The sequence below is a fragment of the Notamacropus eugenii genome, chromosome 6, assembly GCF_028372415.1.
Source record: "Notamacropus eugenii isolate mMacEug1 chromosome 6, mMacEug1.pri_v2, whole genome shotgun sequence".
Lineage (NCBI taxonomy): Eukaryota > Metazoa > Chordata > Mammalia > Diprotodontia > Macropodidae > Notamacropus > Notamacropus eugenii.
In genome coordinates this window covers 371,381,122-371,885,686 of record NC_092877.1, presented here as the reverse complement: position 1 = coordinate 371,885,686, position 504,565 = coordinate 371,381,122, and the positions used below count along the sequence as shown (strand labels likewise).

Sequence of the window (504,565 nt, the reverse complement as noted above, 5' to 3'; positions counted from 1 at the left end):
GTAAGGTATTGTCATGCTGTAGCAAAACTGTCAGAGTTTTACAATTACATAGTATTTTAAAATAATACATATCCATAACTATACTACAAAGACAAATCCATTTAAAAATGGTTATATATATATATATATATATATATATATATATATATATATATATATATATATATATATATATATATATATATATATATATATATATATATATATATATATATGCTGGCACTGAAGTATCACTGGGTAACTTCAAGTGAAATATTAGAAAATCTAAGGGAAGGTGGTCTACCTCTACCAGATCTCAAATTGTATTATAAAGCAACAATTACCAAAACGACCACGGCCTAAGAAACAGAAGGGTAGACCAGCAGAATAAGTTAGGTACTGAAGACAGAGTAGTCAATGAATACAGCAATCTACTGTTTGATAAACCCAAGGGCCCCAGCTTCTGCAATAATAACTCACTGTTAGACAAAAATTGCTGGGAAAACTGGATACAAGCGTAGCAGAAACTAGGCATAGACCAATGCGTGACACTATACACAAGAAAACAATCCAAATGGGTACATGATCTAAGGATGAAGATTGATACTATAAACAAATTAGTGGAGCAACAAATAGTATATTTATCAGGTTCATGGAGAAGGGGATAATTTTTGACTACACAAGAGATAGAACACATTATGAAATACAAAATGGATAATTTTGATTACATTAAAGTGAAAAGCTTTTGCACAAAAAAACCAAATGCAACCAAGATTAGGAGGGAAGCAGAAAACTGGGGAAAAATTTTTTTGAATCTCGTTTCTGTGATAAAGGTCTCATTTCTAAAATATATAGAGAACTGAGTCAAATGTACAAGAATGCAAATCATTTCCCAATTGATAAATGCTGAAAGAATATGAACCGGCAGTTTTCAAAGGGAGAAATTAAAGCTGTTTACAGTCATAGGAAAAACTGTTCTGAATCACTATTGATTAGAGGGATACAAATCAAAACAACTCTGAGACACTACATCACACCTATCAGATTTGCTAACATGACAAAACAAGATGATGATAAATGTTGGAGAAGATGTGGGAAAGCTGGTACACTAATTCATTGTTGGTGGAGCTGTGAGGTGATCCAACAATTCTGGATAGTACTTTTCAAGTATGCCCAAAGGACTACAAAAATGTGCATAGCCTTTGATCTAGAAATCCCACTTCTAGGACTGTATCCCCAAGAGATCCTAAAAGTGGGAAAGGGTCTCACGTATACAAAAATATTTCTAGCAGTTCTCTTTGTGGTTGCCTAAAACTGGAAATCAAGGGGATGCTCATCAATTGGGGAATGGTTGAATAAATTGTGGTATATGAGTGTAATGGGATACTATTGTGTTATAAGAAATGATGAACAGGAAGACTGCGGAGAAGTCTGGAAAGACTTATATGAACTGATGCTGAGGGAAAGGAGCAGAACCAGGAGAACTTTGTACACAGCAACAACCACAGCATGCAAGGGTTTTTTTCTGGTAGACTTAGAACTTCATTGCAATATAAGGACTTAAAAAAATTCCCAATGGACTCTTATGGCAAAATGCCTTCCAAATCCAATGAAAGAACTAAGGAATTTGAACGTAGAACATGCAGATCATTTGCTTTTGTATTACATTTTGCTTTATTTTATGATTTCTCCCGTTCATTTTAATCTTTCTATGCAATATGACTAAGGTGAAAATGTATTTAATAGGAATGTATATGTAGAACATGTAAAAAATTGTATGTTGTCACAGGGAGGGAGAGGGTAAATAGGGGGTAAGGAGGGAGGGGGAAAAATCTAAGTTATGTGCAAATGATTGTAGGACACTGAAAACAAATAAAATAATAAAAAAAAAAGAAATAGTATTTCCTATGCCATACTATTCATTCTCTCCCTCAATCCTGTCTGGGAGATCAATGGTTTTTATCTTATCAAGTCTTCAAGTTCAATGTCTTTGTCTAAAGTTCATACTTTTCCAAGTTATTGCCTTTCAGTTATCTTCTGTCAAAGTGTCTTCTACTTTTTTATTATTTGAATTCCTAATAATATGTTATTTTCTATAGACCTTACTGATTTGTATTACTTCTCTATTATTATAGTTAATAATAACTAACATTTATATAGAGCTTACTATGTGCTAGGCACTGTGCTAAGCACTTTACAAATATTCTCTCATTTTATCCTCACAACAACCCTGGGAAGTAGGTGGTATTATTATTTCCATTTCACAGATGAGGAAACTGAGGCTTACAGAGGTGAAGTGATGTACATAGGGTCACATAGCTACTAAGAGTCTAAGACTGAATTTGAACTCGTTATTCTGACTCTATACATATCCACCATACACTCTAGATGCCCTAAATGTCTGCACTAGTTTTGTTAATTCTGATCTAAAGATCTGATTTCTGGCTTAAGTTCAATGTAAATACTTTATTTTAAAGATTGTATTTTGAACCATTATGAGATTTCTTGTTATAGCTCTATAGCATAATTCTCTGTATTTTATTCATTTTCTTGGAACTTTTCTGTGACCATGGGTAAGCCACTTAACCTCTTTGCCTCAGTTTCCTTGCTTGTAAAATGAATATCATAGCGTATACCTCAGAGTTGTGAACATCAATGAAATCATAATTATGAAGTGTTTAGCACCGTTCTTGGCATAATGAAAGCACTATAGAAATGCTAGCTGCTATTATTATAATTATTGTTGTCATTTTACAATATTTATTCAATGTATTAAGAGACAGGTGATTTTTGCTCATTTTTCTCTGAATAATGCTGTTGGTTTACTTACTGGAGAGCTTATGTTATATTCAATCACTTTTGGACTTTTTCCTTTCAGAACTTTTGTTATATTCTCTGTAGGTTTTACCTGACTTTTCTCTTTTTTCTCCTATCTTTACTCTTGTTTCTGCCATCATTCCTCAATTACTATGGTAGTGTGATTCTAGCTCACTGAAATCTGCTTCATGCATGAGTCAAGTTGTCACCTGATGATGTCGTAGGTCCTCTTTGTAAATGAAGACCAAATAGCAACACATTTCTCCTACATCCACCTTTGGTTGCCATCTCAGCAGAATTGATGTCTTCTGTTTCTTTTGGGGTATGCATTATGCAGGTATTCAGACTGAGTGATTGAGTTGGAAAGGAACTGTATAAAGGGGTCTTGAAACAAAAGTTTGCGAATTTGCTTGTTATTTGTATCCAGCTTAGTAGGTGGTCTATAGGTGAGGATGAGGAGTGTGAGGTTAAGTATACAACTTATCTCATATTATTTCATAAGGGTTTTTATCTTGTTTGGTGTTTCTTTTTTTGATCTTCTAATTCTACTTTATTTATTCTATTTATGCTGTGCATTTCCTTCTTTTGAGGTTTTCTGATGGGGAGAGGTACAATGGAAAGAAAAATGACTCTCAAAAAAGAGGAATGGAGTTCAAATACGACCTGATTCTTTCAGTCTGTGTTCCCTTGGATAAGTCATTTAAACAACGTAGACTTCCAGGTCCTTAACCGTATGGTGACAAAGTTGGATTTGATGGTCTCTAAAGTCCCTTCCAGTTACCAATCAATCATCTGATCACCAAACATTTAATAAATGAATATCATGTGCTAGCAATTGTACAACATAATAGTTTTACAAAGGCAAAGATGAGTTTGTTTTTCTATATCCTAGGATATTCCTACTCAGATCCCCTTAATATATTTAAATACTGTAATATTTTATATATGCACAATATTCACACACACACACACATACACTCAATTTCTTTTGGGGGATGGCATTCCAGTTTTGTAATTATATCAATGTAGGGAGCTCCCAGTATAGAAATATATCTGTTCTAATTTTAAACTTGCCTTCAATGGAAAGAGTTTCCTGATATCACTGAGAAATTTAAGTGACTTGTCTGGAGTCATTATTATCTCAAGTCTTTAGTTAGTATTATCTCAAGTCTTTCACCCCAGTCTTACATCAGAGGGTGGCACAATGGATATAGTGCTGGGTGTGAAGTCAGGAAGACATCTTCATAAGTTCAAATATGGCCTCAGAGATTTACTAGTTGTGTGACCCTGGGCAAGTCACTTATTCTTGCTTGCTTCATCTTCCTTCATCTGTAAAATGAGCTGGAAAAATAAATGGTGAACCATCCCAGGATTTTTTCCAGGAAAGCCCCAAAAAGGGTCAGAAAAAGTTGGACATTACCAAAAAGACTGAACGACAGCCTACATCAAAGCCTATTCTCTTACAGGGGTTTGCTGGTAAATGTTTAACTACTGACTTTCCAGAAGGGGAAACAATGTAGGCAGGATATACTTTTAAGTTTAATTAGTATTATGAATATTTTCTTTGTCACTTTAAGTTTAGAACATCAATAAAACAACAAATCAAACCTTGATTTGTAACATTTGGTAATTTCAGAGGTTTAAGTGATCATTCTAAAAATTTAAGAGTCATCCCTCAGGGTTCATTTTGAGTTGGGCTAGCACACATTTGTGTCTCCAGTTATTATGTTAGATTGTCTTGCATTTAATTTAATTTAATACAAGGATATCTATTATATGACCATACAATTTAAATATTATTTTTCAACCAAAGATTGAGGGCAAATAAAAGGACATCAAATAATATTCCAAGTCAAAACACATTGTTAATTTAGGATCTTCAATCTCACTTAATATTTGCATAAAATTGTAATAATACAAAGTGACATATTATACAATTAAAGTAGCACATCAAACTGGAAAATGACACCTAGATCAAATTTAGGTGATTTTGATTTTTTTCATCCTGTATGAAAAATTGAATTTGGTTCACAAGAGAGCAGCATTGTTTGAAACTGAAGATTATATTGTAAGAGTTGTTGTTTGACAAGAACCTTTAGAAAGTGAAAAAGACGAGTTGAGCCAATAAGTCTGCATCTTTGCTGATCCCAATCTTGTTTTTCAGCTTTTTGCTGTTGTTGTATCATCAAACTCTCTTATTTTGTTATCACAATGAGGTGTCTAAAATTTCTGGTCTTTGCTTCCACAGTCAGGTCTGATAACATGATTAGATAGAGGATCAAAAATACATAGTATAAATGTTTCCAAATTGCACTGAAGAACTGAGCTACTGAATCTTAATCACGTTCTTCAAGAGATCAGACCAATGGTTATGCTACTGAAAAACCCTGTGTATCCCATTCACCTGTACGAACAATGTATTGGTCCAAGATTTATCACAGTGGTCTAGCTTGAGTTTCAAAATAGTACTATGAAAGGGTATTTTCTGGGAAGATGGAAGAATTTCAATTGGTCCCAATGTTTCAGTATAGTTATTTTCAAAGCCAAAATGATGCTACATACTTAAATAATGTTACATATTACTCAAAGCTATCATGATGGCAAAATTGTGTTAACATTCTCTACTTCTCAGCAGGATTAAAATTCCAGACACTGACTGAAAGTATGAAATAATCATGCCACTACCTTAAAGTGATTTACCCTCAAATAATGCCCAACAGGGCTTATTATTAATTCAAATCACTACAGAATGCATACAACGGAACAAAAATTACATTCAATTTTGGGTGTAAATTGTTTCCGGTTTCCCCCATTGTGCTATATTTTAGATACATTAAATGAAACACTGTCTTGTTCAAATGAATGCTTCTAAAATAATTTTTAAAATTTGAAGCTTTTGGAAAATTTCAACATTTAATAGAACCAAGTAGATTAAAGGCAAAAAATGTTTTAATCTACAATCACAAAATGTTCCAGTATGACTTTTTTCCCCATTCAAGAGAGGAGAAATAGCCTAAGTAAGAGATGAGAAAAGGACTAAGATTTGAGCCAGGAATAAAATACATTCAATTATACGTGTTATTTTGTTATTGTGTCTTAACAAGTCTGTTTTATATAATAGTTAATTGAGAGTTCCAGAATGGTATATTTGGTTGGTTAAACCTTGGGAAAGGAAAGCAATAATGCAAGATTCCACCTTTATTCTTCACAATAAACTAGAAATTAGAGTGCTCCTCAAATATGTAGAATCAAAAATAAATGATTCCTCTCTGGATTCGTGAATGGTATGCAGTTAGAGAAACTGCAAATATAAGCATTTAGGAAGATATTTTAGGGATTAAAATGCCATATTCTAGTACATTTAAATTAATGCTTCTGAAAATTTATAAGAATACAGTTAAGTTTTCTGAGTACACTTTCCTCAACTAATTTGTTACATCACAATTTTACATAAAACAAATGTAAAATCTTTGGATTATGACAATGTACTAAAAGTTCATTATTGATTATGCTTGCCATCTAGAATCTGCTAGGTAAAAGGGATTGTAATATGAGAGAAGTTGCAGACAATTTTGCTTCTGTCATTACCAAAGTCCTTCAGTGAAAACAATGGTTTTATATATATATGACAAAAACCCTGTCATGCTGGGGAAAAAATGTCAGGGACTGCTTTAGTGCATACCTGCTCTGAATCTATAAAGCAAAATGCTTATTCTATTGTTGCTAGGTAATTGTATGGCTTTTGTAAGTTAATGAATATATCTTGATATTATTTTCATTCATAAGATAATAAGAGTTAATAATAACAGTTAACACTTTATATAGTATCTATTAAGAGTATTGAATGCTTTACAATTATTATCTCATTTGATCCTGACATCAGTCACAGGAGGGCAGTGCTGCTTAATTCTCATTTTACAAATGAGGAAACTGAGGCAAACAGAGGTTTATGTGACTTTGTCCAGAGTTAACAGTTACTAAGTCTCTGAGTCTGAATTTAAACTAAGATCTCATTGACTCCAGGTCCTGTGGTCTGGCCATCTTAATTGCTTATTATAATTAACACAGGGTGGTTAAGAGAATGTAATGTGCAATTTTAGAAGAGGAAGGCACATTAGTGATTACCATTACTTTATAGGTGAAAAAGCTGAAATCCAATGAACTTACCAGTAGATAGCTAGGTGGACCTATAGCCATGAAGACAAGTTCAAACCTGACCTCAAATTCTTATGAATTTATGAGCTGCGTGACCTTAGGCAAGTCATTCAACATGGTTTCCCTCATTATCCTCATCTGTAAAATGATCTGGAAAAAGAAATGGCAAACCACTCAAGCATTTTTTCTAAGAAAACTCCAAGAGTCAAATATAACTGAAAAATGGCTGAAGAATAAAGAATTGACCCAGGTTTTCTTTACCTGTGTCTTTGCCATGGTATTAAGAGATGATTTCTATGTTCCCTTCTAGACCTAAAACTTTATGATTCTATTTTTTTCTTTTAGAGCTCTCTTCTTTTGGATTCAGAATCAGGATTCATTGACTGTTTCTTTGATACTCCTTTAATCAGTCATCTTCTGTCAGTGCTATATCTATCTGTGGCTCTATTTTGCATTCCTTCCGTCTTTAATTTTTGCATTTCTCCAAGGTTGTGTCCTTGATATCATTATCTATTGCAATCTCTCCCTTAGTGTTTTCATTCAGTCCCATGCCTTCAAATGTTATCTCTATGTAGATAAATCCCAAAATTTTATCTTAAGCTCTTTGATCTTGCTCCTGAGTTTCAGATCAAAATCTTAAACTCTCTACAGGTCTTATCTACATGGATTTATTTTTGGTACCTCGAGGTCAGCATTCCCAAGACCAAAATCATTATATTTACAACTCAGCCTCTTTCTTCCCAAGTAAATTTGCTTTCCCTTCTGATCTCCCTATTTCTATTAACAGAACCATAGTGTACTCTTTCAGGTATGCTGAAAAAGTTAGCATTATATTCCCCAGGTCAAAAGACTTTTTACATTCTTTTTATTTTCTTTTGCAAATTGCCTCTTTTAATTAGATTTAATTTTGCTTTGTCTGAGAAGAGAATCAATACCTCTACTTATTTTTTCCTGCATATGAAGCACAATATATTCTACTCTGCCTTTTACCTTTACCCTGTGTGTATCCCTCGTGTAAAATATGTTTCTTGAGGGACAGAGCCAAGATGGTGGAATGAGAGCATGGACTCACATAAGCTGTACCACAAATTCTTTCAGATACCTTTAAAAAGAGAAGCTTAACAAATTTTATACTGAGAGAATCCACTAGGAGAGAGAGTGTAGCAGATTTCCATCCCGGGAAAGACTAGAAGATTGATGGGAAGGATCTGTTACATGGGGCTGGGAGAGCACAGAGCACACAAGTTGTACTAGTGCAGACCCCGCCATAACAAAGCAGAGCAGGAACTGCCAGGCAGACTGAAGCAGAAGCAGCAGATCACATTCTCAAACATCGCAGTATAGCATGAGAGTCCAGTGGAACTGAGTTAGAGAGAAGCTCAGGACTCCTGGTAACAGCAGCCACTGTTCCTAAGACTATCACCAAGCAGATTAAATGTTTGTAAGTCACCTACTTGAACTTCTAGGAGCCACGATGGTGGAGTGATCTGTAAGAGCTATCCTTCTTCCCTTGTTGACCTGGCAAAAAACAGAGAATATTTCCCCAGGAAAAATCTGAAATAGTGGGATCTGCTGAAGGGGTAAACAGTTTCTCAGCTTGAGAGGCTAGGAAAGTCAAGGAGAATCCCTCTTGCTGTGACTGAATGGAACCAGTGCGGAGGCAGAGCTGTCACAGACAACTCAGTGAAGCAGGAGGAGATCCTGAGCACTGGGTGGGAATTGGATCCTGTAAATGCCAACACCAGGACCCCATTCATGCCTTAGCACATCCAGGGGAATGGGGAAGACACCTGCACAGACAGGGGTTAACCGACCCACTGAGCCTGCCTGTTCTCTAGCTCAAGGAAGAAGACCACCTGTAAGAAGACCACCCCTCCCCCACATCTCACGCAGTACTGTGCAAGGTAACTCAGGGAAACTCAGATGGACTTCACCTGACCTCTGCCTTGGCACACCAGCCATCTCAGCACCAAGTAAACTGCAGAATTCTAGCTTCTGAAAAAACCAGAGGTCACATCACATAAAAAATCAAGTTCTCAGCAGAAGAAACATGGTACAGTGCCCCCTGTGCCCCAGAAATAGAGATCCACTTTAAAAGCCAGGAAAAAGGCAATCATGAACAAGAAGCAAACCAAGAATAGAAAGACCATAGAATCTTACTATGGGGACAAGGACCAAAGCACGAATACAGAAGAGATCAGCACTGAGACTGTACTCACATCTGGATCCTCAGAAGGAAATATGAACTTGTCTTAAACCCAAAGAGCATTACAGGCAGAGTTCAAGAAGGATTTTAAAAACCAAATTGAAGTGATGGAAGAAAAATTGGCCAAATATTTTAAAAATATGGAAAAAAGAACTCAGGAAAGAATTTAAAAGGAAAATTGGGCAAATGGACAAAGAGATACAAAACCTAATTGGGACAATTGGACAAAGGGAAAAAGAGATGCAAACTTTAACTGAAGAAAACAATCTATTAAAAAGTAGAATTGGGGAAATAGCATATAGTGACTCTATGAGACATAAAAAATAAACAGAATCTAAAGAATAAAAAACAATAAAAGAAAATGTAAATGGCTCATTGAAAAAACAACTAACCTAGAAAATAGACTCAGGAGAGAAAATTTAAGAATTATTGATCTACCAGAAAGCCATGATGAAAAAAAAAAGCCTGGAGCATATCTTTCAAGATATCATCAAATAAAACTGCTCAGACGTCCCAGATACAGAGGGCAAAATAGTCATCAAAAGAATCCACTGATCACATCTGGAAAGAGATCTCAAACTGGAAACGCCAAGGAATATTGTTGCCAAATCCCAGAAATATCAAGTTAAGGAGAACATACTGCAAGCAGGCAGAAAGAAACAATTCAAATATGGAAGAACTACAGTCAGGATCACACAGTACCTTGCAGCTTCTACATTAAAATGTAGAGGGGATTGAAATATGACATTCTGTAAGGCAAAGGAGCTTGGACAACACCCAAAGATCAACTACCCAGAAGAACTGAGCATAATATTTCAGGCAAGGAGATGACAATTCAATGAAATAAGGGATTTACAGACTTTTCTGATGAAACAGTCAGAACTCAATGGAAAATTTGATCTTCAGATAAAATACTCAAGAGAGGCATAAAAAGGTAAATGGGGGGGAACTTACTATTCAACATGAACAAGCTTTTTACATCCTTATAAAGGAAGAAGATATTTGTTAATCATGGGAATTCTGTATTTATTATGATATTTATAGGCAATATACAGACAGAGATAGAGGGAGTGATAAATTAAATGATGTGATGAAAAAAAGTTATTTAACCGTGCAAAGAGACTGTAATGGGAGATGTGAAAAGTAGGAGGCAGAAACATGTAAATTATACCACTAGAAGAGGCACAAAAATGTGTTATAGTAGAGGGAAAGAGAGAAGAGAGATGAGCACTGTTTGAGATTTACTTCCATCTGATTTCAAGGAGGGAACAACAAACTCAGTAAAATACAGAAATTTAACTTGCCCTATAGTCAGTAGGAAGAGGAAGGGGAAGGAAAAGGGAGAGGAGGTCAAAAGGGAGGGAAGAAGCAGTAAGGGAAAAAAGGAATAAAAGGGAAGGAGGCTGATAGAAGAGAAGGAAGAATGAGGGAGGCGGTAGTCCAAAAATTAAAACTCTGTTATGGAAGAGAAGGGTGAAGGGAGAACTAAAAGCATAAATGTGGGGGGGGGGGGGAATAGTATGGAGAGAAAGACACAGATATTAATCATATCTGTGAGTGTGAATGGGATGAACTCTCCCATAAAATGGAGATGGAAAGCAGAATGGATTAAAAACCATAATCCAACAATGTGTTGTTTATAAGAAACACATTTGAAACAGGGGGATACACACAGCATAAAGGTAAAAGGTGGAATCAGAATATATTATGTTTCAGCCGATGTAAAAAAAAGCCAGAGTAACAATGTTAATCTCAGACAAAGAAAGGCAGAAATAGATCTAATTAAAGAGATAGAGAAGGAACCTATATCCTGCTGAAAGGCACCATAGACAATAAAATAATATCATTAATAAACATATATGCACCAAGTGATAGAGCATTCCGAATCTTAGAGGAGATGCTACAGGAGTTAGAGAAAGAATTATATAGCAAAATTATGCTACTGGCGAACGTCAGCTTCCTCCTCTCTGAACTTGATAAATCAAATCTCAAAATAAACAAGAAATAAGTTAAGTAAGTGAATAGAATTCTGGATAAGGTAAATATTATCGATTTTTGGGGAAAAGTAAATGGCGATAGAAAGGAATATACCTTTGCCTCAGCAATATATGGCACACATACAAAAATTGACCATGTAGTAGATAGGGCATAAAAACTTCACAATCCAGTGCAGAAATACAGAGAAAGTCAATGCATCTTTCTCAAATCATAATGCAATAAAAAAGTGTATGTAATAAAAGGCCATGTGAAGATAGACCAAAATTTAATTGGTAATTAAATAACCTAATCCTACGGAATTAGTGGATTAAGCAACAAATAACAGAAACAATCAGTAACTTCATTCAAGAGAATGACAATGATGAGATAGCCTGAGAAAACACATGGGATAAAGTGAAAGCAGTTCTTTGGGGAAATTTCATATCTTTGAATGGTTGCATGAATAAAATAGAGAAAGGGAAGATCTATGAATTGGCTATGTAGCTGTAAAAAACCTAGAAAAAGAACAAATTTCAGATAAATACTAAATTAGAAATACTGAAAACCAAAGGAGCTATTAATAAAACTGAAATAAAAAAAAACAACTATAGAACTAATAAAAAAACCTAAGATTTGGTTTTATGAAAATAACAACAAAATTGATAAACCTTTTGGCAATTTCATTTTAAAAAAGAAAGAAGAAAACCAAATTATCAATATCAAAACTGAAGTTCACCTCCAATGAGGAAGAAATTAAAACGATAATTAGAAATTACTTTGCCAACTCTTTGTCCATAAATTTGACAATCTAAGGGAGATGGATGAGTATTTTAAAAAATGTAACATACTTGGATTAACAGAAAAGGAATTTAAATACTTAGATAACTCCATTTCAGAAAAAGAAATTGAACAAGTCATCAATGAACTCCCTAGGAAAAAATATCCAGGGCCAGATGGATTTACATGTTAATTCTATCAAACATTTAAAGAACAGTTAATTCCAATACTACATAGACTATTTCCCAGTTTTTTTGGGGAAAACTAGTGAAGAACGATTCCTCCAAAATTCTTTGAAAGATAAAAATATGGTTCTGATACATAAACCAGGAAGAACCAAAACAGAGAAAGAAAATTATAGAGAAATTTCTCTAATGAATATAGATAAAAAAAAATTTATATAAGTTTGGCAAAACAATAAAGCAACTTATCATGAGAATAGTACCTTATGGTCAAGTAGGATTTATACCAGGAAAGCAGAACTGGTTCAATATTACGAAAATTACCAACGTTGTTGATCATATCAAGAAGAAATCTAACAGAAACTGTATAATTGTCTCAATAAATGTAGAAAAACCTTTTGACAAAACACAACAACTATTCCTATTGAAAATACTGGAAAGCATAGGAATAAATGGAATCTTCCTTGAAATAATAAGCATTATCTACCTAAAACCATCAGCAACATTATGTGCAAAGGGATTAAGCTAGATGCATTTCAATAAGATGAGGGGTGAAACAAGGATGTCCATTATCACCACTGTTATTCAATATGATACTAGAAATGTTAACTTCAGAAATAAGAGAAGAAAAAGAAATTGAACGAATCAGAATAGGCAAAGAGAAAACTAAGTTATCACTATTGGCATTTGATAGGATATACTTAGAGAATCAAGTAAAATACTATTTGAAATAATAAAAACTTTAGGAAAGTTGCACATTAAAAAGTAAATTCACATAAATCGTCTGCATTTCTATATATTACTAACAGTGCCCAACAGAAAGATACAGAAAGAAATTCCATTTAAAACTATAGTAGGCAAGATATAGTGTCTGGGAGTCCATCTGTCAAACCAAGCAAGTATATGAACAAAATTACAAAAAAAAAATCACACAAATAAACTCATTTCTAAGTTATTAGGAAAGCATCACTTGCTTGTGGGTAGGCCTAGATAATATAATAATCATAATTCTACCTAAATTAATTTACTTATTCAGTGCCATGCCAATGAATCTACCAGGTAATTGTTTTCTCGAGTTAGAAAAAATAATATCAGACTTCATCTGGAAGAACAAATGGTCCAGCATATCAAGAGAAATAATGAAAAGAAATGCTAGGGAAGGTGGCTTAGCATTACCAGATCTCAAATTGTACTACAAAGCAACAATCATCAAAACCACTTTGTACTGACTAAGAAATAGAGGGGTATACCTGTGGAATAGGTTAGATACTCAAGACACATATATCAGTCTACAGTTTGTTGAATCCAACTATCATAGCTTCTAGAAAAAGAACTCACTCTTTGATAAAATCTGCTGGGAAAACTGGATAACAGTGTGGCGGATACTGGGTATGGACCAATGTCTGACACTGTACAGAAGAATAAAGTTCAAGGGCATATATGATCTAGGTATAAGAGCTCATAATATAAACAAATTCTGGGAGCAAGGAATAGTGTTTTTGCCAGATTTATCGAGAATGGAGAAATTTATGACTAAACAAGAGGTGGAAAACATCACAAATTGCAAAATGGATAATTTTGCTTTCACTAAATTGAAAAGTATTTGTACAAACAAATCCAATGCAACCAAGAATAGAAGGGAAGCAGAAATCTGGGGAAAAATTTTTGCAACTAGGGTCTGTGATAAAGACTTCATTTCTAAAATACACAGAGAATTGAGTCAAATTTACAAGAATACATGTCTTTCTCCAATTGATAAATAGTCAAAGGATATGAACAGGCAGATTTTAGAGGAAGAAATTAAAGATATATGCAGCCATATAAACAAATTCTCTAAATCACTATTGATTAGAGAAATGCAAATCAAAACAAATCTGAGGTACCACATCAGACCTATTAGATTGACGAAGATGACAAAACAAGATGATAAATGTTGAAGAAGATGTAGGATACTTCGAACACTAATTCATTTTTGGTGGAGCTGTGAACTGATCAAGCCATTCTGGAGAGCAATTTTGAACTATGCTGAAAGGGCTTCAGAAATACACATAACTTTTGATCCAGCAATATTGCTTGTAGACCTGTATGTATCCACAAATGATCACCAAAATGGGAAAATGTCCCACATGTACAAATATATTTGTAGCATCTCTCTTTGGACTGGCCAAGAACTAGAAATTGAGGGGAGGCCCATCAACTGGGGAAAGGTTGAACAAGTTATGGTATATGAATGTAATGGAATACTACTGTGCTATAAGAAATGATGTCCTGGAGGACTTCAGAGAGGCCTGGAAGGACTTAAATGAACTAACACTCAGTGAAATAAGCAGAACGAGGAGAATATTGTAAACAGTAACAGCCATAAGGTGCCAGAACTGATAGACTTAGCCCTTCACAGCAGTGCAAGAAGCTAAAACATTCCCAAAAGACTCTTGAGGCAAGGTACCACCCACATCCAGAGAAGGAACTATGGAACCAGAAAACAGAATGAAGACTATTTTCTCTTGTGCTATGTGATGTTTCGTTTGGCTTTTCTCAAGGTTTGTCCAGTTCATTTTAATTCTTCTATGCAACATGACTAATGTGAAAATATGTTCAATAAGAATGGGTTTGTAGAGCCCTTATAAGATTGCATGCCATCTCATAGAGGGAGAAGGAAGGGAAGGGAGAAAATTCAAGACTTATGGAAATGATTGTATAAAACTCACAACAAATTGATTTTCAAAAATATACTTCTTGTAAACAATGTAGTGTAGGATTATGATTTTTTAATCCATTCTGCTATCCACTTCTGTTTTATGGGAGAGTTTATCCCATTTATATTTACAGTTATGACTACTGTCTGTGTGTTTCTCTTGAACCTATTCCCAATTCCCCATTCATCTTCTAATTTCTCCTTTCTCCCTTTCCCTCTTCAAAAGAGTTTTGCTGTTGACCACTGTCTCCCTCAATATTCCCCCCTTTGTAACCATCCCCTCCCCTTTGTTTCTGCTTTTGCTTCCTACTGTGAGTAGATTTACTATTATTTAGTTAGATTTTTGCACATGAAAAAGTTATTCCTTTCTTCAGCGAAATTCAATGAGAGTAAAGTTAAAATAATACTCATCTCCCTCACTTCTTTCCCTCTACTATAGTATGTTTTGTGACTCTTCTGCTGATGTAATTTTCCCTTTTATGCCTCCCAACTTCCTCTTCTCCCATTGCAATCCCTTTTTACCCTCAATTAGTTTTTTTAATCATCACGTCAGTTAATTTATACCCACACCTGCTGTCTATGTATAGCTGTAGAAAATGTCATAATGAAAATGCAATTCTCAAGAGTTACAAATATCATCTCCTTATGTAGGGATGTAAACAATTTACCCTTGTTGAATGACATATTTTTTTTTCCTTTTCTGTTTATCTTTTTATCCCTCTCCTGAGTCTTGCATTTGGAGATCAAATTTTCTGTTGAGCTCTGGTCTTTTCATTAGGAAGGTATGAAAGTTTCCTATTTCATTAAATGTCCATCTTCTCGCCCAAAAATTTATGCTCAGTTTTGCTGGGTAATTGATCCTTGGTTGTAATCCAAGGTCTTTGGCATTATGGAATATTGTATTCCATGCCCTCAGATCTTTTAATGTAGAATCTGCAAGGTCCTGTGTGATCCTGATTGTAGTTCGAGGATGTTTGCATCATTTCTTTCTGGCTGCTTGCAGTTTTTTTTTTCCTTTAACCTAATAATTTTGGAATTTGGCTATAATATTCTTTGGTGATTGCATCTTGGGATCTCTTTCAGTAGGTGATTGGTAGATTGTTTTGGTGACTCTTTTACCTTCTGGTTCTAGAACCTCAGGGCAGTTTTCCTTTATGATTTCATGAAAAACATTTTCCAGCCTCTTTTTCTCATCTTGGCTTTCAGGTAGACTAATCATTCTTAAATCATCTCTCCTGGATCCCTTTTCAAGGACAGTTATTTTTCCAATGAATTATTTTGGGTTTTCTTCTTGTTCATTCTTTTGATTTTCATTGGCTGGTTCTTGATATCTCATAGAGTCATTAATCTCTGCTTGCACAATTCTAATTTTTAAAGAATTGTTTTCTTCAGCTTGCTTTTGTACCTCCTTTTCCATTTGTCTCATTCTACTTTTTAGGGACTTCTTTTCTTACTTTACCTTTTTCTTCCATTTTGTTAATTGTGTTTTTAAAGGAATTGTTCAATTTTTCTTCTACCTCTTTTGTTTGACTTTTAAAATACTTCTTGAGTTTTTCCCAGAAAGGAAAAGGGCTTGAGATCAGGTCATATTCCCCTTTCAGGTTTCAGATGTGGGTATAGTGATAATGATGTACTCTTTTGAATTTGCGTCCCTGTCACCATAGTAAGAATCTATGATCTTGATTGTCCATGTTGCTTTTTGTTCATGCCCTTTTCCTGGTTTTTAAAGTTTATCTCTCCTTCTGGGGCCCAGGGTGTGCTGTCTCATACTTCTTGTGCTGGGGGCTAGGAGCCTGATTACTGGTTTTGTGTGTTGAAGACTCAGGTTCGGGAAGGTGGAGGCTACAGAGACTGGTGCTGAGCTGAAGCTGGTGGTGGTGGCTGGTATGTGCTGTTGGCAAGTGGAGTTTTACTGTATTTCCATGTGTTACACTGAAGATCACAAGGTGAGGTGTGGGGATGGGCCACTGGAGGTTGCTTTGTCACCAGGAGCTGAGCCAGAATACGGGGAGGCTCAACCAGTGTTGGGCACCCATCCACCAAAGAAGTGATTGTTCTTCACCCTGGTGCCTGCTGGTTCTCCTGGCTGTGCCAAACAATGTGGGGGACAGAGAGTTCTGGTCTTGGTGATTGCCTGCTCCACCACGCTCTGACTCAGGATTCCATGCTGGTTTGCTGAGGTGGGGCTTGCTGAGACACCTTCTGTCCTGTACTGGTCCCCTTCAACCACAGCAAGCAGGGCCTTGCATTAATCCCCGTCATCTCAAGAGCTAAAACCTCTGCTGCCTCTCTATCTGCTAGCTTCTTCCTGTGACAGAATTTTTATGAGTTTTTCAAGGTCAGTAAGAGAAAGTAACAGAGACATACTACTTATTCTCCCATCTTTGTTCCCAGAAGTCTAAATGTGCCTTTTAAATTTATTTATTTAACTTTTAACATTCATTTTCACAAAATTTTGGGTTCCAAATTTTCTCCCCATTTCTCTCCTCCCCCCTCCCCAAAACGCCAAGCATTCTAATTGCCCCTATCACTGATCTGCCCTCTCTTCTAAAATCCCTCCCTTCCCTTGTCCCCATCTTCTCTTTTGTCCTGTAGGGCCAGATAACTTTCTATACCCCATTACCTGTATTTGTTATTTCCTAGTAGTAAGAACAATACTCGACAGTTGTTCCTAAAACTTTGGCTTCCAACTTCTCTTCATCCCTCCCTCCCCACCCATTCCTTTTGGGAAGAAAGCAATTCAATATAGGCCATATCTATGTAGTTTTTCAAATGACTTCCATAATAGTCATGTTGTGTAAGACTAACTATATTTCCCTCCATCCTATCCTGCCCCCCATTGCTTCTGTTCTCTCTTTGGATGCTGTCCTTCCCCAAGAGTGTTGACCTCAAATTGCTCCCTCCTCCCACTACCCTCCCCTCCATCATCCCCCACTCCTCCTATCCCCTTCTCCCTCACTTTCCTGTGTTGTAAGGTAGGTTTTCATACCAAAATGATTGTGCATTTTAATCCTTCCTTTAGTGGAATGTGATGAGAGTAAGCTTCATGTTTTTCTCTCACCTCCCCTCTTTTTCCCTCCACTGAAAAGTCTTTTGCTTGCCTCTTTTATGAGAGATAATTTGCCCCATTCCAATTCTCCCTTTCTCCTCCCAATATATTTCTCTCTCACTGCTTAATTTCATTTTTTTATGATATAATCCCATCCTATTCAGCTCACTCTGTGCTGTGTGTGTGTGTGTGTGTGCGTGTGTGTGTAATCCCACCAACTACCCAGATACTGAAAAGTTTCAAGAGTTACAAATATTGTCTTTCCATGTAGGAATGCAAACAGTTCAACTTTAGTAAGTCCCTTGTGACTTCTTTTTACTGTTTACCTTTTCATGCTTCTCTTCGTTCTTGTGTTTGAAGGTCAAATTTTCTTTTCAGCTCTGGTCTTTTCATCAAGAATGCTTGAAACTCTTCTATTTCATTGAAAGACAATGTTTTCCCCTGAAGCATTATACTCAGTTTTGCTGGGTAGGTGTTTCTTGGTTTTAGTCCTAGTTCCTTTGACTTCTGGAATATCCTATTCCATGCCCTTCAGTCCCTTAATGTAGAAGCTGCTAGATCTTGTGTTATCCTGATTGTATTTCCACAGTACTTGAATTGTTTCTTTCTAGCTGCTGGCAATATTTTCTCCTTGACCAGGGAACTCTGGAATTTGGCCACAAGGTTCCTAGGAGTTTCTCTTTTTGGATCTCTTTCTGGTGGTGATCGGGGGATTCTTTCAATATTTATTTTGCCCTCTGGTTCTAGAATCTCACGGCAGTTTTCCTTGATAATTTCATGAAAGATGATGGCTAGGCTTTTTTTTGATCATGACTTTCAGGTAGTCCCATAATTTTTAAATTGTCTCTCCTGGATCTATTTTCCAGGTCAGTTGATTTTCCAATGAGATATTTCACATTATTGTCCATTTTTTCTTTCTTTTGGTTTTGTTTTGTGATTTCTTGGTTTCTCATGAAGTCATTAGCCTCCATCTGTTCCATTCTAATTTTGAAAGAACTATTTTCTTCAGTGAGCTTTTGAAGCTCCTTTTCCATTTGGCTCATTCTGCTTTTTAGAGTATTCTATTCTTCATTGGCTTTTTGTACCTCTTTTGCCAATTGAGTTAGCCTATTTTTCAAGGTGTTATTTTCTTCAGCATTGTTTTGGGTGTCCTTTAACAAGGTGTTGACCTGCTTTTCATGCTTTTCTTGCATCACTCTCATTTCTCTTCCCAGTTTTCTTCCACCTCTCTAACTTGATTTTCAAAATCCTTTTTGAGCTCTTCCATGGCCTGAGCCCACTGAATATTTATTTTGGGTGTTTGGGATACAGAAACCTTGACTTTTATATGTTTGCCTGATGCTAAGCATTGTTCTTCCTCATCTGAGAGGATGGGAGGAGATATCTGTTCACTAAGAAAGTATCCTTCTATGATCTTACTTTTTTTCCCTTTTTTGGGCATTTTCCCAACCAGTTACTTGACTTTTGGGTCCTTTGTCCAGAGTAGGGCAGACTCTGGAAATCTGTGAGGTCTCAGTTCCTTCAAGGTGGCTTAATCAAGCATGTACTGGTCTGGATGCAGAGAGGGATTTTTGTGCCCAGAATCTTAGCAGATACCTCTCCACAGCCACTTGGCCTCCAGTTCTGATAAAGTCCGCATTGGGGGCTGATTTTCAGATAAGCTGGATAGGCAGGGCCGCCATTCAGTGTGAGAGAAAGACCAGCTCTCCCAGGGCCTCCACCCAGGGCTGAGGTAAGACTCAGCTTTTCAATGCCCCCAGGGGTTTTTATGCTCCAACAAGGAGCAGCCTGGATGGACTGCTGTGCACCCTCTGTGGCTGCTGCCTGCTGCCAGAGGTATAGGAAAGCCCTTCTCCCTTCCTAGCCTGCTGATTAAACCCTGTCTCTGACCTTTGGTGCCTGTGGTACAAGGGGTCTGAGGACCTGCTACTGCCACTGGAGATTCCACTCCCAAGGTGTCCTCCTACCAGAGTCTCATCGTGCCATGCTGCCGCTTGGCCAAGGCTGGGCTGGGCTCCGCACTTGGCTCTGCGTCCAGTGCAACCGACATTTCCATGGGCCTTTCAGGTCACTGTGGGCTGGAAATATCCTCCACTCTGTTGTTCTCCACTTCTGCTGCTCCAAAATTTTTTGAGAGTCCCTCTCTACAGGTATTTTATGGGCTGTGGGGAGGACCCTGCATAAGTGTGTCTTTCTAGTTCACCATCTTGGCTCTGCCCCCTAAATGTGCCTTTTAAAAGTAATTGTATCACTAATTTCAGAGTAGGTTTTGATACCAAGGTCTAATACTGTCATGTGAAGGCAGCTAGATGGTGAAGTATGTAGAGTTCTGGGCCTGGAGTAAGGAAGACTCATCTCCCGCAGTTCAAATCTAGCCTCCAACACTAACTACTTTTGTGACCATGGGGAAATCACTTAATCCTGTTTGTATCATCTTTCCTCATCTTCAAGTGAGCTGGAGACAGAAATGGCAAACCACTCTAGTATCTTTGTCAAGAAAACCCCAAATCAGGTCATGAAGAGTTGGATACAACTGAAAATGACTGAACAACAACGAAAAATACTGATAGGCATTTTAAAACGTTGCTTGAAATGAACAAACTTGTTGAAAATAAATTAACACAAAAACTGAAAAAAGGATGGACTTACTGTCTCAATGAAACAATCAATGAATTTTTATTACATTGGCCTGATGGCCAAGCACTGTTATGTATCAAGAAAATAAAGTAACACAAAGAAAGAAACACATTTATTAAACACCTACTGTGTGCCAGACTCTATGTTAAACATTTTGCAAATATCATCTCATTTGCTCTTCATGTTAACCTTGGGAGTTAGTCCCTATAATTATCTCCATTTTATCATTGAAGAATCTGAGGAAGACTGAGCCATTATATGAGTTCGTGCCATACCTGAGTATGAACTCATGTCTTTCTGACTCCAGAATCACTCTATTCACTGCAACACCAAGTTCCCCCTGGAATATTGATTAAAAATTGAGACAATATGTGCCATCAAGCTGCTTACATTCAAGGAGAGGAATAGTCAATGGGAATTATTAGTAGTACATCATGCAAAACTCTTCTTGAATCTGCTGTGAATTAGCTTTATTGCTAATAATCAACTGAATGTTCCAGAAAGAAGGCAGCCTACATGCAAATAATTAGAGTGCTCTTGTAGCAACATAGCTCAAACACTTTCTTTAGTGCTGTAACAATGACAATGATATTTGTCAAACAGTTTTGTTTGAAATTTTAGAAAAGAATTTATGTTAAAACAAAGAAAATGGGAAAAGCTTGAGTTCTTTGTATACTGTGAATTTCAGAATAGGCATATTATATAAGAACACCATATATTACATAATTACATTGCAATTAAAAGATTCTCTCACTCTTCTATTCACTGTAAAAAAAGTAATTAAACAGAGTAAGAGATTCAGTCCAATTTAACACAAAATGAAAATATTTTTATATTAACAACTGCACTATTTTATTGCTAATCCTCAAAACACACCCAAAGATATAAATAACAAAATTGAAAGGATCTACAAAAAGTTACTGCATATTGTACTGAAACTTCATTAAAATTACTTAGATATAATTAGCTGCCAAAATGAAAATCAAAATGTTCCTACTTTAAAATCATATGTACAATCATCTTAAAGGTGAATATATTTTTAAAAAAGTAAAGCTCCATAAATAATATCTGACAATCTGAACATTTTTTCTGATAATGAGTTGGCATGCACATCACTGCTATCAAAATCAGAAGGATGAAATTTTATATTTTTTTCCTCAGAATTTCATCAATTGTAGAATTCAGTAGCAACTAAAAAAACAGAGACCAGAAAGGACTATTTTCAACCATCATTTTTGCAAGACTCAAATAAATGCCAAATTAAGTCAAAAAGAGAACTTAATTCTATATTTAATTTTACATACTTAATTTCAACATACATAATTTAATTGAATGGACTGAAATTTATTTCCTCATAACTGAAGTACTATTTGGTGTTACTTGCAACCATTCCTACCGCCTGAGAATTTGTTTCATAAGTTTCTATTTCCAATCTTCTTATATTTTTGTTTTTAAAAAACAAAATGACCAGATACTAATGAAATGTTCATATTGTCAATCTTATAATTTTATTCAAATTAACCCAGAGAAGCGTTTTATATTGCATAAAATGCACACTTACCTTCCATACTTTTTAGGGAGGTTGGGGAGTTAGAGAAGGACAACTATTTCACATCAACTAATGTTTGTCAGTTCTTTATAAAATTCACTCTATTAAGAAGTCCATTCAAACACTGATTCTTTCCCAAATAAGTGCATCTATTAAAGGCAATATAAATTGATATTCCTTCCTTACCATGGCAGGAACCATCTATTTCCTCATATCCTATACTGCAGATACACCGTCCCAGAGGAACTAGCCAATCTCCATCAGCTCCACAATATAATTTTGGAGTATCCCGCTCTTCAGCACTCTTAACACAGGAACCCCGAACTTCTACTAAAGAGGAAGAATCCACCCTTGGAATAGTATCAGGAAACATAGCCAAGTTACGGACAGTGAAAGGACATTTTTTGTAGAAAACACGAACAGAAACCAGAGCAATGCATGCTCCAATGTCCTGAAAAGCTAGAAAAAATCCTTTCCTGTTTATTGGTCCCACCTCACGAACTTCAGTGTTGAGCTTCAGGATGCGGTCACCCAAATCCATTTGGGTAAAACTCTCATCAGCAGCAATAGTATCAATTTTAGTATATTGACTTGGCCTGAATTTAACTCCGTGGGACTCATCAGATTCCATGTAGAAGAGATTAAAAGTTTCTTTACAAGTTCCCAAGACCCAGGGAATACTGTTGCAATCTCTCAGAGTAAACTTCATTTCCACATAGATTTTCTGGGCTGCATCTCGGGAAATCCAGTTTGTACGAAGCCAGTTGTTTTGGTTTGGTTCCATTACATTGCATACCTGGTAAGTGTGAATGGGTCTATTACGTTCATCCATTTCAGTGATGGCATCCCACTGTATAAAAGTAATTTTTAAAAATGATTAGCAAGTTAAACTAACACAAATGACTTTTAAAAGGTTCAATTGTATGAACTAAAACCCATTCAAACATCAAAATGAAGTAATATGTGAATTTCTCAAAGAAACAAAGTATCAAATTTATTGCAATATGGTCCATTGAGAGATTGTACCTATTTGATCAAATTAAATGAAATACAGAAAATTCAATCTGGGTACTTCCACATCATTAATGTCCAATTTTGACTAAAATAAACCTAGGACCAGATGTATTATAAAACCTAGTACATTATAAAATGTATTATAAAAATTATAATATGTGTCTGTGATGACAAATATACCCCGGAGTTTATACAAAAAAGTGTTTATCATTCTTTGCGTCCTATGCAACAACTATAAAAATATTGTGCATAGAGTAAACTGTCGTTAAAATTGGTTGTAAACAGGAATGAGAGACAAAGAAGCATTTTTAAGCATCTGCTATATGCCAGGTATGGTGGCAAGATTTTTACAAATATCTCATTTGATCCTTGCAATGATTTTGGGAGGTAGATGCCATTATGATGCAGCATTTTACATTGGAATAAAATGAGACAGATGGATGTTAAGTGATTTGCCCAGATTCACTCATCTATTAAATATCTGAGGTCTTATTTGAACTTGGGTCATTACTGACTTAGAGACCAAGTATACCTTTCATCTAGTCACCTAGTTGAATTATAATTTTTATTTGTTGGTGTATTAATCTTAACAAATAGAACTCCACAAAAATTTAGGACAGAGTGATATCACACCTATTTAACATGAACAAAGGCCAGGTGGCTATTTGGATACATTTTAGAGAGTGTGAGAATTAATTGCTAATATTTAAGACCCTCAAATGCAGGGGCATTTTTTAGATCTATCTATCTATCTATCTCTCTATCTCTCTATCTCTCTATCTCTCTATCTCTCTATCTATCTATCTATCTATCTATCTATCTATCTATCTATCTATCTATCTATCTATCTATCCATCTATGTATCTGTCTGTCTGTCTGTCTGTCTGTCTCTCTGTCTGTCTGTCTGTCTGTCTGTCTGTCTATCCCAGGTACCTAGAATAGTGCCTTGAAGATATTAGACCCAAAATAGATTATTGTTGGATGACATTTAACCATAATGAAAGGATACTGATATCTTTTATGAAAATAGATTGTGGATTGCACAAACACAGTGAAAAGAATGCTGCTTTTGGCATCAGAAAAGAATTTTTCATTTTTGCCTCAGATCTGGGAAGGCTGAGATTGAGTTCAAGAGTTCTGAATTGCAGCAAGTCATCCAGTTGTGTGCCTACACTAAGTCTGATATTAATATGGTGAACCATATACACTAGCTGTCTGACCCTGAGTGAGTCATTTAACATCTATCTGCCTCAGTTTTTTCAACTAAAATGAAGGTAATAATAGCACTTACCTTTCAGGGTTCTAATGAGGCACAAATGAGATATTTGTAACATGCTTACACAGTACCTAGCACATAGTACATGCTTAATACATGCTTCTTTTCTTCTTTTCTATGTTTCCTTTTCCTCAAATTCCCTCATAATATCACTTTTCAGTTAGATTATGGATTAAATGTAGCCAGGTAGATAGCACAGTGGATAGAGTGCTGGACCTGGCTTCAGGAAGATTCAAGTTCAAATAGAGTTATGGACATTTACTATCTGTGTGACCCTGGGCAAGTTTCCTCACTTGCAAGATGAGATGAAGAAGGAAAGGGCAAACCACTTCATTATTTTTTCCAAAGAAAATAGCAAAAAAGGGGTGACAAAGAGTCAGACATGAATGAAATGACAGATCAACAAACATGGAATTTTTTGTGGGATAAAGTAGCACCTTAGACATCATTTATAGCAATACTTCCATGGGGAAATGCATTTAAACGCCAATGGATATAATGACAAAAATGAAATACCTCCATTTTTAAGGAGTTACATTCTTTTAGAGAATGTATGCCTTGTAAGAGGATCTCTGAGGGAGATCCAGGATAGAAGAGTTTTGAAAAAATTGGGATATATAGAAAGCTGGATAGTGGATAGAGTTTCAGGCCTGGATTCAGGAATCTTGAGTTCAAATCTGGCCTCAGATATGTACTAGCTGGGTGACAATAAATAACCTACTTGACCTGTTTGTCTCAGTTGCCTTATTTGTAAAATGGAAATGATAAATAACATCTACCTCCCAGGGTTGTTGTGAGGATCAAATCTGATATTTATGATTCACTTAGCAGATTCCTGACACATTATAAGACTTAATAAATGTTAGCTATTATTGCAATTAAATAAGGAGGGAGTGAATTCCAGGCATGTAGATAGCTTGTTCAAAGAGGATGCTGATGGAATATCACACCTAAGAAACAGTAAAAAAAATTATTCTTTCTTTAAATATATGGGGAAGTCAATAACCATTGTTGGAAACATATTCTAAGCTAAATTTACAATGTCATTTGAGCTACTACAAGTTGTTTTCTTTTGCAAACTATACTAAAATTAAAAAAAAATTAGCACCAAAAATAGAACACTTAAAATAATTACACACTAAAAGTTCTCAATATATACTACAGAAAACAAGGTAAAGTAGGACTAACACCCTCCCCCCTCCATATACACACACAATATCCATATGGTTAAATAAGAATATAAAACGTTGTTAGGATTTGAATAGCCATGAGAACCAAAATATCACAATTTAACACAACTTAAATTTTATTATAGGCACTCTGCCTTTTCATCTCTCTCTCTCTCTCTCTCTCTCTCTCTCTCTCTCTCTCTCTCTCTCTCTCTCTCTCTCTCTCTCTCTCTCTCTTTCTCTCTGTTGGTTACCATCATAATTTCAATACAATGAAAACCTTAATTGTTGTCATCAACCTAAATTGAAAAACAACATTCTGAAATCCCTTTATCATATGGCATATCAATGAAAGGACATTTCAATGTCATGCCTCATAAAATTCAAAGGTAAAAATGAGCAGTACATTCTTCTTAGTCATCAGTTCTGTCATAGAAACTTTGTCCAATGAATAAACAAAAAAAAAACCATATCAACGTAGCTATCAATCAACAAATATTAATTGAAGATTTACTATTTGCACAACACCATGCAGAGGAATACATCAAGATTTCTAGTTATCAGTCATGGTATTTGGCCCCAATGCACAGTTATGATATAGCTGAGAGAGGCATCCAGATATTCAAAATATACATGTAGATATAAAGATAATTTTTTTAAAAGTAGGTACTACATTTTACATGCTCTCAAATGGGATAACTAATAAGTGCAATAGCCTTCACAGGAGGGATGCATCATATACTCTGGGCTGGGTATGTCAAAGAAAGTTAAAAGAAAGTGGCTGAGCTTAATTCAGACTAGGAAGGATGACTTTGATCCAGAGAGAAGTCAGTAGAAAGATCAAATCAATGACACATTATATTATTTGCCAGGAATAATTTGTATATTTTACAGTATGCATATTGCTATCTCTGGAATGTTATATTATCCTGCTGATGGAAGACTATTTTAGAAATTTCAAAGTCTACCATAAGAATAATAATCAATTTGCTCAATGACTTCTCTTGTGAAGTGTTATAATAATCTTCTGGATGGATTCCCATCTTTGCTTTGGAATTTATGTCAATCTCAATCCCAAATTCACTAGGAATGAATTCTATGTTGTACTTGAGTGAACTAGCATTTAAATAAGCTTATTAAAACATTAAAATAATTAAAAAATCATCTTAGTGGGAATAATTACATTCTGCTGACTCAATTCTAAAACATCCTCTGGTATTTAGGGCCAATCTGTGGTTTTTTACTATTAGAAAAAGAGGGCAAAAATAATCAATGAAATAATGCATTTACCAGCTACTGAAAGAGATCCCAAAGTGAAAACTCCAAGGAAAATGACAGGCAAATTTCAGAAGATCAGATCAAGAAGAAAATACTGCAAGTGTCCCGAAAGAAACAATATAAATATCATGGACCCACTGTAAAGATGACCCAGGACCTTGCAGCTTCTCCATTAAAGGATTAGAAGAGAAGGTATATTATATTCCAGAAGTCAAAGGAGAGTGGTTTACAACCCAAAGTCAACTATCCTGCAAAAGTAGTTAGCATAATCTTTGGGGAAGGAGATACCCATTCAGTGAAATAGGGGACTTTCAATCTTTCCTGATGAAAATACCAGAGAAAAACAGAAAATTTAGTCCTCAAATACAAAACTATAGAGAGACAAAAAAGATAAACAAGAAACAAAAAAAGTTATTCAAAAATGTTAAACTGCTTACATCCCTCCATGAGAAGTTGATACTCGTAGCTCTTGAGAACTGTATCTTTATTACAACATATAGAAGGAGTATTAATAGATAGAGGTTGTGGGTATAAGTTGACTTGGATGTGATGATACAAAAAATGATAAAAGGGTGAAGAAAAGGATTGTACCATGAGAAGAGTTAAGGGGAAGACAGGATAGAGTAAATTACATCACATAAAGAGACACAAAGGACTTATTATAGTAGAGGGAAAGACGAGAGGGGTTGAGCATTGTTTAAACCTTACTCTAATCAGATTTAACTCAAAGAGGGAATAATATAATCAGTTGCTTAGAGAAATTGAGAAGTAAGAAGAGAAAGAGGAAATAAAAGGTGGGGGTGGATAAAATGCAGGGAGGAAGGGAAGAAAGAAGTAGTAGAGGAAAGGGGAAAGAAAAGGGAGGATGGAGCTGATAGACCAGAAGGAGATTGTGAGAGGCAGTGCTCAGAAGCAAAACAAAACAAAACATAAAACTAGTGAGGAGAAAAAGGATGAAAGGATAGAGAAAAGCCCAGATGGGGGGGAGGGGCAGGGTAGGATAGAAAGACACAGTCATTATACCTATTAATGTGAATAGAATGAACTCCCCCATGAAATGAAAGCAGGTAGCAGAGTGGAGTAAAAACCATCATACTACAATATGTTGTTAACAAGAAACACATTTGAAGCAAAGAAGTACACACTGAGTAAGGGCAAAAGGCTGGAGCAGAATATATTATACATCAGCAAAAGCAGACCCAGAAATTCTGATGTCAGAAAAAAAACGAAAACAAAGATCAATCTAGCTAAAAGAGATAAGGAAGGAAAGCAAATGTTGCCAAAAGGTACAATAGACAATGAATTAATATCAGTACTGAACATATATGTACCAAGTGGCATAGTATCCAAATTCTAAGAAGAAAAGTCAAGTGAATTACAGAAAGAAATAGATAGTAAAATTCTATTAGCCGGGTACTTCAACCTCCCTCTCTTAGAACTAGATTAATCTAACCACAAAATAAGCAATAACGAAGTTAAGGAGGTGAACAGAATTTTTAAAATTTAGAAATGGCAGAACACTGGAGAAAACTGAATGGAGATAGAAAGAAATACATTGTTGTCTTAGCAGTAAATGGCACCTACACAAAAATAGACCATGTGCTACAGCATACAAACTTCATAATCCAATGCACAAAACCAGAAATGTTAAATGCATCCCTTTGTGATCCTGATGTAATAAAAATTGCATACAATAAAGAGCTATAGAAAGATTGCCTAAAATGGATCCGTCAAACAACAAATCAATGAAATAAACAATAACTGCATCCAAGACAATGGCAATAATGAGACAAGATACTGAAACTCACGGGATGCAGCAAAAGGAGTTCATAGGGGAATTTTTATATTTGTAAATACTTTCATGAATGAAATAGAGGCAGAAGAGGTCAATGAATTGGGTATGCAACTAAAAAAACCTGGAAAAGAATAAATTAAAAGTTTCAAATTTAATACCAAATTAGAAATTCTGAAAATCAAAGGGAAAATTAAGAAAACTATTGAACTAATAATAAAACTAAGAGCCGGTTTTATGAAAAAAAAACAAATAAAATAGATAAAACTTTGGCTAATTTGATTAACAAAAGAAAGAGGAAAACCAAATTATCAGTATCAAATAGAAAAAAGGTGAATTCACTACCAGTGATGAGGAAATTAAAAAAAAATAATAATTCTGAATTATTTTGCCCAGCTGTATGTCATTAAATCTCAAAATCTTAGTGAAATGGATGAATATTTATATAAATTTAATTTTCCCAGATTAACAAAAAAGAGGAAATAACATACTGAAATAACCTCATTCCAGAAAAATGAAATTGAACAAACCTTAAGGAATTCCCAAAGAAAAAGTTTCCAGGGCTAGATGGATTTGCAAGTGAATTCTATCAAACATTTAAAGAACAATTAATTCCAATTCTTATGGGAAAATTGGCAAAGAAGGAGTCCTACCAAATTCTTTTTATTATACAGATGTAGTGCTATTACCTAAACCAAGAAGAGTCAAAACAGAGGAAAAAATTATAGACCAATTTCACTAATGAATATTATGACAAATATTTGAAATAAAATATCAGCAAAGAGATTGCAGTCACTTATCATAAGGATAAGATATTATGCCTAGGTGGGATTTATATCAGGAACGCAGAGTTGGTTCAATATGAATTCTATTAATTAAAAACTAGCTAAAATTAATTAGCACAATTGACCATCCACAACAAAACTGACAGAAATCTTATGATTAACTCAATAGATGCAGAAACATCTTTTGACAAAATGCAAAACCATTTAAAATTGTTGTAGTCAATATAAATTATTTGAGAGTCTACTTTCCAAGAAAAACTCAAGAAATCTAAGAACACAATTACAAAATACTTTTCACACAAATAAAGTCATATACAAATAATTGGAAAAAAATATCAATTGCTCATCAGTAGACTGAACTAATAAAAAAGACTACAATTCTACCTAAATTAAATAACTTATTCAGTATCATATCAAACAAACTACCAAAATTATTTTATAGAGCTAGAAAAACTAATAACAAAATTCATCTGGATGAATAGAAGTTCCAGCATACAAAAGGAATTAATGAAAAGAAATGCAAGGGAAGGTGACCTAGCTGTACCACATCTAAAACTGTATGGAAAGTAGCAATCATCTAACATCATTGGTACTGGCTAAGAAATACAGTAGTAGAGCAGTGGAACATGCTAGGAACACAAGACATAAGGCTCAATAACTATAATAGTATGCTATTTGATAAGCTCAAAGACTCTGGTGTCTGGGGTAAGAACTCACTATCTGATATTATTCAGATATAAAAGCTGATACTATAAACCAATTAGGGGATCAAAGAATAGTTTATCTGTCAGATTTATGGAGAATGGAGGAATTTGTGATAAAAAAGGTAGAGAAAATTATGAAATGCAAAATGGATAATTTGAATTACTTTAAAGTGAAAAGATTTTGCACAAACAAAACCAATGCAATGAAGTTTTGAAGGGAGGCAAAAAGCTGGGAAACATTTTTACAGTCAGTGTCTCAAAAAGGCAGGGTGCCATTTCTAAAATACATAGAGAACTGTCAAAATTATAAAAATACTGTCATTCTCCAACTGATAATCAAAGGAAATGAGCAGGCATTTTTCAGATGAAAAGGGATAGCTATCTATAGCATATAAAATTGCTCTAAATTACTATTGATTAGAGAAATATAAATTAAAACAACCTTGATGTGCCACTTCATACCTATCAGATTGGCTAATATGACCAAACAGGAAAGTGATAAATGTTGCAGATGGGGGATTACATGCCATCTTGGGGCTGGGTAGGGAAGGAAGGGAGGACAAAAAATGAAACTCAAAATTTTATAAAAGTGAATGTTGGAAACTATTTTGTATATAATTGGAAAAAATAAAATGCTATTAAATGGGGGAAGGAAATTTGAAAATATGCCAAAAAAGTATAATGAAAGGGAGAAAAGAGAAAAGATGAAAAAAAAAGCCAAGATTTGGAGAACATCTAAACTTTCTTTAAGTATTTGAAAGCTATAACGGGAAAATTGACAGACATGCCTTCCTTGCTCTCAAAACTGGGAACAACTAGTAGAAAGTGCAAAGAAGCAGTTTTGGGGAAATAAATTTAGGTTCTGTGCAAGAAATAATGGATAATTGGAACTATCTAAAAGAGGAATAGGCTGTCATAGGAAATGAGAGAATTCCTCATTTCTAGAGATTTTTGAACAAAAAGATGGCCAGATGTTCAGGATCATATTAGAAAGAATTCTTGTTCAGATAGGAGTTGGACTACTTATCTTCTAAAGTCCTTTCAAGTCTGAGATTCAAGTCTGGGATAATTATGTTCAGTTAAAACTTTTCTTCCTACTTTCACAAAGTTTATGATTTAAAAATCTTGTACAAGAGACAAGTAGTTTTCCATTCATCAATTTTTGTTGTACTAGTATTTTCCCTAATCCAAAGATAATTGCTCAGAAAATGATCCTTAGTAACCACAAAACTATCTATCAGGAGCAAATTCAGTTGACAATATTATTAACTTTACAAAAACTTTTTATTGAATGATTTGCTATATTCATATTAATGTTGTATTCTCTACTAAGCCACATACATACCTAAGTTCTAAGATATGAAGTATTTAATGTTCAGTCTCTTTTTTGCATAGATAGCTGACAGATTTGTCAATTCCATGGCAGAGTTAATAATATGTTTGATATTCCTATCATATAATTTACACAATTACTAATGTTTATGTGCCTCCAAAAATTGCACAGTTGCTGAAAAAGCTCCATATTTTCCAAGTTTCCTTTAAAGCACAGGTGGAGAACCTGTGACTGCTAGCTGTATCTGATTCAGAGTTGTTTTTTTGCATACCATGTGCCCATTTGCATACCTGAAGCCCAGGGTATATTCAGTTCTATATCTCTGAGAATAATTTCTGTCCTTTTAGGCAACTGGGACCACAGTGCCTGGCACATAGTAGGCACTTAAAACATGTATATTAATTGAATGAGTGAGTGAAGCTTTCTCTGAAGGTCTGATAAAAGCAACTGAAAAGCAAAGTAGACTGGCTAACCATTTATTTCCTCTTTCTTTGTATATTTGAACTGTTTTAATTGAATTCCCAGATTAATTGTCATCATTTTCATTTACATAGTACTTAATATGTGCTAGTTCCTATGAAAAGCACTTTAAATTTATATTTAAATACATAACTTTTATCCTCATAGTAACCCCTGGGAGGTAAGTTCTATTATTATCCTGATTTTAGAGATGACAAAATCAAGGCAAACAGGTAAATGATTTGTTCAGGTTCATATGTTTGAGTTCAAATTTGAAACGAATTCTTCCTGATTCTTGGCCCAGCATTTTTTTCTACTTTCAGGCTAAGAACAACAAAATGAACTAAAAGTAAGGACCTGAAATAAACTGTCTGTACTACTATATTAGTCATTTTGTAGGCTCTTTCATTCCACTGATTGACCCACTTTTGTACCGAGAACTTCGTGTCTAATAAGTAATGGTAGATTAGTCAGTTATAATCAAGAAATTAATGCAAGGCTATGCTGAGCATATTCAGTTTAGCAAATTGCCCATAATCCATATACGCAAAGTTAGGTAACCTTCCGAACAATCCTCTAAGTGGTCAATAAATAGGGGGAGGTAATTGAAAACCAGAAACCCTGTTTACTCATTACCTCTAAATTCTTCCTTACATTCAATCCCTGTGAATCTTCCCCACATCATTCAGATATAAGAGCAGACATCCAGAGGTTTGTTCTCTCAAGTGGAGTACTTCACTCACAGTATGACTCATACCACCTCCGTAATGCTTGTGAGACTATACGGCTGGGGAACCACATGAATGTGATCTGCCTAGTTTGTGATCCTTTAGTGTTTTTGTTCCTAATCCACATTAAAAAAGATCTTCTTTAGACATATTCAATGAGATGAAACTTTGTTGTTGATCATTGCCAGTAACCCCATCAATGCGGTTCCCAAATACTTTCAAGTCCTAGAAAATTATCTTCATGAGTTTCTGTGACTGAAAAATATCATTTCTTCATAATCAATCTTTTCAGGATTTTTAAAAATAGAGCATGCAAATTTTCTAGCTTTTATCCATTGAAATTACTTGTTAGAATAGAATTTTAGCTCCAAAGAATAATAAAGCATCAGAGTATAACTTTAACGTTGGTGAGATTTAATAGAGAAGTGTTCTGAATCTGTATTTAAAAAAAAAAAAGCAATTACATTGATACATGATGTGAAAACCTGGCCAAAAAAAGCCACAACTTAGTTCAATTTAGTCAATATATATTAAGCACCTATACATCTATTACCTATATCCTTAGAAATCAGGGGTAGAGAGCTTGTCACTTTGAGGTTACATATGGCCTTTTAGGTCTTTAAGTGCAGCTTTTTGACTAAATCCAAATTTTACAGAACAAATAATTTTATTTTTTATTAATACATTATTTTTCATCTTTCATATTTACATTTCATTTAACAAATGAACATATTTAATATACCAAAGAATAAAATGAGATTCAAATAAATAATCATCCCAGATTTACCAACATGGTAAGAATAATGGTAAGCAATAAGGGTTAAACTGATGACTTCTACGTTCATGATTTAGTTCTAACTTTCCCTGCATGACTGGCACCATGAATGCATGATTCTGGTTGGCAAGAGTTTATGAAGGTTGACTATATCAGTCTGTTATCAGCTTTTGAAAATGGTACACTTCGTTTATCTTTGAAGTGGAATTTGTGAATAGCTGCACAGTTTGATAGTATTTTTTTTTAAATTATCTAAACTTAACAACTCATCATATCAAAGAAGACCAAGATAACATTGAAGGACAAAAACAAGTTATTGTTGTTGTTGTTGTTTTTAATGAGGATTGAGAATTGCAATATTTTCTTGTTTCTGCTAAAGATAAGATGATTTCCTTGTTTTGCGACCTTATAATATCAATATTAAAGAAATTCACTCTTTATCAGCATTATAACACTCATAAGGACGACAAATATTTTAAATTAGAGGGATTGCCGAAATTAAAAGATGAAAAGTAAAAGCAAAGACAATTTTTTCATTTTATATAATTAATTTTTTATTTCTAGTTTTTAACATTCACTTCCATGAGATTTTGAGTTTTAAATTTACTCCTCTTTCCTCACCTCTCCCCTCTTCCCAAGACAGCATGCAATATGTCATAGGTTCTACTTATGCATTCATATTAAACACATTTTCATGCTAGTCACGACGTGAAGAAGAATTAGACTAATGGGAGGAACCACAAGAAAGTGGAAACAAAACAAAATAATAACACCAACAGCAAAAGGAAAAGCAAATAGTGTGCTTCCATCTGCATTAAGACTCCAAAGTTATTTCTCTGTATCTGGACAGCGTTTTCCATTATGAGTCTTTTAGTGTTGTCTTAGATTGATGAACTGCTGAGTAGAGCTAGGTCTGTCAAAGTAAGTAATTACACAATGTAATTCTTACTTTGTACAATGTTCTCTTGGCTCTGTTCCCTTCACTCAGTATCATTTCATGTAAATATTTCCAGTTTTTCTGAAGTCTGCCTGCTCATCATTTAATTCCATTATTCCAGTATTCCATTATATTCCTGTACCACAACTTATTCAGCCACTCCCCAATTGATGGGCATCTCCTCAATTTCCAATTCTTGGCCACCACAGAAAGAGCTGTTACACATATTTTTGTACATTTGGGGCTTTCCCCCATTTTTATGATCTCTTTAGGATATACAGCCAGAAGTGGTATTGCTGGGTCAAAGGATATGCACAGTTTTATACCCGTTTGGGCATAGTTTCATATTGCTCTCAAGAATGATTGGATCAATTCACAACTCCATCAATAATGCATTAGTGTTTCCAGTTTTCACACATCTCTCACAGTTACAATTTTGCTATTTTGCCATGTTAACCCATCTGATAGGTGTGATGTGGTACCTCACAGTTGTTTTGATTTGCAATAGTGATTTAGAGCATTTTTAATATGACAATAGATAGCATTAATTTCTTCATCTGAACACTGACTGTTGATTCCCCTTGACCATTTGTTAAATGAGGAATGATTTGTATTCTTATAATTTTGACTCAGTTGGCTATGTATTTTAGAAATGAGGCCTTTATCAGAGATGCTGACTGTAATAATTGTTTCCCAACGTTTTTCTTCCCTTCTAATTTTGGTTGTATTGACTTTGTGCAAAAAGTTTTCAATTTAATGTAATTGATAATGATCTCTATATCTTGTTTAGTTATAATTGTTTGTCTTCTCCATAGATCTGACAGAAAAAAAACTATTACTTTCTCTCCTAATTTGCTTAGAGAATCAGCTTTTACTTCTAAAATAATATATCATTTTTCCTTTATCTTGGTACATAGTATAATATTTTGATCTATGCCTTGTTTCTATAAAATTGTTTTTCCAGTTTTCCCAGGAGTTTTTGTTAAATAATGATTTCTTATTCCTGAAGTGTGGGTCTTTGGATTTATCAAATGGCAGATTATAATAGTCTTTGACTACTGTCTTCTATACTTAACCTATTACACTGATCCATCACTGTTTTCTGGCCAGTAACAAGTATTTTTGATGATTGCTGGTTTATAAAACAATTTAGGATCTGGTACAACTAGGCCACCTTCCCTTTCATTTCATTCCATTAATTCCCTTGATATTCTGCAAATTTTGTTCTTCCGTATAAATTTTGATTTTTTTTTTGTCTGGCTCTGTGAAATAATTTTTGGTAGTTTAATTGGTATGGCACTGAATAAAAAATTAATTTAGGTAGAACTGTCTTTTTTATTATATTAGTTAATCCTATGTATGAGCAACTGATATTTTTCCAATTGCTTAGATTGCACTTTATTTCTGTGCAAAAACGTTTTGTAACTGCATTCATATTGTTCTTGGGTTTGTCTTGGCAGGTAGAATCCCAAATATTTTATGTTGTCTATAGAAACTTCAAAGGAATTTCTCTTTCTATCTCTTGCCATTGTGCTTTATTAGTAATATATGGAAATGTCATTGATTTATGTGGGTTAATTTTATATCTTGAAAATTTGCTAAATTTGTTTATTTCAAGTAATTTTTTCTTGATTCTGTAGGATTCTTCAAATAAACCATTATAGGATGGCATCAAAGCTATCAAAGATTCTTTCTTCTGTGTCTATTCTAATTCCTTCAGTTTCTTTTTCTTCTCTTATAGCTAAAGCTAAAATTTCTAGTACAATATCGAATTAATGGTGATAACTGACATCCTTTTTTCACCCTCTATCTTATTGGAAATGATTCTAGCTTATCCCTTTTTTATATAATACTTCTCTATGCTTTTATATAGATACCACTTCTCATTTTGAGGAGGACTCCATTTTTTTCCTATGCTTTCTCGTGTTGTTAATAGGAATAGGTACTGTACTTTGTCAAATGCTTTTTCTGTATCTATTGAGATATGATTTCTGTTAGTTTTGTTGTTGATGTGATCTCTTATGCTGATAGTTTTCCTAATGTTTAACCAGTCCTGCCATTCCTGGTATAAATCTTACCTGGTCATAGTGTATTATCCTAATATTTTATTTAAAAATTTTGCATCTATATTCATTAGGGAAATTAGTCTATAATTTTCTTTCTCTGGACTCTTCCCAGTTCAGGCATCAACAAATTATTTGTATCATAAAAAAAATTTGGCAGGACTCCAACAATTTTCCTGAACAGCTTATGTCAATTGTTCTTTAAATGTTTGATACAATTCACTTGTAAATCCATCTGGCCCTGGAGATATTTTCTTGGAAGCTCATTAATGACTTGTTCAATTTCTTTTTCTGAAATGTTGTTAAGTATTTTATTTTCTCTTCTATTAATGATGGAAATTTATATTTTTAGTAAATATTCATTCATTTAATTAAGATTGTCAAATTTATTGGCTTATAGTCAAGCAAAATAGATCTTAAGTATTATTTTAATTTCTTCATTAGTGGCAAATTCATCCTTTCCATTTTTGATGCTGATAACTTGACTTTCCTCTTTCTTTTCTTTAATCAAATTAAACAAATAGCATCTATTTTTTTCGTAAAATCAACTCTTACTTTTATTCATTAGCTCAAAAGTTTTCAATAACTTCAATTTTACTATTCTCTTCTTTGGTTATCAGAATTTCTAATTTTGAAGCTAATTGGGGATTTTTAATTTGTTCTTTTTCTAGTTCTTTTATTTAATACCCAGATTCATTGATCTCTTCTTTCTCTATTTTATTCATGTATGCATTTAGATACAAAATTTTCCCTAAAAACTGCTTTAACTGCATCCCATAAATTTTGTTACGTTGACTTATTTTTGCCATTGCGTTGGATAAAGTTATTGATTGTTTTGATGATTTTTTTGTTTGATCACTCGTTTTTAAGGTTAAATGATTTAGTTTTCAATTAATTTTAACTCTATCTTTCCATGTCCCTTTATTACAGGTAATTTTTATTGCATCTTAATCTGAAAAGGACGCATTTAATTATTTCTACCTTTCTGCACTGAACAGCAATGTTTTAGGCCCTAATACATAGTAAATTTTTATAGGTGCTATATACCACTAAGAAAAACGTACATTTCTTTCTATTCCCAATGAATCTTCTCCAGAGATCAGTCATATCTAACTTTTCTGAAATTCTATTCATCTCTTTCACTTTTCTCTTGTTTATTTTGTGGTCATATTTATCTAGTTCTGATATAGAGAGGTTGAGATATCACACTAATACAGCTGTGCTGCTATTTTTTCCTATATCTCCCTTACTTCTCTAAGAATTTGAATGCTATGACATTTGGTGCTCACAAGTTATGTAATGATGTATCTTCATTGTTTATGGTACCTCTTTATCATGATGTAATTTCTTTCCTTACTTCTTTTAATTAGATCGATTTTTGCTTTTGCTTTGTCTGAGATTAGGATTGCTACCTATAGGCTTGTTTTTTTTTTTTTTACTTCCACTGAAACAAAATGTATTCTGCTTCTCTCTTTTACCTTTTCTTTGTGTGTATTCCTCTGTTTAAAATTTGTTTCTTGTAGACAACATATTGTAGAATTATGGCTCTTAATCCTCTCTGCCATCTGCTTCTCTTTTATGGGAGAATACATCCCATTCACAGTTAGGATAATTATCTTTATCTTTCTCTGTACTATTCTGTATGCTATTCTCTTCCTCTATTTTATGCTTTTTCTCCTCCTTTCTCCCTTTTCCTTCTCACTAGAGTTTTTCTTTAGACTACCACCTCCCTTAGTCTGTCCTCTCTTCTACCAGCCCCCTCCCTTTTCTTTCTGCTTTCCCTTCTTAATTCCTATAGGGTAAGTTAGATTTCTGTACCTAACTGATTATATTATTTCCCTCTTTGAGCCAAATCTGATGGGATTAAGGTTCAAACAGTCCTCATCTACCTCTTTTCTTTCCATCTACTGCAACAGGCTTTGTGCCCTTTCATGTGATGTAATTTATCTTTGTCTGTCTCCTTCTTTTCTCTTTTCCTATTACTATCCTTTTAAATCAATTAATCAGAATTTTTAGCATCACATCAAAGTCCACTTATAGGACACGCTCTGTCTATGTATACCCTTTTTAAATGTCACAATGATGATACAGTTCTCAAGAGTTACAAGTATCATCTTCCTATGTAGGGATGTAAATAGTTTGCCCTTTTTAAATAACATACTTCTGTTTATTCTTTCCTGTTTACTTTTTATGCTTCTCTTCAGACTTGTACTTGAAGATGAAATTTTCTGTTGAGCTCCAATCTTTTCATCCAGAAAATCTGGAAGTCCCCCTTTCACTGAATGTCCATCTGCTCCCCTGAATGATTATGCTCCATTTCACTATGTAGTTGATCTGTAGGTGTAATTCTACTCCTTTGCCTCATAGAATATTGCATTGCAAAGTGATTGCCTTCCAATAATTTAATGTAGAAGCTATAAGGTCTTACATAATTTTAGCTATGGTTCCATGATATTTAAATTGTTTCTTTCTGGATGCTTGAAGAATTTTCTCTTTGACCTGCTAATTTTGAAGTTTCACTACAATATTCCTTGGCATTTTCAATTCAGTATTTCTTTCAGGAGGTGATCTGTGGATTCTTTTGATGACTATTTTACCATCTCGTTAGGGGACCTCAGGGAAGCTTTCCTTCATGATTTACTGAAAGATGCTGTCCAGGTTCTATTTGAAATCATGGTTTTCAGGTAGACCAATAATTTTTAAATTGTCTCTCCTAGATGTGTTTTCCAGATCAATTGTTTTACCAGTGAGGTATTTTACACTTTTTTTTCTGCTTTTAATTCTCTCATTTCTATTTGACTGATTCTGGAGCTCTCATTAGGTAATTAGCTTCCACTTACCCAGTATTAACTTTTAACAAAAAGTTTTGTTCTGTTGGATTTTTTACCTTCTTTTCCATTTCACTATTTAAGGTGTTCTCTTCAGTGAGTTTTTGTGCTATCTTCTTCTTTTAGACAATACAACGTTTTAAGGAGCTGTATTCTTCAGTGCACTCTGCCCATCACCCTCTTTTTGTCAATTCTATTTTTAAGGACTTATTTTCTCAATGAAATTATATCCTTCTTTTTCCAGGCTATTGGTTATTTCTTGGATAAGTCTCATTTCTTTTCCCAATTATTCATCATCATTAAGAGAGGAACTTTTAAACAAAACCAACAAAAATAAGTGATATGATGTTACAATGCTTTCAAATTAGGAGTGATATAATAATTGCAAAATGTTTTAACATTGGTGAAGTATTTTTTACATTTTTTTATGTGAACACATAGTAACTATACAAGTCTTTAGGTATGAATATCATTGTCTTTTGAAGTTGAGGAAACTGAGGCTCAAAAATAGTAAGTGATTTGCTTTGGAGTAAATAGCATCCTTTAGATGTCAGAGACAGTCTTTGAAATCAAAAGTAGTTATGCACGTGTTTGTTCCCAATATTTTATAGGAAAAATTACTGTGATTAAAATCAGTTTTTCAACTTTAATTTACATTGATCAACAAAATATAACATGATTACGTTTTGCTTTTTTTTCTCTTAAGATTTTCTCTTAAGATTCTCTTAACGTTAAGAAAAGTAAAGAAAAAAATCTCCCACGAGATCATCCTCAGAACCCAAATTGTTATGAAGAAGAAATCAGTGTGTGGAAGGAGGAAAAATGGGATATCATTGACACATCTTCTAAATATGATATTTTTTCTCAATGCAAAAACAAAACTGAAAAATGTGAATATGGTAGATGTCACTTTAAACAATATAGTAAAATATTTTTATAAAAGCATCAAGTCATTTTTGGCTGCAGATAATCTTAACATATCATTATTATTCTAATATAATACTACTCTTGCAACAACTCAAAAATTTCATTTTGAGTCAATGTCCTAGAATCATCTTAGAAAATTATTACTTTGGTTCTACTTTGAGGCCCGTAGCATAGTGATATAAATTTGTTTTTGGCATGAGTCAGTGAAGATTCTATATTTAAATGATAATTTAAAGAAAACAATAATGCCATATGTGGAGATGAATTTTATTTATTCACTTCTGGCAAGCACAACACTTTTAATTTAAGATATAAAGATAATCAATGGAGTGGTAATGACTCCTTGGTGTATGTTAAAAATAAATTAACTTTTTTGTATCCAGAATTAAGTGTGTGCTTTCTTTTTCCTAAAAATTGACACAATATAGACATAAATAAGATAATCAGGAATATATTGTATCAAGAATAAAACTGTATATTGTTTGAAAGATCAAATAAAATGTCTTCTTAAGGAGTGAAGGTTCCTAATCAACCTTCTGAAGGTGCAAAAAATAAGTTGCTTAAATAAACAAAGTGAGATCTTAAGAATGATTCTTTCACTTTCTTACTTAAAAATTTGGAAATACCAAATTGCCTTTGTGTATGCTGAATTTTATATACATAAACACAGTTTCATTGAAATTTCCTACATGCTCTTCTCTCTAAAATAATTTTCGTATATGTACCCATTGCTATACTTACCTTTATATTTTATCCTGTTGTGATTTAATATCTCTTAATTAAGCTATCCATTAATTTTAATGGATTTCTTAAAGTATTCATAAATTTAAGAAGTGTTTACTGAACATGCACTTTGTATGCCACATCATGCTAGGTAATGTATAGAGTCATTAAAAAAATACACACACACATATATACATATGCATATGTGTGTTTACACACAAATTAAATGAGCCCACAACGAGCTCCCTAAGAAAATATCCCCAGGACAGATGGATTTATAAGTGAATTTTGCCAAACATTTAAGGAACAATTAATCTCAAAACATTATGAATTATTTGAAGACGTTGGTAAATGAGTCCTAAGAAATTTAATGTCTGGCTATAAATAAGGTTTGGATATTTCTACCAGAAGGAACAAAACCATACAGGATGACTATAGACCAATATTAATGAATACTGCAAAATTTAAATGAACTACAGAAATATGATTATAGTGGTATATTCCTAAGATCATACACTATAATAGGGTGAGAATTTTATCCAGAATGCAAGGTTCGTCCCATATTAGGATAAATATCATCATAGTTAATGATATCAATAACAAAAACACCAAAAATCACATGATTTTATCAATACATGAAGAAAAAAAGTCTTTGTCATAATACACCTATTTCTATTTAAAACATGTGAAAGCATAGGAATTAATGGCACTTTAAAAAAATGATAAATAGCATCAACCCAAAATCAAGGCAATCATCTTGTAATGGGGATAAACTTGAAGTCTTTTCCTCATAAGGTAATGGGTGAGTTAAGGAGGGACATCATCACCCTTATGTTTTTTACATCATATTCGAAATTCTAGCCATAATAGCAAGACAAGAAAATGAAACTGAATAAACCAAACATGTGCTGATCATACCAATATGGGCTTAGAATACTCTACTACAGGCCAGGAACAAATAGTTCTTATGACCATTTCACAGATAGAGTTCTCTAAGTGTGTGCATCTCGTGATTCCTTTGAAGTATTGCAATATTGCTTTACTCTAAGAATGTAGAAGCTACCTTGATGTGGGCAGGCCCTGCTAGATAATCTGGTGTCATTGACTCCCTTATCTCATGATGTATACTAAAGTTCTTCGGAGACAGGATGTCCTTCCAACTCTTCTGACCACAATATGAGAGCCTGCCTTATGTGAGTTCTCCATGAAATAGTCTTTTAGAAAAAAAGAAAGTCAAACTACCAGCATCAAAAATAAAATGGGTAAATTCAGCACCAATGAAGAGAAAAAAAAATAAGTAGAATTTATTTTGACCAAATGTATGACAATAAATTTGACAGTCTTCATGAAATGGATAAACATTTACAAAAATGTAAATTACCCAGAATAATGGAAGAGGAAACAAAATTTTGAAATAATACAGTATCAGAACAAAAGAAAATGAACAAGCCATCAATGAAATCCATAAGTAAAATCTCCAGGGCCAGATGGATTTATAGTGAATTATATCAAACATTAAAAGAACAGTTAATTACAATCCTCTATAACCTATTTGAGAAAAAAGTCAAGGAAGGACTCCTATGAAATTCTTTTTATGATACAAATACAGTGCTGATACCGAAATTGGGAAGAGTCAAAACAGAAAGATAACAATGGACCAATTTCCCTAAAGAATATAGATTCAAAAATTTTCAATAAAATATTAACAAAGAGATTACAGCAATTTATTATGAGGTTAATACACTAAGATTAGGTAGGATTTATACCATCAATTCAGGGCTGTTTCAATATTAGGATAATTATCAGCAAAATTGACAATATCGTCAAGAAAATTAATAGAAGTCATATGAATATCTCAATAGCTGCAGAAAAACGTTTTTGACAAAATACATCTGTTCCTATTAAAAACTTTAGAGAGCAGAGGGATAAATGGAGTTATTCTTAAAACGAAAAGTAGCATCCATCTAAAAGCATCAGAAAGTGTTGTGTGTAATGAGGATGAACTGGAAGCATTTCCAATAAGAATGGAAGTGAAACAAGTATGTTCATTTAAAACCACCTCGATTCAATACTGTACTAGAAATGTTAACTTTAGCAATAAGACCAGAAAAAGAAATTGAAGAAATTAGAATGAGCAAAGAAAAAAGAAAACTCTCTTTGCAGATGATATGATGGTATACATAGAGAAAAACTAGAGAATCAACTAAATAATTGGAATAATGTAAATTGCTCTTGGGTAAACTGAAATAATACAATCAAATTACAGTTTTACACGAAACAATTCATTCGTTTAGTGTCATAGCAATGATACTATCAACAAATTGTTTTACAGAGCTAGAAAACATTGTATCACAATTTATGCAGAGAAAGGAAAAATCCAGAATATCAAGGCATTAAGGCAAAGAAATGCAAGGGAAGGTGGCCTAACTGTACCAGTTCTTAAAGTGTATTATAAAGCACCAATCACCAAAACTACTTGGTACTGCCTAAGAAATTGAGTGGTGGATCAGTGGAATAGAGGAGGTACACAAGACACAATGTTTAATGATTATTGTAATCTAAAGACTCCAACTTCTGGGATAATAACTCATTATTCTACAAAAACTGCTGGAAAAACTGGAAGAAACAAGGCAGGACCAATGTCTTACACTATGTACAAAGATAATATCAAAATAGGGACACAATTCAGTATAAAGGCAGGTACTATAAGCAAACTAAGAGAGAAAGAAATAGCCTACCTGTCAGATTTTTGGAGAATGGAAGAATTTATGAACAAATAAAAGATAGAGAACATTACGAATGCATAATGGATTTTGACTATATTAATTCGAAAAGTTTTTGTACAAACAAAACCAAAGTAACCCACATGAGTTGGGAAGCAGAAAGCTGGTATACAATTTTTACAACCAATGTTTCTGACAAAGGCTTCATAAATATAGAGAGAACTGAGTCAAGTTTATAAGAAAAGAAGACATTGCCCAATTGATAAATGGTCCAAGAACATGAATAGGGAGTTTTCAGAAGAAGAAAATAAAGCTATCTATAGTCTTATAATAAAATACTTTAAATCACTATTGCTTACAGAAATGCATCTGGAGAGATGCCCTTCAATTCAGGAATGCAAAACAAATCGTGGTATATGAATGTAATGTAATATTTTTGTTTCATAAGAAATGATGAGTAAGTAGACTTCAGAAAAATCTAGAAAGACAACTTTTCTCAGCAGTTCAAGGTTCTAAGACAACTCAAAAAGGTTCATGACGGAAAATGCTATCCACATCCAGTAAAATAAATATGGAGGTGGAATGCAGATGAAAGTATGCTATTTGTGAGCTCTTTCTCTCCCCCTCCTCTCTCTTTCTTCATTTACGTGGTTTCTCTCATTGGTTCTGATCCTTCTTTATAGCATGACTATTGTAAAAATATGTTTAATATGAGTATTTATATAGAACCTATATCAGATTGCATGCCATCTTGGGAAGGTGGGTGGGGAATCTTATGGAAGTGAAAGCTTAAAACTAAAAATAAATAAATAAATAAATATACTAAAGCCACAGTCTTTTAGAGATAATAATGTGAAATAAGAAGTGAACAAAGATGAATGGCCTTTACATTGGACAACAGATTAAATAGTGAAGGTCAGAAGGATAGGATGTGCCAAGAAAATCATCTTGGAGAATATGGCAGTAACTTAGGTAAAAAGTGGTTAAGAGTTTGTGGTAGAATAGTTGAAACATCAACTCAGTGCAAAACATGTACTTCCTTGTAGAAGATAAAATGCTAGATCTTTATGTTTAAATATATTTGTTTTGGTGTGGTCTTGTCATTTAGTCAGCAAGGACCAGGTCTCCACTTATGTGAGATAATCAGTTTGTTTATAACTGCTAGACATTTTTTTGCCAGGTCAAACAATTTTCTTAGGCTTATATAGACCAAAGTTTGGATTTGAAACTTAGGTTTTCCTCACTTTCAGACCCCCCAGTATACCATGTTGCCTCTCACTGAACATAATAGATTCAAATAGGAAAATAAGAAAGAGATCACAGAGGAAGAACAATAAGATCATGAATTGAGAGTTAGGATGGACATTAGAAGTCATTGAGCTTTCAATAGATCAGGAAATTGAAGCTCAAAAAGATTCGGTGACTTGTACTTAGGGAAGAATTTGAACTCATGTCTCACTGACTCCAAGTTTTCTGTTCTATATCACACATCTGCTCTATCAGCTCAACTTGATACTGATAAGATTTATAGTTAAAGGAAAGGTCCAATTAAAAACAAATTTGTTCATGTAACTTAGTCAAAATATATTTAGTTAAGCAACCAAGAAACAGGGGACTATATCATTGACTGAAAAGGAGGAATTGAGAAGGAAATAAAGATGATATTGGAGGGTCATAGTGGGGGCAAAAAAAAAATGAATTGCATTTTAGACACAGAGTCTCGCGTGATGAGCTATAAACAACAATAGATGTTAAATTAGATAAATCAGAGAGAATAAAACTAGATATGCATATCTGGGATTCACTGGCAAAGATATAATAAATAACTGAGAATGAACAAATTCAGAGAGAGGATATGGGTAGAAATTATATAGGTCAAAAACACCCAGAGAGCATGCTACAAAAGCATTTCATGTTTATGTAGTTCATTGCTGCATGTAGCACAGGAATAGATTTATAAGGTCAAAGAAAGATCTTATAGATTCTCTTGTCCAATTCTTTCATTTTACAGAAGAAGAAACTAAGTCAAGAGCGATTAAATGACTTGTTGGTCACAAAGTTTTAAGTAGCAGAATTAAAACTTTATGAATCTGAATTGAGTATTTTTCCACTATATTATATCAAGAGTTGTGAAATATCCTTATATCATAGGAAGTGATTACGTTACTAAATGGCAGTAGGATCTCTCCTTTTAAAGGCAGGAAGATCAGGATGATCAGGGTTCTGATTTTTCTTGGTTAAAGTTTTCAGGAAGTTGTTGTAAATCAGTAAGTAATTTATCTTAAGTTATAATAATCCTAATATGAAATAGTTGAGTAAATCTACCTTTGTTAATTCCATCTTGTAAATACCTTTGAAGAGATTATTATTGGTATCATTAATGGTGGTCAAAATAATTGCTTGAAGAGATATCTCATGTACATATATATCTATATCTATCTATCTATCTATATATATATATAGATAGATAGATAGATATAGATATAATACACTGCAATTTACTAGCAACTATTTACAGATTTACATGATTGTTTACAGTCTAAAAATAGCTTCTGCTCCCCAAAGCCTAAGTCAAGCTCACTGCAAAAAGTTCAATGATCACCAAGTCCTGTTGCATCTGTCCTTTTTGGTTGCTTTATTAAATAGTTTAAGATGCCACTTTTTTCTTGACAGCAGGACTCTAGCTAACTTTTTTCAGTCATGTAATTAATCAATAAACATTTTTTAAGTACTAAGCTCTAGAGATACACAAAAAGGCAAAAAAAAAAAAAATCCACTACTTAAGGAGCTTACAATCTTAGGTTCTGGCAATAAACTTCTTTTTCAAGTGGAAATTTTTAAATTTTCTCCCATGGCCATGGGTAGGACAACTTCGCATTTGAAATCACAATAAGCAGCATAAATATAAAAAAAATGAAGACCAAAAAATTATCAGATAAGTCCTTAAGGGAAGTTTGAAGCCAGAACTAAGAGATGAGATTAAATAATTGAAAATTTTCATTGATTTCCTTTTCCTTTTTCCTATAGATAACCTTTGAGGGTGTGATTTATTGAATCCTGACTATTTACAACTTGAGAAGCTGTCCTATTTGGCCAATTACAGAGATGCCATAAAAGAGAAAGGACTTAAGTATTTTCTACAAATTACTGCTACACATGAGGAAACAAAGACCACACATACCGGATAAAGAAATTTTGGCATAACAATCTTTTTATTTACAATGATAGGGATAAAAATTTCATTTGTAACAGAATTTCCTGAAGGATATCAATGTCTATAATCATGAAATTCACTCACATTTCTTATCTTATGTTTTCCCAGTGACTTCATTTGTTTTTGTTCAACAATCTTCTAACTCCTACCCAGCGATACCTAAAAGTAATTCATATTAGACCTTGAATCACCTAAAAATATCACTTCGGTCTCTCTTAACATTACACAACCTATTATTAGCATATATTTAATGATTTTTTTCTTTGTTTTCTCATGCCATTGCAACAAGTGTCTGCCTAGGAAATCTGTGTCAAATCAGGAGAGAATAAATGGATTGGTGGCTGTTCCTGAGGAGATTCACATAGGCAAGTTGTCAGAGTACTGTGTATACATAAAAGTGCAGTGTCCCATGCTATTATGTCATATGAGAGGCAGGGTAATAAAATGTTAAAGAGGTCCAACTACAGAAGACTTTGGTTCATAATTTCTACATATAACAGTGATGCTACCATTAGCAAATCCCTTAATCTAATAATACTAAGGTACATCTTTAAGATTGTAAGATGTTTTTGTTCAGTTATCTCTCTGCAGCTGTGACACAATTTAGTAAAGCTAAGGCAGGAGAATGTCCAGATGTCAACCATAATGGTGAGAAATCTAAAGGTCATGTGATATAAGTAATGACTAAAGTAATGGTTAATATTCAGCCTGAAGATGTAAAGACTAGGGGAAAGGAGACAAGGGCATGATAAATATTTTTATAGGTATTTTAAGGGTCATTACATAAAAGGGATTAGATATTTATTTTCATATTTAGCCCACATGGTGATGAACCCTCAACTTTGGGGTGAGGGGGTTTCAATGGAGAACTTTTTTTTTTTTACATACCTAAGATAGAGTTAAGAGGGAGACAGACATGAAAGATAAGTTACTAACATGAAGTATTTATCACTTAATTAAGAAATATGAGCTATCCATAATAGATGCACATTTTCATACAAAAATTTTTTTATGATCTCTGTATGTATAAATGCTCATGTGTAGAGGATTTGTCCAGCTAAGAATAGAAAAATAATAATAATGAAATATCATACTAGACAGATCATGAACTGAAAATACATTTTCATTCTAATAGAGCAAAAATCAATTTGGAATGCCTTCAGGCAAAAGATCCCCAAGTAGAGCATCAGAATTGCTTAGATTTTAATGACAACTCATTTTGAACTAAACAAAACAATTGTTATCTTTCTCACCTATTTTCCTCATGTAGGATATTTCCCTTCTGCTGAATAAAAAATATTCTTACAAGGATCTTACCTGTCCTAGTTATCACCAGGCTTTTGGGGGAGAAGAAAAATTTGGTTTTTGCTGCAAAAACCACTGTCATCTTCTGCTTAGGCAGCCTCCCTTTTTATAGGAAGATTTACAAGGATAAAGATCACTTTTGCCCTTTTTCATCTATGCCAGGCAGCAGTGCTAGAAGAGTTTTGATTTCTCTGTTTCCAGAGAGGGATGCCTGCCTATCTAAGCACATGTCTAACAATTAATCTAGTCATGCACAGTATATTTATTTTTCCCTCCTCATAACAGTGTTCTCCTGGTTCTGCTCACTTCACTCAGTATCACTTCATATAAGTCTTTCCAGGTTTTGCTGAAGTCTGCCTGCTCATCTTTTTTTATGGAAAGTAGTATTCCATGACATTCATATACCACAACTTGTTTAGTCATTCCCCAATTGATGGACATCCCCTCAGGTTTCAATTATTGACCAACACACAAAAAAAGCTGCTATAAATATTTTTGCACATGTGAGTTCTGCTATAAATATATTTGATTATGTGGGTTCTTTTCACATTTTTGTGATCTCTTTGGGATGCAGACCTAGGAAGGGTATTTGTGGGTCAAAGTGTTTGCACAGTTTTGTAACCTTTTAGGCATACATTCAAATTGCTCTCCAGAAGAGTTGGATAAATTCACAACTCCACGAACAATACATTAATATTCCAATTTTCCTACATCTTCTCCAGCATTTACCATATTACCAATCTGATAAGTGTGATGTGGCTCCTTAGAGTTGTTTTGATGTGCATGTCACTAAAGAATAGTGATTTAGAGAATTTTTGTTCATATAACTAGAGATACTTTAATGTCTTCATCTGCATATACATATTGTTGGACCATTTCTCAATGGGGGAGTAACTTGTATTCTTACAAATTTGACTCAGTTCTCTGTATACTTTATACATGAGGCCTTTATCAGAGGCCTTAATCAGTATCAGAGACACTGTTCGTAAAAATTGTATCCTAACTTTCAGTATCCCTTCTAATCTTCACTGCATTGACTTTATTTGTACAAAACCTTTTCATTTTAATGTAATAAAAATATCCATTTCACCATTCATAATGCTCACTAGATCTACTTTGGTCACACATTCTTAAATTCCCCATAAATCTGAGGGTAAATTATTTCTTACTCTGGTAGTTTGCTTACAGTATCAGCATTTATGTCTACATTGTGTACTCATTTTGACTTTATGTTGGTATATGGTGAAAGGTGTTTATGCTTCGCTTCTGCCCTTCTGTTTTCCAGTTTTCCCAGCAGTTTGTTTTTAATTAATTAATTTTTAATTTTCAACACTTGCTTCCATAAGATTTTGAGTTTCAAATTTTCCTCCTACTCCCTCTTTCCTCCCTCCCTGGAGATGCTGTGCAGTCTGACATGGTTCGCTGAGGAGGGGTGTGCTGCAATGCCTGCCATACTGTCTTACCCCCCTTCCAACAGAGGAAAATTGACCTCTCTTATTAATCCCCCAAGCTTTGTGGGCTAAAATACTGCTACACTTCATTTTCCTGCCATCTCCATTGTTCCAGAATTTTGCCAAGGGTGAGATTTTCTGAGTTTATAAAGGTCAGTAAGGGAAAGCAACTTACTGCTTACTTTACCATCTTGGCTCCCAGATGTGGAATTCAAATACCTATTTTCAAACCACTACTTGTGCTTACTGAACAGGTTTTCAAAAATATTCCATATTTCATTTAAAAAGCAGATGAACAGATCATTCTATATTTTTTATCGAAAAAGTAAAAAAAAAAAAAAACCAGAAAATATAAAGAACTAACTTTCTGCTTTTTCTTTCATGTGGTCATTGATCCCTACCACCAACCCCAAAGTTCAGGGAAGCTTAGAAAATAAACTGTACCAACTGGATTTAAATGAATTGTGATTTTTAGTTCTACACATATGCTACCCAATGTGGATCATTTATTTCATAAAACAAAGCAATAGTAGAAAAAATATGTTTCAGGGGGAATCTTCCCCACAGGAGCAAGGTTTAGATACATTGAATGAGCAATGATGATATTAAACATAATGACACTGACTTTAACTTCTGGGGGCTAAGATGACTGAGTAAACTATAAGTGCTATCACCTTCCCCTTGTTGACTGTAAAATACCCTGAGAATCTTTCCCCTGGAAAAATTCTGGAATAGTGAGATCAGCAAAAGGGATAGAGCAGTCTCTCAGCTCAGGAAGACTGGGGAGATCGAGGAGAAGAGTGCCTCTTGCCATGACTGAAGGGGACCAGTGTAGGACCAGCGATGCTCCAGAAAGCCCCACCTCAGTGAACCAAGAGGAGAGCCTGAGTCCCAGGGGTGGATTCCGTAAGGACCAACACCACAATCTCAGGAGTACATTAGCACAGCGAGGAGAATTGGGCAGACACCAGCGGAGAAGGGGGTTCACCAGCTGCTGAGTCTGTCTGTGCTCTAGCACATCCCTAGGGAAGGAGAAAAAGTCGTGTGACCAGACCAGCCCTCCTCCACACCTTATGTTTAGGAGCTTCAGTGAAACCCCAGGGAAACTCAGGAAGACTTCACCTGACCTTGGCCTTGACACACACCAGTCAACTCAGCACCAGTGAAGTTGCAGCATTCTAGCTTCTAGTTGAAAGAACCAGAGGCCACGACACTGAAAGTCTCCAGTTCTCAACACAAGAAATATAGGAATAGAGCCACATTGTTGCAGAAACAGAGATCTATATTAAAAGGCATGAAAAAGGCAATCACCATAGGCAAAAAGCAAATCAGAAAAGCAAAGAACATAGAATCTTATTTTTGGGACAGATAAGATCAAAATACCAATACAGAACAGGACAGCATTGACACTGTATTCACATCTGAAACCTCAAAAGGAAATATGAACTGTCCTCAAGCCCAAAGAGTGTTCATTCTTGGAAGAGCTCAAGAAGAATTTTAAAAGTCAAATTAGAGAAGTACAAAAAAAAATTAGCCAATGATTTAAAAAAATATGAAAAAAGTTTTCACTTCAAAGAACAGCTTCTTAAAATGCAAAATTAGGCAAATGGATAAGGAGATATAAAACCTACCTGCAGAAAATAACTCCTTAAAAGGAACAATTGGAAAATTAGGTGCAAAAGTTAACTGAAGAAAACAATTTATTACAAATTGTAATTGGGCAATTAGAAGGTAATGATTTTATGAGATATAAAGAATCGTTGAAACAAAGTCTAAAGAACAAAAACATAGAGGAAAATGTAAAATATCACGCTGGGAAAACAATTGACCTGGAAAATAGATCCAGCAGAGACAATCTAAGAATTATTAGTCTACCAGAAAGTCATGATTAAAAAAGAGCCTAGACATCAACTTCCAAAAAATCATTACGAAAAACTGTCCTGAGGTCTTAGATTCAGAAGGCAAAATAGTCATTGAAAGAATCCACCGATCACCTCCAGAAAGAGATCTCAAATTGAAAACCTCAAGGAATATTGTTGCCAAATTCCAGAACTATCAAGTTAATGAGAAAAGCAAACAGTCAGAAATGAACAATTCAAATATGAAGGAACTATAGTCTGGATCACACAGGATCTTGCAACTTCTACACTAAAAGAACAGAGGGATTGGAATGATATTCGGTAAGGCAAAGGAGCTGGGACTACAACCAAGAATAAATTACCCAGCAAAATTGAGCATAATATTTCAGGCAAGGAGATGAACATTCAGTGATATTAGGGATTACATGACCTTTCTGATGAAAAGGTCAGAGCTCAATAGAAAATCTGATCATTAAATGCGAGACTCAAGAAAGGCATAAAAAGGTAAACAGGTAAAAAAATAAACTTGTTGTTCAATATGGGCAAAGAGTTCACATCCCCATATGGGAGGATGATTTCTTATTAATCTTGAAAATAGTATATTTATTGTAACATTTTAAAGGGAGATAGATAGATAGGCTATAAATTTACTAATATGATGAAAGCATACTTAAAGCATGTAAAGGGATTGTAGTGGGAGAACAGAAAAGGAGGAGAGAAAAAAAGGTAAATTACTTAACTGGAAGAGGCACAAAATCATGTTATAATGGAGGAAAAGAGGTGAGGGAGATGAGCATTGTTTGAGCTGTACTTTTATCTGATCTGGTTCAAGGAAGTAACAGCTGAGTACAGAAATCTAACTTGCCATAAGGGCAGTAGGAAGAGAAAGGGTAAAGAAAAGTGGGGATGTTAAAAAAGGAGGCAAGAAGTAGTAAGGGGAAAAGGAAATAAAAGGAAAGAGGTTGACAGAAAGGAGAGAAGATCTTGGGAGGCGGTGGACAAATGAAAATTTCTATTTAGGAGGTGAGGGAGAAATAAGAGCAAAAACGTGGATGGACAAGAATTGGATGGACAGAAACAGATAGTAATCATAACTATGAATGTGAATGGGATACACTCTTCCATAAAAGAGAGGCAGGTAGCAGAATGGATTAAAAAATATAATGTTACAATAGGTTGTTTACAAGAAAAACATTTGAAACGCGGAGAAACACATAGGGCAAAAGTAAAAGGTTAGAGCAGAATATATTATGCTTCAACTGATGGAAAAAAAATAGCTGGAGTGGCAACCCTAATCTCAGACAAAGCAAAAGTAGAAATAGATCTAATTAAAAGTGATAATGAAGGAAGCTATATTCTGCTAAAAGGCACCATACACAATGAAGTAATATCATTACTGAACACATTAAACAAGCTAGAGATAGAGAAATCCCATTTAAAATTATGGTAGATATAAAATATTTGGGAGTCTACCGACTCAGTGACTATAAGAACAAAATTACAAATAGTTTTCTTTGTTTGCACAAATAAAGTTGGATTTAATTAATTGGAAAAAACATCAGTTGCTTATGGGTAGGTCAAGCTACTATAATAAAAATGGCAACTCTACCTAAATTAATTCACTTATTCAGTAACATATCAATCAGCAGATTATTTTCCAGAACTAGAAAAAAGCAATATAGAAATTCATCTGGAAGAACAAAATGTCGAGAATATCAAGGAATTAATTAAAGGAAATGGTAGGGAACATGGCTTAACAATACCAGATACCAAATTGGATTATAAAGCAGCAATCATCAAAACCACTTGGTACTGGCTAAGAATTAGAGGGATAGATCAGTAGAATAAGTTATATACACAAAACATAGTGATTATAGCAATCTATTGTTTGATAAACTCAAGGGTCCCAGCTTCTGGGATAAGAACTCACTGCCTGACAAAAAGTGCTTGGAAAACTGGATAATAGTGTGGTGGAAACTGGGCATAGATTAATGCCTGATAATTTACACAAGAATAAAGTCTAAATGGCTACATGATCTAAGTATAAAAGCTAGTAGTATAATAAATTTGGGGAGTAAGGGATAGTTTCTTTGTCAGATATACGGATAATGGAGAAATTTATAACCAAAAAGAGATAGAGAACATTATAAAATGCAAAATGGATAATTTTAATCACATTAAATCGAAAAGTTTTTCCCCCCACAAAGTCAATGAAACCAAGATTAGAAGGGAAACAGAAAAATGGGAAAGAACTAGACTTAGCCCTCCATAATAATGCAAATATCTAAAACATTCCCAAGGGATTCTTGATGCAAAATGCCATCCACAGTCAAAGAAAGAACCATGAAATCAGCACACATAATGAAGCAGACTGTTTTCTCTTGTGTTTTTCTCCTGGTTTCCCCCATTCCTTTTAATTCTGTGCAAAATGACTAATACGAAAATGTGTTTAATAAGAAGGTATATGTAGGACCCATATGAGATTGCATACCACTTCACGGAGCAAGGGGGAGAAAATTTAAGTTATTAGAGTGAATGTAGAAAGCTAAATATAAAAATTAATTACACAAAAGAATTATTTTGTTATTAGTTGTGACATTTTGATATTAGTTGTGATTGTCATTGCATTTTTAAAATATTCAAGAAATTTTATTCATATATTTTGTTTTCTAAAATACACATTCGTCTTTATCTCTTCATTGTCCCCTTCCAAAAAATCATAACTTATGAGACTTTTTAAGAATAAAGACGAAGAGAGATTATTTAGCAAAATCAATCGATATGTGGAAAAATATGACCTCATATACAACATTTCAAAACCATAGAGCAACTTTCCTCAATTCTACAGTTGCTAACTTGTCTAAGGATTCAAACAAACATTTTTTGAGAGAACACAGATTATTTATAAACAGATGAAGAATCATTCTAAACAATAACTAGTGAAACGAAAAGAAAATTGTTTTTGAGATTGTACCTCAGACTCTTCAATGTAGACAAGATGACAAAAAGGAAAAATGATGGTGGAGTTATGCAAAAATAGGCCCATTGTTGCACTATTGGTAAACATGTAAATGGACTCAACAATTCTCAAATAAATAATTTGGAATTATTCACAAAACCTTACTTAAATACATTATACCAATCAACCTGGGCATGCCACTATTAAGCTCACACCTAAGAGAAATCAAAGCCAAAGGAAAAGGTCTTTTACGTATAAAAATATTTATAGTATTTCTTTTTCCAAGGCAAAACTAAAACTAAAGAGGATGCATAGCAACAAGTGGTTAAATATATTGTAGTATAAAAATCTTAGGAAGGACTACTTTTGAAATGCTGACTGCACTTATATCAATATTGTAGTGTGTACAATGGTTTCACAACATTAATCTTATTCACTTGCCTTCAAGACAATGTGAAAGTTTACACAAGGCTATAATCTCCCCTAGGAAAAGCCCTTTTCATGTCATTAGTAACATGAAATTTATGTGAAAAGAAAAGAATAAGCATGTGATATATCCACACATATGTTCCTCAGATATTTTAAACAGTTTAAATAAGTCCCCATTTAAAGGATATCAATGTAAGATGGGTTTCAATTCTACAAGTACAAATTAGCCTTGAAATGCATTTTTGTGTTGTAAGGGCAAGCAACATAGGATCTTTTGCTGTTTTTGTCTTAATATAATCCAGTGCCTCTGATTGAATCTTGCTTTTTTCAGCCAAGAGTCTTTACTAGGAGTAAAGTAGGGACATGAGTTTGTTTAACTAGAAACAGTATATGCATTTGTGTTGTTAATATGATTAAAGATCTCCCTCAGCTATAAATGGGCCTGGGAAGATTTGTAGGAAGTCCAGTGCCTTTTGTTAATGAGACACTGGTTCTCAAGGGTTGAGATGCCCTCTGTCTCTAATAAAGGTACACTCTGACAGTGAGGTTTACTTTGGGGCTTACTGACCAGAGTGTTTTTTTCACCAGATGAGGACTCTGGGAAACCACTAAATGGGACAACTGGGCATCTTTTGGCCATTCAAATTTATCTTTCTTTGCAGAAGAGAAGGAAGGGGAGGGGGAGGCAGACAGGAGAGGAGGAGCTGAGTTATTCAGCTAGCTGGGTCCCCATTCAACCTCACAGGATTGTGTTCATTCTTCATTGCTGAAGTACATCATGCCATCAGAGAAATGATGACATGACTTGCCTTGACTTTGCATTGAGTGAGGGAGGAATGGGCAGGTCACCAGCTTCACTTCTCCAGAGCCATCTGAACAGAGTGACCAGATATTCACCAGGATGACTGGAGATGGCCCAGGATGCACTAGGAGACTTCGGTTTCTCTTTCCTGTGATTACTATTGTTCTATTGAAAATGATATTTTCTTTCTTTTTAAACTTTTATTTATTTATTTTTACTTTTCAATATTCATTTCCACCAGATTTTGATTTCCAAATTCTCTCCCTTTCTCTCCATTCTTCCCACCCCAAGACACCATGCATTCTGATTACCCCATCCTCCAATCTGTCCTCCCTTCTATCACACCCCTCCCTTCCCTTATCTCAGTCTGCTCTCTTTCCTGTAAGGGAAGATAGATTTCAATACTCCATTATCTGTATTTCTTATTTCCCAGTTGCATGCAAAAACAATTATTTCCTAAAGATTTGAGTTCTAACTTTTCTCTCTTCCTCCCCCCTAAACCCACTGAGAAGGAAAGTAATTCAACGTAGATGAAGCCCTTATCTTGTGTTATCCTGATTGTACTTTAAAAATAGTCGAATTGTTTCTCTCTGGCTGCTTGCAATATTTTCTCCTTGACTTGGGAACTATGGAATTTGGCTACAATATTCCTAGGAGTTTTCCTTTTGGGATTTCTATCAGGAGGCGATTGGTGGATTCTTTCAATATTTTTGTATCCTCTGGTTCTAGAATATCAGGGCAGTTTTCCTTGATAATTTCATGAAAGATTGTGTGTAGGCTCTTTTTTTATCTCTCCTGCAACAATTTTTCAGATAAGTTGTTTTTCCAATGAGATATTTCATATTATCTTCAATTTTTTTATTCCTTTGGCTTTGTTTCATAATTTCTTGGTTTCTCATAAAGTCATTAGCTTCTATCTGCTCCATTCAAATTTTTAAGGAACTGCTTTCTTCAGTGATTTCTTTCTTCTTTAATATTTGGCTAGTTATGCTTTTGAAAGCATTCTTCTTCTCATTGACTTTTTGGACCTTTTTTGCCATTTGGGTTAATCTACCTACACTTTTTTTTCTTTTAAAAATTCTTTATTAGTTTTTATTCTGTTTTTTTCATAACATAGAATTATGGAAATGTATTTTGCAGGACTGTATAACGCACATCAAAGTTCTTGTCTTCTCAATGAGAAGGAAGGGTAAGGATGGAAGGAAGGAACTTAGAACTCATTTTTAAAAAGGAATATTATTTTTTTTTACTTTCAATTGGAAAATATTTTTTTAAAAATCCAATATACTGTTTATATAATTAAATATTTTTCAATCACATTCTTTCTTTGTTTTGTAAGTTCTTGGTTTCTCATGAAGTCATTAGCTTCCATCAGCTACATTCTAATTTTTAAAGGACTATTTTCTTCAGTGAGCTTTTGAACCTCCTTTTCCATTTGGCTAATTCTCCTTTTTAAAGCATTCTTCTCCTAACTGGCTTTTTGGATCCCTTTTGTCATTTGACTTAGTCTATTTTTAAAGGTATTATTTCCTAAAGCATTTTTTGAGTCTTGTTTAATAAGCTGTTGACTCGCTTTTCATGATTTTCTTGCATTGTGCTAATATATCTTTCCACTTTCCCCTCCACCTCTCTTACTTGATTTTCAAAATCTTTTTTGAGAACTTTCATGGCTTGGGATCATTGCATATTTATTTTGGAGGTTTTGGATGCAGAAATCCTTGACTTTTATGTCTTCCTCCATTGGTATGCATTGTTCTTCCTCATTCAAAAGGATAGAAGAAAATTCCTGTTCACCAAGAAAGTAACTTTCTATAGTCTTATCTTTTCCCTTCTTTTGGGCATTTTACCAGTCAGTTGCTTGACTTTTGAGTCCTTTGTCAAGAGGAGAGTATGCTCTAGGGACCTGTAATTTCTCAGTTCCTCCAAGGTGGCACAATTAAGGGAGAGGAGTTTACTCCTCTTTTCACCTGTGCTCTGATATGGGCATAACCACATATTTTTCTACCCAGGATCTGTGAGTAGAATTCACTCTCCAGAGCTTACACCAGCTCCACCAGGTCAGACTACTCCTCAACGCAGGACTGCCACTCAGGGCCGAGATCCAGATTGGCTGCTCAAATCTCCCAGGGTCTTTAGCCTGAGGGCTCCAAAAGTGGATGCTATAGGGCAGTGGCTGTTGCTGCCCTAGGGCTGGGGTCAGGTTGCATTCCCCTCTCACCCAGGTGAAAGAGCTTTCTCACTGACCACTGAAGCTGTCTTTGTCGTTTGTGGTTTGGGGAATCTGGGAACCACAGCTGCTGTCCACTATTTTACACCTAGAAACCTGGGCAAGTCCTGTCCATGCTACTGCTCAGCCAAGCCTGGATTGTGCTCTGCTCTGAGCCGGCTGTGATACACCTGTCCTGTTGTCCTTCTAGGCTGCCTTGTGCTGGAAATCTCTTTCAATCTGTCGTTTTGTGGTTTCTGCTGCTCTAGAATTAATTTAGAGTCATATTTTAGAAGTATTTTATGGGCCGAGGGGAGAGATCTTCTACAGATCCATCCTTCTTTTCTGCCATCTTAGCTCTGCACCCCACTTATTAAGTATCTTACAAACTGGAGAAAAAACTTTCAGAAAACAAGAACTGAAAGTTATCTTTTTTTGCCACGTGTGCCTTCTAAATTTGATCCCACCTTTTCCCAAAATCTTTTGCATTTGTGGAGCACTATATGAGAGTGGGTGGGGGTAGATTTTGTACCAGTCATTCTTATTGTGCCATCTTATATACCAAGTACTAAAATCTATTTCACACTGAATGATGAAATTTATTTTTAGTTGTTACTTTTTGGGAAAGGGCAAATACCACCAATGAGAGTTCATGTCAATGGCATTAAAGAAATTACCCTTCCCAAGAGTTACCCCCAGAATTCTGAGAGGATTTGTGGGTATGTTCTGAAGATTATATTTGCCTGTGAGAGCGGAAGTTGGGACAAATAAGTGAGCAAATAAGCATTTATTAAGTACTTACTGTGTGCCAAGTGTTTGAGAGATAAAGAAATTTACGTTCTAATAGGATAATAATCCCTGCAACATCGGATACAGTAGAAGTGCAACAAAATTGTTTTACAACTTCTTGTCATTTTTCTCCTGGTGTGTGTAACTCTTATGAGTACATTCTATAATATGTATTGGCTCTGTTGGGTACATAGAAACTTATCTATGTCTTTGCTATTAAAAAACAAACTGTGTATGTTTTTTAGTTCAAAATTGTCTCCCTCCCTTCTCCCCAGAAGGCAAGAAAAGTCCAATCATTAAAATATCTTTAGTCATGAAAAACAAATTTCTGTTCTAGTTATGTTTCCAAAGACAGAGAAGAAAATATGTATCAAGTTGCACTTTGAAGCCATTTGGTCGGAATAGCATGTTTTATCATGACTTCTTTGAAATTGTAGTTGCTCATTTTGATAATCAGTTGACAAGTTTTTCAAAACTGATTGTCTTTACAATGTAGTTATTACTGTACAGATTGTTTTCCTAGTTCTGCTAACTTAGAGGTTCCCAGATTTATTTGGTCTACTGACTCCATAAAAGTTACTCAGTGCCCTCCTGGAAAACTATTTTCGTTAACTCTTTAATGGTATCTCTAAAAATGTGTCACCTCAAAAAAGTGTAAATATTTTTAAGTAGCATATCTCAAATTTAATAACTTATTGTAAATTTCCAGGTTTTTCCTGTACTGAAATTCTGATGATGCAATATGGCATCACATAATTGTATGGTGACATATTTTAAACAAGTCATGACACAAACACATTCCTTCTGATATATGCTAGACAATGCACCACATTCTTTCCTGACAACACTTACTTGTTAAGATCTGTTGATCAACTTGATCAGTGACAGGTTATATCTTGCATTTTCTGTATTTATTTGGAAAATAATTTAATCATCATGGATTTAATTCTGTTACACACCAGACGAAATATGTACAAATAGTTTTTCAATATTTTATTATTTTCTATTATTTCTAATGCTTTCACCAGACACTTATTTATATTCAATGCCTCCCAATAGCAACCGAGGCCAGTACTGCCCACTTGGAAACTTCCAGTGCCACCCAGAGGTGGTATTGCCCACTTTAGCAGCCTCTGTAAGATAATTTCACCCTGCATCAGTTCATATAAGTATTGCAAAGTTTTCGTGAATATCACAATAATTGATCACAAAAGCTTTCTCAAACTTTATTAGCTCCATGCCTAATTACTTGATGTCTTCTTTCTCTGTTTTATTCATGTAGGCATTCAGAGATATAAAACTTCCCCTAAGAACTTCTTTTGCAGTATCTCATAAAATTTCGTAGGCTGTCTCATTATTATCATTCTCTTGAATGAAGTTGTTGATTGTTTCTATAATAAGTTGTTTTATCCACTCATTCTTTAGAATTATATTGTTTAGTTTCCAATAACTTTTTGGTTTATATTTCCATGGCATTTGATTATATATGTTTTCTTACATTATGAGCTGAGAAGGATGCATGGACTATCTCTGTCTTTCTGCACTGGATTGTGAGGATTTTATGGCTTAGTACATGGTCAAATTTTCCATATATGCCATGTTCCACTGAGAAAAAGTATATTCTTTTTTATCCCCATTGAATTTTACTCAGAGATCTATCACATGTACATTATCCAGATTTCTATTCACCTCCTTAACTTCTTTCACGTTTATTTTGAGGTTAGATTTATCAAGTTCAGAGAGGGGGAGTTTGAGGTCCCCTTCTACTACAGTTTTGCTGTCTATTTCTTCCTATAACTCCCTTAACTTCCCTTCTAAGAATCTGAATGCTATACAACTTGGAACATATATGTTTAATAATGAAATTGCTTTGTTGTTGCAGAATCAGAACAGTCCCAGACTGTCCCACCTCAGCAAAACGGGAGATCCTGAACCTCAGGTGGGTGAAGACAGCAACTTCCAGCACCAGGACCCCAGGCGTGCCTCAGCACTCCAGTGAAATGGGGAAGTCACTAGCACAGACAGTTGAGCTTGCTATGCTCTATCTCAGCAGAGGAGCCTCCAGTGTCCAGACCACCCCTCATGAACAGTTAACGAGCTTACTCCAGGGTAAGTGTGTAGAAGCTCCAAAAAGACTTCACCTGACCTTTGCTTTCACACACTAGCCAGCTCAGCACCAGGGAAGCTGCAACATTTTAGTTTCTAGCTTAAAGAACCAGAGTCCACACCAACACACTAATCCTTAACCTTTAGGCATAAGAACAGAGCTCCCTGTGCCATAGATGCAGAGATCTTCTTTAAAAGTCAGGGAAAGGGTTACTATCATGAGTAAGAAGCAAAGCAGAAAAAAGAAGACCATATAATATTTCTATGGGGACAAGGACCAAAACACAAATATCAAAGAGGTCATCATTGAGACTGTACTCCCATCTGAAACTTCAGAAGGGAATATGAACTGGCCTGAAGCACAAAGAGCCTTCCTGGAAGAGATCAGGAAAGATTTTTAAACCCTAATTATATAAATAGAAGAAAAACTGACCAATGATTTTAAAAATATAAAAACATAAATCGCAGAAGAACTTAAAAGGAAAATTGGGCAAATGGAAAAGGAAGTACAATACCTACCTGGAGAAAATAATTCCTTAAAAGGTACAATTAGACATATGGGAAATGAGATGCAAAAGTTAACTGAAGAAAACGATTTGATAGAAAGCAGAATCAAACTAGTAGAAGCTAATGAATCTATGAGACATCAAGAATCAGTCAAACAGAATATAAAGAATGAAAAGATAGAAGAAACTATATTTAACTGTAAAAACAATTGACCTGGAAAATAGATCTAGGAGAGAAAATCTAAGGATTATTGTTCTACCAGATAAACATGATGAAAATAAGAGCCTAGACAATATCATCCAAGAAATCATCAAGGAAAATTGCCTAGAAGTCCTAAACACAGAGGGCAAAAGAGTCATGGAGAGCATCCACAGTTCACCTCCTGAAAAGAACTCCAAACTTAATATATCAAGGAATATCACTGACAAATTCTATAACTATCAAGTGAAGGAGAAAATACTGTAGGCAGCCAGAAAGAAACAATTCAAATATCAAGGAGCTACAGTTAGGATCACACAGGACCGTGCAGTTTCTACATTAAAAGATCAAAGGAATTGGAATGATATTCCATAAGTCAAAAGAATAAGGACTACAATCAAGGATTAATTATCCATCAAAGTTAAACATAATATTGCAGGCAAGGACAAGAACATTCAATGACATAAGAGATTTTCGGAACTTCGTGATGAAAATACCTGAACTCAAGAGAAAATTCGATCTTCAAACATAGGTCTCAAGAGAGGCATAAAAAGGTAAACGGGAAAAAAACAGCTTGTTACCCAGTATGGAAAGCTGTTTGAATCTCTAAAAGGGAAAATGATACTTGCTAATATTGAAAATTGTATATGTGTTACGAAATGTAACTGGGATATGCATAGACAGAGGGAGTGGGTATAAAATAAATGATATTGTGATAACAAATGTGATTTAAAGGTGTGAAGGGATTGTAATTGGAGATGTGAAAAGGAGGAGGCAGAAAAAAATTCCATCACAGGAAGAGGCACAAAAATATATTACAGTAGAGGCAAAGAGATGGGGAGATGAGCATTGTTTGAGAGGTTCTCTCATCTGATTGAATTGAAAGAGGATACAACAAACTCAGTTAAGTATAGTTACACAATTAATTCTATAGGCAGTAGGAGGAGAAAGGGGAAAGAAAAAGGAGGGGAGGCTAAAAAGGAGGGAAGAAGTAGTAAGGGAAAGGGGGATTAAAAGAAAGGTGGGCTGAAAGAAGGGAGGGAAAACTGAGGGAAGCAGTGGTCAAAAATTAAAACCTTATTGTGGAGGGAAAGGGAGAATTAAAAGCATAAACAAGGGGAAAGGAGATGGAGGGAAAGACATAGATAATAATCATAACTGTGAATGTGAATGGGATGAACCCTCCCATAAAACGAAGATGGATAGCAGAATGGAATATGTTGTTTATAAGAAACACATTTGAAATGGGCGCATACACAACGAATAAAGGTAAAAAGTTGGAGCAGAATATTTTGTGCTTCAGCTGATGTAATAAAATCAGGGGTAGATATCTGAATCTCAGACAAAATAAAAGCAGAAATAGATCTAAGCAAAAGAGATAAGGAAGGAAACCATATCCTGCTAAAGGTCACCATAGATAACAAAGCAATTTCATTACTAAACATATATGATCCAAGAGGTATAGCAGCCACATTCTTAGAGGAGAAGTTAAGGGAGACACAGGAAGAAAGAGACAGCAAAACTATACTAATGGGGTACCACAACCCCCCTCTCTCTGAACATGATAAATATAACCTCAAAATAAGCAAAAAAGAAATTAAGGAGGTGAATAGAACTCTGGATAAGGTAGATATGATAGCTATCTGGAGAAAACTGAATGGAGATAGAAAGGAATAAACCTTTTTCTCACAGGTAAATGGCACATATATAAAAATTGACCATAGATTAGGCCATAAAAATCTCGCAGTCCAGTGCAGAAGGGAAGAGATAGTCAATGCATCCTTCTCAGAACATAATGCAATAAAACTTATGTGTAATCAAAGTCCATGGAAGTATAAACCAAAAAGCAGTTGGATGCTAAACAATCTAATCCTAAAATGAGTGGCTTAAACAATAAATTATAGAAACAATCAATCTTCGTTCAAGAGAATGACAATGATGAGAAAATCTACCAAATTTTTTGGACACTGTAAAGTCTACATGAATAAAATAGAGAAAGAGAAGATCAATGAATTTAAAATACAGCTGAAAAAGATTGAAAAAGAAATAATTGAAAATCCCCAAGTAAATAACAAATTAGAAATACTGAGAACCAAAGGAGAGATTAACAAAACTGAAATTAAGAAAATTATTGGACTAATAAATAAAACTAAGTATTGATTTTGTGAAAAAAACCACTTAGTTGATAAAACCTTGGTCAATTTTAATTAAAATAAAATAGAAGAAAACCAAAATTCCAACATCAAAATTGAAAAGGATTAACTAAGCGCCAATGAGGAGGAAATTAAAACAATAATTAGAAATTACTTTATCCAACCATATGCCCATAAATTCTACAATCTAAATGAGATGGATGATTATTTTAAAAAATATACATAAATTGCCAGATAAACAGAAGAGGAAGTTGTGAACTTAAATAACCTCATCTCAGAAAAGGAAATTGAACAAGACATAAATGAACTCCCTAGGAAAAAATCTCCAAGGCCAAATGGATTTGCAAGTGAATTCTATTAATCATTTAAAGAAGAGTTAATTCCAATACTATATGTATTATTTGGGAAAATTGGGGAAGAAGGAGTCCTCCCAAATTCTTTTTATGATACAAATATGATTTTGAAACTTAAACCAGGAAGAGCCAAAACAGAAAAAAAAATTATAAACAAATTTCTCTAATGAATATAGATGCAAAAACTTTTAATAAGATATTAGCAAAAAGAATTCAGCAATTTATCATGAAAACAATGCATTGTGATCAGGTAGGATTTGTACAAGGAATGCAGGATTAGTTCAATATGATGAAAACTATTGACGCTATGATCATATCAACAAGAAAACTAACAGACACTCCATGATTATTTCAATAGATGCAGAAAAAGCTTTTGACAAAATACAACACCCATTCCTATTGAAAACACTGCAGAACATAGGAATAAATGAAATCCTTCATAACATAATAAGCAATATCTACCTAAAACCTTCAGCAAGCATTTTATGCAATGGGAATAAGCTAGATACATTTCCAGTGAGATCAGGGGTGAAACAAGGATGCCCATTTTCACCACTATTACTCAATATGGTACCACAAATGTTAGCTGTACCAATAAGAGAATAAAAGGAAATTGGAGGAATTAGATTAGGCAGAGAAGAAACAAAATTTATCACTCTTTGCAGATGATACGATGATATATTTAGAGAACCCCAGGTAATAAAGTAAAAACAAAAATATATTTGAAATTAAAAAAAAAAAACTTTGGCAAAGTTGCAGGTTACAAAATAAACCTACAGAAATCTTCTGCATTTCTATATATTACAAAGAAAGCCAAACAACAAGATACAGAAAGAGAAATCCCATTAAAAGATATAGTAGACACTATATTTGAGAGCCTACCTGACAAAGCAAACCCAGGGAGCATATGAACACAATATGAAAACATTTCTCCCATAAAAGAAGTCATATCTAAGTAAGTGGAAAAACATCAGTTGCTCGTGGGTAGGCTGAGCCAAAATGATAAAAATTACAATTCCACCTCAGTTAATTCCCTTATTAAGTGTCCTACAAAAAAAAAAAAAACTACCAGATAATTATTTTATAGAGCTAGAAAATAATATCAAAATTCATCTGGAAGAACAAAGAGTTCAGAATATCAAGAGAACTAATGAAAAGCAATGCTGGAGAAGGTGGTCTAGCTCTACCAGATCTCACATTGTATTATAAAACAGCAATTATCAAAACTACTTTTTACTGGCTAAGAAACAGAAGGGCAGACCAGTGGAATATGTTAGGTTCTCAAGAAACAGTAGTCAATGAATACAGCTATTGACAGTTTGATAAATCCAAGTACCCCAGCATCTTTGATAAGAACTCTCTGTTCAACAAAAATTGCTGGGAAAATTGGATAACAGTGTGGTGGAAACTAGGCATAGATCAATGCCTGACACCATACATAAGAAGAAAGTCCAAATGGGTATACGATCTAGGTATGAAGATTGATACTACAAACAAATTAGTGGAAGGAATAGTGTATTTATCCAATTAATGGGAAGGGAAGAATTTGTGACTACACAACAGAGAGAAAACATTATGAGTACAGTAAATTGAATAGTTTTTGCACAAACAAATCCAATGCATCCAAGACCAGGAGGATAGTAGAAAACTGACAAAGAATTTTTGCAACTAATATCTGTGATAAAAGCCTCATTTCTAAACTATATAGAGAACTGAATCAAATGTACAAGAACACAAGTCATTCCCCAACTGATAAATGGTCAAATGATATGAATAGGCAGTTTTCAGAGGAAGAAATCAAAACTTTCTATAGTCATAAGAAAACATGCTCTAAATTACTATTGATTAGAGAGATGCAAATCAAAACAGCTCTGCGATATCACATCATACCTATTAGATTGGCCAACGTGACAAAACAGGAGGATGATAAATGATAGAGAACATATAGCAGATTTGAAACACTAATTCATTTTTGGTGGAACTGTGAGCTGATGCAACTATTCTGAAGAAAATATGGAACAGTGCCCAAAGGGTAACAAAAATGTGAATACCCTTTGACCCAGCAATACTTCTAGGACTGTGTTCCCAAAAGAACATAAAAATAAAAAGGGTCCCACATATACAAAAATATTTATAGCAACTCTCTTTGTGGTGGCAAAAAACTGGAAATCAAGGGGATACCCATCAATTGGGGAATGGCTGAATAAATTGTGGTATATGAATGTAATGGAATACTATTGTACTATAAGAAACGATGAACAGGAACACTTCAGAGAAGCCTGGAAAGATTTATATGAACTGATGCTGAGTGAAAGGAGCACAACCAGAAGTACTTGGTACACAGCAGCAACCACAGCATGCAAGGAATTTTTCTGGTAGTTCTTCATTGCAATGCATGGATTTTAAAAATTCCCAATGGACTCTTGAGGCAAAATACCTTCCACATCCAGAGGAAGAACTATGGAATTGGATCTCAAACAGAAACAGACCATTTTCTTTCGTATTATATTATTTTCGTATTATGTGTTGTTTTATTTTCTGGTTTCCCCCATTCATTTTAATTCTTCTATGCAACATATATTTAATAGGAATTTACATGTTTAACCTCTATAAGATTGTCCACCACCTCAGGGAGAGAGGGAAGAGGGAGGGAACACTAAGGGGGAAGGAGTGGAAAAAATCTAAGATATAAAGAAGTGATTGTTGAATACTGAAAACAAATAAAATTATTTTAACAAAAAAAAGAAAACTAAGCAAGATAAGTAGAGAAAAATTGTGAAGAGAAATGAGTGTGATGAAAAAAAATCATGAAAAACAAGTCAATTGCTTACTAAAGGACACCCTAAAAAAGTGTGGAGGAAAATGACACTTGAAAATAATGAACTTACCCCAATGGCAAAAGTAATCCAAAAAGCCAATGAGGGGGAAAATGTATTAAAAATCAGAATTGGTCAGATAGAAAATTAGGTCCAAAAGTTCACTGAAGAAAGTAATTCCTTAAAGATTAGAATGGAGTAGATGGAAGCTAATAATTTTGCAAAAAATAATTAATTACAAAACAAAGCCAAAGGACTTTTTTTAAAATGACAGTGTGAAATATCTTATTGGAAAAACAAGTGACCTGGAAAAGAGATCCAGGAGAGACAATTAAAAATTTTTGGACTACCTGGAAGCCATGATCAAAAAAGAGCCTAGACACCATTTTTCAAGAAATTATCCAGGAGAACTGCCTTGACATTCTAGAACCAGAGTATAAAATAGATATTGAACGAATCCACCAATTGCCTCCTGAAAGAGATAACAAAAGGAAACACTCGTAGGAATATTGTAGCCAAATTTCATTCTTCCCTTATCAAGGAGAATATATTGCAAGAAGCCAGAAAGAAGCAGTTCTGCTATTGTGGAAAGACAATCAGGATAACAGAAGATCTAGAAGCTTCTGCATTAAGGGATCACAAGGCTTCGAATATGATATTCCAGAGGTCAAAGGTGCTAGGATTAAAATCAAGAATCTCCTACCCAACAAAACTGACTAATGCTTCAGGGGAAAAATGGCCATTAAATGAAATGGAGGGCTTGTTGAAAAGACCAGAACTGAATAGAAAATTTACTTGAAAGGATATTGGAGACCTCTGAAGAAAATTAAATAGTAACAAAATTTTGTATATCTTTTTCTCAACTGACCATGCCACTTTCACAAAAACTGATCATGTATTAGCCACAAAAATCTCATACACATGTACAGAAAAGCAGATATATTAAACATACATTTTCAAGTTATAGTGCAATAAAAAATTTACATTCAGTAAGGGGGTTTGGAAGCATAGATTGAAAATTCATTGGAAATTAAGTTATTCAATCACCTTAAAGAATGAGTGAGTCAAAGAAACAATCATAAAAAAATAAGTAAAGTAAAAGGAATAAAAGAAAATTAATGTAAAAAGATTCATGAGATGTAGCCAAAGAAGTGCTTAGGGTAAAATTTGTATCCCTAATATTAAGAGAAAAAGAACAGATCAATAAATTGGGCCTGCAACTAAAAAGACAGAAATAAACAACAAATAAAAAATAACCAATGAAACCAAACTAGAAATCCTGAAAATCAAAGGAGAGAATAGCATAACTGATAGTAAGAAAATCATTGCATGGATAAATAAAACTAGGAGATGCTTTTATGAAAACACCAATAAAATAGAGAACCCATTGTTTAATTTAATTTAAAAAATACAGAAAACCAAATTAGCAGTATCAAAAATGAAAATGCTGAAATCACCACCAATGAAGAGGAAATTAAAACAAGTGTTAGGAGATATTTTGACAAAATATATCAATATATCTAACAATCTAAGTCAAAAGGATTAATATTTTTAAATAAGTTGCCCAGAAGAGTAAATAAAATGCTTTAATAATCTATCTTAGACAAAAGAATTGAATAAGCCACTGATGAGCTCCCCAGGAAAAATATATCCAAGGTCAGAGACATTCACAAATGAATTATACAAAACATTTAAAGAACAATTAATGTCAACAGTATATGAACTCTTTTGATAAATGTGCAAAGGAATCTTACCAAATTCTTTTATGACAGAAATATGGTACTGAATCTAAACTAAAAGGAGCTAAAACAGAGAAAGAAAACTGAGAGCAAATTCCCTAAATATTGATGCAAAATCTTCAAATAAAATACTAGTGAAATGGACAGACCAAGACAAAGCACAGGCAAGAGTCAATTGAAAATTTGGGAGCGTCTTCATTAGCCAGAGGCTGTCTCATGGAAATCCAGAGGAGGCAGCAGCAAACAAGGGGTGTGTGTGCCTTTTAAGCATTTCGGCACTTCCCGGTACAGCCTTGACAGCAAACATATCTCCAAGTTGCTTCTAGGCAAGGGGGCACAACAGAAAGTGGGCTCCTAGGCAAAGGGGCACAACAGAGAGTGGCTAATAGGCCCAACCTTGCCTAGAAACTCAACAGACATTTCTCAACCCAGGGGCTCCAGGGGGATGGAGGGGGGAAATAAAGTCCACTTCACTAGAAAGGTGATTACAGCAATATATCAAAAAGATCATACACAATGACTAGATGGGATTTATACCAGAAATCAAGGACTGATTCAACATTAAGAAGATTAGCAATATGATTGATTGCATTCATTTAAAGAAAACAACAGAAATCATGTTATCTTCTCAATAGATGTATAAAAATATTTGGACAAAATACAACAATCATTCCTATTAAAAACGTTGCAAAGCAGGGACATGAGCACGCTTTCCTTGAAGTGATCAGTAGTATCTCACTAAAATCATCTGCAAATAAAGGGAATAAACTTGAAGTCTTCTCATTAAGAGCAGAGGTAAGGTAAGATGCCCATTATGACCACTATTCTTTAATATTATACTAGAAATGTTAGCTACAGCAATGACGTAAGAAACTGAAAGAATTAGAAAAGGCCAGGAAAAAAGTATCACTCTTTGCAGATGATATCCTTATGGAATAGTAGATAATCAACAAAAAAAACCTAACTGAAAGTATTAACAATTTCAATAAGGTTGCAAGATGTAAAATAATCTTATATAAATTATCAACATTTCTATATGCTACGAACAAAATTCAGCAGGAAAAGAGAGAAAGTAAAGTTTCATTTAAAACAACAATAAACAAAGCATAGACTTCTAGGAGCCAAGATGTTGGAGCAAATAGTAAGTCACTCTCACGCTCTCTTATTAAACTCAAAATCCCAGATACTATCACCCCAGAATCCTGGAAAAGAAGAGCTAGGTGAAAATCGGGGTAACGCATTCTATTGGCCCAGGAGGCTTGCTGTATCAACAGGAGAGGTCCCTCTCACTATGGTAGAAGGGGAGCACAGTACAGGACCAGAGGCATCCTGTCAAGCCTACCTCAGCAAACCAGTGGGAGATCCTGAGCCCCAGGGGGGTTGGAGCAAGCAAGTTCCAACTAAGACTCCGTGTGACTTGAAATAGCCAGGGGAACCAGAAAACTGCAGATTGGACAGTAACTACATGCACCAGCAGTCAAGTGTCCTCCAGCAGCTGAACTTTGCCATGCTTCTGCATAGCACCTGCAGAAAGGCATCCTCCAGTAGCCAAACCCATCCTTGCTTCTGCGCAGCTCTGGGTGAGCAAGCATCCTCCAACAGCCAGACCCTCACCTCTGTGCAAGCTTCAGTGTAACCCTGGGGAAATGTAGAAAAAAACATCCAAATGGCCTCAGCACACACCAGACATCACCTCCTGGGCCCTGGCTCAGCACCAGGTAAGCTGCAAGAATTCTAATTCCTACAACTGCCAGCACCTGAGGCCTTAGAACACAAAGCCAGGGGCTAGTACCCTGACTACTCAGCACAATAAGCTTAAGACCATGCTCCCAGCGCTCCAGCAGAAGAACTCAACTTTAAAAGCCAAAAAAGAGGCTAACATCATGAGCAAATAGCAGAAATGAACAATGACCATAAATTCTTTCTATGGAGACAGAGAATATCAAAACAAAAATTCAGATAGAGACAACACTGTCATTATACCTACATTAGGAACTTCACAGGGAAACATGAACTTGTCTCAACCCCAAAATCCTTCTTGGAACAGTTCAAAAAGGATTTTAAAAGTCAAATAAGAAAAATAGAAGAAAAATTGGGGAAAGAAGTAAGAGGTATACAACAGAGAGCAAACAGCTTAGAAAAGGAAGGACAAAAACTGACTGTAGAAAACAATTCTTAAAAAATACAGCTGGCTAAATGGAAAAGGAGGCACAAAAGCTAAGTGAAGGAAACGATTCATTAAAAAGTGAGAATTTGGCAAGTAGAAGTTGAAGACTCTGGCACATTAAGTATCAGTCAAACAAAATTAAAAATGAGTGAAATAGAAGAACATGAATAATATCTCATGGGAAAAACAAATGACATTGAAAATAGATGCAGGAGACATATTTTAAGAATTATTGATCTACTTGAAAGCTATAATAGAGAAAGAAAAGGAGCCTAGATAGCATCTTTCAAGAAATTATCAAGGAAAACTACACTGATATCCAAGAGTCTGAGGCTAAAATACTCATTGAAAGAATTGCAATGTAAAGATTTAAATAATTCCCAGTGGTCTCTTAAGACAAAATACCGTCCACATCCAAGGAAAGGACTATAGAATTCAATCACAGAATGAAGCAGATCGTTTTCTTTTGTATTACGTTTTGGTTTGTTTTATGATTTCTCCCATTTATTTCAATTCTTCTCTGTAACATGACCAAGGTGAAAATGTATTTAATAGGAATGTATGTGTCCTATCTGTATAAAACTCTATGCCGTCTCAGGAAGAGAGTGTAAATGTAAGGGGGAAGGGAGGGAGGGAGGGGAAACAAATATTGAAAGAATCCATTGATAACCCCCTGAAAGAGATCCGAAATAAAAACTCCTGGGAATATCATAGCGAAATTCCAGATTTGCCAGGTCAAGGAGAAAATATTGCAGCAGCAGGCAGAAAGAAACTATTTGAGCATTGTGGAAATACACTCAGGATAACACAAGATCTAGCAGTTTTTACATTAAGTGATAGAAGGACTTGGAATATGATATTCCAGAAATCAAAAGAATTAGGTTTAAAACCAAGAATCACCTACCCAGCAAAACTGAGTATAATACTTCAGGGGAAAAATGGTCATTCACTGAAATAGGAGACTTTCAAGCATTCCTGAAAGAGCTGAATAGAAAATTTGACTTTCAAAAGCAAGAGTCAATAGAGGTATGAAAAGGTCAACAGGAAAGAGAAATCCTAAGGGACTTACTAAAGTTAAACTACAATGCAATGAAGTCCTAAGTCTACTAGAAAAATTCCTTGCACACTGTGATTGTTGCTGTGTACAAAGTTCTCATGATTCTACTCCTTTCACTGAGCATCAGTTCATATAAGTCTTTCCAGGCCTCTCTGAAGTCTTCCAGTTCATCATTTCTTATAGCACAATAGTACTATATATCACAATTTATTCAGCCACTCTCAATTGATGGGCATCCCCTCGATTTCCAGTTTTTGGCCATCACAAAGAGTGCTCTTATAAATATTTTTGTACATATGGGACCCTTTCCCTTTTTTAGGATCTCTTGGGGATACAGTCCTAGAAGCGATATTCCAGGGTCAAAGGGTATACCCATTTTTATAGACCTTTGGGCATAGTTCCAAATTGCTCTCCAAAATGGCTGGATCAGCTCCACCAACAATGAATTAATGTTCCAGTTCTCCCACATCTTTTCTAACATTTATCATCTTCCTGTTTTTCATGTTAGCCAGCCTGATAGGTGTAATGTGGTATCTCAGGTTGTTTTGATTTGCATCTCTCTAGTCAATAGTGATTTAGAGTATTTTTTCCTTTGACTATTGGTAGATGAAATTTCTTCATCTGAAAACTGCCCGTTGATATCCTTTGACTATTTATCAATTGAGGAATAATGAATGTTAATTTTGAGGTATGTGTAATATAAATAATGATAATATACAAATAAATAACCTGTGATATATGTAGTATGAAATTTTTAAGGCACATATGTACTACAAAGGAACATTTTCTTATTATTGCATAAATCTATTTTATGTATTTTACTAACTTATCCTAATATCTATGATTCTGGAGGTTTTTTATATTAGAAGATATTTTACATTCTACATTAGGAGGATAACACCAAGAATAAACGATATCATCTTGTTCAAATGTTATTTCTAAGTTGTCTACACAAAAGAAAGAAATTACCATATATTTATAGCTAGAAGGGACTTTACAAGCCATCTCGTTCATCTCATTTGATTTAGAAATGACGATATGATACTGAGATCTGGAGAGTTATGTCACTTGCTCAAGGTCACAAAATGTCAGAACAGAACCAGCATTTGAACACAGATGTTCCAATTCCTAGTTTGTTCTTTTGTATCTGGGAAATATAAACTATATCATGCTGTAGAAGCAACAGATTAAGAACAATCAGTCTGAGAAACACCATGGTGTTATATTATATCACCTATACCACAATACCATCCTCAGATGAGAGAAGATTGCCAACCAATATGGCTATAGTTACAATGTTTATAACTATATGTACAAGCTTTGGAAGTGTACAAGATAAAGGTATGACTCTGCTGGCTATTTGGCACACCTTAATTGAATTACATCTCTTAGGTAAGAACATTTTTTGATTAAATGAAAGAAAAAGAAATGAGACCTGAATATCTCCTAGAATCCAAGTCAATCTGAGGAAGATTTGGTAATACTCTAAGGAGTTTGTATAAAAGAAAAAAGCCATCTCAGAACCAGAGGGAGAGAATCATTTCCAGTAGTGATCTTATTGCAAGTTCAGTTCCATCAGGTATAATACTTTTGTGCTTAGAAAATTAAATAATCTTCTGTACATTATTATTGACAGTCTTTGAAATATAATAGAAAATAGAAGGGCCACAAATTAGGTCAGAGTGGACCAATTCAGTTCTTCGGATACTCACTGAGAAAGATAATGGTGGCAATAAGCTGAGGATAATATATTAATCACAATTCAAAGTCACAGAATTGGGAGGACTTGGATAACATTTATAGCTAATAGTTGGAGTGGTGCTTGACCAGCTGTTTTGGGGATCTCCACACTTTACGGAAGTTTAGTGGGAAGTATGGATTTAAATCTTTTACACACCACCTAAGAATTGTCTCATTATCATATTGGTGGCAACTTAGGGTAGTATATATTTTTTATGGTTTTATTGTGCATGTCTGGTGTATATCTGCAATTGAAGATCAGGGTCATTTATTGGGTTCGAAATGACTTCCCTTAATTTAGCACATAGTCTCATCTCAATTAATATAGGAGGCAGTTTCAGTAGGTACTTTCTATATTCCTCTTTATACTCTCATTTTATATTTTGTATTACTTTTTACAAAATATAAAATGAGAGTATAACATTAGCTACTTACATATTCAGCATACTTGTTTGGACATATTAAGATATAAGTTCAATACAAATATGTTACAAAAATATAGTTTGGGATTACTTAGAAAGTGAAACATTGTTGTCTTTGAGGCAAAATAGGTTGACTAAGAACAAAATGTTTAGTTGAAAGAATTAGTGTTTTTTACCTTGGAAAAGAGAGGGCTTAATCTACACATTATACATATCGTCAGATATATGAGTACCTGTCTTGTAGAAGATAGACTGGAATTAGTCTGTTCTACATTAGCACACAGACCCAGGAGGGCTGGGCAGAAGTTAGAGAAAAGACTTATGCTTGATGCAAAGAATTAATTATCCATTATGTATCTACTGTCTGCAAGGTAGTGTGGTAGGAACTGAGAGCATGGAAACAAAAGCCTTATTTTCGACAACAAACAACCTAACAAGAGGAGATGATTACATGTATTTTGATCTACAAAAAGATGCAAAGAAACTTTGAGGAACAAGGCATTGGAGGCTTCAGAGACTAGGGAAAACTCAACATAAGAACAAATACTTGAGCTGATATGAGAAAGCAGCTAGGGAATCTAAGAGGTGAACCTGAAGAGAAAGCACGTTTCAAGCACAGGAATATCCTATACAAAGGCATACAGGTGAGAGATGAAGAATGATGTCAGAAGAAGAATAAAAGAAGCAAAGCGTCAGAAGGAGAGGGCTGTCGAAGAACAAAGTAAAAAGCAGGAAGGATGTAGGTTGTGAAGAACTTTAAATTTCAAAACAGAAAAGTTTATCTGTGATCATATGGATAGTAGGGAGATGTTGAAATTAACTGTTCAGTTACAATTTGAAATAAGCAGCCAGAAAGACCCTTTGATTTTTAGATTCTATGATGCTTTTATCATCTTTAAATTTCAAATATTTGGGGATACCTCTAAAAGTCATTGTGACATAGATATTAATTTTGACACATGATTTATTTTTGGCAGTCTAAAAAGAAGAGATTTTTAAAACACTAGAGTGGTTAGCACGTCATTTCTTAGAAGTTAAATAATGGGGGTTGAACCAAGATGGAAGAGAAAAGCAGGAACTTTCTAGAGCTCTCCCCCCACACCTAGCAAGTACCTGTAAAAATGACTCTAAACAAATTCTGAAGATAAAGAACACACAGAATACTGGAGTGAAGCAAATCTCCAACCCAAGACAGCCTGGAAGGTCAAATGGAAGCATCTATCACACCATGCTGAGAGGAGAGCACGGTCCAGCATAGGTTTGGCCAGCAGAGATGACATCTGATCAGGTCTCCAGAGGACTGAACTTCTGGCACCTGTGGTGGTTTTCAGATTTCACAACCCCAAAATACTAAGGACAAATCAGAAGGTTAGTGTAAAAAACCAGGTGATCCTGTGTGAGAGAGTAGAGTGGTCCAGCCCCAGACTCAGGGTGATGGGATGAGGATACTGGATGGCGGACCAGCCCCAGGAAAAGCAAGGGTTGTTCCAGGAGCTTTAGGCCTACAAATGAGAGGGGATCGAACAAATGACAGGACAACCTCCCCACCCCACTGTAGACAGAGTACTACCTTGACAAAGAGTTAAAAGGTGAAGTAAATAGCTGGGGAAATCATCAAAAACCAGACAAAATTTCAGACTACAGAATTTTACTTTGATGACAAGAAAGAACAAAATATACAAAAAGAAGAAAACAAAGTCAAAGATCCTACATCCAAAGCTGCCAAGAAAAATGTGAGTTGGTTTCAGATGATGGAAGAGTTCAAAAAGGATTTTGAAAATCACATAAGAGAGGTACAGGAAAAATTGGGAAGAGAAATGAGAATGATGAAGAAAATCATGAAAAATGAGTCAACAGCTTGCTAAAAGGGTCTCAAAAAACATGCTGAAGACAGTAATGCCTTAAAAAATAGACTAACTGAAGTGACCAAAGAGATCCAAAAAGCCAATGAGGAGAACAATGCCTTAAAAAACAGAATTGGTCAGATGGGAAATGAGGTGCAAAAGCTCACTGAAGAAAATAATTCCTTAATAATTAGAATGGAGAAGATGGAAGCAAATGCTTTTAAGAGAAATCAAGAAATTTTAAAACAAAACCAAAGGAATGAAAAAATACTAGAGAATATGAAATATCTAAATGGAAAAACAAATGACCTGGAAAATAGATGCAGGAAAGACAGTTTAAAAATTATTGGACTACTTGAAAGTCAAGATTAAAAAAAGAGCTTTTCAAGAAATTATCAAGGAAAATTGCCCTGTTCTTCTGGAACTAGAGAATAAAACAGATATTGAAAAAATTCATTGATCACCTCCAGAAAGAGATCCCAAAAGGAAAACTCCAAGGAATATTGTAGCCAAATTCCACAATTCTCATGTTAAGGAGAAAATATTCTAAGCAGACAGAAAGAACCAATTCAACAATTGTGGAAATGCAATCTGGATAACATAAGGTCTAGCAGCTTCTATGTTAAGGCCTCACAGGACTTGAAATATGGTGTTCCAGAAGTCAAAGGAGCTAGGATTAAAAGCAAGAATCACTTACTCAGCAAAACTTCGGCTGATTCTTCAGGGTAAAAAATGGACATTCTGTGAAACAGAGGATTTTCGAACATTTTTTTTAAAAAAAATATTATTTTATTTATTTTTAATGCTCTACAGTCACTAAGAATAAAGCCTAGATTTTTCCCCCCTATGTACCTCCCACCACCTCCCTCCCTCACCAAGGCAATATATTATTCTATGTAGGATCTATGCATACGTTCCTATTGAAAACATTTTCATTATACTCATGCTGTGTGGAAGAACCAAAATAAATGCGAGAAATTATATAACAAAACAAAACGTAACACACATAGAAACACACAAATGATCTGCTACATTCTGCAATTGAATTTCATAGTTCTTTCCATGAATGTGGAAGGCATTTTCCCTTAGAAGACAGTTGGGATGTTTTTTGTTAATCTCCTTGCATTGCTATGAAGATCCAAGTCTACCAGAAAAAACTCTCACACACTGTGATCGTTGCTGTGCACAAAGATCTCCTGGTTCTGCTCCTTTCGCTCAGCATTAGATCATAAACGTCTTTCCAGGCCTCTCTGAAGTCTTCTTGTTCATCATTTCTTATGGCACAATAGTATTTCATTACATTCATATACCATAATTTATTCAACCATTCCCCAATTGATGGACATCCCATTGATTTCCAGTTTTGGGTCACTACAAAGAGTGCTGCTATAAATATTTTTGTACATGTGGGACCCTTTCCCATTTTTATGATCTCTTGGGGATACAATCCTAGTAGCAATGTTGCTATGTCAAAGGATATACACATTTTTCTAGCCCTTTGGTCATAGTTCCAAACCGCTCTCCAGAATGGCTAGATGAGCTCACAGCTCCACCAACAATGAATTAGTGTTTCAACTCTCCCACATCCTCTCCAACATTTATCATTTTCCTGTTCTGTCATGTTTGCCATTCTAATCAGTGTGATGTGGTGCCTCACAGTTGTTTTGATTTGCATGTCTCTAATCAAAAGTGATTTAGAGCATTTTTTCATATGATTATAGATCTCTTTAATTTCTTCCTCTGAAACTTGCCTATTCATATCCTTTGACCATTTTTCAACTGGGGAATGACTTGTATTGTTGTACATTTGACTCAGTTCTCTGTATATTCTAGAAATGAGGCCTTTATCCCCAAGATTAGCTATAAAAGGTTTTTCCCAATATACTACATCCCTCCGAATTTTGGTTACCTTGGGTTTGGTTGTGCAAAAACTTTTCACTTTCAGTAATCAAAATTATCCATCTTGCACTTCATAATGCTTTCTATCTATTCTTTAGACAAAAATTCTTCTCTTCTCCATAAATCTTATAAATACACTATCCCTTTCTCCTCCAGTTTGTCCATATCAGTCTATATACCCAGATCATGTACCCATTTGGACTTTATTCTTGTGTAGAGAGTCAGGCATGGGTCTATGCCTAGTTTCCACCACACTGTTATCCAGTTTTCCCAGCAATTTTTGTCAAGCAGTGAGTTCTTATCTCAGAAGCTGGAGTCCTTGGGTTTTATTAAACAGGAGATTGCTATATTCATTGCCTACTGTGTCTTGAGTACCTAGCCTATTCCACTTGTCTACCTTTCTGTTTCTTAGCCAGTAACAAGTGGCTTTGATAATTGCTGCTTTATAATAGAATTTGAGATCTAGTACCTCTAGGCCACCTTCCCTAGCATTTCTTTTCATTAGTCCCTTTGATATTCTGGACCTTTTGTTCTTCCAGATGAATTTTGATATTATTTTAACCAGCTCTACAAAATAATTATCTGATAGTTTAATTGGTATGACACTAAATAAGTAAATTAATTTAGATAGAATTATCATTTTTATTATATTTGCTTAGCCTACCATAAGCAACTCATGCTTTTCCAGTTACTTAGATCTGACTTTATTTGTGTAAAAAGTGTCTTGTTATTGTATTCATATAGTCCCTGGGTTTGTTTTGGCAGGTAAACTCTCAAATATTTTATAGTGTCTACCCTAGCTTTAAATGGGATTTCTCTTTCTATTTCTTGCTGTTGGACTTTGTTATCAATGTATAGGAATGCACAAGATTGTTGCAGGTTTATTTTGTAACCTGCAACTTTTCCAAAGTTGTTTATTATTTTAAGTAGCTTTTTGCTAGAATCATTGGGATTCTCTAAGTATATCATCATATCTGCAAAGAGTGATAACTTTGTTTCTTCTTTCCCTATTATTATTCATTCAATTTCTTTATCTTGTCTAATTGCTATAGCTCACATTTCTAGTACCATGGTGAATAATAGTGGTGATAATGAATATGAATATCCTTGTTTTACCCCTGGAAATGCATCTAGCTTATCGCCATTGCATATAATATTTGCTGATGGTTTTAGGTAGATACTGCTTATTATTTTATGAAAAGTTACCTTTATTCCTATGTTCACCAGTGTTTTTAATAGGAATGAGTGTTGTATTTTGTCAAAAGCTTTTTCTGCATCTTTTGAGATAATCATGTAGGTCCTGTTAGTTTTGTTGTTGATATGATTGATAATGCTAATAGTCTGCCTAATATTGAGCCAGCCCTGCAATCCTGGTATGAATCTTACCTGATCATAATGTATTATTCTCGTGATAAGATGCTATAGTCGTTTTTCTAAAATCTTATTTAAAATTTTTGCATCTATATTCATTAGAGAAATTGGTGTATACTTTTCTTTCTCTGTTTTGTCTCTTCCTGGTTTAGGTATCAAAACCATATTTGTATCATAAAAAGAATTTGGGAGGACTCCTTTTCCCCCAATTTTCCCACAAAATACGTATAGTATTGGAATTAACGGTAAATATTTGATGGAATTCACTTGTAAATCCGTCTGGCCCTGGAGATCTTTTCCTATGGAGTTAATTGATGGCTTGTTCAATTTCTTTTTCTGAGATGGGGTTGTTTAAGTATTCATCTTCTTCTTCTGCTAATCTGGGCAGTTTGTGTTTTTTAAAATACTCATTCACCTCATTTTGACTGTTGAATCTGTGGGCATAAAGTTGGGCAAAATAATTTCTAATTACTGTTTTAATTTCCTCCCCATATGAGGTGAATTCACCCTTTTTTTTAATATTACTAATTTGATTTTCTTCTTTCTCTTTTTAAATCAAATTAAAGAAAACTATATCAATTTTTCTTATTTTTTCATAAAACCAAATACTGGTTTTATTTATTAATTCAATAGTTTTCTTAATTCCAATGTTATTAATCTCTCCTTCAATTTTCAGTATTTCTAATTTGGTACTTACTTGGGGATTTTCAATTTGTTCTTTTTCTAGCTTTTTCAGCTGCTTGCCCAGGTCATTGACCTCCTTTTTCTCTATTTTATTTATGTAGGTATTCAAAGATACAAAACTTCCCCTAAGAACAGCTTTTTCAGTATCCCATACGATTTGGTAGGTTGTCTCATTATTGTCATTCTCCTGAATGAAGTTCTGGATTGTTTCTATGATTTTTTGCTTAACTCACTCCTTCTTTGGGATTAGATTAATTCGTTTCCAATTGATTTTTTGTTTATCTTTTCATGGCCTTTTATTACGTAGAATTTTTATTGCATTATGATCTGAGAAGGATGCACTGATTATCTCTGCTTTTCTGCACTGGATTGTCAGGTTTTTATGTCCTAGTACATGGTCAATTTTTCTGTATGTGCCATGTGCCACTGAGAAAAAGGTATATTCCTTTCTATTCTCATTCCGTTTTCCCCAGACATCTATCATCTACCTTATCCAGAGTTTTATTTTCCTCCTTAACCTCTTTCTTGTTAATTTTGAGGTAAGATTTATCAAGTTCAGAGAGGGGGAGGTTGAGGTCCTTCACTACTATAGTTTTGCTGTCAATTTCTTCCTTCAACTCCCCCAACTTCTCCTCTAAGGATCTGGATGCTAATCCACTTGGAGAATACATGTTTAGTAATGACATTGCTTCATTGTCTATGGTGCCTTTTAGCAGGATATAGTTTCCTTCCTTATCTCTTTTGATTAGATCTATTTCTGCTTTTGCTTTGTCTGAGATTAGGATTGCTACTCCTACTTTTCTTATATCAACTGAAGCCCAATACATTCTGCTCCAACCTTTGACCCTTACCTTGTGTGAATCCCCCCATTTCAAATGTGTTACTTGTAAACTACTGCCTATAGTGCTAGTTAGAATTATATACATAAGTTTACTGTTCTCTCCTTGAGCCAAATCAGATGAGAGTATCTCTCAACCAATGCTCATCTCCCTCCCTTCTTTCACTCTACTATAAGTTTGTACTTCTTCCTGTGATATAATTTACGATTTTTCTGCTTCCTCCTTTTCACCCCTCCTCTTACAATCCCTTCACATGCTTAAATCATATTTTTAACATGACATCATTTACTTTATACCCATTCCCTGTATGTATATCCCTTTCATATTTCATAATAGATGTGCAATTCTCAATATTAATAGGTATCATCTTCCCTGGTAGGGAGGTAAACAATTTGCCCAAATTGAGTAACAGTTTTCCCCCTCTGTTTACCTTTATATACCTCTCTTGAGACCTGCATTTGAAGATCGAATTTTCTATTAAGTTGTGGATTTTTTGTCAAGAACGTCTGGAAATCCCTAACTTCATTGAATGACCATCTCCTTGCCTGAAATGTTATGCTGAACTTTGCTGGGTAGTTGATCCTTGGTTGTAGTGCCAGCTCCTTTGCCTTATGAAATACTGGATTCCAATTCCTTCAGTCTTTTAATGTAGGAGCTGCAAGGTCCTGGGTGATCCGGACTGCAGCTCCTCGATATTTGAACTGTTTCTTTCTGGCTGCCTGTAGTGTTTTCTCCTTCACTTGATAGTTCTGGAATTTGGCAAAGATATTCCTTGGGGTTTTGAGTTTGGCATCCCTTTTAGGAAGTGAACAGTGGATTCTTTTCATGACTATTTTGTCCTCTGTATCTAGCACTTCTGGGCAGTTTTCCTTGATGATTTCCTGGACGATACTGTCCAGACATTTTTTTTCATCATGGCTTTCTGGTAGGGCAATAATTCTTAAATTTTCTCTCCTGGATCTATTTTCCAGATCAGTTGTTTGTCTAATTAGAAATTTTACATTTTTTTCTATCTTTTCATTCTTTAGATTTTGTTAGACTGATTCTTGCTGTCTCATAGAGTCATTATTTTCTATTTGCCCAGTTCTAATTTGTATCAAATTGTTTTCTTCAGTTCACTTTTGCATCTCCTTTTCCATCCGTCCAATTTTCCCGGTTAGGTTTTCTACTTCCTTTTCCATCTTTCCAATTGTTCCTTTTAAGGAGTTATTTTCTCCAGTTAATTTTTGTACGTCCTTTTCCATGTGTTCAATTTTCCTTTATAAAAAGATGTTCTCATCAGTGAATTCTTTTTTCATACTTCTAAAATCATTGGCCATTTTTTCTTCTGTTTCCTTCTTCAGCTGTTTCAGGAAAGCTGTTTGTGCATGTGAGTAGTTCATAGTTCCTTCTGAAGTTTCAGATGGAAGTACAGTCTCACTACTGACCTCTTTGGTATTTATGTTTTAGTCCTTGTCCCTATAGATTCTATGTTTTTTTTTTTTCTTGTTCATGATGTTGATTGTGTGTTGTGGCTTCTGGTTCTTTCAGTAAGAAGCTGCAGAACTGTATGTTGAGCTGACTTGTGTGAAAAGCTAAAATCAAGTGTCTTTTTATCTTTTTTTTTTTTATGTTTCCCTGATCTGCCCTGGTATTAGCTTGTTAAGTGTGAGGCAGGGGTTGTGCAGTCACAGGATATCTTCTCACCTGAACTGAGGCAAAGGTAAGCCCAGGGGATGGTGATCCCAGCAGCTCTATTGTCTTCCCATTTCCCCTGGAGTGCTGAGGCACACGTAGATCCTAGTGTGACTTTCCAAACCCTCCTGGGGCTCCTCTCCTGGCGCTGAGACTTGTCTGGGTGGAAACTTGCATTAGGATCTGTCTCCTTCCGGTTCATCTCTGCCACAGTAAGAGGAATCCCCCTTAGCTATTTTCTTAGCCTCAGGTGTTATGAGAGGATTTGCCCCCTCTCCTGCTACCACTGATCCAGGATTTTTCTAGGGAAATATTTTATGGTTCTTTCAAAGTCATCATGGGGGGAGGAGAGAGCATTTCCTGCTCATTCCACCATCCTGGTTCTCGAAATTTCAAGTAGGTGACTTACAGATATTTAATCTGCAGTCTGAAAGTCTCAGGAGCTGCTGTGGTTGATATCTGGTACTCAGCAACTGTTTCTCACTGGGTTCTGCTGGTCTCTCACCCTGGGGTGCCATTCTGCTTGGTCTGCCTGCTGCTGTCTCAGGTTTTCCAGGGGCCCTCCTGCTCCACTGTGCTGGATGCACTGTGCTGCGTGCTGTGGGCTCACCCCCATGGAACAGATACTTCCAGTGAACCTTCCAGTCTCTCCAAGGCTTTGAATCTACCACAGCCTGTCTCCTACTGTATTCTGAACCTCCAAAATTTGGTCAGATTCTCTTTTTAGAGGTATCTGAAGGAGTTTGTCTAAGAGCCTCAGTGAGTCCTTGCTCTCACTCTTCCATCATGGCTCTGCCCCCTATTTTCAAACATTCTTTTTGCTTGTTTGTTTATTTTTTTTTTGTATTTACATTTATTTATCTAAGTTTTCAGCATTCATTTCCACAAAATTTTGGGTTCCAAATTTTCTCCCCGTTTCTCCCCTCTCCCCACTCCAAAATGCCCAGCATTCTAATTACCCCTATCACCAATCTGCCCTCCCCTCTAACATCCTTCCTTTCCCTTATCTCCGTCTTCTCTTTTGTCCTATATGGCAAGATACTTTCTATATCCCATTACCTGTATTTCTTATTTTCTAGTTGTATGCAAGAACAATACTCAACAGTTCTTCCTAAAACTTTGAGTTCCAAGTTCTCTTCCTCCCTCCCTCTCCACCCATCCCCTTTGGGAAGGCAAGCAATTCAGTATAGGCCATATTTTGCAAATTACTTCCATAATAGTTGTGTTGTGTAAGACTAACTATATTCCCTTCATCCGATCCTATCCCTCATTTCTTCTATTCTCTCTTTTGATCCTGGACCTCCCCAAGAGTGCTGACTTCTAATTGCTCCCTCCTCCCACTTCTCTCCCTTCCATCATCCCCTACACCCTGCTTATCCCCTTCTCCCCCACTTTCCAGTATTGTAAGATAGGTTTTCATACCAAAATGAGTGTTCATTTTATTCCTTCCTTTAGTCGAATGTGATGAGAGTAAGCTTCATGTTTTTCCTCTCACGTCCCCCCTTTTACCCTCCACTGAAAAGTCTTTTATTTGTTTCTTTTATGTTCCCCATTTTATTTTTCCCTTTCTCCTCCCAACATATTTTTCTCTCACCCCTTAAATTCTTTTTTTAAAGATATGATCCCATCCTGTTCCACTCACCCTGTGTTCTCTGTTTCTCTCTCTCTATGTATGTGTGCGTGTGTGTGTGTGCGTGCATGTGTGCGTGTGTGTGTGTAATCCAACCAACTACCCAGATACTGAAAAAAGTTTCAAGAGTAACAAATATTGTCTTTCCATTTAGGAATGTAAACAGTTCAACTTTAGTAAGTCCCTTATGATTTCTCTTTGCTGCTTACCTTTTCATACCTCTCTTGATTCTTGTGTCTGAAAGTCAAATTTTCTTTTCAGCTCTGGTCTTTTCATCAGGAATGTTTGAAAGTCCTCTATTTCATTGAAAGACCATTTCCCCCCTGAAGTATTATACTCAGTTTTGTTGTGTAGGTGATTCTTGGTTTTAGTCCTTTTTCCTTTGACTTCTGGAATATTATATTCCATGCCCTTCGATCCCTTACTATAGAAGCTACTAGATCTTGTGTTATCCTGATTATATTTCCACAATACGTGAATTATTTCTTTCTAGATGCTTGCAATATTTTCTCCTTGTCCTGGGAACTCCGGAATTTGGCCACAATGTTCCTAGGAGTTTCTTTTTTTGGATCTTTTTCACGAGGTGATAAGTGAATTCTTTCAATGTTTATTTTGCCCCCTGGTTCTAGAATATCAAGACAGTTTTCCTTCATAATTACAAGAAAATTGATGTCTAGGTTTTTGTTTTTTTTTTTTTGATCGTGACTTTCAGGTAGTCCCATAATTTTTAAATTGTCTCTCCTGGACCTATTTTCCAGGTCAGTTGTTTTTCCAATGAGATATTTCCCATTATCTTCCATTTTTTCATTCTTTCGGTTTTGCTTTGTGATTTCTTGGTTTCTCATAAATTCATTAGCCTCCATCTGATCCATTCTAAATGTTAAAGAACTATTTTCTTCAGTGAGCTTTTGGACTTCCTTTTCCATTTGGCTAATTCTGCTTTTTAAAGCATTCTTCTCCTCATTGGCTTTTTGAATCTCCTTTGCCAATTGAGTCACCCTATTTTTAAAGGTGTTATTTTCTTCAGCATTGGGTCTCCTTTAGCAAAGTGTTGACCTGCTTTTCATGTTTTTCTTGTATCTTTCTCATTTCTCTTCCCAATTTTTCCTCCACCTCTCTTACTTGATTTTCAAAAAGCTTTTTGAGCTCTTCCATGGCCTGAGCGCAGTGAATATATATTTGCATATTTGGGATACAGAAGCCTTGATTTTTATGTCTTTCCCTGATGGTAAGCATTGTTCTTCCACATCCGAAAGGATGGGAGGAGACACCTGTTCACCAAGAAAGTAGCCTTCTATAGTCTTATTTTTTTTTTCCTTTTTTGGGGCATTTTCCCAACCAGTTACTTGACTTTTGGGTCCTATGTCAAGAGCAGGTTATACTCTGGGGATTTGTAAGATCTCAGTTCCTCCAAGGTGGCACAATCAAGCATGTACACTGGTCTGGGAGTAGAAAGAGATTTTTGTGTCCAGAATCTTAGCAGTTTCCTCTCCACAGTCACCTGGCCTCCAGTTCCACCACCATTCAGTGTGAGATAAAGATCAGCTCTTTCAGGGCCTCTACACTGGGCTGAGGTAATAATCAGCTCCTCAGTGCCCCCAGTGTTTTTACCATCTAACAATGGATGAAGGCTGCTGTAGGGGCTATTGTGGGAACTGCTGCCACCTGCCTGATGTGACCTCTATGGCTGCTGCCTGAGGCCAGAGCTATAGAAAGGCCGTTCTCCCTTCCCAACCAGCTGAAAAATCCCTGTCACTGACCTTTGGTACCTGTGGGCAGGTGGCCAAGGCTGGGCTGGGTTCAGCTCCACGCCTGGTGCAACAGATGTTTCCTTTGGGCCTTTCAAGTCATCCTGGGCTGGAAATCTCCTCCACTCTGTTTGTATCCACTTCTGCTGCTCCCAAATTTGTTGAGAGTCCCTCTCTACAGGTATTTTATGGGATGTGTGGGGAGAACCTGCATTTGTGTGTCTTTCTACTCCACCATCTTGGCTCCATCCCTTCAAGTCCCTTAACAAAAAGACCAGAGCTGACCAGAAAATTTGACTTTCAAAAATGCAGTTACTACATTTGAACTGTTTATATTCCTACATGGAATGATAATATTTGTAACTCTTGAGATTTTTCTCAGTATTAGGTTAGTTGGAGGGATTATATGCATATAGACAGAGGGCACAGGGTTAGTTGAATGTGAAGGGATGATATTGAAAAAAAATAAACTTAAGGGGTGAGAGAGGAATATATTGGGAGAAGGAAAACGGGAGAAGTAGAATGGTTTAAATTCTCTTTAACATAAAAGAGACAAGAAAAAGCTTTTACAGCGGAGGGGAAGAGGGAGAAGGTGAGAAAGAAAGAGTGAACCTTGCTCTCATCACTTTTGGATTAAGGAAGAAATGACATGCACACTCATTTGGGTATGAAAATCTACCTTATATTACAGGAAAGTAGGGGGGAAGTGGATAAGTAGGGTGTAGGTTATGATAGAAAGGAAATGGGAAATAGGGTAATTAGAAATAAACCCTTCTGAGGAGGGACAGGGTCAAAAGACAGAATAGAATAAATGAGGGGCAAGATAGGATGAAGGGAAATACAGTCCTTCACAATGTGACTGTCATGAAAGTGTTTTACATGACTATACATGTATAACTTATATTGAGTTGTTTTTCTTCTAAGTAGGAATGGGTGGGAAGGAAGGTAGGGAGAGAAATAAGAACTTAACGTTTTAAAAATGAATGATAAAAAGTGTTTTTTACATACAAGTGGGAAATAAAAGATACAGGTAATGGGGTGTAGAAATCTCTCTTACCCTAAAAGAAAATAGAGAGGATGGGGATGAGAGAAGGAAGGGGTGCAATAATAGGGAGAACAAAATGGGGAAAGGGGTGGTCAGAATACACACTGTCTAGGGGTGTTTCGAAGGGATAGATGAGGATAAAATTTGGAACTCAAAATCTTGTGGTAGTGCATAGTGAAAACTATAAATAAATTAATAGAATAAATTAAAAATTCAGGGAACAGTTTAAGTTACAGATGCTTTGACTACAGCTTCTGTGCCAGAGACTTGGTGTATGTAAAAGATAAAAAAAATAGTTGCTTCTCTAAAGCACAAGATCCCCAGATGAACTGTATTTTATACTGCAGAAATTCATCAGCTTGCTAATGTTTACAGAGAAAGTATACTCAGCTGAAAAGCACATATTACAGTAGCATGCAACATCATAAGGGAAAAAGACAGACATCATGTTTCAGGTACACTAACATAATAAAAATGAGAAAAAGAAACCCCAGAAATTAAATAATTTAATCTTGTCAACTTGATCGTTATTCAGAAATCCTTTTAAACAATGTTTCTCCGAAAAAGAATGCATTTTCCCCTTTCCTACACAGTTATAGGTTTTCATTTCTGAATCAATGTCATTTTTGAAACTGTAAACAGTTTTCATGTATGTTCCAATCAGGATAATATATGTAGAAAGTCAATATAACAAATCCATCACAAAATAAACAGCCTGGCTTTACAATGAGTTGACAAAAAGCACAGCAGTAATGAGTAGATTTGGATTCAGGGCTCAGCTTAGCTTACCATTTAATATTCTTAAGCTTTCATTTGCCTACAAAGATTTTGAAAAGCAACATGAAATAAAGTGGTTGTTATATTGTATTCATTATTCTATTGACAACTAAATTTTTTTCAAAAATTTTGCAGAATTGTGACTGTAAGGATACACACTTTTTTTCAAATTAAAGAGGTATTAACTTGGTGAAAATTTTAATTAAATTTCTTACAAAGGATTAAACAAGCATTCCCCTTTCTAATTTTTAATCATAAAATGTAACTTTTGAAGAAATATTTTCTGCAATTACTGACATTTTGTGTTAAAACTTTGTGAAGGATATTTAACAGAATATTTTAAGACTTTTGCCTGATAAACTACTTGTAATGTTAATTAATTGTTCCCTGCCCATTAGTTTGAGGCAAGTGCCTTTTGTTAATTTCTCTTGAGGCATTGGGTCAGCAGGTCCTGCTCTCCACCTCTGAAAAGTGTAAAAATACTCCGGAGTGAGATTTTATTTTGGGACTTACTCATTGGAAGTGTTTGCTTTGCCAGATGAGAGTCTGAACAGATGCTAAGGAGATCCCTGGCTTTGAAAACCCATATGTTGTTGCTTCTCTCTCTGGTAGCTATGTAGGTATTGCTTATGGCCAGACAGTTGGAAGCCCTGTCTGTTGATCTTTATTTCTCTGTATGTTCTCTGAAGTTCAGGGTGTTTGTCTTTTTCCCCTAAACTAACTGGATAATATATGTGCTTGATTAAAGTGATTGTTAACCCTTCAAAACTTTCTTTCCTTTTAGAAAAGCAGATCTAATAACCTGTACAACAGACCCTACTGTGTATGCTGGGATTCTTTCTGATAAAACATTTTAAATTTTTAAATGCAAAAATATATTTTTATAATATAATAACTTTTTATAATTAATAATATTATAATAACTTATAATGATATGATATAATAATTATGTTATAATATGATGATATATAATAATATAACTTTTATAATGTAGTAATTATAATATAATAACATATAGCTATATTATAATATAATATATAATATACATATTTTACACCATCAGAAAAGGATATATAAGAAGGAAATATATAATACGAACTATGTGGAAATATGTGACATGCATTATACTGAAAAAGTTTGATTTATGTAACATGGAAGAATATTTTTTAAGAAAACTCTCAAGAGTTATCCTATAAAATCATTATTTGCTAGAGAGTAAGAACTACTTGGGCACACATAACAAAAAAGCTTACTTTGTTTCTCAATCAGCATTTTCCATGTAATTATAAGATAGTATTAATATAAAAAATTTAAGGGAATAAATATGTGCATATTACATGTGCATATACATATAGATAATATTAATACACATCTACATATATTTTATCTATAAACTATATATCTGCATATTTACACGTATATACATGTATGCACATATATGTGTATATGAAACAAATTAGGTAATTATTGTAACGTTTCTTTCCAGTTTAACCAAGTAGTACTCAAATGTTGGTTTCATTGTACTACAACATGTGAGTAATTATTCCTTGAGCTTTAGCCCCAAAAATTTCAATATTGAGTCTGTCTTATATGCCTTTCTGTCCTATTGCAGACAATTACAAGTGTGGATAATCACAAGTAAAAAGATATGGAGAAGGGAAATGGAGTGTCATAGTTGAGGAACAGCAAATGATTCTTGATGTACATAATTGGTTTGGGGACACTTGTATTTCTATCAACATTTTACTCTATCTAAAGTCTAAGTGAATCTAACCAAGTGAGAGACCAAGACAAGAAAGAATACAAGATGCCCTATACTGGCATTTTCTCTGTGAGTCAAGATTATATATAGACATAATATACATTCTGTTAATTTACAATAATCTGTTCACCCATAACTCTACTGCATTAATTCTCCTTTGAGGACTGCAAGTTATGTGGTAGACCAAGTCAAGGATGCATATGTCATGCATTGTTTTCATAGCATAAGAGAAAAAATATTTCAGTCATACCTTATTTCCAAGTAATAGGTTTTAAAATATAAATAAAAGGCTTTCCATCAATATAAAGCTAATTTAAAATTTATTAGCATTCTTTAAATTCACATAGCTCATCTAAAATGACTTCTAAACTATTTTTTAAAATTAAAGTTAAATTCAGTTAAAATCCTCTTGATTTGCTGAAAAAAAGAGTTCAATTATTCATAAATGTTGTGTAAGTATAGTGACTAGCAAGGGGGATGAAGTCACACAAATCTAATTTACAGGAAAACTTGACTTCCTGGTGAATGATTTTTTCATTTTATCCTGTGCTCACAGAAGGTACACTATGAAGAACGAACAAAACTTTCTGAGAGAATGCAAAAGCTAACTTTGTATAATAGTTTTTGGGGAAGGAATAAGATAGAAGTAGGCACTAATCAAGTTTCTTCTTTTTAATATTCAGGCATATTACACTTCTTGATCTTCACATAAATGATAAACTCAAAAGATATGATTCTGTTTTTCCTCTTCTCAGTCATTAAAGAAAATGAATGTGGACAAGCTTATGAAATTGCAAGTGACCACTGATAAAAAAAAATATCAGAAGCATATTAAGTGAAACTAATATTATCAAGTAAGATAATTGTTTTATGCATTTGTACTTTAGAATGAATGTGTAGTCTTTGTGTTAATAAGTTGAAATCATGAACTTATCTTTTTCATGAAAACAGTTAAAATATTTTCGTTATGCTTATTTATTTAATTTGTGTTTTTGGAAATGTGACCCAGATACATTCAATTAATTTTCTCTTAGCATTTGTTGGGATATTCTTATTATGGAAAGAAATACATTTTATTTTGAAATGGTAGAGGGATTGCTGGTGAAATAAGCATTATAGGGAAGGATCCAGGCAATGAATAGTTGAGGAAGATATTACCATTTTATTAACAACCTCACTTCACCACTTCAGCCAAAGAGAAACATTCTAGAGGTAAAAGGAACTTCTGTAAAATTTTCTTCTCGTTTTTTAAGTGTTATTCATATAATTTTCATGAGGAAAAGAAAGCTAGATAGAAATAGGAAATTTATCTGATGTTAAATAAATACATAACAATTCATGAATACTGCATTTATAATCATACTAAGTGCTACCATTCTGTTACAATAACCTGGAGTCCATTTTTAAGTGTGTTATATCTATATATTTTAATAGTATGTTTAAGAAACTACATGTATTAACAAGTGGAAAATCATGAAATTTGAGCAGATAATGTTGCTTTAATTGGAGAACTTATCTCAGTCTAGGAGTAATAGGCAGACTTTCCCAGAATTCATATGTAATTTATTTGAAAAATTCAGTTGCTAACTGAGGAAAATATTTAAAATCAATTAGGTGAGTTTTGAAATCTACAGAATTTCACCACAGATATCCTATTCCCATTTTCTTAGAATGCTGTTACAAATTCTGAAGAAATGCTACCAAATAGAATCATACAGTTGGGAGTGAATTTATAAATCTGGTAAACCATTCATTTTAATGGAGATCAAATTCAAGGTCAGAGATGATTTGATTTATTCAAAGTCAAACATTTAATTAGCAGTAGAATAGTAGAGTTTCAATTAGTCTCTTGATTGCTACTTCAATGTTACTTTTTCAAGAACAGCATGCCACATATATGTATGTAATCATGGGTTATCAATTCCCATTAAATGGTAAGACAAAAAATATGCTAGATGTTTTTTAATGCACTCAATGGAGTGTAAATTGAACATTCGGGGATAACTATTCTCCAAATTAAGAATAAAATATCTCACTAATAAATGGGATAGGAAAGACCCTCAGGAACCTTTAATCCTATTTTCTGGTATTGACTCTGAATTTCATATGAATAAAGAGCATATTCCAATATCTTGATATTTTTAGTGAGGTTTCTTGTTAAAATCAGTAAGAGTTTTTGAGTTATGTGGCATTTTTTATTATGTTCATCTCTAAAAGGAAGAAAGACTCATGTATTGAACATTTTTACGGGTTAAACTGTTTAGTATTTCTTAAAAATGATTTATTCATGTGCTACAGACAGGTTAGAACGTTAGTTACAAACTGTAGTAAAAATGCTCATGCAATTCAGCAAAAGTACTATGCTTACAAAGAGCTTTGCAAATTAACGATCATATTTTAAATCCCGCAGGACCTTGCAATCTCTTCTTACTTAAGATATTACTAAGACTTGAATAACTTCAAATGCTCTTTTATTTAATGATCAAAACATGCAATGCTAAAATGGCATTTACAAATTTAGAAGAATCTCATTCATTAATTCAGTGGACACAATAGCCTTTTTTCTTTCTTTTCTTTTCTATAGAAAAAAGAGAATGTGACTCATTAAATCTTACTTTTACATTTCTAATTACTTTCTAACGAAGGTCTAAATTCACCTACTGACAAAATTTGTACACGAATGGATGGCAGATACACACTGACAATACTTAACAATACTAAGTTATATCTTCAAAATAATTTCGTGTCTGGAAGTCTTTTAAATTTTATTCACTTAATATATGTACAAATTGTTAGTAATAGTGATATTTTATTTGGTATTAACAATATTGAAAATCATAAAAATGGTGTCTATAAATAGTGAGTAACTTCATAGATCCACAATAAGAAGGGAAAAGGTTTTATTTCTGTGTTATGAAAGGCTACATGTCATTTTTATTTTTCTCTGTCAAATCACTTCTAGACTGGAAAAAAATATAAGAAATCTTGATTCAAGGTACAATTTTTGAACGATATTACTAAGTTCTTGAAGATAAAAACTTGCTGTAGAAGTGTCAGTCTCTCCCCAACTAACTTCAAAATTTATTTTAGTCAAGTCATTTCAGCTATCTGTTTTTTCATATACTAAAAAAGAGGAATTTACCAGACCTATGAGATTATTTGTTTCTTACTTCTAAGAGCTTGGATCTATAAGCATTATTATATATTACAATTCCAGCCTTAAGCTTTAGTTGAAAAAGAATTATATAATATTATTACTGAAAGGAACCATAATCATTACTAAGCCTAATTTCCCATCAAAATAATTGCTAGTACAGTGTCACCAACAAATCTCCATCCAGTCCCTATTTAAACATAGAGATGGTCAAACTTATGACCATCAGAATCCATTACCTGTTTGTGATTCAGATTATCTCCACCTTCTTTTCCTGTTCCTAAAATGAATAATTCTGTGCAAAACCTCCACCATGATGACTGGGTTCCCTATAAATTTATGTTGTCAAAATTCAACTGGACAATTTCTATATTTAGAAAGTACAAAAGTTCTTTTATTCAGTAAACGTTAATAGTAATTCAAAGCAAATTAATGATATCACGTTATAAATCCAACAGGATCTTATAATATCTTGATATTTGAAACTCACTTCCTCTTTGTTTATATTCTATGGGTACTACTGAAGCACCTGGATTGTACCTCTGTTTTCCCTTACTCTTACTACAAGGTAAGGCATTTTTCCCCAATTAAACATTTCCTAGAGAAATCTTCTGTGCTGCTTTTTTGAATCCATGACAATTGGTTATGTGCTACTCTCCAATAATATCTACAACTTACATGCTTATTGTGCTTTGGGTCACCTACAATTTCAATTCATCAGAAATTATAGTTTTTAGTGATTTTCAGACAAATAGCATCACTGGAACAATAAAGTTCAAAAGATGGATTTTAGTATCAAAGACCAGCTTAGGTTCACTGGAAGCCCATATGATTTTCCAAATGCTATCACATTTTTTTTTTCTCCTTTCAATTACGGGTCTAAGCCATCCATCTATTAATGCCTCCCAAATTATATGTGATGATGGATTAATAGAATGACCTTCCTACCCTTCATGTTAAAATCTGGAAAATAGACATATAGGAAAAAATAAAATCTTTAAATGTTTTGCTAGCACTAATGTAGTGGTCGATTCTATTCATTTATGACGGTAGAATTCAAATACTTGACCTCTAATAATTCTGTCTCCACTGTTTTGCACAATGGTATGTGGCACAGGAGAAGATCAAAGAGAAATGGACATGGCCAAGGATTAAAATTGGATTGCTATCTCAGGTCTCCATCTTTGGTAAAGCTTGCTTCAGGTTCTTCCTTAATGTGGTCACTGAGGGTCCACTCAGGAAAAAACAGATCATCTCTTATTCCTATCAGATGAGTAGTCCATCTTTTTTCACTTTTATATTGCTTTAATGATATCATTTATAATACTTCAGTTTGAAAATTCCTTATTTGTAATTTGTAACAGCATAATTTATGCCTATAAATTTCCTCTCCATAGGCATTTAATTCTCACTTAATTTTAATCTTTTGGAGAATAAATTATTTCATGATTCACAGACATATATGAGTTACTCTTCCAAAAAGTGCTACCTCAATCTCTCATGAACATCTAAAAGTCATTTGGGGTTTTAGAAACTGATATAGATTGAATACAACTGGACAATGCTATTTTTCTTTCTTTCTTTCATCTTTTTGTACAAAATGACTAATATGGAAATGTTTTACATAATTGCACATTTATAACATTTCTGATTGCCTATCACCTCAAGGAGGAAGAAGGTTGGGAAGGGAAGGTGGAATGGAATTTGAACTCAAAACTTTAAGTAAAAATGTTTTTAAAAATAGAGGGAAAAGATTATGCCAAGAAGACACAAACTTTGGGACGTTATACGCTGCTCGAAATGTTTCAAGCATGGTGTAGACAGTAGAACATATCTGTTTCTGAAGATTTGCCTACTTGGGTTAGATACAATGATAGTCACGAAAAGTATACTGATGACTTGTTGAAGAAATTTTTGATCATAGGCACCTAGAGTAAGTACATACCGCCCAAAAAGTCTATTCAACCTATTATATAATTTTAAAATTATTCAGTAATCAATTTTTCAAATATTTTTAAAAAGAAAGGATACCAATTATGAAAAATCACAAATGCTATTTTAAAGGCCATGCAGAAAAAAATCAGTAACTACAGATCTATATGCTTACTTTTTCTAATCAACAATATCTTTATGAAAGTGATCTGTACACTATTACACTACTGTAATTGATAAGATTGGTAAGAGGTTTGATATTGATATTGATAAGAGATTAAATGATGTTCTATTTTTATTGATGATAATAAAAATAAAAATGAGAAATGTAAGAGAAAGTATACCATAATTGCTATTTCTGTAACACATACCCCTCCCATTTCAACATAACACAGTATCCTTTGATAGATACAGATATTAGTTTGTTCAATACTTATGTATGTACGACAGTGGGAGGCATACACACAGAGATAATCACTACTGTCATAGAATATTTAGAATTCTCATTATTTAATTTAGATTTCACATGTAAAAGAGCCAAAATGGCAGAATAGGGGCAGGAACTTTACTGAGCTCACAATATCCTCCTCCAAACAACTTTTAAATAAAACTTTAAATGGAATTCTAGAGTGGTGGAGTCAACCAAAGGGTGGGATAAGACTCCCCCCCAATCCTAGGCAATTTTGAAGGCTGGCAGGAGAGGTCTGTAATACCTGGGGGGGAGTTGGTCTGGACCAGAATAGGGCTCATGTGGCTGCAAGACCAGCAGCATGCCTTGGAAGTGGCTGCAACAGTGGTATCAGCAACTTCAGAAGCTCTCAGTCAAGAGACAGTAAGAGACAACTGGTAAGAAATAGATTACAGGGGATCTTTGAATGGCTCTGGATGCAAGACCCTATTTCATTGCCCCTATGAAGTTCTAGGTCACAATTCTAGGATGAAGAGGAGCACGATCACTAGCAACTGCAAGATAGAAGGAGACCTTAGTTGCAGTTCCAGGATGCAGAAGAGCGCTTGTAATCACACATGGGAACAGGCTCTCTGATCTCAGTACCAAGGAAGAAAGAAACATTGGTCCTTGTGGCAACAGGAAAGTAGGGGAACTGGTCACACATCCAAGACCAAGAGGAGTGCTCGCATTTGTGGCTGCAGAGGAACAACGGATTTTTGTGAATAGAAACAGAGCATAAAGTAGTAGAGAACTGATTAAACCTCTCTTTGAATCATCCCACCTTGAAAGCACCAAAAATTATAGAATCTGAAAAATAGCTTAGAAAATAGCAGCACAGAGAAGCTGAAGTTTCGGACAGTGCCCCCACTTCAGTCTGGGAGAAGAGCTCAACTTTGACATGAAGGTCAAAGTCAATAAATAGGTTGGAAAATAAGTAAAAACAACAACAAAAGAACTTGGCCGTACAAAGTTATTATGGTGATGGAGAAAACGAGGAAACAACCTCAAAAGATTACAATAATGCCAAAACAGCTGCAAGTAAAACTTCAATGAACAAATGTAAATTGGATACAAGCCAGAGAAAAATTTCTGTATTAAAATAGGATTTTAAATATCAAATAATAGAGACAGAGGAAAAATTGGGGAAAGAAGTGAGAGTAATGCAATAACGTAATGAAAAAAGTGTGAACAGTTTAGTAAGAGAGGCACTGAAACTAACAGAAGAAAACACCATGTTAAGAGAGAATTAGCTGAAAAGCAAAAGAGGCACAAAAATTCACTGAAGAGAAGAACTCCTTAAAAAGCAGAACTAACCAAATGGAAAAGAGCATACAAAAGATCACTAAACAAAATAATTCCATAAAAAAAATAGAATTAAGCAATTGGAAGCTAATGGCTCCATGAAACATCAAGAAACAATAAAACAAACTTAAAGAATAAATAGAACATAATGTGAAATATCTCATTCAAAAAAAACTGATCTGGAAAATAGATTGAGAGAAGATATTTTAAGAATGATTAGACTACCTAAAATCCTCAATAAGAAAAAAAAAATCCTAGACATTGTATTTCAAGAAAGTATAAAGAAAAACTGTGCTGTTATCCTAAATCCAGGGGAAAAATAGAAATTGAAAGCATCCACTGATTACTCCTTGAAAGGCAATCCAAAATGAAAAATCTCCAAATAGTATATTCAAATTTTAGAACTCTTAGGATAAAGACAACAGAATATAAACAATTCAAATAACAGGATGACACAAGATCAAGCAGCTTCCATGTAAAAGGAGCAGAGAGCTTGGACTATGATATTCTTTAAGGCAAATGGTTGACATTACAACCAAAAATAATCTACTCAGAAAAAATTGAATGCAATTCTTCATAGGAAAAAAAATAGAAAACTTTCAAGAATTCCTGATGAAAAGACCAGAGCTGAGTAAACATTTTAACATTTGCACCCAATAGTTTCAAAAAGTTTAATGAATAAACTGACCCAAATTTACAAAAATATAAATCATTCCCCAACTGATAAAATGGCAAAGGGCGCGAAAAGGCAATTTTGAGAAGGAATCAAAGGTATCTATAATCAAATGAAAATGCTACAAATCACTATTGATTAGAGAAATGCAAATTAATATAGCAATGAGGTACAACATCACCCGTATTAGATTGGTTAATATGACAGAAAAAGAAAATGACAAATGTCAGGGAGCATGAAGAAAAATTAAGACACTACTGATGGGCTTATGAACTGATCCAAGCATTCTGGCGGCCAATTTTGAACTATACCCAAAAGGCTTTAACACTGTGCATGCCCTTTGACCCAATAATACAACTACTAAGTCTGTATCACAAAGAAATCAAAGAAGAGGGGAAAAACACCTACATCTCAAAAATATTTATATCAGCTCTTTTTGTGGTGGCATAGAATTGGAAATTAAGAGGATGCCAACAGTTGTGGAAGTAGTAATATATGATTGTGATGAAGTATTATTGTACTATAAGAAATGATGAGCAGAATGGTTTCATAAAGAACTGATAAGACTAATACAAACTGATGCAGAATGACGTGAGCAGAACCAGGAGAATATTGTACACAGTAAAAGCAATTTTATAGAATGATTGACTGTGGGTGTATCCAAATCTTTGCAATGATCCAAGAAAGTTTCAAAAATCTTATGGTAAAATATATTGTCTACCTTCTAGAGAGAGAATTGATGGGGTCTCAGTGCAGACTGAGGCATAACTTTTTCACTTTCTTAATTTTTCTTGCTTCTTTCTGCAACATGTGTCAGTATGTAAATATGTTTTGCATGATTTCACATGTATAACTGATACCATAAGTCCCTTTTCAATGAATAAGGAGGGGCAAGAGGCAGAGAGAAAACACAGAATTCAAAAAAAATTAAATGCTAAATATGAATAAATTTTTTTTATAAAAAGATTTTGTGTGATATTTAGAATGTCATATTTGAAATTCATTTGAGTGAGAGATTTCTAATTATGGTGAGGTGTTCCAGAAGCTTCTATTTGTGCATAATAATGTGTCAGGTTTTTTACTGATGGTGTCAAATCCTGCTAAAAGGGCTCATCGATGAGATCCATAATGGCTTAAAAGGTAGTAGTTGAACAATATGAGAAAAAATAAGATGACAGATACTCTGTCAAAGTAAACAAGTAAGAGGAAAATAAATTATGTCTTAAATACTGAATTATTTTTTACTGAATCTTTCCTTTTTTAAGGCAGTTTACTTTGCTTTAAAAAACACTGAGTGAGTACTATATTTACTGAATAATTTTGAGAACTAGAGATGATTTTTTTTGTTTTAAAACAGGCAGAGGTTGGTTATGGATTAAGCATTTTATAATCCCTTGATAGAATAGTAGTGTTGTAATGGAAGTTAAAAATATTCCCTGCCCATTGATAGACCTCAGATGGGGCTATTGAAGGAGGCTTGATTAGGGGAAACTTGTTTCCTATAGAGGACCACACCTTTTGCTGATTGCTAATGAGGCACTGGGTCTAAAGGGATCATGCCCTATGGCTCTGAAAAGAGTATATATACTGTGAGGGGAGGTTTTGCTTTGGGTCTTAGTTTTGGAAGAATGTTTGTGTGCTAGATGAGATTCTGGGAAGCAGCTAAGCAATCCCTTGGATTTGAAAACCCAGATATTGTTCCATTCCACTCTGGTAGCTGTGTATGTATGTATGTATGTAATGGTTAGACAATTTGAAGGATATCTGTTGTTTCCTGTATGTTGAAAGTAATTAAACCAATTGCTGGGCCCTCAAAAGTTGCCTTTCCTTTTATAAATGCGGATCTAAGAACTTGTGATAGCAACTCCCCCCGCCCTGTGTATGTCAGGGTGCTTACTGTTTGTTACAAGAGTATATCAGCAACTTAAGGACCTGATTATACATCATCTTCCTCACTACCTTGTGTTTTTCTACTATACTACTGGAAAAACCAAGATAATCTTCACATCACCATGAGTTATCAGAGGTACCATTGCTTAACTGCATTAAATAGGAAGCTAAGAGCCACTGTGTTTGTTTCCTAGTCTGTTTTAAACATATTTTGACATAAAATCTGAAATGTCACATTAAAATCACAAGGTAATAGAATTTGAAGAGACACTGAATAATTTATTTGTTTTTGACAATTAGTAATAAATATTCATAACCAATTAATAAATTATTCAACAGTCTTACCATTAACTGGATAATTTCAGTAAAAATAATATTATATATTTGCTTTCTTGGAAAGTAAAATTTCACATTAAGTGAGAACTTGCTATTATAAGGGACGCTCAGCATGGCAAAATAAAAAGGTAAAGAAAAGCATGCCCAAAATAGCAGTTCTAGGATAAGAACTATGATGAAAGAAAAATAAAACAAATTTAAAATGATGCCTCAAATTAAATTCTGGAGTGGCAGGGGCAACAAAAGGTCAAATGGTATATTTTTTGGAGCCTACAACAACATACAAAATTGGAAAAGAAATATTTGTGACACAAGGGGAGAAGCTGGCTCAGAGTTCGTGTAAATGAAACACGAGCGGTAGAAATAAGTGGTGGAGACAGAAACAAGGACAGCTTTGTGAGCTCCCATGTCAAGACTAGGCAACTTGTCAGAAAGAGATTATAAGGTATCCCTGTGCCAGCATTTGACATAGTAACAAATACTATTTATCAACTCCATTGGAATTAACACTTATGAATTATAATTCAAAGGTGAAAAGGAGCACTTTTGATCAAGAAACAGGAGCCTTAAGGGCTAATTATTCCACTGCTGTTAGCCTTTTCTGTGTCATAGGACAAAGGCAGAGAGAAGCACTTTCAGGCAACAAGAAGTAGAAGCCCTGAGGGGTTATTGTTTGGCACCTCCATTTCCTAAAACCATTAACAGTTCAAGGCAGAGAGGAGCACTTTTGGATCAAGAGGTACTGGAATCCCTGAAGGGCAATATCATTTCTGACCCCAAGTTACCATGAACTCTGAGCAACAGTACTGACTGCAATCTCAAGGGATCAGGGGCACTTTTTAGGTGAGAAAAAGAGCACAAATGGAGAGAGGTGACCACACATCTCCCAAGATCATATCACATCATTTTGGAGGCAACAAAAACCCTCAAAACAATCTCTGAAAATGGTTTTTCAAACAAAGCCTGAAACTTGAGACAGACCCCTCACTAGGAGGAACATAGGCAGACATTAACATAAAGTTCAAAAGCAATAAAGAGGGTGGGAAAATGACCAGCCAATGAAAAAATAATCTGACCATAAAATATTTACTGTGATGACGGTGAAGATCAAGACAAAAACCCAGAAGACAATGAAGTCAAGCAGCGAAAGTAAGGCCTCAAATAAAAATTAAATGAATTCCTGAAATAACTGAAAAGGATTTCCAAAATTAAATAACACTGAGAAAGAAAAAAATATTTAAAGAAATGGAAACAAAGAAAGAAAATTATATAAAAAATTAACAGCTTGGTAAAAGAGGAATTACAAAACTGACAAAATAACACTTCAAATTCCAGAATTGGAAAATGGAACAAAAAGCACAGACACTCACTGATAAAAATAATTTTTAAAGCAGCATAGAAATAGATGTATAGAACCACACTGTAGAATATAATTCATTACAATTTGGAATAGCTCAAGTGGAAGTTAATGATTTAATAAGATCAAGAAACAATCAAAGTCAAAAAGAATGACAAAAGAAAAGGTGAAATAATTCATTGGGAAAAACTAATTCACTGAAAATAGATTGATGAGAGATGCTGTAAGAATAAATGAACTCTTTTTTAATTTTTATTGTTTTTATTTTTTATTGTATTTATTTTCAGTGTTCTACAAGCACTTCCACATAACTTAGATTTTTTTTCCCCTTCCTCCAATTTCCTTTCTCCTTCCCCAAATTGCATACAATTTTATATAGGTTCTGCACTTACATTCCTATTAAATACATTTTCACCTTAGTCAAGTTGCATAGAAGAATTAAAATGAGTGGAAGAAATCATAAAACAAACCAAAACGTATACAAAAGAAAATGATCTCCTACATTCTGTGATCGAATTCCAGAGTTCTTTCTCTGGATGTGGAAGGCATTTTGCCTTAAGAGACCACTGGGAATATTTTAAGCCCTTGCATTGCAATGGAGTTAAAAGTCTACCAGAAAAAAATCCTGGCACACTGTGGTTGTTACTGTGTATAAAGTTCTCCTGGTTATGCTCTTTCTCTCAGCATCAGTTCTTACAAGTCTTTCCAGGCCTCTCTGAAGTCTTTCTGTTCATCATTTCTTACCTCAAAATAGTATTCCATTACATTCATATACCACAATTTTTCAGCCATTCCTCAATTGATGGGCATCTTCTTCATTTCCGATTGCTGGTCACCACAAAAAGTGCTGCTGTAAATATTTTTGTACATATGGGCCCCTTCCCAATTTTATAATTTTTTGAGGATATAGTCCTAGGAAAGGTATTGCTGGATCAAACGGTATGCACATTTTTGTAGCCCTTTGGGCATAGTTCCAAATTGCTCTCCAGAATGGCTGGATCAGCTCACAGCTCCACCCACAATGAATTAGTGTTCCAACTCTCCCACATCTTCTCTAACATTTATCATCATCCTGTTTTGTCATGTTAGTCAATCTGATTGGTGTGATGTGCTGTCTCAGAATTGTTTCAATTTGCATCTCTCTAATCAATAGTGATTTATAGCATTTTTTCATATTACTATAGATAGTTTTGATTTCTTCCTTTGAAACCTGGCTGTTCATATCCTTTGATCATTTATCAGTTGGGGAATGACTTGTATTCTTGTACATCTGACTCACATTTCTTTATATTTTAGAAATGAAGTCTTTATCGCAGACACTAGTTGCAAAAATTCTTTCCCAGTTTTGTGCTTCCCTCCTGATCTTGATTGCTTTGGGTTTGTTTCCAAAAATGTTTCAGTTTAATGTTATCAAAATTATCCATTTTGCATTTTATAATGTTTTTTCTCTTGTTTAGTCAAAAATTCGTCCCTTCTCCATAAATCTGATAAATAGCACTATTCCTTGTTCCACTAATTTGTTTATAGTATCAGTCTTTATACCTAGTTGATGTACCATTTGGACTTTATTCTTCTGTAAGGTGCCAGGCAATGGTCTATGCCTTGTTTCTTCCATACTGTTATCCAGTTCTCCCAACAATTATTGTTGAACAGTCAGTTCTTATTCCAGAAGCTGGGGTCCATGGGTTTATCAAACAATAGATTGATATATTCATTGAATACTGTGTCTTGGGTACCTAACCTGTTTCACTGGTCTGCCCTTCTGTTTCTTAGCCAGTAACAAGTGGTTTTGATAATTGCTGCTTTATAATACAGTTTGAGTTCTGGTAGAGCTAGGTCACCTTCCCTAGCATTTCTTTTCATTAGTTCCCTTGATATTCTGGAACTTTTGTTCTTCCAGATGAATTTCGATATTATTTTATCTAGCTCTACAACATAATTATCTGATAGCTTGATTGGTATTGCATTGAATAAGTAAATTAATTTAAGTAGAATTGTCATTTTTATTATATTGGCTTGGCCCATTCACGAGCAACTGATGTTTTTCAACTTACTTAGATCTGACTTTATTTGTGTGAAAAGTGTTTTGTAATGATGTTCATATTGTCCCTGACTTTGTTTTGGCAGGTCGACTCCCAAATATTTTATAGTGTCTACTGTAGTTTTAAATGGGATTTTTATTTCTATCACTTGCTGTTCGACTTTGCTAATAATATGTAGAAATGAAGAAGATTTGTGTGGGTTAATTTGTTACCAGCAACCTTTCCAAAGCTGTTTATTATTTCAAGTAATTTTTTACTTGATTCTCTGCGATTCTCTAAGTATGTCATCATATCATCTGCAAAGAGTGATAACTTAGTTTTTCTTTGTCTATTCTAATTCCTTCAGTTTCTTTTTCTTCTCTTATTGCTAGAGCTAACATGTCTAGTAGCATATTGAGTAACAGTGGTAAGAATAAACATCCTTGTTTCACCCCTGACCTTACTGGAAATGGATCTAGCTTATCCCCATTGCATATAATGCTTGCTGCAAGTTTTAGGTAGATACAGCTTATTATTTTATGGAAAGTTCCATTTATTCTTATGTTCTCCAGTGTTTTCAATTGGAATGGGTGCTGTATTTTATCAAAAGCTTTTTTTGCATCTATTGAGATAATCACATGGTGTCTGTTAGTTTTGTTGTTGACATGATCAATAATGTTAATAGTTATCCTAATATTGAACCATCCCTGCAATCCTGGTATAAATCCTACCTGATCATAATGGATTATTCTCATGATTAGTTGCAGGATTCTTTTTGCTAAAATCTTATTTAAAATTTTTGCAATTATACTCATTAGAGAAATGAGTGTATAATTTTCTTTCTCTGATTTGGTATCTTGTTTAGGTATCGCACACATATTTGTATCATAAAAAAGAATTTGGAAGGATTCCTTCTTCCCCAATTTTCCCAAATAGTCTAAATAGTATTGGAACTAACTACTCTTAAAATGTTCGATAGAATTCACCTATGAATCCATCTGCCCCTGGAGATTTTTTCGTAGGGAGTTCATTGATGGCTTGTTCAATTTCTTTTTGTGAGATAGGGTTATTTAAGTATTCAACATCCTCTTCTTCTTTTAGTCTGGGCAATTTGTATCTTTTAAAATAATCATCTGTCTCATTTAGATTGTCGAATTTATGGGCATACGGTTCAGGAAAGCAATTTCTTATCATTGTTTAATTTCTTCCTCATTGGAGGTGAGTTCACCCTTTTCATTTTTGATGTTGGTAATTTGATTTTCTTCTTTCTTTTTTTAATCGTATTGACCAAAGTTTTATCAATTTTATTGCTTTTTTCATAAAGTCAACTCCTATTTCAATTTATTAACTCAATAGTTTTCTTGATTTCAACTTTATTAATTTCTCCTTTGATTTTGAATATTTTTATTTTGGTGTTAAGGTGGGAATTTTCAATTTGTTCTTTTTCGAGTTTTTTCCAGGTGCATGCCCAATTTATTGATCTCCTCTTTCTCTTTTTTATTCATGTAAACATGCAAAGATATAAAAATTCCCCTAAGGACTGCTTTTGCAGTATCCCATAAAATTTAGTAGATTGTCTCATTATTGTCATTCTCTTGAATGAAGTTGTTGATTGTTTCTATAATTTCTTGTTTAAGCCACTCATGCTTTAAGATTAGACTATTTAGTTTCCAAATAGTTTTTGGTTTATGTTTCCATGGCCTTTGATTACATATAAACTTTATTGTTTTATGATCTGAAAAGGATGCATTGACTATGTCTGCCTTTCTGCCCTGGATTGTGAGGTTTTTAATGGCCTAATACTTGGTCAGTTTTTGTGTATGTGCCATGTCCTGCTGAGAAAAAGATGTATTCCTTTCTGTCCCCATTCAATTTTCTCCAGAAATCTATCATATCCCCCTTATCTAGAGTTCTATTCAGCTCCTTAAATTTTTCTTGTTTATTTTGAGGTTAGGTTTATCAGTTTCAGAGTGGGGGAGGAGTGGTCTGGAAGCCATACGTTCCTCGGCTGAGCTAGAGCATAAGCAAGCTCAGTTATCTGTGCTAGTGTTTTCTCAATTCCACTGGGTTGCTGAGGCACACTTGCAGTCCTGGTGTTAACAATTACTGGCTTCACTTCCCTGAAATTCAGGAGCTTCACGTGCTTTGTTGATGTGGGACTGTTTGGGACAACTCAGATCCTGCACTGGTGGCCTTTGGCCATAGCAAGAGGAACCCTCCTTAGCGATCTTTCTAGCCTCCCAGGCTGAGAGTCTGTTACCCCTTCTGCTGCTCCCACTGTTCTAGGATTTTTTCCAGAGAAATAAATTCTTGGCTGGTCACGGTCAGCAAGGGGAGGGAGATAGCAGTTAACGATCACTCCATCAGCCTGGCTCCATTATTGAACTTTCTTGAAGCCATGATTTAAAAAAAAAGTTTAGACATCATATCTCAATATATTATCAAGTAAAACTGCCCTCATGTCCCTGAGGGCAAAATAGAAATGGGAAGAAACCATCAATCACCTCCTAAAAGAAATTTTAAAGTGAAACTTCCAGGAATATTATGACCAAATTCCAGAGCTATCAAAGCAGAAAATATTTCAAGGAGCCAGAAGGAAACTGTGTAAATACCATGATATCATAGTCAGCATCACGAAAAGATTTAGGAACTAAAACAAGCAAAGGGTTTGGAAAGTGATATTCTAGAAGGCAAAAGAGTTGGAATTACAACCAAGAACACCCCATATTGAAAAACTGAGTATAATCCTTAAGGGCAAAAAATAGATATTTAATGAAATGCAAGACCTTCAAACATTCCTGAGGAAAATTTGAAAATGGAATGGATAATTTGATTTTCTAATACAAGATTCAATAAAAGCATGATAAAGGGAAACATAAGGGAGAAATCATGAGGGAATCAGTATGGTTAAACTGTATATCTTTATTTGAAGATGACAAATGTATTTTCTAAGAATTGGTCATTACTAGGGTGGTTAGAAGTCTTCTACATGGAAAGAGGGTGTGTGAATTAGTGATGTCTGAATGATGTAAACAATGGAAAGTTGAGAAAGAGGGATGACCTTGGAGAAGTTGGAAAGGAGAAGAAAAATGTGGGATATTATCTCATCAAAAAGAGGCATGCAAGGAAAAGCTTTTATAATCACGTAGAAAATGGTAGGGTGTTTACAATGCTTGAACCCCAGTCATAAATAAATTATACTGAAAAGGGACAAAATGTATATATGTATGTATATATGTATATGTATGTATATATATATATATATACTATATATATACATGTATATACACACATATATGTATATATAAATATACATATATGTACATATACTCAAATTTTCAAAAGAAAGCTACATTACTCAAGAAGGAAGTAAGGAGAGAAAGGGATAAGAGAATGCAAGAGAGGGTAACAAAAGCAGGGCAATTAAAGAAGGCAGTGGTCAGAAGTAAAACAGACTTTAAATGAGGGATAAGACAAAAAGGGAGAGAACAAACAGAAGAAAATATGATGGAGGCAAATGCATAGCCTTCATGACTATGAATGTGACTGGGATGAACTTACTCATAAAATAGAAACAAATAGCAGAATACATTAGAAATTAGAAGTCAACATTAGTGGGGGAGAGTGGAAGATGTAAATGGTGGAGTGAGAACAACTCGTCACCTAAGATCTAAGACAACCTCCTTCAGATACTTCTAAAAAGAGAATCAGAACAAATAGGAGACAGTGTGGAAGATTTCTAACGCAAGAGAGATTGGAAGGTTGACAGGAAGGATCTGCTGCCTGGGGCAGGAGGAACACAAGGGGCACAAGGTACAGGTTGTACCAGAACAGACCTCGACACAGTAAAGCTAAGCAGAAAGCCTCAGGCAATCTGAAGAACAGCAGCACCACAGAATCTCAAACATATCAGCCTAGGATGGAAGTCCAGTGAAACTGAGCAGAGAAAGAACCACACACCTGCAGCAGCCACTCCTGAGACTGTCAGCCCACAGATTAAACGTCTGTTAGTCACCTACTTGAACTTACAGGAACCAAGATGGTGAAGTGATCAGGAAGTGCTCTACCCCTGCCCTTGCTGACCTTGAAAAACCCATAGAGTATTTACCCATGAAATATCCTGGAACAATGGGATCAGACAAATGGTAAACCCTCTCTTAGCACATGAGGCTAGGAAAATCACAAAGGGTAGTTTTACTTTCTGTGGCTGAAGGAGACCACTGCAGGATCAGAGTTGTCCCAGACAGTCCCAGCTTAGCTAACTGGGAGGAGATCCTGAGCCCCAGGCGGGTACAGCCCACAATCATCAACATCAGGACATCGGGTGTGCCTCAGCACAACCAGAAGAATGGCGAAGACACTAGTGAAAATGGGGTTTATACACAACTGAGTCTGTCTGTGCTCAGGAAAGGAGACCTCCTCTGGCCACACCACCCTTCTCCCACTCTTAACCAAGTTAGCTCTGGGGAAACTCAGAGGAAACTCAGAAAGACTTCACTTAGCCTCTGCTTTGGCACACAAGCCAGCTTAGCACCAGGTAAGCTGAAGCACTTTAGCTTCTAGCTGAAAGAATAGGAGGTCACAGTGCACAAAGCCTCAAGTTCTAAGCACAAAAATGGTGAGACTGAGCCCCCTGGGCCCCAGAAGCAGAGATCCACTTTAAAAGCCAGGAAAAGTGTAATCATCATGAGCAAGAAGCAAACCAGGAAAGGCCATAGAATCTTTCTATGGGTAAAATGATCAAAACACAAATAGAAAAAGAAATCAACATCGAGATTGCCCTCCCATTTAAAACTTCAGAAGGGAAAATGAACAGGTGTCAAGTTGAAAGAGCATTCTTGGACGAGTTCAAGAAGAATTTTAAAAGTCAAATTAGGGATGCAGAAGAAAAACTTGCTAACGATTTTAAAAATATGAAGAAAGAAATCATGGCAGAATTTAAAAAGAAAATTAGATTAATGGAAAAGGAAGGACAAAACTTAATAGGGAAAATTGGACAAATGGAAAAGGAAGTACAAAAAAGTAACTAGAGAAAATAACTCCCTAAAAGAAATCGTTGTGAAGATGGAAAAAGACATGCAAAAGTTAACTGAAGAAATCAAATTTATAAAAATTGGTATGGGAAAAATAGAAGGCAATGACTGTATGAGACATCAAGAATGAGTCCAATAGAATCTAAAGAATGAAAAGATAGAAAAAAATGTAACAAATATAATTGGAAAAACAACTAATCTGGAAAAGATATCCAGGAGAGAAAATCTAAGAATTATTGGTCTACCAGAAAGCTTTGATGGAAAAAAAAGAAAGAGTGGGGTGAAGCCAAGATGGCGGAGTAGAGAGAGGCACATACATTAGCTCTTCCCCCACAGCCCATAAAATACCTGTAAAGAAAGACTCTCAACAAATTCTAGAACATCAGAAGCCACAGAACAACAGAATGGAGGAGATTTCCAGCCCAGGGTGTCGTGAAAGCCTGACGGGAAAGGTGTATCACACTGATCACACCACAGCAACAGGAAGAGGACTTGATCAGGCCTGGGGGACTGAATCCCCGGCTGCAGTAGTAGCAGTTTGTGGATCCCTCAACCCATAGGCGCCGAAAGTCAGTGAGAGGGTTTTTCAGCTGGCCGAGAAGGGAGTAGGGTTTTCCCATAGCTCTGGCCTCAGGCAACAGAGGCAGAGGCTGCATCTGGCAACAGAAGCTCCCACAGCAGCCCCCACAGTAGCCTGGCATCCATTGTTGGATTGTAAAACCCCTGGGGCCAATGAGCAGCTGATACTTACCTCAGCCCTGTGTGGAGGCCCTGCCCTCCCCCCCAACCCCCAGTGCTCCTGGAGGAATTGAGCAGCTGATCTGTATCTCACAACAAATGGCAGCCCTGCCAATGTGGAAAGTCCCTGGGGAATTGAGCAGTTTATATGAATCTCATATCCCAGGGCTGACTTGGTGAAACTGGAGGACAGGTGGCTGTGGAGAGGAAAGTATCACTCACAGATTATAGGCATAAAAGTTGCTCCCAAACCAGTGTACACTCTTGATTGTGCCACAGTGGAGGAAGGGAGATATTATGGATCCCCAGAGTATATCCTACTCTTCACAAAGGACACAAAAGTCAAGTAACTGGTTGGGAAAATGCTGGAAAAAGGGAAAAAATAAGAATATAAAAAGAATATAAAAAGTTAAAGATTTTGTATTCCAAGCATCCAAAATAAATATTCAATGGTCTCAGGCCATGGAAGAGCTCAAAAGAGATTTTGAAAATCAAGTAAGAGAGGTGGAGGAAAAATTGGGAAGAGATATGAGACAGATGCAAAAACATCATGAAAAATGGATCAACAGCTTGCTAAAGGAGACACAAAAAAACGCTGAAGAAAGTAATACCTTTAAAAATAGGCTAACTCAATTGGCAAAAGAGGTTCAAAATGCCAATGAGGAGAAGAATGTTTTGAAAAGCATAATTAGCCAAATGGAAAAAGAGGTTCAAAAGCTCACTGAAGAAAATAGTTCTTTAAAAATTAGAATGGAACAGATGGAGTCTAATGACTTTATGAGAAACCAAAAAATCACAAAGCAAAACCAAAAGAATGAAAAAATGGAAGATAATGTGAAATATCTCATTGGAGAAACAACTGACCTGGAAAATAGATCCAGGAGAGACTATTTAAAAATTATGGGACTACCTGAAAGTCATGACTAAAAAAAATATCCTAGACATAATCTTTCCTGAAATTATCGAAGAAAACTGTCTTGATATTCTAGAACCAGGGGGCAAAATAAATATTGAAGGAATCCACTGATTGCCTCCTGAAAGAGATCCAAAAAGAGAAACTCCTAAGGACATTGTAGCCAAATTCCAGAATTATCAGGTCAAGGACAAAATATTTCAAACACCTAGAAAGAAATAATTTGAGTATTGTGGAAATACAATCAAGATAACACAAGATCTAGCAGCTTCTACATTAAGGGATCAAAGGGCATAGAATATGATATTTCAGAAGTCAAAGGAACTAGGACTAAAAACAAGAATCACCTACCCAGCAAAACTGAGTATAATACTTCAGGGGAAATAATGGTCATTTAATGAAATAGAGGACTTTCAAGCATTCTTGATGAAAAAAGAAGGGTAGAAAAAAACATTTGACTTTCAAACACAAGAATCAAGAGAAGAATGAAAAGGTAAACAGCAAAGAGAAATCATAAGGAACTTACTAAAGTTGAACTGTTTACATTCCTACATAGAAAGACAATATTTTTAACTCTTGAAACTTTTATCAGTATCTGAGTAGTTGATGGGATTATACACACACATAAACATACACACACACACAGACACATAGAGAGAAAGAGAGACAGAGACAGAGAGCACATGGTGAGTTGAATAGGAAGGGATCATATCTTAAAAATGAAATTAAGGGGTGAGAGAGGAATATATTGTGAGGCGAAATGGAGAAATGGAATGGGGCAAATTATCTCTCATAAAAGAGGCAAGAAAAAGACTTTTCAATGGAGGAAAAAAGGGAAGAGGTGAGAAGGAAAATGTGAAGCTTACTCTCATCACATTTGACTCAAAGAAGGAATAAAATGCACATTCATTTTTGTATGAAAACTTATCTTACAGTACAGGAAAGTAGGAGAGAAGGGGATAAGCAGGGTGTGGGGTGAGGGAAAGGAGGGAAATGGGAGGAGGGAGCAATTAGAAGTAAACACCCTTGGGCAAGGACAAGGTCAAAAGAGAGAAAAGAAGAAGTGGGGTAAGCAAAACAGGATAGAGGGAAATGTAGTTAGACTTACATAACATGACTATTATGGAAGTCATTTGCAAAACTACATATATACAGCTTATATTGAATTGCTTGCCTTCCCAATGGGGATGGGTGGGTAGGGAGGAAGGAGGAGAAGCTGGAACTCAAAGTTTTAGGAACAACTGTTGAGTGTTGTTCTTGCATCCAACTGGCAAACAAGAAATACAGGTAATGGAGTACAGAAATTTATCTTGCCCTAGGACAAAAGAGAAGATGGGGATAAAGGAAGGCAGGGATGTTAGAAGGGAGAGCAGATTGGTGATAAGGGTAATTAGAATGCTGGATACTTTGGGGTGTAGGGAGGGGAGAGATAGGGAGAAAATTTGGAACTCAAAATTTTGTGAAAATGAATGTTGAAAACTTAAATAAATTTAGAATGTAAAAAATAAAAAATAATAAATAATACAAAATCCATTTTAAAGAGAAATAAAACAGCCTGTACAATATCTTCCAAGAAATCATCAAGGAAAACTTCCCAGAAGTCCTAGATACAGAGGGAAAAATAGTCATTGAAAGAATCCACTGTTCACCTTGTGAAAGGGTTGGCTAATTGAAAACCCAAGGAATATTGTTGCCAAATTCCAGAACTATCAAGTGAAGGAAAAAAGAATGCAGGTAACCAGAAAGAAACAATTGAAATATTAGGACCTACAGTCAGAATCAAACAGGAACTTGCAACTTCTACACTACAAGATCAGAGGGATTGGTGTATGATATTCCATCAGGTAAAGGGACTGAGACTACAAACAAGAATCCACTACCCAGCAAAATTGAGCATAACATTTCAGGAAAGGAAATGGACATTCAACAAAATTATGGGTTTCCAGAACCTCCTGATGAAAAGGCCAGAGCTCAGTGGAAAATTCTATCTGCAAACAGAAGTCTCAAGAGAGGCATAAAAAAAGTAAATGAAAAACAAAAAGTTGTTATTCAACATGGGTAAGCTGTTTACAACACTATAAGGGAAGATAGCACTTGTCAGTCTTGAGAAAAGCATATTTCTTATGATATATAAAAGGAATACACATAGATAGTTGGAGTGGGCCTGAAGTAAATGATGTGAAAATTAAAATGTGATTTAAGGGTTCAAAGGGATTTTAATAGAAAAAGTGAAAAGGAGGAGGCAGAAAAATATAAATTACACCACAGGAAAATGCACAAGAACATATTGCAACCGAGGGAAAGAGGGGAGGGTGATAAGCATTTCTTCTCACCTGATTGGGTTCAAGGAGGGAACAACAACCTCAGTTAAGTAGAAAAATTCAACTATCTCTATAGGCAGTAGGAGAGGAAAAGGGAAAGAAAAGGGAGGGGTGGTTAAAAGGGAGAGAAGAAAAAGCAAGGGAAAAGGGAGAGGGGCTGAAAAAAGGGAGGGACGACTGAGTGAGTCGGTGGTCAAAAATTAAAACTTTATTGTGGAGGGGAAGGAAGAAGGGAGAACGAAAACCATGAATGGGGGCAAGAGGACGCAGGAAAAGATCCAGATAGTAATCATAACTGTGAATGTAAATGGGATGAACTCTGCCATAAAACGGAATAGCAGGATGGATTAAAAACATAATCCAACAATCTGTAGCTTACAAGAAACACATTTGAAATGAAGGGATACTCATAGGGTAAAGGGAAAAGGTTGGAGCAGAATACACTGTGCTTTTGTGACATAAAAACAAAGAAAGGGGAGCAATCCTAATCTCAGACACAGTAAAATCAGAAATACATCTAATCAAAAGAGATAAGGAAGGAAAAAATATCCTGCTAAAAAGCATCACAGACAATGAAGCAACATCATTTCTAAACTAACGGGGTCCAAGTGGTATAGCATCCAAATTCTTAGAGGAGAACTTCAGGGAGTTGCAGGAAGAAACTGACAGCCAAACTATAATAGTGGGGGACCTCAACCTCCCCCATCTGACCTTGACATATATAACTTCAAAATAAACAAGAAAGAAGTTCAGAAGTTGAATAAAACTCTGAATAAAGTAGATATGATAGATTTCTGGAAAAAATTGAATGAGAATAGAAAGAAATATACCATTCTTTCAGAGACACATAACACATAAACACAAACTGATCATGTCCTAGGGCATACACACCTCACAATCCAGTGCAGAAAGACAGAGATAGTCAATGCATGCTTCTCAGACCGTAATGCAATAAAAATTATATGTAATAAAAGACCATGGAAAGAAAAATTAAAAATTAATTTGAAACTAAACAATCTAATCCTGAAGAACGAGTGGATTAAACAAAAAAAAATCATAGAAACAATAAACAACTTCATTTAAAAAGAATGACAATAACCAATACCAAATGGCAAACACCAATACCAAAACTTATGGGATAGTGCAAAAGCTGTTTTTAGGGGAAGTTTTATATCATTGAATGCCTACATGAATAAAATACAGAAAGAGGAGGTCACTGAAATGGGAATGTAGCTGGAAAAGCTAGAAAAAGAAGAAACTGAAAATTCCCAATTAGATATCAAATTAAAAATACTAAAAACCAAAGGAGACATTTAAAAAATTGAAATTAAAAAACTGTTGAAATAGTAAATAAAACTAAAAACTGTATAAAAAACCCAATAAAATTGATAAAGAAGATTAGAGAACATTTTTTCTAATGGAAATAGATTAAAAAGTTTTAAAGAAGATATTGGCAAAAGAATATAGCAATTTATCACAAAAATAATACATCATGGTCAAGTAGGATATATACCAGGAATTGAGGGTTGTACGAATATTAGGAAAACTATCAGCATTATTGATCATATCGACAAAACAACTAAAATAAACCACATGGTTAACTCAATAGGTGCAGAAATAGGTTTTGACAAAATATTTCTTATTGAAAACACTGGAGAGCATAGGAATAAATAGAACTTGCCATAAAATAATAAGCAATATCTACACTAAACCATCATCAAGCACTGTATACTTGGGGATAAGCTAGATGCATTTCCAATAAGATCAGGTGTGAAATAAGGTTTTCCATTATCAACACTGTTTTTCAATATGATGCTAGAAATGTTAGCTTCAGCAGTAAGAGAAGAAAAAGAAATTGAAAGAATTTTAATAGGTAAAGGGGAAACTAAGCAATCACTCTCTGAAGATAATATGATGATAAACTTAGAGAATCCCAGAGAATCAAGCAAAAAAATTACTTGAAATAAGAAACAACTTCAGCAAAGTTGCAGGTTACAAAATAAACCCAGAGAAATCATCAAAGTCCAACAGCAAGTGATAGAAAGAGAAATCCCATTTAAAGTTAAGGAAGGCACTAGCAAACATCTCAGTGTCTACCTTTCAAAACAAACCCAGTGGCTATAAAAATAAAATTACAAATTACAAAACACATTTCACTCAAATAAAGTCAGACCTAAGTAAGTGGAAAACATTAGTTGCTCATGGGTAGGCAGAGCTAATATGATAAAAATGACAATTCTACCTAAATGTATTTAATTATTCAGTGCCATATCAGTGAATCTATCAGATGATTAATTTCTAGAGTGAGAAAATATAATATCAAAATTCTTCTGGAAGAACACAAGGCCAGAATATCAGGGGAACTAAAGAAAAGAAATGCTAGGTATGGTGGTCTAGCCCTACCAGATCTCAAATTGTATTATAAAACAGCAATCATCAAAACCACTTGGTACTGGCTAAGAAATAGAGGGGTAGACCAGTGGAAAACCTTAGGTACTCAAAACACAATAGTGACTGAGTAAAGCAAACTATTGTTTGATAAACCCAAGGATCCCAGCTTCTGGTATAAGAACTCACTGTCTGACAAAAATTTCTGTGAAAACTGGATAACCGTGTGGTGGAAACTGGGCATAGATCAATGCTTCACACCGTAGACAAGAATAAAAACCAAATGAATGTCTAGATATGAAGACTGACACTATAAACAAATTAGTGGATCAAGGAGCGTATTTGTCATATTTACAGAGAATTAAGAAATTTTTGACCAGTAAGAGATAGAAAACATTGTGAAGTGCAAAATGGATAATTTTTATTACATTAAACTGAAAAATTTTTGCACAAACAAACTCAATGTAACCAAGATTAGGAGGGAAGCCAAAAACTGGAAATTTTGCACTTAGTGTTTGTGATAAAGGTCTCATTTCTAAAATATAGAGAGAACTGAGTCAAATTTACAAGAATACAAGCTATTTCCCAATTGATAAGTGGTCAAATGACATGAACAGGTAGTTTTCAGAGGAAGAAATTAAAATTATCTATAGTCATATGAAAAAAATCCTCTAAATCACTATTGATTAGAGATATGCAAATCAAAGCAACTCTGAGGTACCTCGATTCTAACCCTCTATTCTATCACTTATCAGATTGGCTAACATGACAAAACAGGAAGATGACAAATGTTGGAGAAGATGTTGGAGAGTTGGAGCACTAAATCAGGTGGAACTCTGAGCTTATCCAACCATTCTGGAGATAAATTTGGAACTATGTCCAAAGTGTTAGAAAAATATGCACACCCTTTGACCCAGCAATATCTCTTCTAGGACTGTATTCCAAAGAGATAATAAAAATGGAGAAGAGTCCCATATGTACATAAATATTTATAGCAACTTTCTCTGTGGCACACTGGAAATCGAGGGGATGCCCCTCAATTCAGGAATGGCTGAGCAAGTTATGGTATATGAATGTAATGGAATATTATTGTGCTATAAGAATCATGAACTGGAAGACTGCAGAGAGGCCTAGAAGGACTTATATGTACTGATGCTGAGTGAAAGGAGCAGAACCAGGAGAAATTTGTATACAGCAACAACCACAGTGTGCAAAAAATTTTTCTGGTAGACTTAGTCCTTCACAGAAATGCAAGGTCCTCAAAAATTCCCAAGGGATCTTGAAGCACAACATCTTCTACGTCCATAGAAAGAACTGTGGAATTGAATTGCAGAATGAAGTAGACGATTTTCTCTTGTGTTATGTTGTATTTTGTTTTGTTTTTTGTTGTTTTTTTTTTATGGTTTGTCCCATTCATTTTAATTCTTCCATACAACATGACTAAGGTGAAAATGCATTTGGTAAGAATGTATGTGTAGAACCTATATAAAATTTCACCCATTTGGGGGAGGGAGTGGGGAAGGAGAGGGGAAAAAGGAGAAGGAGGGGAAAATCTAACATATATGGAAGTCATTGTAGAAAACTGAAAACAAAATAATGTAAAAAGATATTAGAAGTCAACAGTACATTGTTTACAACAAACACATGATACAGAGAGACACACAGAATTAATAAAGAAGATTGTGCAGAACTTACTGTATTTTAGTTAAAGAAAAAGATCAGGAATAACTATAGTGATCTCAGAAAAAGAGACAAACAAAAATAGACAATTCAAATGGACAGGCAGGGAAAGGATATTTTCTAAAAAGAAACATGGACATTGAAGTAATATTGATAGTAAACACACACACACACACACACACACACACACACACACACCAAGTGGCATATTACCCAAATTCTTAAATGAAAAGTTAATTAATCCTAGGAGGAAATAATAAAACTTTGCTAGTGGGGAATCTCAACTTTCTCCACTCAGAGCAAAATAAATTTTACCATGAAATAAATAAGAAAAAAAGGTCAAGGAGATAAATATAAGTCTTCAAACGTTAGATATCATAGATTTCTGAAGAAAAAAATGGATGGGAGCAGAAAGGAGTATACCTTTTCCTCAGCTATAAGTGGCACCTTCAAAAAAATTGGCCAGGTGTGAGGGCATAAAAAAATCTCACAAGCAAATGGTGAAAACCAGAATTAAGTGCATCACTTTCAGACCACAAAGCATTATAAATTATATAGAATAAATATCTGCGGAAGCATAGAGTAAATTAAATGGAAATTAAATAGTCCAATCTCAAAGAATGAATGGGTCAAATTTCAAATTACAGAAAAATCAATAATTTCATTAAAGAGAATGGCAACAAGACAATATTCCAAAATTTGGTGGATGTAGTCAAAACATTCCTTAAGGAAAATTTTATATTTCCAAATGTATACATCATTAAAAGAGAAATATAACAACAATAATATCATCATGCAACTAAACACGTAGAAAAAAAAGAAAGGTCTTCAATTAAATCCTAAAATGGGAATTCTGAAAATCAAAGGAGATACTAACAAAAATTAAAAGTGTTTCAACAAAAAAAAAAACTAGCAGCTGATTTTCTTTTTGAAAATTATACCTACACAGCACTTGTTAATTTGATTTTAATTTAAGTACTTTAGTACAAAGTAAGAGGAGAACCAAATTTCTAGTATAAAAATGAAATTTCAATGCACCACTATTGTTAATGAAATTAAAACAATTATTTTGATTTTTTTGCCCACGTATATTCCAGTAATACTGACAATCTAGGGGAAACGGATGGCTATTTATAAAAAAAAGTTAAACTACTTACATTGAGACAAAAGGAAACAGAACACTTAAACAACCCTATCTTAGAAATTAATTGAACTAGTCATAAATGAGCCCCCTCAAAGAAAATATCCTAGGTTAGATTGATTTAAAAAGTAATTCTACAAATATTTAAGGAGTGTTTAATCCCAGTACTATATTACCTCTTTGAAAAAATTATTTAAGGAAGGAATCTTACCAATTATAATTTTATTACCTAAACAAGGGAGAGTAAAAAGAGTGAAAGGAAACTACATAACAATTTCTCTAATGAACAGCAAGATCAAAACAATATGTAACAAATATCATACACTATGACATGGTAGAATTTATACCAGAGAATCAGGGCTGTTTCATTATTAGGAAAACTATCACTATAAATGAACACATCCAAAAAAATCACATAATTATATCAAAAGATGCAAAAAATTTTTTGAAAAAATGCACAGCTATTCATATTGTAAAAGAAACACTAGAAAACATATTAATCAATGTAAAGTTTCTTAAAATGATAATTAGTATCTATCCAAAACCAAGAAGAAGCATTATCTGTAATGGACCTGAACTTGAAGCCTTTAAAATAAGATCAGCAGTGAAGCAAAAATATTACCTCTATTATTCAATACTGTACCAGAAATTATAGCTATAAAGACCCTAAAGGGAATTTGAAGGAATACGAATCGGCAAAGAGTAAACAAAACTATCGCTTTTTGTAGTTAACATGTTAGTATATTGGAGAATCCTAGAGAATCAACCAAAACCTAGTTGAAACAGCTAACAATTTCAGCAAAATTTCAGGATTTCAAAAAATCCAAATAATTCATCAGAATTTCTATATTCTAATTAAAAAACCTAGCAGAAAGAGATGAAAGGATAAATTGCGCTTAAAATAAGTGCAGAAAATGTAAAATGTTTTGGAGCTTGCTTGCTAATACAAGCCCAGATATTATATGAAAATAATTATATAACACTTCACACAAATAAAAATAGATCTAAACAATAGGAGATATATTAATTGCTCATGAGTAGGCCAAGCCAAAATAATAAAAATGACAATTCTACCAAATTAACTTACTTATTCAGTGTCACATCACTCAAACTGCAAAAGAATTATTTTACAGTGTTACAAAAAGTAGTAAGAAAATGTATGTGGTAACCAAAAAAACAAAAATCTCTAAAATTTCAAAGGGTTTGGGAAAGAAAAAGATCTAAGAACTTGTGATATATGGACATTTGCTAGCAAAGCAGATAATTACAAAAAGAAGTGTCTTTCTACAAACATTTAAGAAAGATAAATCTTAATCTAATTTCAGAAAAAGTCAATTCAATGTTGTAAAGGCACAACAACAACAAAAATTACAATTGATAGATATGAATTTATAAGCAAAATCTACCAAACTTTTATTTTCATTCTTTCTTTATTTTGAGTTTTTAACATTCACTTCCACAGAAGTTTGAATTTCAAATTTTCTTCCTATCTTCCTGACTCCCACCCCAGACATCATGTATTCTGATTAATCATTCCTCCAATCATCACCCCATCCTTTTCCCTTCTATTTTCCTGTAAGGTGAGAAAAATTTCTATACCCCATTACCAATATATCTCATTTCCTATTAGCATATAAAAGCAATTTTAACATTAATTTTTAAAGCTTTGAGTTCCACATTCTCTCCTTTCCCTCCTCCTCATCCTCCCTCATTGAGAAGGCAAGCAATTCATGTAGGTTATACATGTGTAGTCATGCAAAGTATTTCCATAAAAGTCATGTTATGAAGAACTATATTTTGCTCGATCTTGTCTTGCCCTCCATTTATTCTATTCTGTCCTTTGACCTGTTTCTCAACAAAAGTATTTGCTTCTGATTACCCTTTACCTCAATATGCCATCCTTTTTAGTTTTATTTTAATTAATTTAACTTAGTTTAATTTTTAAAATGAGGATAGTAATACTAGTTCCCTAAAAAACAACCTGTGGAAGTCACTGTTGAAAAATGAAAAAAATAAATTAATTTTAATAAATGCAATTGCTCTCAGAATTACTTAAACTATAAGACCATATTTAATGTGAGTCTAAAATGGTTTGCCTACATATTCCTACACATGTACTAGTTTCTGATTAAATAACTAATATGAGGAAAATCAAATTTCCCTTTAAAATAGCTCAAGATAATTCATAAGTCACTACTCTTAGAGTACTCTAAGAGATTGGCATCTCTGTTTCTCAAGCTTATTTACCGTTCTCTAACAATACTCAATCTGAAGGAATGAAATATTTCAGGAATTGAATTATATATGTAATATACATATATATGTGCGTGTATACATAACAACTTCATATGTACATAATAACTTCATATATATTATAACTTCAAACATTAATTTTAACTCTTCTTTATGCCATTTCTTTATAAAAGCATGTTCCTTTCTTAAAACAGCTTGCAATTTCTAGTGATGCTGCTATAACAAAATACATTCTCCAAGTAACTTAGTTAACAGTTTTACTTTTCATAAGAGAAAGTCAAATCATTTTTGCTGAAACTTCCTTTTTAAAATATAGACAAAAATTGGAAGTTTATGATTTCTTAAATTACAGTACTTCAAAATATAACAACATAAGTTCATGGAGAATGATTAACAGCTTCCAGACTCATTCATCATTTTTTCCTAACAGTACAAACCTTAATCTAACATCTCAATTATAAGATAAAATTGCTTTTCTAACAATATAGGTAATATAATCGTTTACCAAATTACATAATATAAAAAATAGCAATATGATAATATCATAAACAAACTTGATAAAAAACAATTAATTACCAATCAGGTGATCTTAATTTGGTTGGATATGCTTGCAAATTGCCTTACACAGAAAATCAATTATCTCATCACCACTCACAGTGCTAATGACACCTAAGAAAACTCATAAAGTTACCAAGTATAACATAATTACATTTAATGTAAACAGGTACCATTCATATAGCATTTGTTCAGTGCCAAGCACTTTACAATTATGTGATCCTCACAACATTCCTGGGAAATGGGTTCCATTATTGTCCTCTTCCAGAACAGTAAACTGAGGCAAATAGAATATATTTCTTAATATCAAATAACAATCTTTTCCCTGTTAGTTTATCTGGGTTGAAACCCCAAGACTATGATTTGTACTGCTGCTTTTGGCCCAGGCAAAAAGAGAACTGAGGAATTTGATTTAATGCTGACAGAGTATGACTAGTTTCCTAGGCAGAAACCTCCAGAGCTACCAGAGTTAATAATAATTAACTGAACAGTATAAGGAAATATTTTAAGATTTTTATATAATAATCTCAAATCATAACAACCAATATCTTTACCATAGTCAATAGTTATGTAATGTTTGATTTAATCAAGCCTTCCTACATATTTATCCTGAAAGGCAGGTAGACATAATTCCTTCTAAACCTCTATAAATGTATCTATTGGTTTTCAAATCAAGTTACAAAGTTTTCATTTTGAATCTTTCTACTTATTAGAAAATCAAATTTCTTCACACCCTCTCAAAATGCTTAAACCAGATGAAGCTGGCACAAGTACATTCAGCCCAGGATGTTGAAGGGGGATTTACTTGGAGAATATGGGCTTATTGTTGCCCAAACCACTCCCGTTACTCCCCAAACCATTTTTCCTCTATTTTCATATTTTCAACTCAAGCCTTTACTTCTTTCCTGATTACCTCCACTTTCCTTTGCATTCTAAATTAAAATCACTTTCCCCAATTTTGTTCTGCTTCTGTGCACCTGTTAGAATCTGGAAGGAGTCAATGCTTAATACTATAAAAATCAAGATAGCTGCATTTCTCACCCTTCACAAACACCTTTTGTAACGTTAATGTACATTTTAAACAAAATCATTGAAATCCTAAAGTGATCATATTTTAGGCTATGACACAAAAGCTTTGATCAAAGTGTGTTAGAATATAGAAAAGAAATATTTTTTGCAGTTTTGAACAGATTTTTCTGATATCAGACACATTGACGCAAAGACAGTTCTGCAGATTTAATTTCAAACTAATCTACTAAACTTTAGCTTTAGAATATAATTAAACCTGAATTCAAACTCTCAGCTTTGCTATCTCAGCCCTTGCTCTGTAGGTTGCCAGGTATAGATCTTATCAGTGTAAAGCTTCTTGCTAGCTGATTTCACCTTTTGACTAACTTCTGGGAGAGTCTCACCCTGCATTTAAATTCCATTACTTATTATTTAACTTCATTCTTGTATCCCAACTTGGCCACTGTTGACCCCCCTCTCAAAGAGTTTTGACCTCCTATTAAAATCCTAAGGTGGGAGTCCTTTCCCAATATTATCTCTAATTACAGACTCCAGAACTTCCTTAGGAGTTCTCTAGCTGCGTTTCCCATCATCGTGCACAAACATTAAACATTTTAAAAACACAAGAACACAGACAGAATAGCAAGACAAGTGCACATGATCTTTTTAGAATTAGAATTAAACTGGTCAAAATACAGAGCTATCTTTATACCAGGAAAAGGAATGGGGACAACTGAATACAAGATTATCTTTAGTCAATACCAGTGCTGAAAATATTTATGGTGATAAGACTGATAGTGAAGAGGTAGCAGTTTTGTTACCAGGACCCTAAATTTTGGACTGAACCATGGAAAAATTATAAAGGATATCCTTACCTTCTGGGAGACTTGTCTTGAGGTCTCTGCTCCCAGAGCCTCTTGGAGTAAAAATCGGACTGCAAGAGGGAGTCTGAGAAATAAAGAGCAGGAATTTTGGGGATAAGACTTACCCACCCTTCAGGGCCGGGATTTTAGGAGAAAAAAATGGTCCTGTGGGCACCTGGCCTCAGCAGCTTAGATGGGGAAGAATCCAGTCTCCAAATATCAAATGTCAACCTTTCACAGTTTGCTCCAAGAAGAGCAAAAAAAATAGGATTTGTGTGCACATATTTCTCTCAAACTGGTGACATGCATTGCAAGGGAATTACACTCCAGAAGTGGCTTAATTTGGGTCTTGAGGAGGCCAGTTTATATGCCTCTTCAACAGGGGCTGATATCATCCCATTATTGTTTACCTCAGGCAGAGGAAATGCCCGTTATGTAAGAACATCCTCCAATCATACCAGAACACCCCGAGCCTTGGGGTATCTTGGCAGAAGAATCTGTCTCTGCCCAAGTCTGAACAGATGCCAAGGCAATCTCATTATTAGTAATGTCCTTCTAAAGAATTTTTAGAGAAGTGTGTTAGAGGTGGGAATTCTTAGTCTCCAAGGTATTGATTACAAAGGAAAATCATTTTTCACATTAATAATATATAACTTCATAAAATAGACCTCTTTCTCTCTCTCTCTCTCTCTCTCTCTCTCTCTCTCTCTCTCTCTCTCTGTCTCCCTCTATACACACAAACACACACACACGATACCTATTATATTTGAAGGTTTTTTGGCCTTCATTACTGCTTCTTTGGGTTGTTATTTCCCCCTTATTATTCACTGAATGTAATGGTTTGTAACAGTGCTTTACATAAAGGAGTCATTCAATAAATCTGTGTGAATTGAATGTATTCAATTAAAAGAAAGAGTTAACTCAGTTTCAATTAGCAAAACATTCGTTAAAAAAATGAAAGCAATACATGATAGAAAATGTTGGTATTAGTGCATAATTAACACAGCAGCAGTGTACAAAGAAGAGAAATATGATATGTGCAAGGGAAGACTATACCTGTACATTCCCTGAGTACTGAGATCATTTGTCTTCACGGTGGCTAAATAAATTCATGAGATTATGTTATGGATAAAAAATAACTTGGGGGTGGAGCCAAAATGACAGATTAGAAGCACTTACCTGCTCCAGTGCTCCCCCCAAGACTCTTAAAATATCTGTAAACGTGACCATAAACAGATTCTAGAGCAACAGAAGCCACAAAAAGACAGAGCAAAACAGATTTCCAGCCCAAGAGAGCCTTGGATGGTTGACAGGAAGGGTCTATAACACCAGGCTAGGAGCAGAGCGTAGACCAGTGGGGATCGCATGCAGCACAGACAGAATTGGAGGTTACTTTCTTGGTGAAAAGATGTTTTCTTCCATCCTTTCAGATGAGGAAGAGCAAAGGATACAATCAGGATAAGACTAATGTGTACAACTGGAGGAAGATAACAAAGTGAAGGCTCCTACATCCAAAGTCTCCAAAATGTGTTTGCAATAGTCTCAGGCCATGGAAGAGCTCAAAATGATTTTGACAATAAAGTAAGTGAAGTGGAGGGAAAGTTGGGAAGAGAAAATGAGAGCAATGCAAGAAAATTATGAAAAACGTGTCAACAGCTTACTAAAGGAGACCCAAAAAGTACTGAAGAAAATAACGTCTTCAAAAATAGACTAACCCAAATGGCAAAAGAGGTCCAAAAACTCAATGAGGAGAAGAATTCCTTAAGAAGCAGAATTGGTCAAATGGAAAAAGAGGTCCAAAAGCTCACTGAAGAAAATAGTTCATTAAAAATGAGGAGCAGATGAAAGGTAATGACTTTACAAGAAGTCAAGAAATTATAAAGCAAAACCAGAAAAAGGAAAAATCGAAGTCAACGTGGGAAGGGACTTATTAGAATTGAATTCTTAACATTCCTACATGAAAAAAATATATTTGCAATATCTTATATAGTTTTATAGATATATATATATCTATATAGCTCTATCTATCTGTCTATGTGTCTACCTACCTACGTATGTATGTATGTATATATCTATATGTGTGTGTGTGTCTGTATACATAGATGGCACAGGGTGAACTGAATATGAATGGAGAATGCCTAAAAAATCAAATGTACTGTTTAGCTGAATGTACTAGGAGTAAGAGAATGCGAGAAGTAGAATGTAGCAAATCATTTCACGCAAAAGAGTCAAGAAAAAGTTTTTACAATGGAGGGAAAGACAGAGGAGATGGAAGGGAATAAGTGAGTCTTACTCTCATGGGACTTGACTTAAGGAGGGAATAACACACTCAGTAGGAAATAGAAATCCATTTTTCCCAGAAGGAAGACAGAAGGGAAGAGAATAGGAGAGGGAAGATAATATAAGGGACAGCAAATTGGGGAAAGGGATAATCATAAGCAAACATTACTGTGAGAGGACAGGTCAAGGGAGAGAACGGGTTACATGGGGGCCAGGATAGGACAGAGGGAAATGTGATTAGTCTTCCATAACATATTATGGAAGTGCTTCACATGGCTGTACATGTATCACCTATATTGCTTGCTTACTCAATGTGGGTGGATGGAGAAGGAAGGGGAGAAGATGTACTTTATGTACTCAGTACTTTGATAATGAATATTAAAATTATTTTTACGTACAACTGGAAAATAAGATGTACAGGCAATGGGGTACAGAAATCTAATTTGTCCTAGAGGAAAATAAAGAGAAATATGAAGGAAGAGGGGGTAAGGTTAATAGAAGGGAGGACAGACTGGAGGAAGTGGTTGAGGGGGTATATACTGTCTTGGGGTGGAAGTGGAGAGAGATGGGAGACAATTTTGAATTCAAATTCTTGTGGAAGTGGATGTTGAAAACTGAAAACTAAATAAATTGCATGTTAAAAATAACTTGGTAAACATAAAAGTTGTGCTGAGTGACTTTCGTAATTCTTTGGATTATGTCTATCTAAAGAAGTAAGACTGGTGGTCTAGAGTCAGAATCTTGAAATTGCTAAACACTGACAAATTCTGATTCACCACCTCTTTTTTCTAGATTCCATGGACCACTTTTTATTTTTTTCTTCTATCTTTTCTGTTTGTTTATTTGCACATGCCATCATCATTGAGTCTGACTGCTTTATTAGTCAAATAGCTCTTTATCTTATCAGATTAAAACTATATTATTTATTAAATTATAATCCCTATAAAATTTGTTACTTCTGGAAAAATTCTTAGGGACAGCTAATCATTCCCATTTTATGATAATCCTCTGAACTTTTCTATTACAAAGGCTGGTACTTAGAACCACAAAGCAGTCATATTTTGTACCTGGGACAAGACGTTGATAATCCAAATTTTTCATTTTACACTTAAGAAAGATTATTGAAGTTAAGGAAAGTTATTTGCCTAAAATTAGAAAGCTAGATGTAGTCCTTGGAAGACAAATATCTTCAAACTCAGTACAATGATATTTTTTTTTGTCTGACTTTGTTGCTAAATGATTGGGGAACTTAATGTTTGTTTGTTTTCTTTTTACTTTTACAACCTAGAAGCAGTTTTTCATCTCTTTTAATGATTAGCCTTAATTTATCCACAACATAATGAAATGAAGCCAGTTTCCTTGCAAATGATGTAGTTTGTGGTTCGAATTAATAAAAAAAATTAATACTTTGTGTATTTATCAGAAATAATTAAAAGTCAAAAAGAAAAAATTATGCAATATAAAAAGTCTGAAATTCTTACTCATTTTAATATATATTTCCTTCAATTAAATATTTTCTGAATTAGATGTCTTAGAGATGATGCAAATTCTAGTGTATCAAAGAGGATTGCACTTAATTGAGTTAAGTATATTATTTCCTCCAACATATTACTTTATATATGATAGTCAATGGATAAAAGAGAGGAGCACTATTATAAATTTAGGGTGGAATGAGAACTACAATAGACATGTTTATTACCACCACATAATGTCATTTAAGTACAAAATAATTATTAAGAAAACAGTATAGGGACCTTGTTGCTTGATGGGATTCACTAAAATTGAAAATGCTAATGACACTTAGAACATATTTTAATAAGTGACGGGGTGCTTGGGTGCATGTGCTTGGAACACAATTCTAAATTCTAAATTCACATTTCTCTCTAAAAATCACATTTTTACCTAGCCTCAAAACACTATCCCAGGCAGTTTCTCCCCAGTCCAAAGACACTGCCTGATCAAGCAATAACAATTATCTCCTTTCCTGCTACAGTAGCCAGCTGCAACTATAGAATTTATTAGCTTGAAGGAGCTATGTATTGGCTGCACTGTTTGTGTACTGGATCATAATGACATTTACTACTCACTGACCAATCATGTGCCATAGACTTAGACATGCTTATAATTCCTTACACTTCTCTTGTCTAACAAGACATTGATGAGAGAAGCCTCATATTCCTTAGTCATTCCTGACCATTAGTTGACTTAGTGACATTTCAGGCCTAAAACTACACCTACATGTAGACCCCCATCCTATCCTCTTGGACTATTTCCCGATGAATTCTGGGTAAAATACCTTCACAGTAGATATCAAAAGTGCATGTCCCTTTAAGAATTAACCACTGCTTAGCCACTCCTTAATCCTACCCTGAACACCTAGTTAGCATATTGGGAATGTGATTTATTATAGAATATCTTACATAAATTCTACCTATTCCCCTCTAAGGTTGCAGGTTCGCCAAGATCTCTTCTATCCTTTCAGATGAGGAAGAGCAAAGGATACAATCAGGGTAAGACCAAAGTGTACAACTGGAGGAAGATAACAAGGTGAAGACTCCTATATCCAATGTCTCCAAAATAGGTATGAAATGGTATTAGGCCATGGAAGAGCTCAAAATGATTTTGAAAATAAAGTAAGTGAAGCGGAGGGAAAGTTAGGAAGAGAAATGAGAGCAATGCAAGAAAATTACAAAAAAACAGTCAACAACTTGCTAAAGGAGACCCAAAAAATACTGAAGAAAATAACATCTTCAGAGACATACTAACTCAAATGGCAAAAGAAGCCCAAAAAGTAAATGAGGAGAAAAAATCCTTAAGAAGCAGAATTGGTCAAATGGAAAAGGTAGTTAAAAGCATTAAGTGAAGCATGTTACTCCTAATTTGATATTTAAGACAGATCAGAATTTATTATACTATTTGGCACTAAGACAAAATGGGAAAATACACAGATTTTTTTTTTTAAATTAGAGACACCTCATAAATAGTTTGAATTCTCTAGTAAAGAGGAAGGGACTAGGTGCCATTGGATCTTTTTCCACAGTCATCCTCACTTTGACTGGAAGATTCCCAACCCTCTCCTTCAAAGAAATTTTTTAAGGAGTGAAGTTTACTTGAGTAAAAGTTAGAACCATTAAGATCTTTCTCCCTGTTGTCCTGACTCTAACCACAGACCTAGGGTTGCAGTGAGTAGAATAACTAAAAGCATTTTAACAAATTTTATTAACTCTTCTCATCCCAGATCAGATTAAGGGAAGAGTGTGCTAAAGAATAGTAGTGAATTTGAGTTACCCTCCTCTATCTGCCAAAAAAAAAGGAGGATGAAGGCATAGCAGCTATATGGGGATCCCACTGAAGACAGCCGTAGCTCCCTGGACACCCTGAAGTCCACCTCTTCAGGCAAGCACAGGAACTTCTCCTCCCAAATCCCCCAGTCCTTGTTCCCATGTAACTGGAGACTACAGCTTTTCTCCCAAGTTCCCTGAAAGTGAGAAACCTCTATCAGAAAGGTCATACATTCCTCAAGAATCCTCTTCCTTGTCCCCCAAATCCCCCTTATCAATGGTCACCCAGACCTTTAATTTAAGTGCTCTACTCCACATCCTCCCAGGACTTCCCAATTCTTAGTTCCTCATTCTCCCCTTTCCTAAATCCTTGACTCCCCCACAACCAGGCTCTATAACTGTAGGTAGAGTAGGTGATGGGCCAGGGAAGCACCAGATCAGAAACCAGCCAACCTCTGTATTTGGTAAGCCCAATCTTCTAATAATAATTTTTATATGTGATAGTTTGGAAATGCAATTAATGTGATTTGAAATTTACAGTTTGTGTTACTATTGTGCATCTAAGTAGTAAAACTCTCTTGTATTTTAAAATCTGAGCAACCACTGTGAGCCAGAAATGGAGTTAGGTAAAGAAATTTTTAATCTGAATTTTGTTGAAACTAAAAGATGTTGGAAAATTGTGTAAAATCAGTTATATTACTTTATCAACTTTGCTAACCTTGTATCATAATGTTTTATAACTGCCATTTAGAAAACGCTGTATTTTCACCTTTGCCTGTTAAAGAGACCACAGCTAAAACAATTTGACGGTGACCTATGAAAGTTGTAGGACTGTTAATTACATTACTTGGGGTTACTGTTTTAATGCCAAAACCTAAAATTGCTAATTAGTCACTGTATGTGGAAAGGAGGAAATTGGGTGAAAACTTTATTTAGATTGGTTCTGCCCGTTCAGAATAGTCTGCTTGTCTATTTAGGGGTTGACAGGCAGTAGCTTCAGCCACCTTTCTGAGGTCCATGCCGATTTCCCTTATTTTGCAAAACTGCCAAGCCCTCTGGAAACCATCTGTATGGGCAAGGTCATCATTCCCAGGAAAAGAACTTCCTTTGGCTATGTAGTTCATAAACAATGGAAGAAATTTTACAGTGTTACTTTTTACACCAGGACAAGTTTTAAATTTGAAAAGGAAAGATATTAAATGGAATCGCTTTTGTATGTGAGTCCTGGTAAATTTTCATTGCATATTGCAAATCCATGAGAATAAAAATAATAGTATGTGGCTCTACATTGTGCTTAGTGAGACTTGCTGTTTAAGGTAAAAGGAACTTGGGATAACAAATAATTTTGTTTTGAACTTGAATTTGAGCATATTTGTCTGCATTAATGAGTATCTGAGAGAAATGCCACAAGTTACTCAGAGGGAATGTGATCCTGTATTATTAACAGGTGAAGTCTGCATCTGGATGAAGGCCAGGAGGACAATTCCAGCCTCAATCTAGGATGGGATCCTCCTGGCTCAGTTTATGCATTGTGTTCCTTTAAAAAGAATGTTTCCCACCTGACTATTCCTGAGTTTGGCTATGAAACAGATATGCATGATTGGAGAATTTCACTCATATGAATTTAAGCAGAATGAAAGATGTTTTGTCCTGTCATATTTGGTATGTCACATGTCAATGCTTTTTTTTTCTACTGTAGCAAATTTCTATGATCAAGAGCAAGTAGGCAGTAAATATGTGAGCCCTTGTTGTGTAATTTTACTGCTAAATCTATTGTTATTTTTTATGTAAAATTAGAATATGTGTAGAAATTTATGTAAATTGATTAAGACTTATCTTGAAATGTTCCCACTGTTTAAAATTATTTTAAAATCAGTAGTATTTTCCTGTGATCAGTCTCTTACTGTTATCAGTGTGAGATTCCATTGCAACACCTTTTGAACTAAGGCAATCGGTGATATCTAGGAATTGTGTAATAACAAAGAATTCAGTTTGTTATGATACTTTGGAAATTCATGCTACTCCAAGGACATTTTATACCAACTAAGCTTTAATGAATTACAATTTTAAATGTTATTTTGGCTTTAAGATGAAAAGGAGGTATCATTTCAAAAGTTTTCAACTAATTTTCTTTACAAAAGTTTAATGAATCTCTTAACATGAGGATGAATTTTAAACCGCTTTAAAAGAAAAGGAAATGCTTTTAGGTGAAATGCATTTTTTAAATCTCTCTTGTGACGTCTACTGAATTTCCATTTTCAATATAACGTATTGCTAAACTAATGTAATGATCTATAAAGTGGAAGGGATTTTGCTTTTTTGAAATGAATTTGTTATCATTTCATGCCTAAACAAGAGTTAAAATTAGTTTTTGAACTTCTCACATGTAAAAGATTTAATTTCTAAGGTTTCTCTTTCACAGTGAACATAATCAGGGAAGAATAAACAAACAAGGATGTATATCTTTTCAGTTGCGAAGTTAAAGTTAAAAACCTCTTTTGTTTAAGGCAGTACATTTATGCTAATTATATTTTAATATAATTGTATTTCTTTGTAATTCTAAATATTTTGCTAAAATTTAAAAACATTCTTCTGAGAAAGGTCCTTAGGCTTATCCAAAATTCCAAAGAAGCCTATAATGAAAAAGTCTAAGAATCTCAGATAGATAATCTTATAACTCTAAAATCCTATAATTCTGTGATGAAATCCATTCAACAAACTGTTTTAAAGTATTATTTGTAATGTTATGCATTAGGTAATGATGGGAAAACAGATAACTAAATTAATTTTCTCAAAAAATTTACAATTTAACAGGGCTATGGCACATATGCAAATAATTACAATTAGTATTAAGTATACTCAAAGCATTTATCCAAGGAAAGTTTATTTTTTTCTTATTAATGAAGTCAAGAAACAATTAATACTTTATACAAGGAATTCTTCATGGAATTTGGTGATACATAAACTAGATCTTCAAGGATGAGTAGGATATCATCTGGCAAAGACTGAGGGGTGGTGGGGTTGGGAATTACAGGCATAAACAAAAATGAAGTGACAAAAAAGTGCTAGCTAATACAGGCTGTTGATGGCAATGTAAGAAAGCAAGGCTGATGAGCACTTATACAAAGTGTAGGGAATACAGTTTTGCCTTTGCTAACACTTCTGAAGTTTATTGTAAGGTGCAAATAAAGTTTCAGAATATGTGAATATTAATGCTGATTCTGATAGCCACTAGCTGTATGATCATGGTCAAATTATTTTATTTCTTTGGGTCTTTCTCATTTGAAAAATGAACTTGTGGAGGTAGGAGGGAAGTATAATATCAACCATATCCCTTCTAGCTCTAAATCCTATCATACAATCATACTATGAATTATTCCAACAACTTAACTAACATTTACTTTTATTAGTTTTTTTCTGCTGAGCTAGGATCTTAATTTAGTAAAACTGTGACTGTGTTCTATACTGCTTTTGTATATCCCACAACTGCTACCAAAATGTTGAGCATACAGAATCAAATCATGCTGTTTGTTGCTTGAATTGACAGAATTTTGATGACTCATTATAATCATAGGGATTATACTCTGCTTCCAGTCCTGGCTCTGTTGCCATATTTGAGGGAAAGTCATTATGGAGAATGAGCCAGCCATGTCCATTAAGTGGCAACCAGTTGTTCCCAAAAGGATAGGAAAATCAACCTATCTGAAGCAGCAAAGCACCCTGAGGAAGAAATAAGAACAGGTACGTAGTACGAAGCTAATCACAATGGTAACCACGACTTCCCCTCACATCCTTAGCATTGGAGCCCAGTAATTTCAGTGGTAGTTTGCTTCCTTCGTTGCCCCCAAAGCAGTGGCCCTTCTACGAGCCTGGTAACAGCAGCCATCATTCAGGTAGTTAACTCTTATGGAGATGTAAAATCTTTGGTACTGTTAGAAACCAGAAATGAATATGGTTTTATGAGTGAACAGAACATTAAGAAGATTCGTGAAAATTTGCTTTGCCATCCTGCTCTAAAGAGAATGAGATATTTCCACTTAATTTGCAATAGAACCCTCCAATATATGTTTTCCACATTAGATTACGAGCTCCCTGAGACCGAGAGATATCTTGATTTTCTACTTGGAGCTATGGGGATTAAGACTGATTTGCATGTGGCAAATTCTTAGTAAACGTTTATTTATTTATTTATTTATTCATTCATTCATTCATCATTCATTCATTTATTTATTTATTTTAGGCTCATTTATTTCTGAACCCTATTAATAGAACGAAGTCTTTTTTTTTATTTTATTTTTAATTTACAGAATAGAACAAGCGTTTCCACAACACAGTATAATAAAAAGATGACTGCACACAAAACTACAAATGCAAAACTTACCATTCCTTTCAAATATACAACATAATTATCATGTATTTTGTTTTCTTTCTTTCCCAATACAAAATGCTACATGGCTGCCATTATACATACATACATACATACATACATATATGTGTGTGTGTGTTGTGTGTGTGTAATATTGTTCTATATATGCTATAATTTATCATTTTTTTCTGTTAATATAGATGATGTCATTCTTCTTATGTCCTTTATTTGGATATTTAGAATAATCAAAATAACTTATTTGGTCAAAGATTCTCTTTAAAAAAATAAGCTACTACTATACCCAATGTTCTCTTGGTTCTGTTCATTTGTCTTTTCATTATTTTGTGCAGGTATTTCCATGTTTTTCTGAAATCTACCAGCTCATTATTTCTTATAACATAGTGGTATTACATCACAATCATATACCACAACTTCTTTAGTAATTCCCCAATTGATGGGTATCCCTGAAATATCCAGGTGCTTGCTACCCCTAATAAAGCTGCAATAAACATTTTAAAACATAAAAACTCTTTTCTTTTCCCCCCAATCATCTTTGGAAACAGATCAAGTAGTAATAATGCTGGATCAAAAGGTATGCATAGTTTAATACCTTTCTGCACTTAATTCTAGATTGCTCTACAAAATGGCAGGATCAAATCACAATTCCACGAACAACGAATTAGTTTTGCAATTTTTACACATCCTGTCCAACATTTGTAACTTTCCCCTTCTATCATTTTAGCAAATCCGGTAGGTGTACAATGATATCTCAAGGTTTTTTTGATTTGCATTTCTCTAATCAAAGATGATTTGTAGCATTTTTTCACATGAATGAATATTGTGCAGATTTCTTTATTGGAAAACTGCCTGCTCATATTCTTTGACCATTGATCAAGTGTGGAATGAATCACATCCTTATATATTTGACAAAGTTCTTTATATATTTTAGATATGAGACCTTCATCAGATAAACTGTCAAAACATTTTCTCCCAAATTGTCTACTTTTCTTCTGATCTTGACTGCATTTATTTGTACAAAACTTTTTTTTCTTTTCATAAGCTATTTCATTTATTTCACTAAATGTTTTCCAATTGTATGTAAAAAATTAGCACTCACCTTTTTGAATTTGGAGTTCAAAGTCTTTTCATCTTTCCCATTCCCCAGACTCCTTGACAAGGCAAGCAATATCATATTGATTAAACATATGAAGTTATGCAAAACTTATTACCACAATAGCCATATTGCAAAAGAAAACACCAACAGACACAAAACCCCAAGAAAAATAAAGTGAAAAAAGTGTGTTTCAATTTGTAATAAACTGTTCATCAGTTTTCTTTCTGGAAGAAGATAGTATTGTCATCAGGAGTTCTTTGGAATTATCTTAGATCATTGGCTTTTTCAGAGTAGCTAAGTCTTGCAGAGCTGATCATTGTTCAGTGATGATGTTACCAGATAAAATGTCCTCCTGTTTCTGGGCAACTCAGTTCACATCAATTCATGTAAGAATTTTTTATCTATTCTGTTTGTTATTTATGTAAAAGTTTCCTCATTCACTTCCATGACATTTTGAGTTGCAAATTATCTCCCCATCTCTACCTCCTCACCCCAAGATGGCATGTAATTTGAAATAGACTCTACTTATAGGTGAATATTGAAGCTATTTTCACATAATTTGTTTTGTAAAGAAGAAATGGAAGCAGTGGGAGAAATTATTCACAATTGTTCTGAAGGGCTAAGTCTATCAGAAACATTTCTCACACACTGTGGCTTGTACTGTATTTAATATTCTCCTATTCTGCTCATTTAACTCGGCATTAGTCATTGAAATCTTTCCAGGTTTTTCTGAAGTCGGTCTGTTTATCATTCCTTATACCACAATAGTACTTCATTATCTTAATATACCGTAACTTTTTCAACCATTCCCAAATTGATGGGCATTCCCGTGATTTCCTGTTCGTGGTAACCACAAAAAGAACTGCTACAAATATTTTTGTTCATTTGGGTCTTTTCCTCATTTTGATGATCTCTTTGCGATACAGACTTAGAAGCAATATTTTTGGATCAAAGAGTGTGTACATTTTTATAGCCATTTGGGTATAGTTCCAAATTGCTCTTCAGAATTGTTGGATCCGGTGAGAGTTCCTCCAACGATAAATTAGTTTTCCAAGTTGCCCACATCTTCTCCAACATTTATCATCTTCCTGTTTTGTCATGTTAGCCACTCTGATAGGGGTGATGTGGTACCTCAGAGTTGTTTTGATTTTCATCCTTCTAATTAATAGTGAATTAGAGCATTTTTTCATATGACTATATATAGCTTTTATTTCTTCCTCTGAAAACTGCCTGTTCATATCCTTTGACCACTTTATCAATTGGGGAATGACTTGTGTTCTTGTACATTTGACTTTGTTCTCTATATAATTCAGAAGCAAGGTCTTTATCACAGACACTAGTTATAAAAATTCTGTCCCAGATTTCTGCATCACTCCTAATCTTGGTTGCATTGGTTTTGTTTTCCCAAAACCTTTTCAATGTAATATAATGAAAATTATTTATTTTGCATTTCATAATGGTCTATCTCCTGCTTGTTCACAAATTTCTCTTTTCTCCATAAATCTGAGAAATAAACTATTCCTTGCTTCTGTAACTTGTTTATAGTATCAGTTTTTACACCTAGATCATGTACCAATTTGGACTGTATTCTGGTGTACTGCATCAGGCATTGAGCTATGGCCTAATAGGGTCACGCAATTGTCCAGTTTTCCCAGCAGTTTTTGTTAATCAGTGAGTTCTTATCCCAGAAGCTTAAATGCTTGGGTTTATCACACAGTAGACTGTTATAATCATTGACTATCTTGAATTATGTACCTAACCTATTCCACTGATGTACCCCTCTATTTCTTAGCCAGAATAAAATGATTTCGAAGGTTGCTGCTTTATAAAGCAATTTGAGATCTGGAAAGACTGGGCCACCTTCCCCAGCATTTCTTTCCATTAATTTACTTGATATTCTGGACCTTTTCTTCTTCTAGATGAATTTTTATATTATTTTTCTTGTTCTAGAAAATAATTTTATGATAGTTTAATTGGTATGGCACTGAAAAAGCAAATTAATTTAGGTAGAATTTTCATTTTTATTTTATTAGCTTGGCCTTCCCACAAGCAACTGATGTTTTTCCAACTACTTAGATCTGACTTTATTTGTGCAAAAAGTGTTTTGTAATTGTGTTCATATAGTCCCTGGGATTTTTTTGGCAGGTAGATTCCCAAAAATTTCGTACTGTCTACCGTAACTTTAAATGGATTTTTCTTTCTATCCCTTGCTGTTGAGCATTATTTGTAATATATAGAAATGTGATTCATGTGGATTGACTTTGTATCCTGCAACTTTGCCAAAGTTGTTTATTATTTCAAATATTTTTTATTTGATTCTCGAGGATTCTGTTAGTATATCATCATATTGTCTGCAACAAGTGATAACTTTCTTCTTTGCCTGTTCTAATTCCTTCAATTTCTTTTTCTTCTTTATTGCAAAACTTAGCATTTCTAGTACCATATTGACTAACAGTGGTGATAATGAACATCTTTATTTCGCCCCCAATCTCATAGGAAATGCATCTAGCTTATCCCCATTACATATAATATTTGGTAATGGCTTTAGGTAGATAGCACTTATTATTTCGAGGAAGACTCTATTTATTCCTATTCTTTCCAGTGTTTTCAATAAGAATGGGTGTTGAATTTTCTCAAAAGTTTTTTCTGCATCTCTTGAGATAATAGTATGGTTTTCTTTAGTTTTTTTTTTTTTTTGGCTGAAATGATCAATGATGAGGATAGTTTTCCTAATATTGAACCAGCCCTGCATTCCTTGGATAAATTCTACCTAATTTCAATCAATTATTGTCATAATAAGTTACTGTAATCATTTTGCTAATATCTTATTTAAAACTTTTGTGTCTATATTCTTAGGGAAATTGGCCTATAAACTTCTTCCTTTGTTTTGGCTCTTCTCAGTTTAGGTATTGGAATCATATTTGTATCATAAAAAGAATTTGGTAGCGATCCTTCACCAGTTTTTCCAAATAGTCTATATGGTATTGAAATTAGCTGTTCTTGAAATGCTTGATAGAATTCACATGTAAATAAATCTGGCCCTAGAGATTTTTTTCCTAGAGAGTTCATTGATTCCTTGTTAAATTTCTTTTTTGAGATGATATAATTTAAGTATTTTACTTCCTCTTCTGTTAATCTGGGAAATTTTTACTTTTAAAATATTCAACCATTTTACTTAGATTGTCAAATTTATGGGCATACAGTTGGGAAAAGTAATTTCTAATTATTGTTTTAATTTTCTCTTCATTGGAGATGAGTTCAGCCTTTGCATTTTTGATATTAATAATCTGGTTTGCTTCTTTCTTTTTTGAATCACAATTGACCAAAAGTTTATCAATTTATTGGTTTTTTCATAAAACTAATTCTTAGTTTTATTTATTAGTTCAATAGTTTTCTAAATTTCAGTTTTATTAGTCTCTCCTTTGGTTCTCAATACTTCTAATTTGGTGTTTAATTAGGGATTTTCATTTTGTTCATTGAGGTATTTTACATTTTCTTCTATATTTTTCATTCTTTACATTTTGTTTGATTGATTCTTGATGTCCCTTAGAGTCATTAGCTTCTACTTGCCCAATGCTAATTTTAGATATATTTTTCAGTTAGCTTTTGTGCTTCCTCATCCACTTGCCCAATTTTTCTTTTTAAAGAGCTCTTCTCTTCAGTGAAATCTTTTTTTTTTCATTTTGTCAATTGTATTTTTAAAATCACTGGCCATTTCTTTTTTATCTCTCTAATTTGGTTTATAATATTCTTCTTGACCTCTTCCAGTAATACTATTTGGGCCTGAGATCAATTCATATTCCTTTGTGAAGTTTCAGATTGTCAGTGCTGTCCTCTTCTGATTTCGTGTTTTGGTCTTCTCTGTCCCCAAGGTAAGATTCTAATGTCTTTGCTTTGCTAATTTCTTTCTTGCTCATGTTGATTGCATTTCTCCTGGTGAATCTTTTAGAGTGAATCTTTGCTTCTGGTGCTCAGGGGACTCTGTTCCCCATTTCTTCAGTAGAAAACTTGAGTTTTGATTCCTAGTTTTGTGTGTTGTGGCCTCTGTTTTTTTTTTCAACTAGAAGCTAGAATGCTGCAATTTGCCTGGTGCTGAGTTGGCTGATATACACCAATGCTGAGGTTAGGTAAAGTCTTTTTGACTTTCCTTGCGTTCACATTGAAATTTCTGCCTTGAGGTGTGAAGGAGGGTGGTCTGGCTGGAGGAGTCTTCTTCCTCCCCTAGGGATGTACTAGATCACAGGCTGCCTCAGTGACTGGTAAAACTCCAGCTTGTACTGGTGTCTGCCCAATTTCCCTGGCTGTATTAAAGTATGCCTGGAGTCCAAATCTTGGTGTTTGTGGGTACCAACACCCTGGGGTTCATGATCTCCTCCTGGTCCGCTGATGTGGAGCTGCCTGCAACATCTTCAGTCTTGCATTGGTATCTTTCAATCATAGCAAAAAGGTCTCTTCTCAATAATCTCCCTTGCCTCCCAAGCTGAAAGACTGCTCTGCCCTTCTGTTGATTCCACTCTTCCAGGATTTCTCCTGAGGAAATATTCTCTGGGTTTTTCAAGGTCGAAAAGGAGAAGGTGAGAGCACTTACAGTTTACTCCACCATCTTAGCTCCCAGCATGAGTGAGCACTAGAAATTTGGAACATCTGCTATATGATTATTTAATGGTTTGAAATCCTACTTTAGGGAACCAATTTGGTCATATATTTTTGCCACTTATATACTGAGGAATGGGTCTTATACACATTAACATTTTTTTTGGTTAAATAGATTTTCAGTTTACACTATCTCTCTTTTCATGTTTAATTGACTCTATGCTTTTTTGACTAAGTATATAAACATTTCCTATCAACTGCTGTATATAATCATGTTCGCTTTTGTTTAATGGCATGATCTTTAATATTTATTTCTGACTACTGTGAGTTGTCCAAGCTGCCTCACTGGGGAATTAGCTGGCCAGTACCAGTTGGTCAACTTAGCTTATCCTCTCTTCTCCCTTCCTTTACTCTCTTCTTCCTGCACAGGTTATCATGCCCTTGGCTCAGGATATTCTGCCCAAAGGAATGTAAATTTTGATAGCTGAAACCTACCTTGGATTGACTAGCTAGCTTTCTTCCTTAAAGAAACTTAAACCTGATTCACTCAAACTCTCATTGATTGGAAAACAGGTTTCTGCTCAAACAAAACTTAAAGCTTACATTTTGGGCTCTTGTTGCTCAAAGTCAATGTCAATAGAAATTGTTTCTCTCTTGGCCCACAACCCTGAGGGTTTTCCTTTCCCAGTTTGATTTTTTTTTATTAAAGGATTTGACTCACTTCTTAAACAGACTCTTCACTGAAATGTTTGTCATTTCCTTTTCCAAATGAATGCCTCATTCAAAGTGCGACCTTGGAAAGAGCCTAGTTTAAAAAGGCCAAAGTCTCCCCACTACATCCTAAGCCACCTCCAGTCATCCTGACCTATATCTGGTCACCAGATCCAGTTGGTCATGGATGAGAAAGTGAGGCTGATGACTTTGCACAGTCCCACTTGACTCAAATACCGTTGATTTGTAAGTCATGTCATCATCATCCTGGTGCCATAGTCCTCTTTGAGAATGAAGAACAAATTACAATCACAATCACCATTTCTGACTACATTATTTATGACTATTAATCTAAGGCAAAATTTTTTCTGATTGTTTTCCAGTGTTTCCAGAAGATCTTATTTAATGCTTAATATTTTCCTTAATTTGCATTTTCTGTTTATCAGACACAGTGGTAATCAGTTCCATTTTCTAAACAAGAGGTTGTGGAATTGATGTGCTTCTCTTTTGTTAATCTATATCAAAATACAAAATGCCTCTGAAGACTCTGACTTTACGATATTGTTTGAGATCTGGAAGAGCTATTCCATTTTCAGTCTCAAAGTTTTTCAATATTCCCTTTTATATGCTATGTCTTTTGTTACTCCAAATAAATTTCATTATGTTATCAAGGGATACTTTATAAAACACCCTTTTGATAATTTGAATGACATAGTATTAAAATTACAAGCTATCTCTGGCAGTACTCACTTTTATTACTGCAGGTACAACCCATAAATGAGCACTTAATATTACTTTAACTCATTATGTTTTTCTTTATTTCTTTAAGGAACACTTTGTAATTCTTTCAATACAAGTATTTTGTGTAATTTGTTAAATTGAATCATATTGAAATATTTTATTTTTTTATTTTGAAAATTATTTCCCTTCCATTGATTGCCTCCTGAGTCTTGTTTTTAAACAAGATTGCTGTTGATTGCCGGGGAGGGTGGTATTTTGTACTCTGTAAATTCACTAAAACAACTCTTTTTATCAGTTTCTTTTCTGATTACATAGGATTTTCTGAATAAGTCGTTGCATCATCAGTAAATATTTATAGTTCTTAATTGGAATTAAATAGACACCCTTTTTATTAGTTTTATTTATTTATTTTTAGATTTCGACCTTTATTTCCACAAAATTTTGAGTTCCAATTTTTCTCCCCATTTCTCTCTGTAACACTTTGCATTCTGATTATCTGTTCCCTCAGTGAGCCCTCCCTTCTATCACACCCCACCCTTCCCTTATTCCCATCTTCTCTCTTTTCTTGTAGGGCAAGATAGATTTCTATGCCCCATCACCTGTACTTCTTATTTCCCACTTATATGCAATAACAAATCTCCACATTCGTTTCTACTACTTTGAATTCCAATTTCTCTCCTTTCCTCCCTCCCCGCATCCCCACTGAGAAGGCAAGCAATTCAATACAGGCTATATGTGTCATTTTGCAAAAGACCATAACAATCATGTTGGGTAAGACTAACTATATTTCCCTTCATCCTAACCTGTCCTCCATTTATTCTATTCTCTCATTTGGCCTTGTCCTTTCCTAAAAGTGTTTACTTCTAATTACTCCTTTCTCCCATTTGCTCCCCCTTCTATCATCCTCCTCACCCCACTTGTCCCCTTCTCCCCTACTTTCCTGTAGTGTAAGCTAGATTTTCATACCAAATTGAGTGAGCATGTTATTCCCTCCTTAAGCCATATGTGAAGAGAATAAGCTTCACTTTCCTCTCTCACTTCCTCCCTTTTCTCTTCCATTGAAAAAGAATTTTCTTATCTCTTTTATGGGTGATAATTTGCCCCATTCCATTTCTCCCTTTCTCCTCCAAATATATTCCTCTCTCTCCTCTTTATTTTATTTTTATAGGTATTGTCTCTTCTGATTCAACTCAACCTATGCTGTGTGTGTGTGTGTGTGTGTGTGTGTGTGTGTGTACAATCCTTCCACCTACCTAAATACTAAGAAAAGTTTCAAGAGTTACAAATCTTGTCTTTCCTTGTAGGAATCTAAACAGTTCAGCTTTAAAAGTCCTTTATGATTTCTCTTTCCTGTTTACCTTTTCATGCTTCTCTTCATTCTTGTGTTTGAAAGACAAATTTTCTATTCAGCTCTGGTCTTTTCATCAAGAATGCTTGAAAGTCCTCTGTATCACTGAATGACCATTTTTTCCTCTGAAGTATTGTACTTAGTTATTCTAGGTAGGTGATCCTTGGTTTTAATCCCAGTTCCTCTGACTTCTGGAATATCCTATTCCAAGCCCTTTGATCCATTAATGTAGAAGGTGCCAGGTACTGTGTTATCCTGATTGAATTTCCACAATACTTGAATTGTTTCTTTCTAGCAGCTTTCAATATTTTCTCCTTGACCTGGGAACTCTGAAATTGTCCACAATGTTCTTAGGAGTTTCTCTTTTTGGATCTCTTTCAGGAGATGATCAGTGGATTCTTTCAATATTTATTTTGTCCCCTGGTTCTAGAATATCAGGGCAGTTTTCTTTGATAATTTCATGAAAGATATCGTCTAGGCTATTTTTTTTCAATCATGGCTTTCAGGTAGTCCCACAATTTTTAAATTGTCTCTCCTGGATCTATTTTCCAGGTCAGTTGCTTTTCCAATGACATATTTCACTTTGTCTTCTATTTTTTTTAATTCTTTTGGTTTTGTTTTTTAACTTCTTGGTTTATCTTATAGTCATTAGCTTCCCTGAACTCCATTCTCCTTTTTAAAGAACAATTATTTTTCAGTGAGCTCTTGAACCTCCTTTTCCGTTTGGCTAATTCTGCTTTTTAAAGACTTCTTCTATTCATTAGATTTTTGGACCTCGTTTTCCAACTGAGTTAGTCTATTTTTAAATGAGTTATTTTCCTCAGCAAGCTGTTGATTCACTTTTCAAGCTCGTCTATGTCCTAAGTCTACTGCATATTCATTTTGGAGGTACTGGATGCAGAAGCCTTGGCTTCCTCTGACGGTATGCATTGTTCTTCCTCATCTGAAAGGATGGAAGTAAATACCTGTTCATTGGGAACATTACCTTCTATGGTTTTATTTTTTCCCCTTTTTTGGGCATTTTCCCAGCCAGTTGATAGACTTCTGAATCCTTTGTCAAGAGGAGGGTCCTAGTACTCCTCTTTCCCCCAGGACTGTGCTCAAGGCTGAGATTTAGCTCAGGTGTTCAATTCCCACAGGTGCTTAAGGCCAGGTGTTTCACAAATGGACACACCCTGCTGCTCTCACCCCTGCTGCTGCTGTCCCTACTGCCACTGCTGCCTGGGGTCAGTCTTGGGGGGGGGGGAACCCTAGTCCCCTCTCGCCTAGTTGGAAAAACCCTCTTATGGACCTTTGAAGCTTTCTTCAGCACTTGTGGGTTGAGGTGTCTGAGACCCTCCCTGCTGGTAATTCTGCCCCAGAGGCCTGTTCTGATCCTATTCCTCCTGGTGCCCCAGGGCCAGGGCTGGGCTCCACTCTTCTCAGCGTGCAGTGGGATAGACGTTTCCTGTCAGCCTTCCAGCTTCCCTTTGGCTAGTGATCTCTTTCACTCTGTCATTCTATGGCTTCTGCAGCTCTAGAATTGTTAAAAGTCATTTTTGCAGGTATTTTATAGGCTGTGGGGAAAGAGCTACCATATATGTGTCTTTCTATTCTGCCATCTTGACCTTGCCCTTAAATATACATTCTTAGTGGAGATAAGCAAATCTGTATGTTTCTACACATTGTTGGAGGGATGAAAGGGAGAAGTGCTGGATATATCTCCTCAGTGTGTTATTTTACTGGGATGGAAGTTAGTAATAGCAAAACATTTCCTACTTTGAACTATGATATTTGGACAAAGACCCATATTTATTTTAGATAGAGTATTTTATGGTTTGGTGGGATGACAAGAAAACTCAGAAAAATTGTTTCTGTTGAATTTTTAAAATCTAAAGAAACAATTGTTTAATCAAAAATTAGCTTGAAGATAACTGTGAGTGAAAAGTATATTACAAAATGATGTGTTTTACATTAATCTGTCTCCATTCCAGTATCATCTCCTTCTTGAAGTCTTCACTAATGCTCTATATTTGTAAATCATATTGCATTTATTTGTGTTTACGTTCGTGTTGTATGTCCTCCAAAGATATGAACTCTTTGAGGACAATAGGCACTTAATAAATATTAGTTCAATGAAATTCAGATAAAAATGTTTCAAAATATCTGAATGTATATTATAAAAAGAGTTTAAAGTTATAGATGTCCATTCAAGTATCATTGATTTAGGATTAATTTTTTATCAAGAACTTGTTCATACGTAGGAACTTATGTATGATATTCTACTTTAGCAATGGGAGGATCAAAAAATTTATTCTTTCCAGAATTAGTTTCCTCTAGCTCCAAAACATGTCACAAACTTATTCACTAATATGAAGAATATACAGTACTTTCATAAATAGAAATGGATAGCAGAATGGATCAAAATCAGAATTTAACAATACGTTGTTTACAAGAAACAAATTTAAAGATGATAAATACAAACTTAAAATGAAATGTTGGAGTAGGATCTATTATATTTCAGCTGATGTACAAAAGGCAGGGGTAGCATTTATAATCTCAGACAAAGTGATGGTTAAAATAGATTAATTAAAAGAGATAAACAAGGTAACTATATTTTTATGAAAGGTACCACAAAGTATGAAGTATATGTGTATGCTTATTTGTGTGTATACATCCACACAGGAACACACACACATACACACATACATTTTATATGTGTGTACGTATATTTGTTATTTAAACATATAAGAACACATGTCATTCTCCAAATGACAAATGGTAAAAGAATTTGAACAGATTATTTTCCAATGCAGAGATCAAAACAATTTATTGTTATATAAAAATGCTCTAAATAATTATTGATTAGAGAAATGCAGATTAAAATAACTTTGAAGTATCGTTTTCTACTTAACAGATTGGCTAAAATGATAGGATGAGAAAATGACAAATGTTGGATAGAATTTAGAAAAATTGGGAAACTATTTAATTGTTGGTAGAATTCTTGTAATAGTAATTTAAATGGAAAGATCTTTGTCATTAATTAATAGTTCCATGTGATCTGCTTAAATCACCTGGAAGCCTGGGTCACATATGTGAGGAGCCTGCTGAAGAACAGGAAGGGTAGATCAGAACCGGGAGGAAGTGAGTGAGTGGGGTCAGGTTAGAGGGTATAAAAAACAAGCCAACTGACACAGGCCAGCTGACACAGCGTGATAGTTAGTAGTAAGAAGGCCCTGACTAAGGGAGGGGAGGTTTGAGAATGGCTTTGCCCCCTGCAGTGATCATGTTTATTAACTTCTTGATCACCATGATAGATTTTATTTTGTGGTTCTGGAATTTGGCTTTCTGGTGTTTAAATAAATGTTTTTGTTCTGCCTTCTATATGGACAGTCTTTTATACTCAGCAATTGAGAACTATGATGGCATATTCATAGTCACCACCACAGCTGTGAATATTGCCTTGGTGATACAATTGTAAACTGATCCAACCATTTTGAAGAGCAATATGGAATTATGCCCGAAGAATTACTAAACTACCCATATAATTTAACCCAGCAATACTACTATTTGGTCTGTTTCTTGAGATTATTAAGGATAATGGAAAAGAACTTATATATCCCAGAATTTTTATAGCAGCTCTTTCTGTGTTGGCAAATAATTTGAAATTTAGGGAATGCCCATTAATTGGGGAATGGCTGAATAAGTTGTGGTATATGATTGTGATGGAATACCCCTTTGCTGTAAGAAATTATGAGCAAAATATGGTTTTAGGAAAAAAATAGATTTGCGTGAAATAATGAAAAGTGAAATGAACAGAACCAAGGGAACATGGTTTATAGTAACAACAATATTGTTTTGAGACCAAATTTGAAAAAGTGCATTATTTTCCCAGTATTAAATACATAAATTAATTATAAAAGACATATAAAGAAAGATGTTATCTGCATTCTTTGATAGAAGTGATAAATAGAAATATGTACAGAATAATTTTACATGTGTGCATGTATGTGTGTGGGTGTGCATGTGTCTAATGGTAGTTATCTCTAGAGTGGTGGGGAGAGTAGAAAAAATAAATTTATGTGATAATTTGAAAGGAATATCAAGTTGGCATAATAGATTTGCGGTTTCATGTAAAGTCATTCTTTCTATTGTACTACTATGGAAATGCATGTTTTATTTCATAAATTAAAAATTAAATTAAATTTTAAAAGATTGTGCCAGAACTCAAAAAAATCAACCCCTCTTAAATAACTGAGTCAAATTCCTCCTAATAACCCTTAGAATTCACATATAGCTTTGTGCCTGCAATAGCATTTTTACCCAGTACAAGGAATCTTATTTATGTCATTTACTATTCCACTATTTACTTCAATTTGAGTGTCCTCTTCAGTTCTCAATTTGTGGACAGAATATTCTGCTTCAGGGAAAGTGAGATAAAAATATATTGGGATTTTAAGGAGTAAATGAAAGACCAGCTTCAAGTATAAAGTCTGATAAATCTCATGCATGATGACTCTGAAGCTCTTTATCTTTCAGTAAATAAAATATATTCTTATCTTTGATAGTAACATTAATTGGTACTATTATGCTTACACACATGCCATGAGAAAATACTAGGATAAGACCTGAAAATATTTTGTAAATTATTTTTCTGTTTTCTTATAAAAATGATTTTCACTTAATCTGTCTGGCAAAACTAGACAATTTATACTCTAGCTTTTCAAAATCTTTTCAAATTACAGTTACACCAAACTGGAAGATCATGAAATTAAAATGAACTCCAATGGGATTTTGTCTGTGATCCCAAAACCATGATGAATATGAGAGATACTGTATAACTTTATAAATCAAAATGGTGGGGAAGAAGATGATTACATCACCCGCTCCCCTGCCCCCCCCACGCCTCAGGAAGTATTAAGTAAAAATTTCTAGTAAAGTTCTAGAACACATAAAAGAGACATGTGTAAAGGAAGAAGGCAATCACTATAGAATATTATAGAGTCGTTGCTAGGCTCATCATAGTCACTTTTCTGATAGTGTTAATTTATCAAGGAATATGAGAGAATATTTTCTGACTCCATTTGGGGTTTTCTTTGCAAAGACACTGGAGTTTTCCAATTTCATGGGGAAATTGAGGCAAACAGGGTTAAAGTGACTTGCCTGGGATGAAATAGCTAACAAGTGCCTTAGGCTTAATTTGAATTTAGGTCATCCTGACTTCAGGTCCAGAACTCTAACTCCTGCATTTCACTCAATTCAATACTATGTTGCATTAATAGAAGAACCATGTCTAGAGTACTGACAGGCAGCTTGGTGTAATTGATAGAATACCGGACTTGGAAGCACAATGACTGCTTTTCATATCATGCATCTGATGCCCAGAATTATACAAATGGTTAGAAAATCACTTAACCGAATTTTTCCTGTTCTGGGAGCCAAGATGGCAGAGTGACGGGTAATTGCCATCTCCCTCCCCTTGTCGACCTTGACCGGCCCAAAGATTATTTCTCCCGAAAAAACATTGAACCAGTGAGAGCAGCAGAAGGGGTAAACAGACTCTCAGCACAGGAGGCTACAAAGATCTCTAAGGAGGGTTCCTCTTGCTCGGGTCAAAGGCGACCAGTGCACGAAGAGAGCTGTCCCAGACAGTTCCACCTCAACAAACTGGGTGAAAATCCTGAACCCCCGGGGTGTGAAGCCAGCAACTGCCAATACCTGAACTGCAGGCATGCCTCGGTACCCCAGTGAAATCTGGAAGACACCAGAAAAGAAAGCTGAGCTTACCTATGTTCTAGTTAAGCAGAGGAGACTCCAAAGTCCAGACCACCCCTCTCCCACACTTACTTCGCTGCCTACAGGGTAATTTCAGGGAAAACCAAAAAGACATAAATTGTCTTTACTTGCAAACACCAACCAGTTCAGCACCAGGTAAGCTGCAGCATTTAATTTCTAGCAGAAAGAACCAGAGGCCACAACACACAAAGCCTCAAGGTTTAGACACAAGAACTGTGGGACAGAGCTCCCCCTGTCATAGACATAGAGGTCTACATAAAAAGCCAGGAAAAGGGTTATTATCCTGAATAAAAACTAAGCAGAAAAGAAAGGATCATAGAATCTTTCTATGGGGACAAAGCCCAAAACACAAATACCAAAGAAGTCAGCATTGAGACTGTACTCCCATCTGAGACTTCAGAAGGGAATATGAACTGGTCAGAAGAACAAAGAGTCTTCTTGGCAGAACTCTGAAAGAATTTTAAAATCCAAATTAGAGAAATAGAAGAAAAAACTGGACAATGATTTTAAAAATATGAAAAAAGAGTTCACTGAAGAGAACAGCTCCTTAAAAAGAGAAATTGGACAAATGGAAAAAGAAGTAAAAAACCTAACTACTTAAAATAACTACTTAAAGGAAAAATTGGACAGATGAAAATGGAGATGTAAATGTTAACTGAAGAAAACAATTTCATAGAAAATGGAATCAAGCAAATAGAAACTAATGAATCTATGAGACATCAAGAATCAGTCAAACAGAATCTGAAGTATGAAAATGTAGAAGAAAATGTGAAATATCTAATTGGAAAAAAAAATTGACCTGGAAAATAGGTCCAGGAGAGAAAATCTAAGGATTATTAGTATACTAGACAGCAATAATGAAAAAAAAAGCCTGAACAATATCATCCAAGAAATCATCAAGGAAAGTTGCCCGGAAGTCCTAGATCTCGAGGGCAAAATAGTAATCACAAGGATCCACCTTTCACCTCCTGAAAGAAACTGGAAATTAAAAGCAGGAAAGAATATCGTTGCAAAATTCCAGAACTATCAAGTGAAGGAGAAAATACTGCAGACAACCAGAAAGAAACAATTCAACTATCAAGCAGCTATAGTAACGATCACATAAGACCTTGCAGTTTCTACATTAATAGACTGAAAGAACTGGAAAACGATATTCTGTAAGGCAAAGGAGCTGGGACTACAATCAAGGATTAATTACCCAGCAAAGTTGAGCATAATATTTGTGGCAAGGAGATGGACATTCAATGAAATAATGAATTTCCAAACCTTCCTTATGAAAAGGCCAGAACTCAGCAGAAAATTTGATCTTCAAATGCAGGTTTCAAGACAGGCATAAAAAGGTAAACAGGAGGAAAAAAACTTGTTATGCAATATGGGTGAACTGTTTACATCCCTATAAGGGAAGATGATACCTGTTAACCTTGAGAATTTTATATTTATTATGAAATGTAAAAGGGATAGATATAGATAGAGTAGGTATAGAGTAAATGATGTAATGATAACAAATGTGATATAAGGGTACTAAGGGATTGTAATGGGATATATGAAAAAGAGGAGAGAGAAAAAAAATAAATTCCATTGCAGTAAGAAGCACAAAAATATATTACAGTAAAGAGAAAGAGGGGAGGGAGATGAGTATTGTTGGAGAGGTATTCTCATCTGATTGGATTCAAGAAGGGTACAAGAAATTCAAATATAGAAATACAACTAGCTCTATAGGCAATAGGAGGGGAAGGGGGAAAAAAGGGAGGGGAGGGGAGGCTAAAAGGGAAGGAAGAAGTGGTAAAGGAAAAGGGGATAAAAAGGTAGGGGGCCTGAAAGAAAGGAGGGAAGCATGAGGGAGGCTGTGGTCAAAAATTAGAACTCTTTTGGGGAGGGGAAGGAGAAGGGAGAACTAAAAGCAAAAACAAGAGGAAAGAGGATGGAGGGAAAGACATAGAGAGTAATCATAACTGTGAATGTGAATGGAATGAACTCTCCCATAAAACTGAGTCAGATAACAGAATGGAATACAAACCATAATCCAACAATACGTTGTTTACCAGAAACACATTTTAAAAGGAGGGATACACATAGGGTAAAGGTAAAAGGTTGGAGGAGAAATTATTGTGCTTCAGCTGTTGTAAAAAAAAAAAAAACAGGGGTAGCATTTCTAATCTAAGACAAAGCAAAAGCAGAAGTAGATCTAATCAAAACAGATAAGAAAGGAAACTATACCCTGCTAAAAGGCACCACAATGAACAAATTTCATTACTAAACATATATGCTCCAAGTGGTAAAGAATCCAGATTCTTAGAGGAGAAGTTAAGGGAGTTACAGGAAGAGAGAACAAAACTATGCTAGTGAGGAACCTCAAACTCCCCCTCACTGAACTTGTTAATCAAACCTCAAAATAAACAAGAAAGAAGTTAAGGAGGTGAATGGAACTCTGGATAAGGTAGATATGATAGATATCTGGAGAAAATTGAATGGGGATACAAAAGGACTACACTGTTTCCTCATCAGAACACAGCATATATGCAAACATTGACCATGTACTAGGACATAAAAACCTCACAATCCCTTGCAGAAAGGTAGAGACAGTCAATGCACTCTTCTCAAATCATAATGCAATAAGACTTATACGTAGAAATTCCAGGGGGGTGGAGCCAAGATGGTGGAGTGAAAGCAACGACTCACCTAAGCTCCTGGACAAATTCCTCTGGATACCTCTGAAAGGAGAATCTGACCAAACTTTGGAGGTGCGGAATCCAGTGGGTGACAGACTTTGACGGATTCGGAGCCCAGGTTAGACTGGAAGGTCCATGGGAAGGATCTGTTCCGCGGGGGTGAGCCCCCAGCGCATAGCGCAGTGTGGTCAGCGCAGCAGAGTGGAAGGGACCTGAGAAGTCTGAGAGTGGCGGGCGGAACCAGCGGAGCAGGAGACCAGCCAAACCGAGCCGGCGAGAGCCGCTGAGCACCAGATATCAGCGCAGCAGCCCTTGAAACATTCAGTCTGAAGACTAAACTTCGGTACGTCACCTACTTGAACTTCCGGGAGCCAGGATGGCGAAGTGATCAGTAAATGCTCTCTCCTCTCCCCTGATGACCGTGAAAGAACCATAAAATATTTCCCCAGAAAAATCCTGGATCACCGGGAACAGCAGAAGGGGGCAAATAGTCTCATAACACCAGAGGCTAGGAAAATAGCAAAGGGGAATTCTTCCTACTGTGGCGGAAGCGATCCAGAAGGACAGAGGACCCAGGGCAGAAAAAATTCGCACTGAGACCCAGGCAAGCCTCAGCGCCGGGAGAGGAGCCCCAGGAGGGGTGGGAACACGCATTAGAAACTAGGCGTGCCTCAGCCCTCCAGGGGAAAAGGGAAGACAATAGGGAAGCTGGGATCACCATCCCCTGACCTTGCCTTTGCCTCAGGTCAGCTGAGGAGATCTCCTGTGACCAGACCACTCCTCCCACACACCTAACAAGCTAACCCCAAGGTTGATCTGGGAAACAAAAACAAAAACCTGCTTTTAGTTTCTTCACACATCAGCTCAACACAAAGTTCTGTACCTTCTGACTGAAAGAACCAGAAGCTACAACACTCAGCCAACATCATGAATAGGAAAAAGCAGACGAAAAGTGAAAAAATCATAGAATCTTTCTGTGGGGATAAGGACCAAAACATAAACACCAAAGAGGTCAGACCTGAGACTGTACTTCCATCTGAAACTTCAGAAGGGACTATGAATTTCTCGCAAGCACAACTAACTTTCCTGGAAGAGCTGAAGAAGGAAATAAAAGAAAAACTGGCCAATGATTTTAAAATTATAAAAAAAGAAACTATATCCTGCTAAAAGGCACCATAGACAATGAAGCAATATCATTACTAAACATGTATGCTCCAAGTGGTATTGCATCCAGATTCTTAGAGGAGAGGTTGGGGGAGTTGAAGGAAGAAATTGACAGCAAAACTATACTAGTGGGGGACCTCAACCTCCCCCTCTCTGAACTCGATAAATCTAACCTCAAAATAAATAAGAAAGAGGTTAAGGAGGTAAATAAAACTCTGGATAAGGTAGATATGATAGATCTTTGGAGAAAATTAAATGGGAATAGAAAGGAATATACCTTTTTCTCAGCAGTACATGGAACATTTACAAAAATTGATCATGTACTAGGACACAAAAATCTCACAATCCAGTGCAGAAAGGTAGAGATAATCAATGCATCCTTCTCAGATCATAATGCATTAAAAGTTACATGTAATAAAAGGCCATGGAAAGAGAAACCAAAAATCAATTGGAAACTAAATAATCTAATTCTAAAGAAGGGTTGGGTTAAAGAAGAAATCATAGAAACAATCAACAATTTCATTCAAGAGAATGACAATAGTGAGACAACATAGCAAATCTTATGGGATACTGCAAAAGCAGTTATTAGGGGAAGTTTTATATCTTTGAATGTTTACATAAATAAAGTAGAGAAAGAGGAGATCAATGACTTGGGCTTGCAGTTGAAAAAGCTAGAAAAAGAACAAATTGAAAATCCCCAAGTAAATACCAAATTAGAAATACTGAAAACCAAAGGAGAGATTAATAAAATTGAAATTAAGAAAACTATTGAATTAATAAATAAAACCAATAGTTGGTTTTATGAAAAAACTAATAAAATTGATAAACCTTTGGTCAATCTGATTTAAAAAAAGAAAGAAGAAAATCAAGTTACTAATATTAAAAATGAAAGGGGTGGACTCACCTCCAATGAGGAGGAAATTAAAACAATAATTAGAAACTACTTTGTACAACTTTATGCCCACAAATTCGATAATCTAAACGAGATGGATGAATATTTCAAAAAATACAAATTGCCCAGATTAACACAAGAGGAAGCTGAATGCTTAAACAACCCCATTTCAGAAAAAGAAATTGAACAAGCCATCAATGAACTCCCTAGAAAAAAATCTCCAGGGCCAGATGGATTCACAAGTGAATTCTATCAAACATTTAAAGAACAGTTAATTCCAATACTATATAGACTATTTCTGAAAATTGGGGAAGAAGGAGTCCTCCCAAATTATTTCTATGATACAAATATGGTTTTGATACCCAAACCAGGAAGAGACAAAACAGAGAAAGAAAATTATAGACCAATTTCCCTAATGAATATAGATGCAAAAATTTTAAATAAGATTTTAGAAAAACGAATACAGCATCTTATCACGAGATTAATACATTATGATCAGGTAGGATTCATACCAGGACTACAAGGCTGGTTCAATATTAGGAAAACTATTAGCATTATCGATCACATCAACAACAAAGCTAACAAAAACCACATGATTATCTCCATAGATGCAGAAAAAGCTTTTGACAAAATACAACATCCATTCCTACTAAAAACACTGGAGAACGTAGGAATAAAGGGAACTTTCCATAAAATAATAAGCAGTATCTATCTAAAACCTTCAGCAAGCATTATATGCAATGGGGATAAGCTAGATGCATTTCCAGTAAGATCAGGGGTGAAACAAGGATGTCCATTATCACCACTATTATTCAATATGGTACTAGAAATGTTAGCTGTAGCAATTAGACAAGATAAAGATATTGAAGGAATAAGAATAGCCAAAGAAGAAACTAAGTAATCACTCTTTGCAGATGATATGATGATCTACTTAGAGAATCCCAGAGATTCAAGTAAAAAATTACTTGAAATAATAAACAACTTTGGCAAAGTTGCAGGCTACAAAATAAACCCACACAAATCTTCTGCATTCCTATATATTAGCAACAAAGTCCAATAGCAAGAGATAGAAAGAGAAATCCCATTTAAAGCTACGGTAGACAGTATAAAATACTTAAGAGTTTACCTGCCAAAACAAACCGAGGGATTATATGAACACAATTACAAGACACTTTTTGCACAAATAAAGTCAGATTTAAGTAAGTGGAAAAACATTAGTTGCTCATGGGTAGGCCGTGCTAATATAATAAAAATGACAATTCTACCTAAATTGATTTACTTATTTAGTGCCATACCAATTAAACTATCAGACTATTATTTTCTAGAGCTGGATAAAATAATATCAAAATTCATTTCGAAAAACAAAAGGTCCAGAATATCAAAGGGACTAATGAAAAGAAATGCTTGGGAAGGTGGCCTAGCGCTACCAGACCTCAAACTGTACTATAAGGCAGCAATTATCAAAACCACTTGGTATTGGCTAAGAAACAGAGAGGTAGACAAGTGGAATAGACTTGGCACTCAAGACGCAGTAGGCAAGGAATATAGCAACCTTCTGTTTGATAAACCCAAGGACCCCAGCTTCTGGGATAAGAACTCACTGTTTGACAAAAATTGCTGGGAAAACTGGATAACAGTGTGGCAGAAATTAGGCATAGACCCATACCTGACACCGTAAACAAGAATAAAGTCCAAATGGGTACATGATTTAGGTATAAAGATTGATACCATGAATAAACTGGAGAAGCAAGGAATAGTGTATTTATCAGATTTATGGAGAAGGGAAGAATATTTTACTAAAGAAGAGATAGAAAGCATTATGAAATGCAAAATGGATAACTTTGATTACATTAAACTGAGAAGTTTTTGCACAACCAAACCCAATGCAACCAAAATCCAGAGGGATGTAGTAAATTGGGAAAGAATTTTTACAGCTAAGCTCAGGGCTAAAGGCCTCATTTCCAGAATATATAGAGAACTGACTCAAATGTATAATCATACAAGTCATTCCCCAATTGATAAATGGTCAAAGGATATGAACAGGCAATTTTCAGAGGAAGAAATTTAAGATATCTATAATCATATTAAAAGATGCTCTAAATCACTATTGATTAGAGAGATGCAAATCAAAACAACTCTGAGGTACCACATCACACCTATAAGATTGGCAAACATGACAGAACAAGAAAATGATAAATGCTGGAGAGGATGTGGGAGAGTTGGGACACTAATTCATTGTTGGTGGAGCTGCGAGCACATCCAACCATTCTGGAGAGCAATTTAGAACTATGCCCAAAGGGCTACAAAAATGTGCATACCCTTTGACCCAGCAATATCGCTACTAGGACTGTATCCCCAAGAGATCATAAAAATGGGAAAGGGTCCCACATGTACAAAAATATTTATAGCAGCACTCTATGTAGTTGCCAAAAACTGGAAATCAAGGGGATGTCCATCAATTGGGGAATGGCTGAATAAATTATGGTATATGAATGTAATGGAGTACTATTGTGCCATAAGAAATGATGGACGAGAAGACTTCAGAGAGGCCTGGAAGGACTTATATGACCTGATGCTGAGTGAAAGGAGCAGAACCAGGAGAACTTTGTGCACAGCAACGACCACAGTGTGCGAGAGTTTTTTCTGGTAGACTTGGAATTTCGTAATAACGCAAGAACTTCTTAAAAAAAAATCCCAATGGTGGTTCTCAAGGCAAAATGCCTTCCACACTCAGAGAAATAAATATGGAAGTCATTCACAAAATGTAGCAGATCATGTTTGTGTATGTGTATGTTTGTGTGCATCATGTTTTGATTTGTTATATGATTTCTTTCATTTATTTTAGTCTGACTACATAGCATGACTATAGTGAAAATATGCTCAATAGGAAAATATATGTAGAACCTATACAGAATTATATGCAATCGTGGGGAGGTAGGGGTGTAATGGGGGGTAGGTGTGGGGGGGATAAAATCTCAATTGTATGGCAGTGATTGTTAAATATTAAAAAAAAAATAAAAAATAAAAGGAAAGAAAAAAAAAGACTTATACGTAATCAAAGACCATGGAAATATAAACCAAAAACTAATTGGAAACTAAACAATCTAAGCCTAAAGAATGAATGGGTTAAACAACAAATCGTAGAACCAATCAACAACTTCACTCAAGAGAATAACAATAATGAGAAAACCTACCAAATTTTATGGGATACTGCAAAAACAGTTCATAGGGGAAGTGTTATATCTTTGACTGTCTACATGAATAAAATAGAGAAAGATGGGATGAATAAATTGGGCATGCTGCTGAAAAAAACTCTAAAAAGAAGGAATTGAATATCCCCACGTAAAAATCAAATTCAAAATACTGAAAGTCAAATCAGAGATTAACAAAATTGAAATTAAGAAAACTATTGAACTAATAAATAAAATTCGGAGTTGATTTTATGTAAAAACCAGTGAAATTTGTAAACCTTTGGTCAACTTGATTAAAAAAAAGAAAGAAGACAACAAAATTGTCAATTTCAAAAAATAAAAAGGGTGAACTCACCTTCAATGAGGAGGAAATTAAAACAATAATAAGAAGTTACTTTGCCCAGCTGTATTCCCATAAATTCAACAACCTAACTGGGATGGATGATAATTTTAAAAGATACAAATTGCCCAGACAAACAGAAGAGGAAGCTGAATACGTAAATAACTCCATCTGAGAAAAAGAAATTGAACGAGCCATCAATGAACTTCCTAGGAAAAATCCCCAGAGCCAGATGGATTCACAAGTCAATTCTATCAAACGTTTTAAGGACAATGAATTCCAATACTACATAGATTATTTGGGAAAATTGGGGAAGAAGGAGTCCTCCCAAATTCTTTTTATGATGCAAATATGGTTTTGATACCTAAACCAGGAAGATCTAAAACAGGGAAAGATAACTATAGACCAATTCTTCTAATGAATATAGATGCAAAACCTTTAAATAAGATTTTAGCAAAAAAAATTCCAGCAACTAATTACAAGAATAACACATTATGACCAGGTAGGATTGATAAAAGGATGGTTTAATATTAGGAAAACTGTCAAGATTATTGATCATATCAAAAACAAAACTAACAGAAACCACGTAATTATCTCAATAGATGCGGAAAAAGGTTTTGACAAAATATAGCACCCATTCCTATTGAAAACACTGGATAACATAGGAAAAAATATGGAACTTTACATAAAATAATATGCAGTATCGACATAATATCCTCAGCAAGCATTATACGGAATGAGGATAAGCTAGAAGAATTTCCAATAAGATCAGGGGTGAAACAAGAATGTCCATTGTCACCACTATTATTCAATATGGTACTAGAAATGTTAGTTATAGCAATAACAGAAGAAAAAGAAATTGAATGAATTAGAATAGGGAAAGAAGAAACTAAGTTATCACTCTTTGCAGATGATATGATGATATACTTAGAAAATCCCAGAGAACCAAGCAAAAAACTATTTGAAATAATGAATCAGTTTGACAAAGTTGGAGGTTACAAAATAAACTCACACAAATCTTCTGCATTTCTATATATTACTAACAAAGCCCAACAGCAAGAGATAGAAAGAGAGATTCCATTTAAATCTAAGCAGACAGTATAAAATATTTGGGAGTCTAGTTGTCAAAACAAAGCCAGGGGCAATATGAACACAATTACAAAACAATTTTTACACAAATAAAGTCTTATCGAAGTAAGTGGGAAAACATCAGTTGCCCATGAGTGGGCTGAGCCAATATAATAAAAGTGAAAATTCTACCTAAACGTATTTACTTATTCAGTGTCATACCAATCAAACTATCACGTAATTATGTTGTATAGCTAGAACAAAAAATATCAAAATTCATCTGGAAGAACAAAAGATCCAGAATATCAAGGGAACTAATGAAACGAAATGCTAGGGAAAGTGGCCTAGCTCTATCAGATCTCACATTGTATTATAAAGCAGCAATTATCAAAACCACTTGGCACTGGCTAAGAAAGAGAAGGGTAGACCAGTGGAATATCCTAGATACTCAAGACACAGTAGTCAATGAATATAGCAATCTACTGTTTGATAAACTCAAGGACTCCAGCTTCTGGGATAAGAACTAACTGTTCGACAAAAATTGCTGGGAAAACTGGATAACAGTATGGCAGAAACTAAGCATGGACCAATGTCTGACACCATACACAAAAATAAAGTTCAAGTGAGTACATGATCTAGATGTAAAGACTGATACTACAAACTAATTAGTGGAGTAAGGAATAGTGCATTCATCAGATTTATGGAGAAGGGAAGAATTTTTGACTAAACAAGAGATAGAAAACATTATGAAGTGCAAAATGGGTAATTTTGATTACATTAAGTTGAAATTTTTTTGCAAAAACGAAGCCAAAACAACCACGATCAGGAGGAAAGCACAAAACTGGAAAAGAATTTTTGCAACTACTGTCTGTGATAAAGGCCTCATTTCTAAAATATATAGAGAACTGAGTCAAATGTACAAGAATGCAAGTCATTCCTCAATTGATAAATGGTCAAAGGATATGAACAGGCAGTTCTATCTATAGTCAAATGAAAAAATGCTCTAAATCACTATTCATTAGACAGATGCAAATCAAAACAATTCTGAGGTATCACATCACACCTATCACACTGGCTAACATGATAAAACAAAATGATGATAAATATTGGATAAGATGTGGGAGAGTCTGAACGCTAATTCATTGTTGGTGGAGCTGTGAGCTGACTCAGCCATTCTACAGAGCAATTTGGAACTAAGCCCGAAGGGCTAAAATATATGCATACCCTTTGAACCAGCAATATCACTTCTAGGACTGTGTCCCCAAGAGATCATAAAAATGGGAAAGTGTCCCACATATACAAAAATATTTATAGCAGCACTCTTTGTGGTGGCCAAAAGCTGGAAATCGAGGGGATGCCTATTAATTGGGGAATGTCTGAATAAATTGTGGTATAGGAATATAATGTAATATTATTGTGCTGTAAGAAATGATGAACAAAAAGACTTCAGAGAAGCCTGGAAAGTGTTATATGAACTGATGCTGAGTGAAAGAAGTAGAACCAGGAAAACTTTATATGCAGTAACAACCACAGTGTGTGAGGATTTTTTCTGGTAGACTTAGAATTACATTGCCAAGCAAGGACTTAAAAAATTCTCAATGCTCTCTTAAGACAAATGCCTTCCACATCCAGAGAAAGAAATATAGAATTCAATCCCAGAATGCAGCAGATCATTTTCTTTAGTATTATGCTTTGGTTCATTTTATGATTTCTCCCATTCATTTTAACTCTTCTATTCAACATGACTAAGGTGAAAATGTATTTAACAAGAATGTATGTGTAGAATCTATATAAAATTGTATGCCATATTCGGGAGGAAGTGAGGTGGTAGGGGGGAAATGAGGGAAGGAGGGGGGAAAAGTCTAAGATACATGGAAGTGATTGTAGATTACTGAAAACAAGTAAAAGAAAAAAACTAGGAAGAAATTTTAACAAGAGAAATTACCTTCAAAATAACTACTAAATTCATAGCATGTTTTAGGGGTTAACCTATAAAAAATGTACATGAATAGAGATAAAGGTCCATACATAAATAGAGAAATTATTGGAGAGCCAATAGAAAAATAAGAGAGTACTCCGTTACAGATTTAGTACCATAACAATCAGGTTACTAAGTTAATTTTTATACCTAGACAAAATAATAATAATAAATCACTTTGGGGCAGCTAGATGATGCAGTGGATAGAGCACTAGTGCATAAGTCAGGAGGACCTGAGTTCAAATCTCACCTCAGACACTTGACATTCACTAGCTCTGTGACCTTGAGCGAGTCACTCAACTCCAACTCCCTCATGCTGTGTCATCTCCAGTCATCCTGATGAATATCTGATCACTGGATTCAGATGGCTGTGGAGCAGAACTGAGGCTGGTGATCTGCACAGCCCTACCTCACTCAAAACAAAGTCAAGTGCAAGTCATGTCATTATTTCTCTGATGGCATGGTCTTCTTCATCAATAAAGGATGACCACATACAATGAATCATTTGAATGAAGCAAACATATGGACTCTCAAGGAAAATAATAAAGAAAAGTTACAATGGAGAGGATAGCGAATTTTCAAATGTGGAATTATTTTATTTTATTTTCTGTCTTTATTGTATTTTAAATTGATAGAATAAAACAATCATTTCCATAACAGTATAATTTTTTAAAAGATAATTACATATGAAGCTGCAAATATGTTATGTACAACTTGCTATTCTTTTTAAATATATAATAAAGTTATCATGTAAATACAAAATAAAGAAAATCACTTAACCACTCTGTACCTCAGTTTCCTCTTCTGTATAAGTTTGAACTAGATGACTTAAGACACTTTGAGATCTAAATCCACGATGCTAGAATACATATTCTCCAGTGCTTAAATCACACTTGGCACATAGTAGGTACTTAGTAAGTGTTTGTTGATTGATATGACATTAACCCAACCTTGAATAGGATTTCCTACCTACCTGCCATTAAAATACATAACTTCTCTGACCAGGGAAGAAATAGAGTTATCATAGAATCATAGGTAGGAAAGGGAAGAAAAGGAAGGAGAGAAGTAAGAAATATTTATTGCCTACTATTTGCCAGGCAGTATGTTAAGAACTTTACAAACATTAATTTATTTGATCCTCACAATCACTTTGTGAGGTAGGTACTATTATCTCAATTTAGCAGTTGAGGAAACTAAGAAAATCTTTGAGTCTGCACCTTGTAAGATTTAAAATGCAGCCAACCAAAAAAAAGAAAAAAATTCTAGAGTCTGTAGATGAACTGGAAACATTGGTAGCCTTCTATGAAAAAGAATTGTCTCTCTCTGTGTCTCTGTGTCTGTGTCCGTGTCACTCTGTCTCTGTGTCTCTGTCTCTGTGTCTCTGTCTCTGTCTCTGTCTCTCTCTCTCTCTCTCTCTCTCTCTCTGTCTCTGTCTCTCTCTCTGTCTCTTTCTCTCTTTCTCTCTGTCTCTCTGTCTCTCTGTCTCTGTCTGTCTGTCTGTCTGTCTGTCTCTCTCTTTCTCTCTCTCTCTCTCTCTCTCTCTCTCTCTCTCTCTCTCTCTCTCTCTCTCTCTCTCTCTCTCTCTCTCTCTCTTTCTGTCACTCCCTCTGCTGTGCCCTTTGTCTATATGTAATGCTTCTAAATACCTTAATAATGAGAAAGTTCTTATGAGCTGGAAACATCAGTTTGCCATGTAAGAATGTAAGCAGTTTAATGGTGTAAAGTCTCTTATGGCTTCTCTTTCTTCTTTAACTTTTTTTTTTATTTCTCTTGCGTGTTGTATTTGAAAGTCAAATTTTCTACTTAGCTCTGGCCTTTTCATAAAAATGCTTTAACGTCTTCTATGTCTTTGAATATCAATTTTTTTTCCATGAAGAATTACACTCCATTTTACTGGGGAGGTTGCTCTTGGTTGCAATACCGGTTCCTTTGCCATCTAGAACATCACATTCCAAGCATCCTTTAATGTATAAGGTATTAAATTGTCTCCTTGACTGGGGAACTCTGGAGTTTGGTTATAATATTCCTGCCATTATTCTTCTGGGGATGTCTTTCAAGAGGTGATCAGTGGATTCTTTCAATTTCTATTTTACCCTTCAGTTCTAGAATATCAGGCAGATTTCCTTGATAATTTCTTGAAAGATAATTGTGATCATTGTTTTAAAATTTTAATTACTTTTTTTCATTAAAAAATCGTTTTTCCTCCCACTCCTTCCCTGCTCCAACTGAGATAGAAAAACCAAATCCCAGCTGTAGACATGTTAAGTCAAAAAAATAATAAATTCATACATTGGCAATATCCAAAGAGTGCAGATTTATAAACAAATGTGTAACTATGCACATGGACATATATATATATATATATATATATATATATATATATATATATATATATATATATATATATATATATATATATATAATATGATATGATATATAGGCGACTATGTGTTCATGTATGTGCAGGTACATACGCATGTGTATGTATACATATAACATTTTCCCCATGTATATTTGCATGTATCTACGTGAATATCTATCTATATTTTCTGAATCTAAGTCTGTCACTTCTGTAAGGAGGTGGGAAGCACGTTTAATGATGAATCCTCTTCAATATGATTTGGTCATTGTATTGATACCAGTTTGATTGTATTGATTTGTATTTTATTGATAAGTCAAAGTTGTTCTCTTTACAGTATTTTCTTATTGTATAAATTGTTCTGATTCTGCTTCATTCAATTTATATGTCTAACTGATTTTCTCTGAAACCATCCATTTCATGATTTCTTACAACAAAATGACATTCTGTCAAATGTATATAACTTGTACAGTCATTCCCACTTGATGGGTCCTTCTTCAATATCCATTTCTTTGCTACTACCAGATAAGCTAATATAAACATGTTTATATATCCTTAATGCTTATTTTTCTTGGGACTAATACTTCTCTTTATCTATCCTCTTTCTTGTCCCCCTTGCTTCCTTCCTTTTCTCTCATTTTCCTGTTGATTGAATAAATTACTATACCTGTCTGTCTATTCTTGTCTCCTTTGATCACTTCAAATGAGAGGGAGATTCAGGTGTCATCTGCTCCCCATCCCTTCATCCTTTTTTTTAATATGAACTTCTTGGGCACTGCAGTTATGTGTAATAATTTCCCTACTTTTCCTTCCCCTTCTAGCCCAGTTGATGCATTATACTTCTCCCTGATTTTTAGATCTTCAGAACATATTACAATCAGTTCTCTGCCTTCTAATTAAAATGTCTCTGACCCTTGATGATTACAAGCTTCAAGGTGACATATTGTCATCTCCCCATATTAGGATGTAAACAGATTTTCTTTGTTAATTATCTTAAGACTTTTACTTATGTTTACTTATTAACATTTCTTTTGAATTTTTTTGCTTGCTTGTATTTTTGCAAGTTTCTTGAAGTTCTGTCATATTCATCATGAGTATTTGGAAGTCTTTTTTCATTAAAAGTCAACTTCTTGCCCTGCAGGATTATAGTTAGTTTTGCTGCAACAGCTGTTTTTGTTTATAAGCCTATATCCTTTCTCTTTTGTAACGTGATACTCTGAGCTCTGCACTCTTTATTACCGTAGCTTCTAAGGCATATATAAGCCTGACCTTGGCTCCTTAAAATTTAAAGTCTTTCTGGCTTCTTGTGGTATTTTTCTGTAACCGGGAAGATCTGGATTTTCATTTTAATTTTCCTGAGAGTTTTCCTTTTGGAATGTATTTCAGAGAGTAAAGAGTGACATTTTTTCTATTTTCACTTTTCCATGGTCTGAACCACATACTGGGAAAAGTCACTGAACATTTTAATGCTTGAGGCAACTGTCTAAAATTATAAATTGCAGAGATTGTATACACCTGCGCCTGTATATGCTTCCTCGATATGGAGTTTCCAATGCTACTAAAATCATCTGTTTATACCCTTTCTCTATCTCTAACATTCACATATATGTATGGACCCATTTTTTAATAGATATTTTATTTCATTTTCCGTTCTTAACATGCATTTCCAAGAGAATTTGAATTTAGAAATTGCTCCCCATCTCTCCCCACCCTACCCAAGGACAGCATGCACCCCATCCACCCCTTCCTCCAGTTGACCCTCCCTTCTATTACCCACCCTTCTTCCATCCCCCTTCACCTCTATTTTCCTGCAGAGAAAAATAGATTTCTATACTCCATGGCCTGTATAGCTTAATTTCAAGTTGCAAGCTAAAACAATTTTTAACATTCATTCTAAAAGCTTTGACTTCCATATTCTCTCCCTCTTTCCCCACCCACCCTCATTGAGAAAGCAGGCAACTAAATATAGGTCATGCAGATGTAACAATGCAAAGCACTTCCATAATATTTATGCTGTAAAAGGCTAAGCACATTTCCATCTGTCCTATCCTGCCCTTCATTTATCCCATTCTCTCCCTTGATCTGTCCTCCAACAATAGTGTTTACTTCTGATTATTGCTTCCCCAATTTGCTGTCCCTTCTATTATCTTCCCTCTCCTGTTCCCTTCCCCCTTGTCTTCCTGCAGCATAAAAATAGATTTCCACGTCGAATTGAGTGTGTGTTATTCCCTCCTTAAACCAAATCCCATGAGAGTAAGGCTCAATTATTTCCATTTATTTTCTCATCGTCCCCTCCATTTTGAAGCTCTTTCTTCTCTATTGCATGTGAGATGATTTTCTACATTCTGCCTCTCCTTTTCTCTTACTCCTAGTACATTCCAATAAACAGTAAATTTATTTTTTTAGAAATATAAATTTTTTTACAAAATTTTATTTTCTCCCTTCGTATTTAGCTCATCCTGTGCCCTCTCTCTATGCGTGTACATATACACACACACGCATATATACGTATATGTATAGATATGTATATCTATATATAAACATATATGTACATACATACTTACACACATATACATATACATACCTACACATAAATAATACACACACAGAAGCACACACACACATATATACCCATACACACCTACATTTCCTCTAAATACCCTAATACTGATAAAGGTCTCATGAGCTACAAATAACATCTTTCCATGGAGGAATGTAAACAGTTCAACTTTAGTGAGTTTCTTAAGGCTTCTTTTTCCTATTTACCTTTTCATGTTTTTGGAAGTCAGATTTTCTATTCAGCTCTGGTCTTTTCAACAAGAATGCTTGGAAGTTCTCTATTTCATTGAATGTCAGTTATTTTTCCCCTGGAGTATTATACTCAGTTTTGTTAGGTAGGGGATTCTTGGTTTTAATCCTATTTCCTTTGAAGTCTGGAATATCATATTCCAAGCCCTTCAATCCCTTAGTGTAGAAGCTGCTAAATCCTGTGTTATCCTGATTTTATTTCCACAATACTTGAATTATTTCTTTTTGACTGCTTGTAATTTTTTCTCCTTCACCTAAGAACTCTGGAATTTGGCTACAATATTCCTAGGAGTTTTACTTTTGGGACCTCTTTCAGGAGGTGATCAGTGAATTCTTTCCATTTCTATTTTACCCTCAAGGAGGTTTTCTTTGATAATTTCTTGGAAGATGATGTCTTGACTCTTTTATAGATCATGGTTTTCAGGACAAACAATAGTTTTTAAATTATCTCTCCTGGAACTGTTTTCCAGGTCAGTGTTTTTTTCAATGAGACATTTCACCTTGTGTTCTATTTTTTCATTCTTTTGTGTTTGTTTTTTAATTTCTTGGTTTCTCAGAAAGTCATTAGCTTCCATCTTCTCCATTGTAATTTTTAAAGAATTAATTTCTTCAATGAGCTTTTGGACCTCCTTTTCATTTGGCTGATTCTGCTTTTTAAAGCATTCTTCTACTCATTAGTTTTTGGATATCTTTGTCATTTGGGTTAGTCTGTTTTTAAAGGTGTTATTTTCTTCAGCATTTTTTGAGTCTCCTTTAACAAGCTGTTGACTCACTTTTCATGATTTTCTTGCATTATTCTGATTTCTCTTCCCTATTTTTTCCTCCATTTGTCTTACGTGACTTTCAAAATCTTTTTGACCTCTTCCATGGCCTGAAACCACTGCATATTTTTTGGAAGTTTTGGATGTAGAAACTTTGAATTTTATGTCTTCATTTGATGGCAGGCTTTGTTCTTCTTTATCTGAAAGGATGGAAGAAGATACCTTTCATAATCTTATTTTTTCTGATTTGGGGGCTTTTCCCCAGTTAATTACTTGACTTTCAAGGCCTTAATCCAGCGGAGGGTATACTCTAGGAGCTTGTAAGTTCTCAGTTTCTCCAAATTCACACAATTAAGAAAGAGTTTAGTCCTCTCCTGGCCTGTGCTCTGTTCTGGGAGCAAGAAGTATTCTTTTCTGCCTTGGAACTGGGAGAAGAATTCCCTCTCCAGAATCTCCACTAGCTCTACCATGCCAGTGCTCCTCCTCACTTCAGCACTGCCACTCAGGACTGAAACTCAGATCAGCTGCTCAATTCCCCAAGGGTCTTTAGGTGGAGGGTGCCAAAAGTGGATGTGACTGCTGCCCTGGGACCAGGGCTCACCCAGGTGAAAGAGCTTTTTCAGTGACCTTTTGAAGTTGTCTTTTGAGTTTGTGGATTGAGAAATCTGGGAGCTGCAGATGCTACCCATGATTCTGGGTCCTAAAACCTGCTCTAGTCCTGTTGGTGCTAAGGCCTCAAGACTGGAATGTGCTCTACTCTGAGGACAGTGCAATTGACCTTTCCTGTGGGCCTTCCAGGTGCTCTTGGGCTTGAAATCTCTTTCACTCTGTCGTTTTATGGCTTCTGCTGCTCTATAATTTGTTTAGAATCATTTTTTCCAGGTATTTTATGGGCTATGTGGGATAGCTACAGCAGTTCCATCTTTCTACTCATCCATCTTGGCTCTGTCCCCCTGGCCACAATTTTATTTTTTACAAAAATTTGGTAGTGTTGATAAAGAACTAGATTTGCAAGTTTCCTCCTCCTCCTCCTTCTCTCCCCTTTAGGAGTCATACCTTTACATGAGGATGCTCTGTCCAAAGGATTATAAACATTGATAACTTATACTTCACAAGGTACCTTGGGAATTGGGAGCTAGATATTTTTTCTTCCCTATTCATTTGTTCAATCATTTTTCTTAAATGGGACATTTAAGCCTTTTGTCTTATGTGGTTTTCCTTTACTATTTCTTCAAATGTAATCATGGAAAACCAGGCTTTGATGAAGCCCATTTTGATTTAAATGGAAACCTAGACCTTTAAATCCAAATCACTCAGACTTTCACTGATTGGCCAATAGTAGGCCGCAGTCCAACCCTCACTTGTTCATTGTTTGGGTTTGAATGGCTTCAAGAGAGTGTGTATAAATAGCAATTGCATGTACACTGACCAGAAACAAAGAGGGTCTTTTCCCTCCCAGATTGGCTCTTTTATGAAGTCAAACTAGGCTATTGTTTTTTCTTGAATCTTAACTAGCCTTTAATTAGTGAATGTTTATTACCTCTGACAAACTGAGATTTGGGAAAGCCCTTATCTTAAAAAGGCCAAGGTCTTCTACTGTATCAGGGACTTTATCCAGTCACCTTGACCTAGGTCTTGCAACTGGATTCCCATAACTCTGGAGGAGACAATGAGGCTGATGATTTTGCACACTGGGCTTCATTTAAATCCAATTCATTTGCAAGTCAAGAATCACTTTTCTGATGTCATTGACCCTGTTTGAGAATGAAAGACAAGTAACAATAGATTCCAAAAGACATAGGAAGACTTAGGGGGTACTTTTGCCCCACCTCTAATACATTGTGACTATGATATCCTGGGCAAGCAACTTAACTTCTCTGTTCTCTAGGCAAGTCTTTAAAATTATAAATTACGAAGAAGATGTCAAACTGTTTTGGTAGAGGAAATTTCCTTATGTTGTATTTCCTTACACCAATTAAATCAGCCTTTATAAATGTGTATATACACTGCATTTAATGTTGTGTGAACATTTTTCTTGTACATTTGCTCATGAAACATCTAAAAAAAAGTTAACCTTGTCCTATCAGCAACAGAAACATTTTTCAGCTTAAAATTACTCCACAATTTATGGAATTGCTTCTTATTTTATTCTGAAATATATTTCAAATTATTATTAACCTTTATTAATCATTGCTAATTCATAAAAACCACTATTTGAGTACCAAAGTCAAATAACATACATTCATGGTTACTATAATATAATAAAAGCAATATAAAAGTAAATCACTACTTTTTAACATCTGTTTAAAAGACATTTAAAATAAAAAGTGAAAAACAAATGTTCATGCATGATTTTCACTACATTTGATATTTTACAAAGTCATTCAGTTTTCTTTTTCAATATGAATATTTTTCCATCATCTTTTCTGCAATTTTTTTTTAAATTTTTACCTACTAACGTTGTCACAAACAAGTTAAAATATATGTAAGATAGAGAAAGCAGGCAAAAGAAGAGTAAACATGCAAAAATCCTATGTACAGAAGTATGCACATTTTAATTTTTGGAAAATAATCGTAATACTAAAATACAATTCAAATTTAATTTCCTTTCAAAATCCAGCTTACAATATAGACAGTGGATATGTTTGTTCTTTTGTTCATTAGCTCTAAGAATGGAAAAGCCATTTTTTTTTCAAAAGAGTTTGAAACTGAGATTAACCTTAGATATAGTTTGTTTATTATTAAAACCCATAGTGTTAGGTACGCAAGTTAAGAAGAACCTTCTTACAAGTTGTGTGACCTTAGGCAAGTCACTTAACATCTCTGAACTTCACTTTTCAGAAGATAAAATGAGAACCATAAATAATTTTGCAAACTTAAGCTCCAAATATATATATCATTTTAACATTATAATTTCTAGATTGTAACATATTAGGACTTAAATAGATATTATGGATTCAGGAGTTCTTTCTAATTTTGCAGATCACAATCCATCAATGCCTACTCACTGTGTATGACTTTTGTTCATTTTTTCCCCCAAATTACCCATTGAGTGGCCAACACATTCTAATGGAGTCCTTCCACAATTTCTCTTGAAATTTTGAAGTAACTAATGAAACACTTTGACTATCATCTTTTTAATAGTCATTCTTGGCATATAACCCTGCCATTATTTTACTATCAGGTAATTGTTTCAACATGATCTTTTCTTCTGTACTTTTTTGATACTCTGCAGTGGTTATATGCTGAAGATTGTTTATAACCATTATGTGCTTCTCCTAATATGGACAGCCAAAAGTAGTCATTCTTACATTTATGTCATCAAACATATTGTTATAGGGGACTACCATACAAAAAAGAGTTTTCGTCTTTGTAAACCTAATAAGAAACACCATGGCAGAGCAGAAAGAACACCTGATAAGGAATCTTGATTTAGAAGTGACTTCAATCCCATCTCAGCTGGCTTTGTCATTTACTCACTGTGAGAGATTGAACCGGTTACTTAACTTCTTTGGGTCTCAGTTTCATGATCTATAGTATGAGGGTTTGAACTATATTATATCAGGTTTCCTTGAAGTGCGAAACCTATGATCCTAGGGGTCGCATGACAGTAACTAAGATATAATTATACTTTCCTACTTACCTGCCACTAAAATAACTAACTTCATATATCATGGCACCATCTGTTTTCCTCTCTTCCTCATGAATTTTCCTTTACTCAGGCCTCATATTCCTTGTATGTTCTTATTCTGCTCTTATCCTAGTAAATACTGTTACAGTAATGTTCTCAAATGCTCATTATTCCCTCTCACTCAATAATGGAAATCAATCAATATCCACCAGTGTTCAAATAACCATCTTAAAAAACAGATATACTTCAGAATTGCTTTATGTAGTTCCAAGAAATTTAACTAGTTCCTCTTAAGTCAAGGAATTATGCTGCATATGTAAAACAATAACTATTCAGAACCACATTTTCAGAAGTTTGGTCTAAATTTAAGAACAGTAGCATTTCAAATTATATAAATATTATTATACATTCAGTATCTAGATTCATGAATATTAAATACAAACTTTTTGAACAGATCATCCAAAGCAGATCATCCAGACTCCATGAAATATTCTGTTGCATATATATATATATATATATGTGTGTGTGTGTGTGTGTGTGTATGTGTATACATGCATGTATAAATGTATGTATGTATGTGTGTGTATTTAGAAAGAGATACCTGTCCCTTACTTAAAACACTTCATATATTTTTTTCCACAGGGTGAATGTTTCCATGCCAAAATAAAACTGATAATATAGCAAATATACTGTCATCTTCAAGGAAAATTTACATTCCTTTTTTTGAAAAGGAAAGAAACAATCACTTATTATGCAAAATTATTAAAATCTAGAAATTCTCCAAAAAGGAGATAGCAATTATACAAATGCACATAGAAAAACAAAGAAAAATGATTTTTCACAGGATTGTATGAATACCCAAAAGAAATTAATGAAAAGATAAAGCATGAAATAAAGCCCTATAGAAAAGAAATGGAGGGAAATAGCTTAGAAAAGAAAATTTTAAGCCGTAATAAAAACTGACATCCTGGAAACTAGACTAAGACAAAGAGAAATTAGTGACTTAATCACATAGCAAACAATATTTGGAAAAATGAAAAAGATTTAAAACAGAAAGAAATTATATTTTTAACAATTGCCTAGAAAACAGAGGAGGTAACTCAAGAATCATTAAATTTCCTGAAAACTATGATTAAAAAAAAAGTAGCTATATCATATTTCAAGCTGATATAAAGGAAAATTTCACATATCTATTAGAAACAGAGTGCAAAATAAAAATATAAATAATCTATCCCTCACCTCCTAAAAGGAACCTTAAAAAATAAGTCTTAAAAAATCATAGCTAAAAGCTGGATATCCCATATCAAAGCGAAGAAAATGCGGCAAGAATTCAAAAAGAAATGGCCACAGTGACAAGTAATTACAGAATTGGCAGGTTCTACTTTCAACAAGGGTGTTCTTGGAATAAAATATTCCAAAATGTAAAATATATAGACTTATACCCAAAATTAACTTTCTCTAAAAATTAAATGTAATCTTGCAGGAGACCAAAGTATACCTATAATGTTATAGAATACTTTCAAGTATTTCTGATGAAGAAAACAGCCTGAGTAGGAATTTTGAAAAACAAACACCGGATTCTTCAGAATCCTAGAAAGGCAAATTTATTGCAGCAATCAGAAGAAGCCATATGACGATGTAGTGCTAATATTCTACTAAGTATAGAAGAAACCTGTCTCCTTTGGACCTCTAATGTTTTCCTAAGGCAATAAGGGAGCTGAATTTAAACAAACATAAAAGTTGTTGAGGTAGATTAGTTCTTTTCTGATGGTGTGAAGAACAAAAGGAAAGAATATAAAAGAAGGAAAATGGTAGTATATAAAAGAAAAAAGAGAGAGTGGAATTTGATATTTCTCGTAATTGAGGTGCCCGAGAAGAACATTAAAAGTATGGCAAAATGAGTGGAAGGAAGGGGCTTGAGAGAGAATTTTAGAAGGAATCAAGTACACAAAACCAGAACAATTTTGGAGATAACTAGTAGAACTCACTACATTTCTTTTCTTAGGTTCAGTAATGAGCAAGGCTCTTTACTAAGGAAGATTGAAAGCAGTGGGCTTGATAGGAGCCAGCATCTTATTCTTTGGAGTTGAAACCAGGGAAAGCGAGAAAAGTGGCAATTACCAGAACTTAACTATATTCTTTTTTTATGATGTTTTTGCTTTAAGTGAAACTCACTAGACTTACTTCTCCATGAGTTTCTGGATTCTAATAAGTCTTTTCATAATTAACATTTTATTTTTCCCAATTATATGTAAAAATAAATTTGCTTTCCTTTTTACAAGTTTGATTTCAAAATTCTCTCCCTGCCCCTCTGCTCCTTGCCCCCATTCAGAAGACAAGCAATTTGAAAAGGGTTATAGATGTGCACTCATACAAAACGTATTTTCATGTAAGTCAGGCTGTGAAAGAAAACATAGACAAAAACAAGCAATAAAAATGAAGTAAAGAAAAAGTTTGCTTTACTCTGTGTTCATATTCCATCATACTTTCTCTAAAGATGAGTAGCATTTTCAATCATAAGTCCTTCAAAATTGTCCTGGATCATTGCATTGTTGAAATAGCTAAGTTATTCACAGTTGATCGTCGTATAATATTGTGGTCATTGTGTACAATATTCTCCTAATTCTGTCCTTTTCACTTTGCATCAGTTCATGTAAGGTTTTTCATATCATGTGTGTCTTTTCACATAGCACAATAGCATTCCATAACAATCAAAAACAATAATTTGTTCAGTCATTCCCCCAATTGATAGATATACCCTCAATTTTCAATTTTTTTTGCCACTAGTAAAAGAACTGTAATAAAGATTACTGTGCATATAGTTCCTTTTCCTTTTTTTTTTTTTTTGACATTTTTGGGATATAGATCCAGTAGTGGTATTGCTTGGTCAGATGAATGGTTTTGTAGCCTTTTTTCATAGCCCTTTGAGTATTGTTCTGAATTGCTCTCTAGAATGGTTGAATTAGTATACAACTTCACCAACCAAGCAATCATGTCTTAATTTTCTCACTTCCCACTCAACATTTGTCATTTATTTTCTGTCATAAGAGACAATTTTCATTCACATTTCTCTAATAGTGATTTAGAGCATTTTTATGACTATAGATAGATGTGCTTGTTCATATCCTTTGACAATTTATCAGTTGAGGAATGGCTCTTATGTTTATAAATTTGACTCAGTTCTCTATATGTTTGAGAAATGATGTTTCATGAGAGAAATTTGCTATAACTTTTTTTTTACAGGAATGATTGCTATACATTCCCCTCCATCTTATTTTCCTTATTTATCCTTCTCTCCCTCTCTCCTTTCACCCTGACCAATCCCAAAAGTGCTTTGTTTCTGATTTTTACCTACTCCATTCTACTCTTCCTTCAATCAACGTCTCTCATCTCCTTCTCCTTCTACTTTCTTGTGTGGCAAGGTAGCTTTCAATACCCAACTGCATGTATATGTTATTCCCTCTTTGAGTGAATTATGAAGAGAATAATGCTAACATACCCCCCTTCCAATAATTTATTCCATTCTGCTGTTGTTCTAGAATTTGTTTGGAGGGATTTTGGAGAGTACATGTGAGTACCTGTCTTTTCTCCTCCATATTGGCTCTGCCTCCCTTCCTATATTCTTTAAAAAAAGTAAGCATCATGAAATGAAGATTCACAGTATCACATAGAATCTTCTTTTTAATAATCTAGGGTGTGTATGGGAATGCTCTTTTGTAGCTTTTTTTGGTTGTTTAAGTTGAAAATAAATTTTAAATAGCTTTAAATGAACTAGAAACAGATAAAGTACTCAGCGGTCGTGAATCACTAAACAAATTGTAGTATATGAAGATAATTTAATGTAATAGTGCTCTAAAACTGACAAATATGAGGAATTCTACAAGCCAATCAATTGAAGATTTATGAAGTATTCAATATTTTCAGCTGTCTGCTAAATAATGAAGATACAAAGAAAGACAAAACGTCCTTTGCCTTCAAAGATTTTACATTCTAATAGGGAAGATAATGTTCAAATACATAAATAAAATCCCAATCCAGGATGTAATGAGGGGAAATTGAGTAAAGAAATAAAAGATTTCTACAATACTTCCACCACCACCACCACCCCAAAACAGCACCAGTGGTATTAAGACATAAATTCCCAAGAAAATAACTTCAAAAAACAAGCCAAGACTCAAATAAAACTCATGTTAACTGCTACACGGTCACTTAAAATTCCCAGAGCTATAGTAAGGTTTCTCTCTGTCTACATGTATATATGTGAAGAAAACACACACCTATGTGTATATATGTACATATACATATATACGTATATACACACAATCATATAATTTTTGTAGTTTCATCATGTCTGATTCTTTTTAACCCCATTTGGAGTTTTCCTGTCAAAGTTATTGGAGTGGTTTGCTATTCCCTTTCCTGTTCATTTTACAAATGAGGAGGTTGAGGCAAAAAGGAGCAAATGACTTGCCCAGGTTCACACAGCTAGTATGTGTCTGAGAATAGATTTGATTAGGAAGATGGGTCTCCTGGATATCAGGTCCTCTGTTCTATTCACTATGCCACCTAACTGCCCCATATATATTATTCAGAATATAAGAGAATTGGAAGAATAAGAGGAAATTGCATAGAAAAAAATAGCATGACTGTAGAATAAATAAATACATGTGTGTGCATGTGCATATATATGCATGCATATATATTTACACATAATCATGTATATTTATGTGTGTATGTATATACATGTATATATGTATAGGTATACACACATATATATGCATATATATATGTATGAAAAACAAAGAAATAGAAAAGAGTTGATAGTTATTGAAGTTATAGAAGGAAGCCTTGGAAGGAGAATTAACAGTTTATCACAAAATGTATAAAATTTTAGCCACCAGTAACAGAAAAAATTACAGACCCTCTTGAAAATTAGAATACACTATAAACATAAGTTACTCTGTGAAATAATAAGAACTGTTAACAGGAAAAAAAGTGCAAAAAATAGAAGAAAATCTAAGACAGTTGTACTTAAATGTTTTGTTGTTGTTGTTATTTCCTAGACCCTTCTTCAGTCTGGTGAAATCTATGAACTCTTTCTGAAAATGCTTTCAAATTCATAACAAATTACATCCAATTACAAAAGTAAACAGTTATATTGGAATATAATTATCTATTGCTTAAAGTTCAAAATTTCCAGGGCAAAGAACCCTGATCTAACTTTATCTTTTGTATCAAAAAAAAGCAGGCTTAGAAAAAGAGATTAAAGGGAGAAAATTTAAGAAATATTGGAGTTACACATTGCCAGGAACAACAATAATATCAACAAAAGTCTGAATGTCATATTTTTAAAAACCATTAAAGAAAGTTTCACAGACAATAGAACAAAAGGGTAAAAGTAAACATATAAAGAATATATCAGTAACCTTGTTAAAACCCTCAAATGAAAATTCCTAGGAACATCGTATCTAAAACCATAGTTTCTAGCTATGCTACATGCAGCAAAAGTCAGAAAAAGAGCAAGTAGAAATGGTTCACAGCTAGGAGCACACAAATTGTTGAAGTTACTATCATGAAGGACTAGAGAGGATAAGACACAATATTCCAAAAGTGTGCAACCATAAATAATTTTTTCAGCAAAAATCAGTACAATCATATGGGAGAAAAAAATGGATCTTAAATGATAGTACATCCAAGGAGTGTTCAGAAATAGATTATACCTCAGCAGAAACTTTGAAATTAAAAAAATAGGTAAAAGAAATATAACAAGACGAATACAAGTGAACAATAAGAAGTGGTAATATATGGATTTATATATTACATTCCAATAGGAAGAGGAAGTGGGAAATTATACTTCCCTGCAATACCTTAATATCATCAGGGTTCATAGAATCAATCACATAGGATGTAGTCCCAGGAAGTAGCTCTGTTATTGTTTAGTGATAATAAAATAAGAAGTAATGAGAGGGGGAAAGGGATGCTTTCAGGAAGAACAGGGGAGCAAGGGAAGGAAAATAAAACTTAAATCACATACGTAGGGTCCATGAGTAGAATTCTATATAAAGGAAGAAAGTGTGGGGAAAGTGAGCATTACTTGAACACTTTCAGATGCCAAAAGAAATATGGAATGCACACAAAAATTTTGGTGTACAAAAGTCATTAAATTTTTCATGGAAGTAGGAAGGAATCAAGAGTACAGAAAATAATGTAGAAAGTAAATTTAGTTAGTAATAGCAAAATACACTCTCAGTTCAGAGGAGTATCATGAAGACAGCTTCAAAAGTAACAAAGGGTAAATACCCATGCTTTCTGTACCTGGTGAAGGAAAAAAAGAGGGTCAAAGATTGCATGCACAATATACTGTGTGTGTGTGTGTGTGTGTGTGTGTGTGTACACACATATACCATAAAAAATATGTATTATATATAACTCATTTAAAGACAATACATGAATATAATAATATATTACACATATTATATAACATACACATTATGTGTACATACACATGCACATATATGTATATGTATTCGTGTGTTCATCCTTCACTTCCAAAGAAGACCATGCCATCAGAGAAATGATGACATGACTTGCACTTGACTTTGTTTTGAGTGAGGGAGGGCTGTGCAGGTCACCAGCCTCACTTCTCCTCTAGAGCCATCTTAATCCAGTGACCAGATATTCATTAGGATGACTGGAGATGACCCAGGATGAGGCAATTTGGGTTAAGTGATTTGCCCAAGGTCACACACCTAGTGAGTGTCAAGTGCCTGAAGTGAGCCTTGAACTCAGGTCCTCCTGACTCTTGCACTGGTGCTCTATCCACTACACCACTTAGCTGCCCTCTTACAGTATTTCTATACTCAACATCTTTAAACATTTATGTTTTAGGACTTTATGGTTATAAAAACCTTTATATAGCTAAATTTATTTGAACCTTCAATAGCACTATGAGCTAGGTAATGCAATCACTCTCATTTCTCTTGCAATGAGGAACCTGTGGCTCAAAGGAGTTCTGGCTTATTCTAGTTCATAAAGTCAGTAAGTTTCTAAGTCAGGGCTCAAACCCAGGTTTTTGGACTTGAGCTCCAGAATTATGACAAAATAAGAGATACAATAGTGTGCTCCATTATTTAGGAGGTAGGCAACATGTGATAGTGGACAGATTCCATAATGGAACGTAGAAGCCATGGTTTGAATCTTTTTCTCATACTTTGCAATCTCAGGGAAGTTAATTAATTTCTGTAGGTATTATTTCCCTTTTCTGAAAAATTATTAATGATCCGTCGGGTACTTCTACCTCTGACATGTCTCTTGAGTTGAAACCCTAGAGTCATTAAATACTATTTCTTTCAGGAACATCCATTACTGGAATATTTCTCATAATGATTTCAGTGCCAAAACTGCCTGAATTGATTTATCTCAATTAATCTAAAAATATCTCAACAGGTATAACCCCTATGTGGTTTTTACCACAAAATAAGAAGAAATACTTCTAGAAACATTTTAAAGGCAAAATAAAACGTAAAATTTTAATATTTGTGCTAGAAACTTGGGGGCAAATAAAGTGACTGATATTTAAAATTAAATGAGTTATTCTAAAATAACAATCAAATGAGGTAAAAAAGAAAATATGTCAAAGCAGTCGTGCATACATGTTAAAAAAAAGAAGAAAAGAAAACTTCAGGTTACCAATTTTTAATTGGCCTATGACATTGCTATTATAGATCTATCAATAAGACAATAATGTCAGAGTAGTAGTACTTAGTTACCTGTTTAACCTCTGAGAAGTCATTAATTTTTATACTAATTAAGCACACAATTTAAAGCATTTTTTAATTCAAATTTTTCTTTCTGCTTTTCTCTATTTCTATCTGCTTATACACACTGAATTTTATTTTAGGTAATTTAAAATAAAGCTAATGACAATTAAAATTTTCAGCCTAATAAATTTGCTATAAACTTTTATTCTAGTTTTGGTTTTGTTTTTGTAAAAGGACTGGAACTTAAGAATATATCAAAGTACCAAGCTGAGTCAATTTATTTATTTACACAGAAAAGAAAATTTAAAAAATGGAAAGAAAATTTTGATTTCAAAGTTTATACTTGGCAATTGTTATTTCTATTTAAAGTGCATTTCTGCAGACAGGACAAATTATAGCAAAATATTTTAAAAATAATTTTCATCATTTTATGACTCTGATCTTCTAGTATTAAAATTGAAAAAATACTCATTCTAAGTATAAAATTTATAAATAAAGTCATATTTGGCTATAAATAAAGCTTAAAAATTGATTATTAGATAACTGTTGTGACAATTGCAAATTCTCGTGGGTCTGATGTTACATTAGTCTTGTCTGACTAATTGGTGTTTTTTAAAGAGGGGGAAAAGTTATCAATATAAAAATTGGAAAAAAGGAAAAAATTAGACGAAAAAGAAGGAATTCACTTCCTTAATAAAGGCTGTGGAATGATGATAAAGAGAGGAAAAAACAGTTTTAGAATTTCTAAAATCATTTAGGTAATTGTTTTTGTGAAATGACAGATTAGTAGTACTTTTCCACATCTCATCCACTATTTATAATTTTAAAATTCTAAATTTCTTCAAATTAGATGACAACTAGTATATGAAATTTGATCAGTAATCTCATTGTACCAGGATTCTTTAGTTTGTTCCATAAATGGGTACTTTGTAAACTTTAAAATATTATGTGAATGCATTACTGTTATTATTATATCATTCCTTATTTAACCAAAGCTAAAGGGAAAGAGAATTTCTAAAATATTGCTTTAAGTTTGATTTTTCCAGTATTATTTTTATGTCAGAAATGATTTACATGTTCAGGAACATTCTTTACATTTTAGCTGAATCCATATTATCATAATGTGAATGATATTACTACATTAGATTAATATGCTGTTACAGCATTATAATTACTGAAAGGAATCATCTATGTGAAAGTGGAATTTTCCTTAGCTTTTTTACAAGTATTATCCCCCTCAAATATTTCTTAGATAAGCATAATATAGTAAATAACATATAAGCATATGACCTGGTGATAAAACTTTCATAGAAAAAAGAAACTAAAGTTGTCTATAAAGAACTTAAATGAATTTACTAATTCTTAGCTTTCAATTATATTTTGGTGGAATTTTCAACAATATTTTTAGTAAATCATCTCAGAATAGTAAGAGAATAAAATGAAAAAAGCATATTAAATACAGTACTATATTTAGAACTTCTAAATTTATATATGTATTTGTTACATTTCACATCATATGTACATTTATGTTTAGATGCATACATAAATTTAGATATCTTAATACAATGTAATATTCGTCATCCTTTTTTTAATATTTCTGCTCTCTCCATAAACGCACACAGACACACTCACAAACATGTTTATGTGCAGATATATATCCAATCATTAATGTAAAGATTCAAAACCCAGCATCATTCAGTTTTGTTCTATTATATATTTAATTTTAGATGCATGGATGTATCATCCAATAGTGACTGTTTTGATGTAAATAATATAAAATCATAATTAAAATCAGGACTGTTGACTAGATATCATAGTATAAAAATCTTGGGGAAAAATATGTACAAGAAAAAAATATGTCCTGAACATTAACTATGTTGTTTTGCTTTATTATTTTTAAGGTCAGTAAAAATTTTTATACAAATTTTTGTTTATTAGAAAGGGAAAAAATTACGTCATTCAAAATTACAATAATACCAAGTTTTAATAAGAATTGAATTATAACAAGTACTGTAATATGATTTTTAAAGCTTTGGCTAATTTACATTGCAGTTCTAATATATTTCCGTGATAAATAAATGAAGGAAACTATTTCTAAGTTTCTAAGATTTAACTGTCTACAATCTTGTAAATACAACCTTTATTTAGAAGATAAAATGATCTCAATTGGGCAACCAACCTAAAAGTTAAGGAAACCCAGAGTTATAGGAGTATTCCAACCAGAAATTACATAACAAATATGTGAATGAATAAATAACTAAATGTGAATGAATAAATGAATATTTTAAGTTCCTTTGTTTGAACTATGCAAGAGGTCCCGGTAAAAGTAACAGATTAGACAAAGACGGGCCTTTGAGATAACAAGATATCTTGTGGTACATCAATGTTTATTCATCTCTTTGGAAATTTCTGCACTCCTCTACTCCACACTTTTAACATTTAACAATAATATTTCTTAAAATCTTTTAAATAAAGTACATCAGAGAATCACAAAATCATAGATTTGGCGCTTGAAAGCATCCTGGAGCTTCTTTAGCCCAACTGCTTCATTTTACAGATGAAGATATTTATGACCCAGAAAAACTAAACAATTTGTCCAAGAGCTGGGATTTAAACGCAGATATTCTGTATTTCAGCCTACCTAAACTAATTGCGCTTCATAACAACAATAAACACAATATATCATATTGGAAACTCCACAAAGACTATTTTTGTATTGTAAGAGCCCCCAAAAAAGAGTTAGTATGCTAGCCTAGGGACATTTTTAGATAATATTATTTGTTTGTATACATACACATACACACATACATATATATATAAGACAACAAAGCAAGACAACAAAGAAAAGCCTTTTTGACTTACCCCATTTAATGGATATGTTTTCCATCCTAGTTCTCCAAGCACGGTTGTTGTATCAAGCAAGATAACTGAAATAAAAAAATTTCCAGTAAACAATAACATTTTAAAATTTCTTGAGCATTTTCTTCCAAATTTCTGTTTGACTATTCATTGAATTTTATTCTGTAAATTAGTCATCTAATATTTAGAAAAAGTTTTAATATTAATGAGTGTGACAAAATTAAAAAAAAATCTTATTTGATAACAAATCAATTTGAAAATGTGGTTATAGCCAATGAAGTGTGATCATTTAATGTTTATATATTTTTTCCTCCTGGAGTAATTTTATGGGACATAGTTGGGGATTCATGACTGATAGTATACGTTTTTCACTGTATATGGATAATGGATAAAAACAAAACAATCATCAAGTATTTGTTGTATTGTGCTTAGGTTTCTCAGTGATATTATATGAACATCCCAGTCTAGTTCAGGCCATGCCAGCTTTTATCAGAACTAAGTAAACCAGAAGGAGGCCTGTGTAGTAAATGAATAACAAGTAGCAACTTGTTAAGCCATTCCCAAATTGATGGACATCCCCTCAATGTGTAGTTCTTGCCCACCAGAAAAATAACTGCTATTAATATTTTTGTACACATGGGTCCTCCTCCCATTTTTATGATCTCTTTAAGATAACACCCTTGAAGCAGTATTACTGGGTCAAAGGGTATGCACATTTTGTAACCCTTTGGACATAGATCCAAATTACTCTGCAGAATGGTTGGATCAGTTCACAGCTTCACCAACAATGAATCAGTGTTTCAATTTTCCCACATCTCCAACATTTATCATATTTCTTTTTTTGTCATATTAGTCAATCACATTAGGTGTGATGTGGTACCTCAGAGTTGCTTTGGTTTGAATCTATCTAATCAATAGTAATTTAGTGCATGTTTTCATATGAATATAGAGAGCTTAAATTTCTTCCTCTGAAAACTGTCGTTTCATATCCTTTGAGCATTTGTCATTTGGGGAATGCCTTGTATTCCTTTAAATTTGACTCAGTACATGATTTAGGCATAAAGGCTGATACTATAAACAAATTAGGGGGGCAAGGGAAAATTTATCTGTCAGATTTATGAAAAATGGGGTAATTTATGACCAAATAAGAGACAGAGAACATTATGAAATGCAAAATGGACAATTTTGATTATATCAAATTGAAAAGATTTTGCACAGACTAAGCCAATGCAACCAAGATTAGGAGAAAAGCAGAGAACTGGGAAATAACTTTTACATCTGCTGTTTATGATAAAGTCCTCATTTCTAAAATACACAGAGAACTGAGTCAAATTTTAAAAAAGACAATCATTCCCCAATTGATGGATGGTAAAGGGATATGAACAGGTAGTTTTCAGAGGTAGAAATTAATGCTATCTAGAGTTACATAAAATGCTTTAAATCACTATTGATTAGAGCGAAGCAAATCAAAACAATTTTGAGTTACTACATCACACCTATCAGATTGGCTAACATGAAAAAAACAGGAAAATGATAAATGTTGGAGATGTGGGAAAGTTGGAACACTAATGCATTGATGGTGGAGCTGTAAGTTGATCCAATCATTCTAGAGAGAAATTGGTAACTATGTCCAAAGGGCTATAAAAATATTGTATATCCATTGATCCAGGAATACAGTATCAAAGGCTGTATCTCAAAGAGATCATATAAATGGAGAAAGGACCCACATTTTAAAAAATATTCATAGTAACTCTTTTTGCAACAACCCAAAACTGGAAATGGAGGGAATACTTATAAATTGGGGAATGGTCTACAAGTTGTGGTATATGCATGTAATGGAATACTGTTTTGTTATAAGAAATGATGAACAGGTGGATGTCAGAAAAATCTGGAAAGACTTGTATGAACTCACACTGAGTGAAGTGAGCAGAACCAGGATAACACTGCATATAGTAACAGCCACAATGTGTGATGACTGATTTTGATATACTTAGGCCTTCCCAGCAATGCAAGGGCCTGAAATAAGTCCAAAGGACTCATGATGGAAAATGCCATCCACATCCAGAGAAATAACTCTAGAGTCACAACGCAGAGTGAGGCAGACTATCTTCTTTGCTTTGTTTTTTTTTCTTTCTCATTGTTTCTCCCATTTGTTGTAATTTTTCTATGTAACATGACTAATATGAAAATGTGTTTAATAGAAATTATGTGTAGAGGCTATGTTAGATTGATTGCCATCTTGGGGAGGGAGAAGATAAAATTTAAAACTTATGGAAGTGAATGTTGAAAATTAAAAACAAATTAATTAACAAAGTGGAAAAATCAAACAAAAAAGGATATTACAATTGAGAATTATATTATTATTTGCTTAGAAATTAAATTATAATAGTTGAACACATCACTTTCAATAGAAGATAATTGTCCTTGGAAATTTTTTAGCTTTATATTTCCATTAGTATAATTATAAATAGGTGAAAATTTATACTTTTCAGAAAGCACCCACACAAAACAAAAGCAATTTTGTTTTTTATAGTGTATATGTATGCATGTATATATATATATTATAAAAACTTTGCAATACTTTCTCCTGCAGTTTGCTATAAACACTATGAAATATTTTCATATATATTTATTCTTAGAACTAACTTATTTTCACCCTTCTGAAAAGTCACTGACAAAAATAAAAACAAAATCCACCATAGACGAAAGTGATTCTGTTAAGAAAACTTTGATTTATGATTCAGTCAATGTTGATAAGGGTAAAAAGAGAATTTTGAAATCTACTATTTGTGCTAATCAGAGATTCAGCTATTCAATCAACAAGAATTTATTACTTTCTCTTATGTGCTAGATACTGAAGATACAAAGAAACACCAAAATAATACATGCATTCAAGGAACTCACATTCTAATGAGGGAGAAAATTTTCAATTCATGTAGAAGGTATGGTATAAATGAAACATAATTTCAAACGGAAGACACTAACAGAAACAAGGTGGGGTATGGAGATCTTGTTCAGGAGATGCAATTTTACCTAAATCTTTCCAAAAGCTAAGGAATTCATAAAGCATAGGTGAGGAGGGAGATTACTGCAGTAGACAGTGAAAGACACAAAGTAAGGAGTTTGTGTCCTATATGGAGTTAATGGAAGTAGTACACTGTACCTGGATCATAGGGTTTGTGGAAAAGATTGAATTGTAGGAAGATGGAAGAAATGGGAAGAGCTAGTTTGTGAAGATATTTTAAAATCTTTTATAAAATTGGGAAAAGAAATAAGTTATGCAAGTGAGAATCAATATCTTCAGAAAGAAGAACAAAAATTGACTATAGAAAATTAGTCCTTAAATATCAGAATTGACCAAACGGAAAAGGAGGCACAAACAGTTTCACTGAAGAGAAGAACTCATTTTAAAGTGGGCCCAATGTAAAAAGGTGGTACAAACCTAATGCAAAAACACAATTAATTGAAAATTAGAATTGGGAAGTGGAAAGTAACGACTCTATGAAATATCAAAAATCCATCAAACAGAAAGAAAAGAAGGAAAAAAATGAAGAAACATAAAATATCTCATTGGTAAAAAACAATTGGAAAATAGTTCCAGAAGAGATACTTTAAAAACTAATGGTTTATCAGAAAACCATGATTTAAAAAAAGAGCCTTCTCAGCATCTTTTAGGAAATCATCAAGGGAAACCGTCCTGAGGTGATACAACCAGAAGGTAAATAGTCATTGAGAGAATCCACTGATCACTTCCTGAAAGAGAACTCAAAATGAAAATGCCAATGAATATTGTAGCCAAATCCCAAAATTGCATTGTCTAAGAGAAAATACTGCAAGCAGTCAGAAAGAAGAATTTATTTAATGCTTCTTATATTTACTTATTTGTTCGTTTATTCATTTTTAACTGATTAATTTGTTTCCAGTTTTCTACAAGCACTTCAATATATCTTACATTTTTCTCCCTTGAGAACTGTATTGCTATTAGGCCATTTAAAAGAGGGTTATAAATGGACAAAGGGCATGGTTATAAGCTGACTTTTATGTCACGATAAAATATCTAACTAGTGAAAAGGGATTGTTCTGAGAGAAGAGGGAAGAAGGAGGTAAACAAGAGTAAATTAGGTGAAAATGCACAAAAAAATCTATTATATTAGAGGGAAATAAGGGAAGGATCTGAACATTGTTTGAAACTTGATCTCATCAGATTTGTCTCAGAGAGAGGATTAATATAATGAGTTAGGTTGGTTGGTTGTTATCTATCATCTTTGAAGGGACCAAAATGAAATCACCATCGTAAAGTGAAATTTAAATGTGTCCAACTGTGGCAGATCAGACCAATATGAGCTCGGAATGTTCTACCTCAAGTTGGCAATAGATAGTCCGTATGAACATTTGGGATGGATATCTCAAATATGCATATCCTCAAAGAGAACAACATCTTTTCTTATGTGGGCACACCGTGCAGAAAGGTCCTGTGCCAGTATCTCCCATGTTGCACAATCAAATCCAAAGTTCTTTAGAGAGACTTTGAGAGTGTTCTTGTATCATTTCTTCTGGCCACCATGTGATTGCCTGCTCCATGCAACTTCTCCATAAAATAGTCTTTTTGGCAAGCGTACATTTTGCATTTGAACAACGTGGCTGGCCTATCGGTGTTGTACTCTCTGAGGCATAGTCTGAATACTTGACAGTTCAGCTTGAGCAAGGACTTCAGTATCCAGTGTCTTGTCCTGCCGTGATCCTCAGAATCTTCCTAAGGCAGTTCAAATGGAAGCAATTCAATTTCCTGGCATGGAGCTGGTAGACTGTCCATGTTTCACAAGCACATAACAATGAGGTCAGCACAACACCTCTGTAGACCTTCAATTTGGTAGTCAGTCTAACACTTTTTCTCTCCCAAACCTTTCTTCAGAGCCTCCCAAACACTGAACTAGCTCTGGCAATGCGCACATCAACCTCATTGTCAATGTGTACATCCCTGGAAAGTACACTACCAAGGTAAGTGAACTTATTCACAGCATTCAAAACTTCTCCACTTGTTGTAAATGATGGTTCCACATATGGATGGTGTCATGGTGGCTGATAGAGTACTTCAGTTTTTTGGTGTTAATTATTAGGCCAAAATTAGCACAGGCAGCAGAGAATTGATCCATGTTTTGTTGCATCTCAGCTTCTTAGTCATTGCTGGCAAAATTCTTGCTAGAGTCCTCCTTAATAGGCTGATCCTTTACCTGGAAGATGGGCATATATCTGAGAGCCAGCGTGGCTTCAGAAAGGGCCGAGGGACAGTCAATATGGTATTTGCTGCCCAACAACTCCAGGAGAAATGCCAGGCGCAGAACAGGGTTGTCTGCATAAGATTTGTAGATCTGACCAAGGTCTTTGACATTGTTAGTCATGAGGGCTTATGAAAAGTTATGTCAAAATTTGGTTGCCTGGAGAAGTTCATCAATATTGCACGTTAATTTCTTGATGGCATGCTTGTCCCGGTTCTGGATAATGGACATAGCTCTTGCATCTTCCCAGTCATCAATGGAGTGAAACAGGGGTGTGTGCTTGCTCCCATGCTTTTTGCCATGATGGTTTCAGCGATATTGACAAATGCTTTCAATGAGGATGAACCAGCATCAAGGTCAGCTACCATACTGATGGTAAGTTCTTCAATTTGAAAAGGTTACAAGCCAAGACCAAAGTGGAGAGAGTATCTGTGCATTATTTTCTGTTTGCAGAAGATTGTAAACTCAATGCAACTAGTTAGGTATAGGAATCCAACTTGCCCTATAGGAAATAGGGGAGGGATGGGGAAAGAAAACCAAGAGGACTGGTAGAAGGGAAGGCAGAGTGAGTGAGGTAGTTATGTAGAACAAAACTCTAGTGAGGATTGTAAAGGATAAAGGATACAGAAAAGCATAAATGGTGTGGAGGAAGTAGGCTGAAGAGAAAGACACACATAGTAATCATAACTACGAATGTGAATGGGATCAACTCTCCCATAAAATGGAAGTGGATAGCAGAATAGATTAAGAATCATATTCCTATAATATGTTGTATACAAGAAACACATTTGAAGCAGAGGGATACACACAGAGTAAAGGTTAAAGGCAGGAGCAGGATATATTATTCTTCAGCTGTAATAAATAAAAGCAGGGGTTGTAAACCTGATTCCAAAGAAAAAGCAAAAATCAGATATAATTAAGAGAGATAAGGAAGGAAATTACATCCTGCTAAAAGGTACCATACATAAAATTGTGCATACCCTTTGACCTAACAATAGTACTTCTAGGTCTGTATCCCAAAGAGATCATAAAAACCCCTAGAAATGGTGACGTTGTGGTGGAGAACTAGGTTGTCTAAGGTGGGCAAACTACCCTAAATCAGAAATGAAGTAAGTCAAAGTTCATATGCTGATTACATTGGGCTTGAATATCCTTAGTATTTTTAGGGTGAGCTAGAGAAACTCAGATTAGAAAAAAAGCAAAGTAGAAAAACTGAATGAATGAGAACTTCAAATTTTGTTTTACTGGAATAGAATCAAAATTGTTTCTACTGTTAGTTCTGGTACAAAATTGAAGTCCACAATACTCTATTGGCCCTGTCATAAGTGTATTAGATATATAACTGACATTTTATCTCATTGTAAAATAAGCAAGAAAAGGTAAAATGGAGCAAAATGTTCATTTTAAGGGATAAAATCATTAAATTCTATCATAGATTATTTCTAAAGTATTTATTTTACCATTCTATGTGTTTAATAAATACTCATTAATATGTTGGTGTTCCACTATGTTTCTTGTTAAGAAATAAAGGATTTTAAAAAGTATATAAACATATTTATGTGTCATCCCTAGTCAACATACCTTTACCAAGAATCTACTAAGTTCCAGGCCTTGTGATCACTTCTGCAGATCCAAAAAAGGGCAAAAAATAGCCCCCACTGTCAAAGAGCTCACAGTCTAACGGAAAAGACAATATGTGAACGACTATTTTTTAAAAAAGCTATATGCATAAGATAAATTGAAAATAATCAAGACAGGAAATATACCTTAAAATCAAGGAAATGAGGAAAAGTTTCTTTTAAGAGGTAGGAACGAAGCTGGAAATTCAAGAAAACAAAAGAAGCCAGAAATTGGAGATAGAGAAGTAGAGTATTCAGAGGCATAAAGGACATCCATTGAAAATGTTCAGAGTTGGACATGGGGTTTCTTATTCAAGTAATGAGTTCACCAAGGTCACTGGATAGAAGACTATATGTGTGTGGGGAGGAGGGGGTTATGATATAAGAAGACTAGAAAACTAGTAAAGAGGGCAGGTTATGAAGGACTTTGAATGGCAAACAGAGGTTTTTATATTTGATTGTGGAAATGATAGGGAGCCACTGAAGTTTACTGAATAAAAGGTATTTGGATATGTAGAAAGAAAACCATGGGAAAGTATAGCTACATAAATTAAGAGAAAAAAGGAGGATCAGAGAAAAAAAAGTGATTGACAGTATTAAAGTCATATGATCAGACCTGGACTTTATCACTTTGATGACTGAGTATAGGACCTAATGAAGCGTGGAGAGATGTGTCAGGATGACTAACTAGCAACCTATTGCAATAGCCCAGGCATGAGGTGATTAGTGCATGTACCAGCATACTTGTAGTATCAGAGGAGAGAAAGAAGTATATTTGAAAGAAGTTACAAAGGTGAAAATCAACAGGGCTGAACATATTGGATAAGGAAGGTAGGAAAGAATACAGGATGAAATTGAGATTGTAAGCTTGGGAGAATGAAAGGGTGGTCATATCCTCTATAAGAATAAGGAAGTTAAGAAAAGTTAAGAGTTTGGACATGTGGCAGAAATAACATGTTCAGACATAGACATGTTTAGTTTAAGAGGTCTACAAGACATTCAGTTTGAAATGTCTAAAAGAAAACAGACATCAGTAGAGAGTTTCAGACTGACTAGATTAGAGAATAATCAGCAGAGAAGACAATTGAATGTATGGGAGCTGACAAAGTCACCAAGTGAAACAGTACAAAGGAAAAAGAGAGGAGGGGCCAGGATATAACCCTGCTGGATGCCCATGGTTAGCAGACATAACTTGGATGAAGATCCAGTAAAGGAGAATAAAGCATAATGAGATAAGGAGGAGGAGGAACAAGGGAGAGTAGCTTCATATAAACTTATGAGAAAAGAGTATCGAGGAGAAAAGGTCCTGATGAATTGAAGAAGGTGAGTACTGAGAAGAGTGCATTAGATTTGATCACTTATGAGATAATTATTAACTTTGGAGAGAAGAGTTATAGGTGAATGATAAAGTTGAAAGTCAGGTTATAGACTGGGAAAGACTACTTGAAGAAGGTGAGACTTTATTTGAGATCTCTTAATTTTAATCAAAGATGTCTATGCAACTAGTGCAAAAACATGTATATAATCATAAATATAAAATCTTTCAGGAAGATTTCCACTATGGAAATGAAATAGAATCACTAAATGGAATTGTCTATTTTGAGAGGTTGTGGGTTTCCTTTTCCTTACTAGAGGTCTTCAAGGAAAAGTCAAATGGTCTCTTAGTCAAGCTACTGTAGAAGTGATTGTCCTTCAGGTATATAATTGATAGATTCTGATAGCTTCTGAATAGATAATTTCTGATATTTCTCATGTATATGACCTATGATTTTATTCGGTACCTTAATAAACAATGAAAACAAAAAATAACAAAATTAAGTATCTAATTCACTTAAACTGGCAAAGTATTTTAAGAGTTGGAAAAACAAAGTAGAGAAACGTTTACGTCACTTATGTGGCTTTACTTAATTTAAACATTACGTTAAAAAGATGTATTGGTTCTATATTTACATGTATACTCTAATCAACCTTATATAATTTCAGTATTAACTTGTAAATGTATGTTGCTATATATGTTTCTGTTCTGTTAACATCTAATTACTTATTTTAATTCTATCTTTTTACATGCCTTTTATTTTTGCTTACACACAAACACACACACACGCACGCACGCACACGCACGCACTCACACACACTCACACACACCACAATCCAAATCAAACAATTTCAACAACAAATTCAGATTTCTTAAAAACAACTGCAACAAAATACTAATGTGCAATGGGGCTGATAAAGTGAGAGCTCCTCCTGCTGGCTGTGAAAAACAAGATAGTAAAGTCGCTCCTGCAATTGCTTGAAGCACTTGAAAGACAGCTCTTTCTTTTGCTATAAACCCATTACCTTTAAAATAAAGTGAAAAAATATTTAAGGACTTTTAAAAAAAATTTTAGGGCAGGAACCTTGACATTCGTGGCATTAAATATGATAGAAGAATATATTAAGGCAGTACTGCAAATAAGTATAATTATTTTATATTTCAAGGTGGATGGCAAAAAAATAGACTAAATAAATTTCAAAATATCTGAATTGGGTTGTAAAATAAGATAGGTCAATAAGATTTTCTTAACTTTTGTACACATAGCTTTCATATATGTTTTCCTCCTATAATATTTTCTTGTTTATAGAACTTTCCTTTTTATTTCTTATGAAAAATGTGGTAAGGAGCATTCATTGTACTCTAAAAGCAGATAGTACAACTGATAAAAAAAAAAAAGCCTAGTAGACTTAATGTCAAGGTAAGATTTTTTCATTGCTTCTAATATTAATTCTATGTCTTTGAAATATTTACCAATCCCCCTTTCTCCATTTCCCTTCCAGTGAAGTAGAGATAATGTTTTATCTGTTTAGCTTATGCTATGTGATGTTAAAGTGCTTTAGGTAAACTGAGCATTAAAAATGTTATAACATGTCTTTTCTATATCCTTTTCATCACCATTAGTGAGGGAAAATAAAACAACTCATCAAGAATTTCTCTATTCCCTCAGGAAAGACTGGAGAGAAATAACAATAATAATAAGCATAACTGAATGTTGATCAGGCCCAAAGACAGTACTGTCTGTGGTTCTAATAGTAGAAATGTCATTTGTTTGAGAATCGTCTCTCTTAGGTTTATTTTACATTTTCTTTTCTTTTCCATGAAATAATTTAGCCCCCTAAAAAATCATATTTTTTTCTGAAATAACGACCACTTAGTGACTACTTCAATATAAGAAAAAAATATTTATCTTATAAAACATTTGCAAAGTATCTTCATTTCTACTGCAAATATTTACTAAGCACTGATTGTTTGGAAGTTATGTTGTTTTGTTTTGGAACAAGGAGTACAAAGACAAAAAAAATGAAATGTATTTGTCACTGAGGAATTTACATGCTAAATTTATATATGACAACCTGGCTGAGAGAGAGAGAAGCTCTATGCTAACTACTATTTAAGATGTGCTTTTTGTTAATGCTACCACATTGTTAAATAGGTCAATTTGTAGCCACAAATTTACATAGCTTTGGGGTTTTGTTTTGTTGTTTGTTTGTTTTTTTTTTTTACAGGGATTGGTCTATTTTGCTTCACAAAACCAAGTACTCCTAAATCTATCATCATCAAAATATGAATCCTGAAAGCATGTGCTCATTTACAGTGAACCTATGGAGGAAAAATTAATTTCTCCCCCTCCTCTGTTTTTGTTCTCCTATAGCTTTATAATCATATTACAGTATTTTTCAAAAGAGGATATCTTGCCCTCAATTATAACAAAACTGCTTTTATCTGGAGAATGAACTTCATTTTTGTTGTTATTCAATTTTTTTTTCCAAAAATTGCTTACTATTTCATCGAAAAGGTCTTTCTAGGGGTTGAAGCCAAGATGGCGGAATAGAAGGACAGATTTGTAGAAGCTCTTCTCCCAAAGTCTATAAAAACCTATAAAAATGACTCTAAACAAATTCTAGAGTAGTAGAAGCCACAAAATGGCAAAGTGAAAGAGATTTCCAGCCCCTGGTAGCTTGTAAGACCAACAGGAAAAGTCTATCACACCAGGTTCAGAGTGGAGTGTAGGTCAGCCTTGGTCACCTCACATGGCATGGACAGGACTGGAGCAGGTTTCAGGACACAGAATCACAGGCAGCAGTTGTGGGTCCCAGATTTCTCAACCTACAAATGCTGAAGACAGCTTCAAAGGTCAGTGAGAAAATCTCTTTCACCTGGGTGAGAAGGGAGTAATGTCTAGTACTAGGCATGGGCCCAAGGCTGCGGAAGTCATTGCAGCAGCATTCCCATTTGGAACTCTCATCCTAACGGCCCTGGGGGAACTGAGCACCTGATCTGGGTCTCCGTTCTGACTGGAAGTCCTGGGGTGAGGAGGAGCACTGGCATGCTGGAGCTGGAGGCTATTATGTAGAGGGAATCCCACTCACAGATCCTGAGCAGAAAAGCTTGGAGTTGTTTCCAGACCAGAGCCCAGGTCAGGAGAGGAGTAAATTCCTCTCCATTGATTGTGTATCACGGAGGAACTGAGAACTTAGAGATCCCCAGAGAATACCCCCCACTTGACAAAGGACTCAAAAGTCAAATAACTGGCTAGGAAAATGCCCCCAAAATGGAAAAAGAATACCACAATAGAAGGTGACTTTCTTGGTGAACAGGTATTTTCCTCCATCCTTTGAGATGAGGAAGAGCAAAGCATACCATCAGAGTGAGCCATAAAAGACAAGTGGTCTAGATCTCAAACCTCCAAAGTATATATGCAATGGTCTAAGGCCACGGCAGAGCTCAAGAAAGATTTTGAAAATCAAGTAAGAGTGGTGGAGGAAAAATTGGGAATAGAACTTAGAGTAGTGCAAGAAAATCATGAAAAGTGAATCAACAGCGTGCTAAATGAGACCCCAAAAATGCTGAAGAGAATTACACCTTTAAAAATAGACTAACTAAGATGGCAAAATAGGTACAAAGATCCAATGAGGAGAAGAATGTTTTAAAAAGCAGAATTAGTGAAATGGAAAAAGAGGCTCAAAATCTCACTGAAGAAAATAGTTCTTTAAAATTTAGGATGGAGCAGATGAAAGCTAATGACTTTATGAGAAACCAAGAAATTACACAACAAAACCAAAAGAATGAAAGAATAGAGGACAATGTGAAATACATCACTGGAAAAACAACTGACCTGGAAACTAGATCCAGGAGAGACAGCTTAAAATTATGGGACTACCTGAAAGCCATGATCAAAAAAAAAAAAAAAAAAAGAGCCTAGACATCATCTTTCATGAAATTATCAAGGAACACTGTCCTGATATTCTAGAACTTTCAAGTATTCTTTTTTTTTAATTTTGTAATGTTTAACAATCACTGCCATACAATTGTGATTTTATCCCCCCCACCTACCCCCCACTCCCCCTCTCCCTCCCCACGACTGCATACAATTCTATATAGATTCTACATATACTTTCCTATTGAGTATATTTTCACTATAGTCATGCTATGTAGTCAGACTAAGATAAATGAAAGAAATCGTATAACAAATGAGAACATGATACACAAACACATACACATACACAGACATGATCTGCTATAATATGTGAGTGACTTCCATATTTCTCTCTCTGAGTGTGGCAGGCATTTTGCCTTGAGGTCCTCCATTGGGATTTTTTTTTTTTTTTGGTAAGAAGTTCTTGTGTTATTACAAAAATCTAAGTCTACCAGAAAAAACTCTCACACACTGTGGTTGTTGCTGTGCATAAAGTTCTCCTGGTTCTGCTCCTTTCACTCAGCATCAGGTCATATAAGTCCTTCCAGGCCTCTCTGAAGTCTTCTTGTTCATCATTTCTTATGGCACAATAGTACTCCATTACATTCATATACCATAATTTATTCAGCCATTCCCCAATTGATGGACATCCCCTTGACTTCCAGTTTTTGGCAACTACATAGAGTGCTGCTATAAATATTTTTGTACATGTGGGACCCTTTCCCATTTTTATGATCTCTTGGGGATATAGTCCTAGTAGCGATATTGCTGGGTCAAAGGGTATGCACATTTTTGTAGCCCTTTGGGCATAGTAGAACTTTCAAGTATTCTTGATGAAAAGACCAGAACTGAATAGAAAATTTCATATACATTAATCAAGAGAATCATGAAAGGGTAAACAGGAAAGAGAAATCATAAGGGGCTTACTAAAGTTGAACTGTTTACATTCCTACATGGAAAGATAATATTTTAACTCCTGATACTTTTCTCAGTATTTGAATAGTTGAAGCGATTATATACATATAGTCAGAGAACAGTGTGAGTTTAATAGGAAGGGATGATATCTAAAAAACAAAATTTAGGGGTTAGAGAGGAATATATTGGGAGGAGAAAGGGATAAATGGAACAGGGCAAATTATCTCTCATGAAAGAGGTAAGAAAAAGCTTTTTCAATGGAGAGGAAAGGGAGGAGGTGAGAGGGAAAAATTAAAGCTTACTCTCATCACATTTGGCTTAAGGAGGGAATAACATGCACACTCAATTTGGTATAAAAATCTATCTTGCATTACAGGAAATTAAGAGAGAAGAGAATAACGGGTGGATTGGGATATGATAGAAGAGAGGGCAAATGGGAGGAAGGAGTAATTAGAATTAAACACTTTTGGAGAGGGATAGGGTCAGAAGAGAGAATAGAATAAATGGAAGGAGCATGATAGGATGGAGGGAAATTTAATTAGCCTTTCAAAACCTAACTATTATGGAAGTGTTTTGCTTAACTGCACATGTATAGCCTATATTGAATTGCTTGACTTCTCAATAAGGATGGGTGGAAAGGCAGGAAGGAAGAGAATTTGGAACTCAAAGTTTTAGGAACAAATGCTGATTATTGTTTTTGCATGCAATTGGGAGATAAGAAAGACAATAATGAGGTATAGAAATCTATCTTGCCCTACAAGAAAAGAGAGAAGATGGGAATAGATGTAGGAAGGAGTATGATAGAAGGGAGGGCAGATTGAGGAAAGGGGTAATCAGAATGCATAGTGTCTTTGGGTGGGGGAAGAGGGAGGTGGGGAGAAAATTTGAAACTCAAAATTTTGTGGAAGTGAATGCTGAAAATGAAAAAAAAATAACTTTTTTTTTGGTGACCTCTCCAAATATCTCATAGAAGTAGACAACTCATTTTGATAGATAGCATGAAAGGAACACAGGTTGAATGGCTTTCTCAAAATTACAGAGTAGAAAAAGAAGTAAAATTTTTAACCTAGAGCTCAGTGATGCTCTGTCTCAAAGAACAATTCACGTCTCTGCCCTCAGCAATACTTTGTCAAATGGCAAAGAGAAGAAAGAACAATTTTCATTGTTCTAATGAAGAATGCGCCATGAAACTCTTTTTGTCCATGTGTACCCCAAACTGAAAACAAAAAACTACTGAGTTTAATATTCTTTACCTGCTCCAATTAAATAATTTCTACTAAGTGTCATTCAAGCATGACTGACCATGCAGGACATAAGCTACATGACCTTATTACCTGAAAAATTATTGAATTAATGTTTAATTTGTTTCATTGCAGCTTGTCAACTGATATCTCATCTTTTCTCCCTAACTTTTACAAAATAATTTTCCACTTTCTCATAACTTCTAGACTGGTATCTTGTGTATCACTCATCATACACACACACACACACACACACACACACACACACACACACACAGAGGCTTATTTTTTGTTTTTTGAATCAGTAAATTCAAGGAAAGCAAAAATCAATTGCACTGATATGCAAAAATTACCACTCCTAATTTCAAGTAAATTATCTCCTTATAAAACAATAAAAATAACTCTCAGTATTAGATTTATAATATCATTCAAGTAGATGCCCAAGGATACTCACTGGACTACAATGAGTCTAGAAATTCTAATCCTCAACTAGACTGCTGTCTCCTTTCTGAGTAATTAGACTTTAACCTTACATATTCCTTTGTTCCTTTCTTTTTCACTCTTCTCACCCACCTACATCTAATTCAGTGGCAAGGCTTATCAATTGTACCTTACCTACATCACTCATATGCACCATTTTGCTCCTCTGGCATCTGGTTCAGGCTCTCATAACTTCATATCTGGATTATTGCAATAGTCTCTTGCTTTGTATGCTTGCATTTTCTCCCTAAAATGCAGTTCATTCTCCATTCAATTATGAAAGTGATCTTTCTCAAGTGTAGGCCATTCCACATCCCCTTAAAGAAGCCCCATTTGTCCCACATTACCTCTTGAATCAAATACACAATTTGTCATATGACTTTTACAGTACTTCCTAGCCTCCTTACCTTTCCAGTCTTCTTACACCTTACTCATCTTTATGTTTCACTCTTGGCCTTATCACCTCCAAGGTATACTCTGCCTCTGCTCTACTTTCCTCAGATTAGATTGTTCCTTTCAGAGACTTCCATTTTAGAGAAAGTTTTCATGCTTCCATGGTCTCCCCAGGCTCTACCCCTCTTCAGGTTCCATTTCTGACTCTTTGGAGTTATTTCTTTATTCTACAATCCAGTAACACTGGCTTCCTTGACATTGAAACATATCATCTCCTGACTCCAGGCATTTTCACTAGCTACCAACAGTATAAAATCCAAATAAGACTGATTTATCTTAAGTGGTCAAATCGCTACAACTCTTTCATATTAACAGCAAATTCAAAATGGTAGCTCTAAATCGGTGTTCTAACGTAATATTCCTAATTAGTTACTCTTCTTCATAATTTTGTTAATCTACTTATCACTGACCACTTAATAAACATTAATAAAAGCTGAAAATGAGTCTTGAGTTATCAAAAATGAATCTTCTTTTCTGATATAGGATGAACCTATTATTCAGCTTAGTCACATAATACAATTTTCCCTTTCTCACAGACTGAAACTTCTGCCACTTTCATTCTGGCCCTTTTTATGTCACTAGTCTCAGGCTGTAAGGAATGATTGAATTTTCGTTTCCACAGAAATCACGTAATACATGAAATCTAAGGCTTCATACATGTCAGAAAAGTCTCTCGCTTACTATTCACTTACAACTAGTGGAGGGAATAAACTGATTGTAGAGAAAGTACTTGGGGATACTGATCAGGCATTTCACTCATCAAGAGGAGGACACGCACATATCAGTACACTTGAGAGCAGAAATTCCCTTCTTTGCTCTCTGAGAAAACTTAAAAAATGTCCCTTCCTCTGTCAACAACTACAAAAGACACATGAAATTCGATTAAGGATGAGCCACCTCAAGCCAAGACACTATCATGAATAATGAAACTTTTCTTATGTTAAAGGTAAAGGAAACATAGATATTCTGGATCGAATCTTCAATTTCCACTTTGAAAACTCTCTTATCATTTGAGAAAATTTCTATCTTATGCTATGATTAAGCACATACGGAAATTATAAAATTGAGTGATGCAGACATCTTGAGTAAGGATTGCTCTAAAAAGTGGCTAGGGCCTATCATTCTTTTCCACCTAAAGTATAAAGAAAAGGAGGATGGGAGACATTCAAACATGGGGAATGTAAACAGGGACAGACACTCATGTCGGGGTCAGGTTTAGGCATTTTCGATAGTCTGTAAACTCTGCAGTACCCAGCCAATAGAGAACTAGAGGAGGCATTTGTATTTGCCACAGTAAAATAAAAGATTATGTTTTGATACTGGAAGATTGTGCCTACCTGCTAGCCACCCTTTACTACTAGATCTTAAAATCCTTTCCTGGTTTTAAAAGAGAGTTCCTGGAGTTCTTGGTAGGATATTCTTATTTCTTACAAGGTCATACACTAGTAATCCATATTCTAACGAAAGATTCTGTGATGTATTAATAAGCACTGTGATTTGTACTAATCTCTAAACAAAACATGAATTCAGATTTGAAGATATGCTACAACATAATGACAACAACTCTAATCTCCCTTTCAAACAAAAGTGAGGTCTACAAAAGTCTCTCCAAATGAGGAGTACATTTTCAGGCACAGTGAAGTGCTGATTAGTTTTGGTCAATTACACTTACTTCCTACAAAGGAGGACCCTCTTAGTGGGAAAGAATGCTGGGATATATTAGTAGAAAGCAAGAAAGATGCTTTTAAAAAGAGTGAAAACATCAGTAAAATATATATTTTAAAGCATGAAATAATCTCCACTTAACTCTACCTTCAACAGTTTTATTTCCACTTTCCAAAAGAAAATAATAGGTGATGAAAAAATATATAATGCTTGAAGAAAAAAGAATCCCAGATAGCTAGTAATAGGTGACTTGGGCTTGTATCTCAGTTCTGGTGCTGTGTGATTATGGGAAGTCATATAACCTCTCTGATTCTCAAATTTTTTCCATCTGTAAAATGTGTGTAATAATATTCACAATAATTATCACATAATATTGCTGTAGAAAAATGTTCATTAAACCTCTCTCTCCCTCTCTCCATCCCCTTCTCCTTTATTCTGTCCTTCTGTTCTCCTCTGCTGCTCAAGAATCAAGAACCAAGGGGGTAGGAGCCAAGATGGCGGAGTCAGAAGATACACATATGCTAGCTCCTAACCCACAGCCCATAAAATACCTGTAAAGAAGACCTCCCAAGAAATTCTGGAGCAGCAGAAGCCACATAAAAATGGAGTAGAGGAGATTTCTCTTTCAGAGAGACCTGAAAAACTAACACAAAAGGTCCCTAGCACACCGGACCCGAGGCAGAGCCCAGCCCTGCCTTGGCCATGCGGCACTGAGAGGAGCAGATCCGAGCAGGCTTTGGGGACAGAATCTACAGCTGCCACGCAGGTCCCTCCACCCACAGGCACCAAAGGTCAGTGAGAGGGTCTTTTCAGCTCACCAAGAGGGGATCAGGGTGTCCCCATAACTGATGCCCCCTCAGGAGGCAGCACTGGAAGTAGCAGCACACAGGGGCTCCCAAAGCAGGCAGGAGCCCAGATCCATTGTTGAAGGTCACAGCGTAAATTCCCTGAGGGAACAGAGCCCCGTGTGGTAGCCCTGCCCCCACCCGAGCACCTGAACTTGATCTCACACTGAATAGAAGCCCCATTCTTGCTGAAAGCCTTAAGGCTGGGAAGCAGCATTTGAATCTCAGACCCCAAGAGCTGGCTGGGCAGATCTGGACGCCAGGTGGGTATGGAGAGGAAACTCAGGGTCAAGTAACTGGCTGGGAAAATGCCCAGAAAAGGGGGGAAAAATAAGACCATAGAAGGTTACTTTCTTGGGGAAAAGATATCTCTTCCCATCCTTTTGGATGAGGAAGAACAATGCTTACTATCAGGGAAAGACATAGATGCCAAGGCTTCTGTGTCCCAAATATCGAAAATAAATATTCAATGGGCTCAGACCATGCAAGAGCTCAAAAAGGATTTTGAAAATCAAGTTAGAGAGGCGGAGAAAAAACTGGGAAGAGAAATGAGAGAGGTGAAAGAAAAGCATGAAAAGCAGGTCAACACATTGCTAAAGGAGATCCCAAAAACTGCTGAAGAAAATAACACCTTGAAAAATAGGCTAACTCAATTGGCAAAAGAGGTGCAAAAGCCAATGAGGAGAAGAAGAATGCTTTAAAAAGCAGAATGAGCCAAATGGAAAAGGAGGTTCAAAAGATCACTGAAGAAAATAGTTCTTTCAAAATTAGAATGGAACAGATGGAGGCTAATGACTTTATGAGAAACCAAGAAATCACAAAACAAAACCAAAAGAATGAAAAAATGGAAGATACTGTGAAATATCTCATTGGAAAAACAACTGACCTGGAAAATAGATCCAGGAGAGACCACTTAAAAATTATGGGACTACCTGAAAGCCATGATCAAAAAAGAGCCTAGACATCATCTTTCATGAAATTATCAAGGAAAACTGCCCTGAGATTCTAGAACCAGAGGGCAAAATAAGTGTTCAAGGAATCCACTGATCACCGCCTGAAAGAGATCCAAAAAATGAAACTCCTAGGAACACTGTGGCCAAATTCCAGAGTTCCCTGGTCAAGGAGAAAATATTGCAAGCAGCCAGAAAGAAACAATTCAAATACTGTGGAAATTCAATCAGGATAACACAAGATATAGCAGTTGCTACATTAAGGGATGGAAGGGCATGGAATATGATATTCCAGAAGTCAAAGGAACTAGGATTAAAACCAAGAATCACCTACCCAGCAAAACTGATATAATACTTCAGGGGAAAAAATGGTCTTTCAATGAAATAGAGGACTTTCAAGCATTCCTGACTAAAAGACCAGAGCTGAAAAGAAAATTTGACTTTTAAACACAAGAATGAAGAGAAGCATGAAAAGGCAAAAGCAAAAAGAAGTCATAAGCGACTTACTAAAGTTGAACTGTTTACATTCCTACATGGAAAGACAATATGTGTAACTCCTGAAACTTTTCATTATCTGGGTAGTTGGTGAGATTACACACACACACACACACACACACACACACACACACACACAGCACAGAGTGAATTGAATAGGATGGGATCATATCTTTAAAAAATGAAATTAAGGGGTGAGAGAGAAATATATTGGGAGGAGAAAGAGAGAAATGGAATGGGGCAAATTATCTCTCATAAAAGAGGCAAGCAAAAGATTTTTTAGTGGAGGGGAAAAGAGAGGAGGTGAGAGAAAAACATGAAGTTTACTCTCATCACATTCGACTAAAGAAAGGAATAAAATGCACACTCATTTTGGTATGAAAAACTATCTTACAATACAGGAAAATGGGGGAGAAGGGGATAATCAGGGTGGGAGGGATGACGGAAGGGAGGGCAATGGGAGGAGGGAACAATTTGAAGTCAACACACTTGGGGAGGGACAGGATCAAAAGAGAGAATAGAAGCAATTGGGGGCAGAATAGGATGGAGGGAAATATAGTTAGTCTTACCCAACACAACTATCATGGAAGTCATTTGAAAAACTACACAGATAAGGCCTATATTGAATTGCTTGCTTTCCCAAAGGGAATGGGTGGGGAAGGAGGGATGAAGATAAGTTGGAACTCAAAGTTTTAGGAACAACTGTCGAGTACTGTTCTTGCTACTAGGAAATAAGAAATATAGGTAATGGGGTATAGAAAGTTTTCTGGCCCTACAGGATAAAAGAGAAGATGAGGACAAGAGAAGGGAGGGATGATAGAAGAGAGGGCAGATTGGTGATAGGGGCAATCAGAATGGTCGGTGTTGTGGGGTGGGGGAAGGGGACAAATGGGGAGGAAATCTGGAACCCAAAATTTTGTGAAAATGAATGTTAAAAGTTAAATAAATAAATTTAAAAAAAAGAATCAAGAACCCCAAGAACCTCACATGATCCTACATGCCTGCTGGCTATTGTCATCTATACCTCCTCCCATTCTCAGCTAAAGTTCTTGAAAAGCATTCTACTCTTGGTCCATCTACTTCTTTTTCTCTTTGCTCACCTTCTTCTTCTACACCCTCTAAAATCTGGATTACATCCTCATCATTCTATTGTCACTGCCTTCTCTGAAATTATCTTAATTGTCCAAATCCGATGAAATTTTCAAATAAAGGCAAAAAAATTGTCTGAAGATGGAATGCCTTATGCAGTGAAGAACAAGGTCATAGAATTAGAGCTAGAGAGACCTTAAAGTCCATAGGTTTAGAGTTGTATGTGACTTTTAAGTTGTTTAACACTTTACTCATATTTTACAGATGACAGATTTGAATTACATAGAATTTCAGAAACTCACCCAGCGTTTGTGTAAGGGACATAACATCTAATTCGCTGAACAATTTAAAACCCACATAAATGATTAATAGTAATCACTTAACATACTAGGGTTATGAGGCCATAGGATTAAGAAATGGAAGGGACAGAATAAAAAAAAAATCACAGAAACTACATACCAGAATTGACCTCAGTGGCATCTGTAATCCCCTGCTTCTCCAGACAGAGGAAGAAGATAGTTTTATAATCTGTTCCCTGGGACCAAGTTTGATTTTTAGAATTTTTCAAAGTTTATTCTTTTAAGTGATTTGCATTTCTGTCATATAGTCATCATTTTTTGCTTCTGCTTTTTTCCTACTTTGCAAAAATGCTTCCCAAGTCTCTCTTACTTCTGTATATTTTTCATGTTTTTAAAAAGTGATATTACCATATATTTGGAAATTGTAGTTTACAGTTTCTCAATTTTTGATGTACACACTTTTGTTTCTAGCTTTTCATTACTACAGATGTTTTGGAAATATAAATTTGGAATAAGTGGGATCTTAATTTTTCCACCTTTGGGTCTAAGCACATTAATATGATTCCTGGGTTAAAGAGAACAAACAGCATACTGATTTTATTCAAGGTATTTTCTAATTGATTTCCCAAACTTTAAACCAATACAAATTTTATCAAGTGTTGGGACTGGAAGCTCAAATCCGTGTGGACAGTCTCGGGCGGGTAAAAGTGGGACTTCTAAATCTTAGAGTCTTACGAGGCCCTCCATGAACAGCGGGGGTTCGAGAAGGTCAGACCGAGCTAGCTCGGCTAGCTCGGGTATTTCCGCCTCTCCCCCGGAGATACCTGATGGGTGGAGTCTCCCTGCCCTCGAGGTCGTCCCGGATTGGAGCACACCTAGTTACCTAACAGCATGGTATTGAGATGCAAACTGTGTGGCTGAAGATTAAGTAGGATTGAGGAAGCCAGAAAGCTCTCTTAGCACGTGTGGAGCCAAAGAGAAAAGTAGGGCTCCGCTTCTTTTCTTTCCTCTCTCCCCTCCCCCTCTCTCCCCACTTGTACTTCTACTTCCAATCCCTTAAGCTTAGCTTTCTTAGGAAATCTCCCCCTCTTCGTCCTAAGAAAGAAGATCCCCCTGCACTTGTAACCGAAACCCTGTAATAAAGCTCAACCCCTGTTTGACTCTGGAACGTCCTTTCTCTCATACGTGCATCCGGCATGGCCAGCCGAAGACCTCGGGAGGTGAGGTAAGGAAGACTCGGGTAGCCCAATACAGGCCTCTAGGCTTGGCAGTTGGCGCCCCAACAGGGATTGGGAGCGTAGATAATCCTGGGTGCTTTTGGGGTACACCCGGAAGGGGCTGTGAAAGAAGTGAGTCCCGAATCCTAGATTCGGAAGGAGAGAAAGGGGAGAGAAGCTTCCCAAACCCCTGGGAAAAGGGCAGGGATGAGGAATCAATTGCCAGTAATAAAGCCAGAGGAACAGGAGGTCTGGGCTGAGAAACTTCACAGGGAATGCAGGGAGGCGGGGGTCACAATAGAGTTAAACGACCTCCGAGAATTTTGCAAGGAAGGGCCGGAGAGGCCAGGGCGGGATTGGAATGAGAGTGGAAGCGGAGAGAGGGGAGGGGAGAACACGGGAGGGACAGAGAGTCCAGGCAAGCAGAAAGTTAAGCGGAAAGTTAAGGAGCGTAAAGAAAAAATAGACCCGGAGCTCCATCTAGCGGATGGAAAAGGCGAGGCAGGGGAGAATACGCCGTGCCTTCCCTCCGCGGCTCCTTATAACCTGCTCCATTGGTCAGACAGTTCAGGGCCACAGTCCAGTTTGGAAAAAGGAATAAGAAAGGCTATAGAGAATGGAGAAGATGTAGGGACATTTCCTGTGTTAGAAATAGCGGACCCCAGTGTCCCCGGTGGGGTTCGGAGGAGCCACATACCTATAGAGTGGAAGAGAGTGGCGACTCTTAAAGAGGCTTGTACCAAGCATGGCCCTAATTCACCCTTTGTTATAGCCATGCTTGAAACTCTCAGCGGTCAGTTCGTTCTGACTCCTAATGACTGGAAGAGCTTAGCTAGAGCCTGCCTTACCCCTGGGCAGAAAGAAATAAGTACAGGGAGGGGCCAGGATCAGCTTCCCATAGCTATTGCCCTTCCCTTAAGGCACTGGAAGCTTAAAGAAAGCCAGAGACCAGTGTGGGGAATAGGAGGGTGCCAAAATACCTTAGAGACAATGCACCCAGTAAAGTGGGAGGCAGAGGATCGCCAAAGGACCGTATGGCCGTTGGTGATTCCAGGACTTAGTTTTAACATCTGGGGCAGGGACATTATGAGCCGCCTCGGGATGAAGCTATCAAATTTTTAGTAAGGGCCATTGCTGTTGTACTGGAGTTCCCACCCTTGAATTGGAAGTCAGACACCCCGATTTGGGCCTTGACTCCAGAAAAACTCCAGGCACTACAACTACTGGTTAAGGAGCAATTAGCACCCTGGAATGCTCCTGTGTTTGTTATAAAGAAAAAATCTGGGAAAGTCAGGTTCCTTACAGATGTTAATGAAGCATTTGTAAGCACCTGGCAGCAGCTATACCTAAGTAAAGAGCCAGTATGCATTCTTATCAATCTTACCTTGAAGGCGATCCTCGCTAAACAAAGAAGGGGAAAAGGTCGCCTAATACAATCAGAGCTAAGATCAAGAGGCCTAATACAATCAGAGCTAAGATCAAGAGGCCTAATACAATCAGAGCTAAGATCAAGAGGCCTAATACAATCAGAGCCTGATACAGCTGTCTCAAGGAGCGCACATACTACTCCAGCTATGAGACATTTTAAGATACTAATAGGGGGTCGAGGGTATGTTTGTGTCTCCACAGGAAAAGGTGATGCGTGGATTCCCATTAGAAGGATCCGTAGGTGGGAACCGAGGTCGGAGACGACGGAGACGCAGGAGGCGGAGACCCTGGAGAGCCCAGAGACCCCGGAGAAGGATCATACACCACCTGAGCCTGCTGCTGACAGCTTTAACCTTGCTGCCCAGAGAGGAAGCAGCCCTCATCACAACCGCAGACACTGCTGCTGACAGTTTCCCATCTAGGCATCCTTTTTTCGCCAGCTGAATGAGGACTTTGATATCACAAACCCAGGACACTTGGGTGGGGAGGAGGTGACCAATTTTCCACCTGTATAGATCCATTTGCAAGATTAAGGGAGTGGTGATGTAAGGCGCCTACACCACCTGCTTCTCTTAAAATATGCTTTGGGATTTTAGTTGATTGCACTTCCCCTGTTGTAACTCAGCCATTTAGTTTCATCTTTGTTTTATTTGATGCCTCCCTTTGTCAGTTGTGCTAGCTGCAGATTTCTGTGTGAATGAAGTCTTGTTGTAAGGTACTCATATGCTAAAGGCCTTCCTAATCCACTCAGCCTCCAGCCACTGTTTGCTCTAGAGCCAGGTGCGCTCCGCGCATAACAAAGAAGGGGATATGTTGGGACTGGAAGCTCAAATCCGTGTGGACAGTCTCGGGCGGGTAAAAGTGGGACTTCTAAATCTTAGAGTCTTACGAGGCCCTCCATGAACAGCGGGGGTTCGAGAAGGTCAGACCGAGCTAGCTCGGCTAGCTCGGGTATTTCCGCCTCTCCCCCGGAGATACCTGATGGGTGGAGTCTCCCTGCCCTCGAGGTCGTCCCGGATTGGAGCACACCTAGTTACCTAACAGCATGGTATTGAGATGCAAACTGTGTGGCTGAAGATTAAGTAGGATTGAGGAAGCCAGAAAGCTCTCTTAGCACGAGTGGAGACAAAGAGAAAAGTAGGGCTCCGCTTCTTTATCAAGGATACACTGCCTGTCTTTTTACAGCTCTTCCAAAATTTTCTGTTTCATTTTTCCTCAACATTTGTGCCAGCTTACACATCAGTCTCTAGACAACTAATTCTCCTTTTCTTCCCATGTTGCAATTGTTTCTTTTTCTGTCTTCAGAATTTTATTCTTGAGAGCTTCCTATCCTTCACAAACGGAATTTTCCTATAGAAATTTAATGATAGAACTCCAGTTTTTTTCTCTGCCCTTTATAGCAAAACTCCTTGAAAAGGCTATCTACAATAGGTGTTCCATGTTCTCTCCTCTTACTTACTTCTTAACTCCTTACGATCTGGCTTCCAAACTAATAATTCCACCTACACTGTTCTCTCCAATGGTAATAATAATTTCTTACTTGCAATATCCAATGGCCTTTTGCTTAATACACATTCTCTTTGACCTCTCTGTAGCCTTTGAAGGTACAGCAGTACAGATCACTCCTCACTGATACTTTCCTTTTTCTAGGTGTTCAAGATATCAATCACTCCTGGTTTTCCTCCTGCATATCTGATCACTGCTCTGTCCTCTTGTTTGTTGGATCTTCCTCCAGAATAAGCCCTCTAATAGTAGGTGTTCCTTAAGTTTCTCTCCTGGGTCCTCTTATTTTCTCCATCTCTATTTCACTTGTTGAACTACTCAGGTCCCATGGATCTGACTATGCTCTTTATGTTGATGATTCTCAAATATACCTTTCCTGTACCAAGCTCTCTAATGTCCTTCAATTTTGCATCTCCAACTGTCTTAACACATATCAAATTTGATATCAAGTAAACATGTAAAACTTAGTATGTCCAAAACAGAAGTCATTATCCTTCTCTCTAATTTCTCTTCCCCTCTACTTTCCTTGTTGCTGTAGAGGGAAACACCATCCCCCTAGTCCCTCAAACTTGAATTCCAAGAGTCATTATCTCTCATCCCCCATATTGAAGCTGTTGCCAAAGTCTTTGCAATATCTTTTGAATACATTCCCTTTTCTCAGTCACTGATTCTGTATGCAGACCCTCATCACTTCATGCCTCAATTACTGCAATAGCCTCCTGAAGGTTCTGCCTCTTTCACATCTCTTGCTCATCCAATTCATTCTCCATTTACCCTTTAGAGTGATTTTCCTCAAGGACAAATTTGATCGTGTCATCCTCCCTGCTCAATAAACTCCATTGACTGCCTATTATTTCCAGAATCAAATACGATATGCTTTGTTTGACATTCAAAGCCATTCATAATCTATCCTCATGCTAGCTCTCTAGTCTTTTTACCCCTTACTCTCAGATGTACACTTTTCATGACAGGTATGCTGACACTCTGTTCCATGAAAATAAACTTCAAGCCTTAACTGTGGGCATTTCCTCTAGGAGTCCTCCATGCCTAGAACACTGATCCTGCTCCACGCAGACTACTGACCTGAATGATTTCTTCTAAAACTCCATATTCTAAAGGATGCTTTTCCTAATCTCTCTGCACTTTCCCTCTTTTTTCTATTAATCTTGTATATAGCTTGCTTTTCATTAATGTGTTAGTATATTGTTTCCCCACGTTAAATTACAAGGTCCTTGAAGGAATGGATTACTTTTTTTCCCTCTTTTAATAAACCTGCCACTTAAGCCAGTGCCTGGCATACAGTAGCCAGTTAATAAATGTTTATTGAATTTAATTTATGTGAAATCTCCTTATCCAAGATCTTCAATAGTTTGTATTATATTATATATTTTTTGACTTTACCATCACTATCTATCAAGTTCCTATGGGCTACCTAAGAAACTTAGTTAAAAATTAGATGTAAAATAGAGGTTCAATTTCTTAACTTTTTGAGTGTTAGAATTATCACTAATATGTCACAAATTATTAGCAGATATCAAATAGACAAAGAAGAGGGAGGAAGTGAGAAAATGAAGAAGAGACAGACTGGGAAGAGGAGGGAGAGGGAATGACTCTGTGTTCTCTATGATATTTTGCCTTTCATATTCCTGAATTTCCTAACATGAATGTATAACTAAAATACAGAGTGTTATAACACTTTAGAGACCAGAACACACAGCCTTTCACTTGAAAAAGTCATAAATCTCTGGGATTGAAGAATAATTAGATCCTAGCTGACCACCTGTAATTTCCAATTCATTCAAATGAGTAATTTTTCCATGTTGCTTGAAGACATAGTATGTTAGGTGTAGTATTTCTTGGAAGTAGTCAGATGGTCAAGGTCACTAAAGTTTTCCAGATAGATGTTTTTACATTAAAAATGGAGAATATTCAAACTTATCAGAATTATTTAGGATTATTTGTATACATTTGTATTATTTGTGTACATTTAGAACTGGACAGACTCTACTGGAAATAAGCATTTATCAGGCAAAACTTTAAAATCTGTCTATCTTAAAATCTATTATATCTTATGCAACTGAAGTTACAAAATTTTCATTTACTTCATTACAAAAAGAACTATATGTCTTCTGGGGGGGGCAGGAGGGGAAGGGAGAAAGGAGACAAAAGAAAGATTCAGTCAAGGCCATTTTTCTCTTTCATTCTCTTGTGAGAAATGATAAGTCTTTTATTTTGTTTATGGATGAGATTATGGAAGATAGGATGATATATTGCAAAGAAGAAAGAACTGGTAGCCAGAATACTTTGAGTCTGTCTTTATCTCTGTCAGACACCAGATTCTCAGTTTGCTTACATTAAAATGAAAAAGGGGAACCCAATGTGTTCTGATATACCTCACACCTCTAGATATATGGTATTATGATCCTATTAATTTGACTATATATCAATTCATTTCTATTTCTTAAAATAATATAACCTGTTAAGATTTATCCAGCAATACTCCCCTACACTAAAAAAGATGTAATAGATAACTTCATGAAAATCCATTTTCTCAAAACAATGTAATACACTTTGACTTGCTAATATTCATTTCAATACTCTTTCAAAAGATATATTAGTATATATTATATGTAAGGCATTTAAGATAATTTCAGAGAAGGCAGTGACAGTTGAATGATTAGAGTGTAATCCAGATTGTAGAAGGTGTAGAAGAAGAAAGATAGCAAAGAGAAAAGGAAGTAGAGGGACCAAGAGTGTGATTTTTCAAGAAATTTGACTGAGAATGGGAAGAGGTATACATGATAATAGCCAGCAGGTATGGGTCATATGAGCTTCTTAGGGATCATGCGGTTCTTGATTCTTGAGCAGCAGAGGAGTATAGAAGGAGAGAATAGAGGAAAAAGGGGGGGAGAGAGGGAGAGAGAGGTTTAACGAACATTTTTCTACAACGACATTATGTGATAATTAGTGTGACTATCACTACGCACATTTTACAAATGCGAAAAGAATGAGAACACGAGAGGTTTACAATTCAAACAGAAATAAGATCTCTTAGAAAGATGAGATTCTGCCCAAGAACAAGTGATATATAGCCTGAGAGGAAGTGAAAGATGAAAAACAAGATCCTAGTTTAAAAATTGATTAATAATATAATAGAAAATAAATGTAAGCAGCCAGAAAGAAACAGTTTGAGTATTGTGCAAATACAATAAGTATAACACAAGATCTAGCAGATTCTACATGAAGAGATAGAAGGGCTTGGAATATGATATTCCAGAAGTGAAAGGAGCTAGGATTGAAACCAAGAATCACCTACCCAGCAAAACTGAGTATATTATTTCAGGGGAAAAAGCATTCATTCAATGAAATAGAGGACTTTCAAGCATTCTTAATGAAATTTCCAGGGTGGTGGGGCCAAGATGGTGGGGTAGAAAGACAGAACTATAGAAGCTCCCCCACATAGTCCAGAAAATACCTTCAAAAAATGACTCTAAACAAATTCTAGAGCAGCAGAAGCAACAAAACTATGTTGCTTGAGAGCAATTTCCAGCCCAAGACAGCCTGGAAGGCTGACCAGAAAGGTCTATCACACTGGGCCAGAGTGGAGCACAGCACTGCCCTGCATGGGCTGCATGGCATGGCAGGGACAGGACCTGGAACAGGTTTGGGGGAGCCACCAGCAGCAGCAGTTCCCACATTGCTTAACCCACAAATGCCAAAGAAAGTTTCAAAGGTCTGTGAGAAAGCCTTTTCATCTGGGTGAGAAGGGAATGTGGCCTGCCCCACCAGCAGCAGCCACTGAAGTGTCAACTTCCATTTTAGGAGCCCTCCACCTAAACCCCCTGGGGTAATGGAGCAGCTGATCTAAATTTCAGCCTTGAGTTTGGCCTTGGAGTCCACCTAAAGCCCCTGGGGGAATTGAGCAGCTAATTTGAATGTCAGTCCCAAGTCTGGCCCTAAGGTGAGGGTGAGTACTGGCAGCAGATTTGGAGACAGTTGTACAGAGAGAATTTTACTCTCAGATTCTGGGCAGAAAAGTTTTTGATTGCTCCCAGTGTACAGGCCAGGAGAGGAGTTGATTGTGCCACCTTGGAGGAACTGAGAACTCACAGGATTCTGGATTATACCCTCTTATCGATAAAGGACAAAAAATCAAATAACTGGCTGGGAAAATGCCCACTAAGGGGCAAAAAGTAAGACTATAGAAGGCTATTTTCTTGTTGAACAGGTATTTGCTTCCATCATTTTGGATGAGGAAGAAGAAAGTATGACATCAGAGGACATCAAGGCTTCTCCATCCAAAATCTCTGAAATAAATATACAATGGTCTCAGGCCATCGTAGAGCTTGAAAAGAATTTTGAAAACTAATTAAGAGAGGTGGAGGAAAAATTGGAAAAAGAAATGAGACCAATGCAAGAAAATCATGAAAAGTGACTCAACAGCTTCCTAAAGGAGACCTAAAAAATGCTGAAGAAGATAGCACCTTTAAAAAAACTATAACTGAATTATCAAAAGAGGTAAAAAAAATTCAATGAGGAGAAGAATGCTTTAAAAAACAGAATTAGCAAAATGGAATAGGAGGTGCAAAAGCTCAATGAAGAAAATAATTCTTGAAATATTAGAATGGAGCAGATGGAAGCTCATGACTTTATGAGAAACCAAGAAATTACAAAACAAAACCAAAAGAATGAAAAACATAAAACAATGTGAAATATCTCATTGGAAAAACAACTGGCCTGGAAAATAGATCCAAGAGAGACAATTTAAAAATTATGGAACTGCCTGAAAGCCATGATCAATAAAAGAGCCTAGACATCATCTTTCATGAAATTATCAAGGAAAATTGCCTTGATATTCTAGAACCAGAGGGAAAATTAAATACTTAAAGAATCCACCAATCATCTTCAGAAAGAGATATGAAAATAGAAACTTCTAGGAATATTGTAGCCAAATTCCAGAGTTCCCAGGTCGAGGAGAAAATATTGCAAGCAGCTAGAAAGAAACAATTTGAGTATTGTGTAAATACAATCAGGATAACACAAGATCAAGCAGCTTCTACATTAAAGGACTTAGGGGCTTGGAATACGATATTCCAGAAGTCAAAGGACCTAGGACTAGAACAAAGAATCACCTTCCCAGCAAAACTGAGTATAATAATTCAGGGGGAAAAAATGGTCATTCAATGAAATAGAGGACTTTCCAGCATTCTTGATGAAAATCCCAGAACTGAATAGAAAATTTGACTTTCAAACACACGAATCAAGAGAAGCATGAAAAGGTAAACAGAAAAGAAAAATCATAAATGACTTTCTAAAGTTTTTTTCATGTACATTTTTCTTGCTGGTGATTTCGAGCATTATTTTTTGTGTCACTGTCTCCTATTGCTTATGTTATATGGGCAAATATTATTGGTAGTATGAAATATTTTTGTAAAGGTATAGGACATATGGAAATATGAGGAATTTGAGGGGGATTAAAAGAATAAAGGAAGGAAATAAGTACTTTGATAAGCATTTACTATTTATCAAGCTTTTTGAACACATTTTTTTTCTTAATAGAGAAATCCTTAATTAGAAAACTGGCAAACAACAACAATATAACACTCACTGTTTTCCAAACACTGTATCCAGTATTTTATAAATGTTGCCTCATTTAATCCTCAAACCAACCATGGTACATAGTATTATTATCCTCATTTGATAGATGACAGAGCTGAGACATACAGATATTACGTAACTCTCCTATGGTCACATAGATATTAAGTGTTTGAGACCAGATTTGAACTTATGTCTTTCCAACTTCAGATCTGGCACTCTACCCACTATGCCAACTTGCTGAATAATAAAAAAAAATTCCCTAAACTAATTTAACTCTAGTTCCAAATATATATGTAAAATTAAATAAGTGCTTTTTGAATTTTATAATAATATTTTGTTGAGTTACCCTGCATATTATAGAAAATGGACAGGACAGACTATGAAAATTTAAAAAGTTTTTATTAAGTAATATTCCTTATATCATTCAGCAAATGATACAATAATTTGATAACTAATGTCAACAGAAATATTGAGAACAGCTTCCTAAAATAAAATATTGAGAGAATATTTAAGTGCAGGTAATGTCAGATTTTAAATAAGCACGAAGTGAAAGAAACACAGGTCTTTTGTGGCAAATTTCTATGTGATGCGAGAAATAAGAGAAAGATTCGTAAATCATATACTTACAAAGGGGACCCATGTCACGATTTGTAAGACTGTAGCATATAAAAGTGATAGATGGAAACTTTATTGTTGTCAGAAAAGAGAAGATAAAGAATAAAACAGCATTACCTTTACTCAGTGAAGATGGCAAATCAGTAAGTGGAATAGTCAAATTGTGCATACCTAGTATCTTGCAGAATAAAGTAAATGCAGTTTTTTAGGACAAAGAAATATGGAAACATTATGAAAATTCCAAGCATCTATAACACTAGTTTATTTAAGTAGTAAAAGGAAAAAAAATGTGCATTCTTTTTTTTTTCCTGCAAGAAATTGATTAGTTTACCTCATTCATTTTCTGCCCAAGAAACACTGCAATAAGCAACTGACTAACAATGGCAAGATTCATCAAGCATAGTCTCATGGAGGCTACTGCATTATATTCCAATACTTCACCCAGAGTTCTCAGTCTCTAAGGAATTAGTTTATCATAAGCAGTAAACATAATTCTTGCATGTTTGAAATGCAAAATTCTCTTTTTATAATTCAAAACCATTTATAATCTACCTGTTTAAAATTGTCCTGATCTTCCCACATCTTCAACCCCCATGTACTCATCAATTCAATGACATTAGCTTCTTTGTTGCTTGTCAGTAAGACTCTCCATTACCTGATTCTGCTCATAGTCAATGAATATCCCCTAATTTCTGAAATTCTCCTACTCCTGAACACCATATCTTGGATTTCCTGCCCTTCTTCAAGTCTCAGTTAAAATCTAACTCTCTAAAAGAAAGAATGTGTGTGTATGTGTGTGTATACATACAAGCATGTGCATATATGTACACACACATATATACATATATGTGTGTGTGTATACACACACACACACACACACACACATATATATATATGTATATATATATATATATATATATATATATATATATATACATATATATATATATATAGTTTATACATTAACCTCCTTGAGGACAGGAATTGAATTTTGCCTTTCTAATTCCCAGCTCTTAGTATTGCCCCAAGAACATAGTAGGCAATTGAGAAATTTGAATTTCTGATACCTAACTGAGATATACAGGTAACCATGGGGGCCTCAAATTTCATGCTTAATGAGAACAAACTCTAGCAGATCCAATTCAGTAGGAAAGGTTTTAAGTATGAGACACGCAACAGGTCATCCCACTACCAGACTTTTGGAAAGGCTGTTCAATATCCCCACCATCAGGAAAGCCATGTGGTAGAGTAGAGAAAAGACTGAGTGGATTTTGAAACAAGAAAACAATGAAATTCTTGGTTCTTTTACTTCCTTTCTGTGTGATATTTGGCAAGACATTTTATATTTTTAATCCCCAGTTTCTTTATTTCTTAAATGAAGTGGAAATCTATTTAACCTCAAGCCTGAGATTACTTGGCTACCTAAGAGGAAGCCCACTTAGGAAACAGAATTTCAGATCTAAAGATTCTTTGGTGAGTGAGTACAAGAATAACTTAAGGCATTTTAACTACTATTTAGGAACATTTATCTTAATATTTAGCCTTGTAACTTGCTTGCTCTTTATTGTAAGGATATATTTCAACTTAACACTGAATACAATTTATCTAAAAGCAGACCACTCTTCTCTTTTTTAGTAGTATAATCCCTTTTTAAAATAAAGTTTTATTTATTTTGAATAATCAAACATTTTTAATCCTCCTGGAGGAAGGAAAACATTGGTAGCAAATAAGAAAAACTGAGGGGAAACCGTGCTGGTCTGCAGTGCGAGAGGAGTGCTGCTGCCACTGCATCTGCCAACATGTTCCAGGGGCGGGAGAACAAGGGGGGCAAGCCAAGCTCCAGGGTAATAAAACCCCCTGGAGGAGACTCAGGCAATCTCTTTGGAACTAGAGAAGAAGTTATTCCTTCAAGCAGATCAAATGAAGGGCATCTAATATCTCTGGAGCCTCCGAGGAATCTCAGAATACTCTCAAAAGGTCACATCCTCCAGGAGGCAAAGAAATTGGTATCTTTGAAGAGTTTACTCCTGTGCAGGCTTGATATCGTTTGAATCCCCCAGTGGGAAGACCAGTGACATCTTTGGGTCTCCAGTCACCATTACTGCACCCTTAGCACACCCAAACAAGCGCAAGGATCATATTGTCTTATATGAAGGTGAGGACACAAAATTGCAACTCAAAGCTACAGAGAATACACAATCTTCAAGAGAAGGACATGATGAGAAATGTGACAAAGGAAAGGAGGAACAAGCCAAGGAAATTGAGTCTAAACTCAAGATTGACAACCATGAGCCCAGATTCGGCCCCAGGCCTCACTCCCACAATAAAGTCCTTAATCCACCAGGTGGCAAATCCAGCATCTCTTTCTACTAAAGGAAACTAATACCAGTATCTTCAGACTAGAATCTCTTCTTTTAAGGTGTCAAGGTTTATAGTTTCTAATTAGTACAAGTTGAAACGGGGCAGGGAGGGATTGATGATTTATGTGAAGATTTTCATGTAGCTTGCTGCTCAAACTTGGCTTCTAGAAACAGCTAGGGCTACACAAGACCAGGGGATACATAGCCTTTCAGGGAACAGAGAAAACAAATCTTGTGGGATCAGTAAGGCATTCCCTAGGTTTACATCTAAGATTTAGTTTGAAATATGAGAAACTTTGATGGAGTGAAAGAAAATGGGGAAAAGAGTAAGATCTTAATGGGTACTAGGAACATCTTTGTTTTGGTGGGCAAATGTACATCTAGGGATGGTCCTGTGGGCAGTAGCCATTGATGGGATCACTAGGGGACTAAAAACCCATGTGAATGATTGTTGGACAGCTGTCCAAGGAATGCTCCCCCTCCCTTATCTGGTAAAGGGATACAACTTGTGTTTTAGAAGGGTAATACATCATTTTGCTCTCAGAGCCTTTAAATTATGCAATGATGATACAGGACATTTACCATTTAGCACTGCTAATATTTAAGAAAACGGGTGTTAAATCTGTTTGCGTCCTCTTAAGTTTACCTCCACGATGCATTGTTCTGCAGACATCCTGTGAGGTTTTTCGTCCTCTTTCTCACAAATGCCAGAGAAAGATCCACTAAGCTGCAACTTGAAAGGGGGTATTGGACTTGATTTGACCTCCTGCAAGTGTTAGCCAATTTTCCTTTTCCCTTATTTGTAGACCTGTTCTTAATGTTCTTAATTTTTGCACCCAGATCTTCCAGGGACATCTGTACCTTCTGTCATCTAGAAGCCCTTTGTGTGATCTTAGTTCAAAAGGCCTACCTTATATAATACAGTAAGCTGGTTCTCTTACTAATCTATTTTTAAAATGAATAATTTCTCCCTGCCACTCGCATAAGCCTTAAATACTTTTGACTGCCTCTGCAATTCATCAGTGACATGAACATACTACTTTCACAAACCATACTTCTTTTCTAAAGGAAGGCATGGGGCCTTCCAGTCTTTTGTAAAGGCCTTATTAACCTATTTGATTTCCTTCTGATATTTTGGTTATTCACATTTTTCTAAGACTTTTTTTTACTCTAATCAGTTGATGCGGGAGGAGAGCAAATCTTTAGTTCTTCAAAATAAACATTTTGGACAATATTTAAAAAGGCATTTTTAATTCTGTTCAAATACCAGCTTCACAAACTGCTGATAACTTTGAACCATGTATGACACCTTAATTACGTAGGTACACTAAAGAGTAAACAGAAAATTCCCTTGTATGAATGATACTCATTTTGGTGAATCTGTACAATCTTCTGCCCAGTGAAACTAGAATTAACTAGATTTATTAAAATGGATAAAATATGAGTTTTTTCAAGTGGAGATAATAGACTACAATTTTCTTGAGGCTATTCTAATCACATTAACTATAGAATCATGTCCCTTCAATCCATTTAGGGAAATGTTCCTCAGTCAGTCTAAATAACACTACATTTTACAATTCCATACCTCTTGCATTTTGGAACATCTGTTATTACCGTGCAAGTAGACCAGATGGGGTTTCATGATGGATATCTACAAGATGAGCAGCAAATTCTGGAAATATTGTTCTACTTAGAATTTTTAGCAAACTCATACCTTGTGTTAATATGCACCCATTGTCCACAATATTTAAGTGCCTGTTCGAAATTGCTGTTAAACACTTCTTATTTGGCTAATTAAGAGGAACTGGCATATGGGATTTGTTAGCTAAAGATTTTACGTCTTGAGGATTCCCTGATGATTTTGGAAATTGCTTTATAGCCAAGATAAGCCTGTTGCATCCTATGAGTTTGTAAAGTACACACAATGCCCAATTTAACTAACAGTGATGGTACACGGAAGAAATAAAACAAATGGAAAAAAAGTGACAAAAACAAAAATAAAATAATACATAACAAAAGAGAAAATAGTCTGCTTGATTCTGCATTCTGATTCTCTAGTTCTTTCTCTGGATGTGAATGCATTTTCCATCAAGGATCCTTTGGAAATGTTTTATGTCCTTGAATAGCTGTGAAGGGTTAAGTCTATCAGAAATAGCCCTAGAACATGATGGCTGTTACTGGTTCTGCTCATTTCACTCAGCATCAGTTCATATAAGTCTTTCTAAGTGTTTCTAATAACCACATGTTTATTATTTCATATAGCACAATAATATTCCATTACATTCATATACCATGACTTGTTAAGCCATTCCCTAATTGATGGGCATCCCCTTGATTTCCACCACAAAGAAAACTGGTATAAATAATTTTCTACATGTGGGTCCTTTTACCATTTTTATGATCTTTTTGGGATTCAGTCCTAGAAATGATATTACTTGGTAAAAGGGTATGCACATTTTTATAATTCTTTAGGCAGAGTTCCAAATTGCTTTCCAGCATAGGTGGATCAACTTACAGCCCCACCAATAATGAATTACTTCTCCAACTCTCCCACATCTTCTCCAACATTTGTCATTTTCGTGTATGTCATGTAGCCCAATCTGACAGGTGTGATGTGATACCTCAGAGTTGTTTTGATTTTCATCTCTCTAATCAATGGTGATTTAAACAATTTTTCTATGACTATAGATAGCTTTACTTTGTTCCTCTGATAACTGCCTATTCATTTCCTTTGACCATTTATCAATTGATGAATAATTTGTATTCTTGTAAATTCGACTCAGTTATATTTTAGAAATGAGGCCTTCATCCCAGATACTAGTTACAAAAATTCCCGGTTTTCTGCTTCCCTCCTAATCTTGGTTGCAGTGGCTTTGTTTGTGCAAAACCTTTTCAATGTAATGTAATCAAAATTATCCATTTTTCATTTTATAGTATTTTCTGTCTCTTATTTGATCATAAATTTCTCCATTCTTCATAAATCTGACAAGTAAACTAGTCCATGCTTCACTAATTGGTCTATGGTATCATACTTTATATCTCGATCATGTCCCCATTTGGACTTTATTCTGATGTACGATTTCAGGAATTGGTTTATGCGTAGTTTCCATCAAAATATTATCCAGTTTCCCTAATAGGTATTGTCAAACAATGAGTTCTTATCCCAAAGGCTTGTGCCCTTAAGTTTATCAAAGAGTAGACTGCTATATTCTTTGACTACTATGGCTTGTGTACATAACCTATTCCACTGATCTAATCCCTCAATTTATTAGCCAATACCAACTGGTTTTGATGATTGCTGCTTAACAATACAGCTTGAGATCTGGTATGGCAAGGATGCCATCCTTAGCATTTTTTTTTCATTAATTCCCTTGATGTTTTGAAACTTTTGTTACTCCAGATGAATTTTGATATTATTTTTCTAGGTCTATAAAATAATTATTTGATAGTTTGATTGGTATGTAACTGAATAAGTAAATTAATTTACATAGAATTATCATTTTTATTACATTAACTTGTCCTACTTGAGCAATTGATTTTTTCCAAGTACTTAAATCTGACTTCATTTGTGCAAAAAGTGTTTTGTAATTGTGTTCATATAATCCTGGGTTTGTTTTGGCTGGCAGAAACTCCAATATTTTAAAGTGTCTACTGTAACTTTAAAAGGGGTTTCTCTAATCAATAGTGAGTTAGAGCATTTTAATATAACTTTATATGGCTTTATTTTCTTCTTCTGAAAACTGATTGTTCATATCTTGTGACAATTCATAAATTGGAGAATGACTTGCATTCTTGTGAATTTGCCTCAGTTCTCTATATATATATTAGAAATGAGGCCTTTATAACACACATTAGTGAAAAAAATTATTTCCCAGTATTCTGCTTCCCTCCTAATCTTGGTTGCATTGTCTTTGTTTGTGAAAAATCTTTTCAATTTAATGTAATCAAAATTACCATTTTGAATTTCATAATGTTATCTATCTCAAGTTTGATAATAAATTTCTGCATTCTCCATAAATCTCACAAATAGACTATTCCTTGATCCCCTAATTTGTTTATAGTATCAGTCTTTATACACAAGTCATGTAACCATTTGGACTTTATTCTGGTATACGGCGTCAGTCAATGGTATATGCCCAGTTTTCACCACACAAATTTGCAGTTTTCTCACCAGTTTTTATCAAACAGTGAGTACTTATGGCAGAAACTGGGGTTCTTGGGATTATCAAAGAGTAGGCTGCTATAATAATTGACTACTGTCTTGTAAACCTAAATTATGCCACTGATGTAACCATGTATTTCTTAGCCAGTAGTCAATGGTTTTGATAGTTGCTGCTTTACAATACAATTTGAGAAGTGGTAGGGCTAGGCCACTTCTTTACCATTTCTTTTCATTAGTTCCCTTTATATTCTGAACCTTTTATTATTCCAGATGACTTTTCTCAATTATCTGGTAGTTTGATTAATATGGCATTGAAAGTAAATAAATTTAGGTAAAATTGTGATTTTTATTATATTGGCTCAGTCCACCCATGAACAACTGATGTTTTTCCAATTACTTAGATCTAACTTTATTTGTGCGAAAAGTGTTTTGTAATTGTGATCATATAATTCCTGGGTTTATTTTATGAGGTACACTCTCAAACATTTTATAAAGTCTATAGTAACTAAATGTGACTGCTCTTTATTTCTCTTTCTGTAGGGAATTGTTCGCAACACACAGAAATGTTGATAATTTTTGTGGGTTTATTTTGTATCCTGCAACTTTGCTAATGTTATTTATTATTTCAAGTAATTTTTAAATTGATTCTCTAGGATTCTAGAAGTATATCATAATGTTGTCTGTACAGAGTGATAATTTAGTTTCTTTTTGACTATTTCACTTCTTTTTCTTCTCTTATTGTTAAGCTAACATTTCTGTGTGTTCATCTTTTGTTGCCAAAGAAGATCATGCCATCAGAGAAATAATGACATGACTTGCACTTGACTTTGTTTTGAGTGAGGGAGGGCTGTGCAGGTCACCAGCCTCACTTCTCCTCCAGAGCCATCTGAATTCCAGTGACCAGATATTCATCAGGATGACTGGAAATGACCCAGGATGGAGCAGTTGGGATTAAGTGACTTGCCCAAGGTCACACAGCTAGTGAGTGTCAAGTGTTTGAGGTGAGATTTGAACTCAGGTCCTCTTGACTCCTGCACTGGTGCTCTACCTACTGCACCACCTAGCTGCCCTTAAGCTAATATTTCTAGTATCATATTGAACAATTGTATGAAAATGGACACCACTGTTTCACCACCAATCTTACTGGAAATGCATCCAGCTTAACATCATTACATGTAGTGCCTGCTAATGGTTTTAGGTAGTTATTGCTTATTGTTTTAAGGAAGGTTCCATTTATTCCTATGCTCCCCAGTTTTTTCAATAGGAATGGGTGTTGTATTTTGTCAAATGATTTTTTTTTTTTTTGCATCTATTGAGATAATCATACGATTTGTGTTCTTTTTCTTGTTGGTATGATGAATAATGTTGACAGCTTTCCGAATACTGAGCCAGCCCTGCAATCCTGGTATAAATCATACATGATCATAGTGTATCATTCTTGTGATAAGTTGCTGTAATCTTTTAGCTAATATCTTTTTTTTTTTTTGCATTTTTGCATCTATGGTCATTAGGGTAATTGGTCCATAATTTGCTTCCTCTGTTTTGGCTCTTCCTGGTTTAGATATCAGAACCATATCTGCATCATGGAAAGAATTTGGTAAGACTCCTTCTTTGCTAATTTTTCCCAAATAATCTATATAATATTGAAATTAATAGTTCTATAAATGTATCATAGAATTCATTTGTGAATCAATCTGACCCTGGAGATTTTTTCCTAGGAAGTTCATTGGTTACTTGTTCAAATTCTTTTTTCTGAGATGAGGTTACTGAAGTATTTTGTTTCCTTTTGTATTCATTTGGGCAATTTGTATTTTTTAAAAATATTCATCCATTTCACTTAGATTGTCAAATTTATGGGCCTACATTTGGAAAAAGTAATCTCTAATTATTGTTTGAATTTTTTATTAATTGGAAGTGAGTTTCCCCCTTTTCATTTTTGATATTTGTGATTTTGTTTTCTTCTTTCTTTTTTTGACCAAATTGATCAAAGGTTTACCAATTTTATTGTCTTCCAAAAACCAACTCTTAGGTTTTTTTTTATTAGTTCAATAGTTCTTTTAATTTCAATTTCTTTAATCTCTCCTTTGGTTATAAAGGTTTTTAATTTTGTATTTAATTGGGGGTTTTTAATTTGTTTTTTTTCTAGCTTTTTCAGTTGCATGCCCAATTCATTGATTTCCTCTTTCTCTGTTTTATTCATGTAAGCATTCAGAGATATAAAACTTTCTCTAAGAAATGATTTTGCTGCATCCCACAGGTTTTGGTAGATTGCTTCATTATTGTCATTCTTTTGAATTAAGTTATTGATTGCTTCTATGATTTTTTATTTGACCTATTTATTCTTTAGGATAAGATTATTTAGTTTCCAGTTAATTCGTGTTCTATTTTTCCATGGTCCTTTTTTTCCACATAATTTTTATTGCCTTGTGATTTGAAAAGGAAGCATTGATTATCTCTGTCTTCCTGCACTGCATTGAGAGGTTTTTATGCTCTAGTACATGTTAAAATTTTGTGTATGTGCCATATACCACTGAGAGAAAAGGTATATTTCTTTCTATCTCCATTCAACCAAGAACCAATTTACTTAATTCTCTTGGATTCTTTAAGTATATCATCACATTGTCTGCAAAGAATGATAACTTAGTTTCTTCTTTGCCTATTTTAATTCCTTCAATTTCTTTTCCTTGTCTTATTATTAGACTCTTCCAAGAATGCTTTTTGACCTTGATACAAGTTCACACTCCACTTTGACTTTCAGATGTGGGTACATTGTCAAGGCAGTCCTCTTCTGAATTTGTATTTTGGTCTTCTAGGTCCACATCATAAGATTCTATAGTCGTTGGTTTCCTGATTTCCTTCTTGCTTAGGTGATTGCCTTTTTCCTGGATTTTCAAGTAGATCTCTGCTTCTGTGGCACAGACGATTCCATCCCATATTTCTTGTGCTGAGAACATGAGTTCTAATTAGTGACTTTGTGTCTTGTGACCTCTAGTTCTTCACGTAGAAAATATATAATGCTGCAGCTTACCTGGTGCTGAGCTGGCGGGTATATGCCAAGGTTGAGGCTAGGTGAAGCATTTCAGTGTTTCTTTGGGGCTGCACTGAAGTTTCTGGCATAAGGTGGAGGAGGGGTCTGGTTGCAGGTGTTATCCTCCTCCCCTAGGGCTGAGCTAGAGCACAGGCTCAGCAGCTGGTGAGCCCCGCTCTGTGCTGTATTTACACCATTCTCTTGGCTGTGTTAAAGCATGCCTGGGTTCTTATTTTTGGCATTTACATTTTCCACCCTCCTTGAACTCAAAATCTCCTTCCAATGCAATGATTTGGGGCTGACTGTGATACCTCCAGTCCTGCACTGCTCCCCTTCAGCCACAGCAAGAAGTACTCTTCTCGACGATCTCCCTAGCCTCCCAAGCTGAGAGATTGTTGTGCCTCTTCTGCTGATTCCACTATTCCAGGATATTTCCTGGGGAAATATTCTCTGGGTTTTTCCAAGGCAAAAAGGGGAGGAGGAGAGCTCTTACACTTTACTCTGCCATCTTGGCTCCTGAAAGTTTAAATAGATGACTTTCAAACATTTAATCTTTGGTTTGATAATCTCAGGAGTGACTGATGCTGTTACCCAATATCCTGCTCTTCTCCCTCACTTAATTCCACTGGACTTCTGTCCTGTGCTGATATTTTTGAGAATTCACACTGTTGCTTCTGCTTCAGTCTGTTTCAGGGCTGTTTCCACTCAACTTGACTATGGTGGAGTCTGAACTAGTGCAATCTGTGCTCTCTGTGCTCCCCCAACCCTGTATAACAGATCCTTCCCAAAGTCTTTCATGAGCTGTCCTGAGATGGAAATATGCAACACTGTCTCCTAGTGGATTCTACAACTCTAAAATTTGTTCAGATTCACCTTTTAGAGGTATCTGAAAGAATTTGTGGTAGGGCTTATGTTCGTCCCTGCTTTCACTGTGCCATCTAGGTCATATATCTTTTAAAATCACTTCTGCTTCCCTTAATTCTGCTTTTATACACATTTTTCTCCTTATTAGATTTTCAGACCTTTTTAGTCATTTGAGTTAATCTTTTTTAAGGTGCTATTTTCAGCATTTTGGGGGTTCTCCTTTAGGAAGCTGTTGATTTATTTTTCATGATTCTTTACATTATTGTCATTTCTCTACTAGTTTTTCCTCTATTTCTCTTGTTTGATTTTCAAAATCCTTTTAAAACATTTTCATGCTCTGACACCAATTCATATTTTTCTTGGAAGCTTTGGAGGTAGGTGCTTTGACTTTGTTGTCTTCTGGTTGTATTTATTGATCTCCCTTGTCACCAAAGTAAGAGTCTATAGTCCGATTTTTTCCTGCTGTTTTCTCATTTTCCCAGCCAACTTTTTGACTTTTTAGCTCTTTGTTAAATTAGGACTCTTCTTCCAGAGTAAAGATGCACTGTCCCAAGATTAAGTGGTTTTGTGCAGCTGTTTTCAGAGATATACCAAGAGACCTGTAAACTTTCAGTTCTTCCATATGGTATGAGCCAAAAAGAGATGTTTACTTCTCTCCTAGTCTATGCTCTGGTCTGTAAATGACCACAAGCACTCATCCTGGCCCCAGGATAGCCATCTAGGACTGTCACCCAGAAGTAAGGGCAAAGTAAGAGAATCCTGTCTCAGTGTCAGCAAGGAGATCCCTGCAATCCCTCTCTGATAAGCTATTCCATCTCTGCACTGTCTGTAGGCTGAGTGCTCTGGAAGCAGTGGCTCCCCTGCCTCTGTGGCCACTGGGTCACAACCATGCTCCTTTCTCACCCAGCTCCCACACATTTTACCTACTGACCGTCTAAGTTGTTTTTGGCATTTTGGGGTTGAGAAGTCTGGAACCTGTCATAGCGATCAATGATTCAGTCCCCTGAGGCCTGCTCTGGATTTGCTGGAGCCAGGTCTGTGCTGGCATGTACACTGTAATGTGCTCTCTTAGAGTCATGCAACAGACTTTTCCTGTCAATCTTCCAGATTGTCTTGGGCTAGACATTTGTTTCACTCTGTCATTTCGTGGGTTCTGCTGCTCTAGAATTTGTTTAGAGCAGTTTTTACAGATATTTTTACAGGGGTTGGGGGAGAGCTCAAAGAAATCCCTGCTTTCACTCTGCCATCTTGGCCCTGCCCCCCCACTCTCTTCTTTAGACAAAGTAAGAGAAAAAAAAGTGGCCAATTATCTCCCCCTTTCCCATTTTTATTACTGATCAACATAATCATTTATAATCAGTGCCATGTACTTTACATGTTCTCATGTCAAATATTATATTTTATTATGCTTTATTTCCAAAGGGATGCTTCCCAATGACTCTTAGAGGAGAACTCTAATTTCCGAAGTTATCTCCAAATCACCTTTATTAAGGATTGTTCCAAAAAGGTTTCTTTTATACAATGATTGCCATCTATTTGGTTTCTGTTCTGGTCAGCTTTGACTCCAGAGAATTCTCATTTACACTATCCTTATGTTTTGGGGACCATCTTATTTTGGAAGCAAATAGTCTTTAATTCACTTAACATATTAATTTTCATCATTGTGTATTGTCTTCTGCAGAGATTTGTAAAGATATATTTCTAATTCTTACAGATATCAAGAGAAACTGTGTAATAGTAAACTATTGTTTTTCCAAACTAAGCAGCTCCAATGCAAATAATCTTTCCCTTGAGGGATTTGTTTGCAAGAGTTATTTTTTTCCTACTCTTTGTTATATGATATCCACTTTTGAAAAAAAATATCTCCGTGGTCTGTCCATACTATGTGGCTGATGCTGTGTACTGCGGGAAAATTTTTCCATGGTTTAACTTTAATTCTTTTCATTATCATCCTATTCTTACATGTTATTAATCATAACAATTCATCATTAAGTGTGAATGAACTTCCATGAAAGATTTACCAAACTGTTCAAGATAATGATCCATGATAATTCCAAAAACAATCATGATGAATAATGCTATCCACCCCTAGGGGGAGGACAAACTCTGAATACAAATTAAAACATACTTTTAAAACCTTATTTTATTTTGCTTGTGTTTTCTTTTGCACATGACTAATATGGAAATATATCACTAAGAACACACAAAAGTTGTCACATGTTACATCATATTCCATCTAATCATTAGTTAAGAAATGAATATAGGTCTTAGAGCTTGCTATACTTTTCTTCAGGAAATTTGGAAATTTCATTGCCACTTTCTAGTTATGGGTCAGATTTTCAGGGTAGATAGGAGTACTTGTAGGGACAAGGGAAAAGGGCCCTATGTGGGTGCCAGCTCAAGAGAGGAAAGGAGTTGTAATCACCAGAGAGTGGGGGTTCTACTTTGATACAGACAAAAACTCAGGCCAAGAAAGCAGTGACCACAACTCTTGCTGAATCACATCAGTGCAATAGCACTGAAATCATGCAGAACCCAAGAATTAGCAGTGAAAACAATAGAACAACAACAACAACAACAAAAAGCCTGAATCTTCAGAAAGTGATTTAACTAAACTCAGTTGAGCAGAATCCAGTGCTAACAAATAATCTGAGGTCAAGTAACAGGTTGGAAAATGAATGAAATAAAACAACAATAAAGGAAACTGATCATTTACTCTGGTGAGAGGGAAGCTCAAGGTACAAACTCTGAAGGACATAAGGACATGAATATATCTACAAAAAAAATCTCAGAGAAAAATGAACTAGGGACAACAAATTACTAGAAAAGTTAAAGAAATAAATACAGGTGCATTCTTAAAAATCAAATAAGCGTGACAGATGAAAAAATGGGAAAAGAAAGGGAAACAGTGCGAAAAATGTAAAAAGAGAATCAAAGATGCACAAAACCTCATGGAAGAAAATAATTCCTTAAAATTAGAATTGGTAAGGTGGAAACTAATGATTCCATCAAATAACAATAAATGCAAAAAAAAGGCAAAAAATGAATTAAATTTGAAATATCTTATTGGAAAAATGACTAGAAAAATAGAGAAAGGAGAGATATTTTACATTTGGTCAAACAGTTGGAGGCCATGTTTGTTGATTTTTTTATTTCTCTGTATTTTCTCTGAAGTTCAGAGTGCTGATTTTTTCCCCTTAACTAGGTGAATGATATGTATATGCTTGATTAAAGGAGATTGTTAACCCCTCAAGACTTGCTTTTCCTTTTGGAAAAATAGTTCAAAGATCTTGTGATAGCAGGCCCCTCTATGTTTGTGGTGGTGCTTACTGTTACAGGTGTGAATAAGGAACTGGCTTAATATCAGGAAAACTATAATTATAATTATTCATACTCAAAACAAAAATGACAAAAATCACGATCATTTTGATATATGCAGAAAAGACCTTTTGAGAAAATAAAACAATATTCCTATATACAACACTAGAAAGGATAGGAATAAATGAAACCTTTTTAAAATTATAAGTACTATCTAGCTAAAACCCAGATCAAGCATTAGTTACAATTGGGATAAACTTGAAGCCTTCCCAATAAGACCATGAGTGAAATAAGGATTTCCATTATAATCATTATTATCTAATATTGTATTAGAAATGCTAGCTATAGCAATAAGACAAGAAAAAGAAATGGAAAGAATAAAAATAGACAATGAAGAAAAAATTTTCACTCTGCAGATAATTTCATGGTAAATCTTAAACTGGTAAAACCATCAATAATGGGAGGAAATTACAATAGGAGAAGATTCAAAATAATTACAAAATGCATAAAATATGAATCAAACTCATAACTAACACACTATGGGAATAAATAAATGAATACAACTTCGAAATATTCTTTATCAAAAAAAGAAAGACATTCAAAGTTACCTTATAGTTGTTTACTGTGAAAACAACTTTAAATCAAAGATACAATACTACCATCTGAAATCTAGAATGAGTTAACACAAATATGCAACTGTCTGCCAGCCGTCTCCTCATTGATAAAAACCCGAAGAACAGGATTCTAATTTAAAGTAGATGTGAGGAGGCATCAACAGAAGAAAAACAAGAAGAAGAAGAAGAAGAAGAAGAAGAAGAAGAAGAAGAAGAAGAAGAAGAAGAAGAAGGATATCAGATAAAATGATACTATCATGATTGAGAAAGGCTGTTTGGTTTTGTTGCTTTGTAGACTGCAAATACTTGTTTTATTGAACAGGAAACAAGTGCTTACAGCAGTGTGGGCAATTTCCAAACAATATCTCTGTATGTATTCAAACCAATAGCTAGGGAAATTTTAAAAGAAATAGCAAATTAGAGGGAAGGATGAAAATGCCAAGATAAATTTTTTACAATAATAAACTTTAACAATTAGGTTCATATAAATATATATAGCTTACAGAAATAAGTTGAAGAAAAAAAGTTCAAGCTTTGAAAGCTTGAAAATGAGAAAGGGATCCAAGCAAAGACACTAAATTTTTTTCTTAATTTCTTATAGAATTATTAATAAAAGAATATAAAAGTTATCCTTATAAGGTCTAAAAAATTTATAAAGCACTACATCACCTGAGCCAGGAAACAATACCGTTGCTTAATTAAATAGCATGACATCCAAGTGCAAAATAATTTTAGATGAAGAGATTATTTGCAAAATATTAAAAGGGGCATGGCAAGAGATAATGAATGCCATCACCTCACAAGACAGTAAAAATCAATAGATGAAAAGATGATTTTTTTCAGAAAGTTAACCCGTGTCACCGAAGAAATTTGTATGAATGCAACTGCAGTAGCAACAGATGAATTTAGTTTAATCGATATTACCCAAATGATCCAATTTTATCATTGACAATAGTAGAAGGATTTTGTTCAAATTCTAAGTTTTGGTACGTGAAGTTTAATATATGACAGAGAAAATGAGCTTAAAAGGATGATTTTTAAAAGATCTAACTACATATAGAATAAATCTGGGAAGGAGGCAAGTCAAAGACTGATGCTATTTGATAGTCTATTTCTAGTTATTTTGGCAAAGCATTTTCAGTTTAAATATTTCAGCCTTGAATCATACTAAACTTGTACAAAATAACAACATTTTCAATGACACAGAAGAGAAAAAAACACATTTAGGGACATGAGAGGTATAATGTTTTTGAAGTAAATCTGTATCAGCCCTATTTAAATTATAAATAGATGGCTTTATTTTCAAATATATTCAATATAAACAATAAATGATTACAACAGTAGATCCTAAATTAAATCCTAATTTGCAAACTGGAAATATCATTTAGAATTTTAGCAAAGCTTTTGATCCCAGATTTTCAAATATGGTAGTTTTTATATTAGTCATTTTACAGTTACAATAGGTGACAGAAAAACATCAACAATAACAACATTCCTTTAGGGATTACTCATCATTATCCTCATTTCTAAATGCTGTATAGGACCCTTAGCTGAAACACCTGAGCCTTCTGCCCTCTCAAGTTTGGTTCCTGACTGAAAAGGTTAATTTTCCCTTAAATCAACAGTCAGGAATTCATTCAACAAAGATTTAGTAAATACTTAATATGTGTTAGGCACTATGTTAAGCATTGAGAATGCAAAATTTAAAAGACAAAAATAAAAACAGATCTTGTTCTTAAGGGACTCACATCTTCCTGGTAGGGATAACATGCAGACAAGTGTGTACCTATGTTATATATGCAGAGTAATTTGCTTGTTTTCCTTGGCCATTTTGCAATAATATTTTGTCAGTTTCTGGTGTTTTTCACTTTTGACTAAACCCTCATTATGTTTCTTTGAAAGCTTGAATGGTCCTTGAAACTCTTGTTACCCTACACCAAAGCACCTGGTGCTGATTCTGTTCCAGTTGAGATTTGCAAGGTAGGGAGACCATTGTTCACACAAAAGCTAATTGAAATTTTCCAGGTTATATGGCAAGAGGAAGTTGCCCCCAGGAGTTCAAGGATGCCTGCATTGTCCATCTCTATAAAGGTAAAGAGAATAGATTGTCCTGTGACAATCACAGGGGAGTCTCTCTCTTAGACACTGCTGGCAAAATTCTTTTTAGAGTCCTCCTTAATAGGCTGATCCTTCATCTTGGAAGATGGTTATGTACCTGAAAGCCAGTGTGGTTTCAGAAAGGGCTGAGGAATATGGTGTTTGTTGCCTGGCAACTCCAGGAGAAATATCAAGAGCAGAGCAAAGGTCGGTACACAACGTTTGTACATCTGACCATGGCTTTTGACACTGTTTGTCGTGAGGGCTTATGGAAAATTATGTCAAAATTTGACTGCCCAGAGAAGTTCATCAATATTGTTCCTCAATTCATGATGGCATATCTGCCCGGGTTTTGGATAGTTGACAATGCTCTTGTCCCTTCCCAGTCATCAATGGATGGAAACAGGTCTGTGTGCTTGCTCCCATGCTTTTTAGCATGATGTTTTCAGCCATGTTCTCAAATGCTTTTAATGAGGATGAACACATCATCAAGGTTAACTACCTTACTGATGGCAAGTTCTTCAATTAGAAGAGGCTACAAGCCAAGAACAAAGTGGAGGGAGTGTTGGTGCATGATGTTGTGTTTGGCCTAATAATTAACACACCAAGAACACACAGGTGCTCCATCAGCCACCACAACACCATCCATAGGTGAAACCATGGATTATAGCAACTGGAGAAGTTTTGAATGCTGTGGATAAGTTCACTTACCTTGGTAGTGTACTTTCCAGGGATGTACACGTTGACAATGAGGTTGATGCACGCATTGCCAAAGCTACCTCAGTGTTTGGGAGACTCTGAAGAAAAGTTTGGGAGAGAAGAGGTATTAAACTGACTATCATACTGAAGATCTACAGAGCCGTTGTGCTGACCTCATTGTTGCATGCCTGTGAAAACATAAGCAGTCCACCAGTGCCATCCCAGGAAACTGAATCGCTTCCATTTGAACTGTCATAGGAAGATTCTGTAGATCACCTGGCAGGATAAGGTACCAGACACTGACGTCCCTGCTCAAACTGAACTGCCAAGCATTCAAATCATGCTTCAGAGAGTGCAACTCTGATGAGCTGGCAACGTTGCTCGAATGCAAAATATACACTTGCCAAAAAGACTGTTTTACGGAGAACTCACATGGGGCAGGCGATTATATGGTGGCCACAAGAAGTGATACAAGGACATTCTCAAAGTCTCTCTCAAGAACTTTGGATTTGACTGTGCAACAGGGGTGACACTGGCACAGGACCTCTCAGTATGGCGTGCCCACATGAGAAAGGGTGTTGTGTTCTATGACCAAAGCAAAATTGAGACAGCACAAAGTAAATATAAGATGTGCAAATTTGGAGTATCCACTCCAAATATTAATATGGACAATCTGTGCCCACCTGTGGTACAGCATTCCGAGCTCGCATTGGTCTGATTAGCCACAGTTGGACACACTGAAACTTCACTTTATCATGGTGATGTCATTTTGGTCCTTTCAGAGAACAAAGGACAACCACCAACCAACCTTACACCAAGAGCTGTTAAAATACTTTTTAATGTAACAGATGTCTATATAGATGTCTATATCTACATGTTTTGTATGTTTCTTTGCAATAATATCTGTTCTAAAAAACAAATAAAAATATGGAAGAACAATGAAACACGTGAACATGTTATATGAATAATGAAACATGTTATATAGCACTTAGCTTACAAAATAACCCTAATAAATTGCTGAGATATCAGTTTCATTTGCCTGAAGTCAGACTTGACTTGTGTCAAGGAGAAGCCTTGTGTCAGGAGAGGCACCTCTGCATAACATTGATGTTCAGATATGAAACCATGCAAAATTATTGCTTGTTCCAAGAAATTCACAAATCACTGTAATCACTGCCAATATCATTTGTTTGAGACAGATTTGGGGGGAGTGTCTCTTGACACAGGATTTCATTGGTAGAGGGAACTTTCAATGAAAAAATTCCCTCTATTAAACCAAATTTGTAACTGCTATGGAAAGTATGGTCTCAGAATATCAATAAGGAGGCAGAGAAGTTAAGTTGTGTGATCAGGTTCACAAAGACAGCATACTTTAGAAGTGTTACTTGAGCTTAGAAATTCCATTCTCCAAGAAGACCTAACAATTTCATGCTGCTTTTCACCATAGCATATACTACCCTTGAATTTTTTATTTTATTATTAACATGTTCTTTCTTCCCATCTATATTTATTGTATGCTGCTATAAGATAGAGTCACATCTTATTTTTTCTTAACCTGCTCATAGTATTTGCTGGGAGTATGTAAACTATGTTAGTCTTTGAATAATGAAAAATGATTAAATTTAGAACTAGAAAAGACGTTCAGAACCTATGTAAATCTCAGATAAAGTAAATAATCTGCCCAAGTCATACACCTAGCATAATTTATAGCAAAACTGGTATTTTAACCAAGATTGTGGTATTCATTGGTTTCCCACCATACCCAACTTCTTTTAAAGTTGATGATGATATCGGAAGTACATAAATGAATATGAGATGAAACATTGCCCTAAGCGGACAGGAAATATTGAAATCTCACAGGGAGAACAGAAAAAGTCATTGCAAGGTTAGAGATAGATAATGATTGGAGCTGGCCAATAGGGCCCCGTCCTTGAAACACATACAATATCCTCTCTCTATTGCATAGACAAAGAAACGTATAATGAAGCATAATTGAGGTGTCCTCATAATTCAGAGAATGTGAAGCTATTTTTCCGTGATTACTATCAGCTTACTGTGTGATGACAAAAAGCCTTTTAATTAGTCATTGAGTTAGAACTGAATTTGCATACAAAATACATAAAGCACTTGAGGTTTTTCCTTGGTTCCTTCCCCCTCCATCCTTTTCTTCATTTTTCTCTCATCACTTCCTCTTTCTTTTAATGTTTTGAGAAAGAACAAATGCTGTAAACTTTCAGGTGAAACAGTTCCTTGCCCACCTGTCTGCCATATGGCCTTCATCACATGGTACTTTTGTTTCATATTATCTGGGTTGTATTAATTCTTCCCTAATTCTAGGTGACTACCAGAGACAAAATGTCCCTATGAACTTTAAACACTTAGAGGAGCCATCAGAATTAGCCAGGGGTCCAGCAATAAGAATCTATAATAATACCTGTTATACCTTCTGCAACTAAGCCTTGTGACCAACTGTAGCCCTGAGCTATAAATTGCTTGACATAGACCAGTAGCTGAAAAGAGATATCATAAGCAAACAAGGGAGATATTTGTTCATTGATCACACCATACCTCTGTGTCAACTTCATTACCGTAATATTTTGTAGCTATCATTTCAAGTTTGAGCCTCTCTTTCTAGCAACTGAAGTGACAGAAGAAAGTTTGCCCCATTGATGGGTCGCAGCAACTTCTTTGAGTCAACTCTCTCTAGCGAACTCTTCTTGAGTCAACTCTACCAAGTGGTAGAGGGGACAGTGTGATTTGATCTGGGAGAAAGATCTGTACTTCAGTTCTTATTATATCTTCTCAATAACCTATAATTGTTCTTTCACTCATTTTGAATTCATACATATGCATTAAATTGCTAACTATTTTTTTAAAAGAATAATTTGAAGTACCCTATTTACTTTCTAATATCTCTCAGTATGAAATATACAAAACTATTGCCATCCACATTTCTGTCAAACAATAAAATATTTCACTCGACATTTCTTTAAGAGACTGACTGAATTATATAATAATTCACATGTAATCTGCTCAAGTGGACCAAGGTAATGTACAAATCTTATGATTCCAGAGCTGTAGATATTTGTATTTCATCAGCATTTTCTGAGCTAAAGCCTGCCAAGAAACTAAATTTCATGTGTTATTTACTTCAGCTTTGAAGGCTGCTCAGGAGTACAACTTAAGTTTTCATAAACATTTACTCCCCTAAAGAAATTTCATTTCTTTCCATTCTCCTGGGAAAATGTAGGAAGTAGTTACTGAGTATAAGAGAAAAAATTAAATTTTAAATTAAAAAAATAGATAAATTATGTTCAGGCCATATAACTACAGATAATTTCAAATGTGCTTAAAAAGGGTTGCTACCTTTTGAAATATAATAAAATCAATACAAAAATGGAAAGAAAGTCAATACTTAACAGTGGGGCTAGCATAAAATATATCTAATTTATATTGTGACTATGACTTTAATATGTCTAGATCAAACCTTTAAAGAATATAACTAAATGGCAAAAAATTCTAAAATTAAAACTTTTAAAAAAGGTTTTCTTTTCTATTTATGTTTATTTGTATGAAAACACTGAAGATTAGGGATGTTGTATTTTTTCCCATGGTCAGATAACAAGCTAATGGCAGTTAAAAGATGCAGTTCTCTTAACTTACCATCTAATATAGCTTTATAATTACTATTTCCAAATATATTTTTAATGAAGAGAAATATCCCTTTTTATCTCAACTTCAACCCCCTCAATGGAAAAATAAGTTAATATCTTGTAACAAATATGCAAATTGCAGCAAAACAAATCCCCTTATTGATCATGTCTTAAAAAGCATGTTTAATCCTGCATTCTAAGTCAATAATCTTTCTTTGAGGAGGTGAATAGCATGCTATATCAACTATCTTTTGATATTCTGGTTTTTCATTGCATTTATTAGAGTTCTTAATTGTTTCAAACATGCTTGTCTTTGCAATATTGTTATTTATAAATGATTCTCCTGTTCTTGTTCATCCTATTTTGCATTAATTCTTGTTTTCACAGTTTTCTCTTAAACAGTGTCCTCTGTCATTTCTCATAATATAATTAGTTTTCCTTTCATTCACATATGATAATTTAGTCATTCCTCAATTGTTGGGTACTTCTTCCTCTTTACTTTCAATCTTTTGTCACCACAAAAATGCTGCTATAAAAATATTTTTGCATTTGACTCTTTCCGCTTTTTTCTTTGATGCCTTTGGAGTGGAATTCTACAGTTAATATTGCTAATTTAAAGAACATATACCAGTTAGTAACTCTTCGGGTGTAATTTCATATTTCTTTCCAGGTTGGACCAATTCACAGCTCCATGAATGATTTCTTAATATCACTTTATCTAATGTTGTTTCCACTACAATTATTTTAAAGAAATCATTCTTTTAATTGTGCAGTTTAAATTTTTAAATTTTCTTCTATGATATTTTTATTTTTTAAAGACTTGATCCATTTTGCCTTTTCTTCAGCAACCATGTTTATGTCACCAAAAACCACTCTCCCATTCATCCTCTTCTCTCCACTCACATCATCTCTACAGTAGCTCAGACACTGATAGAATTTCATCTGATGTATTGCAATAGTTTCTCTACTTCCAGGTTCACCTCTTCACTATCCACTGTCCACAAAATCAAAAATTTTGATATATTTTTAATTAAATTGTTTTATGTGTTTTCAGTGTTCGCCAATCACTTCCATAAATCTGAGATTTCGCCCCCTGCTCCTGACCCCCCCTTCCTTTTTACTCCCTCCCTTCAATTACATCTAATCTTATATAAGTTCTACACCTAGTTTCATATTAAATACGTTTTGCATAGAAGAATTAAAATGAGTGGGAGAATAAATAAAATAAAAGAAAACAAAACATAGTACAAAAGAAAATGTCCTGTGCCTATCTGTGATCCAATTACATAGTTTTTTCTCTGAATGCAGAAAACGTTTCACCTCAAGAGTTCATTGGAAATAATTTGAGTCCGTGTATTTCAATGAAGCACTAAGTCTACCAGAAAAATTCCTTGCATACTGTGGTTGTTGCTGTGTACAAAGTTGTCCTAGTTCTGCTCCTTTCATTCAATATTAGTCCTTATAAGTCTTTCCAGGTCTATCTGAAATATTCCTGCTCATCATGTCTTATAGCACAGTAGTATTCCATTACATTCATATACCACAACTTATACAGCCATTCCACAATTGATGGGCATCCTCTTGTTTTATAGTTTTTTGTCACTACAAAGAGAGCTGCTATAAATATTTTTGAACATGTGGGACCCTTTGCCATTTCCGTGTTCTCTTTGGGATAGAGGCACAGAAGGGATATTGCTGGGTCAAAGGGTATGCACATTTTTGTAGCCTTTTGGACACAGTTCCATATTGTTCTCAAGAATGGTTGGATCAGCTCACAGCTCCATCAACATCGAATTAGTATTCCAACTGTCCCACATCTTCTGCAGCATTTATCATCTTAGTGTTTTGTCATGTTAGCCAATCTGATAGATGTGATGTGATACCTCAGAGCTGTTTTGATTTGCATATCTCTAATCAATAGTAATTTAGAGCATTTATTCAAATGATGAGAGATAGCTTTAAGTTCTTCCTCTGAAAATTCTCTGTTCATATCTTTTGACCATTTATCAATTGGGGAATGACTTGTATTCTTGTACATTTGACTCAGTTCTCTATATATTTTAGAAAGGATGCCTTTATCATAGTTGCAAAAATTCTTTCCCAGTTTTCTGCTACCCTCCTAATTGTCTTTGCATTGGGTTTGTTTGTGCAAAAACTTTTCAATTTAATGTAATCAAAATTATCCAATTTGCACTTCATCTAGTTCTCCATCTCTTGTTTGGTCATAAATTTCTCCATTCTCTATAAATCTGACAAATATACTATTCCTTGTTTCCCTAATTTGTTTATAGTATCAATCTTTATACCTACATAATGTATCCATTCGGATTTTATTGTTGTGTACAGTGTCAAACTTTGATCTATGCCCCATTTCTGCCACACTATTATGTAGTTTTCCCAACAATTTTTGTCAAACAGTGAGTTCTTATCCCAGAAGCTGGGGTCCATGGATTTATCAACCAGCAGATTGCTGTATTCATTGGCTTCTGTGTCTAGAGTTCCTAACCTATTCCACTGGTCTACCAGACTATTTCTCAGCTAGTAGCAAGTGGTTTTGATGATTGCTACTTCATAAAACAATTTGAGATGTGGTAGGGTAAGGCCACCTTCCCTAACATTTCTTTTCATTAGTTCCCTTGATATTCTGAACCTTTTGTTCTTCCAGATGAATTTTTATGTTATTTCTTCTAGCTCTATAAAATAATTTTCTGGTAGTTTGATTGGTATAGCACTGAATAAGTATATTAATTTAGGTGAAATTTTCATTTTATTATATTAGCTTGGCCTATCCACGAGCATCCAATACTTTTTAACTTACATACATATGACTTTATTTGTGGAAAAGTGTTTTGTAATTGTGTCTGGGTATGTTTTGGCAGGTAAACTCCCAGATATTTTATGGTGCCTACTGTAGCTTTAAAAGGGATTTCTCTTTCTATCTCCTGCTGTTGGGCTTAGGTAGTAATACATAGAAATGCAGGTGATTTATCTGAGTGTATTTTTTAATCTGCGACATTGCCAAAGTTGTTTATTATTTCAAGTATCTTTTTACTTGATTCTCTGGGATTCTCTAAGTATATCATCATACCACCAGAAAGAGTCATAACTTTGCTTCTTCTATGCGTATTCCAATTTCTTCATTTTTTTCTTCTCCTATTGCTATAGCTAGGATTTCTGATACCATATTGAATAACAGTGGTGATAATGGACGTCCTTGTTTCACCTCTGATCTTATTGGAAATGCATCTAGCTTTTCCCCACTGCATATAATGATAGTTTTAGATAGATACAGCTTATTATTATATGAAAATTTCCGTATATTCTCATGCTTTCCATGGTTTTCTATAGGAATGGGTGTTGTATTGTGTCAAAGTCTTTTTCTGTGTCTCTTGAGATAAGCATGTGATTTCTGTTAGCTTTGTTCCTGATACGATCAATAATGCTAACAGTTTTCCTAATATTCAACCAGCCCTGCATTCCTGGTATGAATCCTACCTGGTCATAATCTGTAACTCTAGTGATAAGTTGCTGTATTCCTTTTGCTAATATCTTATTTTAAAATATTTTCGTCTATATTTATTAGGGAAATTGGTATCTACTTCTCTTTCTCTCTTTTGGCTCTTCCTGGTTTAGGTGTCAGAACCATATTTGTATCATAAAAAGAATTTGGTAGGACTCCTTCTTCAGCAATTTTCCCAAATAGTCTACATAATATTTGAATTATCTGTTCTTTAAATGTTCAATAGAATTCACTTGTAAATCCATATGGCCCCGGAAATATTTTTCTAGGGAGGTCATTGATGGTTTGTTCAATTTCTTTTTCTGATTTGGGGTAATTTAATCCCTGAACTTTCTCTTCTGTTAATCTGGGCAATTTATATTTTTTTTTATAATAATCATCCATCTCATTTAGATTGTCGAATTTATGGGCATACAGTTGGACAAAGTAATTTTTAAATATTGTTTTAATTTCCTCCTCACTGGAGGTTACTTCACATTTTTCATTTTTGAATATTGGTAATTTTGGCTTTCTCCTTTCTTTTTTTAAATCAAATTGACCAAAGATTTATTAATTTTATTGTTTTTTTTCATATAACCAACTCTTAGTATTGTTTATCAGTTCAATAGTTTTCTTAATTTCAATGTTATTAATCTCTCCTTTGGTGTTCAGTAATGTCAATTTGGTATTTACTTGGGGATTTTCAATTTGTTGTTTTCCTAGCTTTTTCAGCTACATGCCCAATTCACTGATGTTTTCTTTGTCTACCTTATTCATGTACGTTTTAGAGGATACAAAACTTCCCCTAAGAACTGCTTTTGCAATGTCCCATAAGATTTGGTAGGTTGTTTCATTATTGTCTTTCTCTTGAATGAAGTTGTTGATTGTTTCTATAATTTCTTTTTTTAAGACTCTACTTTTTATTTCTCAGATTCTTAAATAATATATATGTATATATATGTGTGTGTGTGTATACACATGTATATACTAATATATACATATGAAATACAACAGCCCTAGTAAAAATGTTGAGAACACATATTTCTACCCTCTGGTGATCTCCCTATACCCCATTACTGATGCTTACCCTCCAAAAATTATCTGGCTTTCATTTTATGTATATGTTTATACATCCATATTTGTGCGTACACACACACACACACACACACACACACACACATATTGTCTCAAAAACAGAATATAAACTCCCTGAGGGAAAAGACCATTTCAGATTTGTTTTTGGATCCCCAGCACCCAGGACAGTGCCTGCCAGAAATAGGTGCTTAATATATGCTTGGGGTTTTTTGGGTTTTTTTATATTAATTTTATTTATTTTTAGTGCTCTACAACAACTACCATAAAACGTGGATTTTTTTCCCCTTACCTACCCCACACTACCCCCCTCCCTTCCCGAAACAGCATACAATTCTATATAGGATCTGCACATACATTCTTATTAAATCCATTTCCATTATAGTCATGCTGTGAGGAAGAAGTAAAATGAATAGGAGAAATCATACAACTAACCAAAACATAATACGCACACACACACACACACACACACACACACACACACACACAAAATGATCTTTTACAATTGGTGATTGACTTCCATAGTTCTTTCTCTGGATGTGGAGGGCATTTTGCCTTAGAAGACCATTGGGAATTTTTTTTAAGTCCTTGCATTGGTATGAAGTTCCACGTCTACCAGAAAAAACTCTCACACACTGTGGTCGTTGCTGTGCACAAAGTTCTCCTGGTTCTGCTCTTTTTGCTCAGCATCAGATCATATAAGTCTTTCCAGGCCTCTCTGAAGTCTTCTTGTTCATCATTTCTTATAGAGAAATAGTATTCCATTACATTCATATACCATAATTTATTCAGCCATTCCCCAGTTTATGGGAATCCCCTTGATTTCCAGTTTTTGGCCACCGCAAAGAGTGTTGCTATAAATATTTTTGTACATGTGGGACCCTTTCCCATTTTTATGATCCTTTGGGGACACAGTCCTAGAAGCAATATTGCTAGGTCAAAGGGTATGCCTTTTTGTGGCCCTTTGAGCATAGTTCCAAACCTCTCTCCAGAATGGCTGGATGAGCTCACAGCTCCACCAACAATGAATTAGTGTTCCAGATCTCCTACATCCTCTCCAACATTCATCATCTTCCTGTTCTGTCACATTTTCCAATCTGATAGGTGTGATGTTAGAGCATTTTTCATATGATTACAGATATCTTTAATTTCTTCCTGTGAAAATTGTCTATTCATATCTTTTGACAATTTATCAACTGAGGAATTGTTTCTATAATTTCTTGTTTAACTCACTCAATCTTTTTTTAATTTTTAATTTTTAAAGTTTTTTTTTAATTTTTTTAAATTTTTTTATTTTCAGTTTTCCACAATCATTACCACATACCTTAATTTTTTTTTCCTACCTCCTCCTCCTTCCCCTCTATCTCTCCACTCCCTCCCTGAGAAGGCATACAATTGTATATAGGATCTACACATACATTCCTATTGTGTATATTTTCACCACAATCACATTTCACAGAAGAATGAGAAGGAATGGGAGAAATCATATAACAAACCAAAATGTAAAACAAAAGAAAATGATCTGCTACATTCTGCTATTGAATTCCATAGTTCTTTCTCTGGATATGAAAGGCATTTTGCCTTAAAAGGCCATTGGGAATATTTTAAGTCCTTGCATTGTAATGGAGTTCTAAGTCTACCAGAAAAAATCCTCACAAACTGTTGTTGCTGTGTACAAAGTTCTAGGATTTTGCTCCTTTCACTCAGCTTCATATCATATAAGTCTTTGCAAGCCTCTCTGAAGCTTCTTGTTCATAATTTCTAATAGTGCAATAGTATTCCACTACATTCATATACCATAATTCCCCAATTCATAGGCATCCCCTCGATTTCCAGTTTTTGGCCACTGCAAAGAGTGTGCTATAAATATTTTTGTACATGTGGGACCCTCTCCCATTTTTATGATCTCTTGGGGATACATTCCTAGAAGTGGTACTGCTTGGTCAAAAGGTATGCACATTTTTTTAGCCCTTTGAATATAGTTCCAAACTACTCTCCAGAATGACATGATCACCTCACAGCTCCCCCAACAATGAAGTAGTGTTCCAGATCTTCCACATTTTTTCCAACATTTATCGTCTTCCTATTTGATAGTGTTAGCCAATTTGATAAGTGTGATGTCGTGTCTCAGAGTTGTTCTGATTTGCAACTCTCTAATCAATAATGATTTAGCGCATTTTTTTCCTAAGACTATAGATATCTTTAATTTCCTCCTCTGAAAACTGCCTGCTCATATCCTTTGATCATTTATCAGTTGGGAAATGACTTGTAATCTTGTATATTTGACTCACTTCTCTATATATTTTAGAAATGAGGACTCTATCACAGACACTACTTGCAAAAACTCTTTCCCTTTTTTCTGCCTCCCTCCTAATCTTGGCTACAATGGGTTTGGTTGTGCAAAAACTTTTCAGCTTAATGTAATAAAAATTATCAATTGTACACTTCATAACGCTTTCTATCTCTTATTTAGTCAAAAATTCTTTGGTTCTCCACAAATCTGATAAATACACTATTCTTTGGTCCACTAATTTGTCCAAAGTATCAATCTTTAGACCTAGATCATGTACTCATTTGGACTTTATTCTTGTGTATGGTGTCAGACATTGGTCTATGCCTCGTTTCACCCAGACTGTTATCCAATTTTCCCAGCAGTTTTTGTTGAATAGTGATTTCTTTTCCCAGAAGCTGGGGTCCTTAGACTTATCAAATAGTAGATTGCTATATTCGTTGACTACTGGGTCTTGAGTATCTAGCATATTCCACTTGTCTACCCTTCTGTTTCTTAGCCAGTACCAAGTGGTTTTGATAATTGCTGCCTTATAATGTAATTTGAGATCTGGTAGAACTAGGCCATCATTCCTAACCTTTCTTTTCATTAGTTTCCTTGATATTCTAAACCTTTTGTTCTTCCAGATGAATTTCAGCATTATATTTTCCAGCTCTCAAAAATAATTGACTGGTAGGTTAATTGGTACGGCATGAAATAGGTAAATTAATTTAGGTGGGATTATTTTAATTATATTGGCTTGGCCTACCCATGAACAACCAATGTATTTCCACTTACTTAGATCTGTCTTTATTTGTGTGAAAAGTGTTTTGTAATTATCTTCATATAGTCCCTGGATTTGTTTTGGCAGGTCGACTCCCAAATATTTTAAAGTGTGTAAGCTAGCTGTAATTGGGATTTCTCTTTCTATCTCTTGCTGTTGGGATATGTTAGTAATATCTGATTATGAAGAAGACTTCAGTGGGTTTATTTTGTAACCTGCAACTTTACTAAAGTTGCTTCTTATTTCAAGTAGTTTTTTACTTGAATCTCTGGGATTCTCTAAGTATATCATCATATCATCTGCAAAGAGTCATAACTTGGTTTCTTCTTTGCGTTTTCCAATTCTTTCAATTTCTTTGTCTTCCCTAATTGTTACAGCTAACATTTCTAGTACAATTTTGAATAATAGTGTTGATAATTGACATCCGTGTTTCATCCCTGATCTTCTTGGAAATGCATCTAGTTTATCTCCATTGCATATAATGCTTGCTGAAGGTCGTAGGTAGATCCTGCTTATTATTTTATGAAAAGTTCCACCTTTCAGTGTTTTTAATAGGAATATGTGTTGTATTTTGTCAAAAGCTTTTTCCGCATCTCTTGAGATAATCATGTGATTTCTGTTAGATTTGTTGTTGTTATGATAAATAATGATAACAGTTTTCCTAATATTGAACCAACCCTGCATTCCTGGTATGAATCCTACCTGGTCATAATGTCTGATTCTCGTGATAATTTGTTGTAAATCTTTTGCTAAAATTTTATTTAAAATTTTTTTTCATCTATGTTCATTAGAGAAATTGGTCTATAAATTTCTTTCTCTGTTTTGGCTCTTCCTGGTTTAGGTATCAAAATCATATTTGTATCATAAAAAGAGTTTGGGAGGATGTTTTCTTCCTCAAGTTCCCCAAATAGTCTATATAGTATTGGAATTAACTGTTCTTTAAATGTTTGATAGAATTCATTTGTAAATCCATCTGGCTCTGGAGATGTTTTCCTAGGGATTTCATTGATGGTTTGTTCAATTTCCTTTTCTGAGATGGTGCTAATTAAGTATTCAACTTCCTCTTTGGTCAATTTGGGCAATTATTTTTTTTAAATAACTATGCATCTCATTTAGATTGTTGAATATATGGGCATAAAATTAGGCAAAGTAATTTCTAAATATTGTTTTAATTTCCTCCTCATTGGAGGGGAGTTCACCCCTTTCATTTTTGGTATTGGTAATTTGGTTTTCTTCTTTCTTTTTTTTAATCAAATTGACCAAAGGTTATCAAATATATTGGTTTTTCCATGAAACCAACTCTTAATATTGTTTATTAACTCAATAGTTTTCTTAATTTCAATGTTACTAATTTCTCCTTTGTTTTTCAGTATCCCTAATTTGGTATTTACTTGGGGATTTTCAATTTGCTCTTTTTCGAGCTTTTTCAGCTGCATGCCCAATTTATTGATCTCCTCTTTCTCTATTTTATTCATGTCGGCATTCAAAAATATAAAGCTTCCCCTAAGAACTGCTTTTGCAGTACTCCATAAGATTGAGTAGGCTGCCTCATTATTGTCATTCTCTCGAATGAAGTTCTTGATTGTTTCTATGATTTTTTGTTTAACCCACTCCTTCTTTAGGATTAGATCATTTAGTTTTCAATTAATTTTTGTTTTATATTTCCATAACCTTTGATTACATATAATTTTTATTGCATTATGACCTGAAAAGGATGCATTGACTATCTCTGCCTTTCTGCACTGGATTGTGAGGCATTTATGGCCTAGTACATGATCAGTTTTAGTATATGTGCCATGTACTGCTGAGAAAAAGGTATATTCCTTTATATTCCCATGCAGTTTTGTCCAGAGATTTATCATATCTACCCTATGCAGAGTTTAATTCACTTCTTTAACTTCTGTCTTGTTTATTTTGAGGTTAGATTTATCAGGTTCAGAGAGGGGCGGTTGAGGTCCCCCACTAGTATAGTTTTGTTCTCAATTTCTTCCTGTAACTTCCATTACTTCTTCTCTAAGAATTTGGATGCTATACCACTTGGAAGACATATGTTTAGTAATGATATTGCTTGGTTGTCTATGGTACCTTTTAGCAGGAAATAGTTTCCTTATCTCTTTTGATTAGATCTATTTTGCTTTTGCTTTGTCTGAGATTAGGATTGGTACCCCCTGCTTTTTTCACATCAGCTGAACCACAATATATTCTGCTCCAACCTTTGACCTTGACTCTGTGTATATACCCCAGTTTCAAATATGTTTCTTGTAAGCAACATATTGTTGGATTATGGTTTTTAATGCAGTCTACTATCCATTTCTGCTTTATGGGAGACTTCATCCCATTCACATTCCCAGTTAAGATTACTCTCTATGTCTTTCCCTCCATTCCCTTTCCCCTTGTTTATGCTGTTAGTTCTCCCTTCCCCCATCCTCTCCACAATAAAACTTTAACTTTTCATCATCACCTCCCTCAGTCTTCCCTCCCTTCTTTCAGTCCCCCTCCCTTTTAATTCCCTTTTCCCCTACTGCTTCTTCCCTTTTAGCCTCCTGTCCCATTTCTTTTCCCCCTTCCCTCCTACTGCCTATGGAGCTAGTTGCATTTCTCTACTTAATTGACTGTTGTTCCCTCCTTGTATCCAATCAGATGAGAGTACCTCTCAAACAATGCTCATCTCCTTTCCCTCTTCTTTTGTACCTCTCCCTGTGATGTCATTAATTTTTTTCTGCCTCCTCCTTTTCATATTTCCCATTCTAGTCCCTGTGCACACTTAAATCACATTTTTATCATCATATCCTTTAATTTATACCCACTCACTTCATCTATGTATATCCCTTTTGTGTATCATAATAAATATACAATTCTCAAGATTAAGAACTATCATCTTTCCTCCTAGGAATGCAAACAGTTTTCCTGTATTGAGTAACAAGTTCTTTTTTCCCCTGATAACCTTTTTATGACTCTCTTGAGACCTGCATTTGAAGATTCAATTTTCTATTGAGTTCTGGCCTTTTTATCAGGAAGGTTGGGAAGTTGTGTATTGTATTGAATGTCCATCTCCTTGCCTGAAATTCTGTGGTCAATTTTGCTGGGTAATTAATTCTTGGTTGTAGTCCCAGCTTCTCTGCTTTACAATATATCCTATTCCAATTCCTTTGATCTTTTAATATAGAAGCTGCAAGGTCCTGTGTGATCCTGACTGTGGCTCCCTGATATTTGAATTACATCTTTCTGGCTGCCTGCAGTATTTTCTTCTTCCCTTCTTAGTTCTGGTATTTGACAACAATATTCCTTGTTGTTTTGAGTTTGGCATCCCTTTCATGAGTTGAAGGGTGGATGCATTGGATGTCTATTCTATTTTCGCCCTCTGAATCTCGACTTCTTGGCAATTTTCCTTGATGATTTCTTGGATGATATTTTCCACTCTTTTATTTATTGTGGCTTTCTGGTAAACCAATAATCCTTAGATTGTCTCTCCTGGATCTAGTTTCCAGATCAATTGTTTTTACAATTAGATATTTTACATTTTCATCTATCTTTTCATTCTTCAGTTTTTGTTTGACTGATTCTTTGTGTCTCAGAAATTCGTTAGCTTCTACTTGTCCGATTCTAATTTTTATCAAATTGTTTTCTTCAGTTAACTGTTGAATCTCATTTTCCATCTGTACAATTTGTCCTTGCAGGGAAATATTTTCTCCAGTTAGGTGTTGCACTTCCTTTTTCATTTGTCCAATTGTCTTTTTATATTCTTCTGTGATTTTTTTTCGTGTTTTTAAAGTCATTGGTCAGTGTTTCTTTTATTTCTCTAATTTGGCTTTTTAAATCGTTCCTGAGCTCTTCCAAGAAGACTCTTTGTGGATTAGAGCAGTTCATATACCCTTCTGAAGTTTCAGATGGGAGTACAGTCTCAATGCTGATCTCTTAAGTATTTGTGTTTTGGTCTTTGTCCTCATAGAAAGATTCTACGGTCTTTTCTGCTTTGCTTCTTACTCATGATAATCACCCTTTTCCTGACTGTTAAAGTGGATCTCGGCATCTGTGCCACAAGGGGCTGTGTCCCACAGTTCCTGTGCCTAAAACTTCAGGTTTTATGTGTTGTGGCCTCTAGTTCTTTCAGCTAGAAGAGAAAATGCTGCAGCTTATCTGGTGCTGAGTTGGCTGGTGTTGTAAAGCAGAGACCAGTTGAGGTCTTTTTTGAGTTTCCCAGCAGTTACCCTGGTACTACTTCGTTAAGTGTGGGAGAGGGGTGTTCTGGCCACAGGAGGTCTCCTCTGTTGAGCTAGAATATATCCAAGATCAATGCTTAGTGATTCTGTCTGCACTAGTGTCTTCCCAATTCCCCTGGGGTGCTGAGACAAGCCTAGGGTCCTGGTGTTGGCAGATGCGGGCTTCACGCCCCTGGGACTCAAGATCTTCTCCTGGTTTGCTGAGGTGGGGCTGTGTGGGACAGCTCTGGCCATGTATTGATCCCCTTCAGCCACAGCAAGAGGTGTGGCTTAGAGATTTTCCCAGTCTCACTGGCTAAAAGACTGTTTACCCCTTCTGCTGCTCCCACTCTTCCTAGGTTTTTCCTGGGAGGGAAATTTCCTGAGCTCGTCAAGGTCAACAACAGGAGTGAGATAGCAATTACTAATCACTCTGCCAGCTTGGCTCCCGGAACCAGAAATCAATAAACTGATGTTTTTAAAATACCATCAAAGCATTCCAAATCCATATAAAAATCTTCAGTAGCCCTCTATTAACTGAAATAAACTCCCTCTCTTAATCTGGTTCTTACACAATTTTCTAACATTACTGCTTTCATTCAAATATTCTTTGTACTAGTCTTACTTAAGAGTAAGCAATCCTTCTTACTCATTCTTGCAGATGACATTCCATCATTTGGATCCTTCCAAACGTGGTCCTCCATACCTGTCTCTATTCTTCCAGTTCAGCGTCTCTTCCACCATTCTACCGCTATGGGACTTTCTTCTTAAGTGATTTTTTTTGGTATTACTCCAATTTTGCCTGCAGAAAACCTTTCCAAATAGGCTTAGTCCATCTATGAGTAAAAGTTAGCATTTTAATTCTAATTCTCTGATGATTGAAGATTGTTTTTCAGTCTCAAGGTCATCATTCTAATGTACCATTGATATTTCTATAAAATATTTGAAAAACATTACCAAAATATTTTGGACACATATAAACACTATGGGTTCTGAAATTGAATAAACAAATCCTCACATTTTTCTCTCTGATATGTCTAGTGTCAAAATTGGATTTAGAGATCAAGTAGCTCAACAGAGTGATTTTCAGATGGAGAAACCAACTTGCAGAGAAATATATTGATTCTCCCCAAATAACTTAAGTAGTCAAGTGCAAAAACTGGATTCAAAAATACTCTTATTTCAAATTGAATCTTTCTACTCTGCCATATTATCTCCTCTGATAAGGGTGAATTAACTCTCATAGACCACCAGATTTTTTTAAAAAGTGGTTTTCCAGTAGCAAGGATTAAAAGAACAACAGCAAAAAATAAAACATTATCAATGTGATGACATTCGTTATATAAATGATGAATCAATCCCAACTACTCTAATCTATATATGGGGGCATCAGATAATAGGTAATGTTGCTCCCAGAACTGTAATGTTATTGATCTGGATGTAGATCATCTCCCAAAATAGAATATCTCTTTGAAAAGAAAAGATATATAGATAGACAGATAGATATAGATAGATATAGATATATATGCATACTCATGTGCATATACACAAACACACGTGTGTATGCATATATATGTGTGTGATGCATATATATATGTATATATATATATATATATATATATATTCATCTATGTATATAGGTGTGTATAATAGGCATGCACGTTTGAACAAGCTGAAAAATGGACACCAGTAAGAAGTTATACTTTGGTTTTATACTAGTGGAAATGAGAAAAATGTGTAGCCTCCATTCAAGAAATGATTCATTATATATATACAGTACTAAACTAATTCTACAATCAGTTATTGGTATGCAGATGTATCACATACTAGTTAGATGCGATGTTGAAATAAAGACATTAGAAGATAAAACGAGATAAATATACTGCATATGTTTAGAAAAGTTTGAAAAAAAAGAGGTCAGTAACCTAAAAATAGCAATGAAGAAAAGTCATTGTCCCTGTCTCAATTCTTTAGAAAAATTTAGCTCTTATTGAAAGAAAATATTATTGTAAGGAGGTAGCCAAAGGAACACTGAAGTTGCTCGGCTATAAAATAATATCCTTTCTAGGTGAAACATCAACTAAGGAAAACATTGATAAAAAATACAAGTTCATTTTCAAACTGATATATTGAACTATGATAGAAGAATAAGACGATAGAGATAACTACTTCACAAATCAAGAAAAAAGACAGTTTAGAAACAAATAGATTGCAGAGAACTTGATACATGATCCCACCAAGTAAATTGTTCAGACATTCATAAATTCAGATGTTTGGTAATTTATTTGTAGATGCATAAGGGATCATAGAAAATCTTTCACTCCTCTCATTTTACGGATGAAGAAACTGAACTACTGAGAAGCCAAGTAACTTGTTCAAGGACACACTCTAGGCTGGCATCTGAAGTGAGACTAGAATTCAGAACTTCATATTCCTCCTATAACACTCTCTACAGATTTATAGTTAAATAAAGGAAAAACCATAATAGACACAATATGAAACAGACTGATGGTAGGTTTTATAGTCTCATTTCATTTTAAAATAATAGTTTAGCCACCATTCTATCACATCAGTATAATAATAGATAACATTAACATACTACTTTAAGATTGTAATGTGAGTTACGAATATTATCTTATCTTCTTGATACTTGATACAGCTACTTGAGAGAAGAGGTACTATTATCCTCTCTTTATAGATGAAGAACCTAAGGCTAACAGAGTTTAAGTGACTTGTCAGGGGTCAAACCTAGTAATTTTCTGTGGCAGGATTTGAACTTAGGTCTTCAGGATTCCAGGTCCAGCTCTCTATCCAATGCATCAGGTGAACTGTTGTTTAAAACAAGCTAAAACTAAGCCAAATGGTGGATAGTGGCTAAAGACATTTAATAAAACAATGATGTATTTATTTTTAGTATTTTTAATATTAATATATTTTAATATATTTGGAATTTGATTTTCAAGATATCTCAAAGCATCTTGAATCAGCTATCAACAACTACTGATTCATATATTTACCCTCTTATCTTTTATAAAATCTGTACAAGAATAAACAAAATGCCTTCCAATAACATCCTTGATGTAAATAGGAGAAAATTCCAGTCTGGAAAATTCTATCCTTTTTTCTAAAACTGACCACATATCTAGGATCATATAAATAAGTGAGAAGTAGAGAAAACATAAACTAGTACAATATATATTTTTCTTGGCTTTTCAAAATTTCAATTAAATTCTTATTAGAAAGTATTCCTCAATGAAGGTGTTTACCAAGCACCAATTCTCCATTCCTCTGTTTCTTAAAGTGTAATATGAGAGAGTTGGAGATGATGACCTCCAAGGTGACTTCCACTTCTACACCTATACTCATCCTGTTACATTTATCCAATGAAAGTGCAACAGAGATAACTCCCCTTAAAAACACACGGAGCATTGGAATTAAATTAGTATGGAGTGGAAGACATTTTCTTCAAGTGTTTTCTTATGTCATAGGATCTGTACTGTGCCAATTCTAAGAGAATAATATTAACTTGCCTTTATATAACACTTCAAAGTTCATGAAGCACTGAAGGGAATGTAGTAATAAGTACTACTATCTTTATTTTCAGATAAGGAAGATAAGGCTTAGTGAGGTTAAATGCTCTATCTGTATGAGACCAGAAAACAAAAGAACTACTGCCAGGAATTGAAGATAGGTCTTTTAATTTTCAAAGCAATGCTCTTTCCAACGTAATATGCTGCCTCTTAAGAATTTCCAGTTGATGGGAAGGTTTAGCAAATACTGTCATTTGAAGGTATCACTACACAAATTGCAATGAACTTTCAAAACAGTAGAAACCTTTGTGGTGAAATCTACAACAATGTAAAAATGATAGACCTAATCATCCACCCAAGTAAAGGAAAGTAGAACAAACATACATATTAACTAAATAAAATACAGCTGAATATGTAGCCCATGAACATTGTACATTAGCAAGTATATTTCTGAGGAGCTGCTAGAGATGCATATTGAACTAGCCTTGGAGAAGGAGAGGAGGATAGATTGAATTTGAAGAAATAGGTAGACTTTCAAAAACCCCACTTTTCTCACTGTTCTATAATTTTATCTCTTTTCCATCAAAATACTTTCAGTCATATTCCTCAACCTCTACTAATCCACTATGTCAATGTCTTATTGGAGTGAAAGTGTGATCTAAGATTCTTAAAAGCTATAGGAATTATGAAAAAAAAAATTCTAGTAAGCACTTCCAAGCTGAAAAGGCTTCAAATATGGGCCCAGCAGTAGACTGTAAGTCTGAAATCTGTGAAATAGCTCAAATACAAAGAGTTTCATCCCTAAGTTAACTGCAGAGTGTTGCAGTTTTGATCTTATTAACTCTTGAAGACTATTGGATTTTTAAAGGAGCTATGGTTTTGTAACAGTAAGGGAATTTAAAGATCTTCCCTGCTCCTTAATTGGCCCATGTGAACTGCTCTGAGCTCTGACCCTGCCCACAGATTGAGTCACACAGAGTCACTGGTGAGCTGAGCTTACTGAATGAGTGGAGTGTAAGAGAAAATGAGGTGGAGCTGGGACAGAGAGAGGAGGCAGAGTAGATGAGAGCACCTAGCATGAGTGAGAGAGGGAGTGGTTTTGCCTAAGGAAGCTTGTTTGTGGGGAGGATTGATGGAGAGAAGGCTTGGGGATGGCCATGCTCCCTTTATTGGTAATGTGTACAAAATTTGTTGTTACCATGGTAGAACTGGCTTTCTGGTATCTGAATAAATATCTTGGTTTCGTCTTTGAGAAAGAGTTTATATTTAGCAATTTTACCCTGAAAATACATATGTGTATCCATAGCAACTGCTGTAGCACATTGGTGCTACAGGTCTACATCAGAGGAATACTCCTCCTGAAATCATAGTTCTCAGAGATATTGGAGATTTTATGACTACCAAGCATGTAATCACGCATTCTTGGAAGAATCACTAAACTGGAAAATTTTGTTGGTAATTTTTAAAACTTTTTTGTAATACAGATGCACAATGGTTAATTATAAGAACACCATACTTCCAATGATAACTTGTACTTTAGAAGTGTGATACAAGACATATTACAGATTTGCATAACTTCATAAGACAAAGGATAGGTCATTTTAAAAAATGAGGTACATAGTCCCAAAAGGTTCACTGGTAACATTAGCACTAAAAAATGAGAAGAAGGTCTTCAGCACAATTAAATTAATCGAGTAGATTCCTTAGAGGACCTATAGGAAATTTACTCTGGAAGAAGACTTTTGATATGCACTTTTGTACTGAATATTTTCAATGTAGGGTGTCCCATAAGTCTTAGGGCATTTTTAAGTTATCAAAGCATGTCTATTCAAAGGATAAAGATTTAGGAAAACTCACAGGTAGTAGGTATGAACTGAATGAAGATCTAACAAAGGAGAGAAAGAGAAAGAGAGAGAGAGAGAGAGAGAGAGAGAGAGAGAGAGAGAGAGAGAGAAGTGCCTTGATAGGTAGGTAATTTCATGGTGTGGTCTTCAACATCCTTAGGTTTATATAACAAATGATTTACTCACATACTTTCCTTGTTTCCTATTTGATAAAAGTAATTATTTTCAGATATTCTATATAATTTGTAACCCTAAATCCTTGAAGAATTCCTATTTTAAATATTTCAAAATCTTTAAAGCCTATACATTTTTTTCTAGGGAATTTATTTCTTTGGAACTTTCTTTTCTGATACTGTGCATAGTGAATTTCCACCTTTGGGTGGATTACTAAATTTATTTTAGAACAAAAATTTCAGAATATATATTTACATTTCACATAAAGTAAATGCTCAAACTTTTGCTCCTGCTTGGCAGGGCTATGTATGCCCGCTGCTTATCCATGCTGCTTGGGTGCTGTTGGTGAATCTCTTGTAAGCACAGTAGGCTAAACCTGGTTGGCTGCCCCCATTAAATCCATTACCAATATGGCAATTTCTCAGTAGGTGGAGAGGGTGGAAATAGGAAAGGACAGTGATGTACCTAAAGAAGGCCAAACCCACTCAGGTTGGAAAAGCAGAGGAGGTTAAATATTGGTGGATCGGGATCAGTATCTTCCTGCCACTGTACTTCCAACCTGGATGATAGATGGAGATACAGTCTCAAAACAAAATCAAACAGAAGTATTTCAGTCAATTACACTTATATTTCATTTTCGCTTACTATGCTTATGCTGGGAGAGAACCAAGGATCCTTCAACTTCTTCCCAAGAAGAGGAAGCATTTACTATTTTATTCCTCTCTGTCTCACCTTTTAGTCTCAAGAACTGTTATTGTACTTGTTTCTCTTAAATTTAAGTGAAATTTCAAAGATTAAGGGAGCTAGTATCACTATGATTTTCACCTAAAATTGATCCATATAATCCATAGTTGCTTTGCACTATCAAATGGCAAATAATTCCAAAAACCAGATCTCTGGATGCCTAGACTTCAAAGTACTAAACTACTATACTTCTTCAAAGTACTATACTATACTTGGGTACGTGATTAGGACAAACCTAAAGAGGGAAATCAAAGCCCTAGGAACTAACCTAAGTGTAATAAGATCAGTATCTACCAAGATTATTCATTTCCCCCTATAGCATGAGTTGGGCTATATTTTCTCTAAAAAGAGAAAAATTTAGTTCTTAACTAACCTGAGAGCAGACAAGCTTCAAGTTCTGCCTTGTTGCTGCTTCCTTGTGTTCTCTGATTGTGTTGTCATGCTTCGTGGTCCCTAGGGACATGAACAATTTTACCTATGTGAGTCAGAGCCTATGAGGGATGTTCTGAAACCACATCACTCTGTCACCAGACCTTGGTGAATAAACAATTTCCATGTGGAACCACTGTATCCTTATTGGATATCATTGCTATATTAGAAGTAAGTAATCCCCACCACCACCACTCTTTTTTATCAGCTATGCTTCATTTTGTATTAACATTGAATCTGAACTAACAGGATGCTGGCATTAATACAATACATTAATATAATCTTTATTCCAACAGACTCAAACCTACTAAAAAGAAAGTAGTGAAACATGAAAGTAAATCATATATTATTAGAGCTAGAGAACATTGATAGCAATTGTCTAATTTACCCTTTTCATGTTACAGATGAGGAAATTGTAGTTCAGATAGAGGGAAGTGACTTGTGCAAGGCCACAGAGCTTGGACTGTTACAAAGTCATACTGTTTTGGATGTTTTTTTTTTTTTCCACTTTGTCATTGGGGGAATTAAAAAAAAAAACCAACAACTAGCATACAGTAAGAGACTTTAGCCAGTCTCAATTACTCATTTGCAATTTCTTACTCTCCAAAACTGCAGCTTTGCTTGGTTTCAGCATCTGGGATCAAAATGTCTGTAGATCAGGTACCACCTGTTCTTCAACTTGTCCCCCTCCATTTTAGGTTTCCAACTTCCTTTTTTGGGATGTCTTCCCTTAATTGGTCATAAGCTCCTCGAGGACAGGAACTGTATTTTTCTCCTTTGCCTCCCTAATCCTTAACACAGTACCTGGAACGTGGTGAGCTATTAATAAATTTTATTGAGTTGAATTTCTAGCCTGAAAGTAAGCCCTGTTGTTCTAGTCCATAGTTTCCAAAGTGGGCAATAATGCCCCTTGGGGGAGAGACACTAGAACAATTCAGGGCAGGTGGTAGTAGCCTAGAGTGCAATTTTTTTTGGGGGGGGGTGGCCTGAATAAAAGTAAAGGAGAAGGGAAAGAAGGGAAGAAAATTTTGAAAAACTATTCATGTTTCTTTCATTAGTTGTGTAATAGAGCTAAAGTTGGAGTGATTACATTATATTCTAAATAAACACACAAAATGCAAGTTGTAAATAATCAGTGGTCAAGTGTGCTCTAAAGTCTTAACAAGTAAGTGTTGGCAGGTGAGTGTGTCACACATTGTCCGGCATATATCAGCAGGCATACGTACATGTAATGATTTGCTTACAATACAATACTATGCTATTACATAATACAATATTGCATCACCAAAATTTCAGTACAAGAAAAAGCCCCACAAATTTACTGTAAATTGTTCATTTTAAGATGCATCATTTTAAATATGTGTATATATAATTTGTATTTTTTAAAATGCATATATGTGTGTATGTGTGTGTGTGTTTTGAAATGACTCAAATGAAAAAAAAACTGTTAGGTTAAAGAAAGTGGATTTCTGGAGGTGGGGCCAAGAGGGAGGAGTGAAAGCAGGACTTACATGAACTATTCTACAAATTCCTTCAGATACCTCTAAAAAGTGAGTCTGAACAAATTTCACAGTAGCAGAATCAACTAGGAGAGAGTGTGGCAGATTTCCAGCCCAGGATGTCAACAGAAAGGATCTATTACATGGGCCTGGGGAGCTCAGAGCACGTGGGCTGCACTAGCACAGATGTGGCCTTAGTGGGAACAGGAAAGTCACCAGGCAGACTGAATCAGAAACAGCAGTGTGGGTTTTCAAAATTCTAAACACAGGATGGGACTCCAGCAGAACTGAGTGAGAGCAAAACATAGGGCCCCCAATAGCACTTTGGAGATTATCAGCACACAAATTAGGTATTTGAAAGTTACCTATGTGAACTTCAGGGAGCCAAGATGGCAGAGAAAACTGCAAGTGCTCTTATCCTCCCCTTGCTGACGTTGAAGGATTCAAAAACTATTTCCCCAAGAAAACCCCTGAAGTGGTGGAGCTAGCACAAGAGATACTGCAGTCTTTCAGCTGGAGAGGCTAGGGAGATCATTGAGAAGAGTCCTTCTTGCTGTATCTAAAAGGGAACAGTACAGGACAAGAAGGTTCTTAGTCAGCCCCTCTTCAACGGAGCAGCAGGAGATCCTGAACCTCACGGTTTTGAGCACCAGTAGGTGCCAACACAAGGACCCAGATATGCCTTATTATAGCCAGGGGAATTGGGCAGACACCAACGCAAATGAAGATCCACTAGACACTGAGCCTGCCTGTCCTATAGCTCAGCCCAAGGGGAGCAGGAGACCTCCTGCTGACAGACACCCCACACACACACCTCACATCAAGAGCTTCAACGTGACCCTAAGGAAACTCAGAAAGTTCACCTGGCCTCTGCCATGTCACACGTGAACCAGCTCTGCATCATTATATAATCTTCTAGTTAAAAGAACCACAGGCCATAACACACAAAACCAGCAATGAGACCTCAAGTTCTCAATGCAAGAAATGTGGGACAGATCCCTCTGTGCCCCAGAAGGAGAGATCCACATGAAAAGTCAGGAAAAAGGCAATCACCATCACCAAGAAGAAACTCAGAAAAGCAAATACCATATAATCTTACTATGGGGATAGGAAAGATTAAAATATGAATTGAGAAAAGGACAGCACTGAAAAAATGTCCACATGTGAAACCTCAAAAGGGAATATGAACTGATTTCAAGCCTAGAAAAGATTCTTGGAAGAGCTCAAGAAGGATTTTTATTTTTTTTTAATTAATTGTATTTATTTTCAGTGTTCTACAATCACTATCACATAACTTAGATTATTATTTTTCCCTCCCTCCTCTTCCCTCTCCCCTCCCTCCCTAAGATGGCATAAATTTTATGTAGTTTCTATACATACATTTCTATTAAATACATTTTCACTATAATGATGCAATGTAGAAGAATTGAAATGAATGGGATAAATCATCTAACAAACCAAAACGCAATACACACACACACAAAAATGATCTGCTACATTCTGTGATTGAATTCAATAGATCTTTCTATGGATGAGGAAGGCATTTTGTCTTAGAAGACCATTGGGAATTTTTTTAAGTCCTTGCATTACTACGAAGTACCAAGTCTACCAGAAAAAACTTTCTCACACTCTGATCGTTGCTGTGCACACAGTTCTCCTGGTTCTGCTCCTTTTGCTCAGTATCAGATCATATAAGTCTTTCTAGGCCTGTCTGAAGTCTTCCTGTTCATAATTTCTTACAGCTCAATAGTATTACATTACATTCATATACTATAATTCATTCAGCAGTTCCCGAACTGATGGGCATCCCCTTGATTTCCAGTTTTTGGCCACTCCAAAGAGTAGTGCTATTTTTTTTTTTTTTTTGCACATGTAGGACCCTTTCACATTTTTATGATCTCTTGAGGATATAGTCCTAGAAACAATATTGGTAGGTCAAAGAGAATGCATATTTTTGTAGCCCTTTGGACATAGTTCCAAATTACTCTTCAGAATGGCTGGATCAGCTCACAGCTCCATCAACAATGTATCAGGGTTCCAATTCTCCCACATCCTCTCCAGCATTTATCATCTTCCTGTTCTGCCATGTTTGCCAATCTGGTCGGTATGATGTGGTACCTCAGAGTTGTTTTGATTTGCATCTCTCTAATCAAAAGTGATTTGGAGCATTTTTACATATGACTATAGAGAACTTTAATTTTTTCTACTGAAAATTGCCTATTCGTATCCTTCAACCTTTTATCAATTGGGGAATGACTTGTATTTTTATACATTTGACTCAGTTCTCTATATATTCTAGAAATGAGGCCTTTATCACTAACAGCTGTAAAAATTCTTTCCCAGTTTTCTACATCTCTCCGAATTTTGGTTGCAAAAGCTTTACAGTTTAATATAATCAAAATTATCCATCTTGCACTTCATAATGCTTTCTATCTCTTCTTTAGTCAAAAATTCTTCTCTTCTTCATAAATTTGATAAATACATTATTCCTTGCTCCACCAATTTGTCCATAGTATCAATCTTTATACCTAGATCATGTACCCATTTGATTTTATTCTTGTGTACGCTGTCAAGCATTGATCTATGCTTAGTTTCCACCATATTTTTATCTAGTTTTCCCAGCAGTTTTTGTCGAATAGTAAGTTATCATCCCAGAAACCAGGGTCCTTGGATTGATGAAACAGTAGATTGCTATAATCATTGTCTACTGTGTCTTGAGTATCTAGTATATTCCACTTGTCTACCCTTCTGTTTCTTAGCTAGTATCAAGTGGTTTTACTAATTGCTTCTTTATAATACAGTTTGAGATCTGGTAGCCCTAGGTCACTTTCATCAGCATTTCTTTTCATTAGTCCCCTTGATATTCTGGACCTTTTGTTCTTCCAGATGAATTTTGATACTATTTTTTTCCAGTTCTAGAAAATAATTATCTGATAGTTTAATTGGTATGGCACTAAATAAGTAAATTAATTTAGGCAGAATTGCAATTTTATTAAATTGGCTCAGCCTACCCATAAATAGGTGATGTTTTTCCACTTACTTAGATCTGATATTATTTTGTGCAAAAAGTGTCCTGTAATTGTGTTCATAAAATCCCTGGGTTTGTTTTGGCAGGTAAACTCCCAAATATTTTATAGTGTCTACCCTAGCTTTAAATGGGATTTCTCTTTCTATCTCTTCTTGTTGGGCTTTGTTACTAATATATAGAAATGGAAAAGATTTGTGTGGGTTTATTTTCTAACCTGCAACTTTGTCAAAGTTGTTTATTATTTCAAGTAATTTTTTACTTGAATCTCTGGAATTTTCTAAGTATATCATCATATGCAAAGAGTGGTAACTTAGTTTCTTCTTTCCCTATTCTAATTCCTTCAATTTCTTTATCTTGTCTAGTTGCTATAGCTAACATTTCTAGTACCATATTGAATAACAGTGGTGATAATGGACATCCTTGTTTCACCCCTGATCTTATTGTAAATGCATCTAGCTTATCTCCATTGCATATGATGCTTGCTGAAGGATTTAGGTAGATACTGCTTATTATTTTGTGGAAAGTTCCCTTTATTCCTAGGTTCTCCAATGTTTTTTAATAGGAATCGGTGTTGTATTTTGTGGAAAGCTTTTTCTGCATCTATTCAGATAACCATGTAGGTTCTGATAGTTTTGTTGATGATATGATTGATAATGCTAATAGTTTTCTTAATATTGAACCAGCTCTGCATTACTGGTATTAATCCTACCTGATCACAAAGTATTATACTTGTGATAAGTTGCTGTATTCTTTTTGCTAAAAATCTTATTTAAAATTTTTGCATTACAGAAATTGGTCTATAATTTTATATATTTGTATATTTATATATTATGTATATAAATTATATATATACATTTGTATAATATTATATATATACTTTTATATATAATATTCATTAGAGAAATTGGTCTATAATTTTCTTTCTCTGTTTTGTCTCTTACTGTTTTAGGTATCAAAATCATATTTCTATTACGGAAAGAATCTGGGAATACTCCTTCTTCCTCAATTTTCCCAAAGAGTCCATATAATACTGGAATTAACTGTTCTTTAAATGATTGGTAGAATTCACTTTTAAATCCATCTGAACCTGGAGATTTTTCTCGTTGGGTGTTCATTTTCTGTTCAATTACTTTTTCTGAGATGGGGTTATTTAAACATTCAACTTCCTCATCTGTTAATCTGGGCAATTTATATATTTTTTAAAATACTCATCCATCTTATTTTGATTATAAAATTTATGGGCATAAATTTTGGCAAAGTAATGTCTGATTATTGTATTACTTTCTTCCTTGTTAAAGGTGAATTCACCTCTTTCATTTTTGATATTGGTAATTTGGTTTTATTCTTTCTTTCTTTAAATCAATTTGACCAAAAGTTTATCAACTTTATTAGTTTTTTCATACAACCAAGTGTTAGTTTTATTTATTAGTTCAATAGTTTTTTTAATTTCAAATTTATTGATCTCTCCTTTGGTTTCTAGTATTTCTAATTTGGTATTTACTTGGAGATTTTCAATTTCTTCTTTTTCTAGCTTTTTCAGCTGCATATCAAAGTCATTGATCTCCTCTTTCTCTATTTTATTCATGTAGGCATTCAAAGATATATGACTTCCTTAAGAACTACTTTTGCAGTATCCCATAAGATTTGGTAAGTTGTCTCATTACTGTCATTCTCTTGAATGAACTTGTTGATTATTTCTATGATTTGTTGTTTTGTCCACACCTTCTTTAGGATTAGATTATTTAGTTTCCAATTAATTTTTCATTTGTCTTTCCATGGCCTTTTATTACATATAAATTTTATTGCATTATGATCTGAGAAGAATGCATGGACTATCTCTGCCTTTCTGCACTGGATTCTGAGGTCTTTATGCCCTAGAAAATGGTCAGTTTTTGTATATGTTACATGTACCGCTGAGAAAAAGGTATGTTCCTTTTTTTTCCCAGTTTTTTTTCCAGAGATCTATTATACCTATCTTATCCAGAATTTTATTCACCTCCTTAACTTCTTTCTTCTTTATTTTGTGGTTAGATTTATCAAGTTCAGAGAGGGAGAGGTTGATGTCCCCCAATAATATAATTTTGCTTTTTATTTCTTCCTGCAACTCCCCCAACCTCTCCTCTAAGAATTTGAATGCTATACCACTTGGAGCATATATGCTTAGTAATGATATTGATTCATCGTTTTTGGTGCCTTTTAACAGGATATAGTTTTCTTCCTTATCTCTTTTGATTAGATCTATTTCTGCTTTTACTTTGTCTGAGATTAAGATTGCTACTCCTGCCTTTCTTACATCAGCTGAAGCACAGTATATTCTGCTCCAATCTTTTGCCTTTACCTTGTGTGTATCCTCCCTATTCAAATGTGTTTCTTATAAACAACATATTGTTGGATTATTACTTTTAATCCATTCTTCTGTCTTTCTCCGTTTCATGGGAGAGTTCATGTGCTTTTAGTTCTCCCATCACCCTTCCCCTCCCCAATAGAGTTTTAATTTTGATCACCACCTCCCTTCCTTCTTTCAGCTCCACTCCCTTTTACTCCCCTTTATCGTTACTACTTCTTCCCCCCTTTTATCTTCCCCTGCCCTTTCTTCTCCCTTCCCGTCCTACTGCCTATAGAGTTAATTAGATTTATATACTTAATTAAGTTTATTTTTCCCTCTTTGAACCAAATCAGATGAGAGTGTCTCTCAAACAATGCTCCTCTTCCTCCCCTCTTTTTCTCTATATTATTCCCTTATAATATTATAATATAATAACAATATTATATTTTAATGTAATTTTGTACTTCTTCCTGTGATGTGGTTTATCATTTTCTTCTTTCTTCTCTTAACACCTCCTGTTACAAGGCCTCCCATGCTTCAATCACATTTTTATCATTATATCATTTACTGTATACCTGTTCCGTCTGTCTATGTATATCCCTTTTATACTTCATGGTAGATATACAATTCTCAAGATTAACATGTATCATCTTCCCTTAACGGGATGTAAACAGTTTGCCCAAACTGAGTTAAAGTTTTTCTTTTCCCCTGTTTATCTTTTTATTCCTCTCTTGAGACCTGAATTTGAAGATCAAATTTTCTATTGAGTTCTGACCTTTTCATTGGTAAGGTCTGGAAATCCCTTATTTCGATGAATGTCCATCTGTTTGCCTGAAATGTTATACTGAACTTTGCTAGGTAATTGATTTTTCTTTGCCTATGGAATATCATATTCCAGTTCCTTCAGTTTTTTAAGGTAGAAGTTGCAAGGTCCTGTGTGATCCCGACTGTAACTCCTCGATATTTGAATGGTCTCTTTCTGGTTGCCTGTAGTATTTTCTCCTTCACTTGATAGTTCTGGAATTTGTCAACAATATTTCTTGGTGTTTTGAGTTTGAGACCCCTTTTTGGAGGTGAACAGTGGATTCTTTCAATGACCACTTTGCCCTCTGGATCTAGCACTTCTGGGCAGTTTTCGTTGATAATTTCTGGAAGATATTGTCCAGACTCTTTATTCATCATGGCTTTCTGGTAGGTCAATGATTCTTAAATTTTCTCTCCTGGATCTATTTTCCAGGTCAGTTGTTTTTCCAATTAGATATTTTACATTGTCTTCTATCTCTTCATTTTTTAGATTTTGTTTAACTGATTTTTGATGTCTCATAGAGCCATTAGCTTCTACTTGCCCAATTCTAATTTTCATCAAATTGTTTTCTTCAGTTAACTTTTGCATCTCTTTTTCCATCTGTCCAATTACTCCTTTCAAGGAATTATTTTCTTTAGTAAGTTTTTGTACTTTCTTTTCCATTTGTTCAATTTTCCTTTTTAAAGAGGTATTCTCTTCGGTGAATTCTTTTTTCATACTTTGAAAATCATTGGCCATTTTTTCTTCTATTGACTTCTTCAACTGATCCAGTAGTGCTCCCTGTGCATGCCTGAAGTTCATAGCCCCTTCTGAAGTTTCATATGGGAGTACAGTCTCAATACTGACCTCTTTGGTAATGGTGTTTTGGTCCTTGTCTTAATAGAAAGATTCTATGGTCTTTTCCCTCCTCCTTTGCTTCTTGCTCATGATGGTGAGACTTTGTGTGTTGTGGCCTCTGGTTCTTTCAGTTAGAAGCTGGAGAATCTGCTGTTGAGCTGCTGATGTGGGAAAGCTAAGGGCAGCTGCTTTTGTTTTTCCTTTTGTTTTGTATTACCTGGTTTAGCCCTGGGGCTAGCTTGTTAAGTGTGGGGGAAGGGTCATCTGGTCACCAGAGAGCTCCTCAACTGAGCTACAGCAAGGGCAGGCTCAGCTCACACCTGGGTCCTAGTGTGAGTTTCCACCCCCTCTGAGGCTCTTCTCCTATCTCTGAGTCACTCCTGAGTCCTAGTTCAAGTTTCCACCACCCCTGGAGCTCCTCTCCTAGCGCTGAAGCACACCTGGGTCCTAGTGTGAGTTTCCACCCCCTCTGGGACTCCTCTCCTTCTGGTTAGCCTCTGTCACAGTAAGGAATCCCTTTTAGCTATTTTCCTAGCCTCAGGTGCTATGAGACTATTTTCTCCTTCAGCTGTTCCCACTGATCGAGGTTTTTTTCTCGGGAAATATTTTATGGTTCTTTTGAGGTCATTGAGAGGAGGGGGAGGGGGCATTTACTGATCACTCTGCCATTTTGGCTTCCAGAAGATCAAGACTTACAGACGTTTAAGCTGTGGACTGAAAGTCTCTGGAGCAGCTGCAGCTTATACCCGAGGCTCAGTGATTGTCACTCACTCTATTCTGCTGGTCTCCTGCCCTGGGCTGCCACTCTACCTTTCCACTGTACTGCTCCCTGCATCTGCCCTGGGATTTTCCTGCTTAGCTACGCTGCTGTGGGACGTGCCACGCTGTGTGCTGTGGGCTGTCCCCAGAAGAACAGATTCTTCCTGTCTATCTTCCAGTCTGCCCTGGGCTGTGAGTCTGCCACTTTCTGCCTCCTATTGGATTCTGCAACTCCAAAATTTGGTCAGATTCTCTTTTTAGAGGTATCTGAAGGAGTTTGTCTAAAACCTTAGGTGAGTAGATGCTCTCACACAGTCATCTTGGTTGTGTCCCTCAAGAAGAGTTTTTAAATCCAAATTAGGGAGTAAGAAGAAACAATGGCCAATGATTTTAAAAATATAGTTGACAAATTGAAAAAAAAATAATTCACTAAAGGGAACATCTCCTTAAAAAGTAGAATTGGCCAAATGAATAAGGAAGCACAAAACCAAAGTAGGAAAATCGGACACATTGAAAAGGGGGTACACAAATGAACTGAAGAAAACAATTTGTTAAAAATTAGAATTGGGCAAGTGGAAGCTAATGAGACATAAGACATCAAATTTTGGTCACTCAAAATAAAAAAATGAAAAAATAGGAGAAAATGTAAAAGGTCTCATTGAAAAAACAAAAACAAAAACAAAACAACTGACTTAGAAAATAGACCCAGGAGAGAAAATCTAAGAATTACTGGTCTACCAGAAAGTCATGATAGAAAAAATAGAGTCTGGACAACATTTTCCAAAAAATAAACGAGGAAAACTGCTCTCAGGTTTTAGATCCAGAGGACAAAATGTCATCAAAAGAATACACTGATCACCTCCTGAAAGAGATCGCAAATTGAAAACGCCAAGGAATATTGTTGAGAAATTCAAGAACTATCTGGTCAAGGAGAAAATACTATAAGGAGCAAGAAGCAGATAATTCAAATGTTGACAACTCCGGTCAGGATCATACAGGACCTTGCTGCTTCTGCATTAAAATATTGGAGCAATTGGAATATAATATTTCATAAGGCCAAGGAACTTGGACTACAACCAAGGATCAATTACCTAGCAAAACTGAGCATAGCCTTTCAGACAAGGAAGTGGACGTTCAATGAAATAAGTCATTTCCTGAACTTCCTGATGAAAAGACCAGAGTTCAAAAGAAAATTTGGTCTTGAAATTCAAGACTCAAGAGAGGCATAAAGAGATTAAGAGGGGCAAAAAATCCTTGTTATTCAATATAGGCAAACTGCTTACCTCCCTGTATGGGAAGAAGATATGTGAAAATCTTGAGAATGGTGTATTTATTATTACATTTAAAAGTGATATGCATGGATAGAGGGAGTAGGTATAAATTAACTGGTGTGATGATATGGAAGGTAATTAAAGGGTATGAAATGATTATAAAGGAAAAGAGGAAAGGAGGAGGCAGAAAAGGGCAAAAAACAACACATGAAGAGACACAAAAACATTATAGAAGAAGGAAAAAACGGGGAGATGAGCATTGTCTGAGCTTTACTCTCAAAAGACTTGGTTCAAGGAGACAGCATACTTAGTTAAGTTCAAAAATTTAACTTGTCCTACAGACAGCAGGAGGGGAAATGTGGAAGAAAGGGGATTGGGTGGTTAGAGGGAAGGAAAAAGTAGTAACAGCAAAGGGAAAGAAAAGGGAGGGGGGCTGATAAAAGGGAGGGAATACTGAGGGAGGTTCTGGTCAAAAGTAAAACCCTTTTGAGGAGGGTAAGAGATAAGGGAGTTTATGCCTGAGGGGCATAAACTGAGGGGAGTAGGATGGAGAGAAAGTCACAGATAATAATCACAAATGTGAATGTGAATGGAATGAACTCTGCCACAAAACTGAGGAAGATAGCAGACTGGATAACAAACCGTAATCCAGCAATATGTTGTTTACAAGAACATATTTGAAAGAGGATAGAAACAGGTAAAAGGTTGGAGTATGATACATTATGAGTCAGTTGAAGTAAAAAAAAAAAAACTGAGGTAGTAATACTAACCTCAGACAAAGTAAAAGCAAAAGTAGGTCTAATCAAAAGAGAAAAGGAAGGAAACTATATCTTGCTAAAGGACGTCATCGACAATGAAATATTATCATTACTAAACACATATGCACCGAGTGTTAGAACATCCAGATTTTTAGAGGAGAAGTTAAAAGAGATATAGGAAGAATTAGACAGCAAAACTATAGGAGTAAGGGACGTCAACCTCCCCCTCTCTGAACGTGATAAATCTAACTTCAAAATAAACAAGAAAGAAGTTAAGGAAATGAATTCTGGATAACATAGATAAGATAGTCCTTTGGAGAAAACTGAATGGGATTGGAACGGAATATACTTTTCTATCACTGATACATGACACATACAGAAAAGTTGACTGTGTGCTAGAGCATTAAAACCCTACAATGCCATGCAGAAAAGCAGAAATAGACAATGCATCCTTTTCAGATAAAGAAGCAATACAAATTATATGTAATAAGGTGCAGTGGAAAGACACACCAAAGATTAATTGGAAAGTAAATAATCTAATCCTAAGGAATGAGTTAGTAAAAGAACAAACCATAGAAACAATCAATAACTTCATTCATGAGAATGACAATAATGGGACAACTTAAGAAAATTTATGAGATGTAGTGAAAGCAGTTCTTAGGGGAAGTTTTTATCTCTGAATGCTTACAAGAATAAAATAGAGAAAGAGATCAATTAATTGGGCATGTAACAGAAAAGGCTAGAAAAAGAACAAATTGAAAATCCCCAATTAAATACCTAATTAGAATACTGAAAACCAGAGGAGAGAGTAATAAAATTATTCAGTGCCATACCAATTTAAAAAAACAAACAATTACATTATAGCAGTAGAAAAAATAATATCACAATTAATTTGGAAGAAAAAAAAGGTCCAGAATATCAAAGGAACTAATGAAAAGAAATGCTAGGGAGGGTGACTTAACCATACCAGATCTCAGATTGTACTATAAAGTAGCAATCATCAAATCACTTGATATTGGCTAAGAAACAGAGTAGATCAGTGAAAGAGGTTAGGTACACAAGACAAAGTAGTCAATGATTATAGCAGTCCATTGTTTGATAAAACCAAGGATCTCAGGTTTTGGGATAAGAACTCACTTTTTGACAAAAACTGCTGGAAAAACTAGAAAATCTTGTGGAGGAAACTGGACATAGATCAATGTATGATGCCATACGCCACAATAAAGTACAAATGGGTACATGATCTAGGTATAGAAACTGATGCTATAAACGAATCTGGAGAGCAAGTGATGGTCTATTTGTTTGATGGAGAATGGAGAAATTTATGACTAAACAAGAGATAGCGACCATTATTAAATGAAAAATGGGTAATTTCGATTACACTAAATTGAAAAGCTTTTGCCCAAACAAAGTCAATGCAATGAAGAGTAAGAGGGAAGCGGAAAACAAGGAAGAATTTCTAAATGGGTTAAAAGGAAGGAAAGAAGTAATAAGGGAAAAGGACAGTAAAAGGGATGGGGACTGGGAGAAAAGAGGGAAGACTGAGAGAGGCAGTGGTCAAAAATTAAAACTCTATTATGGAGGGGAAGGAAAAAGAGAGAAATAAACCATAAATGGGGGGAAAAGGGATGGGTGGAAAGGCACCAATAGTAATCATAAATGAGAACGGAAATGGGATGAACTCTCTCAAAATGGAGATGGATAACTGAATGGAATAAAAACTGTAATCCAACAATATGTTGTTTACAAGAAACACATTTGAAATGGAGACATACCCACAGAGTAAAGGCCAAAGGATGGAGCGGAATATATTGTGCTTTATCTGATGCAAAAAAAAAAAAAAAGCAGGGTTAGCAATCCTAACCTCACACAAAGCAAAAGCAAAAATAGATCTAACCAAAAGAGAAAAGGAAGGAAACGATATCCTGCTAAAAGGCACCATACACAATGAAGCAATTTCATTACTAAACATATATGCTCCAAGTGATATAGAATCCAGATTCTTGGAGGAGAAGTTAAGGGAACTATAGGAAGAAATAGAGAGCAAAACTAAACTATACTAGTGGGGGACCTCCCCCTCCCTCTCTCTGAGCTTGATAAATCTAATCACAAAATAAACAAGAAACAAGTTAAGGAGATGAGTAAAATTCTAGATAAGTTAGATATAATAGATCTCTGGAGAAAATCGAGTGAGTATGGAAAGGAATGTACCTTTTTCTCAGTGGTACATGGCACATATACAAAAATTGACCATATACTAGCCCAGAAAAACCTCACAATCAAGTGAAGAAAGGTAAAGATATTCAATGCATCCTTCTCAGATCATAATGCAATAAAAAATATATTAATCAAAGGCCATTGAAAGATAAACCAAAAACTAATTGGAAAATAAATAATCTAATCCTAAAGAATGAGAAGGTTAAACAAGGTTAAACAAAAACAAATCATAGAAACAATCAACAACTTCATTCAAGAGAATGACAATAATGAGACAACTTATCAAATCTTATGGGATACTGCAAAAGCAATTCTTAGGGGAAGCTTTATATCTTTGAATGCCTACATCAATAAAGTAGTAAAAGAGGAGGTCAATGAATTGGGCATGCAGCTGAAAAATCTCGAAAAATAACAAATTGAAAATCCCCAAGTAAATAGCAAATTAGAAATACTGAAAACCAAAGGAGAGATTAATAAAATTGAAATTAAGAAAACTATTGAACTAATAAAAAAAATGAAGAGTTAGTTTTATGAAAAAAACAATCAAAATGATAAAATTTTGGTCAATTTGATTTGAAAAAAAAAGAAGAAAACTAAATTACCAATATAAAAAATGAAAAGAGTGAATTAGGCTCCAATGAGGAGGAAATTAAAACAATAACCAGAAATTACTTTGCTGAACTGTATGCCCATAAATTAGACGATCTAAATGAGATGGTAGATTATTTTTAAAAAATATGAATTACCCAAATTAACAGAAGATGAAGTTGAATACGTAAACAATCCTATCTCAGAAAAAGAAATTGAACAAGCTATCAATTCACTCCCAAGGAAAAATTTTCCAAGGCCAGATGTATTTATAAGTGAATTCCATCAAGCATTTAAAAAACTGTTAATTTCAATACTATATAGACTATTTGGGAAAATTGCTGAAGGAGTCCAAACAAATTCTTTTTATGATACACATATTGTTTTGACACCTAAACCAGGAAGAGCCAAAACAAATAAAGAAAATTATAGACCAATTTCTCTAATGAATATGCATACAAAATTTTTAAATAAAATATTAGCGAAAAGAATACAGCAACTAATCAGGAGAATAATACACCATATAAGATGTGTACCAGCCATGCAGTGCTGGTTCAATACTAGAAAAGCTATTAGCATTATTGAATATATCACCAACAAAACTAAGAGAAACCACATGATTAACTCAACAGTTGCAGAAAAAGCAATAGTATTTCCTATTGAAAATACTGCAGAGCATAAGAATGAATGGAACTTCCCACAAAATAATAAGCAGTATCTACATAAAACTATCAGCAAGCTTTATATGCAATGAGGATAAGCTAGATGCATTTTCAGTAAGATCAGGGGTGAAACAAGCATGTCCATTGTCACTACTATTATTCAATATGGTATTAGAAATGCTAACTGTAGCAATAAAAGAAGAAAAAGTAATTGAAGAATTTAGAATAGCCAAAGAAGAAACTAAGTTATCACTCTTTGTGGATGATAGGATATACTTAGAGAATCCCAGAGAATCAAGCCAAAAACTGCTTGAAATAATGAACAACTTTGGCAAAGTTGCAGGTTACAGTATAAACCCAGATAAATCATCTGCATTTCTATATATTACTAACAAAGTCCAACAGATAAAAAGAGAAATTTCATTTAAAGCTACGGTATACACTACTAAATATCTTAGAGTCTACCTGTGAAAAGAAACATAGGGACTATATGAACACAATTACAAACCACTTTTCATACTAATAAAGACAGATCTGAGTTAGAGGATAGACATTAGTTGCTCTTGGGTAGGCTGAGCTAATATAATAACAATGACAATTCTACCTAAATTCATTTACTTATTCAGTGCCATACCAATGAACCTACTAGATAATTATTTTCTAGAGATAGAAAAAATAATATCATAATTCATCTGGAAGAACAAAAGGTCCAGAATATCAAAGGAACTAATGAAAAGTAATGCTAGAGAAGGTGGCCTAGCCCTACCAGATCTCAAATTGTATGATAAAGCAGCAATCATCACAAGCACTTGGTACTGGCTAAGAAACAGAGGAGTAGACCTGTGGTTTATGTTAGGTACTCTAGACACAGTAGTCAATGAATATAGCAATCTACTGTTTCATAAACACAAAGACCACAACTTCTGGGATAAGAACTCACTGTTAGACAAAAATTGCTGGGAAAACTGAATAATAATGTAGTGGAAACTGAGCATAGACCAACAGCTGACACCATTCTAAAGAATAAAGTCCAAATGGATACATGATCAAGGTATAAAGGCTGATATTATAAACAATTTAGGGAAGCAATAAATAGTGTATTTGTCAGATTTAAGGAGAATGGAGAGGTTTATGATCCAATAAAAGATACAGAACATTATGAAGCACAAAATGGATATTTTCCATTAGATTAAATTGAAAAGTTTTTGCACAAATAACCAATGCAAACAAGATTAGGAGGGAAGCAGAAAACTGGGAAAGAATTTTTGCAACTAATATCTGTGATAAAGGTCTCATTTCTAAAATATTTAGGGAACTGAGTGAAATGTACGAAAACACAAGTCATTCCAGAATTGATAAATGGTCAAAGGATATGAACAGGCAGTTTTCACAGGAAGACATTAAAACTATATATAGTCAAATGAAAAAAAATGCTCTAAATCACTATTGATTAGAGAAATGTAAATCAGAACAGCTCTGAGGTACCACATCACACCTATCAAATAGGATAACATGACAAAATAGGAAGGTGATCAATGTTGGAGAAGATGTGGAAGAGCTGGAGGACTAATTCATTGTTGGTGGAGCTGTGAGCTGATCCAACCATTCTGGAGAGCAATTTGGAACTACGCCCAAAGGGCTACAAAAAATGTGCATGCCCTTTGACCCAGAAATATCACTTCTGCGTTTGTATCCCAAAGAAGTCATAGACATGGGAAAGGGTCTCACGTGCATAAAAATATTTGTAGCAGCTCTCTCTGTGGTGGGCAAAAACTGGAAGTCAAGGGGATTCCCTTCAATTGTGAAATGGCTGAACAGGTTTTGGTATGTGAATGTAATGGAATACTATTGTGCTTTAAGAAATGATGAACAGGATTACTTCAGAGAGTCCTGGAACAACTTTTATGAACTGATGTTGAGTTCAAGGACTAGAAACAGGAGCTTTGGACACAGCAGCTCTGTGTGTTCATCCTTCATTGCTGAAGAAGACCAGGCCATCAGAGAAATGACTTGCAGTTGACTTTTGTTTTGAGTGAAGGAGAGCTGTGCAGGTCACCAGCCTCACTTCTCTTCCAGAGCCATCTGAATCCAGTGACTAGATATTCATCAGGATGACTGGAGATGACCCAGGATGAGGCAAGTGGGGTTAAGTGACACACAGCTAGTGAGTGTCCAGTGTCTGAGGTGAGATTTGAACTCAGGTCCTCCTGACTCCTGCACTGATGCTCTATCCACTGCACTACCTAGCTGCCCCACACACAGCAACAACCACCGTGTGAGAGGAATTTTTCTGCTAGACTTAGTATTGCATTGCAATGCAAGGATTTAAAAAATTCCCAATGGACTCCTGTGGCACAACGTCTTCCACATCCAGAGAAAGAACTATGGAACTGGATCGCAGAATGTAGCAGATCATTTTCTTTTGTATTATGCTTTGTTTTGTTTTATGGTTTCTCCCATTCATTTTAATTCTTCTATGCAACATGACTAAGGTGAAAATGAATTTAACAGAAATGTATGTGTAGAAGCTACATATGATTGTATACCATCTCAGGAAGTGAGTGGGGAGGGAGGGGAAATATCTGAGATATATGTAAGTGATTGTAGAACACTGAAAACGGATAGAATAATTTAATAAAAGAAATAATAGGCAGACATCAGAAAAAAACATGGAAAGAGTTATATGAACTGATGCTGAGTGAAATGAGCAGAAGAACTAGAGGAACACTACACACAGTAGAAGCCACAGTATATGAGGACTACTACTAACAGACTTAGCCCTTCACAGTGACGCAAGGACTTAAAACATTTCCAAAGGGCTCTTGATGCAAATTCCATCTACATCTAGGTAAAGAACTATAGAGTCCAAATGCAGACTATTTTCTCTTTTGTTATATTTTGGTTTTTCTCCTGATTTCTCCCATTCCTTTTAGTTCTTTTATGCAGCATGACTAATGTGAAAATGTTTTTAATAAGAATGTATGTATAGAGCCTGATAGAATGGTATAAAATTGATTGTCATCTTGGAGAGTGAGTGAAAGGGATGAGGAGAAAATGTAAAAACTTATGGAAGTGATTATTGAAAGCTGAAACCAAATAAATTAATTATAAAAGAAACAGAAAAAAGTAAATTTCCATGGGAGTTCTAAGCATTTTTTAAAAAGGAGGCAGTAGGCCAAATAAGTTTGGGAATCTCTGTTCTAGTTAATGATGAGTCACTCAGCCTAATTTGCCTTAACCCATAGTGTCCAAAAAAAACTATCTGATGATACTTTTGCATAACAGTGAAATAATTGTCATGTTTTTTTTTTTTTCCTCTAGGGATTTCCCTGGCTTCATATGAATAGTTTGACTAAGTTTGGCTCCTAAAGAAGAATGTGTTTCTGGATACTGTCAGCTTAAATATCCAGTCTCATAAAAAAAAAAAAAAAAAGATAACAAGCGTTTGTTTTTCACTTTAAGTCTGGGAGACAGTGATATTTGGAGTTTTACTGCTAAATCACTGAAGGCGTTTCTTTTGGGGGTATGAATTCATCCTTCACTTTCTTGAATTCACTTTTTATCTTTCCTTATGTCTTTACTGTTTTAAAGACAAACTCTTTACTGTTCTATAAAACATCATTATCTCTGCTAACTTAGGTCCCTGCTATAGGCTTCATACACTAGACCTGGATTTGCATTTCCCTGGAAATTCATCCAGTCCATTTAAAAAAGTGACCTTAAGTGTAATGTGGTCTCTGAAATATCCACAAACAAATTTAGTACTTCTATTAGCCTCATTAAAAATGAGGTCATGAATTCTTTAGGAAATAAGGTTTTAAAATCTTATTGTGTTTTTAGTGTTCAGAAATTGTATTTTATTGAATGTTTAGTGTTAAATTGGAAATATTGTACAAAGATTCCTTAAAGAATACCACAAAGAATATTACCCTCCTCGATTATTTTTAATACTTCTGTCAGTTTGAGCTTAATGATATTGTGCACATATTTAATATAATCGTACTTTCTGATATCTTCTTCCAGGCCTCTGGTTCAAACATCAAACAATATTAGGGGGTTGTTTTCTAACGCAGTTACTGCAGAATCATTCATAATATTGGACGATAATTTCCTGTTATCCCTCTACCTCTCATGCAACCATTGAATATTTGCTCTTGGTCTTCTATATTTTCATTTTTCACTCCTCTTTATTAGGGTAAATTGTATTAGAGAGATTATCAATCACTTTCTTCTTTGTTAACAATACTTGTACAAATGCTGAAATAGTTGTCGTTAACTCTTTGACAATTTTCTCTGCCTAGACATTGCTCTACCATTTAATTTTATGTCAAAGATCTAAACCAGTTATTCTTTACCTACGTGTTTTCCCAAGGATTCTCTCTCTGTCTCTATGTCTCTCTCTCTCTCTCTCTCTCTCTCTCTCTCTCTCTCTCTCTCTCTCTCTCTCTCTCTCTCTCTCTCTCTCTCTCACACACACACACACACACACACACACACACACACACACATTCAGTAGGGCACTTCAGGAAATTTCACAATAAGAAGAAAATTCCAAACTCTTCTTAACCAGAAAATACCATTTAGTAAAATTTCTATATTTTAGGACACATTTAGTGATTGTAACTATAATTTCAATTTTCACAACTTTGCCTGTTTCCTTGTGTCAGCCACATTCAATCACTGAACAAGGGAAATCAGGGCACTCCAATCTTAGATCTAGAGGATAAAAGAAATCAAATTATATGACACCCAAAATTTAGAGTCTCTGAATCAAAGTCCTTGCCCCTGACAGTACTTTGCTGTGTGACCTTTGAAAACATTTCTTCTTTGTAAATTAAATGAATGAGACAAGATGAACTCTCATGTGCCTCTCAGCTCTAGTGCTTTTTTCTTCCTGTAGGAAGATTTCTGACACTCACTTTACTTTTCTATGATACTGAAATATCCTTCCTATCAAAAGCTTTTAGGAAATTTGAAAGGCTAAATACATGTGAGCTACCATTATTTCCACCACAGTACACTGAATGTATCTAGCAATGTTGAAAAATGCTACTGCATTGTACAAAACACACAGCAATGAAGTAATAACAACTTTCTTTTATGTAACATAATGAATTTTGCAATGTGATTTCACATATTACTTCATTTTATCCCAAAGTTTTAAGGTAGTCAGGACAAGCAGCTGTAAATCATATATTTTAAGGAATTTATCCCAGGCCAGCATTCAAACAGAAGAGTTCAGTTACTTCTCCCCTGTAACACACAGATTTACCCAAAAAGGGGAAAGGAGGAGGAAGAAGAGAAGGAAGAGGAGGAAAAAACATCTACAAAGAAATTGCTAGTATCAATACTGTGCCAGTGAAATATTTTTTTAAAAAAAATTAAAATAATTTCTTCTTCAAAAGCAATTTAGCAGAAATCACACAACCTAAAAACTGTAAATACCTCTGCAGTCTAGGAAGCAGGACTAGAAAAGAAAAGAAATTTCATCCTTCATTCATAACCATTAACTGTTTCTCCTTGTATGGTGATGTTGAAAGTCAATTAGTGGTTTTCAGTCTCATAAGTCTTATTTTTTGATTGATTTTTTGTTCCCACTTTCCTAGGAGCTCTTGATTTATAATTTAATAATCATAATACGACTAGATCAACTCAACATGAATATTTTGTAGATATGGGGTTGAGTCATGCTGTCAAACTGAAATTCTTGTTAATAAGCATGAGCTTTGTAAAGCTTCATTTATAATATGTATCAACTTGATATACTGACATACTGCTATTTATATAGGAATACTACTTTAATGCCAGATCTGTTGATTCAATAAAGAGCAAGACTGAGAATGTAAAAATCTTAGATTATTTAATCTGAGTTCTTAAAGTAGGGGTGGGACACTTGGGGAACAATTTGTTCTGTGAAGTTTGGATTCAGTCAAAGGGCTACTCTTGAGGACCTAGAGGACCACATGTGGCATTGTGGCTACAGGTCTCCCATTTCTGGAATCAGAAGGTTTTCATAAAAAGAGAGAGAGAGAATTTATCAGTCTCATTTTTGTCTTCAAACTTATCTCATTTTTTTTTTAAGATTATAGAGAGCAAATGGAAAGGAAAAGCAATTCGAGATCTCTTAATGTTTAACAATCACATTAAAGTAATGCAAAATTTGGATTTTGTAAAAAAAATATGATAAAAGAAAACAAACATAATTTGACATTGTTATGTTCATGTCTTTCTTGAAAACTCATAAAACAATATAGAAAAATATCAAAATGCACAACATCAGCGTTGTTCTAAGAAGCTAAAAGCTGCTAAAATAATTTACTTCAAAAGTGAGAATGAATTTAAAAATAAAATTTTAGGTTATTTTACATGAGTTAATTTTTTTAAATTGTTTATAACTCAAATGGAAGAACACCAGACAATATTTTAAATTAAATAGATGAACAATGAATTTCTTATAAAGGTTGTAAAAATCCACATGCTTATAAAAGTGCTTAGTAGTTAAAAAAAAAAAAAAACTTTATCATCTGTAAGGGGCACTGACCACCACGCCATCTGGGATGCCACACTGATGGACATCAGGTAAACTGAGTCCTGTGCAGGGAAGGGTGAACAAGATGGCGCTGGAAGGGATGGCACCACCCCTGGTTTGTGTTTGTTACTATAGTTCCAGCTTGTGTTCATTACTATAGTTTCAGGTTTGTTTGTGTGTGTTACCCTGGTTCATTGGGCTGGCCTGCAGAGACTATATAATCAGAATGCTTGCTTGAATAAATTGGAGTTGCTTCATGACCCGCTCTCCCACCTCATTCTTTTACTCGCGAGCTCCACAGGAGGATGAGCAGCCTGCTGGTCAGGCATAAGACTTGTTCCTTTCGGTAAGCTATGCTGTCACCATAGCCCCACGTTGGGCGCCAAGTTGCTGTGGTATCAGGATAGCTTACCGAGAGGAACAAGTCTTATGCCTGACCAGCAGGTTGCTCGTCCTCCTTTGGAGCTTGCGAGTAAAAGAATGAGGTGGGAGAGCGGGTCATGAAGCAACTCCAATTTATTCAAGCAAGCATTCTGATTATATAGTCTCTGCAGGCCAGCCCAATGAACCAGGGTAACACACACAAACAAACCTGAAACTATAGTAATGAACACAAACTGGAACTATAGTAACAAACACAAACCAGGGGTGGTGCCATCCCTTCCAGCGCCATCTTGTTCACCCTTCTCTGCACGGGACTCAGTTTACCTGATGTCCGTCAGTGTGGCGTCCCAGAAGGCGTGGTGGTCAGTGCCCCTTACAATCATCCAGAACTCTATTAACTGTATTTTGAAAGTAGAAGCCTAATGACAACGAGGGCACAGGGACAAGATTATTACCGTAGTGAATTTGGACTTCTAGGGGCTGATGAAAGATGATGACTAGAGAAAGTACTCAAATGAGCTGTCCTAAAATTTCCTTCCAAACAATGTTAAAATGACTCCACAAAACTTGTCAGATCTATGTATAAAGGAAGAATATGATCAAAAAAGACAGAGAGAGAGAGAACATTACAGGATAGAAAAATCAAGGGGACGGAGACAAGATGGTGGAGTAGAAAGATCCACATACTCTAACTCTTCCCCCACAGCCCATAAAATACCTGTAAAGAAAGACTCTCAACAAATTCTAGAGTAGCAGAAGCCACAGAACAGTGGAGTGGAGGAGATTTCCAGCCCAGAGTGACCTGAAAGGCCAATGGGAAAAGTCTGTCACACCAGATGAGGAGCAGAGCCCAGACCAGCCTTGGTCAAGCAGTATGGCTCTGGGAGGACATTGCATAGAGTGACAGTAATATTGATTGTATGATGATTGGCAGCTGGGTGGCAAGGTGAATAGCGTGCTGGGCCTGGTGTCAGGATGATTCTTCTTCCTGCATTCAGATCCAGTCTCAGACACTACTAGCTATGTGAACCTGAGCCAATCACTGAACTCTATTTGCTTCAGGTACCTCCTCTGTACAATGAGCTGGAGGAAGAAAATGTCAAACAACACCAATATCTTTGTCAAGAAAACCTCAAGATGACTTACAAGGAGTCATATGCAACTGAGCAAACAACAATAACAATTCTAAGCAATAGTTATTCTTGACAGTTCTAAGGGATTTATGATGAAAAACGCTATCCCCTCTGGAAAAAGAACAGATGGAACCTGAATAATATCAAAGTATACTTTAAAAAACAACAACACTGCATTTTTCTGGGGTTATTTTTGGGGGTGAGTTGGGAAGCAATGATTTCTTTCACATCATGACTAATATTAACTGTTTTGAATGAGTTTACATCTAAAACTTATATCAAAATAGCTTCCCATGCTAGTGAGAGGGAGAGTAGGAAGTGAGAGTGAGAATTTAGAACTAATTTTTAAAATTGCATGTTAAAAATTGTTTTTTACTTGTAATGGGAAAAAATAAAATATTGAAAAACCCTCCTCAAACTGAATTCTGGAGTAGAAGAACCAACTTTAAAGATCAGAAAGGGAGATTTGTGGCAAGGGGGTGAAGTCTGACTGAAAACCCACAAGTATGGAACACAAGTAGTGGGAACAGCAACAGTAGTCAAAATGACTAATTGAATTAGATACAGAGGGTGATGTCATAAGTAAATTAGGGGAGGATGGAAAAAAATATCTGTCAGATCTATGGACAAGGAAAGAATTAATGATCAAATAAAATGCAAAGGATTGTTAGAAATGAAATGGATAATGTTGATTACATGAAATCAAAAACCTTCTCCTCACTGGCATTTTATTTAAAATTCATTCAAGAAAGTCATTAAAAATTATTAAGGAAATTGTTCCATAATTTTATTATTTGTTTTTTCACTCCCTGGTTTAGATATCTAAACGATATTTGCATCATAAAAGAAATCTTGTAGAACCCTGATTTGCCTATTTTTAAAGATAATTTATGCAATAATGGTATTAATTGTTCCAGAGTCATCTGGTAGAATTCATTTCAGTTTATCTACCCCTGGTATTTTTTTTAGAGATTTTATTGGTGGCTTATTCAAACTATTTTTTTCTAAGACAGGGTTATTTAAATGTTCCATTTCCTTTTCTGTTCATCAGGGCAATTTATATTTTTTAAATAAATATTCATTCATTTCACTTAGATTGTCAGATTTATTATCATATAATTGGGTAAAACATGTTTTAGTTAATATTTTAATTTCATCTACTTTGGTGATGCATTTCCCTTTTTCTTTTTTTTTTTTAATTTTTCTACTTCATTTTCCCATTTCATGTTGTCCCTCAGGGCTCTTGCTTCTTTTTCACCAAAAATATTCCTGTCTGTCCCTGAACTAAGATGCAAAAGTGGATGTGCTACAATTGGGGTTGCCAAACGGGACCTGGTTATACATCCATGCCAGTATAGCATCTTCTAAAATCTCCTTCTGAACAATTGCCATGTTTCCTAACATTCTCTGATTTGTGAACTTCCTCTGTTTCTTAGCCAATATAAGATAGTTTTGATGGCTATCACTTTCTAAATAGTTTAAAATCTGGAACTGCTAGTCATCCCTTTTTTCACATTTTTTCATTGATTCACTTCACATGCTTGACCTTTGGCTGTTCCAGTTGAATTTTATTATTATTTAGTCTAGCTCTATGAAATAATTCTTTGTCAGTTTATTTTGTATGGCATAGAATTAGTAAATTAACTTAGGTAGAATTGTCATTTTGATTATATTGCCATGTACTTTACTTGAGCAATTGATATTTCTACAACTGTTTAGATCTGCAGTAATTTATGTGGAAAATCTTTTGTAATTCTGTTTTGTAATTCTGTTTGTCTAACTGTGTTTGGTTGGGTATTTATTTTATTTTATATATTTTTATTTTAAATAGTATTTATATTTTCCACAATTATATTAAATAGAATTTCTCTTTCTAACTCTTGCTACTCAGTTTTGTTCATATTATATAGAAATTATGGCAATTTAAATGGGAGAATAAAAGGATGGTGAGAAAGACACAGTAATCATAATTGTGAATGTGAATGGGAGGAACTTTCTCATAAAATGGAAGAGGATAGCAGAGTAGATATAAAGCCATAATCCTACAATATGTTGTTTACAAAAAAAACAAAAACAAACCCCTGTAACCAGAGGGATACACACAGAATAAAGGTAAAAGGGTGGGGTACAGTATATTATGCATCACAAAAAAACAAAGTTGGGGTAGCAATTCTGATCTCAAAGAAAAGCAAAAGTAGATCTAATTAAAAGTGATGAGAAAGGAAATTGCATCTTGCTAAATTTACCATAGGCAATGAAGTAATATCAATATTAAACATATATGCACCACGTGGTATAACATAGTAATTTTTAGAGGAGACATTAAGTGAGTTATAGGAAGAAAGCGATAGCAAAACTATACTAGTGGGAGAACTCAGTCTCTCCCTTTTAGAAGTGGATAAATCTAGCCACAAAATAAGAAAGAAACTGAGGATGTGAATAGAATTTTAGAAAAGTTATATATGGAAGATTTCTGAAGAAAATTGAATGGGAATAGAAAGGCATATACCATTTTCTCAGTGATACCTGGCACCCACATAAAAGCTGACCATGTATTAGGACATAAAACCTCACAAGCCAATCTAAAAAGGCAGAAATATTCAATGAATCATTTTCAGATCATGATACAATAAAAGGCCAGGAAAAAGAAGATTAAAAATAATTGGAAACAAAATAATGTAATCCTAAACAACAAATCGTGGACACAATCAAATAACTTCTTCAAAGAGAATGACAATAAATGAGAAAACATATCCAAACTTATGGGATGCAGTGGAACCATTTTGAAGGGGAAATTTCATATAGTCCAATGCTTATATAGATAAAATGAAGAGATCAAAGATGATGCAACTGAAAAAGCTAGAAAATGAACAAACTAAATTACCCCAAATAAATGCTAAATTAGAAATTCTGAAAATGAGAGATTAATAAAATTGAAATGAAGAAATCCATTAAACTAATAAATAAAACTATGAGCTGGTTTTATAAAAATATAAAATAGATAAATCTTTGTTTCACTCAATTTAAAGAAAGAAAACCAAATTACCAGTTTAAAAAAGGAAAAGAGTGAATTTACCACCAATGAAGAAGAAATTAAAGCAATAATTAGGAGCTATTTTGCCCAACTGTATCACAATAGCTTTGACAATCTAAGTGAAGTGGATGAATATTTACAAAAATTACCCACATTACCAGAAAAGGAAATAAAATGCTAAAATGACCTCATTACTTTGCTGAACTCTATGCCCAAATTTGACAATCTAAGTGAAATAGGGGAATATTTAAAGAACATAAATTGGACAGCTTAACCAACAGAGAAAGAAGTAAAGTATTTCAATAACCCTGTCTCAGAATAAGAAATTGAACTCCCTAAGTCAACAATGAACTACCTAAGAAGAGCCAGGACCAGGTGATTTACAAGTGAATTCTATCAAACATTTAAAGAACAATTAATACCAGTGCTATATAAATAACTTGGAAAAATAGATAAAGAAGGAATGCTACCAAATTGTTTTTATGGTACAAATATGGTGCTGGTATCTAAACTGAGAAGGAAAAAAATGAGAAAAAAATTATAGACAAATTTCCCTAATGAATATAGATGCAAACATTTACTTTTATTTTATTTGTTTTCAGTGTTCTACAATCACTTACATATATCTTTGATTTTTCTCTCCCTCTCCTCTCCCCCTAACTACCCACTCCCTCCCTGAGATGGCATACAGTTTTATATAGGTTCTACACATACATTCTTATTAAATATGTTTTCACCTTAGTCATGTTGCAAAGAAGAATAAAAATGAATGGGAGAACTCATAAAACAAACCAAATCATAATACAAAAAAAAATGATCTGTTTCATTCTGTGATTGAATTCCATAGTTCTTTCTCTGGATGTGGAAGGAATTTTGCCTTAAGTGACCATTGGTAATTATTTAAGACATTGCATTGCAAAGAAGTACCAAGTCTATAAGAAAAATTCCTCACACACTGTGGTTCTTGCTGTATACAAAGTTCTCCTGGTTCTGCTCCTTTCACTCAGCATCAGCTCACATAAGTCTTTCCAGTCTTCTCTGAAGTCTTCCTGCTCATCATTTCTTAAAGCACAATAGTATTCCTGGGGACGCAGTTGGGGTATGGCTGGAGGAAGGGACAGAGCCAAGATGGTGGAGTGAGAGAAACTACTCACCTAAGCTCTTGGACAAACTCCTTCAGATACCTCTAAAAAGAGAATCTGACCAAATTTTGAAGGTGCAGAATCCAATAGGAGACAGAATGTGGCAGATTCACAGACCAGGACAGACTGGAAGATCAACAGAAAAGATTTGTTCAGCAGGGGTGGAGGAGCACAGAGAACAGAGCACAATGCATCCTGCTGAGGGAGAGCCCAGAACAAGAATACAATGGAGCTTAGCGAGTGAGAGCCTAAGACAAAGGCTCAGGTATCTGCAGCAGCTGCCCCTGATACTATCAGCCTACAGATTAAATGTCTGCAAATCACCTACTGGAACTTCCAGGAGACAAAATGTCAGAGTGATCAGTAAATGCTCTCTCTCCTCTCCTTATTGACCTTGAAAGAACCATAAAATATTTTCCCAGAAAAATCCTGGATCAGTGGGATCAGCAGAAGGGGCAAACAGTCCTCTAGGACATGAGGCTAGGAAGATCACTCAGGATTCCTTTTACTCTGGTGGATGACCTGAGCTGTCCCAGACAGGAGGAGATCCAGAGCCCCAGGGGAGTGTAGCCTCTCAACCAAAAACACCAAGACCTCAGGCATGCCTCAGCACTCCAGGGAAAACGGGAAGACACTAGGACAGCCAGAATCACCACTGGATGCACTTGCCCTTGCTCTAGCTCAGTTGACAAGACCTCCTTGACCAGATCACCCCTCCTCCACATTTAACAAGCGAACTCCAGGGCTAATCCAGGGAAAAACAAAAATAACTTCACCTGGCCCTTGCTCTATCACACCAGTCAGCTCAGCATTAGGTTCTTTAGCTTCCACCTAAAAGAACCAGACTACAATACATAAAGCATCATCATCATCATGAGTAAGAGGCAAAGAAGGAAGCAAAAAACCATAGAATCTTTCTATGGGTACAAGGACAAAAGTACAAATACCAAAAGGTCAGTACTGAGACTATACTCCAATCTGAAACTTCAGAAGGGACTATAAACATATTGCAGGCAAAAAGAGCACTCTTGGAAGAGCTGAAGAGGCAAATTGAAGAAAAACTCGTCAATGATTTTAAAAGTATGAAAAAAGAATTCACTGAAGAGAACTGGTCTTTACAAAGGAAAATTGAACAAATGGAAAAGGAAATACAAAAACTAACAGGATAAAGTAATTGCTTAAAAGGAATAATTGGACAGGTAGCAAAGGAGATGCAAAGTTAACTGCAGAAAACAATTTGATAAAAATTAGAACTGGGCAAGTAGAAGCTAATGACCCTATGAGACATCAAGAATCAATCAGATAAACTATAAAGAATGAAAAGATAGAAGAGATTGTAAAATATCTAATTGGAAAAATGACTGACGTAGAAAATAGATCCAGGAGTAAAAAATTAAGAATTATTGGCCTACCAGAAAGCCATGATGAAAAAGGAGGCTGGACAATATCTTCCAAGAAATCATCAAGGAAAACTGCCCAGAAGTGCTAGATCCAGAGGGCAAAATAGTCATAAAAGAATCCACTTTTCACCTCCCAAAAGGGATCCCAAACTAAAAACACCTAGAAATATTGTTGCCAAATTCCAGAACTTCAAGTGAAAGAGAAAATACTACAGGCAGCCAGAAAGAAACCATAGAAATATTGAGAAGCCACAGTCAGGATCGCATAGGACCTTGCAGCTTCTCCATTAAAAGACTGAAGCAATTAGAATATAATATACCATAAGGTAAAGGAGCTGGGGCTACAACCAAGGATCAATTATCCAGCAGAGTTCAGCATAACATTTCAGGCAAGGAGATGGACATTCAATCAAAGTTGATTTAAGGGTGAGAGGGGGAATGTAACAGGAGATGTGAAAACGAGGAAGCTGAAAATGGTAAATTGCATCACAGGAAGAAGTACAAAATTACATTATAATAGAGGGAAAGAGGGGAGGGAGATGAGCATTGTTTGAGAGGTACTCTCATCTGAGTGGTTCAAGGAGGGAAAAAAAGGTAAATACATAAATCTAACTAGGTCTTTAGGCAGAAGGAGGGGAAGGGGTAAAGGGGAAAGGAGGCAAAAATGGAGGAAAGAAGCAGTAAAAGGGAGGGAGATGAAACAAAACAGGGAAGATTGCCAGAAGTGGTGGTCAAAAATTAAAACTCTGTTGTGGAGGGAGAAGGAGATGGGAGAACAAAAAGCATAAACTTGGGGAAAGAGTTTGGAGAAAGATACAGATAGTAATCATATCTGTGAATGTGAATAGGATGAACTCTCCCATAAAAAGGAGACAGATAGCAGAATGAATTAAAGGCCATAATCCAACGATATGTTGTTTGCAGGAAACATATTTGAAATGGGGGGATAAACATAGGATAAAGAGAAAAGATTGGAGCAGAATATGTTGTGCCTCAGCTGATGTAAGAAAAGCAGGGGTAGCAATTCTAATTTCAGCCAAAAAACATTAGAAATAGATCTAATCAAAAGAGATAAGGAAGGAAACTATATCCTGGTAAAAGGTACTATAAACAATGAAACAATATCATTAATAAACATAGATGTTAAAAATATTATAGCATCCAGATTCTTAGAGGACATGTTAAGGATATTACAGAAATAAATAGACAGTAAAACTACTAGTGGGGGACCTCAACTTCCCTCTCTCTGAACTTGATAAATCTAACCTTGAAATAAACAAGAAAGAAGTTAAGGATATGAATAAAACTCTGGATACGGTGCAGAAAATTGAATGGGGATAGAAAGGAATATACCTTTTTCTCAGCAGTACATGGCACATTCACAAAAATTGACCATACACTAGGGCATACACAGTTCAGTGCAGAAAGGCATAGAGAGTCAATGCATCCTTCTCAGATCATAATGCAATAAAAATTACATATAATAAAAGGCCATGGAAAGATAGACTAAAAATTAATAAGAAACTAAATAATGTAATCCTAAAGAATGAGTGGGTTAAACAAATCATGGAAACAACCAAAAACTTTATTCAAGAGAAAGACAATAATGAGAAAATCTACCAAATCTTATGGGATACTCCAAACACAGTTCTCAGGGGAAGCTTTATATCTTTCAATGTCTACATGAGCAATTATTTTATTTGTTTTCAGTGTTCTACAATCACTTACATATATCTCATATATTTTCCTTCCCTTACCCCCTCCCCCTAACTCCCCACTCCGTCACTGAGACACCATACAATTTTATATAAGTTCTACACATAAATTCCTATTAAATACATTTTCATCTTAGTCATGTTGCATAAAAAAGTGAATGGGAATGGAAGCAATCATAAAGCAAACCAAAAGCTGATACAAAAGAAAATGATCTTCATTCTGCGATCAAATTCCACAGGGCTCTCCCTGGATGTGGAAGGCATTTTACCTTAAGAGACGATTGGGAATTATTTAAGTACTTGCATTGTAATGAAGTTCTAAGGCTACCAGAAAAATTCCTCAGGCACTTTGCTTGTTGCTGTATACAAAGTTCTCCTGATTCTGCTCCTTTATCTCAGCATCAGTTCATATAAGTCTTTCCAGGCCTATCTGAAGTCTTCATGTTCATCATTTCTTATAGCACAACAGTATTCCATTACATTCATATACCGTGATTTATTCAGTCATTCCCCAATTGATGGGCATCCCCTTGATCTCCAGTATTTGGTCACCACAAAGAGAGCTGCTATAAATATTTTTGTACATGTGGGACCTTTCCCTTTTTTATGATGTCTTGGGGATACAGTCCTAGAAGCGGTATTGCTGGGTCAAAAAATATTCACATGTTTGAAGCCCTTTGGGAATAGTTTCAAATTGCTCTCCAGAATAGTTGTATCACCTCACAGCTCCACCAACAATGAATTAGTGTTCCAACTCTCCTATATCTTCTCCAAAATTTATCATCTATCTGTTTTGTCATGTTAGCCATTCTGATGGGTGTGATGTAGTATCTCAGAGTTGTTTTGTTTTGCATCTCTCTAATCAATAGTGACTTAGAACATTTTTTCATATGAATATAGATATCTTTAATTTCTTCCTCTGAAAACTGCTTGTTCATATCATTTGACCATTTATCAATTAGGGAATGACTTGTATTCTTGTACATTTGACTTACTTCTCCATATAATTTAGAAATGAGACCTTTATCACAGACAGCAGTTGCAAAAATTCTTTCCCAGTTTTCTGCTTCCTTCCTAACCTTGGTTGCATTTAATGTAAACAAAATTATCCATTTGGCACTTCATAATGCTTTCTATCTCTTGTTTAGTCAAAAATCCTTCCCTTTTCCATAAATCTGTTAAATACATTATCCTTTGCTCCACTAATTTTATATAGTATCAATCTTTATACCTAGATCATGTACCCAATTATGCCTCTCTTGAGATCTACGTTTGAAGATCAAATTTTCTATTGAGTTCTGGTCTTTTTATCAGGAAGTCTGGAAATTCCTTATTTCGTTGAATATCCATCTCCTTGCTTGACATATTATGCTCAGCTTTGCTGGGTAATTAATCTTTGGCTAATCCCAGCTACTTTGCCTTATGGTGTGTAATATTCCAATTTCTTTGGTCTTTTAACTAGAAACTGCTAGGTCCTGTGTGATCTGACTTTATTTGTACGAAGTGTTTTCTAATTGTGTGCATATAGTCCCTGCATTTGTTTTGGCCAGTAGATTCCCAAATACTTTGTAGTGTCTACTCTAGTTTTAAATGGGATTTCGTTTTCTGTCTCTTGCTTTTGGACTTTGTTAGTAATATACAGAAATGCAGAAGATTTGTGTGGGTTTATTTTATAACCTGAAACTTTGCTAAAGTTGTTTAATATTTCAAGAAATTTTTTACTTGACTCTCTAGGATTCTCTAGGCATATCAACATATCATCTGTAAAGAGTGCTTGCTTTTTTCTTTGCCTATTCTAAATTCTTCAATTTATTTTTCTTCTCTTCTAGTGATGGCTAACATTTCTAGTAGTATACTGAAGAACAGTGATGATAATGGATATACTTATTTCACCCCTAATCTTCTTGGAAATGCATCTAGTTTCTCTCCATTACATATAATACTTGCTGTAAGTTTTAGGTAGATGCTGCTTATTATTTACTGCAAAGTTCCATTCGTTCCTATGCTCTCTAGTATTTTCAACAGGAATAGGTGTTGGATTTAATCAAAAGCTTTTTCTGCATCTTTTGAGATAATCATGTGGTTTCTGTTAGTTTTGTTGTTGATATGATCAATAATGTTAGTAGATTTCCTAATACTGAACCAGCCCTCCATTCCGTGTATAAATTCTACCTGATTATAATATATTATTCTCCTGATAAGGTACTGTATCCTTTTTGCTGAAACCTTATTTAAAATGTTTGCACCTCTATTCATTAGAGAAATTAGTTTATAATATTCTTTCTCTGTTTTTGCTCTTCCTTGTTTAGGGATCAAATCCATATTTGTGCCATAAAAAGAATTTGGGAGGACTCCATCTGCTCAATTTCCCCAAATAGTCAATATAGTATTGGCATTAACTGTTCCTTAAATGTTTGATACATTTCATTTGTAAATACATCCAGCCCTGGATATTTTTTCCTAGGGAGTTCATTAATGGCTTGTTAAAACTCTTTTTATGAGACGGGGTTATTTAAGTATTCAACTTCCTCTTCTGTAAATCTGGGCAATTTATATTTTTTAAAATATTCATCCATCTCATTAAGATTGTCAAATTTAAGGACGTACAGTTGGACAAAGCAAATTCTAATTAATGTTTTAATTTCCTACTCACTGGAGGTGTATTCACCCTTTTCATTTTGATATTTCTAATTTTGTTTTCTTCTGTCTTTTATGAATCAAATTGACCACTGGTTAATCAATTTTATTGGGTTTTTTTCATAAAAACCAATTCTTAGTTTTATTTATTAGTTCAATAGCTTTCTTAATTTCAATTCTATTTATGTCTCCTTTGGCTATCAGTATTTTTAGTTTGGTATTGGCTTGGAGATTTTCAATTTATTATTATTCTAGCTTTTTAAGCTCCTTGCCCAATATATTGATCTCCTCTTTCTCTATTTTATTCATGTAGGCATTCAAAGACATAAAACTTCCCTTAAGAATGGCTTTTGCAGGGAGATGGAGCCAAGATGGAGGACTTGAAAGACACACGTACGCAGGGTCCTCCCCACAGCCCATAAAATACCTATAGAGAGGGACTCTCAACAAATTTTGGAGCAGCAGAAGTGGAGGACAACAGAGTGGAGGAGATTTCCAGCCCGAGGTGACCTGAAAGGCCCACGGAAACGTCGCTTGTGCCAGACGCGGAGCTGAGCGTGGAGCCCAGCCCAGCCTTGGCCAAGGGGAGTGGCACTATGAGACTCTGGGAGGAGGACACCTCAGGGGAGGAATCTCCAGTCGCAGGAGCAGGTCCTCAGATCCCTCAGCCCACAAGCACCAAAGGTCAGTGACAGGGTTTTATCAGCTAGCCAAGAAGGGGGAAAGGCCTTCCCATAGCTCCAGCCTCAAGCAGCAGCCACAGAGTCAGCATAGCAGCCTGTCCAGAAGCTCCGTTGTTGGAGTGTAAAAACCCCTGGAGGCATTGAAGAGCTGAGTCTTACTTCAGCCCTGGGTGGAGGCCCTGGCCGAGCCTGTCCTAGTCTCAAACTGAATGGTGGACCTGCCCATCCAGTTTATCTGAAAATCAGCCCCCAATGCTGACTTGGGAACTGGAGGCCTGGTGGCTGTGGAGAGGTAACAGCTAAAATTCTGGGCACAAAAAAACCTCTCTGTGTCCAGACCAGTACACGCTTGATTGTGCAATCTTGGAGGAACTGAGATCTCACAGATTCCCAGAGTATACCCTACCGTTGACAAAGGACCCAAAACTCAAGCAACTGGTTGAGAAAATTCCCAAAAAAGGGAAAAAAATGACTATAGAAGGTGGCTTTCTTGGGGAACAGATATCTTCTCCCATCTTTTCCAATGAGGAAAAACAATGCTTACCATCAGGGAAAGACACAAAAGTCAAGGCTTCTGTATCTCAAACATCCAAATAAATATTCAGTGCTCTCAGGCCATGGAAGAGCTCAAAAAGGTTTTTGAAAATCAAGTAAGAGTGGTGGAGGAAAAATTGGGAAGACAAATGAGAAAGATGCAAGAAAAGCATGAAAAGCAGGTCAATACCTTGCTAAAGGAGACCCCCCAAAAAAAATGCTGAAGAAAATAACACCTTTAAAAATAGGCTAACTCAATTGGGAAAAGAGGTTCAAAAAGGCAATGAGGAGAAAAATGCTTTAAAAAGCAGAATTAGCCAAATGGAAAAGGAGGTTCAAAAGCACACTGAAGAAAATAGTTCTTTAAAAATGAGAATGGAACAGATGGAGGCTAATGACTTTATGAGAAACCAAGAAATCACAAAACAAAGCCAAAAGAATGAATAAAATGGAAGATAATGTGAAATATCTCATCGGAAAAACAACTGACCTGGAAAATAGATCCAAGAGAGACAATTTTAAAATTATGGGACTACCTGAAAGCCATGATCAAAAAAAGAGCCTAGACATCATCTTTCATGAAATTATCAAGGAAAACTGCCCTGATATTCTAGAATCAGGGGGCAAAATAAATATTGAAAGAATCCACTGATCACCACCTGAAAGAGATCCAAAAAGAGAAACTCCTAGGAACCTTGCGGCCAAATTCCAGAGTTCCCAGAGCAAGGAGAAAATATTGCAAGCAGCAAGAAAGAAACAATTCAAGTACTGTGGAAACACAATCAGGATAACACAAGATCTAGCAGCTTCTACGTTAAGGGATCAAAGAGCATAGAATATGATATTCCAGAAGTCAAAGGAACTAGGACTAAAACCAAGAATCACCTACCCAGCAAAACTGAGTACAATACTTCAGGGGAAAAAAATGGTCTTTCAATGAAATAGAGGACTTTCAAGCATTCTTGATGAAAAGACCAGAGATGAAAAGAAAATTTGACCTTCAAACACAAGAATGAAGAGAAGCATGAAAAGGTGAACAGCAAAGAGAAGTCATAAGGGACTTACTAAAGTTGAACTGTTTACATTCCTACATGAAAAGACAATAATTGTAACTCTTGAAACTTTTCAGTATCTGGGTAGTTGGTGGGATTACACACACACACACACACACACACACACACACACAGCACAGCACAGAATGAGTTGAATAGAATGGGATCATATCTTAAAAAAATGAAATTAAGCGATGAGAGAGAAATATATTGGGAGGAGAAAGGGAGAAATGGACTGGGGCAAATTATCTCTCATAAAAGAGGGAAGCAAAAGACTTTTCAGTGGAGGGAAAAAGAGGGGAGGTGAGAGAAAAAGATGAAGCTTACTCATCATATTCGAGTAAAGGAAGAAATAAAATGTACAACCATTTTGGTATGAAAACCTATCTTACAATACAGGAAAGTGGAGGAGGAGATAAGCAGGGTGGGGGAGATGATGGAAGGGAGGGCAGTGGGAGGAGGGAGCAATTTGAGGTCAACACTATTGGGGAGGGACAGGATCCAAAGAGAGAACAGAAGCAATGGAGGGCAGGATAAGATGGAGGGAAATATAGTTAGTCTTACACAACATGACTATTATGGATGTCATTTGCAAAACTACACAGATATGGCCTATGTTGAATTGCTTGCTTCCCAAAGAGAACGGGTTGGGAGGGAGGGATGAAGAGAAGTGGGAACTCAAAGTTTTAGGAACAACTGTGGAGTACTGTTCTTACTACTAGGAAATAAGAAATACAGGTACTGGGGTATAGAAAGTTATCTGGCCCTACAGGACAAAAGAGAAGATGGGGACAAGGGAAGGGAGGAATGTTAGAAGAGAGAGCAGATTGGTGATAGGGGCAATTAGAATGCTCAGCTTTTTGGGGTGGGGGGAGGGGACAAATGGGGAGAAAATTTGGAACCTACAATTTTGTGAAAATGAATGTTAAAAGCTAAATAAATAAATTTTTAAGAAAGAGAAGAATTGCTTTTGTAATATCCCATAAGATTTGGTAGATTTTCTCAATATTGTCATTCTCTTGAATGAATTTCTGGATTGTTTCTATGATTTGTTGTTTAACCCATTCATATTTATGATTAGAGTATTAAGTTTCCAATTATTTTTTCCAGAAGTCAAAGGAACTGGGATTAAAACCATGAATCACCTACCCAGAAAAATTGAATATAATATTTCAGGGGAAAAAGTGGTCATTCAATGATATAGAGGACTATCAAGCCTTCATGATGAAAACATCAGAACTTAATAGAGAATTTCGCTTTCAAACACAAGAATCAAGAGAAGCATGACAAAGTAAACAGGAAATAAAAAACATGGAGGACTTTCTAAAGTTGGACTGTTTACATTTCTACATGGAAAGATAATATTTGTAACTCTTGAGACTTTTTTCAGTACTTGGGTAGTTGGAGGGATTATATGAACACACATGACACATACACGCACACGTACATACATACATACATATATATAAAAAGAGAACACAGGGTGAGTTGAATAAGAAGTGATGATACTAAAAAATAAAATAAAATCGAGGGCTGAGAGAGGAATATATTGGGAGGAGAAAGGGAGAAATGGAATAGGGTACATTATCATGCATCAATAAGGTAAGAAACTCTATTTCACTGGATAAGCAAAGGGAGAATTTGAGAGAGAAAAAGGGAAGCTTACTCTCTTCACATTTGACTTGAGGGAATGACATGCTCACTCACTCTGGAATGAAAGTATATTTTGCACTTCAGAAGAGTAGGGGAGAAAGGGACAAGTAGGGTGAGGGGGATGATAGAAAGAAGGAAAATGGGAGAAAGGAATAATCCGAAGTAAACACTTTTGGGGAAGGACAGGGTCAAAGAGAGAATAGAATAAATGGGGGCAGGATAGGATGGAGGGAAATATAGTCTTACACAACATGACTATTATGGAAGTCTTTTGCAAAAATACACTTATACAGCCTATATTGAATTGCCTACCGTCTCAGTGAGGATGGGTGGGGAGGGAGGAGGGGAAAGAAATAGGAATTCAAAATACTAGGAATGAATGTTGAGAACTGTTTTTGCATACAACTGGGAAATAAGAAATACAGGTAATGGAGCATAAAAACCTATCTTGTCCTACAAGAAAAGAGAGAAGAAGGGAATAAGGGAAGGGAGGGGTGTGATAGAAGGGAGGGCATGCTAAGGGAAGGAGTAATCAGAGTGCAAGGCGTTATGGGGTGGGGAGAGAGGAGAGATGTAGAGAAAATTTGGAACTCAAAATTTTATGGAAATGAATATTGAAAGCTGGAAATAAATAAACATAAAAATGAAAAGAAAATAAAGAAAATTGGAGGAAGAGTAAGTGTCGTTAATGGGGCAAAGAAGGTGCCTGTACACTCACTAAGACAGAGGTTCACAAATTAGAAGACTCATGATGGAAAGAATTACGAAGTCCAAAGCATACTATTTTCTCTCTCTTTTTTTTATTAGTGGTTTTGTCCATCAATAGCCTATACCAATTCCATGCCATCATAGAGAGCATGGAGGGGGTATTTAGAACCCAAACTCTTTGAAAAATAAATGTTGAAAACTAAAAATTGATAAATTAGTTTTGAAAAGAAATCCTGTTGTTATGTGGGCTTATTTTATATTTTGCAAATTTGCTAAATTATTTACTTGTTTGAACTAGATTTTTCAGCTGATTGTCTAGAGTTCCTCATGTACTATCATATAATTCAAAAGTAGTAACAGCTTTGTTTCCTCTTCCGTTTTTATTCCTTCAAATTACTTTTCTTGTCTTATTATAATAGTACATTTCTAGTACACTATTGAGTAATAGTGGTGATAGCAGATACCCCTACTTCGCATCTGGTCTTATATGGGAAAGTCTTCAAATTTATCCCCATTACAGATAATGTAAAATGAATAATTTTGGTTACATGTGATCAAAACCTGTTTATACAAATAAAACTAATATAGCCTATATTAGAAGGAAAAAATGAAACGGGGAAAATTTTAACAGCAAATGTGTCTTATAAAGTCCTCTTTTCTAAATTAAATAAAAACTGAACCAAATTTAGAAAAATGAGAGGTATTCTACAGTTGACAAAATGTCAAAGGACATAAACAGGCAATTTTCAGTAGAAACTATCTGTAATCTCAGTCTACTGATTATAGAAATGGAAATTAAAACTATTCAGAGATTCTACTTCACAGCTCGTTGAAGTGTCTAACATGAGATGTTACCATATGTATTTGTCCAGACTCATGAAGGGTAGAATGATATTTTTTAAATTGAGAAAAATCTGATAGAATACGTTTTTATGTTTAATTCTATGCGAAGTTGTGTTGTTCCAAATACACTGAATAGCAAATCAATAGATTTCTTTTGGTTCAAAAATGGATATCATATTCACCTTTTCAAAATTCCTTATTTCATTATATTAGACATTTAAAATTTCTCCTATAGGCTTTTGGGAAAAAAACAGTTAAAATTTGCTAGGGTAAATTTAGTAAAAGGTTTTGTGGAACCAAACATTGAGACTTTAAGATTTAACATTTTTTCCCCTCTTCAAGAAGATCGATTACGCATCTACACTCCTTGAGTTGTGTGTGATGTTAGTTGCTAAATTATTTATTTCTTTATTCTTTGATTGGTGCTACCATTAACCCATATTCGTCTCATTTTCTCTGCAACGTTTTTAATTACTATAGTATTTCTATACAGAATTTTTATTTCCCGTAGCTTTTTATTTGGTTCAATTGAATTTGCCCATTGTTGTTTTCTTGAATACACTAGATATCTGTAGCCAGTACCTTTATTCTTGTATGACTTTAATCGTCCTCCATTTTGACTGTATATGTTGACTCATTATGTTGTTATTTCATTTCATCTTTACATTAGCTTTGTGTACTTGAAAATGTATACCTTTTTGTTTGCTTGTTCGTTTTTAAAATATGCTTCCCGTTAATCTTACAGTTTCAATCTATGTGACTATTCAAAAGTGTTCATTGCTGCGCACAAAGTTCTCCTGATTCTGCTCCTTTTACTCAGCGTTAGACCATGCCTGTCTGAAGTCTTCCTGTTGATCATTTCTTACAGCCAGCTTCCATAGCATTTCTTTTCATTAGTCCCCTTGATATTCTGGACATTTTGTTCTTCCAGATGAATTCTGATACTATTTTTTCCAGCTATAGAAAATAATTATTTGATAGCTTAATTGGTATGGCAGTAAATAAGTAAATTAATTTAAGTAAAATTGTCATTTTTATTACATTGGCTCAACCTACCCACAAATAACTAATGCTTTTCCACTTACTTAGATCTGATGTTATTTGTGTGACAAGTGTCTTGTACTTGTGTTCATATCGTCCCCTGGGTTTGTTTTCACAAGTAAATTCCCAAATATTTTATACTGTCTACTCTAGCTGTAAATGGGACTCTTCTTTCTATTTCTCGCCGTTGGGTTTTGTTACTAATATATAGAAATGCTGAAGATTTGTGTGGGTTTATTTTGTAACCTGCAACTTTGCCAAAGTTGTTTATTATTTCAAGTAGTTTTTTACTTGAATCTTTGGGATTTTCTAAGTATATCATCATATCATCTGCAAAGACTGATAGCTTAGGTTCCTTTTTGCCTATACTAATTCCTTCAATTTCTTTATCTTGTTTAATTGCTACAGCTAACACTTCTAGTACCATATTGATTAATAGTGGTGATAATGGACATCCTTGTTTCACTCCTGATGTTATTGTAAATGCATCTAACTTATCTCCATTGCATATAATGCTTGCTGAAGGTTTTAGGTAAATATTGCTTATTATTCTGTGGAAAGTTCCAATAATTTCTAGACTCTCCAAAGTTTTTAATAGGAATGTGTATTTTATTTTGTCAAAAATTTTTCTGGGTGTATTGAGATAATCATGAGATTTATGTTACTTTTTGGTTGATGTGATCGATGATGCTAATAGTTTACCTAATACTGAACCAGCCCTTCACTCCTGGTATTAATCCTACCTGATCATAATACATTATTCTTTTTCACAAAATTTTGGGTTACAAATTTTCTCCCCTTTTATCCCCTCCCCGCCCAAACACCAAGCATTCTAATTGCCCCTATGACCAATCTGCTCTCTCTTCTATCATCCCTCTCTGCCCTTGTCTCTGTCTTCTCTTTTGTCCTGTAGGGCCAGATAGCTTTCTATACCCCTTTACCTGTATTTCTTATTTCCTAGTGGCAAGAACATTACTCAACAGTTGATCCTAACAATTAGAGTTCCAACTTCTTTACCTCCCTCCCTCTCCACCCCTTCCCTTTGGAAGGCAAGCAATTCAATATAGGCCAAATCTGTGTAGTTTTGCAAATGACTTCCATAACAGTTGTGTTGTATAGGACTAACTATTTTTCCCTCCATCCTATCCTGTCCCCCATTACTTCTATTCTCTTTTGATCCTATCCCTCCCCATGAGTGTCGACCTCGAATTGCACTCTCCTCCCCATGCCCTCCCTTCTATCATCCCCCCCACCCTGCTTGTCCCCTTATCCCCCACTTTCCTTTATTGTGAGATAGGTTTTCCTACAAAAATGAGTGTGCATTTTATTCTTTCCTTTAGTGGAATGTGATGAGAGTAGGCTTCATGATTTTCTCTCACTTCCCCGCTTTATCCCTCCACTAATGAGTCTTTTGATTGCCTCCTTTATGAGAGATAATTTGCCCCATTCAATTTCTCCCTTTCTCCTCCCAATATATTTCTCTCTCACTGCTTGATTTCATTGTTTTTTAAGATATGATCCCATCCTCTTCAATTCACTCTGTGCACTCTGTCTCTATGTATGTGTGCGTGTGGGCATGTGTGTGTGTGTAATCCCACCCAGTACCCAAATACTGAAATGTTTCAAGAGTTACCAATATTGTCTTCACATGTAGGAATGTAAACAGTTCAGCTTTAGTAAGTCCCTTATGACTTCTCTTTGCTGTTCACCTTTTCATGGTTCTCTTCATTCTTGTGTTTGAAAGTCAAATTTTCTTTTCAGCTCTGATCTTTTCATCAAGATTGCTTGAAAGTCCTCTCTTTCATTGAAAGACCAATTTTTCCCCTGAAGCATTATACTCAGTTTTGCTGGGTAGGTGATTCTTGGTTTTAGTCCTAGTTCCTTTGACTTCTGGAATATCCTATTCCATGCCCTTCAGTCCCTTAATGTAGAGGGTGCTAGATCTTGTGTTATCCTGATTGTATTTCCACAATACTTGAATTGTTTTTTTCTAGCTGCTTGCAATATTTTCTCCTTGACCTGGGAACTCTGGAATTTGGCCACAATGTTCCTAGGAGTTTCTCTTTTTGGATCTCTTTCAGGCAGTGTTCTGTGCATTCCTTGAATATTTATTTTGCCCTCTGGTTCTAGAATCTCAGGGCAGTTTTCCTTGATAATTTCATGAAATATGATGTCTAGGCTCCTCTTTTGATCATGGCTTTCAGGTAGTCCCATAATTTTTAAATTGTCTCTCCTGTATCTATTTTCCAGGTCAGTTGTTTTTCCAATGAGATATTTCACATTATCTTCCATTTTTCTATTCTTCTCTCTTTGTTCTGTGATTTCTTGGCTTCTCATAAAGTCATTAGCCTCCATCTGTGCCATTCTAATTTTGAAAGAACTATTTTCTTCAGTGAGCTTTTGAATCTCCTTTTCCACTTGGCTAATTCTGCTTTTGAAAGCATTCTTCTCCTCATTGGCTTTTTGAACCTCTTTTGCCAATTGAGTTAGGCTAGTTTTCAAGGTGTTATTTTCTTCAACATTTTTTTGGGTCTCCTTTAGCAGGGAGCTGATCTGCTGTTCATGATTTGACTTCATGTCTCATTTCTCTTCCCAGCTTTACCTCCACCTCTCTAACTTGATTTTCAAAATTCTTTTTGAGCTCTTCCATGGCCTGAGCCCATTGAGTGGGCTGGGACACAGAAGCCTTGATTTCTGTGTCTTTGCCTGATGGTAAGCATTGTTCTGCCTCATCAGAAAGGAAGGGAGGAAATGCCTGTTCTCCAAGAAAGTAACCTTCTATAGTCTTATTTCTTTTCCCTTTTCTGGGCATTTTCCAAGCCAGTGACTTGACCTCTGAATATTCTCCTCACATCCACCTTGCCTCCTGATCCTCCCAGCCAGTGTTTGGGGTCTGAGATTCAAATGCTGCTTCCAGCCTTAGGGCTTTTGCCTGGGGCAGGGCTGCTATTCACTGTGAGATTAAGTTCAGGTGCTCAGGTTGGGGCAGGGCCGCCTCTCAGGCTCAGTTCCCTCAGGGGGTTTATCCACAGACCTTCTGCAATGGATCCAGGCTCCTGCCCCCTTGGGGAGCCCCGGTCTGCAGCCGCCTCTCAGTTTCTACCTCCCGGGGGGGGGCCTGAGTTATGGGGGCACCCCACTCCCCTCTCAACCTGCCAAAGAGACTCTCTCACCGACCCCCGTCACCTGTGGGTGGAGGGACTTGTGCGGCCGCTGGAGATCCCGTCCCTGAAGCCAGCTCGGATCTGTATCTCTCGGTGCCGCGGCTGCGGCAAGTCTGGGCTGGGCTCCGCGTCTGCAGCGCGACGGACCTTTTGCGAGAGGTTTGCAGGTCCCTCTGTGGGTGGAGGAACCCGCGTGGCCACTGGAGATCCCGTCCCTGAAGCCCGCTCGGATCTTTTCCTCTCGGTGCCGCGGCCGCGGCAGGGCTGCACTCAGCTCCCAGTCCTGGCGCCCAGTCTGCAGCGCGAAGGACCCCCTGCGAGAGGTCTGCAGGTCTCTCAGGAACAGAAATCTCCCTCGCTCCAATGTTCCGTGGCCTCTGGGTGCAGAATTTGCCGTGAGTTACTTCTCTGTAGCCGTTCTATGGGTTGTGGGTGATAATACATTATTCTTGTGACAAGTTCCTGTATTCTTTTTGCTAAAATCTTTGTATCTATATTCATTAGAGAAATTGGTCTATAATTTTCTTTCTCTATTTTGTCTTTTCCTGGTTTAGGTATCAAAACCATATTTGTATCATAAAAAGAATTTGAGAGTACTACTTCTTCCCCAATTTTCCCAAATAGTCTACATAATATTGGAATTAACTGTTCTTTAAATGTTTAATAGAATTCACATGTAAATCCATCTGGGCCTGGACATTTTTTTCTAGGGGGTTCATTGATAGCTTGTTCAATTTCTTTTTCTGAGATGGGGTTGTTTAAGTATTCAATTTCCTCTTCTGTTAATCTGGGCAACTTATATTTTTTAAAGTACTCATCCGTCTCATTTAGATTTTCGACTTTATGGGCATAAAGTCGGGTAAAGCATTTTCCAATTATTATTTTAGTTTCCTCCTCATTGGAGGTGAGTTCACCCCTTTCATTTTTTATGTTGGCAATTTGGTTTTATTCTTTCTTTTTTTTAAATCAAATTCACCCAACGTTAATAAATTTTATTAGTTTTTTCATAAGAGCAACTATTAGTTTCATTTATTAATTCAATAGTTTTCTTAATTTCAATTTTATTGATATCTCCTTTGGTTTTCAGTATTTCTAATTTGGTATTTACTTGGGAATTTTCAATTTGTTCTTTTTCTAGCTTTTTCAACTGTATGCCCCAGTGATTTATACCCTCTTTCTCTATTTTATTTATGTAGACATTCAAAGATATAAAACTTCCCCTAAGAACCGCTTTTGCAGTATCCCATAAGGTTTGGTAAGAGGTCTCCTTATTGTCATTCTCTTGAATGAAGTTATTGATTAGTCCTATGATTTGTTGTTTAACTCAATCATTCTTTAAGATTTTTATTTAGTTTCCAATTAATTTTTGCTTTACCTTTTCATGGTCTTTTATTACATGAAATTTTTATTTCATTATGATCTGAGAAGGGTGTATTGAATATTTCTGCCTTTCTGCACTAGATATGGGGAGTTTTATGCCCAAGAATATAGTCAGTTTTTGTATATGTGCCACACACCGCTGAGAAAATGGTATATTCCTTTCTATCCCCATTTAGTTTTCTCCAGAGATCAATCATACCTATCATATCCAGAGTGTTATTCACCTCCTTAGCTTCTTTCTTGTTTATTTTAGGTTAGATTTATTAAGTTCAGAGAGGGAGAGGTAGTGGTCTCCCTCTAGTATAGTTTTGCTGCATTTCTTCCTGCAACTCCTCCAACCTCTCCTCTAAGAATTTGGATGCTCTACCACTTGGAGCATAATTATTTACTAATGATATTGCTTCATTGTCTATGGTACCTTTTAGCAGGATATAGCATCCTTCCTTATCTCCTTTGATTAGATCTATTTCTGCTTTTGCTTTGTCTGAGATTATGATTGCTATCCCTGCTATTCTTACGTCAGCTGAGGCACAATATATTCTGCTCCAACCTTTTACCTTACCCCCCACATTTGTATCCCCACATTTCAAATGTATTTCTTTTAAACAACATATTGTTGGATTATGGCTTTTAATCCATTCTGCTATCTGTCTCAGTTTTATGAGAGAGTTCATTCCATTCACATTCACAGTTATGATTACAATCTGGGTATTTCCCTTCATCCTCTTTCCCACCATTTGTGCTTTAATTCTCCCTTCTCCCTTCCCCTCCTGAATAGTTCTCACTTTTCACTATCTCCTCCTGCAGTCTTCCCTTCCTTCTTTCAGCTTCCCTCCCTTTTACTCCCCTTTACCCTTACTGCTTCTTCCCTCCCTTTTAACTTCTCCTCCCTTTTCTTCCCCCTTCCCCTCCTACTGCCTAAAGAGCTAGTTAGATTTATATACTTAATTATGTTTATTTTTCCCTCCTTTAACCAAATTAGATAAGAGTATCTCTAAACAGTGCTCATCTCCCTCCTCTTTCCCTCTACTCTAACATAGTTTTCTACTTCTTCCTGTGATGTAATTTATCATTTTCTGTTTCCTCTTTTTTACATCTCCTGTTACAAATCCTTCACATTGTTGAATCACATTTTTATCATCACATCATTTACTTTATACTCGTTCCCTCTATCCATGTATATCCCTTTCATACTTCATAATAGATGTGCAATTCTCAAGATTAATATGTATCATTTTCCCTTTTAGGGATGCAAACAATTTTCCCAAACTGTGTAATGTGTTTTTTCTTTTCCCCTGTTTGCCTTTTTATGCCTCTCTTGAGACCTGCGTTTGAAAACAGAATTTTCTATTGAGTTCTGACCTTTTTGTCAGGAAGGTCTGGAAATCTCTTATGTCGTTGAATATCCATCTCCTTGCCTGAAATGTTATGGTGAACTTTGCTGGGTAATTGATCCTTGGTTGTAGTCACAGCTCCTCTACCTTGAGGAAAATCATATTCCAGTTCCTTCAGTCTTTTAATGTGATAGCTGCAAGGTCCTGTGTGATCCTGACTGAAACTCCTCAGTATTTCTGTGGTTTCTTTCTGGCTGCCTGTAGTATTTTCTCCTTCACTTGATAGTTCTGGAATTTTGAAGCAATATTTCTTGGTGTTTTTAGTTTGGGAGCCCTTTTGGGAGGTGAACGATGGACTCTTTCAATGACTATTTTGTCTTATGGGTCTAGCACTTCTGGGTAATTTTCCTTGATGATTTTTTGGAAGATATTGTCCAGACTCTTTTTTCATCATGGCTTTCTGGCAGGCCAATAATACTTAAATTTTCTCTCTTATATCTGTTTTTTCATATCAGTTGTTTTTCCAATTAGATATTTTACATTTTCTGCTATATTTACATTCTTCCGGTTGTGTTTGCCTGATTGTTGATGTCTCATAGAGTCATTAGCTTCTGCTTATCCAATTCTAATACTCATCAAATTGTTTTCTTCAGATAACTTTTACATCTCTTTTTCCCTCTGTCCAATTATTTCTTTTAAGGAATTATTTTTTTCCCATAAGTTTTGTAGTTCCTTTTCCATTTGTTCAATTTTCCTTTTTAACGTGCTGTTCTCTTCAGTGAATTCTTTTTTCATACTTTGAAAATCATTGGCCATTTTTTCTTCTATTTCTTTCTTTAGCTGTTCAAAGGGTGCTCTCTGTGCATGCCAGCAGTTCATAGTCCCTTCTGAAATTTCAGATGGGAGTACAGTCTCAATACTAACGTATTGGTAATGGTGTTTTGGTCCTTGTCCCCACAGAAAGATTCTATGGCTTTTCCTGCTTGCTCTGCTTCTTCTTTTTCATGGTGGTAAGGTTTTGGGTGTTGTGGCCTCTGGTTATTTCAGTTAGAATATGGATAATCTGTTGTTGAGCTGCTGGTGTGGGAAAGCTAAGGGCAGTTACCTTTGTTTTTCCTTTTGTTTTATATTTCTTGGCTTCACCCTGGGGCTATCTTGTTAAGTGTGGGGGAGGGATGGTCTGGTCACCAAAGAGCTCCTCAGCTGAGCTACAGCAAAGGCAGGCTCAGCTCACACCTGAATCCTAGTGCGAGTTTCCACCCTCTCTGTGGCTCTTCTCCCAGCACTGAGGCACACCTGGGTCCTAGTGTGGGTTTCCACCCCGCCTGGGACTCCTCTCCTATTTCTGAGGCATGTCTAGCTCTTAGAGTTAGTTTCCACCCCCTCTGGGGCTCCTCTCCTTCCAGTTAGCCTCTGCCACAGTAGGATGAATCCCCCTTACCTATTTTCTAAGCCGCAGATTCTATGGGGCTGTTTTCCCCTTCAGCTGTTGCCACTGATCCAGGACTTTTCTGGGAAAATATTTTGTGGTTCTTTTGAGGTTAATAAGGGGTGGTGGAGAGAGCATTTACTAATCACTCCACCACTTTGGCTCCCATAAGATCAAATAGGTGATTTACAGACATTAAATCTGTGGGCTGAAAGTCTCTGGAGTGGCCGCAGCTGATACCTGGGACTCAGTTGCTGTCTCTCACTTGGCTCTGCAGGTCTCCTTCCCTGGGCTGCCACTCCACCTTTCCACTGTGCTTCTGCTGCCTGAGGCCACCCTGAGGGTTTCCTATTTAGCCCCACAGATGCAGGATGTGCTGCTCTATGTGATGTGTGCTCACCCCCAAGGAACAGAATCATCCTGTCAATCTTCCAGTCTGTCCTGGTCTATGAATCTGCCACAGTCTGTATCCTATTGGATTCTTCACCTCCAAAATTTGGTCAGATTCTCTTTTTAGAGGTATCTGAAGAAGTTTGTGTAAGAGTTTAGGTGAGTAGTTGCTCTCACTCTTCCATCTTGGCTGTGCCCCCCCCCCCCAGTGTTTTTTAATTATTACTCCCCTTTCTGATAACCCGAAAAAAGTGGCTAAGATTATCATATTTTGAACACTCATTTCCCCTACTCTATGAACAAACTGTACAACATTGATGTAGTTTTATGAAATTATTCCTACTTTTGAAATATTGACTTTTTCTAGTACAATTTCATGATCAGAAACCATTTTGGTTATGTGTGTGTGTGTGTGTGTGTGTATGTATCTATATATGTATGTATGTATGTATATGAAAATCCTATATTACATATTACCTGATAATATCATTATTCCATTTCCTTTTTAGATATAAATATATCTAAAGACTTGCCTTTCAAGTCTACATTCATACAAACTACTTCTACAAATTTCTTCTGAGACAGTTGTGCCTATTTTTTTTTCCTGAATAGGTATCAACTTCTTACTTTTTTCAGTGTTTTTTTGTCGTTTTGTTTTGGATACTTCTTAGTAATGATTTCCCATTTTTTTCTTTACTTTCTTTGTTCTGCTTCACTCCTCCTGACTTTCACGTTTAGAGTATATTCTGCTTTCTTTATCTTCTAGACTCCCATTTCAATTTTTTCATAGGTTATCAGAAGTAGAAGTGGATCTAGTCTAACCTACAACTGAGTTGGAAACCTTTTTACACCATTCCTAACAAATGGGCATCTAGTCTCTAATTGAAGACATGTAGGAGTGGGAAACTCACAAATTTAAAGTACAACTCTTTTTACTATTGGATAATTCCAATAGGAAGTCACTCCCAGTTCACATCACTCCCAGTTCTATTCTAAAGCACCAAAATAGAACAATTTATTGCATTTTTAATATTACAGACCTTCAAGTATGTAGACACATATCCCACACTTCTAATGTTTTTCCTAGGTTTTTGATGCATCGGGTCAGTTGCAGACAGACACAGAAGTGCAAATCATAGTTGTCCTTCTCTGAGTGTATACTTGTTTGTCAATTCCCTTTGTAAAATTTAACTCTCAGAACTAAATATCTGTCCAAGTGTAAGCCAATGTGGGCAGCATGCAGAATGACTATAACTTTCCTGCATCAGCCTTATATGATTTTCTAGTAATGCAAGTAATTGTCAGAAATAGATATTTGCTACCATACACTTTTGAATCACATGTGCATACATTCCTATGGAAACTCATTCTAACTTTTCCCTTAGGAACTCTTTTATCTATATCTTCTTCCACCCATACTTCTTCATTTTTTAACCTACATAAGAAACTTTACCATGGCACGTACATTTCATCTTTTTTTTATTGTTTCTACTACTCTAGGACGTAAAGATTATTCTGGATGTGCTTTTTTCTTCTATTAGTACAGATGAAAGAGACTTGATCTTTTCAAGTATCCTGTAAGGTAACAAGAGGGAGATGGAATTTTTGTTGCACTAAGAGAAAAAAAGAGAAAGATAACAATTGTTCAAAGGTCACACCTGAACAATGACTGAGTCAGAATCAGAATCCGTACTTAACTCAGCAATCAGTGGGAAAGGGAACATACTGTACATATGCTTAAAAAAAAAGACAATTGAAAAAATTGAGCTGCTGAAATTTCTACAATCTAAAAGATCACAAGGAAAACACAACAAAAGAATGATTTGTTAAAATAGTTGCTAAAAGTTATTTTCACTTAACTTTTCATGTCTCTTTTTTGTAGTTTGTTTTATGCTCCAGAATGATGACATAAGCACTGTTACAACTTGATTCTTCATCCAGTTATAACCATTTAAACAATAAAGTTGTCTCTGTGATTTATTTTTAAAATTCTATTGTTCAATTCTTTCCCATAAGCTATATATTGCCCACTTTACAGAGGACAGTAAATAACCCCTCCCATTATCAACTGCCCTTTAAACTAGATATATTCTTGGCTATGACAGAGAATCAGTCAGTAATTAGCCTCTATTGTAGTTGCCAGGTAACTTGATTTCCCAATTAATTCTAGAAACAACTTAGGCAACTGACAGAATGAATTGTAAAGAAATAATATGTCTAAAACAGGAACATAAGATCTACTTTTTCCCCAGCCACTCCCTGAAATGGTTTATATTGGAATATCCTAACATGCCATCGTCAGTGTTGCAACTTCCCCACTAGTCATTAGGGCAGCTATAAGTCCTTTTTCCCCCCATCAAGACTGGTCTCTAAGCTGTTTGAATACTTGATTGAGACACAAATTGAGACACAGGTGTTAGGGATAGTTTCATTTCCAGTCCTCCTGATTTTTTTATGAATTATTCTTTCAGTAAAACAAAGCACATGTATAGGTTTGTGTGTGTGTGTGTGTGTGTGTGTGTGTGTGTGTGTTAGAAAGTTAGGATTATCTGTAACAGCACGAACTTTCTAGAGCACTGCCCCCAATCCCAGACAAATACCTGTTAAAACATGGCTGTAAACAAATTTTGGAGCTGCAGAACCCACAGAATGACGGAGTGAAGCAAATCTCCCCCCCAAACAGCCTGGAAGGTCATTGGGAATTGTCTATCATGCCACACTGGGGGCAGGGCACAGTCCAGTGTGGGCTGCGTGAGCCCAGACAGAACATGAGCAGGCCTTGGGGAGACTGAATCTCTCACACCTATGGCAGTTTACAGATTTCAGGAACCCAAAACTCTGAGGACAAATTGGAAGGTCAGTGGAAAATGCCTGTGCAACCAGTGTAGGAGAGTGGAGTGGTCAGCCCCAGTCCCAGGGCAGCTGATGAGGGAGGTAAGGAAGGAATCCCTGGCAGCCACAGCAGCAGGCCCAGAGACTGCGACTGTTTCTGGAGTTTTAGGGCCCACAGATTGTAGGAGAATCGAGTGACTGACAGTGCACTCCCCACCCCCATTGGAAGCAGAGACCTACCTTGACAAAGAGCTCGAAATTCAAGTAAATGTCTGGGGAAATGAACAAAAACCATAAAAAAAAAATCAGAGTATAGAATCTTACTTTGATAACAAGGTGGACCAAAGCATACAAACAGAAGGAAACAAAGTTAAAGCACCTCCATCAAAAGCCTCCAAGAAAAATATGAATAAGTCTCAGGCCATGGAAGAGCTGAAGAAGGATTGTGAAAATCAAATACGGGAAGTAGAGTAAAAATTGGGAAGAGAAACGAGAGGGATGCAAGAAAATTATGATAAACACAGTCAACTGCTTGCTAAACTACACTCAAAAAATGTTGAAGGAAATAGCACTTTAAAAGATACACCAACCCAAATAGCAAAAGAGATCAAAAAAGCCAATAAGGAAAAGAATGCCCTAAAAAGCAGAATTGCCCATATGGTAAAGGAGATTCAAAAGCTTGCTGAAGACAATAATTACTTAAAGATTAGAATGGAGCAGATGGAAGCTAATGACTTTATGAAAAATCAAGAAATTATAAAACAAAACCAAAGGAACGAAAAAAAAATAGCAGACAATGCGAAATATATCATTGGATAAACAAACCTGGAAAATAGATCCAGGAGAGACAATTTTAAAAAATTATTGGACTACCTGAAAGACATGATAGAAAAAAGAATTTAGACATCATCTTTCATCAAATTGTCAAGAAAAATTGCCCTGATTTTCTAGAACCAGAGGACAAAATAGATATTGAAAGAATCCACAGATCACCTCCTGAAAGAGATCTGAAAAGAAAAACTCCTAGGAACATCGTAGCCAAAGTCCAGAGTTCCCAGGTGAACAGAAAATGTTACAAGCAGCTAGTAATAAACAATTCAAGTATTGTGGAAATACAATCAGGATAACACAGGATCTAGCAGCTTCTACATTAAGGGATTGGAGGGCTTGGGATATGATATTCCAGAAATCAAAGGAAGTAGGATGAAAATCAAGAATAACCTACCCAGCAAAGTTGAGCATAATACTTGAAGGGAAGCAATGGTCATTCAGTGAAATAGGGTACTTTCAAACATTCTTGATGAAAAGACCGGAGCTGAATAGAAAATCTGACTTTCAAGCACAAGAATCAAGAGAAGCATGAAAAGGTAAACAGGAAAGAGAAATAATAAGTGACTTACTAAACTTGAACTGTGTATATTGCTACATGGAAAGGTAGTATTTATAACTCTTGAGACTTTTCTCAATATTTGGATAATTGGAGCTATTATATACATATAGACAGAGAGAACAGAGTGAGTTGAATAGAAAGGGACAATATCTAAACAATAAAATTCAGGGGTGAGAGAGGAATATAATGGGAGGAAAGAAGGAGAAATGTAATTGGGCAAATTATTTCTCATAAAAGAAGCAAGAAAATGCTTTTTCAATGGAGGGGGAGAAAGAGGAGGTAAGAGGAAAAAAGGGAAGCTTACTCTCATCACATTTGACTTAAGGAGGGAATAACATATGCACTCAATTTGTTATAAAAATCTATCTTACACTACAGGAATGTTGGGGAGAAGGCGATAAGTGGGGTGTGAGAGGGATAACAGAAGGGAGAGCAAATGGGAGTGGGTAATTAGAAATAAACACTTTTGGGGAAGGAAAAGATAAAAAATGAGAATGGAATAAATGAGGTGCAGGATAGGATGGAGGGAAATCTAGTTAGTCTTTCACAACATGATGTTTATGGAAGTCTTTTGCAGAACTATACATGTATAACCTATATTGAATTGCTTGACTTCTCAGTGGGGTTGGATGAGGAGGGAGGAAGGGAGAGAATTTGGAATTCAAAGTTTTAAAAACAAATGTTAAAAATTGTGTTTACATGCAACTGGGAAATAAGAAATACAGATACTGGGGAATAGAAATCTATCTTTCCCTACAAGAAAATAGAAGAGATAGGGATAAAGGAAGGGAAGGGTGTGATAGAAGGGAAGGCAAATTGGGGGAAGGGGTAATCAGAATTCAAGATATCTTGGGGTGGTGGGAAGGGAGAGATGAGGAGAAAATTTGGAATTCAAAATCTTGTTTAAATTAAAAGTAAATAAATAAATTTAAAATTAAAAAAAAAAGAAATCACATGGTCCCATGAACACACACACACCTACACACACACACACACACACACACTCAAAAGAAAGTTAGGATTATCTGAGATTACTGACATAGGGTAAATGTGAAGTTTGTTTATTTTCTGTGACACAACAAGTAATTGAAGAACTGGTAGGTAGATCAAGGTAGGAAGCAGATAGTAATTCATAACTTTATTATTCTGGAAATAGCCATATACCTTGTAATTTTATAATTTTCTTCTTGTCATTAACTCAATGGACACTTGTTGTGAGCCTGTCATGTGCAAGGTAATGAAGCAGTTATAAAAATATATGACATGATATTTTGTCTCAAGAAGCTTTGAGAATAGTAGAGGATATCAGATCTGCAAGAGAATAAATATATTGCAAAGGAAACTATTAAAATTGATAGGAAAGAAACAGTACAATAAGAGTTCACAAGACGGGATGCTACTGATGGATGGGAAGAAAATCTCTAAAGGTTTTATGGAAAAAGTGGTAATTAGCATAAATTTTGAAGGGGGTTAAGATTTCAATGGATGAGGACAGGAAAGAATATTCTAGACCCTAAGAACAGTGTTTAGTAAAGATATGGAGATTTAAAAAAATGTTACAAGGAATGATGATGAGTCCTCCACTTGGAATTCAATAGAAAGACTATACCTGTAATGAAATTTTGAGTTATTTAGATATGGATAATTTATTAATTAGAGCTAATTTATTCTAATACATTTATTTTTAAAACTAAGATCTAAGGGACATTACCAGATGTATTCAAGACTAACAGGAATGCCCCCCCAACAAGATTTCAAAATAGGTTTGCTAGTTTGATTTAGTTTTTCGCTGAGACTTCTCTCTTCCCTCCCTTATGCTCATCTCACACCATTCAGAGAGCTTCCACCACCAGTTTTTCTTCACCTGAGTCACATGAAGAAGTAGCACTTTTCATTGTCCAGGCAAAGCCCTCAGCATGCAAAAGTGATCCCATTCTCTCTCGTGTTCTTGAGCATATTGATCATAATACCATTGCCACTTTCTCGCTAATTTTCAATCAGTTCCTATTTATTGACTGCTTTCCTTTTACACATTCATATGTCATCCTCAAAAATACCTTGTCTGACTTGTCCATTCCTGATAATTATTATCATATATCTCTATATCTCTCTACTCTTCTGTCACTAAATACTTTGACATGACTGTATACAATTGGTGCTTTTATTTCCTTTCATCTCAATCTTTTCTTTCCAAATTCTCTTCATAAATGTGTAGTTTGGCTCCTGATCACATCATTCACCTGAAACTACTATCTCCAAAGTTACCAAATATCACTTCATTGCCAAATCTAATGGCTTTTTTCCCATCTTCATCGATTTTGATCTTTCTTCAGCCTCTAAGACTATAATTCTCTTCTTCTTGATCCTCCCTAGGTTTTCATTACTGATCTCATCTGGTTCTCTTCCTGTCTGACCATTTCTTTCCTGTCTTCTTGGCTGAATCTTCGATCATGCTTTATCCACTGATTATAGGTGCTTTCCCAAGGCTCTTTCATAGGTCATTTTCTCTTCTCCCTCTCTATCAAATTACTTGATGTTCCCATCAGCTCAGATTTATTCATTTATCATCTCCATGAGGATGACTATTAGATCTACTTATCTACTCTAACATTTCTCCTGACCACCAGACTTGAATCTCAAGTTCTCTTTTGAACAACTCAAGATGTATGTCAAAATAAACATATCTAAAACTGAACATTTTTTTCTTTCCTCTCAAATATTACTCCTCTTCCTGCCACTCACTTTATGGATGAGGGCATCATTAAGTGCTTCTGGTCACCTGGGTTCACAGACTGGGTGTCAGCATCAACTCCTTCCTTTTGATCACTTCCCACCTTCAATATGCTACCAAGTTCTGTCAATTTTACATCACGTGTATATATCCCCCAGCTCATCTCACTTCACTCCAATGACACTGCAGTCCTGGTGAAGGGCTCATATACTTATGCCAGGATTATTGTAATAGCCTTCATGTTAGTCTCTCTGCTTCAAGCCTTCCAGTCCATCACCAGCAGGGTTTCACCATTTCACCTTCTTAATCAATAAAATCCAGAGGCTCCCTATAACTTCCATGATAAAAAAAATCATTTGCTTGTCTTGTAGAGTCCTTTATAACCTTTCTGTCTGGTATCTTTCCTGTCTTCTTGCACTTTATCCACCTCTTACAACTACTTGGTGACACCATGACACTGGCCTCATTGCTGTTCCTAACAAAAGACAGTTTTTCTTGACTCTACTTTCTGACTTCTTTAAAGTCTCAGCTAAAATCTCCATATTATATGGGAAGCTGTTCCTCATGCTTCTCAATGTTAGTGCTTTCTACTCAGATTATCTCCAATTTATTCTTTATTATCTTGTTTGCATATTGCCTACCCCATTAGAATGTGAAATTCTTGAGATCAAAGAGGATTATTTTTGCCTTCCTGTGTATTCTCAGTACTAAGCACAGTGCCAGGCATATAGTAAGTTTTTAATAAATACTTGCTAAAAAGATAATTAGAGCTATTTGGGGCTTCTACTGGATGCATTTTTAAAGGAGAATTGAAAGGTTGTGCTATTCATATCACTTCTTATGGGGTGTAGGGTGTGCTAAGGGAGGACCAGTACCTTTAGTGTGATGGATACCAAGCCCGTTTCGGGGTTCTTTCCACCTTTGGTGTCCACCTGTTCCACCCAACTCTCACCTGTGGCTCCAAGAAGCTGCAACATGCACAGCGGCCACAACCTGAAAAACAGTTTTGGCAGACAGATCAAATCAGGTTGAGGGTAACCAAGGAGTCTCAAGACCATTGGTGAGGCAGGGGTGTGTCTACCCCAAGCTTGTGAAAACTTTCTCTGGTGGAATGGGTGGATGAGAACAATTTGTCCCAATGGTCATGAAGGCAGATGAAACAGGCAATGTGGAGCACTTAGAGCTTGGTTCCATATGGAAGATGCCAAGGTCATCCACCGCATCCATTGCCAGCCATCTTGACTCTGTTCTGCCACTGGACTATGATGACTCCGGAGGAGAGATTTTGTGCAACTCTGCCTCACTTAAATCCAAGTTATGCACAAATCAAGATCACTTCCTGTATTAGAGGTTACTATCTTTTAATGAGAGTTTGTGATATACTCACCAGCACAGTTCGGAAAAAACAAGTCAGACACACAGAACATATGTATCCCAATAAATTTTAAGGGAAAAAACACTCTTTTGACCAGTATAGGTATCAAAAGGGCTGGAGATTAAACATTAGTTCTTTGTCTCATGTTGTTTCACAACCAGAAATCTGAAATGCAATAATGGCAGAAGGAAGGAGTAGCTGTTACTCAAGTGGCTAGTGGAGAGTCTGCAGCAGCAAAGAGGGCATTCCGCCACTCCACATTGGGTACTAATACAAAAGAGACTTCTTCAGGATTCCTTTTTTATGCAGGGAAAGCTCCATCCCTGATGTACAACACAAAGTATTTCAGTTTTTCATTTGTCAAGGATTAATTATCAAGCAACGAATGATTGGCTAGTCTCTGAGATTGCAAAAATAGTAGAATGGGAAAGCAGTCTATTTTTCTTACTTGCAATAAATATTCTGAAACCTCATTTATATGAACTAGTGTGCTAAAAATACAAAAGGAAGCCAGGAACTTGAAGATATGGAATTCTTTATGACTACTACTGGAGTTCAAGATCTTCCAAGCTGGCTCATGGAACAAAGTTCACCACTTTTTTTCCCCCCATTTTGCTTATTTCCCACTACCTCATGATACCACAAAGAATCACTTGAGCATTTGTTGTTACAATATGCATCAGTTTGAGGACATTCCTGGATCCTAAGAAAGAGTTTTCCAGTCAAGGATTCTGAGTGACACTGAGCTTAATCAAAAGGGAATCTCCTGAAACAGTGAATTTGCCCTTTAGAGCCAAGAAAAGAGAGGTCTTTTTGTAGTAGACAATAAATCTGTTCTTTTATGAGTATTTGAAAGACTTAAATTGAACTCTTACCACTATTCTGAAAAAAAACTCATAACTCTGAATCCAGGCAAAGATTTTTTTTATCTTTTGTGAGGATGAATTTCATTTTTGTTTTGTCTCTTTGAATATCGAGACTTCAGGTTAATGGGAGAAAAAATTCCCAACTCTCTGAGACACATTTTAAAATATGGTAAGGAATTTTACACAATTTTTTTTGATGACTGAGGTTTTTGTTATGCCTTATGTCCCTATTCAAAACATCATGGATAAATAAAATTTGTGGTGGATTCAGAAAATATGAGTGCCTGGCATATATGAGTAATAACCTTGGGATATTCCTGAAGGTTTTGTTTATTTAAAAACAAATTCTTAAAATAAGCGTGCTTCGTATATATTCGTTTTTTCTCACTGAAATTTAAATTTAGAAAAGTTTTGGTTATTTGAGGTTTTGGTAGAATTCTTCTTAAGTCTTATTTTGTGTATGTTATTAAAGGCAAATGCATTGTTCAAGTGGGATATAAATCTCATAATTGCGGTTTATTTTTAATAGAAAGACTAAATATATACCAAATTTATTCAAGCAATATATAAATTTTATCAACTTATCAACACAGGCATTTAAAACGTTTAGAATGAAAACAGCTTCTTACTATCCCTTACAGTGAAAAAAAAATATTATATTAAAAGCATGACTGGAAAATTATTACTGATTTAGTATTATTAGATTTTAACAAATTTAGACATTTAAAATTACACATATAGAGGGCCAACATTTAATCAAGTTTATTGATTTTTCCTTTTCTTTTAAATATATTTATAAGTGGAATAAAATGTTACCATGCCATATCTGAAGTTTCTCTATATGAGATACAATATGTCAAATATTAGCTCTTCATCATTAGAAACAGCAAAGCTCTATGGATGTTTTAAATAAAAAATCAAAATAGAAACACAAAATTTATAGTACTCCTCCCCCGTTTTGATTTAATTAGCATAAGGAGCTCCCAAAGAAAGACTTCCTCTACCAATGCAAATAAGATCTTTCTCAAAAACTAATCACCTTAGGACATCCACGTCTCCCTGATCCTGAGCCAATTTCTATTCACTAAGTTATGTTGCCTCTCCTACAAATATTGAATGATAGGAATTTAAAGTGATAAGATATGGAACATAAATTTTAAATAGATTAATTTTAAATTGTCTGGGCACACTCAAAATAACAATATCACCAATGATATATTTTTCCATTCAAAATTTAATGAATTTAATTAAAGAAAATGAAAGGATTATATGTAAAACTATGATTGCCTATCATATATGGTTTGATTTTTTTTTAAGTATATAAATAAATTCAATAGTACTTTCGCAACTATATTTTTTGACTGTTATTTCCATCTGAAATTTCTTCTGAAAATCACAACATCACTTCCCAGACATTTGCAATTCAGGTTGCAGACACTGTGGCATGTCCTCCTCCTGGAACTGAGATTTTCTTTTGCCACAGTGGGCTCTCTGTTAGCTTTCACCTTTTTCTTTGATCCAAGTCAGGTCCCCACTGCATTACCCAGCTATTTGCAGATGATGTTGCATATATAACCTTACCTTATTTTTCCTCCTTATGTGTTGTATAGTCCGCTTAGAATGAAAACCTGTTGAGGGAAGGAACTAATTTGCTTCTGTATACCTAGTGCCTGGCACATAGTAAGCTGTTAATAAATTCTTTATCATGCATGCATTCATTGTACTCTAGCATAGCACATGGCAAATAGTATGAGTTTAATAAATATCTGTTGAACTTAAATTATGTTTTTAAAAAAGATCTATACTTACTTTTCAGTCCATTTCCTTCATTAGTATTTTTCCTAACTTTATTATCATAAAAACTTTTTAAAAACCAGTCAGGTTATTTGATTTATGTGCCTCTAAAATAGATTATTTTTGCTCTCTAAGCTCATTTAATTAAACGTAATTTTAACAGAAATATTCAGGGCTTCATTGTAATTTTTAAAAATATTGTGGTCTCTTAATGAGTGCTATACTTTGCAGTAACCTGAAAATCAATGGGAAGACACATTGTAATTTCAATACAGAATGATAGGTACAGAATTAGAAAGAACTTCAGAGGACATCTCTTCTAACTCCCTTACTTTATATTGTATGTAACTGACACTTATAGAGGTAAGTATGACTTGCCAAAAGTCACAAGGTAGCAAGTATCAAGGGTTAGATTTCAAATCACATGCTGACTCCTGACAGGCTGCAAAGGTGGTACAGTGGATAGAGCACTACCATTGGAATCAGAAACAGTTCTGTTTGGTGAATGGTGTTACCTCATGTGATATGTGGCATGTGAGTACCTGCACAGACCTTGACTTCAAGGGGACAAGGTTTCTCAGTGCATACTGGGTCATCTCCAGCCATCCTGAAGAACATCAGGTCACTGGATTCAGATGGCTCTGGAGGAGAAGTGAGTTTGGTGACCTTGCACAGCCCTCCCTCACTCAAAACAAAGTCAAGTGCAAGTCATGTCATCATTTCTCTGATGGGATGGTCTTCTTCTGCAACAAAAGACCAACACAAGACACTTCCTGGCTCTGTGAGTAAAATGGCTGTCTGATGAGACTTTAAAACTAAGGAAAGAGAGAAAGGTAAAGAACAACTGAAAAAATGCTCCCAACTGAAGGCAGAATTCCAGAATATAGCAAGAAGAGATAAAAGGGTTTTCTTAAATGAGCAATGTAAAGAAATAGAGGAAAACAATAGAATGGGAAAGAGAAGGGATTTCTTCAAGAAAAATAGAAAAGGAATATTTCATGCAAACATAGGCATGATAAAATCAAACGTGGTAGAGCTTTAACAGAAGCAGAAGAGATTAAAGAGAGGTAGTAAAAATACATAAAAGAACTATACAAGGAATATCTTAACATCACCGATAACCATGATGGTGTAATTACTGATCCAGAACCACACATCTTGGAGAATGAGGTCAATTGGGCAAAAGGAAGAATTGCTAATAATAAGGCTAGTGGAGATGACTGAATTCCAGATGAGCTACTCAAAACACTAAAAGGAGATGCTGTTAAAGTGCTGCAGTCAAACGATCAGCAAGATTGGGAAACAAAACAGTGACCACTGGATTGGAATATATTGATCTACATCCCAATTCTAAAGAAAAGGGATGCCAAGGAATGCTGAAATTACCAAACAATCACACTCATTTCACATGCCAGAACGGTTAAACTTAAGATTCTTCAAACGAGGGGGGTGAAGCCAAGATCGCAGAGTAGAAAGACAAACATATGCAGGCTTTCCCCACAAAGCTCATAAAATGCCTGTAGAGAGGGACTCTCAAAGAATTTTGGAGCAAGAGAAGGGGAGAACAACAGAGTGGAGGAGATTTCCAGCCCAGAGTGACCTGAAAAGCCCACGGGAAACATCTGTTGCACCACATGCGGAGTGGAGCCCAGCCCAGCCTTGGCCATGTGGCTCATGGCTCGTGAACAGCCCTCAGGGGTGGAATCTCCAGTCGTAGAATCCCCAGAGTCAATAGCAGCAGGTTTCCAGATGCCTCAACCCACAGGAGCCAAAGGTCAGTGACGGGATTTCTTCAGCTCGCCAGGAAGGGAGAAGGGCCTTCTGATAGTTCTGGCCTCAGGCAGCAGCCACAAAAGTTACATCAGGCAGGCACCAGCAGTTCCCACAGCAGCACCTACAGCAGCCCGTATCCATTGTTGGATTGTAAAAACCCCTGAGGGAACTGAGGAGCTGATTATTACCTCAGCCTTGTATAGAGACCCTGAGGGACCTGATCTTTATCTCACATTGAATGGTGGCCCTACCCTCGCAGATTATCTGAAAATCAGCTCCCAGTGCTGGCTTGGCAGAACTGGAGGCCAGGTGGCTGTGGAGAGAAAACTCTACTAAGATTCTGGGCACAAAAATCTCTTCCTGCCCCCAGACCTGTGTACACACTTGATTGTGCCACATTGGAGGAACTGAGATCTTACAGATTCCCAGAATATACTCTACTCTTGACAAAGGACCCAAAACTCAAGCAACTGGTTGAGAAAATTCCCAAAAAAGGGAAAAAAATGACTATAGAAGGTGGCTTTCTTGGTGAACAGATATCTTCTCCCATCTTTTCCAATGAGGAAAAACAATGCTTACCATCAGGGAAAGACACAAAAGTCAAGGCTTCTGTATCTCAAACATCCAAATAAATATTCAGTGCTCTCAGGCCATGGAAGAGCTCAAAAAGGTTTTTGAAAATCAAGTAAGAGTGGTGGAGGAAAAATTGGGAAGACAAATGAGAAAGATGCAAGAAAAGCATGAAAAACAGCTCAATACCTTGCTAAAGGAGACCCCCCAAAAAAAATGCTGAAGAAAATAACACCTTTAAAAATAGGCTAACTCGGGGGCGGAGCCAAGATGGCGTAGTAGAAAGACGCACATACACATAGCTCCAAACCCACAACCCATAGAACAACTACAAAGAAGTAACTCAAGGCGAATTCTGCACCCAGAGGCCACAGAACATTGGAGCGAGGGAGATTTCTGTTCCGGAGAGACCTGCAAACCTCTCGTAAAAGGTCCTTCGTGCTGCGGACTGGGCGCCGGGACTGGGAGCTGAGTACAGCCCTGCCGTGGCCGCGGCACCGAGAGGAACAGATCCGAGCGGGCTTCAGGGACGGGATCTCCAGCGGCCGCACAAGTACCTCCACCCACAGGTGACGGGGGTCGGTGAGAGAGTCCCTTTGGCGGGTCGAGGAGGGAGTGGGGTGCCCCCATGGCTCGGGCCCCCTCGGGAGACAGAAGCTGAGGGGCAGCGGCAGACCAGGGCTCTCCAAGCAGGCAGGAGCCTGGATCCATTGTTGAAGGTCTGTGCATAAACTCCCTGAGGGAACTGAGCCTGAGAGGCAGCCCTGCCCTCACCTGAGCATCTGAATTAATCTCACACTGAATAGCAGCCCTGCCCCCGCCCAAAGCCCTGAGGCTGGAAGCAGCATTTGAATCTCAGACCCCAAACACTGGCTGGGAGGATCAGGAGGTGAGGTGGGTGTGAGGAAAATATTCAGAGGTCAAGTCACTGGCTGGGAAAATGCCCAGAAAAGGGAAAAGAAATAAGACTATAGAAGGTTACTTTCTTGGTGAACAGGCATTTCCTCCCTTCCTTTCTGATGAGGAAGAACAATGCTTACCATCAGGCAAAGACACAGAAATCAAGGCTTCTGTGTCTCAGCCCACTCAATGGGCTCAGGCCATGGAAGAGCTCAAAAAGAATTTTGAAAATCAAGTTAGAGAGGTGGAGGAAAAGCTGAGAAGAGAAATGAGAGACATGAAGTCAAAGCATGAACAGCAAATCAGCTCCCTGCTAAAGGAGACCCATAAAAATGTTGAAGAAAATAACACCTTGAAAACTAGCCTAACTCAACTGGCAAAAGAGGTTCAAAAAGCCAATGAGGAGAAGAATGCTTTCAAAAGCAGAATTAGCCAAATGGAAAAGGAGATTCAAAAGCTCACTGAAGAAAATAGTTCTTTCAAAATTAGAATGGCACAGATGGAGGCTAATGACTTTATGAGAAGCCAAGAAATCACAGAACAAAGAGAGAAGAATAGAAAAATGGAAGATAATGTGAAATATCTCATTGGAAAAACAACTGACCTGGAAAATAGATACAGGAGAGACAATTTAAAAATTATGGGACTACCTGAAAGCCATGACCAAAAGAAGAGCCTAGACATCATCTTTCATGAAATTATCAATGAAAACTGCCCTGAGATTCTAGAACCAGAGGGCAAAATAAATATTCAAGGAATCCACAGAACACCGCATGAAAGAGATCCAAAAAGAGAAACTCCTAGGAACATTGTGGCCAAATTCCAGAGTTCCCAGGTGAAAGAGAAAATATTGCAAGCAGCTAGAAAGAAACAATTCAAGTATTGTGGAAATACAATCAGGATAACACAAGATCTAGCAGCTTCTACATTAAGGGATCGAAGGGCATGGAATAGGATATTCCAGAAATCAAAGGAACTAGGACTAAAATCAAGAATCACCTACCCAGCAAAATTGAGTATAATACTTCAGGGGAAAAATTGGTCTTTCAATGAAATAGAGGATTTTCAAGCATTCTTGATGAAAAGACCAGAGCTGAAAAGAAAATTTGACTTCCAAACACAAGAATGAAGAGAACCATGAAAAGGTGAACAGCAAAGAGAAGTCATAAGGGACTTACTAAAGTTGAACTGTTTACATTCCTACATGGAAAGACAATATTTGTAACTCTTGAAACATTTCAGTATCTGGGTACTGGGTGGGATTACACACACACACATGCACACACGCACACACACATAGAGACAGAGTGCACAGAGTGAATTGAAGAAGATGGGATCATATCTTAAAAAAAATGAAATCAAGCAGTGAGAGAGAAAGATATTGGGAGGAGAAAGGGAGAATTGAATGGGGCAAATTATCTCTCATAAAAGAGGCAAGCAAAAGACTCATTAGTGGAGGGATAAAGAGGGGAGGTGAGAGAAAAACATGAAGTCTACTCTCATCACATTCCACTAAAGGAAAGAATAAAATGCCTACTCATTTTGGTATGAAAACCTATCTTACAATACAGGAAAGTGGAGGATAAGGGGATAAGCAGAGTGGGGGGGGATGATAGAAGCGAGGGCATGGGGAGGAGAGTGCAATTCGAGGTCAACACTCATGGGGAGGGATAGGATCAAAAGAGAATAGAAGTAATGGGGGACAGGATAGGATGGAGGGAAATATAGTTAGTCCTATACAACACAACTATTATGGAAGTCATTTGCAAAACTATACAGATTTGGCCTATATTGAATTGCTTGCCTTCCAAAGGGAAGGGGTGGAGAGGGAGGGAGCTAAAGAAGTTGGAACTCAAAGTGTTAGGATCAACTGTAATGTTCTTACCACTAGGAAATAAGAAATACAGTTAAAGGGGTATAGAAAGCTATCTGGCCCTACAGGACAAAAGAGAAGACAGAGACAAGGGCAGAGAGGGATGATAGAAGAGAGAGCAGATTGGTCAGAGGGGCAATTAGAATGCTTGGCGTTTGGGGGGGGAGGGGAGAAAAGGGGAGAAAATTTGTAACCCAAAATTTTGTGAAAATGAATGTTAAAAGCTAAATAAAAAAAAATAATAAAAAAAAAATAGGCTAACTCAATTGGGAAAAGAGGTTCAAAAAGGCAATGAGGAGAAAAATGCTTTAAAAAGCAGAATTAGCCAAATGGAAAAGGAGGTTCAAAAGCACACTGAAGAAAATAGTTCTTTAAAAATGAGAATGGAACAGATGGAGGCTAATGACTTTATGAGAAACCAAGAAATCACAAAACAAAACCAAAAGAATGAATAAAATGGAAGATAATGTGAAATATCTCATCGGAAAAACAACTGACCTGGAAAATAGATCCAGGAGAGACAATTTTAAAATTATGGGACTACCTGAAAGCCATGATCAAAAAAAGAGCCTAGACATCATCTTTCATGAAATTATCAAGGAAAACTGCCCTGATATTCTAGAATCAGGGGGCAAAATAAATATTGAAAGAATCCACCAATCACCTCCTGAAAGAGATCCAAAAAGAGGAACTCCTACGAACATTGTGGTGAAATTCCAGAGTTCCCAGGTCAAGGAGAAAATATTGCAAGCAGCAAGAAAGAAACAATTCAAGTACTGTGAAAATATAATCAGGATAACACAAAATCTAGCAGCTTTTACATTAAGGGATCGAAGGGCATGGAATATGATATTCCAGAAGTCAAAGGAACTAGGACTAAAACCAAGAATCACCTACCTAGCAAAACTGAGTATAATACTTCAGGGGGAAAAAATGGTCTTTCAATGAAATAGAGGACTTTCAAGCATTCTTGATGAAAAGACCAGAGCTGAAAAGAAAATTTGACTTTTAAACACAAGAATCAAGAGAAGCAGGAGAAGGTAAACAGGAAAGAGAAATCACAAGGGACTTACTAAAGTTGAACTATTTACATTCCTACATGGAAAGACAATATTTGTAACTCTTGAAACTTTTTTCAGCATCTGGGTAGTTGGTGGAATTACACACACACACACACACACACACACACACACACACACACACACACACATACACAGAGAGAGAGAGAGAGAGAGAGAGAGAGAGAGAGAGAGAGACAGAGACAGAGACAGAGACAGAGACAGAGAGACAGAGAGCACAGGGTGAATTGAATAAGATGGGATCGTATCTTAAAAAATGAAATTAAGCGGGGAGAGAGAAATATATTGGGATGAGAAAGGGAGAAATGGAATGGGGCAAATTATCTCTCATAAAAGAGGCAAGTAAAAGACTTTTCAGTGGAGGGAAAAAGGGGGGAGGTGAGAGAAAAAACATGAAGCTTACTTTCATCACATTCGACTAAAGGAAGGAATAAAATGCACACTCATTTCTGGTATGAAAACCTATCATACAATACAAGAAAGTGGGGGAGAAGGGGATAAGCAAGGTGGGGAGGGGGATGATGGAAGAGAGGGCAGTGGGAGGAGGGAGCAATTTGAGGTCAAAACTCTTGGGGAGGGACAGGAGCCAAAGAGAGAACAGAAGCAATGGAGGGCAGGATAGGATGGAGGAAAATATAGTTAGTTTTACACAACACGAGTACTATGGAAGTCATTTGCAAAACTACACATATATGGCCTATGTTGAATTCCTTGCTTCCCAAAGGGAATGGGTGGGGAGGGAGGGATGAAGAGAAGTTGGAACTCAAAGTTTTAGGAACAACTGTCTAGTATTGTTCTTGCTACTAGGAAATAAGAAATACAGGTAATGGGGTATAGAAAGTTATCTTGCCCTACAGGACAAAAGAGAAGATGAGGATAAGGGAAGGGAGAGATGTTAGCAGGGAGGGCAGATTGGTGATAGGGGTAATTAAAATGCTGGGCGTTTTGGGGGGGGAGGGGAGAAATGGGGAGAAAATTTGGAACCCAAAATTTTATGGAAATGAATATTGAGAACTTAAATAAATAAATTTAAGCAAATGAAAAAAATATACTTCAAGCTAGGCTTCATCAATATGTGATACAAGAATTACCAGGAGATCAGGTAGGTTTTTGAGAGGAACAAAATTGCCAATATTTGTTATATACTTTACCATCATTGACTACACTAAAGTCTTTGCGTGGATCATGATAATATGTGACAAGTCATCAGAGATGATCACTTTACCACATCATTTTATTTGTCTCCTGAGGGACTTGTATGTGGACCTGACTGGTTTAACATTGGAGGAGTATAAAAAGGCTGTATATTGCCATTTCATTTAACTTACATGCACAGTACATCATGAGACTGAAACGCTGATACTGCTGCTGTTTGTCCTTCGTTCTTGAGAAGGAACATGACATCAGAGAGATGATGCCATGATATGCAAGTAATTCTCCTCTACAACCATTTGAGTCCAGGAGCCAAGTATAGATCAAGACAACTGGAGATGGCCCAAAATGCAGTGGGGGACCTGCACTTTGCCCTTTTGAAGCTAAGGTCTTTCTGATTGGGGCTTGTCCTTTTTTCTCAAAGAGGATAATGTCATTAGGAAGATAATGCCATCACTTACAAGTGAATTCGGTTACTGTCAGTGATGGCTGTGCAAAATCGCCAACCTGACTTTCTCCATCTGGGTCCAGTGGCCAGATATAGATAAGGACAACTGGAGATAGTCCAGTACATCATGAGAAATATCAGGCCGGATCAATCAAAAACTTGAATTAAAGTTGCTAGGAGAAATACCAATAATTTCACATACGCAGATGACACCATTCCAATGGCAGAAAGTAAAGAGGAATTAAGAAACCTCTTGATGAGGTGTGAAAGACGAAAGTGTAAAAGCTAACTTGAAGCTTAACCAAAAAAAAAAAACAAAAACAAAGCCTAAAATCTTAACAACTAGTCCCATCACTTCCTGGCAAACAGAGGGAGAAGAAATGGAACCAAGGTCAGATTTTTTTTTTTCATTTTGGGCTCAAAGATCACCGCAGATGTTGATTGCAGTCATGAAATTAAAAGATGTTTGCTCTGTTGAAGGAAAGGTATGGCAAATGTGAGCAGTATGCTAAAAAGCAGAGACATCCCCTTGCTGTGGAGAGTCCATACATTTAAGCTATGATTTTTCCAGTATGGTTGTGACGGCTGAATTATAAGGGAAGCTGAGTATTGATTCTTTCAAATTGTGGTGCTATCAAAGACTTTTGAGACTCCTTTAGACAGCAAGGAGATGAATTGAGTCAACACTTAAATAAATGAATACAGATTATTCACTGGAAGGCCAAATACTGAAGCTGAAATTTAAATACTTTTTCCATATAATGAGAAGATGGACTCATTGGAAAGAAAGTTGTGATAGACTGAAGGCAAAAGGAAAAGTGGAAAGAGGAGAATGAGATGGATACGTATTGTCATGGAAACACAGAAACTGAATTTAGATTTCAAGAGATAGTGGAGGATTGAAGGGCCTCATATCCATCGGGTTACAAAGAGTCAAGCATGACTGAAAAACTGAACAACAAAAAGCTCTGATTCCCAAGTCAGTATTCTTTCCTGTCACTATACCACAATCTAGAACAATCCAAACTAACCTATTTGATAACTTAAACATGAAAAGGGACAATCACTAGCATTCATTCAATGAAAATCTGAAAAGGGCGTTGGTGGTTCATCTATGCTTCCTCATTCTTGCTATATAACCAGGTACCTTCTTTTATAGGTATGTTTGTGTGTATGTATATGTGTGTATATATTGAGAGAGAGAAGAGGAGAGGAGAGAAAAGAAGAGAAGAGAGGAGAGGAGAGGAGAAGAGAGAAAAGAAGAGAAGAAAAGAAAGGAAAAGAGATTTCATGAACAGTGCTTTGTTAGTTCATCTGCGCGTCTTGCTATATAACCAGTATTCCTCCTTTTCTTTATGTATGCATATATTTACATGTATAGACGTATGGGTACAGAAATGTGTATTATGGATGCTTGTTGCATACATACATACAAAGAGAGAGAGGGGGAGAGAGAGAGAGCAAGCTCCACTTTATTGGGTAGATACTTTATATAAGACTAAGCACATGGACAGGAATCAAATGGAATCAGAAGACATAGAATGGTTGAAAAGTACAAAGGAAGAAGAATTAACCAAATTGATTGGATTAATCAATTGAAATATAGGAGTATTCTCAATTCCTCTGCCATAGTAAATTTCTTATAGTCAGGAAGTGTATCCTTTGTTACTGCCCACAGACATATGGTGTCTATCTTATGAATAAAAAAAAAAGTTCTAAGCTTCCAAATAAATTAAATGCCTTGAGGTATTAAACTATAATTCATTCTTCTTGAAATGTTTTGTAGTATACTAAAGAGGGCTATTCACCTATTGTTGTTGAATAAATTTTTTCTAAGTAAATGAGATAACCATTCTTTGGATCCAAGTTCCTTGAGAGCATCATCAATATGCTGTTTTTATTTGTATCCCTTAGACAGCCTACAATAACCTTGTATATGCTAAGCACTGAAACATAACTTGAATGATTAAATATGTTGTATGTTCTTGTCTTCATATACTAAAATATAAACTATACCATTGAAAAATTCTAAATGATAAAATAAATTACTCCAGAAGTAGTTTGGCAAATGTATGTTTTAAAATTACAAAGTAATATATATGATATGCACAGATACACATATGTGTATATATGCATACATATACATGTATTAGATATATATAATAGATAATATAGTCGTTGTTTCCAAATAATTCCCTGACGCATTCATAGAGTAAAACAAATCATTTGGGGAACTTCAAAATGGGAACAACCTGAAATTTTTATCCTGATATTTGGTCTTGCTGGCATTTCTTGATTGTTAGTTAAAAAGAAATTTATAAAAATCTCTCTTTCCCTTAAAAAACTAAGAACCAAAAAAAGAATTCACAGAAACTTCTAGACTTCCTGAATCTCTTTATGTGCATTCTGGAACCGATTTTGAAGCATCATATGGTAGATATTGTGGTGGACTGGGAATCAGAAGTATTGGTTCAGTTCATTGTGAACATAACCAAGTCACAATTTCAATAAACTTATTTTGACATTGTAAGATAATTATGCTAATATTTGCAGTATACAAATTGCAAGATTTTCATGAGGGTCAAATGAAATGATATAAACTTTAAGGCACTATATTTCAGTTGCCATTTTTGAGGAAGAGTGCATTTCCTTGAATCAATTAAAAAAGAACAGAAACATATCTTGCCTGAAATTGGCCTATGTTCAAGATAGTATGTTATTTCATTCTTCAAAAAAAGGAATTATACAAAAGGTAGAGAATATCAAGGGACTAATGAAAAGAAATGCTAGGGAAGGTGGCCTAGCTCTACCAGATCGCAAACTGCATTATAAAGCAGTACTTATCAAAACTATTTGGTACTGTCTAAGAAACAGAAGGGTAGACCAGTGGAATAAGTAAGGTACCCAAGACATAGTAGTCAATGAATAAAGCAATCTACTGTTTGTTAAACCCATGGATCCCGTCTTCTGGGATAAGAACTCACAGTTCAACAAAAATTACTGGGGAAAGTGGATAACAGTATGGGGGAAACTAGGCATAGACCCATCACTGACACCATACACAAGAAAAAAGTCCAAATGGGTACATGATCTAGTTACAAAGAATGATACTATAAACAAGTTAGTGGAACAAGGAATACTATATTTACTCAGATTCGTGGAGAAGGGAAGAATTTTTGACAAGATATAGAAAACATTATGGAGTGTAAAATAGATAATTATGGTTACATTAAATTGAAAAGTTTTTACATAAACAAATGCAATGCAACAAATATAAGGAGGGAAGCAGAAAACTGGGGAAGAATTTTTGGAACTAGTGTCTGTAATACAGGTCTCCTTTCTAAAACATGTAGAGAACTCAGTCAAATATACAAGAATACAAGTCATTCCCAAATTGATATATGGTCAAAGGTTATGAACAGGCAGTTTTTAGAGGAAGAAATCAAAACTATCAATGGTCATGTGAAAAAAAATGTTCCAAATCAGTATTGATTAGAGAGATGCAAATCAAAACAACTTTGATGCCACACAACACTTTCAGATTGGCTAAGACGACAAAATAAAATGATGATAAATGTTGGAGAAGATGTGGAAGACTTGGAACACTGATTCATTGTTGGTGGAGCTGTGAGATGATCCAGCCATTCTGGAGAGCAATTTGGAACTATGCCCAAAGGGCTACAAAACTGTGCATACCCTTTGACCCAGCAATACCACTTCTAGGACTGTATCCCCAAGAGATAATTAAAATGGGAAAAGGTCCCATATGTACAAAAATATTTATAGCAGCATTCTTTGTGTTGGCCAAAAACTGAAAATCAAAAGGATGCTTATCAATTGGGGAATGGCTGAATAAGTTCTGGTATATGAATGTAATGGATTACTACTGTACTGTAAGAAAATATGAACAGAAAGACTTCGGAGAGATCTGGAAAAATTTATATGAACTGATGCTGAGCTAAAGGAGCAGAACAAGGAGAACTTTATACACACCATCAGCTACAGTGTCTGAGAATTTTTTCTGGTAGACGTAGAACTTCATTGCAATGCAAGGACTTAAAAAATTTCAAATGGTCGCTTAAGGCAAAATGCCTTCCATATCCAGAGAAAGAACTATGGAATTCTATCACAGAATGTAGCAGATCATTTTCTTTTGTATTACATTTTGGTTTGTTTTATGATTTCTTCCATTCATTTTAATTCTTACATGCAACATGACTAAGGTGAAAATGTATTTAATAGGAATGTAAGTGTAGAACCTATACAAAATTATGTGGGACTCAGTGAGGGGGGGAAAGAGGGGGAAAAATCTAAGTTACATGGAAGTGATTGTAGAACACTGAAAGCAAATAAAATGATTTTTAAAAATGTAACTATGTGAAAAAGAAAAAGTCCAATAAAATTTATATAATTAATTTATAATGATAGATTTCTAACATTTTTCATCTCTAGATATAAATGGCCAATATTTAATCTTTTTCTCAATTTATTTATTTAATTTAATTTATTTATTTTAAGTTTTCAACATTAATTTTCAAAAGTTTGAGTTTCAGATTTTCTTACCATCTCTCCCTTCCCCCTACCCCAAAACATCTTACATTCTGAATACCCCTTCCCTCAATCTACCCTCCCTTCTATCACACCCCTCCCTTCCCTTATCCTCATCATCTTTCTTTTCTTGTAGGGCAAGATAGATTTTTATACCCCACTACTCGTATTTCTTATTTCCCAGTCACATGCAAAAACAATTCTCAGCATCGATTCCTAAAACTTTGCGTTCCAACTTCTCTCCCTCCCTCCCTCCCCATTCATCCCTACTGAGAAGGCAAGCAATTCAATACAGGTAATATATGTGTAGGTTTGCTGAAGACCTCTATAATACTCATGTAGTGAAAGACTACCTATATTTCCCTCCTATCCTGACCCTCATTTAATTCATTATGCCTTTTGACCTCATCCCTCCCCAAAAGTGTTTACTTCTCATTATCCCCCTCCTCTCACTTGCCCTCCCTTCTATCATCCCCCCACACTCCATTTATCTTTTTCTCCCCACTTTGCTGTAGTGTAAGACAGATTTCCATACCAAATTGAGTGTGAATGTTATTCCCCCCTTAAGCCAAATGTGACGAGATTAAATTTCACATTTTCCCTCTCACTTTCTCCTTTTCTCTTCATTGAAAGAGCTTTTTCTTGGCTTGTGAGAGATAATTTGTCCCATTCCATTTCTCCTTTTTTCCTTCCAATATATTCCACTCTCATCCCTTAATTTTTATGTATTTAAATATCAATTCCTATCCAACTCACCCTGTGCCCTCTGTCTATATATGTATATGTGTGTGTATATATATATACATACATACTTATATGTATATATGTGTGTGTGCATGTGTGTATGTGTGCGTGTGTGTGTGTATGCATGTATGTGTGTATAATCCCTCAAACTACCCAGATACTGAGAAAACTTTCAAGAGTTACAAATATTAGTTTTCCATGTAAGAATGTAAACAGTTCAGCTTTAGTAAGTCCTTTATGAAATCTCTTTCCTGTTTACCTTTTCATGCTTTTCTTGATTCTTGTGTTTGAAAGTCAAATTTTCTATTCAGCTCTTGTCTTTTCACCAAGAATGCTTTAAAATCCTCTATTTCATTGAATAACCATTTTTTTCCCTTTAAGTATTATACTCAGTTTTGTTGGGTAGGTGATTCTTGGTTTTAGTCCTGGTTCCTTTGACTCCTGGAATATCATATTTCAAGCTCTTCGATCCCCTAATGTAGAAGCTGCCAGATCTTATGTTATCCAGATTGGGTTTCCACAATGCTATAGTTCTTTCTTTCTGGATCCTTGCAAAATTTTCTCCTTGACCTGGGAACTCTCTAATTTGGCTACAGTATTCCTAGGACGTTTTCCTTTCAGCTGTCTTTGAGTAGGTAATACATGAATTCTTTAAATATTTTTTACCCTCTGGTTTCAGAATATCAGCACAGTTTTCCTTGATAATTTCATGAAAGATGATTTCTAGTCTCTTTTTTGGATCATAACTTTGGATTATAATTTTTAAATTGTCTTTCGTTGATCTATTTTTCAGGTCCGTTGTTTTTCCAATAAGATATTTTATGTTGTATTCTATTTTTTCATCCTTTTGTTTTTTATTTTTTTGCAATTTCTTAGTTTCTCATAAAGTCATTAGCTTCCATCTGCTCATGTGTGGAGCAGAACACAGTCCAGCAAGGGAAGCACCACAGCAGGGACAGGACTGGAGAGGGTTTCAAGGCCCCACGCCACCCTGAAGCAGCTGTGTGTCCCAGATTCCTCAATTGACAAATGCCAAAGACAGCTTCCAGGGTGAGTGAGAGGGCTCTGTCACTTGGCTGAGAAGGTAATGCACCTGTCTAGCCTCAGTCCCAGGCAGCAGCAGCTTCCATTATTGCAGCCCTGCCTGAACCCCCTGGGAGATTCAGTAGCTGATCTGGAACTCAGTCTTCAAGGACTATCCAGGGGTGAGGAGGAGTGGTGGAGTGGTGTAGCTGGTGGGGGCTGTGGAGAAGGAATCCTGCTCACAGACCAGAGCACGGCGAAAGAGAGGAATAAACTCTTCTCCCTTCACTGTGCCACCTTGGAGGAACTGAGAACTTACAGATCCCCAGAGTATACCCTCCTCTTGAAAAAAAAGTCAAAGGAAGGGTGGAGCCAAGATGGTGGAGTAGAAAGACACACATACATTAGCTATTCCTCTACCCCACCCATAAACTACCTGTAAAAAAAGACTCTCAACAAATTCTAGAGCAACAGAAGCCACAGAACAATGGAGTGGAAGAGATTTCCAGCCCAGGGTGACCTGAAAGGCCGATGGGAAAGGTCTATCACACTAGACATGGAGCAGAGCCAAGCCTAGCGTTGGCTGCATGGCACTGTGCCAGGAGGGAAGCCCAATCAAGATTGTGGGGCAGAATCCTCAGCTGCAATAGAGGCAGTTTGCAGATCCTTCAACCCACATGCACCAAAGGTCAGTGAGAGAAGTTTTTAAGCTGACCAAGAAGGGAGCAGGATATCCCAAACATGCAAAATAATATTCAATGGTCTCAGGCCATGGAAGAACTCAAAAAGTATTTTGAAAATCAAGTAAGAGAAGTGGAGGAAAAATTGGGAAGAGAAATGAGAGAGATACAAGAAAATCATGAAAAGAGGGTCAACAACTTGCTAAAGGAGACCCCAAAAAAATCATGAAGAAAATAACACCTTTAAAAATAGGTTAACTCAATTGGCAAAAGAGGCCCAGAAAGCCACTGAGGAGAATTGGCAAAGGAAGTTCAAAAGCTCACTGAAGAAAACAGTTCTTTAAAAATTAGAATGGAACAGATGGAGGCTAATGACTTTATGAGAAACCAAGAAATCACAAAGCAAAACCAAAAGAATGAAAAAAATGGAAGATAATGTGAAATATCTCATTGGAAAAATAACTGACTTGGAAAATAGATTCAGGAGAGAAAATTTAAAAATTATGGGACTACCTGAAAACCATGCCCAAAAAACTAGTCTAGGGGGAGGAGCCAAGATGGCTGAGTAGATAGACGCATATACTCTAGCGCTTCCCCCACAGTGCACAAAGTACCTATAAAAAGGATTCTCAACAAAATCTAGAGCAGCAGAAGCCACAGAAAAACAGAACGAAAGAGGTTTTCAGCCAAAGGCAACCTAGAAGGAGGACAGGAAAGGTCTATCTCACAGGAAGCTGAGTGGAGCAGAGCACATCCTTGGCTACAACGCCTTGGGAGGAACAGGACCTGAACAGACCTCTGGGCAGAGTTCCTAGTAGCGAAGGTCACAGATACCTCAAAGCACAAGCGACAAAGAAACCTCCAAAGGTCAGTGGGGGAGGGTGTTCTCAGCTGAATGAGAGGGAACGGGGCTTTCTGCAGCAATAGAACCAGGAGATGGCAGAGGCCATAGCAGCAGCCTGTAGGCAGCTATGGCAGCTGGGAAGCAATCTGGATCCATTATTCAGGCAGATCAGCTTAGAGCCTTTGGTTGCAGGAAACAGCTGATCTAAACACCATCCCTTGCCCCCACCCAAAGCCCAAGGGAATGGAGCAACTGAGTCTAATATCTTGACAAAAGATTCAGAGTTCAAGTAACTGGCTGGCAAAATGTTCAAAAAAGGGAAAAATGTAAGACCATAGAAGTTTACTTTCTTGGTGAACAGGTGTCTCTTCCCATCCTTTCAGATGAGGAAGAACAAGGCTTATTGTCACAGGAAGTTAAAACCCCTGCCTCCAGGGCCTCCAAAGTGAATTTAAACTAGGCTCAGGCAATGGAGGCGCTTGAAAAGCGAGTTAGCAGCCTGCTAAAGGAGAACCAAAAAAATGCTGAGGAAAATAACATCTTTAAAAAGAGACCAACTCAACTGGAAAAAGAGGTTCAAAAAGCCAATGAGGAGATGGAGGCATTAAAAAGCAGAATTAGCCAAATGGAAGAGAAGGTGCAAAAGCTCACTGAACGAAACAGTTCTCTGAAAGAGAGAATTGAGTTCTGGGAAAGGAATGACTATGAAATAAACCAAGCAATTAGAAAAAACAACAACAACAACAAAAGTTTGAAAAAAAAGACGATAGTGTGAAACATATCATTGGAAAAACAATTGACCTGGAAAATAGATTCAGGAAAGGCAATTTAACATTTATGGGACTATCTGAAGCCATGATCAAAAAAAGAGCCTAGGTATTATCTTACATGAAATAATTGAGAAAAACTGTCCTGATATTCTAGAACCAGAGGGCAAAATAAATATTGAAAGAAACCATCGATGACCTCCTGAAAGAGAACCAAAAAGAGAAACTCCTAGGAATATTATGACCAAATTTCAGAGTTCCAAAGCCAAGGAGAGAATACTGCAAGCAGCTAGAAAGAAACAATTTTAGTATTGTGGAAATAAAATCAGGATAACACAAGATCTGGCCACTTTAACATTAAGGGATCAAAGAATTTGGAATATGATACTCCAGAAGTCAAAGGAACCAGGCTTAAAACCAAGAATCACCTACCCAGCAAAACCGAGTATAATACTCAAGGGAATAAATGGCCGTTCTATGATACAGAGGACTCTCAAGCATTCTTGAAGAAAAGACCAAAACAAGAGAAAATTTGACTTTCAAGCACAAGAATCAAGAGAAGCTTGAAAAGGTAAACAGGAAAGAGAAATCATAAAAGACTTTCTAAAGTTGAACTGTTTACATTTCCACATGAAAAGAAAATATTTATACCTCTTCAGTCTTTTCTCAGTACTTTGGTAGGTGGAGGGACTGTACACACACACACACACACACACACACACACACACAGTACAGGCTGTGTTGAATCAGAAGAGATGATATCCACACAAAAAAAGATACAAAATGAAAATTAAAGGGTGAGGGAGGAAAATACTATGAGAAGAAAGGGAGAAATGGTTGTTCATTCTGGGCTGAGGTAAGATTCTCCTGACTCAATTTCTCCACTGACACCTGGCAGACTCAGCCTCACTGCATGCAAGTTGACAATCTAGTCCTTCATGGAACTGACATGAAGTTGGGGAGATATCGTTTCCCAGCAATGTCCCTACTCTTAGTGTCAATTTTCCAAAATCAAAAGGTTTGTAAGCTTAATACTAGATCCATTAAATTATAGATTGTTGGTAGAGGAACATCTGAGGTCAAGTAGAAAATTTAACTATTAGACTTAGGATTTTAGACCAACAACACTAAGTTAGGGTCCTTTAATTCTTAGTAATAGTGTGGACACAATTAGGTCAAGGGCTTACGAAGTTAGAATATATTGTTATTATTTGTGTTTCAGTTGGTTAATGTTAAAAAAAATCCGTTTGAGGTCTATGCTATAAATGCTTTACAAGAAATATCACCTGAACAAAAGTTGGAATTGTATTATGTGACATGAGCTGTGTTAAAAATGAAAAATTAAATAAATAAGTATATAAATAAAGAGGTTGAACACCATCCTTCACGAAATTATCAAGGAAAATTGCCCTGATATTATAGCACCAGACTGCAAAATAAATATTGAAAGAATTCACCAATCACCTCCTAAAAGAGATTCAAAAAGAGAAACTCCTGGGAACATTGCAGTAAAATTCCAGAGTTACCAGGTCAAGGAGAAAATATTGCAAGCAGCTAGAAAGAAACAATGTGAGTATTGTGGAAATAAAATCAGGATAACACAAGATCTAGCAGCTTCTACATTAAGGGACTGAAGGGCATGGAGTATGATATTCCAGAAGTCAAAGGAACTAGGACTAAAACCAAGATTCACCTACCCAACAAAACTAAGTATAGTACTTCAGGGGAAAAATGTTCTTTCAATGAAATAGAAAGCATTTTTGATGACAAGACCAGAGCTGAAAAGAAAATTTGACATTCAAACACAAGAATCAAGAGAAGCATGAAAAGGTAAATAAGAAAGAGAAACCATAAAGGATTTGCTAAAGTTGAACTGTGTACATTCCTAAATGTAAAGGCAGTATTTGTAACTCTTGAAACTTTTTTCAGTATCTGGGTAGTTGATGGGAACATACACACACACAGCGATACACACACACATAGAGAAAGAGACATAGAGTACATGGTGAGTTGAATAGGAAGGGGTCATATCTAAAAAAATGAAATTAAGGCGTGAGAAAGGAACATATTGGGAGGAGAAAGGGAGAAATGAAATGGGACAAATTATCTCTCATAAAAGAGGGAAGAAAAAGACTTTTCAATGGAGGGAAAGAAGAGAAGAAGTGAGATGGAAAATGTGAAGCTTACTCTCATCACATTTGACTCAAGGAAAGAATAAAATATACACTCGTTTTGGTATGAAAACCTATCTTACAATACAGGAAACTGGGGGATAAGAGGATAAGCAGGATGGAGGGGATGGTGGAAGAGAGGGCAATGGGAGGAGGGAGCAATTAGAAATAAACAGTCTTGGGCAGGGAGAAGGTCAAAAGACAGAAAAGAAGAAATGGGGCACAGGATAGGATGGAGGGAAATATAGTTAGTCTTACACAACATGACTATTATGAAAGTCATTTGCAAAATTACATATATATAGCCTATATTGAATTGCTTGCCTTCCCAATGGGAATGGGTGGGGAGGGAGGAAGGAGGAGAAGCTGGAACTCAAAGTTTTAGGAAAAACTGTTGAGTATTGTTCTTGCATACAAGTGAAAAACAAGAAATACAGGTAATGGGGTATAGAAATTTATCTTGCCCTACAGGACAAAAGAGAAGATGGGGATAAGGGAAGAGATGGATTTTAGAAGAGAGGGCAGATTGGTGGTAGCAATTAGAATGCTCAGCATTTGGGGGTGCAGAGAGGGGAGAGATGCAAAGAAAATTTGGAACTTCAAATTTTGTAGAAATGAATGTGGAAAATAAATAAATTTTTAAAAATAAATTTAAAAAAACGAAGCAAAAAGAACTCAAAGGTCAGGTAACTGACTGGGAAAATGCCCCCAAAAAGGAAAAAAGAATAAGACAATACAAGCTGACTTTCTTGGTGAGCTGATATTTTCTTCCATCCTTTTGGATGAGGAAGAACAATGCATACCATCTGAGGAAGACGTAAAGTCAATGCTACTGCATCCAAAACCTCCAAAATAAATATGCAATGGTCTCAGATCACGGAAGAGCTCAAAAAGGATTTTGAAAATCAAGTAGGAGAGGTGGAGGAAAAATTTGGAAAAGAAATGAGAGAGATACAAGAAAATCATGAAAAGCAAGTCAACAGCATGCTAAAGGAGATCCAAAAATGCTGAAGAAACTAACATCTTTAAAAATAGACTAACTCAAACAGCAAAAGAGGCCCAAGAAGCACATGAGGAGAAGAATGCTTTGAAGAGCAGACTTCATCAAATGGAAAAGGAGATTCAAAAGCTCACTGAAGAAAATAGTTCTTTAAAATATAGAATGGAGTAGATAGAAGCTAATGACTCTATGAGAAACCAAGAAATTATAAAACAAAACCAAAAGAATGAAAAAAATAGAAGACAATGTGAAATATCTCATTGGAAAAACAAATAACCTGGAAAATAGATCTAGGAGAGATAATTTAAAAATTATAGGATTACCCAATATTTATTCTTAAAAATAAATCCAAATAGTTATTGAAATCTCTTTTCTAACTTCATTTTTCATTGCATTTAGACTTTTAAATAATCAAAGCATGTAATATCTGTTACTACATATTGTAGCACTCCAAAAATCTGCTTGACTGTTTTACTCTTTATCTCTTAGTGGTGTTGTTTGCCATCCCACTTGCCCATTTATACAATGTATTTCATTCTAGACATTTTAAAGCACTGTTTTAAATATTCTGTAATTTTAATTTATACAGTAGCTCCATAGGTTTCTTTGCCTATGCAATTACTAATTGTGGCCACATTTGCTTGATTGATCTATCTATTGCCCTTGTCTGATTAAATATATAAATACATAAAATATTTTTGGATCAATAGAAACTTTTCCATGTTGTCTTTTGTATGTGTAGTTAATGAAAAAGCAGCAATTAATTTGAGATTCCTATCAATGACAAATACCTATAGTCTAAATAAAACAAGTTTCCAAAATTAATCTTTTTTTCTTCACCCTCCAAATTGGTATCTGGCGAGTGTTTATTTTTAAGCATAAAATATTTGGCATTGAGATACTAATCTTGTAACACAGTTGACCTCTATTTTTCTCTTGCTATCCCATGTCATTTCTAATTATTCTATTTACATTTGGAAGAAAACTCTTTGAACTTTTAAGAATTATATATTTTGAGATTTCACAAAATTATTCTATATGATCCTCATTAGTCTTTCAGTTTTTCTTTAGCTTTTTCTTCTGGGGTTTCTTACCTTGACTTTTTACACAAACACACTCTCACACACACATGCAGATGCTAATACATTTTAATTTCGTGAAATGCAAAGCCAGTATTTTTCCCTCAAATAGATTAACATGTAGCCAAATCATGATTACAGTAGATAGATGAACTCTCACTGATTAAAATATTTTAGAAGTTCTTTGGCAACATTATATAAATAAAGGTTTTTTTGCTGAGAATTTTTTATTTTTGAAGAGGGTTTTAAGGGCTTACATCAAATGTGTTGAAAACCAAGTTACATCTTTGACATTTATATACTTAAGGTATTTAATTCGATTGTTACTTCACTGTTGAGATTCATATTTTAATGCTATTTGAGCTGTTATGTGAAAACATTTAGTTGTTTTTTAGTCACACCAGACGTGATTTATAAAAATTGATAATTAAAGCTAAAAAGCAAGAATATAACGTGTTATAACTCCATTTTCTTCTAGAAAGGTGTTAATATAGTGCTATTCATAAAGTCAGTATGCAATGTTCAGCCAGGTGTTATACAATAAAGTAGAAGAAGGAGAAATGAGTTTTCAATTATATTCACACAGTGCACAATATTAAATAGGCCAAAGATTAGAAAACAGGTAGCAGGTTCAGCAATATACTGACAAAATAGCCGAGCAACAGATTTCAGTACATAGTGCTGTACCTGCTACACTCATGGTAATTTCCTTTTCGATGCTCAGAAAAACTCCATGCTTAGTACTATATTGCCAGATCTTCAGTATGGCTTTGAGGTTTGAATTAATGAGAATAAGACAGAACTAGAAATTTCTGGAACAGGCCACTCTACTCGCTTTCACAGAAGCTATTCCATTTTGTTAATTCAAACTAAATTGTTAAAAAGGAAGATTTTCATTGTTTCATTCATATGTGCAAGTCGCATATCCACATATCTGATTTTGAATAACGTTATGCAATAATTTGTTTGCTATTGATACTATTAAATGCAAAAGCATACTATCAAATCAAAATACAAAGAAAAATTATAGAATTAAATAAGTAATCTATTTTGTTTATCAAGTAAATGGGAGTTATGGGATAGAAGTTCAGTTAGGGAATATTAAATTGCTAAGGAAAGTTCAAAATTATATATTAACATTAAAGATTTTTATAATGAGATATAAATATATAAAAATATTTTAATCTCTGATGTTGGTGTTTAAAAGAAATTGTTAAATTCCATCTTTGTAGCTTTCCTATGATTATTCAAAACTTTCACCAGGACCTCCTTACTTTACAATGATTTCATGGATAGCCCTCATGAAAATTTTGAAAGATAATAAGGTCCAATTTAGTTCACAAGTTGGATCTTAAAAAATTAGAGTTTGCAGTAGATGATGATGGTTTCCTCCACTCTCCAAATCACATGATAAAGTGTGTTTTCTGGGGTTGCTGTCGTCATCTCCATAGTGGTAGACACATTGGAATGAAAATTAAAGGAAAAAAACCTACTGAGGAAAATACACGATGAGATATGTAACATAAATCAGAAATACAACAAACAAAAATATAGAGAGAGAATAAGAAGGCAGAGAATTTGAGTCACTATGGTGAAAAATGGGAGAAGAAAAAGAGTAGACATGAATAAAATTACATTGCATTAATCTAATACATATATCTCTAGATATGCACAGGATATTTTTAAAGTACAAAAAGGAAATCAAGGGACTATCTCAGAAAAAACACAAACTAAAACTATTATTAAAGGATAGAAATATGTAAATTATAAATCTGAAGTACGTACAACAATTTATATTTATTAATGTAATGCTTTTTGACTTATCAAATGTTTAACATACATTTTCTCATTTGAGTCTCATAAAATGCTGCAAAACTGGCGGTAGAAATATTATTTTATCCCCATTTTGCAGCTAAGGAAATATGTAGAAATGATAAACCAATTGGCTAAGGTCAGAAAGTTAGGGTAAGACCTGGGATTCAAATTTCACTTTCACAGATTCTTTTGGATTTTTTTTTCTATTTAATCTCTACTACAAAATCTAGGCATAGTTCTCAATCAATGTTCCCTAATGAAATGCTTCGTTCTAGTATTACATTTTAGTTTTCATTATGAAAAAAGTATAAGATTTCCTTTCAAGATCCAATTGTGAAATATCCTATCTGTTGAATTATCTCACCTTCACAGAACCTAGCATTGTGCCTGTTACATAGTAAAAAATTTTTATAACTGATTAATGAATTGAAGATAGACTAGAATTTTGTAGCTAGCTAGAAAGTATAATCAAACAGAACGAAAAATATACAGATTTACAACATTTAAACAAATATTTAACAAGATCTGAAAATAAGGTTTTGATGGATATGAAATAAATATGAATTTTCTATATCTGTATGGATCACTGTATAACAATATATTAAATATCATAAATATTCTTAAATTATTTTTTTAGTATTAATTTAAGATACAGGTAATATCTTAAAATTTATTCAATTCTATCTTTAATGAGCTACATGAAATGACATTTGTCCAGTGAATACTGTTCACTCTGTCCATACAAGATCCAAACATATTAAATATAAGTTTAAGTGTTTGGTTTCCTATTCTTCAACAGGCATATCTTTCCTCACAGCACAACTTAAGTTTCTCACATGGGGCACTTCTTTATAAAAAGTGAGAAACTTTATTCACATTCCCACCAAATAATTTCCTATTGGTCTAAGCAAAAACAATTCAAAGCTGCCAATGTAAGTTCTAGAACAGGGCATCCGATTTTTGTACATAGGTGAGAAAGGAAACTTACCAACGAGTCTACCGAGAGAAGAGAATAAAGTCTTACAATCTGCTTAGCTGAAATTCCAAATTGGTTGGACATGTTGATGTTGAAAAACCATGTCCACGTTACCCACGTAATAACTTTACAAAGAAATTAAAACAGTAAGCTAAATGCAGACATTCATAAGCCAGAAAACACAGCATATTAAATTTCTTAAAACGTTTCCTCTAACCTATGTCATCTCCTCAAAGAAAGAATCTATCATATACAAAATAACTGTGACTAACTCTAAAAAGCATCTCTTGATTCCCCTTATGTTACAGTGAGTTGATGCCTATTCCTTCCCTTATATCTAACTTACTCTAAAACCTCACAACATGATTCAGTCTATAAAACCATACATCAGAGCACAGTCAACAAGGGTATCTTGCCATTTCACTCAAAAAGTAAAATACAATTATAATTGTACTATTAGTCCCTGATACAATTAAAAACACTGTGAGTGTAGGGATACTTCTCTCTCTCTCTCTCTCTCTCTCTCTCTCTCTCTCTCTCTCTCTCTCTCTATATATATATATATATATATATATATATATATATATATATATATATGTATATATATATATATATATATATATATATATATATACATATAATTATCGTAAAATATTAGTATTCCTACCACAGTGCCTAGAACAATATAGGTGCTTGATAAATGCTTAATGATTGTTTTTTGGTGTGTAAAAAATCTGCATCTATGAAACACTAGGGATGGATTTTTTTATTTATCAAATATTCATTTTTTATTTATGCCTGAGCTGAGTAGAATAACTGAAAAATTATTTATCTCAGATTATGTGTTTGCAAAACATTCAATATTGCCAATCATGAATGAATGTCCAAATAACCTGGGTACCACTTTATCTAAGCCCCTTAAAATGTGCTCTGTTTTGCAGTATTAGGCCTATATGTCAAGAATATTTTGATAATATCATAGGAACTCAAGATTAAAAAGAAAATATTCTAGTTTTTCCAAGGAAAATTAGTTTCTTTAAAAAATGTCTGGGAGCCAAGATGGTGTAGTAAGAAGTAAGTCACTCTAACCCTTTGCTATGAACATTTGAAAGCCAAGAAAATATCATCCGAGGGAAAAACACTGGAACACCTGAGCCAATAGAAAGACAGAGTACAGCAGTCCTGTAACCCAGGAAGCTTGGGGAATTAATGGGAAAGGCCCTTCTTGTTCTGGGGTAGGGGGAGCAATACTGGATTGGAGGCACCTCAGCAAGTCATCTCAGTAGTAGATCTCAGCAAATCAGTAGTAGATACTGAGCCCCAGGGTGGTGGAGCAGGCAAGTGCCAAAAGGAGGACCACAATCACCACCCCCCAACTTGCAGTGCCTCAGTAGAGGGAATGGAACTATTAGACACCAGCTCCAAAAATGGCCATGTGCTACAATTCTTCAGCAGTTAAATCTGACTCTCCAACACAATTCCAGTAAGTATAGTTCTAGGTCGGTGCACATCCTCCAGATCCCAAACAATCAAGTGCATAGTTTGGGTGAGTAGGCATATCCCAGGGGCTACACGCCCCACCACCAACCTGAGAGCTCCAGTGTTACTGACCCCAGTTCAACACCAGGTAAGATGCCATATCCTTACAGCCCATATTCGTTAGCAAGTGAGGCCCAAGCACCGAAAGCCAGTGAACAGGTCCTGAGTTCCAAGCAAAAGAATTTAGGGTTAGTGCCTCTGCACTTCAGTTGGAAAATAGGCAAACACCATGAGGAAAAAGCAGAAACAGACAAGGACTACAGATTCTTATTATGGGCACAGGGAAGATCAAGCAACAAATTCAGAAGAGGGCAGCATTGTTAACATATTCACATCAGAAACGTCAAAGGAGAATATGAACTGGTCTCAAGGCCAAAAAGCCTTCTTGGAAGAGCTCAAGAAGGATTTTAAATGTCACATAAGAAAAGTAGAAGAAAAATTGGAACAAAAAAATTAGAGGTAAGCAAAATAGAGTCAACAGATTTGAGAAGGAAGGACAAAAATTGACTGTATAAAACAAGTCATTAAAATTAGGAATGGGCAAGTGGAAGCTAATGACTTTATGAGACCTCAAGAATCAGTCAAACAGAAACAAAAGAAGTAAAAAAAATTGAAGAACACCTACAATACCTCATTGTTAAAACAGTTGACCTAGAAAAGTAGATGCAGGAGAAACAATTTAAAAATTATAGGTCTACCTGAGAACCATGTTGAAAGAAAGAGCCTGGACAGCATTTTTCAGGAAATCATCAAGCAAAACCATCCTGATGTCCTAGAACCAGAAAGTGAAATTATCATTGAAAAAATCCACTGATCACCTCTTGAAAGAGATCCCAAATTGAAAACACCAAGCAATACTGTAGACAGATTGCAAAATTATTCCATCAAAGAAAACATACTGCAAGCAGACAAGCAAAACAATTTAAATATCATGGGACTACAGTCAGGACAATGTAAGAACTTGCTGCTCCCATATTAAAGTTCAGAGAATGTGGAATATGATATTCCATAAGGCAAAGAAGCTTGGATAATCTCCAAGGATCAACTACCCAGAGAAACTGAGCATAATCTATCAGGGTAGAAGATGGATATTCAACAAAATAAGGGACTTCCAAACCTTCCTGATGAAAAAGCTTGATCTCAATAGCAAATTCAATCTTTAAATACAAGACTCAAAAGAGGTACAAAAAGATAAACAGGAAAGAAACAAAGCAACAATATGTTATTAATAAAGACAAACTGTTAATATCCATAAAAAGGAAGGTGACACACCTACCTGTTGAGAAATGTATTGTTATTATGGCATTTAAGAGGGGTATAAAAAGACCAAAGGTGTGAGTATGAGTTGCCTTGTATGTGATGATTAAAAAAAAAATTAAGTAGTGAAAAGAGATTGTAATGGGAGAAGAAGAAAGGCAGAAAAGGGTAAATTACATCACATAAAGAGGGACAAAGACTTATTACAGTATAGGGAAAGAAGGGAGGGAGATTAGCAATACTTGAACCTTAATCTTATTAGATTTGACTCAAAGAGGGTATAACATATTCAGTTAGGTACAGAAATCTAATTTATCCCAAGGGAAAAATGTATCCTTTTAAGATTATGATGCAATAAAAATTACATGCAATAAAGGACCATGGAAAGATAGACTAAAAATTAATTGGATTGTAAATAATCGAATCCTATAGAATGAGAGGGTCAGGGGAGAGGATTCTGGGGAGAAGGTGGAGTAGGCCAGAAAATTCCAAGCTTTCAAGATTTTCCCCTACAAAGAGTTAAAAGAGCACCTTAGGGCAAACAAAATGTGGGTGGAGATAAATAAGAACAGGCGTACAACTCTGTTCTTTTTGGGAAAATTGAGAAGAAGGCAAGAAAACCGAAGGACAAAGCTTGGTTCATTTGAAGAGTAAACACCTACAGGCTAGGTTCTGTTTTAAGAACAAGCATTTAAACAACAAAAGGCAAGTGCTAGGGTTAGTTTGTTTGAGAGGCTGCCTTGGCCTCAGCCACAGGAACCTCCTGCCCTTACTGGCAATAGGGAAGGGAGTTGTAAGTTTGAGCCCAGAAAAGCTGAGGAAACATCTGCTGATAAGGAATGCCACATTCAGCTGTTTTGTGAGGAGTGGTGGGGGTGAGAATGAACCAGCACATGCCTTTTGAGTGCAGGAGCAGTGGGGCAGAAAGCCCCTGACTGCGAGCACTTACAGGAGATTTTAGGTTTGGCTTTGGTTCTAGGCTAGAGCAGAGAACTGAAGATCTTGCTCAAGAGGCACCATTGCCCATATCCCATGACTAGAGGTGATAACAAAAATTGTTATTACAACAAAAAATGCTTAGGCAAAGGAGAAAGAATCCAACCATAGAAATCTATGGTGAGAATAGAAATGACTGGGGTTCATCTTTAGAGGAGGATACTGAAGTAAAAAAATAAACAAAGAGTAATGTCAAATGGCAACCTGCCCAAAAAGAATTTGTAGAATGACTTTAAAATGCTTTAAAAATCAAATGACAGAGATGGAGTAAAAACTAAACATATATATATATATATATATATATATATATATATATATATATATATATATATATATATATATATATATGTATGTATGTATGTATGTATGTATGTATGTATGTATGTATATATGTACGTATGTATGTATGTATGTATACACACACACATAAATAATTCAAGAAAAGCTAGAAGATTATGAAAGGAAAGTCGACAAATTAGAAAAGGAGATCCAGAATCTTAAGGAAGAAAACAACACATTGAAAATTGGAACTGGACAAAGTGAATCCAGGGTCATTTTATGAGATCAATAAATGATTAAACAAAAGATGAATAAAGAAAAAACCCAGGAGTGAAAGCACTTATTCACCTAAACTCTAAGAAAAACTCCTTCAAATACCTCAAAAAAGAGAATTTGAACAAATTTTAGAGTGGCAGAATACACTAGGAGAAATGGTGTGGCATATTTCCAGCCCAGAGCTTCGTGAAAGATTGATGGGAAGGATCTCTTGCACATGGCTGGAGGAGCACATAGTGCACTGGCTATACCATCTTTGATCCTGCCATAGCAAAGCTAAGCAGGAAACATGGGCAGTCTGAAGCAGAAAGAGCAGAGTGTATTCTCAAACATATCAGCCCAGGACTGGAGTCCAGTGGAACTGAGAGAGAGAAATGCAGAAGCCCAGGTAACAGCAGCAGCCTGTTCTGAGACTATCAGTCCACAGATTAAAAAGTCACCTACTTGAACTTCTGGGAATTAAAGTTGGCAGAATGGTCTGTAAATGCTGTCTTCCTCCCTTTGTTGACTTTGAAAAACCCAGAGAATGTTTTCCCAGGAAAAATACTGGGATGAGCTGAAGGGGTAAAGAGTCTTTTAGCCTGAGAGGCCAGGAAAATGGCTAAAGGGACACCTTCTTGCTCTACCTGAAGGGCCCAGTGAATGACGACAGCTGTCCCACACAGCCCCACCTCAGTGAACCAGAAGGAGATCCTGAGCTGCAGGGGGGTGGAACTCATAGGTGCCAACCCCAGGACCACAGGCGTGCTTTATCACAGCCAAGGGAATCAGAAGACACTAGTACAGATGGAGTACACCAACCACTGAGTCTGCCTGTGCCCTAGGTCAGGAGAAGAGAACTCCTGACCAGATCACTAATCCCCCACGCTTCATGCAGTCAGTTCCAAGGTAATTTCAGGAAACTCAGAATGACTTCTCCTAGCCTCTGTTTGGCACACTAGCCAGCTCAGCACCAGGTAAACTGCAGGATTCTAGTTTCTAACTGAAAGAACCAAAGGTCACAATACATAAAGCCTCAAGTTATAAGCACAAGAACTGTGGGACAGAGCTACCTGTACCTCAGAAGAAGAGATTCACTCTAAAATCCAGGAAAAAAGGCAATCATCATGAGCTGGAAAAAAACTACAGAAGAAAAGACCGTAGAATCTTAGCATGGGGACAAGAACCAAAACAAGATTATGGATGAGGTCAGCACTGAGACTGCACTGACATGTGAAACATCAGAAGGGAATATGAAGTGGCCTCAAGTCCAAAGAGAATTCTTGGAAGAGCTCAAGAAGAATTTTAAAAGACAAATTAGGGAGACAGAAGAAAAAAAGTCTAAAGGCTTTAAAAATATGAAAAAAGAGTTCAAAGAAGAATTTAAAAAGAAAATTGAACAAATGGATAAAGAGATACAAAACCTAGATGGAAAAATGGGACAAATGGAAAAGGAGATGCAAAAGTTAACTGAAGAAAACAATCTATTAAAAATTAAAATTGGGCAAGTAGGAGCTAATGACTCTATGAGACATTAAGAGTCTGAGAAAATGTGAAATGTCTCATTGGAAAAACAAACGACCTGCAAAATAGTTCCAGAGGAGAAAATCTAAGCATTATTGGTCTCCTGGAAAACCATGAAGAAAAAAAGGAGTTTCAACAATATCTTCCAAGAAATCAAGGAAAACTGCCCTGAAGTCCTAGATCCAGAGGGCAAAATAGTCATCAGAAGAATCCACTAATCTCCTCCTGAAAGAGATTCCAAACTTAAAGCATCAAGGAATATTGTTGCTGGATTTCAGCAACATCAACTTAAGGAGAAAATACTGCAAGCAGCAAAAAAGAAACAAGTCAAATATGAGAAACTACAGTCAAGATCACCTAGGACTTTGTAGCTTCTACACCATAAAATCACAGGGAATAGAAAATGACATTTCATAAGGCATAGGACTACAACAAAGGATCAATTACTCAACAAAACTGAGCATAATATATAAGGCAAGGAGATAGGTATTCAGTGAAATAAGGGATTTCCAGACCTCCCTGAAGAAAAGACCTGAGTTCAATGCAAAATTTTATCTGGAAATACAAGTCTCAAGAGAAACATAAAATGGTAAACAGGGGAAAAAAACTTGTTATTCAATATGGGCAAACTGTTTACATACCTATAAGGGAAGATTATACTTGCTAATCTTGAGAATTGTATATTTAGTATGATATTTAAAGGGGATATACATAGATAGAGGGAGTGAGTATACATTAAATGATGTGATGATGAAAAAGTAAATTAAGGGCGCAAAGGTATTGTAATGGGAGTAGAGAAAAGGAAGCAGAAAAAGGTATTTTGCATCACATTAAGAGGCACAAAAACATATTACACTAGAGGGAAAGGAGGTAGATGAGCACTGTATGAAGTTGCTCTCATTTGGTTTGGTTCAAGGAGTGAACAACAAACTCAGTTAAGTAGAGACATCTATTTGCCCTATGAGCAGTAGGAGGGGGAAAGGGAAAGAAAAGGGAAAGGATGCTAAAATGGAGAGAAGAAGTAGCAAAAGAAAAAGGGAAATTAAGAGAGGGGGTGATAAAATGAAGGAAAGACAGAGGGAGGTAGTGATCAAAAATTAAAACTCTATTGTGGAGGGGAAGGGAGAAGGAAGAACTAAAAGCATAAATGAGTGAAATAGGATGGAGGGTAAGATAGTTAGAGAGTAATCATAACTGTGAATGGGAATGGGATGAACTCTCCCATAAATCAGAGGTAGATAGCAGAATGGATTAAAAAACATAATCCAACAATATGTTGTTTACAGGAAAAACATTTGAAAAGGGATACACACAGGGTAAAGGTAAAAGGTTGGAGCAGATTATATAATGCTTGAGATGATGTAAAAAAAGTAGGGGTAGCAATGCTAATCTCAGACAAAGCAAACACAGAAATAGATCTAATCAAAAGAGATAAGGAAGGAACGATATCCTGCTAAAAGGCACCATAGAAAGTAAAGAAATATCATTACTATACATATATGTACCAAGTGGCATACAGCACCTGAATATTAGAGGAGAAGTTAAGGGAGTTACAAGGAAGAAATAGACAGCAAAGCTAAAATCGTGGGCAACCTCAACCTCCCCTTCTCTGACCTTGACAAATCTAACCTCAAATAAACAAGAAGAAAGTTAAGGAGGTGAATACAACTTTGGATAAGGTAAATATGATACATCTGTGGAAAAAACTGAATAGAGATAGAAAGGAATATACCTATTTCTCAGTGGTATATATCATATAAAAAAAAATTGACCATGTACTAGGGTATAAAAAACTCATAAGCCTGTGCAGAAACTCAGAGACAGTCAATGCATCCTTCTGTGAGCATAATAAAATAAAAATTACCTGTAACGAAAGGCCATTACTTGGAAACTAAATAATCTAATCCCAAAGAATGAGTGCATTAAACCAAAAAAACCATAGAAGCAATCAGTAACTTCATTTAGGAGAATGACAATAATGACAGAAACTACCAAAACCTATGGGATGTAAGAAAAGTGGTTCTTAGCAGAAATTTTATATCTTTGAACATTTATACTAATAAAATAGAGAAAGAGGACATCAATGAATTGGGCATGCAGCTGAAAAAAGCCGAAAAAGAACAAACTGAAAATCCCCAAGTAAACAACAAATTAGAAATGCTGAAAATCAAAGAAGTGTTTAATAAAACTTAAATTAAGAAAACTATTCAACTAATAAATAAAACTAAGTGTTGGTTTTATGAAAAAAACTAAAATTGATAAATATTTGGTCAATTTGACTAAAAATATAAAGAAGAAAGCCAAATTACCAATATCAAAAATGAAAAGGGTGAACTCATCTGCAATATGGAGGAAACTAAAACAATAATTAGAAACCCTATTTTGCCCTACTGTATGCCCATAACTTTGACAATCTAAGTGAGATGGATGAATATTTTAAAAATAAATAAATTTCCCAGATTTTCAGAATAAGAAGTTGAATACTTAAATAATTTCATCTCAGAAAAAAGAAATTGAACAATCTATCAGTGAATTCCCTAGGAAAAAATCTCAAGAGTGAGATGGATTTGCAAAGGAATTCCATCAAATATTTAAAGAATAGTTAATTCCACCGTATGGACTCTTTTGGAAAATTGGTGGAATCCTATCAAATTCTTTTTATGATACAAATATGATTCTTATACCTAAACCTTGAAGAGCCAAAACAGAAAGAAAATTAGAGACCAATTTCTCTAACGAACATAGATGCGAAAGTCTAAATAAGGTATTATCATAAAGAATACAGCAACTTATGACGAGAATAATATATTATGATCAGGTAGGATTTATACCAGGAATGCAGGGCTAGTTCTATATTAGGGAAACTACCATCATTATCAATCATATTAACAAGAAAATGAACAGAAAACATATGATTAGCTTAATAGATGCAGAAAAAGCTTTTGACAAATTACAACACCCATTCCTATTGAAAACACTGGAGAGCATAGGAAGAAAGGGAGCTTTCCATAAAATAAGAAGTACCTATCTAAAACCATCAGTAAGAATTATATGCAATGGAGATAAGCTAGATTCATTTCCAGTAAGGTCAGTGGTGAAACAAGGATGTCCATTATCACCAGTATTACTCAATATGATACTAGAAATATTAGCTTTGGCAAAAAGAGAAGAAAATAAAAATGAAGGCATTACAATAGACAAAGTTATCACATTTTTCACATGATATGATGGTATACTTACAGAATCCTGGATAATCAAGTAAAAAACTACATGAAATAATAAACAACTTTGGCAAAGTTGCAGGTTATAAAATAAACCCGGATGAATCATCTGTATTTCTATATATTACTAACAAAGACCAACAGAAAGAGATAAAGAAATCCCATTTAAAGCTATGGTAAACACTATAAAATATCTGGGAGTCTACATGCCAAAACAAACCCAAGGATCTGATGAATACAATTACAAACACTTATCGCACAAATGAAGTCAGATCTAAGTAAGTAGAAAAACATCAATTGGTCATGGGTAGGTTGAACTAATTTAATAAAAATGTAAATTCTACCTAAACTAATTAGCTTATTCATTCCCATACTACTCAAGCTATCAGAAAAAAAATATATTTTCTAGAATTACAAAAAACAATATCAAAATTCATCTGGAAGAATGAAAGGTCCAGAATATCAAGAGAATAAAGAAAAGAAATGCTAGGGATGGTGGCCTAGCCCTAGTAGGTCTCAAATTTTATTATAAAGCAGAAGTTATCAAAACCACTTGGTACTAGCTAAGAAACAGAGGAGTACACCAGTGGAATTGGTCAGGTACTCAAGACACAGTAGTCAATGAATATTGCAATCTACTGGTTGATGAATTCAAGCAACCCAGCTTCTGGGTTAAGAACTCACTGTTTCATAAAAATTGGTGGGATAAATGAATAATGGTGTGGAGCAAATTGGGCATAGACCAATGCCTGCCACAATACAAAAGTACGAAGTGCAAAGGGATACATGATCTAGGTATAAAGACTGGTACTATAAACAAATTAGGGGAACAAAGAATAGTGTATTTGTCAGATTTATGGAGAATGGAAAATTTATGACCACGCAATAGATAGAGAACTTTATGAAATGCAAAATGGATAACTCTGATTACATTAAATTGAAAATTTTAGCACAAACAAATCCAATGCAACAAAGACTAGGTGGAAAGCTAAAAGAATTTTTGCAGATATTGTTTGTGATACAGGCCTCATTTCTAAAATACATAGAGAACTGAGTCAAATTTACAAGAATACAAGTCATTTACCAATTGATAAATGGTCAAAGGATATGAACATGCAGTTTTCAGATGAAGAAACTAAAGCTGTCTACAGACGTAAAAAAATGCTCTAAGTAATTATTGATTGGAGAAATGCAAATAAAAACAACTCTGAGGTACCACATCACACGTATCAGATTGGATAACATGACAAAACTGGAAGATGATAAATGTGGGAGAGTTAAAACAATAATTCATTGTTGGTGGAGCTGCAAGCTATTCCAACAATTCTGGAGAGCAATTTGGTCCTATGCCCAAAGGGTTACAGAAATGTGCATACCCTTTCACCCAGTAATGTTGCTTCTAGGATTGTATCCCAAAAATATTCTAAAACTAGGAAAGGGTTCCACGTGTACAAAAATATTTATAACAGCTCTCTTTCTAGTGGACAAGAACTAGAAATTTAGCGGATGTTCATCAATTGAGGAATGACTGAACAAGTTGTGGTATATAAATGCAATGGAATGATATTGTTATAAGTAATGGTAAACAGGTAGACTTCAGAGAGTGTTGGAAGGACTTATATGAGCTGATGCTGAGTTGAAAGAATCAGAACCAGGAGGTCAGTGTACACAGTAACAGCCACAAGTGTGTGATTTTTATGGTAGACTTAGCCCATCACAGAAATGCAAGGACCTAAAACATTCCCAAAGGACTCTTCAGGCAAAATGCCATCCACATCCAGAGAAAGAACTATGGAATTGGAATGCTGAATGAAGCAGAATATTTTCTCTTGTGTTATGTTTGTTTTGTTTGGGATTTTCTTAAGGTTTCTCCCATTCATTTTAATTCTTCTGTGCAACATGATTAATGTGAAAATATATTTAATAAGAATGCATGTATAGAACCCCTACAAAATTGCATGCCATACTGGGCAGGGAGATGGAAGAGAGGGGTAGAAAATGGAAGACCTATGGAAGTGATTGTACAAAACTGATAATAATAATAATAATAATTTAGAACAGAAAAGAAAGAATTGAAGAGAAAGTGAAGCATCTTGTAAGGAAAACAAAAGATTTTGAGAGTAGATCTAGAAAAGAAAATATAAAAATAACCAGACTAACTGAAAGTTATGATCAAAAAAGAATTTTGATACAACAATACAATAAATAATTAAAGACAATTGTTATGAAGCATTAGAATGGGGGAAAGACTCAAAAAAAGAAAAAAAAAATAGATTTCTATTTAAAAGAGATCCTATAAGGAAAACTCATAGGAGTATCATCGTCAAATTCTGAAACCCCCATCTTAAGGATAAAATATGAAAAGCATCAAGATTAAAACAATTTAAATATGATGGTATCAAAATTAAAATTATGTAAAAAACAGTGGCAGATATTAAGGAAACACAGGTCAAAGAACATAATATATTGGAAGAACAAAGGAACTAAAGCTTCACATCCAAAGAAAAACTATGGAGTCTGAATGCAGATTGAAGCATACTATTCTTTCTCTCCTTTTTTGTGTTTTTATTTCCTTTCTTTGGCTTTTACCTTTTTGTTCTGATTCTTCTTTCATAAAATGACTAATGTGGGGATATGTTCATTATGATCATACCTATATGGGCAATGTCTGATTGCATTCTATGTATGAGAGGGGAAAAGTTTAGGACTCAAAATCTTATTACAGTGAAAGGTGAATACCAAAAATATATTAATGTTTAAAAAGTTAACTGAACAACAACCAAAAAAATAGTCTCTGACTTATTAAAAAAAAAAAACTCTTAAAATAAGGAAAACAATATGGATATAGTGGTAGACCTGGAATAAATACGACAAGAGTTCAAATCTGGCATCAGATATTTAGTAATTGTGTCACCCTTGGCAAATCATTTAATCCTGTTTGCCTCAGTTTTCTCATTTTATAGAAAATGAATTTCAGGGGTAGCCCATCATAGGCGTGGAGGGCAGCCCAGCAGAAGTGCAGAACAGAATCCAGCCCAGCACAGGTATGTTGGGTTGTACCATGGCAAGGACAGGACTGGAGAGGGCTTCAAGGCACCACGCCAGCAGCAGCAGCTGTGGGTCCCAGGTTTCTTAACTCAGACACATGAAAGACAACTTCCAGGGTCAGTGGGAGGGCTCTTTCACTTGGGTGAGAAGGGAACACAGCTGTCTAACCCCGGCCCCAGGCAACAGCAACTTCCATTATTGGAGACTTGATCTGGTGCCCCAGGGGATATTGAGCAGCTGATCTAGATCTCAGTTCTGAGGGGTTGCCCAGGGCTGGGGAGGAGTGTTGGTGTGGTGGGACTGGTGGGGGTTCTGGAGAGGGAATCCTGCTCATAGACCACAGCACAGGCTAGGAGAGAAGTAAACTCCTTTCCGTTCATTGCACCACCTCGGAGGAACTGAGAACATACAGGTTCCCCAGAGTGTACCCTTCCTTGACAAAGAACTCCAAGCTCAGGTGACTGATTGAGAAAATGTCCCCCGAAGGGAAAAAGAATAAGACAATAGGTTACTTCGTTGGTGAGCAGGTATTTTCTTCCATCCTTTCAGATGAGGAGAACGATGCATACCATCAGAGAAAACCCTAAATCTCAAGGCTTCTGCATCCAAAAACTCAAAAATAAATATGCAATGGTCTCTGGCCATGAAAGAGCTCAAAAAGGATTTTGAAAATCAAGTAAGAGAGGTGGAGGAAAAATTGGGAAGAGAAATAAAGGAATGCAATAAAATCATGAAAAGCAAGTGAACAGCTTGCTAAAGAGATGCAACAAAGTGCTGAAGAAATGAACATTTTTAAAAATAGACTAACTAAAATGGCAAAACCTGAATGAGGAGAAAAATGCTTTGAAGAGCAGACTAAATCAAATGGAAAAGGAGGTTCAAAAGCTCCCTGAAGAAAATAGCTCTTTAAAAATTAGAATGGAACAGATGGAAGCTAATGACTTTATGAGAAACCAAGAAATTACAAATCAAAAAGAATAAAAAAATAAAAGATAATGTGAAATATCTCATTGGAGAAAACAACTGACTTGGAAAATAGAACGAAAAGAGATAATTTTAAAATTACGGGACTACCTGAAAGCCATGATCAAAAAAGAGCCTAGACATCATCTTTCATGAAATTATCAAGGAAACCTGCCCTGAGATTCTAGAACCAGAGGGCAAAATAAATATTGAAAGAATTCACTGAGCACCTCCTGAAAGAGATCCAAAAAGAGAAACTTCTAGGAATGTTGTAGCCAAATTCCAGAGTTCCCAGGTCAAGGAGAAAATATTACCAGCAACTAGAAAGAAACAGTATTCCAGTATTGTGGAAATACAATGAAGATAACACAAGATATAGCAGCTTCTGCATTAAGGGATCAAAGGGCATGGAACATGATATTGCAGAAGACAAAGGAACTAGAATTAAAACCAAGAATCACCTACCCAGCAAAACTGAATATAACACTTCAACGGAAACATTGGTCATTCAATGAAATAGGGGACTTTCAAGCATTCTTGATGAAAAGACAAGAGCTGAATGGAAAATTTGACTTTCAAACACAAGAATCAAGAGAAGCATGAAAAAGTAAATAGCAAAGAGAAGTCATAAGGGACTTTACTAAAGTTGAACTGTTTACATTCCTACATGGAAAGATAATGCTTGCAATTCTTGAAACTTTTCTCATTATTTGGGTAGTTGGAGTGATTACAAAACGCACACACACACACACACACACACACACACACGGCATAGGGTGAGTTGAATTGGAAGGGATGATATATAAATAAATAAAATTAAGGGATGAGAGAGGAATATATTGGGAGGAGAAAGGGAGAAGTGGAATGGGGACAATTATGTCTCACCAGTAAGCCAAGAATAAGCTTTTTCAATGGAAGGGAAAAGACGAAGGTGAGAGGTAAAAAGTGAAGTTTAATCTCATCACACTTGGATAAGGAGGGAATAACATGCACACTCAGAACGGTATGAAAATCTATCTTACACTACAGGAAAGTAGGGGGAAAGGGATAAGTGGGGTGTGGGGGATTATGGAAGAGAGGAAAAATGACAGGAGGGGGGTACTTAGAATTAAACACTTTTGGGGAAGGATAAGGTCAAAAAAGATAGTGGAATAATGGGTGGGCAGGATAGGATAGAGGGAAATATAGGTAGTCTTTTACTACATGAATATTATAGAAGTCTTTAGTATAAAATGACACATATATAGCCTATATTGAATTGCTTGCCTTCTCAGTAGGGATGGGTGGGGAGGAAGGAAGGAAGAGAAGTTGGAACTTAAAGTTTTAGGAACCAATATTGAGAATTGTTTTTGCATGTAACTGGAAAACAAGAAATACAAGTAATGGGGTATAAAAATCTGTCTTGCCCTACAAAAAAAAAAGAGATAATATGGGGATAAGTGAAGGGCGGTGTGTGATAGAAGGGAAAGTAGATTAGGAGAAGGGTAATTAGAATGCATGATGTTTTGGGGGTCAGGGGAGGGGACAGATGGGGAGAAAATTTGAAACTCAAAATCTTGTGGAAATGAATGTTGAAAACTAAGAATAAATAAATAAATAAATTGGGGGGAAATGAACTGCAGAAGGACCTGGTAAATCACCCCTGTATCTTTGCCAAGAAAACACAAAAAATATCATGAAGAGTCATAGACAACTAGTTAATAATGAAACTTGCAGGCAAACACTTGTTCTGTGATTTTGACCAAATGAACGAATACTGATAAACTCATTTGTCTTGGACTGATTGTGCAAGGGAACAAGGAGTTTGTCCTCGTTGTAAAGAGAGAAATGAGATTTCTAGACACCTTGAATCTCTTGAAGTCATCACATGTGGCAGATGAAGAACAGTATAAACAGAAATGCAATGGTCTGGAATGACAGTAATGTTGAGAAATAGTGTTAAGAAATACTGAAGGTTAAACAAAAAATGCATTGTCTCAAGCTTCACAAATAGTTCATAACTTTATTAGTCACTGGGTTGATGGAAATTTAATTTTTTACACTGTCTTCTTTAGCAGGTAGTATTGTGTAATGCAAAGAATAGTGCATTTAGATTAGGTTTTGGCTCTTTAGTTAAATTACTGAATCTCTCTGCTTCAATTTCCTCATTCATTATGACTTAATGAAGCTTGCATTTGACACAAGGATGTGTGAAAAATGATGTATAGATAGTATAGTAAATGGATCTGTGACTTAATTGGGATCAAAAACTCCCAGGTTAAGACATTGTTTCTACTGATTTTGAGCTACACCGTCATATCCACTTAAGGCCTTAGACAGTAATTTGGAACAGAAACCTTAAGTGATTTGCAAAGGATCTCACAGCTAATATATTCCAAGCTCAGGAGCTGATCTCTGGTTATATTCACTGTGCCATCTTCCTTTCTAAAATAAGTTTCTATAAAGATAGTTGTAGTAGTAAGGTTTTTTTCGAAGCTAGACAGTGTTCTTTCTCCAGAAGATTTGTAAATAGACTTCTTTCATTTTACTTTTATGACATCCTTCTGATGAATATTATCTTAATCATAGATCCTAATTTAATAAAATGTAGGTTTTATTATAGAAAAAAGCACAGTGTTTATTCTCATCTTTCAGCAATGACCTCCTTTATAGTAAACAGTTCCATGTAATAGCCCTTTAATCCACTGTTAATGCTGAAGTAAAATAAAATATTCAGTTTCACAATAAGATGACATATTTTACTCTGGATTTTTGTGTTAATGTGATCGCTTTTTTGTATGGATATAAGGATTTATAATTTTATGAGTGTAGATAATATGAATTCCATCCTCCAATGAAGGCCCAAATACATATATGATTTAGTAGACAAGTTCTAGGGAGAATGGTAAGGCAGCTACATGCCCAGAGTAGTAACCTGCCCTGAGTTGCTGGAAGAATTTGAGCTGAATTCCTAAGCTCCTCCTATTTCTAAATTAATCGCTCTGTGCACTGTACTTCTATACTAGTTTACATGTTGCTTTCAATTCATGAGTACATTCTTAAATGGTTTACAGACATGTAGAAGATAAGAGGTCTTAGAGTCACCTTTCTTATTACTGCCAACAATCTCTTCTTAAAAAACCTACCCAAATGAATGATCTTAAGATTATATCCTCTATAAACCATTATCAACTTTTATTAACTTATAAGATTTATAATGCTATAATTAGAAATGTAATTTTCAAGGATTCCTAGTCATACCACCTTAATAGCATTTTGCCATTTCTCTCCATTCTGCCAGAGAAAAAGTACAACCCTACACATTAGGTACCTGAAGTAATATCTATGGGTTTTCTGTCCAGTTTAAGTCGTGAATCCTGCTAGATGAGTAACCTACTTACATCAGCTACTCAAGAAATTGGCTTGACATTTGTGGCCAATTGGTTCATAATAACACAGTCATTGAAGGGTCAGTTTGATATATTTTCCAATCTCCAGTGAACAAACTTACTGTTTCACCAAATAGATCGAGAACAAAATAGCTGGTAATATTAACAAAACAACCTTAAACAGGGTGTCAACTCAACTAGTTCATTCAGTGAGGAAAATTTTAAATTCTACACTTTGTAATATGCATACATACTTATATACATAAATAATTTAATGTGTAGATACAATATTTGTATATATACAAATGAAATTTCATCTTGAAGACTTTAGAATCTAGAGTAAAACTAAGCAAATAGCCCCAAGATACTTCTCAATTATTATAAGGTGTACTGGTGTATTAAGGAAGTTAGATAAATGGCTTTGTATTGGAATGTCCAGGATAGAAATAAGATATATTTAAGGACATAGATGAACCTGTTTTCTTGGATTGGGCAACAGTTAATCAAGAGTGGAAATCAAGAATCCATGTCTAAATTGAATACCAGGTAATGGAATAAGGTGTTGATGCAATAGAATCCATGTCATTACTTTCTTAATTAGATGAGCAGATTTAGAAGGTTTCCTTATGTTCAGTCTTTGAAAACTGATTGTACTGTTACAAAACAGGCACAGATTGATTTATGCTGTCCTTATAGAAAGCAATTCAACACTCAATTAAGAGACAAGAATACATATCCTTACTATATTCAAGTTTAGTCCTTAGCATTGATAAGATTAGCTTTCAAGCTACCACATCATTAAAAACCATGAGATTGTTCATGCTTTTGTCAATATAATTTCAGTCATTGAAGTATAAAGGGGAAATTATTCTATTCATTGATTTATAGAGGGAAGGCTTTGAGATACATAGGTGAAAGATAGAAAAATACAATTTAAATGTTATGATTATGTGTATATTTGTCAAGCAAATTAATTTAAATAAAAAGGAATTTTAATTCTATTAAAGGTCTATCAAGAGTTTTAGTTAAGATTTTTCATACCTGCAACTTTAGAGGCCCCTACAACAGCAAATTACTAGCAGTATGGAAATCATGTTCATGTAATCTAACATTAATTATGTCACAGAATGTGTAACTTTTTGTATTGTGACAAATCAAGTTTTCATTTCATAATTTTACTTTCTCTAATAATTATAGACACTTTAATAAATTCTTATGTTCCATATATTTTTTAAAGAATAAAACAAAAATATGTTAATCAATTAAGTTTGAATTCTCATATTCAAAGTGAAATAATTTATGAAAAACTGCAAGGTTTGAAACTCTGGCATAGAAATTCCAAGCAAGTGACACTCAGGAGTTTGGAATTTTTCTTTCCTTGAGCTACTATAGTGCTTGAAAGTAGTTTTCATTTCATTCACATGAAATCTTTAGAATCCACCATGACTTCAGGCTACAGAAAACTATTCTATAATTATGATTTTAAATAAAATGAATAGGTACAGCTTTCTTTGGAAGAAGTTCTCTCAACCATTTTTCACCTAATTAAGCTTTTAACATTTAAACATGTTTGTTTTAGTACATAGAGGTTACATGCAGTATTGCTTGCATATTGTAGGTGCTTGATATTTGATAAGGCAAATCATGATTCTATTGTGATAATACTGTACCAAGTTTGTTCACTTTCCACTTTAAAAAAAAATAGATGATCTTGTTAATTTGATATATCAAAGTTTTGTTTGTAGCTACTTTCTGAAACTTAAAGCAGCAGACAAAAAGATTATAGAGGAAGGGAGCTTAGGGATCATCTTTTGTAATTCCCTTGTTAGTACAAGATTCAATTACGTTGAATCTTGTCTTCAACCATAACAATACAGTAAATATCCTATGTGCAATATTTTCATATGATAGAATGATATAATTAATGGAATCAGTAAATGGTATAACAGAGCCTGTCAAATGTTCCTACACCTAAAGTTAAACATTTTGTTTCACATGTGACTTTATGAATTTCATGTAGAATACTTTGTTACTTAAAATTAACATATTTCACAAAAACAAAGATTTTTATCCAAGTATTGGCTTGTAGAAGGGAAAAACAAAATTCAAATATGTAGCTTAAGTTGCTGTAGGAAATCACCCTTGAATGAAACCTTTGGACATATTTATTATATATATATATATATATATATATATATATATATATATATATATATATATATATATATATATATATATATATATATATATATATATATATATATATCCTTTTTTTATTAAAAGAAGACAAACAGAGTAGACTGGAAAAGTGCATAAAAATGATTAACTTCTATTTTTAAGCAGGGTGGGAGTACTATATGCAGGCATTCATCTTTGGAGAATCTCTGAGAATAAATGTGCGGATTCTGAGCAATGCACTTGAAAGCATGACACTAAACTTGGCATGTATGTTTAAATAGACAATAAAAAAACACCTGTTTAAATGTTTATTAAATTGCATTTTAATTGATTCTGACTTGCAAAACTAATGGAGGATTAGATGCAAATCAAATTTCCTTTTTTAGAAATAATAAAATTAACTATGGAATAATGATTTCTTCAAGATTAAAAAAAATTTAAGCTAGTTATGTGAGAGGGTAACAGAAGACTACCCAACTTTTTCCCATGTAAAAATGGAGTGCAAAAATATTGATTACAATAGACCAACATATTATCTCTTTTTTCCCCACACACACGCCTATCCCCCAAATAATTCAACATCTGGAAATTCCACCTTTGGGATAAATTTCAGCTGACTTATTTTTTTAACTTGGTTGTTTTAAAGAATGATGTAGCTCTTTCAGTTACCTGTAACATAATTTTTCCTTCCTCATCAAATAAGATAATGAAAGCATTTTCTTAAATACTCACAGATAACTGACAACTTTTGCACAACTATTTGTAAGAGACATAAGAAGATATAGAAATTTCATGATTTTGCATTGTTCCTTAAAATGCAAAGTTAGATATCCCCTAATAAAACTATTTCTAAGATTTCACTTCATTTAGGTTTTGAATTAGAGGAAAAGGTCAAAATTCACATCTCTCAGTCCTCTTGATTGACACTTTCCAAATACTATTCAACAACAAAACTTACTTGCCACTTTGAAATACCAGCTACCATTCTAAATCAGAAGAAAAAAAGATACATTAACACAAACTTAGAGTTGCTTCCACTTTATGAACTACAGCAAAGGAGAAATACCTTGTTTCTCTCACCCAAAAAGTGACCCACATGGAAGAAAAATTCAGAAGCTGTATAGATTACTGTTTATACCTTCGGATCAACCTTTCAAATTAACAAAGGACTTTTATATAGCTTATTCCTTTTAAAAGGGCAAGGCTGGGTGAATAGATAACTATGTTCTTGACAGGAAGGGGGAAATCTCACGTTTTCACACAGAAACAATTTTCTTCCCTAAAGTATGTAAGCGAGTCCAGAATTCCCAGTTTCTGGGAAGGAAAACAAAGAGCTGACCAGAATCAGATGTCTTCATTAAGTCTAAGTGACACCCTCTGTACTCAGAGCAGATATATTATTTGGGCTTAGGAAGACCAGTTCAGAATACAGAGGTAGTGAACTTCGCGCTGACCCTCACGCGTTAATTTCCAAGGACATTTGAAAGTAAGGAAGGAAGCAAGTGCTGCTTCCCAAGGGATTTCAAGATTAGCAGCCTAGGCTCACGAGGCGTTGTCCAGCAGTGCGCTCTGGTGGCAATCGAGATCCACTGAACTCCCTGCCGAGTAAGAGCCAAGGAGCTGCTACTAGGACAAAGTTGTAGACAGAAGAGAAATCCACTCACTGGTCCCAGCACTAGCAGCCCTCCTCCTTCCCATTCCCTCCCTCCTCTCCTCCCCATTTCTTCTTACCTTGGTTGTTGGAGACGTGACTGCAGTCAGCGGGCAAAGCTGTCAACAGAGAGAACAGGCCAAATCGCAAAAGAAAACCCTGGACCTCGCAGTCCCCCATAATTTCCCCCACTCCGCTTCCACACTCTCTGGAGAGATATGGCACTCCAGTACTTCGTCCTGTGTCCTGATGGTCTTCGTCTTCCTCCTCCTCCTCTTCCTCTTCCACCCAGTCCGTAGTGGGTAACGGGGGGCGCTTTCCGCGCGAGGCCCCGGGGGCAGAGCACGAGGGTCCAGAATGCCCAAGTGCAGGTGAAGCTACTGCTGTTGGAGATACTGCCTCCGCCACCCAGGAGATGCTGGTGGCAGGAGGATGGCGGTATTGCATCCACCCCTGTGTCCCACTCACGGGAGGAATATTCACCCGGCCCGGGAGAGCGAGCGCGCAGGAGCGAACTCAGGGCTGTGGTTTGGGGGAGGGGAGGAAAGACTGGGGTAGGGTGGGGTGAGGAGAAAGAAGGGGGTGGGGAAGGAGATAGCGTTTCACACTTGGAAGAGGGAGGTCCAGGGTGCAGACCCCTCTGGTCGGTGCGCTCCTCTTCACATGGAATCGGACATTAGTACAGTCAAATTCAAGGGGTGGCACGGAGGCTGCAGGAAGTTTCCTTGAGCTGGCCTGGGAAAAGAAAAAGGGGGAGGGGGAGACGAGGGGCAAGGCTCTGTGTGTCCGGGGCGTTGCAGGAAGAGAAGATGCTGTTGTTCCCTTAGCCCCTCGATTACACCACCACCTCCAACTGGGGATCAGCAGTTTCTGCACCAGACTCTAAGCAGCTGTGGCTGTTTTATGATGATGACTGAGAATGCACTGAGTCCACGAAGCACTTTTCCCCATTCTGCAGCAACACCGCTGATTTTTACTTTGTTTTGCTATTGCGATCATGCAATGGAGGTGGGAGTGTGGGAGAGTAGAATTTTTTTTTAATCCTTTTTTTCTTTAATTTAAATTCCCCATATATACGTCTGTAGTGGGTAGTGAGAGCAGCAAGCAGATCAGCTTCCTCCAATTTCATACCAATCTCTCTAGCAAAGACTGCTGAAACGTTGGTTAGCTCATCTCATCATCTCCCTAGATGAGTAAAACTTGCAAGGGAAAATAGCAAGATTCTCTCCTTTTTTTCTCTTCTCCCACTGTGCTCCTTACCTTCAGCAAGAGTCCTGAGGAAAGTCAAGGAAACGATTAAAAAAAACAAAAATAAAAATAGGGGGAGGAGTGTGAAAATGGAATCAGGCGAACCTGTACTTGAATTCCACTTCAAATAGACTGTGGTTATTTCTCAGGTGCTCGTTAGCACTTATTAACATCATCACTGTTATCATGATTTGCCTTTATGATTACAAGAGCTAAGAGATAACGTCCGGATCAGCCAGCCAGCAGGTCTATTCGATTTTCTTGGAAGGAGTGAAAATATTTTAATATGAACATTTTAATATGAAGGCATTCAGTGACCATGGATTGTGTCCCCCAAACACTTCTCTCTCACAAACACTCAGTCTCGATTCCCTTCTCCTTCTCAAGTCAGAAAGCAAACCTCAGGAATGACGATCAATAATTAAATCTGGTGGGAGAGAAATATAAAAGGTAGTGAAGAAGATGAAGGGAGTCGAATCGAGCCCCAGAGGCCCCACTTCCTCTTTCAGGATTCTCTTGGGAACAGAGGTGAGATTGGGGTGCATAAAGAGCAGAAAAAAGCCGAACCGTGAAGAGTAAATAAATGCCACGCTAAAGACAGAAAGAACCAAGAAGCTTCCTACCCCATGTCTGGCAGTACGCAGGTCAAAATGCTGCCAGTTCAGCACTAGAGGGGGGTAGTTGACAAGACAAAATTTCCTTCATTTTTGTAAAGTGGATGTGTGGCTGATCACAAATTAAAGGGAGGAGAGATGTGCTTAGGGGAAACTTAGCTCCCTTGTTAAATATGTACTATTGGTGTGAATTTATTGCATAAGTTAACTCTTTGAAAGGGGATCTGAAATAGACATGGGTTAGATTGGTGGGGAAAATCCATCCAGTAGTTTCAAAACAGTCGAAATGAAATGCTACGCAGCTGAAAAGTGTAAAGCACTTAAATAAGCAAGGGACAATACATACACGTGGTGTGTGTGTGTGTGTGTGTGTGTGTGTGTGTGTGTGTGTGTGTGTGTGTGTGTGTGTGTGTAGAGATATCTATATCTATTTGTATGTATGTATCTACCTATATATCTAAATGATTGACGGCTGATTTCCCTGACAGTTCAGTAAATCATCTTACAGATTGGATTAAATCTCCAAAATTATGTTCTTAGGAGGAAAATACAAAATTTAAAGATTTTTAGTAGAGTGAATAATTATTCAGGTTGGCAATTTTACCTTCCATATCATAGAAGTCAATTTCCCTATTTGAAGATTCCTAAATCAGTATGTATGTCAATCATATCTAGTTATATAGTCATGAATAGAGTTTTTATGGTGGCACTTCAAGCAGGAGAATTTCGGATTTCCCTGTGCATTCTGCAATTCACTTCATACAAGCATTGATTAACAAATTGGTCAAACACTATTCTGAGTTTTAAAACGAGTTTAGAAAAAGAAATTTAGAAGAAAGGCATATCAAAAGCATGAAATAATATAATTTATATTAAAACTGTTTCAAATTTAACCAGCAAAATATTGTTTAATTTTTTATAAAATATTTAAAGGATTCAAATAATCTCATTTATGTGTGTGAGTTGTGTCTACATATCCTTTCAAAGAACATCCTATACCCATGACCTTTTTCAAAGTAACTTTTAGTTGTTAAATAAACATTGACCTACACTGGAATAATACTTTACACTTCATTAACTTCCATAACAAAATACAATTGAGAGCAATCATGTTCAAGGAGACATTTTCTAGTAAGAAAGGCTTAAGAAAACATATTCTAACCACAATAATGTCATTTGTATTTTGGTTTCATTTTTAGAACCATAACCTATGTTAATTTATGTGCACATTTCTACTGTTTTTATTCACCAAATTAACAAAGGACAAATCTCACTTGATTGGGCTCTATTAACTTGAAGTTTAAAAAATTCCACAATGATGATTATTTAAGTGGATTAATTTAAAATTAATTTAAATATTGCTTTATTTGAAATTTTATCAGCATAAAATTTCTTTTTTGTAAAACTTAACTTCAAGAAATTATCAATTTAAATTGAAATGAAGCTTTTGGGATTTTATGAAACAGCAAAGGCCAGTATATATACATACATATATATATATATATGTATATATATATACATATATGCAAATATACAAATGTACATATGTATGTATAAAGGGATATCAACCTAATATTCACAAATAAGCCTCATAAAAAATTTCCAATTTTTGGATATATACTATGGTGCCTGAATTATAGTAGCATTTATTAGTATAAAGCAGCAATAATGCCAAGACTCAGATAAATTTCCGTATTCTGCCATTCAAATTCATACAAACCACTTTCGTTGGAAATAAATCTTATTTAAGCATTACCTACATAACTTTTCTTCAGCGATTATTTTCTTTCATTAAGTAACCAATATAATTTTTGATATATCAATGTCACTTTTAATATTCACATTTTACACATAATAGCAAGCTATTGCAAAATTTCTGAACACTCATAGACATTCTTCTGATTAAGGAGTTTAAAAAAAAGTCATTTTATAATCCAAGTTCTACTATTAGCATACATGACTATTGCTAAATTATTTAATCTAGGCCTTAGTATCCTTTTTATGCAAAATTAGAAGTTCATGATAAATCAGAATCTCTTAACTTTTTTTATGACATAGACACCTTTGGCAGTCTGAGGAACTTATCTACTCTTCTCAGAAAAACATGTTTAAATGCATATCATAAAATATATAAAATTGCTAAGGAAACAAATTATATTGAAATATAGTTATCAAAACACTAAAATAACACAATTTCCCAAGATGCTAAGTTAAGAAAACCTGCACCAGATGATCTCTAATTTCCTTCTTTCTCTAAAAATCTTTGATTCTATGATATGTGATATCAACACAGGGAGAAATATTAATTTTAAATTTTGGCTGTACTTTAAAAGTATAGTTTATTTTGCACTCATCATTTTTAATATATTTTTTAAATTTTATATTCATATTATCCCCTTATTTTTCCAGTTGAAAGGGTTAGTAGAACAACTAGTCTTCATTTAGAAAAGATTATTTAAAAGGTGAATTTATTTTATAATAACATAGAATTCAACTTCTTTGAGTTGATAAGAATGAATACAATTCAATTGTGATCACTGCTAATTATATTTTCCAGCCATGTTGATATATTTGCTAACACATGTCAATTGCAAAATTATCAACCACTTAATGATTCAAACGTGATACAATCATGTAGATGTCTCTCTACTTTACTGTCTAGTGCCTGTATTTGGAAGAGCATTCCTTTGTTTTTTCATTTCTACATTATTCAGAATTCTTTTGTACACATTTTTATTATTGTTCATGCAAAGTTATGTAGCCTGGAAACAGGTAAGAAAGACACAATTTTTGTTTGATAAATGTGATTTTCTAAAGCCTAGTTCAAGTTCCCATTTATAGTGGAAATTGTGTCACTCAGTATGTTGCCTCTTTAAAGAGAGAGGAAGAGAGGAATATTTCACCTACAATTCATTATTTGTCAAAAAATAAAGCAGCTATGAAACATTTTAATGATTGTTTGGTATATTTTAAAGAAAAATAGTCTAATAAGTTGTAATGAATAAATTAAAGGAAATAATACATAGCATATGGGCTTAAAGTTTTTTTTTTCTTGTAAATTTATTTTAAAAATGTAATTATGCTACCTGTAAAAGTTTGACATGTATTTCTTTGGAAATGGCTCAGTAGAACACAAGAAACTATTTTCTTCTTAAAAAATATTTAATTTATATATTTTCGGTTTTTAACATTCACTTCCATTAAGTTTCAAATTTTCTCTCCCTCCATCCCCCCTCTCTCCCAAAATGGCATGCAATCTGATTTGGGCTCTACAAATACATTGCTATTAAACACATTGTCACATTAGTCACGTTGCTAGAAAATATATAATGCATGAGAGAAATCATGAGAAAGGAAACAAAACAAAACAAAATAGAAAAGAGTCTCCTTCACTCTGCAATCCAGCTCCATACTTCTTTAGCTGGATGTGGATGGCATTTTCTATCATGAGTCCTTTGGAAAACGTTTTAGATCCTTGAATTGTTGAGAAAGACTAAGTCTATCAAAATGAGTCCCTGTGCATGGTGCTTATTATTGTGTACAATGTTCTCCTGCTTCTGTTCATTTCACTCAGCATCAGTTCAGATAAGTCTTTCGAGGTTTTCCCAAAGTCTGCCTGCTCATCATTTCTTATAGCACTATAGTATTCCATTACATTCATATATCACAACGTGTTCAGCCATTTCCCAACTGATGGACATCCCCTCGATTTTCAGCTCTTGGCCACCACAAATATTTTTATACATGTGGTTTCTTCTCTCATGTTTTATGATTTCTTAGGGATATCGCCCTAGAGACAATATTGTTGGCTAAAAGGGTATGGATGCTTTATAGCCCTATGGGCATAATCCCAAATTACTCTCTAGAATGATTAGATCAGCTCACAGCTCCACCAACAATGAATTAGTTTTCCAACTTTCCTACATCTTCTCCAACGTTTATCATTTTCTTGTTTTGTCATGTTAGTCAATCTGATAGGTGTAATGTGGTACCTCAGATTTGTTTTGATTTGTATCTCTTTAATCAATAGGGATTTAGAGCATTATTTCATATGACTATAGATAGTTTTAATTTCTTCCTCTGCAAACTGCCAGTTTATAGACTTAGATCATTTATCAATTGGGGAATTAGGCTTAAAGTTTCTAAAATTGATATTATGATTTCAAAATGTCCTGAAGTACCATATTTTGTAATTTAATTTTATAAAACATTGTTTGGTATTTTAGGAGAGCTGAATATAATAGTGCATATTGCTCAGAATTTATATGTTGGTGTCTTTGTTACATATAAAAATGGAAGATATTACAATAGATATAATAATGAATTTTTATGTCATCAATTGTCGTGTGCAAATTAAGATATTAACATGGAAAGTATATTTTCACGTAGTTAAGTGCATAACCTTGATTTAGTAACTGGAGAAAGTCTGACTTTAAATATAAAAATATAAACACACACACATACACACACACACACACACACACACACAAGTGTTTCATCTGAAAGGTTACATATGGTTTTCCCCCTTTATACTTATTCAGTCTAAAAGGAGCCTTTTCTAGAGAACTAAAAAAAATATTCTTTCCTCACTTTAGGCATTTCTACTTTAACACTGTAGTAAGTCTTGTTTCAATTTTGGGGAAAAAAAGGATGATTTTAATACTGGAAAATATTATATATTATACATTTAATTTATAAGAACCACAAATAAGATGAATTTTAAAAATGTTAATATAAATGAGTATTAGAATAGAGCTATAGTATAAATTAGCTTTAAAGCAAAAACTATTCATGTAGGCTCATTTGTCTTTTTAAAAACTTTTCAATCAACCCTTCAGCCATTGTATAAACCCAGTTTCAGGATAACTTTAGGTTTATCTAAACCATGACTTTTACTTGAATGATAATTTTAAATGATTTACCTTAAATATTTTATACAAATTATTCCTCTTCCTCTATTAGTACAGTAACCAAAATATAGATTTAGCTATTTTAAATGGTGATTATATATATATATGTATGTATGTATGTATGTATGTATGTATGTATGTATATATATATGTATATATATATATATATATATAAAATCATTCAACTCTGTCTCTATTATGCCTAACAACTAATTTGACTAGCTTTTTTATTAAATTGACTAAATCAATTTAGTCACCATGGAGACAGAGTACAATAGTTTTGCTGAATTATTCATTTGAATATAGAACATCATAAATAATTTCATGCTTTTGGAAAGATTTTCATGTTCTTGAAGTGGCAAATTGAATGAAAAATATCCTTTGTTCCTTTTAATAAATGTAAAAAATAATTTACCCTTAAAATAAAAACAAATAAGAAAATTTATTTAAATGATTTTTTTCACATGCTTTGCACATAAAATTCTTCTCAGGGGGAGGAGCCAAGATGGCGGAGTAGAAAGATACACATATGCTAGCTCCTAACCCACAGCCCATAAAATACCTGTAAAGAAGAACTCCCCACAAATTCTGGAGCAGCAGAAGCCACAGAACAATGGAGTGGAAGAGATTTCTGTCCCAGAGAGACCCGAAAAACTGACACGACATGTCCGTTGCGCACCAGACCCGGAGCAGAGCCCAGTCCTGCCTTGGCCACGCGGCACCTAGAGGAGCAGATCTGAGCAGGCTTCAGGGACAGAATCTCCAGAAGCTGAGCAGGTCCCTCCACCCACAGGCGCCAAAGTTCAGTGAGAGGGTCTTTTCAGCTCCCTGAGAGGGGAACAGGGTGTTTCCATAACTCGGGCCCCCTCCAGAGGCAGTTGCTGGGGCAGCAGTGGACGGGGGCTCCAAAGGAGGCAGGACCTCAGACCCATTGTTGAAGGTCTCTGCACAAACCCCCTTAGGGAACTAAGCCCCTGGTGGCATCCCTGCCCCCACCTGAGCACCTGAACTTAATCTCACACTAAATAACAGCCCAGTCCCCACCAAAAGCCCTGAGGCTGGGAAACAGCATTTGAATCTCAGACCCCAAGCACTATCTGGGTGAATCTAGAGGTAAGATGGGTGTGGAGAGGAAACTCAGGAGTCAAGTCACTTGCTGGGAAAATGCCCAGAAAAGGGGGAAAAAAATAAGACCATAGAAGGTTACATTCTTGGTGAACAGATATCTCTTCCTATCCTTTCAGATGAGGAAGAACAATGCTTACCATCAGGCAAAGACATAGAAGTCACGGCTTCTGTATCCGAGCCCATCCAATGGGCTCAGGCCATGAAAGAGCTCAAAAAGGATTTTGAAAATCAAGTCAACACCTTGCTAAAGGAGACCCCAAAAAATGCTGAAGAAAATAACACCTTGAAAAATAAGCTAACTCAATTGGCAAAAGAGGTTCAAAAAGTCAATGAGGAGAAGAATGCTTTAAAAAGCAGAATTAGCCAAATGGAAAAGGAGGTTTAAAAGCTCACTGAAGAAAATAGTTCTTTCAAAATTAGAATGGAACAGATGGAGTCTAATGACTTTATGAGAAACCAAGAAATCTCAAAACAAAACCAAAAGAATGAAAAAAATGGAAGATGATATGAAATATCTCATTGGAAAAACAACTGACCTGGAAAATAGATACAGGAGAGACAATTTAAAAATTATGGGACTACCTGAAAGCCATAATCAAAAAAAGAGCCTAGACATCATCTTTCATGAAATTATCAAGGAAAACTGCCCTGAGATTCTAGAACCAGAGGGCAATATAAGTATTCAAGGAATCCACTGATCACCACCTGAGAGAGATCCAGAAAGAGAAACTCCTAGGAACATTGTGGCCAAATTCCAGAGTTCCCTGGTCAAGCAGAAAATATTGCAAGCAGCTAGAAAGAAACAATTCAAGTATTGTGGAAATACAATCAGGATAACACAAGATCTAGCAGCTTCTACATTAAGGGACTGAAGGGCATGGAATATGATATTCCAGAAGTCAAAGGAACTAGGACTAAAACCAAGAATCACCTACCTAGCAAAACTGAATATAATACTTCAGGGGAAAAATGGTCTTTCAATGAAATCGAGGACTTTCAAACATTCTTGATGAAAAGACCAGAGATGAAAAGTAAATTTAACTTTCAAACACAAGAATGAAGAGAAGCATGAAAAGGTAAACAGCAAAGAGAAGTCATAAGGCACTTACTAAAGTTGAACTGCTTACATTCCTACATGGAAAGGCAATATTTGTAACTCCTGAAACTTTTCAGTATCTGGGTAGTTGATGGGATTACACACACACACACACACACACACACACACACACACGCAGACACGCATGCATGCACACACACACAGAGACAGAGAGCACAGAGTGAATTGAATACAATGGGATCATATCTTTAAAAAATGAAATTAAGCAGTGAGAGAGAAATATATTGGGAGAAATGGAATGGGGCAAATTGTCTCTCATAAAAGAGGTAAGCAAAAGACTTTTTAGTGGTGGGAAAAAGAGGGGAGGTGAGAGAAAAAACACGAAGTTTGCTCTCATCACATTGGACTAAAGGAAAGAATAAAATGCACACTCATTTTGGGGAAAAAATCTATCTTACAATAAAGAAAAGTGGGGGAGAAGGGGATAAGTGGCGTGGGGGGGATGATGGAAGGAAGGGCAATGGGGGGAGGGAGCAATTTGAAGTCAACACTCTTGGGGAGGGACAGCATCAAAAGAAAGAATAGAAACAATGGGGGGCAGGATAGAATGGAGGGCAATATAGTTAGTCTTACACAACACAACTATTATGGAAGTCATTTGCAAAAATACACAGATATGGCCTATATTGAATTGTTTGCCTTCCAAAAGGGAATGGTGGGGAGGGAGGGATGAAGAGAAATTGGAAGTCAAAGTTATAGAGCAACTGTCGAGTACTGTTCTTTCTACTAGAAAATTAGAAATACAGGTAATGAGGTACAGAAAATGATCTGGCCCTACATGACAAAAGAGAAGATGGGGACAAGGGAAGGGAGGGATGGTGGAAGACAGGGCAGATTGGTGATAGGGGCAATTAGAATGCTAGGTGTTTGGGGGCGGGGGAGGGGACAAATGGGGAGAAAATTTGGAACACAAAATTTTGTGAAAATGAATGTTAAAAGTTAAATAAATAAATTTTAAAATAAAATAAAATTCTTTTTAAAATTAATAAAGTTACAAAATTACATTAGGAGAGTAGATTCTTTTTCTTATTTTATACAAGCACTACACATGCTACTTGTTTCTTTTTACTGAAATGTTAAAGTAGAATTTTTTTTAAAAAGACTCAATATATTTTATGAGAATATTTTTAGTTTTGGAAAGTGCCAATTAAGGCAAAAATGTATGACTTATGATAACCATTCTTATATAGATTCTTGAAACATTAGTAATGGATAAAACAACACTTATAAATGAATGATTATACATTGAAGAGTGATCCATCTTCAGTTTCAAAGAAAATGATGACTCAAAGTCTTGTCAGTCAGTCTTTATTATGGAAAAAAATAAGTATTTTCACTTATATGCGTTTCAAATTCCTTCACAATTGAGGAAAAGAAGTTTAGAAATATTACATGTTCATGTTTTTGCTTATCAACGATATATTTTTTATTCTGATCATTTTTTTCCTATTTTAGTTATATGTCTATATAGTGTACTATCAAACATTTTATTGAGTTAACTTTTAAAAGGTAGGTACTGTGCATCTTGAGTTGACTACAGTACTCAATTTTTTTTCACTAAATTGTAAATTTCTGTAAAAATCCTCTGATCATCATAGTATATGTTATATTTACTATGTGAGAATATAGGCTTATCCATTCCTATCAGTTTGAAAAGTGACACATTGTTATGTACAGTTCTTCTCCTCCTCCTCCTCTTCCTCCTCTTCCCCCTTTCTTCATCTCTCTCTCTCTCTCTCTCTCTCTCTCTCTCTCTCTCTCTCTCTCTCTCTCTCTCTCTCTCTCTCTCTCTCTCTCTCTCTCTCTCTCTCACACACACACACACACACACACACATGCACACACACAGCACACCTCTTCAATTCATTTGAGTTTTAGGATTATGAATGTAAAGTAGAATCTCAAAAATATTCACAAATGGTTTCTAGAACAGTCAGTTATATCAGCACGACTATCTTCTGATAGCTTCAATCACCTATTGGCATGATGATTCATATTATTATGTTTGTTGTCAATGGTTTGGGGTAAGATATAAAAAGAAGCTTTTTCACTGGTTAGCCATTTCTGAATTATTTTTGTAGTTGTTAATATTTGATTAGTCATCTATAGTCCATTAATATTATTATGTCTACCACTCATTTGGCAGTACCATATGCTACCATTTGTTGTTCTTTTTCGTGTTAGTTCTATGGCTTATATCCATGGCTATATAATTAGTCAAGGAAATACAGTAATTGGCTGGTTGAGCTTAAGGTTTAGGCGTTTTTTTGGTTTTCTCATCCTATTCACTGATTTCTAGCAAATACATTTTTTTTGGAAATGGTGTCAGCTTCTGTTTTGTTCCTCCATTTCATATTTTCAAATTAATGGCCATTAAAAATGATTAGTAGGCCTAAATTGCATGCCACGTTTGTCAAATTTTATTTTTTCTTGCATTTAAGCAATGATTCAAACTTCAGTAATCAGTCATTTCCAATCAATGAAATTAGATTGTTTTAGATAAAGAATTAATTAACTGTGCTAATTGTTTAAAATACTAACATAAGGCAAAAGGCACTTCTTACACTCAAGGAACTTACATCCTAATGGAGGAAGATAATATGTAAAAAGGACATAAAAAGCATGGCTTAGGGTAGAACGGGAGCTATATGTAGGAGAGGACAAGGTAGAAAAGTCCACACTTTCAAGAGCTGAACCAGGTTAGAAGAGAATGTGGTGGGCATGGGCCCTTCAGATGAGAAAGAAGACAAAGTGGGAAATATAATTCATCACTTTGTTCGTGTTTGTGCGCTTATGTTTATCTATTTCCTATTTATTGTTTTCCAGATCCAATACTTCTTGACCCTCCTATGCACGAAAGCATTTCTTACATATAAATGTGGAATATCTTTGTGAGACAACTTGGGCCTCTTGTATTTCTATTTTTAAAATCACAATTTTCCAGTATATTTTTCATGATCCTTGTCTATAGCCTATGTTGTTCAATAAACAAGTATTTATCTTCCTATCCTTCTTAACTTCTCTCTCCCACACACCTAGAAAAGAAAAAGAAAATATTTGCAACAAATATAGTTGACTAAAACAAATTCCCATATTAGTTGTGTCTAAAAATGCTGGACTCATTCTGTGTCTTGCTTTAATCATCCATGTGTCAGGAAACCATTGTTGATCCTCTAGACTCATGGCTAAATGTCTAAAAATGACAAAAAAGAAAATGAAAAAGCTGGAGAGGATGTGGAAAAATAAGGACCCAACACAATGATCAGAGACGCATTCAAAGTCCCTCATTTTTACTTTTTGTGGTAGTATAAATTCAACTTTTGGTTCTATTGACCTGATTTTGCATTATTTCGTAAAAGTCTTCCCACAAATCTGAGAAACCATGCTTTTTTTGGTTTCTAATAGCATAATAGCATGTCATTAAGTTAACATATCATAATTTATTCAATCATTCACAAATTACTGAAAACTCTCCTTAGTTTCCAGTTCTATGTCAACACAAAAAACCTACTATATATGTACTAAAATAGGTCCTTTTCCTCTTTCTTTGGTCTGTTTGAGAAACATTCCTAGTAGTGGTACTGATGAATACTGCCTATGAAAAATACTTATGCAGTTTGATAACTTTTTAGGCACATCTCCAAAATAATTTTCACAATGTCTGGACCCATCTGCAAGTCTGTCAGTAGCATAATAGTGTTCCTCTCTTCTTGCAGCCTCCCTAACTTTTGCCTTCAGTTTTTGTCAACTTACCCAAGTTGATGGGCATCAAGTAGAAAGTCAAAATACTATTAATTTGTACTTCAAAATTATTATTAATTTGAAGAATTCTTCATATCTCTATTTGTTGCTTAAATTTCTGTGAGAAGGGAAAAGGGAGAGATAAGCAGGGAAAATACATCTTGCTAAAATACCCTGCAGATGATGCAATAATGTCAATACTAAACATGTATTCATCAAACATCATATCACCCAAATACTTATAGATAAAGCTCAATTGAGTAACACAAGGAAATAGATAGTGAAGTTATACTAGTAGAAGACCTCAACTTTCCCTTCTCAGAGTCAGATAAGTCTAACAAGTTAATTTAAAAAAAGGAAAGACATTAACAAGTTGAATAGAATTTTAGAAAAATTAGATATGATAGACCTCTAGGAAAGAAATGAATGGGGAGAGAAAGGACTATTCTTTTTCCTCAAATGTATATTTTCTCAACATATTCACAAAAATTAACTTATATGTTCAAAAATATTCATGATAGCTTTTTATAGTGTCAGATATTTTGAGAATGGCTAAATAAGTTGTGACATATAATTGTAAAGGAATAGTACTGTGCTATGAGGAATGATGAGTAGGTTGATTTTAGAAAAAAAACTAGACTTGCATGAAATAACGAAGAATGAAATGAGCAGCGCCAAGAGAACACTGGATATAGTAATAGCAATATTGTTGAATGAATATCTGTGAACAACTAAGTTATTCAGAATACCCTATGAAGGATAGTGCTATCCATATCCGGAGAGAGGACTGATAAATTGTATGCTTAGTATGGTTTTACATATACATATACATACAATGCACATATACATTCATACATAAATACATACATGCTGTAGGCCCAACACAGTATTCACATCCCCATAATCATTAATGTCCCTGCTCAGTTCTGAATCATGAAATACAACAGACTCTCCACATGGAAAACAGAACCAAAACATTTATTCAGACACCAGAAAGTCAAATCCATCATGCTAACAAAAATCTATACACAATAACAATGCAGAGGACAATACCATCCCCAAGCCTTCCCTCTGCTTGGCTTCCCACAAACCAGCTCCCTTAAACAAAATCACAAACATGCTCTCTCATTCACACCAGTCAACTGCCTGCTTGCCTGTATCCTTCCTAGCTCTGACTGCTCTCTCACCAAATTTCCTCTCAGCTCTACTTTAGCTCCACCTCTTCCTGCTTCACCCTGTCTTCTCCACCCCTTCCTGTCCCATGTGACTCATGTGACTCGTGCTTCTATATGACCCAGGCAGGTCACTTGGGAAAGTGGGAAAGATCTTTCCATTTAAATTACCATTACACTTGCATACATATATACTCATACAGAGAGAAATAGCTATGTATATACATATATACACATACACACATACACACGTGTGTGTGTGTGTGTATGTGTGTGTATTTTGACCTTCTCTAGTGTGGGGTGGGGAAGACGACATCTGGGACAAATATAGGAAAAAGTTAAGATTAAAAAGGCAGCTTGGCAGAAACTATAAATACATCAATATCTCACACCATACACCTAGAGATGGTCAATATGATAAACTGTTTAGACAAAATGGTGTTATCATACATGATTTAGGGACGTACGGAAGCACTTTTCAGATCAATGGATATGGGAAGGGATTATGACCAAATAAAATATGAAACATATCTAGAGAAATAAAATATATAATTTTGATTATGCTAAAGTAAAAAGATTTTTTAATTGCACAAATTGTATGATGCCAAAATTAGAAAGAAAGTAGGAAAATGGGAGAAAATTGTATAATGAATTTCTCTTATAAAGATCATATTCCCCAAATATATAGGGAACTGTACATAATTTTAAATATAACAGCCTCTTCTCAATTGATAAATCATCAAGATATAAATAGGCAGTTTCCAGTGAATAAAAGAAGTTATCAATATACATGTTAAAATATTTCCAATCACCACTAATTAAACAAATGCAAATTAAAATAATTCTGAGATATGGTATTTCAAATCTATCAGGTAGGATAACAAACAAAAAAAAAGAAAATGAAAAAACTGGAGAGGATGTAGGAAAAAAGGGCCGCTAATGCACTGTTCTTTAAATATTAAATTAGTCCAGCTATTCTAGAGAAGGATTTGAAGCTATCGCCAAAGCTTCTTCTATGAGGTGGCAATACTTAGAAAGTGAGGGAATATTTATCAACTAGAAAGTGGCTATACAAGTCGTGGCATATGTTTGTGACAGAGTGCTGTATGAAATAACAAGAAGAATGATCCTGTGAAGACTGATCTGAAATGCTGCAAAATGAAGGAGGTAGAACCAGGAAAATGTTATGCTCTCTAAAATCAATATTTTAAAAATGATCAACTGTGAAAAAAAATTGGCTACTCTGATTAACCAAATGACCCAAGATAATTCCAAAGGTGCAATGATGAAAAAAATTTTCTACCTCTAGGGAGAGAACTTTATAACACTGAATACAGATGGAATCACACATTTTTCACTTTATATTTCTTGTTTGTGTATATGCTTATGTATGTTTCTTTTGCAACACGGATAATATAGAAACATAGTTTTCACGTCTTCACATGTATAATTGATTGCCTTCTCACTGGTTGAGGGAGTGGCAGGAGAAAAGGAGAGAATGTCTACCTCAACAAATTAATGAAATGAATGTTAAAATGCTAAAAATATAATTGGAAAATAATTTATGAAATAAAGTATTTTATTTCAAAATATTTTAAATTATATTTTGCAAGTGAAAGCTTGTATGTTTTATTTTCCCCAACTATATAGAAATTTTTTTAGCATTTTTAAAAAATTCTTTGCCTCCCTCACCTCCACCCCTGAGAAAGCAAGCAATTTGAGATAGATAATACAAATGCAGTCACGCAAAATGTATTTATGTATTAGTCATGTTGCAAATGAAAACACAGAACAAAAAGAAAAACAGCCTTCAATCTTCATTCATATGTTATCACTTCCTTCTCTGGAGTCAGAGAGCATTTTTAATCATAAGGTCTTTGGAGTTATTCCTGGATCATTGTATTGTCATTCACAGTTAAGCATCCTACAATATTGCTGTCACTGTGTCCAATGTTCCCCTGGTTCTTCTCACTTCACTTTGCTTCAGTTCATGTAAATCTTTCCTGTTTTTTTTCTTCCGAAATCTGCCTGCTGATCATTCTTACAGCAAAATCGTATTCCATCCCAATCATATACCACAATTCATTCAGTCATTCCCCAGTTGAAAGGCATCCCCTTTTCCAATTCTTTGCCACCACAAAAAGAGCTGATAGGAACATATTTTTTTTTTTTAACATGTGGATCCTTTTCCTTTTTTTGTTGCCTTTGGAGTACAGACCTAGTAGTGGCATTGCTGCATAAAATGTTATATATGATTTTATAGCAATGTGGGCATAGTACCAAATTGTTCTATGGAATGATTGGACTAGTTCATAACTCTACCAACAACACATTAGTGTCTCATTTTTTCCCCACATCCTGTGCAGCTTTTGTCCTTTTTCTTTTCTGTCATGTTAACTAAGATGAGCAGTGGGAGGTAGTATCTGAGAGTTGCTTTAATTTATAATCAGTAGTGAATCAGTACATTTTTTCATATAACTATTGACAGCTTTGATTTCTTCTGAGGACTAATCATAATCATTGACAATTTATCATTTTTTAAAATAAATTTGGTTCAGTTCCTTTTGTATTTGAGAAATAAGGCCCTTAACGAAGAAACATGTAAAAAATAATTTTCCCTTTCTAATTTTCGTTAAAATAGTTTTGTTTGTGCAAAATCTTTTCTAATTTCATCAAATCAAAATTATCCATTTTCTTTCCTATAATCCTCTCTTGTCATAAACTCTGCTAATCCATAGATACAACATGTAGATTTTTCCCATGATGCACTAATTTTCTTATGATATTACCAATTATCTCTAATGCAGTGAGAGATATTGGTCTATGCCTAGTTTCTGCCAAACTGTTTTCCAATTTTGCTAGTAAATTTTGTGAAATAATGAATTTTGATCCACAAAGTTTAGGTCTTTGTATTTATTAAGCATTACATTACTATGATCATTTACTGCTCCACATTCTATAACAAATCTATTCCACCGACTTACCACTCTATTTTTTTAGCCAATACCAACTTGTTTTGATGTTTACAACTTGGGAGCCCGAGTCACATGTGTCTGAGTCACGTGGAGCCTGTGGTGGGAGAAGTTTGCTGAATGAATGGAACAGAAAGGGTGGAAAAGGAAGATGCAAGCAGACAGCTGGCTACCATGAGTGAAAGAGCTAGTTTGTGATTCTGTTTAAGGGAGCCTGCTTGTGATTTATGTAATGGAACTGGATTGTGGGAAGCCTAGCAAGGTGAAGGTTTGGGGATGGTGCTGTTCTCTGCATTGTTATTGTGTATAAATTGTTATTACTATAATGGATTTGGCTTTCAGACACCTGAATAAATGTTTTAGTTCTGTCTTCCATGTGGAGTCTGTTGTGTTTCGTGATTCAAAATTGTGCTGAGATATTCATGGCCACTGTAAGCACTTTAAATATCTCATCGGTGCTACAGTTACTCTGAAACAAGTGGCAGTTCTCAGAGTTGGAGTCAGTCTGGTTCGTTGGTTATTTTGAGGTATTTGAAGATCCTGGTGGTTATGTTTGGCTGCTGCACTTCACTGGAGCTCAAGATCTCCTGCTGGCTTTCTGGGGTGGGATTTGTTGCTGGCTTGCTGGGAGGCTTTCTGTCCTGGACTCTGCTCCCCTTTTATCCAAATTACAGAAAACTTTCCTATCCTTCTCCCAGGTTTCTTGGACTCAAAGATTATTTCCCTCAATCTTTTTTTCTGTTTCTGCTATTCTAGAACTTGTTTGGGGTGAGTATTTTATGGTTGTTTGGAGGTGAATATGGAAGAATTATGGTGATTTAGTTCTTACTCCACCATCTTGCCTCCTGGAATTTCTTCTTTTTCCCATCTTTTGTCAGACTCCAGTTCTTATGGGAAGCAATTTCTGAAGGGCTTGATTGAGTAAAGTGATAACTCAGAAGCTACAGGGCAAACCAGCTTGGACTGGGCCCTTCCAAAGTATAATACTTGTTTCTGTTTACCAGTAAGCACAGGTGCCAGTTTGAGTGAGGCTTTCTCCGTGGGACAAGTCTCCTGTATGGTTTTATAATGAAAATTAGGTGTTTCTTGGTCTACATGGAGGATACCAAATCATGAGGGCAGCTAGGTAGTGTAGTGGATAGAGCACCAGTGCAGGAGTCAGGAGGACCTGAGTTCTAATCTCGCTTCAGACACTTGACACTCACTAACTGTGTGACCTTGGACAAGTCCTTAGCCTCATTTGCCTCATCCTGGGTCATCTCCAGTCATCCTGATGAATATCTGGTCACTGGATTCAAATGGCTCTGGAAGAGAAGTGAGGCTGGTGACCTGCACAGTCTTCTCTCACTCAAAACAAAGTCAAGTGCAGGTCATGTAGTTATTTCTCTGATGGCATGGTCTTCTTCGCACAATGAAGGACAAACACACCAAATCACGGAAAACCTGATTGAGCCAAGACGTAAGAAGCAGGTGAATTTCATAAAACAGCTAAAATTTCTAGTGTCAGAGAGTGGTGGAATCAACCACATCTGAAAGCCATCCCGTTTTCCTTACCAGCAAACTAACACTTTCACAGAAGGATATGTCTCCATCTCCCTACCCAGTCTCTTAATGATGAATAGGGAGGAATATATAAACTCATTTCTTCATGAAAATGTCCACCAATCCGGATTGCCTTATTTTTTTCAGAGGAGGTGTAAATGATTCGTGGTCAAACCAATCAGAAGAAAGACACACCTCGGTTTAAAAGTTACTCTCAAACCTCACTTTGAAGTCTTTTGGGCACAAATGGAGGCAGGCCAGAGAGCATATTTTAAACAGGTTTCACACTTTATTAATCAATGAATGGTCTCAGTGTTGTTTATTTTGTAGTTAAATTTCTCCTGTGACAGTGCAAATATATTTTGTATTGATTTTGCTTCATTCTGCCCTTATGTCTTTTAATTAGGTCTGATTTGGGGGTTTGCTTTTTTTCTGTGATTTCTGTGATTAAGATTGTTATCTCTGAATTTTTTAACTTCTATTGAAGCATAATAGATTCTTCTCCATCTCGTGTTTCACACTTATTTTTTATGTCTGTTTCAAATTCTTTTCTTGTAAATTACATATTGCTGACTTATGGTTTTTAATTCATTTAATCTTTTCCTATTTTATGAGCAAGTTCATCCCATTCGCATTTACACTTATGATTATTAAATGTGTATTTCTCTCCAACCTATTTTTTCCTGTTTATTTTATTCATCTTGACCCTCCTTAAAATTTTGTTTTGTTCTCAATCACTATCTCATTTGACCAAGACTCACTTTTATTAGCCTCCTTCACCTTCTGATACCATTTTCTTTACAAAACTTCCTGTAGGAAAAGAGAGATTTCTATAGGTAACTGAGTGTAAATGTTATTCCCACTTTGAGGAAATTTTAATGAAATTTTCAAGCATTGCCCCACCACCCTTGCGATCCCCTCCATTGTAAAATCTGTTTTATTTCATGTCTCTTTGTATGAAATAATTTGAGCAATTCTTCTTTCCCCTTCCCCTTTTCCTTTCTCCTAGGCATCCCTCTTTTTCAACCTTTAGTTTTCTTTGAAATCATTCCATCATAATCATCTCACTCCCATTCCCTCTGTCTATATGTATACTCTTTCAAATTGCTTTAATAATGAGGAAGATCTTAGGAATTATGATTATCACCTTTCCATATAGAAACATAACCTCTCTAACACCATTGGATACCTTATGATTTCTCTTTCACCTTTACCTTTATTTGTCTCTTTTGTATATAGTATTTGAACATTAAATTTTCTATTCAGCTCTGGCAATTTCCTCAGAAATGCTTGAAAGTCCACCATTTCTTCAAATATCCATTTTTTTTTTCTTGAAAGATCATACTCAGTTTAGCTTGATAGGTCATTCTTGGATGTAATACTCCTTTACCTTTTAGAATATCATATACTAAGTCCTCTGTTTCTTTAATGTAGAAGCTGCTCAATCTTATGTGATTTAGATGATGGGCCCATTATATGGTTTTTTTTAACTGCCTGCAATATTTTCTTCCTTATCTGGGAACTTGTGGAATTTGGATATAATATCCTCACTTAGGATTTCTTCCAAGAGGTGATTTGTAGATTCTTTCAATTTATATTATGTGCTGTGGTTATAGGAAATAATGAGAATTTTCCTTGATAATTCCTTGAAATATAACATGTAGACTATTTTTTGATCACGACTTTTAGGTTGTCCAAAAATTCTTAAATTATCTTTTCTTGATGCATTTTCCAGGATAATTGCTTTTACGAGGTATTTCAAATTTTCTTTCATTTTCTAATTCTACTGATTCAGTTGTATTGTTTCTTCATGTCTCACTGAGTTATTAGCTTCCCCTTGCTCAATTCTAATTTTTAAGGAACCATTTTCTTTAGTGACCTTTAGTATGTCCTTTTCCATTTGTCCAATTCTAATACATCCATTCATACATACATACATACATACACACCTAAATATATTTAATTTATTGAATAAAACAACCATTTCCATAACATAATATAATAATAAACGTGACTGCACATGAAACTGCAAGTCTGTTATGTGTAACTCACTATTCCTTTGAAATATATAACAAAGTTAGCATTCAAACGTATTCCCCCTTTCCCTAGAGATAGCAACCATTAGACATATATATATATATGCATATGTGTATACAAAAACACACACATACATAAGCAAAATTATTCCACATATAATTCTTATTACCAATTCTTTCTCTGAATTCAGATAGCACCTGTCTTCATATGTCCTTTATAGTTATTTTAGGTATTTATAATTGGTAAAATTACTTATTTGCTTAAAGTCACTTTTTAAATATTAATTCACTTTTAGTTTTCAACATTCATTTTCACAAGATTTTGAGTTCCATATTTTCTTCCCATCTCTCCCATCCCCACATCCCAAGACACCATGCATTCTGATTACTGCATCCCCCAATCTGCTCTCCCATCTCTCATATTCCTCCCTGCCCTTTTCCCCATGTTTTCTCTTTTATATACTCCATTCCCTTTTTTATACTCCAGTACCTGCATTTATTATTTCCCAGTTGCTTGCAAAAACAATTCTCAATATTCTTTTTTAAAATTTTGAGTTCCATCTTCTCTCCCTTCCTCCCTCCCTACCCATCTCCAAAGAGAAAATAATCAATTCAATATGCGCTAAACATGTGTAGTTACACAAAAGACTTCCATAACAGTCATGTTGTGAAAGACTAAATATATTTCCCTCCATCCTATCCTGTCCCTATTTATTCTATTCTCTCTTTTGTCCTTCTGCCTCCCCAAAAGTGTTTACTTCTAATTACTTTCTCCTGCCATTTACCTTCCCTTCTATCATCCACCCCAGACCCCACTTATCCCCTTCTCCCCTACTTTCCTGTAGTGTAAGATAGATATTCATACCAAACTGAGTGTGCATGTTATTCCTTCCTTAAGTCAAATGTGATGAGTAAGCTTCACTTTTTCCTTCTCACCTCACCCCTTTTCCACTCCATTGAAAAAGTTTTTTTTGCCTCTTTTATAAGAGATAATTTGCCCCATTACATTGCTCCCTTTCTCCTCTCAAAATATTCCTCTCTCAACCCTTAATTTTATTTTTTAGGTATCATCCCTTACTATTAAACTCGCCCTGTATCCTCTGTCTATATACATACATATATGCATATATATATATGTGTGTGTGTGTGTGTGTATATATATATATATATTATATATATATATACAATATACATGTGTGTGTATAAAATCCCTTCAACTACCCAAATACTGAAAAGTTTTAAGAATTATAAATATTATCTTTCCATGTAGGAATATAAAATGTTCAACTTTAGTAAGTGCCTTATGATTTTTTTTCCTGTTTATCTTTTCATGCTTCTTTTGATTCTTATGTTTGAAAGTCAAATTTTCTATTCAGCTCTGGTCTTTTCATCAAGAATGCTTGAAAATCCTCTATTTCATTGAATTACTATTTTTCCCCTGAAGTATTATTCTCACTTTTGCTGAGTAGGTGATTCTTAGTTTTAATTCTAGCTCCTTTGACTTCTAGAATATCATATTCCGAGCCCTTTGGTCCCTTAATGTAGAAGCTTCTAGATCTTGTTTTATCCTGATTATATTTCAGCAATACTGGAACTGTTTCTTTCTGGCTGTTTGCAATATTGTCCCCTTGACTTGGGAACTCTGCAATTTGGCTACAATATCCCTAGGAGTTTTTATTTTTGGATCTCTTTCAGGAGATGACTGGTGGATTTTTTCAATATTTATTTTGCCCTCTTGTAGAATATCAGGGCGGTTTTCCTTGATAATTTCATGAAAGTTGATATCTAGGCTCCTTTTTAGATAATGACTTTCAGGTAGTCCCAGAATTTTTAAATTATCTCTCCTGGATGTATTTTGCAGATCAGTTGTTTTTCCAATGAGATATTTAATATTGACTTCTCCTTTTTTTCATTCTTTTGGTTTTGTTTTGTCATTTCTTGATTTCTCATAAAGCCATTAGCTTCCAACTGCTCCATTCTAATTTTTAAAGCACTATTTTGATCAGTGAGGTTTTGAATCTTCTTTTCTTTTTGGGTAATTCTGCTTTTTATAGCATTGTTCTCCTCATTTTTTTTCAAGTACTTGTTCCATTTAGGTAAGTCTATTTTTGATCAGCATTTTTTGGATCTTCTTTAGCAAGCTGTTGACTCGCTTTTCATGATCTTCTTGCATCGCTCTCATTTCTTATCCCAACTTTTCCTCCACCTCTTTTACTTGATTTTCAAAACGCTTTTTTAGCTTTTTCGTGGCCTGAGACCATTTTGTTTTGAAGGTTTTTGATGAAGATGCCTTGACTTTTATGTCTTCCTGTGATCATATGCTTTGTTCTTGGCCATACAAAAAGATGGAATAAAATACCTGTTCACTGAGAAAGTGACATGCTATATCTTTATTTTTTTCCCCTTTTGGGGAATTTCCCCAGCCTATTCCTTGACTTTTCAGTCATTTGCCAAGTGGTGGATATACTTAAGGGAACTGTAATTTCTCAGTTCCTTCAAGGTAACGCAATCAGAGGAGAGGATTTTACTCCTCTCCTGGCCTGTGCTTAGCCTTGGAAGCAACCACAAGCTTTTCTCCCTAGGATATTTGAATAGAATTTCCTCTCCACAGCTTCCAACAATTCCACCACACCAGGGCTCTTCTTTACCCTAGGGCTGCCACACAAGACTGAGACCCAGATCAGCCTGTCGATTCCCCCAGTATCTTTAGGCTGAGGGCTGCAAAATGGATGCTATGTTGCAGTGGCTGCCACTGCCCTGAGCCCAGTGATAGGGTCAGGCTGTGTTCCCTTCTCTCCCAGGTGAAAGAGCTTTCTCATCAACTTTCAAAGCTATCTTTTGTGTTTGTGGGTTGAGAAATCTGGGATCCTTAGCTGCTGACCATGATTCTGTGCCCTGAAGCCTGATCCAGACCTGTCCAGGCCATGGACCTAAGGCTGGGCTGGGCTCCACTCTGAGCATGGTGTGAAAGACCTTTCCTGTAGGTCTTCCAAACCATCTTGGGCTGTAAATCTCTTTTACTCTGTTGTTTTGTGGCTTCTTCTGCTCTAGAATTCGTTTATAGTCATTTTTACAGGTATTTTATGGGCTATGGGGGGAGAGCTACAGCAGGTTCTTCCTTCTACTCAGCCATCTTGGCTCAGCTCCCTCCTTGAAAATTCCTTGAAAAATGAGGTCTTTGCTCTTTTTTTGATCATGGCTTTCAGGTAGTCCAAAAAACGAAAGAGTGAAAGAAATTTCCAGTCCAAGACAGCCTGGAAGGCCAACAGGACAGGTCTATTGCATTGGGTTCAGAGTGGAGCACAGGCCAGGTTTGGTTGTACAGTGCAGCAGAGAGAGGACTGGAGCAAGCTTCAGGGAGAAGAATCATGAGCAACAGCTGTGGTTCCCAGATTTCTCAAACCACAAATGCCAAAGATAGCTTCAAAGATCAATGAGAAAGCTCTTTCACCTGGATGAGAAGGTAGCAAGGTCTGACCGTATCCCTAGGCCCATGGTGGTGGCAGAAACTGTGGCACAGTGTCCATTCTTGTAGCCCTGAGCCTAAAGACACTGGAGGAATCAAGCAACTAATCTGGGGCTCAGTTGTGAGTGGTAGTCCTGGAGTGAGGAGGAGCACTGGCATGGCGTATTGGAGCTTGTGGAAGCTATGGAGCATAGAAGGTTACTTTCTTGGTGAACAGGCATTTTCTTCCATCCTTTCTGATGAGAAAAAACAAAGCACACTATCACAGGAAGGCATAAAAGTCAAGGCTTCCGTCTTGGAATGGATCAGTTGGAAGCTAATGATTTTATGAGAAACCAAGAAATTACAAACCAAAAGCATGAAAAAGTAGAAGACAATGTGAAATATCTCATTGGAAAAACAACTGATCTGCAAAACAGATCCAGGAAAGAAAATTTAAAAACTATGGGACTACCTGAAAGCCATGATCAAAAAAGACCCTAGATATCATCTTTCAAGAAATTGTCAAGGAAAATTGTCCTGATATTCTAGAATCAGAGAGTAAAAACAGAAATTGGAAGAATCCTTCTATTACTTCTAGAAAAAGATATGAAAGTAAAAACTCCTAGGGATACAGTAGTCAAATTCCAGAATTCCCAGATCAAGGAGAAAATATTGTAAACAGCCTGAAAGAAACAATTCAATTTTGTGGAAATAAAATAAGGATAACACAAGATCTTGCACCTTCTACATTAAGGGATTGAGGATTTAGAATATGATATTCCAGAGGTCAAAGGAGTTAGGATTAAAACCAAGAATCACCTAATCAGCAAAGCTGTGTATAATCTGTTAGGAAAAAACAGACATTCAATGAAATAAAGGACTTTCAAGAATTCCTGATGAAAAAATCAGAATAGAATAGAAAAAAAAAATTACTTTCAAATCCAAGAATCAAGAGAAACATGAAAAGGTAAACAGGAAAGACAAATCATAAGGGACTCATTAAAGTTGCACTGTGTACATTCCTACACGAAAAAAAATGATATTTGTAACTCATGAGACCTTTCTTAGTATTAGGGTAGTTGGAGGAAGTAGATAGGAAATAACATAAATAAAGGACACAGGGTGAGTTTAATATGACGGGATGATATATAAAAAATAAAATTAATGTGAGAGGAATACATTGATAGAAGGAGAAAGGAAGAGATAGATGGGGTAAATCATCTTGCATAAAAGAGGCAAGAAAAAACTTTTACAAGGAAGTGGAACAGAAGGGAGTTGTGAAAGAAAGAGTGAACTTTAATCATATTTCTCTTAAGGAAGGTATAATGTACACATTTAAGTGGGTGTCTTACCCTACAGAAAGTAGAGTGAAAGAAGATAATAGGGGCAATGATAGAAGGGAGGGTAGATTGGAGGAAGGGCTAGTCAGAAAGAATCACTTTGGAAATGGGCCAGGGTCAAGAGAAAGTAGAATAATTGGGGAGGGAGGGAGGTGATGGTAAGCAAAATAGGATATTTTGCTATTTTAGTATAATCATGTGTGCCTGTTTGAATCTTTCCTTTATCAACCAAGAGTCTTCACTAGCACTAAAGCAGAGAAATAAGAGTTTCTTTAACTAGAAATAGTTTATCTCTTTATATTGTTATTTTAAGATGATTAGAGATCTTTCCACCCATTAATTGACCTGGGAAGATTTGTAGAAAGACCTACACCTTTTGTTAATGAAGCACTGGTTCTCAAGTGTTGTGATGCCCTTTGGCTCTAAAAAATGTATAAGTACCGTGAGGATGAGGTTTTACTTTGGGACTTACTAACTGAAAATGTTTTTTGGCCAGAAAACACTCTGGGAAGCCACTAAGGAGATCCATGCCTTTAAAAACCCAGGTATTGATGCTTCTCTATCTGGTAACTATGATCAGACAGTTGGACCTGTTTGTTGATTTGTGATATATGTATATTGACCTGTTTATGCAGGTAATTGATGATTTTATTCAGCTGGAGGTAACAGATATTTTGAGTTGGTTCACCCAAAGGATGGAGAATTGTTCCTATCTTGAATGATGAGAATCAGTGATAAAGGGGCTGGAAGAGTATCAACAGATGATGTGGATTGCTTAAAATCTCTTGTAGAGCAATCTTTTAGAGATTGAAATGGATTACTATACACAAGGAAGTAACAATATAACTTATCTCTTACCTTTGGTTGCAGAAAGATGCGGGAAGCAGTATCCTAATGACTCTGTGTGACTTAGTATTCACTTAGGGACTCTCTGAGAAAGTTAAAGGAGGAGGTAATGATGATTGCCATAATGACCAGAAACACAGATGCATGCTATATACTACCTTTGCAGTTTCCCATAGGAATACTACAGAGGAATAGGAATAGAGTGAAGATGGCTGCTCCTGCTTACAAGCACCTAGTTCTGACTCTAATAATTGGGGAAAAACGGCACCCACTTTCAGAGATGCTGGACATAGCTTCACAGTTAAGTGACTTAGGGGACGGGGTAAAAGATAAATTTCCCCAAGAGAGAAGAGTAAATCGCATAGATTCAATGTCAGAAGTGATTTAAAAGGTAAGAATTGTTTGCTCCTCCATTGAAAGCATGGGTAGGTTTTGGAAGAATAGATAGTATTCCAACTAATGAAGTACACAAAATGTACTGAGAAAAGGTATTTGATACATCAGTGTTGTAGGAGAGTGAACATCCAAATTTCTACAAGAAGATAAAGAATGTGCAAAGATGCTGTGCTGAAGATGACTGAAGGAGCATCTAGATCAGAAAACTGCATCAGAGGATGTCCCTTCCCAGATGAGATGGAACTTCTGAATGGATAATTCATTGATCTACCTTTGTATCTTAAATCTCTGTATCTGTACTTATAACATGAGATAGTCGCCTTGTAAATAAAGGGGATAGATGAAGGGAAGAATGTATAGGGGAAAGAATGTGAGGATTGTATTTAATTTTCCATAAGGCCTTCTCCTTGGATACCTGAGTTTCAGGTATCCAGGGCTTGTGGATGGTCGGTTGGTTCCCCCCCCCTTACCATCTACCAGCATTCTTTGTGAACGCTGTGGGCTGTAGCTGAAACCTGGAAGTCACTCAAATCTCCCCATTGTTTGTTGTACTGTTGTCTTGCTTCTCCCCCTCCCCTTTTTTTTAAAGCCACATGAGCAATTAAGTGGGATTCTCTGTGTTAGGGTCTGTAAGTTGCCTCCCTCCACCAGGTTCCCTGACCTGATGGAGGGACGTCCCTTTCTCAAGAATTGTAATATCACCTATCACCCTCTGAATCGTCAAGTTCCTCATACTGGTTAAAGACCCAACCCCTCCAATGTTGGGACCCTGTGAGGCAAGGTCAGCTCTACGTCCAGTCTCAGCAGAAAGCAGTTTCAGAAGCTGAGACCTTCATTCCTTATCCCAAAATATGTTGGGTCCCATTTGCTTAAAAGGGGACAGGGTGGGGTACTTGAGTACATGTACTTGGGCCCCAGAGTTCAGGCCAGGTAGAAAGGATGAATAGGAACCCTGAAGGAGCATATTGCCAAGCTAAAGGTTGAAACTGGGGAGACCTGGGTGAGTCTCCCTCCTTTTGCCCTGCCTCGGGATAGGTGTATCCCCCCCCCCCAATCCCATGGCTCTCTCTCTGGCCCCCCTTCGAAGTCATATTCGGAGTAGCCCCCCGGTTGTTCCCTGAGTTGTTAATTCTGGGTGTTGGCTTCCCAACTTTTCTTTTTTTTTATTTAACTTTTAACATTTATTTTCACACAATTTTGGGTTACAAATTTTCTCCCCTTTTATCTCCTCCCCTCCCCCAGACCCAAGCTTTCTAATTGCCCCTGTGACCTATCTGCTCTCTCTTCTATCCTCCCTCCCTGCCCTTGTCTCCGTCTTCTCTTTTGTCCTGTAGGTCCAGATAGCTTTCTTGACCCCTTAACCTGTATTTCTTGTTACCCAGTGGTAAGAACATTACATTTGGTCCTAACACTTTGAGTTCCAACTTCTTTAGTTCCTTCCCTCTCCACCCCTTCCCCTTGGAAGACAGGCAATTCAATATAGGCCATATCTGTTTAGTTTTGCAAATGATTTCCATACTAGTTGTGTTGTATAGGACTAACTGTATTTCTCTCCATCCTATCCTGTCCCCCATTACTTCTATTTTCTTATGGTCCTTTCCCTCCCCAGGAGTGTCGACCTCGTATTGCATTCTCCTCCCCATGCCCTCCCCTCTATCCTCCCCCCCACCCTGCTTGTGCCCCTGTCCCCCACTCTCCTGTATTATGAGATAGGTTTTCCTATAAAAATGAGTGTGCATTATATTCTTTCCTTTAGTGGATTGTGATGAGAGTAGACCTCATGTTTTTCTCTTGCCTCCCCTCTTTATCCAACTACTAATAAGTCTTTTGCTTGCCTCTTTTATGAGAGATAATTTGCCCCATATAACTTCTGCCTTTCTCCTCCCCATATTTCTCTCTCACTGCTTGATTTCATTTTTTTTAAGATATGATCCCATCCTCTTCAATTCACTCTGTGCACTCTGTCTCTATGTATGTGTGCGTGTGTGCATGTGTGTGTGTGTGTGCTCCCACCCAGTACCCAGATACTGAAATGTTTCAAGAGTTATAAATATTGTCTTTCCATGTAGGAATGTAAACAGTTCAACTTTAGTAAGTCCCTTATGACTTCTCTTTGCTGTTCACCTTTTCATGTTTCTCTTCATTCTTGTGTTAGAAAGTGAAATTTTCTTTCCAGCTCTGGTCTTTTCATCAGGAAAATTTGAAAGTCCTCTATTTCATTGAAAGACCATTTTTTCTCCTGAAGTATTATACTCAGTTTTGCTGGGTAGGTGATTCTTGGCTTCAGTCCTAGTTCCTTTGACTTCTGGAATATCCTATTCCATTCCCTTCTATCTCTCAATGTAGAGGGTGTCAGATCTTGTGCTATCCTGATTGTATTTCCACGATACTTGAATTGTTTCTTTCTAGCTGCTTTCAATATTTTCTCTTTCACCTGGGAATTCTGCAATTTGGCCACAATGCTCCTAGAAGTTTCTCTTTTTGGATCTCTTTCATGCGGTGTTCTGCGGATTCCTTGAATATTTATTTTGCCCTCTGGTTCTAGAATCTCAGGGCAGTTTTCCTTGATAATTTCATGGAAGATGATGTCTAGGCTCTTCTTTTGATCATGGTTTTCAGGTAGTCCCAGAATTTTTACATTGTCTCTCCTGATTCTATTTTCCAGGTCAGTTGTTTTTCCAATAAGATATTTCACATTATCTTCCATTTTTCGAATCTGCGCGGTATGTTCTGAGATATCTGTCTGTCTCATAAAGTCCTTAGCGTCCATCTGTGCCATTCCAGTTTTGAAAGATCTATTTTCTTCAGTGAGCTTTTGAATCTCCTTTTCCATTTGGTTAATTCTGCTTTTGAAAGCATTCTTCTCCTCATTGGCCCCTTGCACCTCCCTTGCCAACTGAGTTAGGCTAGTTCTCAGGGTGCCAATTTCTTCAAGATTTTTTTGGTTCTCCTTTAGCAGGGAGCTGATCTGCTTTTCATGCTTCTCCCTCATCCCTCTCATTTCCCTTCCCAGTCTTTCCTCCACCTCTCTAACTTGATTTTCAAAATTCCTCCTGAGCTCTTCCATGGCCCAAGCCCATTGGGTGGGCTGGGACACAGAATCCTCAATTTCCGTGTCTTTGCCTGATGGCAAGCATTGTTCCTCCCCATCAGAAAGGAAGGGAGGAAGTGTCTTTTCTCCGAGAAAATACCCTTCAATGGTTTTATTTCTTTTCCCTTTTCTTGGCATTCTCCCCCACCAGTGACCTGACCTCTGAATGTTCTCCTCACACCCACCTCGCCTCCTGGTCCTCCCAGCCAGCGTTTGGGGACTGAGATTCAAATGCTGCTTCCCACCTTAGGGTTTTTGGCGGGGACAGGGCTGCTATTCAGTGCGAGAATTGAGTCCAGGTGGTCAGAGGCAGGGCCGCCTCTCTGGCTCAGTTCCCTCAGGGGGTTTATGCACAGACCATCCACAATGGATCCAGGCTCCCGCCCGTTTGGGGAGCCCCTGTCTGTAGCTGCCTCTCAGCTTCTATCTCCTGGGGGGGCCCGAGCCATGGGGCCACCCCTCTCCCCTCTCGACCCACCAAAGACACTCTCTCACCTATCCCCGTCAGTCACCTGTTGGTGGGGGGGGCTAGTGCCGCTGCTGGAGATCCCGTCCCCGTAGCCCTCTCGGATCTTTTCCTCACGGTGTCGTGGCCGCGGCAGGGCTGCCCTCTGCTCCCAGTCCCGGCGCCCAGTTCACAGCGCGAAGGACCCCCCGCGAGAGGTTTGCAGGTCTCTCCGGAACAGAAATCTCCCTCGCTCCAATATTCCGTGGTCTCTGGGTGCAGAATTCGCCCTGGGTTAGTCCCCTCTAGCCGTTCTGTGGTTTGTGGGTTCGGAGCTATGTGTATGTGCGTCTTTCTACTTCGCCCCCCCAACTTTTCTAATGTTGCCTTCCTTAAGTCCTTACAGGCTCTGCGTGAGGTCCAGAGTGGTCTCACATCTTTATATCAAGCAACAACTACCCCGGGGATCCTCTCTTGAACCTCAGTGGACTGGGCCTTTTCAAGCAATCCTGTCAAATTCATCAGCGGTTAAGATTGCAGGACGCAAGGCGTGGATACATCGTTCACACGTTAAGCCAGTTATACCCCTTTGGACTCTGATGAGTCCCTCATTTAAATTAGTTACATGAAAAGGGGGAACTGAAGTGGACATTATTTCCCCTCCCCACCAGAGTCCCTGGGTTGAGAAATGTCTGTTGAGTTTCTAGGCAGGGTTGGGCCTAGTAGCCACTTACTGTTAGTGGCTACACTTTCTGTTATACCCCTTTGCCTAGCAGCTGCCTGGGCCCCCCTCTCTGTTGTGCCCCTTTGCCTAGCAGCTGCCTGGGCCCCCATCTCTGTTGTGCCCCTTTGCCTAGCAGCTGCCTGGGCCCCCTTCTCTGTTGTACCCCTTGCCTAGCAGTACCTAGGAACCCCTGTCAAAACTGTTCTGTGAAAAATGTGTGCTACTGGAATCTCAAGGCTGTACCAGGAAGTGCTAAGATGCTTAAAAGGCACACACACCTTTCTTCAGGGCTGCCTCTTTGGAGGACAGCTGCCGGCTGATAAAGATGCTCCCAAATTCTCAATTGACTCTTGCCTGTGCCTGTCTCAGTCTGTCCATTACAGACTGACCAGGAAATAAGAATTGCCTCTACAGATCCTTCTGAACCGTGTATCCAAGTTTGTCACATCTGAAGGGAGAATAGGAAACTGGCTAGGCCCCGGTAAAGATTGATGAACATATACCTCAGGCTGGAATGATGACCCCTAAATTGCAAATTAGAGAACAGTAAACAACAATGAATGAAGATAATGGGTTCATGGACTCCAAAAGCCAGACCGAGCCTATATCTACCTTGCTTCTGTCTGACTATTGTCTCCTTGCTTCTTTTTGGCTTTTTGTCTGCTCACTTTGTTTGTCAGATTTGTTTTCTGCAAGTTTAATTATCCCCATCTGCAGATGCCTGATTGCTTGAGCTGGATGTCACCCCCTGTCCAATGTACAGTGTCACCCCTAGACCTGGAGTCTACCAAGCTCCAGACGTCAATTGAGGAAATGACCCCTGGAATTGGACCTCTTGCAGCAGGAACAGCTCTATGTCCAATTTCAGCAGGAAGTAGCTACGGAAAAAGAGACTTTTGCGTCTTAACTCACAGAATTTTGGGCCCCCTTCATTCCAGGGGAGAATAATGGAGTGCTTGTGCTCAAGCCCCACCATAACAGAATGTTTTAAATGCTTATTTTCTGTTATACCTGTTAAAATTCTATTGATACCAGTTTCCCCATCAACCTGTGCAATGAATATGAAAGACTTTGGGGTCCAATGTAATGGCAATTTAAATGGGAAAATTTTTTTCCATTCATTAATAGGCCCATGTGACCTGGTCGGGTCTCATGGGAGAACAAGTCATAAGGAGCATGCGGTGGGAGGGGTTTGCTGAACGGATGGAGAAAGAAGTGAGTCAGACTCTTCAGATCTGAGAGAGAGAGAAAGCAGGCAGCTGGCTGTGAGTGACAGAAGGGTCTTTTGTTGAGGGTGTTTGTAGGAATGTCTGATAATGTATATTTTCTCATGTCTCCCATTGATAAATCTAAAGCCCTTAGCTCATTCTTTATTTAGAAATATAGACCATTTACAAAAACTCTTTCTCTCCTTTCTCACCTGACTTACCCTGATATCTCTCTCTGCTCCTTCATGCCAGTCTTTGCTTAACAGATGGCCTTTTCCTTTGAAAAGATCAACCCTACTCCATTTACTTTTGATCCCATTCATTCCCATCTTTGCTATCTAATTGCTTCCATTATAATCCACAATCTATCGCCATTCTTCAACCTCTTCCTATCTACTGGCTTCCCTACCATCTATAAGCAAGTCAACGTCCTTGGAAAATCTTTTTTGATTCTATTAGGAATATTAGTTATTATAGTATACTGAATATCCATGACAATAAAAGTCCTCAAAAAAGCCATTTACATTAAATGCCTCTATATTTTCTTAAACTATATTCTAAATTGTCTGTAATCAGGATTGTGACCTCATTACTTAAATGAAACCCCTAGCTCCAAAGTTGTCCTCAATTTTTTTAATTGCAATATCTAGTGGACTTTCCTCAAACTTCATTTCTCTTAACTTGTCTTAACACTTGTAGTAGTTGACACTGCTGATAATTATCTCCGGAAGATGCTCTCCTCTGTGGATTTTCATGATTCTGCTCCAGGGTTATACAGGAGCCTGCCCTTAACAGTCCAAAAGAAGCATTTCTTACATTTTGAGTGAGTATTATTACCTTGGCAATTTACAATTCTTCAAATCAGCACTTGATCTACTATTTTATTGTTTAACTAGACTTAAGAAAATGATGAAGCAAATGTTATATTGCATACACATTTGATTTTTTTATAAAGATTTGTTTGTTGAACATTTACCAGAATGCTCCTGTTCTGCTCTCTCTTGGTTCTCCTCATGCATATTTGATGGCTATTATTCAGCTTCCTTTTCTAGATCTTTGTCCATTCCATGCAAGCTAAATACTGGCATTCCCAAAGGCTCTTAAACCCTTCTCCATTTTATCTCTAGATTCATTTATTTAGTGACTTCACCAACTTCCAATGGGTTAAATTTTCATCTCTTTGCATATGATCCCCATATCTGTTTATCCATTTCTAGTATCTCTCCTGAACTCTAGTCCCACATCACCAAATTCCTATGGGACATTTTGAGTATGATACTCCTTAGGCATTTCATATATAATTTGGGGAAAGAAAAAAAACACAAAAACACAAGGTTGGGTGGATCCAAAACAAAACCTGGGTGTGGAGACTCAAATCAGAAATATTTTTCATGGATCCAGGATTTGGGGGAACTCAAAATTCCTTTTAGCCACGTCTGGCATTCCTAGAGAGTTACTGGGGTCAGAAGGACATTAGAGGTTCAGATGATTTCTAGTCACATAAAGTTACATTCAAACGATATTAATAAGTGATAAGTAATAATACAAACACAACTTTTTGGGCTTAACTATGATATGTTCATGAAAGCAAAAGCATCATTGCAGAAGGAGAAGACTGGGCTATTATTTCAAAGGAGTCCATTAAAATAACTTGAATCAGTGAAAGTGTCTTCATTATCCATATTGTCTAAAACTTGATATAATTCATTGAAGGAAGGATAGGGGCCAGAATAATTACAAATTTTTCTCATAGTCAGAGGGAACAATTTGAGTAATTCTCAGGAGCTGTAAGTCAGAGGTCTTAAATTTATACTAGGAAAAAATTACACAGTGACTGCTATTATCAAAGAATAATGATCCCATGTTTCCTTTATTGTCATAAAAGTTGAATATCATATAAGTCTTACAAACTGTATAAGGTAAAATAAGTCAGGTTACAGACTGAACTACAGTCAGTCACAAGTGACTGACTACAGAAGGGAAGATTTGCCTATCACCAGATATCTAGGTTAGAGGAAAAAAATGAAATCGTTTTAGGAAGCTCAAACTTCCCTTTCTCGATTAGTTCATACTATAACTCCATAAATCAAGTTTTGATAAGGTGAGGATAATAAAAACATAAGTCAGGCTTTTACTTAACCAAAAAAAAAAAAAATTCAGGTGGAATGGTCTTGATTCCCAAACAATAGATACAGGTACTTTGGGCATGCATTTTTTCAGGCAAACATAAAAAGGAAAAATAAACGCCCCAACAATTCAACAATGATCATCAATACTTAAAAACCAAATATCTTTGTTCTTGGTAACCCATTAACAACATCTATTTAATCAGATATTACATTATATATCTCAGTTGTTACATGTAGTCATCTGATCCCTGCAAGCATCTTCACTGGGAAATTATGGAATAGTTCCCGTCCTAAGACAGTCAACTCCTAGTAGATCCATTTTTTTGGCTGCAAATCTCCTGCAGAGATTCAATATTTAATGTTACTAAAAATCCTCCAGTAAGATTTAATACAATTTAGTACAAACTCCTAAATCTGTTTTTCCAAAGACAAGTTCATGTGGTGAAAACCAGCTCAGACCTTACAGAGCTAACCTTATGAGTAACAGACCTATAGGAAGAATATCAAATTAGAAACTCAAGATTCACCTGAAAGTTCAGAGAATTTCAGTTTTTCACAGTACTTGTTCCATCTATCTACATTGTGAAAGACAGCAAAAAGTTGTTTCCACACAATTACTAGTTGATGAAATCATTGAGAATAAGTCAGATAATAAGAAAGCTAGCAGACTGTAGGTTAACTAAACCAATCAAGAGACTGACACTGGTCTTCAGAAAGTGACAAAATTTTTGATAAAATTGTGCAGGCCTGAAACCACCCTCAGCAAGTCACAGAGAATGACCTAGAATAACCTGGAGAAAGTTTTTCTTCACTGAGTTTCCTTATTGAACCTCATGTACATAAGAAGCCACACCCTGTATCAAATTATCCCTCCATTTTCTGCTCATAGATCCTATCTCCTTTTTTGATGTTTATTTATTTATTTTTTATTTATTTTAGTTTTCAACATTTATTTCCATAAAATTTTGAGTTCAAAATTTTCTCCCCATCTCTCCCCTCCTTCCACCCCATAACACCTTGAACACCTTGAATTCTTATTACCCTTCCCTCAATATTGCCTGCCTTTTACCACACCCCTCCCTTCTCTTATCCCCATCTTCTCTCTTTTCTTGTAGGGCGATGCTGGGGTTGGAAGCTCAATTCCATGTGGACAGTCTCGGGCGGGTAAAGGTGGGAGCTTCTAAATCTTAGAGTTCTCACGAGACCCCCCAGGAAACAACTGGGAATCGAGGTGAACCGAGCTATCTCGTGTATTTCCGCCTCTTCCCGTGAGAAACGTGATGGGAGAGAGCTCTCCCCGCCCTCGAGATTGTCCCGGATCTGGGCACACCTAACAGCACGGTATTCAGATGCAAACCATACGCCTGGAGAGCTTAAGTAGGATCAGGAAAGCCTGAAAGCGCTCTTGGGCGGAGGGGCGCGGAGCAGACAGGACAAGGCTCTGCTTTCCCTCTTTCTTCTCTCCCCTCCTCCTCTCTCCCCACTTATACTTCTACTTCCAATCTCTTATTGTAAGATCTTTGCCTCCTTGGGAGATTCTTCGCTCCCTCCTAAGGAAGAATTCCCCTGCACTTGTAACTAGACCCTGAAATAAAGCTCAACCCTTGTTCGACTCTGGAACGTCCTTTCTTTCATACGAGCATCCGGTTTGGCCAACCGAAGACCTCCAATAGAGGTAAGGGAAGACTCGGGTAGCCCACAGGCCTCTAGGCCTGGCAGGGCAAGACTGATGTCTATACCTCATTACCTGTATTTCTTATTTCTCAGTTGCATGCAAAAACAATTCTCAATATTCGTTACTAAAACTTTGAGCTCCAACTTCTCTCCCTTCCTCCCTCCTCACCCATGTCCTATGAGAAGGCAAACAATTCAATATAGGCTGTATATATACGCAGTTTTGCAAAACACTTCCAAAATAGTTATGTTGTATAAGACTAGCTATATTTCCCTCCATCTATCCTGTCCCCAATTTATTCTGTTCTCTCTTTTGACCTTGTCCCTCCCCAAAAGTGTTCACTTCTAATTACTTCATCCTCCCATTTACCCTCCCTTCTATCATTCCTCCCCATCCCACTTCTTCCTTTCTTCCCTACTTTCCTTTGGTATAAGATAGATTTTCATACCAAATTGAGTGAGGATGTTATTCCCACCTTAAGCCAAATATGAAGAGAATAAGCTTAACTTTTTCCCTCTCATCTCCTCCTTTTTCTCCTCCATTTGAAAAAGCTTTCTCTTGCCTCTACTATGAGAGATAATTGGCCCCATTCCATTTCTCCCTTTGTTCTCCCAATAAATTCCTCTCCCACCCTTTAATGTTATATTTTAAGTATCACCCCTTCTTAATCAACTAACCCTATGCTCTCTGTCTATGAGTGTGTGTGTCTGTATGTGTGTGTATAATTCTTCCAACTACTCAAATATGGAGAAAAGTCTCAAGAGTTACAAATATTATTTTTACATGTAGCAATGTAAACAGTTCAACTTTAGAAAGTCCCTTAGGATTACTCTTTCCTCCTTACCTTTCCATGCCTCTCTTGAGTCTTGTTTTTGAAAGTCAAAATTTCTATTCAGTTCTAGTCTTTTCGTCAAGAATGCTTGAAAGTGGCAGAGCCCAGCCCTGCCTTAGCTGCACAGCACCCAGAGGAGCGGATCCGAGCAGGCTTCAGGGAAGAATCTCCAGCGGCTGCACAGGTCCCTCCACTCACAGGGGCCAAATGTCAGGGAAAGAGTCTCTTTGGCTGGCCGAGACGGGGTGGGGTGTTCCCCATAACTCAGGCCCCCTCAGGAGGCAGCAGCAGAGGCAGCAGTGTACAAGGGCTCCCAAAACAGGCAGGAGCCAGGATCCATTGTTGAAGGTCTCTGCATAAACCCCCTTAGGGAACTAAACCCCTTGTGGCGGCCCTGCCCTCACCTGAGCACCTGAACTTAATCTGACACTGAATAGCAGCCTCGTCCCCGCCAAAAGCCCCGAGGCTAGGAAGCAGCATTTGAATCTCAGCCCCCAAGCACTAGCTAGGTGGATCTAGAGTAGAGGTGGGTGTGGAGAGGAAACTCAGGAGTCAAGTCACTTGCTGGGAAAATGTCCAGAAAAGGGAAAAAAAAATAAGACCATAGAAGGTTACTTTCTTGGTGAACAGATATCTCCCCCTATCCTTTCAGATGAGGAAGAACAATGCTTATAATCAAGGAAAGACATAGAAATCAAAGCTTCTGTATCCCAAACATCCAAAATAAATATTCAGTGGGCTCAGGCCATGGAAAAGCTCAAAAAGGATTTTGAAAATCAAGTTAGAGAGGTAGAGGAAAAACTGGGAAGAGAAATGAGAGAGATGCAAGAAAAGCATGAAAAGCAGGTCAACACCTTGCTAAAGGAGACCCAAAAAATGCTGAAGAAAATAACACCTTAAAAAATACGCTAACTCAATTGGAAAAATAGGTTCAAAAAGCCAATGAGGAGAAGAATGCTTTAAAAAGCAGAATTAGCCAAATGGAAAAGGAGGTCCAAAAGCTCACTGAAGAAAATAGTTCTTTCAAAATTAGAATGGCACAGATGCAGGCTAATGACTTTATGAGAAACCAAGAAATCACAAAACAAAACCAAAAACAATGAAAAAATGGAAGATGATGTGAAATATCTCATTGGAAAAACAACTGACCTGGAAAATAGATCCAGGAGAGACAATTTAAAAATTATGGGACTACCTGAAAGCCATAATCAAAAAAAGAGCCTAGACATCATCTTTCATGAAATTATCAAGGAAAACTGCCCTGAGATTCTAGAATCAGAAGGCAAGATAAGTATTCACGGAATCCACTGATCACCACCTGAGAGAGATCCAGAAAGAGAAACTCCTAGGAACATTGTGGCCAAACTCCAGAGTTCCCTGGTCAAGGAGAAAATATTGCAAGCAGCTAGAAAGAAACAATTCAAGTATTGTGGACATACAATCAGGATAACACAAGATCTAGCAGCTTCTACATTAAGGGATTGAAGGGCATGGAATAGGATATTCCAGAAGTCAAAGGAACTAGGACTAAAACCAAGAATAACCTACCCAGCAAAACTGAGTATAATACTTCAGGGGGAAAATGGTGTTTCAATGAAATAGAGGACTTTCAAGCATTCTTGATGGAAAGACCAGAGCTGAAAAGAAAATTTGACTTTCAAACACAAGAATGAAGAGAAGCATGAAAAGGTAAACAGCAAAGAGAAGTCATAAGGGACTTATAAAAGTTGAACTGTTTACATCCCTACATGGAAAGACAATATTAGTAACTCTTGAAACTTTTCAGTATCTGGGTAGTTGGTGGGATTACATACACACACACACACACACACACACACACAGCACAGAGTGAATGGAATAGAATGGGAGCATATCTTAAAAAAAATGAAATTAAGCAGTGAGAGAGAAATATATTGGGAGGAGTAAGGGAGAAATGGAATGGGGCAAATTATCTCTCATAAAAGAGGCAATCAAAAGAATTTTTAGTGGAGGGTAAAAGAGGGGAGGTGAGAGAAAAACATGAAGTTTACTCTCATCACATTCCACTAAAGGAAGGAATAAAATGCACACTCATTTTGGGGAAAAACATCTATCTCACAATACAGGAAAGTGAGGCATAAGGGGATAAACAGGATAGGGGGGATGATGGGAGGGAGGGCATGGGGAGGAGGGAGCAATTTGAGGTCGACAACCATGGACAGGGACAGGATCAAAAGAGAGAATAGAAGTAATAGGGGCCGGATAGGATGGAGGGAAATATAGTTAGTCTTATACAACACGACTATTATGAAAGTCATTTGCAAAACTACACAGATTTGGCCTATATTGAATTGCTTGCCTTCCAAAGGGAGGGGGTAGAGAGGGAGGGAGGAAAAGAAGTTGGAACTCAAAGTTTTAGGAACAACTGTCGAGTACTGTTCTTGCCGCTAGGAAATAAGAAATACAGGTAAAGGGGTATAGAAAGTTATTTGGCCCTACAGGACAGAGGAGAGGATGGAGACAAGGGCAGAGAGGGATGATAGAGGAGAGATCAGATTGGTGATGGGGGCAATTGGAATACTCGGTGTTTTGGGGTGGGGGGAAGGGACAAGGAGGGAGAAAATTTGGAACCCAAAATTCAGTGAAAATGAATGTTAAAAGTTAAATAAATAAATTAAAATTAAAAAAAAAAATGTAAACAGCTCAACTTTAGTAAGTCCCTTATGATTTCTCTTAGCTTAACTGATACTGTGCTGAGGTCCTAGTTATGCTATCTGTTGTGTACTGAGGTTGGGAGGGGTGTTTTTCCATTTCTCTGGGGTTGCATTGAAGCACAAGGTGATCTAGACTTTTGAAGCTACTGACAATGAAGCAGGTGGAGATCTGGTTGCTGGATGCCAGATGGTCCCTTTCCATCTGAGGGAGCACTGAAGTTCTCAGAGCTGGAATCTGTCAGTTCCTTTGTTATGCTGCAGTACATGATGGAGTCCTAATATTGGTCTTTGCTTCCTTCACCACACTGGGATTCAGAATATGCTGCTGGTTTGCTGATATGGGGCATACTGCTGGCTTTCTGGGTTGCTTGCTATCCACACACACATACACACACACACACACACACTCACACACACACACCCATACACACACCCCCATACACACACACCCACACACACACACTCACACATGTCTCTGTAAGTATACATACATATATATACACATACGCATAAACATACACACAAAAATACATATGCAAATAAATATATATATACATAGACACATGCATATACTTTTATTGTGTGCACTCAACTCATCATTTATTAGATGATTCAATATAATTAAGTATTGAAAAAAATCCCTAGCCTTATTTATAATATTAGAACTTGATGAAAAAATTAGAACTATAATGCGCCTAAAGGAAAGGGGACCTAATTTTCCCAGATACACACGTTCCAAGCTAGAAGAGACCATCAAGAAGAGATCTTCAACACCATCAACTCTCACCACCTTAATGTAGTGGAAAAGAAAGATGCTGTGATTTCTAATTGTTTTTATATCTTTGCATTATATATTCCCTCACTAGAATACAAACTCGAAGTAGGGGGAAAGCTAATTTTATTTTATTTTCCCCAAGTAAGAAGTTTTGGATTTAATAGATATTTTTATTTCAGATATTTATTCATTAATAGATGGGTTCCTTCATTTATTTATTTATGCTTGCCATTCTCACTGTTGTGAAGGGAAAAGTTTATTTCTCTCCTTTTAGAGATAGATTTTTAAGTGTTTTGTGCTTTAAGTCTTAGAAAATCAATACATAGAATTCTGTGTTTAAAGTTAGCAAGACCTGATTTCAAATTTTGCCTTAATCGTTTATTTCTCTTACTTTTGGCAAATTGCTTAGTCTCTCAGACTTTGTTCCCTCATCTGTAAAAAGAATAGATTGTGCTTGATGTCCAATACCTCTGAACTCATGCTCCTGTAAAAATTAGGTCACCTTTTCCTTAGCTTAACTGTAAGTATATCAAGTTCTAATTTGCTTAGAACCTAAATGGTTATCATTTTTCTCCAGATTAGCATCTGAAATTAAACAGGAATAGAAAAAATAACTTTATTCATTAGATCCTGGAGATATTACACCTAACATTTCTCCCGTCAGGAAGCAGGTAATTAGGGAAGACTTACATAATCACAGCTAACATAATAAACTATTTTAGAATATATTTTATCATGCAATCACTCCTATTTACAAGTGAGCCATTTTGAAGGAGATTAAAGAGTTAAATGATATGTTCTATTTTTTACTAGGTGTAAGTGTTCAAAATAAACTCACAGGTCTAAATTGGCACACTTTTTGTAGGATCAAATTATGTGTGATCAGATGGATTATAGCATTCTTAAGGATTCTCTTGCCAGACAGTACACTGATTGGAGATTATAAAGGTCTTTACTTCAGACCATTAACGTGAAGAATTATTTTTATAACCATAGACTTAATTACATGTCACACACTCAAAAAACGTAGTTACACATCAATTAAAACCAATCTTAGAATTTTCATTTTTCCCTGTTATCTGGGTCATTCAATCTCTAGTAGTTACAAGCCATATTTTTTATTCTTCTCTAAGAGATTCAGGTTTCTTTTTAAATGCTGATGCAACCATTTGAGAATGACATAAGTTTTTATTAATTCTCTGTTCTCATACACTTTTTAGAAATTTCTTGTGAATCATACTTGAGTTAATTATAATCATCAAGTGATATGGAAACATAAAATAGTAAATGAAGAAAATGATTTATCAATCACCTAATATATTTATTGCATAGCTTAAGTATCTAAAATGTGTATTTTTTTCTTTCATTGGTTAACACTTTTTTCAACTACTTTCCAGTTTTCAGTTACTGAAAATTGAAATGTCAAATTTATAAGGTTTTTATTGACTTCTGATTACCAGTCTTTGTATACTTTAGAAAAGTGATTGTTTAATCAGATTTTCACTTTGGTTTATACAATAAATGAGAAATGGACAAGGAGAATATACTTTAAAATAAACTTATGGGAGGCAGAGCCAAGATGGCAAAGTAGAATCACTAGCTCTTCCCCCATATCCCATGAAATACCATAAAAATGAAAAAAATACGTCCCCCCAAAATATGAATTGGTCTCAGGCCATGGAAGAGTTCAAGAGGATTTTGAAAATTAAGAAACAGGTGGAGGAAAAATTAGGAAGAGAAATAGGAGGGATGACAGAAAAGCATGAAAAGCTAGTCAACAGCATGCTGAAGGAGAAGCCAAAAATTTTGAAGAAAATAACAGCTTTAGAAATAAACTAACCCAAGTGGCAAAATAGGTGCAAAAAACTAATGTGGATAAGAATGTCTTTTTTCTCAATTGTTGGACATTTAGTTTATTTACAATATTTTGTTATTACAGATATATCTGGCAAGTGAATTTTTTGCACAGTTATGTGTATTTCTGTATTTTAGGTTCTGTTTTTTTTTTCTTTCTTGAAGATATTTTCAGGAAAAGATTCATTTCCTAGTTAGCATAGCACAGTGGATTAAGTAAGCAGATCACTTGGTCTCTCTCTGAATTCTAATTCTGATTCAGTCTCTAAAACTTAATAGCATAAACCATAAGCAAGTCACTTAACTTATCCTAGTTTCAGGCACCTCCCTAAGACTTGTTAAGCTAGAAATTATAATTCCTTGATAGAGATTCTTCTTTCAAAGTTTTTATGATTCACACTTTATATTATTAAGTTCTTTGAAACATTTGCACCAATCTATAATACTTTTAACAACTTATTAGAGTGCCTGTTTCTTCATAGTCTTAATGATGTTTACATTTTTATTTTTTGACTTACTTTTGGTAAATTTGTGCTTTTAAAAGACATGCAGAGAAGATGCATGCAACCAGTGGCAACTTATCTTTCTAGAGAGCTCTCACATCCTTCTCCTTTATGTACTCTACATTCTAGCCAAGCTATACCACATAATGTTTCTCAGAAAATTAATGCAAAAGCGTAGCACAAATCCTGTAAGAATAGTGTTAAGGGCTCTCAGTAAAGTTCAAAATGAGCTGATGGTGGCTAAGAAAGTCAAAGACATAAAAAAGTGCTTTTGTTTTCTTGTGTTTTTGCAATTTTAGAGAAAAATGGAGGATAAAAAAAGAGAGATAGTTTTACAATCCAAAGTGGATAGGATTATGATAACACCAGTTGGAGAGGGGGCCAAGCAACTTAGTGAACTATTATTTTGTTGATTTTTATTCCCTTCTGGCTGGAAGAATGATCTTTGCCTTCGACAGGACAGAACAAAAATGACCAACAGGAAGATAAATCAAAGATACAGAGATTATAAGTGAGCACCAGGTTTCCCTTGATGAACTTATCACCAGGCCCAGATGAACAGTATCCTACAATACTGAGACAACTGGCAGATGATATTACTGAGCCATGGCCAGTGATCTTTGAAAGATTATGGACAACAGATGAGGTGACGCAGAACTGGAGAGGTTGCCCTGATTTTCTTTTATTTATTTTTACATTACGACATTCACTTCCACAAAATATTGTTTCAATTTTTTTCCCATCTCTCCCCTCCCTGCACCCCATAACACCTTGCATTCTGATTGCTCCTTTCCTCAATGTGTCCTCCCTTCTATCACATCCCACCCTCCCTTATCCCCATCTTCTCTCTTTTCTTGTAGGGCAAGATAGATTTCTATAGCCCATTACCTGTGTTTTACTATTTCCCGGTGATATGCATAACAATTCTCAACATTCATTTTAATACTTGGAATTCTAACTTCTCTCTCTTCCTCCCTCCCCACCTATCCCCACTGAGAAGGCAAGCAATTCAATACAGGCGTAGTTTTGTAAAAGACTTCCACAATAGTCATTTTGTGTAAGACTGACTATATTTCACTCCATCCTACCCTGTTTCCCCTTTATTCTATTCTCTCATTTGATCTTGTCCCTTCCCAAAAGTGTTCACCTCTAGTTACTCTCTTCTCCCACTTGCCCTCCCTTCTATCATTCCCCTCATTCCACATATCTGTTTCTCCCCTATTTTCCTGTATTGTAAGATAGATTTTAATACCAAATTTAGTGATCATGTTATTCCCTCCTTAAGCCATATGTGAAGAGAATAAGCTTCACTTTTCCCCTCTCATTTCCTCCTTTTTCTCCTTCATTGAAAAAGTTTTTTTCTAATCTCTTTTATGAGTAATAATTTGCTCCATTCCATCTCTCCCTTTCTCCTCACTTTACATTCCTCTCTCACTTCTTAATTTTATTTTTATAGATATCATCCCTTCAGATTCAACTCAACCTGTGTTCTCTGTGTGTGTGTGTGTGTGTGTGTGTGTGTGTGTGTATAATTCCTCCACCTACCCCAAAATTGAGAAAAGTCTCAAGAGGTACAGATACTATTTCTCCCTGTAGGAATGTAAATAGTTCAGCTTTATGATTAAAGTCCTTTATGACTTCTCTTTCCTGTTTGCCTTTTCATGCTTCTATTGATTCTTGTGTCTGAAAGTCAAATTTTCTCTTGTTTGGTCTTCAAGAGTGCTTGAAAGTCCTCTATGTCATTGAATGACCATTTTTCCCTTGAAGCATAATACTCAGTTTTGCTGAGTAGGTGATTTTTGGTTCTAATCCCAGTTCCTTTGATTTCTGGAATATACTATTCCAAGCCCTTTGGTCCTTTAGTGTAGAAACTGCCAGATCTTGTGTTATCCTGATTGTATTTTCACAATACTCGAATTGTTTCCTTTTAGCTGCTTGCAATATTTTATCCTTGACCTGGGAAATCTGAAATTTGACCACAATATTCTTAGGAGTTTCTCTCTTCAGGTCTCTTTCAAGAGGTGATCAGTGGATTCTTTCAATATTTATTTTGTCTTCTGGTTCTAGAATATCAGGGCAGTTTTTCTTGATAATTTCATGAAAAATAATGTCTAGGCTCTTTTTTTTAATCATGGTTTTCAGGTAGTGCCATAGTTTTTAAATTGTCTCTCCTGAATCTATATTCCAGGTCAATTGTATTTCACAATATCGTCTATTTTTTCACTCTTTTGGTTTTGTTTTGTAATTTCTTGGTTTATCATATGATCATTAGCTTCCTTCAGCTCCACTCTCATTTTTAAAGAACTATTTTCTTCAGTGAGCTTTTGAACCTCCTTTTCCATTTTACTGATTCTGCTTTTTAAAGCCTTCTTCTCCTCATTACCTTTTTGGACCTCTTTGTCCAATTGAGTTAGCCTATTTTAAAAGTGTGATTTTTTTTCAGCATTTTTGGGTCTCTTTCAGCAAGCTGTTGAATTGATTTTCAAGCTTTTCATGGCCTGAGCCCATTACATATTCATTTTGGAGGTACTGGAGACAGAAGCCTTGACTTCCTCTGACAGTATGCATTGTTCTTCCTGATGCAAAGGAATGGAAAGAAATACCTGTTCACCAAGAAAATAACCTTCTATTACCTTATTTTTTTCCCCTTCTTGGGGCATTTTCCCAGCGAGTTACTTGGCTTCTGAATCCTTTTTCAAGAGAAGGATCTTAGTGCTCCTCCTCACCCCAGGACTGTGCTCATGGCTAAGTTTCAGATCAGTTGCTCAATTTCCCCAGGGGCTTTAAGCTGAGCCACTTCCACAATGAAAGCTGCTGCTGGACTCTGCCACTTCCATACAGCACTGCTGCTCTGCTGCTGCTGCTGCTGCTGCCACCTGGGGCCATTTCTGGGGGAGAGTCCACTCCCCTCTCACCCAGCTGAAAAAGCACTCTTACTGACCTTTGAAGCTTTCTTTGGCACTTGTGTAAGGATCTGACACCCTCCCTGCTGGGAATTCTGTTCCAAAAGCCTGTTCTGGTCCCATTCCTCCACATGCTGCGTGGTCAGGGCTGGGTTCCACCCCACACTCCGTGGGATAGACCTTTTCTGTCAGCCTTCAGGTTACCTTTGGCTGGAAATCTCTTTCATTCTTTCATTCTGCGGCTTCTGCTGCTCTGGAATTTGTTGAGAGTCATTTTTACAGGCATTTTATGGGCTGTGGGGGCAGAACTGGATCATGTCTGTCTTTCTACTCTGCTGTCTTGGTGCTTCCACCCCAGAAGAATGGTTTAAAAGGCAGAATTGACCAAATAGCAAAGGAATTTCAAAAGCTCACTGAAGAAAACTTTATTTTAAGTTAGAATGGAACAGATAGAAACTAATGACTTTACGAGAAACCAAGAAATTATAAAAGGAAACCAAAAGAATGAAAAAAAATTCGAAGACAATGTAAAATATCTCATTAGAAAAACAAACAATAGACCTGGAAAATAGATCTAGTATAGATAATTTAAAAATTATTGATCTATCTGAAAACCCTGATCAAAAAAGACCTAGCCATCATCTTCCAAGAAATTATTAAAGAAAATTGCCCTCATATTCTAGAACTGGTGGGTAAAATAGAATTTGAAGGAATTCACCAATCACCTCCTGAAACAGATCCTAAAAGGAAAACTCCTAGGAATATGATAATCAAATTCCAGAGTTCCCAGGTCAAGGAGAAAATATTACAAGCAACCACAAAGAAACAATTCAAGTACTGTGAAAATATAATCAGGGTAACACAGGATTTAGCAGCTTCTACACTAAGGGATGGAAGGACTTGGAATATGATATTCCGGAGGTCAAAGGAGATAGGATTGAAACCAAGAATCCCCTACACAGTAAAACTGAGTATAACACTTCAGAGGAAAAAGTGGAATTTCAATGAAATAGAGGACTTCCAAGCATTCTTGTTGAAAACATCAGAATTTAACAAAAAACTTGTCTTTGAAATACAAGAATTTAGAGCAACATGAAAAGGTAAACAGGAAAGAGAAACCTTAAAGAACTCATTAATGTTGAACTATCTAAATTCCTACATGGAAAGATGTTACTTGTAACTCATTAGACCTTTTTCAGTATTGGGTATGCATGTATGTGTATGTTATATATGCATAGGTATGTATATGTATTTGATCGTATGTTTGTATGTATACATAGACAGAGGGCACAGGGTGAGCTGAATATGAAGGGAGAATACTAAAAAAAATAAAATGTACTGTTGAATGGAAGATACTAGGAGTAAGAGAAAAGGAGAGGCAGAATGTGGCAAATTATCTCACATAAAACATTCAAGAAACAGTTTTTACAATGGAGGAGTAGAGAGGTGAGATGAGAGGAAATAAGTGAGCCTTACCCTCATGGGATTTAGCTTATGGAGGTACGAGCACTCTCAACTGGATATGGAGATCTATTTTACCCTGCTATAAGGCAAAGAGGAAAGAGATAGGAGAAGGAAGAAAAATAGAAGGGACAGCAAATTGATGAAAAGGGTAATCAGAAGCAAACATTATTGTGTGAAGACAAGTCAAGGGAGAGAATAGAATAAATGGAAAGCGGGATAGGACAGAGGGAAATGTGGTTAGTCTTTTACATTGTAACTTTTATGGAAGTGCTTTGCATGGCTACACATGTATGACCTATATTCAATTGCTTGTTTTCTCAATGAGGGTGGGTGGGCAGGGAGAGAGAGAATATGGAACTCAAAGCTTTAAGAATGAATGTTAAAAAATTGTTTTAGCATGCAACTGGAAATTAAGACATACAGGCAATGGAGTACAGAAATATATTTTGCTTTACAGGAAAATAGAGGGGAAGAGAGATGGAAGAAGAGTGAAAAATAGAAGGGAGGACAGACTGGAGGAAGAGGTGAATGGAGTTCATGCTCTCTTGTGTTGTGGGTGGGAAGAGATAGGGAGAAAATTTTGAATTCAAATTCCCGTGGAAGTGAATGTTAAGAATTGAAATATAAATAACTCATGTATTTAAGCTAAAAAAAAAAAATAAGCTCAGACTCTGTGTGTTTTTCTAGGTGTGCTAAAAAATTAGTCAATTAACTAGACCTTAACTAACAAGAAAATCAGCTAGATATCATGGGAAACTTCAGTAAAATGACAGTTGGGAGAGCTACATTTCCGTCATATTTTTGTCTTTAAATAATCGTGTTTCCCTGGAAAATTAATGTGATTTCATGGTCTTTTGGTGTTCTAATCTACAAAATAGGAAGATTTTAAATCACGTTTATGGCGCCTTTCAGTGGTATTCCTCTAACTCTAGAATACTGAACTTTACTTGTAGAAGAAAAATATGAGAAGAAAAAGTCAATTTATGCATTTCACCAAAAAAAATAAGCAATAAAAAAATAAAAATCAGGAGGAGATGTTTGGTAATATCCAGGGTTACATTTAACATTTCCACCAGAGAACAGTGGTTGGGGATATTTATAGCCATGTTTCAGAGGCACAAGAAAGCCCTGAATCATCAACAGATTTAATTATGTCCATACTACTCCAGAATTTAAGAAGAAAATAAATAGGAACTGAAATATGACGACTTTATTTGGGAATAATCACTGTATAGAGTTATTTATTTACATAATAGTTAAAATTCTTTATAAATCGTAATCTTTGCGTCTTCTTTTGTCTAACTTGAGTAATAGTCACTATGACAAGTGATTAATACATTAATTAAGATCATAAAATCATAGATTTAGAGCAGAAAGAGATATCAGCTGGTCTATTCCAGTCATTTTACAGATGAGGAAACTGAGTACCAGAGAGACTAAATGATTTGCCCAAAAGTCCCTCAAATATTAAGTAGAATGAGGATTTGAACCCAAATTCTCTGATTCCAAATCCATCAGGTTTCTACTGCACCACACTTCTTTTAAAAGGAGGCATTGGCTTATTTGAATTCCAAACTTGCCAAAAAATAAAAGCATTTACCTATTTTAAGTACATATGAAATTCGGTCATTGAATGATTGTACTAGACTAAGGAAACCTCATTTCAAGCAAAGAATAAATTACAATAGAAAATATTTCAGAAAACATAACCCCAATTAAGCGACTGCACTGTTTTCCTTTTTTTAAAAAATGGATTTTAGACCAATTTCATTCAGTACTGACTGCATTTGTCAAATGCTTGTGTATAAATTGTTCTATAGGTCTATTAAGGTATGCACAATCTACATTAAGTATTGAATATTATGTGGTTTTTTGCATTTTAATTATTGTATATGTTTAATAATTATTTTAAAGACTTTTAAAGAGGTAAAACACTGTACCAGAAATTGTTCATTGGGAGTCTATCGACCTGGCATAAAGTTTGAACTCCAGCACTATTGCCTATGACAAGTAATTTTACTTCTCTGAATCTATAATTATCTGTAAAATGGAAATTAAAATGTATATACTTCCTACTCCTTAGGAGTAACAACTCCAGGAAGTACTTTGGAAAACTCAAATTGCTTGTTATTACATTTAATTGTATGGTGGCAGCATATTTATTCACTTCTTTAACCCTTGTTTTCCTCAACTATAAAATGGGGAGGAAAACATCATATCTGCACAATATAACTGACGTGATTGTTGGGAGGAAAATTGTTTGTATAATTTAAAGTGCTGTAGTGAGTAAATGTGAACTACAAATTAAAGAAGCTAATAGGCATAATAGAGAAGACTTTAAAATCACTAGACATTTCTTAAGTGCCTATTATGTGCCAGTTGCACAGTGGTTGGGAATAAGGATAGAGACTACAACATTTATTTCATTGGGAAGGAAAGAAGGAAGGTAGGAAAGAAAGAATGAAAGAAGTAAGGAAGGAATAAACCAAAGGAGGAAGGAAGGAGAGAAGGAAGAGAGAAAGGAAGGGAAGAAGGAAGGGAGCTAAGGAAGAGGGAAAGAATTTGAACTCAGGTTTTCCTGACATCAAACCCTGAACTTTACAGATTATTCCACCTAGTTGCCTGGATGATAAAAGTCCACATCACATTTGAAACCTATAGTACTGAAAAGTTGTTTAGATTCCTGAGAAGTTAAGTGATTTCCTCTGGGTAACACATTTCTATCAAAATGGAATCATACCCAGGTATTTCTGGTTTCCAGAACAGCTTTCTATCAAATGTTCTATGACTACTTCTTTGATGGGGAAACAAAGACAAAATGGAATTAAACCCTGTCCCCTAGAAGAGTTTATATTCTCTTTCAGTTCAGACGTTTTTCAGTTGTGTCTGACTCTGTTTCCCATTCTGGATTTTCTTGACAATGATACTGTAGTGGTTTGCCATTTCCTTCTCTAGCTCATTTAGCAGATAATAAAACTGAGACAAAGTGGGTAAAGCAAGTTGCTCAGTGTCATACAGCTACTAAGTGTCTGAAGCTAGAATTGAACTCAAAAAGAGAAGTCTTCCTGACTCCGGGCCTGACACTCTATCTATTGTGCCACCTAGCTATCTATATACTTTTGGGGAAAATAATTTAAACATAGGGAAAAATTGGATAAAATATTTACAAATTAATTTAGGGTCTGATAGTGAAGCAAGATTACTAACAACTTGAGGGGTCAGGAAAAGCCTCATGTGAAATGACGTGAACTGAATGCTGAATAGGGTTAGGGTTTCAAAGAGGTGTCAGCAAGGAAGACAAGGAGAGGGAGAAAACATTGTAGTTATGGGGAACAGTCTTTACAAAGATATAGATGCAGGAGGCAGAATATGTTGTATAGCAACTGGGCCACTTTGACTGGAATACATGGTAAACGAAATAGAGAAATGTTAACTATGAGCCATTCTATTTGCATGTCTATTTGAGTTTTAGAGACTTAAGATTTTACATTGTTTGATGATTTAGTTAATCGCAATCTTATAGACTTCTTTCCATATTAGCATGTAATTAACTCAAAAGTACTGCTTTGAAGAAAGTTATGAGTATACTCACTGAGTTTTGAATTTACAGTATCCCACTGTTTGCTAAGTATTGAACCTCACTAGAGTGAAAGGAATCAAGAGACCTGAGTTCCAGTTTATGCCATGAAACTTACAAGTAATTTGAACTAAAGCAAATAAGTAAAAAATTTTATGGGTCTGAGTTTCTTTGTCTAAAAAGGGGGCTTGTCCCCTTTTTCAAATAGTTTTGTGAAAACAGCATTTTATAAGACATGAAACACTAAGTAAATGTGAGCCATCATGCTTGTGTGAAAGAAAATATCTCAAATCATGCCCAAATCAATTAACGATTAATATTCAATCAACTATACATTTAATTATTTCGAAAGGATCCAACAATGCTTTGCTGTGAAGAGTGTCACTTACTTATACATTTCTGTTTCAATCCCCAGAAAGAGTAATCAATTACAAGGCAAAACCAAGAGCTACACTAGGAAAAAAATTGTCTACACAAGGATCTTAGAGTTCACTTAGTTCAACACCATCGTTTTACACATGATGAAACTGAGATAAAATGTGGTCATGTGACTTTCCCTAAGTCATATGATAAATTACTTCGAATTTTAGGTTCACAGCATTATACCTTATGTCAATGTTCTTCAAGTGCTCAGTGACCTGTGGTAGGTAACAATGTTGTCCCACACTAGCATTTTATTTTAAAACCAATGTAGATTTATCATTTGTTTTCACCCAAACAAAAGACTAAATAAATTCAATTCTTTCCTGCCAGCAAAAGCTGACCCTTCTAGTCTTGATTCTGGCATTTATTATCTTTTTACAAATTCATAAATTTTACAAATGTAGTGTAAGCTTCTACAAATTATATATGATGATTATTATTATTCTATAATCACACCTACTATTACAATATTTTTGAATATATGACCCCAATATGTATATAGTTACTTATATACAAATTGCATACATATATTATTTTACTAAAGTTTATGCAAGTCATAAAAGTTGTACAAAATTGACTTTTTTTTAAATTAAATTTATTTATTTAACTTTTAACATTCATTTTCACAAAATTTTGGGTTACAAATTTTCTCCCCTTTTCTCCCCTCCCCCCCCAAACACCAAGCATTCTAATTGCCCGTATGACCAATCTGCTCTCTCTTCTATTATCCCTCTCTGCCCTTGTCTCCGTCTTCTCTTTTGTCCTGTAGGGCCAGATAGCTTTCTATACCCCTTTACCTGTATTTCTTATTTCCTAGTGGCAAGAACATTACTCGACAGTTGATCCTAACACTTTGAGTTCCAACTTCTTTACCTCCCTCCCTCTCCACCCCTTCCCTTTGGAAGGCAAGCAATTCAATATAGGCCAAATCTGTGTAGTTTTGCAAATGACTTCCATAATAGTTGTGTTGTATAGGACTAACTATATTTCCCTCCATCCTATCCTGTCCCCCATTACTTCTATTCTCTTTTGATCCTATCCCTCCCCATGAGTGTCGACCTCGAATTGCACTCTCCTCCCCATGCCCTCCCTTCTATCATCCCCCCCACCCTGCTTGTCCCCTTATCCCCCACTTTCCTGTATTGTGAGATAGGTTTTCCTACCAAAATGAGTGTGCATTTTATTCTTTCCTTTAGTGGAATGTGATGAGAGTAGACTTCATGTTTTTCTCTCACCTCCCCTCATTATCCCTCCACTAATGAGTCTTTTGCTTGCCTCTTTTATGAGAGATAATTTGCCCCATTCAATTTCTCCCTTTCTCCTCCCAATATATTTCTCTCTCACTGCTTGATTTCATTTTTTTTAAATATATGATCCCATCCTCTTCAATTCACTCTGTGCACTCTGTCTCTATGTATGTGTGCGTGTGTGCATGTGTGTGTGTGTGTGTAATCCCACCCAGTACCCAGATACTGAAATGTTTCAAGAGTTACAAATATTGTCTTTCCATGTAGGAATGTAAACAGTTCAGCTTTAGTAAGTCCCTTATGACTTCTCTTTGCTGTTCACCTTTTCATGGTTCTCTTCATTCTTGTGTTTGAAACTCAAATTTTCTTTTCAGCTCTGGTCTTTTCATCAAGAATACTTGAAAATCGTCTATTTCATTGAAAGACCAATTTTTCCCCTGAAGTATTATACTCAGTTTTGCTGGGTAGGTGATTCTTGGTTTTAGTCCTAGTTCCCTTGACTTCTGGAATATCCTATTCTATGCCCTTCGATCCCTTAATGTAGAGGCTGCTAGATCTTGTGTTATCCTGATTGTATTTCCACAATACTTGAATTGTTTCTTTCTAGCTGCTTGCAGTATTTTCTCCTTGACCTGGGAACTCTGGAATTTGGCCACAATATTCCTAGGAGTTTCTCTTTTTGGATCTCTTTCAGGCTGTGTTTTGTGGATTCCTTGAATGTTTATTTTGCCCTCTGCTTCTAGAATCTCAGGGCAGTTTTCCTTGATAATTTCATGAAAGATGATGTCTAGGCTCTTCTTTTGATCATGGCTTTCAGGTAGTCCCATAATTTTTAAATTGTCTCTCCTGGATCTCTTTTCCAGGTCTGTTGTTTTTCCAATGAGATATTTCACATTATCTTCCATTTTTCTATTCTTCTGTCTTTGTTCTGTGATTTCTTGGTTTTGCATAAAGTCATTAGCCTGCATCTGTGCCATTCTAATTTTGAAAGAACTATTTTCTTCAGTGAGCTTTTGAATCTCCTTTTCCATTTGGCTAATTCTGCTTTTGAAAGCATTCTTCTCCTCATTGGCTTTTTGAACCTCTTTTGCCAATTGAGTTAGGCTAGTTTTCAAGGTGTTAATTTCTTCACCATTTTTTGGGGTCTCCTTTAGCAGGGTGCTGACCTGCTGTTCATGCTTTGACTTTATGTCTCTCATTTCTCTTCCCAGCTTTTCCTCCACCTCTCTAACTTGATTTTCAAAATTCTTTTTGAGCTCTTCCATGGCCTGAGCCCATTGAGTGGGCTGGGACACAGAAGCCTTGATTTCTGTGTCTTTGCCTGATGGTAAGCATTGTTCTTCCTCATCAGAAAGGAAGGGAGGAAATGCCTGTTCACCAAGAAAGTAACCTTCTATAGTCTTATTTCTTTTCCCTTTTCTGGGCATTTTCCCAGCCAGTGACTTGACCTCTGAATATTCTCCTTACACCCACCTAGCCTCCTGATCCTCCCAGCCAGTGTTTGGGGTCTGAGATTCAAATGCTGCTTCCAGCCTTAGGGCTTTTGCCGGGGGCAGGGCTGCTATTCAGTGTGAGATTAAGTTCAGGTGGTCAGGTCGGGGCAGGGCCGCCTGTCAGGCTCAGTTCCCTCAGGGGGTTTATCCACAGACCTTCCAGAATGGATCCAGGCTCCTGCCCCCTTGGGGAGCCCCGGTCTGCAGCCGCCTCTCAGTTTCTACCTCCCGGGGGGGGGAGGGCCTGAGTTATGGGGACACCGCACTCCCCTCTCAACCCGCCAAAGAGACTCTCTCACCCACCCCTGTCACCTGTGGGTGGAGGGACTTGTGCGGCCGCTGGAGATCCCGTCTCTGAAGCCTGCTCGAATCTGTATCTCTCAGTGCCGCGACTGTGGCAAGTCTGGGCTGGACTCTGCGTCTGCAGCGCAATGGACCTTTTGCGAGAGGTTTGCAGGTCCCTCTGTGGGTGGAGGGACCTGCGTGGCCGCTGGAGATCCCGTCCCTGAAGCCCACTCGGATCTTTTCCTCTCGGTGCTGCGGCCACGGCAGGGCTGCACTCAGCTCCCAATCCCGGCGCCCAGTCCGCAGCGTGAAGGACCCCCCGTGAGAGGTTTGCAGGTCTCTCCAGAACAGAAATCTCCCTCGCTCCAATGTTCCGTGGCCTCTGGGTGCAGAATTCGCCGTGAGTTACTTCCCTGTAGCCGTTCTATGGGTTGTGGGTTCGGAGCTATGTGTATGTGCGTCTTTCTACTCTGCCATCTTGGCTCCGCCCCCCCAAAATTGACTTTTAAAAATGAGATGAAAATATCAAATATTGGTGCTATAATAAATAGTTACTATAGTATTTTGTATAGTATTATTTATTTATATTGTATCTTATATGGAGGATAACAGTCCAACAAGCACTTCACTAGAAAGAGACAAACTGGCAACTGCAGAGGATGATTGGCGGGGGAAGAGACTACATACTAAGTTCTAAAATTTAGAAAGCTATTATAGCAGACTATGTAAGAGTTTGAACTTAAAGGAACGTCTGTGTAAAAAACAGGGAGAGATTTGAGATGCAGAGGTAGAACCTCCCTAGAGAGACTGGCATCTAATTTAACACATGGCTTAAAGGAGAATGACAATCTGAATGTAACTCTCAAGTTAGGAGAAACAGAAGAAAAAAAAAAGGTTTCTGAGTTCAAGTATAATTCCTGTGGGTTTTCCTTGTAGGATCTCTTTCAGGTAGTTATCAGTGGACTTTTTTTCTTACATTCTCCTTTTGTTCTAATGCTTCAATAGAACTTTCTTTAATTATATCTAACATTATTGTATCAAGATTAATTTTTTTAATCATAGCCTTCAGGTAATCTGCTTATTCTTGTGTTTTTCTTCTTTATCTGTTCTCCATATCAGTTGCTTTTATTATGAGATGTTTCACATTCTCTTCTATTTTCTCATTCTTTACATTTATTTTATTATATCTTGATATGCTACAACTTACCTGGCTTCCCTATGCCCAATTCTGATTTTCAAGGAGTTGTTCCTTCCTTAAGATTCTGGCTGTCTTTTTCCACTTGGTAGCTTGGCAGTCTTCCTTTTCATACCCTTCTTGGGTTTTTTTCTTGAATTGTTCTCTTTTATGGTTTTTGTCAATGTTTCTTATGTGATTTTTAAAGTATTTTAAAAGTTCTTTTAGGAATTCTTTTTGGTCAGGTCACCATTTATCGTTACTCTTTGGGAGTAGAAGAGGGTTTCTTTGCTTCAGTATCCTCCTCCGAAGATTAACTTTGATCTTCTCTGTTCTCGTAGTAACTCTCTATAGTTGGATTCTTCCTCCTTTGCCTATAACTTTTTTTCTTTTTTTTTACTGAGAGTACCTTAAGTTTTTGTCCTCTAGTCCTGAGCTATGGAGGATGATACCTCTGGGCTCAGATCCTCCTTCAATTCTACCCTCTGGTCTGGAAACTAAGCCAAAAACTTCAGACTCCTGTAAGTGGCAAGAGTTTGTAGAGTTCCGCCTCACTGCTTCGGCACTAATTGAGCATGTGCTGGTTCCTACTTGTCCTGCATGTGTGGACAAGCAGACCTGGGTCTGGAGTTCCTTGTCAGCAGAGGTTCCTTTCAGATGCCAACTCTCCTCACCCTTTTGAGGGTAAAAGTTCCTGTGACTGGGGTGGGTCAACCTCCCCACCCAGCTAAACACCAAGCTTGCTGTTTGTTGTTTAAATGCACACTAGCCTGGAAGTGTTTATTCTTTACACAGACTGAACTTCATCCTAGGTTTTTTCTTCAGATTTTCTCCAATCATCCCCAACGGACCCCTGTTCTGATCCTATTCTTATTTACTTTTACTTCTCTATGTTTATCACTTTTGTGGGGGAAAGTCCTGAGACCTTGGAATTTCCTGACCTATACCACAGTCTTCCTAGAATCCTCTATGTATCCTTTTATATATGCCCCTTTTCAATTCTTCCTGAGTTTGAGGCAATTTTATTGAAGAGTGCAACAAAAAGGACAAAGTATAAATGCAGCATGGAAATAAGGCCAAATATTATGTTACAGAAATGAAAACCGGTTCTTGAATGATTTCCCTAATGCAGTTGTTAGGACACTCAGAAAAATCTCTGAAAGCAAGAGTACCTGAGGGAACAAATAGTATTGTGCATTTTCTCCTGTTTGCTTTGATTATGAGAGGGAAAAAAATTGAATCAGAGAGTGTCATCATAAGTCCATTCATTCCTTTTCTACCATTACCCACCTTTCTTTTTCTTCTCCATACTTCTAAGAGACAATTTAAAGTCATTTCAGGAACACTTGCAGCATTATTTTACCACTTTATTAATCAAACACAGAGGTCATGTTTTTATGCAACGATGAGGGCAATTTCTGTGATTTTTTCCTAACTGATGTTAAGTCAACAGCAAGAAATGACTTTATTACCAAATCATTACTCCAATCTTTAATACAGTTTCTTAAAGGGCAACAATTCTCTTACATGTCCAGACTGTTATCCAGTCCTGGGCACATAGTATGCATTTTGAAAAAAAGTTCATTGACTGATAACAGATGGTCATTTAGTATTCCTAATGGCTGATTTGACTTATAAGATAATCAATGACTCAGTAAAAGTTATAGGTAACACACTGGAGATACATCTACAAAACTGAGACAGTCAGTGTTGTCAATGAACTAATATTATATATTTTATTAACTATTTAGTTTGAAGGCTTCAGTGAGGAGGAACACACTATTTCCTAGGGCATATGATTATTATTTAATTATTAATAGATAGGTGGTACAATAGATAGTTTACTTGTCCTAGGGTCAGAAAGGTCTGAGTCAAAATTTAGCCACTGGCTGCCTTATTTTCCTGAACTACAATTTACGAATAATAATAGCATCTACCTCAGAAGGTCGTTGTTGGGATCAAATCAGATAACTCTTGTAAATTACTTAACATAGTGTTTTTTTACATAGTAGATACTTCACAAATGCCTGTTTTCTTCCCTTCTTCCTTATTCCTATTTCCTTGTACGATTTCCTTTTATAAAGCCCAAGAAGCCTCAATCCATTTTTTGTCTACTCAGGGATTAAATATGACAAGTAAATATTTTGAGCAATGTTTTCATAACAAGTCAATATTTAAACAAAACAATATGTTTGAGGTTAAAGCATTTTGAATACTTGAAGATAGCAATTATAAATTCACCATTTGTATAGACAGATCAAGGCTTAACTTCTCCAGGATAAACTTTCTTTTCAATCTTTTAATAGGTGATGTCATCCCATCCTCCTCTCACCATTTTTGTCATTGTCTTCTGGTTGCCTAGTAGTATAAAAATCGCCTTTTGATTAGAATGGGGGGCGGAGACAAGACAGCAGAGTGAGAGCAACTACTCACCTAAGCTCTTAGACAAACTCCTTCAGATAACTCTAAAAGGAGAATCTGACCAAATTTTGAAGGGGCAGAGTTCAATAAGAGACAGACTATGGCAGATTCACACACCAGGACAAACTGGAAGGTCGATGGGAAGTATGCCCCATGGGGGTGGAGGAGCACAGAGCACATATCGAAGTGCCTCCCCATCCTGGCAGGGCCAAGCAGAAAGCCCCGGGGCAGTCTGAGGCAATAGCAACATGTCAGAATTCCAGAACAACCAAGCGAATGAGAGCCACGAAGCCTCACATATCTGTAGTGGCTGCTCCTGAGACTCTCAGTCTGCAGATTGAATGTCTGTAAGTCACCTACTAGAAATTCCGGGATCCAAAACGGTGGAGTGAACAGTAAATGCTCTCTCCCTCTCCCCTTGTTGACCTTGAAAGAACCATTAAGTATTTCCTCAGAAAAATCCTGGATCAGTGGGATCAGCAGAAGAGGCAAAAAGTGTCATAGCATATGAGGCTATAAAGATCGCTAAGGAGAATTCCTCTTGCTGTGGCAGAGGACCAGAGCTATCCTAGATAGCCCCATGTCAGCCAACCTGGGAAAGATCCAGAGACCCAGGGGAGATGAGCTTTGCAATCACCAACACCAAGACCCCAGGTGCACCTCAGCACCCCAGGGAAAATGGAAAGACACTTGGGCAGCCTGGATCACCAATTACTGAGCTTGTCTTCCCTCTGCTTCAGTAGAGATCTCCTGTGACCAGATCCTTCTGCCATATGTAACAAACTAACTCCATGGCTAATCCAGGGAACCAGACAAAAAAAGACTTCATCTGGCCTCTACTTTCTCATGCCAGCCAGATCAGCACCAGGATGTTTAACTTCTAGCTTAAAGAACCAAAGACCAGAATACACAGAGCGTCATCCTCATGAGCAACAAGGAAAGCAGGAAAGAAAAGATCGTATACTTTTTCTATGGGGACAAGGACCAAAACACAAATACCAAAGAGGACAGCATTGAGACTGTATTCCAAATCTGAAAATTCAGAAGGGATTATAAACTGGTCGCAAGCACAAAGAGCACTCTTGGAAGAGTTGAAGAAGAGTTTTAAAAGTCAAATTAGAGAAATAGAAGAAAACTGGCCAAAGATTCTAAAAGTATGAAAAACTAATTGACCGACAACAATAGCTCCTTAAGAAGGAAAATTGGACAAATGGAAAAGCAAGCACACAACCTAATTGAAAAAATAAAACAAATGGAAAAGGAAGCACAAATAGTAACTGGAGAAAATAATTCCTTAAAAGGAATAATTGGACAGATGGAAAGGGAGAAGGAAACAATTTGGTAAAAATTAGAATTGGGCAAGTAGAAGCTAACGATTTTATGAGACATTGAGAATTAGTCCAACAAAATCTAAAGAATGAAAAGGTAAAAGAAAATTTAAAATACATAATTGGAAAAACAACTGACCAGGAAAATAGATACAAGAGAGAAAAATCTAAGGATTATTGGCCTACCAGAAAACCATGAAGAAAAAAAGAGCCTGGACAATATCTTCCAAGAAATCATCAAAGACAACTGCTCAGAAGTCCTAGATCCAGAGAGCAAAATAATCATCAAAGGAATCCACCTTTCACCTCCTGAAAAGGATCCCAAATTAAAAACACTAAGGAATATTATTGATGAGTTCCAAAACTATCAAGTGAAGGAGAAAATAATACAGACAGCCAGAAAGAAACCATTCGAATATCGAGGAAATACAGTCAGGATCACACAGGACCTTGAAGCTTCTATATGAAAAGACTGGAGGAATCAGAATATGATATTCCCTGAGGCCAAGGATCTGGGACTACAACCAAGGATCAATTACCCAGCAAAGTTGAGCATAATATTTGAGGAAAGAAGATGGATGGACATTCAATGAGATAAGAAGTTTCCAGACCTTTCTGATAAAAAGGCCAGAATTCAATAGAAAACTCAGTCTTCAAACTCAGGTCTCAAGAGAGGCATAAAAAGGTAAACAGGGGAAAAGAAAAACTTGTGATTCAATATGGGCAAACTGTTTACTTCCCTATAAGGGATGATGATACTTGTCAACCTTGAGAATTGTATAATTATTATGAAATATGAAAGGGATATACATAGATAGAGGGCCCGGGGTATAAAATAAATGACTTGATGATAAAAATGTGATTTAAGGGTGTGAAAAGATTGTAACAGGATATGGGAAAAAGGGCAGGAAGAAAATCGTAAATTACATCACAGAAGAGGCACAAAATTATATTACATTAGAGGGAAAGAGGGGAGAGAGATGAGCATTGTTTGAGAGATACTCTCATCTGATTTAATTCAAGGAGGGAACAACAAACTTAATTAAGTATAAAACCTAACTAGCTTTATAGACAGAGGGGAAGGGAGAAAGAAAGGGGAGGGGAGGATAAAAGGGGAGGAAGAAGTAGTAAGGGTAAAGGGAAGTGAAAGAGAGGGGGGCTGAAAGAAGGAAGAGAAGACTGTGGGAGGTGGTGGTCAAAAACTAAAACTTAGTTGTGGAGGGGAAGTGAGAAGGGCAGACTAAAAGCACAAATTTTCAGAAAGAGGATGGAGAGAAAGACACACATAGTAATAATAACTATGCATGTGAATGGGATAAACTCTCCCATAAAACGGAGACAGATAGCACAATGGATTAAAAACCGTAATCCAACAGTATGTTGTTTACAAGAAACATATTTGAAGCGGAGGTTACACACGGGTAAAGGAAAAGGGTTGGAGAAGCATATGTTGTGATTTATCTCATATAAAAAAAAGCAGGCGTAGCAATCCTAATTTCAAAAAAAAAAAAAAACAAACAAAAGCAGAAATAGATCTAATCAAAAGAGGTAAGGAAGATAACAGGCACCAGAGACAACGAAGCAATATCATTACTAAACATATATGGCCCAATTGGTATAGCATCCAAATATTTAGAGAAGAAGCTAAGGGAGGTACAGGATGAAATAGACAGCACAACTATACTAGTGAGGGACCTCAACCTCCCCCTCTCTGAACTTGATAGACCTAACCTTAAAATAAACAAGAAAGAACTTAAGGGGGTGAATAAAACTCTGGATAAGGCAGATATGATAGATCTCCAGAGAAAATTATTGGAGATAGAAAGGAATATAACTTTTTCTCAGTGGTACATGGTACATGTACAAAAACTGACAATGTACTGGAGCATAAAAGCGTCACAATCCAGTGAATAAAGGCATAGATAGTCAACTCATACTTCTCAGATAATAATGCAATAAAAATTATATGTAATAAAAGGCCATGGAAAAATAGAGCAAAATTTACTTGGAAACTAAATAGTCTAATCCTAAAGAATGAATAGGTTAAAAAACAAATCACTGAAACAATCACCAACTTCATTCAAGAGAATGACAACAATGAGACAACCTACCAAATCTTTTGGGATACTGCAAAAGCAGTTCTTAGGGGAAGCATTATATCTCTGAGTGCATACATGAATAAAATAAAGAATGAAGAGATCAATGAGTTGGGTAGGCAGCAAAGAAAGCTCGAAAAAGAAAAAATTCAGAATCCCCACGTAAATACCAAATTATAAATACTGAAAACCAAAGGAGAGATTAATAGAATTGAAAATAAGAAAACTATTGAACTAATAAATAAAGCAAAGAGTTGGTTTTATGAAAAAACCAATAAAATTGAGAAACCATTGACTATTAGATTTAAAAAAGAAAGAAAGAAGAAAACAAAATTACCAATATCAAAAATGAAAAGGGTGAACTCATCCCCAATGAAGAGGAAATTTTTAAAAAATAATTAGGAATTACTGTGCCCAAATATGTGTCCCAAAATTTGGCAATCAAAATGAGATAGGTGATTATTTGAAAAGATATAAATTGCCCAGATTAACAGAAGAAGAAGTTGAATACTTAAATAACCCCATCTCAGAAAAAGAACTTGAACAAGCCATCAGTGAACTCCCTAGGGAAAAATGTGCAGGGCAGGATGGATTTACAAGTGAATTCTATCAAACATTTAAAGAACAATTAATTCCACTACTCTATAGACTATTTGGGAAAATTGGGGAAGAAGGAGTTCTTCCAAATTCTTTTTACAATACAAATATGACTTTGATACCTAAAGCAGGAAAAGCCAAAACAAGAAAGAAAATTATAGACCAATTTCTCTAATGAATATAGATGCAAAAATTTTAAATTAGATTTGAGCAAAAAGCATACAGCAACCTATCAAGAGAATAATACATCATGATCAGATCAGAATTAGATAGGGAATGCAGGGCTGGTTCAAAACTAGGAAAACTAAGCATTATTGATCATATCAACAACTAAACTAACCGAAATCACGTTATTATCTCAATAGATGCAGAAAAAGTTTTTGACAAAATACAACACCCATTCATATTGAAAACACTGGAGAGCATAGAAATAAATGGAACTTTCCATAAAATAATAAGGCGTATGATAAAGCCTTCAGCAAACATTATATGCAATGGAAATAAACTAGATGCATTTCCAGTAAGATCAGGGGTAAAACAATGATGTCTATTAACACCACTATTGTTCAATATGGTACTAGAAATATAAGCTGTAACAATAAGAGAAGAAAAAGAATTTGAAGGATTACAATAGGCCAAGAAGAAACTAAGGTATCACTCTTTGCAGAAGATATGATGATATACTTAGAGAATCCCAGATAATCAAATAACAACCTCCTTGAAATAATAACCAACACTGGAAAATTTGCAGGATGCAAAATAAACTCAGATGAATCTGCTTTTCTTTATATTACTAGCAAAGCCCAATGGTAAGAGATAGAAAGAGAAATTCCATTTAAAGCTAGGGTAGACACTATAATATACTGGGGAGTCTACCTGCCAGAACAAATCCAGGGAGTATATGTGTGAACGTGAATTACAAAATACTTTTAGCACAAATACAGTCAGATCTAAGTTAAGTGAAAAAATCACAATTGCCTGTGGGTAGGCTGAGCCAATATAATAAAAACTACATTTCTTCCTCAATTAATTTACTTATTCACTGTCATACTAATCAAATATCAGATAATTATTTTGTAGGGCTAGAAAAAAATATCAAAATTCATCTGGAAGAGCAAAAATTCCAGACTACCAAGGGAACTACTGAAAAGAAATGATTGGGTTGGTGGCCTAGCTCTACCAGATCTCAAATCATATCATAAAGCAACAATTTTCATAACCACTTGGTAAGGGTTAAGAAACAGAAAGGTAGACCAGTGCAAGATGTTAGGTACTCAAGACATAGCTGTCAATGAATATAGCAATCTACTGTTTGATAAACCCAAGGAATCCAGCTTCTGAAATAAGAACTTACTATTTGACAACAATCGCTGGGAAAACTGGATAACAGTATGATGGAAACTAGGCATAGACCAGTGCCTGATACTGTTTTGGAGAGCAGTTTGGAAATATACCCAAAGGGCTACAAAAATTTGCATACCCTTTGACCCAGCAATACTGCTTCTAAGGTATAATAAAAATGGGACAGGGTTCCACATGTCCAAAATATCTATGTCAGTTCTCTTTTTGGTGGCCAAAACCTGGAAATCAAGGGGATGCCCATCAATTTGGGAATGACTGAATAAATTGTAGCATACGAATATAATGGAATACCATTTTGCTATAAGAAATGATGAACGGGATGACTTCACAGAAGCCTGGAAAGACTTATATGAAGTGATGCAGAGTAAAAGAAGCAGAAGCGGGAGAACTCTGTACACAGCAACAACCACAGTGTGCAAGGAATTTTTCTGGTACACTTAGTACTTCATTGAAATACCAGGATTTAAGTAATTCTCAATGATCTCTTAAGGCAAAATGCCTTCCACATCTAGGGAAATAACTATGGAATTCTAACACAGAATGAAGCAGATGATTTTCTTTCATATTATATTTTGGTTATTTTGTGATTTGTCCCATTCATTTTAATCTTTCTATGCAGCATGACTAAGGTGAAAATGTATTTAATAGCAAGGTGTGTGTAGACCCTATATAAAACTGTATGCTGTATAAGGGAAGGAGTGGGGAGGTAGGGAGGATGGACTAGTGGGGAGAGGAATCTAGGATATATTGAAGTGACTGTAGAACACTGAAAACAAATAAAATAATACTAATAAATAAAAATAATAAAAATGACCTTCCTGAAAAGCAGAGGAAACAACCTAAGTAATTCTAGTAGAGAACACAATGGAGGGGGCAGAGTCAAGACGACAGAGCAGAAAGATGACCTGCCCTCGCTCTCCCCCAATAGCCCATAAAATACCTGTAAAAAATGTCTCAAAACAAATCCTAAAGCAACAGAAGCCATAAAATGACAGAGTTAAAGAGGTTTCCAGACCAAGATAGCCTGAACGGCTGACAGGAAGGGCCTATTGCACTGGACTCAGAGCAGAGTGCAGACCTGCCTTGGCAGCACTGCATGGGCAAGACCGCAGCAGGCTTCAGGGAGTTGAATCACAGGAAAGTTGCTGTGGTTTCCAGATTTCTCAACACCAAAACACCAAATACAGCTCCAAAGGTCATTGAGAAAGCTCTTTCACCTGGGTAAGAGGGGAGTAAAGTCCACCTCAGTTTGAGCGTTAGGGCAACAGCAGCATCCACTTCTGGAGTCCTGAGTCTAAAGATACTGGGGGAATGTAACAGCCAATCTGGATTTCATTTCTGAATGGCAGTCCTGGGATGAGGAGGAACACTGGAGTGGTGGAGGTAATGGAGGCTGTAGGGAGGGAACCTTACTCGCAGATACAGGGAAGAAAAGAGTGGTTGTGGTTGCTGTCTGATTAGAGTGCAGGCTAGGAAAGGAGTAAACTGCTCTCCCTTGATTGTGCCACCTTGAAAGAACTGAGAAGTAACAGGACCCTAGAGTATACACTCCAATTGACAAAGAACTCAAAAGTCAAGTAACTGGCTGGAAAAATGCCCCCAAAAAGGGAAAAAGTAAGACTACAGAAGGTTACATTCTTGGTTAAAAGGTTTTTCTTCCATCCTTTTGGGATGAGAAAGAATAAAGCATATAGTTGGAAGATATCAAAGTCAAGGCTTCTACATCCAAAACCTCCAAAAAATATGCAGTGGTCTCAGGCCATGGAAGAGCTCAGAAAGATTTTGAAAATCAAGTAAGAACAGTGGAGGAAAAATTGGGAAGAAAATCAGAGTGATGCAACAAAATTATGAAAAGCGAGTAAATAATGTGCTAAAGGAGACCCCAAAAATGCTGAAGAAAATAACACTTTTAAACTTAGACTAACCCAAGTGGCAAAAGGTCCACAAAGCCAATGAGGAGAAGAATGCTTTTAAAAACAGAATTAGCCAAATGGAAAAAGAGGTTAAAAAGTTCACTGAAGAAAAGAGTTGTTGTTTTTTTTTTTAATTAGAATGGAGCAAATGGAGGCAAATGAATGACTATATGAGGAACCAAGACATTTGGAGGTTTGTTTCGGTATGTATATATTGTATATGTGTAAGTATGTATATGTGGGCAACTAAGTGGTGCAGTGGATAGAGCATCAGTGCAGGAGTCAGGAGGACCTGAGTTCATATCTCACCTCAGACACTTGACACTCACTAGCTGTGTGACCTTGGACAAGTCACTTAACTCCAATTGCATCATCCTAGGTCATCTCCAGTCCTCATGCTGAATATCTGATCACTGGATTCAGATGGCCCCAGAGTAGAAGTGAGGCTGGTGACCAGCACAGACCTCCCTCACTCAAAACAAGGTGAACTGCAAGTCATGTAATTATTTCTCTGGTGGCATGGTCTTCTTTGGCAATGAAGGAGGAACACACCAGGTATGTATATGTACATGTGTGTATGTACATATATACATACATACGTATATTTATTTATTTATATACATAGACAGAGGGTACAGGGTGAGCTGAATGTAAAGAGAGAATACCTAAAAAAATAAAATTTACTGTTAAATGGAATATACTAGGAGTAAGAGAAAGGGAGAGGTAGAATGTAGTAAACCATCCCACATACAAGAGGAAAGAAAGAACTTATACAGTGGAGGAGCAGAGGGGGAGACGAAAGGAAATTGAGCCTTACTCTCATGGGATTTGGCTTAAGGAGAGAATAACACACACTGAATTGGATATGGATATCTATTTTACCCTACAGGAAGGCAAGTGGGAAGGGTATAGGAGACAGAAGATAATAAAAGGGACAGCAAGTTGGCAAAGGGGATAATCAGAATCAAACACTATCGCGGGAGGACAGGTCAAGGGAGAGAATGGAATAAATGAAGGACAGGGTGGGACAGAGACAAATGTTATTAGTCTTTTACAACATAAATTTTATGAAAGTGCTCTGTATTATTATACATTTATGACCTATATTGAATTGCTTGTTTTTCAATGAGGGTGGGTGGAAAGGGAGGGAGGACAGACTGGAGGAAGAGTTGAATGGGGTGCATGCTGTTCTGGGTTGGAAATTGGGGAGAGATGGGGAGAAAATTTTGAATTCAATTCCTGCTGGAAGTGAATGCTAAAAACTGAAAAATAAATTATATATGTGTGTGTGTGTTTAAAAAAATAAAACATAATGGAACCCCTGTCTCCTAAGTTCTGGATATTTCAATTTTCCTAATGTGGCCTATGTATTTTCTCTCCTGCCATGCATGCTATTTAATCATATTGAATTTAGAGAAGTTGCCTAAAATCCCCAGAATTTTTCTCATCCATGCTGCTATTTGGGTTTGCCTTTTCAAGGTCTTGTATTAGTCAATTTATATTTTAATTCAATTATAGAGCTTTTCTGTTGACTTTGTTTAATTTTATCCTCTGAGATTCAACCCACTGCTCTAAAGAGTGAGAATCCAGAGTCTATTGTCCAACATAATAACTATCTTCCAGCCCCTTGTCATAAGTAGATTTCATAAACTTGTGATCTGTGACTTCATTCAAATTGATACTTAAAAGTGTCAGAGCCATGAGTAGATCAATAAAGTACTCCAGAAGAGACTTCTAAGTCAATATCAGCTAACACTTTGTTCTGATTATTCAACTAAATCCATTTAATTGTATAGTCACCTAGCTTATGTCTCCCCGTCACAAATATAGCATGAGAAATTTTGTTACTGATTATTGTGTCATAGTTGAGAGTTTGAGGTAGGAAGTCTTAAAGATTTCGAGTTTACATAAATTTTCATATTTGACTTAAAGCAGAGGGATTTTTCAGTTTTTAAGTCCAAGGTACTGCTATTAGATATCTCTGTTCATTAACTCTGGCCCTCTCAAACTACTCGAACATGATTCAGTGACTTTGAGTGGAACTAATGAGAATCAATAGTCACTACACAGAGACCTGAATAAAGGCTTTTTGTATAGTAGTTATTGTCATCATAAGAACAATAAAAATAACAACATGTCTCTATATTGGAAGTATTGCTATTTCAAATTTGAGGTTGGGAAATCTGAAGCTCTGAGAATTTAAATGGAAAACAGTCGCAAAACTAGTAAACTAGCAAATGACTGAAGCTAGATCTCAACTCTTGGCTTTTCATACTAAGTTCATCCTGTCAACTACCATATCATAATGCCTCTCAAGAGTAATAAAGCATGGGAATTTTCAAAATATAAACAAATAAAGCAAATATAAAATCATCTGACCGTGACAGAGTTACAGTGAAGGAATATGCGATCTCTTTCCTCAAAGCTGCAGTTTGGGAGAACAACAAATTGCAGCTGTCACTCAGGGAGTTATTTTTGGTCTGCCTGCTGCAGACTGTAATGAGACCAAGATGGTATCAAGAAAATGTGAAGATACTATAACTTCTAGTCTACCAGAATACCACATAAAATTCATTCCATAGTTTGCAAATTCGCTTACAGCAAAATTTAACAAGCTGAATTTTTTAAATCAAGGCTTTTTATATAAACCCTGTTAAGAAACATGGATTTTCCAGAATAAACACAATTTCAAAGTTCCAAAACAAATCAAGAAAAAAAAAGAATCAAAGTCCCTTGACTTTGGGGGGAAAAGAACTATAAGCAGTCATTTTTCTCAAGATAAAAAAGGTAAAATTTTCCCATTCTGGGAGCCAAGATGTTAGAGTGACCAGTGATTACTATCTCCCTCCCCTTCTTGACTTTGACGAGCCCAGAGAATATCTCTCCAGGAAAAACCCTGGAACAATGGGAGTAGCAGAAGGGGTAAACAGACTTGGAGACCATGAGGGTAGAAAGATCGACAAGAAGGGTTCCTCTTTCTGTGGCCAAAGGCGACTAGTGCAGGATCGGATCTGTCCCGGACAGCCCTACCTCAACAAACCAGGAAAAGATACTGAGCCCCAGGAGGAGTGAAGCCAGAAACTACCAGCACCAGGGCCGCAGGCCTGCCTCAGCACCCCAGTAGAATCCTGAAGACACTAGCACAGACAGCTGAGCTTGCCTATGCTCTAGCTCAGCAAAAGAGGCATCCAGGGTCCAGATCACCCCTCCCCCACACTTAGCCAGCTAGCTCCACTATAACTGCAGGAAAACCAAAAAAGACCTAACCTAGTTTCTGCTTTTCAACACTGGACATATCAGCACCAGGTAAACTGCAGCATTTTAGCTACAAGCTGGAAGAACCAGAGGCCAAAACACACAAAACCACAAGTTTTAGGCACAAGAACTGTGGCACAGAGCTCTCTGTGTCACAGGCTCAGAGACCCATTTAAAACCCAGAAAAAAGGTTATTATTTTTTTTTAAATTGTCTCTCCTGGATCTATTTTCCAGGTCAGTTGTTTTTCCAATGAGATATTTCACATTATCTTCCATTTTTTCATTCTTTTAGTTTTGTTTTGTGGTTTCTTGGTTTCTCATAAAGTCATTAGCCTCCATCTGTTTCATTCTAATTTTGAAAGAACTATTTTCTTCAGTGAGCTTTTGAATCTCATTTTCCATTTGGCTTATTCTGCTTTTGAAAGCATTCTTCTCCTCATTGGCTTTTTGAACCTCTTTTGCCAATTGAGTTAGCCTATTTTTCAAGGTGTTATTTTCTTCAGCATTTTTTTGGGTCTCCTTTAGCAGGGTGCTAGTCTGCTGTTCATGCTTTGACTTCATGTCTCTCATTTCTCTTCCCAGCTTTTCCTCTACCTCTCTAACTTGATTTTCAAAATCCTTTTTGAGCTCTTCCATGGCCTGAGCCCATTGGGTGGGCTGGGACACAGAAGGCTTGACTTCTGTGTCTTTGCCTGATGGTAAGCATTGTTCTTCCTCATCAGAAAGGAAGGGAAGAAATACCTGTTCACCAAGAAAGTAACCTTCTATAGTCTTATTTCTTTTCCCTTTTCTGGGCATTCTCCCAGCCAGTGACTTGACCTCTGAATATTCTCCTCACACCCACCTCACCTCCTGATCCTCCCAGCCAGCGTTTGGGGTCTGAGATTCAAATGCTGCTCCCCAGCCTCGGGGCTTCGGCAGGGGCAGGGCTGCTATTCAGTGTAAGATTAAGTTCAGGTGGTCAGGTCGGGGCAGGGCCGCCTCTCAGGCTCAGTTCCCTCGGGGGTTTATGCACAGACCTTCAACAATGGATCCAGGCTCCTGCCTGCTTGGGGAGCCCTGGTCTGCCGCTGCCTCAGCTTCTGCCTCCTGAGGGGGCCTGAGTTATGGGGGCACCTCACTCCCCTCTCAACCCGCCAAAGAGACCCTCTCACCGACCCCCGTCACCTGTGGGTGGAGGGACCTCCACGGCCGCTGGAGATCCTGTCCCTGAAGCCTGCTCGGATCTGTTCCTCTCGGCGCTGCGGCCATGGCAGGGCTGGGTTGGTCTCTGCATCCGTAGAGCGATTGACCTTTTGTGAGAGGTTTGCAGGTCCCTCTGGAACAGAAATCTCCTTCGCTCCACTGTTCTGTGGCCTCACTGCTCCAGAATTTGCCTTGAGTTACTTTATACAGATGTTCTATGGGTTGTGGGTTCGGAGCTATGTGTATGTGCGTCTTTCTACTCTGCCATCTTGGCTCTGCCCCCCTGAAAAAGGGTTATTATCATGAGTATGAAACAAAGCAGAAAAGAAAAGATCATAGAATCTTTCTATAGAAACAAGGACCAAAAAAGAAATACCAAAGAGGTCAGCATTGAGACTGTCCTCCTATTTGAAACTACAGAAGGGAATATGAACTTGGCTAAAGCAAAAAGAAGTTTCTTGGAAGAGTTCAAGAAGGATTTTAAAAGCCAAATTCGAGAAATTGAAGAAAAACTAACCAATGACTTTAATAACATGAAAAAAGAAGTAACAGAAGAATTTAAAAGGACAATTGGACAAATGGAAAAAGCAGGAAAAAAACCTGAAAAAATTGGACAAATGGAAAAGGAAGCACAAAACCTAACTGAGAAAATTGGACAAATGGAAAAGAAAGAACAAAAACTAACAGGAGAAAATAATTCCTTAAAAGGAACAGTTGCACAGATGGAAAAGGAGAAAATTAACTGCAGGAAAGCAATTTGATTTTAAAAAAAATAGAATTAATTAAGTACAAGCTGACAAATATATGAGACATCAAGAATCACTCAAACAAAATCTAAAGAATGAAAAGACAGAAGAAAATATAAAATATCTAACTGGAAAAACAACTGACCTGGAAAACAGATCCAGGAGAGAGAATCTAAAAATTTTTGGTCTACCAGAAAGCCATGATTAAAAAAAGAGCCTAGACAACATCATCCAAGAAATCATCAAGGAAAAGTGCCAGAAGTCCTAGACCCAGAGGGCAAAATAGTCATTGAAAGAATCCACCTTTTTCCCCCTGAAAGGGACCCCAAAGTGAAAACTCCTAGGAATATATTTACCAAATTCCAAAACTGTCAAGTGAAGGAGAAAATACTGCAGGAAGCCAGAAAGAAACAATTCAAATATCGACGAATTCTAGTCAGGATCACACAGGGTCTTGCAGCTTTTACATTAAAAGATAGAAGGAGTTGGAATACGATATGCTGTAGGGTAAAGGAGCTGGGACTACAACAAAGGACTAATTACTCAGCAAAGTTCAGCATAATATTTTAAGCAAGGAGATGAACATTCAACGAAATAAGGGATTTTTAGATCTTCCTGATGAAAACGTCAGAACTCAATAGAAAATTCGATCTTCAAATGCAGGACTCAAAAGAGGCATAAAAAAGTAAACAGGGGAAAAGTAAACTTGTTATTCAATATGGACAAACTATTTACATCCCTACAAGGGAAGATGATACTTTTTGGTCTTGAGAATTGTATATTTATTATGAAATATAAAAGGGATATACATAGATAGAGGGAGGAGTGGGTTAACATTAAAAGATGCATTGATTTCAAACATGATTTAAGGGTGCAAAGGGATTGTAACGGGAAATGTGAAAAGGAAGAGAGAGAAAAAATAAATTCCATCACAGGAAGAGGCACAAAAATAGATTACAGACGAGGGAAAGAAGGGAGAGAAATGAGCATTATTTGAGAGGTACTCGCATCTGATTGGATCCAAGGAGGGTACAACAAACTCAGTTAAGCATAGTAATACAATTAGCTCTATAGGCAGCAGGAGGGGAAGGGTGAAAGAAAAGGGAGAGGACGCTAAAAGACAGGGAAGAAGTAGTAAGGGAAAAGGGGACTAAAAGAGAAAGAGGCTGAAAGAAGATAGAGAAGACTAAAGGAGGCTGTGGACAAACATTAAAACTGTATTGTGGAGGGGAAGGGAGAATGGAGAACTTAAACCATAAACAAGGCGAAAAGGGATGGAAGGAAAGACACAGATATTAATCATAACTGTGAATGTGATTGTGATGAACTCTCATATAAAACAGAGACGAATAGTAGAATGGATTACAAACCATAATCCAACAATATGTTACTTACAAGAAACACCTTTGATATGGGGGCCTACACACAGGGTAAAGGTAAAAGGTTGGAGCGAATATTTTGTGCTTCAACTGATGTAAAACAAATAGGCAGGGATTGCAATACTACTCTCAAACAAAGCCAAAGCAGAAATAGATCTAATCAAAGGGGATAAGGAAGGGATCTATATCCTACTAAAAGACACCACAGAAGGAATTTCATTACTAAACATGTATCCTCCAAGTAGTGTAGCATCCAGATTCTTAGAGGAGAAGTTAAGGAAACTACAGGAAGAAACAGACAGCAAAACTATAGTAGCTGGGGACCTCAAACTCCCACTATCTGAACTTGATAAATCTAGCCTCAAAAGAAACAAGAAAAAAGTTAAAGAAGTGAATAGAACTCTGGATAAGGTAGATATGATTGATACATCTCTGGAGAAAGTTGAGTTGGCACGGAAAGGAATATATCTTTTTCTCAGAGGTACATGGCACACATACAAAAATTGACCATGTACTAGGGCATAAAAACCTCACAATACACTGCAGAAAGGTAGAGATAGTGAATGCATCATTCTCATATCATAACACAATAAATCTTTATGTAATCAAAAGTCACTGAAATATAAACCAAAAACTAATTGGAAATGAAACAATAGAGTCCTAAAGAATGAGTGAGTTAAACAACAAATTACAGAAACAATCAAGAACTTCATTGAAGAGAATGTCAATAATGAGAGAACCTACCAAATCTTATGAGATACTGTAAAAGCAGTTCTAAGGAGTAGTTTTATATCCCTTAATGCCTACATGAATAAAACAGAGGACAAGAAGATCAGTGAATAGCGCAAGCAGCTGAAAAAGCTCGAAAAAGAAAAAAATGAAAATCCCCAAGTATATATCAAATTATAAATACTGAAAGCCAAAGGAGAGATTAATAAAATTGAAATTAAGAAACATACTGAAGTAATAAATCAAATTGAGTTGATTTTAAGAAGAAAACCTATAAAATAGATAAGCATTTGGTCAATTTGATTTAAAAAGAGAAAGAAGAAAATCAGACTACCAATATTAAAAAGGAAAGGTGTGAACTCACCTCCAGTGAGGAAGAAATTAAAATAATAATTAGAAATTACTTTGCCCAACTGTATGCCCATAAATTTCACAATCTAAATGAGATGGATGATTATTTGAAAAGATATAAATTGCTCAGATTAACAGAAGAGGAAGTTGAATATTAAATTACACCACCTCAGAAAAAGAAATTGAACAAACTATCAATGAACTCCCTAGGAAAAAATCTTCAGAGCTGGGTGGATTCATAACTGAATTTTATCAAAAATTAAAAGAACAGTTAATTCCAATACTATATAGACTACTTGGGAAAACTGGGGAAGAAGGAGTCCTTCCAAATTCTTTTTATGATAAAAATATTCCAGAGCTGAAAAGAAAATTTGACTTTCAAACACAAGAATGAAGAGAACCATGAAAAGGTGAACAGCAAAGAGAAGTCATAAGGGACTTACTAAAGCTGAACTGTTTACATTCCTATATGGAAAGACAATATTTGTAACTCTTGAAACATTTCAGTATCTGGGTACTGGGTGGGATTACACACACACACACATGCACACACGCACACATACATAGAGACAGAGTGCACAGAGTGAATTGAAGAGGATGGGATCATATCTTTAAAAAAAATGAAATCAAGCAGTGAGAGAGAAATATATTGGGAGGAGAAAGGGAGAAATGGAATGGGGCAAATTATCTCTCATAAAAGAGGCAAGCAAAAGACTCATTAGTGGAGGGATAAAGAGGGGAGGTGAGAGAAAAACATGAAGTCTACTCTCATCACATTCCACTAAAGGAAAGAATAAAATGCACACTCATTTTGGTAGGAAAACCTATCTCACAATACAGGAAAGTGGGGGATAAGGGGACAAGCAGGTTGGGGGGGATGATAGAAGGGAGGGCATGGAGAGGAGAGTGCAATTCGAGGTCGACACTCATGGGGAGGGATAGGATCAAAAGAGAATAGAAGTAATGGGGGACAGGATAGGATGGAGGGAAATATAGTTAGTCCTATACAACACAACTATTATGGAAGTCATTTGCAAAACTACACAGATTTGGCCTATATTGAATTGCTTGCCTTCCAAAGGGAAGGGGTGGAGAGGGAGGGAGGTAAAGAAGTTGGAACTCAAAGTGTTAGGATCAACTGTCGAGTAATGTTCTTGCCACTAGGAAATAAGAAATACAGGTAAAGGGGTATAGAAAGCTATCTGGCCCTACAGGACAAAAGAGAAGACGGAGACAAGGGCAGAGAGGGATGATAGAAGAGAGAGCAGATTGGTCATAGGGGCAATTAGAATGCTTGGTGTTTGGGGGGGGAGGGGAGAAGAGGGGAGAAAATTTGTAACCCAAAATTTTGTGAAAATGAATGTTAAAAGTTAAATAAATAAATTTAATTAAAAAAAAGAAAAAGAAAATATAATACAAAAAAAAATGATACAAATATGGTTTTGATACTTACGCCATGAAGAGCCAAAAGAGAGAAAAAAAAATATGGACAAGTTCTCTAATGAACATAGATGCAAAAACTTTAAATAAGATTTTAGCAAAAAAAGATACAGCAGCTGATCACGAGAATAATACATTATGATGAGGTAGGATTTATACCAGGAATGCAGGACTGGTTCAATATTAGGAAAACTATTACCATTATTGATCATATCAACAAAAATACTAAGAGAAACCACACGATTATCTCAATAGAGGCAGAAAAAAAGCTTTTGACAAAACACAACATTGAATTCTATTGAAAACACTGGAGAATATAGGAATAAATGGAACTTTTCCATAAAAGAATAAACAGTAAATACCTAAAACCTTCAGCAAGCATTATACGTAATGGGGATAAACTAGATTAAGTTCCAGTAAGATCGGGGTTGAAACACGGATGTCCATTACCACTACTATTATTCAATATGCTACTAGAAATGTTAGCTGAAATGTTAGTAAGAGAAGAAAAAGAAATTGAAGAAATTAGAATATGCAAAGAAGAAACCAAGTTTTCACTCTTGGCAGATGATATGATGATATACTAAGAGAATCCCAGAGATCAAGTAAAAAACTACTTGAAATAATAAGCAACTTTGGCAAGGTTGCAGGTAAGAAAATAAACCCACACAAATCTTCTTCATTTCTATGTAATACTTAACAAAGCCCAATAGCAAGAGATAGAAAGAGAAATCCCATTTCCAGGTAGGGTAGACGTTATAAAATATTTGGGAGTCTACCAGCCAAAATAAACCCAGGGACTATATGAACACAATTCCAAAACACTTTTCGCACATATAAAGTCAGATCTAAGTAAGTAGAAAAACATCAGTCGCTCATGGGTAGGCCGAGCCAATAAAATAAAAGGACAATTCTACCTAAATTAATTTACATATTTGTTGCCTTACCAATCAAACTATCAGATAATTATTTTATAGAGCTAGAAAAAAATAATATCAAAACTCATCTGGAAGTACAAAAGGTCCAGAATATCAAGGGAACTAGTGAAAAGAAATATTAGGGAAGGTGGCCTACTTCTACCAGATCTCCAAATGTATTATAAAGCAGCAATTATCAAAACCACTTGATACTGGAAAAGAAACAGAAGGGTAGACAAGTGGAATATATTAGGTACTCAAGACACATCAGTCAAAGAAAATACCAATCTACTCTTTGATAAACTCAAGGACCTCAGCTTCTGGAAAAAGGACTCACTATTTAACAAAAGTTGCTGGGAAAACCTGACAACAGTGTAGCAGAAACTAGGCATAGATCAATGCCTGACACTGTACGCAAGAATAAAGTCCAAATGGGTGCATGATCTAGATATAAAGGTTGATAACATAAATAAATTAGTTCAGTGAGGAATAATGCATGTATCAGATTTATGGGGAAGGGAAGAATTTTTGACCAAACAAGAGATAGAAAACAATATGAAGTGCAAAATGGATAATTTTGATTACATCAAATCAAAAGGTTTTTACACAACCAAACCAATGCAACCAAGATTAGGAGGGAAACAGAAAACTGGGAAAGAATTTTTGCAACTAATGTATGTGATAAAGCCTTCATTTCTAAAATATATTAGAGAACTGAGTTAAATGTACCAGAATACACTCATTCCTCAACTGATAAATGATCAAAGGATATGAGCAGGCAGTTTTCAGAGGAAGAAATTAAAGCTATATGTAGTCATAGGAAAAAATGCTCTAAATCAGGTATTGATTAGAAAGATGCAAATCAAAGCAACTCTGAGATACCACATCACACCTCTCACATTGACTCACATGGCAAAACAGGAAGATGGTAAATGTTGGAGAAGATATGGGAGAGATGGAACACTAATTTATTGTTGGTGGAACTGTGAGCTGATCCAACCACTCTGGAAAGCAATTTGGAACTATGACCAAAGGGCTACAAATATGTGCATACTCTGACCCAGCAGTACTGCTTCTAGGACTGTATCACATAGAGATCATAAAAATGGGTAAGGGTCTCACATGTACAGAAATATTTACAGCAGCTCTCTTTGTGGTGGACAAAACGTTGAAATCAAGAGAATGTCTGTCATTTGGAGAAGGACTCAATAAACTGTGGCATATGAATGTAATGAAATGCTATTGAGCTATAAGAAATGGTAAACAGGAAGATTTCAGAGATGACTGGAAATACTTAGATGAACTAATCCTAAGCGAAAGGAGCAGGAGAACTTTGTACACAGCAACAACCACAGCATGTGAGGATTTTTTTCTGGTAGGCTTAGTACTTCACTGCAGTGCAGGGACTTAAAAAAAATCCCAATAGTCACTTAAGTCTTAATGCCTTCCACATCCAGGGAAAGAAATATGGAATTCAATCACACAATATAGCAGATCATTTTCTTTTTTATTATGTTTTGGTTTCTTTTATGATTTTTCTCATCCATTATAATTCTTGTATGCAACATGACTAAGGCTAAAATTTATTCAATAGCAATGCATGTTGTAACACCTATGTAAAATTGTATGCTGTCTCAGGTGTGGAGGGGGGACATAGAGGGAAGGACGTCAATGAGGGGAAAAAATCGAAGTTATATGGAAGTTATCGTAGAACACTGAAATCAAATCAAATAACCAAAAAGAAAAAGAAAAAAGGATAAAAAGTCAGTCATCAGAACAATAAAATTCAGTAATCTGAAAACCTTTTCCTCCCCTGGAGTAAAACAACTAGTTATGGTTTTCCTATTTCTCATAATAACACAATTGTCAAAACTTTGGAATTTTCTTGGTTTCCTTTCTCCCTTTAGACACCTGTGTCTATAGTGTCAAATTTTCTTTTGCTCTCCAGTCTTTTCATCAAAAACGACTGAAACATGAGGTGGAACCAAGATGGCAGAGTAGAGAGATGCACATACTCTAACTCTTCCCCCACAGCCCATAAAATGCCTGTAAAAATGACTACAGAAATTGCAGAGCAGCAGAAGCCACAAAATGGCAGAGTGAAAGAGATTTCCAGCCAAAGTAGCCTGCAAACTGACAGGAAAGGTCTGTAGCACAGGACGCAGAGCAGAGCTCAACCCACGGAGCCCAGCCCAGTCTTGGCTATGCAGCACGAACAGGAACAGAAGACAGAAGCAGGCCTCAAGGGCAGAATCCCCAGGAAGAAGCTGCGATTCCCAGATCCCTCAACCTACAAATGCTAGAGACAGATTCAAAGATCAGTGAGAAAACTTTCGCAGGGAGTAGGTTCCTACCCCAGCCCTGGCCCCAGGCAGCAGTGGCAGCAGCAGTAGCAGCGTCCATTTTTGGAGCCCTCAGCTGAAAGACCCTGGGGAATTGAGCAGCTGATGTAAGTCTCAGTCCTTAGTGTTGGCCCTGGGGTGAGGAAGAGTGCTGGTGTGGTGGAGCTGGTGGAGGCTCTGGAAAGGGAATTCTGCTTTCAAGTCGTGGGCAGCAAAGATTTGGTAGCTCCTAGGCCAGATTGCAGACCAGGAGAACATTAAACTCCTCTCCCTTGATTGTCCCACCTTGGAGGGAATGAGAAGTTACAGGTCCCCAGAATACACCCTTCTTTTTCACAAAGGACTCAAAATTCAAGTAACTTGCTGGGAAAATGCCCAAAAAAGGGGAAAAAAATACTATAGAAGGCACCTTCTTGGTGAACAGATGAGGAAAAACAATGCATAGCCTCAGAGGAAGACCCAAATGTCAAGGTTTCTGCATCCAAAACTTTGAAAATAAATATGATATAGTCTCAGGCCACGTAAAACTTCAAAAACGATTTTTAAAATCAAGTAAGAGAGGTGGAGGAAAAATTGGGAAGAGAAATGACAGCAATGCAAAAATTCATGAAAAGCGAGTCAACAGCTTCCTATAGGAGATCCAAAAAAAAAATACTGAAGAAAATATCACCTTTACAAATAGGCTAACTCAATTGGAAAAAGAGATAAATTACAGTGGAGCAGATAGAAGCTAATGACTTCATGAGAAACCAAGAAATTACAAAACAAGACCAAAAGAATGAAAAAATAGAAGATAATGTGAAATACCTCATTGGAAAAACAGCTGACCTGAAAAATAGATCAAAGAGAGACAATTTAAAAATTATGGGACTCCTGAAAGTCATGATCCTAGACATCAACTTTCATAAAGTTATTTAGAAAAATTGCCCTGATATTCTAGAACCAGAAGGCAAAATAAATATTGAAAGAATCAACTGATCACCTCCTGATAGAGATCCTAAAAGAGAAACTCCTAAGAACATTGTAGCCAAATTCCAGAATTCCCAAGTCAAGGAGAAAATATTGCAAGTCACCAGAAAGAAACAATTCGAATATTGTGGAAATTCAATCAGGGTAACACAAGATCTTGTAGCTTCTACATTAAGCGATAGAAGGGGTTGAAATATGATATTCCAGAAGTCAAAGGAACCGGGATTAAAACCTAGAATCATCTACCCAACAATCCTAAGCATAATACTTCAATGGAAAAAATGGTCTTTCAATGAAATAAAGGACTTTCAAACATTTTTGATGAAAAGACCAGAGCTGAAAAGAAAATTTGACTTTCAAATGCAAGAATCAAGAAAAGCATGAAAAGGTAAACAGGAAAGACAAATCATAAGGGACTTACTAAAGTCGAACTGTTTACATTAATGCTTGGAAAGATAATATTTGTAACTCTTGAAACTTTTCTCAGTATTTGGGTACTTGGAGGGATTATAGACGCACACACAGAGAGACACCGAGGGCACAGGATGAGTGGAATAGGAAGGGATGATATCTAAAAAATAAAATTAAGGTGTGATAGTGGAATATATTGACAGGAGAAATAGAATGGGGCAAATTGTCTCATAAAAGAGGCAAGAAAAATCTTTTTCACTGGAGAGGAAAAGGGGGGAGGTGAGAGAAAAAAGTGAAGCTTACTCTAATCACATTTGGCTTAAGGAGCGAATAACACGCACACTCAAATTGGTGTGAAAATTTATCTTACCCTACAGGGAAGTAGGGGAGAAGGGGATAAGTGGAGTAGAGGGATGATAGAAGAAAGATAAAATGAGAGGAGGGAGTAACCAGAAGTAATCACTTTAAGAGAGGGACAAGGTCTAAAGAGAGAATAGAATAAATATGTGGCAGAATAGGTTGGAAGGAAATATAATTCGTCTTTCACCACATGGCTATTATGGAAATCTTCAGCGAAACTACACAAATAACCTATATTGAATGGCTTGCCTTCTCAGTTGGGATGGGTGGGGAAGGAGGAAGGGAGAGAAGTTGGAACTCAAAGATGAAGGAATGAATGCTGAAAATTGTTTTTACATGCAACTAGGAAATAAGAAATACAGGTTATGGGGTATAAAAATCTATCTTGTCCTACAGGAAAAGAGAGAATATGGAGATAAGGGAAGTGAGGGATGTGATAGAAGGGAGAGCATATTGGGGGAAAGGGTAATCAGAATGCACGGTGTTTCAGGGTGGGGGAGGGGAGAGATGGGGAGAAAATTTGGAACTCAAAGCTTGTGGAAATGAATGTTGAAAACTAAAAATAATTAAGAGAAAAAATGATTGAAAATCCTCTGTTTCATTGAAATTCTAATTTTGCCCTGAAGCATTATATTCAGTTTTGCTGATTAGGTGATTCTTGATTTTAATACTACCTCCTTTGACCTCCAGAATAACATGTTTCAAACCATTTCATTCCTTAGTGTAGAAGCTGCTAAATCTTCTGTTATTCTGCTTGTGTTGCCACAATAATTGGATTGCTTATTTCTGGCTGTTTATATTTTCTTTTTGATCTGTGAACTCTGGAATTTGGCTGCCATGTTCCTCAGAGTACCTTTTGGGGCCACATTCAGGAGGTGATCTGTGAATTTTTTTCATTTCTATTTTACCTTTTGGTTCTAGAACATCAGGGCTGTTTTCCTTGATAATTTCTTGTTAGACTATATCTAGACTCTTTTTTTCATCATGATTTTCAGTTAGTCAAATGATTTAAACATTATCTCTTCTGCATGTATTTTCCAGGTCAGTTGTTTTTCCAATAAGATAATTCATATTATCTTCTATATTTTTATTCTTAAGCTTTCATTTTAGCCTTCCTTGATTTCTCCTAAAGTCATAAGCTTCCATTTCTCCATTCTTATTTTCTTCAGTGAGCATTTGGACTTCTTTTTCCATTTTACCAATTATCCTTTTTAAAACATTCTTCTCCTCAGTGGTTTTTGAATTTCTTTTGCCATTTGAGTTAGTCTATTTTTAAGGTACTATTTTCTTTAGTTTTCTGGGGTGTTTCCTTTAGCAAGCTATTGACTCATTTTTCATTATTTTCTTGCTTGATTCTCATGTCTCTTCCCAAATTTTACTCTTACTTGATTTTCAAAATACTTTATGAGCTTTTCCATGGCCTGTGACCATTTCACCATTTTCTTGGAGATTTTGGATGTAGGAGGTTTTAATTTGTTGTCTTTTTCTGGTTATATGTTTTCATCTCGCTTGTCACCAAAGTAAGATTCTATAGTCTGAGTTTTTTTAGTGCTGTTTGTTCATTTTCCCAGGCAATTACTTGACATTTTGGTATCTGTAAATTTTCTTCCTAGGAGGTATGATCAAAGGATAGGTTTTTATTTCCCTTCTGGCTTGTGCTCTGGTCTGTGAGTGACAACAAGCACTCTTTTTCTACCTTTTCCACAGCCACCACAAGTTTCACCATACAAAAAATCCTCCTCATCCCGGAACTGCCATCCACGACTGAGAACCAGATCCAAGTACAGACAAAGCAAGAGAATCTTGGCTCCACACCAGCACAGAGAACCCTGCAATCCCCCTCTGATCAGCTGCTCAATCCCCTCAAAATCTATGTTAAAAGAGCTTGAGAAGAAGCCTCTGCTGCTGCCATTGCTGCCATCCACCATGGCAGCAGCCTTGGTGCTGGGCCTGACAGTGTTGCTCTCTCACACAGATCTGATAGACGTTTTCTACTGATATTTGAAATTATCTTTTTTGTTTTGTGATTAGGAAGTCTGGAAACCACGGCAGCTGCTGTTGATTCAGTGCCCTGAGGCCTGCTTAAGCCCTATCTGTGCTGGTGCAGACCACACTGGACTGTGTTCTTCTCCTAGCCTGCTGCAACATATCTTTTATATGGACCTTCCAGGTTGTCTTCAATTGGAAGACTCTGTCATTTTGTGGGTTTCACTGCTCTAGAATTCGTTTAGAATAATTTTACAGGTACTTAGAGGGATTTTCAGGAATAATATTTCAAATTTTTGTTCTTCTGTCAGTCTTTTAGCTATGGCCTTCAGTCCTTCAGCTGTGATGTATTGGGACCCCATGGACAATAGCATTCAGGACCCCCTTATCATCCACTGTCTCTTGAAGTCTGTCCAGTAATCTGAAACTTGTCTTGAAGTCTATTCATGCTCATTGTTTCCATGATATCACTTATCCATCTCATCCTCTGTCATCCCCTTTTCCTTTTGCCTTGAATCTTTCCCAAATCATGGTCTTTCTCCATGGGTCATTTCTTCCCATTATGTGGCCAAAGATCTGAACCTTCAACTTCATTATTTGACCTTCAAGTGAAGAGGCTTAATCAATTTATTTAAATATTGACTAGTTTTATCTCTTTGCTGTTCTCTGGACTCTTAGAAGTCTTCTACAACAGCACAATTTGAAAGTGTTGTTTTTGAGCTGCTCAGTTTTCCTTATATTCCAACTCACCCAGCCATACATTGCTACTGGAAAAATCAAAGGGTTGACCTTATGGAACTTTGTCAGCAATTTTATATCTCTGCTTTGTAGTATCATGTCTGGATTTGCCTACTTTCTTTTCAAAGAGCAAGTGTCTTTTTATTTCATGGCTGTGGTTGCTGTCTGCAATGATCTTTGAATCTAAGAATATAAAATTTACACCGTTTCCATTTCTCTCCCTCTTTTTGATGGGATATTATGGGACCAATTGCCCACATCTTAGTTCTTTTTGATGTTATACTTCAAACCAATTTTTATGCTCTCCTCTTTTAACCTCATCAAGAGGCTTCTCTTCACTTTATGCTGTCAGAATGGTTACATACGCAAAGCTAAGACTGTTGATATTTCTCATGGCTGCCTTAATTCCGGCTTTGCACTCATCTACCCTGGGATTTCATATGAGATACTCTTTATGTAAGGTAAATAAATAAGGCAAAAATATTTGTCATACTCCTTTTCCAGTTTTTAACCCAATAGTCATTCTATTTTCAGTTCTGACTTAACAGTCTCCTCAGGAGACAAGTTACATGATCTGGTATTCTCATCACTTTGCTTTGACTTGCCATATTCTGCCTCAATCCACACAGTGATACTCATCCACAGCTGACATTTTATTTCCTTTTAAGCCTGAAAGGTAATCTGATCATGGGATTAAACCTGGCCTAGGAATGAGCTACAAATATCACACTCCACAAAGTTAACTCCAAAAGTTATTAACTGAAATACCAGCAATCACAAGGCAGAGGGAACTTCCTGAGTTAGAATACAAAGGTTTATTGGAAAGAAATTAAGGGGAATGAAGAAGGTAGGAGCACCAGCAGAGACATATAACTGATTTAGGTGATTTTATCCAAATTTTAGCTGTTTGTCTAATTTTTCTTTAAATTCACCGTGAGGAAGTTTCTTTCAATTTTTCTCTTCCAATCTCTGCTGATTTTGCTGCATTTCTCTTCACTTGTTTATGTGAGGTACATTGACAGGAGAGGCAACTCTAGACTCCCTAGACTTAAATTTCTTGTCTTCCACCTTTGGCAGGTTACTCTCGGTTACCTTCACAATGCCTAACTCTTCAAACTTTGAAAGACGGTAAGGTTTATGAATTGTAAATAAAGAATTTTATCTTTGTAACATCCACAGTTTATAATGTTACTCTTCCTGTAAGAGCTAGAGAGCACAATGCTACAAAAGAAGTCAGACATGGAAAGGATCTTTCATCACCAGAGAACAGAGTCAGACTAGGAGCACTTTGTGCACTGAGTAATCTGTAGCCAGATGTAGAGAGGCTGTATATTTCAAAAAATAGTATCAGACTCATATTGGGGTACCCCCAAAATCACATTGTAAGATTGCCACAAGTTCATATGCCAACTACCAACCTTTTCTCCCACTATACAGTCCCAGGTTGAAGCTCCCAGGTGGGCTGAGAAGGGAGGATCTATGCATAACAGTGGTGTTCCTAGGTAGAGAATCACTCAGCAGTGTATAGAAAAAGGAGGAAGTTCAGAAGTCAGAAGCTACAGCAAGTGTATAGTTCAGTTCTCAAACAAAAGGCAAGGTTTTGCCTCCTACATCTAGTCCAACCATAATCATGAAAAATGAAGAAGGGAATCTCAGTCCAAAGGGAAGCCTATAATTAATGCCTCCCTGAAACAATGCAGCTTTCTAGCTAGTTGAAAAGATGGAGTGCCACAGCAATCCACTCTTACATTTACATTAAACTGACTTGGAAAAATTATAGAGTTTGCATGTTGGGGTGAGGAGCGGTTGCTATAAAAGTTTGTCATGTATCAATACTGGGGCATTGACATCTTGCTGTTCCCAAGCCTGTTTCTGATATTCCAGATTAATACAAAACTGAGCCCTAAGAAAAAAGAAAAAATCAAACCATATATCCCCTCTGTCAGGACCTAGACCTAACTCCAAATTAAAAGTCAGGAAGTGGCTAGAAAATTTATATTTGTGGCAAGGTCAACATCTACAAACATTAGAGAAAAACAAAGCACGACCATTTAATTCAACTAGAATTGTTGAAAGAGATGTGAAAAGAGTTTTAAAAAAAATTACTTTAAAATTTGTTATTTTTTTTACATCCTTTTCAGTTTAAAATGAATTCTCTTCTAATTCTATTTTTACTTTTGCTTTGTTTGAGATCACCATTTCTACTCCTGCTTATTTTACTTCAGTTGAAGTGTAACAGAATTTGAACTAGGTCTTTATTTTAATTCTTTGGATCTATTTCAGTTGTGCCTCTCAAAAATAAAATATTGATGGATTTGGGTTGTCAATCTCTTCTATAAGCTTCTATTTTATGGATAAACTCATCCCATTTGCATTATCATCCTATTTCAATCTCAAAAAAAAATATTTTGCTGCTGATCACTGCCTCTCTCTCTCTTTTATATCATTCTTTCTCCTACCCCATATTTCTTATGTCTTTCTCTTCCTATTTCTTTATAGGGTAAAACAGATTTCTATACCCAACTGTATATACACACATATGTATGTGTATTTATGTATGCACATATACACGTGCGTGTAGGTATTTATGCATATATATATGTCTATATATGTGTATATGTGTGTCTATATACATGCAGATACACAGTATGTATGTATGTACATATGCATATACATGTTTGCATGTGTGTGTATAATTGGCTCAAAAGTTAAGTCTATCTATACCTATCTGTCTGTCTACCTATCTATCTATGTGTACATACATACACATGTCTTGTCTTCTCTCTTTGAGCCAGTTGCAATGAGGCTCAAGCATTGTCTGTCATCTCACTCCATTTTCACACCTAATATTAGAAGCTCTTCTTTATGAACTTCTCTTATATGAGAAAACTTTCCCCATATAGGAACTTTCAAAGCTTAAACTTATTGAGGTTCCTGTGACTTATCTTTCATGTTTACCTTTTTATGTTTCTCAAATCTTGTATTTGAAAGTCAAATTTTCTATTCAACTCTGTTTTTCCTTCATAAGGAATGCTGGAAATTATCTATTTCATTAAATATTTACTTTTTCCCTCAAAAGTTTGCACTCATTTTTACTGGATAGATGAATCTTTCATTATAAAACTTTACCTTCTGAAATATCATATTCCAACACTGCAGCACCTTTAATGTGTAAATATTATATGACCCTAACTGTGCCTCGATGATATTTACATTCTTTCTTTATTGATACTCAAAATAGTTTCTCTGTGACCTAGGAGTTGTGGCATTTGCCTAATATTGCTTGGAATCTGAATTTTGAAATCATTTTTGGATGATAATCAGTGGATCCCCTCAATTTCTATTTTATGCTCTGGATTTAAGATTTTTGTGGAAGTTTTCCTTGAGAATTTCTTTAAACATGATGATCAAGATCTTTGTTGTTTGTTTTAGGACTTTCAGACAGCCCGATAATTCTAAAATCATATCTTCTTGATCTATTTTCTAGGTCATTTATTTTTCTAATTAACATTTTCCATCTAGTTTACATTCTTTTGACTTTATTTTCTTATTGCTTGATTTCTGATGAAGTCATTCGTTTCTGTTTGCCCGATTCTGAAGTTTAAGGAATGATTTTCTTCAGTGAATTGTGTACAACTTTTTTTCCCCAATGTGGCCTATTCTGCTTTTCAAGGAATTATTTTTGTGCATCTTTTATGATTTAGTAGAATCTTTTTTTAAAGTGATCTTTTCCTGTGGTTCTGTTGTATTTTTTTTTTACCAAGCTGTAACTCTTTTATAGTTTTCTTGCAAACTTCTCATCCACCATCTATCACATTTATCTATTTCTTTTAACTCTTCCAGGAACCCTTGTTGTGTTTTGGTACAACTAGCATTTTTCTTTGAGGCTATCCTTGTAACTATTTTTACCTTGGTGTCCTCTTCTGGAATTATACCTTTTTCTTTCCTACCATTGTAGTAGATTTTTGTGATCAAGTTAGTTCGTTGTTATTGTTTGCTAACTTTCCTAGTATATTACTTAACTTTGAATTTTATGCTTTTGTTGGACATTGCTCATACGGGCGTGGGAACATACTGTCCAAAGCTTCAGCCTTTTCCATGCTACTGTTTTCATATATAATTCTGGGGGTCAGCAGGTCTTCATTTCTTCCAATTTGGTGTGATCAGGGGAGAGGTTTGGCATTCTAAATTGAATCACCGGGAAAAATGTCATACTCTGATCATTTGACTCTGCCATTCCAAAATTTGATTTGAGGAGACATTTTAAAGTTGTTTGGAGGGAAATGTCGGTAATATTTAGCTGGATTTCTGCTTGTACTACACCATCTTGACTCTGCCTGTCAAAATTTTTTTAATGAATTCATAACCCAGGAGAAAAAATATTTTTTTAACAGAAATGATAATTGGAAAGGAAATAACAGCTTGGCACAAAGGTACAAAATCTTGCCAATGCAATATTCTTCTTGAAAATTATAATGTACCAATTAAAAACCAATAACTTCATGGCGAAAAAAGACATTTTAAGATGAAGGCAAAAGGTTGAAAAAACAGGAGTAAATGTAAGGCATCTCATATCACAAACCACTTACCTGGGAAAGAGCTAAAAGGGAAAAAATATACCAGAAAACCAGGATCAAAACAAATAGTGTCTTGACATATTTTTAAAAGAAATCTTTAAAAAAACGCTGCAGGTATCTTGGAACCAAAAGGTAAAGTATGAATAGAAAAAAAATCTACCAGTCACTTCTATAAAGAAACTCCAAAATGAAAACTTAAAGGAACATCATAGAACCCAGAGCTTCTAGACTAAAGAAAAAATTACTACAAATAAACTGAAAGGAAGAATGCTAGTATCAAGGAGCCACAATCAAAATTGCATATAATTTAACAGCCACCACTAAAAAATCAAAAGCAGGAGACTTGGAATATGATATTCCAGAAGACAAAAGATGTGGGACTGACACCCAAGAATAACTTACCCAACAAAACTGAGTTAAATACTACAAAAGGGAAGTGGTCTGTTAATGGAATACAGAACTTCTAAGCATTTCGGATGAAAAGATCGGAGCTGTGTAGAAACTTCAAAGTGAAAATAGGAGTGAAGAGAAATTTCAAACACCAAACATTAATAAACATTGATAGAGAAAAAAATAAGAGTAATCTGATTACAGTCAAATATAGGAAGATGATATTTGCATTCCCTCTAATCACTATAATCATCAGGGTTCATAGCATAAGTTCAATTAGACAAGGTCTGGAAATGATTTCTTTTTGTCCTGATGATTTTAAGAAAAGAATAGAAAGAGAAGGGAAGAGGAATATACTGATAGTGTGGTGGAAAGGGAAAGTTAAAGAAAATTATATCATATAACTAAAGAACACAAGTAGACATCTATGCAAATAAGGAGTAGAGAGTGGAGAAGTGTCTGTCTTATGTCATTCTCATATGAACTGGTGGAAAGAAAAACAGGCGTGCAACTGGTAAATAAATAAATTTCACTCAGTAGTGAAATATAAGAAAGAAAGAAGGAAGAGAGGGGGTATTCGAGTGACAGTTCTATGCAAAACAAATTCTATGGATATAGAAAAAATATTTATTTTTCTTGTTTAAAGTGGAAAAGAATGTGAATCTTGGGGACTGCCAATAAACTATTGAGGAGATGAACCAGTTGTGGTAAAAATTAAAAAAAAAAAAAACCAATTTGATAGAATTCAATTGTGCTGAAATCATCCCCATAATCACCTATTTCAGAGGATTAATGATGTAAAATGCTACCCACCTCTCATTAAAAGCATTAAAATGGTGAAAGACTCAGAATGCAGAATTAAACCAATATTTTTAGAACATGATCAATGGGAACATTTATTTTCAATTGACCGCACCAGTTAATGGAGCTTTTTTTCCCTTTTATTTCTAAGTCTTGAGGAGGTGAGGAAGTGAAAGTGAAAAATTGATTCCTGGTATATTAAGATAAAATGTACTTTTTTATTATTTTATTTATTTTTTAATTGTTCTACAATCACTATCACAAAATTTAGATTTTTACACCCCCCACCTACCCCGCATAACTCCCTGCCCCTCCAAGACAGCATACAATTCTATATAGGTTCTACATATACTTTCCTATTGAATACGTTTTCACTATAGTCATGCTGTGTAGACGAACTAAAATAAATGGAAGAAATCATATAACAAATCAAAACATAATACACACACACACACACATATACACACACACACACACACACACACACACACACAAACATGATCTGCTACATTCTGCGAATAAATTCCATAGTTCTTTCTCTGAGTGTGGAAGGCATTTTGCCTTAGAAAACCACTGGGAATTTTTTTTTTTAAGTTCTTGCGTTACTACGAAGTTCCAAGTCTACCAGAAAAAAATCGCGCACAGTGTGGTTGTGGCTGTGCACAAAATACTCCTGGTTCTGCTCTTTTCTCTAGCATCAGATCATACAAGTCCTTCCAGGCCTCTTTGAAGTCTTGTTGTTCATCATTTCTTATGGTGCAATAGTATTCCATTACATTCATATAACATAATTTATTCAGCCATTCCCCAATTGATGGGCATCCCCTTGATTTCCAGTTTTGGGCAACTACAAAGAGTGCCACTATAAATATTTTTGTACATGTGGGACCCTTTCCCATTTTTACGATCTCTTGAGGATACAGTCCTACTAGCGATATTGCTGGGTCAAAGGTTATGCACATTTTTGTAGCCCTTTGGGAATAGTTCCAAACCACTTTCCAGAATGGTTGGATGAGCTCACCGCTCCACCAACAATGACTTAGTGCTCCAACTCTCCCACATCCTCTCCAACATTTATCATTTTCCTGTTCTTTCATGTTTGCCAATCTTATAGGTGTGATGTGGTACCTAAGAGTTGTTTTAATTTGCATCTCTCTAATCAAAAGTGATTTAGAGCATTTTTTCATATGGTTAAAGATATCTTCAACTTCTTCCTCTGAAAATTGCCTGTTCATATCCTCTGACCATTTATCAATTGGGGAATGACTTCTATAGTTGTACATTTGACTCAGTCCTCTATATATTCTAGAAATGAGGCCTTTTATCGCTGAGATTAGCTGTAAAAATTCTTTCCCAATTTACTACATCCCTCTGAATTTTGGTTGCATTGGGTTTGGCTGTGCAAAAACTTTTCAGTTTAATGTAATTAAAATTATCCATTGTGCATTTCATAATGCTTTCTATCTCTTCTTTGGTCAAAAATTCTTCCCTTCTCCATAAATCTGATAAATACACTATTCCTTGCTCCTCCAGTTTGTCCATGGTATCAATCTTTATACCTCGATCATGTATTCATTTGGATTTTATTGTTGTGTACGGTGTCAGGCATGGGTCTATGCTGAGCTTCTTCCACGCTGTTATTCAGCTTTCCCAGCAATTTTTGTCAAACAGTGAGTTTTTATCCCAGAAGCTGGGTTCCTTCGATTTATCAAACAGGAGGTTGCTATATTCCTTGCCTACTGTGTTTTGAGTGCCAAGTATATTCCACTTGTCTACCCTTCTGTTTCTTAGCCAGTACCAAGTCGTTTTGATAATTGCTGCTTTATAGTACAATTTGCGATCTGGTAGCTCTAGGCCACCTTCCTTAGCATTTCTTTTCATTAGTCCCTTTGATATTCCGGACTTTTCGTTCTTCCAGATGAATTTTGATATTATTTTATCCAACACTAGAAAATAATTATCTGATAGTTTAATTAGTATGGCACTAAATAAGTAAATTAATTTAGGTAGAATTGTCATTTTTCTTATATTAGCTTGGCCTACCCATGAGCAACTGATATTTTTCCACTTACTTAAATCTGACTTTATTTGTGCAGAAAGTGTCTTGTGATTGTGTTCATATAATCCCTGGGTTTGTTTTGGCAGGTAGACTCCCAAGTGTTTTATAGTCTCTATCCTAGCTTTAAATGGGATTTCTCTTTCTATCTCTTGCTGTTGGACTTTGTTGTTAATATATAGGAATGCAGAAGATTTGTGAGGGTTTATTTTGTGACTTGCAACTTTGCCAAAGTTGTTTATTATTTCAAGTAGTTTTTTTTACTTGAATCTCTGGGATTCTCTAAGTATATCATCATATCCTCTGTAAAGAGTGATAACTTAGTTTCTTCTTTGCCTATTCTTGTTCCTTCAGGTTCTTTATATTGTCTAACTGCTACAGCTAGAATTTCTAGTACCATATTGAATAACAGTGGTGATAATGAACATCCTTGTTTCACCCCTGATCTTATTGGAAATGCATCTAGCTTATCTCCATTGCATATAATGCTTGCTGAAGGTTTTAGGTGGATATTCCTTATTATTTTATGGAAAGTTCCATTTCTTCCTATGATTTCCTGTGTTTTCAGTAGGAATGGGTGTTGTATTTTGTCAAAAGCTTTTTCTGCATCTATTGAAATAACCATGTGTTTTTTGTTAGTTTTGTTGTTGATATGATCGATAATGCTAAAAGTTTTCCTAGTTTTCCTGCATTCCTGGTATGAATCTTACCTGATCATAATGTATTATTTTCATGATAAGATGCTGTACTTGTTTTGCTAAAATCTTATTTTATTTTTTAGCATCTATATTCATTAGAGAAATTGTTCTATAATTTTCTCTCTGTGTTTTGTCTCTTCTTGGTTTAAGTATCAAAACCATATTTGTATCATAGAAAGAATTTTGGAAGACTTCTTCCTCATAAATTTTCAAAAATAGTCTATATATTATTCGAATTAACTGTTTTTTAAATGCTTGATAGAAATCACTTGTAAATCCATCTGACTCTGGAGATTTTTTCCTAGGGAGTTCATTGATGGCTTGTTCATTTTCCTTTTGTGAGATGGGGTTGTTTAAGTATTCAAATTCCTCTTCTGTTAATCTGGGCAATTTGTATTTTTTAAAATACTCATCCATTTCGTTTAGATTATCGAATTTGTGGGCATAAAGTTGGGCAAAGTAATTTGTAAATATTGTTTTAATTTCCTCCTCATTAGAGGTGAATTCACCCCTTTCATATTTCGTTTTAGTAATTTGATTTTCTTTTTTCTTTTTTTAATCAAATTGATCAAAGGTTTATCAATTTTATTAGTTTTTTCATAAAACCAAATATTGGTCTTATTTATTCATTCAATACTTTTGTTAATTTCAATTTTATTAATCTCGTCTTTGGTTTTCAGTATTTCAAATTTTGTATTTACTTTGGGATTTTAATTTGCTCTTTTTCTAGCTTTTTCAGCTGCATGCCCAAGTCATTGATCTCCTCTTTCACTATTTTTTTATATAGGCATTCAAAGATATAAAACTTCCCCTAAAAACTGCTTTTGCAGTAGCTCATAAGATTTGGTAAGTTGTCTCATTATTGTCATTCTCTTGAATGAAGTTGTTGATGGTTGCTATGATTTCTTCTTTAACCCACTCCTTTTTGAGGATTAGATTCCTTAGTTTCCAACTGTGTAGAGGGCCGGCCTCTGGACCATGGCCCCCTGGTGAGCCCGGAGACGCCCGGGGGTGAGAACCCGCCTTCGGGTGCTGGGAAAGCCCCTTCCGGAGCTGAGCTCTGCCTCCAGGGTGGAACATGGGAGGAGCTACGGCAGGGTATATAAGGGGGAACACGGGAAGGTCGGGAGGATTTGGGGTAAGCAATAACGTGCAGTAAGCAGCTCCTCGAGTGCACTGTTTGGTCATTCCCCTCCCCCACAGGAGGGGGCCGGAACCGTTGGAAGACCGGTAAAGCAGTTGGAGAGGTAAGCTCCAGGGGACAGCTCAGGGCAGGCCCTGAGCACAACTGATTTTTGATTTATCTTTCCATGGCCTTTTATTACATATAATTTTTATTGCATTATGATCTGAGAAGGATGCATTGATTATCTCTCCCTTTCTGTCCTGTATTTTGAGGTTTTTATGTGCTAGTACACGGTCAATTTTTGTAAATGTGCCATGTACTACTGAGAAAAAGGTATATTCCTTTCTGTTCCCATTAAATTGTATCCAGAGATCTATCATATCTACTTTATCCAGAGTTTTATTTACCTCCTTAACCTCTTTCTTGTTTATTTTGAGGTTAGATTTATCAAGTTCAGAGAGGGGGAGGCTGAGGTCCCCCACTGGTACAGTTTTGCTGTCAATTTCTTCCTTCAGTTCCCCCAACCTCTCTTCTAAGAATTTGGATGCTATACCACTTAGAGCATACACGTTTAGTAATGATATTGCTTCATTGTCTATGGTGCCTTTTAGGAGGATATAGTTTCCATCCTTATCTCTTTTGATTAGATCTATTTCTGCTTTTTCTTTGTCTGAGATTAGGATTGCTACTCTTGCTTTTCTTACATTAGCTGAAGTACAATATATTCTGCTCCAGCCTTTGACCTTTACTCTGTGTGTATTCCCCCGTTTCAAATGTGTTTCTTCTAAACTACATACTGTTGCATTATGGCTTTTAATGTATTCTACTATCCATCTCCTTTTTATGGGAGAGTTCATTCCATTCACATTCACAGTTATGATTACAATCTGTATGTTTCCCTCCATCCTCTTCCCACCGTTTGTGTTTTTAGCTCTCCCGTCTCCCTTCCCCTCCTCAATAGTATTGACTTTTCACCACCTCCTCCTGCAGCCTTCCCTTCCTTCTTTTAGCCCCCCTCCTTTTTACTCTCCTTTACCCTTACTGCTTCTTCCTTCCTTTTGACTTATCTCCCCTTCCTTCTCCCTTCCCCTCCTACTGCCTATAGAGCTAGTTAGGATTATCTACTTAAGTTTATTGTTCCCTCTTTGAAACAAATCAGATGAAAATACCTCTCAAACAATGCTCATCTCCCTCCCCTTTTTCCCTCTTGTATAATTTTGTACTTCTTCCTATGATGTAATTTACCATTTTCTGCTTCCTCCTTTTCACACCTCCTCTTACAATCCCTTCACATACCTAAATCATATTTTTAACATTACATCATTTACTTTATACCCTTTCCTTCTATGTATATCCCTTTTATATTTCATAATAGATGCACAATTCTCAAGGTTAATAGTTATCATCTTCCTTTATAGGGAAGTAAACAATTTGCCCAAATTGAGTAACAATTTTGTTTTTTTTTCCCTCCTGTTTACCTTTTTATACTTCTCTAGAGACCTGCATTTGAAGATTGAATTGTCCATTAACTTCTGGGGTTTTTGTCAGGAAGCTCTGGAAATCCCTTACTTCGTTGGATAACCACTTTCTTGCCTGAAATGTTATTCTGAACTTTACTGGGTAGTTGATCCTTGGTTGTAGTCCCAACTCCTTTGCCACATGGAATATTGGATTCCAATTCCTTGGAACTTTTAATGTAGAAGCTGCAAAGTCCTATGTTATCCTGACTGTAGCTCCTTGATATTTGAATTGTTTCTTTCTGGCTGCCTTGTAGTATTTTCTCCTTCACTTGATAGTTCTGGAATTTGGCAAAAATATTTCTTGGTGTTTTGAGTTTGGGATCCATTTCGGGAGGTGAATGTTGGATTCTTTCAATGACTATTTAGTCCTCTGGATCTATCACTTCTGGACAGTTTTCCTTGATGATTTCCTGGAAGATATTGTCCAGACTCTTTTTTTTCATAGTGGGTTTCTAGCAGGCCAATAATTCTTAAATTTTCTCTCGTGGATCTATTTCCCAGGTCAGTTGTTTTCCCAGTTAGATATTTTACATTTTCTTCTATCTTTTCATTCTATAGATTTTGTTTGACTGATTTTTGCTGTTTCATAGAATCATTAGTTCCTACTTGCCCAATTCTAATCTTTATCAAATCATTTTCTTCAGTTAACTTTTGCATCTCCTTTTCCATCTGTCTAATTTTTCCTTTTAAGGAATTATTTTCTCCTGTTAATTTTTGTATTCCCTTTTCCATTTGTCCAATTTACCCAGTTAGGTTTTGTACTTCCTTTTCCATTTGTTCAGTTTTCCTTTTCAAAAAGATGTTTTCATCAGTGAGTTATTTTTTTATACTTTTAAAATCATTGGCCAGTTTTCCTTCTATTTCCTTCTTCAGCTGTCCAAGAGATCTGTTTGTGGATGCGAGCAGTTCATAGTCCCTTCTGAAGTTTCAGATGGAAGTACAGTCTCGGTACTGACCTCTTTGGTATTTGTGTTTTGGTCCTTATCCCCATAGAAAGATTCTATGATTTTTTACGCTTATTCTGCTTTTTTTTGTTCATGATGGTGATTGTGTGTTGTGGCTTCTGGTTCTTTCAGTTAGAAGCTGCAGAACTTGGTGTTGAGCTGACTTGTGTGAAAAAGCTAAGAGCAGGTTTTTGTTTTGTGCTTCCCTGATCAGCCCTGGGGTTAACTTGTTAAGTGTGGGAGAGAGGTGGTCTGGTCATGGGAGATCTCCTCAGCTGAACTGATGCAAAGGCAAGCTCAGGGGACTGTGATCCCAGCTGCCCTACTGTCTTCCCATTTTCCCTGGAGTGCTGAGGCACTCCTAGATGGTAGTGCGAGTTCCCACCCCTCCTGGGGCTCCTCTCCTGGTGCTGAGGCTTGCCTGAGTCCCAGTGAGAGTTTCCTTCACCCTGGGTCCTCTGTCCTTCCGGTTTGCCTCTGCCACAGTAGGAGGAATCCCACTTAGCTATTTACCTAGCCTCAGGTGTTAAGAGACTATTTGCCCCCTCTGCTGTTCCCGGTGATCCAGGATTTTTCTGGGGAAATATTTTATGGTTCTTTCATGGTCATCAAGGGAGGAGGAGAGAGCATTTACTGATCACTCCACCATCCTGGTTCCCGGAAGTTCAAGTAGGTGACTTACCAATGTTTAAGCTGCAGGCTGATTAGGAGCTACTGCACTGATATCTGGCAGTCAGCAGCCTCCACTCGTTTGGCTCTGCTGGTCTCCCACTCTTTCCTGCTGCTCTGCCGATTCTGCCTGCTGCTATCTCAGGTTTCCTGGGGCCCTTCTGCTCCGCTGCCCTGGATACACTGCGCTATGATCTGTGGGCTCACCCCTGCAGAACAGATCCTTCCTGTGGACCTTCCAGTCTGTCCTGGGATCCGAATTTGCCACAGTCTGTCTCCCACTGGATTCTGCACCTCCAAAATTTGGTCAGATTCTCCTTTCAGAGGTATCCAAAAGAGTCTGTCCAAGAGCTTAGGTGAGTCATTTCTCTCACTTTGCCATCTTGGCTCCACCCCCTAAAATGTACTTTTAAAAAGAATTCAAATGTATGGTGAAGAGGGTGAAATAAATTACCTGCATTGTCTTTTCAAACCCGAATATTCTATCAAGATATCCAGGCCTCAGCAAATTTCCAATCTCCTTGAACTCTTTTTACTGAAACAAACTGCTTCAAATAAAATATAAAGGAAATTTCAAGGCTTAGTGAATTTTGAAACAATAATTTGTTTCCTGAGAAATTCTTGACTACAGTTTTTTTGATAGTTTAGAGAGTGAGTGTTGAAAGAGGTTTCAATTGCATACAAAGAGTCTTTAACTTTCATTCCTTTTTCCTGATATTTTGAAACAAATGCCCACTGAAATAGTATGATAAAGATAAGATAATTACATATGGTCATGTATAGTGAAGATAAATAATATTCATTTGTTATGAAAAGAAAATGATCACGATTATTATATAGCCTTTAGAATTAATATCTGTAAGTAATCATCCTTTCCTTCATAATCTGATTTCAATAAACTCTCTAAAACAGAAAAAAAGAAAACAAAATGCAAAACAAAAGATGTCATGACAGTAATTTATTTATACTAAGCATGGAAAAGAAAAATAAATTGCAACGGTTTTCATCACAGGCATTTTTACTTTCCTTTGCCTGTTTACACTTATTTCAAAGGGTAAAAATGTGATCGTTATAAGCCAAGGATCCATATTAAGATTATATCTACAACCTAGCTCTCTTATTAACTGATTAATTAAATTTTAGTTTTCAGTATTCATTCTCACAAAATTTTGAGTTCCAAATTTTCTCTCCATTTCTCCTCTTCCCCCACCCGAAGATAGCATGCATCGTGAGTACCACCTCCCCCAGTCTGCCCTCCCTTCTATCACCCCTTACCCCTTTTCCCTTCTCCCTTACTTTCTTGTAGAGCTGGACATGTTTCCATACACAACTGCCTGTATATATTCATTCTCTGTTGCATATAAAAATAATTTTAAGGGAGCAGAGTGAAAGTAGGGACTCACATGAACTCTAACACACAGTAGTTCAGATACCTCTAAAAAGGGAACCTGACAAATTGTAAAGTTGTATAATCCACTAGGAGACAGAATATGGAGGATTTCCAGTCCAGGATAGCACAGAAGGTCGATGGGGAGGCTCTGTTGCACGAGGCAGGCAAGCTCAGAGTATGGGCTGCATCAGCATAGACTTGGCCATTGTGGAGTGGGACCAGCCCAAGGTGACTGAATCACGAGCAGAAATGCTGATTGAAAAACTTCTTAGCACAGGAGAGGTGTCTAGAGGAGCTGGGTGAGAGAGAAATGCAAGTCTCATGGTAGCAGCAGCAGTTACTACTGGAGCTATCAGCACACAGACTAAATGTTTGAAAGTCACCTTCTTGAACTTCCCAGAGCCAAGATGGCAAAATAACCTGTAAGTGCTCTAACTTTCCCCTTGTTCACCTTGAAAAATCCAAAAAATATTTCCATAGGAAAAATCCTGGAATAGTGGAGCCAACAGAAGGAGTATACCACTCTTTTAGCTTAGGAGGCTAGGAAAATTGTTAAGAAAGGTTCTTGCTGTGGTTGAAGGGGTCCAGTGCAGGAACTGAGGCTTATAACCCATCCCCACCTCAGCAGACAAGGAGGAGATTCTGAACCCCCAAGGGGTGGAGCTGGTAGTAGTCAACACTAGGACTCTAGCTGTGCCTAAGCACAGCCAGGAGAATTGGTTAGGCACCAGAGCAAACAGAGATCCACTAATGGCTCAACTTATCTATGATCTAGCACAGCCCCAGGGGAGAAGGAGAGCTCCAGTGGCAAGGCCACTCATCCTCCACACCAAAATTGTGAGCTTCATTGTAACCCCAGGGATACTCAGAAAACCTTCATCTAACCTTGGCTTTGCTACAGACCAGCCAGCTCAGCACCAAGTAAGCTTCAGTGTCCTGTAACTTCGAGATGAAAGAACCAGGGCCATAGCACACAAAGGCAGTAACCAGATTCCTAGCTCCCAGAACAAGAAATATGGGACAAAGCACACTGTGACCCAGAAGCAGAGAACCACTTTAAAAGCCAGGACAAAGGTCATTACCATGAGGAAGAGGCAAATCAGAAAAAGAAAGACCACAGAATCTTATTACAGGGACAGGAAGATCAAAATGCAAATTCAGAAGAGGATAGCATTGACACTATATCCATATTTGAAACCTCAAAAGGGAATATGAACTGGTTTCAAGCCCAAAAACCATTCTTGGAAGATCTCACAGATTTAAAAAGCCAAAGTAGAGAGAGAGAAGAAAAATTGACCAAAGATTTAAAAAAATACAGTTGGCACAATGAAAAAAGAAGATTCATTGAAGAGAATATTGTCTTAAAAAGTAAAATTAGCCAAATGGATCAGGAGGTACAAAACTTAACTGGAGACAATAACTCCATAAAAAGAAAAAAAAAATGGACCAATGGAAAAGGAGGTACAAAAGCTAACTGAAGAAAACAAGTTGTTTAAAATTAGGATGGGGCAAGTACCAGCTAATGACTCTATGAGGCATGAAGAATCAGTCAAACAAAATCTAAAGAATGAAAAAAATAGAAGAAAACATAAAATGCCTCATTGGAAAAAGAACTGACCTGGAAAACAGACACAGGAGAGAAAATCTAAGAATTAGTGGTCTACAGGAAAGCAATGATGAGAAAAGGAGCCTAGACGATATCTTCCAAGAAATCATCAAGGATTTGGAAGGGAGGAAAGAAAAGGAAAAATGCCCTGAGGTCCTAGATCACGAGGGCAAAATAGTCATTAAAAGAATCCACCTATCACCTCCTGAAAGAGATACCAAATTGAAAATGCCAAGGTATATTGAAGCCAAATTCCAGACTTTTCAGGTCAAGGAGAAAATATTGCAAGAAGCCAGAAGGAAGCAATTTAAATATTGAGCAAAACCAGTCAGGATCACACAGGATCTTGCAGCTTCTACATTGAAAGACAAGATGGATTGGAATATGACATTCTGTAAGACAAAGGAGCTTGGACTCCATTCAAGACCAGGGTTCAGTGGTAATTTTAATCTTCAAATACAACACTCAAGAGAGGCGTAGAAAGTTAAAAAGCAAAAAACAGAAAACAAACAAAAAAAACCCCCAAAAAAACCCTTGTTAATCAATGAGGGCAAACTCTTTCTATCCTTCCATGGGAGAATGACATTTGTTAAGCTTGAGACTTGTATATTTATTACGACATTTAAAATAGATATACATATCTAGAGGGAGTGAGTATAAATAAACTGATATTATGAAAAACATATGATCCAATTAAGGGGAGCGAAGAGATTGCAATGTGGGAAGAGGAAAGAAGGCAGAAAAGGATAAATTACTTCATATGATGTAATTTACATTGTCATATAGGCAAAGAAGAAAGAGACATAAGCATTGTTTCAGTTTTATTGTCATCGAATTTGTTTCAAGGAGGGAACAACAAAGATAGTTAAGTATCTAAGTCTAACCCTAATCCTACAGGCAATAAGGAGGGAATGCAGAGCTGTTTCAGTATTAGCAAAAATATCAACATAATTGATCATGTCAGCAATGCAACCAACAGAAAGCACATGAATACCTAAGTAGATGCATAAAAAGCTTTTGAAAAAAACAACACCCATTCCCATTGAAACAGTGGAAAGCAAATAAAGGGAACCTTCATTTAAAGAATAAGTAGTGACTTTCTAAAATCATCAGCAAGAACTATATAAAATGAAGAAGAGCTAGATGCTTTTCCAATAAGTTCAGGGCGAAATAAAGAAGTCCATTATCACCACTGTTATTTAACATGGTCCTAGAAATGGTAGCTTTAGGAACGAGAGAAGAAAAATAATTGAAAATGTTAGACTATGTAAGGACGAAAGTAAGTTTTAACTTTGCAGATGATGTGATGATATTCCTAAAGAATCCTAGAGAATCAAGCTCCAAATTACTTCAAATAATAAAAAACAAAACTTTAGTTGCAGGATATAAAATAAACCAAAATAAATCACTTGCATTTTTATGTTACTAAAAAAGATTAAAAGCAAGAGATAGAAAGAGAATCCCATTTAAAGTTATTGTACATGCTACAAAATAGTTGGGAGTCGACCTGGCAAAAAAATCCAGAAGTTATATGAACACAAATACAAAATACTTTTCACCCAAATAAAGTCAGATCTAAATAATAAGAAAAAAAAACATCATTTGCCCTTGGGTGGACTGAGCTAACCTCCTAAAAAACGACAATTTTACTTAAATTAATTTATTCAGTTTCATACCAATAAAATTATCAAAAAAGTATTTCCTAGAGCTACAAACACAATCAAAACTTATTTGGAATCAAAAGGTGAGAATATCAAGAGAATTAGAAAAGAAATGCTAGGGAAGGTGACCAAGCCATACCAGATATCAAATTGTATTATAAATCAGCAATCATCAAACCACTTGGTACTGGCTAGGAAATGGAGGAGCAGATCAGTGGAATAGGTTAAGTACACAAGACATAGTAGTCAATGATTATGGCAACCTACCATTTGATAAATGCATGGACCCTAGTTTCTGGGATAAGAACTCACTGTTTGATGATAACTGCATAATAGTGTAGTGGAAACTGGACATAGACCAAATAGGAGGAGCAAGGAAAATTTTTTTGTCAGATTTATGGAGAATAGAGAAAGTTACAACCAAAGAAGAGATAGAGCACATTCTGAAATGCAAAAGGGATAACTTTACATTAAATTAAAAAGGTTTTTTTTGTGTGAAAGAAACCCAATACAACGAAGATAAGAATGTCAGCAGAAAACTGGGAAAGAATTTTTACAACTAATATCTCCTATAAAGCTCTCATTTCTAACATATATAGACCACTGAGTCAAATTTAAAAGAATACAAGTCATTCCCTAATTGGCAAATGGTCAAAGGATATGAACAGGCAGTTTTCAGAGGAAGAAATCAAAGATATCTATAGTCATGTGAAAAAAAAATGCTCTACATCACCATTGATTAGAGAGATGCAAATCAATACAATTCTGAGGTACCGCATTACACCTCTCAGATTGAACAACTTCACAAAACAGGAAAATGATGCATGTTGAAGAAGACGTGGGAGGTCCAGCACACAAATCCATTGTAGTTGGAGCTGTGAGCTGATTCAACCATTCTGGAGTGCAGTTTGGAACTATGCCCAAAAGGCTATAAAAATGTGCATACTTGTTGACCCAGAAATACTGCTTCTAGGGCTTCATCCTAAAAAGGTCATAAAAATGAGAAAAGAACCAACAAATACAAAGAAATATTTATAGCAGCTCTTTTTGTGGTGCCCAAGAATTAGAAATCAAGGGGTTGCCCATCAATTGGGGAATGGCTATAAATGCTGTGGTATGTGAATGTAGTGGAATACAGTTGTGCTATAGTAAATGATGAACACGTGGACATGAGAAAAACCGGAAAAGTCTTCCGTCAGCTGGATACTGAGTGAAGTGAGCAAAATCAGAAGAATATTATACACAGTAACAACCACAGTTTGTGATGACTAATTTCGAAAGACAGGCCTTTTCATCAGTGCAAGATCCTATAACAATTCCAAGGAACTCATGATGGAGAATATCATCTACATGCAGAGAAAGTACTATGGAGTTGGTATTCAGGGTGAAGCGGAAAAACTCTTTTATGTTTTACTTTTTTTTCTTTAGTTTTCTCATGGTTTCTCCCATTCATAATAATTCTTCTATGTAACATGACTAATGTGAAAATGTATTTAGTAGCAACGTATTTGTAGAACTCATATAAGACTGCACGCTGTCTTGTGGAGGAAGTGGGGAGGAAAAGGGAGAAAACTTAAACTTTATGGAAGTAGTTGTTGAAAACTAAAAACAAATAATTAATAAACTTGTAGTCAAGGGGAGGGGGAAGAAAGTCCTCTCTTTCACTAAATATCCATTTTTCCCTCTAAAGAATCACACTGTTTTGGTAGGTAGGTGATTCTTGTTTGCAATCCTAGATCCTTCAAACTCCAAAATATCATATTCCAGGCCCCCTAATCCTTTAATGCAGAAACAGTTAGATCTTGTCTTATCCTGATTGTATTTCCACAGTACTCAAATTATTTCTTTCTGACTATTCCAAATATTTTCTCCTTGATACAGGAACTCTACAATTTGGCTACGATGTTCCTACTTTTCCTTTTGGTATCTCTTTCAAGAAGTTGCCAGTGGATTCTTTCAATTTATATTTTCCCCTGGTTGGAGAATATCAGAGCAATTTTCCTCAATAATTTCTTGAAAGAGGATCACTAGGCTCTTTTTTTTTTTATCATAGCTTTCAGGGAGTCCAAAAATGTTTAAATTATCTCTCCTGAATCTGTTTTCCAGGTCCTTTTGGTCCCAATGGGATATATATCACATTATCTTCCATTTTAAAAAAAATAATTCCTTTAGTTCTGTTTTATAATTTTTTCATTTCTCATAAAATCATTAGCTTCGGTTTCCTCCATTTTATTTCTTTCATGCGGACCTTAGGTTTTTCTGTTTAGGTTTATTATTTATTTATTTGTTTGTTTATTTTTATCTATCTACCTATTTATTTATTCATTCATTCGTTTGTTTGTTTGTTTGTTTGTTTGTTTAGAATTTTCAACAGACCTTGTCACAGGATTTTGATTTTCAAATTTTCTCCCTATCTCTTCCCTCCACCCACCACAAGACATTGTGTGTTCTAATTACATCTTCCCCCAATCTGTCCTCCCTTCTATCATGCCCCTCCCATCTCTTATCCCCATTCCCTCTATTTTCTTGTAGGACAAGAGAGATTTCGAAATCTCCTTGCCTCTATATCTTATTGCACAGCTGCATGTAAAAACAACTTTTAACATTCATTATTAAAACTTTGATTTCCAACTACTCTCCCTCCCTCCCCACTTATCCCCACTGAGAAGGTAATCAATTAAATATAGGTTATACATATTTAGTTATGCAAAATACTTCCATTGCAGTCATATTGTGAAAGACCAACTATATTTTCCTCCATTCTATCCTGCCACCCATTTATTCTATTTTCTCTGTTGACCCTATCACTCCTCAAATATGTTTACTTCTAATTACCCACTCCTCCCATTTATCCTCCCTTCGCTTATTTCCCCAACCTCCAAATACCCTTTCTCCTGCAACTTTAGTATAGTGTAACATAGATTTTATATCAAATTGAGTGTGCATATTATTCCCTCCTTATGCCTAATGCGATAATAGTAAAGTTCACTCATTGTCTTTCACCTTCCCCCCTTCCCCATCATTGAGAAAACCTTCTTCTTGCTTCTTTTATGTGAGACATTTTGCCCCATTCTATTGCAATCTTTCTCCTCCCAATATATTCTTCTCTCATCCATTAATATTATTTTTTAGCTATCATGCCTACATATTCAAGTCACCCTGTGCCCTCCAACTACCCTAATACTTAGAAAAGTCTCAAGAGTTACAAACGTAATCTTTCCATGTAAGAATGTAAACAATTCAAGTTTATTTCCTCAACATTTCCCTTTCATCGTTACCTTTTCATGCTTCTCTTGATTCTCCTGTTAGAAAGCCAAATTTTCTATTAAGCTCTGGTCTTTTCATCAAGAATGCTTGAAAAACCTCTCTTTCATTGAATGTCCCCCTTTCCCCCTGAAAGATTATACTTAATTTTCCTGGGTAGGTCGTTCTTGATTTTAATCTTAGCTCATCCAACCTATGAAATATCATATTTCAAGACCTTCGACCCCTTAATGTAGAAGATGCTAGATCTTATGTTATCCTGATTGCATTCCCACAATACTCAAATTATTTATTTCTTTCTGTTTGCAACATTTTCTCCGTGTCCTGGGAACTCTGGAATTTGGTTATAATATTCTTAGAAGATTTTTTGGGGGGAGGGGATCTCTTTCAAGAGCCAATCAATAGATTCTTTCAATTTCTTTTTTACCCTCTAGTTCTGGAATATCAGGGCAGTTTTCCTTGACAATTTCTTGAAAGATGTCTAGGCTCTTTTTTTTTAATCATGACTTTTAGGTAATCCAACAATATTTAAATGATTTCTCCTCAGTCTATTTTCCAGGTAAGTGTTTTTTTTAGTGAGATATTTCATATCATCTTCTATTTTTTCACTCTTTTTGTTGTTTTATAATTTCTCGATATCCCGTAGAGGCATTAGCTTCCATCTGTTCCATTCTGCTTTTTAAGGCATTCTTCTCATTGGCTTTTTGGATATCTTTGCCATTTGGATTAGCTTATTTTTAAGGTGTCATTTTCTTCGGTATTTTGGGGGTCTCTTTTAGCAAGTTGTTGACTTGTTTTTCATGATTTTCTTGCATTACTCTCATTTCTCTTCCCAATTTTTCCTCTACTACTCTACTAATACCCATTACATATAATACTGGTTAACGGTTTCAGATAGATGCTACTCATCATCTTGAAAAAGGTTCTATTTATTCCTGTGCTCTCTAAGGTTTCCAATAGGTATGGGTGTTGTATTTTGTCAAAAACTTTTTCTATATCTATTGAGATAATCATGTATTTCTGTTAGTTCTGTTAATATCATCAATTATGCTGATAGTTTTCCTAATATTGAACCAGTCCTGCATTTCTGTATAAATCCTACCTGGTAACAGTGTATTGCCCTAGAAATAAGTTTTTGCAATCTGTTTGTTAATATGTTATTTAAAATTTTTGCATCAATATTCATTAGGGAAATTGGTCTATAATTTTCTTTCTCTGTTTTGGCTCTTCCTGGTTTAGGCATCAGCACGATGTCATCAAAAGAATTTGGTAGGGCACCTTCTTTGCCTATTACCCCAAATAACTTATATGACCATTCAATTAATTCTTCTTTATATGTTTGATGGAATTAAATTCTAAATCCACATGACCCTGGAGATGTTTTCCTAGAGAGTTCATTGATGGCTTGTTCAATTTCTCCTTCTGAAATGGGTTTATTTAAATATTTGATTTACTCTTCTGTTAACTTGAGCTATTTATATTTTGGTAAATACTCATCTGCTTCATTTAGATTGTCAAATTTATTGGCATACAATTAGGCGAAATATCTTCCAATTATTGTTTTAATTTCCTTTTCAATATTAGTGAATTCACCTTTTCATTTTTTGATACTAGTAGTTTGGTTTTCTTTATTCTTTGATGAAATTAACCAAAGGTTTATCAATTTTATGGCATTTTTTCCTGAAATTACCCCTTAGTTTTGTATCTTACTTTAATATTTTTTCTTAATTTCAATTTTATTAATCTCTCCTTTGGTTTTAAGTATGTATAATTTGATATTTAATTTTAAGATTTGTAATTTGTTCTTTTTCTAGCTTTTTTTAGTTGTAAGTCCAATATTGATCAGAAATTCAAATGCGTACTATGTAGCAGTTTTCCATAGAAATACAACAATGAAGACGGCTCCTCCTGCTTACAAACACCTAGTTTTAGTGCTAATAGTTGGTGAAATAGGAAACCCTCTTTCAGTGGTGCTAGACAAGATTTCACAAGTAAGTGACTTAGGGGTGTATGGAAAAAATAAATTTCCTTGAGAAAAAAGAGTAAATAGTCAGTGAATTCAAGGTCAGAATAGGTCAGCAAGAAAAGAATTATTTACTGCTCTATTGAGCATGGGGGTGAACTCTGGAAACTTAGACAGTATTCCAACTGGTGAACTATACAAAATATACATAGAAAAGGGGGTTGATACTGGAAGGAATAGAGAAGTAAGTACTGCCCTTACAGATCCTGCTGATACCTTGTATACAAGTTTGTCACACCTTCAGGGAGAATAGGAAATTGACCAAGCTCCACCTGACATTGATGAATTACACAGATGGGATTACAGATCCCATAGCAATGTGACCATATAATGGGAAAAAATGGATCAAATACTTTAACAAGCGCATTAATAGATCCTGTTGTTTATGGCAAAAATAACAAAACCAAAATGTACCCTTAGTATTTTGGTTTAGGAAACTCCCTTAATCTGGAATTCAATATATTGAAAAGCAGTTGTTAGCTGCATTTTGGGCATTGGTAGAGAGTGAAAAGCTGCTTTTAGGACATGAGGCAATATTATGGCCTGGAATCTTGATTATGACTTGGATAATGAGTATCCCAGCTTCTCATCGAATTGGACATGCTCAAGGGGTGAGCATAATTAAATGGAAATGGTATATTTAAAATATATTTAAGCAGGCAAAAGTAGAGGTTTTGCTTTACATGAATTTTATCAAAGATAGATCCTAAGGAAATGATAGACCTCCTAAATCAAAGCAACCATTGGTACAGTCTTTGCTTAAATGGAATGAAATAAGGAAATAAAAATGAAATATGATGGAGTATCTGAAGAACAAAGGAAATATGTATGGTTTACTGATGGGACAGCAAAACTTTTGGGCCACACAAGACATTGGAAAGTTGTAGCCTATAAACTGTGTACTAGTCAGATTTTGGAAAGTACTGGGAAAGGTGAAAGTAGTCAATATGCTGAACTTATGGCAGTCCATCGAGCTATCAAGCATAGCAAGGAGGACAATGTTATATATCCAGGCTTCCATGGACAGTAGCTAATGAGTTAGCTACATGGAAGGCCATGTGGAAAAATCAAAATTGGTAAATTCATGGCAAACAAGTCTGGAGCAAAAAAAAATACAGGAAGACATATGGGACCTGTCTTTGCTTATGAATATGTCAGTTTTTCATGTAGATGCACATGTGGCACTCACCACCCCAGAATGTGACTACAATGCACATGCTGATCGACTACCAAGATTGCTTCTCAACATATTGTCCCTACTCTGACAGTAACTGATGATCTTGTACTAGTAAAATGGGTCCATCATACAGCCAGCCATTTAGGGTTTCTAGCTACTCATCAGTGGTTACAAGACAGAGGTATTAGTATTTCTCATTCATTGTTAAAACAAGTAATGAAGGAATGTTTTAATGAAGGAATGTTACATATGTCACTTGCAAAAGGAACAAACTGTTGCTCAGATAGTGAGTGGAGAGAAAGCAAGTGGAAAATAATCACCTCAAAACACCTGTAAAACTCTAGATATCATCACTCTGTATTATGGAACCCCAATTTAGATCCAAGATGACAATGACTCACATATCAAAGATTATGAAATGAAGAGATATTTGTGTTAAACAACATAGAATGGGTACAACATATTCCATATTATCCATGAGCATCTGGGTTAATTGAAAGAATGAATGGATTACTGAAAGAACAGTTGAGGAAGGTAAATTCTAATAATTCTCGTAAACATTGGAAAGATAATTTGTTCACAGCTTTACATAAGTTGAATAATATACCATTAGAAGGAAGTACACATCTAGCCAGAATGATGTCTACAAATCTCCAAATTAGAGAATAAAAACACATAAACTCCAAAATATTGAGCATTGGACCATGGGGCCAGATAGCCCAGCATCATATCCAGGGACACCTGGTTCAGCACCATATGATTTACATTTTTTAGATGACTTTTGGTTGAATGGAAAAGAAATAAGAAAAATATACACTGAAATATGTATGAGTATCCTCAAAAATCATTTTGGATGGATATTATCTAAACCTGAATTAGCAGCTCAAGGAATACACGTATTGACTGGAATGATAGATTCTAATTATCAAGGAGAAATTATTGTGACATTTCAAAATTTAGGTGAAGAACCCATAAAATTTTGTAAAAATGATAGAATAGTACAAACTCCTTCAGACACCTCTAAAAAGAGAATAAAAGAAAATAAAGATAAACTTGTTACTCAATTTGGACAAACTGTTTACCTCCCTATAAGGAAAGATGATACTTGTTAATTTTGAGAATAGTACATCTATTATGAAATATAAAAGAGATATTCATAGATGGGAGAGGATTTATAGTAAGCATGTGATGATAAAAATGTGATTTAAGCATGTGAAGGGAGTGTAACAGGAGATGTGAAAAGGAAGAAGTAGAAAATGGTAAATTACATCACAGGAAGAAGTAAAAAATTATATTATAGTAGAGGGAAAGAGGGGAGGGAAATGAGCATTGTTTGAGAGGTACTCTCGTCTGATTTCATTCAAGGAAGGAACAATAAACTTCATTAAGAATATAAATCTAACTAGCTCTAAAGGCAGAATGAAGAGAGAGGAAGCTCAAAGGGAGAGAAGAAGTGGTAAGGGTAAAGGGGAGTAAAAGGGAGGGGGAGTTGAAAGAAGGCAGGGAAGATTGCTGGAGGTGGTGGTCACAAGTTAAAACTTTATTGAGGAAGGGAAGGGAGATGAAAGCACTAAAAACACAAAAGCTGAGAAAGAGGATGGAGGGAAAGACATACATGGTAATGATAACTGTGAATGGGAATGTAATGAGCTCTCCCATAAAATGGAGAAGGATAGCAGAATGGACTAAAAGCCATAATGCAACAATATGTTGTTTACAAGAAACACATTTGAAACGGGATGATACACACAGGGTAAAGGTAAAAGGTTGGAGCAGAATATATTGTGCTTCAGCTGATGTAAAAAAAGCAGGAGTAGCAATCCTAATCTCAGACATATTAAAAGCAGAAATAGATGTGATCAAAAGAGGTAAGGAAGGGAACTATATCCTGCTAAAAGACACCATAGACAATGAAGCAATTTCATTACTAAACATATATGCTCCAAGTGGTGTACCATTCAAATTCTTAGAGTAGATATTAAGGGAGTTATAGGAAGAAAGAGACAGCAAAATTATACTAGTGGGGGACCTCAACCTCCCCCTCTCCGAATTTGATAAACTTAACCTTATAATAAACAAGAAATAAGTTAAGGAGGTGAATAAATATCTGGACAAGGTAGATATGATAGATCTCTTGAGAAAATTGAATGAGGATATAAAGGAATATATTTTTTTCTTAGCAGTATTGGCACATATACAAAAATTGACCATGTACTAGGGTATAAAAACCTCACAATCCAGTACAGAAAGACAGAAATATTCAATGTGCCTTTCACGCATCGTAATGCAATAAAACTTATATGTAATCAAAGGTCATGGAAACATAAACCAAAAATTAATTGGAAACTAAGCAATTTTTAAGAACGAGTGAGTTAAACAGCAAATTATAGAATCAAAAACTTCATTGAAGAGAATGACAATGAGACAATCTACCAAACTTTATGGGATACTGCAAAAGCAGTTCTCCAGGGAAGTTTTATATCTTTGAGTGCCAACATGAATAAAATAGAGACAGAGGAGATCAATAAATTGGGCATGTAGCTGAAAAAGCTCAAAAAGAAGGAAATCCCCAAGAAAACACCAAATTAGAAAATACTGAAAAGCAGAGGAGAGATTAATAAAATTGAAATTTAAAAAACTATTGACATGATAAATAAAACTAAGAGTTGGTTGCATGAAAAAAATCAATAAAATTGATAAAACTCTGGCCAATTTGATTAAAAAAAGAAAGGAGAAAACGAAATTACCAGTATCAAAAATGAAAGTGGTATACTCACTTCCAATGAGGAGGAAATTAAAACAACAAATAAAAATTACTTTGCCCAATTTTATGACCATGAATTCGACAATCTAAATGAGATGGATGAGTATTTTAAAAAATATAAATTGGTCAGATTAACAGAAGAGGAAGTTGGATATTTAAACAACATCATCTCAGAAAAAGAAATTGAATAATCTATCAATGAATTCCCTAGGAAAAATCTCCAGAGCAGGATGAATTTACAAGTGAATTTTATCAAATATTTAAAGAACAGTTAATTCCAATGCTATATAGATTATTTGGGAAAACTGGGGAAGAAGGAGTCCTCTCAAATTCTTTTTATGGTACAAATGTAGTTCTGATACCTAAACTAGGAAGAGTAAAAACAGAGAAAGAATATTATAAACCAATTTCTCTAATGAATACAGATGCAAAAATTTTAAATAAGATTTTAGCAAAAAGAACTTATCATGAGAATAATACGTTATGATCAGGTAGGATTCACACTAGGAACACAGGGTTGGTTCAATATTAGGAAAACTATTAACATTATTTGACTATATCATCAACAAACCTTACAGAAAACACATGATTATCTCAATAGATGCAGAAAAAGCTTTTGACAAAATACAACACCCATTCCTATTAAAAACACTGGAGAGCACAGGAATAAATGGAGCTTTCCATAAAATAATAAGCGGTAAATACCTAAAACCTTCAACAAGCAGTATATGCAATGGAAGTAAGCTAAATGCATTTCCAATAAGATCAGGGGTGAAACAAGGATGTCCATTATCACCACTATTATACAATATGGTACTAGATATTTTAGCTGTAACAGTCAAGATAAAGAAATTGAAAGAATTAGAATAGGCAAAGAAGAAACTAAGTTATCACTCTTTGCAGATGATATGATAATATACTTAGAGAATCTCAGAAATTCACCTAAAAAACTGCTTGAAATAATAAACAACTTTGGCAAAGTTGCAGCTTACAAAATAAACCCACACAAATCTTCTCCATTTCTATACATTAGTAACAAAGCCCAAGAACAAGAGATAGAAAGAGAAATCTCATTTAAAGCTACAGTAGACACTATAAAATGTTTGGGAGTCTACCTGCCAAAGCACATTCAGGGACCATATGTACACAATTACAAGCCACTTCTTGCACAAATTAAGTCAGATCTAAGTAAGTGGAAAAACATCAGTTGCTTGTGGGTAGGCTGAGCCAACATAATAAAAATGACAATTCTACCTAAATTAATTTACTTATTTAGTGCCATACCAATTAAACTATCAGGTTATTATTTTCTACAGCTAGAAAAAATAATATCAAAAATCACCTAGAAGGACAAAAGGTCCAGAATATCAAGGGAACAAATGGAAAGAAATACAAAGGAAGGTGGCCTAGCACTACCAGATCTGAAATTATATTATAAAGCAGCAATCATCAAAACAACTTGGTCCTGGCTAAGAAATAGAAGGGTAGACCAGAGGAATAGGATAGATACTTAAGACACAGGAGTCAATGAATATAGTAAACTACTTTTTAATAAAGCCAAAGAGCCCAGTTTCTTGGACAAGAACTCACTGTCCACAAAAATTGCTGTGAAAACTGGACAACAGTGTGGGAGAAACGAGGCATAGTCCAATGTCTAACACCATATTCAAGAATAAAGTCCAAATGGGTACCTGATCTAGGTCTAAACATTGATATTATAAACAAATTAGTGGAGCAAATAATAGTATATTTATCAGATTTATTTTTAATAGTTTTATTTATTTTCTTTAGATTTTGGTATTCATTTTCACACTCTTTTGAGTTCTAAATTTTCTCCGTATCTCTTCCCTCCCCCCACCCCATAAGAGTTAGCCTTCTGATTATCCCTTCCCTCAGTGTGCCCTCCCTTTTACCACAGCCACATTTCCCTTATCCCCATCTTCTCTCTTTTTTGTAGGTCAAGATAAATTTCTATATCCCATTACGTACATTTCTTATTTCCCAGTTATATGCAATAGCAATTCTCAACAATCATTTCTAATTCTTTGAATTCCAATTTCTCACCCTCCCTCCCCATCTATCCCCACTGAAAAGACAGGCAATTAATTACCAATTAAATATGCATTTTTCTTCCTCATCAGAAAGGATGGAAGTAGATACCCATTCACCAGGAAAGTAACCTTCTATGGTCTTAATTTTTCCCTTTTTTGGGCATTTTCCCAGCCAGTTACATGACTTCGAAATCCTCTGTTAAGAGCAGAGTTCTAGTGATCCTCCTCCCCCCAGGGCTGTGCTCAGGGCTGAGGTTAAGGTCTCCTACTCAATTCCTCCAGACACTTTAAGCTGAGGTGCTCAGACAAAGGACCCAGGCTGCTTCCCCGTCACCTGCTGAACAGCAGCAACTGCCTCTGCCCCTGCCTGTGGCCAGTGCTGTGGGGAACCTGTTCCCCTCTCACCCAGCTGGGAAAGCCCTCCCAAACTCACACTTGAAGCTTTTTTTTGTCACTTGTGGGTTGAGGGATCTGAGACCCTCCCTGCTGGGGATTCTGCCCTGGAAGCCTGTTGTGGTCCTGTTCCTCCCCATGCCACGTGGGCAGGACTGGGCTCTGCTTTGCTCAGCGTCCTGTGGTATAGACATTTTCTGTTGGCCTTCCCTGTTACCTTCGGCTGGAAATCTGTTTTGCTCTGTCGTTCTGTGGCTTCTGCTGCTCAAGAATTTATTGAGATTCATTTTTTACAGGTATTTTGTGGGCTTTAGGGGAAGCGCTAGAGTATATGGGTCTTTCTACTCCAACATCTTGGCTCCACTCCCTATTTATCAGATTTATGGAGAAGGAAAATGTCTTTGACTAAAGACGAGATAGAAAGCATTATGAAGTGCAAAATGGATAATTCTGATTTTATTAAACTGAACAGTTTTTGTACTACCAAACACAATGCAACCAAGATTTGGAGGGATGCAAAAAACTGGGAAAGCATTTTTTGCAACTAGTGTGTGTGATAAGGGTCTCATTTCTAAAATATATAGAGAACTGAGTTTAATGTACAAGAATATAATTCATTCTCCAATTCATAAATGGTTAAAGGATATGAATAGGCAGTTTTCAGAGGAAGAAATTAAAGATCTATAATCATGTGAAAAAATGCTCTAAATCATTATTGATTAGAGAGATGCAAACCCAAACAACTCTGAGTTACCACATCACACCTATCAGTTTGGCTAACATGACAAAACAGGAAGATGATAAATGTTGAAGAAGAAGTGGGAGAGTTGGAACACTAATTCATTGTTGGTGGAGCTGTGGGCTGATCCAACCATTTTGGAAAGCAATTTGAAACTATGCTCAAAAGGCTACAAAATATGCATACCTTTTCACCCAGCAGTACTGCTTCTACAACTGTATCCCCAAGAGATCATAAAAATGGGAAATGGTCTCTCATGTACAAAAATTTTTATAGCAGCACTCTTTGTGGTGGCCAAAATCTGGAAATCAAGGGGATGCCCATCAGTTAGGGAATGGCAGAATAAATTATGGTATATGAATGTAATGGAATACTATTTCCCTATAATAAATGATGAACAAGAAGACTTCAGAGAGGCCTAGAATGATTTATATGAACTGATGCTGAGCGAAAGGGGCAAAACCAGGAGAACTTTGTGCACAGCAATGACCACAGTGTGCGAGAGTTTTTCCTGTTAGCCTTGGAACTTCATTGCAATGCAAGGACTTAAAAAATTCCAAGTGGTCTTTTAAGGCAAAATGCCTTCCACATCCAGAGAAAGAACTATGGAATTCAATTGCAGAATGTAGCAGATCATTTTCTTTTGTGTTACAACTTGATTTGTTATGATTTCTCCTATTCATTTTAATTCTTATACTCAACCTGACCATGGTGCAAAATGTATTTAATAGGAATGTCTGTGTAGAACCTATATAAAATTGTATGCCAACTTGGGGAGGAAAGGGGTAGTTAGGGCAGAAGGAGGGGGAAAGAAAATCTAAATTACATAGTAGTGATTGCAGAACAATGATAGTAAAAAAATGATAGAATATTTCAATTCATTATTATTCATTTTGAAACAATATCCCATTGTGGAAATTGACCTTCCTTCCAAAATAACTAGCAGAGGACATGAGAGATTGGGTTTGACTGATAGAATAAAACTGAGAGTTAAGGTATAGGCAAAACTGAAGCCAGATGATGTTCCAAAGGCTGAAGAAATTATAACACACAGGAAAAATAATAATAAAAATAGTACTGTAACTGCTGTTTATTCAGGCAATGATGATTACCATATATTTTATTTTTATCATATATTTTACCTTGAATGAGGCTATGATATTCTATTCATGGACTCCAGAAACATGTCTGACCTTATATCTTGTTGGGGGTGTAAGCTCAGTTCCATGTGGACAGTCTCAGGTGAGTTCTCATGAGGCCCCCCAGGGAACAGCAGGGAAGTGAGGTGTGAGACCGAGCTATCTCGTGCATTTCCGCCTCTTCCCGTGGGAAACGTGCTGGGAGAGAGCATCCCCGCCCTCGAGATTGGCCCGGGGTCTAAGCACACCTATTGCTGTCTAACAGGCACGGTATTCAGGTGCAAACTATGCGGCGGGAGAGCTTAAGTAAGGTCAGGAAAGCCTGAAGGGCTCTTAGCGCTGAGGGGCCCTTAGAGGACAGAAGGCCCCTCTTCCCTCTCCCCTCTCTTCCACTTCCACTTCCATTTCCAATCTCTTACTGTAAGATCTTTGCCTCCTTGGGAGATTCCTCCCTCCTAAGGAAGAATTCCCCCTGCACATGTAACCAAGACCCCGAATAAAGCCTAACCCTTGTTTGACTCTGGAAAGTCTCTTCTCTCATACGTTTATCCGGTTTGGCCAGCCGAAGACCTGCAATAGGTAAGGTAAGACTCGGGTAGCCCTTAGGCCTCTAGGCCTGACAATATCTACCCTGCTTCTGATTATTGTCTCCTTGTGTTTCCTTGACTTTTTGTCTGTTAAACTTGTTGGGTAGATTTGTTTTCTGTGGGTTTAATACCCTCTTTATGCAGATGCCTGATCCCTTCAGCCAGATGTCACACCTTGTTCACGCCTATGTTGTGTCACCCCTGGACCTGGCATCTACAAGTTCGAGTAGCCTGCGAAAAGAATGACCCCTCTAATAAGTCCTTAGGGAACTGATGGCTCTGAGTCCAATCTCACCAGTAAGTAGTTACAGAAGAAGAGAACTTCGAGCCTTACCCCAAGACTTTGGGACCCATTTGTTCAAGGTGGGAAGGATAGGGTGCTTGTGCTCAAGTTCCACTCAAAGATATTGTTTTATGTGCTCATTTTGTGTGACCCTGCTATATCAGTGTAATGTTCTCCTGAATACAGTTTTCTACAGTATTGTTTTATACCGTAATTTTCTTTTATCCCTGTTAAGGTTATGTTGCTACTAGTTTTCCTGGAATGAATACTAAAGACCTTGGACCTGGATGCAATGCTAATTAAAATGAAATCTTTCCCATTCTTTAATAAGCACATGTTACCTGCTTAAATCTAAGTCACATGTGTTAGGAACTTACTGACAGGGTGGAACAGGAAGGGTGGAGCAGAACTGAGAAGTGAATGAGAGCAGTTAGGATGGAGACAGATGACACAGGCAAGCAGGCACAGCTAAGGTTGTGAGTATTTGTTTGTGGGCAAGCCCCAGCAAGGGTGGGGGAGTCTTGGGAATGGCTTTTTCCTCTGCAGTGCTAATGTGCATTGACTCCTTGTCTACTATGATGAATTTCGCATTGTGGTTTTGGGATTTGCCCTTTAAGTGTCTGAATAAATATTTTTCTTCTACTTTCTATATGGAGAGACTGTTATATTTTGTGTTTGAGAACTATGCCGGCATATTCACAGTCACCACCAGTGCTGTGAATATGACTTTGACAATACACCATTTTAGTTTTTTATAGAGTTCTTCTCTTCAGTGAGTTTTTGTGCTTCTTTTTCCATTTGACCAATTATGTTTTCAAGGACTTGCTTTGACAGGCATCTTTTGTCCTTCTTTTTCTCAGCTTTTCTTTCTTTGTCATACCTATCATTTCTGTTCCCAATTTTTCTTCTATTTCTCTTATTTAACTTCTAAAATTCTTCTTCAGGTCTTCCAAGAAGCATTTTGTTCCTGAGATGAGTTCGTATTCCACTTTGAGGTTCCTGAGATGAGAGTATATTGACAATATTGTACTCTTCTGAATTTATTTTTTTATCTTCCCTATCCCCATAGTAAGAATCTATGGTCATTTTCCATTTCTGCCTATGTTCCTGGTTTTTAAAGTTGAGTTCTCCTTCTGGAGCACTGGGGAAATGATCTAAACTTCTTCTTCTGGTAGCCAGGGACCTGATCACTGGCTTTGTTTTGTGGGGTTTCAAGTTCTGGCAGGTGGAGTCTGTAGGAGTTTGGAAACTTACCTAGTGCTGAGCTGGGGTCAGCAACACTAAAACTCTTTGGGTAGAGGGGGATTTCATGCCCAGTGAGTGGCTCCTCTGAAGCACCAGAAGGTTTGGCTTCTGGAGGACATCTAGCCTAAAGTTGTGCTTCGTGGAGTTGTGCTGAAGCACAGGGATGTTTGGCTGCTCGAGTCTACTGGTTTTGTTGCCCATGTGAAGGTACTCAGGGTTCCTGGCCTTGACACTTGCCTGTTCTAACACCCTGGGGCTCGTGATCTCCTGCTGGTTTGCCAAGATAGGGCTTCCTGCTGGCTTGCTGGTATACTTTCCATCCTGTCCTGCTCTTCTTCACTAGAGTTAGAGGTATCTTTTCTATTAGTGGCCCAAGTTTCCCTGTTAAAAGACTGCTGCACCGCATCTTTCTGCTGGCTCATCAGTTCCTGGGATTTCTTTCTCTTGAAGTGATATTTTCTTGGTTATTAGAGGTCAGTAAGGGAAAGTGAGAATGACTTACTGCTTGCTCTGCCATATTGTCTCCCAGAAGTCTAATCCTTATTCAGTCATCTTAACTGTAAGTTCCTCAATACCTTATGATAAAATTTTCAGTCCCTTTATTATTCTGAAAACCATGGTATTGGTCATATATCACTTTTCAGTCTATTCTGAAATGTCAAATACTCTTTAGGAATATACACAAATACCCACACATATGTATATGTCACACTCTATTTGGAATTAGAGACACCTTACCTTACGTGAAAAAAAAAGTGACATGGTCTCTGACCCCAAGAAGCTTTCAGTCAAAAGAAGCTGCTATTCATATCCAGAGAAAAAATTGATAAATATAAATATATGTGCATATATATAATTTCCATATATAATATATACATACATATAAATATAATACCAGTCTGCATATATGTATATGTGTATATATATACACATGCATACATACATATATACATATTTGTGTCTATAGGTAGCTATCTCTAAGGTGAGGATGGAAGGACACACATTTACATAACTTTATTATATATTTAAAGGGTATAGGAAATTTTATATAATAGATTGCAGTTGCATGTGCAATCATATTTGTATTATACTATGCCATGAAAGGACTTTTCTTGTTCCAGAAATTAAAAATAAAATGACTTTTTAAAAAAAAGAGGTATGGGGAAAGCATTAAATGTACCTTCACATTTAGACTAACCTGGAACACAAGGAATTGAGATTATCTTCTACTTTACTCTTATTGTGATTCACTGTTCTTTTCACTTCAAATGATTTGTCTTCTGCTTCTTTTCTACTTAAAATGTTGCACTTAACTGTAAATTAATATTCAATTAACGCTTGAAATGCCTATAAAGACTTTAAACGTTTTTCCTCAAATATGTTACATTTACTTTCTGTTTCTTTTAATTTACTTTCTCTTTCAACATTGATTGGAAAAATCAATCATCTTGCTTAAATGAAAAATACAAAATGTATTGTGTAGTCTATAAAATGAGAAAATGATAAGAGATTTGCATATTTCACTTAACTGTGGCAGATTTTAAGTTATAATTGAATTTTTAAAACCATCTGTAGTACTTTCAATTAAAATAAGTAATGCTGAACCTTAATTAAGGGGAATAGAGTTGGCACAGATTTTTGCAATATCCTCATAGAAAGACAAGCAAAAAAAATACAATCTGCTGATAAAATATACTGTGGTTTGAGAATAATCAAAACACTTATTTTTTTCAGTTTTAAGATATATATTCAAACTTTTACATTTTTACAATAAACTCATCTTGTCTAATCATAATTAGATTATCATAATCAATTCCATTTTTTAAAAATAAAAAGTTCCTACTTAACAATTAGTTTTCAAATACACTATATACTGTGGGCCATGATACTTGCAGAACTGGTGAGGCTTCAGGTAATCTCCCAGATTGTCACATAAAATTAATGAGCAGATCTTGGAAGTCTGAGGTAGCTCTGCCCCCAAGTATATTGAGCTTGGACATATCAGAAGGCCATTTGGGCAGGAAGGATATGAATTAAGCTCTAGGATCCTGGTAAAGAACTTTAAAGATCACAGACAACTTATTTTCTCCTTGTTTTTAACTTTTCATGCTCTTTTTACTTTCTCTGGAAAAGGTAGTTAGGTGTCAGGTTTAATCAGGGAAGACTACTAGCCTCTGTTGTGAGTCTGGCAAGCCCTTTTCAGGGCTGATTTTCACTTTTGGTGTCTGCCCATTTCACTTAATCTATGGCTCCAAGAAACTGTAACATGCACAGTGGACATAACTCCAGTAAAGCATTTTGACAGGTGAGCTAAACTAAGTTGAGGAGAACTGAGAGAGGGACCCAAATTCACCGGTCAAGTAGGGTGGTGTCTCCCCCATGCATGTAAAGACTTTCCCTGATGGAATGGGTGGATGAGAATAATCTGTTCCAACAGCCACGAAGGCAGCTGAAGCAGGTGCTGTGGAATGCTTAGAGCTTGATTAGACATGTAAGACACCAAAGTCATCCACTGCATCCTGAGCCATCACTGCTCATCTTGATTCTATCCTGCACATGTGCTATGATGACTCTGGAGGAGAGAGTGAGGATGACAACTTAGTGCAGCTCTGTCTCACTTAAATACACTTCATCATGAATCAAAAGACATCAGTGTGTGTGTGTGGGGGGGGGGGGGGGACCGAGCCAAGATGGCAGAGTAGAAAGACGCACATACACTAGCTCGGAACCCACAGCCCATAGAATATCTGTAAAAAAGAACTCCCGGCGAATTCTGGAGCAGCAGAGGCCACAGAATGGTGGAGCAGAGGAGATTTCTGTTCCAGAGAGCCCTGCAAACCTCTCGCAAAGGTCCTTCGCACTGTGGACATGGAGCCCAGCCCAGCCCTGCCTCGGCCGCACAGCACTGAGAGGAGCGATCTGAGCGGGCTTCAGGGATGGAATCTCCAGCAGCCACGTGGGTCCCTCCACCCACAGGTGACGGGGGGCGGTGAGAGGGTCTCTTTGGCAGGTCGAGAGGGGAGTGGGGTGCCCCCATAACTCAGACTCCCTTGGGAGGCAGCAGCAGAGGCGGCAGCAGACCAGGGCTCCCCAAGCAGGCAGGAGGATTGATCCATTGTTGAAGGTCTCTGTATAAACACCCTGAGGGAACTGAGCCCCGGGAGGTGGCCCTGCCCCCACCTGAGCACCTGAACTTAATCTCACACTGAATAGTAGCCCTGCCCCAGCTGAAAGCCCTGAGGCTGGGGAGCAGCATTTGAATCTCAGACCCCAAGTGCTGGCTGGGAGGATCTGGAGGCAAAGTGGGTGTGAAGAGAATACTCAGAAGTCAAGTCACTGGCTGGGAAAATGCCCAGAAAAGGGAAAAGAAATAAGACTATAGAAGGTTACTTTCTTGGTGAACAGGTATTTCCTCCCTTCCTTTCTGATGAGGAAGAACAATGCTTACCATCAGGCAAAGACACAGAAGTCAAGGCTTCTATATCCCAGCCCACTCAATGGGCTCAGGCCATGGAAGAGCTCAAAAAGGATTTTGAAAATCAAGTTAGAGAGGAGGAGGAAAAGCTGGGAAGAGAAATGAGAGACATGCAGGTAAAGCATGAACAGCAGGTCAGTACCCTGCTAAAGGAGACCCAAAAAAATGCTGAAGAAAATAACACCTTGAAAAATAGGCTAACTCAATTGGCAAAAGAGGTTCAAAAAGCCAATGAGGAGAAGAATGCTTTCAAAAGCAGAATTAGCCAAATGGAAAAGGAGGTTCAAAAACACACTGAAGAAAATAGTTCTTTCAAAATTAGAATGGAACAGATGGAGGCTAATGACTTTATGAGAAACCAAGAAATCACAGAACAAAGCGAGAAGAATGGAAAAATGGAAGATGATGTGAAATATCTCATTGGAAAAACAACTGACCTGAAAAATAGATCCAGGAGAGACAATTTAAAAATTATGGGACTACCTGAAAGCCACGATCAAAAGAAGAGCCTAGACATCATCTTTCATGAAATTATCAAGGAAAACTGCCCTGAGATTCTAGAACCAGAGGGAAAAATAAATATTCAAGGAATCCACAGATCTCTGCCTGAAAGAAATTCAAAAAGAGAAACTCCTAGGAACATTGTGGCCAAATTCCAGAGTTCCCAGGTCAAGGAGAAAATATTGCAAGCAGCTAGAAAGAAACAATTCAAGTACTGTGGAAATACAATCAGGATAACACAAGATCTAGCAGCCTCTACATTAAGGGATTGAAGGGCATGGAATAGGATATTCCAGAAGTCAAAGGAACTAAGACTAAAACCAAGAATCACCTACCCAGCAAAACTGAGTATAATGCTTCAGAGGAAAAATTGGTCTTTCAATGAAAGAGAGGACTTTCAAGCATTCTTGATGAAAAGATCAGAGCTGAAAAGAAAATTTGACTTTCAAACACAAGAATGAAGAGAAGCATGAAAAGGTGAACAGCAAAGAGAAGTCATAAGGGACTTACTAAAGTTGAACTGTTTACATTCCTACATGGAAAGACAATATTTGTAACTCTTGTAACTTTTCAGTATCTGGGTACTGGGTGGAATTACACACACACACACACACATGCATACGTACGCACACACACGTAGAGACAGAGTGCACAGAGTGAATTGATGAGGATGGAATCACATCTGAAAAAAATGAAATCAAGCAGTGAGAGAGAAATATATTGGGAGGAGAAAGGGAGAAATGCAATGGGGAAAATTATCTCTCATAAAAGAGGCAAGCAAAAGACTTATTAGTGGAGGGATAAAGCGGGGAGGTGAGAGAAAAACATGAAGTTTACTCTCATCACATTCCACTAAAGGAAGGAATAAAATGCACACTCATTTTGGTATGAAAACCTATCTTACAATACAGGAAAGTGGGGGATAAGGGGATAAGCAGGATGTGGGGGGATGATGGAAGGGAGGGCATGGGGAGGAGGGAACAATTTGAGGTCGACACACATGGGGAGGGATAGGATCAAAAGAGAATAGAAGTAATGGGGGACAGGATAGGATGGAGGGAAATATGGTTAGTCTTATACACCATGACTATTATGGAAGTCATTTGCAAAACTACATAGATTTGGCCTATATTGAATTGCTTGCCTTCCAAAGGGAAGGGGGGGGGAGGGAGGTAAAGAAGTTGTAACTCAAAGTTTTATCTCCCTGGGAAGAGCCCTGGAAAAGTGAGAGCAGTTGAAGGGGTAAACAAATTCTTGGCAGGTGAGGCTAGGAAGATTGCTAAGGAGGACCCCTCTTTGGGTAGCTGAGTGGAACCAGTGCAGGATCAGAAATATCCCAGACAGCCTCATCTCAACAAACCAAGAGAAGATCTTGAGACCCAGGGCAGTGAAGCCAGTAATAGCCAACATCAGGACCTCAGGGGAGTCTCAGCACCCCAGGGGAATCAAGAAGACACTAGTGCAGATGGGATCACCAATAGCTGAGTTTGCCTACACTCTAGCTCAGCGAAGGAGACCTCCTGTGACCAGACAATCCGTCTCCCACACTTAATGTGCTAGTTCAAAAGTAACTGCAGGGAAACCTAAAAAGACCCCACCTGGCCTCTGTTTACCAACACCAGCCAGCTAAGCACCAGGTAGGCTGCAGCATTTTAGCTTTCAGCTGAAAGAACCAGAGGCAACAACACACAAAGCTTCAAGTTTTAGATACAAGAACCATGGGACAGAGCCCCCTGTGCCCCAGAAGCAGAGATCTACTTTAACAGCCAGAAAAAAAGTGATTATCATGAATAAGAAGATAAGCAGAAAAGAAAAGATCATAGAATATTTTTATGGGGACAAGAATCAAAACACCAACACCAAAGAGGTAAGCATTGAGACTGTATTGCCATCTGAAACTTCAGAATGGAATAGGAACTGGTCTGAAACACAAAGAGCCTTCTTGCAAGAACTCATGATGAATTATAAAAGCCAAATTAGAGAAATAGAAGAAAAACTGACCAATGATTTTAAAAATATGAAAAAAGAAATCACAGAAAAATTTAAAAGGACAATTGGACAATTGGAAAAGGAAGTACAAAACCTAACTGGAGAAAATACTCCTCAAAAGGAACAATTGGACAGATGAAAAAAGAGATACAAAAGTTACCTGAAGAAAAAAATTTGATAAAAGTTAAAAGAGGACAAGTAGAAGCTAAAATATCTATGAGACATCAAGAATCAGTAAAACAGAATCCAAAAAATGAAAACATAGAAGAAAATATAAAGTATTTAATTGGAAAAACAATTGACTTGGAAAAAAGATCCAGGAGAGAAAATTTAAGGATTACGGGTCTGCCAGAAAGCTACGATGAAAAAAAGAACCTGGACAATATCTTCCAAAAACTCATCCAAAAAAAAATTGCCCAGAAGTCCTAAATCTAGAGGACAAAATAGTCATCGAGAGAATCTGCCATTCATCTCCTAAAAGGGATTCCAAACTAAAAATATGAAGGAATATTGTTACCAAATTCTTGAAGTATCAAGCAAAGGAGAAAATACTGCAGGCCACCAGGAAGAAGCAATTCAAATATCAAGGAGCTACACTGAGAATCACACAGGACTTAGTAGCTTCTGCATGAAAAGATCGCAGGAATTGGAATATGATATTCCATAAGGCAAAGGAGCTGGGACTACAACCAAGGATTAATTACCCAGCAAAGCTGGGCATAATATTTCAGGCATGGAGGTGGATATTCAATGAAATGAGTGATTTCCAGACCTTCCTGAGGAAAAGGCCAGAACACAACAGAAAATTCTATCTTCAAACATAGCTCTCAAGAGAGGGGGAAAAAAAACCTTGTTGCTTAATATGGGCAAACCGTTTACATCCCTGTAAGGGAAGATGATACTTGTTTATCTTGAGAATTTTACATTTATTATGATATATAAAAGGGATACACATAGACAAAGGGTGTGGGTATAAATTCAATGATGTGATGAAAGCAAATGTGGTTTAAGGGTGCAATGGGATTGTAATGGGTGATGTGAAAAGGAGGAGGAAAGAAAAAATTAAGTTCTACCAAAGCCAGAGACACAAAAATATATTACAGTAGAGGGAAAGAGGTGAGGCAGGTGAGCTTTGTTTGAGAGGTACTCTCATCTGATTGGGTTCAAGGAGGGTATAACAAACTCAGTTAAGAATAGAAATACAACTACCTCTATAGGCAGTGGGGAAGGGGAAAAGAAAAAGAAGGGAAGGCTGAAAGGGAGGGGAGAAGTAGTAAAGTAAAGGGGATTAAAAGGGAGAGGGGCTGAAAGAAGGGAGGGAAGACTGAGGGATACAGTGGTTAAAATTTGAAACTCTGTAGTGGAAGGGAAGGGAGAAGGGAAAATTAAAAGCAAAAGGAATTTGAAAAGGAATGGAGAGAAAGACACAGACAGTAATCATAACTGTGAATGTGAACGGGATGAACTCTTCCATAAAACATAGACAGATAGCCTAATGGATTAAAAACCACAATTCAACAGTATGTTGTTTACAAGAAGCACATTTCAAACGGAGACAAACACACAGGGTAAAGGTAAAAGATTGGAGCATAATATTTTGTGCTTTAGCTGATATAAAAAAAGCAGGGGTAACAATCGTAATCTCAGACAAAGCAAAAGCATAAATAGATCTAATCAAAAGAGATAAGGAAGGAAACTATATTCTGCTGACAGGCACTATATATAATGAAGCAATTTCCTTACTAAACATATACACTTCAAGTGGTATAGCATCCAAATACTTACAGGAAGACTTAAGGGTGTTACAGGAAGAAATAGAGAGCAAAACTATACTAGTGGGGGTCCTCAACCTCCCCGTCTTTGAATTTGATAAATCTAATCTCAAAATAAATAAGAAAGAAGATAAGGAGGTGAATAAAACTCTGGATAGAGTAGGTATGACTGCTCTTTGGAGAAAACTGAATGACCATACAAAGGAATATACTTTTTTCTGAGCAGTTCTGGCACATATGCAAAAATTGATCATGCACTAGGGTATAAAAACCTCAAAATCCAATGCAGAAAAGCAGAGATAGTCAATGCATCCTTATGATATCATAATGCAATAAAAAATTATATTAATAAAAGACCAGGGAAATATAAAGCAAACACTCATTGGAAACTAAACAATTTACTACTGAAGAATGAGTGGGTAAAATAACAAATCACTGAAACCATCAACAACTTCATTCAAGAGAATGACAATGATGACATAACCTGCCAAATCTTACTGGATACTGTAAAAGCATTTCTCAGGGAAAGTTTTATATCTTTGAATGCCTACATGAATAAAATAGAGAAAGAGGGCATCAATGAATTGAGCATGCAGCTGAGAAAGCCCGAAAAAGAAAAAAAATTGAAAAATCCCTTGTAAATACCAAATTAGACATAATGAAAACCAAAGGAGAGATTAATGAAACTGAAATTAAGAAATTATTGAAGTAATAAATAAAAGTAAGAGTTAGTTTTTGAAAAAAAACCAATAAAATTGATGAACCTTTTGTCAATTCGATTTTTAAAAAAAGAAAACCAAATTACCAACAATAAAAAATGAAATGGGTGAACTAATCTCCAATGAGGAGGAAATTAAAACAATAGCTAGAAATTACTTTGCCCAATTGTATGCCCATAAGTTCGACAATATAAATGAAATGAATGATTATTTCAATAAATAAAATCCCCAAGATTCACAGAAGAGGAGTTTGAGTACTTAAATAACCCCATCTCAGAAAAGGAAATTGAACAAACTGTAAAGGAACTCTCTAGGAAAAATCTCCAGGGTTAGATGGATTTTCAAGTGAATTCTATCAACCATTTAAATAACAGTTAATTCCAATGCTACATATACATTTGGGGAAATTGGCGAAGAAGGAGTACCACCAAATTCGTTTTATGTTACAGATATGGTTCTGATACCCAAACCAGGAAGAGCCAAAACAGAGAAAGAAAATTATAGATCAATTTCGCTAATGAATATAGATGCAAAAATGTTAAATATGATTTTAGCAAAAAGAACACAGTAACTTATCCTGAGAATAATACATTATGATCAGGTAGGATTCATACCAAGAATGCCAGGCTGGTTCAATATTAGGAAAACTATTAGAATTATTGACCATATCCCCAACAAACCTAACAGAAACCACATGATTATCTCAATAGATGCAGAAAAAGCTTTTGACAAAATACAACACCCATTCCTACTGAAAACACTGGAAATCATAGGAAGAAATGGAACTTTCCATAAAATAATAAGCGGTATTTACCTAAAACCATCAACAAGCATTATATGCAATGGGGACTAGCTAGATGCATTTCCAATAAGATCAGGGGTGAAACAAGGATGTCCGTTATCACCACTCTTATTCAGTATGGTACTAGAAATGTTAGCTGTAGCAATTAGAGAATATAAAGAAAATGAAGGAATTAGAACAGGTAAAGAAGATACTAAGTTATCACTCTTTGAAGTTGATGTGATGATATACTTAGAGAATCCCAGAGATTCAAGTAAAAAACTACTTGAAATAATAAACAACTTTGGCAAATTTGCAGGTTACAAAATAAACCCACACAAATGTTCTGCATTGCTATATATTATTATTAAAGCCCAACAGCAAGAGATAGACAGAGAACTCCCATTTAAAGCTACGGTAGACATTACAAAATATCTGGGAGTCTACCTGTCTAAACAAACCCAGGGACTATATGAATACAATTACAAAACACTTTTTGCACAAATAAAGTCATATCTAAGTGAGTGGAAAAACATCAGTTGCTCATGGGTAGGCCAGGCTAATGTAATAAAAATGAGAATTCTATCCAAATCAATTTATTTATTCAGTGTCATACCAAACTACCAGATAATTATTTTCTAGAGCTAGAAATATATTACCAAAATTCATTTGGATGAACAAAAGTTCCCAAATATCAAGGGAACTAATGAAAACAAATGTTAGGGAAGGTGACTTTGCCTTACCAGATCGCAAATTGCATTATAAAGCAGCAACCATCAAAACCACTTGGTACTGGTTAAGAAACAGAGGGGCACATCAGTGGAACAGGCGAAGTATTCAAGACAGAGTAGGCAATGAATATAGAAATCTCCTGTTTGATAAACCCAAGGACTCCAGCTTCTGAAATAAGACCTCACTGTTTGACAAAAAATTGCTGGGAACGCTTGATAACAGTGTGGCAGAAACTGAGCATAGACCAATGCCTGGAACCATAAACAAGAAGCAAGTCCAAATGGATACATGATTTAGGTATAAAGATTGATACTATAAACAAATTTTGGAGCAAGGTATAGTGTTTTTGTCAGAATTATGAAGAATAGGGTAATTTATGACCCAGTGAGAGAGAGAGAGAACGTTATAAAGTGCAAAATGGAAAATTTTGTTTACCTTAAACTGAAAAATTTTTGCACAAACTAAACCAATGCAACGAAGATTAGGAGGGAAGCAGAAAACTGGGAAGAATTTTTGCAACTAGTGTCTGTGAAAAAGGCCTCATTTCTAAAATATATAGAGAACTAAATCAAATGTACAAAAATACAAGTCAATCCTCAATTGATAAATGGTCAAAGGATATGAACAGGTAGTTTTCAGAGGAAGAAATTAAAGCTATCTATAGTCACATGAAAAAAATGCTCTAAAGCACTAATGATTAGAGAGATGCAAATCAAAACAATTCTGAGGTTTCACATCATACTTATCAGATTGGCTGACTTCACAGAACAGTAAAATGATAAATGTTAGAGAAGATGTGGGAGAGTAGGAACACTAATTCCTTGTTGGTGGAGTTGTGAGCTGATTCAACCATTCTGGAGAGAAATTTGGTGCTATGACCAAAGGGTTACAAAATAAGCCATACCCCTTAATCCAGCAATATTGCTTCTGGAACTCTATTCCAAAGAGATCATAGAAACGTTAAAGGGTCCCTCATGCAGAAAAATATTTATAGTAGCTGTCTTTGTGGTGGCCAAAAACTGGAAATCAAGAGGATGCCTATCAATTCGGGAATGGCTGACTACGTTGTACTATATGAATGTAATGAGATACTATTGTGCTATGAGAAATTACGAACAGGAAGACTACATAGAAACCTGGAAAGATTTATATGAACTGATGTGGAGTGGAAGTAGCAAAACCAGGAGAACTTTGTACACAGCAACAACCACGGCATGGGAAAAATTTTTCTGGTAGACTTAGTACTTCATTGAAATGCATGGACTTAAAAAATTTCAAATGGTCGTTTAAGGCAAAATGCCTTCCACATCCAGAGAAAGAACTGTGAAATTGGATCGCAGATAGAAACAGACCATTTTCTTTTGTATTATGTTTTGTTTTGTTTTATTGTTTCTCTCATTCATTTTAATTCTATGTAATATGCATTTTATAGGAATGTATGTGTAGAACCTATATGACTGTACACTGTGTCAGGAAGGGAGGAGGGAGAGAAGGGGAAGGGGGGAGTGGAAAAAATCTAAGATATATGGAAGTGATTGTCGAACACTGAAAACAAATAAAATAATTCAGTAAAAAATAAAATTAAAAAAAATAGTGCACAAAATCTTTGGGTCAGGGGCAAGGTCTCTTCTTCCATTGCTATTTCGTGCTGTGATTAGATGTAGAGCTGACCTTCCCCAAGAGGTCCCATTTGAGGTGTCAATTCTTCATAACTGATATTCAGAGCTTGTTCGATTCCAGGTCCACAGGTGACACATTACAGTGGTGGAAAAGGGGTGACATCTGGCTTAAGCAATCAGGCATCTGCAGGTGAAATGTATTAAACCTGCAGAAAATAAATCTGACAAGCAATGTGAAGATACAAAAAGTCAAAATGAAACAAGGAGACAATAACCAGAAGCAGGGTACATACAGGGTCAGCCATGATTCTGGAGTCCATGAATCCGTTATCATGGTCTTATTCACTATTATTTCCAACTTGCAGTCCCAGGGTCATCATTCTAACTAGAGGTACACCCTCTTTAATCTGAGCTGAAACCTGACCAAACTCCCATTCTCCTTGCAGATGTAGATCTGTAGGTGCAGTTCTCACTTCACGTCCAGTCTATAACCACATTTCTTTCCTCAATACATTTTTATATAGTTCATTAGTTAGAATGCCACCTACCCTTCCAAAATCTAACCCTGCTCTCAAAAGTGCAGGAAACAATTCTTTTCTTGTAAATCTATTCGACTTTGAATCTGCTGCCTATTTACTCTTCCCTCTCCTGGAAATTTATGTTTTTCACTTTTTCTCACCATCCAAGGCACCAATGATTCTCCCATCTTTTGCATGAACCAACTCAAAATATCTGTGACCTCCTGCTGAGCAAAATCCTCAATTACCTTCTCAAAAACTATGCGGTCCCCCCTGTTTCTTTCTTAGTACTGATTGAAACTCAGCCTGCTCATTTGTTTCATTCTACTCACATACATACTACTGGCCTGTGTTTAGTCCTGAATTAGCCCATCCTGCGCAAGGGCTACATTCATTTTCCTATTGTGAACTTTTCCCCTCCTCCTGTAAGTCAAACCAACAGCTTTGTCTACCACCTGAAAATCTCAAGTTTCCTGTCCTGAACGACAGTTTGGACTCTGCAGGATAAAATACTTCTGCAAACCCTTCAACTCCCTTTCCATCTAAGCCTTCCCCTTCAGTAACTTGAAAGCTTGTTAGCAAACTTGTTAGCAAGAACCAAACTCTCCTACATTCCTCTGTCATTTCTTTCCCCGGTTCTATTGATATTCCCTGCAAGTCTCTGGGTTCTCCCTTCTCTAGCTTTGGTTCCCAATTTTCACAGAGCTCTGTGCCCTTAGCCCATTCTCTCATCAGTGAGGAATAAAGCAAATTCTCCCACACTGGTGCATCCAATTCTTCCTGTCTCCTCTGCCTTTCTGTCTTCAAATAGAGGTCTGATATTTTGCGATCCCATCCTCGTTGCCATTTGTTGAGTCAATGTGGTATTCATAGCACCTATGGTGGCCATGAATATCCTGGCACAATTCTAAATCTCAAAGTACAACAGACTGTCCACATGGAAAACTGAACTAAAACATTCATTCAGACACCAGAAAGCCAAATCCATCATAGCAATAAAAATCTATACACAACAACAATACAGAGAACAACACCATCCCCATGCCTTCTCCATGCTAGTCTTCCCACAAACCAGCTCCATTAGACAAATCACAAGCAGGAATTCCTTAAACAAAATCACAAACAAAGTCTTTCACTCATGCTAGCCAGCAGCCTGTTTCTCAGCATCCTTCCTAGCTCTAACTGCTCTCTGACAGAATTTCCTCTCAGCTCTGGCTAACTCTGCCTTTTGCTGTTCCACTCTCCTGTTCCACTTGTTCAGCAAGCTCCTCCCATCACAGGTTCCATGTGACTCAGACTCATGTGACTCAGGTTTCCCTGTAACTTAGGCAGGACACATGGGCCTATTAATGAATATGAAAGATCTCCCCATTTAAATTATCATTATAACAGCTTGTTCAGCTATTTCCCAAATAATGGGCATCCTTTCAATTTCCAATATTTCACCACCATAAACAGGATTGCTGTGAATATTTTGGCACTTGTAGGTCCTTTTCCCTTTGCACTGATTTCTTTGGGATACAGACCTACTAGAGATATTGCTTCGTCAAAGGGTATGCACAATTTGGTTGCCCCTTGAGCGTAGTTCCAAATTGCTCTCCAGAATAGTTGGATCAGTTCTCAACTTCGGTATCTCAATTTTCCCTCATTTTCTCCAACATTTATCATTTTTCTTTTGTGTCATATTAGTCAATCTGATTTGTATGAGGTGATCTTTCAGAGTTGTTTTATTTTTAATTTATCTAATCAAAAGTGATTTAGAGCATTCTTCATATGCCTATAGATAGCTTTGATTTCTTCAACTGCAGACTGCCTGTTCATATCCTTTGATCATTTATCAACTGGGGGAATGACTTGTATTTTCCTAAATCTGGCTCAGTTCTCTACATATCTGAGAAATGAGGCATTTATAGGACATACTTGCTGTAAAGATTATTCCCCAGCTTTCTGCTTTCCTTATAATCTTGGTTTCATTGGCTGCACTTGTACAAACACTTTTCAACTTAATATGACCAAAACTATCTATTCTACATTTTGTAATATTCTCTATCTCTTCTGCTCACGAATTCTTCCTCTCTCTATAGATCTGATGAGTAAACTATTCTTTGCTTTTCTAATTGGGTTACTTCATTGTCTATGGTACATTTTCTCAAGATGTACTTTCCTTCCTTATCTCTTTTAATTAGGTCTATTTTACTTTTACTTTGTCTGAAATCAGAATTGTTTCCCCTCCCTTTTTTTACTTCATCTAAAGTGTAGTAGACACTGCTTTAATCTCTTAACTGTAGTCTGTATGTGTCACTGTGCTTCAAGAGTGTTTCTTATAAACAAGATATTGCAGGATTCTGGGTTTTGATCCACTGTACTGTCGGGTTCTATTTTATGGAGAGTTCATCACATTCACAGTCTCAGTTATGAATACTACCTCTGTATTTCCCTCCATTGTTTTCTTCTTATTGTTTGTCCTCTCTCCTTTCACTCTTTCGTATCTCACCAGTGTTTTCCTGCTATCTACCACCTCTTGTGATCTGCTGTCCCTTCTGTCAGTCCCCACCCTACCTCCTTTACTTAATGTACTCCCCTCTCTGTCAGGTAAGATAGATTTCTATCTTCATCATCTTGTGTATTTTATTCCCTCTTTGAGTTAATACTGATGAGAATAAGATTCAAACAATGCCAATTGCACTTCCTTCCATCTTCCCCTTCACTGAAATAGCTCTTTCTCACTTCTGCGTGTGAGATATATTAATTTTTCCTTCCTTCTGCACTCATTTTACTCCTCTTTCTTATACCTTTTTTTTGTCCTTCCCTCAAACTCACCTTGTAAGCATACCTCTGGATACTCATATTCCTTCTATCTATGCTGTTAGTGATAAAATTTTGAAGTTACAAATGTCATTTTCCCATTTAAAGGTATAAACAGTTTAGCTTCACTGTATCCCTTATGTTTTCTTTTCCCTTTTACTCGTTAATGCTTCTCTTGAGTATTGATATTGGAGGTCAAACTTTTGGTTCAGTTCTGGCACTCTCCTGCTGAAGGCTTAAAATCGTTCTATTTTGTTAAATGACAATTTTTACCCCCTTAATATGTTTAATTTCAGTGGATAAGTGATTATTGTTTGTAGTCCTAGCTCCTTTGCCATACAGAATATCATATTCCATGACCTCTGATTGCTTAACATCGTAGTTGCCAAATCCTGTGTAAGCATTCTTGTAACTCTTCAGTATTTGAATTCTGACCATTTGTAGTACTTTTTCCCCACCTGACACTTCTGACGTTGGGCTATAATGTCCCTTTCCCAAGAATCAGTGGATTCTTTCAATACCCCATTCTCCCCCTGATTCCAGGACATTAGAACAATTTGCCTTGATAATTTCTTGAGTGATTCTGTCCAAGACCTACTTTTGATTGCAGCTTTTGTGTAGTCTAAACATTCCAATATTGTCTTTCCTGAATGTATTTTCCAGGTCAGTTGTTGGTTTGTTTTTTTTTTTCTCTCATGAGATATGTTATATTTTCTTCCATTTTTTCATTCTTTTGAATTTGCTTGATTGATTCATGATGTCTCATGGAGTCATTAGATTCCACTTCCCCAATTCTCATTTCTTTTCACTATTTCCTTAAGCTTCACTTTTATGATTTTAAAGCTCATTTTTCAATTAGTTCCATCTGGGCTTGAGACCACTTCTCTTTTTTATTTGGTGTTTCGCTTATGGGTATTTTAATATTTTCTTTGTCCTTTTCTGAATTAGTGTTTTGGTCTTCCTTGTCACCATAAGAACTTCTCATGGTCAGATTCTTTGTGTGTGTGTGTGTGTGTGTGTGCATGTGTGCGTGCTCAATTTTGAGGGGAGGGCTTTTTCCTTTCTTTTAAATTTTGAAATTGATTTATTTGTTTTCAGTTGCCCACAGTCGGTTCTAAAAGTTTTAAATTTTCTTTCCCTTCCTCCGTGAGATGGCATAGTCTTATATATGTTCTACAATACATTATTGTTAGACACATTTTTTCGTTAATTATGTTGCATAGAAGAATTAAAACAATGGGAGAAACCAAGAGAAAAAACAAAACATAGCAAGAGAGAATATATTCTGCTACATTCTGCATTCCAGTTCAATAGTTTTTTCTCTGGATGGGGATAGTAGTTTTCATCATGAGTCTTTTGGGAATATTTTAGGTCCTTGAATTGCTGTGAAGGGCTGTCTATCAGAAACAATACTTGCACCCTGTGGCTGTTACAGTGCGTAATGTTCTCCAGGTTCTTCTCATTTCACTCAGCATCTATTCATATAATAATTTCCAGATGTTTCTGAGTTCTGCCTGTTTGTTGTTTCTTACAGCAGAATAGTATTCCATTACATTCATATGCCACAACTTGTTCAATCATTCTCCAATTGATGGGCATTCCCTCAATTTCCACTTCTTGGCCACCATAAAAAGAGTTGTACAATAATGTTGCACATATGGGACCTTTTCTAATTTTTATGATCTCTTTGGATTACAGTCCTAGAAGTGATGTATGTTCGTCCTTCGTTGCCAAAGAAGACCATCCCATCAGAAAAGTAATGACATGACTTGCACTTGACTTTGTTTTGAGTGAGGTCACTAGCTTCACTTCTTCTCCAGAGTCATCTGAATCCAGTGATCAGATATTCATCAGGGTGACTGAAGATGACACAGGATGAGGCAATTGGGGTTAAGTGATTTGCCCAAGGTCACATAGCTAGTGAGTGTCAAGTGTCTGAGGTGAGATTTGAACTCAGGTCGGTCCTCCTGACTTCTGCACTGATTCTCTATCCACTGCACCACCTAGATGCCGTCCTAGAAGTGATATTGCTGAGTCAAAGGGTATACACATTTTATACCCTTTGGGCATAGCTCCAAATTGCTCTCCACAGTGGTTGGATCAAAGCATGGTTCCATCAACAATGAATTAGTGTTCCAACTCTCCCACAACCTCTCCAGCATTTATTGTTGAGGGCCAAGGTAGAGTGCACATAAAGTCCAGGCCAGAGTTTCTCTGAAACCTACTCTAAAATCTGTGCTCACAAACATCTGTTATGGCTCTCCACGACCTCTTGCTTTGTTGTATCTATGGGAACCCAGAGAACATGTAGAGTACAAGGACTCTGAGTGAAGAGACAGGAGTTCCTGAAGATAACTACCCTGGGAAACAGAAACTAGACTGGGAAGTCTAAAAAGTAAACTAAAAATGTTCTCATGGGAATCATCTTGCTTGCTTGCTAGCTTGTATTGATCTATATAAACCCCTGGCCTCAGTTAATAAATGAAAATTGCCCTTTACTTTCCCCACCTGACCAGTTTTTCTTTTCCTCATCACCGCTTCACTGAACCACCCAGGACAGTGGTCATCCCCTCCTCAATTTATCATCTTCCTGTTTTGTCATGTTAGCCACTCTGATAGGTGTGATATGGTACCTCAAATTCTGTTTGATTTGCATCTCCCTAATCAATAGTGATTTAGAGCATTTTTTCATGTGACTGTAGATAGCTTAAATTTTTTCCCTGAAAACTACCTTTTCTTATCATTTTTTTCATCTATCAATTGTATTCTTGCAAATTTGACTCATTCTATATATATTTTAGAAATGAGGCCTGTGTCACAGACACTAATTGTAAGAATTTGTTTCCAGTTTTCTTCCCCCCTAATCTTGCTTGCATTGGCTTTGGTCATACAAAAACTTTTCAATTTAATGTAATAAAAATTATCCATTTTGCATTTCATAATGTTCTCTGTCTCTTGTTTGGTCACAAATTTCTCCACCACACACACACACACACAGACACAGACACACACACACACACACACACACACACACACACACACACACATATGGCAAATAAACTGTCCCTTGATTCCCTAATTTGTTTATAGTATCAGTCTTTATACCTAAATCATGAACCCACTTGTACTTTATTCTGGAGTATGGTATCCACACCCCGTTTCTGTCACAAAATTATCCAGTTTTCCCAGCAGTTTTTGTCAAACGGTGTGTTCTTATCACAGATGCAGGGGTCTTAGGGTTTATCAAACCACAGATGACAGTAATCATGACAATTTTGTCTTGTGAACCAAACCTAATCGACTGATCTACCCCTATATTTCTTAGCCAGGACCAAATGGCTTTGATGATTGCTGCTTTATAATATAATTTGAGATGTGGAGCCAAGATGGTGTAGAAAGACGCACATACACTAGCTCTCACCCCACAACCCATAAAATACCTGTAAAGAAGAACTCTCAACAAATTCTGGAGCAGCAGAAGCCGTAGAACAATGGAGTGGAGGAGATTTCTAGCCCAGAGTGACCTGAAAGACCAACGGGAAAGGTCTGTCCCACAGGACCTGGAGGAGAGCCCAACCCAGCCTTGGCCACCCAGCACCCAGAGGAGCAGATCTAAGGCTTCAGGGACAGAATCTCCAGTGGCAGTGCACATTCCCTCAACCCACAGGCGCTAAAGTTCAGTGAGAGGGTCTTTTTGGCTGACCAAGAAGGGAGCAGGGTGTCCCCGTAACTCGGGCCTCCTCAGGTGGCAACAGTGGAGGCAGCAGTAGACTGGGCTCCCAAAGCAGGCAGCAGCCAGCATCCGTTGTTGAAGATCTCATCATAAACTCCCTGAGGGATCTGAGTCCTGTGTGGCGGCCCTGCCCCCACCTGAGCAGCTGATCTGAATCTCATATGTACTAGTGGCCCTGCCCCTGCCTAAAGACCCTGAGGGCTTGGAGCAGCTCATCTGAATCTCAGCCCCCAATGCTGGTTTGGTAGAACTGGAGGCCAGGTGGTTGTGGACAGGAAACTCAGGAGTCAAGTAACTGGCTGGGAAAATGCCCAAAAAAAGGGAAAAAAAATAAGACCATAGAAAATTACTTTCTTGGGGAACTGGTGTCTTCCCCCATCCTTTCAGATGAAGATGAACAAGGCATACTGTCAGAGGAAGTCAAGGCCTCTGACTTCAGGGCCTCCAAAGGGAACTAAAACTAGGATCAGGCAATAGAAGATCTTAAAAAACAAGTTAGCAGCTTACTAAAGAAGAACCAAAAAAATGCTGAGGAAAATAAAAGCTTTAAAAAGAGGCTAACTCAATTAGAAAAAGAGGTCCAAAAAGTCAGTGAGGAGAAGGAGGCTTTAAAAAGCAGAATTAGTCAAATGAAGGAGAAGGTCCAAAAGCTCACTGAACAAAATAATTCCTTGAAAGAGAGAATTGAGTTCAGGGAAATGAATCACTATGAGTTAAACCAAGCAGTTAGTAAACAAAACCAAAAGTTTGAAAAAAATAGAAGATAATGTGAAACATCTCATTGGAAAAACAACTGACCTGGAAAATAGATGCAGAAGAAACAATTTAAAAATTATGGGACTACCTGAAAGCCATGATCAGAAAAAGAGCCTAGACATTATCTTCCATGAAATTATCAAGGAAAATTGCTCTGATATTCTTGAACCAGAGGGCAAAATAAATATTGAAAGAATCCACCAATCACCTCCTGAGAGAGACCCAAACAGAGAAACTCGTAGGAATATTGTGGCCAAATTTCAGAGTTCCCAGATCAAGGAGAAAATACTGCAAACAGCTAGAAAGAAACAATTTGAGTATTGTGGAAATACAATCAGGATAACACAAGATCTGGCAGCTTCAACATTAAAGGACTGAAGGACTTGAAATGGGATATTCCAGAGATCAAAGGAACTGGGATTGAAATCAAGAATTACCTACCCAGCAAATCTGAATATAATACTTCAAGGGAATAAATGGTCATTCAGTGACATAGAGGACTTTCAGTCATTCATATTGAAGAAAACACCAGATATGTATAGAAAATTTGAATTCCCAAGACAAGAATCAAGAGAAGCATGAAAAGGTAAACAGGAAAAGAAAATCATAAAAAGACTCTCTGAAGCTGAACTGTATACATTACTATATGGAAAGAAAATATTTATAATCCTTGAATCTTTTCTCAATATTTGGGTATATGGAGAGATTGTACACACACACACACACACACACACACACACACACACACACATACATACACACACACACACGCACGCACGCACGCACACACACACATACACATATATAGATAGATAGTTCAGGGTGTGTTGAATCAGAAGAGATGATATCCACACGCAAAAAAAAGAAAATAAAAATTAAGGGGTGAGGGAGAAAAATACCGGGAAGAGAAAGGGAGAAATGGAACAGGGCAGGCTATAATTCATAAAAGAGATAAGAAAAATCTTGTTCAATGGAGGAGAAAAGGGAGAAGGGGAGAGAAGGAAAATGAAGCTACTCTCTCCACATGTGGCTGAAGGAGGGAATAACATGCTCACTAAATTTGATATGAAAATTTATATCACACCACAGGAAAGTAGGGGAGGAGGCGAAAAGTGGGGTGAGGGGAATGATAGAAGGGAGGGAAAATGGGAGAAGGGAGTTACTAGAAATACACACGTTCAAGAAGGGACAAGGTCAATTGTGTGTGGGGGGAAGAACGGGGGATAGAGTAGGACAGAGGGCAATATAATTAGTATTACACAACATGATTATTATAGAAGTCTTTTGCAAAAGGACACATATTTAGTCTGTATTGAATTTCTTCCCTTCTCAGTGGGGTTGGGGAGGGAGGGGGGAGGGAGAGAAGCTGGAATTCAAAGTATTAGCAATGAATGTTGAGAATTTTTATTGCATATAATAGGGAAATAAGAAATACAGGGAATGGGGTATAGAAATTTATCTTGCCCTACAAGAAAAGAGAGAAGATGGGGATAAGGGAAGGTTGGGGTGTGGTAAAAAGGAGGGTACACTGAGGGAAAGAGTAATCAGAATGCAAGGTGTTAGGAAGCAAGGGGAGGGGAGTGATGGGGAGAAAAATTGAACATATTACAAAGTGAGGTAAAAGCAAATAGTATTAAAACAATTGACTGAATTAATTACTGAGAATAAATCAATGACATCTTTAGCTTGGGAAAAAGAATTTTAGTCTAAATTTCCTAGAGGAAGGTAACATAGGGTAAAATTTGGCATTGAGAGAAAAATTAAGGTTTTAATAGTAAATTTGATTTTATGATTGCTATTTAATCAGGAACTAGAATATGTATAGAAAGGCATGTAAGCCACTTAAGACTTGCCTCAAATGATGTTCCTTAGCCAAAGTGAAATTATAATCATATTTGAAACCTGGTTATTGGAACTTGCCATTTTAGATGCTGTGGAACTGTTAAGTGACTGTTCTTCTGAGTCTAACTCCAGGTATGGAAAGCAAGAGAGAACGTCTGTGCCTCCAATGCATGATGCCAGTAAGCTGGTGAGATGCCAGTATGAACTGCAAAAGGTGATCTCATGGGAAGGGTGGGAGAGTGACTATTCAGCCTGGGCTGAGGTAGGATTCTCCTGACTCAATTTCCCCACTGACACCTGGAAGACTTTAAGCCTCACTGAGAGCAAGTGGACAATCTAATCCTGCCTGGAATTGACATGAAGTTGGGGAGATATTGTATCCCTGTAATGTCCCTACTCTTTGTGGCAATTTCCTGTAGTCAAAAGGTTTGTAAGCTTAATAGCAGATCTATTAAATTATAGATTATTGGTAGGGGAACATCCGAGGTTAAGTCTAAAATTATGCTATTAGGCCTAGAAATTTAGATCAACAACAACGTTAGGGTCCTTTAATTCTTAGTAATACTGTGGAGACAATTAAGTCAAGAGCTTGTGAAGTTAGCAACATAAATATTATTTGCGTCTCAGTTGGTTAATGTTTAAAAAAATTATTTTGTGGTCCATATTGTAAATATTTTAAAAAGGAGTATCACCTGACCAAAATTTTGAATTGTTTTATCTGTTATAAACTGTGTTAAAAATGAAAAATAAAATTAAAAAAGAGTATAATTTGAGATTCAGTATGGCTAGGTCACTTTCCCTAGCATTTCTTTTCATTAATAACCTTGATATTTTGAAACTTCTGTTCTTCCAGATGAAATTCGATATTATTTTTTCTAGAACTAGAAAATAATTTTCTGGTAGTTTGATTGGTATGGCACTGAACAAGTAAATTAAATTAAGCAAGTTGTCATTTGCATTATTTTGGCTCAGCCTACCCATGAGCACCTGATCTTTTTCTAGAGTGTACTTTTGTGGTTGTTTGGTTTTTTAGAGCTGAATATGAGAAAGTTACAGAGATTTTCTGCTTTCCCCACGATCTTGGCTCCCAAACCCACCCCCGCTCTCTCTTTTTCCCTCTCTCTGAATACATACGTGTGTGTATATATGTACATATGTATATGTATATAGGTACATACATATATACACATATACATATACACACAAACACACATATGTGTGTGTCTTTCTTGAGTACTTATTATGATTATAAGACTGTCTTATGGCATGGGAAATGCAACCAAGGAGTTTGCAAAATATTTAGAGAGAAAAAATGTTGTAAATAAAAAAATAGAATAACAGTAATTTTATAATTTATCTCTGCATCATCTAGCTGACAGAGTCATTTCCTATATAAACAGTACAAAGCCACTCTCCATCTAAAAATTCTCCACTGGTTCTCCATCCTTTACCTAATAACTTTTGAATTTCCTGGGATGACATCAGAGTTCCTCCATGCCTTGACTACAACTTTCTTCTCTAATATTTTTTCCTATATTCTATACACTATTTAAATTAAATTAATTCCTCTGCCTCCAGTTTCACCCTCAATTGATACTATGACACTTTCGGTACCTCCAAGTAGTTCCTATGAGACAAATCCTCAATAGTAAAAATCAAGTATTTTTAGCCCTTATTGTTATTTATATAGCCACTAATTGGCAAGTGGGCAGACTATTGCCAGATGAAAGGGGAGAATGAAGGATTATAGGAGACAGAAGCCATACAGTGTGGAGAATGCCAGTGAAACTCAGCTGACATTGGGCAGCGCCAAGATCCTCCTAACTAAAAACAAAAAGAATTGATATCTTGAATTGAGTATAACTATAAACAATTGGAGCCTGCTCTATTTCACTGGTCTATTTAAAGTGATCTACCTCTAGAGAATTCTGCCATTTTCCCACTACTATCACTGAGACTTGGTGAAATTTCTTTTCACTCCTCTCTAGTCACATGTAGGCCTGCATAATGGACAACTTAGCCTCAGGAGTTCCCTTCACCCTTTAGAATTTATTTGCTATATGTATTTTTATTTTTTTCTTTTTATATTTTAAATTTATTTTTAATATTCATTTTAAAAATATTTTGGTTTCCAAATTCTCTTTCTCATTCCAGGAACTTCAGCCACTGAGAAGATGAACTATATGACATCGATTATAAGTGTGTATATGTGTATGTACATTATATACGTAAATATATATATGTGTGTACATATGTATACACACGAACATATACGGATGTATGTATAGTAAGGCAAAGAATTTGGTCAAGTTGCCAAAAAAAAGAAAGTGTAAAAAATTGTGCTTCAATTTGCAATCAGAATTCAGAAGTTCTCTCTGGAGGTGAATAACATTTTTGAACATAGGTCCTTTGGAAATATTTGAATCATTTTCTTGATCAAAGTCACTAAGTCTTTCATAACTGATCAGATTAACATTATTAATTTTTCTACATACAATGGTATCCTTTTTTCTTCTCGCTTCATTTTGTGTTGGTTTTATAAGACTTTCCAGCATTTTCTGAAATGATCTCGATTGTCATTTCATATACAGTAATAGTATTCTATCACAATCATGTATCACAGCTTGTTCAGCCATGTCTGAATTAATTGGCATCCCTTAATTTCTGATATTTTTGTCCCACAAAAAAAGAACTGGTATAAATATTGTCCATATAATTCCCTTTTTCTTTAACCTCTTTTCAATAGAGACCTCATAATGTTATTGCTAGGTCAAAGGGTATACGCAGTTTTAAAGCCTTTAAAGGACAGTGCAGCATTGTTTTTAAAATGTTTAGACCAGTTCAGAACTCTAACAACAGGGCAGTCATTTATCTATTTTCAACATCCTCTTCAATATTTGTCATTTTCCTATCCCATCATATTAGACAATCTTATGGGTGTGGAGTGGTAACTCAGAGATGTTTTAATTTGCATTTCTCAAATCAATATTAATTAATAGTATTTTCATGTGAATATTGATATTTTCATTTCTTCTTCTTAAAACTGATTGTTTATATCCTTCGGCCATATGTACCTTGATGAATTAATCTCAAGTTTGTAAATTTGACTTAGTTCCTTATTCATGATAAATGACTTCCTGAATAACAATTTTTCCCATTTGTGTTTTCTGCCTTTCTAGACGCTGCTATTTGAAAATAATTTTTTTTATTGAGCTGTGACCTTTTCATCAGGAATTTCTTTATTTCATCGAATTTCCATCTCCTTGCCTGAAATATTGTGCTCAATTTTGTTGAGTAATTGATTGTTGGTTGTGGTTCAAGCTCCTTTGCCTTATGGAATATCATATTCCAACTCCTCAAATCTTTTAATGTAGAAGCTGTAAGGTCCTGTGTGATCCTGATTGTAGTTCCTTGATATTTGAATTGTTTCAGTCTCTCTGCTTTCAGTATTTTCTCCTTAAATTTATAGTTCTGGAATACGGCAACAATATCCCTTGGAGTTTTCAATTTGGGATCTCTTTCAGGACATGATTGGTGGATTCGTTCAAAGAATATCTTGCCCTCTGTATCTAGGACCTCAGGGCAGTTTTCCTTTATGATTTCTTTGAAGATATTATCTTCTTTTTATCATCATGGTTTCCTGGTAGATTAATAATTCTTATATTTTCTCTCCTGGTGCTATTTTCCAGGTCAGTTGTTTTTCCAATGAGATGTACATTTTGTCTGTTTTTTTTCATTCTTCAGGTTTTGTTTGACTGATTCTTGATGTCTCATGGAGTCATTAGCTTCTTCTTGGCCAATTCTAACTTTTAGTAGATTGTTTTCTTCAGTTAACTTTTGCACCTCCATTTCCATTTGCCCAAATGTTCCTTTCTGGAGTTATTTTATCCAGTTGGTTCTGTGCTCCCTTATCCATTTAACCAGTTTTCCATTTTAAAGATCTGTTCTCTTCAATGAATTCTTTTTTCATTTTGCCAATTATGTTTTTAAAATCATTGGCCAATTTTTCTTCTACCTCTCTAATTTGGCTTTTAAAATCCTTCTTTAGCTTCTTCTTCAGTTTGCCTCAGGGGTTCCTGCTCCACTCTGCTATGGTGGGGTCTGGGCTGCAACATAATCTGGTTAATGACAAAATACATTTTTCTAACATTTTCTCAAATTTGAGGGGAGCAATATATTATGCCAAGTTTTGTTGTCGATGTTGTTGTTGTTGTTGTTTACATCTGAGCCTGATGGCTTTATTTTATGAACATAAGAATAAATATATGCAAGTACCATCATTTTTCCTTACACCTTGTTTTATCACATTTCAAGTAAAGTTGTTTCAAAGATTTAATATATCTCAATATAATGAAAAAAAATTGGTGAAAATGAGGAGCCAAAGAAGTGAATGCTCTTCCTAAATTTCTCCTTTCACAATGTCTTTTCCGTTAATAAAGTTAATATTTTCCTTTGATGCAAATTTAAGGGTGATGAAAGATTCTGTTTGGTCTTCCTATCTGAAGCTTTTTCCCATGCCAAAGTGATTGTCCTAAAGCACAGGTATAATCATGTTGATCCACACCTCAATAAACTCCAGGGGTTCACTACTATCTCTTGGATATAAACTCCTCTATTTAGCATAGAAATTTCATCACAACTTGACTCTTTCTTTGTTTTCCAATCTCCTTATGTATTACTCCACACCATGCACTCTGTAATCTTGCCACATTGGCCTACTTATTGTTCCATGTACATACTATTTCACTACACATTCTTATGTTGTGTATTGGCTGAAGTCCGTGTCTCTAGAGTAAAGGTACCTTCTCACCTTTACTTTTAAGAATTCTGTGTTTTCTTCAAGACTTAGCAAAAACACCACCTTCTATACTGATACTTTTTTGAATGCACCAGGTGGAACTTCACTTCTTCCAAAACTAATTGGTATAGGTATATGTATGCATATATATATATGTAAACATATATATGTATATTGTGTATATGTACATATACTCACATATTCATGTGTATATGTATATGCATGCATGGACACACACATGTACATATATACACACACAGATATAAATTTAAGTGTATATTTATGTAAATATGTACATATGCATGTGTATATATATGGGGTGTATGTATATATTGTGTATATGTATATGTGTGTGTGTTTGTATATGTGTGTTTATATGTATGGAGATGTATATGTGTTTATATATGTGTATGTGTATATGTGTACATATTTATATACATGCATGCATATGTGTATGCATGTCTGTATATATGTACATGTATGTATATGCGCATACATGTATAAATATGTGTTTATATGTGTGTGCATGTACATGCATTTGTGTGTGCATGCACGTGTGTTTGTTATATATGCACACACATACATACATGCATACATACATACATATATCCTCCACTTCTTTCCATTTAACCTCATCTCCACTTACTTTGTCATTATAGTTTGTTTTCCTTATGGCTATTGCCATTTATACAGTTATTTCTCTCTTAAATCCTTCTTTACCTCTTTTTTCTTTGCTCCCTTTTTTATTTTGTTTTAGTATTATGCATATCTATAAGAAAATCTTTTACCATCAAAATAATAAAACTCCTGAAAGAGCCTCTTTCTATGCTTCTCACTTTCTCAATTACCTTTAAGTATCAATATTCTTGGAAAACATTTATTATCACCCTAATTTGTACTTCATCTTCACATATTCTCTTCCAGTTAGAGAAACGTATGTTTTTCTTGTTGCCTGAATTTCTATTTCCAGGATCTTTTCAGTTCTGGTTTTTGCATGAGCCATATTTGAAATTCCAAGATTCCATTTTAATTTCCCCTGCCACTGAAAAAATATGCTTAGTTTTGCCAAATAGATTATCCTTAGTTATAACAATTTATCTCCTTTATTTTATAGTATTGTATTCTAAGATCTCCTTTACTTTATAGCTGCCCCTTCAAGATCTTGTGCTATCCTTTCTGAGCCTTCTTGGAAACTGAACTCTCTTGGTGACTTCCAGCATTTTGCACTTGATCATGAATCTTTGGATTTTGGTCATCTCATTCCTGGAGGTTTCCATTTGAATATTTCTATTAAATGGCAGTTAATTTCTATAATTTCCTTGACAATTTTTGTAGCAATTCTTGATATTTTTCATTTATAATACTGGGGAATTCTTAGGAAAGCCGATTTTTGTTTTCAAGATTGCTACATAGTCCCCATAATTCTTAAATAATCTTCTCTTGATCTTTTTCCAGTTCATTAATTTTATATAATATGTCATATTTTTCATCCTCTTTATTAAAAGAATGTCTTGTTTTCTTATTGAAAATAAATGTTTTCTATGTGGTCTATTCTAATTTTAAGGCGATTCCATTTTTGATCCTCAAGACTTCCTACCCAGATATCATTTCTTCTTGTATTTTCTTTCTCTAAGACTACTACATTTTTATCTCCTTTTTCCATTTCTCTCAGTTACTCCAATAATTCTTACAGCCAGGACAGCTTTTTTTCTCCCAGTCTTTCTCTGGATTTGTTGTGCCATTATTATCTTCCTTGGGGCTTATATGTTAGTCATCCCTCATACTAATTTCGTTATAATATTTTGATTTTTCTTAGTTTGCTCAGCCTCAGTATCTAAGAAGAGAAACTAACATTGTTCTAGACTCCATAATTGAATGATATGCCTGAATGTTTTCTCTTAAATGATGTTTTAGTCTTTACTTGAAGTATTTCCATTCTGCTTCTGTGCTTTGGTCTAGGATTTTGAAAATGCCAAAAGTTTACTTATGCCTAAAGCCTTTCTCTTACCTCTGCTCACATTTTTAGTGGTATATTGAACTTGTGTGACATTCCGTAAGGTCTATACCTTCTTCTGAGCTTCTTTAGCATGTGCCTGGATGTCCAAGTTGGTCTTTATTCTTGGTATTTCAATAGCCTCCGAGCTTGGTTCAGAGCTGATTACCAGAATGCCTCAAACTCTTTCTTATATACATTCTCAAACTCTCCTGACTTGTCTATTACAGTGTATCCACAAAGTTTGCAGCAAGGGAACTGAAGTTAGCTATAAATGACTCTAAAATCACTGAAAGTATGAGCATTTACAACTCAGGAATTAGAAAAAAGTAACAATTCAGGGACTGATTTAGGGTTTATTTTATCTTGGAGTAAGAAAGTTACGTAACAATGTTAAAAATAATTCAATTTCAAAGCACGACATGTATGCGTTTTTTTTTCTGCCAAAGAATATATCTTGTTAAACTTATACCACCATATCCCTGGTTCTTGAGGAATTCCTGTTGATCCTAAGAGTAGGTAAGACTACAAATTATTCTCATTTCCTTTCAGAATAACACATTTTTAAGAAGAGACATTGGGAATAGGGGGAGTGGATATGAAATTATTTGTACCAATATACAAGGGTACCAATATACAAAGATACCGTCAATACAAGCTAAGGACATTTAGTTATACATATACATATATATACACATACACATATATTACAAGTACATGTATATTACATATATGCACATATATTATATGTAGACATATATGCACATACACACACATACATACACATATATACACATGCATACATGCACACACACACATATATACATATGCATATATATGGATTTCTCATATGAATTGAAGTTTGATAATAAAGCAATAATATACAGCTAAATAAAAACAACAATAAGAAAGGTCCTCGATTATTATGATTTATTAAAAATGGATTTTAGCCAAATTTATTTAAGAGCTCAAGATCTCTATTCCATCGATATGGTTACAGAAATTGAAGCAAAAATATTGTCAGTGTCTTGTCCGTATCGCAAAATCCTATTAATATCACATGTTATTTAGCAATAATTTATTATGTGGTAAGAGTTGCATATTGGAAGGTCTAAAGGAACCTAGGTACAAGAAGCATATGTCCAATAAGACGATATATTAGTTTTTTACCCTAACATTTTTCTATCTGATTTTTCAATTTCATGGATCAGGAAGTAAGCGACTATAATCACCAATGGAAGGTCTTTCAAAAATGAACAAAATTTAGTTCCTCATACCATTCCTCTCCTCCCTTGATCTGTGAAGCCTGCAAGAGATCAGACCACGATAAAAAAATAAAGAGAAGATAATTGACAAGTTGAATAATCTAACTTCAAACAATTAAGACCTCATCTTATTCAATAATACTGACCCAGGAACTCTGGGGACTAAGTATCATTAAAAAGATGAAAAGCGTTTAGTTGCCCTGAAACTAGCTGACTCTGAATCCCCAGAGAAAACTGTTATGCCAAAGTGTTGACGCTCCCTACTTTCCCTACCTCTCAATCTTTATTGCTTGACTAATCATTTGACTCAGATAGGTCAATTTTAATGAAAAGTGTTATTTTCACAGTTTATACATGGTGAGAAGTGCTTCTCACTATATGAACATTCAGATTCCTCGACTGCCCAGTGCTCATGAAGGTTTAAAAAACCTTTCGATAAATGGAAGCACTAACTCGTATCCTTTTTATTTCTCTTCCTTTAAGGTCTCCATTTTTAAATCTCCAAACTTATAAGCATTCTGATAAATATCTTTTTTTTCTAAAGACTTTGATTTTAAGAGAGAGAATACTTCACACTATTTCATCTTCTTTTTTTTCCTAAGTGATAATAGTATGGATAACTTTGGCTTCTAACTATGACAGAACACAATTCATCTACTTTTAAACTAAAAATCAACTCTTCCTTTAGGAGTGTGAACCCTGAGGAACATTTTCACTCAAGTAAGAAGAACAAGGTGAGAGATGGACATTCAATGAATAAAGGAATTTCCAGACCTTTACGAAAATGTCAGAACCCAATAGAAAATTCAATCTTCAAACGCAGTTCTCAAGAGAGGCATAAAAAGGTAAACAGGGCAAAAAAGCTTGTTACTCAATACAGGCAAACTGCTTACATCCCTATAAGGGAAGATGATATTTGTTAATCTTAAGAATTGTATATTTCTTATGAAATATAAAAGAATATACATAGAGGGAGTGGGTATAAAGTAAAAGATGTGATGATAAAAATGTGATTTAAGGGTGAAGAGATTGTAACAGCAGATGTTAACAGGAAGAGGTAGAAAATGATACATTGTATCACAGAAAGAAACACAAAAGTATATTACAGTAAAGAGAAAGAAGAGAGGAAGATGAGAATTGTTTGATCTTAAATCTCGTCTGATTTGGTTCAAGGAGGGAACAACAAACTCAATTAAGTATATAAATCTAACTAGCTCTATAGGAAAGAGGAGGGGAAGGGTGAAAGAAAAGGGTGGGGAGGATAAAAGGGAGAAAAGAAGTAGTAAGAGTAAAGGGGATGAAAAGGGAGGGGGTTGAAAGAAGGAAGGGAAGACTGCGGGAGCTGGTGGTCAAAAATTACAACTCTATTGTGAAGGGGAAGGTTGAAGGGAGAACTAAAAGCACAATGGGGGGAAAGAGGATGGAGGGAAAGATACAGATAGCAGTCATAACTATGAATGTGAATGGGATGAACTCTCCCATCAAACGGAAACAGATAGCAGAATGGATTAACAGCCACAATCTAACAATATGTTGTTCACAAGAAACACATTTGAAACAGGGGGAAACACACAGGGTGAAAGTAAAAAGTTGGAGCCAAATGCATTGTGCTTCATCTGATGTGAAGAAAAAAAAAAGCAGGGGTAGCAAACTCTAACTTCCCTCTCTTTATATATTTGTTTTGTTATTTTATTACATTTTTTGCCCATCTTGAGTTTCTTTTAGTTCTATTTCTTTTGGACCTAGTTATTATTGAAAACATTATTCCATTCTCTTGTGGATTTTTCTTTCCTTTCATTCATCCACCGCAGAACACTTAGTAATTTTACAAATGCTTTTTGTTAGTTTATGAATATCTTCAGTTTCTCTTGAAGGCTTACTTTGAGAAGAATTCTGTCTTTTAAAATTATTATTATTTTACTTTTTTGGCATGTATTTTGTTATTTTGAAACCCCATTCTTTCCACTCTACCACCTAGCTACAATTACTACCAGTTATTCATTCTTTAGGTTACCATTTCCCACCACATGGGGGACCTAATTTTCTTTTTCCCAGGGCTTAAGAACTGGAGGAACTGCCTCCCTGGTAATATCTGGAGTAGACTGAGTATCTTTCTAGAGGAAGATACCACTGAGAAAATATAAGCTCTTTTTAGATATCATGCCTAATGTGGGTTAACTCCAGAGAAGCAATAGCGGCATCAAAGTCAAGAAAAAGAAGATGCCTGGGGCAGAGGCAAAAGCTTAATATTTAGCCACAGCTTCAACTGGGGTTCCTCTGAGCTGGGTCAAACTACATCTGGATACATTTATCACTGCCTTGGCCAAAAGAACTTTCACTATAAGAGTGCCTCCAAATGGTCTCACATAGGGAGGCTGGTATTGGGAAGTAAACGGTGAAAGGGTGACAGGTAGTTTCCACTGAAGTTACTCCCTGAAGTCCAATTCTAGCCTTTGTGCACTTTCTCTTTGCAGGTATGTGAGAGTCTACAATCCTCCCACCACTGGTCACAGTCCTCCCTGTAAAAGGGAACATTAAGAACTCATTCCCGGGGGTGGAGCCAAGATGGCAGAGTAGAAAGATGCACATACGCTACCTCCGAACTCACTGCCCATAAAATATCTGTAAAAAAAGAACCACCAGCGAATTCTGGAGCAACAGAAGCCACAGAACAATGGAGGGGAGGAGATTTCTGCTCCAGAGAGCCTGAAAACCTCTCACAAAAGGTCCCTCGTGCCCCGGACCTGGAGCAGAGCCCAACCCTGCCTCAGCAGCACGGTGCTGAAAGGAGCGGATCCAAGCAGGCTTCAGGGACAGAATCTCCAGTGGCCGCGTGGGTACTCTACCCACAGGTGACAAGGGTCGGTGAGAGGGTCTCTTTGGCAGGTTGAGGGGGGTGTGGGGTGCCCCCATAAGTCAGGACCCCTCAGGAGGCAGCAGCAGAGGCAGTAGCAGATGGGAGGGCTCCTTAAGCAGGCAGGAGCCTGGATCCATTGTTGAAGGTCTGTGCATAAACCCCCTGAGGGAACTGAACCTGAGAGGCAGCCCTGCCACTACCTGAGCACCTAAACTTAATCTCACACTGAATAGCAGCCCTGCCCCCGCCCAAAGCCCTGAGGCTGGGGAGCAGCATTTGAATCTCAGACCCCAAGTGCTGGCTGAGAGGATCTGGAGGTGAGGTGGGGGTGGAGAGGACACTCAGAAGTCAAGTCACTGGCAAGGAAAATGCCTAGAAAAGGGAAAAAAATAAGACTATAGAAGGTTAATTTCTTGGTGAACAGGCATTTCCTCCCTTCCTTTCTGATGAGGAAGAACAATGTTTACCATCAGGGAAAGACACAGAAGTCAAGACTTCTATATCCCAGCCCACTCAATGGGAGAGGCCATGGAAGAGCTCAAAAAGGATTTTGAAAATCAAGTTAGAGAGGTGAAGGAAAAACTGGGAAGAGGAATGAGTGACATGCAAGCAAAGCATGAAAAACAAGTAAACACCCTGCTAAAGGAGACCCAAAAAAATGCTGAAGAAAATAACACCTTTAAAAATAGGCTAACTCAATTGGCAAAAGAGGTTCAAAAAGCCAATGAGGAGAAGAATGCTTTCAAAAGCAGAATAAGCCAAATGGAAAAGGAGGTTCAAAAACACACTGAAGAAAATAGTTCTTTCAAAATTAGAATGGAACAGATGGAGGCTAATGACTTTATGAGAAACCAAGAAATCACAAAACAAAACCAAAAGAATGAAAAAATGGAAGATCATGTGAAATATCTCATTGGAAAAACAACTGACCTGGAAAATAGATGCAGGAGAGACAATTTAAAAATTATGGGCCTACCTGAAAGACATGATCAAAAAAAGAGCCTAGACATCATCTTTCATGAAATTATCAAGGAAAACTACCCTGAGATTCTAGAACCAGAGGGCAAAATAAGTATTCAAGGAATCCACAGATCACCGCCTGAAAGAGATCCAAAAAGAGAAACTCCTAGGAGCACTGTGGCCAAATTCCAGAGTTCCCTGGTCAAGGAGAAAATACTTCAAGCAGCTAGAAAGAAACAATTCAAGTATTGTGGAAATACAATCAGGATAACACAAGATCTAGCAGCTTCTACATTAAGGGATCGAAGGGCGTAGAATCAGATATTCCAGAAGTCAAAGGAACTAGGACTAAAACCAAGAATCACCTACCCGGCAAAACTGAGTATAATACTTCAGGGGAAAAATTGGTCTTTCAATGAAACAGAGGACTTTCAAGCATTCTTGATGAAAAGACCAGAGCTGAAAAGAAAATTTGACTTTCAAACACAAGAATGAAGAGAAGCATGAAAAGGTGAACAGCAAAGAGAAGTCATAAGGGACTTACTAAAGTTGAACTGTTTACATTCCTACATGGAAAGACAATATTTATAACTCTTGAAACTATTCAGTATCTGGGTACTGGGTGGGATTACACACACACACACATGCACACAGACAGAGTGCACAGAGTGAATTGAAGAGGATGGAATCATATCTGAAAAAAATGAAATCAAGCAGTGAGAGAGAGATATATTGGGAGGAGAAAGGGAGAAATGGAATGGGGCAAATTATCTCTCATAAAAGAGGCAAGCAAAAGACTTATTAGTGGAGGGATAAAGAGGGGAGGTGAGAGAAAATCATGAAGTTTACTCTCATCACATTCCACTAAAGGAAGGAATAAAATCCACACTCATTTTGGTATGAAAACCTATCTTACAATACAGGAAAGTGGGGGATAAGGAGATAAGCAGGATGGGGGGGATGATGGAAGGGAGGGCATGGAGAGGAGGGAGCAATTTGATGTCAACACTCATGGGAAGGGACAGGATCAAAAGAGAGAACAGAAGTAATGGGGGACAGGATAGGATGGAGGGAAATATAATTAGTTCTTACACAACACTACTATTATGGAAGTCATATGCAAAACTACACAGATTTGGCCTATATTGAATTGCTTGCCTTCCAAAGGGAAGGGGTGGAAAGGGAGGGAGGAAGAGAAGTTGGAACTCAAAGTTTTAGGAACAACTGTCGAGTACTGTTCTTGCCACTAGGAAATAAGAAATACAGGTAAAGGGTATAGGATGGAGACAAGAGCAGAGAGGGATGATAGAAGAGAGGGCAGATTGGCAGACAGGGGCAATTAGAACGCTCGGTGTTTTGGGGTGGGGGAGGGGACAAAAGGGGAGAAAATTGGAACCCAAAATTTTGTGAAAATGAATGTTAAAAGTTAAATAAATAAATAAATAGATAGATAGATAGATAGATAGATAGATAGATAGATAGATAAAATGAAAGAAGAAATTAGCAAAATTGAAAGCAAAAAAAACTGAATTGATAAATAAAATTAAAAGTTGGGTTTAAAAAAAAAAAGAACTCATTCCCTCCACCAGCTTGAGGACACCAAATGGTTCCAAAGTCAGAGGTTGGGGGAACTTTCAGAGAAACAAGTGTCATGGATAAATTAGCATTTTCAGGTGGGGGTAATCATTCCATAATCAGTATAGTTGAACCAGTACAAGTAGGAGGTGTCTTCATGTGTGGAAATGCTTGTGTTTACTGTGCAGGAGGCTTTGTTCTTCCACAGGCTACACTGGCAATGAAGGTCATCTTCTGGACCAGGTTCTAACTTGTGGGGTTTAGCATCCATGGAGACATTGAGCAAGTCATTACCATTCTAAATCTCATGTACCACACCCATGTGGCCCAGGAAAGGCAACCCCCATCCTGGTTGAATTGTGGTCTCTGGAATCTGTATTCTCTAGGTTCCCAGAGATTCAAAGGAATCCTGGAGTCCAAAATAATTGCAAAGACCTAGTGGCCTCAATCTTGAACCACTTCTTATAAAGGTGTACCTCATAGATCTTGGTAGTTATTTTACAAGAGTCTTCGATATGTTTCTCTTGGGTATGTTGTGACTTTTCAAATTGGTTTTGGGTAGAACCATGACTATACTTTCTTCAACTCTTCAAGTTTTCCCTTATATCTTTATATGCAGACACTGTTGACCCCAGAGATGCTTCTGGGAGGTTAATGAAAAAATTCAAATTTTCTGTTGCTCTGAAGTTCTCAAATTCTTCCTTGGATTTGGCAGAACAAAGTCAGGGATCTCCACTACCCTCTTCCATCCAAATACTCTTTCTCATAGAATTGGCTGAATCTGTTATTTCTTGATCAGTTACTCACTTGAATGCATTAGGCTATGCACAGTTCTACTATTTTGTAGAAAACCAAAGGGTGTCCTTCTACCAAATCAAAATGACATTCTCTTTTATCTAGTTGAAATTCCTTTTGGTGGTTTTAGTGATATTTACACCGATTCATACCTTATTTCCCACTTGATTAAAAAATCAAGTCTAAGTGAGGATAGGTAATTGAGTCCCTCCTGAAAAAACCCTACATTTAAATTGATTAATTTCAGAGCACTAGTTATAAACTGTTTTTTAACCATTGCCTTTAGATACCATCTAAATGAAAGTTCTTCACCCTTTCAGTTTTGTTCCTTTTTCCTAGTTACAGAATTATTATATATTCCATTCTTCTTGTTCTATTTTTATTTTGGTCATTATTTTATAAAGGTTTTTCAGAGTTTTTTTTTCCCAGATGCTTCTTATATTACTGGTACTCTATATATTAGATTATAATATCTCAATAATTCCATCATATCAATGTACTACAATTTATTTATCTCTTTTCCTATTGGGAGATAAGATTACTTCCATGTTTTGATTTTTTTTGACAGTCAATTAACATCAGCATTTATTAAGCACCTATAAAAAGAGGTAGTGGTTTGGTAAGTTAATAATACCTACTGCATGCTAGGTATTGTTCCATAGTCTTTACAAATATTATGTAATTTGATTTTCAGAACAAATTTGAGAGGGAGGTGCTGTTATTATCTGCATTTGCAGTTGAAGAAATTGAGGCAAATAGAATTAAGTGACTTGTACAGGGTCACACAGTATCGGTAGATTGAATTGAGGTCCTTATGAACCCCAGTCCCTCTCGCTAATTCACACAGATGATTTTTTAAAAAACATAGGGATAAAAAAGTTTTATGGGAAGAATAGCAAAAGGGCCATTTTGCTTAAACTGAAGAGTGGGTGAAGGACAATAGCATATGGTTAGTTTAAATGAGTTTGTGAAAGGCTTTAAATGTCAAACATAGAAATTTATATTTGATCTTAGGGTAATTAGGAGAAACTGAGGTTATTGAGCACATGACTAACATGATTAGACCTTTATTTAGGAATATCTCTTTTGGAAACTGTGTGGATGAAGTATGAGAATCTATATAAGACTGTTTAAAGAAATGTATTAGTAAATCAATGCAAGAGTCTAGATGAGGAATTTTGATAGTCCACTTACATGAAATGCTGGAAGTAAAATCTTTGGACACATAACTTTTTATGGCTGATTATGATACTTATATGACATATTCATAATGAGAGAATTATTGTGTAAATGGGTATGACTATTTCTATAAAATTTCCTGTTTATTGTCAGAGTACTCAAAACATTTCATAATTCCTAATGCAGTTGTGTATATGAAGATGGGAAATAGTTAATAAATGAAATGAGGAATAACAAAGAAAGAACAGAAATCCAAAGACAGAAAAAGAATAAATCAAAACACTTTTATAATGCAAAATTGAAGGACCAATTAACGTCTTTATAGACATCAAAAACAAAAAAATAAATCCTGAAATTTATGACAGGGTACAGGGACACAATCTTATGTTTACTATTCTTCAGAGTAGGAAAGACATAACAAAGTGCCTAAATACTGTATTTCATGAAACCATTCAAGAGAATAATCCAGAATAAGAAAAAGATGGCATAATATTGACTGTGAGAATATTTAAATGGAACCTAATCCCAAGATTGATTCACACAGAAATACAGTATCCAAGTTCTACAGTTACAATTTATAAAAATACAGAAGCAAAAAACAACCACCACTATTTATTTTACATTTACTACCTAGAACAGTGCCTACTCATTGTTCCAGATGCTGAAAATACAAAGTCCAAAATCAAATAAAATGAAACAAAAGGTACCTGACCTCAAAGAGTTAATAAAAGGAAGCAATACACGTGTGAAAAAATAACTGTTCCAACCATGCCAGAATATGATGCATGGAAAAACAAAAGAAAATGAATTGATCCCAAAAATAATTTATCCTGAAAACCTGAGCATATTCATCAATGAGAAAAAATGGGTTTAATCTTAAAACTTAAATGAATTAATCTTTTTCTGATTATTACTTCAACAAAAATGATGTACAATTGATGAATTTGAAATGAAAACATAGTCAAAGAAGCTTAGTAATGTGAAACTAGCTTATACTGCATGAGTAGATAATGTGTTTGAATTAGATAACCTGTGTTTGTTTATGTAATCATCAAGAAGCATACAAAATATTTTTATCAGTCAATTTTGTATCAGCATCACTAAGGAAATCAAGAGATAAGAATCACTATCTAACTTCCTGAAAGATGATCAGCTAGAAATATGATAGAGGGAAATTTAGGTGGGGACAAATAGGAAGAGGAAGACATACAAAATATAATTTCTTGGTATCAGGGTATCTGAGAAGAAAGTGATTTAAAAGAAGAAAATTAATAATTTGGGGATAGAAGGAATAGAGGCTTCGGAAGCTCTGAAACCTAAGGTTGGTAAGGAAAGAGTAAAAAACAGAACAGCAGTAAATGCAAAGCCAAGGTATCAGAGTTTGGTTTTTAAAAAGTAGGAGAGGATGTTTCTACATGTGAGGATGGGAACGGGAAATAGATTGTTTTAAGGAAAACAAACTGAATATATTTTGATCTCCCTTTCTAAAGGGAACAAATTTCATGAAAGCAAGGAAGCAAATGTAATAAATATGCTTTTAAACTCATCCATAAAATGATACACATTATACATATGAAAAATTGCAACATATTTCCATATTAATCAATTTTGGGGGAAAACAAACAAAATAAGATACAGAGTGTGCTTAATTTGCCTCCTGAGCCAATTAGTTCTCTATCTTAAGGCAGAGAACATATTATATTATAAGTATTTTTTTTGAGTTGTGGTGGATTATTGCACTGAGCAGAGTTACTAAGTTTTTCCCTGGTGATTATCTTTACAATGTTAAAAATAGATAGCATTTTACCCTGGTTCTGCTAACTTCAACTCATACCAGTTCATGTAAGTCTTCCTAAAATTTTCTAAACCCGTTCTGTTCATCATTTCTTACAGCACAAGAATATTCCATCACATTTGTGTGTTTTATCTTGCTCAGTCAATCCCTAACTTATGGGCATTTCCTTAGTTTCTAATTCTTTGTTACTAGAAAAAATAAGTTGTTATATTTGTTTTTGTACATTGTGGTCCTTTTCCTTTTCCTTTGATCTCTTTAGGGTATAGATCTATAACTCAATGGGAATTTTTTATTATGCTAATGAGAATATAGATTGATGTACTTATTTATTTATTTTTGTTTCTTTTTTATAAATATATTTTTTAAAAAACTTATTCTAGACTCAAAAGCCAGAACACAAATACAGAATAGAAAAAAGAACCAAAAATAAATCATGAATTTAAATATTGGAACTTAAATACAATGTTGAAAAGAAAAAGAAAGTGTCATGAGCATAGCAGAACATAAGAGAGGATTCAAATTATGTGAAAATAAATTTTCATTTCAAGAAATTGTTGAAAATTTTCCATCTTTACTTCCTTGTGAGTTCTTTCGTTCTCTGCTGTGCACTTTGTTCTTTCCCCCCTCCTCTTAACCACCAAGGAGGCTACAGGAAAGTTTAGATATGTTTCTCTACATTTATTAGCTATAGACATACACACACATATATGTATACACACATATATATGTATACACACATATATGTGTATACATTTATATATATAATATATATATATGGAGAGAGAGAGAGATATTTTTCCCAGACATATTCTACTCCTGATCTTTGTTGTTTGAGCATTTCTTGTTTTCTATCCCTCCTGCCCCCTCCACTTAACTTCTAAACCACTACCTTGCCCTTCTATTATTTGCCTACCGCTCTCCAAGGATCCCTCTCCTATCTTCTCATTCCCACAAATCTAAACACCTGTCTATAACCCCTTTTTAACTATTCCCTCCCCCTCCCCTTTAAAGATCCCTCCCTTGTCATTGCCCCACCTGTACGCCCCTATCGTTTTATTTCTTCTGAATTTAGAACACTTTTATCCTCTTCTAAATATATATGTATTTTCCCTCAAACCCATTCCTGGTGAAAGTAGATTTTTGGAAATACCATCCCTCTTCCCCCATCTAATACCTCTGTATCAGTCATTCCTTTTGAATCTCATTTGTATAAAGTAATTACTCTTTTTAGCTATTCCTAGATTGTTTTAAATCTTTTTAAATTCATATCCTACTCAGGTTTTCCCCAATGTTACTTATGAGATACCCAATTATTAATAAGAATCTTAAACATACATTTTACACACACACACACACACACACACACACACACACAGTAAAAGGTAAACAATTTGTCCTTATAAATTCCTTATAATCATTCTTTGATATGTACCTTATATTTATCTTGATTCTTGAAGGTCAAATCTTCTATTAAATCAAGGATTATTTTTCAAGTCTTGGAAGTCTGAGAGTTTATCAAATATCCATTTTTTTCCATTCAAGATAATGCTTAATCTTGCAGGGTATGATAATTTTGGCTGGAGTCCCAGTTCCTTTTTTCTTTCATATATTATGTTGCAAGACCTGACATCCTTTAACACCTCTGCTGTTACATCTTATGTGAGTCTAATTGTGGCACCACCATATTTAAATTGTTTTAATCTCAATATTTTAATATTTTATCCTTGATCTTGTGTTTCAAGAATTTGACTATGATATTCTTATAAGTTTTCCTCAATTTCCAATTCGTAGCTACCACACAAAGATCTGCTATAAATATTTCTCTGTGTCTTTTTCCCATTTTTATGATCTCTTTAGGATACAGACCTAAATGTGGTATTGCTGAGTCAGAGTAGGCACAGTTTTGTTTATGGTATCTTTTAGTAGGAAAGACTTTCCTTCCTTATCTCTTTTAATTAGATATATTTTTGCTTTTATTTTGTCTGAGATCAGGATTGCTACTCTTGCTTTTTTTACTTCAGTTGAAGCATAATATATTCTGTTCCAGCCTTTTACCTTTACTCTGTGTGTCCTCTCCTTTAAATGTGGTTCTTGCAAGCCACATATTTTGGGATTATAGTTCTTAATCCACTCTGCTATCTACTTCCATTTTATGGGAGAGCTCATCCCTTTCCGATTCACAGTTATGATTACTATCTGTGTCGTTCTCTCCATCCTATTTTCCCCATATTTCTGCTTTTCTCTCTCCTTTCCCCTCCTCACTAGAGGTTTGCTTTTGAGCACTACCTCCTTCAGTGTGCACTCCCTTCTATGAGCCCTCTCCCTTTTCTTCTTCTTTAGCTTTATTATTTTTCCTTTCCCTGTAACCACCATCTCCCTTTTCTTTCCTTTCCCCCCCTCTTACTTCCTATAGAGTAAGTTAGATATCTACACCTAAGTCATGTTATTCCCTCTTTAAGCCAAATCTTACGAGCGTAAGGTTCAAAGAGTGTTCATCTCCCTCCCTTGTTTTGCTCTACTGTAATGGTTTTCTGTGCCTTTTCTTTTTTTTTTTTTTCCTTTCTTTTTTTTTTTTTTATTTAGCTTTTAACATTCATTTTCACAAAATTTTGGGTTTCAAATTTTTCCCCTTTTCTCCCCTCCCCCCCCAAACGCCAAGCATTCTAATTGCCCCTATGACCAATCTGCTCTCTCTTCTATCATCCCTCTCTGCCCTTGTCTCTGTCTTCTCTTTTGTCCTGTAGGGCCAGATAGCTTTCTATTCCCC

The 504,565-nt window shown here is 35.9% G+C and overlaps 1 protein-coding gene and 1 pseudogene across 1 annotated transcript; one reads left to right on the top strand and one right to left on the bottom strand.

The window, feature by feature from the left end:
* Positions 1–17,757: 17,757 nt before the first annotated feature.
* On the bottom strand, positions 17,758–349,533 carry LOC140510235 (ephrin type-A receptor 6-like). Its single transcript, XM_072618688.1, has 3 exons — positions 348,786–349,533; positions 176,784–176,848; positions 17,758–22,873 (listed from the first exon to the last, which is right to left on the bottom strand). Exons 1-3 carry the CDS (start codon positions 349,150–349,152, stop codon positions 22,103–22,105), a joined length of 1,203 nt encoding a protein of 400 aa, XP_072474789.1. The 5' UTR covers positions 349,153–349,533; the 3' UTR covers positions 17,758–22,102.
* On the top strand, positions 209,500–210,085 carry LOC140511806 (jupiter microtubule associated homolog 2 pseudogene; annotated as a pseudogene).
* Positions 349,534–504,565: the final 155,032 nt, after the last annotated feature.

Bases quoted from the DNA above. Each gene is read 5' to 3' on its own strand.
- LOC140510235 (XM_072618688.1), bottom strand. From the start codon at position 349,152: ATGCAATACCGCCATCCTCCTGCCACCAGCATCTCCTGGGTGGCGGAG. The intron at 176,849-348,785 runs GTAAGAAGAAAT...TTTTTATTTCAG, and splicing joins TCACGTCTCCAACAACCAAG to TTATCTTGCTTGATACAACA. The intron at 22,874-176,783 runs GTAAGTCAAAAA...ACTTTTATACAG, and splicing joins AAACATATCCATTAAATGGG to TGGGATGCCATCACTGAAAT.